Raw genomic sequence first — 540,736 nt, forward strand, 5'->3', positions numbered from 1 at the left:
ACAAGTAGACTGGAAAAGCAGAGGAATGAATCAAATAGAAGACAGAGTAATGGAAAGTAATCAAGTTGAAATGAGAGAAAAAAAGATTATGCAAAATGACAACCATTTAAGTATCTCAGTGACTCCATCAAGCATAGTATCCATCACATTATAGGGATCCCAAGAAGGAGAAGATAAAGAAAATGAGGCAGAAATTTTATTTGAAGAAATAATAGATGAAAACTTTCTTAATCTAGGGCAACAAAGAAACATATCCAGATCCAGGAAGCACAGAGATCACCCAACAAAATCCACCTAAAGAGGTCCACACCAAGACACCCAGTAATCCAGATGGAGAAAACTAACGAAAAAATTTTATCACAAGAGAAAAGAAGATAGTAAAAGACAAAAGACACCATATACCTCAACTGTGAGGGAGGGGAGTAAAAAGTGGGTTTAAACTAAAGGAACTTAATATATTAGACTGCTATATGCAGAAGATTTTATTTACAAACCGAATGGTAACAAATCAAAAGCTACTAATAGGTATGCAAAAAATAAAGACAAAGCAATTCAAGTATATCACTAAAAGCCAGCATACCATGAAAGAGCAAGAGAAGGATCAGAGAAAAACAACAAAAACAAGCACAAAGTAAGTAACAAAATGGCAACAGATACATATCAATAATTATTTTGAATGTAAATGGACTAAAAGCTGCAATCAAAGGACATAGGGTGACAATGTTTAAAAAATATTTTTTAAAAAGGAACACCCAGGGCGCCTGGGTGGCTCAGTCGGTTGAGCGCTGACTTCGGCTCAGGTCATGATCTCGCGGTATGTGAGTTCGAGCCGCGTCGGGCCCCCGTGCTGACAGCTCAGAGCCCGGAGCCTGTTTCAGATTCTGTGTCTCCCTCTCTCTGACCCTCCCCCGTTCGTGCTCCGTCTCTCTCTGTCTCAAAAATAAATAAACGTTAAAAAAAAAAAAAATTTTTTTTAAATAAAAAGGAACACCCATCTATTTGCTGCCTACAAGAGATTCTTTTTAGACATAAAGACATCTGCAGATTGCAAGTGAGGGGATGGAGAAACATCATGTAAATGTCAAAAGCACGCCAGAGAACCAATACTTGTATCAGATAAAATAGACTTTAAAACAAAGACTTTAACAACAAAGAAGGACAGTATATAATAATAAAAGGGATATTCCAACAAGAAGATGTAACAATTTTAAGTTTTTATGCACCAATATGGAAGCACTCCAATACATGAAACACTTAGTAACAAAGAAACTAATTGATAATACAATAATAATAGGGGACTTTAACACCCCACTTAAATCAATGTACAGATCATCTAAAGAGAAAAATCAAGAAACAGTGGTTTTGAATGATGCTGGATCAGATGGATTTAACAGATATACTCAGAACATTCCATCCTTAAACAGAATACATATTCTTTCCAAGTGCATATGCAACATTCTCCACAATAGATCACTATTAGGACAAAGCAAGCCCCAATCAATTCGAAAATATTCAAGTCATATATACAACTTTTCTGACCATAAAGCTATGACACTATCAACCACAAGAAAAAAATAAGATATAAAGACCACAAATACATGGACATTAAACATACTACTAAATAATAAATGCACCAACCAAGAAATCAAAGAAGAAATCCAAAAGTCCATGGAAACAAATGAAAATGAAAACACAATGGTCCCAAACCTTTGGGATGCAACAAAAGTGCTTTTAAGTTTGTAGCAATACATGCCTATCTCAAGAAGGAAAATCTCAAACAACCTAACCTCACACCTAAAGGAGCTAGAAAAATAAAACCCAAAAGCTGAAGAAGGAAGTAAGATGAGAGCAGACATAAATTATATAGAAACTAAAAATCCATGAAACTAGGAGCTGGTTCTTTGAAAAGATCAAAGCTGATAAACCTCTAGCCAGACTCATCTTAAAAAAAAAAAAAGGAGGGAGGCAAGAAGAGATGAACAAAATCACAAATGAAAGAACTATAAAAAACTGTATGACAATTAATTAGACGGCTTAGAAGAAAAGGATAAATTGCTAGAAACATAATCTACCAAAGCTGAAGCTAGAAAAAAATAGACAAGTTGAACAGATGATCAGCAAGGAGATTGAATCAATAATCAAAGAAAAAAACTCCAACAAAAGTCTAGAAACAGATGGATTCACAGTGCATTCTACCAAAGATTTAAAGAAGAGTTAATACCTATTCTTAAACTATTCTAAAAAAATTGACGGAATATTCTCAAATTCATTCTAAGAGGCCAGTATCACCCAGATAACAAACCCAGATAAACATACCACAGAAAAACCCTACAGGCTAATTTTTCTGGTGTAGATAGATGCAAAAATCAGTAAAAGTACGAGCAAACCAAAATAAACAACACATTTAAAAAACCATTCACCACAACCAAGTGAGATTTATTCCTGGGATGCAAGGCTGGGGGGTTCAATATTTTCCAATCAACATGATACATCCCATCAATAAAAGAAATGATAAAAACAGTATGATTATTTCAGTGGATGCAGAAAAAGCATTTAACCAAGTACATGCATTCATATTAACATCCCTCAACAAAGAAGGCTTAGATTGAACATACCTCAACATCATGAAGGCCACATATGAAAATCCAACAGCTAACATCATACTCAGGAAAAACAGAGCTTTTCCCCTAAGGACACTGTTCACTTTCACTGCTTTTATTCAACATAGTAATGGAAATCCTAGCCACAGAAATCAAAGAGAAATAAAAGCCACCCAAATTAATAAGGAACAAGTAAAACTTTCACTATTTGCAGCTAACATGATATTCCATACAGAAAACCCTACAGACTCCACCAAGAAACTACAACTGGTAAATGAATTCAGTCAAGTCACAGGATACAAAATCAATCTGCAGAAATATGTTGCATTTCTATACACTAATCATCAAGTAGCACAAAGAGAAATTGAGAAAACTATCTCCTTTACAATTGCAGCCAACTTAAGATACCTAGGAATAAACTTAACCAGAGAGTTGAAAGACCTGCATTCCAAAAACTATCAAACACTGATGAAAGAAATTGAACAAGACACAAAGAAATGCAAAGACATTCCATGCTCATGGATTGGAATATATTGTTAAAATGTTTCTGCTACCCAAAGCAATCTACACGCTTAATACATTTTCCATCAAAATACAGCATTTTTCACACAGAATAAACCATCATAAAATTTGTATGAGGCCACCCAAGACCTCGAATAGCCAAAGCAATCTTGACAAAAAGCAAAGCTGGAGTTATAACAATTCTACACTTCAAATTTTATTCCAAAGCTGAAGTAATGACAAAAGTAGACACATAATCAATAATCAATGGAAAAGACTAGAAAACCCAGAAATAAACCCACAATTCTATCATAATATTCAATGTAATCAGTGGAAAAGAATAGAAAATCCAGAAATAAACCCACAATTGTATAGTAAATTAATCTTCCACAAAGGAGGCAAGCAAACCCAATTGGAAAAAGACAGTCTTGTCAACATATGGTGTTTGGAAAACTGGTCAGCTACATGCACAACAATGAAACTGGACCACTTTCTTACAGCATACAAAAAAAAAAAAAACACTAAAAATGAAGACCTAAATCCATAAAAATCCTAGCAGAGAGCAGAAACAGTGATATCTCTGCTCACAAGTGCTCAGTGATATCAGCCATAACATCATTTTCCTGAGGCAAAGGAAATAAAAGCAAAAATAAACTATTGGGACTACATCAAAAGGTAAAGCTTCTGCACAGTAAATAAAAAAATAAAACTAAAAGGCAACCTATTGAATGAGAGAAGATATTTGTAAATCACTTATGGAATAAAGGGTTAGTATCCAAAATACATACAGAACTTAAAATTGGAAGACAGGATCTGACATTTCTCCAAAGATGACATACATCCAGCCAACAGACACATGAAAGGATGCTCTGTATCACTCAGCATCAGGGAAATGCAAATCAAAAACACAATGAGGCATCACCTCACACTTAATGAGAATGGCTAAAATCAGCCCCAGTGTTAGCAAGGATGTGGAGAAAGGGCAACCCTCTTGGTGGGAATGCAAAGTGGTGCAGCCACTCTGGAAAACAGCATGGATGGAGGTTCCTCAAAAACTTAAAGGGGTGCCTGGGTGAGTCAGTTGAGCATCCAACTTTGGCTCAGGTCATCATCACACAGTTCATGAGTTAAAGCCCTGTGTCAGGCTCTGTGATGGCAGCACGGAGCCTACTCGAGACTCTCACTCTCTCCTCTTTCTCTGATCCTCCCCCACTTGTTCTTTCTCTCCCTCGCTCTAAAAATAAACTTCATAAAAGTTAAAAATCAAAGTACCTTAGGATCCAGTAATTGTACTACTGGCTATTTACCCAAAAAACTCACAAACACCAATTCCAAGGGATACACACACCCCCTATGTCAACAGCAGCATTCTCTACAATAGCCAAAATATGGAAACAGCCCAAGTGTACATCCACTGATTAATGGATAAAGAAGATGTGGTATACATACAAATGGACTATTACTCAGCCACCCAAAAAATAAAATCTTGCCATTTGCAACAACATGGTTTGAGCTACAGTGTATAAGTGAAATAACTAAGTCAGAAAAAGACAAACATCGTATGATTCCACTCGTATGTATAATGTTGAGAAATGAAACAAAGGAGCAAAAGACAAAAACACACCAAGAAATAGACTTTTAGACAACAAATTAATGGTCACCAGAGGCAGGTGGTTGGGGGGATAGGGGAAATAGGTGATGGCCATTAAGGAGGGCATTTGTTGTGGTGAGCATTGGGGTGGTATGTGGGATTGTTGAATCATTTTATTATACACTTGAAACTAATTTAACACTGCATATTAACTACTAGAATTAAAATTAAAACATCCCTTCACCAAATAGCACAATTACAAGTTCTAGATCTCAAACTATATTTTCAAAAAATCTATCATTACTCCTTTGATCTACCTCTAAGATAAAGTTTTTGTAGCTGAGAAACTTAATTTTACAGATGTGTGTGTGTATGTGTGTGTGTGTGTGTGTGTGTGTATATATATATATATATATATATATATATATATATATATATATATATGTATTTTTGGCTTGTTAAATGAAACTGGTTTCACCAAGTTCAGTTTTCCATCAAATGCAATGTTTTCTGGCAAACACCTATCAAATATTTGCCACATTTACTGAAACACTTTGTACCCATTAACAAAAAAATATCAAAGACAAGTGTGTTGTGCCAAGAGGATATGGAAGCTTATCAGAAAGGGCTATCAAAGAATGAATGCTGATAGAAACACAATACTAAAACTCATGAATTCATAATGACAATTTAAAGAGAGCAAGGGAAAAAAACTAACTGAACATCTCTGAAAGTAAGTAGGTCACCAGTGCCTTATTTTGCAGGTTGGCTATTGGAAATTAAAGAGGAAATAATTTGACCATCAGGTTGCCTTCCCTACATGAACTGTGTTTTAGCATAGTTTTAGTTCATGATGGAAATTTTTATTTTATTTTTCTTAACCCAAATATTCTAGCTATAGTATGTAAGAGGGATACGAGATGTAGATACACACTACTCTAGACCAATTTCCCTGACGAACATGGATGCAAAAATCCTCAACAAGATATTAGCCAACTGGATCCAACAATACATTAAAAAAATTGTTCACCACGACCAAGTGGGACTTATACCTGGGATTCAGGGCTGGTTCAATATCCACAAAATAATTAACATGATTCATCACATCAGTAAAAGAAAGGACAAGAACCATATGATCCTCTCAATAGATGCAGAGAAAGCTTTTGACAAAATACAGCATCCTTTCCTGATAAAAACCCTCAAGAAAGTAGGGGTAGAAGGGGCATACCTCGAGATCATAAAAGCCATATATGAACGACCCAACACTAATATCCTCAATGGGGAAAAACTGAGAGCTTTTCCCTTAAGGTCAGGAACAAGACAGGGATGTCCACTCTTGCCACTGTTATTCAACATAGTATTAGAAGTCTTAGCCTCTGAAATCAGACAATACAAAGAAATAAAAGGCATCCAAATCAGCCAGGAGGAGGTCAAACTTTCACTCTTCACAGATGACATGATACTCTAGATGGAAAACCCTAAAGATTCCACCAAAAAAACTGCTAGAATTGATTCATGAATTCAGCCAAGTTGCAGGATATAAAATCAATGCACAGAAATCGGTTGCATTCCTATACACCAACAATGAAGCGACAGAAAGAGAAATCAAGGAATCGATCCCATTTACAGTTGCACCAATAACCATAAAATACCTAGGAATAAATCTAACCAGAGGCGAAAAATCTATACACTGAAAACTATAGAAAGCTTATGAAAGAAATTGAAGACACAAAACCATGGAAAAAGATTCCATACTCCTGGATAGGAAGAACAAATATTGTTAAAATGTCGATACTACCCAAAGCAATCTACATATTCAATGCAATCCCTATCAAAGTAACACCAGCATTTTTCACAGAGCTAGAACAAACAATCCTAAAATGTGTATGGAACCTGCAAAGACCCGAATAGGCAAAGCAATCTTGAAAAAGAAAACCAAAGCAGGAGGCATCACAATCCCAGACTTCAAGCTATACTACAAAGCTGTAATCATCAAGACAGTCTGGTGCTGGCACAAGAACAGACACTCAGATCAATGGAACAGAATAGAGTACCCAGAAATAGACCCACAAACGTATGGCCAACTAATCTTTGACAAAGCAGGAAAGAATATCCAATGGAATTAAGACAGTCTCTTCAGCAAGTGGTGCTGGGAAAACTGGATAGCAACATGCAGAAAAATGAACCCGGACTACTTTCTTACACCAGACATGAAAATAAAGTCAAAATGGATGAAAGACCTCAATGTAAGACAGGAAGCCATTAGGATCCTTGAGGAGAAAGGCAAAAACCTCTTTGATCTTGGTCCCAGCAACTTCTTACTCAACACGTCTCTGGAGGCAAGGGAAACAAAAGCAAAAATGAACTACTGGGACCTCATCAAAATAAAACCTTCTGCACAGGGAAGGAAACAATCAGCAAAACTAAAAGGCAACCGACAGAACAGGAAAAGATATTTGCAAACGATATATCAGATAAAGGGTTAGTATCCAAAATCTATAAAGAACATGTCAAACTCAACACCCAAAAAACAAATACTCCAGTGAAGAAATGGGCACAAGACATGAATAGACACTTCTCCAGAGAAGACATCCAGATGGCCAACTGACACATGGAAAGATGCTCAACATCAGTCATCAGGGAAATACAAATCAAAACCACAATGAGATACCACCTGACACCTGTCACAATGGCTAACATTAACAACTCAGGCAACAACAGATGTTGGCGAGGATGTGGAGAAAGAGGATCTCTTTTGCATTGTTGGTGGGAATACAAGCTGGTGCAGCCACTCTGGAAAACAGTATGGAGGTTCCTCAAACAACTAAAAATAGAACTACTCTATGACCCAGCAATTGCACTACTATGCATTTATCCAAGGGATACAGGTGTGCTGTTTCGAAGGGACACATGCACCCCCACGTTTATAGTAGCACTATGAACAATAGCCAAAGTATGGAAATAGCCCAAATGTCCATCAAGGGATGAATGGATAAAGAAGATGTAGTATATATATACAATGGAGTATTACTTGGCAATCAGAATGAAATCTTGCCATTTGCAACTACGTGGATGGAACTGGAGGGTATTATGCTAAATGAAATTAGTCAGAGAAAGACAAAAATCCTATGACTTCACTCATGAGGACTTTAAGAGACAAAACAGATGAACATAAGGGAAGGGAAACAAAAATATAAAAATGGAGGGGAACAGAAGAGACTCATAAATATAGAGAACAAACTGAGGGTTACTGGATGGGTTGTGGGAGGGGGGATGGGCTAAATGGGTAAGGGGCACTAAGGAATCTACTCCTGAAATCATTGCACTATATGCTAATTTGGATGTAAATTTATAATATAAATATAAATATATATATATATATATAATATATATATAAAAGAAAAACACTACTTTGCAGCCCCTAAGTAAAATAATTGATTCTGACAACATTAAGAAGAAACCCTTAGACATATGCTAATGGCAACTTTACGATGGAAGAGTCAGGCTTCAGCAATTGACTCTTAATATCCCAAGGATTAAAACAACCAGACATTGCCTTCTGATGTTATACAATAAAAAGCACCCAAGATCCATTCTATGAAGTATTCTTGCCAAAAATGTTGAACAAAAGTCAGATCAAGTACCTAAAATTAGTATAAATAACAAGAAATACAGGTGATGGAAGCTATCATTTAGTTAAATGACACAAGGAAGCCAACTATTCTATACTTAGGACTTCTTACACGTTTCTTATAACAAGTCACTGACCTGGTGCTGTCACAAGTCAAAAGGTCATCCAGAGAAATAGGGAAGGAGTCAATATACATGAAAAGAGTCTTAGGAACCAATTATGAAATACAATGTATAGATCTTGTTTGGATTCTAGCTTTAGAGAAAGAGACCTCTTTGAGAACATGGTACTGGGTTATAATGAATTATTAGGTATAATACCATCGTAATTAAATTTAGAAGCACGAAGGTGTAAAATGACATGTCTGATATTTGTCTTCTGACACTTCAGAAAAGTTATGAAGTCAATATAGAAAAATCCTAACTCTTAAACCTTGATGTTGAGCATGTTCAAGTACTAGCCTGTGTACTATTGTATGTTTGATGTTTTTATGTTTAAAAAAACTTTTATTAAGAGTAGTCACTGAGATCATAAAGATATTTCCAAGTCTGCCAGCTAAGTTCCAGAATTATCTCTGATAAAGTAATAGAAGATTTGGGTGCATTACCAGCCTCTTTTAAGCATACGGTTGTCTTCCCAAAGTGATTTTATTTATTTTTTATTTTTTTTTCAATATATGAAGTTTATTGTCAAATTGGTTTCCATACAACACCCAGTGCTCATCCCAAAAGGTGCCCTCCTCAATACCCATCACCCACCCTCCACTCCCTCCCACCCCCCATCAACCCTCAGTTTGTTCTCAGTTTTTAAGAGTCTCTTATGCTTTGGCTCTCTTCCATTCTAACCTCTTTTTGTTTTCCAAAGTGATTAAAGGGACAACTGTCTTGAGTTGGAAATTGTCTTCTTTTTAATGCAATCACTTGCATTTGTAGTTTCACATGTCTTACTATTTACTGTAAAGTCAAATCATTCCGTCTCTGAAAAAAAAAAATTAAACCCCATATCTTCCATTGATAATGGAAAAGAAGGTCAGGTGGAAGAGAAAGCATCACTGAACCTCATAACCTTCCCTCTCAGAGATTTATCTTCTTACTGACTATAGCTGTCTCCCGGGGGAACACCACACCTTTAATATTTCAGGCTAAGACACAGCATAGGAACCTTCTCTTACAACTCAAGCTAAACTGAGGTAATGTGGCAAATTTACACACTAGATTTTAGTTGAAAATTGGGAATAAAAAGTGAGCACTAAGAGTAATATAACCAGATCAGGACTCCACGAAAAGTAGCCACTGAACCAGCATCATCACCACCACTTAGGGGTCTAATATACATGCAAACTCATGGACCCCACCACAAGTTACTGAGTTAGAGGATCTGAGGATGCAGAGCACAATTCCATGCTATAAAAAGCTTTGATTTTTAACAATCATTAAACTTGATAGCCACCAGAGATTCTTATTAGGTTGGTTTATTATAATCATTTTCTCAAACTTGACGACACATTAGAATCACCTTGAGAATTTTACAAGTCCTAACACCCAGGCCTTACAATAAACCAATTAAATGAGAAACTCTGGGAGTAGATGCCAGGCATCAGTAGTTTTTAAAACTTCCCAGAGGATTGCAATGTGCAGCTAAACTTGCGAATCATTGGTCTAGAATGGAACATAACCCAGCCATCATTATTTAAGAATTCCCTTGGGGCACCTGGGTCTCAGTCAGTTGAGTGTCTGACTTTGGCTCAAGTCATGATCTCACCATTTATGAGTTCCAGCCCCGTGTCCGGCTCTGTGCTGACAGCTCGGAGCCTAGAGCCTGCTTCACATTCTGTGTCTCCCTATCTCTCTGCTCCTCCCTTGTTCAAGCTCCGTTTCTTTCTTGAAATTAAATAAACATAAAAAATTTTTAAGAATTCCCTAGATGACGCTGAAGAGCAGCTCAAATTAAGAACCAATGAGTGGCTTACACACAAGATACATTCCATTCATCTTCAAAGAAGACTCTAGTGCATCTATTTGCTTCCATAGAACATTGATCATTTTTTCCCTACACACCAGAATCACCACAATCATGACTCAATGCCAAAGAAAAATCCAAGAAAACAAGAATGAAGGAAGTCATCAATTCCTTTTTCTAGCCTTAAGTGTGTTCCTTCGAAATTCTCATGAGCTTTTTCTTTAATAGATGGGTGACAGAAGCGATTTTATCCCCAAGACCTTAGTAACAACCATATCAGAATCTAGTACAATACAGTAATTTTAACATGAAATTCTGATTTAGTATATTAGGTAAAACATGTAATCTGTATTGCCAAAAGTAATTCAAGCATTTGAGCATCCAGAACAGACCATTAGAAGTATGTGTGTGCTATACACATGTGAACTACTCTGGTTTCTAATTTGATTGTAGACCCTATGGCTAGAAATGACTTTAGATATTGATCTCCACAATTTCTGAAGGCTTTAGGGTTCCAAAGAACAATTCATCTGCTATTAATGCTATCCTCAACTACCACCAGAGGGATACTACCACGTTATGACTTGTGTTTGGGATTTAGACAGACCTGCATTTGAACCCGGAACCCTCAGTTACTATGGGATCTTGAACATGTTACTTTATTCTAACCTTGATTTCCTGATCTGTAATAATGGGATTAACAACTTCCCAGAAGGACTTTTATGAGGATGCCTGGGACATGCTGAGATTTTGTAGCATATTTGTGTTCAACAATGGGTAGCTATTGTTTTCAGAACACCCCGAGTCCTTTTGATGCCTCCATGATTTTGCCACACTATTTCCTCTTCCTGGAATGCCCTTCCCTTATGTCAACCTGGTTCATTCATTCATCTGGTATTTATTAATTACCTGCTATGTATTGAACCTTTATTAGGCATCAAGAATAAACTAACCCACATCAGACATTCCATCTCTCATGTTAGTACAACCCAAGCTGATAAATGCTATGAGGCAAAATATAGAAATAAATTGAAGGGTATAAAAGAGCCTCTAGGGTATCAGAGAGCAGTACAATGTAAGGGTTGAAAGCATGAACTCTGGAGTCACACTCCCATTGCTGCTTAATGTGTGACACTGAGAAAGTTATTTCAGCCTCTGTGCTTGGTTCCTTTGTACCTACTACATAGTGTTGCTGGGACAATTAAATGCTGTTCAATCAACATAATACTTGGCATACAACAAATACTTAATAAAGCCTTCATCTGGTGAAAGCCATCTTGACTTAAGTGTTGTATTTTGTATGAAACCTTTCCTGTTACTGGCCTAAGGCACATAGCAGAAACACAATACTGTTTCTGCTTGCATGAATACAATGCACATGTGCTGCAAATAAGTCAGATGCTTTGATCAAGTTATACTAGATTGTATTGCAGTTCAGCATGGCAGCATTTTAGCATCTAGTTTAAGGTTTGTCATTTTAACCTCTATGTAATAGCTCACGTATTCCACTAACATTCCCTAAGATCTTCAAAGGGAAGCTGTTTTAGTATAGAAAATGGTTTATCTTTGTTAAAGTATAGCTTAAGTAAGTCTATCTTGGCAATTTTGCACCTATCCATACTAACTATAAGGTGGCAACTACAATACCCCCTATGAATAAAAAATCATATTAAGCACTTATTAATACAGTCGTATACACACTAAAAGATAATATTAGAAGAATAAACCCAGCTTGGAGGCTACTATGTCCATATTTGTAACTACTAAAAGAGAGACACAACTCCTTCAAACATAGGCTTCCAAGCTCCATGATTTTTCACCTTCTTGCAGCTACAAACCACAAGATCCTTATTATATTTAAATCCTTTTTTTAAGAAAATGATTACCAATATCCCCTAGTAATTCTAAAGCCAACTGAGTCTGTGTCAACATGTACACAGAGGCCAATGTTTCACTGCAACCAAGCCCCACCTAATTCAATTTCTAACCCGTCAGCTCCGATAGGTATTATAAACATTAGGAAGAGCGTACTAACATTTATGCTTACTATGTGCCAGACACCATGCAAAGCACTTCACAGGTATTATCTCATTTAGTTCTCTCAACATCTGAGATACCCAGTGCCACTGCCCTATTTCACAATGAATGATTTGAAGGTTAGAACGGTTTATCTAGTCTATTTTCAAAGCTTTAATTTTTAGCCAGTTTTCTTTTTGGTGTTTTCAGCTCATCTGGGTTCTTGGTTATGGATAGGATACCATCTTAGAGTTTCCCATTCTTGTCTTCTCTGTTGCTTGGTATTATAGTTCTCTGCTTCAGGTTATTGTTCTTAAAGGTCATTATATTCTCTGCCAAATTTTTCCTCTGAAAGGGTCCTCAACTAAGTCTGAGAGTCTGTGTTCAATGTATCAGCCTTTGTACCTACATGGAAGGATGTGGCAGAAGAGGAACCTTTCTATGCTGTTGGTTGAAATGTGAATTGGTTCAGTCCCTGTGGAAAACAGTTTCGAGTCTTCTCAAAAAATTCTAACTACCATGATTCAGCAATCCCACTTCCAGATATATATCCAGTGGAAATGAATAAAGGATATTCAAACAGTATTTCCACTTCCAAGTATTTTTGTTTATTTTTATCTATAGCAGCATTATTTACAATAGCCAAGATATGGAAAAAAACTTAAGTATCTATCAATGAATGAATGGCTAAAGATATGGTGTACATGATATGTATTTTTCTAACCATGACCAAGAAAAGGACATCCTGCCATTTGAAATATAAATTAGAGGGTATAACAACCAAGTGAAAAAAAACAACATACTTCATGATCTTACATGTGGAATCTTACATGTGGAATCTATAAAAGCTAAACTCTTAGAAACAGTAGAATGGTAGTTCATCAGGGCTGAGGGGTGGGATGATTGAGGAGATGACTGTTAAAGTGTGTAAACTTGCAATTATGAGTAAGTTCTGGAAACCTAATACCCAGTATCGTGTTTATAGTAATATTCCATTATATACTTCAGAGTTGGTAAGCATAGATTTTTCTCACACACACAAAAAAATTAACATGATCACTTCTTAGCTAATGGTAACTGTAATGGTTACCATATTACAACATAAAAATATATTATAACACATCATACCCTTTAAATTTACAATGTTATAGGTCAGCTGTATCTCAAAACAAAACAATACTGCAAACTCTATACATGGGTTCAAAATCCAGAGAACTTGGCAGCAAAGGAATACAGATGAAGCACTCAGAAGGTACTATCCTAGGGAGGTTCATGTGGAAAAAAATTCAGACTTGAGAGACTGAATTCATGTTATCAGAAGAGCAAATGTGGGAAGCAACAGGGAAGAATTGGCTCCCTGAGGGAATGAGACAAGGAGTTTAAGGATAGCACTGAAGTAGAGAAGAGAAATGGCTTAGCCTCTTAAAAGGTTACATCCTTGTCAAGTAAGGCCCTTGTGGTCAGGCAGGATTCCAAGCCACCCAGTCTGCTATCTTCACAAGGATGGTAACCAACGGCAAAGCCGTTACCAAGTATGTAACAACTACCAGCTCCTCTTAGACACCATTCATGTGGGGAAGATTCTAGATCAATTATGGCACTGTCCAGCATATTGAGGGGTAGAAACGTACACCTATTTCAGTTGTGATGAGAAGGAACATGTGCAGACAGACTGCCATCACAAAGAAATATACTTAGTGATTTAGCCACGTGTCTTTATCAGAGGAAATCCGAAAAGAGATACTTAAGAGGGGTGGGAGGGAACATACACAGTGTTCCTTATCCTTTGCAGAGTAAGAGGAGGGTCAGATAACCCAGGTATGGTTGGATTCCATTTGAAGCAAACACAAAAGGCAGTCCAGATGGGGATTCTGCCCCATCACTGGTGTGACTCAGTTTGACTCAATACTCAAATCCCTCATGTTCCCTAAGGCACCGGCTTACCTCTAAGGCACTCATCTGCCTGGGCAATGGCAGGAGAGCTGTACCCAGAGGTTAGAACACAAATCTTCCCAGCACTTTAATGTCCAGGCTAAGGAGAGATACCTAATAAAGTTCCTCAGATTAGCCATGCTCAATCCTGAAGGGACAGGGAAGAGGTGGGTGGCTGGGCCTAAGAGATGGGGCTCAACTATGCATCTTAGTCAAAAGGGAAATCAAGGGACAGTGAATATTACATAGGATTTTTCCACCAATACTTCTGTCATCTTCCTCCTCTGCTACAAGTGGCTTAGCAAAAGCAAAAGTTACTTTGTTTTGAAACTCAGAAGGGTAGGCAAACTAATGGGGACAGCCCATTCTCTTGAATAATAGGAGGGATTTTAGACAGATGGCAGGGCACACACATGAGAAAAAAAGAACATATTTGTGTAATGGGAAATTCTTAATTTTTTCTGTATGGTGTAGGATATAGAGGTCTCCTCTAATCCACTCCCAAAGAAAGTACCTTCAGAAAAACTAAGCAAAGAGTACTCTGGCTGTTACGGTAACAATAGAGTGAGGTGAGGAAGTGCTAAGTCTGGCTGGAAGGTAGGAAGCAGTGAAGGTGAAACACATAGAGCCAGCCTCACCCAAGCTGTGTGAGGTCCTCCTATGGACCAACAGAAGGAGAGCTCACACTGTTTGCCCCTGTAAAATCAGACTTGTGCGCAGAACTGGCAGGGACATTGGCACTGAAAATCTGAGACCCTTTGGTTGCCAAAGGAAACAGAAGAACCAACACATCCTGAGGAAAGTCAGAAGCCATTCCAGTTATAGAAATATCACTACATAACAACCTATGTCCAAAATTACGTGGCTTAAAACAACTGTTGTATCTCAATTTTATGAGTCAGGAATTTGAACGAGTCTTGGCTGGCCAATTCTGGACCATGGTAGTATCGCCTTGGATCACTCAGCTGTATTTAGGTGGTGACTGAATAAAATGTCTAAAATGTCTGCACTCAATGTGCCTAGGCCTTTCAGATGAGGGAGGCTGGAAGGTTGGGCTTGGATGGGCCCCTCAATTTCTCCATCTAGACTCAGAACTACTCCAGGGTACCTCCCAGCATGTTGATTTGACTGTGGACGTATGGCCCAGAACTCTCAAGGAGCACTCCAAGAGACAGTAAGTAGGAATTGCTATCCCCTTAGTAGTTAGGCCTACAAGTGACATAGCACTGCTTTTCCAAAATCCATTGGTAAAGCTATAGCAGGCCAGCCTGAATTCAGGAAAAGTGGACCCACCTTCCAATGGAGCATCCTTAAATCTATCAGAGAAACAAGTTTAGCACACCAACAATTCTGTTTTCCAAGGAGAAGGATGACTGAATACATACAGTATGTGTTTCTCAGTCTGCACTGAGGCACCCAGGCATATACACCAGGTTTTACAAAAGGGAGCTGCAGTGCAGAGAGGAGATAAAAGAACATCATCTGAGTTTTAGTAGAAAACTGAGGAGACTGATTAGCCCGAGTTGGGGCAGATCACCTGTCAATGTCAGATGTGCACCAGGCCAGGAGCCACCAAGGCCCTGAGCCTCCCTTCTGTATCACAGCCTCAGAGAAGCCTCCACCACAGCCTAAGGAGAGGACAAGGGATAGTCAACACCCATGGCCACCACATACCCTCACACACATAATGTGCCTGTCAACTCCAGGGCATCAGAGAGAAGGGGACCAAGTCCCACGATGTTGTAGGTGGAGAATGAGAGAATACATGTCTATTCCTACTCTTGTGATCCCCTTTTTCTCCCAGACAAACAGATGCCACTTATTCATCCCATTTACTTGTGATCTGTTGCTGAGAAGGTGGAACGAAGGTTGGCCTCTATGGGAACTTCTACATACTGTATGAACACAAATAAGCAATTTCTGGGACACTTGAGTGGCTCAGTTGGTTAAGCATCCAACTTTTGATTTTGGCTCAGGTCATGATCTCATGGTTCCTGAGCTCAAGCCCCACATCAGGCTCTGCATTGGCAGTGTGGAGCCCACTTCAGTCTCTCTCTCTTCCCCTTCCTCCCCACAACTCACACATGCTCTCAAAATGAACATTTACAGAAATAAGAGATTTCTAGTACATCATGACTTTCTTCCATATTTTGTCATTATTGCCAGTCCTTCTGTTCAAATACTGCAATAAATGTTAGGGATATAGAGTTTCTTGCTGCAGGACATTCCTTCATGTTCATGGCAATGCATCATGGTGGGCTTCCAAGAAGAATGTGAATATACTCACTAAACAGACATGGTCCACTTCCCTAGTCCCACAGACTCAATTACTTTACATACAACTCAGCAGCATAACCAAAATTGGGGCATATGCTGGCAACTAGAATGACAATGTAGTTTCTTTGTTAGAAGTAGGTGGTAAATAATCTGAACGAAGAAGCTCAACAATAAGATATAGGCAATGTATTTCTCCACTAATTTCCTTTCTTAGACTATCCACCCACATTCCATGCAGACATGGAAATCCTATCTGACAACCAAAAGATTTGATCATCATTGTTTTCCAATAGGCTCAGGATTCAGTATCTGAAAATATATAATTCTGTTACCTGTGCCATGTAGTGTTAAGGATTATTACGACTTTTTCAGGTACAACTTGTAGAAATTCACCCAACGACCCTAAGCCAAAAAAGGGAATTGACTTAGGCAACTGGAAATTTCAAGGGAGGATACACTTCAAGCACAGATAGATCTAGAGGCTTGAATGTGGTCATTCACACTGTCTCTCTACCTGGGCTCTGCTTCTCCTTCTGTATTTACCTCATTCTTTCCTACCTCAAGCTTACAGATTATTCTTCAAAAGTGAGATGTTGTGTCTCCTAGAATCTATAATTGTAATCTCACAGGACTCTACCTCAGTCTTCTTAGATGCCATGTCCACTCCTAGACCAAGCACAGCGGTGAAGGAGATGGGCATCCAGATCACACTAGTTAGGTCCTGTTCTCACCCTAAAAGTCAGAAAGCCCTAACAACAGGTCTATCAGAACCCTGGACTTGAGAGGACAGTTTCCCTACTACTCAAAGAGAGATGCTGGGCTGAAAAAGGCAACACATGTCCATCTCACATGATCAACTGGGTTTGGTTAAACTGAAAAGCACGTGCTAAAAGCAATGGTAAAACAAACTCTTGAAAGTAATCTAACAGTTTAAAATACAACTATTATATTCTATGCTGTTCTACTTTTATTGTTATATTTTTGTTAGATTTTAATTCCCATCTTATTCCACTTTATATTTAATGCAGTTATAGTTCTTCTTCCTTAGCACTTCCTGCTCCCTTGCTATAGTATTTTTTTCTCTAAGCATAGAAACATACTGCAACATTTTCCATCACAGTCTCCCCCTTAAACCCCACCTTCTTTTCCAGCTCCCACACTGTTTCTCTGGTCCTATTTATGGCAAAACTCAAGAACTGCCTATTAACTATCCTTCTTTTTCACCTCTAATCCTGTTCTCCATCTATGCCAATCAGACTTTCATCCTACTTACTTCCTCAAACCTTTAGTCAACAAAGTCCTCAAGTGTTATCTCCTTTTTAAGACTTACAATCAATTATCAGTCTTCTCTTGATTCATTGCTCAGAAACATTTGACACTATCTGGTCACCTATGAAGATTTCCTTCTCTTGGCTTTCAGAAGACTTTTCTTTCCTTAGTGTCCTCCCACCTCAGTGACTTCTCCCCTTGTTTCCTTTGCCAGTGATCCCTCATCTCTGGACTTCTACCTCAGAGGTCAGCCTTTAGTTATCTTTTTCTCATCTATGTTCACCATTTAGGCAAGTCTGCCAATTCCATAGCTTCAAAGACTGTATACAATTTGAGGACTTTCAAATTTATACTCCAGTCTTAATCCCAATGCGAGGCTCTACATTCAACTGTATCACCATTTGCATGCCTAAGGGGGCACATCGAATGTAACATTTGCCCTCCACCCCACAATAAGTTTCTCCTACAGTCTTTCATGTCTCAGTAAGTGGTAACTCCATCCAATTGCTTAGGTCAAAAGCCAGAGTTGTCCTTGACTCCTGTCACACTCCATATTTCAATCCATCACCAAGTTTTATTGCTTCTACCTTCACAATATATCCTGAATCCAATGAGTACCTTCTCACTTTCACCAAAATCAGGTAGCCCAAGCCTAGATTATTTGAACAACTTCCATCTGGTCTTCCTTCTACCCTCTAGCTTCCTACAATTTTCTACCCCACTGCCAAACACTCTTGTGCTCTGAAGCATCCACCTACTTGCCATGATCTGTGCAACCCTACATCATCTGATAGTTGTTTATTTCTCCCACCTCCTTAAACCATCCCCCTCTCACTTTCTCCCTTGTTAAGGTGGACATTATTCTATTCCTCAAATATCCCAAATCCATCTCAAAAGGTCTTCACATTTACTTTTCCTCTGCCTGGAAAGCTCTTGTCCCAATTCTCAGAGCTCGATTCCCCTGGCTATTCAGGTCTTAGCTGTAACATAGCATCCTCTGAAAGATGTTAACAACCCTCTCTAAATACTTCCCACCCACCTATCTTCCTACACTGTGTCATGGTCTTTGGCACTCACCATCACCTGGCCAAGTATTATATGTTAATTTGTATACCGTGATTTATCTTCCCAAGGAGAATGGAATCTTTATACACATCTGTATACCCAGAATCTAGAGCACTGGGGAAAAAAATGGTAGACCCAGAATACTTAGTAAGTGAGGCAAATGTCAGAGGCTGTTGAAGAGAAACTGGGGGAAAATGTTAGCTGTCAGGGTAACTGGAACTGGAAAGAGATTACAGAAAACATCTTTCTGTTTAATTAGAGAGTTTTTATTAGTGACAGAACATCACTAACCCAATTATGTTTGCAGGAATATAAGTGATTTTTAAATACTGTTAAAAAAAGTACCAACATTGAGAATGTCAAACTTCTGACAAGAAAATGACAGCTGAGATTTGTTAGGAATACGTAATGAACATCTTCTGACTAAGTAGGTTATGATTAATAAATTGCATCTTAGAACTAGTATGTTTAAGTAATGCATATGAAATTTGATAGTGTCCAGTTATCTTTGTAAATCCATGTTGTATGGCATTTCTTCATTTAATATTAAAGACTGTTAATATCTATGATTTATTTATCATTTAAATTTTGTCTCGATCTAAAATATTCAGTCCAGGGGTGCCTGGGTGGCTCAGTCGGTTAAGCATCCGACTTCAGCTCAGGTCATGATCTCACGGTCCATGAGTTCAAGCCCGCGTCAGGCTCTGTGCTGACCACTCAGAGCCTGGAGCCTGTTTCAGATTCTGTGTCTCCCTCTCTCTCTGACCCTCCCCCATTCATGCTCTGTCTCTGACTCAAAAATAAACGTTAAAAAACAATTAAAAAAAAATATTCAGTCCATTTTCTTGTATCCATTCATACTTAATTTGTCCATTTATAAACAGTTTTCAGACTGCCCAAGTGGTGCTAAAGTGGCATCTTTTCTCACGAATGGCACACAATTAAGGATGAAGATAGTGGTTTTTCAAACCCTTAAAAAATCTATATAATAACTATCTCCTAGAGCAACAGCCTATTCTAATTCCCCTTTCACAGGCTCTGCTTCCAGCATGCCAACGGAGTAGATACTAAGTCCCTAACAGTACTGCTCTCCTTATAGATAAATAGAACATAAGTGGATAACTGGCCCTAACTGGGACATTCAGATGGTCTTTAATTCTGACATGGTCTTCAAAATCCTTCAGCAATAAAACTTCACTTCCAGGAACAGAGACATACTTTTCCTTATTCTTTCCATGGAATTCAACTAAAAACCCTAGATGTTGTATGTAAAATGAATTTAAGACTCTTCTGAATGGTGGAAAGGAGGCAGACCAGCTAGGGTCCTTGGAATCCAAGGAACACCACAGTGGTGAGTTCCTTGGGTTTTCTTTTTCTCTCGTAGATTCCAGACCGACTTCTAGAGAAGGCAGAAACCGGGGAACACCAATAGGATTCAACAAGAAAAAACTTTAAAAGTTTCTCTCTAGCCAAAGGATCAAAAAAAGGCAAGCCTAGGAAGATGTTTTTTCAACTAATAACAACTCTCCTCCAATCCAACATCAAAAGATTAAACTGTGGTTTAAGCAGAGCAAAAGCAGAGTGGAAATCCTAGACTTCCACTCTTTCCAGGCTATACTGAGGTACCTAAAGGACCTAAGATGTTATTAGAGAAGGCTGAGTAGGTTGCCAGGACACTTACCTCTACTGAGTGACAAACAGCCCTAACTCAGTGTCACTGGAAACTGCATGGGGAACCTGGACTTCTAATGTCCACATGGCAGTAACAGAGGCACTCCCCTCCACTTCCCTGCAAAAGCATGTATCAGAGGAAGCCAACAAAAACAGAAGGTTTACTAAAGATCCCGAATCTCAAATCAAAATACCCAAATGTCAGATTTCAATTGAAAAAAATTATACAAAGCAACAAGATCTCTAATTGAAAAGAGATAATCAATAAACACTTGGATAACAGTGTATTAGAATTTTATGACAATGATTTTCAACTAGCCATTATAATACTTCTCCAAGAAACACAAACACACTTGCAACAAATGCAAAGTATCAAGTGTCAAGGAAGATATAAAGAAATGAATGAAAATTTCGTAACTGAAAACTACAAAAATTTTACTTGCTCAATGGGCTCAACAGCAAAATGGAGAAGATATGGGGCCAGGCAGTGAGTGGACAGTAAATGGAGAGAGCGAACAATATAAGTTAGCTAAGATGAACACAGAATTTTTTAACATTAAAAGATACTGGTTGGAAATGAGGGCAAGTCTCAAGTCAATAATCAAAACTCCCCTATCAAGGATCCAGAAAAAGCAAAAATAAACTGCAATATAGGAATGAAGTAATGAAATAGCATAATCAAGAAAATTGAGCAGAAAAAAAATGAGTAAAATCAATGAAACAAGTAACTGATTCTTGGAAAATAAAAAAATTGACAATCCTCTATCAAGATTGAAAAAAGACACAAATTACCAATGTCAAGGGAAAAAAATCCAGCATATCACTAAAACCTTGTATATATTGACAAAGTGTCCATTATGATAAGTCTACACACATAAATTTGACAATTTAGATAAAATGGACCAATTCCTTGAAAAGTACAAACTACTATAACTCACTTAACCTAAAACAAAATGAAATCAAGGATCTGAACTGGATAGACATTCCATGTTCATGGAGTAGAAGTTTCTACATATTAAAGATGTCAATTCTCTCCAAATTTATGCACAAATTAACTCCGTCCCCAATTTCAACAACAATTTTATAGATACAAGTGAAGTTGTTGAACATTTCAATGACAAGGCTAAGGATCTAGAATAGCAGTCATTTTTTTGAAGAAGAAAGTAGGAAGTCAAGCTACTCAATTTCAAGGATTATTTATCTACAGTAATCATAATTGTGTGGTTTTGGTAGAGGAACAGGCATACCGATCGAAGAATAAAGAACTCAGAATTAGTCCCACACAATTATGCCTTTTGACAAAGGTGCAAAAACAATGCATGGGCAAAAGTTGCCTTTTCAATAGCACTGGAGCAACTGGTCATCTATAGTCAGAAAATGAACCTCCACTTAAGTCCCACGCCTTATACAAAAATTCCTTTAAAGCAATCCCGAATATAAAACTATGAAACTTCTTCGGAAAAAAACCCAGGTTCATCTTTGGGGTCTAGGGCTAGGTACAGAGTTTCTCAACTTGACACCAAAGTAACAACCCATGAAAGGAAAACTATATAAATTTGATTTAATCAATTTATCAATTAATCAATTAATACTATAAAAGCTTTCTCTGTGAAATTGTGGATGAAGAGGATGAAAAAACAGTCTGTGGAATGAGAGAAAATGTTTATAAGGTGCACGTGTGATCAAGGACTGGTTTGTAAACTATACAAAGAATCCTCAGTGTAAAATTAAAATTTTTTAAATTAAAATTGAAAAACCCCAAACTGAAAATGGCCAACAGATATCCACAATTGTTTCACTGAAAAGGATATACAGATGGCAAATAAGCACTGGAAAAGATATTCAATGTTATGAACCAAGGAGCTAAAAAATTAAAACAATGAGATCACTACATACCTGTCAAAACTCAATAAAGAATAGTGACAGCACCAAATGTGGGGAAGGAAACCAAACAAACTCACACCTTTCTCATGTGAACATAAGATTTTATAACTACTGTAAACATTCGTTTGGCCTTTTTGTAATAATTTAAACGTGCAACAACCTTACAACCCAGCAGTGTTATCAGATATTTATCCCATGGACGTTTATGTTTACACAGCTACCCGAACATCAATGTTTATAATTGATTCGAAATAGCAAAAAGGTGGAAACCTGTTGAGCAACAGGTCAATAAGTAAACTACAGTACACTTTTACCACAGAACTCTATTCCACAATAAAATGAACTGCCAGTACACATAAAATCCTGATATACCTCCAGACAATTAGCTGAGTGCAAAAGCCCTTTTCAGTGCATCGCATTCTGCATGATTTCCTTCACGTACCATTTGAAATAACAAACTTACAATGAGGAACAGATTAGTGGTTGTCAGGGGGTCAGGGGATCAGGAGGAAGTGGAGACAGGAGAAATTGGGTGTAGCTATAAAAGGATAACGTAAGGAATCCTTGTGATGATGGAAATGTTCTGTATCCTGACTGTGCCCATGTCAATATCCAGGTAATACTGTCTTCCAAGAGGTTACCATGTTGAGGAAATGTGTAAATGGTACACAGAATCTATTTCTTTTTTTTTTAATTTTTTTTTAAGCTTTATTTATTTTTGAGACAGAGAGAGACAGAGCATGAACGGGGGAGGGGCAGAGAGAGAGGGAGACACAGAATGTGAAACAGGCTCCAGGCTCTGAGCCGTCAGCACAGAGCCCGACGCGGGGCTCGAACTCACGGACCGCGAGATCGTGACCTGGCTGAAGTCGGACGCTTAACCGACTGAGCCACCCAGGCACCCCTACAGAATCTATTTCTTGAAACTGCATGTAAATCTACAATCATCTCAAATAAAACACAGCAAGTCTGTTGGGAGCTTGAGCTGAGAGTGGATTTAAAATGGAGGCCGGGAGGCCATGTTGGACCAAGTAAAGCAGGAAAAGAAGTTTGAAGTGATTGGAGAATAAAGCAAACAGGCAGGTAAGAATGAGCAGCTATGAAAAAGGAGCAGTCTAAATAGATAGCTGCCTTGATTCCTCCTGACAGTGGAGTTCTTGGTTCCACATTAATGCAAGGCATAGCAGCAATTCCCAATTCTGAGATGTCTAAGACAGGTGTCCTTGTGTTTTTCCAGGTCAGGTTCCTTTGGCCTTATGCCAGTGTGAGTGGGTTGTATTACTTGCTACGCAACACTTCCTAACAAGACAGCCATGTTCAAATTACCTCAACTCTCCTAAGAAAAAAGAAACATAAGGAAAGTAAGGATACAGGACATATACTTCCTTTTGTTTGGTTGCACCAGGGTTCTGTATTTTTAAGACTAATAGACGGTGAAGTATTAAGTGTATTCAAATATTGATGTTATAGGTTAATTTTAATTGTAAAAAGGCATCTGCCAAGTAACATATATAACCTTATAATGTCCCTTATATGTCCCATTTCAGTGGGAAATTTTCAAATTGTTTTTCCACTAAAGCAAGGTGTTCTGATACAACCTGTTTTTCTCTTTAGATCAGCTCATATTCAATTATTTTAAACAACAAAGAAATGGTTAAGAGAAACCACTGTTTGCTGGACATTTTTCAAGCTGGATAGCATAAACAGTGATCAATTTATACTACAGGACTGTGTGCACTATGAGTGAAACATCATTAGGCTTATGTTCATTTTATGCTTTTAATGGGGACGACAATTAAATGCAACAGGTGATTCAGATCCCTTCTTAGCAAGCAGAGAAATCATTCAACGAAATAATCCTCTAAAGAGCATTGGTGTCAGATTTCTTTAAAATAGCAATTACCCTTCCATCTCCTAAAATTCAGAATTAGTAAAGTTAGCTGGAACTGTTTCAGAACACTTTTATTATGAGGATCCCTCACCCACCCATTTATCCATTATTTATCTATTCAACACAATTATGGCACTCAGTGTTACAACCTCTGTCAACAGCAGAGTATCTCATGATTTCGAAGAAGCATATTCTGAGATGTACCTATATAGTCAACAGAAATTAGTCCATCCCAAGTAAAACCCTGCATTTTGTGTGTAAATGTAAGCACATTATGAAATTGAGCACAGAATGTCCTCGGAGGACATATCTTCTAACATTGTTGTGTGGCAACTAAAGGTAAGGTGGAGACTTTACACAAGTATCAGAAACTATTTCTAAGAAGAATGAAAAATTCAAACCAAGATCAACACTGTATTTTAGAAATTAGACACTTTTGACCCTAAAAAGCACATCTGATAGGGACAAAGTAAAATGCATTATGCCCAAACTATGAATTTAAGGATGAAAACATCATTTTATCTCCAACAGTCACAGATTGTCCAGACCCCAGAAAATATAACTTAAAGCAGCTTGGCATATTTTTAACTCAGCAAATTACAAACATACCATCCTTATTTTCTTTGAATGAGACAAGCTTTTAACTTGTCCTCTGTATGTGGAAATACGATTCATGTAGAGTGAGCAAATGCTGCCTGAGAGTAAAACCTGAAGCACCTTCCTGACCTTCATCTCTCTTCACAACAAAGCACTTGTTGATTCTCATAATTCTAATCCTAATTTTCCATTTATTGAATGTCTGTTACGTGCCAGGTACCATACTTTGTACTCTCCGGAAACTGCATTTATTCCTCACAATCTTCAAAGGAATTACTACCCCATCTTATAGTGGAAGAAGTTGAGGCTCAGAACGTTTGGGCTAGCCTAAGGCCATCATATTGCCAACACAAGTCCAACACCTCACATATGCTTGGAAAAACGAAGACGGTGCTCGCTTCTGGGAACTGAGCCTGACAAATGGTGGCTAAACAAGAGTTTGTATCCGCTGTTTTTTTTTTTTTTTTAAACAAGGAGAACGGTTATTTTTTATAATAAAAGCTATTGAATTCCTTGATCTGTTCAAACACATGCTGTATGAAAATTTCCAATCCCTGGAGAGCTGAACACAGAGCAAACACGGGGTATAAATAAAGTCGGTTAAAACTGATTCCTCTTAAAAATTGAAGGTAAACAACTATACATACATCTTTATCATTTATGACGTATCATTATACTATATATGAATATACATAAACCCTTATATCAAATATAGTTAATGTGCCCAAAGAATATTTAACATTCTTCTCTCCTGAATATGATTGATTCTCAACTTTCAAAGCACAGGTTCATCCCCACGGACTTTGTTTTAGTGAAGAAAATTTGGCCCCACTCCAGAGGAGCTGAATCTCAACCTAAGGTAGAATTCAGGCATATGCATTTTTAAAAATCTCCACATATCTGTTGAATGGACCAGTGACTCAGAATCCCTACAAAAACAGAAACTCAGCAATTCCTCCTTCTAGGCATATGCCCGACAGAATACTCATGTTTACCAGAACACATGTAGATTAGTAACAGCAAGACTGACAATAGTCCCAAATTAGAAGCTAACCAAAAGCCTAGTGACAGAATAAATAAGTGCTGTGGTCTATTCACACAATGGAATGCTATAAAGCAGTCAACAGCTGTATGCAGTAAGGATCAATCTCACAAAATGTTGAAAATAGCCAGACACAAAAAAGTACACCATGTGTAATTCCATTGCCCTAAAACAAGTCTAGATGGCAGCCACCTGTAAGGCTGCAGGAAGGGGAGAGTGACAGGGAGATTAAGGATTTCTTGTATGCTGCTACTGTTCTGTTTCTCCAACTGGTCACATGGGTACATTCAGTTTAGGAAGGTTAATCAAATGGTACAGAGATACTATGTGCACTTTGCTATATTATATAGCACCTTAATGATAAATACAAAACGCCCATAAAATAGCAGTCATTTGGCAGTTTAGAATTTAAGAACCAAGATCATTTAAAATATACAAAGAAAATGTGTTATGAGTAATAGATAGGGGTTCAAGTCCCAACAGGACCATCAGCCTATTGGACTTCAATGGACTGTCATCCCTAAACTTCTGAAGACTCAGTCACATATTATATTTCACCTCCTGCAAAGGTTTTTTCTAGGATTATGTAACACTAACAAAGCTTAATATTTGGCACTTGGTTCACCATACACATCATTTCTCTTCCTTCCTTGATTTTATAACAAAATTGAAGCTTCATAAAAATCAACTCTTACCATTCTTAAATGTAGTAGCAATGCAGGAAAAACTACCAAGAAATTTTAAGCCAGTTCAGAAGTAAGTAATTGCAGAGTATTTTTAGATACAGTAAAACATTGGTTTGAGAGCAATTTGTTCTGGTAACATGCTTGTAATCCAAAGCATTTGTGTATCAAAGCAAATTTCAACAACCATTGGCTCAGTTATGATCATGTGGCTTTTGGCATCATGTACTACTCAGATTGCAAGAAATCACTCATTTCTCAAATTAAAATTTATTAGAAATGTTTGCTCGTCTTGCAGAACAGTCACAGAACAAGTTACTCACATTTCTAGGGTTCACTGTAATTCTAATTTTGCATGCTTTTCTGGGGGTGGGAAAGCAAATGATAGGTGATGACTAAGCTACCAGACAGACATCTCCAGCAACCAAATCCATGGAGTGCATAATGCACTATCTGAAACACTGACAGTTTTCAACAACCAGGAGCTGTGATTCTAACTCAGTGGGATATCGCTAAAATGTGTCACTGAAGGAAAAAATGATCAAATTCCAGCAGCCAAATTCAAATGCAGCAGGAAAAAAAAGAGATCTGGGTATTGAACGATTTTGAGTTGAATGGCAGTTAGCACTAGCATGTTTCCATTTAAAACGCAAATCATCAGATGTAGCACGAACTGGCCTATTGTTAGTCATAGCACACTGACAGAACATTTGCTGTGTATGGAGACTCTGGTCTCACAACCCAGTCCTCATCTGGGCTTTAGGGAAGGGTTGAAGATGCTTAACAGCAGCAAAGGTTGATGACTAGGACATACAAGCACAACTCCAACTGACCAACATTACTCAAAGAAGAGAAAAGCAGGGGACAATTCAACAATCTGTGTTTGAATCAAAAGATCAGATTGAGAGAAGTTACGAATACATGGTCAGTAAGATCAAACCTATTTGTCATTCAACCTTACTGCATGTTTTTAGCACCATGCCTACTGGACCCCTTTCTGCCCCCCAGACAAAATGGTGGCTCCTTCACTGGCCTTGTTTTAGAGTAGTATGTGCAGTTAGGATATCATCCCTTTAATTTCTGATTACAATAATGAACCCATGCCTGGAAATGGAGGAAGTAGAATGGAAGGGAAAGGAGTGACTGGGTGAATAGGGTGGTTTTATATCCCACTATCTTTATGTTACTTGGCTACCAGGTGAATTGCAAATGGCTTTGTAAGTCATGAATCATGAGCACCCCAAAATAGATCATAACTAAATTGAGGGAATTATGGCATGTTATATAGCCATGAGAGATTGATAAATGATACACACCTGAGTATCACAAAAGGTAACTCAAGAGTAAAATCCTGTAACTTTGCTCTTTACCTTTAAATCTTTAAAATCTAGTTTTCTGTCCTCTCCCCAAAAATGAACGATGGCTTACAAATATGGGATCAGGCCCATGGCTAAGAAATACTTTAAAAGCACTGTTTATATGCCAAACTTTCACATGCCATCTACTCAGATAGGAGAGGAAGAATGGAAATTTGATTTATTGTTAGAGTGACTGTAATAGAAAAAATAAAAATTGAGCCTTGTAAGATGGTAGACAACTAGTTCTTCTCAAGTAGGGATCAGTTGTTTTTCCTTCCTGTAAAAAAAAACCACTTTAGAGTATGTAAGCTAAATGGTTTGCCACAACTATTCAACACTGTTGTAGCTCAAAAGAAGTCATAGACTACATGGAAGAAAATGAGCATGGTCACTTTCTAATAAGCCTTGACTGAAACAGGCAGGGGGCAGTATTTAGCCTGAAAGCCATACTTTGACAATTCCTTTTTTTTTTGTTGTTTTTGTTTTTGTTTTAATTTCATGTTTGTTTATATTTGAGGGAGAGAGAGAGAGAGTGCACAAGCAGGGGAGGGGCAGCAAGAGAGATGGAAACAGAATCTGAAGCAGGCTCCAGGCTCTGAGTTGTCAGCACAGAGCCCGACGCGGAGCTCAAACCCATTAGCCCTGAGTTCATGACCTGAGCTGAAGCTGGATGCTTAACCGACTCAGCCACCCAGGTGTCCCTGTTTTTTTATTTTGAGAAAGAGAGACAGAGAGAGAGGGCGAGAGAATGAACACTCAGCAAGGCAAGCAGGGGAGGGACAGAGAGAGGAGAGAGAATCCCAAGCAGACTGTGCTGACAGCACAGGTGGCCCAACCCTTTCTTTAAAAAAAAAAAAAATTAATGTTTATTTTTGAGAGAGAGAGAGAGAGAGAGAGAGACAGAACATGAGCAGGGGAGAGGTACAGAGAGAGAGAGAGGGAGGCAGAGAATCCGAAGCAGGCTCCAGGCTTGGAGCCGTCAGCACAGAAGCTGACACAGGGCTGGAACCCACAAGGCAGGAGATCATGTCCTGAGCCAAAGTCGGACGCTCAACCGACTGAGCCACCCAGGCACCCCCAACCCTTTCTTTAGAATATTAAGATCTAGTTAGCAGAGGGGAGATGTTCAGTAGGTGTTGGGGCTTGAGAAATGCACTTGTGAGGAGCACAGGGTGATATATGCAAGTGCTGAATCGCTATGCTGTACACCTGCAACTGATATAACACTGTATCAACTAAATAGGATTAAAATAAAGCAAAAAAAATAGAGGCATCTGGGTGGCTCAGTCAGTTAAGCATCCAACTCCTGATTTCGTCTCAGGTCATGATCTCACAGTTCGGGAGTTTGAGCCCCACATCAGGCTCTGCACTGGCAGTGGGATTCTCTCAAAAATACACAAAAAATTTAAATAGAAAGATGTGGTAGAATATGGCAAACCACCCTTTTCCTCAAACTGGCCATGAATAGCTAACAGTCCTCAAAGCCTTGGCCAAAAGCTTGAGCACACATACTTTGGAAGACATTAAGTTCTTCAAATCTCCTTACACTGAGAAAAATAAGACGACCTTCTCTTCTTGATATTTAAACACATTTCACCTGTTTTCATAAGCTCAGGAATTATAGAATCAAAACTTTACAACATAAGGCTTTGACACAATAGAATTGGTAGGAAAAGAGAATTCAGTCTGACTCCAACAGAATTCATCCAGTGCAACAAAAAGACAATTCCAATATATGTACTTAAGACAATTTTGCCCCTTTGTTTTTTCAGTGGCACCATACAAATTCCAGGAGTTAGAAGCAAATACAGGCTGTATAGCTTATTGCAACCTTGCAACGCATTGCAACCATATGTGAAAAAACGCTGCCAAATTCAGGAGAAAAGAGGTATGGGACATGCCAAGAGAATGCCTGTGGCTTCGTATCTCAAAGCTGGCAGCATAGACGTTCCCAGGAAATGGTCCACTATGAGAGGACCAACAAACCATTTTGGTGTTTGTTTTTTGTAATATGCAGGATAGAATAAGCATGTTAACATGAGCTTTCCTAATCCAATTTGGGATAGAGAAGGCAAGGCTGAATGAAAAAATCTTCAAGTAGCAGTGAGGCAGGGTATCTACGGCCAATATTTGCATCATTGTCCTGCAGTATCCATCTCTCACAGCTAGAGAGAAGTAAGCTGTAAACCTCACAGTGTATGATCAGCAACTTGAGCAAACAAGATGTAAATTGCTCTAGACCTATGGACAAATTCTCTAAGCAAAGGGGAAGAATATAAGGGGAGTGGTTGAGGAAAAACTAGCAGACCAAGACTATATGCTCTTCTCAAAACATTTCCGTGGAGAATATTAAAATTTTGACCAAACATAGGTCATGAATGTAAAGGTATTAATCAATCTCCTCTATAATCAAGAGCTTGAAACAGTGATTCTAAGATCTCGGGCAGTCTCAGGTAAGATTAACAGGGAAATCAAGAAATATAGCAGGACCTGGCTCATGGCAACAGAAAATACGAAGTAGTTTCACAAATGTAGACCGTACTGAAAATAGCAGAAATAGACACTGCTAAAACACTAAAATGTAGAACAGTCAAGATTAATAAAATTGAATACAAAGATGCATTACAAAGAAGATGATGGCCATGAAATTAAAGCAGTAAGACAAACTCATAATTGGTGTCCTGAAGGGACAAATACTAGGAAAGTTTTTTAAGGATTCTCTCCAAGAGCCTTTGGAAAGATCATGGCCCTGTCATAACCTTGGTTTTAGGCATCTGGCTTCCACAACTATTAGAGTATTTGTTGTTTTAGGCCACACAAAAAAGATATTAAGCTATAATTCAGGAAAGTTTCAGGAGGACTTCAAGAGGAATTTCATCTATACGTTGAAAGGGCACAGTATGTTCCAGGAAAAACTGACAAGGATCAATAGCAGTACATTTCCAAGTAAACTTACTCGACATCAAAAAGCTCAAAAAAAAAAAAAACAACAAAAACCTAAAAAACACACCGAAGCTCTTTGAGCATTCCAACACAAGGAATCAAACGCTTAAAACGGTGAGAAAAATCTCACTAAACTCGTATTTCTACACAGCCATATTCAACAGAAGATACTAAGAATATACATGGTGTCCTTTTATTGGCAATAGCCAAGACATGGACGCAGCCTAAATGTCTATGATCGATAAATGGATTAAGTAAATGTGATATATACACAATAGAATGTTATTCAGCCTTAAAGCAAATCCCGCCATTTGGGATCACTTAAGTGGACCTGGAGGGCCCTGTGCTAAATGAAATAAGCCAGATACAGTAGAAATAGTAGATGATACCACTTATGTGAGGAACTCTAAAATAGCTAAACACAGAAGCAGAGAGTAGAATCATGGATGCTACGACTTGGTGTAGGGCAAGGGGAGAAAGAGAGGGAGATGCTCAAGAGGACTAACTTTCAGTTATGCAAAATGACTAAGTCCTAGAGGTCTACTCTCTGGCATAGTTCCTACAGTTAATAGCATATCGCATACTTTAAAATTTGCTTAGGGGGTATATCTTAAGTGTTCTTACCACAAATAAAAAGTGAGGAAACCTTTGAAGGTGATAATTATGTTTATGACAAAAATGTGTTCAGAGGTTCCTAGATGCGTACTTATCTCCAAAGTCATCAAGCTGTATCCATTAAATATGTACAATTTTTTTTGTCAAGCATACCTGAATTGAGTGATTAAAGACTTTATGTACAATGTTCAATAAAATGGCAAGAATCTGACTAAACATTTAAGTATACTTACAGAGGTGTTTTTTAACTTTTCAAAGTCAGGTCATATATTTTCAGGTGTCGTTTTTGAATAAACTACTACAGAACTATCTTCTATCAACCAAAAGATAACTAGACAAATGATCAACTACATGGTGGTACATCCCAGAAAACCATAGGATTAAGCCTAGATTAGATATGGGGATTATGGTCACAAAATAGTATTTAACATTATAAACCCCAGAAATTCTTAGTATTGTTATTAACAAAACCGGAAGGAAAACCAGGGGGAAAAAAGTAGTAATATAAGCATGCTGATTTTCTCTTTTCATAGTTTATTAAAGCTCTCTAGTAAAGGTATACACATATACTTAAAAGTTACAAAAGATGTAAAAACCTCAATCACAGGCACAGATCTTCACAAGTACTAGGTGTTACATTTTTACGTTGCCTGAGTAGGTTAAGTATTTTCTCCTGTCTTTGACTTTTCTTTGTGGAAAATGATCTAGAGAAAGACATTTGACCTTTGTTAACAAGTTATCTGGAACCAAGTTACTACAACAGAGTTAAAATTAACTTTGATGGAAATGGTACAAGCAGAGAATTCCCAACTAAGGAACAGAGATATTCCAAGTGAAAGTCAGGGTTTTTCAGTTACAAAGATTGCAGGTTCCCTAAATTGCTTCATTTTTAGGCCTTGAAAGTTTATATATAAATGAAAAAAAATCTGTAGGTACAATAAACATTTCTTAAATATTTTTATGTGTCACTTAAATTTTTTTGTGTCTAACAGTGAGGCACAACTTTTAACAACTGGTGGTTCATAAGATGTATTAAAAAAAAAAAGGTTTTAAAAATGTAAAAATGTTAGAGCTGACAATTTAAAGGAAACCTGTGTTGTCATCAATTCCACACTACATTTAGAAAACTAATACCTATCCTTCTCAAACTATTGCAAAAAATAATAATCATAATAAAAGGAGGAAAAAGAATGATTCCAGGTTTATTCTACAGAGCTAGCATTACCACATCTGGGTGTTTGTTTGAAAAAAATAAAAACATTAATTGAAAATGATACGTGCACCCCTATGTTTATTGCAGTTTTTTTTTATAATAGCCATGACATGGGAACTACCCAAGTACCTATCAATAGATATAGGGATCAAGAAGATGCAATACACACACACACACACACACACACACACACACACAGGATTATTACTGAGCCATACAAAAGAATAAGATCTTGGCATTTGCAAGGGCATGAATGGACCTAGAGGGTATTTTGCTAGGTGAAATAAGTCAGAGAAAGGCAAATACTGTATGATTCCACTTACATGTGGAATCTAACCAAAAACAAACAAAAACAAAAAAACAAAACAAGTGACTCAACTACAGAGAACTGGTTGTTGGCCAAGGAGTAGGAGTGAAGATGGAGTGAAACAGATAAAGGAGATGAAGACATACAAATTTCCAGTTATAAAATAAGTCATGGATGTAAAATTTACAGCATAGCGAATAGTTAACAATATTACAATAACTTTAAATCTTGAGATGGTAACCACACTTATGAGCATTATAGAATGTGTATTATTGTCAAATCACTGTATTATACACCTGAAACTAACAGGATATGTCTACTTCAAAGAAATTTTGAATGCTTACAAAAACCTTTAGAGAATCTTAAAAAAAAAAAGGCCATAATTAGATATAAGAACATGATGAATGAAAGGATGTAAAATTTAACAGCATATACATAAAATGTAAAAGGAGTAAGCAAGTTTTTTACAATGTGTTTGAACTTAAATGATAGTCAAATTAATATAGACTGCTATGTACTTAGGTTATTACAAATAAACCTCATGGTGACCAGAAACTCACAACCTGTAATAGATCCACAAAAAAAAAAAAAAAAAAAAAAAAAAAAATCAAGCCAAATGTAACACTGTAGAAAGTCAATCCCCACAAGGTACCAGAATAACTCAAAAAATAAAAACTAGAAAACACAAAATGGCAGTAAGTACATACTTATCAATAATTAACTGTAAGCGGCCTAAATGGTCCAGTCAAAAAACAATTGAACGGATTAAAAACAAGACTCATGTGTGTGCTGCCTCCAGGAGACTTACCTCAGACCTATAGACACATACAGACAACAAGTGAAGGGATGGGAAACCATTTACCCTGCAAATAGAAGCAGAAACGTTTTGTTTTTTTCTTGGGGAGAGGGGAGGCCCCAAGCTGTACTTTTAACCAGTAAAAGAAACTTCAAAACTATACTACAACAAGAGGGAAAAAAAGAGCACTACACAATGATAAAGGGATTGATCCCACAAGAAGATATAGCATTTTTAACTGGAGCTAAAAAAATGCATTTTTAACTGCATTTTATCTGGAGCACCTATATACATAAAGCAAAAATTAATCAACAGGAAGAGAAATGGATGGTAATGAATAGTAGGGGACTTTAACATCCCACTTGTATCAATGAAAAGATCACCCAGCCAGAAAATCAATAATATAACAATGTCTTTGAATGGCACACTACACTAGATGGACGTAACATGTATACAGAACATGCCATCCAAGAACAGAATATATCTTTTAAAAAAGAAATTTTTTTTCATGTTTTTTTATTTTTGAAGGAAACAGCATGAGCAGGAGAGGGACAGAGCACTATTTTTGCTCAAAGAAGTTGGTCAGTGCTGATGGACAGGATGAAAAAGACATCCCCAAGCTCGTTTGTCCCTGGAGTGGGAAGTGTGGGCCACCACTCTTCAGGAAGCCCTCACCTCTCTTGTGTCCCCAGCTTCACCAGATCCCTGCCTGCATCTGACCTGCCCACCTGACAGGTGGCACAACATACCCGTGTTCTGTCTCTCCAAATTTTAGAGATTCCTGCAGCACGGATCACACTGATCCTCTGGGAGAGGCTCTCACTGAGCTGTGCCAAGTGTTGGCTTGTCCAAGAAATCAGCTGTACAGCTGTGCAGTGGGTCAGAGTTTATGGTAAAGCACAGAAGGCTTACTGCCCTCAGCCAGTGTCCCTGGTCCTGTGTTGAAGAGGGCAGCTCAGTGGCACCTGCCGGGTCTTTTGCTCTCAGAGAGGCTGTGTCCCATCTCCCAAATGTATCCCAAGCAGGGGAGCATCTCCCCCATGCAACCCAGGGGAGCCTCAGCCCATACTACCCACTCCCAGGTCTCTGCCCTCCTTCCCCACTGGAACAACACTAAACCCACCAGACAACATCTTTGATGGCCCAAACCTCCCCAATTTCAGACTCTGCACTCCACTGTTTATGAAATTTGTGGTATTTAGCCCTGCTTTTTCCACAATTAATGGTTTGGGGGAAGAGCCTTTTTTATTTATTTAGGAGGGAGGGAGGGAGTCAAATGAAAGCAGGGGGACAGAGACAGAGGGAGAGAGAGTGCAAATCCCAATCAGGCTCTGCACTCTCAGTGCAGAGCCCAACACAGGGCTCAGACCCATGAACCAAGAGGATCATGACCTGAGTTGACATCAAGAGAGGGAAGCTTTACAACCGAGCCACCAAGCGCTCAGAGGAAGATTTTCCTTGTGCAATTTCCTGCATGTGCTTTTACTCTCCCTTTCTCTGATCAGGGTTCCCTCCCCATTGCAGCACCTACAGCTCTTCTCTCCCCCAAATCAACTCCCTGTAGTTCCTACCTTCCACAATGGGTTATTTTCACCTTTAGTTGTACATTTTTGCTGAGCCCTCAGATCAGTTTCTTGGGTGTTCAAAACGATTTTATATTTATCTGTGCTCCAGGAACCAGACAAAACTAGGGTTTCCATACTCCTCTGCCATCTTAAACCCTTCTCTCCTGAAGGAATAATTTTAATGTACAGTAATATTCTTGTCCATGTCAATAATTTCTGGAACCCCATTGGAGGTTTTGATAAAAGACCCTGAGGGGTTTAACTGCCAGAAACAGCAATGTCAGGTGGACAGAAGGGATATTTGGATTTTAAAAGTCACAGATTATACAAATTAAAAATGGGCAAAAGACGTGAATAGGTATTTTTCCAAAGATGACAAATGGCCAACTGATATGTGAAAAGCTGCTCATTACCACTTATCAGAGAAATACAAATCAATAACTCCAATGAGATATCACCTCCTACCTATCAAAATGATTAAAATCAGTAACACAAGAAACAAGCGTTGGCAGGATGAGGAGAAAGGGGAACCTTCTTGCACTTTTGGTAGAAATGCAAAGGAATGCAACCACTCTGCAAAAACAGTATGGAGGGTCCCCAGAAAGTTAAAAATAGAACTTCCCTACCATCCAGCAATCACAGTAAGTATCTACCCAACAAATACAAAAATACTATTTCAACGAGATACGTGCACCCCAATATTTATAGCAGCATTATCTACAATAGCCAAATTATGGAAGCAGCCCAAGTGTCCACTGACTAATGAATGGATAAAGAAGAGGTAAGATATATATAAACATACATACCACACATGCATACATATACATACAAATAGTGGAGTATTACTCAGCCATGAAAAACAATAAAATCTTGGGGCCCCTGGGTGGCTCTGTCAGTTAAGGATCCGACTTCAACTCAGATCATTATCTCCCAGTTCAGGTATTGAGCCCCGTGTCGGGCTCTGTGCTGACAGCTTGGAGCCTGCTTCGGATTCTGTGTCTCCTTTTCTCTCTCTCCCCTTCCCCATTCATGCTCTCTCTCAAAAATAAACTTTAAAAAAATAAAATCTTACATTTTCAATGATGTGGATGGAGCTGGAGTGTATTATACTAAGCAAAATAAGTCAGACAAAGACAAATACCCTTTGATTTCACTCACATGTGGAACTTAACAAATGAGCAAGGGGGGGGGGGTGGGAAAGGGTCAAAGCAAGATTTAAAGTCTTAACTATTCAGAACAAACCAATGGTAACCAGAGGTGAAATGGGTGCGTGAATGGCTTAAATAGGTAGTGGGAATTAAGGGGTGCACTTGTTGTGATGACCATCAGGAGATCTATTCAAGTTTTGAATCACTATATTGTACACCTGAAACTAATACTGCACTGTATGTTAACTGTAATTTACCTAATTTAAAAATAAAAATAAACAAGGGCCTCATGAAGGTGAAAATTTGGCTTTTCTGATATACAGTTTTACTCCTGAGGAAGGTCAATAATTACTATTCACATTCACTAATCTATGATTATTGCAGCCATTAGAATACAGAGGAACCAAGTATATGGCTACCCATCTTATTCTACCAAAATTCAAGATGAGGTAGAGATCCAATGTGGGTCAAACCCAAGGGCACAATTAGGCTGTAATGTGAAAAGATACAGCCTTCCCTGAAAGAAGCCAAGACATTAAAAATCTATCCTCTGAGCAATGAGCTGTCATGATTTGCTTTTTAGATGCATTTCCTCTAATAGGCTGCTTTTCTCACAGTGCTCCTTCAGTAAAATTGTCCCCAAGGGCTTTTCCCCCTTGGAAAGTACCTCAACCATCAGCTACCCATATTCCCTATTACCCCAAAATTGGAAATGGAATGGGGACACAGAAGGGAGGTCTAACAGGCTGTTAGGTGTGGCTCTGATCACACAAATAGAACCCTCACAGCTCACATGGTCCAATGTGGTTCACTACATGTCCTAGTTAGGAATATGTGTATTTGCCAGGAATATTCCTCCAGCACATATCACAAACAACTACCAGGGTAGCACCACCCTCAGTTGGTGCCAGAACAAAATTTGGGATCCTGCCCAAATGTCTTGGAGATTCACTTAATAGCATCTGCAAGATTTTATGAGGCAATCCTTTGGAACCGGCAAAAATATTTGCCTTAAATAGTTCTGTGCTCTTCATATAAGAGGTTATCCCCCTGCCGTATAATTAGTCTAAAGAATATATATATGTTTATCCCCAAACCTGCATTGTGTCTGGTTGTAAATTAGGTATTTCAGGAAGCACATCTAGTAAGAATGTACTAAGTGGATTCCTTATGACTTTAAATAAAGGCAATGCACCTTGAAGCACCTCAGTTAATCCGACTGAATAAAGAAGAAATTGGCAAATCAAGTGTGTCATTCAATTAATAGGCTAGATAGTCATTTTACTAGTCTGAGTAGAAGTCCTTATTCAGGAAAGGGGTCCTAATGCACTGGTTAATCACATGTCCTGGTATCTCCGCACAAGGATGGTCGGGTGGCAGGACCCATATTGGCCAGTTCAAGTACTCAATTCTTCCAGCCACCATGATTGGTTCAGAGATGGGCATCTGAACATCAGGTCCAATCAGGATCTTCCCTCCGTGTGATAAAAGGATTGTGACAGTTAAATCCTTTTCGCAAGCTTCAATAATGCAAAAATTGGCATTGTCAGCAGCTATCTTTCACAACTATATGAAGGAAGCCATCTCAGTAAAAGAAAATCAATTCAGCCCAAAGGAAAGCCAGTTCTAGGGATAGAAATATTGTCTCCATCTTTTTAGCTTCTAGATATTGCCATGCCTTAAGCTCCAGTTCTATTCCTGGACTTATCAATTACCTCTCTTTCTGAGGTTTCTTTGACTTAGATATTTTCCCCTTGCCAATAAAATCCTGAATACCACAACTACTATGTCTTAAAGGTACAAGCTATTTTTTAAAAATTTCACCTTAAAGTCAGTGTATCCCATAGTAAGAATGTAAGATCATCCCCAGCTCTCTTCATAGGACATTTGATCATTAAGTAATATTTCTAGGAGCATATACATGGCTCAGAAAGCTTATAAAGTCGAAAATATGATGAACTTCTTGGCCCAGATGGTTTTGACCATTTTAATGTGTTTGCTTTAAATTTAAGAAAGGCATACATGTTCTCAAAAGTAACAATATTCTAGAGAGGTCTTTATATCCTACTCTTGTTTAATGTTAACTTATGAGTAGTTTTCCACATGATGAAATACTCTTCAAGTGCATGATTCCTAGAAGCTTCACAGTATTTCACCTTCTTTTTTAAGAAAAAATTCCATTTACCATTACACCAAAAAGAGTTCGATACCTAAGAATAAAATTAACTGAAGAGGCCAAAGACCTGTTATCTGAAAACGCAAGTGCTGAAGAGGACACAAATGGAAAGCTATTGTACATTCATGGATTGGAAGAACGTTGGGAACATGTCCATTCTACCCAAAGTAGTCTACAGATTCAATGCAGTATCAACAGCATTTTTCGCAGAACTAGAATACTAAAATTTATATGGAACCACAGAAGATCCCAACTAGCCAAGCAATCAAAGCTGGAGGTATCACAGTTCCAGATTTCAAGTCATACCACAAAGCTGAAGTAATAAAAACAGGATAGTACTGGCACAAAAACACATATGGATCAATGGAACAGAATATAGAACCCAGAGATAAAGCCATGCTTATCTAGTCAATTAATCTAGGACAAAGTAGCTAAGAGTATCCAGTGGGGAGAAGACAATCTCTTCAATAAATAGTACTGGGGCAACTGAACAGCTACATGGCAAAGAATGAAACTGGACCACTTTCCTACACCATATACAAAGAAACTTCAAACAGGTTGAACACCTGAAACCATCCAACTCCTTGAAGCAGGCAGCAGGCAGTAATCTCTTGGACATCAACGGAAACTTATTCTAAAGGTCTCCTAAGGCAAGAGAAATGAAAGCAAAAATCAACTATTGGGACTATACCAACATAAAAAGCTTTTGCAAAGTAAAGGCCAACAACAAAATAAAGGAACATAGTGAATGGAATATATTTAAAAACGATGTGTCTGATAAGAGGTTAATATCTAAAATAAAGAACTCCAATGCAACACCAAAAAGACAAATAATTTGATTAAAAGTTGGGCACAGAACCTGAATAGACCTTTCACCATACAAGATATACAGAGGACCACAAATGAAAAGATGCTTAACATTACTCATCATCAGGTAAATGTAAATCAAAACCACAATGAGATATCACTTCACACCAGGCAGAATGAATAGCATCCAAAAGACAAGAAATAACAAGTGTTGGTGCAAATGTGTAGAAAAAGGAACTCATGCACAGTTGGTGGGAATGCAAATTGGAGCAGCCACTCTGAAAAACAGTACGAAGTGCCTCAAAAAATTAAAAATGGGAATACCATATGATCCAGGAATTCTACTACTGGGTATCTACCCGCCCCCCCCCCAAAATGAAAACACTAATTTGAGAAGATCTATCATCCCTATGTTTACTGCAGCATTACTGACAATTGCCAACAAATGGAAGCAACTCACGTGTCCATCAATAGATGGACAGTGTTATATGTATTCGGTGGAATATTACTCAGTCAAAAAAAACTGAGATCTTGCATTTTCACCATGTATGGACCTAAAGGGTATAATGCTAAGCGAAATAAGTCAGACAGAGTCTAAAGACAAACCGTGTTGTTTCACTTGTATGTGTAATCTCAAACAAAAACATAAAGATGGTTACAATACAGAGAACAAACTGGTGGTTACCAGAGGGGAGTTTGGGAGAGGGCTGGGTCAAACAGGTAAAAGAGATTAAGAGTACATTTATCATGAGCACTGGGTAACGTACAGAATTTTTAAAGTATTTTTTAAAGTTTATATACTTTGAAAGACAGAAGTGCATGCAAGCAGGGGAGAGGGGCAGAGAGAGAGCGCACGTGAGCACGCAAGAGAAAATCCCAAGCAGGCTCTACACTCAGTGCAGAGTCTGACACAAGGCTCAGTCTTACAAACCGTGAGATCATGACCGGAAGCCAAAATCAAGAGCCAATGTTCAACCGAGTCACCCAGGTGCCCCTACAGTTTTTAAATCATTATGTTACACCCTCTATGTTATACATAAATGTAAATAAATTTCTTAAATATATTCTATTGTCTTAGCTCCCAGGACACCACACTCTTGCCTTTTTCTCCTTCGTCATCACCTCCACCCCACTGTCCTTTGTGGGTTCTTCCTCATTTCCCTCACCTCTAAATGTTAAAGAATCTCTGGATTCTGTCCTTGGACAGCTTCTTACTCTCCTTAGATGGGATGATTTCTCAAGTATTTCATGACTCTCAACATCACTTATATATTCACAATATCCTAATTTGTATCTCCAACTTCAATCTCCCTCATTCTCCTCCAGACTTTTACATTCACTTGTGTTTTAGGACATTGTTATTTGTTATAATTCATCTCCAGTTTAACATGCCCCAAACTGGTCTGAAATTTTCTAAAAGTTGTACCTCCTAAAAGCCTGCCCCACTTCGGTTAAGGACCACTCCACCCACCCAGTTGCTCAGATCTAAAACCTCATAGTCACCTTTAGACACTTGGTTTTCTCACGTGTCACATGCTATCCACCTCCCATTCACCCCCTGCTATCAACCCATGTTGTTCGTGTGTATTTTAACATTTTCAATGAAAGGGATCTTATCAAGGTTATCACCAAACTCATGTTGCTAAATCCAATGGACTCTTCCGTGCTTTCATCTTAATAGACATCTCAGTATTCATGAACCTCTTAGCCTCTTTCTTGAGAAGACTTTCTTCTTTTGGGTTCCAAGACACCATACTCCCCTAAGTGGTCTTACCATTTCTCTAAAGATTTTTTGTTGAATCCTCTACCTCCTTAAAATCTTTAAAATCCATTCCTTGTCTCTAAATCAAAGCTGTCATTCCAGCAATTATTTCCTGCCTCTATTGCATGGTCAATTTCTTCCTTTCTTCGGGATCATTCCTATCACCACAAAAACACAGTATAATTTATCTTTATCTTGAAAAAAAAATTCTCTTTGCCTCATATCCCATCATTTGCAATTCCATTTAGATTATCAAAGTAGTTATCTCTGTCTATATTTATCACTTCTTCCCGTCTTCCTATATTTTTTTTGTATCCACATAGTTGGGCTCTTACTCCCAACTACTCCAGTTACAGTCAAAGCCAAATGTTTCCATTTTGGCAAATGTGATTGTCATTTCTTCTATCTCATACTCAGCTAATCAGAGCATTGGACAGTTGAGTATATTCCCCCCTCACCCCTTTTTTTTATCTGACTTCTGGGATAGTACCTTTGTCCCTCCTAATTCACTGAGTGCTACTCATTCTGCTTGAGTAGTTCCCCCCTAGATTGCTCCAACGTCAAAATATTGGAAAAATCCAGGGCCCATTCCTCAAACCTCTTTTCCCTTATGTTTCCACTCCTTCCCTCAGCGTTCCCACCAAGTTTCATACTTTAAGTACCACCACAATGCCACGGATCACCAAGTTTATACCTCCTCCCTATACCCCTGAACTCCAACTTGCTGCCACCAACTATTAAGTTTATGAATTAAGGAAGGAATCTTATCTTTAATGTTCTACTCAGCACTACAACAGGGCTTGACATAGCACTCAAAGGTTGTCTGTTAGGAGTATTGTTAAACTAAACACCACTGTGCAAATATTTAACAGAGAACAGTGATTAGCTAATTCCAAGTAATTGCTTCTTTTGACCTAAGTCAATGGTGTAAGGGAGGACAATTTAAGACCTTGCTTTTTAAGCATGCAGTCATCAAGTGGTCTGGTTTGTTCTAAACCTGAGAACTAGAGCATCCAAAGGAAGGGATGGATCATTTATCATTTGGGAAATCTTCTGTTAAAATTTGTTCTCAGGGCACTCGGGTGGCTCAGTCCGCTGGGCAGCCAACTTCGGCTCAGGTCATCATCTCACGGTTCGTGGGTTCGAGCCCCATGTTGACAGCTCAGAGCCTGGATGCCCCTTCGGATTCTGTGTCTCCCTCTCTCTCTGCCCCATCCCTGCTCACGCTTTGTCTGTCTCTCACTCTCAAAAATAAATGTTAAAAAATTTTCTAAGTAAAAATTTAAAGAAAATTGTTCTCATTCTCAGACTATTAGTAGGATTTGGACAGCCTAAATCTCAAGGATATATTCTTAAGAACAGAGTTGAAGAATTCTAGGCAGCCATTTCAGAATAAAATCAGACATAGTCCACTGAGCAGAGGTGAAGGTTGACATGGCCCTGAAGAGAAACCTAGGAAGACTGCACCAAGGATGTGGCCTAGGTTTCTTTGAACAAGAGGAAATAAATGACTTCCCAAACATACAGGTCATTTAACAGTTTTTCAGGCTACGATCCACAGAAAGTTTACAGCAACATGGGTAAATCTCACATACTACTGAGCAAAAGAAGCCAGAACAAAAATCAGTATATACTATAGGTTACCATTTAAATCAAGGTGAGAAGAGCAGGAGGAGAGAAATTTCAGAAGTGATGGCAATGGTGGCTTTTTTACTTGTGGGATGGTCACACCAGTGGATGCTCGTCAAAACTTGAACTATATGCTTAGGATCTTTACATTTTAGTTTTACAGTCCTTAAATGAGCGAAAGGGGCCTGAAATGAGTGTTGTGGGGGACAGATCGGAATTGAGAAAGGTAATTGTGAGCAAATCTCTTCACTGCACAGTCCCTCACTGCATATGTTAGGTTTACAGTACACTGCAGATATCTAAGAGGAGGCAATAGGATGCATTCTACTCCCGATTTACTTGCTCAACAATTTCCCTCACACATCTACTAATATCTGTAAAGCACTCATGTTTCAGAAGCCACTCACTTTTGACTGTAGGAAAATTCAAGGTTGCAAATACCACTGCAACCCATTAAAAAAAAAAAAGTCAACATCTGATTTAGGCAATCATCTTTTGGTGAACCCTCCCAGAATAAACAGAACATTGCAAAACATATCCTGAAAGAAGGCCCAATTAGGAACTCAAGTAATTGTGCCCCAAGGAAGTTTCTTTTGGGGGTTATTGGCCTTAAATTCCTTGTGGAAGTATATTGTAAAGCCAGTTGTCCAATAAAGAACTTCTAGATTATGAGAATAACGTATTTTTATAATGTTTAATTTCTGAGAGACAGCACAAGGCGGGGAAGTGGCAGAGACAGGGAGACACAGAATCTGAAGCAGCCCCAGGCTTTGAGCTGTCAGCACAGAGCCCAACGTGGGGCTGAACTCACAAACCGTGAGATCATGACTTGAGCCAAAGTCGGAGGCTTAACTGAGCCTCCCAGCTGCCCGGAGAATAGTATATTCATCAATATACTTTTTTTTTTCTATTTTCCCTAAATAAGCTCATCCAGAGTGAGCATTAAAAACACAAGTTTAAAAATATAGGCCTTTCTTCCCCCACCCCCACCCATGATGGGCATAGAGGACGGCACTTACTGGGATGAGCACTGGGTGTTGTATGTAAGCGAATTTGACAATAAATTATATTAAAAATAATAAAATGGGACAATTAAAAAAATAAATAATAGAAAAAAATATAGGCCGTACGGGGGTGCCTAGGTGGCTCAGTCAGTTAAGTGGCCAATTTGGGCTGAGGTCTGGTCTTGAGGTTCGTGAGTTCAGCCCCATGTCGGGCTCTGTGCTGACAGTGCAGAGCCTGGAGCCTGCTTTGGATTCTGTATCTCCCTCTCTCTCTCTGCCCTTCCCCTGCTCACTCTCTCTCAAAAATAAATAAACGTTAAAAATTTTTTTTTTATTTTTTAAATATAAGCTTTAGGTTCCCTAGGAAGCCACACTTGTGTGCAAGAGACACACTTGTGTACACGAGAAGGAATGCCTAGAGCTCCAGATCCGTATCTGCAGGGCAGCGAGAGAGGCAGGACAAGGGAGAGGGAGGAGATTAACTATGGTGTAGTCCCAACAGAGGCCTCAGCAGATGTCATGGAGGCTCTGGTATACCAGGATGGTCCCTCAGCATCGTCCAGTCCTGAGGCAAGGGAACCAGACTTTTGTATCCTCACAGCAGACCCCAGGGGAGAGGCAGGACTATGGGCAAAATGGCCTCTTTGGTGGAGGTTAATTTTCACAACGAGAATCCACTGAGAGCCATCAGTTATCAACACTTCCAGCAACAGGGAAAACGAGTACCTCTGAAGGAGAAGCCGGGCTGCACATCAGTGTTCACCATAGCAGCCAACCTACAACCCTCTTCCCAACTCAACAGTGTCTGACCTTTAAGAAACCATTCCTACCAAATCTCACCCCCACCCTATTAATACACAAGCTCTGCTTAAGCACAGTAGCCAAGGCTCTGAGTTTTGCACAAGTATTCATACAGTTGTGAATAACCCCAAAGGCTACTGACAATTATTTTTGCAATATAAATCGTACACCAAGAAATTCATGGACTGGCTTTGCCATGATTGCAAACCTACCTATTCATGAAGACATGAAGCCTGAGATCAGATTTCTCTAAGAAAAACACAGTAATCCATAAAACAAAATGTATCATCAGAAAGCTTTAATTTTATAACAAAGTATTTTTCAATCACACTTCTCTTAAGATTAAATTAGTATCTCATTGGGCAAAGTAATGAAAAAGGAACTAGAGATTCTTTGTTTCCCCCTGATTCTGCTTTTTAATACAGGCTGTCAATTCATTTATTCTTTCAAAATTCAGCGGGAGATACCATGCTTAGCCTTGAAGATAGGTAAGAAGTTCACCATTTAATACAGACAGACATGTGAACAGGTATTTATCAGTCACACGTTTCTTTCAACAAACAAATCTAAGCACTATGTGTACAGCCATCAACAAGACAAACCTAGTCTTTGCCCACATGCAATGTGAGCCCTGATAAAATAGAAAGCTGAAGGGGCCTACATATGGGAGAAGGAGAGCCATGGAAAGCTTGATAACCGTAAGCCAACAACCAGCCTTTACAGAGCTCTTAAGTTTACACGTGTCTGGTGATTTTTTGTTTAGAGAGAGAGAGAGCAAGAGTGCACGCACACAAGCATGCATACGTACACATTTGGGGGAGGGGGCAGAGAGAGGGAGAGAGAATCCCAAGCAGGCTCCTTACCATCAGCACAGAGCCAATGCAGCGTCAAACTCATGAACTGAGAGGTCACGACATGAGCCAAAATCAGGAATCGGGTGCTCAACGGACTGAGCCACCCAGGTACCCCATGCCTGGTACATTTTAACTCTGACATCAATTATCTAAGGTAGATACGATTTTTCCCTATTTATAGATGAGGCAATTCAGGCACAAAGATGAAGCAGCTTCTCAAGGTCACACAGGTAGTGAGTGTCAAGAGTGGGATTCAGAGGACTTACCTCTGGAACTGAGCCTTGACAATGGAGTAGGAATTTGCCAGATGGATACTATGAGGGGGGTGGGGAGCATTCCAGACACAGGGAACTGCAAGTACAGATGCTTCGAAAGGAACAACCTGCAAGTTCACTTGCACTCAGGCTGCCTATAGAAGAAAACAGGAATCCAGGCCTGGGAAGTGGGAACGGTGGGGGCAGAAGAGACCGGAGTTGTGCCTCACAAGGGAGAGACTGAACGAATGGAAGCACAAGTTGATTGGGAGTGAGGTCAATTTTGTTTTAATAAAGTCAACACTAGTATTAATAGAAGCCACTGACATTAACAACATCCTTTAAGCATGTTGGGTTAATTATTTATATGCATGACCTCCTTTTAGTTTCATTGCCACCATGAGGGAGGTACTACAATTATCCCATTTTTACAAGGGAGGATACGGAGTCTCAAGGAGGACAGCTGGATTGTCCAGGGCTCTGCTGTTTGAGTCAAGGAGCCGGGATTCAAAACCAAGGAGTCATGACCCAGAGCCCAGCTCTCTGCTGCCTGCTCTAGGTGCCCGGCATCACCCCCCTCCTTCTCTGAGGAATGCAGAGGGGGAGGAGGGTGGTAGAAAGGGAAAATCCCACTAAGGAGACGCTCCAGCCCAGCAAGCTTGTAGGGCATGGGCCGGAGGATAGGACATCTGAGTCCACCCAAGTGGCATTGTGGACAAAGTTCTGGCAGTGAGAACAAATGAAGAGTCTTGCTAACAGCCAGCTGTCTGTAGAGATGCTGATTCTGTGACTAAGAGAATGGGTGGAGATAAGCACCAAGAAGTGGGCACGGGGTAGGGAGAAAGGTGCACAGTCAAGGTCTTCTAGGGCACAGACAAAGGGGGTCAGGCAGCTGAATGTCTAAGTCAAGAGCTGAGAGAAACCATCTGCTAAGAAGGTACAGGTTTGTCCCAAGACATGTTGAAGGGACTCAAGGGATGGAATGTGTCCAGAGACAATGTGAAGACAATGGACAGAAACCGAGAAAACTGTGCTATTCAGCAAAGACTCCTGTTTTCTTCTGTAAAAATAAGCAGATAGCGTGTATATGCATACATACGCTTCTGCGTCTGCCATATAGCTGCTTTCTTTAGAAACTATAGAAGGCGCATTTTGTTTGGTTTACAAGGAAGGCAGGAGGCCTTCAAAATTCTCTGAGAAACTAACTCTGTCTTCCACATGTGAGATTTTTAATTACTTCTAGGCGGTACAAGTCTGGACAAAGTTAGTTGAATGGTGTTATGCTTTTAAGAACTAAAAATGCTACAAACGGTTTGAGTATCGCCCAAGAGGTGCTTGGCCACTCTGAGCCCAAGTCACTGACGTCAGTAGCTGCGCTTCGGGCATAAGCGCTTACGGGCTCTGGACGGAAGCATGGCATGCTTACAGCGCTCCCGGGATATGCCATTTTCTAGCCTTATTTATGTTAGCTCTTCACCCTAAAAACACCACAGAGCAGCTTACCTGCTTTAGCCATCTGTACAGAAGGCGATTTCTCCCGTTTCTAACAATAGAAAACTTCCCAGTGTTAACGTGTAGCAAAAAGGAGAAACAAGAGAAAAAGAAAAAAAAAAAAAAAGCCTCTTTGGTCCGCCCTCCCTGGCTGTTGCTACCTTGCAGTTTATGACATGCAGATAGAGGGAGGTCTGGTGAAGTGAACAAGGCAGCCGGAGAGCTGGTCCATTCCCGTGGAAACCACGAATCCCTGGGCACAGGCAGCTCTCCCTACTTTCCTGCGGGATTTCTTTTGTGCGACTTTGAGAGGGGCTCATGAATGATTTCTCAACGTGTGCCTGGCTCAGGCAAGCCCCACAGGGAGGGAGCAACCCAGCTGAGTGGGGGCAGAGCCAGCAAACACAGACCGCGCAGCGCTGGAAGTGGTTCTACTCGTGCATGCAGTTTTTGAAGTCAGCAAAACAGAAATCAAATTACTATTCTATTATGCTGGTCGATGCTCAAGAAGGGACTCTATGCTCGCTTACTTACCATGAGAGATGCGGCAAGTCACAGAACAGCAAAGTATGTCTAACGTGGGGACCCTGAAGACAAATGTAAGTTCTCATGCTGCTGTATTTTACTGCCGTGCGATTTTCTTTCTGGCTTGAAATCGTGCTTGGCCAAAATGTTATCATTTCCATGAGAATTGCTAGCGTGGAAAGTTGTCTGATCTTTGCTTAAGACTTTTTTTTTTCCTTCTTTTATTAACTAAGAATAATGCAAATGGAAATTCCCGACAGCAGCTGGGAAATTCCCAACATTCAGCCTCAGACTTAGAACTATAACCCCAACTAGATTCAATTACTATGGGATTAACACTGGATGTATTTTTAACGGATTTTCTTAATGTAGAATGCCTCCCGCCCCACTGTTTTGGACTGCATGCTATTTTAATACTGCTGTGGCTAAACTAGTGTGATCAACATAACCAACAGAATGAGGTAGAGCTCAGGGAGATTCCTGGTAATCACCAAACTTTTCTTTTCTGGCCAGGATCACCTTGTTTCTTCCTGAATCCTCAAAACTCTGCAACCTTTGTTAAAAAGTTCATTCTGCTTTTTTGACCTTGCTTTGAAGGAAAAAAAAAAAAAATGCAACCAACAAGACTCCCCTAACATTGTAAAGGAAAGAAATAGAAGAAGCCACTGCAGTTCCTCAACAACCATTGTGATCATGAGGGAAAAAAGGCAACCCAAGGAGCCCAGCATGTACACCCGCTTCCGTGTGACAGAGCGTGAGGACAGAAAGATGAATGGCGGGCTGAGGCTCTGACTTGTTAGTTTTCCTTTACTTCAGCTGCTACAAATTCTGGCTTAGCAATGGATGTTCTTTTTGAAGAAAATGCTTCCTTGAGCTCCACTACAAACTCCTTAGTGCAATTACATGACGACACAAGGCTCTACAATAATGACTTTAACAACGGAGAAGCTAACACTTCAGATGCATTTAACTGGACAGTGGACTCGGAAAATCGAACCAACCTTTCCTGTGAGGGCTGCCTCTCACCACCCTGCTTCTCCTTACTTCATCTCCAGGAAAAAAACTGGTCTGCTTTGTTGACAGCTGTAGTGATTATTCTAACCATTGCTGGAAACATACTCGTCATCATGGCAGTGTCCCTAGAGAAAAAGCTGCAGAACGCCACCAACTATTTCCTGATGTCACTTGCCATAGCTGATATGCTGCTGGGTTTCCTTGTCATGCCCGTGTCCATGTTAACCATCCTATATGGTGAGTGGCGTTAGTTTCCCAGCTATACCCACCCTGGTAGTAGCATGTGCATGTGAGGAGCAGATGAGCTGGGGCTCAAGGGACAAACTCAACACCAGGGCTTATTTATAGTCAAGGGTCTACGGTGTCATACTCCTTAAATTTAAAGTGAACTTTCACATATTACACAATCTGACAAACTATTATTGGAGAGTTTGGGGCTTTGGGACACGTACATTTCATCTAGTAATTTTAAATGCCCCCAAAGAAGTCATAAAGCAGTAATCTGTCCTTCTGAATCCCCTTGATTTTCACTTCTGTAGATTCCCAAGTATTCCAGCCTCCGGGACAAAGCACAGTGGTATCTTTGTCACAGTTTTCAGCACTTCCACTGGAGTGGTAAAACCTTCCCAGTTGCCTTAGAACAAACATGTGCAGAGACAATCTCAGTGGTGCAGCGGGTGTGATGTTAAAATATGCAGATTCTCCTTTAGAATAAATGAATTACTCCAGTGTCAGTTGTTCCTACCCAGAGAAGCTAATTCGGAAGTGTGCCTCTGAATTATGCCCTCCGCTCTTTAAAAACACAGCCACACCAACTCCTCCCGTCTGGTTTGGAGGGTAGAAAACAAAAGGGAAGACATTAATCCTGCTGTCTCCAACAGTTTCAAAGAGTCAGACCTCTTAGCAAGTCAGCAAACACTGGGACGGCTTCAGCAGAAAGCAGAATGTGAGGTTTTCAAGTCAGGAGTAATACAGCCGGGTTTCTTTTTAAAACAATATTTAGACTGACATAGGCACACAGTCACTCAGAGCTGGAAATACATTATGGTCAGTGTAAGAGGGGATTTTTCTGGCCAGGTCTTAGGGGCTATATATGTATCACCCCAGCGCCGAGTCTGGAAGAGGAGGGAGATGGGCAACGCAGAGCAGGCGCCGGTTTGCACAGGGTCGATAATGCTTCCTTGCAAGGCCAGCCTCCCTTTGGCCACTCAAATGTCACACCGGGATGATTTCATTAAATTCGCCGTCATTTCCCAGACAGGCTGCAAAGGTTCTGGCTTCCTCAAACCCCACCCCCTTAGAAGGCGAACTCCGGGAGTTGCGGACGACTCCCAGAGGTTCTGTCAGGGAACCAAAACCACAGCGCGGGGCGGGGGCGGGTGACCCCAGTGGCAGGTGGGGGGCAGGCACCCGCCAGCTGGGTTAAGAAGCTAGGACCTGGCCAGGGCCTCCCGCTCGGGATCCAACTGCGCCCCCTGGCGGCGACCACTCCGCGTGCAGCCTGTTCCAGCAGGAGTTGGACCTCTCCCCGAACCCACCACCGCAGGGTGAGGAAACGCTCCCTCTCTATCCTTGCCTCGGAAACCAGACTAGGCCCGCCCCAACTGCCTCCTCCCTGCAGAGCAAACTCCAGAGGCTAACATCAGTTCCGACCAGACGGAGCGGGGCTTCCCTCTAGGCACTGCAAATGAAGACGCTCCTGTTTTAGGTTTTCGTTGTTGGTTTTTTCCCCCTCCAAATAATCAGAGTGAACAGCATTATGTTAGGCTGGTATCCTGCACCCTTTACTTTCCTAAATATAGGTGATGGCATTTTCACAGAGTCTGTTTGCGAATGTAGTTCATTCAGCTTTGTGAGTCTGGAATATCGCAAAGAAAGGCAATCTTTAGGACTTGCCTTTTCACAAGCACACAGATGCAACATCACTGCTTACACAGCTATCAAAACTAATACAGGTTTACCTGTTTGAATCCCTCTCCAACAAAGACAGGGCACTTCAAATATGCCTTATGGACCCTCCTCCCGCAGAGCTCTTCATATTGGAATCATCAGGGACAGATTTGCAACACTTTGTTTGGGGCCCACCTCCACCCACACCCCTAGGCCCCGGGACCCTAGAGAAAAGCTCTCCAAGCTGATTGCAAAGTGGGGGGGGGGGGGGGGGGCGGCGGGCTGACAACCACTGCGGCAGCAGCTGCTGCCCAAATGTGATCCTTCGACCAGCAGCACCACCTGGTGACTTGTTAGAAATGACTCTTCTGCCCCACTGCAGATTCACATCATCAGGACCTCCAGGTGGGGTCCGGCAGTACCATTTTAAGACCCCATCAAGGAAATTCTGAGGCTCCCTCAAGTTTGAGAGCCACTTCCCTGAAACAATGGTCAGGGCAAGAACACCATGCTTTTCTGCAGGTTTCCCCTACCCACAGGCACATTCCAAACTGGAGTTAAACATCCCCAAATATTATGTAATTACTTTGTCTTTCCAAATAAAAATATTGTCCATCTGGACCTTTTAATCATTTATTCATTCACACCAATAGCATTGATTGGGAGACCACCAAATGCAATCACTGTGGAAGACTGAGGGGTTCTAGTGATTCGCAGGTGGGTCGAACCTCCGGGACCCTACAACATGTGTAAGAGGTGAACTGAAGGCAGTGCACTACAAGAGGAGCTTCAATAGAGGGGCTCAAAATACATCGAGGCTGCTAGCTCATTAAAGACAATAAAGGTCAATTCCGTTAGGCAGAGGAGATAGATCAAGAGAAACCCTGAAGACAACCCACGTTAACCACAACACCCTGGCCTAACTGCAGCCACAAGAAATTTCCAAACCTTGTGTTCCTCAGCTAGTATGGGCTTATTGTAAACACAATTTTTTTAAGGCTTTTTAATATGTTGAAAATCCGTGGTAATTGCCCTTTGCCAGCACCTGTGCCTTTGCCCAGAATGGAAACCCTTCCGGCACGGTAAGTGCCACCCACCAAGAGGCCAGAGGTCCCTTACTAACGCTAACCTTCTGCATCACAGGCTATCGGTGGCCTCTACCTAGCAAACTCTGTGCTGTCTGGATCTACCTGGACGTGCTCTTCTCCACGGCCTCCATCATGCACCTCTGTGCCATCTCGCTGGATCGCTACGTTGCCATCCAGAATCCCATCCATCACAGCCGATTCAACTCCAGAACTAAGGCATTCCTGAAAATAATTGCTGTTTGGACCATATCAGTGGGTAAGTTGGGTACAGGATTTCAGGGTCTCATTTGAAAGGACAGGTCACACCTTCCAGAGGGACTGGTCCTGTTTTGTTGCCCTGAAACCTGACACCCTGAATCTCTGGGTGTTTTTTTGCTGTTGTTGTTGCCAGAGAAGGTATAATGTAGTCATTATCAGGTTTGCTTTAGGAAGCAAAGTCTATTAACGTCACTGGCTGACAATGTCAAGCTTTCACAGTTAAGACCATACATACCTACAGCGCCAAAATTAGACCTAACTGTGCCAAAGCCACTTCCAGATGCTTTTTCCCCATCTCACACTTTCGAACTCAGTTCTCTACAATTCCCCCGGAGACCTCAGCATTTGTCATCACCAGACTGTGGTCAGTTTAAGACTACAGATCCCCATGCTGAACAACACACAGCTTCTGGAGACTGGGGAAAGGTGCTGGATTCTGTAACTCAGAGGCACAGGACAGAAGACTTGCAGAGGCAGTACTTGCTCAGGGTCAAGACGTTTCTGCCTGCCTCATGCCTCTGTAAACCCTGGTCCTGTTATGCCACCACACCCCAGAAGATCTCAACCCCCTTATGTTGATCACACACATTCACCGCTCACCAGGATTGATGTTCTGTCACACACCCAACAAACAGGAAAGCCCGGGTAATGGAAGCCAGAGGGGCAGCTCCCAGGTAACTAAGTCAGTTGCACCTGTCACCTCAGCAGACTTGGTTTATAACCAGATTCCCCCAGGGTTTACTTTAAAGCTGCAGAACTTCACAGGCAATAACACTGCACCTGCTTATGGTCACATGGGTACCAGCATCTACTAACATGAGAGACTATGGGATTTGATAGCAGGCTTGAGTCTACCCCACAGCGTGTAATAGAAATCCTAGTTCATAGCTAACACGAGGATGGGTTTTTTTTTGAGTTCCCATTGTTTGCCTTGCTGCTACAGATTCCTCTGCAGAATAGGTAACTCCATCTTATGGATGAGGGAAGTAGGGTTCAATAAGTGAAAAGACTCCTGCACAGCTAGCCAAAAGGACTCCCACAGCTAGCACATAGGACCGTGCCAAATTATGATGGAAATGCTAACAATCTGCATGATTTTTTAAGTTGTGTAGAGTCTTCTATTTTCCACTTTAAATTTCCTATTGCAGTTTGAACTAGATAGATCTCATTAAGCTTATTTGATCAATTAGGGAGCCAGAGCAATGAAAGGTCTTGTGGGCTTGCCAGATCAGCTCTCCAACTAATGGTGGGACTGGGACTCCCACCCTTCTGGCACCAAGCCCTGCACTTACTGCTGAATGACCACCTTCTTTATAAAACCATATTTGCTTTACCAAAGTTTGTTGTTTCTGCATCTATGCAATCTTAGACTCGCTCACTTTCAAGAGAAAGACTAGTGACTCTCAATCCCAGCTGCACCCCTGGGGAGCATTGTGATTTAATTCTTCTATGGGAGGGTGATTCTAAGAGTACAACTAGGGTTGAGGAGGACTGAAACAAATAGCAAGAGGTAATTAGCAAAAGTAGGCAATAATTCAAATGAAGTAAACCATGCTATAGTCAAGTTTTACCCTTGTACACTGTCCCATTGGTGAGACAGACACTAGGAGCACTACCCATCTTTTACCTTCTGCTGTACTAACAGCCCTTGCCCCATCTTAGTCAAGCTCAATAGCACTAGAAGTAAGGGCTGTTTCTGAGCAAAGACTACCAACCCGGCAATGTTTAAAGCACCCTACAGGAAATCAAGTGCAGAGAGGTTGCACAGGACGACATCACTCCATTCAGCCATCACTCCAGGAGGAAGGCAGGCTGCAAAGGTTGTGGGAGTGCTAATAGGGGTCATCATCAATGAAGCCATGCTTACAGCATAGCTACTATGTGCTTAGCACTGAATGGACCAAGTTATGTATTTGAAGACCTCCAACAAGGTGGTGGGGGAAGGCAGGTAAGAAGACAAAAATGGAGTTTACCTAGGCTCTATATCGCAGGTCTGAGATGTAAGGCTGAGTAGAGGACAGTTGGGGGAAAAAATTCTTAAGAACCCAAAGGAGCTTAGCCTAACTATTCTGAATTTTCTTGTGTTTCCATTTCTATTTTACATTTAGATACTTAGTTGAGATGGAATTTTGTGTATACAAAATAACGGGTTCTTTGACTAACTTCACTTAGCATCATACCCTCCAGTTCCATCCACGTAGTTGCAAATGGCAAGATTTCATTTCTTTTTGATTGCCAAGAAATACTCCATTGTATATATATACCACATCTTCTTTATCCATTCATCCATTGATGGACATTTGGGCTCTTTCCATACTTTGGCTATTATGATATTGCTGCTATAAATATGGGGGTGCATGTGTCCTTCGAAACAGCACACCTGTATCCCTTGGATAAATGCCTCGTAGCACAATTACTGGGTCATAGGGTTCTTGTACCAATGAACATAGCCTTTTAAGCATCTATTGATAGATCAATAAACTGAAGGGGAAAAACTGGTATCTTGTTTTCTTCCTAGATTTGAATTTGAACTGCCCTTGCATTCCTGCAATACGTTCCTAAATGAAATTGTTTTTGGAGGACCTTGTTAGTTTTTCTTAGAAAGATTCTTTTTCTAGCTACAGTAAGTAAATTTGGGGCATTACTCCCCCCTTCCACCATGGTCTTTATTTAAGTAGGAACATTCTTTAAAAGCTAATATAGAATTTAATTCCAAATCTCTCTTCCTGCTACCTTTTCAAATGTTATCTTTAATTGCAACCCTAACCTTTCTTCAGTGGTTATTTACATTTTCTACCTTGCCTTGGGTTAGTAATTACAAAGTTAAAATTTTCTATCATACTGATTATTATTAAATGCAATTCTTGCCTTAACATCAAAGTCAACTGATCTTAGTATAGCTGTGCCAGTTCCCTTTTGGTTATCATTCTTTGGATCTATCTTATTCCATCTTACTACTGTTACTTTTTTGATTTAATAAAGTATATTGCTTTTAAGCAGCAAATAGTTTTCTTTGTAATCCAATCTTTACCTTTTAATTGGAGTATTTACTCCATTTATATTTCATGTAACCCATATATGCAGTATTTGGGTTTAAATTTACCCAGTTATTTTTCTTTGTATCTTCACATTTATTCTAAAAAAATTTTTTTATTATTTTCTTTATTTTTGAGAGGCAGAGACAGACAGAGCATGTGTGGGGGAAGGGCAGAGAGAGAGGGAGACAGAATCGGAAGCAGGCTCCAGGCTCCGAGCTGTCAGCACAGAGCCTGATGCAGGGACCGAATTCACAAACCATGAGATTATGACCTGGGCCAAAGTTGGACGCTCAACCGACTGAGCCACCCAGGCACCCTATCACATTTATTCTATATTCTGGTTTCTATCCTTGCTTCAGTGGCCTCATCAAGAATTATTCATTCATTATTCCCTTTATAAGCTTGTTATTTCTTTTAAATCCTTTTAGTGATTTAATATTCATTTTTTTTTTTTTTTACCTAATAGAGTACAACACAAATTACCTTAGTATTTGTTGGATAGTGGAAAACCTTTGGAATAATTTAACCCATGTACCCCTAGATTTCCTATTATTTTTTCCTATTTCCTAATTTTAAGAATCCTTTTAAAACCCCTAGGACTCAAGTGTTCTTCTCCCTACTTCCCATATACTAACCATTTCTGTTGCTGTTCATTACTTTGGTCATTTCCATGATTCTGCTGGCCCTCATATTCCTTACTTCTGAAGAATTTCTTTTAGCCTAAGGATGTAGTTTTCTTTCAGCTTATTATTCTCAACACCTTTATTTTGCTGTCTTTTTTCAAGCAGGATTTTTGCCCAGTCACTATTTCCAAGTTTCTAGTTTTCCAGCAACTTAGAAGTGGCATTCTCCAATTCTAGTTTTTAGGATTTTGTTTGATTGTGAGAACTCAGCTGACTTAGTGGTGTTCCTTAGAAACCACCATATCTCTTGCTACCCTTTGCTGCTTTGGGATTTTTTCTTTGTATCTTAGCAATTTTACTATGATGGGCGTACATGAGGTTTAGCTTTGGTTTTGTCCTGCATGGTCCTTTTATCTATTATTGTATTTGTTACTCAATGTCTTGTTAATTTAGCAACACTATTGGCCATTGTCTTTTCAAGTACTGCTTCTGCCACATTCTCTCCCCCCAACACATTTCTTGGACTCCAGTTTCAGGGATGGTGGAACTTTCATGGTTAGGACTCAACTTTTCTACTTTTCATCTTTAAGTCTTTAGTCTGGGCAGTTTTACTGCATTTTCTTCTGGATTATTAATCCTCTCTCCAGCTACTTCTAATTTGCTGTTCAACCTACGTATTATAGCCTTAATAGTTCACTGTGTTTTCAGTTTTGATATTTCCATCAAATTCCTTTTGTATGTATTTAGTTCTCTGGAATAATTCTCCATGTTTTTAACAGTTTTCTTAAATACTGAATCACAGGTGTCTATATAGCTGAATTACCTGGGGATTTCTATTTTCTGGGATCTTTTTTCCCTTTGGCTCTTAGTATGCCTGGTAATTTTTTTTTTAATACTGGACACTGAGAAAAATTGTGAACATTCTCTCTTGATAGGGGTTCTTTAGCTTCAGCAGGCAGTTACAATAATCCCCTTAATCCAATCAGGGATTGAGTTTATTTTAGTCTGACTTCATAAGCACTTATTTTTAGTTTACCCTTATACCTAAGGGTATAGTCCTTCATGACTTCAAATGAAAGCCTCAAGCGTTTTCCATTTTGCGCAACTCTGACCACCTATCTTCTCAGCACTTTAAGGACTGCTGCTGACTCTTCAGTTACTCAGCCTCTCAGTCTATTCCTCTAACTAACTGGTATATGACTACTTGGCAGAAGTGGATAACGTTAATACATTCTTTGTGCTCCCTTCACTCCTGAATCTTAATTCCTGAAATCCTGGCTGCCTTGGTAGCCCTAACTCCAATTTTTGATCTCCCTAACTCCTGAGACAAGGCTTTGGGCCTTGAGTTCTGCTTTATTTCAAACTACTATTACCATACCTTTTCCTCATTTGAAATTGTCCAGTCCATCTTTTCTCCTCTCATTTTTGTCATTGTTCCTTTTATATTTTCACAACTTGTGTTTAACACACCATCTGCCTACCTCTGCCTTTTGAGGAAGAAATTCAGCCTATGTTACTGTCACAATTGACAATTTTATTCTTCTATTTCATATGCTTTCCTTTGTAGTAGCTCATTTTCCCTTTCTCAGGTTTACTCAATTGTACAAGGCCTTCATTTCCTTCACCCCATCCCAGCAGTTTGGATTAGCTGGTTTTTCCATTCCTTTCATTATCCCAAATCATTTCACTGATATTTCTATTAATATATCATAAATAATCCTTCTAAGGTTGTTTCATTTCCTCGTTCACCTTGAGGCCAAAATCACAGACTTTTCCATAACTTTAAAAGAACTTAGTAGTGAAATAGCTTTTTAAGTCAAAAAAATGCACAAACTGTCAATATCCAGACATACCTGAGTACCTGAGAAAAAATTTTATGGCTAAAAAATCAATATGAACAGTCAAAAGAAAAATTTCTGTGTGTATGAAGAGACCAAGGGTTGACATTTCCAACCTACAGTAAGTACCTACATTTTGAAAAACAAAAAGACAACCCATAAAAAAACTAGGAAAAATATGAACAGGAACAAAATGGACGATAAATGCTGGGGAAAAAAGGACAATAAATCGACCAGAAAATGCTTAGCTTCTGTAATAGTCACGGAACTGTAACTTAAAACAATGCATTACCATTGTTCACCTGTCTCATTGTTCACCTGTCTCAAAGTTAAAATGAGTAGGGCACCACACTAGGTGTTTCCATGTGTACTCACATTTGTGTGAATATGAATTGCTCTTGGACAGTCTAGCCAAAGTTATTAGAATTTTACCTACTTCAGATCATCTGTTCTACAAAAAAACCAAAGTAGATGTAAGAATCTATGCCTACAATATTAAGAGGTGCAACAGTCTTGGGAAGTAGCAGAAAAGAAGGTTGGATTATGGTTTGTTGTATTGTTTTTATCCTAATTACAGAACATTTTATAGCTCTTAAGAATACAGAGGTGGGGTTATTTGATATTCAACTGGAAAACTGGCCATGGTTCTAAGTGAAAAAAGATTTCAGCATGGTGTGGACGATATGAGCCCCTGCTGGTAAAGTAGGAATTTATGGAGATCTATTAGCAAGGAGAATCTGAGGACTTCACATTTGCCAACAAGGTGAAATTAAGGGGGAAAAATGGCAGGATTATCATATTTTCCCTTGTATTCTTCTGTATAGTTTTGTCCCAAATATTGTGATGATGATCAAGAATGAAACATTTCCATCTGTGGTATGGGAGAGGCTTCATGGAGACGGTGGCAGACCTTCCAAGTTGGCTTGAATCTAGCATACAGCAAACCTTGGGAACCACAGCCTAGATAGCTCGTTTTCTCCTGCACTTGGCGTTTCTGAGATTTGCTGCTGCCTCCCCTGCTTACTGCTACCAGCTTGGTCATTTTGCCATTGCCAAGGCTTTCATGCAATTCTGAGGCAAATGAACGTAATTACAAATCAATTGCACTTTCTATTCGTGAGCTTCTTTGAGTCAAGAATTGATGACAGAAAAGATTGAGGCATTAGATTAAGAATGATCCCAGGGTTCTTTGGATTTCATCATCCCTTCATAAACCCAATTCCCATGATCAGAGGCAACCATGACTTCGCTACAACGTATAAAATAAGCAAACCCTTTCCCCTCAATGATTGCCTTGCTTATGTCATGTAACAAGAGAAAATACTTTATTCCCCAACTGTCTTTAACAAGTCTAAGTATAGATTAGATGGAAAAAGTGAAATAGACTCTCTTTCACAGTCATTCATGTGACAGGCAAAGACACCTATGTAAATTTTTTCTTGCATTTCAGAAATCTATTTGCAGCTCATGGAATCATTTTTTAGTACCATGGGTCCAAAAAGAAAGATTTTTTGCCTCCCTCCTCAAGGCTATGCCTGACTATGTATTCTCTACATTACTACTTTTATAGTAGGATAAAGGCCAGCTGTGTCACATGTATTCAGAACCTGTGTTTTCACAAACTGACAGCAGACAGAAATCCTCAAATTAAATGCCTCGGCCACTAGGTACAACCTCTTGCCTTCGAGCAAGTCAAAAATTTACCTTCTTAGTGCAGATTGATAAAGAAACTGAGGGACAGTGGAAGGATCTCGGTGTAGCCTTAATATTTTGTATAGGACTTTGAGTATCTTTAGACAATTTTCTATCTTGTTTGGTATGGTCGGTCGGTCACAGATCTGGGTTATAAGGTAAAAGCCTGGAGCATGGCTATCTAACTGTCGCTCCTAATCTCTGTGACAGAACAAGTTTTTACTAACCTCTCTGTACCTTAGGTTCCCCAAGCACGATGACAGTAATAGTACCTATGTCCTGACATTTAGGGATTGAGTCAATATAGTGTTTGTGTCTTAAGTGTTACAACATGTAAACCTTTCTGTAAGGTTCTTGGGTTTTTTTCCTAACAAGTTATCAGGATTAGCATTTTGTCTCTTTTCAGGATTGATCCATGTATTCCCAGTACGTTACTACTGGTCACTTGACATTGGTGGTTTTTACCACAGGGATTTTTGTTTTTGGGTATGTTCTTTTCTTCTTTAGGTCTTCTGAATTTTGAGTTACTAAAATTGCCTTTCTAAGTTCTTAACAATATAAAATCAATAAAAGTAATGGAAGATTAAGTCTTTGAGCCATTTAGAGAATTTAACCTGCAATTTTATTCTTTCTACATTGCTACTTATGCCTTTTTTCCCCCTGATTTGACATGCCACTTTATCATAATCTGAGTCCCCATATATGTATTTGGGTTTATTTCTGGACTTGTTTTGTTCATCTGTTTATTCTTTTACCCAAGGTGTATTTTGGATTAAGAATACATAATAGCATTTATTATCTTATATCAACTCCCTCATTCTTTCAGACTTACCATGACCATTTTCACTTGCTTTGAGTTTTAGAAATCACATCTAGCTCCAGGGGGGGAAAAATAGTTTTATTGAAATTGCATTTAGCTTAATCAACTTTCTAGAACTTTTGGGTGGTATAGTGTATCTTTTGGGTCTTTTCTACTTTTCTGTGTTTTTGTAAGCAGACTCCAATTCAATATGGAATGAACTGAACGTATAGAAACAAATATAACTCTAAAATTCTAGCATTTGGCATTTTAAAAAGCCATATGCACATAGGTCCAAGAGAAACAATAGTGAACTATGCTTCATTTTTCTATCAGATCCTATCTTCTGGGGGAAAAAAAAACTTACAAAATACAAACTGAATTAACTGAATCAAATGAGCTCAACACCAGTGTTCTGCTGGCCTTTATGCTGGGGCCAATTCCCAGCTCCACTGCCTGAAACCAAGTATCTAAGGAGTCTGCCTGGGATTCTGTCCTCTGGAATCTGACGGGTTTATGCCCAACTCCCTTACTGCCAGGAGTCAGCCCAGGAAGTGGGGTCCAGAGACTCAAGCAACCAGGACAGGAAGCCAATGGGTCACCTGTTCTGTCTCCCACTGCTGGGAGATCACAATGTAGGCTAGCACCTACCAGGACACAAAGGCAAACCTGACGAATTAATCTACATCTTCCTTCCCGTTGGTTTCTGTAGTCATTTCATCTCCTGGGTGAAGTGAAATTGCCCCCCCCCCAACTTTTTTTTGTTTGTTTGTTTTGCCTCTGCCATACTGCATTGTCTTAATCCAGGACCTCTGGGCACCACCTCAGCCTGCAGGTGAGTGGGCCAGTGTCCACGGACAGGGATGCTCACAGCCACACACAGATGGCTGTCCTTCCCAAGAGGAGCACAGTGCCAGACAAGCTGCCAAGTGGCCAGCCCCTGCAGGGCCTCTACCCACTCAACCCACCTTCTCTTATCCCTTGAGTTCCACAGTCCTTTCCTTTTCTGCCCACAGGTGCAGAATTTAGGGACCTCTTCCCTGCTGACCAGCGCTTCTCATACTTAGGAACACCACAGAAAGGCTAGGCTTTTGGAGGACATGTCCTTGATTGTCCTCCAGGATGCTCGCCCATGGATAGGAAGCCATTTAATGGTCCACGCAGCTCAAAACCTGCCAGACTAACAGCTGACTTCTTTCTGCATGGCAGACTCAGCCATAGCTATGGGACAATATGCTCAATAAAATGACACTTAGCATATACTCTCCAGGGTTACTGGAAACTGGTGAGAACATTAACAACTGATTTTGGTGGTAAAGAAGAAGGGCTTATACTTTGTCTGTCTGCTGCTGTGGCCTGCTTATGGACTTTTTTGCTCTTTTTATCACTCCCTCAAGGAAAATGAGGAAGGAAAGGAGGGACAGGGCTCGGACTTTTGTTGCCTCTGACCATTTTTTAAGTTTTACTTAGAGAGCGTGTGCACGTGAGGTGCGGGTGACCTAGAGCAGGGGGGGAAGATCCCAAGCATGGAGGCCGACATGGGACTTGATCCCGTCAACTGTGACATCATGACCTGAGCTGAAATTAAGAGCCGCTCTGCCTTGGGTGACTGAGTCACCCAAGCACCCCACTTCTGGCCATTTAAAGCAGAGGACTAGCATCCATATACTGCCCCTCCATGCCCATGGGCTGTGTCAGGAAACTTCAGGTTATGGAGGCTTTTACTTTTTCCACATCTAACCACTCCTTCTGGGGTAGGTGGTAGGAACCCTCCAGTCAGAGACTATGGTAGATCATCTGATTGATAGGTTATCACCAGCACCCTTCATGTCCTAGTACCTGCTTCTTCGTTGGCCCAACAAAACTCCAACCCTGGATCACTCAGACCACCAGTCCTCACTGTTGCTGCACCCATGTAACCAAGAGCTTTTGGAGAAATTAGCCCACTGAATTTCATGGCACCATAGATCCCTGGTTTCCAACTTTGCCTGGACCCTCACTCTGGTCAGTGCTTTGGTTTGTCCCTAGTGGATCTTTCAAGTCTTTTCCTATTTAAGTTTTCTCAACCTCAGACATTCATTCTCCATATAGATAACCTTATCCCATTCTCCTCTAAGAAAAGGCCATCAAGCCCAATTCCCCCTTTCCCTACTTCTACTTCCCATTTCCAATTTCCAAATGCATTCTGGGACCATCCATGTTCTTCTGTACTTTGGGGAAGGACAGGAAGTAGAGACAAAGTGTCTTCAACTCGTCCCCATCCTCTCTGATTTAGCTCCTTAACAATTACACCCTTGCTTGTTCCATCTTGTCACATTGTTCACCCTCAAAGCACCATCCAGCTTTGGCCGCCCTCCTTTTCATTGTTCCCAAGGTCACCAAAGCCTTTCTCATTTCCCGTATCTGGAAGGCTTTAATAATATACTCAAGTAATATGTAAATACCTTCTCAATGTGAAAGTCAAGCAGTTCGGACTACAGAGAACACAAAGTCGCTTTCATCTCTTCTGCCTTTCCTGAACCCACTGGGGTAACCTTGAACCTCACCTTACCATTCAACACGGAGCACAGGCATGAGAGGAGCAAGCGAGTAGTACCGAGCAAAGATCCCTCAGATTTCAGCCCTTTGACAATGCTCCTCAGTCCCCTTTCATCTGTCTCTCCTTGGACTCTGCACTTCAAGCTGTTCCTTCTAAACCATGCTGGCCTTCGCTGCAGTTGCTCTGGTTTGGCCCTTTCTTCAAGTTCTGCATTTTCTAAACCAGATCCCATCTGCTGTCCTCCATCATTTGTGAATTACTAATGAGTGTACATTCTTTACATGGGTTATTCCAGTTAATTTTGACCTGTGCGTTTTGTTTTTTAATCAAAGGAATTTTAGGGTTGTCTACACAACCCTGATTCAAAGAGATTTCTCATTCCTTGTCTATTCTTTTATGTATTTAATTCAGATTAATCTCTCCTTCAAAAAATTCCTCTGTTCCTTTACTACCTCCCAGAAGAATCACTGTGAAGGTTTATATGAGGAATCATATTTACAGGCTACACTCAGATAATTAAGACATGACCAATTCCCACCCCATTTAAGGATACCACTTAGGAAACACATTTGATATAGGAACTTTGGAAACCACCCTGGATATAGGAACCCAAGATCTGATTACTCAGGGATCCTTTTTGCTTCCGATACAGCAGTTACCCCATCTAGTTTTTTGTTTGTTTTTGTTGTTGTTGTTTTTAATTTTAATTAAAATTTCATTTCATCCAATGAAAGATACTCCACCCTGTCTGGGAGAAAGTTGATGCTCATTGATTGTCTTATTTGGCCCAGTGGTTATTGTGTCTGCCTTACGCACTGGCTAATGAACCCCTCATAAATGCCCATGTTGTACTATAAACCATGTACCTGTGGTTTCTCTACTCAGAGGGAAAGGAGAGGGTCCTCTTACATTTCCCAACTACTTAAGTTCCCAGCACCTTCCTGTACATTCCTACTAGCATTCTATTGTGGCTCCCATCACTATTCAGGCATCACCATTCTTAGATGTATATTGAGGCATTACCTTTTGGATGCCATGATGAAAAGTCACCAAGTCTACCCTATCATTCTGGCTTAACACACATGCTCCCCCGACGTATACCTGAAGACATTATTTCTTTTAATTGGTCTCCTAAAGCCACCTATCAAGGAATCAAACACCTAGGAGACAAAGGCAAAGTGTATTTAGCCACATAGAGGAGCTCAATCATGTTGTTTCAACTAAGTAAATCAACTAGAAAAGGATGGAGGAAGACCTGGAAGAATGGATAGGGAAGCAAAGGGAGGGAAAGCAATAGGGTTTCTTCAGAGGCCCTTGTAGTTTTTCCCTGATACCAAGTCATATTTAAAGTAATAGGTCCCCTATGCCACCTGTTTTACATACAGGACCTCAGTTAGCCAAGCGTAGCTTTTTTCAATATTCAGATGTAAGGTCTGTTACCATAGAAACAGGTTTGGCAAGAGGGGTCAAAGCAGCAGCAGACACCTACCATAAGCATTACACTAACTTCAGGCAAATGTTAAAAGTTACACTTTGGTCTCTTCTATAACTTGGTGCTTTAAACTCAGCAGGAGAGCTTTATTAAGTCAAGCAAAAATAGTTATTAACGAGGTTTCATTTTTGACTTAGATTTCTCATAAAATTGACAGCAGCGGAAACTTTCAGATTCTGGGTATGGTGTTCAGAACCGCCCCCCACCCAGCCCTTTTCTCCGTGAACTGTCATAGCCACCACTTGCTCATCTGCATATTTTGAGATATTTTATGGTTTAGCTAAACACTTGGATTGTTAGAGAAAACTGAAAGACTCAAAGAAGATGACTGAATTGTGAAAGTGAAGTGTTTCTCTAAGCATCCCTAGTAGCCATTCTCAGACCAGTTTCTGAAACCATGTGCAACAAAATTGACAACCCATAACTGAAGACCATCTCCACCCTTGGAGGAGAACTTCCTTTGTGTCTGAAGGAGGACTTTTCTGTAACAATGGAAGTACCTTAAAATTACTGTAAAATGCACGTGCTTGGGGCCCATTCCCAGATCGTCTGGTTCAATAGGAACAGAGAAGCCCAGGAATTGGTATACCTCAAGAAGCACTGCCCGGACTATCAGTTTGGCATTTGAATTTTTTTTTAATGTATATTTTCATGTATCATACTGCATGTATTAAGATTTCAGATTGCACGTATTTGTCAAGAACCAGGTCAGCATTTCCACTGGTACACAGCTGTTCAACCATGAAGAACATACTAGGCTTTTAACAAGGGGGGTGGGGAGGGGCAGGGGCAGGTCTTACTGGTCTGTGTTCTTTACTAATAACAGTAGATAGTCACTAATTTCTTGCATAACTGACCAATAATGAGCCAATCCCGATTTCCTCAGTTTTCCTTTCAAATCTGTCAAGGTAATAAAGTACTTTCTCACATCTAAAGGAAGATCATGATATATTTTACAGATATCAAGACCCATCAGTAATATTACCAGAATTTAAGAGGTAAAATACAATTAAGACCTAATTTCCCTGGAGCTCTTTTGAAAGGGTTTAGAAAATTTTACATCTTACATGGGATTTGTCTAGAATTAAATTACATTTTGATGATCCTAACTTTCTAATTCCACTTTCTACTCTTGGGTCTCAAGACCTAGAATGGTCAGCAAGCCTCTGAACAAAGATGCTTTTGTTCCTGTAGCAAAGAATTCTATTTCTAGATCTGCATTCAACCGTCAGAATCATGCTCAGAACAAGTTGTGTGTCAAAATATGGAGGAGAGCACTGAAACCACTTACTGGCCTGCCCAGACAGTGTTACCTCCAACTATCTGTTCCCCTATTTGGAAAGTGTGTCAGCTCTTCATAATTATTTTGAAATGGGGATGGTTCTTGGGGGACTAATTTACAGACCCTATTGAAAGAGTAATGCTAAATAGCCTAGCTTCAGAATGATTTGCTTTTCTTTTTCCATAAAGATTGAAGGCAGAGAAGACATCGCTTATTTAGCAACCCAATCAGTGGCTCAGCAGCGCGAAACAGGATATAAACAGAATTAGAGCAGGTGAGGAGTAATGAATCTAAAGGGGTTTTTTGTTTTGGTTAGCCCCGATCCAGTTTCAAGTAGAACTCAGTAGAGAGCAATCATAAAAGATAAGGTCTTACAATTGATATCCCTTGGTTTGTCAGGTCAAAATTGACTGGTTTAGGGGCTCTTAACAGATTTTTCCCAAGGATAAAATAAGAAGTCAGAACCAGATTGCTTTCAGAGTTCTTTAGGAAGATTGTTCCACATTAATACATGCTAGAAGCTTAAGGTCCAATTACTCTAAGCTGAAATAATTCTCACCACGTCAAAGACCCCTAAAAGTTAAAAAGGAGAGTAGGGATGATGGGTGTGGCTCATAGCAAGGAGTTCAACATTTTAGAGCGGCCTTGCAGCACCAAGCCCCTCTGTCCATGGTACATTGACATTCAGAGTTGAGCACCAACCAGGTAAGAAGCTTCACCGGCAGGATGAGCTGGGTATGCAGACCAAGGAGACCTAGGCTACCATCCAGCTTTCATCAGCATGTGGGCTGTGTCCATGCACTCGCGAAGTGCCAAGTTTGGACTACAGTCCTAAAGTCTGTAAAATTGAACCCTGAAGTCTTGGTATCAAAGGAGAATATTTAGGGAGAGCCCAAGTAAAGCTTAATTAGCATTTATTATCTCTAAACCACCAGTTTGGCTGTTCTTCACATTTTAGCTCAAATTAGATAGAATTCACCAGATTAAAATCGAGTATAACTGATATAGCTCTAAAATATGGCTCAAAACTCCAATAGGTAATTAACAGGTCATTAATATACACAAGGTTTTGAGCCAGGCAATAGCTTTCCTCTTTAAAGAAAAAAAAAAGTTGCAAACAGTTGCAATTTTAATCCTAGAACTATTTTCATCGGTCTCCCACGTAGAAAGTATTTTAGCAAAGATAATACCCTTCACGCGATTCTATACCCTAATACTCTCATAAGATTGTTTTGATGTTTTTCTATTTTTCCATTACAGGCTCTGTTATAGGGTTTTAACAGAGACAAGTTATTCCCTCATGTTGGTAATGCATACTGTGTTAGCAATCTCCCCGTAGTTTCTAGTTTTGACCAACAGTAGTATATTCAGGACATTCATTTGGCACTTAATAGCATTTACTATATTCTGTCCTTATGGTTGTCTACTTTTTAGTTTAGTACTTTCAGTTTCACTTGCCCATATTTCCTTCAGGTGCATTTACTCTGGTCCAAATGATTTCTTCACTGTTTTCCTATTTAAGCAAATCTGACCAAGGTTTTTTTGTTGTTGTTTTCATTTTTTTAAGGTCACAAAGGCATGTACTTTTCGAAACCAAGTTTTAACATCCAAGGTGCCATTTCACTATTAAGCATCTAATCTCACGGTTTCACCTTCAGAATCTTGTGCAACCATCACAGCTTTCCAATTCCAAGCTTCCATGCCAAGCAGAAGCTGACCATTAAGCAATTATTCCATATTCCCTCCTACCCTAGCCCCTAACTGCTAACCTACTTGGTCTCTCTGAATCAGTCTCTTCATTTCATAGAAGAGGAAATATATTCGTCCTTTTGAGCCTAGCTACCTCACTTAGGTTTTCAAGGTTCATTACACTATGTATCTAGAAACTATATTCCTCCTTCTAGCTCAGTAGCCTATTGTAGGTACATTTTTTGTTGATTTATCTGGTGGTGGACACCTAGGTTATTTTCACCTTTTGCCTATTGTGCCAACTGCTGTAATGGACTTTGGCATTCAAGGTTCTGCCGGAGTCACATTCTCAATTCTTTTGTGTATTTACCAAGGAGTAGAATTGCAGGTATTCTAGGTTTACCTTTTTGAAGAATTGCTACACTGTCTTCTACAGCATTACATTTCCATCAGCAACATGTAAGGGTCCCAGTTTTCCCGTATCAAAGTTACCTTGTTTTTTATTGTAGCCATACTAGTAAGGGTGAAGTGGTATTTCATTGTGGCTTTGAAGTTTATTTCCCTAACGACCGATGTTTTTTCATGTGTTTGTTGACTTTTGTGTGTCTTTGACGAACTGTCAAGTCCTCTGCCCATTTTTTAACGGTTTAATGTTTATTTTTCAGAGAGAGAGCAAGCACACATGAGCAGGGGAGGGGCAGACAGACACAGAATCCGAAGCAGGCTCTAGCCTCTGAGCTGTCAGCTCGGAGCCCAACGTGGGGTTCAAACCCACGAACCACAACCTCGACAACCTAAGTTGGACACTTAACCAGCTGAACCACCCAGGCACCCCAACTCTTCCCCTTTAATTGGGATGCTTAGCAGTATCTGAGTGGCTCAGTCAGTTAAGTGTCCAACTTCAGCTCAGGTCATGATCTCACGGTTCATGGGTTCAAGCCCCACATCAGGCTCTGTGTTGAACCCTTGCTCAGAGCCTGGAGCCTACTTCAGATGGTCTCCTCTCTCTGCCCCTCTGCCGCTCACGCTCTCTGCCTCTCAAAAATAAGTCAATGTAATAAAAAAAAATTTAATTGTGATGCTTATCCTTTGATTTCTAGGAATTCTTTACATATTTTGGACATAAGCCTTTCAGGCAACACTTGCAAATAGTTTCCCTTATAAGTTGTCCTTTTGACAATCAAAATTACACTTGTGCATGGAAGGATGTTAAGTCCAATTTACCTTTTTCTTCTGTTGCTTGTCCTTTTAGTGTCCTGGTTTAATCAGTTTTTATTCCTTTCATCTAGTTTCCTTCCTCCCTTCATGTTCCCTAAGGTTTATCACAAGCTATACTATTGTTAGGTAGTCAATTATCAAGGTTTAAATAGATTTGCAAAAAGTTGTTTCCTCTCATTTAAGTGTTGAAATCGTGTGTGGCACTGTTAATAGAAGTGAACCCTTCCATTTTCAGACATGGCAAAATGTCAGCAGTTGGCAAGTGTTGATGTTGTTTACAGATCACTTTTGGATGCTTCAAGGATAAAGAGCCACCCTAGATTTCTTTGGGGAAGTACCTCACGATAGATCATGAAAATAAGGTGTAGACAATGAAATACCCATGCAGTCAAATATAGAGAATTTAAGATATTCTACACCTGTGTGAAAACACGCTCAAAAGAACTAGGTATAATTACACATTTGATGGTGCTAACTCCTTCATTTAAGAGATAAAAAGAATCGAGCAATATTTTAGTCAAGTGTTAGGTAGCCTAATTCCTTCAGTCGGAGTTTGCTCTTCCTCATATGGTTGATTCTTCCCAATACATGATCTTCTGAATAGTTATTTGTTCTTGGCTTCACCCTCCAAGACCTTATAGGAAGGTTAAATCTCAATACCAAGCTGTCAGAGCTTTGCCGTCTAGGTCATCTACAGATTGCATTTCCAGCCACACAGCAGCCTTCGGTGATTCCATTCGGCTGGACTCTGACCCAGCTCTGGCAGCTTTGCACATCCAAGGATGCTGAGCTTTCAGATGATGCAAATGTTATGTGCTTCCTGAAGCCTGACCTCTCAAGGGAGAGGACATCCGCATGGCTTTAGAGATGGGAAGGAAACATTTTAAAATGGGAACGATTTCCACTGATCAGCTTTTAAATTCACAATTTATATCATCTAGGTTTCTAATTACCTAAGGAAACAAACTACCTAAGAATTGACCATCTCTCTGCAATACTGAGACAATTAATGAAATATCCTCTTTATATCCTACTTTATGATCTGGTTATTTTGTACCTCAAGACAAATGAGGTGTAGATTCTTCTGTAACTTCAAGTTTATTATTTCTTCAATTTAACTATTCTGTTCTAGCAAAATCTAATTAATTCAAATAACAGATGTGAAGAATTAATGTGGATCTTAGGCTTACCTCTACGTGCAAAGCTAACAAATTAGCTTGCCAGTTTTATAGATGCTGGCAGAGGATATCAAACTCTTGGGCCAGAGATTCCTCACATAGAGTATCCGAATATTCTTATCCTAGTTGCCCGAGCCCTAGTTCCCCCAGTATGCCACCCAGAGAGCCATCTCACAACCACACAGTGTACTGCATTACAGGAAATGAACCTCAGCTTAAACCCAAAACCTTCCTCGTGAGCAGTAAGCAACCAGCCCCTTGCTCCACATGAAGAGGTTAGCTCTGTCATCCAAGGCTGTTCACTTTTCAGACAGCCTTGAAGAGATGCTCTGGAGGAACAACAACTCGGAATTCTGTGGAGAATGGTCTCCCCAGTTTAATTTTTTTCTCCCTTTAAAATTTTAATTCCAGGGTAGTTAACACACAGTGTTAGATTGGCTCTTTTTTATGCTATATTGCACATCGTATGTACCAGGCGGTCACAAGGTTGATCTAAATTGGCGAGAAAAAAAATGCTAAAACAAGACAGATTTCAAATTAAAAACGGCAAATTATCAGTATCAGGGGACAAGAGAGCTGCCTTCACTTTCTAGGATGAAGGCCACTTGGTACCAGCTTGTAAAGTAGATCTACACTATTTTAGCTATCATCTATGCCAGGTACTTCATCTACTCTGGGCCTCACATGTAATAAGCATCTTGGAGGAGCTGTTTTCAAGGTCATTAGGTCCAGGAAAGTGTGGTTTAATACATTAAACTATATATAAAATATAGAAGCTATGAAAACTCATTTATATACAACAAACTAGGTTTTGTATTTTCCTGTTTCTGGATCCAGAACTGTGTTACTTCGAAAGCTCCTCCCCAAATAGGAGATGGGCCAATAGGACGTGTACCTTCAAGCCTTTGCTCCCGTGTTCATTTTCTGAAGAAGCCTACCTGACCCCATCTGGAGAACTTCTCACATTCTTTCCTGTCTACCCTTCCATCCACCCTACCCAGCTTATTACCTTCTTTTTATGTGTATTTATGTTTATCTTCAGCTTCCCCCACTGGAATCTATGTTCCATGAGGGTAGAAGTTTGTAATCTAGTACCTGATCAATCTCCAGCCCCCAACAATGTCTATCCACCCACAGTTGATGCTCAGTTTGTTCAAGGAGAGAACAGAGGCACAGGATTTCCTAAAGAGGTAGGATTGGGACGCAGATACAGATCTTCTGGCTCAGTTACTATCTCTACCTCTCCCTGTCCTCAGGCCTCTAGGCATGGTCTGTGCTAGCTGGACCTAGGAGCTGAATGACCCCAGGAAAAGGGGGGACTAGGAGGCGGCAGAAGGATAAGTCAGCTTTCCGGGTAAACAGACTACCTGATCCAGCCATATGTATGCGTTGGCCTCCTGGGTTAGTAACAGATGCACATCTCTGAAATCTACAAAGGTGAGCTTTCAGAAGTCTAATCTCTCCAAGTCAGGACTGCCCAGAGTAATAAACACTTGATATTGAATTTTAATCTACAAAGCAATTTCTAAAACTCTCCCAAGCGAATCCTCTTAGGATTCCCAGGATGTAGACAAAATAGCAGAACTTGAAAAGAATGAAGTGAGACCAACAGCAAAAAGGCCTCATGAGATGGCTGGAAAGCCCAAAGGAGTTTACCTCGGTCTGAGCATCCCAATATTCCCATCACTGCTAACAACTTTTAGAACTTCCACTCCAGTGTCTACATATCCTGCTGTCATTCATAGGTCCTCACCAGTATCCTAGACTTATTTCCCCCTCATAACACAAGCGATGTATATTTTCACATATACCCTAAGTGAACCCAAGATTTCCATTAAATCAAAGAGTTCCATAAAGCTACCCATGAAGGAACCACTCGACCCGTGCATTGCTATTTAAACTTGAAAATTTAAGAGGTAATTATTCACATTGCTACATTTTCAATTTTCAGTAGACACATGGCCAGTGACAACTGTGTAGGACAGCAGATATAGGACACTTCCATCACAGAAAGTTCCAATGGACAGCACCATTCCAGGTACAGCCCATGTGAACAGGTATACTCTGCATGTCAACCTGGTAGAGCTACGATGGTTTTGTATGGCAGTCTGTGGGAAGTCCTGGTGCTAGAACTTGTGCCCAACAGTCCCTTCAACACTTTTCTTATGAATTTTGGGGCATTGCTTGGTCTCATACAGCCTTATGAGGCCAGCAAGAGTTTTACTCTCCATCAGGGTTTTCTTGTTGACCTTGAGTCCTCAACCGCTGAGACTGTTCCCTCCCCACATGCACTAGTTTTTGTCAGCCAGCTGGCACTTCCTGGCCACATGAGACTAGGACAATCTAGTTTGCTATTCTCCTTCTTTGATGCATCAGGGTCTCCATGCCGAAATTACAGGATTAGCTGTAATCCCAGAATATGGGGAGGGGTAGCAAAATCTCTTCCAGTAGCAAGTAGCCAGATATGGAAATAGGAGAACTCAAGTTTGGCACTCATGGTTAACCCATAGGCCAGTCTCCTAACGTCTCTCAAAATCTCTGGTCATTTAAGTATTCACATCTGCTGGAGGCCTGGCAGAATATTTTAACAGCAGGAAATAGAACATCAATTTTAGATCTTGTTGAGAAATTAAACACAGATTCTCCCAACCCAGAAAACCTCTCCACAAAACAACCGAGAGTTCTTAACTAAGAAGCATTGGTCAGCACATACTCTGCATCACAGGCAACTTTAAGACTGAGGAGACAGGGTGAATTTTCCTTTATTTAGCCAGGCAGGGACAGCCGGATACCCATGTGGTCTGAAGCAACTGGTCCTTAAGTATACAGGATTTGCCGGCAACACTTGTCTCACAAAGTTCATCCTAGACTTACCTGGTAATTGGCATGACCTGACTATCTGTGTTAGCTAATTTGTTGTATACAAATGTGAATTTCTCATCTTTATGACAGGAGGCAGTTTTGCAAATCAGTGGGAGGTATTGGCCAAACTTAAGATTCCACCTTCCTACAGAACCTGGTAGATGTAGCATCACTCTTGTAAGATCTCCTTTAATAATTACATTTCAAAAGGATGGCTTCCTGATCCTTAAGATATCCCCTAGTTTTAAGACTCACAATAAGCTTGTAAGAGGACTTAAAATTCAACAAGGCCAAGAAAGAATATACCATTACAATTTGATCAAAGAAAATGCCTTAAGAAAAGGAAGGGGAAGGTCTCTCCCCTTATTAAGGGGAATTAAGCCTTTTTTCACTTGTATTTGTCCTTTAAGTCTTTATAAGCAATAGGCTATTTCCAATTTGTATCTTGACTTATAATGAAACCTTATCTAATCGTTGGGAAAGCAAATCTGAATTAAAGCATCTTAAGTGCCTATTAATTTTACCCTCACGTGCACATAGTAAACTAGGGTTATACCAAAGAGAAGGCAGTGAACATAGGTCCTTGATATCTTCTCCCACTGAATTAAACAGTTGTGTAAGTAGTGAATTCACACCAATGTGGACCATGTACCTAAAAGCAGTGTAGACATCTTAATATTTCCCCCAATAACTTATTTGAGGTTATAGAAATGTCATTTTGTAGATTGCATATATGAGAAATACTTGTGTGAAGTAGTGATAGTTTTATTAGAGGAACTGAAGAACCTAATTTTTCTTGGATGGGTTGCATGACAGGCCTTACTATAGGTCTGACTTGTGTTATTGAAAATGTCATATGTAACAATGATGCACTCCTATCAGCTTTGTCATTGTGAAGGCAAACTCAAACAACCCTATTTCTTAGCAGTTGATTCCAGTACTTGATAAACATCAGTCAGGAGTCCTAGCATCATTCACCTCAAGAGCAGTCAGCTATGGTCCACATATTTCATGCTCCTAGAGATCTTAATGACAATCAAGTGGTCAGAACAGTACCAAGATTGTTATATACTCTTTAAATACATATACCTATTAACCCAGTTAATTTGTGGTTGAATAGTTGAATGTTTAAACACCCAGAGGTTTGATTCATTATTTTAGGTACTCAGAATTGAGAGGGAAGGGTTCTGAAAAAGCTTTTAGTAACTTTTCCAATGGCTTACCAGCCTTTAGGAGGAGTTTGAGAGGTGTTCACTAGGCTTAGATGCTAAGGAAGTCCTTCTGCCCACCCCCCACCCCACACCTCATGTCTCCACCCTCTTTTTACCCAACTTGTTCCGTATCTCCCTTCAGACCTGCCTTGACTTTCCCACACCAGTCTTGCTCCTGCTTCAGGGGTCAAGGACTTCCTCCCCCACCCACTATTCACTTCACTTCCTATTCTTCCTTTAGGTCTGAACCCCAAATTTTTTAAACTACTAGGTTTTACTACTGGAGCCACTACTAGTTAGAGGACATGGAGTTAGTGAACCCAACGTAAGTCATCATCAGTTTAACAGAAACCACTCACAACTTTATTTCCCCTCACTGGTCAGCCAAATTCTCATTCTTCTTCCTATTTCTGGGGTTTCTCACTAGGGGCTTCTAGGTCCCTGTATGCCACATTTAAAACCATAGTTTTACTTCTTTTCCAGCTAATTTTCTTTTGTTTATATTAGACTGTAGAGTGAAACAGTTTATTTTCCCCATTTATTTGGATTGAACTGATCTTACAGTGCTTACCTCTAGACTCTTTGGTTGTGATACCTACCACAGTAGGCTCGAAATGATCTAATACACAAAATCCCTACCACCACTGCCCCCTAAGAACTGCTTGCCACGAGTCTATTTCTTCCAATGTGTGATATGCTTGAGCTTTGAGCTGCTTGGTTCCCAACTCTAGATGTAGTTCCTACATGCTGTGTAGTAACTGTTGAGTTTAAGTATACTTTCAGAAGGTACAGTAATTTCCTTCATTAGAACAGAGTCAGACAAGAAACTTCCCCATCTTCATCCAGTACTCTGTTGCACGCTTGGATAGAGATCATTTAAACCCCCAACTCATTTCTTATGAAATAAACTAGTAGGTCTTGGACACCTGATCCAGAAACTAAAGGACAGGCAACAGCAACACAGAATCTTGTCTGTGAGGTTGCCTCCCTAATAAATTCAGTATTTACCATCTTAGGCTCTTCAGTAATATATCAAGGTATGACAACTGCCATCAGTAAGCCTGCGTGGCTCAGTTGTGTGTCCCAGTCTTGGGAGGGCTTGGGAGTTTGGGGAGTTTGGGAGTCTTGGGAGTTTGTGGGTCTGAGCCCCACATTGGGCTCTGCGTCGACAGTGCAGAAGCTACTTGGGATTCTCTCCTCCTCCCCCTTCCCCTCCCCATTCGTTTAAAGAAAGTTTAAAGAAGAAAAAAAAAAAACGGAAATTGACTTGAGTTGGGCAATTAGTGATTGGGGAAGTTGGCAGTAGAAACAGAGCCAGAAAAGGAGCCTCCTCTTCAGAGGAGAGCAGGTAAAACCGAGTTCTCTACACATACACGCACAGGAATACAAGAATAATTGTCGGTAAAGGAATCTGAAAGCCCAGTGTAGTGGGTTGAATAGTGCCTCTCCCCACCCCACGTTCACCTGCACCCAGCACTTCAGAATGTGATGTACTTTTCTGAGGTTGCTGTAACACACCATCACTAGCAGCTTTCTTGTGGATTCTGTGGGATTTTCTAAATATAGAATCCTGCCATCCATGAATAGACGTAGTTTTAATTCTCTCCAATTTGGATGTTTTTTTCTCTTGTCTAATTGCTCTGGCTAGAATTTTCTGTACAAATATTGAGTAGCAGCAGTAAAAGCAGGCATCCTTGTCCTATTCCTTATTTTAAGGGGAAGGCTTTTGGTCTGAATATGTTTTTTTTTTAAATTTTTTTTTTTTCAACATTTATTTCTGGGACAGAGACAGAGCATGAACGGGGGAGGGGCAGAGAGAGAGGGAGACACAGAATCGGAAACAGGCTCCAGGCTCCGAGCCATCAGCCCAGAGCCCGACGTGGGGCTCGAACTCACGGACCGCGAGATCGTGACCTGGCTGAAGTCGGACGCCCAACCGACTGCGCCACCCAGGCGCCCCTGGTCTGAATATGTTAAGTGTGGGGTTTGCGCAAATGTCCTTTATCTAGTATATAATCATCATTTAAATATTTTGGTCCACACTGGGATACCGTTTATGCAGAATGCCATAGTTGAAAAGAAAAAAAGCCAATGTGTTAGGATACCAATTAAAAAGATTTTCATTGTATAAATAAATGCTCTTTACCATGAAAAAGAAAAATCCACTCTTCTCCCTTTGGAGTGTATTACTCTCCCCCTCTTTCATATGCTGATTTCCCAATCATCTATTCTACCTGCTTCAGTCCCCACAGGACTTCTATTTGGGTTAAGGTTTTAGTTGAGCTAGTAGGTTCCAAGTTCCTACCTCTTCCAGAAAGGAGTGTTCAGGAACAAAAAACTAGGAGGGGGGGGAGGAATCAAGATGCTTGATACAATGAATGAATCTGATTGAAAAATTATAGGAAGGTGGGAGAGCTCATTTGAGAACAGGTCTTTCCATGGTCTCCCAAACTATATCCTAGAAGCAGGTTCACTCCTTTGTCCACAGCTGACTGGGGGGTTGTCCATGGAGGGAGGAGGGGAACCCGTTTAAGTACTTGTTGTTGCCAGTCATGTGCCTGGAGATAATCCAAGTTTAATAATGGCCTGGGGAATAAGGGAAGAAAAATTTTTACCATCTCCAAATATGTCAGGGAGGAGGAAGCTGCTTAGGAGAAGAAAATCTCATTCTTGTGTACAGCAGCCCAAGCTTCCCGACTTCAGAAACGCTAACACTCCATAGGATTTGATTTATTCTCCTTCTCACTTCTAAGCTTTTCTCCTCCATTTCCCTCTGAACGTGATTTCAGTTCAGTTTCCTACCAGCTGTTATGAAATAACTAGGGCCTTTTGAAAGGATAAATTCCTATCCCCCCCCCACTCAGTCAGCTCCCCATTCCTGCCTCCAACAAAAACATCTGGCAAGTCTAATTTTAAATCAGCCTTTCCAATATGGTAATTAAAAGATATATATCTGAATTTGCATTCGTTTGTAGGAATTCTTCCTGCAAGCCATTCATTTTTCATCAAGCTCCCTGTGCTTTTCATTACTTCCTTCCTCACCTCCTCCCTGTGGGTTAACCTGAGTAAGCAAACGAATTTCACTCCAGGCTCATGTGCTCTGCACAAGTCCAACATTAGCATATGTTAATAGTAACCCATCATAGTTCATTATTTCAGTAATGGAATCTGTCAGTCAGCCCCTGATGGCCATTAATGACCACTTTGTTGATAAATATGGGATAACTTCAACAATATTAATTTTAAGCAAATAAAATATGTTCTGATTAAGAACTCATTCTGCCCAGTGGGGATCCAATTAAGCCAGCTTCTGGAGGAAGGTTCATTCAGGATCTCTCAGTCGTAGAAACTTAAGCTTGACTGGGCTGCCTGGGTGGCTCAGTCCGTTAAGCATCTGACTTGGGCTCTGGTCATGATCTCGAGGTCCAGGTGTTTGAGCCCCACATGGGGCTCTGTGCTGACAGCTCAGAGCCCAGAGCCTGCTTCAGATCCCGACTCCCTCTCTCTCTGCCCCTCCCCTACTCACACGCTCTCAAAAATGAATAAACCTTAAAAAACTTAAGAAACTTGTACTCCATACAGCTCTCCTCTTCGAAAGCAAGGCAACTTTGTCCTTCTTTCAAAACAAAGGGTGATAGCTCTGCAATCCTCCCTGGCCACAGACCTCCCCATCTCCAACCTTAACACACACAGACCCACCCACTTACCATTTCTGACACTACAGGTTTTCTTCCGTTTTCATGTTACCATTGCCCATCTCAAATTCTAAAGGTTTCCATGTATCATAAACCAACATAAAGCAGATTCTGACCGCGAATTAGGAGTGTAGTCACAGGGGACCATCAAAAGATTTCACTGACCTATTCAACAGACACCAAGGACATTTCAGTAAGAATGACAACTATATAAACAAAAAGCAGGATTTGAAGCTGATGGAAGTGCTCTGAACACATAGTCCATAGTTCCCACTATTATGATACTATTTAGAGAAGGTGTTCAAGGAAAGCTTTTCACATTTCAGCTGAAACTTTAAAAATAGATCAGCCATATAACATCTTGAGGCCTTGGACAAGTTATTAAAAAGCTTTTCTTACCGATATCTGTATCTGACTTGGGAAAGAAATCCGTCCTACCAATTCTAAGTCCTAGTACTTTTCCCTCCACGTGTTGAATACGGATACCTCTTTAGAAAACAAAGTAATTTGGGGCACCTGGGTGGCTCAGTTGGTGTAGTGTCCGACTTTGGCTTGGGTCATGATCTCGAGGTCTGTGAGTTGGACTGGAGTCTGTTTCAGATTCTGTGTCTCCCTCTCTCCCTCTCTGCTCCTCCCCTGCTCACACTCTCTCACCCTCTCTCAAAAAAAAAAAAAAAAAAAAAACAGAAAAAAAAAATTTTGCAGAGTGAAAATTCCTAAGCCTCAATATGGATATAAACAGGTAAAAAGGGACATCACTGCAAATTCTTTACTGCAGATGGAAGTAAAAGTTGCTTTTTCTTATAGTGACTGCCACTTCTAATCCTTCAGTAACTCATGACTTGAGTCAGACGAAAAACCGAGGTTTGTGACCCATCTACACTGCTTTCCCTAAAACTCCCTCTTATCACCCATCTGGTGTCCTTACCAAATGACCCGCCATCAGCCAAGTCAGAACCCAGAGCACCATTCTTGCCTTCCTGCCTCCCTGAGTCCATGGCTCCATCTACCATTTCTGTCTCAGTAGTGCCTGGATTCACCCTTTCTCCATCCCCTCTGCCTCAGTTTGTAACTTCTTTTTTGACAGGAGTAGTACTGTGTTCTCCTAAGTAGCGTGACTTATTCCCATTTCCTGTACTCCTGCTAGTCACTTAGGTTTCTAAAGCGCAAAAAAGAGGAGGTCTCTCCCCTGTCTGAAACGTTATGGGCTCCTTCCTAGTCCCTTAGGCATAGAACAGGCCATGGAAGACCTCATGATTTCCTGCCTTCCTACTCCATCTCAATCCCCTATACCATGTACAGTTCCTCGATGCACTCTGGTCTCTTTCACCAACCTGCTCCTTTCTGGAGCACCTTTACCTTCTTTACCACCCAACTACTACTATTCATCCTTCAAAACTCAGCTCAGTACTGCTTTCTGGGGTCCTCCTCCAACAGCAGTTCTGAGCGACTCCTCCTCCTGCCAGAGTCTCTAGCACCTTCCCTCTCCAGGTCTCATGAATCTGTTTACCTGAGAGCTCTACTTGGATATGCTGTCTCCCAATTAATGTGTCTCAAGCTAACTTCCTTTCCTTTTCTCTAAAACTGATCCTTCTCCTGGAGTTCAAGTTCCATGGGGGGGGGGGGGGGGGTACCACTCTATTAACCTTAAGAAACCGAAACACACTTCAGTCTTCCGCTTCTCATTCATACCCACTAAATTCTACCAGTTCTATTTTTTAGTAGCTCCTGTATCCCACACTGCCACTGTTGGTCACTTCTCCCCTTGTTCACTGCATCAGCCCCATTACTAATCTAATTCCTTTCTAATCCCTTTTTTTTTTTTTTTTTTTTTTTTTTTTACACTGCCAGGCAACTCCTCTGATCCTTTTCACTAAGATTTAATGGCAACCGGTTGCTCTCAGGATAAAAGTAAAACTTCAAATGGCTCACAATGCCCTTCTTGCATACCTCTCCAAGTTCTTATCTCTTAGAGAATCCTCCTAGTGAATTACTTCCAGTTCCTATTATGTGCTGTGCTTTTCTGCCTCTAGGCAACTTGTCCAGTTTGCCTGAATATATACCCTTCTTAGAGTCATAACGTAGAGTCCCTCTATAGAAAGCGTTCTTGATCAGTCCTCAAATTCAAGTCAAATGTGCTCCATGGTTTCTTCACAGCACCAGTTACCATGAACCTGTTACCATGAATTCTTAATGCCTCCTACTGAACTATAAACTTCATGAGGCCAGAGACTGGCTGTTTTGGCCAGGCATCCACCCTGCTTAGTATCATGCCTGACACTTAGTTGACATCCAGAAAGGATTTGCAGGATGAGTGAGTAATTAGATCATGAAATCCCTTTAACCTAAGTTATGAGGATTTTAAGAAGAAACTGATCCCAGGATCAAAGTACTTAGATCGTAAATGTAACCATCACCATGGGGCACCTGGGTGGCTCAGTCAGTTAAGTGTCAGACTTCAGCTAAGGCCATGATCTCTTGGTTCGTGAGTTGCAGCCCCAAGCCAGGCTCTGCTGACAGCTCAGAGCCTGGAGCCTGTTTCAGATTCTGCATCTTCCCTCTCTCTGCCCCTTCGCACTCATGCTTGGTCTCCCAAAAAATGAACATTAAAAACAAAACAAAACAAAACAAAACCCACAACCATCACTCTACTATTCTAGGGGTCCTTTCATCCTTGTGTTGTTAGTAAGAGTCAAAGCCTGCTAAGAAAGAACACGTTTATCTTCCCTTTTACCAGCTTTAGGGTCTCAGACTCCTATCCACTTAAAAGACTTCTATTCCATAAAGGAGGGGGATAACCAAGCTTCATGTCCACTTCGAGGACTGCTATTAAAAACTCCGCATTTTTTTAACTTCTTGAGTTTCAGAAGCTTGGATCAGAGTGAATGAAGGAACACCTTACATCTTTACTTCCAACTTGTCTGCCTAGGAAAAATAGAGGCTACCTCCACTTATTGAGGGTTCACTGTCCACTTAGGAGATAGTGCCTATGTATGTGCTTTCATTTAACATCTTTTCTAAACTGCGTATTTGATTACAAAGCCACAGGGGATTGCTGGGTTTTTGTTTAATGAAAAATTTTTTTAATGGAGATCGACTACTTCAAGTGGGGACTCTTACAAAACAAGGAAGCACTGGCAGGGAGAAAAATCACCTGAATCTTGTTCCCAGCCCACTGTCACAACAGTCCATTTTCCCCATGTATCACAGATGAAGTAGCACCAAGGACTGCTTTATTCCAGGTCTTTTGTGCTCCGTTCACAAAGTCTCTCATCTCAGAGGTCAGTGTACAAGCGAGGAAGGGGTGTAGGTGCTAGACAGCAGTAGCTAGAGGAGGAAAAACCACTTGCCCCGATGCCCAGGGCTGTTGAAGATTTTTGCTTACTGTTACATTTAGAGACTTCACCCACATCATAGCTTAAATAGGATTTCATGTGGTCTACTGATCTGTAATTATCTAAACCGATCTGGCTGGGTTATACTTTAGATATTCAAGTGTTTGAGGTTCCATATATTTTGGATATTTTTTTCCAAGTCTTAAGATTTTCTTAGGCCCTTCAGAACACCAAAAGGTCCCCACCTACCCACCCACCTCAGGCCTTTCCAGGGAGGGAAAGCTTTAGAGTTCTGTTCCTCCTCCCTTATCCCACCAGATTTTTACATCACCATATGGGATAGGAAAACCCCACAAAAAGGGAAAGCCTAAGAAATAGGTGGCCAGGATGTTCCCCAGTTCAGAGCACTTCCTTCATTCACCCCACAGGAAGTGAAAAATCCAGAGAGCACCCCCACCTACCCTGAGATTCTCAGGTCTCACAAAAGGGTCCCCCCACTAGAAAAGTTTTTAAGTGGATCATGGGATACTACCCTTCCCGAAGGTCAAATACCAGCCTTTTCACTTCCAATCTAGTAGTTCACTGAGGGTCTCTGAAGTCAACCAATCCATGGCATCCCTGCTCCTGAGAGGCAGACAGAAATAGTGTGTTGGATTCCTAGGGTTGCCATAACAAAATACTACCAACTAGGCAACTCAAACAAGAATTTACGGTCTCAATTCTGGAAGCTACAAGTCCAAAGTAAAGATGTTGGCAGGGCCAATTCTTCTGGATGGCTCGGAGAATCCATGTCATGCCTCTCTCTCCCAGCTCCTGCTGGTTTGCTGACAATCTTCTGCATTTCTTCAGTTGATGGACATCATCTAACTTCTACCTTCATCTTGATAGTGTTATCCCTGTGTGGTCTCCACCATCATTTCACCTCTTGTAAGGTCACCAGTTATATTGAGTTAGGACTCACCCTAATGACCTTATTTTCACTTGTTCATCTCCAGAGATCCTATTTCCAAATGAGGACACATTCAGAGGTGCTAGGGGTTAGGATCTCAACATGGGAGGTGGGGGGGGGGGGTGGACAGAAAGGCATCTATGGTCTACTAGCCCCAGTCAGTTTCAGCCTCAAATGTTCTGATCACATCTGCCGAGTTCTGTTAGGTAGACTAATAACCTCAGGGCAGATTCCAGCCTGCAGAGGCTTGAGGTCAGATAGGGCCATACCTGGAATGGTGAGATTTTATTCCAATATATTCTAATACGGACTCAAAAACAAAAACCATTAAGTCCAGACACAAAGTTTTATCACCTTCTACCAACAGCCAATCCAAGCCTGAAGTTACAGGAGGTTTAATGCCCCTCTTGTAGCCTAACAGAGGAATCTCATCAACTAAATTCTAGTCAATTCTAATAAGCGATCTTAACAGAAGGAAGCACTGAGGTGTAGCTCACAGCCACTGAGGAACCCCTAAGTCTGTGATTTTTTACCACCACCTACTAGATGGTTCTTCTATTCTCAGATAACTGATCCCTGGTCACTTATCAGTTAATGTTTCTATCCTATTTCCCCCACAACAGTTAACCTCCAGCTAATATCTAGGATTCCCTCCTGAGAGCCCATTGCTGGTGCATACTTTTCTATTTTATCCCATTTAATCCTCACAAGAACTCAGGGATAAATTTGTTTTGTTAAGTATCTAATCCCAGACTTGGCACTATGTGGCCTGGGTCTTCTCCAATAACCCCTCAATTGGATAATGTTCTGAAGCAAAATATACAGGACACCGAAGACCAGGACCCTTCAGACTGGTTTCCCTTCAGTTCTCCAGGTGCTGTCATGTAGGCAAGTGGATCAGGTTTACAAGAGGCAGCTGGCAGTTCTAAGAGGGAAGTTGGTGAATCTTAGAACATAAAAGCTTTGGGAAAAAACCTTAGAGAAAGGGATTAGATCCATACATGGCAGACACGTAACCCAGATGGAAAAGCCAGAGAGCCACAGACAGGGTGGTTGGCTCCCTTTTGGAACCTCCACAAGGCCCTTGGCAGGGGCCCACCAGCCCAGGACCAAGCCAAGACAAACGACAGTGGTGGCCCAGGTCCTCCTCCAGCTGGTTGAGCAACTTCAGGATAGGCCCAGAGCCACCTAGATAAAGCTTAGGCTTTGTGGCACATTAGTATCACCTATGGAGTTTTAAGGCCTCCTTATGCCTGAGGCCTCACCTGCAGCTCCTGAGAGACTCGGTTCATTCTAAGTATCAATATTTTTAAAGCTCCCAGGTGGTCCCAACATGCTCCAGGGTCGAGAACCACAGAATTTAGGCAAGTGGAGGGTGAAAGGCCACCTGTCTGGTCTTAGCTTTCTCTCCTCCTGCTCCTCCCAACCCAAGAAATTGGAATCTAGAGTAGCAGCCCAGACAGGTGTCCGTAGAGGGATCTGGGAAGGATGCAGGTAAATGGGGAGTGTGGGGGTGGAGGGAGCCTTAAGCCCACATTTTAATTCTAGAGGTTCTCTGCCCTCATTTCCTCCTTCCACTCCCGCCAGAATCACCAGGAGGGGAACAGAGTAGGGCTTCAGCTGCAGCCCCTTCTTCTGTTATATAGACTTGGTTGTGGTAGCTTATATCCCTAGAGCAATATTAACACACAAGAAAAAAATATTTCAGCATAGGAAAATCAAGTCTCTATAAAAGACACGTAACAAGTAGACCAACCTCTACCCCACAATTCAGAAGTAATACATGACACAAAGGAACAAAATGAGCAAAAAGAATAACGCAGCAATACTGGATGTAAAGACAGGTTAACATAAAAACTTACAAGATCTTTTGGGGGGGGGGAAACAATGAAACCTTAAGATTATAGGACATCAAAGACTTAGCCTTTTCAATACAACACGTTTGTACTGGGATAGTTTAGTGTTGTACGTTACAGGACTAAGATATTTGTTCTCCCCCAAATTAGCCCACGGTTTTGATGGTGTCAATTCAAATGCCGGTAGGACTTGAACTTGATGAAATTCCTGTAAAGATGTTTCTGGGAAAATAACCACAACTTGCATGGGGCAGGGGAAGGAACAAGGGAAAAGCCAGGGCCCTCACCCCCCAGACTGGGCCTCACTTTACCCTACTTGTCTACAGCTCTGAGTTACATTTTAATAGGCTAGTAAAAGTGAAAAGCATTGCTTACTTACAGCTTGCTCACAGAAAAACTTGAAAGTTAATCCAGAAGTCTGAAGGTCATAAAAACCCACCAAGTCCATCCCCTTGAAGGATTCTCAAAGTGAAGATCACTCCAAACGCAAAGTAATGCCATTCAAAACAGTGGGAGCAGGGGAGCCCTCCACACAAGCAAACCTAGTCCTCCCAGGCGGAAGAGCAGCCCCCCACCCTCTCCAGGAGTGTGCACACCTACAGCAACATCCAAATGTTGGAGCAAGAATGGGGCCAGCCAACATACATTTATTTTGCTGCTCTGAAACACTAGCACTTTTGTTAGTTAAAAAAACAAAACGTAAATTCAAAACTTACAGTTTCAGCTCAAGGTCCAAAACTGGTCTCACTGGGCCAAATTCAAAATGTCAGCAGGGCTATATCCCTTCCGGAGGCTTTAAGGGAAAAATCGTCCACTTGAGACTTCCAGCTTCCAGAGAACACCCGCCACTCTCTGCAAAGACAGAAGCACTCTGACATACCTCTCCGCCCTCCTCCTCCACTTTTAAGAACGCTAGTGATTAAACCAAATCCACCCAGAAAACCCACGATCCTCGCCCTATTTGAAGGTCAGCAAATTAGCAGCCTTAATTACCCTTTGCTGTGGAACACATGGTATTCAGTTTCCAGGAGACAGATGGAAACTTTGGGGGGGATCGTTATTTCTACCACAAGATGCATTGGGGTCAAATGTTTAGCGGGCTGAAGTTGGTTAAACAATGTCCCTGTTACTGTCACAAACTTTAGAAAAGTGATGAGTACATCACGAGTAAGTTCACAGCTTATTTAGCTGATCCACAACCATCCCAGTTGCCTAAAATACTGTTAAAAGGAGGACTTCTCTCCCAGTTAGCTTAAAACCATCCTAACTTTATAAGGCGAGGTGGAAAGCTGAACCAATTTTTCACATGTTCCTATTCCCATTAGATAGGGATATCCTGTGTGAAAGTATCTTTTGGGTTGACTTATTCTAAGTGCTTCAATTTTAACATGTGTCTAGCCTGGCAAGTTAACTTCTCCACAGGATACCAAAGTGAATGAATTAATGTGTTTTGTGGAGTGTGCGTCTGTGGGTTTTAACCTGAATACACGACTCATAAAGGAACTCATTCTTTACCACTTTCCTGCATTTCCTTGAAACTATCTGGCTCATTATATTTTGACTGTGAATTGTCTCCTATTTAATGTCTTGCAAGGCTCCAGATTGCTTCCACATTTTCAGAAATGAACTATCCAGGGGAAGTAGAACTCTGGAGATGGTTTTTTTTGTTGTCTTTTTGGTTTTTTTGGGACACACACAACATAGCCTTTGTACACCCACGCTCAGTGATTCAGAATCAATTTTGTTTTACAGAGTATTAGGGGATTACCTGTCTAATGAAAATTTTACACAGTCACAACAACATAAATTTTCTATTCATTCTCAGGGGGTTTCTGCCCCACTCCCACCCCTGAAATCATATAAAGGTTAAGTTGGAAGAAAAGCATTCAGCATCAGAATGGGTGTAGGACGCTAATCCTCTGGAACCCATGAAAAGAAAATAAGCATAGTAAGAAATCATGCCAACAAGTCTTATTCAATATGCCTCAAAGATATAGCATAAAATTCCGTTAAAAAAAAAGAATATAATGGTTAAAATAGTAAATTTTATATTATGTACATTTTACCACAATAAAAAAGAGAATGCAGAGTGCCTTACGGGTATAAATTTCCATTTCTTCCAACATTTAGTGCCTGTAAACTCTCATTATTTTCTAAAATACCTGAAACCATAATAAGAGCGAGTTTAACACTTCGCAGATGTTTAAAAACATATCTTCCAAATATACTGCTAGTGAGAAGCCAAGCACAAAACAATACATGCTGAGTGACTCCAATATAGAGTTTACAAGCACAGGAAGCTAATCTATTGCAGAGGAAGAAGACCCGGGACCTTCGGGCAGGGGGAGGGGAAGAGGAGGAGTGGCCACCAGGAGGACTCTCCAGGGTGCCTTTGAGGTGCTGGTAATGCTGTGTGTCAGGCACATGGATTCACTCACCTTCAGTAACTCAGCTCTACCCTCTGATTATACACTTTTCTTTGTGGGTGTTACACTTCAATAAGTTTTAAGTGTCCACTTTAAAAAAGTGGGGGAGGGGCGCCTGGGTGGCTCAGTCAGTTAAGCGACTGACTTCAGCTCAGGTCATGATCTCACAGTTTGTGAGTTCAAGCCCCGCTTCGGGGCCCGTGCTAACAGCTCAGAACCTGGAGCCTGTTTCGGATTCTGTGTCTCCCTCTCTCTCTGCCCCTCCCCTGCTCACTCTCTGTCCCTCTCTGTCTCTCAAAAATAAATAAATGTAAAAAAAAAAATGTTTTTAAGTGGAGGAAATTATAATTTTTTAAATGTTAACATTGTTAATACTAATGTAAAAATGCTAAATTAGGGGGAAAAAAACTCCTGAGGGGTGGATATCAAAGGCTTACAGTACATAATGACTCCACAACCATGAGCCCCGAAACAGCACGTCCCGTATCGTATCTCATTCATGACTCAGGGCCATGAGTGGCCTTCCCGTGGAGAGCACCTATGTGACTCTAAATGTGAAACGTGTGCCCAAACACAGGAATAAGGAGACTCAAGCTAGTCGCACTCACTTTATCAGTAGAGCACGGCAGGAATATCAGGATCCAGACCTGAGGCTGCAGGGTGCAGGAACCAGGCCTGACTGATGGGGCTCGTCAAGCAGCAGATTCTCTGCAGTGGGGTAGTTTGATCCCTCCCCCACCCATCACCAACACACACACACACACACACACACACACACACACACACACACACACACAAGCCTCTGGGCCTGAGGGCTAAGCTGGGCTGAGGCCACACAGCAAAGCAGCTCACGGACTGTGGAGCCAGGCCGAGTGCAGCTCAAAGTCCTAGTTCCTACCTAGGATTGTGTGACTTTAGGCAAGTTACTGTGTGACTTCAGGAAGGAAACTTCACTTCTCTGTGCCTCAAGTGTTTCATCAGCAAATGAAGAGACTGTAGTATGTACTTCACAGGGTTGCTGCTAAGGATCAAGTGAGCTGATTGGTATAAAGTGCTCAGGCTAGTACTTGGAACATCGGAAACATCATACAAGGATTTGCTGTTACTATTTTTACTGTTCTTATCACTACCACCGTGGCATAGTGTCCCTGAAGTAGTTAGGTTGTAAAGATCAAGTATTATCAACTCCAGGATATTAGAGAAAGAGTAATATCTGTAGAAAGCTCTCATATTTAATAACTTTACCTTTCACCTAAAAAGCCCTAATTTACCAGAATTTTTCCTGGCCCAAATGACCTCTTTTTTGAGCAAACTCTTACCCTTACCCCTATAACCAAGATAATGAAGATGTCTACCATCTAGTCATAATTTCTCTTTTTATTTCCCAAAGGCCTCTGAATTTGCCTGTTCACTTATTCCACAGATCTTTATTTAGTATTTACCATTTAAATACTATGTGCCAGGCAGCCACTATCTTAGGAGAACGCCTTGATTTTATGGGGTTCACATTCATGAAAAGAGACAGACAACGAACAAGCAAATAAATAGACCAACAAAAAATGTCATGGAGTCACAAATGCTATGGAGAAAACAAATCAGGGAAATGTGCTATAGAGTGACTCAGGTAGGGGTGAGGAAGGACTAATTTATGTGAACGTCTCAGGAAGGGCCTCACTGAGGAGAGGGCATTAAAACTGATGCTGAAGAATAAGAAGGAGCCAGCCTTGGGATTGTCAGTGGAGGGCATGTTCCTGGCAGTGGGATCAGGAAAGTCTAAGGCCCTACTGTGGAAACCAGCTTTTGGGGTTGAAGGATCAGAAAGAAGCTAATGCGGCTCGAGCAATTCATCAAGAAGGGATAAGTGTAGGAGACAAGGAAGGAGAGGTAAGCAGAGCCTTATAACCAAGTAAGGAGTTCGGACATTGTTCTGAGTGTAGTGGGGGACCTCTGAGAGTTTTAAGCAGGGGTGGGGGTACATAGGTAAGTGTAGAAACAGTGAGGGTAGCTCAGGTTAGAAAAATGAGTTGCTAGTTGGGGACTCTCTGTGTCCCTTCCTCCACAGACACTGTCAGAACAAGAGCTTATCCACCTGGTGTGACACCTGTGTGACTGGATCTGAATCCAAGGGGATTGCATCTTGCTATAATCCAGTTGTGAGTCTTAATGGCTTGGAGTACTGAGACGGCAGTGGAGATGGAGAGAGGTGGACAGATTTGGACAGAAAATATATTTCAGAGATAGAATTAATAGGATGTTGGTGAGGTTTTTCCAAGGGGAGGCTAATGGAAAGAACGACTTCTAAGTTTTTGAGCCGTGCACGTGGAAGGATGGTAGCACCATTAGCTAAGATGGGGAAATGATGGGAAGTGGGCATTCAGGGGATAGGGAGGCAGTGTGCATTCCAGAGTTCTATTGTGACCGTATAAGGCTACGGGTGCCTATTCAAGACATCCAAGCTGAGAGGCGACATAGGTAGCTAGATGTTTGTTTACTCCTTATTAAAGAGTTGTTTGTGACCTTGAATAGAATACTTTTATTGAAGAGCTTCATGAGCCCTGAGGTGGAGGTTTGATTTGTTTTCCATTCCTTATCTCTGGTTTCTATTCCTACCTCCCATGTATAAGATCTCACATAACGTTCAAGTGCATCTCAACATCTCAAGTGTTACAAATAAACACTCGTAATCCTTAAAGCCTAACGAAGTATTTGTTATAAAGTGAAAGCAAATGAAAAAGCTGACTAAACGCTGATGTAGTCAAAGGCCCTCTAGACTAGGGATCACAAGGCCAAGGTCCTAACACAAAGCGAGGTACAGAAGAAAACCAATGAGGCCTACGTTGGAATCCTAGTCCATTCATTCACTAACTGAAAACCTAGAGCCAATTACAGAATATCTTGGAAACACAGTTTTCTCCACCTGAAAATGGGGATAATAACTCTTGCCTTACGGGTACCTTGTGGGGATGAAATTTGTTGCAGGCTTACACAGTGTCTGACATATGGCGGATACCTGTAAGTATAGGGTTTGTCACTCTTTCTGCCAGTACACCACTCTTTTATCAGTGTAAAGTTGTGAGAAGCATTTAATATCTCTCTACCTTAGTTCACCAACTATGAAAGGAAGATGCTTCACCAGCTGATCGTTAAGCTCCATGTTAGGTCTTTGAAAACAACAACAACAAATGATCGTCTTGATAACAACCAGATAACACTTCTTGGTGAAGGCTGCTTTTTAATCTGATATCACTGCATCTTTCCGCAAAACCACTTAGACCAAAGAAGACAGGGCATTCAGAAGCAGAAATTAGACCAGAAAACTGTATCTCCGATGTCACAAAAATGTTCTTCCCCCAAACCACTAAAATTTCAGGATACAAACGACTATGCAGAAGATGGAGTAAATGAAATCTCACCACAAACACAGTCTGAGAGGAATCAAAACCCAAAGCTCTTCATCTCAGGCTTCCTAAACTGGATGGGAAGTTTGGAGGTCTGGGCCAGACCAGATGGGAAAGGTGGAACTACAGATAAATTTCTAGAATCCTAGCAGCTCAAAGAAATGGTGGCTAAGACAGGAGGGAGATCCTGAAGTTTAGCTCAAGTTAGAAAAATGAGTTGCTAGTTGGGGACTCTCTGTGTCCCCTCCTCCACAGACACTGTGAAAACAAGAGCTAATCCACCCTCTGTGACTGGATCTGAATCCAAGGGGATTGCATCTGACACCCATGCTGAGATCAAGACCCTGCTTGATCGATGGGCTTAGGAACAAAAACAAAAACGTGACTGAGGCTTGTGATAGAAATAGTGTCAATCTATCAATGCAGGACCAGTGACCCCAAGAGCAAAGCCAAGATAAGAAGCCCATAAGAGATATGAATAAAGAAGAACCCCAAATAAAGTTTATTTAAAGTTCCAAACCTGTGCCAAGCTAACTGAATAATGAAAAATTTGTCTAGCCCAGAGATATGTGTTCTCTGGCTTGTATAATGTGTATTTTTTTTTAACTGAACCTGATTGTCCTTAGACACTTCCCAGGTTACCAAGTACTGTTCTATCTATCACCTTATACCCCACAACATGGCTCAGTTATATGACCACGCTAGCCCCACAAACATTTCACAGGTACTGGTAGGTAATTTCCAGATTGGCTCATTTTAAAATATTAAATAGTTGAACATATGCTGACCACAGAGATGGCAGAGAAAAGAGAACAATCACAGGAAAAAAGATGAACATAGGAAAATGTCAGAAATTCTAGCATCACCATCTTTGGGAGAAGCATCTCCCAGGCCCAGCTCAGTTACAGCAGCTACAAATCATGCCATATAAAGGTCAAGTTAAATGGGTTCTTGACATATTTGTGGCTGCCTGTCTCTTTCAACTAACCTTTCTATATTTAGGGAAATTCCCAAGAAGCAGAACTCAAATTCCAAGCCTTCCCTATAGCTAGAACATTGGCTCATCGCCTAGATTCACCCAAATAGCAGTACCCTGGCAAAACTGTGATGTAGAAAAGAGCAAAGTGAACAAATAGGTGAGCAAACCACCTCTATTTTTGCCAGCATGGAGGTGGCTGAGGTGTCCGGCTTCCAGCAGTTGCGTAATTGAGTCCCTGATGTAGAAGTGGCATTGGTGAGGCAGGACCTTCTGTTGTTGTCGCCCCGGTGCTGAGTGGACAAGGAAAACAGACATTTCCTCATCAAACCAAATTTGTAATGCAATTTTACTCCTGGAATTTTAGCCTGGAGCCCAGCCCTGTCAAGAATTCTTTGAACTACTCTGTATCATTTTATTAAACTCATTTTCTGCTACATCAGCCCAAATCAGCTTCTGTTGCTTCAAACCAAAGTACCCTGACTGATAAAACAAGCAACGGCAGACCCTCCTTTCATTGGGGGTGCCTTGGGAGAAAGCCAATCACGCTGATATCTGTGAACCCTAACACCTGTGAAAGAAACCCCAGATTTTGTAAGGCCATCCTTGTTCCCACAGAGGAAGTACGCAGTAGAAATCTCTCTTTATCCTTGCTCTGTGAATCCTAGCATGTACTTTCTAAAGCAATATCATATTACACACCTGTTACTCAGTACTCCTGGCAGTTGACTTAATTGTCACCATTCACAGAAGAGACCATTAAATTTTCATCATTTGCTAGTCAGCTATGGAAAATTACAGCTTTGAGGAGTCCATTATCAACCATTCTGGGCGATGGTCTTGCTCGACGAGACCTCTAGGTAAGTGATAACCAGGTTCCATATTAACAGACTTCTACATGAGCAAGCGAGGCACAGATTTTTAAGCTAAACTGTAAAGATGACATCAGGCTGGTTTGGATTTCTATGACATCCAAACAAGGGGCATTGGAGGTCTCAGCTACAGAAGGGATTTTTAGACAGAATAAAGAACTCAGCACATTAAGGAAGGCTGTGGAGCATTCTTCTCTATGATTTCCATCTACTAGACAATACTGTATTTATTACCAAGAGAACAGCAATTTTCATTGTCCCTCATGATAAGTTGTTAAAGGGCATACTATTAAATAATAGAACATTCCCCATTGTAAAGGTGAAAGATCTCACAGGGATTAAGTGGCTTGCTTAAAAGCCATAGGGAATCCAAACGTGGGTTTTCTGATCCCAAGCTGATAGTTTTCCTCCTACATCAGTGGGATTTCTGGGGATACCTGAGATGCTTTCAAGATGTCCAAGAAATTGATACTATTTTCATAACAACAAAAACAAGAACAACAACAGTACTAATATCCAAGGAAAAGAAATCACTATCTCAAAGAGATATCTGCACCTCAATGTTTGTAGCAGCCGTATCACAATAGTCAAACATGGAAATAACCTAAGTGCCCAACGATGAATGGATGAAGAAAATGTGGCTTGTATATCTATATCTATATATAGATAGATAGATATGTGTATGTATGTAGATATAGATATAGATAGATACAATGTGACATTATTCAGCCACGAAAAAGAAGAAATTCCTGTCATTTGTGACAACATGGATGGACTTTGAGGCCATTATGCTGAGTGAAATAAGTCAGAGAAAGACAAATACCGTATGACCTCTCTTGTATGTGGAATCTAAAAACATCAAACTTCTAGGAACAGAGAAGAATGGTAGTTACCAGGAACTGAAAAGCGGGGAAAATGAGGAGGTGTTGGACATAGGGTACAAACTTTTAGTTATAAATAAGTTCTGGGGTTTCCGAGGTACAGCATGGTGACGACAGTTAACAAAACTGTATTGTATACTGGAAAGTTGCTGGGAGAGTAGAGCTCTAATGTTCTCACCATAACAATAACAATGAAACGGGAATTGTGTGAGGTGAAGGATGTGTTAACTAACCTATTGTGGCAAATACGTCTCAATGTATAGGTGCTTCAGATCATCACACACTACAGCTTAAACTTGCACAATGTTATATGTCAATTATATCTCCATAAAGCTGGCAAGAAATCAGGTGTTATCTTCTCTTTTCCCTTTCATCCTTTTATAAGGGTATAAGGAGTTTTCGGAGGATATGTTGTATGTGATATAACAGACTAAAACAGAAGCGTCTGTGAGAATCCAGCTGTGTTCTATTAAACCAGCCATAAGAGAAACTTTCAAAACTACAAAATAGTGCCATTCTTCTATTGACATTTGACATTTGCCATTCTTCTATTGTTCTGGAAAATATAATTCTTTTCCATAAAAATGTTATTTATGTTGGGGCGCCTGGGTGGCTCAGTCAGATGAGCATCCGACTTCAGCTCAGGCCATGAGCTCACAGTCCGTGAGTTCAAGCCCCGCGTCGGGATCTGTGCTGACCGCTCAGAGCCTGGAGCCTGTTTCAGATTCTGTGTCTCCCTCTTTCTCTGACCCTCCCCCACTCATGCTCTCTCTCGCTCTCTCTCTCGCGCTCTCTCTCTCTCTCTGTCAAAAATAAATAAACATTTAAAAAAATGTTATTTATGTTAACATGGAATGGGTTTATTAGTTTTCTTTTTTAATGAATTGATACATCATTATTTTAAGTGCCCTCGGTTTTCATTTCTAATACCACAAATATTTATAGGTATAATCCACAGAAATAAAGATTCTTTAGAGTCCTTTATCATTTTTAAATGTGTAAAGGAGTCTTGAGACCAAAACATTTGAGAACTGCCATCTCTCATTATAGCTGCCTTTAAAAAACAAGAACCCAGGGGCACCTGGCTGGCTCAGTCAATTAAGCATCTGACTCTTGATCTTGGCTCTGGTCATGATCTCACTGGTTCGTGAGTTGTAGCCCCACGTAGGGCTCTGCATTGACAGCATGGAGCCTGCTTGGGATTCTCTCTCTCCCTCTCTCTCTTCCCCTCCCCTGGTCATGCTCATGTACATTCTGTCTAAATAAATAAACAAACTTTAAAAAAAAATCCAGGCTAAATACAGATTTCCCTTGATTGTATTATTTTTAACCAACTGATGCCCCTGTTAAACCTAGTTTTTCTGCTTACATCTCTGTGCCGTCTTTCTCCCTAGTCTTGGTTTGGACTGAGGAGTTCATGCATGACAGCAAAAAGTCTTGGAATGGAAAGCAGCGATTATAGACTCAAGCACCTCCTTCCTCTCAAATCCCTAAAGTACCTACTTCACTGTATATTCAATTAATATTTGATTAACGGGTGGATAACTGAAACTGATTGCTAACACAGAGAGGCCTGCTTGATGCCTCTGAGAAGTAACATGTGTGCTTGCTCCTGAGTTCACAGGTGCATGCCAAACACAGCAGAACTCAACCCAGCAAGGCCAGGTGCACCGGGGTCCTGGGTGCACAGCAATCATACACCTGTCTCCCCCATCCAGATCATACTGCCATCCGGATTCTGTTCACTCACAGGACGTGAATCAGCAACTCGTCTCCTACACAGCTTTTTCCCCCGGAGACGGTAACCCACAATGAGCATCACATGCTGAGCTCACACATCCATCCATCTTTATCCATGTGGCTGCTTTTGTCCCTTGATCTCATCCTTTTTTTTTTTAATTTTTTTAATGTTTATTTATTTTTGAGACAGACTGCAAGTGGGTTAGGGGCAGAGAGAGAGAGGGAGACACAGAATCCGAAGCAGACTCCAGGCTCTGAGCTGCCAGCACAGAGCCCGACACGGGGCTCGAACTCACGAGCTGTGAGATCATGACCTGAGCCGAAGTCGGACACTCAACCGACTGAGCCACCCAGGCGCCCCCTCTTGATCTCATTCTACTCCGCACCACTGTCTGTCTAGATTAGGTGTGTGTATTTTATCTTAGGAGATAAAGATCTTAGGCTCCATGAAGGTTCTCAAAGGACTTTCGAGGTACCCAAGAGTCTAGCATAGCACTAAGTAAATTATAATCGCTGTCATCTCAAAAGTTTACAAAATAGTTCAGACACATGGCCCCACTGTTTTCCCACCAAAGCCCTATATGTAAATTACAGAAGGTCCTCTGTTTATGTATCTGCACCTCACAGAGGGAGGCTTCAAAGTTAAGCAACCTAAGGTCACACAGTCGGTGATTGTCAGCCAGGGCGCACGCGTGCCTCTTGGGGTGGCCCAGTCTGTACTTACCTCACTGCATCAGGCTCTTATTTGTCAACACACACTCATTCAGTCTATCTGAAAGAGAGCTTTGAGAAAAATAACAGCCCCACATCCAGACTATGAGCCAAAACATACAAGAATAAGCCCAGGTCTCCTGATTCCCGCTCAGGCACTGTATTTTACAGCATCTTTCCCCTGGTGATTTTAGCTGTCAAAGTAGTCAGTGCACGTGCTAGTTAATCTTATATGTTCTTCTCTCCGAAAAGTACACAAATTATTAAGTATCATTGCAATACCCACTTTCCTTCTTTCTGCCCTCAGTGGCTAATGGGAAGCCACATTTTATTGTGTTTTCCCAGCGAAAATGAAGGGAAACATTATAAAATAATGCAGTAAATTCAAGCTGTGTCACTAAAGTTGATTATGATTCCTTTTTTTTTTTTTTCTCCCTTTCACTGACTCACTCATCAATCCCACAAAATGCTGGAGTGGCTTCCAGTAAGTAAAAGATACCCCTGCCATTAATGAGATTATCGCCTCGTGGGTGAAATGACACTTCCAGAGAAAAATTCTAAGGTATTAGAAGTGTGAATTAGCACAGCATAAATTATTTATGAAGGTGATGAAGGAATATAGACTAAAAGAGCTCTTATTACAGGGAGAATTTTAGGAAAGCTTCATACAGGGCATGTCCTTAAAGAAAGATGTCATGAGATATATCTTAAATGTAGGGAGTGGTTTGGGGACATAACCTCCTTCTGCAGCCCCCCAAATCCAAACAATCATAGAGTCAAAGCAAAAACAGTATGCTTCCTCTGCAAATGGAGCCACAAAAATGAGGTTATTTCAGTCTCCCATGCCCAGCCAGATGCCACCTGTAGGGCCCTGCTACAGAGACATTCTGGAGCCCCCACTGGTTGGTAGAGTATTTCAGGAAAGAGGATGGAATCAGAACTGAACCAGGGCAAAATGGAGAAGTGAGTCTACCTTTCGGTTACTATTTACAGTACACGTTCCCCCAGAGGAAACACGACATGCCACAGATACCACATCCTCTCTGACCTGCATCCCTGAGCTATAGCCTGTGTCTTCTCTCCTGTGACTACTTTCCGTTCCAAGGGCCACGCCCCCAGGGTTCTTCCCGGCTGTGCATCTCTGTGCCACTACAACTTGGGCTTGGATTTTTAGTTAACTGTCTGAGGTGTTACAGGTACAAAACAATGGGACCTCTCTCATTCTAGCAGTGGCACACTGCAATGTTCCAGCAAGCAAGCCACTGGGAAAAGACACAGGTGGGAGCCGGCAGATTTTGAGAGTTCTTCAGATCATATTATGTGATTGGCTGAGAAATCAAGCTATATATAACTCCATTCTGAATCGTTCAAGAGATGGCATGAAGAAGAGAGAGACTGCCACATGACTGTGTCAAAAATTGACAACGTTGAATGATCACATTAAGGCCAGATCACAAAGACCTTGTAGGATGGGCTCAGTAGTTGGTAATGGCTTGAGCATTAGGGCAACTGTAGTCCTTCATTATGTCATATGATAAATGCTGCTTTGGGAAAGTATAAGAGAGGCTAAGGGAAGGAGAATTGACAACCTGTGGGCCTGGATTATGTGGTCACCTGCTGCAAGCCAACTTTCCAGCTACCATCCCTGTGGCTGAACACACTCTAGACCAGAGTCTCTGAAATGAGACGTCACATGTGAGACCCATTCCCCATGCTTTCAGAAAGAATCACTACAAGATCTTTTAAAACAAATGGAGGAAAGGGTGTGATACTTTGAAGATGAGGTTTAGTAATATGAAGCAGAGATGATTTTTTTTTTCTAAATAAACCTCTGTTTGTGAGCATATTGCTAAAAGAAACTTTTCCATTGTTGGTGAATAGTGTAATATCCGCTTATTTAAAAAAGGGTCAGTGGATGACAAGTTGAAGAATTTGATAAGTTTCTCTACGAATTGTGATTCCAACAGCAAAATGAGGCTCTGATCATTTATCCACATGCCAAAATATCATTCAGATTCTATGTGGGATACATAACACATTGATGGGAAAAGATGGTACATGGAAGTCAATCTGCCTTGGAAGGAAAGACATGATGGGCTGCCAGGTGTCAGAGCGACAGCTGACAATCCACATCCTGCAAGTCAGAATTCAGTCCCTTTACCTTTCAATGCAAGATTATCATAGTAAAGTACAACTTCCAGGCTACGAAACTGAAAGGAAACAGAATGAGGGTCTGAAGAGCAAGAGACCATCTTTCCAGGAATCCATGACAGGGCAGTTGGGCCAGTGGCTTTCGGTAGTTCCCGACTGGCTATACTTCAGGGAGACTGAGTATTTCTTCCGAGTATCTCCTATCTCCTGGGACAGAACACAAGCTTTAAGCCTTTGGGGGCATTTAGCCATAACAGTCAAACTATTAAAACAAGGATGGGTAGCTTTATACAATAACTCACGCAACACATTTTTTCCCCCAGATAACTCATAGCCAAGTTGAGGGAGGGGTGGAGGCAGGCTTCTTTCCCTGGAAACTCTCCATCATTTCTCCACTTGAGGTCAGCCCGAGCCTTTTGGAAATTAATAGAGTTGTTTAATAAAGGCAAAGGGAGCAGCTGTAAGACTTTCCTCTATTTACTCTTCTTTCAAAATAAAGACATTTGTACTATGCTTTTCACCCTATACATCCCAGGTTCTCAGCACTAGTTGCATATCAGGATCACCCAGGTGTTCTTTTGTTTGAGTAACAATGTTCATGTGGGGTCCGAACATTACCATTTTGTAAAAGTACCAGTATCAGAACCTCTGGGAATGGTGCCCATGCAATGTAATTTTTAAAAGCTCCCTAGGTAATTCTAATATGCAGCCAAATTTAAGAATAACTACCATACTGGGGCGCCTGGGTGGCTCAGTCACTTAAGCGTCCGACTTCGGCTCAGGTCATGATCTCATGGTTCGTGAGTTCGAGCCCCACATCGTGCTCTGTGGTGACAGCTCAGAGCCTGGAGCCTACTTCAGATTCTGTGTCTCCCTCTCTCTCTGCCCCTCCCCTGCTCATGCTCTGTCTCTCTCTGTCTCAAAAATAAATAAAACATTAAAAAAATTTTTTTAAAAAAGAATACCATACAAAAGAGGAAACTCGGTGTTGATTATAAGGATTTTAGTTTTAGAATAGCTGTCTGACTTCAAAGAATAATGTCTCACCAGAGGAAACTTTGACCTTGAGATTAAAGAATGAAAAAAAGAAAGTATCAAAATACAGAGAATCATTAGAGTGTGTGTGTGTGTGCTCTTGACACAGGGAAGCAATATAATTTAGTGTTTATTAACTGCCTTGGGGCCTGGAACTTTTTTTGATAATCTGTGTCAAAAAGTAAGCACATATATGAAATTGTGCAGATTTCAGAAACATCACAGACTTCCTGAAACCAATGTTAAGGACCTCTGGTATAGTCGTAGACTTCTGTAGCTACTCTTGTAAATAAGCAAGTAGGAAAAAAAAATCATCCATAAGAAATGAGAAATTTACATAGGAATCTGGATTTTGCCCCTAAATTGCTATGAGTGTAAATAAATCACCTAAGCTTGCTAGCCCTCAGCTTTTCCACAAACTGAAATTTTTATCTACCCATAGGACAGTGTGGGTAATGTTTTTATGATTTTGTAAAAAAAAAAAAAAAAAAAAGTCAAGAGTGAATGAATACATGTGAAAGTACTTTGAGAAGTTATGATTTATTATTAGAGATATTAAGAATTAACCTAAAAAGAAACATAATTTCTTGGGTAACTGACATGTTGATCTAGCTCTCACTTTTATCTGCCTGGTCAGCAGACCATAGATTATAAGAAATATAGCAACTCTTGAACTTTACACTTCCTATTAGAAGGATGAGTCCCAGCCCCAGTTGCCCTTAGATACCCCATCTCTCTCTCTCTCCCTGCCGTATGATGACTATCCTGCAGTATTCACGAATGGCGCTTTCTGTCAAACTGATAGTAAAGCCATTCGTATTACTGGAGAACATTCGGTGTGAGTTAAAATACAAAGGAAAGGAAGTAGTTCCAGAGGAAATAAAACCCATGAACCAAAATTCAGTCTTTTTCACAAAAGCCCTGAAGTATTTGTTTCTTTCCCCTCTACCCCCCACAAGACCTGAGGCCCTGCGGACTCCACTGTCGTGTTCCCTATCAGAGGATCATACCTAGTAAGGCAACCTTCTTACTTCCCAAGGAAACGCTCCGGCAGAAGCACACTCAGTCCCCAGATATTAAAGCGTAAAAAGCTAGGATTAAGAATAAAGCTTATCTTTCACAGCCAGTGCTCCAGAGTTAAAGCCATTCACCAGGCCATGGTTAGATGTTAACCGGAGGTGCAAACTTAATGTGCAGAGTAAGCAGAGGCACCCTAAAACACGACACCGGCCCAAGTCTTCATGCTCCTGGGTGTCAGTATTTCCCATGCATTTCATTGTCTGAATTTTAATGAAAAAAACAAAATGAGAATGTGCATGGAGGAGCCAGTACTGATATTGAATCTTGACTGCTATTTACCACTCCTCAGAAAAATATATTAAACAAAATGCAGAGTCACGTAGTTTAAGCTACTGTCTATTTGTTCATAAAGGAAAATGCTTTATATGCAGAAATTTCAAGTGAGAGGAGATGTCAGGTCTCCAAAAGCAGCTATTATCAAACAAAGCAGCCAGAAAATTAATGCACTGCAGATGGCTGTGACCGCAACCTTGGATACGAGCCAGTGTCTTCGTCTCTCTTGGTAGGAGAGTTTTTGAACTCTCTCCTACCCACAAAGCCTCCTTAAATGTTCTAGTTCTTTGACATAAAATTCTTTCCCCTCTTTTACAGAGTATTGCTTTAACTGTCTAGTTTTTCTTTCCATAAACCCTTGCTGACCTTTACTACAAGTGAAGCACTAAAAAAGAATGGTAAATTGACAATAGTCAGGACATTGGTGTTAAATGTAAAGAGGAATGGGTCATTTAAAGAACAATCAGGTTGATTCTCCTCTTCCAAATCAAGGTCCCCCTTCCAGACAGCCTGCCTGTGTCTTCGTTCCATATCCAATTTATAAAGAGGTTTTTTTAAAATTTTTTTAAATGTTTATTTATCTTTGAGAGAGAGAGAGAGAGAGAGAGAGAGAGAGAGAGAGAGAGAGAGAGAGAAACATAGCACAAGCGGGGAAGGGGCACAGACAGAGGCAGACACAGAATCCAAAGCAGGCTCCAGGCCCCGAGCTGTCAGCACAGAGCCCAATGTGGGGCTCCAACTTACAAGCTGTGAGATCACGACCTTAGCCAAAGTCAGGCACTTAACCCGACTGAGCCACCCAGGTGCTCCTTGCCATATGCATTTTAAAGTGGCTCTTTATCCCAGGCAGCTAAAAGAGGGAATCTCCACTTTGTAAAATGGCTCCATCATCCCTTTATCTCCCTGGCTACAGAAGTTGAGCCATTCTGGAGGGTGTGTGTTCTTTTGTTCTTGCCAAACAAGTACACTCACCTGACTTCCAAATGACTGAAGAGTTTTGTGTTTTAAGTAGTACTTTATTCTGGTTAATTGAGAATTGCCACTTATATAAACCACCAACCAGGCTGCAAACAAAATAGGGCAAAAGACTCACAGTAGCAACTTCCTTTGCATTAGGAAAATGCACACCCAAGAGTTTAATAACAAAACCATACACCTTTTTACACAGTTGGTATTTTGTTTATGTGTATCATGACTAATAGTAATGGCTGTAATTCATCACAACAGAAAAGCAATCAACCGCTCTAGCTGTAGAAAATTAAAACTGATTGAGACCTTTTGTCTACCCTGGCAGAAGCTAATAATTACATCATTATTAACAATATAGCCAGTAGCCAAATTTTTTTAACTTCTTTTGGTTTAAGACAAAATAGAACAAAATCAAATTAATGTATTCAAGTTGAGTAATTCTGTGGAGCAGGCTACTCCCATGTTGATCTACCATTGGCAGAACATCCACTCTGGACTAAGGACTGTCCTAGGTGTTTGCACACTGGATTCATTTTATCCTCCCCACATCCACGGAGGCACGTTGGTGATAGATGAGGAACTATGAAAATGAAGTAACCAGCCCAGGAGCACAGAGCCAGGACACAGACTCAAATCCAGGGCCTGTCTCACTCCAAAGCCTCCATTCTAACCAATGAGCAACTACACTGTCGAACAAAGACCTTCTAGATGAGTACAGGAAACACCTGTCACAGGTACATACTCAAACACCTGGAAAACAAAACATTCTTCTTAGAAACCTTCTCTTAATTTTTGTGATCCAGAGTTTTCTGAAGGCTAAACAAAACTGGTATGTATACAGTCTCAGAGGATGTCCCCGGGCCATAGAATGTTCCCAACAACAGGCCAGGGACAGAGAGGAATAAAGGAAATGAAGAGTTATTAACCACACTCAGTGTCCTTAAGACCAAGCTCTGATGTCATTTATTTCCACCTTCCAAGAATACTGGGATGGCCCAGCATGGACAAGTGACAAATACTTGTCAATTAAGTTTGTGAAGATAATGGCAAATGCCACTGAGAAAGACTTGCATTAAACATTAACTCAAGCTAATGTCCCCTCCTTGCAAGGATGGCCAATGTGAGGTTAGGAGAGTCAGGTGCGTGGTTGGATGGAGCTGAACTGTGTTCTGAGTATGCACAAACTAGATTACAGAGCCTCAAAGGAAGTTTTCCCAGATGGATAGAAGAGTCCAACAAGTAGCAGCTCCCAAATCTGAAATGAACCTGTGTTCTTGGCTGGACTGTGACCATTTATTAGGCTCTAACTGATGGTCAGAAGCAGTGAGCAAGATGCTCCCTGTTACACAGCTCTGAGGGAGAGGGTAGGAAGAAACTTTGTTCTGATGTTCTCCCAGGGTGCCCCTGTGGCATCAGCCCTTTCATGAAAGAAGCCACCTTAAACTAAGTTATACAAAGTAGTTACTTGATTCATGTTTTCTCTCCTTCCTCTCTCCCTGACTCTTCCTTTATGGCAATCACATGATTGTCTTGGTCTGTCCCAGGCCAGTAGAGGAAGACATTCCCAGTCCCCCAAAACTGCACAGTGGTGGTAGTGGCCGGCTCAATCTCCCTTAAATAAGGTCCTACATCATGGGGGAGAAATTAGCACCATTAGAGGCCAAGTGTTCCTTTAACTCACTTTGTTCTCTCTTCTGCCTAACCCCTATGCCTAAGGGAGCTGCATGGGTTCTCTAAATTTCAATGATGGAACAGTTGACCATGGGCTAGTGTTCCCATGTATTCTCTCATCTCATACCTAACTCCCGTATTTATCAATAAAAGAAAAGTTTGTGGCTGCTTATGATTTTGTATTCCACCCTTATGAATGTTCTACTACTAAAAACATATAACGATTTTTATGGACCAATTGGAAATTTGAACGCTGATTCCATATTTAAAAATATTAAGGAAATATTAAATTTCTATTTAGGAGTGGGAATGATACTGTAATATTTGGGGTTTTTTAAAGAATGCATAGCTTTTGGGGCGCCAGGGTGACTCAGTCGGTTAAGCGTATGACTTGGTTTCAGCTCAGGTCATGATCTCACAGTTTGTGAGTTTGAGTCCTGTTTCAGGCTCTATGCTGACAGCATGGAGCCTGCTTGGGATCGTCTCTCTCTCCCTCTCTCTCTCTGCCCCTCCCCTGCTCTCTCTCTCTCTCTCTCTCTCTTTTTCAAAATAAATAAATAAACTTTAAAATATAAAAGAATGCATAGCTTTTATATCTATATATGAAAATATTTACAGATTGGATGATATGCTGTCTGGGATTTGTTTCAAAATAACATGGGAGGAGTTGTAGCAGGTGGGAGTATGGGTGAAACAAGATTTCCCTTGAATTAATTATTGCTGGAGCTGGGTAATGGGTTCATTGTACTAGGTTTGTTTTGGTTTTTCGGTGGTACTTTTTCTGTATGTGTGAGAACTTTTTGATAGTAAAAAGCTTTTTTAAAAAAGAATCAAAATTAGCTAGATTTAAAAAAATAAAATATAAAATATAATTGGTGACTTACTTTAATTCACATTAGGAAATTATATTTTTCAAAAAAACTTTAAAATATGTGCAATTTGCATGACTGAATGTTAAATGGAATAGGAAGATCTAAAACTGCACATAAAATACGGCATATACATAATTATTTACACATGCATATAAATGGAAGAAAAACTACATAAAATATGTATCAGAATTTTCCCTGGCTGGCAAGAATATATATTATTATTCTTTATTGTTACTTTTTTCTATTTTTCAAGTGTTCTGAAAAGAAAATATGTTTATAATTTCATAAAGTCCTTTTTATAAACTATACTCATAATGTTAGGGGAAAAATAGTTACAGAACTGAATGTGAAATTCAGTTATAAAATGGGTGTGAATGGTGTGTGTGTGTGTGTGTGTGTGTGTGTGTCTAAAACAAATAGCATCATATTGTTAATAGTGATTATCTCTGTGTGATAGCATCATTGGTCATTTTTATTTTTGTTTGACTCTCTGTATTTTCTGCAATTAACAAGAATTATGTTATAATCAGAAAAAACATGAAAAATTAAAGTTAGATTTATTGTACTTCTTTATAAGTAAAGGACTATCTCTATAGGGCAAACAACATACAAGTTTAAGAAACCATGCATTATATATAGTAAATATATATTATATACATTAGTATAATATTATCACTACATATAATGTCACTACATATAACCATATATTATAACCATATATTAAATTTTATATAATAACCACATAATACCTGTAAAGACAGGAGACTTTTAAATTCTCATTGAAGGTATATGTTGAGATTTTAAACAATGTTAATACAGAATCCTTTGCACAGCCACCATGACGTAGCGATACTCACAGATGATTCCTTCATAATCATGTTTCGTTTTCTGTCCAACTCCAGGGATATCTATGCCAATACCAGTCTTTGGACTACAGGATGATTCCAAGGTCTTTAAGAAAGGGAGCTGCTTACTTGCTGACGATAATTTCGTCCTGATCGGCTCTTTTGTGTCATTCTTCATTCCCTTAACCATCATGGTGATCACCTACTTTCTAACTATCAAGTCACTCCAGAAAGAAGCTACTTTGTGTGTGAGTGATCTTGGCACACGGGCCAAACTAGCTTCTTTCAGCTTCCTCCCTCAGAGTTCCCTGTCTTCAGAAAAACTCTTCCAGCGGTCAATCCACAGGGAACCAGGGTCCTATGGCAGAAGGACTATGCAGTCCATCAGCAATGAGCAAAAGGCCTGCAAGGTGCTGGGCATTGTCTTCTTTCTGTTTGTGGTGATGTGGTGCCCATTCTTCATCACGAACATAATGGCCGTCATCTGCAAAGAGTCTTGTAACGAGGATATCATCGGAGCCCTGCTCAATGTGTTTGTTTGGATCGGTTACCTCTCCTCAGCGGTCAACCCACTTGTGTATACACTGTTCAACAAGACCTACAGGTCAGCCTTTTCACGGTATATTCAGTGTCAGTACAAGGAAAATAAAAAACCATTGCAGTTAATTTTAGTGAACACTATACCGGCCTTGGCCTACAAATCTAGTCAACTCCAAATGGGACAAAAAAAGAATTCAAAGAAAGATGCCAAGACCACAGATAACGACTACAGTATGGTTGCTCTAGGAAAACAACATTCAGAAGATGCTCCTACAGACAATATTAACACAGTGAATGAAAAGGTTAGCTGTGTGTGATAGACTGGTTGCCATAGCAACCATGGAGGGCACACTGGGCAAATTTTTACCTATCTGGGGGAAAAAAAAGACAAAGGGGAGACTGGAAAAAAAATTAGGCCGATCTAGTAGAACCAATAATAATATTTATATGCCTCATTTTATTCTGTCAATGAAAAAAAAAAAAAGGCAGGGTTAAAAGACACAAAATGTGCACTTCAAAAATGTTCTGACAGCATTTCAGCTGTGAGCTTTACGATACTTATTTTTAACATTGTAAATGATATACATCTTTAAAATAATTAGCTTTTATTGTAAAATTATAATGAGGCCATAAATAAGTCTAAATTAACTTCTATTCCAAGTGGAAACCTTGCTCCTACGTTAGTTGATGGCATGAGTTGGTTACCTATTGCTGTAAATAACAATAGCTACAAATAGTGAGAAGTTGGGTGAATATAATACAATGACCTCTTAAAGAAAAATCCTCTTTAAAACTTATGCTACATATTTTGAACAACAACAAAAAAGACACTAACGACGGTGTTATGAAATCTGTATTGTTAAGATAATTAAATGAAATACTTGACAACTTTTTCATTCCTGCTTTTTCACAGATGTCGTTTTGAAATATTCACAAAGTTGCTGACATTTGCTGCATTTCAACTTAATTCTTCAAAGAAGTGAAAAAGTTTTAAAATGTTATTTAATAACTACTGCTGCTTCCTCTTCTACTATTTGTGCTTTATTCTGAATTTCCAATGTGGTCTTGTTTAGTGTTTCTTCTCATAGGTAAACTATCAAAAGGATAACTTAACATTACCAAATACATTTCTAGAAACTGCTTCTCCTAAACGACACCATAGTGGTGTTTGGTAACTCGCTGTTTAATGACTGCACCGTGCATGCGCTCCGTTGAGCAGTAAGCAGTATTGATGTAACTGTGTCAAGATTGAGGAATAAACTCAGGTTTTTGGCTACTGCCAGCAGTCTTAGGAGATCTCTGTAAAATAAATGCAGGTGACTTTCCCATTGGCACCCACCAGGTAAATTGATGCTTTCTGATCAATTAATCTCTATTATTTGCCAAAATTGTTCAGCTTTGGTCTCACGATCATCTACTGAGTGTACATTATCTGTGAAGAAATTTCCTGGGTACTGAGGATATAAAAATAATTAAAACAAGATCCCTGCTTTTAAAGCAAATGACCTAATTGGAAGAGTCCTTGTCAAAAATATTAATTAACAGACATTTTGAGAATTTGTTCAAACTATTTCCTTCTACGTAGTTCAGAAAAAGGCTTGTTTTGACCCTGAGGGTAATTTTCTCAGTAAGTTTCCTGATTGGTTGTCGATGAATATCAACCAAATGACCGAGAGGGGAAATATTACATGAGGTCAAAATTTGTAATTAGTTTAGAAATATACACCTCAACCTGGGCCCAACCTATGACTACCAAAGTTTGGAGCAAAATTTTGGTTCATTTCCATAAAAACTAACTTCTTGATTACTTACTAACACTGGACTCCATAAAAAAAAAAAAAAAGCAATAATATAATGCTATGTAAAAAAGTTTGCTAAAGAGAGAAAGACTAACAGCAGTTAATTCACCTTGACGTCACTCGAGATTCAATTACATATCCTTACCAAAATAGAAGTTAGGTATGAGATTACAATACTGAAGCATTTCTATTGAATGAAAAAAAGTGTTTTGCACTAAGCCATTTGAAAAATATTATGGATTTGAAAACTAAAGAATGTGGGAAATGCCACTGTGTAATTTGGAAATGTATTAAGACTATCCAATTATGTCCTTGTAGATACATTGAAAGATATGTATTTCAAAGCTAGAATTTATAGTAAGCCACTTGTATCAAGGCTGCATTTGAACTGAACTACTTTAATGATTACACCATACTAACTGATAAAACTACAAATGTTAAAAAATCTCTTCTCTACTGTATTTTGCCTTAGTTTGTAACTCTGCACATCTCATTAAATATTAGAGAAAAAATTCCAGATTCTATCCCCATACACTCAATCTTGATCAGAATGAACATAAATACTGCCTGACAGATATCTTTTGACTACATATATATTACAAATGTGTATGTGTTTTCTTTCCATAAGTATCTATTCAAGTGTATATAGACAACCATGTATCTGCGTACATGTACAGACATGTTCTCATGCACTTTATTCGATATTTATATATTTATATGGAGAAAAAGCAAGAAGTCATTAATGAAAACCTTCAATATATACACATGTGTGCATGTTTGTATCCTGTCCATTAAAATGTGAATTCATGTTCTAATGTTTCTATGACCTTCCATTGCGGTCAAAGGCAGATTAAAATGTAACAGAAGTATCAGCTCTTTAAATAAACTGGAAATTCACCTGATTTTATGGGAAGACTTTAACACAATTCTGTAAGGGTGGTGAAAACAATAGTCCTTATATACAGTTGAGTGATCTTGAATAAAATGGTACCTTTGGGCCCTTTGTTTAGTCTAGGGACTTTCTGACTACTAAGGATTTCAAAAATACACCCCCGGCCCCAGTGAAACACGGTGCTTGAATGATTTATGGATCTGTGATTAAAGGACTCACTCCTAGTCAATACTATTAAAATACAGTGATCAACCTTACTCTACTTTAAGTTGAATGGTAGATTGTTCTATATTTAAAGAAAGGAATTAAATGCCATACCTAATTAGGGGAAACACTCAGTTTAGACATACTTAATCTACTTGGCCACAGCGGCACCTCATGGTCATTTTTTAAAGTGCTACCGTAGCCAAATTGAACTAAGTTACTGTACTGCTTTTGGCAAAGGGTGCTTTTCCCATTTGCGCATCTATGAAACATGTTCATAAAGTGTTAAATTATTCTGTGCCATATATAATAAATACAGTGAAGATTATTTTGTGTAATGATTTTAATCAAGGTAATTCTAAAAGATTTCAAGAAAGAAGGAATAATTATCAATAAAGTCTACTCAAAAATCAATGCAATTATGTGAGTCCATAGTTCTGTCTGCCAAAGGGAGTGACCCACACCTTTCAGATACTCACACTAGGAACTCCATGTATCATTTAGATATTTTGAGAGAACAAAACCTGTTCTTCTGAAGTTCAGTGACTCAACTAGGACTTACCTGCTTAGGATTCAGCTTCCAGTTATCTGCAGCAGAGACACTACACATTTGGTCACTCTGTCTGGTTGCACACAGCCCAGAAACACAGAACTGCTGCTGTAACCCCAACACATGCACACAGGTACTGATGGCCACGTGTGTACAGGCGTACCCCAAGACATGCACGGGTGCATTCACACAAACAGTACACACATTTTCACAGGAGATAATTTCAGGAATTAAAGTAAACCAAGAAGACACAGTATCATTGAATAAACTGGAAAGCTGCCTTGATTTGTCATTTCACCTCTAAATGTTGGAAAAGTTTATGAAATAGGGACAGCAGGTATCTTTTCCAGGTGTTTACAGCTCCCTGTATGGAGTACCTACCACGTGCCAGGCATTAAGCTGTTCGATTTGTTTGCTTCACCTAATGGAATCTTCACAACAATCCTATAAAGCAGGTATTATTATGCCTTATTTTTCATAGCTAAAGAAACTGAGATTCAGAACAGTTAGTAATGTGGCCAATGTCCCACAGCTGCCAAAAAAAGAAAAAGTGGCAAGCCTGGCTCATCTGACTCCGAAAAATAAGTTCTTGTTTCTACCCAATCTGGCAGAGAACAAAGAGAACTGAGTTTAGAACCAAAGGATGCGCGATCCCATCTTGGCTTGGACAAATCACTTAATAACCCCGTGTCTCAATTTCATTGTCTCTAAAAATGGAGCTATTAGCACCTGTCCTGACTGACAGCATCACTTAAATGAGGTCATGACTATAGCTGTGCTTGATAACCTGTAAAGCACTATGTAAATGTAATAACTGTTGTTATTAAAAAGAAAAAAAAAACACAGCCATTATATATTATTAGCTATCAGAGCAAAAAGTAGACAAATTGTGGGATAGTCAATATTATTATTCAATAGTTTCCACATTCTGTGAATACTCTCATTTTTAATTTTTTTTTTTTTTTTACTTCTGCTTTGTCCTCACCATGATGCAGCATTCCCTTTGCTGGTACTCTTTCTTCCTGCTCACATCAAAACTTGCCCATTCTATGACCCATTCCATTAGGTTTCTCCTCTTTGCTGGAGCACCAATAAGTAATTCAGGCTGATAAACTATTGTCTATCACTGAGGTCCCTTTAGCTGTTCACCATGATATTAATCCAAAAGGTAAAACTTTAGCACCAGGAAGACAAGTGAGAAAGAAATTTAGGGACAAGAAATAGTCTCCTGGTATCACTCAAATGACCCACAGAAAAACAAGCACCTTCAGAAACTCCATAATTTATATAAAGTTTTATAACTTAATATTAAATTTCAATCCATAATAATAACAGCGATTTGAAAGAAAACATCTGATTTCTAAGATTTGATTTTAACTGAGAACACTAATAATATTACCAAGTTTATCTCAAGTTTAATACCCAATGGACATTTGCCCCAGTCGCTATGCAGTAAGACAAAAATTTTGTTAAATTTTTATTATTTTAACAGGTGGCTTGTTAAAACAAATGGTTTCCCTATTTTCCCTAGTGGTACATACCCCAGTCTTACCTCTATTCTTCGTTTTAGATATTTAACAACAGTATATCCACCTTAGCTAACACATGATGGGCGGTTTTCACCCCCAATTGGAGCCTCAGGATTTGATGTAACCCTATTGTCATGGAAGACTGAGGAAGGAAACCGAGGTTCAGTCTGCTGCTACTTTCTGAACCTGCACAAACAAAGCCTCTCTTCCCTTGAGTGTATACTATGGGACTAGAGTCACTGATCTTTTCAAAAGGTCTCTTCTAGGTTTATGCTCATCTCAATGCTACGGAGTCCAGTCAAGGCTTTGATGAACCAAGACACAGCTTCATGACCAAAGAACATTCTGGAACAATACTCACATTCTCTTAAATTCTTTTAGATGAATTGCAAATAAATGACAGTTTTAAGTTTTATATGGGAATATTATGAGAAAAATCAAAGTTTTAATGATCCAAGGAGTTTCTAAGATATGAGACCAAGAGTCAGATTATCAACACAAATGATCCCTAACGTGGCATTTTTCTTACAATCAGCCTCCCTTCTGCACAGTTTCTAGCTGCTACCAGATATCAGGTTGCACTTTATAACAGCCCCCGAGCTTCCTGAAGAACAAGTACTCTCACTATTTAAGTTCAATTTCCTTAGAGGGTTAAATTTTTAAAGCTCAAAAAGATTTAGATATCATGGTGCAGAGGAGGTCTCTTTTTAACTGCTAGATTTTTATTGAAAGTGAGCCAAGGTCATTTAAGTTTTTATTTATAATTAAGATTATAACATCTTCAAAGGTGTTTATTCTGGCTTCTGGAGCACAGCACAATCTGTACTTCCTGTCCTACATTTATTTCAGATATTGAAAGGTAATAATATGCTATTATTCTGATGATCTTGTCTACTTGGGGTGACCCCAAGTACAGAGCCAAGACAAGAACTTGAGTGCAGATTGTTTATGTGGAGCATGATCCCAAGAAGCAGATAGAATTTGGGAATAAGTCAAGTCTATTTAAGGGTATGGTACCAAGGATCCACAGACAGTTAGGGATCAATTCCCCTACCAGGAGATGCCTTGGAACTCTTCACTGCAGATGGAACTAAAATCAAAGGTGGGCCAAAAGCAACCGGTTGAGCTTGCATGAAGGTTTTACTCAGTTGGTGACTAACCATAGTCTCAAAAATCAATATGCATCCTGAACAGAAAATGCTGTTATTATGGTTAGTAACAATACTTAAACAAGCATACATTCATATTGTACAATCACGTCTAAAATTATTACTGAGACCGTCAAACACATTTCTTATAGAATGAAACTCAGTAATTCCTTCCAGCTTTGCTAAGACAGTTCTGGTTAGCCATCACCATTCCCACAGGAGCTGCAGAAGACCTAGAAAAGTTCTCTCACATCCAAATAAGTGACTAATTCTCTGTATGAGCTCTACTTATTTAGCCTATGTAATGGTTCTAAACTACTAAAATATAAGGAACAAAAAGAAACATACTCAATAAATTAAAAAGCTAGAGAAGCTTATACATCATCTGATCCAGGATTCTCTTTTAGCAGAAATGGTGATAAAGAGCCAGGGAAATAAGAGAAATTATGCAAGGCCACCTGGCCAAGCAGCTGATCAGAGCCAGCAATAGGATCAGGGCCTCACATCTTCCAATCTCTAGATTTCTCCTTTTATATGAGAAAAGGATCTAAGAAGGGCCCATTGGTCCATGGTTTATATGGCGTATTTATTCATATAACCAAAAATATATTTAAATAAGGTTGAGAAACCAGTGCTGCAACACTCTCTCAACATGCTTGTCAGTGAGGGTCTACTATGTTTATGTTATATCTCACACATCGTCTAGTGTAGGAAGTTTCAAGATGAAATTACTCCCGGGGTGCCTGGATGGCTCAGTCAGTTGATCATCTGAATTCAGCTCAGGTCATGATCTCACAAGTCATGGGTTTGAGCCCCAAGTCCGGCTTCAGCACCTAAGCCTGCTTGGGATTCTCTATCTTCCTCTCTCTAATTAACACACTTACCCATGATGCTTCTTGAGAGACTGCATCTGATAGGTGTCCCCAGGGCATGCCACCTCTCTCACACTGATGTTTCAGTGACTATAGACCCTAGTGAAAAGCAGATTCATGTGGGCCACTGGCAAAAGTGTTAAAAATATTGAAATTGGAAGTTAATTTTAAAGGGGGGAAAAATTAAAACTAGATATAATGTTCAATATCATTATCTCCAGGCTCTACTATCAATGTCCTGCATTCTACAACACAGGTTCACAATAGTTTATATAAAGAAGACTATCCAAAAGCTGGGAACTGAGTCAACATAGACAAGCAAACAGAGAAGAATTTTTTTTAATAAGAAAAAAAATTAAAAAGAAATAAAACGATGATAAAATTCAAAACTAATTTGCTCAGCATGTACTCATTTAATAACTTGTCTGATACTCTGAACATGAGAAATATCTAGAAGTATTTAATTTCTAAAAATGAGATGGTGCGTTTTTTTTCTGAGTTAGCAGGAAATAGGAAATGTTCGTTATTCATGAGTGATTATGAGTATGACAAATTTAATTCAACTAAACATTTCCAAGACTGAAGAGCAAGAGTGATTTGCATGAAAATGTCATGCTATTCTCAGCCTTCAGTTCACCAGAGAAATTGTCTTTGATAAATTCATCCCTGTACTTGTCTACAGTAGTATGTGAAGTTCTGACTCACATTTGGTCCTCCATCTGTCCACCAGATAGACCTAACCAACTTGCACCACTCAAAAGGAATAATTCTTGTCACCCTTAGAATTGTAATGGTAATCATGATGCAAATATCATGTTATCTCAATTCATGTTAAGCATAATAAATAAAACACTGAAGCTATAGGTGCATTTATATAATCTTCTGGTTTAGGAAATTTGCTTAATACTTTGAATTTGAAACACAAATTTGAATTTGCCAATGACTTTGAAAGACAAATTATTTCCCCCTTGGAGAAGAATTTTTTTTATTTGAATTCAATAATAACTTGCATTGCTAAGGGTTTTGAGTGGTCCTACTTGGTTCTAAGAATTCATGCAAAGTACAGCCAGCTACTTGTAGGTAGATGATAACGTGTATATGAACATAAACTACAGTGTTTTGCCATCTTTTTGAAATCATGGAATTAAACCCAGAACTATCCAATCTTTCTTCCTTACAGTAGGAAGGAAAGCAGAAGGAAGAATGTAAAAGGAAGACACTGACATTACTATTTATTGAGCAACTATTTGGTACTAAGGGCTTTCACATATGTAATCACAGTGATACGTATGTCCATCTGTCTATAGTGTATCTCACTATAACCAGTGAGGAAATTGGGTCTCAAAGGGAAATTGGCCCAGTTTCCCTAAGCTAACGACTACAATCAGAATTCAAGTTCAGAGCTGTATGACTGTTATGCTTTTACTGTTTCCTCTTTCCACTATGCCAAAGATCAGAAAACAGCTTCTACAAACAGCCAAGTAGTATATATCTTAGGTTTTGTGGACCATACAATCTGTCAGAACCATGCAGCTCTTCTGCTGTAGTGTGAAAGCAGACAAAGACAATAAGCAAATGAGAGGACATGACTGTCTCCCATTAAAACTGTATTTATAAAAATAGGTGGCAGGCCAAATTTGGCCGTTGGGTTGGGCTAGCCACCCTCTGGAATACACCATCCAGCAACAGTAATAATTACAACAAACACAATAACTATGACATATTCTACCATCACAACTATTCATTTGGACCCTTACTGAATGCTAAGTATTGTTTGGTCCTTTAATATATCATTTCATTTAATCCTTACAGCATCAACACTAAATGCTTGATACTATTATTATCTCCATTCTGCAAATAAGGAAATTCAAGATTAAGGGACTTGACCAAGCTCACACATAGTAAATGGCAGAGCTGGATTTTTGAATCAACAGTCCATATTCTCAGCCACTTGCTCTATTTCTTCCCTACTCCAGAAATGTAAGAGCAAATCTCCATCATGCCTACATTATGTCCAAGATTGTTCTTCCTAAGTTAAATTAAAAAAAAAAAAAAGGTGAACAGAACTCTAACCTTGTCGAGGGACAACCCCTCCTAACTTCACTAACCTATAATGCAGAGTACAGGAGACATTGCTGAATAAACATTTTAACCTGTGAGTATAGTTCATCATCAACATGATTAATGCTTACCTAAAGGATCATTCCGGATCTTATAAGATACAATCACCATATATTGATTGCTGTCTCTTCTCTTGGCTTACCTTCATACCCAGAGAATGTATGTCACGTTAAGTTCCTCCCAAAGAAGGCTAAAATGAACAAACCTTATGTCCTTCATGCTAGTAGAATTATGCTTAAAAATACATTTCTGCTGTTTCCTTTCTATATCTTGCACTAATGAATAAAAGAATGAATTTGAACTAATGATAAAAATACTATTTAAAATGAGTGTTAGACATGCTGGTTTGTTGAAAAATGTCCTCAAATTCCTTCAGAGAACATGGAATTTATTGTCAGGAGGCACACAAAATGAGTAAGGAGGAATCACAAATGTTAAGTAGACTTCCCAGAAGCCAAAAAGAAAAGCCCAGTTTCATAAGAAATCTAAGATCTGAGGTTACGCAGGCACCAGTTATTCCACCTTGATTAGAGGGTTTGATCATCCATGGGACCCAGCTACTCCCTCTCAGCCTGTTCCTCTCTGTGCTTCTTTAACTCCTCCTGCACCTACCAGTTGGCTTCTTTCCAGGTTCTCCTTACTTGTAACACTCTCACTCATGGTCCACCATAACCTCTCTCTACTTCATGGACTTCCATCTTCTACACCTGCCACTAGTTACTTGATCTTTGTTGTACTACCCTGTTCAGATTTCTAAAAGATGGTGATCAAGTTGGTAGTTGGTCCATACTCTCCCTATTTAGGCAGAGATTTTGTTCTGAGCCCCTCTTATGGTCCACTACCATGGTAAGGCCAGATGCCCATCCCAATCCAATCAGCTGTGTGGACTGTGCAGAATGTACCCTCCAACTTCCATTGGGTCCCTGGACAGAAGAAGAATTTTCATGTAACAGGTTAAGAAGTGTTCAGTACTGTGTCTAATCAGCACCTTATATGAAAAGGTAAAAAATCTATTGACTTACTATTCTGTTAAGGAAAGCCATTTCTTTCAAATAACACTCCTATTTTTCCCCTTGTAATACAATAATTTCCAATTTCCTACCTGTTACCTAGTCTATAAAACAGAACAGTCACATTTTAAAGAATGTTACCAAAAAGCGAGGCAGCCAATTTTCTTTTATGGGGCAATCTGCAAAACAGTCATTGCTAAAAAATACAGAAGCTTAAATATGAAACCCAGAAAATACAATGGACAGGAGATGAACCAAACTCAATGACGCTTTTCCAGCACTCTCCCTAGGAACTGTGATTTGATGACCTCAACAAGTAACAGTGTACTGTGATTAAAATAGCCATCTTACAATCTAAAGAAAATTAGACAACACAGAAGAATAAATCTGCCAAGCCTCAGTAGAGGAGGAAATCATTTAGTAGCTGAGTTGGAAACATTTGTGTTATTGACTGGGCTAGCAGAGTCCTCCAAACACCTGACCCTGATGTTATGAAGACAAACCTAGGAGAAGAAAGGCAAAGAATGACACAAGTGGCCTGCAGCCCTCAGTACAATGCCCAGCTTATACCCATGAGCAGAGAGGAGCATGGGTTTAGTTATCTGCAAACCAAGACTCTAAGAAGAAATGAGGGAATTAACTACAGGATGTTAATAAAAATAAGCTAATAAAATATTTTCCCCTGTAATGCAGCAAGCATTGTTTGAGTTATTCCATATTCCTTGGATTCACAATAACAAGAAGTTACACCAGAGAGCTAGGGGGCTTTATTTTAGTGAAAATTGCACCAATTCAAAGTTCATGGTAAGGCCATTAGGGGAGGTTGTGTTTTAAACCTAATGGGAAAACACTTAGGAAAATGTTAGAAAGGGCATGGGTTTAGGAGTTTAATATAGACATTACTTCAGATTCTGCCTCTACTATTTAATGCGGCTGTATGAGAAAATTACTTCACCTCTGTGAGACTAATCTGTTAAATGGGGATGCTACTACCTCATGGTGTTGTAAGAACTAAAGGTAGATCCTCAGACAGCATTTGACCTATTCTAGATGATGACTATTAACGTCACCAGCTAGAGAGCAAAGACACAACTCTGCTTATTAAGAGCATCTGCCTGCCTATCTCTCACACAAAGGAGGACCAAAATGAAGGCAAAGGGATCTCTAGAGCTACCAAGTCATAGGCAAAATTTACACCTGAGGTCTGGCAAGCCTCTCAAACCAATCTATCCCTACCCTGCTTTTCCTTTGGTGTTTATATAATAATGTGGGCTGGCAAGGAAAAAAAAAAAAAAAAAACAACCCACGATTGTTTGGGGCTTTTTACCTGTAGGGATTTAAAAGGAATAATTTCATTTGCCTACTTCCACCTGTCTCTAAAACTCTGTGGGCTCCTTGCCACAAGGGGGTTGGTGAACAGGCCCGTTTCAGACCTACCAAGACTGTGTTCTATCAGAAGCACAGAAGACAGAGCTAATGCTTTAAACTGCAGGTGGAGGTGATGGTCTGCAACACAGGTTCCCTGAGTTTCAGAAAAGTGCAGGTTGAGCATTTCTATAAGTGAGAAAGATTTGTCCTCTACCCCATCCAGGGCCCTGGGACTCAGGAATGCTTCTGTCTGGCTCCCAGTGAATGGCAGAGAACAGAAAAGCAGATGCCTTTGCAAAAGCACTCCAGGCCTGGGGCACCCGGGTGGCTCAGTCAGTTAAGCGTCTGACTTCAGCTCAGGTCATGATCTTGTGGTTTGTGACTTTGAGCCTTGTGTTGGGCCCTGTGCTAATAGCTCAGAGCCTGGAGCCTACTTCAGATTCTGTATCTCCCTCTTTCTCTCCACCCCTCCCATGCTCATGCTCTGTCTCTCTCTGTTTCTCAATAATAAATAAATGTTAAAAATAAATAAATAATAATAAAAAAAAAAAGCACTCCAGACCTGATGAAGGCCTGGGCGGTATATGCTTCCCACACTCCCTCCTCAGCACAGCCATAGCCATGAGTGTCTCCAAGTTTCTGGACGATGACCTTTGGATTCTTACAAAGTAAAATAATCGACTCCCTGGCAACAGTGACCAAACTGGACTGTTCTCCAAACCTGGGGGGCGGGGAGAGGGGAGGGAGAGGAGGGAGGGGAGCTCAGGCCCAGATTTGTTTTTATTTAGAAAACTAAGTAATTTTTTGTTGTTTTGTTTTGTTGCTCTTGGGGGTCATTATATAGAGTAGCAATAAGAAGGAAGAAGGAAGGAAAGTCCCATTTCCTTTTTCAACTCTGCCCTTTGATGATAAGTCTGTTTGTCCGTTGATGATGAGTCTGTGAAGACTATCAGTCCTGACTGTCCATGAGAAGGCCTCATTCCATTCTAGTGAAGCCATCTCTGGGCAGAATAATCCTGTTCTAATAAAGGAATTCTTGTACCACTGGCTGACATTTTCTTGGCATTAGCTGTCCAGCCACCTCAGATCTCCAGAACAGAGTTACAGAGAGAAATGAGTGAAAAGGGCTTGAGGGGCCAAAGTAACCTCCATCAAGGCCATCGACCTAAGTCTGTTCTTTATTCCACAGAAAATGCCCTCAAACCCCGAAGCAGAGTCAATCTATGTAATAAGCAATATTATGTCCCTCACACCTTCATAAACTTGAGGTTCCTTGTACCTTGGGATTGTGGCAAGGATCAGAAGATGGGGTGCTCTTGATTACTATTGTCTGGTTGCTGGTTATAAAACAGATTAGGAATTGAAGACTGGGAAATAGGAAGGAAATGGGATCTAAAGAACAGCCATGGCTGAGTGGTAGGCAGAAAAACTATAAAGTGGGTAGGAGAAGAAAATCACCTGAACAGTTTCTGCTACAATTCCCACGTGCTTCAAAGACCCCCAAAATAACAGCTTTTAGCTTTCAAAACACCCCATGAGTTTGTTTAAAGTGCAGATTTCAGAGTCTCCCTTTGGAATTCTCTTTGGGGCCATCTAGGGTTGGGCCCAGAAACCTGAAGTTTTTTAAGAGACCTTGGGTATTTTTGTAAGAGTAAGCCCTTGAATCACTTTTCAGAACGTTGAACTGAAGGTATGACTGCAACCCAGTTATTCATTCCTTCAAATAATGTTTTTTTAAAATGTACCAGGTCCTGGGGCGCCTGGGTGGCTTGGTCGGTTAAGCGTCCGACTTCGGCTCAGGTCATGATCTCACGGTCCGTGAGATCGAGCCCCGCGTCGGGCTCTGTGCTGACAGCTCAGAGCCTGGAGCCTGTTTCAGATTCTGTGTCTCCCTCTCTCTCTGCTCCTCCCCTGTTCATGCTCTGTCTCAAAAATAAACAAACGTTAAAAAAAAAAAAAATTAAAATGTACCAGGTCCTGAGCTGGATATTGGGAATACAGAGATGATGGAGTCATGGCCTCTGCCCTCGGGATGCCCGCAGCCTAGGTGGAGATACAGACAGGTAGATAAAATCTGCAACAATGCCATCGATACTCTGCTGGCATATATTTATACATATTCTAAGCACACTGGTGACAAAAAGAGAACAATCAACTCTACCTTGGCAGAGCTGAAAAGCCTTCCCTGATGAGGAGATGTTTGAATTGCACCATGAACATGTATGAATTCACAAAGCTGACCTAAGGGAAGGGCATTTAAATAACAGATGAGCTCCAAAGTTGGAAAAGTGAGGACAGCGAGAACTGTTAGGTCTAACCTTGAGAGTGAAGGAGGAAGAGAGAAACAGCAGAGGAGGTACAACTGTACAGGTAGGGGGCCGGTCAAAGCCAACCCTGAATTGCAAACTTGTCATGTTAGGACTCTCTCCTGTGGGCAGAGGGGAGCCACTGACAGAATTGGTGGAAAAACAACACATAGATTTGTACCTTTGATCTTTCGGGTGCCAGTAGGCAGCCCACACTTGAAGGTTAAGGGTGCCGATGGCTTCAACGGTATAAGCCCGAGCCTTATGTAAAGCAATAGTAGCAAGGGTGGAGAAGCCCAAAATGTTGAAATGTGCTAGTATAAAGAATAAATTAGATATGGGAGGACTATAGCATCAAGCTTTCCTGGAACTATTATACAACAGGCACTGAGTTTTTTAACTGTAAGTCCCAAATCCATTACCCTCAATTCCAAAGCCAAAAAGCTCTGAAAACTAAAAAATAATTCCTAATAACTGATGTGGTAGCAAAACCTGACCTGATCTAGTCATTTATGACAAAACCAGCCCTGAGCCGATATGATAAATCTTGCATAATGTTTAGTCGTCCCCCTTGGTGTGACTTTATGTTTTGCTGCAGAAATATTAAAGGATCCGATTCCTCGTTGCTGTTCTAGCTCCTGCTGGTGATGTTATGGAATGTGTGCTTCAAGTTCCAGATTCCTTGTCTAAAATCAGGATAATCTGAATTCACAGACACATCTGTCTGGTCCCAAGGATTCTGGATAAAGGGCTGTGGCCCTATGAAACTAGAGCCAAGAGCCTGCCCTGATTTAAAATAGCCACAGCATCAAGAGTGAAAAGGAGATCAAGACTTGTACCTGCATGTGATGGAGAGACAGAAATCTCGTTTCCGGCCTGGGTCTAGGACAATAAAAACTCTCATCATCCAGAATGATGAAGAGGGAACCAAGAGATCAAGGAACACTTGAAAGGAGCTCAGGAATATTCCAATTCAAGTTATTCATTTTGGGGGCGCCTGGGTGGCTCAGTCGGTTGAGTGTCTGGCTCTTGATTTTGGCTCAGGTCATGATCCCAGAGTCATGGGACCAAGCCCCACATCAGGCTCTGTGCTGAGCATGGAATCTGCTTGAGATTCTCTCCCTCTCTTCCTGCCTCCCTCTCTCTCTCTCTCTCTCTCTCTCTCCCCCTCTGCCCCTTTCCCCCCACTTACACACTCTCTCCCCAAAATAAAAAGCAAAAACAAAATAATTCATTTTTAAAATGGTGTCTAAATGGGCACATTACACTTATCTAGAAATCCATGTGTCTAGAATATCTCAAATCTCTTTAAAGCTAGATAAATGAAATCAAAACAATAATTCCTTATATTGTCGTGTGCTTCAGAGATTCTGGAGCACTGTCCTATAACTATACCACTTAGCCCTCTGAACCACCCCAGGGGATTTTTTGTGTGAATGTACTCATAGACTTAGCTGAACTTTAAATTCAAAAAGAAGCGCTCAGTTTATTTTTGCATCTGTAATGTTTGAAAACATGCACTGAATATCAGAAAAGCCTCTGTGTACAGGGAAAGGCTTGCTAATCTAGGGAAAAGAATCTATAGAGCCACATGAAGTCTAACTGGTGTACTTTCATATCAGTGTGGAAGATGTTGAAATCTATATTGAATTCATCAAATGGTACAGGATTATGGGACTTCTGTAGGGAAAAAAAAAAGGCAGGCTGTACCTCTCTCTCCTTAAGCATTCTAACAATATGTCTTGATCACTATTTCTTTCCATCAGTAAACTTTTCTCCCTTCTAAAATATGCACCATGATCTATAATTATACATCTGTTAACCTCAACTGTATCTCAATCTCCTGAGTCAATAACAAATTTAATTGTTCACTCTTGATTGCATTTTTCTTTATAATTCTGTTTATCAGATGATTCCATGGCACTTTGCAGTGTTCTTGCCAACTGTAGGTGCTAACTATTTGTCTCAATTAACCTACATCTCTGATAAAACTCATGTTAAAATTGCATACATGTTGCCCAAATGAAGGGAGAAGTGTCCTTGACAAAAGTTGTCAGTCTCATCTGTAACTTTTTTTTTTTATATCATGCAAGTAACATAAGACTATATTGTTGGTGTAAAAGATTCAAATACTCAGCAGCACACAGCAAAATGGGAAGGTTCCTTTCACAGCCATTTAGGCTCTTGTATTTCATGCCACTGACAACAGTTCGGTATAAGTTTTTCATGCTGCACACCCTTTCTGTGCTCCAAGAGTAGTTCAAAGGGGATTCAATTGTTTCTTTTAGATTCTCTCTCTCTCTTTCTCTCTCTCTGTACATTTAATGTCTTCTCCATCAGGAAACCCTGTCGACTCAGTCTTCAAAATATATCCATCACCCCATTCTGTCACCACCTTGGCCCAAATCACCATCATCTCTCACCTGGATGACTGCAGTAGCCTCCTTCCTGGTCTCCCGGATTCCATTCTTACCCTACCCTAAAAATCTATTCATAACACAACAGTCAGAAGGATCCTTCTGAAAACAGTGTTCTGTTCAAAAGCCTCCAGTGGCTCCCCACCTCACACAGTCAAAGGTCTAGTCCTTTTGGAGCCCAGAAAGTTCTATAAAATCTGCCCCAGTTCTTACTTCTCTGAGCTCATCTTCTGTATCTCTCCTAGCTCTGTCCAGCCGCACTGGCTTCCCTGCTATTCTCAAATGTGCCAGACCTGGGTCCACTTAGGGTCTCCAGAATGAACACAGTTCCACCAACACTTCGATTTTAGGCCTGGAAGACTCATTGTGGATGTCTGACCTCCAGAAAGTAGAAGATAATAAGTTTGTGCTGTTTTAAGTCACTAAATTTGTGATAATTTGTTACATAAATAATAGGAAACTAATATATAATCTGCAATTCTTTTACAGTAGCCCCAGGCAAGCATCCCTTCTAGACACAAGTGGAAAAAGTACTTCCAACTTTGAAATTTCACTAATCTCCCAGTGAATCTGTGGATGCTTATTTACTTATTCGCTTACATATTTGTTTGTTTATGCTTGTATAATATATGGCAACTGGAATTCTAGCCTATTCAGTAGATATAATGTATAGAAAAACAAGCATTCAAAAAGAGAAAGGGCAGAAACCTAAAAAAAATTTTTATTTATCCAGAAATTACTGAAAATCTCCAATGGGCCAGATGCCATAACCATGGCAGGCAGTGTGCCCCTGAAAAAACAAAGGACAGTAATCATTCAAGGACTGAATTTGTGACTATGGTTACTGCTCATCCATCAGCCATCTAGCAATTACTGGCTGATCATCTACTACTCAGTACTATACCAGACACTGAGTAACACAAAGAAGCATTAAGATTCACAATTATGTATGAGTAGACTGATAATAAACAATGTAAGGCACCACAGAGTTTACGTTAAATCATAAGGATGGCAATAGATCCACACATATGGACCAGAGTGAGGGCTGCATTCAGCAGGGCCTAAATGGAAGACTGCAAGATTAGGATGAGTGGAAAGGGGATATCAGGGCATCTTAGGCAGGAGAAAGAGCAGGAGCAAAAGTGTGGAAGAGGAAATGAACATAGCACAAGTGAGGGAGAGTGAGGAAATTAGCTTGGTTACAGCACAGGGCTTGATAGGGAGCAGTGGAAATAAAGTTGGACAGGTATAGCACAACTTTTTAATTCTGAGTTTTAACAGCCAGGCGGAGGCATTTAGACTCAATGTGATAAAAGTAGGGAGCTGTGGCATAGATTTTCCCATCTTACGTGGAAAATTTTCAAACAAGAAAAACAGTTGAAAAAATTGTACATAAAAGATCCTATATGCATAATGTGGGTTCCACAATTCACCTGCTGCTATGTCCACTTTATTCTTATCTAATCATCCCTGTGCCTCACTAACAATCAATCCATCCCATGTTTCAGGACTTTTTAAAAGTCTTAGGGCTTTTTAAACATTTTTAATTCTTATTCTTCCAGATGAATTGTATCATTTGCCAAGTTCCACAAGAACACCTTTGGAATTTCAAGGGATATTACACAAAACTTGTCCATCATTTTGGAAGGAATTTACATTAAAAAAAATTTTTTTAATGTTTATTTATTTTGAGAGAGAGAGAGAGAGAGAGACAGAGCATGAGCAGGGGAGGGGCAGAGAGAGAGGGAGACACAGAATCCATAGCAGGCTCCAGGCTCTGAGCCGTTAGCACAAACCCTGACACAGGGCTCAAACCCACAAGCAAGATCATGACCTGAGCCAGTCAGATGCTCAAGCAACTGAGCCATCCAGGTGCCCATGGAAAGAATTTACATTTTTAATTGTCTGCTTTTCTTCTTAGGGAAGTGGTTTCAGTAATTTTTCTTTAGGTTGATTTATTTATTTTTAGAGAGAGAGAGTGCACGTGCAGGGGGCAGGGTCAAGAAAGAGGGAAAGAGAGAATCCCAAGCAGGCTCCACACCATCAGCACACAGCCTGATGGGGTTGGGGGGAGGAGGAAAGGGGAGATGATCCCATGGACTGTGAGATCACAACCTGATCCAAAATCAAGTGTCAGGCGCTCAACCCAGAGACACCCAGGCTGCCCAAGTACTGTACTGTATTTTGTGTTTTCTGTTTGCATAGGTTTCACAAACTTACGATCAAGATTCCTTAGTAGTTTATCAATAATGTGAATATCTTTTCCCCCTATTTCATGTTTCTAACTAGTGGCCCAGATCTTTTCTTTCATGGTCATGCTTAGCCATTCTTTGCTCCTCTTGTATGTTTTTCTTACTGAGAACCCATTATCTCCTGGACTCACAATGCCTCATGCAGGGCTGAGATGGGTGTAGTCTATACACACAAACCAGCAGTCTTCTCAACAATCCATTCAGAAATATTCATAAGACTTGTTTCTCAGTACTTATATACTCTTTTGCTAACATTTGGGAGAACAATTTACTCAAAACACATTTAAGAATTTAGGGAACAGGGCACCTGGATGGCTCAGTCAGTTGAGCACCTGTCTCTTGATTTGGGGTCAGGTCATGATCTCATGTTTTGTGGGATAGAGCCCCATGTGGGGCTTCATGCTGACAGCACAGAGCCTGCTTGGGATTCTCTGTCTCCCTCTTTCTCTGCCCTCCCCAGTTTGCACTCTCTGTCCCTCAAAATTAATAAACTTTAAAAAAAAGTTAAGAGAATAAAAGATCTAGCAATTGACAAAAATTAATAGCCCAAAGTAAATATACATCCTTCATCAATAGTTGGTAGCATTTATTTCCTGAATAAATATTCTTCTGAGAGAATAAAAGGCCAGGATACACAAGATGGTCATTTAAAATCAAAGATAAAAGGTGGTGGATATGATCAAGTGAAAAGAAAGGGGAAAGCTGTGTGGCACATACCTTCAGCAGCACAGGGCCACCTTCCTCTGGAGTCATCATCTTTTGATTCAACACTGAATGAGCAGAACTTCTAAATAAATGATGTATTTCTTTTACAGCTAACCACAGAACATAAATATTTTCATTTTGCTTTAAAATTAATTGTATAGTTAACAGATTCAAATGTTTTCAAAAAATCAAACCAAAATAATTAGGACTCCCATGGCTTCCTGTTTCCTCATTTTCTTCCTCATTTCCAAAATTTTATTTATGGATAGCACACTTCAGTAGATTTGCGTATCCTCCCAGTATTTCTTTACACAAATACAAATACCTACTTATATTTTTCCACTTTTATATATGAAAGGTACCATACTACATGCATTAATCTACACCTTTCTTTTTCCTTGAACTACAGATCATGCCATATTTGTACACAAAGAACCTCCTCGTTCTCATGTAAGGCCACAAAGAATCCCATTTTGTGATGTGGCACAGTTTATTTAACCAGCCTTTTACTGACAGAGACTTAGGTTGTTTTCCTTGGTTTACCATTATAAACAATGCTGCAACAAATAGCCTTGGATGTATAATATTTCATATATTTGCTGTCATATCATGTGGTTTATAATGTATGTAGATGTAATATTAATGATTACAATAGCTAAAAGAATGATGGTGGAGAAACGAAACTATATGGTCACAAAATTCTCATTTCATAAAGTGGCATAATATTAAATCAAGGTAGACAATGGTAAAATGAGAACGTACATTGTAATTTCTAAAGAAATCAATTTAAAAATATAGAGGTTGGGGCGCCTGGGTGGCTTAGTCAGTTAAGTGTCCAGTTTTTTGGTTTCATCTCAGGTCATGAGCTCAACTCAAGTCACAAGTTCTAGTCCCATATCAGGCTCAGTGCTGACAGTGATGAACCTGCTTGGGATTCTCTCTCTCTCTCTCTCTCTCTCTCTCTCTCTCTCTCTCCCTCCCTCTCTCTCTCTGCTCTTCCCCCACTTCCTTGCACTCTGGCTCTCTCTCTCAAAATAAATAAACTTTTTTTTAAAAATACAAAGGTTAGATTAAAAGGCAATAAAGAATACTGAATACTGAAAATAGAACACTGACAAATATTCAATGAACCCAAAAGAAAGCTAGAAAAAAATATCAGAAAAATAAAAACCAGAGGGGACAAACAGAAAATGAATAGCTAACATATAGATGTAAATTCAACCAATATTTACATTAACTGTAAATAGACTGAACATTCCTACTAAAAGACAAAGACACTTCAGGGGGTGCCTGGGTGGCTCAGTTGGTTGGGCGTCTGACTTCAGCTCATGTAATGATCTCATGGTTTGTGGGTTCAAGTCCCATATTGGGCTTTGTGCTGACAGCTCAGAGACTGGAGCCTGCTTCAGATTCTGTGTCTCCCTCTCTCTCTGCCTCTCTCTCTCTCTCTCTCTCTCTCTCTCTCTCTCAAAAATAAATAAACATTAAAATTAAAAAAAAAAAGACAGAGATACTTCAAAATGAAAAAGGGTCAATTTATCAGGAAAGTATAACAGTAAAAAATGTTTACCAGAGTTTCAAAATACATGAAGGAAAACTGACAGAACTAAAGAAAAAGGACAAATCTATAATCACGGTTGCACATTTAAATACCCTTCTATGAAAAATTAATGGAACACCTTTAAAACTACCTACACAAAAAATAGTAAAGATATGGAGTAGCTGAACAACATTATTGACCAACTGGACCTCATCAATATTTATAAACAGTACACTCAACACCACATCATACATATTATATTCAAGTGCACATGGAATATTCACTAAAACAGACATTATACTGGGTTGTATGAATGTCTCAATAAATTTCAAAAGTTTGAAAGCTTTCACAGTATGTTCCCTGACAGCAAGGAAATTAAATTAGCAATCAATGACAACAGACAGCTAGAGGATAGAAAGGAGAATTACAAGTATGGAAAGGAGGGAACACTAGGTCTTGGCATTGGATAGGAATTGGGGACATCAGCCTGAACACATTAATCTTAATATGTATAGAAATAAATACAGGAAGGTATGCCTACAGGAATATGTGTGCCCATTCTAGTCTGGCTTCCTGAAAGGGCCCAGAAGCAATTACATGCCAGAAGCAATTAGCACACTTAACTCCTAAATCTTAATTTATAAAAACAGACCTCCTTGGAGAAAAGACTGACTCTGGCTCTGGGGCAGAGATAAGCCTAGAGTATCTTGTTGCTCCAGAAAGTAAGAAATTGCTCAAAAAAATAATGGAAACATGTCAGAAAGACATGAGAGCCCCTCGCAAAATCTGGGACACCTCAAGCATCAGAATAAATCATATTAGTAATGGATTACATAACCCATTGAAAGATACAAATGCATGAATACATTTTGATATAAATAAGTGAATTAATAAACAAAAAGAGGAGAAGGGAAACATCTTCCTTATATTAGAATGCCCGCTAATAAAGACAGAAGAAACAAGAAAGCTAGAAAAGCATTAATGAATGCTAAAACTAACAAATAAAAACTCAATAAGAAAGAGGATACTCTAAAATTAACTAGCCTGTGTTCTTCAAAAAAGGCAAAAAAAACCTGAGGAACTGTTCTAGATTAAAGGAGACTAAAGAGATATGTCAGCTAAATGCATGACTCTGGACTGTGAGGGGTAAAATACACACACACATAGATGCACACGTGTGTGCATGTGTGCGCGCGCACACACACACACACTTTGAATATTCAAAGGGAAACCTGACAAAATTCAGACGTGAACTGTGGATTAGATAATAGTGTTATATAATGTTAATTTCCTGATTTCAATAATGGCACTAGGTTATTTCAAATTTAAATAGTGTCTTTGATAGAGCATAAGTGGTAAAGGATGTACAAGACTTCCTTATGTTATTTTTGCAATTATTTTGTAATCTCTAAATTACATCATCATAAAATGTTACCCAAAAATGAATATCCCAAGCATGTGAAATTCCTCTAAAATCTTTTCTACCACTCTTGTAATATACCTCCATAAGACTGTTTTCTCCACTATGGTGCCATTAAAACAAAACATAAAAACATTTTAGATGTCTATTATCCCTTATGTGTAACACAAGTTATCAATCCACCCTACTTTAGATAAAGTAACACACAAAAGGCAAACTCATTTGTCAAATTGAAACTTCTTTTTCATGTGCTTTATATTTTTTCTTTTATTTATTTATTTTCAAGTTAGTTAACATACAGTGTAGTCCTGACTTCAGGAGTAGAACCCAGTGACTATGTCATACATATGACACGCAGTGCTCTTGGGACTTCATCAAGACAAAAAACTTCTGCTCAGCAAAGGAAACAACCAACAAATCTAAAAGGCAACTGATGGAATGGGAGAAAATACTTGCAAATGACATATTAGATAAAGGGTTAGTATCCCAAATCTATAAATAACTTTCCAAACTCAACACCCAAAAAACAAATAACCCAGTGAAGAAATGGGCAAAAGACATGAATAGACACTTTTCCAAAGCAGACATCCAGATGACTAACACACACATGAAAAAATGCTCATCACTCATCATCTGAGAAATACAAATCAAAAGCACATCAAGATATTACCTTATACTGGTCAGAGTGGCTAAAATTAACAAGTCAGGAAACAACAGATGTTGGTGAGGATGTAGAGAAAGGGGAACCCTCTTGCACTGCTGGTGGGAATGCAAACTGGACAGTCACTCTGGAAAACAGTATGGAGATTCCTCAAAAAGTTAAAAAGAGAGCTACCCTACAACCCAGCAATTTCACTACTAGGGATTTACCCAAAGGATACAGGAGTGCTGGTTTGAAGGAACACATGCACCCCAGTGTTTACAGTGTGCTATCACCAATAGTCAAATTATGAAAAGAGCCCAAATGTCCATCAATAGATAAAGAAGATGTGATACATATATAATGGAATACTACTCAGCGATGAATGAAATCTTGCCATCTGCAACAACGTGAGTGGAACTGGAGCATATTATGCTAAGTGAAATAAGTCAGTAAGAGAAAGATATCATATGACTTCACTCATGTGGAATTTGAGAAATTCAACAGATGAACATAGGGAAAGGGAAGGAAAAATAAGATAGAAACTTTTTTTAAAGTTTATTTATTTATTTAGAGAGAGAGTGAGAGCAAGTGGGGTAGGAGCAGAGAAAGAAAGGGTGCGAGAGAGCATGAGAGAAGATGAGAGAGAATCCCAAGTAGGCTCCACACTGTCTGCACAGAGCCCGGCCCAGAGCTCAACCTCACAAACCATGAGATCATGACCTGAGCCAAAATTAAGAGTCGGATGCTTAACCAACTGAGTCACCCAGGGGCCCCTGACATCAACACTTTTAATACTGATATGCACTATGCTCATTCAAAGTATGCATATAGGCATTTTATATGTGGGAATGACTATTTGATTCAACTTTTAGTTTACTTATGAATGTGGAATTTAAAAAGTAATTAGTGATTATCATCTATTCCCATGAACATATTCAATAAACATTTTTTCTAATTAGAGTTTTTTCTTCTTATATTATGCTAATTGTATTTACCGAAATGTAGTTTTTATCTGTTTAATCTACTAATTAAAAAATTGGAACTTACTTACATTTTGGCCTTTGTGGGGGGTTTTTGTTTTGTTTTTCGAGAAATTCATTTTTATTATCTTTGTCCATAACATTGGGCATTATATGTGCGGTTATTCATCACAGACAGTTTAAGAGGCACTGGTTAAAAGACTGATTTATGCATAAACAATCCAGCCTCCCAGAGGTATCTGCTTACTGAAAGGACCTGATCTCTTTCACTAAGAGAATAAAGGATCCAGTGGATTGATAGGATTTCTTCAATTTGTTTGTTTGATTCAAATAAATATTCCCACTACAACTGAACTATGCTGTCACTTCTACCCACTTTGGTAATGGAAGAGTCCAAATATGTGGGTTTCATCTCTGCAAGCATCAGCTATCCTTACTCACAGAGGAATCATGCGAGACCACAGCCTCGTTCAAGAAGGCACACTTCCACGGCCATCTCACATCTGCAGTGTGCAGTGATAATGAGGGGACTGTATACTTAGCTCAGTATTTGGAAGGCTGGAGAATGGGAAGTGGAGCACATTTAGGAGGTTAAAATCCACTGACTAGTTACATCTATGTGGAAATTTATTTTTAGTTTTCTTTAATTAGGAAAAGTTTTTCTCTCATGTTCTCACAGAAAGCTTTAAAATTCCTGTCTCCAGTGGAACTATGCAAGGCCTTCACCTGGCAAGCTAAACCCACATAAATCCTTCTCTAAAAGTTACTAAACCCAGGCCCTGGCACCACTGTAGAAACAAAGTAACACAAACACTGATTAAATAAATACTGTCAGTGGAGAATTACTGACTGCTGAGAAAAAATTACCCAATACTTAAAAATAGGCAAAAAGATTACTGGGAGTGCCCTGGATGGAGATTGGGCATTGTCTAATGGACACTCTGGGTATTACCTGATTGTAAGGGAGCTTGCATCCATGATTGACTTTCTATTGGCGAGGCTATTCTACAACGCTACAGGGGTAGAGGTTAAGTAATAGAAAACTTTTAGCAATGCAAATGATTCCAGTTAGTCACAATGCAAATTACTCATATTTATAGTAATGCAGATTAATTTTATCTAGTAGAAAATATAATCTCTGACTATAAAACTTTGAACCAATTTTAACATCTTACTAGCTTCTCCTTTAATTAAGAAGTTGAACAAAGTTGGGGTGCCTGGGTGGCTCAGTCAGTTTAGCACCAGGTTTGGCTAAGGTCATGATCTTACAGTTCGTGGGTTCAAGCCCCACGTCAGGCTCTGTGCTGACAGCTCAGAGCCTGGAGCCTGTATCTCTTGTCCCTCCTCTGCTCGTACTCTGTCTCTCAAAAATAAATAAACATTAAATTTTTTAAAAAATAATAAGAATAAATAAATTGAATAAAGTCTTTGATTCATGTTACTCATTTTATTTGTATGAGAATCATGCACATGCACATGACTTTTTAAAAATTACACTTAGCAGGACTATCAGGTAACAAATGTTTCCTCCAAGGAAACCTAAAAGGCAACATGGTCAAAAGAAGGAGGAGTGACATCTTTATCAGTAATAAAAAATTTCCTTGGAGAGAAATTAGGCCTGTTGAGGGGGCTGAAACAACCAAGGCATATGTTGATCAAAGCCCCTTCTGGGGCGCCTGGAGGGGCTCAATGGGTCAGTTAGGTGTTGGACCCTTGGTTTCCGCTCCGGGTCACGATCTCACAGTTGGTGAGATGGACCCCCACATGGAGCCCCACCTCTGACTCGACCCTGACAGCACAGAGCCTGCTTGGGATTCTCTCCTCCCTCTCTCTCTGCCCCTCCCCTGCTCCTGCACTCTCTCACTCTCTCTCAAAATAAATGAATAATATTTAAAAAAAAAAAAATCCCCCCTCTTGAGGAGGTAATTCCAGAAAATTAAAAAGTGAGAAATATTTGTGAAATTCTGGGAAGAAAAATGAAGTAGGAGTTGACAATTGGCTGGGAAAGTAGAATAAAAGGCAATCAAATATATAACTGCTTGGAGTTTCTTGTTTAAGAAACAGGTGATACTATGATATTAAGAATGAAGAGACATCAAGTCGTCCTTGGAATACAAACAGTTAAGGACTTAGAAAAAGATTATGGGGTCTGATCCAAAGGGAACATGACCACCAGTGAAGTAGATGGGAATTTTCCAAATTGTGTTTCAGATGATACAAATCTATCAGAATGCTCTAAGACAAAAACAGTACTATATCCCACAAGGGGAGATTTATATGCTCCCTACCACCTTGAAGATGCAGTGAAGTCCTTTGTTTAACCTACCACTTCCACATTTAATCACAGAAACATGAATCTAAATAATTTCCTAAGGAAATGCGAGTTTCTCAACATCACTTTGAGAAATGTGGCACCAGATTTATAAAGAAAGTGCATTTATTAAACAAGTTCTGTCAAGTGATGATAAAATTAAAGTAAGATATAAATTATGTGAGCTCTAACTTCACCCAAGTGTATTCCTGAAACATCCTGGTCTATGGTTTTATATAATTAGTTCATGAAAATTCCAGAAATCTGGCAGTTTTATAAGAATGTTTTTTTTATAGTACCAGGCAATTCAAATATAGTAATAAAATTATCACAGTTTCCTTACCATTTCCATTAAGTCCAAAATGGTCTCAGCATTTTTCCATTCTTCCATTTCAAATCAAGTTCCAGTCTGTAAAAATCTCTAATATTCACACATTTATTCTCACCTTAGTCTCATTTTCCACTAACTCATCTCACTCATACTTTTTTAAAACTCTACTCTCTCCTTCTCTTATGGATTCCAATAAAAACAGTTTTAGATATGGCTCATTACCCCTGTCTCCTACTCACAGCGTAATGCTTCTAGAGTGTTTATGTAACATGGCTGATTTCCAGGTTCTATGGCCTAATTTAGTGGAAGGTAAACTGGAAAAGATCAGAATTTACTAAGAATCAGGAGATACTGGCTATGTCTTCTCAAGTTCAACTGAACTTTACAGAGTTGAAAGCACTGGTCATTTACAAACACATCAGCTACCATTCTATGGGACAGATGCTGCCTCTCTTGCAAACCTTGGTCCGCTCCAAGTAAGTGGATTCATTCAGTGTTTAGGCTGGAGCCAGATCACTTGGGTTCATGGCAATCTAATCTTAAACTTGATTTCCAGCTGTGCAAATGCCTTGACTCAATTCATTTATTCCCTTGCGAATTACTACGTAATCTGTAAAGACCAAATTAACTGTATCTGAAGATATTTGATTCTGTTAACTGAGTTAGTTTTAAAGATTTGCTTTACTAATACAGAATTTTTGTCACACTTTTGGAAAAAGTAAACCCCATAAGAGCAGAGACTAACTTGTCCATTTCTGTATTGCTAGTACCTAAAAAAGTTCCTGGTATATATGGTAGGCAAACAGTAATTATTGGTGGGTAAAAGAATGGATGAATGGATGATGGTATAAGTGGAGATCCAGAAGGTATAGATCCAGAAGGTATGGCAAATGAGTTTACTTTGCCCAGTGATGCAAAATAAACCCATGTCCTTGTAACCAGTATCTTATATTTTAAATACCAATTCCTTATTCTTTTCATAAGATGTAACATGAGGATAACATTGATTTGTTTAATCTACGATGCTTTGATAGCAAAAATAAAGGCCACTATCTTCCTCATTATTGTTATCAAGAAGCAGTATGGTTTAATGGTTAAACACACAAATTCTGGATTCTGACTAATGGAAACAAATCTCTGTTCTGCCATGTACTACCTCTTTGATCCCATGTTAAGTAACTTATCTGTGTTTCAGTTTCCTCATCTACAAAAACATAAACATAAAAATATGTATCTCATAACCTCATAGGTTAACACATGTAAAGAACTTACAATAGTACCTGCCTGTAGGAAGCACTATATAAGTCTCTACTGTTATTAGTAATAGCACTGTGCACTCCTATCTCAGAATCAGAAAAACGCAGGACAGCCGTTAGAAATGGGAAGGGCTGATTTTTTTTTTTTAACATAAGCTTCACACCCAGTGTGGAGCTCAATGTGGGGCTTGATCTCAAGACCATGAGATCAAGACCTGAGCTGAGATCATCAAGAGTCAGACACTTAACCAACTGAGCCACCCAGGTGCCTCTCATCTTGATCTTTAGGTACCAAAAGAAAAGAGAGTCTCTGTTAGGGTAAAAAAAAAAAAAAAAAAAAAAAAAATCAGAGCATCTTTAGTATCTGCCCTGTTAGCCTTCGTTCTTTTGTGGAAGCACACTAAGTCCTACCTTAGGGCCTTTGCACTACCTATACTCTCTACTTAGAATTGTCTTCCACTCATCTTTACAGAAAGGAACTATTCTGATTCTGATCTCAGCTAAAATTTAGCCTCCTCAGAAGTCCTTCTATGACCAATGTTTCTAAAGTAGAGGCTTATTACTATATCCCTACTTAATTCTCTGAATAGTACTTACAACTAACTAAAATTTTCTTATTTATTTACATATTTATTTTTATTTTATTTTCTGGCTCCTCCTTCTGGAATGTAAGTTTTATTTATTTTTTATTTTGTTAAGTCTATTTATTTATTTTGAGAGAGAGAGAGAGAGAGATTGGGGGACAGGCAAAAAAAAGGGGGAGAGAGAGAATCCCAAGAAGCCTCCACACTGTCAGCACAGAGTCCAATACAGGGCTTGAGATCCTGAACCATGAGATCATAACCTGAGCCTAAATCAAGAGTCAGACACTTAACTGACTGAGCCACCCAGGCACCCCTAGAATGTAAGTTTTATAAGATCAAGAACCTTGCCTGTCTACTGCTGTCTAGTTCACCATTTTATCCCAGTAATAGTACCTGATACATAAAAGGTAAACAAATATACACTGAACGAATGCATTAGTAACTGAATCAACCTTGAGTTCTTTGAAATGACTCATGGCTAAAGTCATGGGTAACTTTTATTCCAGTTGTCTCATCTCTCGAAACAGCATTTTTGAGGAGGAAATTGCTGTTTAACTAGCTACAATCAGAATTGATTTTACATGGTTCATAGAACATTTGTGGAAGGGACACAGAATTAACTCAGTAGACAAATAAATGTACACATAACTATGAAATGTAAATCCTATTTTCCCATGACATTTGGAAACCTAACCAGTCTCCCATGTCATATTTGCAAGCTAACACATAATAACAGAAAGCTGAGATACCAAACATGATACTGTTTAAAAAATACAGAATCAGAAACATAAACTATTTCAGGATGTCAACCTACAGTTGCTAGATCTGTCATCTGTGTAAATATAAAACGTTAAAACATGCAAACCTCTCTTCTATAACTAGTTCTGTGTTATAAAGGAATCCATTAGATGTTTTATTAAATACAGTTTATAAAAACAAAATCAGATTAAACTTAAAATAAAGCCTTTGATTACTCCCAAAGTCCTAGTTTCTTTTGCCAGGCACAGAAAGGTGAATAGAAAAATAACTCACACTCTGATTTTTAAACTGTTTCTAAGTCATACATAAAAATTAATACACATTTAGCCCAACCCCAAAATCATCTATATTACTAATTAAAGATATAACTTTTTTTAAGAGGCAGGGGGAAGGAGCAGAGGGGCAGAGAGACAGAATCATAAGGCAGGCTCCATGCCCAGTGTAAAGTCCCACACAGCACTCTTTCCCTCAACCCCCGGATCATGACCTGAGCCAAAATCAAGAGTCAGACGCTCAACTCACTGAGCCACCCAGGCACCCCAAGATATAATTTTTATCAACTGGTTTATAATTTGACCTTCTCTCCCCACCCTCTAAAAAGTATTAAAGGCAGATTAATTATAGTAAGAGCTGAACATTCCACAAAAAGTGAGAGAGAGAAATAAAAAAGGACAAAAGAAAATTTATATTTTAAAAAATCTTGCTTAAAGTGAATAATGCTATAGTAATTGCATAGAACTTAGTTCTGATCATCCTAAAAACCAGGACAAAAAAAGGAAGTACACCACATAGCTCTCACCGATAGACAGAAGTACACTAGTTTATTGGGAAAAACAAACTTTTATTCAGATCCTTAGTGCTAAGAGAAATACTCCTAGGGGATTTTGTAAGAGGCCATTGAACTGTTTTAAAAATATTATATGGAGGTTTTTCAAATGCTACATGTTTTCATATCAGCCATCTATATAAGAAAATAAGCCAAAGCATGGTTCTGTAAATGTAGTTATAATGGGCGCAGGGAAATACAGACAGGTGGTGCAGTGCAAGTATTGAATTTTCTATTTTCTTTAGCACATGGTGCACGTGAAAAAGACACAAAACATTCATCAAAACATCCTATTCCTAGAGAATTACAACTAGAGAGTTGTTCGATGTGATTTCTGAGTTGACTCTGAAAATTTGTAGTTAAATGTGCTTTATGTTATATATCAGAAAATGCTAAGTGCCCCACTGTTGAAGAACATTGTCTAATGAAAGGACATGTTGATGGGATGTAAAATGACATAAATGTTCTGTTATTTAGGCAATATGTATCAGGAGGCTTAAACAAGAGGATAAATTTTAACTTGGCAATTCTACTTCTAGGACTGTATCCTTAGGATATAATTAAGAAAGTGGGCAAAGGTTTACTTACAAGGATATATACATCATCAAATTCCTTAGAGTGGTGAAGTACTAGGAACAATCTAAACACCCAAACAATACAAGAGTGGCAAAATTCATTATATGGAAAACTATTTATGCATTAAAAATTCCTTGACAGAAAAAGTATTATCCTGGAAATACGCTCAAATACAGGTTAGTGTTTCAATCCCTATCAAAATAACACCAGCATGCTTCACAGAGCTAGAACAAATAATCCTAACATTTGTATGGAACCAGAAAACACCCCAAAAAGCCAAAGCGATCTTGAAAAAGAAAACCAAAGCAGGAGGCATCACAATCCCAGACTTCAAGCTATACTACAAAGCTGTAATCATCAAGACAGTCTGGTGCTGGCACAAGAACAGACACTCAGATCAATGGAACAGAATAGAGAACCCAGAAATAGACCCACAAACGTATGGCCAACTAATCTTTGACAAAGCAGGAAAGAATATCCAATGGAATAAAGACCGTCTCCTCAGCAAGTGGTTCTGGGAAAACTAGACAGCGACATGCAGAAGAATGAACCTGGACCACTTTCTTACACCATACACAAAGATAAACTCAAAATGGATGAAAGGCCTAAATGTAAGACAGGAAGCCATCAAAATCCTTGAGGAGAAAGCAGGCACAAACCTCTGTGACCTTGGCTGCAGCAACTTCTTATTCAACATGTCTCTGGAGGCAAGGGAAACAAATGCAAAAATGAACTACTGGGACTTCATCAAAATAGAAAGCTTCTGCACAGCAAAGGAAACAATCAGCAAAACTAAAAGGCAACTGACAGAATGGGAGAAGATATTTGCAAACAACATATCACATAAAGGGTTAGTATCCAAAATCTATTAAAGAATTTATCAAACTCAACACCCAATAAACAAAAAACCCAGTGAAGAAATGGGCAAAAGACATGAATAGTCACTTCACCAAAGAAGACATCCAGACGGCCAACTGACACATGAAAAAAATGCTCAACATCACTCATCATCAGGGAAATGCAAATCAAAATCACAATGTGATACCACCTCACCCCTGTCAGAATGGCTCACATTAACAACTCAGGCAACAACAGATGTTGGCGAGGATGCAGAGAAAGAGGATCTCTTTTGCACTGCTGGCGGGAATGCAAACTGGTGCAGCCACTCTGGAAAACAGTATGGAGGTTCCTCAAAAAATTAAAAATATAACTACCTTACAACCCAGCAATTGCACTACTAGGTATTTATCCAAGGGATACAGGTATGCTGTTTCGAAGGGACACATGCACCCCATGTTTATAGCAGCACTATCGACAATAGCCAAAGTATGGAAAGAGCCCAAAGGTCCATCGATGGATGAATGGATAAAGAAGATGTGGTGTGTGTATACACACACACACACACACACACACACACACACACACACACAATGGAGTATTTCTCGGCAATCAAAAAGAATGAAATCTTGACATTTGCAACTATGTGGATGGAACTAGAGGGTATTATGCCAAGCAAAATTAGTCATATATCATATGATATATGACATAAGACATATATCATATGGCTTCACTCATATGAGGACTTTAAAACACAGAACAGATGAACGTAAGGGAAGGGAAGCAAAAATAATATAAAAACAGGGAGGGGGACAAAACATAAGAGACTTAAATATGGAGAACAAACAGGGTTACCGGAGGGGTTGTGGGAGGGGGGATGGGCTAAATGGGTAAGGGGCATTAAGGAATCTACCTCTGAAATCATTGTTGCACTATATAATAACTAATTTGGATGTAAATTAAAAAAAATTTTTTTTAATGTATAAAAAAATTTTTTTAAAAGTGGAAAAAGGAATACAAACTTAGGAATACTCAGCTTTCTCAAAAACCAGGTAAATACAAATTTTTTCATCAGATTAGCAAGAGAATGATCTTCTGCAGAATTGGTGATGTTCATTAGAAACGGACACACTCCTATATTGTTGGTGGAAGTCTAATTAGAACAATGTTTTGGGAAACCAATATGGAATGTCTACCAAAGTTTTAACATCAAGTTGTATAGATTGAATATCAACAGCTTTTTGCATGCCAATCACTCCTCAATAACAGGGTTAAAATTTAAAATATATATAGGTTAGTGTCAGGAAAGTGGTAAAGAAATAACTTCTTTCATATTGTAGAGGGTGCATAAATTTGGCAACGCCCTATGGGAGAGATATTAGGTAGATTTATCAAAATTCTACATGTGCACCCCCATGGAGCAGCAATTATATTTATGGGAAATATGCCCTGTAGGAACTCTTACCGTGTGCATGCAGACATGTATGCACATGTTCATTGCTATGTTGTAATGAACAAAATCATAAATGACCTAACTATTCATAATAGATGTGGTGGTTTTATCCACAAAGTCTCTGACACTTCTTCCTTCAAAAGATGGGGTCTATGTCCCCTCTCCTGATGTGACTACCATGACCGACTGAGTGCAACAAAAGTGACACTAGGCCAAAAAAGGCCATGCAGCTTCTGCCTGGTACTCTGGGGGCATTCACCTTTAGGACTGTCAGCCGCCATGAAAAATGTCTAACTGCACTCAAGCTGCCATACTGTGAGGAAGCTCAGACCACATGGAGAGGTAAGTGCTCTGGACAAGATCCAGCAGCAACCACAGACATGTGAGTGAAAATACCTACCAGTGATTCCATTCCCTGGTTGTTGAGTCTGTCTGGCTGTTGGGTGACCCCAGCTGAGGCCACAGACATCATGTATCAGAGATAAATCATCTCCACTGTACTCTGTCTGAACTCCTAATCCACGGGGTGAGCACAACAAAATGGTATTTCATATGACTAGGTTTTAGAGTAGTTTTTAATGCAGCATAGCTCCCCAGAATGATAAGGCATTGGTTAAGTAAAATATGGTACATCATTGAAGGAAACACTTGACAGCTATTAAAAAGTGAACGATGGCGTAGTTTTAGAAAAAATACATAATATAACCCAACTTGGTTTTGTGTTTTTTTGTGAGGCAGCCTGATCAGGGAGGGGCTGACAGAATGGGCAGTAATACAATCCGCTTAAAGCAGAACAAAGGAGATAGGAATTTATTTGAATATACTGTAAGGGAGCAGCTGTCAGGAGAGCAAAGGAGAGACTGCCACAAGGCAGTGAGTGGTACAGGACTATAGTGAAGGGGGGAGGTGCAGAATTTTCCCTTTTTTGGTATCTATGTCTGGGTGTAAGTAACACATTGGTCACATTGGTCAGCTAGAGCTTATGGGTATTTAGAGGTGTGTCCTAATGGGCCTGCTTGTATTCAGTCAAGGGGGTCACTGTGGTCTCTTCTACCTTACTCAGGTTTCCATTGCTGAAGTTGGTTGCCTAAAAGCGGCCCCTACATTTTAAAAATTTTGTTCCAACTTTATTGAAGTATAATTGACAGTTATGACCCAGTTCATAAAACAGAGAAATAAATACTGCATATGAGTTTTATGAACTGTCTAGAAAGCAATTTGGCAGTACATTTATTTCAAGAGCAGTAGAAATGTCCAAAACCATTGACCCAATAATTCCTTTTGTAAGAATATATCTATAGTTTGCATTTTAAAACCTTAACTGTGAATCTAAGAATTGTTCTTTAAAAAAGTCAACTAAAAAAAATTCCCATCTGAATGAAAGAATCAAGCAAAAAAAGAAAGAACACAAACATTCAAAACTAACAAGGAAAAAAGTGTGATAAACACAGGAGTGGAGATTTAAATTTTTCAATGCCAAAAAATATAAAATTGGATAAAATAGATTGTTTTTGAAAATACAAATTATCAAAATTATCCTTTTTAAAAACAGACATTTAAAATCTAAGTAATTATGTTAGAAGGTAAAAAATATTTCACTGCAGCTTCCAAAAAATTGTCAGGCACAAAAAATTATGCATGCAAGTGGTTTCAAAACTTGAATGAACGGAAGACCTATCAGAGAAATTAAACCAAATTCTCTCTTAACCAGTCGGATTATTGGTGATTTAATTTTCTTTTTCCACTATTCCATATTTTCTAAGCGTTCTACTTCTCCAATAAATTTTTATATGATTAATATAATATTATATGTAATATTACAACTAAAATGCATTAAAAACTTGGATGAATCTAACTGAAATCATGAAACTGGCAATATGTAATTTTTTACAAAGCTTTGAAATCAGTGAAAGGCAGGGTCAAGGTGGTACTCATTTGCCTGGGGACGTTGAGCTCTTTAGAAAGAGATAAGAACAGAAGTGTAGCCTGTTTCCCAGGCCAAAGCTCCAGAAAAAGCAAAGTAGGCCTCCTCCTCCGAAAGACAGGCCTGTGTTGCAGTCTATCAGCGCAGGGCAGCCAGCCCATCAAGGAGCTTCCCCTGGTTTCTCACTGCAAAACCTGGGGCACCAGACTGTGTGAAAGCTCCCGTCTGGGAGATACTGAGGCTGTGGAGTGCGGCAGAGGGAGAGCCGGAAGGCGCCCGCCAAGGAAAGAAAAAAGGTCTAGGGGAAAAAAAGGAAAATGGCGCCTGCCACCAGTGCTATCGCTAGGAGTATCCCAACAGGCCCCTGCCCCTCCGGGGATCCTTTAAAATTACCAATTGAATCTCTTTCACCTAAATTCTGGCTATTTTTCAAAGAGCTGCTTCTGCTCTAGACCCTAGGGCAGCTGAGTCTGCGGGAGCCCTTTAAGGGCCGCTCCTTGGTTCCCTTCTGGTCTCATGGACTCGGGCCTTGTTTGTTTTCAAAGCCAGATGTTTTGTGGGTTCCTTCCTCGGATGCAGGTCTTAAAAGTTGGGGGTGCCTGATGTGGGATACAAACTCATCATTCCTCACAGAGAAACTTCAAGTTTGTGGGATTCCTTCTAATTGTGAGTCACCGTGGGAGGGAAGTTAAAGGTGAGCTTTTATCCCAGCCTCTCTCGTACCTGCTCCGATGTTTTCATTTGCCCAAGTGAAGGAGTTTCTCAGCTTGCTTTCAGGTCTTTTTCAGAGGAAATCGTTCCATATGTAATTGCAGATTCTCTGTGTCCGTGGCAGGAAATAAGTTCAGGGTCTTCCTGGGTCGCCATCTTGAGCTGCCTCCCAGGACTTAACTAGGTAATAGGAAATTTGTAGCTTTAATCCACTTGAGCTTTTGCCCATTTGCCCACCCCCAATTGCCTAACTCTGACAACCTCCAATCTGTTCTCTATACCTATGAGCTTGGAATTATTATTATTAATTTTTAGGATTCTACATTTAAGAGAGATCACATACATGTAGGTGAGCCAGTTTTTGCCTTTCTCTGACTTACTTCACTTATTATTTGTTAAGTTTTTTAATGTTTATTTAATTTTGAGAGAGAGAGAGACAGAGCAGGAGTTGCAGAGGGGCAGAGAAAGAGAAGGAGACACAGAATCTGAAGCAGTCTCCAGACTCCAACCAGTCAGCACAGAGCCTGATGCGGGGCTTAAACCCACAAACTGCAAGATCTGAGCCGCTCAGAGGCTTAACCAACTGAGCCACCCAGGCACCCCCTTACCTCACTTATAATACCCTCAAGTTCATCCATTTTGTCACAAATGGCAAGATTTCCTTCTTTTTATGGCTGATTAATATTCTATTGTGTGTGTGTGTGTGTGTGTGTGTGTGTGTATTGTTTCCATGTCTTAGATATTATAAGTAACATCGAAACGAACGTTGGGGGAGGAGGTGCAGATATCTCTTCAAGTTAGTATGTTTCCTTTGGATAAATACCCAGAAATGGAATTGCTGGATCATATGGTAGTTTTATTTTTAATATTTTGAAGAAACTCCATCCTGTTTTCATAGTGGCTGCCCCAATTTACATTCCCACTAACAGTGCATGAGTGTTCTCTTTTCTCCACCTTCTCACTAACACTTGTCATTTCTTGTCTTTTTGAGTCTAGCCATTCTAACAGGTTTGAGGTGGTATCTAATGGTTTTGATTTACATTTCCCTGACGATTAGTGATGTTGAGCACCTTTCCATGGATCTGTTCACCATATGATGTCACTCTTGATCTTTTTGAGACAAGTAAGGAGTTACAGATACTATGAATGTGTGGTGGAAAAGAAATACAAGCTTTAGGATTTAAGAAATTAAAAAAAAAAACGACATTGGGAAATAAAATGGAAAACAGTCTGCGAGATTTGGACATTTGTCAATACGAGTGTGGGAGTTAGATAATCTTCAATAAGGTTCATCTGTACTCATTCTACTGAACTCTGCAGTTAGAATTAAGGTCATAATGTTGGGATGCAACACTGACATAGGGCTACACATTTGCAGTACTGGGTTGAGTTCTTATGGTTCAAAATCTGGTCTTCAGCGATACATATTTAGAAACTCAATTTTATAAGGTGAGTATCACATTCAAAGGTGAACAGTCTCTTAGAGAATGAGTCACCCCAATTAGATTCTCCAGAGACTAATACATTATTAACCCAAATTCTGATTTATTAAATAATAATGAGGGCTATTCTTTTCTAAAATGTCATTAGATGAGGACAGAATCAGAATAAAAGGAGTTTTGGAAAATGTTTACCTAGGCCAGAGTTTCTCAAATGGGGGCAAATTTCCCACCCTCCCCCCCCACCCAACTAGTGGACATTTGGCAAGATCTAGGGACATTGTGGTCATCACAGCTTGGATGCACAGGAAGCAAAAGAAAGTTCATCTGGTTATATTAGCCTCAGAGTAAAATTCAAGCTTGGAGGTAAGGGGAGGTCTGGGAGTCCTCTTGTTATTTGGTGGACAAAGGGCAGGGTGCTACTAAGCATCTCACAATGCCCAGGATAGTTTCCCACAGCCAAAAATTATCTTGTCCTAAATGTCAATGGTGCCAACATTGAGAAACACTGATCAAGTCTGTGGAAAAGCCATAAGAACTCTTCTCAAGTAGCACAGTGCTGACGTCCAACAGATTATACCATTCTTCATGCATGTGTGGTGCCTTTTCTGTCTCCTTTCCCAAAGACCTTAAGCAGAGTTGAGCTTTTCTCTCTTTCATGATCTTTGTTGCCTCCCTAAGATTACACCCTATTTATTTTAGTTCAGACAGAGTCCTTAAATCTTCTCAGCCACATATTTACAGATCATTTGGGGTCTACTTCTTTAAGTAGTTAATATTCAGCCATTTTTATTACTAGTTTTGTTATGAGAAATATCAACCTTAATTTATTATTTCAGCCTACTTTGCTTCCATGCATGTATATGAGTACATAATATTTTAAAGCAGAAACAGAAATTTACTGGATCACTTATTATTTATGTGGAGTAAAGGAAATTTTAGTTCTGGTTATTATCACATTGTATTAACACCAGAACCCTTGCATAAACGACTTCATGCTCATTAGGTTAGTTTGCACCCCACAGCAATTAATTTATTAAATAAACACCCTTTAACTTTCTTCAAATATTTCCTATCACTTTGAAATAACTTGCAAACCCAGGTGTTCTGTTTTGTTGTGAAGCTCAGTTTAGAGAAAATTCCCTTTTCTGTGATTTATATTTAAAAACAATAGAGGGGCCCCTGGATGGCTCAGTTGGTTAAGCATCCAACTTTGGCCCAAGTCATGATCTCACAGTCCATTAAGGGCTCTGTGTTGATTGTTTGGAATTCTCTCTCTCTTTTTTTCTCTGCCCTTCCCTCACTCACAGTTTCTCTCCCTCTCTCTCTCTCTCAAAATAAGTAAATAAATAAAAACAATAGAAAGTAAAAAGAAATTTCACTTCATTTCAACTTCACTTTCCCAGAATAAAAGCTTTATTTTGATTAAACATTATTTTCAGACTGAGTCTCAATTGATCTGCAGGTGCACAGGTTTAGTCCACAGGTCGTTATGACAAAATGGGCTTGGGCCACAGGACAGACTCTGGCATCCATGTCAGCTCCCAGAGGTCATGTCACCCACAGTCCTTTCAGCAGGATTAACCACAATAATTTGCAGGGTTCAGTGCCATATGAAAATATGGGAACCCCTCTTTAAAATCATTTTAACCATGTGGCACAGAAAATAATCACACCAAGCAGAGAATTGTACCAAGTGAAGGGTCCTTCTGAGATAGGGACCCTGTTCTGCACGGTTTGCACACCCATGAAATTAGTCCTGCCTTTCAGATTGTATCATTTACACTGTCTGTTTGGCTTAAAAAAAAAAAAAAAAGCTGTGATCAGATTTAATTTTTCTCAAAAGGCAACAAACTACACTAACAATCAGTTCAATTAAATCATATCAAAAAATCAAAGGAAGATTTGCTGTAAATTATCAATCAGCAACTATTAATTCGAGTAAGTTATATTCAAAGAAGGGAGAAAACAGAACATTGGTGGAGCTTCTTCTCTGTGCCTGGCACTGGAGATTTAAAAATGATGTTTGATGTGGGTTGGGGGCGGGGATAGGTGAAACATGTGAAGGGGATTAAGAGTATGCTTACCCAGGGGTACCTGGGTGGTTCAGTGCCTTAAGCCTCTGACTTTGGCTCAGATCATGATCTCAGGGTTTGTGGGGTCTGGCTCTGCGCTGTGCAGAGCCTGCTTGGGATTCTCTCTCCCTCTCTTTCTCTCTCTCTCCGCCCCCCCACCCCCCACTTGAGCGCGCAGCGTGCTCTCTCTCAAAGTAAATAAACTTTAAGAAATTAAAAAAAAAAAAAAAAGAGTATGCCTAACTTGATGAGCACTCAGCAACACATGGAACTGCTGAATCATATTATACACCTAAAATTAACGTAACACTATGCTAACTACACTGGAAATAAAAATGAATAAATAATAACGCAGCTTGTTGAACTCCAGCTCTCAGGAAGGTGAACTGGAAAGATTTGGGGGCCTGGGGGCTTCCAGACTCCCTAATATAACCTGGTTTTTAAATAATTTCAAAGCCTACGTGTAAACCCTTTCCACCAGTTAAGTGGGGCCAGACCTCAGGCCTCCGGGAACAACCCGGGTCGGTGGATGAGCTGGTCCTTCACGAAGGGACGCTAGGCCAGGAGGAGCAGGAAGAGGAGCCCGCGACAGCTGGGCGGCGGAGCAGCGCGCGGTGAGGGAGGGCGGAGACGGCGTGGCGGAGCCGAGGGGCGTGGCTGTGGCTTGACCCCGCGCGGGAGAAGGGACACAAGAGCAAAGACCCGTAAGTGGGCGGGCCCGACGGGGGCGTGGTCAAGGATGGGCTCCCCCAAACGTTGGCCCCGGCGGCCATGATGAGGCCCCGCCTTTGCGCTCCAGCTGCCGCCCCTTTCCTTGCCGCGGTGATTCCGAGAGGTAAGACTGCCTGGACTGAGGCCTGGATGTCCTCGGCTCGCCTGCGGTTCGGACTGCACCCGCGACGCGGCGGGGCCTGGTCCGGGCGGACGTTGAGGCCAGTGGCGCCGCAGGCTTGATCGCGGAAACTGCGGCCGGGATCCCGCCTGCGATCGAGCCGAGGCCGGAGGCCGAGCTGGGCACCGAGGCCAGGACCTTGGCTGCAGACGCAGGCCTCGTCTCGAATCCGTTTCTTTCACTGAACTTCCAAGAATGGGGTGCTCGGGCCTACGGTCTCCGCTACGTTTATTTAGCGCTTTCCATTTTGCATAGATTTTCCCCGCCCTTTGACCCGATCTCCACTGCACGAGGTAGATGTGTACCCAGTTTATAGAGAAACAGACCCCAAAGCGCTAGTGGCCCTGCCAAGCGCCCCGTTCAGGGGTCACTGAGCGCTTTGTACGTCTGTTCGTGTCGTAAATGTTTTGCGAGTTCTGGAGGGGTTCCGGAGGTCACCCCTGAAGGCGTTGCCAGGGAGCTGGCATTGGAGCGGACCTTGAAGGAGGGCATTCAGAGTTGCTGGAATAATAATAACTAACATTTGCATGCATATCATAGTCAGCAGTGTCACAACCAGTAGTGAATTAACTCATTTAGTCTCGGGAGCAATCACGAATATTCTATCATATTAGGTATTATACATATTAGATATACGTGGTGAGGCCGGAATTTTAACCTGGAGGGTCTGGCCCCGGAACCTACTCTGAAATTGTTAAACCATAGCGTTGAGTAAAGCCACCCAGTGGAAACATCCAGGCTGTACTAGGATTGTGCATAATTGAGTTTGACTGATTTAAGGTAATAGAAAGTGAGGCCAAAAAAGTAATGTGGGACCGTTGAAGACAATTTTGAGAGCGAAGTTAACGTGTTTGGAATTCGTGGATGCTGTATTTTTTCCTCCCACGGTGGATTAAGAAATGTATATGTGGGCCAGCCATGTGAATGTTTATAAAGGAAAAGAGATTATGCTTAGTACCGCAGTTAAAATGGGACCAAAGTATATTACCAAAGTAGGGCAAGTATTATATATACACCAAAATAAACCAAAGTTTTATTCGTCTTTATTTACCTTTTGTCATTTCTTCATAGTTTCAATTTTATGAAGTTTTAATGGCCTCAAACCTGAAAATATATATATAATTAGTTGCATTATTTTTCGTTTCAATAACTTAGTGGGTTTCAACCACTAGGTGAGTCGGATAAGCCTTACACCTGTAGCAGCAGCCTGGAGATGGCCAAGATTTCTCATCTGCTAGTTAATGTGGGCAGGCTAACCATGTTTTTAAAATTGATAGAACATGCTTACCACAACTGAATTATACACTTAAAAATGGTTAAGGCAGTAAACTTCATGGTATGTGTTTTTTAATCACAGTTTTTAAAAATAAAAAATAAATCAAAATGACCAGCAATTGCATGCAGGCCATGTTAGGCCTGAATATGTAATGTGTATAGGTATCCATTAAGCAATAAATTCATGTATTGAAGCCCTAGGCTTCCATGCAGGATTGATTTTAGTGGGATATACAAGAAAGAAACAAAGCAGGAGCCTAAGTTTTCATTTCTTGTGTATAATTAGGATGGTAGCAGTGAGAATTCAAAGGAGTAACTTTAAGACATTTCACATATAGACAGGCATGGATGAAAAGAGAGGCAAACAAAGGAAAGAAAATGGTTTGAAGGTGGGACACAGACACTTCATTTTAGATGTGTTGAGGGTTTTTTTTTTTTTAATTTTTTAATAGTTTATTTATTTTTTGAGAGAGAGAGCAGGAGGGGCAGAGATAGAGGTAGAGGTAGAAGGCTCTGCCCAAGCAGGCTCTGCACTGTCTGTGAAGAGCCCCATGTGGGGCTGAAACTCACAAACCGTGAGATCATGACCTGAGCCGAAATCGAGTCAGATGGTTAACCAACCTACTGAGCTACCCTGATGCCCCAGATGTGTTGAGTTTTGTTAGCTGGTGACATGTCTTGGAAGAAGGGTCCAGCAAGACATGTAAATTCTGGCACTAATGTGTGAGAACGACTGGATCTAGAGATGCAGAATTTGATTCTTCCACCTAGAAAATGAGGTAGAAACATAGGGAATGGGGAAGTAGGGCAAGTGCCTGTGAAGAGGAAAGGGAGAAGGGGCAGGAGTAGGAGAAGCCGGCTCTCGAGTTCTCTCTGAGGCGAGGATTGGTGCAGACAAAAAGGCAAGTAGCATTTGGTCAGGTAAATTTATATTTCTTATATGTTACTTTGAAAGTTGGATGAGGGGCACCTGGATGGGTCAGTCGGTTAAGAGTCTGACTTTGGCTCCAGTCATGGTCTTGTGTGGTCTGTGGGTTCAAGTCCCATGTCGGGCTCTGTGCCGACTGCTCAGAGCCCAGAGCCTGCTTCAGATTCTGTGTCCCCCTCTCTCTCTGCCCCTCCCCTGCTTGCACTCCGTCTGTCTCTCTCTCAAAAATAAAGAAATGTTAAAAAACAATTTTTTTAAACTTGCATATAATTAGTAGTCTAAAGTTAATAAAATAAGTTATTCATTAATTCAACAAATAATTATTAGTTATCTCTTATCTACTAGATGTACCATGGCCTGGGAAAGCAGACAGTCCTTACTAAATTTAATAGGACATCCTTATAAAATAATTCAGCAAAAAAATTTATTCCTTGGTCTTATGTATATATGCTAAAATTATGCATCTGTCTTTGTCAGTGTATTATTTAAGTTAGGATCATGAATAAGAATAGCTGAAGTTAATAGTCAATAATTAATAACATTTATAAACTTTGTTAAAAATTGATCTTTTATAGATTAAATGCATACACCTGTGATAGAAGCTAATGTCTCTATAATTGTAAACCCTAATCCTATAAAATTAGTCAATCTCAGAGTGTCTAACAAAGAGAGTATTTAAAGACCCTCCAAGGAAAGGAGAGCATAGCAGTAGAGTAGACGTCCTATTGTCAGGCTTCCTGGTTCAAATTCCAGCTTTCCAATGCAAAACTAAGTATTTGGATTTACTGAGGACATTACTAAAAGATGGAATTTAAACTAATTTTTTTTAATTTTGCAAAGACATTTCCAAGATTAACTTTTTAAGATTATTGTTAAGTATTTTTTTAGAGTGACCCTAACACCACAACTGATCAGCGTACTGTAGAACCCAGCATATCAGTAGAAATTATGTAGAACATATTCATTGAGAAGAAAACTAGAGTGGTAATACCCGTTTCCAGTTTCTGAGGATTTTCTATTCAGTGTGTTTGGCTGGTCTGTAATAAGGAGGGGAAGGGAACCTTCCTCAAGAGATACAAATCAGAAGATTCTTCTTTGCTCAGCGGGCACTTATGGTAAGGATGCTTTTCCAGCTTTTTTCATATCATTCAAAATTAATAATGTGTGGTATTTTAACATTTAAGTTTAAAACTTTATGACATTTAAAAGATTTATTGGAGAGAAAAGAATTACCAAACTTCAAAATCTCCCAACGATAAGCTGCACTTTTAATTCACTAATGTTTTTAAAAGGAAAATTGTTGATCTAAAAGCTGTACATTGCTTTCCCAGAAAAACTCTCCTGGGACGAGGAATTTGATCGGGGTGAGCATATCACAGAGTGGCGATCACGCTGTAAGTGCTCAATAAATGTTTTCACTTACTGTTATCAAAATGGTTATTGTTACATCATTCTCCTCCCATTTTAAAACCAGCCATAATCAGTAATACCAATTCTTTGATTCCTTTGTTAGAGTTGACAGGTAAACTATTAGCAATTTTTTTAAAAAAATTGTTAATGTTTATTTATTTTTGAGAGAGAGAGAGAGAGCGCGCGCACATGAGCAGGGGAGGGGCAGAACAAAAGGGAGATAAAATAATTAAAATTCTTTCTGAAAAGATTTTGGAGCAGTCCAAAAAAAGAAAAAAAAAAGCTTGTTAATAAATTAGGCAAATTAGTAATGACATACCAAAGTACTAAAGTTTCCTGAAGTGCATAACAAGTATAATTGTGTGCATGAAAGTGAGTCAGTTTCTTAATGTTACTTATCAGAGAAAATTAGCATGTGAAAAAATATTCTAAGTGGAAAACAGTTGCATGTTTGACAATCTATCTGAAAATGAGTTTTCAAATTTTTCAAGAATGAATGTAGAAATGAATGAGCTTGATCTTTACTAATAGGAGAAGAATGGCATTGAAACAGATTTCCAGTAACAAGTGCTTTGGAGGATTGCAGAAAGTTTTTGAACATGACAGGTAATTACTAAGAAGATCTAATTTTAGATATCTTTCATCCTGCTTCTATTTGATTCCTTAATAGGCCCATGAACGATCACTGTTGCACAAAATTACTGTTTACGTAGAAAAATACATATAGTTCTTGTCAAAATTACCTCATTTGTGATATTAGTGATTATAATACAATATGAGTGACAAACAAAGATGTGGTACATTTCAGTGCCCATGAGCAAAAATGTAATTTAAGATCTTTAGAATTCATTTTTTATAAAAGCTGATTTGTTATTTCATACATTTCTTTAGAAACAGAAAAAGTTTCTCTTTTAGTAATATTAGTGCTACATTGAGGATGTTACATTTATTCTTTTAATTTATTCCCCCATCCCCCAAGTGACTTACGTGCCATGCACAGCAAAGACTCAAGTTGGTTAATAGATCAGTATGCTAATTTGGCCCCATTCTTTAAGGATCAAGTTATGTTCCTTAAATATTGGTAGAATCACTTATTTTGTACATTAAAACACTTATTTTTATGTTTCTGTCTTAACCAGTCTGAGACATTGATTTTTTTGTTGTGGCTGTTAATATTACAGTGTTGAACTGAACTGCAAAATGAAATTCGCAATCTACTTACCACCCAAGGCAGAAACTGGCAAATGCCCTGCGCTGTATTGGCTGTCTGGTAAGTATTATGCATTTAAGTTTTGGAAGGAGTTTCTTTTTGTTTTTAACTGGTTCATCTTACTCTTTTATCTTGATTTCCTCGTGTGCTTTCTGAGCCATTTATAGGACTTTAGGAGCTTCTTATAGTCAACTCTTACTTTATCCTGAGAATAACTTCAGCCCTATGGAATTACATTTATTTCACTTCTTTTAAAGTTAAACCAAGTAATTGAACAGAAAATGTAAAATTCTGGACTCAATGGCAAGAGCTTGGAAATGTTACTTATTCAGGCACCTGGGTGGTTCAGTCGGTTAAGCATCCAACTTTGGCTCAGGTCATGATCTCATGGTTCGTCGGTTACAGCCCCATGTCAGGCTCAGGACTGACAGTGTGGAGCCTGCTTGGGAATCAATCTCTCACTTGCTCTCGTTCTCATTCTCTCTCCCTCTCTCTCCCTGCCACTCCCCTGTGCATTCTCTCTCTCTCTCTCTCTCTCTCAAAAATAAATAAATAAACATTATTTAAAACAAAAGAAAGAAAAATTACTTAACTTGTACCTACCTAAGAATTTTGGAAGTCTATGGAGATTTTACCACCCAAATAGAACAATATTAGGTAAAACACCAGAGCACCCACGATACACTACTTAGAAACTACCAGCAAATAGCTTCTTTAGAGCCTTCTCTAGAATGTTTTAATTGGACTCCACCAATCTTCTCTGGCAACAGTCTGGGAAATCACAAAAGAATACTAAAGCTTCTTAAGCAGTGGTGAATATTAAAGACTATAGGATGGATTATGAGACAGTAAGGCTTTGCCACCAGTAGTTTGAAGCTCCCTCCTAACTTATTTCACAAGATGTTGTTGGTATTTTATCTTTAGAAGCAAACATTGTAAGGAGACACTCTGTAGAAATCAAATTATATCATAGAGTGCTCTTTTTGTTACCTTAAAATTGCTTATATCTTTGATTTTAATAAATTCCCACTTAACATATGTTTTATCAAGGATAAGCCCCAAATGCCAGTCTTTTAAAATGAAAATACATATTTCATTTTAAAAGGTAAAAATTTTTTAAGTAAATAAATAAAAGGCAAAAATTAAGTGTCTGTGTGATTGTAACTCAGCGGCCCATTTCTGTGGTTGAAAAAAGCAATCTGATTTTGCTAGAAGAGCAACAAGTATTGCCAAAAGCAAAAGAAAGAACAATATTGCATGTTTGTTTTAGAAACAGTATTGTATAGCTGAAGACCACCTTAGAAAATAGGTAACTGGGGCGCCTGAGTGGCTCAGTTGGTTGAGCGTCAGACTTCAGCTCAGGTCATGATCTCATGGTTTGTGAGTTCGAGCCCCGCGTCGGTGTCTGTCCTGCCAGCTCGGAGCCTGGAGCCTGCTTCGAATTCTGTGTCTCCTTCTCTCTCTGCCCATCCCCTGCTTGTGCTCTCTCTCTCTCTCTGCCTATCAAAAATAAATAAACGTAAAAAAAAAAAAAAATTAAAACAAACAAAAAAAAAGAAAATAGATAACTATTCTGTAGGCCCAGAGAAGTTATACATTACCCAAGATCCCTTGACAGAGTGAACAAGTTGTCTGACTCATAGCCTGGCACTGGATTTAGTCCTTCTCTTATTCTTTTTGCATTTTGTTTTCTGGCGGCAGCCGCTGGAGACCTGTCTCTTGGCTGAAAGAAAGATAACCAAATCAGAAGTACCAGGAGGGTATTGTGTAAGAGGTACTATAATAATAAGGCCCTAAATTCCTCCACCTAGGGCCGTGGAGGGAGGGTTGGGTGAAAATAGGAGCGACCACAGATGGGTATGGGGTTTCTTTTTGTGGTGATAGAAATGTTCTAAAATTGGATAGTGGTAGTGTTCCATAATTGTAAATATACCAACAGTCGAGCTGTATACTTCTATGGCATCTGAATTCTACCTCAATAAACCTGTCAACCAACCAAAAAAACCCTCAAAGCTCTTCATAGAAAATATAGTTGATCTAGTGGATATTAGTTCGTAACCGTCTTTTTACTTGTGAGAGTAATTCTGCTAGTAGAACTATCTTCCCTTCTAGGAGTCTACAGTTTATTCCCTCGTACATTAATCAAGGAATTTGTGTTCTGACTAGAAAACAACAAATTTTTCTCTGGTCTCTAAACATTGACATTTCTTCAGCGTAAGACACTGTGCACTGTGTCCGAGGCACAATTCAAGGCTTTTTACATGTTACCACATTTAATCCTCAGAGCCATAGTATAAGATAAACATAAGCAGTATTATCCCCATTTTTGAAATGAAAGAACTGAGACTCAGAATATTCAGCTTACTTGCCTAATTTTGGTTAGGCAATGAGTGGCTGAGGAACATCTTTAGAATGAGATCCTGTCTGAAATCCTTTTCAGACATTCTTTTTACACTATCACCTTGCCTCTAAACACATTTACATTAAGGTCAGCAAGAGTGCTAACCTTTTAGCAGTATTTGGGGCAGCTCTCCTTCATGGTATGGCTCCAGTATCTCTGGAAGACGTACTGGGAAGGAACATGGTAGACAAACAAGGACCCTGTACTCCGCCATGACTAGTGAAAGTAGGTATGTCCTCACAGTTTAAACATAAACTCCCATAACGCTTTATACCATGATACTTGTAACTTTGTATCTTGTAATTATGAATTTAATCTTCATTAGCAACTATTTCATAAGTCCCTGTGCTGGCTGTTAGGGGATAAATAGAAACTATAAAAGTGTTCCATAGTTAATTCATTCTGAGTCATGCGTACTAGTAAGCTTTGATGTTGCTAATCATCAGATGTAGTGGAATATTTAGCATGGGACACGGGAAAAGGTGTGTTAGGTTGGGCAGTACTTAGCTCAGTCATTTATTGCCAGTTTATTCTTGGCCATTCTCACGTCATTATAGTATTAGGCTCCTATAGTAAGAAAATTCAGTCATCTCTTCGATCACATGTCTGAAAAGGCTAGATAGCTAGGAAGAATGGAAGAAACAGCTGTAAAGACTGGGGCTAAAATTTAAGGAAGGTACATGGCGACCATTTCTCTTTTAAATCAGTGAAGAATACAGAGATGAGCAGGCAGAATTTTGTAGCTGAGGACTACTCATATATAAAAAAATTGTAAGTTATTTTTAGTATTATGATGACTTACTGTATTTATGTTTTAATGCAGGAATAGTAACACATTTAACTGGCATGTTTGACAGCACCCCAGTCGGGTTGATATAACATTCTCCAGTTTGAAAAATTCTGATTCCCAAATACATCTGGTCCTAAGGATTTCAGTAATTAAAACTTCAGTGAGTGACTTTGAAAGGACAGCTATGGGAGCATTTAACCTAAGACAGTTCTTGATTAATACTGTTGTAAATTTTACAAGAAAGGGAACTTTATTATCTTCTTTAGAATTATTTCTTTTAAAAAAAAGCCTTTTATTGATAGTAAGTGAGCTCGTTTTCCCATATCATACAGGGATTAACTCTTATCAGCTATCCACAGTATAGCATGAAATAATCTATTCATCTGCAGGTTTAACTTGCACGGAACAAAATTTCATATCAAAGTCTGGTTATCATCAAGCTGCCTCAGAACATGGCCTTGTCGTCATTGCTCCAGATACCAGCCCTCGTAAGTGTTCTCGTTCCAGATATTCTTTGTAAAAATATGAATCTTTAAAGTATAAGTTGTGTAACGCTATACAGTGTATTTCATATTTTTGCTATTATCTCAACCTTTCAGGTGATAATCATGATTATGAAAGACTGTGCTATATATTTTCCTCATTGCGAATTTTACTCATGACATCACTCTTACAAGAACAGACAGTTTTGCTATTCCCATTTTATAGATGAAGACGCTTCAAAACAGAGATTGAGCAACTTGGTTAATATACCATATTGGCACCAGTGCCAAAAGAACATACGATGGATAAGAAGTTTTTCTGTTTCAAAGATAAACTGCCCTGTCACATGAAAATTAGGTTTTTTTCATCTTCTCTTCATCAAACAATCATACAGTGAAATGTGCATTCGTTTTAATATAAATAACTAGAATGCTTACATTGAAGAAATGAAAACATCAAATATTTGAAAACTCAGTCCATCAGAATTAAAGGTTACTTTGTGACCCTAGAAGTGTCAGGAAAAGGAATTTACTTGTCTTTAATTTTTTTAAAGTGTACTTATTTTTAAGAGAGAGACAGAGTGTGAGCGGGGGAGGGGCAGAGAGAGAGAAGAGAGGGAGACACAGAATTCGAACAGGCTCCAGGCTCTAAGCTGCGAGCGCCAGACGTGGAGCTCCAACCTGTGAACTGACCTGAGCCAAAGTCGGATGCTTAACCTACTGAGCCACCCAGGCACCCCTGGAAGTGGAATTTAAACCATGGGGGAAGGGAAGGGGAAAAATAGTTACAAACAGAGGGAGGAGTGCAAACCACAAGAGACTCTTAAATACAGAGAACAAACTGAGGGCGGATGCGGGGGGTGGGGGGAATGGGTGATAGGCATCGAGGACGGCACTTGTTGGGATGAGCACTGGGTGTTGTATGTAAGCCAATTTGACGACAAATTATGTTTAAAAAAATGGCCGCTAAAACTATCTGGAAGATAAATGGCGGGCCTTAGGAAGTAGTGCATTTCCTTTCACAGCACATATAATACACCAACGCAAGACAGGTCTCACTAGAAATGTAATAAAAAATTTAATTCAGGGGCACCTGGGTGGCTAAGTGTTGGTTAAGTGTCCATCTCTTGATCACAGCTCAGGTCTTGATCTCAGGGTCATGAGTTGAAGCCTCACATTGGGCTCCATGCTGAGTGTGGAGCCTACTTTTTAAAAAATGTAATTCAGAGTACTATCAAAAATGTTAAATGCCTAGGAATAAACTTTAAAAATATGAAGAATTATTTTTTAAAAGAATTGCAAAACCTGCCAAAGATCATAAACGAAGACTTTAATAAATGGAAAAATGTCATGTTCCTGGATGAGTAAACTGAGTATTACAAAGAGGTCATTTCCCTGAAATTACGTATTACCATAATTCTATTAACAGTCTCAGTTGGCTTTTTAACTACCTAGAAGTATATAAAATAAAACCTAATAAATTTTAAAAGATTATAAGAAAATCCCATTGGGGGATGAATAAATAGGGGAAACATGATGGAGTGATTCCAAAATACATTAGGAGACATTTTCAGTGCAAGATAGTGAACTCAGCACAAGCATCTTGTCTCCCTTCCCTTGAAAAGAAGTGTTGGTAATAGGGGAGGGGTCATCAGAGAAGGAGTCTCAGCACATTTTAGAAGGATAGAGGATATAAGCCCTTTGAGAGGTGAACAGTGAGGAAGCATATATTCAGAATACATAGGGGTGCCCTGGGTGGCTCAGTTGGTTGAGCAACCAACTTCAGCTCAGGTCATGGTCTCATGGTTTGTGAGTTCAGGATCTGTGCTGACAGCTTCGAGCCTGGAGCGTGCTTTGGATTCTGTGTCTCCCTGTCTCTCTGCCCCTTCCCTGCTCACACTCTGTCTCTGTCTCTCTCAAAAATAAACTTAAATTTTTTTTTTTTTAAAAGAATACATTGGAGGACATTTCATTCACAAAGAATATCAGTGTGCCTCACCTTGGCAGTGAATTCTCCAGCCTGAAAGGGCATTCCCTCCCTTGCCTCATTGACTAGAACTAGTCACGTGGCCCTATTGAGGGACAAGAGGGCCAGGAAGTATGTGCCCTAAGAGGCAGAGAACTGCAATAGTTGGCGATCAGCTCAGATGCAAACGAACTTTCAGATTCATTTAAAAGTGTGTTACGAAATACAGGTTATCACCGCGAAGTAGGTGAAACCACAGGATTTTCCCTTGATAGGTGGCTGCAATATTAAAGGAGAAGATGAGAGCTGGGACTTTGGCACTGGTGCTGGGTTTTATGTGGACGCCACTGAAGATCCTTGGAAAACTAACTACAGAATGTATTCTTATGTAACCGAGGAGGTAATTTCATTTGTGTTGTACTTATTAACTGATGATTGCCAATAGTTTGGTTTGGGACACAGAGTCCTTCTAGTCCTGAGAATTTTAAATCGGGGTGTGGTAGTATTGAATCTATTTGGTACATATTTATTATCGTAGTGAACATTCTAAAGTTTACTTGTACAATAGTCTTATTACAATTGAAGTTAACATTAAGTACACTTTTAAAGAGGGTAATAATTATATTGACACCTTTATACACTACCCAGAGGATAGAAAGAAAACAATATATAAAAAAACTTTTCATTTCTCTGGCAGCCAGTTCATTCAGACATATTTTATAATGATTTACCAAGGCTTAGTTAGAAAGGATAAATAAGTAGCTAAATCACTGCTTCTATTAATAATATTTACGTGTAGTTTATGCATTTTTCTAAATTTTGCATATGTACATCATAAAACTCAACGATACAAAATTTTAATCATCCATTATTCTGCACCCCAAATAACAGCTATGTTTTGGTATATTCCAGACTTCTTTTCTATGACTAGTTTTCCTAGAATTATAAAAGTTTTTTTCATGTTCATTTTTTTAATTGTATAAAACAAACATTTTCTAATACTCTGTTGGTAACATAACCTTAATAATTTCATAATATGATAGCACGTGTCATAATTTACTTTTTTGTAATATAGGATACTTACATATTTACATATATTTTTTACTCTATTAAGTTTTACTGCATTGAGTGTCTTTATGTATCATTGTTCCCCCCTAAGGACTTTTTCCTTAGAAAGATGCCAAGAAGTGAATTTTAGACATTTTAAAGGTTCTTTCTGCATCATTTTCTTTATGCTGCTTTCCTAGAAGGATGTACCAGGTTTTCTCCAGTGTTACGTTAAGAATCCTTGTCTACCTGAGATTTTTATTTTTTCATCTTTATTAGTTCATACTATTGTAAGACTAGATTTGGAAGTATTGATTGTGTAATTATTTTATATAACTTTGGAAAAGTTTAAACTTCTCATACCTTCTGTCATATTATTAAATTCTCTCTAGCTTCCCAAACTCATAAATGCCAATTTTCCAGTGGACCCCCAAAGGATGTCTATTTTTGGCCACTCCATGGGAGGCCACGGAGCTCTGATATGTGCTCTGAAGAATCCTGGAAAGTACAAAGTAAGATTACCGAAGCTTCCAGTGACAAGTATTTCTCTTGGATAATATCAATTAGGAACTTTACAAAGAGCGATAGTAGGATATTATTATTAGTACTGGGACTAAACTTTTCTAGTGTTGGGAATGAGCTGTAGGGGAAGAGCATTAAACTGAACACAAAATTATATGCTCCAGAATCAGAAGTATTGGAATTCTATCACCTTTGGTCTACTAAAAACATTATAAAGGGGCGCCTGGGTGGCGCAGTCGGTTAAGCGTCCGACTTCAGCCAGGTCACGATCTCGCGGTCCGTGAGTTCGAGCCCCGCGTCAGGCTCTGGGCTGATGGCTCAGAGCCTGGAGCCTGTTTCCGATTCTGTGTCTCCCTCTCTCTCTGCCCCTCCCCCGTTCATGCTCTGTCTGTCTCTGTCCCAAAAATAAATAAACGTTGAAAAAAAAAATTTTTTTTTAAATAAAAAAAAAAAAACATTATAAAGCAATTTCTACTGCTTCTATTCAAACCATAGCTTTCTCGGCTTTGTTTCCCCTCTAAGTCGTATTCTTGTTACTATTGCAGTACTATTGCAGTATATATCATATTTTTACCAGGAAATATATTTGTTAATTGAGTTCGATGTTCTGAGGGAAGAAGAAGATATTCATGATTTGTGAAAGTGAAGAATTCTCTCTTCTCAGTGCCTTGGATGAAAATTGGATTGCAGCGTAACTGATAGATAACATCCTCAGTCTTTCCATTCATTTATTTGAAACTGTATAGCTTTACTTTTTGTTGTTTAAACGAGCCAAGTTGGAATGACCACCATATGTAGAATGTCTGACTGGCAGAGCAGCATACCATCGTGTTGAAAAAGGGAATGTTGAAACAGGGATAATCTCAGGACTGCTCTGTCTTTAAAATCACAGGGCTGTCGGATACCTCAAGATTTGTTTAATCCATTTCCTTCCCCCAGAAGGAACTTCTTAGTCATTTCGGGTGTGCCACTGAGAAGTGAAAATATTTCTTATGCCAGCTTCTTTTGCAGCATCAAATATTTTTCTTTTAATGGGCTTTGCTATATAAAGTTGAATTAATTCAAATCCTGGCAGTGGGTTTTTAATAAATAAATAAATAAATAAAATGGTCTTATATTTTTGTACGTACGACAATCCGTTTATTACGTTTGAGGAAGAAAATCAAATTCAGTTGTTTTTTTTGTCCTTTAAAAAAAGCGTTAGACTTTGATAAACCTACACAGTGATAAGTGCTCTGAAACTGAGCCATTCCATCTGTGCCACTTACCCAGTGAAAAACAACATTGCATGGGGGTGCCTGGGGGCGCAGTCGGTTAAGCGTCTCATAGTTCATGAGATCAAGCCCTGTGTGTAGGGCTCCAAGCTGACAGGAGATGGCTTGGGATTCTCTCTCCCCACCCTGGCTCACATACTCATGTGCTCTCACTCTCTCGCTCGCTCTCTCTCTCTCTCCCTCTCCCTCCCCCTCTCCCCAAATAAAAAATAAACTTTCAAAAAAAAAAAGAAAGAAAAACAACACCGCTTAGGACCCAAAATTGTGTTGTATTAAAATTCTGCCACATTTAAGGGCATTGTTCAGTGCTTTCTTGGTCCTGTTTAAAGAGAAAGAATGTGTCTCAGATTTAATAACCTCACAAAAGTAGGTACGAACTGTTTTATATCACTACGAATTAATTTTAAGTGGAAAAAAGGAGTAGAAAGTCTGAACGTAAACTTGCATTTGTGCCTTATTTAATGAAATGTACTGTTTTGCTTTCCACTATGTTGGCACCTATGGTTAATTAGCTCTCTTACTTGAACACATGAGAGATGTATCATGGAGAGGCCTGCCGTCCCAGCACATATGATAACTCACAGAGAATTGTTCACAAGTAGTTTTCATGGCAAGTCGGAGTTTATAAGCAAGTTGCAAATAAACTTTTGAGTTTTTAAGCAAGTTGCAAATATGTGTTCCTGTTTGATTTTGCAAAATATGACTTGTTTTTAAATTTCCTTTGTTTCTGAAGTCTGTGTCAGCATTTGCTCCAATTTGCAACCCAGTGCTCTGTCCTTGGGGCAAAAAAGCCTTCAGTGGATATTTGGGAACAGATCAAAATAAATGGAAGGTAGGTACTGGGAAGGCTGTCTTAATGTTCATTTTTAAGTTTTCAAATTTGTGAAGACGCTACATATCGCAGACATTATATTCCTAGCTCACTCACAGACGCAGAGCTAAAAATAATTAACAAAAGGAAATACATGTAATAATAACAAAAAAAGCCCTTTTCCTCATTGTATTGAATTGTGGCAGACATTCTGAGACTACATGTTTTTTCTGCTAATGATTAATTTACATGTTTATTTCTTAAGTAACATTACCAAAAAATACCACATTTTATCCCTAAATTTAGATTTGCCTCTTAACCCTGTGCTCATTTGTACAACAGGAACCATGAGTCCCGGCCTTTTAATTGTTTCATGTGTCTGTTTCAAAATCCAGCATCTCTCAGATTGAGATAGTCAATTCCAGACTTAAAAGTCTTTAAAAATAGATATTGTGTAATGTACATCTATGTGAACATTCCCAATAGCAAGATTGCTTTTTGAAGCATGGGAGCAGATGCTTCAAAATGAAAATTAAAAATGGCTCTTTCTCTTGAGACTCATTTGACTTTTGTGCAGAAATAGACTATTTGCAAACTTCACCAAGAGTCTGAATATTTTGCAAATGTACTCATCATCATATGCATGTGAACAAGTAGGAAATACTTGAGTGGGGGGAAGAGAAAAACTTTTTTGTCTTACTGTTGTGTGTTCCAGGTCATTCACCCATGCATCTCAATTTTATTTAAGATTGGTCGTTGAAATTCTAACAAAGCAGAGGTTTAATCCTGCAGTCACTAAATTAGAATCGTGTTTTGCTTAGGCTTAGATTTTTGTTACAGTGGAAGAATGCAGAACGTGATTGCTATTAGGCAGTTTGAGATCTGACAGTGCACATACATCAGTGTTAGCAGTCCTTGCCACTGTGCAGAGTCTGTGTAGAGTTCTGAGACCTTAGGTCACAAAAGCGGTCACCTTTCCCATCAACACGGGGCTTAGGGTCTCATAGAAGCATTGAGCAAAAGACCAGCTGGTTGGGAGAAAGGAAGGGAGAGGTAAAGGCACAGGTAACCGATAAAGGAATCTATAATTTTTCTCCTGGACTATCTATAATTTTTCTCCTTCTCCTAAGGACTATGAAATCACAGAATTTAGAACTAGTTGGACTTTATAGATCCCCTTCCACTCTCTCCTTTAAGATTAAAGAAAGCAAGTCTTAATAAAGCATGATACTTTAGAAGGGGAAATCTTGGGGGTTTTGTTTGTCTTGATTGGTGCATGGAAGTTGTGGCTAGTGAATATATATGAATAATCTAGAATACTTAAAAGTGGATAATAAAATATAAAATTCTAACTAGTGGCAGCTCCTGAGATCATAAATTTGAGGAGTTGTTTATATGATTCAGATTATTTACATTAAATCTTCCTGAAAGCTCATGGGGATAGCAGATATTTGGTGCTATTCAACACCATAAAAGAGAAGGCTGAATGTACTAAAGCCAAAAAGAGAAGACAACAAAACAGACTGTTTATTTGAAACAAAGAATATCTGGAAATAGAAAAAGATACAAGGGAGTCAGAAGAAAGAGTCAATTTGTGGTGGGATTCATAAAGGAAAAGATACGATGTGGGGTTTTTTGTTTTTGTTTTTGTTTTTTGTTTTTTGTTTTTTTTGGAGTTAAGAGATGATTAAAAACCTCAAAGGTTTAGAAGGGAAAAGGCTATATTCTATGAAAAATGCTGAGATTCAGAACTCTTGCCACTGGCTCAGGACTGCGTGGAAGTAGAAAAGAGGCTATAATTGGGACATAGAATTCTGAAGATCTTGTGAATAAAAACCAGGCAAACCAATGTAAAAAGTGTTTTCTGATTTAAAAGGCCTTTGAGCTTAAATGACTTTAAATTTCTATTTGGTTCTACTCTGGTCTCTTCTGAAGAATATCTTTCTGGGTACTTTCAAATTTATTTTTCAGTGTTTTTCTTTTTCTAGGCTTATGATGCTACCCATCTTGTGAAGTCCTACCCAGGTTCTCAGCTGGACATACTAATCGATCAAGGAAAAGATGACCAGTTCCTTTCAGATGGACAGTTACTACCTGATAACTTCATTGCTGCCTGTACAGAAAAGAAAGTCCCTGTTGTTTTTAGATTACAAGAGGTGAGTCCCAGGAAACCTCAACTTGTTCCAAGTAACTATAAAAAAGCAAATCCAGGGGTTCCTGGGGGGCTAAGTTACACATCCAACTCTTGATTTTGGCTTAGGTCATGATCTCATGGTTGTTCATGAGATTGGGCGTGGGGCCTGCTTAGGATTCTCTTCCTCTCCCTCTGCCCCTCCCCCCACTCACATGCTCTTTCTCTCTCTCTCTCTCTCTCTCTCTCTTTCAAAAAAACTTTAAAAAAGGCAAGATTCCATAATACTTTATATTTGGAATTTGGAAAACTACCTCTAGTAAGATATTTTTAAAATTATAATAAGATACTTAATGTGAAAGCCTTCTGATTAAATTAATGATATCTAAGACCAAATTCCATAGAAAAAAAGAACGCTTTGGCAGTGAAAAGTACTTATAATTTTCTGTATGGCCGTAGAACCAGTGAATAACAAAATTACTGGATATGTCTTTCTTTACACACATGTGGCTGTTCTCACAGGAAATAACAAGAATAAGCTTAATTACTCTTCACTTCGTGTACACCTTAAGCTCAGAGGCTGTCAACCATTGGTCTCACACACATCCGCACTTTATACAGTTTGAGTTAGGTGCTAACCTAAACATTGTGCTGCTTGGCAAGTTTTCCTTGACTAAATGACTTTTGGTTATCCACTGCTCGCCTAACTCTATGCTAATACAGTTATAATTAAAGGAATTCTGTTTTTATTTTTACAAAATTACTTATTTATAAGCTTAGGAATATATAAACAAAATATTTCAGGATGAAAAGTGAACACTGTAAATTACAAGGGATTGTGATTTTATTTTTTATTTTTTTAAATTTACATCCAAGTTAGCATAGAGTGCAACAGTGATTTCAGGAGTAGATTCCTTAGTACCCCTCACCCATTTAGCCCATCCCCCTCCCACAACCCCTCCAGTAACCCTCTGTTTGTTCTCCATATTTGTGAGTCTGTTCCGTTTTGTACCCCTCCCTGTTTTTATATTATTTTTGTTTCCCTTCCCTTATGTTCATCTGATTTGTCTCTTAAAGTCCTCCTATGAGTGAAGTCATATGATTTTTGTCTTTCTCTGTTTGACTAGTATCACTTAGCATAATACCTTCCAGTTCTAGCCACGTAGTTGCAAATGGCAAGATGTCATTCGTTTTGATTGCCGAGTAATACTCCATTGTATATATACATATGTGTGTGTGTATATATATATATATATATACACACATTGTGTGTATATATATATATATGTATGTATATATATATATATGTATATATATATATATATACACATATATATATATACACACATATATATATATATACCACATCTTCTTTATCCATTCATCCCTCGATGGACATTTGGGCTCTTTCCATACTTTGGCTATTGTGGATAGTGCTGCTATAAACATGGGGGTGCATGTATCCCTTCGAAACAGCACACCTGTATCCCGTGGAGATATGCCTAGTAGTGCAATTGCTGGGTCGTAGGGTAGTTCTATTTTTAGTTTTTTGAGGAACCTCCATACTGTTTTCCAGAGTGGCTGCACCAGCTTGCATTCCCAGTGATTGTGATTTTTTTTTAAGTTTCATTTTTCTTGAGAGAGGGAGTGTGTACGTGCATGGGGGAGGAGCAAAAAGAGAGATCTTAAGCAGACCCCACACTCAGCGCAGAGCCCAATGTGGGGCTCAGTCTCATGACCCTGAGATCATGGCCTGAGCCAAAATCAAGAGTCAGATTTCAACCAACTGAGCCACCCAGGTGCCCTGAAATGATTGTGATTTTAAAAACATTTTTATTCATGTTCAAGGGTACTGTGTCAGACACATTGATCTAAAATGTGTAATTACGATAATAAATGTCCAGATACATCTAGATTAATGTATAATGTGGCACATTGCAGTTTACCAAATGTTTTCACAGCATTAGGTCATTTTATTTTTATGTGACCACATGAGAGACCATTCTTGTCCTCTCCCATCTGTTTTTTTGTTTGTTTGCTCTTTCATTTTTTTCAACTTTTTTGTTGTGGCAGAATACCATACATAAAATTTGCCATCTTAAGTATTTTCAAATGTACATGTCTGTGCTAATAAATATATTCATAATGTTGCTCAGCCATCACCACTATCCGTCTTCATAACCCTTTTATCTTGTAAAATTGAAACTTTATGCCCATTAAACACTACGTCTTCGTTCCTCCCTGCACCCAACCCTTGGCAACCATAATTCCCCTTTCTCTGTAAATCTGACTACTCAGTACCTCCTCTAAGTGGAATCATACAGCCATTTTCATTATTTCCTTCCTAGACTATTCACTGCTAGTATAGAGAAATGCAGCTGATTTTTGTGTGTTGCTTTTGTATCCTGCTACTTTGGAGGCTTTAGGGTTTTGTACAGAGAAGAGCATATCTATGAACAGAGATAATTTTACGTCTTTCTTTCCAATCTGTATGCCTTTTATATCTGTTTCTTGCCTAATTGCTCTAGCTAGAACTTCAGTACTATGTTGAATAGAAGTGGCAGGGGTAGGTACCTTGTCTTGTTCCTGATCTTAGAGGAAAAGCTTTCAGTATTTCCCCATTTAGTGTGATGTTTGCTGTGGGTTTTCTAATATGGCTCCTGTCCATCTACTTTATGGGCTCAGAAAAGTAACCTGCGTATCTAAGGTCTCACAACTAGTTCACAGTAGAACCAGGATTGGAAGCAAGGTCACTTGAAATGAAAATACTTGACCTCCTGTCATCCGTCTAAGCAATCCCAAGCACGGTAAAGCAGTGCTTCTGAGGAACAGAGGGATGGAATTAGTTAATACGAGAACTTATGCACAGCCTCCTCTCCGTCTAACTTATGCAACAGATCTGAACAATCTTCCTGTTTTTTTTAATTTCCCTAATATTTTGAACGTGTGAACAATTTATATAAATATACTGTGTAACATATTATATATATATACACACACACACACACACGAGGAAAAATATGTCAAAAACCAATATATTGGATATACCTTTTTTTCTCTGAGTGTCCCTCTTTAAGTAATAGGGTTTACTTAGATTAGTTAAAATATTTAAACATTTAATCACTTAAATTGCCTGTTTTAGATCAGTAACCAACTTTGAGAAATCCAAATACTGATTTGATTGTAAAGTAATGTGTTTAACTGTATTAACCATAGCTATAAGTAACGTAACAAACCATTTCTTTCCAAATGATTTCTTGGCACTCGCAATGTTGGATGCCTCTTCTTGCCCCTGCGAGGCTGTGCCAGGAAACTGTGTTGTTACCACCACCAGCAAAGTTTCAGCCTGCCAACAGAGACTGAAAAATCTCTATAGAGCGTGTTATAAAAACAGCATAGAAGTAAAACACTGATGAAATTCTTAGAGGGGGAAAAAAATAAAGAAACTTTTTATTTCTGAAATGCTCATAGCCTAAACAAGTAAAAAACATAAATGGGTGTATTTAATGAGGAGTCAAGACAAAACGTTCTTGAATTCTGAAAACAAAAGAAAGCAAGAAAGTATTGAAATAACCAGTCACAGTCTTTAGCTCAGGCAGTTTTTCATTCAGTTTCCTTCTGGCAAGGGCCACAGTCTGAAGGTTTTGTTTAGGCTTGTTATAATTGAATGAGCGACTGAGTAGACATGACTGGGCATAGCTTCGGTGAAGTTGCTTTCAGGTTTTCAGGCTGGCTTCCACTGACTTCAGATGACCTTAGGTCCGAGACTTTTACCTGCTTTATCATTTGCTTATAAGTACAGTATAACTGTATTTCTTTATGAAATGGGAGTGGTGAAGAATTAAGTAAGCTGAAAAAAATGGGGTCTATATAGAAAGTATGTGAACTGAGGAGAAAGGCAGAAAATTATTACAATCATGTACATGCTTTACCCAACTTCATTTATTTACTTCTTTTTGGTGTTAAATCTCAGGGTCTTTTATTTATTTATTTATTTTTTTAACGTTTATTTATTTTTGAGACAGAGAGAGACAGAGCGTGAATAGGGGAGGGGCAGAGATAGAGGGAGACACAGAATCCGAAACAGGCTCCAGGCTCTGAGCTGTCAGCACAGAGCCCGACGCGGGGCTCGAACTCACGGACCGCGAGATCATGACCTGAGCTGAAGTCGGACGCTTAACTGACTGAGCCACCCAGGCACCCCTCTCAGGGTCTTTTTGTACATACTCTCTACTGTCAGAAGAAAGTTGAGAGCTAAGTGTGGTGCATAGAGGCATTTGTATGATTGTCACCTCATAGAATTTTTCCTTTTCTGTTTTTGGCTTCAGTGAATCTAAATTGAAAAAGCACTAGATAGCAGAGTCCTGATAGTATACAAAGATCAGATTTTACTCTGAAGCCTCATTTGTCTAATTTTCAGTTTTAAAGTTACACTGTGAGGGAAAAATTTCAGTGACCTAATGGAAACTTCCAGAAACAACATCAAAGCAAGGCTGCATACTACCTCTTCAAGGCCCTTTCTGAAGATTCATAGATGGTTTTGGCCTCTGCACTGCCTGTCAGAGAACAGTAAGAACATGGCACAGAATTCCAGAAGTGCAGGGATCTCTCAGGCGTCCCTGTATCCTCATACTCAGCACGATTACCCAGCACAGACTCTCAGGAATTGTTTATTAAGTAAACAAGTGAACACCTTTTCCACAGTCTTCTTTGTATTCTGAAGAGATTTAATAACCCAGGAATTCACATGTGCGCCTTTCTAATTGGGTCTGGAAAATATGTAGGAAAGCACTGCCCTTTAGGACAAATGTTCATCATAGCTGCTGGAACATTGCTGCTTTTTTGAGAGCCGAGTGAAGAATGAAAGAAATGTGTTCATTTATTTTTATACTCTGAGAGAGTCTTGCTACTGATGATTTTTCCATGTAGAGTGGGAGGTAGAAGAGGAAACCTAGGCTCTTTCAAGTGTCACCGGATATATATAATTGTGCAAGCTGCCTAACAAACCAAACCGATTCAGAGAATTTGATGAAAGGACCCACCTCCATTTAATCATATTGATAAATAGATCATGACTGGTCAGGGATGACACAATTGGCTGAGGTTATATAAGGATCTTCTGTGTACCAGAATGCCAGTAGTTCAAATGTGTTCTCCTGCCTTTAACTCTTTCTTGGTGTGTCACAGTAGGCATTTTCTGTTTTCTCGTAAAGGTGGATCTTCTGTGAAAATATCATTATGGAAGTCAAGGGCATCGGTTTGGTATTTTAGATAAAACGTACTGTGTTTTTGCAGTACACCCCTGAGAGCTCAAAACTGTAACTTTGTTTTACCCTGGGACTTCTCTAATATAGTCATAATAATAATATAATAAATAATAATAGCAGTGGTAATAGTGACTACCCACTATGTGCCTGAAACTGCAAGGCATTAAACATCTGTGAAACTGCATAAAAATACAGCATACGCAGTCACCGTAGGGACTTTGCTCCTCAAGTGCTTGGGGCATCCATTCCCTTGCATTGGTCCCTATTGTCCATCAGATACATCATTTCATCTGTTAAAAACCAGCAGCTACTACTTGGGACTGTATTCCCTAGGGTTTGTGGATTGCAAATCATGGGCCTGGTTAACCTGATAACAATTCAAGAATTCCATGAATGGAAAATGCTTTTCTTCACGTTTCTTTCTCTACATAAGAAATTGTTCTTTAGCTCCAAATTGAATTAACTGGGCCTCGTCTAATCGTTGAGAAATGTGAAGCCAAATAATTCCAAAGGTCAGTCTTAATTTTGACAACGTTCCTGTCAGACTCACTTCTATGGTTCGGCCACAGTAAATAGAAGACAGTGCTTTTGAGTTGCTTTGATGACTTTAAACTAGAACTCTTTATTAACTGCCGTTCTGAGATACGTACCCCGCATACTCCTGGAAGTAAGAGATGGAGAACGTTGACTGATTCGCTAAAACCTTAGGGATTTGCCTGGTTCCTTGAAACCCAGGTGATATTTTTATTAGGGCTCTTTTTGGTTCTTAAGTGCTTAGGAAAATTCCCATTTTCTCCCATCAGAGACCATTCACAAGATTAAGGTAAAAACTTAAAAGTCTTAAGACTTTTATGTCCTTTCGGTGTATTCACCTTGCGTGTTCATTGTGTTTTGGAAGGGAGGCTGCCCCCAGATTACCTGCTGTTTAACCCCCTTAGTTCTTCCCAGCTTAATTTTGTTTCTTTTTCCTTTAGAAAGCCTCTTGTTGTATTCAAGATGCCCCTGGGGGCATTGCCTCTCCATTGACCTGTTTCAGTGGGGGTATTTTTAAGTTTTTTTGTTTATTTTTGTGAGAGAGAGAGAGCAGGGCAGGGGCAGAGAGAGGGGGTGGGACAGAGGACCCGAAGCAGGCTCCACACGAACAGCAAAGAGCCCTACTTGGGGCTCGAATTTATGAACCATGAGATCATGACCTGAGCCGAAGTCAGATGCCTAGAGAACTAAGCCACCCAGGTGCCCCTTTGTCAGTGGATTTAATTGACCAGATAGTTTGAGATCCGTTTCAACTCAACTGCTTGGCAGAAAATTACATTTTCTTTCTGTTTCATGATTGTTTTCTAAACAGTTTACTGACTTTTTTCCCCAGTGTGGTTTATTGCTAAGGGATGTCTGTTTTTAATGAATTTTTCCTTTTTCCTCAAATGATGATGTGATAGACTTTTATTGAGTAGAAAGTAGAATTTGTAACAAAACTTTATGATGGCAGTGTTTAACTTCCCAGACAACATTTGACCATTGGATGTTTTTTGTTCTTTCTCTATTTTGTTTATGTGTGCTTATTTTGCATTTTAATACTTTCTGTCTTATCGATGTTAATGTGTTTCTTCTGTAAGTCAAAACTTCTTGCCAATGTTTCTGACTTCTTTAAATTCTGATTCTTTTAGCCCTTGTTGATAGGACCACTTGTATATCCTGTACATTTAATTAATGTGTCATTTCCTCTCTTTGCATAGTAATGGCAGCATCTAGAAACTAAGCTATGGAGAATGTTTATTTTTCTTCATATTTTTGCTGTTCTTATAATGTTCAGAGAAAATGTTGAAGTACAAGTATACGCTTGACTTTATTTGTTCGTTGATGTATTTATTTTTGAGTAAGAGAATGAGCTGGGGAGAGGAACAGAAGGAAAGAGAATCGTAAGCAGACTCCATGACAGTGGGGAGCCCCAACACAGGGCTCAATCTCACAACCATGAGATCATGACCTGAGCCAAAATCAGGAGTCGGACGCTTAACTGACTGAGGCATGCAGGCACCCCTAAGCTTGATTTTGATTATAAGCCTTCCTTATACTGTAATTTTTTCACTGTTTGCACATAATTAAATGACATGAGAGATATGTTTATTGTCTTTGATGTTTCTGAATGGAAAGTATATTATGTTCCTCTCTTTTGTCTTCTAGGGTTATGATCATAGCTACTACTTCATTGCAACCTTTATTACTGATCACATCAGACATCATGCAAAATACCTGAATGCATGAAAAACCTCAGATAAGAAAATTTGTTCAGGATTATAAAATTGTAATAAACAGAATTGCTGGGAAAAATGATTTCAATGCATTGGATTTCGTAGTGCTAAAAATGCACCATTCCATAGTTGAATCACTTTCTGAATGAATATATAAAACCTGCTTTTGATTTACAAGTTATTTTGCCAATGTTGGGAAATATTTAATACATTACAGCTTTCTCAAGGTCATTTGGAAATCATTGTATTAACCTCAGGCCACAGAATATGAATATAATCGCATTTAAATCATAGAATGTTAACTCAGGAATTGGTTTAAGAGGTAATTTAGCCTAAACCCCTCACTTTTCCAGACTTTAAGTCTGTGAAGGCATGGACTGTCTTCATTGTGTTTATTGTTCTGTCTCTAGTATCTGCCAACCACTTGGCTTCTAGGAGGCATTTAGTAACTATTTGTTGTTGAGTAAGGAATGAGGCTCAGAAAGATTAAGTAAATTCTCCATCATTACACAGTTATTTGTGGGACAGCTAAGATTAGAAGCCAGATTTCATAAACCCAATCCAATGAGACTTCTTTTCTTATCTATTAAGCCAAACAGATTTGTGGACATTGGTTTCTGCGCGATTTCTCAAGAGACGAGAATTAAATAATAAGACTCAATCTGAAAATAGCTCTATGTAAGGAAAGTTGCTTCGTATGTTTCTGTAAACAGATATTTTCCTGTAGTTACATGCAGAAATTTAGCTTGGTGAGCTCACCAAGAAAAGTAATCAGTCTCTTTGTAAATACCAAATTGTGTTCCTTTTACGAACTTAATATGAATAAACTCATTTTGAAACATGATAGATGAAGTCTGACTATTTTATTTTATTTTTTTAATGTTTATTTTGAGGGGAGAGAAAGCAGGGGAGGATACAGACAGAGGGAGACAGGGGATTCGAAGAGGGCTCCCTGCTGACAACAGAGAGCCCGACAGGGGGCCCAAACTCACAAACTGAGGTCATGACCTGAGCTGAAGTTGAATACTTAATGGACTGAACCACCCGGGCTCCCCAGATTATTTTAAAAACATTTTTCTATTAGAGAAGCATGAAGATTATACATTAATTTTTTTTTCATTCCAGTGTAGTTAACATTTTGTTCATTTCAGGTGTGCAATATAGTGATTCATCACGTCCATATATTACTCCGTGCTCATCAAGATAAGTGTACTCTTAATCCCTTTCACCTGTTTCACACAGATTATACATTTTAAACACTTGATATGAATGCATGTTAATATGGTAATCAAAGAAGTCATCAGGTTCTTAAAGTTATCAAATTAGTAGCATTTAAATGTGAATTAGATTGTACTAGAATTTCTTAAATTAGTGCTACTGAAATACCAGTAGCCAAGTTAGAGCCCCATAGTGAGCTACACACAAAATGGTTCTAGTCTAAACAGTCTCATGTCCTCTAATAAGTTCACTTAATTCGTGGAATTTGTGCATGTTTTTGGTAACTCCTTTGTAAAGAAAAGCAGTTGTGTACTTCTAAGATCGCTGTATTAGCTGCAAATTTAATCAGAAGCAGAACTAGTAGGAGATATATAAAGAGATTTTTTTTATGAGGAGTTGGTTTCTGTGATTGTAAGGGCTGGCTAAGCAGGTGTAAAATCCATAAGGCAGGCCAGAAGGGAGGTTCATGAGCAGGATGGGACCCCACAGTTGTGGGCCGAAGCAGTTGCCCACAGGTGGGATTTCTTATCTGGAGCAAGCCTCAGCCTTGTTTTTAAGTCCTGATAAGGTGTCGCCCTCCGTTTTATCCAGGATAATCTTCCTTATTTAAAGTCAGTTGATTAGGGACTTTCATTATATCTTCAAAATCCCTTAATAGCATACCTAGATTAGTGTTTGATTGAATGACTGGGAGCTTTACTCTGCCAAGTTGGCTCAGCATTATAAGAAAATTGTTGCTTTGCCCTTTTACAAGGTAAATGCAAAACATTTAAATATTCAGTAAATAATTGCTGACATCTAGCCAATGATAACTGTAATAAAAATGAACTCTTTCACAACACAGAATCGACTGTCAAGGATCTATAGGACACCAGTAAATTTAAGCTTGTTATTCTGTGCTGCAAAGACTGGCCTGGGGAGGGATGAATTCTTATATATGCCTAAATGTAAAATATTTTCTCCCACCAGAAATAATTCTCAGAGTCGCTCACATAAGGAACCATCTCCTATGACTTCATAGTGAAAAAAAAAAAATAACCTAAAAATGACCTCCTAATACTAGTTTTGTGTGCTTCTAAAAGGCACCTGACAGAATCAGGTATAAAAGGAGGCAAAAGAATTGACACATTTCCTGGGTTACAGATGTCGTAAAACCCTCTATGATCCCTTTAGGAAAGAATACAATACTATGAAAGCCACCTTTGAGAAGAAAAAGGCAAGCCCTAAAGAGGGTGGAGTTGCTTGCAAAACATATCTGATAAAGAATTTGTATCTAGATATCTAAAGAGCTCCCACGAGCTCCTTTTTTTAAAAAGATGGAAACCAACAGGAAAATGGCCTAAAGATTCGAATGGGTAGTTCACGAAACAGAATGTAAGTATGCCTAATAAACCCATGAAAATGTGCTTAACTTCCTAGGACCAAGAAAATGCACATAAAAATTACAATAAAATACTACTGCACACCCACCTTCAGGGCTAAGGTTAGGACGGCAGAAACCCCAAGTGTTGGCGAGGCTGTGTGGTAGTCCGCCAGTGGGCGTGGGCCGCAGTGGAACACGCGTGTTCCTCCCCAGCGATTCCCCCGAGGTAGAGAAGCAAGGGCATGCGAAACCCGTATGAGAATGTTCTTAGCAGCACTGCTCGTAATAGCCACGATCTGGAAACAATCCAAATGTCCACCTACACAGAAGGGGTAAAATTGGAGTATATTCAGAAGTGGAATATGCTACATTAGTGAAAATGAGCGTGCAACATGGAGGGCTCTGTCCTGACAGCTCGGACCCTGGAGCCTGCTTCCTGCTTCTGATTCTATGTCTCCCTGTCTCTCTGCTCCTCCCCCTACTCATGCGCTCTCTCTCTCTCTCTCTCAAAAATAAATAAATAAATAAATAAATAAATAAATAAACAAACATTTAAAAAATTTAAAAAAAGGTTTATACATTTTTTCATATGTGTTATTTTATGAAGTTTACACTAAAAAATGCATTAAGTAGTTATTCTGTCGAGATCATAAATATACTGCAAGAAGAAGAAAAACTTCCAACGTTACACAAAGGACACTTATTTGGGGGGATAAAATTTCCAGTGGCCACATCAGTTACAGATTCAAGTAATGTTATATCTCACTTATAAACCACTAAGAAGTGAAGGTAATATGTAATATGTGATGCCTCAAAAAATCAGCTCATGATGTCTCTGATTTTGAACATGCAAGTGGAGTTTAAATAAAACTATTTCACGAAATCTTACAGTGGAAAAATTCTAAGCTAACATCTTAAAAATATTGTTTTTAATTTTTTTTAACATTTTATTTATTTTTGAGACAGGGAGAGACAGAGCGTGAACAGGGGAGGGTCAAAGAGAGGGAGACACAGAATCTGAAACAGGCTCCAGGCTCTGAGCTGTCAGCACAGAGCCCGACGCGGGGCTCGAACTCACGGACCGCGAGATCACGACCTGAGCCGAAGTCAGACGCTTAACCGACTGAGCCACCCAGGTGCCCCTTAAAAATATTTTTAATATATATGTATTGTAAGCTGTGACAAAGAGACATGAATTTTATATAGAAGAGCTCATAAACATATTCCAAGTTAGCCAAGCAACCTTTTTGCATATTCTCATCAGAAAAATTTGCAGATGAGAAATTTGCAAATCTCGCAAATGCCAGATCTGCATTTGGGCACACTGGATGAACACAGCGTATACAACATAGATTCCACTGGTTTATGAAACTCCTGAAACCGGAGCGCCTGGGTGGCTTAGTGGGTTGAGAGTGAAGCTCTTGATTTTGCATCAAGTCATGATCTCACAGTTCGTGAGATAGAGCCCTGGGTCGGGCTCTGTGCTGACAGCACGCAGCCTGCTTGACATTCTCCGTCTCCCTCTTTCTCCACCCCTTCCTATTCTCTAAACGAACAAACAAACATTAAAAACAAAAGAAACTTCTGGAACCAAAATCACTTTATTAAAACAAAACTGCCACGTGTCTGGTTTTTTTTTGTTGTTGTTATTGTTGTTGTTGTTTTAAAGCTTTCATTTTATCGGGTTTGGGTGAAGAAAGGACATACGATTGGCGGTGCTTCCTGGTGAGGAGAGCAGAAGTGATGGAGCAAATCAAGGAGCAGCAGTGGCCACAGGAGCACCGGTGACCTGAGGACAGAAGCAGCGGCTGTGTTCAAGATGGGGCGCAAAGTATTCAAATGAAGATCAACATCTCCAAATTAATAATTTTCCTATCAGCTTATAAATAATCTAACAAAAAAGTTTAATGGTTTTTTTTTAACGTTTATTATTGAGAGACAGAGAGAGACAGAGTATGAACAGGGGAGGGGCAGAGAGAGAGGGAGACACAGAATCTGAAACAGGATCCAGGCTCCAAACTGTCAGTACAGAGCCCGACGGGGGGGCTCGAACTCACAAACCTCTAGATCATGACCTGAGCTGAAGTCAGATGCTTAACCGACTGAGCCACCCAGTCGCCCCAATAATCTAACAAAAGAGTATAAAAGGAAAATGATCCCATTCAGAGCAGCAACAAAGAATGAAAGTACCTAGAAATCACCCGAGCAAGAGTTGTACAAGGTCTTTAGTAAAGTAAACCTTGAACAAATGGAGAGCAATATATTATGGAACAGAAGACTCAATATTGTAAAAGTATTAACACACCCCATAGTAATCTATAGATGCAATGCTGCCTTAACCCAAATCTCAATGCTGTCTACGGAAATTGACAAGCTAATTATAAAATTCATACGGAAGAATACGCTTTTTTCTTGAAAAAGAACAAATTGCTCTACCTGGTGTCAAGACACGTTGGAAAGCAGCGATAATGAAAATAGGTTTGGACTCAGAAGAGTGCAGTGGACCAAAGAAATCCTGCTGCAGGCCAATTCGGGGGTTGGTGGTGTCTCAAGTCGGTGAGGAAAACAGGCACGCTTCCATGTACGGTGCTGCAAAATGACTTCCCAGCAGCTTTGTGGGGAGACACGACCAAGAGTAGACCCGGCCAGGCCCTGCATTGCAACATTGCTTGTCATGGAGAAAATATGAGAACAGCCCCAAGTGTTTACGAATAAAAATAAGCTGAACAATGCACATAATTCAGTACTGTTATGTTTTTAAACCACCAACACAATGTGTTATATGTTCCAGAGGTACAAATACGTCATGGGAAAAGGTCTGAATGAAAATAAATGGCCATTACTCCCGGGAAAAAAGAAGAGCTTCGGAATTGAAGATGATAGTCAAAGGGCTTTATTTTTGATGACTGACATCATTTTTACAAACGGAAGTTACGCGTGTATATTTGGGGTTGTAAAACATTAATTTTAAACCTTAATGTTTAATAAATGTGGAAAGCCAGAAAGAACAAACAGTGCTTACACCCAGCTGTGTCAAGGCCCAGAAACACAACTTTCATGCCTTCTACTTTCTTTATACTTCCGGGAATTTCAATTCTGATTCAAAAACGCAAAAAAAAAAAAAAAAATAGAATTCACTTACTCTGTGACACAGTGAGACTTTCAGAAGAAGAAAACCTTACATGACTCCCGCATCTATAAGATACCTTGGGACTGATGGCTCGTCTGCAAATGGGGTGGACAGGAGCTCCTACGCTGTTTAACTCACAGGGCTGTGGAGCGTCGCCGAACGAGATGGCCTTTGAAATCACCATTATCCTATCCAGATGTTAGTGACCAGGTACATCAGTGTCACTGGCCTCCAAAATGAGGCGTGCTATCTTGGGAGGGTGCATAAGAGCTTCTGTCTATGCTTATTTTGAGTTCATCCCCCTCCTGTTAAAGCGTATATTTCTGTGCATGCTTTATAATTTCCATAACCTACTGGCATGCTGATATGTGCAATGACATGGAAATAGTTACCCATACCGTGGATGCATGCGGCATGTGTGAGACCTCTCCCCCTAAAATTCCCCCACCGTAACTTTTTGAGTAAAAGGATTGTGAAGACCAACACACTGAATATCAGCTGCGCAATCACCCTGTACCTAGAGTGATTGGCGGTAGATATACAATCGTTTCCTCCAGGAGAACATAGTTTTGTAAACTTCTGTGGGTCTTTGTGTAGCCCCAGCCAGTCCAGGAGCAAATGTCCTTTTGGTCTTCAGAGGTAAAATAAAGGGAATGTACACCCTTGTTGTATTTGGCCGGAGACCAGGAATCCAGTCCAAGAGCACTGAATTTCCAATTTCATTCTTATCCCTTTGGCACCAGGTGTCAGCCTGGCACTGGCCGTGTTTAATGAGCACTTCACTTCCTGGCAATAGAATGTAAAGAACAGAACCCCAGCAGCGCCTTTGTTTGGATGACAATGGTGTATATACTCAACCAGTCAAATGTATTAGCATTTTCATCTCATCGGGTTCATTAGATCCAAGTACCATTCAAAGTGGGGCATGGAGGTGAGAACTAGATGAGGCAACAGACTTTTCTTTTAACTCATCAAGATAGTATTTCCGGCACGGCGTTCTGGCTTGTGTGTGTGTGTGTGTGTGTGTGTGTGTGTGTGCGCGCGCGCGTCTGCGTGTGCTATATGCGTGTCTGTGTGTGTATGTGGGTAAACATTGCATCTGGAGTTGGAATCTTCAGCACGGGCTGTGCGGGTGGTGCACTGATGGTGGACTGCCTTTTTGTTCACTGCTGGTGAAGCAGGATTTTTCTTCTTCTCAGAAGACAGAAACCTACTCCTTTCGGGGCGCTTATGAAATCATTTCAGTAAAAATACTGCCACCCAGTGTTTTGATTAGGACAATGACCGTAGACCACGCACGAAAAAATAAAGTTTTCCAGAGAAAATGGCAAATGGCTCACTTTTTTAGTCAGATACAGATAAGACCTGATGGACTGTAGAACATTCTGGCCTTATGTAGGCTAATCCAGCCCGAACGTGCTGCATCATGCAGAGAGGGTATCCCAGCTGTCGGAATGAACGTCTTGTTAAAATATGAATTCAGAGATAATCCTGCTAATATGCTAGCCTTACTCAGTTGTTGCGTGCTGAGGGATTTCACAATGCGTTTCCCCCCCATAGCCTTTCTGCTGCAGCCGTGGCCCATTCCCCCCCCCACCAAGAACTTATCTCCAGGGCAGTTCCCTCATGCGGGGGGAAGGGAGACTGCATCTGGAGAAGCTTGTGTCCTGTGCTGCACCCCAGAGGGAGCACCGTTCCTTCCCAGCATGGCCCCTCTCTCCGTCCTGCCACCCCACAGGCCAGGACTCAGACGCCGGGCCCCTGTGTCAAAGACTCCAGGGAGCACCCGTCAGGCTTTCCAAATACTCCCTGTGTGCCCATGTGACGAGGCAGGAGGTAGACCAGCTGCCCATCTCCCATGACAGGGCAAGGCCGGGGAAGCGCACCGCACCCCGCAACTTTCTCCGAAAACCCTTGGTCTCTCAGCTCTTCTCCTCCCTTCGCAGGGGGTGTTGGACAGAGCTGGGTTGGCAGCCCCTTTGCAGATGGCCTAGCGCCTCCCTTTGGAAGGTGGCCGAACAGAGTGCCCACTACTTGGGGACCTCTGTCAGAACTGGGATAGAGAGAGCCCCACTACAACTTCCTGTCACACTCAGGAGAGTAAAAGAGGAATGACCATAATGGGGCCTACTCGTAGGGCCATGGTGAGGATCAACTAAAATAACCCAAGTAAAGGCTTTAGCTCTGTATCTTATTTTTATTATTGTAGATATTTGGTTAGGGGCGAGGGGCAGCAGAGGAAGGGCTGAGAGTAGAATGGTCAAGGGCTCTGCTGACAATGCAGAGCCTGCTTGGGATTCTCTCTCTCCCTCTCTCTCTGTGCCCTTCCCCCACTTAAGTGCATTCTCTCTCTCTCTTAAATAAATAAACATTTATTAAAATGTCATCAGAAGAAAATTCTTGGGTTTCAAGAAGCAGGTGGTCAACAATCCCTTATGCTTCCCTATACAGGAAGAAGCCATAGGGACGGGACCCATGACTTTACGATGAGTGTTTTCAATAGAGTGATAAGGATAGAAGGGAAAATGAACAGAAATTGAAGGCATTTGTTCGTTCATCTGCTCAACAAATATTTACCAAACACCTCTTATGTATCAGCCACTGTTCTAGGCCTTGAGGATACAGTAGTAAGCCAAACACAGACCCCTGCCCTAATGGAGATTGTGCTGCAGCACTGTGTATAGAACACTCTTTGAAGAACATTCACTAAGGACTGGGGAGGACAGGAGCGTAGACAGTATTTTGAGGGCAAGGTGAAGTCTACCTATGTGGAATCTTCCTCGGGCAGTAGGCACGTCTTTCCCTCTGCCCCCATCCCCAGCTTCAGTGACTATAATAGGTATTTATGTGGCGATCACATTCCAAGAGATCAAAAGCTTTCTTTTACCTCTCAGAGAAAAATGATAGTTGTTAGGGAGTTTGCTGGCCAAGTACTTGGGCGTTGTAACCACAGTGGAAAGTAGACTGCCTACCCACCATTGCTTCTCCTTCCCAATCCCACCTCCACCCTACACCCTGTGATCTTGTAAAATGCTACTGAGTCTGCGCCCGCCGCCCTCTATAAATCCTCAGCAGTTTTAGTTTGTTTTGTTTTCATGAGTGTTGCCGAACCAATTGACCTCAAGTCCAGCATACGAGAAGCTCCGAGGCTGGTCAGGTGGATTTTCAACTGTTAGCTGCATTCCGTTCCTCTGGTCTCATCATCTCTTGGACCTTGTCAGAAAAGACCTCTTTACTGTCTTCCTGGAGACATTTGTCCGGCATTCTCAATGACACTTCATGTAACGCACCAAAACTCAGCTCCAGACCTGCTCGCCAGGACAGGCTCCTCTGCCCACAGACAGGTGTACTTCTTCAGATCTTCTGGTCGGACACAGCTGGATTAGCCCTGGCTGTATGGTGACACAGATTTCCAGGACTGCTGGTGGAGGGTTCTACCTACCTGTTTAGATGGTCCTCCTCAAGTACCTTTACGAGTGGAGCACCCATCCACTAGAAGGCAGAATGAAGAAGTCTGGGCTCCTGTCTTCACTTTCAGGGTCACCTTGTCTTTCCCCCTTCACGACAGGTATACATGTATCCTCACTTGTCCTGCCTGAAATTTGTTGTGTGTCCTGAATCCAAGCATTCAAATGCTTTCTCAGTTTCAGAAAGTTCTCAAATACCATCTCTACATCGCCTCTCCTGTGTTGTATTTGCTGTCTTCTAAACACCACACTAAGATGATAAATAAATACTTGAATAGCCTCCCGCCAGTTCACATTGAGTCTCACCACTACATTTAAATAGAAACCTTTCAGGCTTCAAGTTTCAGAACCTCTTTTGTGATTTTGCACAGGAAGCTCACGCTCGGTTGGGTGTAATCCCGGGGCATCTGTGGGGCCTGCTTCAGCAAGGGATTGCTTTTTCCTCTCCTTGGTGTCCCGGGGTGTGAACACCCTGAGACGCTGTAAGTAAATACTCTTCATCTCGGGGTTTCCCAGACCACAGCTGCACCGGAAATTCAAAGCATGAATCTATGGAAGATGAGGCTTGTAGTAACAACATCACAGGAGCTGCTATTTTCCCACTTCCTCTCACCCGAGGATTGGCTACTCTCCTTGACATCTCTCTTTGTAGATAGGCTAATTTTTTTCCCCTCTATCCTTTCAGTGAAGATACAGCCCTCTATGGATGCTGGCTTTTGCAGGCTTCAGATCCTGCTCAGGACCCACCTTGACGAGGCCCATGTATCTGTCTCTGTCACGGAGTGCCCACTAGTTAACACACCATCTCTTGGTCAAGGGGATGATGGACCGGTTCTCCCAGCACCATCATGGCATTGCCTTCATTTTGATATTCTGGTCTCCAGCTCCCTCTCCCAGGAGATTCTGATGTATATTGAAATTTAGGAAAAACTTAGCCTATTGGTCATTTCTATCAGGTAGACCCACAAGAGGGGAACACAGGTAAAGTAACTTTTTATTTATTAAAATTTTTTTAATCTTTATTTATTTTTGAGAGAGACAGAGCGCCAGCAGCGGAGGGGCAGAGAGAGAGGAAGCCACAGAATCCAAAGCAGGCTCTAGGCTTTGAGCTGTCGGCACAGAGCCTGATGCAGGACTCAAACTCACCAGCTGTGAGATCATGACCTGAGCTGAAGTCTGACACTCAACCAACTGAGCCACCCAGGTGCCCCTCTTTTTTTTTAATGTTTATTTTTTATTTTTGAGAGAGAGGGCCGGGGAGAGGCAGAGACAGGGAACTGGAGAATCTGGGGATTTCCTTATTTTCTTATATAACCAAAGCATTGATATGAGCATACATTTATTTTTTTAAGCATTTCTAGGCATGTTTTTGAAGGAGTTTTGGGGGTGGATATAAATACCTCCTGAGAGTTTGGCCAGGATAATTCTGAGTTATGAGATGTTCTGTACCATTTCCCAGAGCTTCCTCCAGGATTGAACTTCAGTCTTTCACTGTGGAGTGGCTTGAGAATGCGCCCCCTATTGGCCACCTTCCCTTTCTAGCCCTACCTTGTTATCAATCCCCCCGCAGGCTCCCTGTGCCCATCAAAGACCTAAGGGCCCTTCTCTCTATTTCAGGGTCTGTCCAGTTCTTTTAGGTATTGCCCACCTAAGACCACATGACTCTAGGAACTGGACATTTTTCCAGAGGAGGCTTCTAAAATATCTTGTTGGTGGCTGTTCAGTGAATCCCCATTTTTTCTTTCAGCAAATAATACTGTCCTGGGGAAAATGCATATCCTCTGGTACTAACAAAGGAAAAAAGACAGTACGTAAAGTTGTATTGTATAAAAATACATAGGGATGTCTCAAAGGAAATATTTCAAAAGTTTAACAGTTTCCTATAAGACAGGATTACAGGTGGCCTTCCCCAATCTCTTCATACTGTCCAAAGTTTCTATGATGAACCTGTATCACTTTGATGAACAGAATAAAAAAATTCCAAAATTAAAAAAAAAAAAAAAACAGAAATGGCAAGGAAACTGGAAACTTCTTCCTAGACCTCAATTTCAATGTGAGGAATGCTTCCTCTGTGCTCTACCTGTTTTGTAAACCTCTTTTCCTGGCCTTGATCTGTCTTAGCTACTGGCATTGAAACTGGCCCCAGTAGGCTCAGCTTATCAAGTTTTATCCCATGAATATATACTTTCTTTTGTATCTCCCAAATCCTAAACATAGCCAAAATACGTGCTGCCAGCACAGCCACAGGTGTTTCTTTTGTTCTTGTTTTTATGGCAAAAAAAAAATTGTATTTAGATTTATCCAGTTGGACTCTTATTTAGATGATCCCAATTTTGTTGGCAACATTGAAAGCATCATAGTCATTTTTTTTTTAACTCTAGAAACTCTAGTTGGTCAGCTCTGCCAGGATGCCTCCTGTACAGTGAACAGGACACATGCCTTACAATTGAACTGGACCTTGCCTTGCTCTTCCTCACCTGATGTGAGCTTGAACAAGCTGTTTGAAGGCTCCTGGTCTTATCTTTTCCTTACTAGTTTGTAGTCTTAATTAGAAATGATGGAAGTCCAACTTAAATGGATTTTATACAGTCTTAGCCTCTTGAAAGGACTCAGGGAGGGGTTGACTACCCAAGCTCTAGAAATTCCGGGCTCTTCCTACTGGAGCCAGGAGTGCAAACATCAGGGATTTCTTCCCTGTTTCTTGTCCCTACATCTCTCTGAATGCCAGTGTTAACCTCAGGGTCTGTTCCAGGTTTTATGTCTTTTGTCTCCTGTCGTCAGGAAAACAATTAAAATCTTGGGGAAGAGATTTAGTGCTCAATTTTGAGTAAGGTGGCTGCTCTTGAACCAACAGCCACGTGGGCAATGTCAGGTAAGAACCACAAAACCTCACAGCATAGGAGGCAGGGTTAGTTACTGGATGTGTGTAGTACAGGAGTATAGGAGTCCACAAGTTCTTTCCTGGTAGCATTTTGGCAAGAGTTTTTGAAATAATGTATGCAGGGTTCATTAATTCTCCTCACTGGCATCTTTTTGGGCCTCCTACAGGACAAGCACTGTTCCAGGCAATGGGGGGATCAGCAGAGAACAAAACAGACAACAAGCGGCCTTGTTTTAAGGGAGCTTACAGTTCAGGAAAAAACGCTCGCCCCAAACAGTAGCCACTCAATAAATAGTAACCATTAAGGTGGCCCACAAGCGTGTGAGCGTGAGGAGTAAAGGTAGCGGCTGAGAGTGGGCCTTGCTTCCCACACACGCCCCACACTCAAGGACTACCAGGTCCTAAGAGAACGCCCCCCCCCCCCCCCCCCCCCCCCCCGGATCATACCTCCCCAGAGACCAGACTCACCTGGATCTGGGCTCTGCTAGCTGCCCTCCTGGGAAAGCTGGGAGGTTAGTTAACCAGCCCCACCGGGGTCATTGCTGCCTGGATCTCTCAGATGCACCCAGGAAGCACTGGGACGCCCCTGAGGTGGCCATTGGCCAGGACTCGGTCTCTGGGACCGTCCCCAGTTGTGGCCAACGCCACATGGCTGCACGGCACGGATGCCCCTGCCAGGCCCCCCGGTGCTCCGCTCCCGTGGCCTCGCCTTCGTTTGCCCCTCACACATTCTCCGGTTGTTCCAGCCGACTTACAATGCACAGAGTCCGTGAGTGCTGGTCCTGCATCACGTGCAGAAGCCTAAGAGAGCTACGATTTCGAGGTCCGGCACAGGAGCCACATCCCCAATCGGCACGCGGGGGGCCATGCGTCGGTTTTCTCAACTCGGCAGAAACAGATCTTAAACGTGGAGACCCTGACACCGGTCCCTGCTTAGGCTGTCGCTCTCGCATGTTGTGTGTGGTTGGGACGAGTGGACGGACACGACCAGCCACTGTTCTCACCGGAATTGCTCAAGGCAGCTGCACGTCTACCAGAGATAGGCTGCTCGCGTGGGAAAACCCTGGCCTGGATTTGTGGGAGGTGTTCTCACGGCAGCCACTTAGCTCTCCGTGGGTCACATTCCACAGGGGGCAGTTGAGGAGAAAGGACTGGAGGCTGTGGTTCAACAACACCCACCAGAACCCTCAGGCTTCCTCAGCGACACCTTCTGGAGCTGCCACCCAAGAGACAGATGGAGAGTCCGGAGTCTACACTCCCACTCCCACTCATTCATAGCAACTCTGCTTTAAGTGCTCTGTGCTTCCAGGGAAGATTTTAGTTTGAAAGAAAATTTGTCAGGGGCGCCTGGGTGGCTTAGCCGGTTAAGTGGCCGACGTCGGCTCAGGTCACGATCTCACGGTTCTTGAGTTCGAGCCCCGCATCGGTCTCTGTGCTGACAGCTCAGAGCCTGGAGCCTGCTTCGGATTCTGTGTCTTCCTCCCTCTCTGCCCCTCCCCTGCCCATGCTGTTTCTCTGTCTCTCAAAACTAAACATTAAAAAAAAAAAAATTTTTTTTAGAAAAAACTTGTCAAAAACAAAATATATATATTACATCCACACACTCATACATATACACTACATAATTGCTACAATCTATTTCAGCAATGACACGCTAGGATTTCTTTGGTGACTACAATCAACCTTTGCATCAGATGGGTCAGTCAGTCAGAAGATGGTTTGTACAAATTCAAAGTTTTAATGACTGTTAAATAATAAAAGAGAGGATATTCGCACTATGTACATTCTGTCCACTTAGGGACTCTCAGCTGGCCACGCACATTTTATTGCACATATAAACAGTGTACAAGGATCTTGAAGACGTCTTAGCCATACAAGGACTGCACGTAAAAGAAAAAAAGCCATTGCACAAAGTATTGAAGCCATTTATATTATACAGCCAACTTTAAGAAAAATACTGAAGATGAATATCCAAAGAAATATTTTAATTTTGGGGGAAAAAAAAACCCTCTCAGAACAAGGATTACAGAGCTTCATGTTGCCAATATATACATGTAAAAAAATATCTCAGGACCCTGCATTCTGAATGCCCGTCAAGGTGCAGCAAACTAAGTTCCTATTTCTGTATCAACCTTGGCCTGTTGTTTACATTGAATACGCTCTTTGTCCAAAACGTCTCTTTTACATCATTATGCTATTCGATAAAACAGGTATTTGTGCAGTACAGGAAAATATTAAAACATCTTTTAAGTTAGCTTAAAGTGCACAGTACATTTATTTGACAGGAAATAACCGCTAGCTGCCAATGCAAACGACCATTTTCAGGAACCCCTCCATCCTGCCCACGGCAGATGCTGGCATTGACCGAGGGCAGTCAGTCCGCGGTTCAATGCACACCATCGTCCCGGTATCCTCTGCTCTGTGTTCACCCTCGTATTTGTCTTGTGAATTGTGGCTGCCGCCACTCTAAAAACTTACAATGGCTTTTCACAGAGGCGAAGCTGCAGTCAGCCTCCAGGAGACTTCGGAAGATGAAGGGCTGGGATGGGTGAGTGCACGTGCACGTAACGGCCTCAAATAGGTGGTTGTGTCTGTTAAGCCTTATGTGAATCTCTCCAACCAACACAGCTCCCTTGCCTTTGCTGGCTCTTCTCTAGTCGTGCTTTGATCGAACTTACTTTTCACTCCTTCCTAAGCCACTCCGTCTCCAAACGCCACTTACCTAACTTTCTCCGGAGCCTGCCTGGGTGTTCATGCGGCTGCCACACCAACTCGCTAACTCACTTCCGCGGTTTCACACCAGAGACCGTGAATCCTGCAGCGTTTTCTGGAAGCCACCAACTAAATTGCAATAAAATGAGCACGTCTGCTTTTCTCACAATTGTTTCCTCCCTTAAGACTGGCAGTGGTAACAAGTGCTGGTTTCCTGATCCGGGCCCTACGTGCCGTGCGTAATTCTGGCACACTCGGTCAGAGCCGTCCTTCAAGAAGCTTTTTGGTTAAACAATACATCTTTTTATTACCTCCACTTTCCGATGCCATTTCCTGATTATTTACCTTTGGCGTTAGACTTTCTTTCATTACCCAAGTTACAGTGCAAAATTATACTTCAAGACGCACGATGCTAACACTTACTACTTCTCTGTGTTAAAAACGTGAATGTTTTGTGCATAGCAAAATAAGTCTGAATCCAAAAAAATAGCTGTTCACATTTCATCTTCAAGTTTAATGTGCCTTTTTTTTTCCATCACAGCTATTTACAGATAACTTTGGGGTGCTCTCTCGATTTCAGTCAGTTCATTACATGAGAGGACAACAGGGCTGCTGGAATGTAGGAAACTGGATGGAATGCAGAAATATAAATAAAACCAATGTTCGATGAACCGAAGTGGAAATAATGCCTCCCCAGAAAACAGTTCTTGTCACAGAAGCACCTGTTTTTTGGCTTCATTTTTTTGTTTGTTTGTTTCTGAGTCACAAACACCAGAAAACGTGATTACTGAGACCTACAACTACTGCACACCAAAGAGCATAGAAAATAATTCAATATTTATAATATTAAAATAAAGTGTTTAACCACAAAAAAGCAGTAATAAAATAGTTTCCTAATTTACAATTTGCATCCAAAGGATGAAATAACAACTCACTAATAAATAATATTTATATAAATATTTTGTATGTCGAAAATAGTTTTTTAAAAGGCAATGGTCTCAAGAAACGTCTTGAAAAATTTGGTGGTGAAAAACCTGATTGAGTTCCCCCCCCTCCCCCCACCAAATACACAAGAAGTTTGGTTTGAATAAAACAAATGCGTCTTGTTGCAAAAACGGTTGTGCTTGGTGTTTCGGTAATGGCAGTAGGTGAGCGTAGGGATGGAAGGAGGTTGTAAAAGGCATCGATGTGCTGCTCAGTTCTTCACAGACAGCTCCCTCACTGGCTTTAAGGTAAATCTCTCTCATGTCTTAACAGTGGAGGTCAGTTCTGAAAGGCAGAAACATCTTCCCTTATGTCCTCCCTTCAATGCAACTAGAGCCAGGGAACTGACAGGTAGTGAGCGGGAGGGTAGGAGGAACAGGTGCTGAGAGCAGAGTTCAGGATCTCTGACGAGAGACGAGTCTGAACCGACCCAAAGGAGAGGAGCTGGTTTCATGTGAACAGAGACTTCGTTACCGTTACATCTAGTAATGCTTGAACAGTAATGCCCACTTTGACCAGGCCTTTCTCTTCAAGGATGTGATGGGGTAGACACAGTTTTTCCTAAAAGGGAGAAAAACAAAACATCAATTTTTAGATGACCGCAACATAATCATAAAATCTTAGGACACCACTGACAGGAGCTGAGTTGAGCTCTGACATATGCCTGTCTGATCGTCTCAGACTGTGCTCTCTCCCTTGCTTTCAACCCACTGGCAAAGATCTTTTCTGTATTTGCAGAGAAAATACTGATTTTTCACAAGTGGCGGTCGTTCCAGAAAGTCTCCCAATCATCCTGAAATATGCAATAGATCCAAACATTTTAAAAAACGTTATGCTAAATAACTGAGCTACATAGAGTCAGGGGGAAACCAAACACCGAGAATATATTAGCTTACATTCTTATAAAGCCAAATTGCCAGTAGCTTCTCACACATTTTAAGGGAACTAATATACTCATTTATACACTGACCATGCACCGTTATAATGACCATAAACCTTGATTTTATTTGCTGTGATCTCTGAAATGGAGGCATGCTGGTGGACTGGTATCCTTTCTTCATGGTTTATCAAGAGCCTTGTAAATAAGTAATTTTAACCACAGCCTTCATTAGTGTCTCTTTTAAGACTCTTTCGTAAAACTGTCAAAGACACAAATGTCCTGTTACTTCCTCATGTTGTATTTTTGCTCTTGGGAAATGGCCAGTACGTGTGAGTCAAGGAAAATAATCGACACAAATCACTCCTTATGGGGAGAACCTTGCATGCTCAACCAAACAGTTTACAAAAGAACACAAGATAATTTCAAACCTTTGTCATTTGGCTCGGGGAATGAGGGGAATCTCCTTGCTGAGTATGTCTCCTTGGCTAGGAAAAGAATCCACAGCAAACACTCCCTCTTGTCTACCAGATCATGGTATGTTCTCCACAGCCCAATGGCCACTGTTTTTAAGGGCAGTTTAAATGGCACGTGCGTCACACCCCAGGCAATGGACACAGTGTTTAACATGAAGCCAATCAGGATCTTGGACAATTCTGCTGCGTCTCATGAGATTTGTGCTTGAGGAACCAGATCCTCCTAATTCCTCGGTGCAGGACTCCCCATAAATTACCACAGATACAGACATTCTGTCCTCAGAAAGGTCTTTAAAGGACATGTCATGACATCTCAAGTAATTTGTTCCACTGTCTGCAAATGTCATCTTCCTACACTCTCTCAACCACCCTTTTGCCCCTATCCCCATCTCCTTCCCTAACTTGTGGTAAATTAAGAGTATCTCCGACTCTCTCTGGCACCAGGTCTTAAGAAATGACTACATGTCAACACAGGACAACTGATTCTTTAAAGCACAATTTCAACCATTATTTCATGTGTCTGATCTGTATCATAATAGGATTATCTTGTCAATGGCATATTAGGTGGGTGTGCAGGTTTATGCTGCTGGCCAACTTAGTAGCCACATGCCAATCTGAGAAAGGATGGGAGGTTCTGTCTGGGAGTCAGGAGCGGTCACTAGGACAGGATGGGCATGCCACAGCCGGACATCAGTGTATATCCTTCCCTGACACCATTTGCCATGGCTTGTGAAATCACCCCAATCTGGCATTTCATTGCTAAGATTGGTTCCACAAGGGCAGGGGTGTATTTCCTTCATTCTTATGATCCCCACAGCACATAAGTTGACATCTGCCTTTGTAGGAAATCACAAATGGCCACTATTATGGTTAAGCACCTGATACAAGGTATTACTTGGGGAAAAAATAAAGTCTTCTATTTACACCATATGCTAAAATCAATTTGAAATGAATTAAAGAACTGTTTTTTTTAAATCATTAAATTTTTTTTAATGTTTATTTTTGAGAGAGAGAGAGACAGAGCATGAATGGAGGAGGAGCAGAGAGAGAGGGAGACACAGAATCCGAAGCAGGCTCCAGGCTCTGAGCTGTCAGCACAGAGCCCAATGCGGGGCTTGAACTCACCAACCATGAGATCATGACCTAAGTTGAAGTTGGATGCTTAACCGACTGAGCCACCCAGGTGCCCCTAAAGTGTTAACTTTTTTTTTTTTAAATCAAACACCTCTCCTAATAAAACAGACATGAATATTTAGCATTTTCTCTTGTAAATAAATGGAAAATTATCTAAGCTAAAAAATGGTATAAAAATCACAAAAGATAGAAACAACTGATTATGCCTTAAAGTTTAAAGCCTCTATGTGTCAAAAAAAAAAAAACAAGCTAATTAAGAGATAAACAACTCTAAAAAAAGTATTTGCATCAAATCACAAAGAGTTTTATATGACACATAAGCTCAATAAATCACTGAGAAAAACAGTAAGAGATCAACTGAACACTAGGTGAGGAACACAAATAGAAATCTTAGAAGGAAGCATATGACTGAGGCCATCTTGAAAGACACTTTGTTTCTTGACCACAGTGTTTATTTACATTTAGTCCTAAATGTTCCTGAATTTAAGTACTAATATTTCCACAGGGTCTAAACTGTGTACAACATGGCTTTTCTGGGGCTACGTGCCTTATCCTAAGTCCTGCTTAAGATTCAACATGTCTCCATTCATGACTGCCCTGGTCCCATTAAAGAGTGGTTCCAAGCTAGAGGTCATGGTTGGGATGGGAGACACAGGGATGGGAAAGTATGGAGGTCTCAGCCTCCTGCTGACAGGACTTCTGCAGACATCACAGGCTGAGTTCGCTTCACCCTCTCTCCCAGGTCTTTTTTTCACTTCCTGGTCTCACTTCCTGGTCTTTTCTCTCCCTGGTCTTTTCTCACTTCCTGGTCTCCTCACTCCTAAACCTGGTGCAGAGTCCAAGGCTCTCCCTTCCACCCTTACAGTTGGCAATGAGAAGTAAACAGGAGACAGAAAAAGGTACTTTTTCACATCCTTCCTGCCTCTTCTCCTTTCATTCACATGCCCTGAAGAAACCCGGAAGTGCCCTCAGATTACTTGGATGGAGTTGGTGGTAACCTAGGAAGACTGGCATGAGCTAGTAGAAACAAAAACATGGCAGTTCAGGCTGTATCATCACAGGACTGGGGTGAAGACTGATGGAATTATGAGCTGAGGCACTGCTTGACAGGCTGAGCAAGGACAGTAAGGAAGGCCAGAAGGCCATCTTCCCCACACTGGACCTGCCACTGCATGTCCATGGGGGCATGGGGAGAGGGTCCCTGAAGTGACCTAGAAGTTGAGATGGGGAAGGAACTGCCATAGAGTTATGGCTGGGTCAGAAGGGACAGAGAAGGGCCACCGAAACCGGTCTAAAATGGATTTAAAGTGGGGATCACTGTACATTTACACGAACTTTAAGTGCATTTCAATTTCACTGTTAGAGAAGCCTAGTGGCTCTTCTTGAGAATGTGGCACCATTGCTGTGTTTCCTTTCAAAGCACAGGGCAGAGTCATGAAGTAGTATCTTACAGAAATATAATGCTTCTGATCCCCTCCAAAGAACGCGTGCTTGCTGCTGCTTCTCCCATGGTGGAATCGGTAAGTTTCCCTCACATCCCCTCATCCAGCTCTTTTTGGAGCCACAGCAAATAGGGCTAGAAAAGGCAGGCAAGCCAGAAAGACTAAATGTTACCTTAGGAAGGCTTCCCGGGCCCCCTTCCTACAGGCTTGGTGCCAATGCTACAGATTTACATCGCTTAATTCTTTATGACAACTGTGCAAGGTGGGTATAATCCCTCTACTTTACAGATGGGAAAATGGGGACGTAGAGTTTAAGTAACTCTGGTAAAGTCATACAACTCTTAAGTACCAGAACCAGGATCTGAAGATGAGTCTCATCTCAAAGCTGGGGCTCCTTCTACAACACCAAGCTCCTTCCCAGAAATTCCTTCAATGGGGGAGTATGTTGCATCTGCGGCCCCTGGGAGAAGAGGCCTCTAGACCCTCGGAGTCCTATCCCGGTAACCCCCAACAAATTCAACATCACGTGGGGATCCTCGTTCGGCTTCTCTTCAAAGACAGAAACAGACATCGATCGTGCCCTGGCCGAAAACGCCTCATAGGAGCAGCCCTGCCTGGCTGTCCTCTTTCTCTAGCTCCTCGTGCTCCCAAACGGCCGCATGCCTCCTTCCAGGCCAGCCACTTGACTAAACCAAAGTCATTTACATCAGTAGATTCCATATCGTTCAGTCTGTTGCTCACATGCAGGTTCCTGGCACTGAAGTGAGTGAACCTACAACAAGACTGTCTGCATTATTTTCACACTGAGAGAGTTTCCAGTTCCTGCTCAGGAGGGTCAGTGTCGTCCAACTAAGAGGGAGACCACGTTAAACCCTTACAGACTGAGAGGGCGTCTCGTCACTCCTCATTTGATTCTCTGCTTTCCAGCCAGGCCATCTTCCAGTGCTTCCTCCCTCCAGAACGCCTCTTTCTCCACACACATCCGCCCCTTTTCTCACCTCCGCAGAACACATACCGCCCCCCCCCCATCTGGCTATTCCTCTTCCAGGTCGCAGGGTACATGGCACAAGGGCAAGAAGGCTTCACAGACCGTTACCCATCAGGGTCCGATCCCCTGCCTTGTGCTTTGCAGAATCTCGTATCACACTGAATTCCATTTTATTTGTCCACTAGATCAGGACTCCAAAAACCAGTGCCTGCAGGCCAATTCAGTCCATAGCCTGTTATTGTGAACAAAGTTTTATGGGGACACAGCCACGCCCCTTCATGTATGAGCCATCCATGGCTGCTTCCAGACCACAACAGGACGGGGTAGTTTGTGTAACAGATTGTAGAGCCCACAAAGCATAAAATATTTACAATCTGGCACTTTACAGAAAAATTTTGCTGGCTCCTGGTCTCGACTGCAAGATTTTCGAAGATGGGGTCACGTATCATGGTCACCTTTTTATCCCCCAGGTCTACCACACAGCCTTACTCAAAGAGTGCTCATTCAATATTGAGGAATGAATGAATGAACACAGGAACAAATAAAATCGCAGTGAAAAGCCAAGGAACTGGACCCTGATAGTCTCAAAGAAAAAAGCACACATTCTATGTATCTGATTTTTTATTGAGAACTAATTTCAAAACCTGAAGCCTAATCTTAAAAACTAAAATCTCCAGGGCACCTGGGAGGCTCAGTTGGTTAAGCGTCTGACTTAGGCTCAGGTCATGACCTCAATGGGCATTCGAGCCCTGCGCTGGGCTCTGTGCTGACAGGTCAGGGCCTGGAGCCTGCTTCGAATTCTGTATCCCCCTCTCTCTCTGCCCCTTCCCTGCTTACACTCTGTCTTAAAAATAAATAAACATTAAAACAATTTTTTAAAAAAACGCAGAATCTCTTAAAATGGGATTAAAATATTTTTCCACTCAATCCAAAGCCATTGGATTGAAATTTTAATCCACTGTCCATTCCTTTTACCCTGTAAGGTAAAAATCCTTTGATCTTATGACAGGGACTAGTGTGGATTTTAGACGACCCTCGCACTAAATTTAATTTCTTACAAATAAATGGTATCAGGATATCACGTGCCTTTTTTACCTGTTCTCATTGATGAAACTCCTACTTAGTTGTCTAACTTTGGCGTTCTGCAGTGCCTCTCCCCCAGCCCCATTTCATAGGTGTCTCTCCCCAGAACTGTGAGCCACTTACAGATTTGAATCCATAAATAGAAGGAATGAAGAGTCACATTAGCTGGGACACACTGTGGAAATCCTAACGCTGAGTGGCGAGCTGCCATCAATTGGGGAAGCTGGAGAAAGAGAACCTTCTATTTCAAATAGATCTTTCTATTTCAAAGACAGAACATAAATAATTGGTTCTTTTTAGCAGGCATTGGAAGGAAGTACTAGGAAAATGGTCCTTCTTGTGTGAGGAAGGAAATTTAGGATTGCACGTACAAATCACACAACTAAATCCCCGACCAGCTCTCAGACGACAAGCACATCAGTTTGCATCCCCAGTCACACGTAACGGCAGGCATCACGAGAGCATATGAGTTGGTGTGCGGGTACTCTGGGGAAGAACCACGGGGGTGCTTAATATTCTGTATAGAAATGAACAGCTTGACAATGGGCAAGACAGTTCATTCAAAGTTTTGCCTAAAGGGCTAAATTAATTGTGTTCTGCTAGTTACTATGCCTCCTGATTAAAAAAAAAAAAAAAATGCCATTCAACAGATCCCAAGAGGAGCAGCACATCAGGGGACAGATACATTAATGACAGGAGAAATGAAAGCACATCCAAAGAACCTTTGAGGCCAGAACTGAAATATGGACAGAGCCAGAGAATGATGTCAGCTCAGCACCAAAAATTAAATCTGATCTCACATGATTGTTCTACTCTGTTTTGATTGATAGGATTTTCTTCCAAGTGCCCCCCTGTAAGTCATCTCCCTACTTCCCTCTTGCCCCCCACCCCTCCCAAAGAAGAAACAAACCAAACAACAGTGATCATTACAGGGCAGCGTCAGTGCAAGGTAGAGCCAGATGGAAAAGCAAAGGCTGTTCTAGGTGGGCAAATCAGTGTATCGATGGGCCGATAAAAACCTGGAAGAATCACTTGAAATGTGTTTATTAAGCAACTTAGGGTTTAGGGTGCTCATGAGACATTGCACAAAGGGGTTTCATTGTGTTACAGACTGAAGGGTACCAGAAGCAATTCAGTACATCTGTGGGTTGTTTATACATAACCGAGCTTAATTAGACAACTTCCGCATACCCTGTACTTCACCAGTCCACACAAAATCAGGAGGGAAGAGCTATCTTTGAGGGAAGAGTGTTTCCGGTTAGAAAATCTGACTTGATTTAGCAACAAAAAAGATTTATAAATATACTCTTCTCACTATGTGGGTTTTCCATATTCTCAAGTCCCCTGGATTCATGGACACGTTCAGAAAACTAAAATTATCTTCTTAGTAGCCATGGATGGAGACTCTTCGCATCTCAGTGAACTAGAAATTTATCTTGAGGAAGTTAATGTCATCATCCCCCAAATTTAAGAAATAGTACGTGGCACCCAGATGTATAATGAAGCAGAGGAGAAACTGTCCAAACCTCAAGCAGGGCGTTCTCATATTAGAAACAGAAATCCCAGAACCAGGAATATCTTGGCCGAGACAAGATTCTAATGTGTGTTGTTGTTTTTTTTTTTCTCTTAGTTACAAACTGATCAATCACATTGCTCCAAAAGCAGATTTAGTTAATATATAATCCTGTAAGCTTACTTAGGAATAGAAGCAGCTTGCTCATGTCACTGGAAACCGAAGGTTAAATGGAAATGTCAAGTCATTAGGGAAACTACATTCTGCTAAAATGAGAGCAATCTTATTGTTGGCTTCTGCCATAGTAACCCACGTCCTCAGACCAAGAATGTTCCATGACTCATGGCTTTATTTGAAAACAAATACAGTCAAATCCATCACGTTCTTGACCTGAAGCTATCATGTGATGCAGCAAAAAAGCAAAACGACCCATTACATTATTTAAAAATAGAAATCCCTTCTGGAAAATGCTTTTCTAAGAGCCTCAGGGTAGACCTAGCAAGGAGTAAAAGGTAAAACTATGCGGGAAGTGATGTGCAAGTGAAGCCTCCAGGTGGCGCTTTAACAGCAATGGCCCCTCCTTCCCCAGCCCCGCGCTGCACAGCTCCTTCCCCTGCAGCAGGGCAGAGGGGCTTGCTCAGGGTAGCAGTGGGCAGCAACCCTCCCATTGAGGGAAATAGGGAAGAAACCAACTGAATGGCCGACAAAGCAGTCACTCACTGACGGTATTTTTCAACTTGGTCAATAACGGTATTATTAAAGACTTTTCTAGACTGAATTGGGCCCAAAATGCTGATTTCCTGTCTTCTCTGCAAGGTGGCTCCACTACACCTCAATTGCCCGTTCCTGAATTAGGATCTGACACTGACCCAAAGGAAAGACTTCCATATCCTAAATCCCCTCTGCTCCTGTTCTGGCATCTTCTTCCACTCTATCCAGGGCAGCTATGTGAGTGAGAAAGCATGAGGTCTCGATACACTCTGCTGTCAGTGGTTTTTAGGAAGCGAGAGAGATTATTTAATGGGAACTGCACTCTATAAAGTCTGTGCCTTGGGAAAACCTGACTTGTAGCGTTCCCTTCAAAACTCGAGAGACTACTGAAGAGATGACAGGGATGGAAGCTGGCAAGGCAGAGGCTCAGAGGGAGGAAGGGCCCTGTGATGGCTCAGGGTGACACAGCAGAGTGTTTGTTCGGATGCACATGCACACGTTATGCGGACAGAGCATTCCAGCGGTAAGTGATATAGATCAGCACTATAAAGAGAATATGGACAAGACAGAAGCTTATAAGGTCCCTGGAGCGGAGGGCAGAAGTTGGTTGTGGGGGTTTCTCCCCAAGGGCCAGCAGAGTGTCAACAGTCTTTCGAATGTGACGGAAGTCCAAGTGCAGGATGTCATACGGAGAGCAGAGGTCGGCCTATTCCGTGGGCAGCCATTAGAACAGAAAGAGACAGTGCGTACAATTAAAACTACACGGAAGAACAGCTGGAAAGAAGCACACATTTTTGGTTACTAGCAAATGGCAAGACTAACCCCTTATTTCAAGCAGGTAAAACCCATTCCACCAAAGATTTTTTAACCGGTTACAAAACAAAGTAGCATACCCAAAGTGTTTTATGCAAGTAGCACAAGGAAATCCTTCACCCACAAAGCCACTACTAAGGAAAAGCACGCTCTTCAATTGGATGTTACTGGCATCCAAACAGTTTTAATATCCAGGTGGTATCATGTGCTCACCAATGGCAAAGAAATAAGAGCTTTTCACTAGGGACATTTAGGACATAACCTCACCTAAGGGCAAAACATAAGCTTCCAAGTTGAATCCCCACCTGTCCTCACCATTCTCAATGTATTTTTTTTTCACCCTGGTTTATGAAGACTCAATGAATACAAAGTACTCCTCTCTGAAAGGTAACACACACACCTAATTCTTTTTTGTTCTAGGGTTACTGATAGACTCCGGAGAATTCTGGTTTTACTTGTGTTCCTACATGTGTCAGAAAGCACGTTAAATTTCATGTTTTTGCAGTCACACATAAACCAAAAGTCTAAAGGAGGCTTCTTAGATGTGCGGTTAGAATAAAAGTACACCCCCCAACATGGGATAATCATGTAAATTTATTCATCACTAAACACGTATGGTAAGGCACGGGTCCTCTGAGTTGGCCTCCAAATATCTGCTCTTGTCAGGAAGCAGTTTCCTGATACAATGACTTCCCGAACTGGAAAGGACTATAGATTAACATTAACAGTGATTATAACTGATTATGACTGATATGTCAACATGAAAGCAGTTTTGTGTCCAAATGAAACAAGAATTGAAACTATTTAAGATATAGTCCATACATGCAGCTTTATTTCAAGTCTGGCAAAGCATTTAAAAACATCTATACGATATATATTTTATATCATACTTTGCTACAGTTTTCCCCTTTAATTTAGCCTCATTGCTAAGCAGATGCAAATCACAGAGCAACTGAAAGCTTCTAAGATAAAGATGCTGTCTTATATCCTCTGAAGTCAGCTTGATGCCCTCAGATGAAAAGTAATGCTATAATATCAAGCAGGATGGATAAGACTAAAAACATTCTAATTTTAATTTATGAAGGTAAAGGTGCTGTTCTTAAGACTTTTTAAAGACAGTAAGCCACGTTACATCTATTCAGATCATGCAGCTTTTCTCAGTGGATTCGGAGGAATCAAGCTACTGCTGTTACTTTCCCAAGAATTAAAACATCTACACATAGATTTGATTTCACTGGGAGAGAGACACTGGTCAAGGATTAGCAGATGGGGAAACATCTAAGGAAAGACGTGTTATTGCAATAAGAATTCTCTATTGCAATGTTGTGCTGAACCAGTGAAATCTGAGCAAAGCAGACGTAAGACATAAGGCGTCCACAAACTGAAATGTGAATTTTCACAAAAGTGGGTATTTCCACAGCAAAAGCAAATCATTCTACCTCCACTCTATGCTTTAAAACACTTCCCAGAACCCTAGGGAAAATGTCTGCTCTGCTCCCCAGCAATGCCCTCCAAGAACTTGAATCGGATAGTCCTTACAGTGTTCTTGAGTAGCACACTTCTCACATGGGGAGCCTACACAGACCATTCTTCTTGTCCTGGAATCAATTTTGTGATGCCACAGATTCGGGGCTTAATTCAGATTTCAGATTAAAGTGGGCAGGGCCTAGACTCACAGTCCATGGTGTTTGGTTTAAACTAACTTGTGATCTCTAAAGGAAAAGGCATGGGTCTAAGATTGTCTGGTAGGCAAAAACTGGAATCACCGTAACATGTGGAGTGTGGGCTGCTGGGGTCCTCTGAGACCCGCGCTCTGATTCCGTCCCACGTCCCACAGCCCAAACTGCCACAGCAACCTCCTCAAGGACGCTGTGCTAGGAAACAGGGCTGAAACCGCTGGGGGAAATGAACGTTCTGATCCTGTGCCTACCAAATTACAGTCTTAATGAGCGGCACTTAGAGACGGTGCATTTTTTTTCTCTTAGAATTAAAACAGGAAAATAGTAAAAAGGATGAAAATGGAAAGAGGCAAAATTTCACCCTGTAGGACAGAGCATTAGTAATTACTGCAAGGCATTTGAAAGGCACAGTGAATACACTCAGAGTCCTCAGAGGCAAGTGTGGATGCTAATTCCCACTACAAAGAACAGAAATCACAACTGCCAAGGTTAATTCAAGAAAGTGTGACTAAGGCTTGCCGAGCCTCCCCCAATACTAGGGATGCAAACAGAAATGTAGACAGATCTGGAAAAAGGTCTAGATTATAAATGTTGTGAGTGTTCTGCAGTCTAAATTCTAGCAATTTTACAATATATTCATTTTATTAATTTTAGGGACGCCTGGGTGGCTCAATGTTGGTTAAGCTTCCAACATTGGCTCAGGTCACGATCTCACAGCTTGTGAGTTCGAGCCCTGTGTTGGGCTCTGTGTGGACAGCCCAGAGCCTGGAGCTGCTTCGGATTTTGTGTTTCCCTCTCTCTCTGCCCCTCCCCCACTTGTGCTGTGTCTCGCTCTCAAAAATAAACATTTAAAAAAAAAACGTTTTTTTTTTAAATAAATATAATTGTAACTTTTAAGTCAACACGATTACAAAGTATTTTTTCTTTAAACCTAAGGTAACATAGCTCAGGAACGTTGACGGCCACTCTGAACACGTAAAGCTCTGACTGACAAGGTAGAATCTGGTGGGGAGTTGAGTGAGGTAGTGAAGGGTTTTCACAGTTTTCTCCAAATACACAGAACTAATCATCAATTTTATGAACGTGGAGGGTAACTGTTGTATCAGGAAACTACTTTATCTAGAATTGCAGTTTAAAACCTTTTGAAGATGCCGCTTTTAAAATGGTTCTTCTCAACCGTGCATTCATGAAAGGCTGTTAGACCGCTGCCCAGAGAGACACACAGTGGGAAAGAATTCTTACATTCTCAATGGCAAACACACACCACCTGTAAGAAATTGGGCCTGATTTTACAAGCTAGAGACTGGTCCTTTTAAATCTATTACAAATTTTTAAATTGCTGTTAACAAAAATAATTAATGTGTCGGTCTTCACCTCTGGTTATTCAGACTCAGAATTAACCAATATAAATGTAAAAGCCAAATGAATTTTGTAGTAAGAATCTCATTCCAAGGGCAGTGGGGAGGCTCAGTCGGTCAAGTGTCTGACTGTTGAATTCAGCTCAGGTCATGATCTCTGTGCTGACAACATGGAGCCTGCTTGGGATTCTCTCTCTCCCGCTCTCTCTGCCTGTCCCCTGCTCACAAGGGCATACTCTCTCTCTAAACAAACAAACATTAAAAAGAAAAGAATCTCAGCCTATCCCAGTAAAGTACTTATTATGATTTGAATTGATGCTGAAGGGGAAAAAAGAGGCATAAAGATCAAAGAGAAAGAACTCATTTCTCCTCAAGATTACAACAACGTGTTTTCAATTTATAGAATGCCTGCCAATAAAAAAAATAATTCAGATTAGTTACAAATTTTCTAAACCCTCACAGACAGTAGGAAAGTTACTACTGACACTTTCAATTACCGTATCCCATTTTAGAAAACATCGAAAGGCAAATATGAAAGGCACTGAAGACTCGGCCATAATATCAACACAATCCTCTTATAGCAACAGGATCATGGTTAGAATCCAAAATGCACTAGATTTAAAAAAATTTTTTTTAATGTTTATTTTTGAGAGAGAGAGAGAGAGAGAGAGAGAGACAGAATCTGAAGCAGGCACCAGGCTCCGAGCTGTCAGCACAGAGCGCGACACGGGGCTTGAACTCACAAACCACGAGATCATGACCTGAGCCCAAGTCGGCCCCTTAACTGACTGAGCCACCCAGGTGCCCCTCGAGGATTTTATTTGTAACTCCTTTTGGCCCATGTAGAAGCTAAGGGACATCCTACGGTCCCGCAAGCCCCTGGCGTCTGTGCTGCTCAGGCAGGCAGGTGGGGGCCCTGTGCGGCCAAGGTGTCTACCGAGGTAGAGCTGCTGCCCTTATTAATCCTCCTCTGTTTTCCCTCTGCAGACAACAGTGGCTACCAAGGGCTGGGCGGCTCAAAATCAAAGCGCGTTTCATCTAAGTTCCCTTCTCCTCTAAAGAAAACAAGTCTTAAATTAAGCTCCTTACAGAGGTCTGAGGCCAAGGCTCCTTATTTAAAACCGAGTAGGAAAATTTCCCTTGTGAACCAAAATATAATTCTCTATTTTCTAATAACTTTAATGCTTTGTAAGTCAGAGATTTCTTTTGAGCGGAGACAATACTAAAAAGAGCCCCAAACAGCCCTAAATTTGGATCCAATTGGAAATCCCCAATAATCAACGGTGAATCTTCTACATCAAGCATAGAGGCCAAGCGTGGCCCAGGTGACTCAGAAAAGAAGCCTCAGTCTGTCCATTCATAGCCTCATGACTTCAGGTCAGATTTTGGGGGGATATAAAGAACATATCCTCAAGAAGCTGGAAGCCCACCAAGGGGAGGTCGGTCTTCAAGATCAAGTTGATGCCGGCACCACCACCCAATCCCCAGATTTTCCAGGGCACCCTGATGCACCCGCGGTGAATTCGCCCACCGCCAAGCAGTGGATGAGAAAGAGGTAATTACGGAGCTGGACTTTCACGGAGTATTACAGCTCAGAGAAAGCGGAGAGGTCTGTGATTTTCAAGCTAAGCTTAGCAACAGGATGCTTCCTAACCGCCCCCACCCCCCCCCCAAAGAAAATCTTAGCTAGAAATCTAATATATGCTATTGATAAAACAGAAACTGCTCTGGCTGATGCAGGAGGTGAGAACGATCTGTAGTCTTCCCACTTGGCTCTCCCTCCCCTCCTGAGCTGGCCATTTGAAAAGACTCGAGGGCTCTGAAGAATGGGCTTATATTTACTCCTCAAGTCCCAACACCTGCAGTTTGCAGAGCAGGGTGGGGGGGAGACTCAACCGGTTCAAACCGCCATGTCTATGGCTACCAGCTGTGAGAGTGAGTTTAGGGAATTATAAGCTCTCTGGACTCTGTTTCCTCAGGGTACGGCGAGAAAATATTTACCTCCGACCCTCAACAGTGAGCATTTAAGATGATGCATGTATAAGAAGTTTTTAAGATGATGCATGTATAACAAGTCCTCAACGAATGGTTAACTGCTGCTAATTTTAAAGAGTTTGCCTCAGGGCACATAACTAGTTACCAGCTTAAGTGGGGGATCATTGACCCCAGACCTTATGCATTCCCTCCTCAGGCTCACAGATCCCTTTCACCCACTCACTCTTCTCCTTCCACATTGTGTTCACTCAGTTTGTGTCCCTTTAGTTGGGGAACTGGTCCTAAAACCAAAACCAAAAACCCAAGGCACTTAAAATGGACAGCAGGAAGGAAGAATAACATACATTGAAGTAACTACCGGAAGGAGGGGCACCTGGGTGGCTCAGTCGGTGTGTCTGACTTCCCTTCAGGTCGCGATCTGTTTGTGAGTTTGAGCCCCGTGTCAGGCTCTGTGGTGATAGCTCAGAGTCTGGAGACTGCTTGGGATTCTGTCTCTCTCTCTCTCTCTCTCTCTCCTTCTCCCCCACTCAACGTTCTGTCTCTCTCTCTCTCAAAAATAAACATTAAAAAAAATTTTTTTTTTAAAAAGAACTATTGGAAAGAATGTCATCCCAACATGGAGAAAGGAAGTTGTCCACAAACGCTCCATCTACTTCATTTGTAAGGACCTTTCCTTGGTATTCTCATCAGCAAACCTCCACCTCATGCCAAATCCCTCTCAGTTGGTGGCAAGCAATTCTCCTGTTACCCTAACAGAATTTCTCCAGGTCCCCATCGGGAACTTCTTTCTGTGATGTCATCTTCTTTCCATCAGTGGCAGCTGCTGTTCCAAATCCTGTCTGTCCCCACCGACTAAGGAGCCAAGGATCCAGCCTTACCCACACGTCACAAAGCACACACCAGAGCTCTGGAGGTGCCTTACCCGTCTACATGTGCTAACCTCCTGCAAATACACCAACTGGGCTGCTTTCCCTGCCTGCAAGTCCAAATGCAGCCAGTTTGAAGAAGCCACATGTACAGTAAGCCACACCAGAACCTCGCTACCCAAGTGCAGAGTAAAATGCTTCATGAACCTTGACCGACCCCGAGGTATAGAGCTGGGATTGTGTCCATGGGGACTTCTAAAGAAAATATAAGGCACTAGAACAACTGGAACAATTTTAAAATTACTTCCATCCCTTCATATTACTTTATTTGTAAAAATTTAACTAAATCTGCTCAGCAACCGCATTCCATCCACAGGAACCTGACAAATTATAGAAGCTGCCAATGCTGACTTTGCCTTCTAGTTTCAAACGGTGATTCTATTACAAAAGACAACAAATGCAAAGCTTAGAGCACAGCTGTGACTTCTCAGGCTCTACAGGGTGATTCATCACTGTCAATTAGTATTTAGCTTATCAAATACAGAATTCAAGATCTCTGTGACTTGTGAGTGTAAGTGAGTAGATAAGTAATGGGTGGAGAAGCAGGAAAAGCTTGCAAATTGAGGAAATAACTATGTTTTTGACTGAGAAATCAATGACTGTTTTGTACCCAAATATTAAATGTGATGCAATTAAGAAAGTAATGGCACAGGTTCTCTGTGTTTTCAGGTACCAGCCTTTTCAAATATCTGACTGTAAATGGAGAATTTCTGCAATTAGGCTTGTGATATATTATTTTTTAGTGTAAATAAGCAATTGTTTATACTACATTAAAACACGTACATTAAAACTTCACCCCCGCTAGTGAAAGAAGCATACCTAAGGGGAAGGGAGTCATTTCACCCCTCCCCCAACTATCATACACCCAGAGGAAAGATTTCGTTTCCAATCATGTATTTCTAATTCACTCCGTGAGATGAAAGTATGCTCCTTTGAGCATACAGGGAGATTTGCCAACTGCCTTCCAATGGCAATTTCTAGTTTTCCACTAGAATATTCTTTCCTTACTTTAACACATCTGATTAAAGAAGTTCAATTGCTAATTAACCAACAGACTTTCTCTAGTAGCAAAAAGCTTCATGTAACTCTAGTCACCGGTGAAATGCTACTGGATTATCCATTAGGATGGATAACACACACACACACACACACACACACACACACACACACACACAAGCATGCACACAAGCATACATGCACATCACACACGGTGCAAACTTGAAAGTCACCTCAAATCTTCAAAAAAAATTTCAAAACTGGCCTAAGTAATATATTTCTTACTAAGCATAGTTAAATGGGACACTGGCAAAAAAGGTTATTTATTCCCTGTAATTCAATCTTCCTGGAAATTATGAGCTACTGATTAGTGCAAGGGACACTTTGCTAGGGGCATGATTCAGAAATTATGATAAAATTTTCTCTGCATATTATGGTAATTTAATTTCCTTTTCCCTACTTTGAAAGAAAATTATAATTACCAACCTTTATTCACAACACTTGGTTAAGGGCATTTCCATTTCATTTTGTATCACCATAAGCCAAAAAAAATTTTTTTGATGAGTTTAAAAATATCACAGGGGATTAGGCTGTAAGTCATCAGTGCTTTCTGGCACAGACACAAATAATTTATCGTCTGAAACCTAGTAGGATAGTTTTGATTCACACATGGAAATCCTATTAGCCCATGATGGTCCAATTATTAAAAATAGTGTGTGTATAAGAATTTTCACAAATATTTGAAGCAAAGAATGTATATGCAATATTAAAACATACACATGCAATATAGAGACAGAGATTAACATTAACATTACTGAAAGACATTTGGATTGATCACAAAGACATTTCATCCATTATATAAAGATTACGCTCTTTTTAAACGTGAATTTATAAGATTTTCTTTATGGATACAGTTCTGACTTAATGGTGCTTTAATAATTCTCTCCTTGCCCTCAAATAAGATAAAAAATGCACCACTAATAACCCCTTACCTTTGAACCTTAACAAGCTAAAAGATAGGGAGGGAAGAAAGGAAGGAAAGCAGGAAGGAAGGAAAGATGGAGGGAAAAAGAGGAAGATGGGAGGGATGGTGGGAGGGAGAATAAGTCTTTCTCAACTCCAATAACTAACTCCTACCACTGAGTAGAATTACGTTGCAACGCAATTCCTTCACATACTCATAAACAGTATTTCACAGCAGAGTTTGTAGTTACTTTATCCCTGGCATGTTAGAAAACACAGAAGAAAATTTTTCAAAATGTAATTACTGTCCGTATCTGTTTATCACAATGATTATCAACTTCTCAACTTATCCCCAGATTGAGTGGATTTTGTTACTAATAGCAAAGCCTTTAAAAGCCCCAAATTAGCCATCAGGCTGAGGCTGAGGGTGGGGCTTAGCTTGGGAGAAAGACAAAGTAGCCAACTATAGTTGGGCTGGCTATAAGGAATGCCAATTGGATCTACCGTGGGTTAACGGGGGGAATGGAACTGGGAACAGTTAACAAATTACAAAGCAACATACAAACATTGTTATTATTAGTGGTAATGATTAATGATAATAATAACAATGATTACAATATTTTCAATATTATGTTGATCCACATACCCAAAATGCAACTACACAGAATGGAAATCAACAAATTAGGAGTTCACTACAGGTGTGCTTTGCATAACAGCTTTGGCTAAGGAAAACCATCACCTCCAAAATGCTACCCTATGGAACGTGCCAAATTGCTCAATGGAGCCTCAGCAATTTTTGTTCTTGGAGTAGAGAATCAAGCTGACTACATGTTTTTCTCAAGTCTGGAATTTTGCATTTATTTCAAAACCTTAAAGAAATTCTACTCTCTTTTCCCTCAGTATTGACCAATACCGCTTTAAGCCATTTTAATTTCACTGTAATAGAGGAATTCAGCCAAAATTTTATGTAACTTATTCAACATTATTCCTCAAAAAAGACTGAGACTTCAAAGGATGTGTAAATCTGTACATTCATTCAGTGGTCTCAAACACATGCATTAAATGAAATCGGTACCAAAACATGGTTATTGGGACTAAGTTTGATGTTACCTCTGGTACTCCTAATTTTCGACAGGCTTCCAAAAAGTTTTCCACATTTCTTCTGCATTTGGCCATGCTAAGTTTGGGCTATAAATGCAAATATGGAGAAATAATTAATTATTAAAAGAGAAATGATTTTTAATAACAGGTTAAATTTTAACCTTTCTAAATGGCACAAGTAACACATGTTCATTGAAGGGAAAAAATACCTAAGCAAATAGAAGACAATAAAAATCATCCAGAAACATCCACCTAGAGATGAGAACTATTAATATTTTGGATTATAGTCTTCCAGACATTGTGTATGTGTATATGCATGTGTGAAAAGATACACAGAAACACACGTATACACATAGATGTTTATATAAGCAGGATTTCTACATGTGTATATACATGTGTATATATATGTGTATAAATGCAAATTTCTGCATATGCATGTATGTGTATATACATATGTATACTCATAAACAGTATTTATATATATGTGTATATGTATATACATATACATGCATACTTATAATTTTTATGGGATCATACTCTTGCATAATCTGCTTTCATTCATCTATTAATATACCATAAGCATCACCTATTCCCAACAGCAATATATTTCTAAAAGAAGGGTTAAATTCAGCAGGCCAATTAATCTCCTTCCTGCCAAAGCAATGGGTTTGATGAGAAAGAGGCAACAGAAGTAAACAGCATAAAAATGGTGGCCTGTTTAGGATTTAAGCAATGGTCTCTCACAGTTGAGTTGACTGTGGTTACAGATGGCCTCTAAGGTGTGGGATGGAAAACAGGTACATCTGATTCACACAGTTTGATTTTTACATGGTAAGTTTAAAAGCTTTACTATTAAATTTTAATATTCTACTCTTAGTTCCCTTAAAAAGGGAGCAAGAAGAATGACTGAATCCAACAGTCTGGGTGTGGAAGTAATATTTTATAAGGACTGATTTTGCCCTGTGAAAAGTAAGCGAGAGTGAGGTGACTCTTAGCCCATCTTAGAGGGTCCACGCTACTCAGCACAAAAATCTGTTTGCACATTATTTACTTTTTAAAAAGGGACTCCTTATCCTCCCCCCACTCCCGCCCCCGGAAAAAGGGAAAAAGAAAACCTGCTGGCATGGAACCATTTAATTTGGAGGCTAAACAAGCATTCTTCACCTTGGCTAGAGAGGAAATGGTACCCCTTAACGTGAGACTTGCAAAGATGGGGCAGGAAGCTGCTTCGGTGGTTTTGCTCACTCCCAGGCATATCTTAGGACAAGGCCACCACGTTAACCCTTATGCAAAGGGAAGGAACAGACTTAGGTAATGTGACATGAGGTTACCAGAAGAATAGGAGCTGGCCCAGCTGACAGGGCACCAAGAGGCATTTCACCATTTGAGACCTGAGTATTTGTCTCTCCAACCCTCCAGGCCCTCATCGTCCTCTGTGTACTTAGGATTTTGTGGGGCTCTTTTCTGAAACTCCAAAGACGCCCAACACCATTCAAAATATTTAGGTCAGCCCAGTAAAGTCAACGCAAGAATATTTCCCATCTTTGGAATTGAAGGAGGGCCCATTCTACTATTGTCGTCTGGGTTTAGTTAGAAAAGCACTTACTACAAATAAAATAGTCAGAGGTTCGACCCCGTCAATGGTCAAAGAATCAAAATTACACCTGCTTGGCATAAAAAAAATGGACACTATTAGTTTTGTGAATGAAAAGTTAGAATGCTTGATATTGACAATAACGTGGGCAGAAAAGGCATCCATTCTGTTGGTGCAGATATGATGGCACATACTGTGTGTTTCCCATGTGTCAGATACTCCACCGGCTGTGAAGTATGCACCCGTGGAAGCGAAACCCACAATTCTCAGGGTCACTTACCTCTAGTCTAGTTGGAAATATTAGTAAGTTGCAGGAAATTATAGTTTAGTATGGTAGAGGTCTGAGTTGTGAGACTATTAGGAGAAAAAAAAACATAAGGAACGGACCCTAAACTCAGTTTTAAGGGCTCAAGAATGGCTTGCCTCCTGTAGACGCTGAGGGACAGGAGCAATGGGAGCCAGTGAGGCTGCAAGATGAGGGCATTTGGAGAGAGGGTGGGGGGAGCCTTCTAGTTTAGAGGGAAGAGCCCGCGTAAACACTGGAGTAGACAATGATAGCCCACACTAGGACCAAAAGCAGGTTCCACAGCTGCAGCACAGCTGGTGGTCTGATCAAAGGGGGCTCCGAGAACCTCCCCAAAGAATTTTAGGTAAGTGGACATTTGGAAACAGCCCATATTTCTAAAAAGGAAAACTACACTATGATAATGCAAGCTAAAATACATTACAGTTATTAAAGTGGATATTTATGAAGAATTTTTGTGACATGAGGAAAATCTAGGTTTTGATACATTTTAAACACTACTAAATAGTATACATAAGTAGCTCATCATTCAATAAAAGACCTTAAACGCAGAAAGGATGCCAGCAGTTAGTAGAGAGGCCAAAATGCTAGCAGTGGTTGTCTTTGGCTCATGGAAAAAAGGTTGATATTATTTTTTCCTCTGCATTTCTCTATTTTCTCTAGTTGGGCATTATTTCCCATTATTTCTTCAATTAAAAAAATATTTAAAAAAGAAAACAGGTTGACAACCAAAAGATTTTTAAAGGAGCGCATCATTTTTCCTGAAGGATTAACAAAATATAACAATGCTTAGACACATGACTCATATTCACTGTGAATAATATAACTAATTGTACATTCAAACTGGAGGCTATGAGGAGTCACAGTTTCTCTCTTATAAAAAAATTGGGGGGGGGGGGCACCTGGGTGGCTTGGTCGGTTAAGCGTCCGACTTCAGCTCAGGTCATGATCTCACGATCTGTGAGATCGAGCCCCGCGTCGGGCTCTGGCTGACAGCTCAGAGCCTGGAGCCTGTTTCCGATTCTGTGTCTCCCTCTCTCTCTGCCCCTCCCCTGTTCATGCTCTGTCTCTCTCTGTCTCAAAATAAATAAACGTTAAAAAAAAATTTTTTTTAAAAATTGGGAAAAACTGTTAAATGTGAATTTCGCACATGGCTCACACAACTTTATAGCCATTTGGGCCTCACTTGTAGAAAATACTGGAAAGTTTCATAGCAGATTATAGGACAGAATTTGCTCCCCAAACTAAGGCAAGCTAGGCACAGATTTGAAGAGACAAATTGATCATTTTCCTCTAATTTCTGAGGCAAAAAAAAAGGGGTAAAACTTTTCCATGAAAAATATGTTCAATAGTATAGAAAGGAAGCTGACAGTTGGAGTAGATTCATTAGCTAATCTCTCCTGCTGCCGAAAGAAAAGCATCAATAATGTCATTTTAACCTTTGGGGGGGGAGGGAGAAAAACACTCATTATGTGATATTTTATGAGCACTGTGCCTTGCAATTAGGGGTTCTGAATGTTGAAACCTGTTCTATAAACACTAATGACATCAATGGCTTACATTCGTGCATGTATCACATGCGGGAGCCTTATTTTATCCTCAGAAGAACATGTCCAAGAACAAATCAAGTTAAAGAGAGGTCAGATACCTGCGCAACGTCACACGGCTTATAGGCAGAGCTAGAGTTTGAGCCTAAACGCTGCCTGCAGAGCCCCAAAACTCTCCCCACCTCTCCTAATGAACAGTGGAGAGTGTGGATAGACATTTTTCTTTTTTTCCTACTTGCCTGAACCTGATATAGGACTCCAAAGACAAGCTTATCTCTGGTTCCCCCACCCTCATCTGAATGACCAAAGAAGGGACTCTGTAACCCTCTTCTGGATGGAAACGTGCTCTGTGATCTACAGGAAGAGGTTTCTGTATGCAGCTTTACCTCCCTGCAGTGGAGCAGTGCATTTTGAGGGTGTTGGTGGAGTTTCACTCAGTCAGTCTTTTCTCATTATTGCCCCAGGACCTCCAGTGTACCCCACCTGAGCAAAGTGAGGCACCAAGGAATTGCTGAATTAATGCCCGGCTGACCAAACTCTGGCTGGAGAGGTTACTGATGTCATTATACACAGAATCCATGTCTTTTCAGAGTCATCCTAAAAGCCTCAGTGATTGAGAAAGAGATCCCATTTAGATGAGAAGCTACCGGGGCGCCTGGGTGGCTCAGTCAGTTGAGCGTCCGACTTCGGCTCAGGTCATGAGCTCACGGTTTGGGGGATCGACCCCTGCGCTGACAGCTCAGAGCCCGGAACCTGCTTCAGATTCTGCATCTCCCTCTCTCTCTGCCCCTCCCCCACTCGCGCTCTGTCTCCCTCTGCCTCAAAAATAAACAAACATTAAAAAAAATTAAAAAAATAAAAAAAAAAGAAGAGAAGCTACCTACCGGAAGAGCTTTCTGGAAAGACTTCTCACTGTTTAAATCACAACTCATCTTTAACGAGCAACACCGTCCCCCCAAAGTGTGTGTCTTATGTAAAAGTTAGTCTCCCTTTATCTGGTGTTACTTACAACTGCTGGTGACGGGACATGGATGCTTGCGACGGAGCGCGGGCGGATGTGATTGACCAGGTGACAGAGGACCACGCCATCCATGAGTGCGGCCCCCAGGTCTTCATGCAGGCTGACCTTGAGTCTCATCTCGATGCTCTGTGGGGGAATCAGAAGGAAGCCAGCTGTTACCAGGCAACTGACGGTAAGAAACAGCTACGGGTATTTATCAATTGAGACCCTAACTTCGTTATGGGGAAGAAGAATAGGAAGATTTGGAAAACACTGACATTATTTGAACCTTTTCCGAAAGATACTACAGTAAAAATTCCGCTGTAGAAAACCAAATCCAGCCACACCTACAAGTTTTAATAAGTTGAGTGAAAGGAATAATGGAATTACTTCTGGAGTTCAATGTTGCCAGAGCCTTGGCTATGAAAATAGAAAACCAGAATGAGGCGACCAACAGAAACCAGGCCCAGCTGGTTCTGACGGCCTTCGAGGGGCAGACGAGGGATTGAAGGATGCTTTTCTCTCACATTATGGTTTTTTTTTTAATCTTTTTTTTTAACGTTTATTTATTTTTGAGACAGAGAGAGAGACAGAGCACGAACGGGGGAGGGTCAGAGAGAGAGAGAGAGGGAGACACAGAATCTGAAACAGGCTCCAGGCTCCGAGCTGTCAGCCCAGAGCCCGACGTGGGGCTCGAACCCACGAACCGTGAGATCATGACCTGAGCCGAAGTCAGACGCTTCACTGACTGAGCCACCCAGGCGCCCCTCTCACACTATGTTTTAACCGAGAAATCCATTTTTATCCCTTTAACAAAACTGAACTTTTTATCTTCAGAAATTATAAATCCATACTCCATTACAAGAAATATTAGAGAGACTCCATGTGCCTTTTACCTAGTTTCCCCCAAAGGTAACAACTTGCAAAAGTACAGCAGAGTATCACAGCCAGGATCCTGACACTTACATGGCTAGGACACACGACACTCACGTTTGCCCTCTGACAGCCAAACCCCCTCACTCCCACCCCGAGGACCTCTTCAGCCCTGCTCTCTCTCTCTTCCTTCAAAGCTCCCATGCCGTGAATACTGATTGTTTGCTAGAGTCCTACAGGTCCCTTTCTACGGTGCTTCAAAGTCAATTTTTCGAAAATACAGAATGCTGCCTCAACCCTGAAGGCGCTTATTCGGTTATATACTATCTCTTGGGTACCTCGCGGAGATGTTCCACCAATTCCTTCTCTTCTCTCATCTGCTCCATTTTCCTCCGAATTGTAAACTGTGGGTCTATAGATTCCAAATTTCTCTGAGGTCTCAGAAACACTGTAACAGAGAGGAAAAAACCAAAAACCTTTATTAAGAGTGCCTACCACGGGCTGCCATACAGGACTACGCATAGTTAAGCTAAACAAATAGTTTACCCCTAAATAGCACACTAACCACTCATGGAAGCAAATTCAGACTTCACACACAAAGCTTGGTTTGACTATTCTAAGGGATTATATTTTCTTTTCTTTTCTTTTTTAAATGTTCATTTATTTTTGAGAGTTAGAATGCGAGCCGGGGACGAGCAGAGAGAGAGAGGGAGACACAGAATCCGAAGCAGGCTCCAGGCTCTGAGGTGTCAGCACAGAGCCAGACGCGGGGCTCAAACTCACAAACTGTGAGATCATAACCTGAATCGAAGTCGGGCGCTTACCCGACTGAGCCACCCAGGCACCCCCAAGGATTATATCTTCAATTGTAGTGAGTTATGCAGAGTAACAGAAGCTGTATTTTTGGTGACAACAAAGTGAATCCAGGGAAGGATTCAGGGACCCAGGGAAGGGTCTGGGTCATCCTTGGAACCATGCCAGGCCATATGCCTGACAGATGTCCCCTCCCTCTGTTCCTACTGCTTTCATTCTAAGTGTTCATTTATACCTGGGGTTTCACAATCCTTTCATAAATTCAAATAATTTTATTCAAATAAGAGGACTCAAGACTTGCTTTACACATTGAAAATCATGGCAGGTTAATGTTTCTGTTAGCCAAAATTTTTTATAAGCCTGACTTAAGAACTAAGTGACAATACATAGGATTACATATTTTAAGTGTGGAGGGGGAAAACTCTGACAGCATATCCCAAAGGTCAGTTCTTCTTTTTTTTTTTATTTTTTTTAAATGTTTTATTTATTTTTGAGACAGAGAGAGACAGAGCATGAGCAAGGAAGGGGCAGAGAGAGAGGGAGACACAGAATCCAAAACAGGCTCTGGGCTCTGAGCTGTCAGCACAGAGCCCGACGCGGGGCTCGAACTCACGGACTGTGAGATCATGACCTGAGCCGAAGTCGGACGCTCAACCGACTGAGCCACCCAGGCGCCCCCCAAAAGTCAGTTCTTTAGAGATGACCATAGACTCCTTTTAGAAAAGTTGGCAACATTAGAAGCCGTTTAAGAGATCATTTTTGGCTTCACGTCTTTAAAATTATAACCACTAAGGGGCGCCCAGGTGACTCAGTGGGTTGACTCTTGATTTCAGCTCAGGTCACGATCTCACAGTTCATGGGATTGAGGCCCACGTCGGGCTCTGTGCTGACAGCTCAGAGCCTGGAGCCCGTTTCAGATTCTGTGTCTCCCTCTCTCTCTGCCCCTCCCCTGCTCATGCTCTATCTCTCTCTCTCTCTCTGTCAAAAAATAAATAAACAAACATTTTAAAAAATTTAAAAAATAAAAATAAACATTAAAAAAATTAAAAAATAAAATAAAAGTTAAATGTGGACTCCACTCCCTAAAGTCAGTGATCACATGCTCACCCAACTATGTTATTTTACTCTCAATGGGTACCTTTGTACCAAATCACCTTAATGAACGACTTGCATTATACTTCTCACATCTCAGTATTTTCTTTCTAAATCAGTTATAGGACATTTTAATTAGCATTCTGATGCTCTACGGAAGATTAGAAAGTTGACACATCTTAATAAGCCTTTGATTGACAGTAGATGGGAGAAAGAAGGTGGTCTAATAGACACAGCACTTTCCAGAATCTCAGAGATTCGGCCTGGGACATCCAGGGAAATCGGCCTGGGACACCCAGGGAAATCATGGGCAAAAAGAGAGAAAGACGTGTCCCCAAAGGGCTGTCACCAAGACCCACAAAAACCAAACCCACAAGAAGGGAGATCAATTGTTTCAAAAATAAAGGCAAGTCCAGCCAAGGAAGCAGGGTAGAGTAAGCCAGCAGGGAGAGATGAGAAGTTCGCAGAGCACAGAGAAATGAGAAGGAAGCATGGAAGAAATTAGAAATGCATTAAACTTGCCTTTGCATCCTATCAAGACCAACAAAAAACATCTACCCATTTAATATTACAACCAGAAGAGATATATATCTATGTGTAAAATTTAAGAAATAATCCACACCCCCAAAGAAAAGAAGTCAACCAAATTTACCAAAAAAGTCCAGGAATGTGAACACAATTGAGCAATATATACACTAGCCAGCAAGGGGCGCCCCAACCTCGTTTAAACAAATCTAATGTTTTCTTTGGAGGTTTTATTTTCCTTTGCCTTTTTTCTAGGGGCAATCTTATCTAATACAGCGTGCTTAATATTTTCAATATGTTTTCATTGGCAGATTTCTTTTTGAATATGAAACTGTCAGGAAGTTAAATTAACCATGAGCTTTTGTTTAACAGCACACAATTCAAGTATCTACGCCTTGTTAGAACCCTCTGTGAGATAAGATAATGCAATGGTGTCTGGGTTTTAATGTTGTGGCCTCATTTTTCATCTTAAATTCCCATACATCTTAAAAATATAAAACGCATGCTTGGGCATTTGCTCTATGAATGTTAAGCAATCACAAAGTGTTAAAACAGATTTGAACCGTGTGTGTGTTTTTTTTTAAGTGAATACTTCAAATGTACTTAAAATTACTGGAAACCATGGCTATACTACTACTTGTTTCCTAAATGGATTAATTACTGTGGAACACATGAAAAATTAAACTCTTTAGGCTAATAATAAATCCAAAGAGCACATAAATGCTTGCTTATTTTGCTGGGTCTGTTGTGACACAGTAATTTTAATGGGACCGTTATGATAGCTCTGACTATATTACCTACGGTTTTTTTCTTTCCTTTCAAGTCATAATTAAATAATACATGCCGTTACCAGATTGGACCAAAGCTTTGGGAAACTGATCTGTGGAAGAATTACTCTGTTTTTTCCTTAATTTAGCATCACTAAATTTTAAGAAATTTTTTTACTTAATTCAGGGGAGGGAGAAGTTTAACTTGAGGCTCTAAGACAATATTAAGAATAGTTGCACTGTTAGCACCTGTTTTTCAAATCAAATGCCATCCTACTTAAGTGTAAGTAAGAAGAAGAAGAAAAAAAAAGAGGGACAAGAGAGTAGAGTGAGTGTATGACTGTGTGTGTGTGTGTGTGTGTGTGTGTGTGTCTATGTGTATGAATGTGTGTGTGCATGAGTGTGCGTAGGAAGAGACAGGTGGTTTAAGATGCAGGAGAAAATCAGTCGTGCTTAACTATTTAATTACTATGTATCTAATGAATAACATTCGAAGAATGCAAAAGATTATTTGCTCATATTTGTAATTTATTTAGCCAGAGAAACAAATCTCTAAGGAAAGATCCTGCAAGGAGTGATGAATATGTTTGCAGAACGTCAAATTCATCTTTGCAGGTACAGGTGAGATTCCCCTGATTTTTCCATGATCTCTACCACTTCCTTCCCTTTCCTCCTCATCCTCATCCCTGACCTGGGACTGAGCTATCCACGTACAGAATTCTTTATCTGTGTCTCTCATGGCACTCTTCACTTTCTCTTTTACAGTACAGATCTGTTCCTCTCCATTATGACTCTGTGAGAGGTTATGTCTGTTTCTAATTTGTATCTCATTCTGCCCCGCAAAGCAGTTTGATGGATGAAAAAAATGAAACAAGTGTTTCAAAAATTCCCTCCTTCAAAGATCAGTCTATTTGGAGAGCATCTTTGCAGATTATCCTAACCTGATAATCAGTCATCTGAATTTTTCCTGTCATGAAAAATCTACCAAAACTGGGTTTCCAGGTCTGAACACATTAGACTCTGAAGTAAAAGTTCTATAAAAGATATATTGTCTGTCTTTTTCAGAGTTTATCCATAATAATGAGCATCATCCCTAGCACAAAGTAGACATTCAACAGACATTTACAAATGTGCGAGGAAAAAAAAAAACATTTCTCTATTTGTTGTTGTTAAGAATATCTGTTATTTTAAACCAAGAAAACCCATTGCTCTAAAAATTGCCTGAAATGCCTATGTAATTATTACATGAAATGCACCCTTGGTATAGAAATTATCAGTCTATATTATTAACCTTGATTACCTAAATTTAGCAATGACAGGAGATTTCTTCTCTGTGGATGCATGAAGTTTTGAAATGTAGCTCTTGGTTTCTCCTTGTAAGTTAAAAGCTAGACTGTGTGTGATATTAAATACACAAATTCAAGGGCAGCAAAATATAGCGGCTTTGAAAAAAATACCATGTGGTTTAAGATCCAGGCTAATGCGAATTAAAAATCTGATTAATGCATTTATGTATTCCCTTCTGGTGCCCCCAAATGAATTAGATATATTCTCTGCCCTCAAAATGCTCATATTTTGGGCAATTTACTTTAAGCTAGTGACTTTTACCTGCTAACATAATATCAAAATCAGTAAAAAAGTAATCAATGTGCAGACTCCATGTGGCACCACATAAATTAGCACCTCTGAGTGTGGGGGATAGGCACCTGTAGTCTTAAAAATATTCAGATGACTCAGGGCACTGGGTGCTCAGTCGGTTGAGATTCTGGCTTCCACTCAGGTCACGTCTCATGGTTCATGAGTTCGAGCCTCACATCGGGCTTGCAGCTGTCAGCACAGGGCCCGCTTTGGATCCTCTGCCCCCGCCCCCCCTACTTCTCTCTCTCTCTCTCTCTCTGCCCCTTCCCTGCTCATGCTCTCTCTCAAAAATAAATAAAACATGAAAAAAAAAATTACTCAGATGATTCTAATGAAGCCAGGGCTAAGAATTGCTGAAACATCTCTCATGGCCTATTTCCTCATTTTTGTCTGGGGCAAAGAATACCTAGAGGTGCAAGATTATTGCAAAAACTCAGAAAATGTCTGTAAATTGACCCCAGATAAATAGGTCCATTCGTTCACGCTCCAGTGATAATTCAAAGGCCAATTTAAAAACATTTTTTTAACGTTTACTTATTTTTGAGACAGAGAGACAGAGCATGAATGGGGAGGGGCAGAGACAGACGGAGACACAGAATCCGAAACAGGCTCCAGGCTCTGAGCTGTCAGCACAGAGCCCAACGCGGGGCTCGAACTCACGGACCGTGAGATCATGACCTGAGCCGAAGTTGGACGCTGAACGGACTAAGCCATCCAGGCGCCTCAAAGGCCAGTTTTAAGTAAGTATAAATTAGCACCCATGAACTAATTGCAAATAAAAAAGGGACAATGTTTCAAAAGAATACAGGAACAGTTTTCACTTCAAAGTGAAGGCAGTTAGGCAGGAAAGAGGCAGAGTAATAATAGGGCACAAGAGCCAAAGAAAGAGTAGAAGTTTCTACGTTAAGAACCAGTTGAAGTGAAGCTGCCCCTTCCAACGCCAGGAGCGGGCAGACCTACACACCTACTCCCCATCCGTCTCAAGAGGCCGGACCCTGGGGGCCGTGGCAATTCAAACCTCCAAGGACCTGCTAACCCGTTTGCCATGTTTCATTCCTTGGAAGAAAGAGCTTTAGAAAAAATGGGGAATTGAAAATGAGACATGTCTGGAGTGACATATTGAAAAGAATTTAAATAAAGGGGGATTTCAATATAAAGCCAGACAGTGAACAAGGTCTAAAAATGCCAACTTACCAAAAATAATGACGAAAAAATATAAATGACAGACAAGCTACATTACTCTGGGTTGACAAAATTCGAGACGGACACAGATGATGGATAATAGGAATAGGAGGAAACAAAACTGATGTGGTCATCAGCTTTGAGATGCAAAGAGTGGCCACTAAAGGGGATCTCCTACTTAAGAGGAACGAGTAAGAACCACCTAAAAATGCAGGCTGTATTTCTCTTGCAAGATTAGCTTGTGTGCTTGTGAATACGTATAGTGCATCTTCATCAACTTATAAAGTGCTTTGGAAAATCCATCCAGATCACAAGGCCAAGTGTAGCACAAAGAGAATGAAGAAGCATGTGAAAAGTCCGATCTAGGAACCCGCACAAATATTTCTGCATAGAAAATTAGCTGTCGGCCATGGCATATTATAGACAAACTGCAAATAGGGACAAATGACAACCACCAATTATCTGATGTGACAGATGGAACCACATGAATATTGAAAGCAATTCCTTTATTATGGTTGTGGTATGGCTTCATCGTTACACATGAATCCCTGGAATCTGCACTCGTACAAAAAAAAAAAAAAAAAAACAAACAAAAAAAAAAACCAAGCATGTAGTACAAGGTTATTTTATCTTCAGAGAGATTTCTATAATTATTCATTTCTATGAGAATTTTAGGATTTTTAATAAGAAGGCGGCAGTCTGGCACAAAGAGTCCTCAATAAATTGCTACAGAATGAGTAGAGAAATGGGGCATCATCAGGGCCCTGCTGTGGCCTCACCTCCACCGCTAAGTACTAACGTGCCCTCACCTTCTGGTTGTAGTTGGCTCGTCTACACAGATTCTACCGCTACATAACATGACTACATCTTTTCCAGCTTAAAAAAAAGAAAAAAAAAAGTCTTTGGTTTCAGATATCACTCCGAAGGAAATACCAAATCACACATAAATCTTTCATTTTAGGCTTTGCTTCCTTTTAAACAACAGCAGATCCATAAATAGCTGTGCTTTCTGAAAAACAAAAATGCCTGTCCCTCTCTTTTTTATTTTTAAGTATAGAAACAGTTTATCAAAAAAGTTTCCATTGAGTCCTCTTCAACTTCCAGAATTTAAAATGGGATGGTATACGGAGGGACTTGTGTCTCGTTGTTGTTTAAGCCTACTTATTTTCAGTTAAAAAATTTAGAAATCTATGAAACAATAGAACTCCTTTTACAATTAACCTGCCAAAATATACATTTACCCTTCTACACAAGGAAATTGGAAAAGGCTTTTTTATTGAATTTTAACAAGAAATCACAGCAAATGTTTTAAATATATATTTTCTATATAACATGCTCCAATTAAAAAATAACTACTATCAGAAAATTTATTTTCCTATTGTGTTTGCATTTTGGTTATACCTCACATCTCACTTCTCTTCCTTATAAATCATACTATTTCATTTAACGTTACTTTTATCACTTTGTATCACACAGTAAAATGTTTAAATTCTTAACTAACATTAGATCAAATGGAGATTCTGATATATGTGACATGTAGATCAAAATAACTACATTTTGTTTTCATCTTTTAGGCTATTTAAGATATGTAATGGGATTAAATTAAAAGACATTCATAATACTCCCAACTAGCTGTCTTTAATTTTTTACTGGCACACTTGATTTTCAGGCCAACTGACGATTATATAGGTGTGAGCTTACCCTCACAAAGGTAGAAGGCGTCCAAAGTCAAAATGTGCAAATACCAAAAAAAATTTTTTTTAAAAAGGGAGAAGGCAGGTGCTTTCTCTTCATTTTTAGAAATTTCTCAATGTTAAGATTCTTTTCAGTGCACCACTCCGGGATCAGCCATGGTATTAATTACCTTAAAAATCTCACATGGTGAGTATAGATAATAAAAGATCAAACTCTAAACACACTTTGTTGAGATGCAGGAGGAAGCAGAGACACTCCCAAATTTTGGTAAACAAGCAAACACACCAAAAAACCCAAGCAGAAAAGGTAGAGAAAGAAATTATTGTAAAGTCCTCCCAAAATTCAGAATATTCAAGGTCATTAAACGTAGTTGAACAAACTGCTAGACAGCAATCCACATGCACTGCTCTGGACTTCACTTTCCAGCTTTACTCATTATTTCTTATATCAGGCATGCAGATGAATATACTCTGTCTTCAGCTGTACAGAAACGAACGTTTAGTATATTCATTGGCTTATTAATGAGCACGTTGCAGAACAGGTACAAGGCCACCTACCATTGTCACTGTCTCCTTCAGATGGAACACTGTAGCTAGAGCTGTCCCATGTTTGTGCCTGTGTAAGTTTGTTGAAGGAGATAGGAGGAAGAGTGAGGGCTGGGTCTTGCAGGAGAGCGAGAGAGCCGGTCCGCGTACAGTTGGACAAGGACCAGGAAAAACCAAAGGGACAGCAGCATTTCACAAATGGCATAAGGTTTGTATGGAAATGAAGCGAATTTCATATCATGGGATTTAAATTCAAATGTACAATACAGGAGAAGAATGAAAGATGGCGCATGAAATAAAAAGAATGATAAAAACCGAGTGTTAGTACTTATCAATCATATACTTTGCATGCAGTTAATATCGTTAATCTTAACAGTTCTGCAAGCCCACAGACTCAGAGTACTAATGAATCACGTCAGCAGAAAGGAAGAGCACCCATAGATAATGCAGATAAAAAGCAGAAGACCTACCAGATACCTTTTTCAAAAACCTTCTAAGTAACTAACAATTGTAGCAAATACCATTCGCACAAAAAATTTGGTTACATAGACACAGCTTAATAATATATGTAAATATATCCATTATTTAGAAATGAGACTATTATAGAATCTGGGTTTACCATTTGTCAATTTTTCCCCCATGGCAATGTAAAATTTCTCTTTAAAGTCTATTGGCACGCTTTACTGATGGCTGTAGCTGGCCAAATCTTTCCTCAACCCTTGACACACACACTTCTCAACATTGTCTTTGATACTGATCGGGAGGAAAACAATTTTGACGCTAGTAGAGTCTCTTTAACAATGAACCTAATTCACCAACAGACGTTAACCAATTTCAAGCACTTCTGAGTTTGTCATTTATGAAATGACATCTTTTTTGTACTAATTATCCATCTAGTAATTTTACACATTGAGGAAATATCTGTACCATTTCAATGCTAAGGTAGGGCCAATACAATAAATGGACACGCTTCTAGGAATGAATCTTTGAGTATATGTAGTTGTCTTTCCTTGAAGGAAAACACAATTGAGGAAAAAATTTTCTTTTGAAGAAAACTAGCAGCCTATTTAAGAATCTAAGTTCTTATCCAAACTTGCTGATTCGAGCAGTCTGTTTTTACTTATAACACAGAAACCACATAAATCCATATACTTAACTTTAAAATAAAAATTAATTGGCTTTTTAAAGTTTCAAAGCTACTTGGTCAAAAAGAATTTCTATCTTTTTAAATCATATGATCTTCAAGTAAGATCACTATATATATTATTTTCTAGAAAATGGGAAAAATACTGTAATATTTTTAAATCACTAAACAAAATTTAAAATTCCCCAATACATAATGCTAGTTTTATAAAGTTCCTACATGCCACTTGATATTCCTGAAGATAAATCAGCATTATTTATAGCAACCAAACTCCACAAAGCTTTCAATGGCTAGAACAATTTCCACAGTGGTTAGTCAGCATTTTAGAAAGTTTGGAAGCCTGGAGAGGAAATTATCTCTTTTTTCTGCTATTCAAAATAAATACCCCATTTCTATTTCACCAGTACAAAGAATCTGAAATGGTTGAAGAGTACAAGCACAATGCTGATAAACTGAGTTTGGACTCCACCCAAGGAAGAAAAAGGAATCACTGGGACAATTTTACAACCAAATTGTAAAGATGCACACTCAAAAGAATATTGTTCTTTGGAGATCCACTCAACTTCTGTTTGCTCCATTATGAACTATTTCGAAATTATGTAAAACTGCCTGTAAGGATTAGGAGCAAGTCTGTAGCCCAATCTGAGGTCCTCTTCCGGCAGGCCAGCACTGAAGGCACGGATGAGATGTGCCCACCTGATCCGAGCACACACCTGAGACCCCAGGGAAACGGAGGCCCAGCCCAGATCTGGCTGCCTATGCTCTGTTCATTCCATACATGAGGAAGCCAGTCATTTGAACCTTATTTCACACACAATTTGGCTTTCTATAAAACACCTGCTAATCCTTCCCATGTCCAGGCAGTTTCTCAAATAGCTTTTCCTTAGCGCCCATCCAAAATGCTAGGAAACTATTAACACCTGGCTACATGTTACCCATCAGTCAACTTGCTCTAAATACAAAAAAAAAATCCTTCATAAAGAAATTATATTTTTATGGTACCCTTTTACAAAATATACACATGTATAACTTCTACTGTTGCCAAAATGCTTTCTTGAAAAAACAAAGAACATCTACATTCTTTACTAGCTTTTTGCTTACATGTGTCTGAGTCCTTTCTTAACACTTCCTTAAAAGCATTATAGTGGGGAGTGTAAACCAAGAACTAAACATGTTAAAACAAAAAAGGACCTACAACCAGGTAGACAGTGACAGAACTTGAGCGAAGAAATCAAAAGAACCAATTTTTTCTATGCGTATCCCTTCTTTTTAAAATCAATACTCTGCACGTTGCTAGAATTTACACCTGTGAACATACTAACACTAAATTAAAAGAAACTAGGTAATATAAGCAGAAAGGCTCTTTTAAAGAAATGACTCCTGACCGCTCATGTGAGCCTCGAAATGATCCCCGTTACAGGAGAAAATACATAACCCTACACGGACTAGAAAGCAAACAAGCGATGTCTTAGTGGAGTCACTCTCCCAGAGGCTGCTCTAAATTTAGCTCAGCAGGGTACCAGGAACCGCTGGGGCAAAGGGCTGGCTACTTTCACTTCCCTGGATAAAAGACTCATTGGAAAATTTTTGCCCCACTCACACGCCCCATCACCTTTTCTCTTCGCTCTGACTGTAAAGGAGGGAAGGTATCTGCTACTGAGAGCATGGACTTAACACGTGACTCACTGAAAACAAGGCTCCAAAGTCTGCCCCCGCCCCCCTGCCCCGGACTCGCGTTCGCCCGAGTTCGTCACAGCTGCTCACGCTAGAACATCGACATTTAATAAAAGACTCAGGAGAAGCCACTGAGTATTTACGAGTACAAAGATGCTGAGGTTTTCATTTACCTGATCGAGGCTTCAGGCCAAACGGCCCCGTGCTGTTGGCGGTAGGAGAGATGGCAGGGGAGTTGGCTCTAATCTGCAGGATCAGAAAGAAAAGACGGTTTAAAAACAACACCCGAAAGCAGAACTATACGTGCTTCTCTACGTTCAAGGATTATAATAAGACCGCTACCTTTTGGATTTGCTGCTTTGTGATGAAGCCCGGACCAAAAAATTTGATACTGGATGCATCTTAGCACTGCAAATGCTTTAAGCGGCATCATCAACAGAATGTTGTTTGGGGAGGGAGAGCTAATTGTTATCTGCTCAATAAAAAAATATTCTACAATCATGTGAAACTGGCAATCCCTTTTTGCTGCAGAATAGATGCGTGCATGTGTATACATACACAGGAACCACTCACATCCACCTCACAGAGGGGACATCTGAGGAATGATGTCCTAACACAGCGAAATAAGACAACAGATAACACGGAACAGATGTCTCATCTACAGGGAAGGCACACACTGAATCATTTATGGATACCAGGACATTCTAAATATTGCCTGTCTGAGCCATCACTTTGTCTTCTACAAAGATGTTGCCATATTTGCTTTTCAAAATATATCTTATGAAATTAATCCTTAATTATGGATAGGGCCAGCTAAGACTAGGATAGCTAATGAAAGAGACTCCCCCAGAGAATCTGCAATACAATTGGGTCGTGAATCATGACAGTCTCAGATTATGTATTTCTGTCAAAGATATTCCAACTCAGTCTGCACAAAATACCTCAGCTTACATGAATCTTCAGGAAACTCACCTCATTTGGAGAATACTCGCTCCCATTACTCTGCAATGTTAGGTCATTTTGCACCTTAAGGAAAAAAATGCATGGTATATTTATTAGACCATAAAATTATTGAGGCAAGAACTGCATCCTTCTGACTTCCATCATATCCCTGGTACACAGGCACACAAGGAACATACACGGAATTAATTATTCAGTGTGTTAAGTAGCTAAGTAGTTCATACTTACATTTGCTAAAAACATGCAGCTATTACATTCGCGCACACACACACACACACACACACACACACACACACACACACAATACATCTAAAGTATCACACAAACTAAGAAAAGGAATCTCCCAGAGCAAAGAGTTCAGCCCAAAGTACCTGCCTTGCTAGGTTACTAAGCCACTTGCCGGCTCCCACCCCCCCATTTGAACGAGAGGTTTTTAGAAATGGTCCAAGGCAGCACTTCCCAAATACACAGAACCCCACTGGGAGCTTTTAATAAACGTACATGCCTGGACTCCAAATTACCTGCCACGATCTTAACGTTGTCCATTCAATGCCAGTTTGCTTTGGCAACCAAGGAGGAAACTCTAGCTTATGTTACTCAGATCTGCCTTCTGCATATGGTGATCAAGAACCCTACAGATTACCCTAATAAAAATCTGGGGATAATTAATATAAGCATCTTCATTTATACTACGCCAAATCAGTATAAATTTAAGATGTCTGTTCCTACTGAGGAGTGCTATTTAAAAAATATTCTGAACTTTGACAAATCCAAAGGAAAAACATATATTTAGAATAAAATGTCATTAATTTCCCTACCCAGTTAAGCAGCTTTGTTAGAACTACTAACAAGTATCTGCAGGGCTAATCCCTCTATAAGCAATTCCTTCCTCTGATTTTTTTCCTGTTGTGCCCCCAATACCTTCCCCAATTTGTTACTATCTATGAATGAGACTATCATTTGCAATTCTTCCTGAATGGAGGCCAATGCTACCTAAACTTGATACGGACAGTCATCTAAAGTATATGTAAAGTCAGACAATGTGATGTATAAACCCCTTCATAACTGCGGCCTCACCTGTCGAACTGGGCACCACCCACTCATTCATTCCTCAGTTCACGCCTGGTCCTGATTCTGCCACGGCTGCCTGCTTCCTTGCTCAGCACAGCCTCCTGGGGCCGACCCAAGTCCAAACTACCCCCCAAACCCAGGTTTACTTCCCTCTCCTTAACTTCGTATCTCTTCCCCGGTCTCCCAGAGCACCTAAAACACTCAGGATTACAGACCATGTCATATCCTCCTCTCAAGTTTTTCAAAATCTAAGTCTTCTTCCCTTCATAATTTTTAAAACACCTTAAAAGGAAGGACAAGTTCATATCCTTAATACCCCAGTCCTTGACACCAAAAACAAGACGAAATCCAGCACAAGTACTCAACAAACACTGGCTAACTGAGTCAAGATTACGCTACAGATATTACTTTCCTCCTGAATGAGATGGAGGAGAGAATGTAAAAACAACCACATCATTGATGAGGGTCACATTTAAGTTCTGTATCATCACTGGCACCGGCATTGCTAATCCGTTACTTCCTCTTCCTCCTCCCTGGGACTTCTAAAGCCTATCCCTCCTTTTTAAAATCATTGACACGTGCCTGTCGTGGACAGATGACTGCCCTAGAGAAGGGAGACAATAAGAACTTCCTATGCCAAATAGGAGTCCTCATTCAACCAAAAAGGAAAATATATATATATATATATATATGAACACAAAACACTATAAATCAGAGGTGGAGTAGAGATATCTTTGTTCTAGAGGATTTGTGTCTCACTGGTATTCCTGAAATCACACACCCAGGGTCCTAAAGTAACTGTTCACTGAATGCTTACTGGTTGTAGCAGAAAAACAGGATAGTAATTACATGATTGTGAAGCAACAACTGGGTAATCAAATTAACATCATCTCTGAGGGCCACACAGACATAAGGGATATCCTGAGAAGGACACAAATCACCCGTGCAGTATCCCAATGAAATACATAGAATCTCAATCTAAACATGGGAAACAGGAGGAACTTCTGTCCCACAAAATAAGGGGGCATACACCATTGAGAAGAGAGCTATAGTCTTCAAAATTTCAAGGCCATAAAAACCAAGGAAAAGTTACAGAAATGTTCCAAAATAAAGGAAACTGTAGACACCGCATGACTAAATACAACACCTGCCCCTAGACTGGGCCCTACACTAGAAGGGAAAAAATGAAGAACATCATTAGATCAACTGAAAAGTTTGGAACATGAATGGTAGATTAGATGAAAACATTTTATCAATGTAAATTTATGAACGGGATAACCAAACGTAGTTAGGTAAAATAAAATCTCTATTCTCAGAAAACGTACACTGAAATGTTTAGGAAAAAAGGACTATGATGTATGAAACTCTCACATGTTTCAGAAAAAGAACTGTGTGTGGAGAAACAAAGACAAGAAACAATACAGCAAATGAGGTAAAACATTGATAATAGGTAACTCCAGGTAAAAGGATGCCATTTTGGTAACTTTTAATAGAATCTTACAATTTTCCCCCACATTTTTGTAAGTTTCAAATTATTTCCAAAGAGGAAGCTTTTGAAGAAAAGCGGATCAACTATCATCAATCACTCAATAATAGAAAAGTGGGCCTGCACAGGATCACAAGTATTGTGTCTCAAAGGAGACAGCCCGTTGGAATGGTGCTGGGGCAGCCTTCACATAAGATGCTTCCTGATGTTCCAGAACTGGGTAATCCAATGATGCCTCTACCGGGAAAGACACGGTGCAGTAATTCTAAGGACCACACCGATAACAACAATAGAGTGGCAGAGTCAGAGTAATAGCTGCCACCTAGGTGCCCCGGCTTGTGAGACGGGTCCCAATTTAGAGAAAATAAAGGTGAAGTTTGGAGAGATAGCCCACAGTTGCCCAGTTAGCAAGTCTTTGAGGTAGGATTACAACTCAACACAATTCTAAGGCACGGCTCTCAACAATGAAATCACAGTATTCTCTCTCCTCTTCCTCAACACAGACTTCGCTAGTAAAGAGTGTGAAACTGCTTCACTACACTCCCCATGCTCAGACACTTCAGGGGACATAAACTGGTGTGTATACCGGAATTAGCCATCCTAACCCACTCATTAAGGAGGGATGAATTAGAGTGCCACCCAGGTTTCACTCCCAAGTCACCAGCTCAAACCTACTTATATAACTGCCTCTCTGGGACCGTTTAGGCTCATCTAGTCAAAACTGCTTTTGGCAGCCAACCACATTTCACCCAGCGTAACTCTGCCCTTACTCTGCCCCCAAATAACTCCCCCAGGTCTCTCTGCTAAGGTCTTCTAATCCTCCTAGGGACTTCTCAAATCATTTGTCCTTGCCTTTCAAGTCTTTTGTAGTTTATTTTCTCCTGGCCACTTCCGAGGCTTCCTTCTTGGCTCTAAAATTGCAATGAATGGGCCTACGCTTTCTGATGTCTCGGGGTTCCTTAGGGATCTCAGTTGCTACTGCCTGGCTCAGCAAGACCATCTGACCCAAGAAATTTCGAGATTTTAATGGAAATAGCCGACCCTCATCTTTAATGGAAGACGGAAGTATAATACACAGGAAAACTAAATAGGGCAGAAGTATACAAAATCAGAAAAACAGACCATTCATAAAATCAAATATTGGTTCAATGACTGTTCTGTCCCAATGATAAATCTTTGTAGAATACGGGAGCCACCATTCCATGGTGGAGGACTGCACGGAGCTCTGGTTAATCCAAGAGCAGCCTTACCTCACAAACGGGAGAGGTCTCCAGCTGTATTTGACCACTGTAGGAAAAAAAAGGATATAAAGTGGAATTTAAAGCATACATACTTCAATGTAGAAAGAGAAAATACATTTAGTTACAAAAAGGTCAACATACTTTAGTGCAGAATCTTGTAAGTCTAAGGCTTCTGCTGATTCCACAGGATAAAAGTTTACAACATTTCTCTCTGAAACATCTGTGCTTAATCTAAAGAGTAGGAAAAAAAGATGTTAGCATGTTAGTTAAACTTTTCGTAGGTTCTATGATTTTAATAAATCCAATGCTTTGGGTCATATTTAGTTTATAATTTTAGTATATTAAAAAGTTATGTTTATCGTTAGATTAAGTAATCAAAGGTTTATGGTAGAAATTTCAAGCTACATGGTATTTTCCCACCATGTGCAAAATTTTATATAATTTGAACATCATTTTCTGTCTGCTATTGGTACTGAAATACAACTTATTTGCAATATAATAGCAATTTCTGCCAAAGTCATAATATTCATAGGTAGCACAAAATTCTATTCTAGAACTTGATTAATTTATAGAGGTAAATAAAATTGCTAAGAGTACTATATTATATGTATGAAGGGCATTTTGTTTTAATAGGAAGATATCTCTGATATATACTAGTACTCTCATTTTAAAAAATTAGAATTCATAAGCAATTTTATTTCTGAAATTGCCTTACAGATAGTTTCTGAATTTCTGCAATTTTAAGAGTTGAATTCTGTTTAAGATCTATAAAACCAGGAATTTCTGTAAGTCATATGAAAGTTACAAGGCTACTGTAAAAGGTAGGGATGAGTCATATTATATATGCCCTATTGAAAATGCTGTCAAATCTATAATCAGAAGTCCTTAAAAAAGAAACCAAGATAAAGACAAAATATGATACCAATATTCAACTAGGTTTTTTTGATGTTAAGTTTGTATGAAAGGTAAACCTCTAAAATTTAATCCTATAATCAGTGGTTTAACTCAAACAACAAAAAGTTCGGACCTATGAAATATGAGATAAAGGAAAAACCCAATATTTATGTGTATTTTTATTATTAATATTCAGTCCCAAGCAGCTAGAAATAAGTGACCTCTTGAAGAGCCCTCTCTTAATAGAAACAAACAGTGACCCTTTCTTTATCGCTATTATACTGGCTCACAGAAACATTATTATAAGTTAGAACTGTCCTATCATGATAATTATTCAGGATGAACAACAAAGATCTAAAGCAGCCAAAGTAGTGAGTTATTTTAGGCAGCAAATGAAAGCCATATAAAGTTTTACAATATGATACGATTTTAAAATAGCATTCCATAAAGATGCAAATCAATTAGCTCTTGGAAAGTTACTCAGGGCTGTTTTCTTCTGCAATTCGCAATTCGAGCACACACCCACCATTCCACTGGCTCTACATTCTTGGCAACTCACTGCCTCAAATGTTTCCAAGCTAGAGAGGAATCTTGAGGTCCTCAGTTCATCGCACTTCTCATGAAGGATGACGAAATTAAGGCCCAGAGCTGGGAACCCTCCTCCGGGTCACCGAGATCTTCACTACTGGGCTCCGGGCCCACATTCCCCAGCCACTTTTATTTCCCCCAAACGAGGCTGTTCTTTTTCACTTTGTGGTTCACATATTAATCAATCTCAAATTTGTAAGAAACGTTTATTGGGGGCGTGATACAAAATGCAAAAGGTACAAGTATTGAAATAATATATTAAGTTTGAGCCCAAGGGGGGGTCCTTTCTCTGTAATGTCACACTTTAAGTCTCGATTCTGGACTCATGTTCCCTTCCCATCTATACGCTTGGCTTTGGGAATCTCATCCTCATTATACAGCTCTGTTACTGAAGCACCTTACGAAATGACTTTCAAATCTAAGTCTCGAAGCCCCAGAACCAAACTCCTAGCAGCAGAATGGACATTGCCACCTTGGATTTTATTCGGCACGTCCTACGCGGACCGCAACATCCTTCTCCTCAACCTTGGGGCCCTCTTGGTTCCCCATCTCAGAGAACCAGAAACCTGGTGCTCATATCTAACCAGTCTGCACTGTTCCTTCACACTGTTCTCACCACCCACCGCAAATAACCTGCCAAAGAGCTACAACAGTGCCTGCTAAGGGTCTACAATTCATAAAACTATAAAAAAAAAAAAAAAAAAAAACTAATTTAGAAATACCTACAGAAAAATATCCCCAGTAATATATTTCCTTCCAGTTTTAATTTTTTTTCTGTTTCTGACACAAATAAGACCTAATTCAGTCTATATAATTGGGATCAAACCTTTGCATTTTATATACTTTTAAAGTGATTATAAAATGAGCATTCTTTTTTTTTTTTAACGTTTATTTATTTTTGAGACAGAGAGAGACAGAGCATGAACGGGGGAGGGTCAGAGAGAGGGAGACACAGGATCTGAAACAGGCTCCAGGCTCTGAGCTGTCAGCACAGAGCCCGATGCGGGGCTCGAACTCGTGGACCGCGAGATCATGACCTGAGCCGAAGTCGGCCGCTTAACCGACTGAGCCACCCAGGTGCCCCTAAAATGAGCATTCTAAAATATATTGGAAAATTTAAAAAAACACATTGTATCAGCCATGTTCTATTCCATTTTATAAAGGACCAAATTATATTTAAGTATCTCTAAAATATTACATTATTTCATTTTCCCCAAATGTTTGCTATAAAAATATCTTTCCCTCATAATCTTTGTTCCTATCTCTTTGTCCCTTAGGATACATTTTTAGAATTTATTTCAAAAAGTTTACATATATTTTAGACAACGGCCATGTACTACTAGGATGTCTTTTAGAATGGTTTTGCTAATTTGCCTTCCTACTAGCAGTTTATAAATTATTTCAGATCTTCACAATCCTAAAAAGTAAGTACGTGGATCCCATCTCACAGAGGAGGAAACTGGCGTACAGTATAGTTATATCTTAACCCACATTAGTGGTGTTGGAGCTGGGTTCAGAACCTGTGGCTGGCTGATCCAAAATCTGTTCTTTACCCCCAGATGAGCTGCTTCCCCATTCCTTATAACTTCCCACAAACACATACAACACACACACGTGTCCTCTTGTCCCTGTTTCCCACCCTCTCACTGACTTCCCTGGTTTAGAATGTGAAACGCAGCTCTTTAAAGAACATGCTTTGATTAGGCATTCACGAATAAGCCAGGCTCTGAGCCACACAGTAGGGAGAATTAGGAACATGAATAATCATGCTTTTAAAGTACCACCACCTCCCTCTATGTATAAAGTAAAGTCTGGGCTCCTCAACACAGCATTTGAAGACATCCTCAGCACCCCTCCGACTGCCCCTCCACAGCTTCTCAGCCCTGGCTGTGCATCAGAAGCACTGCCCAGATTTTTAAAAGGTGGAAACGGCCAGACCCCAGCCTCCCAGGTAGAGTCCACGCCTGCTCCGCTCCTTCTGACCTCCATGCCTTTGCCTAAGCTTTTAATTCAATCCAGGGTTTGCTTTTTCCATGAAATGGCCAGTAATTAAAGGCCCAGATGAACTACCCCAGCCTTCAGGGAGGCCAGCCCCGCCATCTCCCCATTTCCATCTGCGGCCAGGAATTCACTGGAGCCTATCACTTCAAGCACCTAAATCAATTACACTTACAAATAGCTACCCAAAGCCATCTCTACCATAGCTTAAGTTCTTAGAAGGCAAGGGCTGTGTCTTGTTCATCTTTATATCCCCAGAGGTGCACGCAGTAGATCTTCCCATGATCTCTAAGCACTCAATTAATGTCTACAGAACTGAAATGCTTTTCAAATCAATTGCTAAAGACTTTCAGCCAAACACACTGACCCATCACTATTCTTTTAGGGCCAAGCAACATTGGTGGTGAGCCATTACTGGCACTCTGGGACTTGCTAACCACCCTTTTCATGAATTGCCAAAATGTGGTATAATTTCTGTGTTCACCATATTACGAGACCGTATCATTTTCATATTTAAGTCCACAAGACCCATAAACAGTTTACCAGGAATAAGCTTTGGATCTATTTTCCTAGTGATAAAGTAGTTAGTACCTGATACTGGCTATATTGTCTTACTGAAAAATATTTTGTTCACGGGAATTCCATGATCCTTTGCTAAGAAACCAAAAAATGTATCTACTGCATTCTGTGCCTCTGATGACAATGGCCAATTCAATTAAAAACTTATCTCATAACCCCAATCTTTAGAAATATATTGTTTAGGTAACATAAGTTTGGCATCTCAAAATAAATACGATAGCACTTGATAAAACAATTCTTTCATTTTTGGAAAATCTCCTTGGTATTTCTAGAAGTCAGGAGTTGAACTTGAGGCAACATCAAATATGCATTTTCATCGTGTTGCTATTTTCTAAGAATTATGCCAAAAACTCCCATATGAAGTTCATGAAAGGTGAATACATTTCATTAAGGGGTAGCAAAAGGGGGGAACGATCTCCATCACTCCAGAAGTGTGACTCTGACGCTTATGGATCTTGCAAAAGCTTTTCTTTTTGGGGGTTAGACTGAGCCCAAACTGTGTACAGACATTTTTAAAGGCGAGACGATATACTCACACGAAACCTGGGCCAAGCCAAGGAAAGACACACGTACCTGTCGGGATCTTGCAGCAAATCTACCCCTTCTCTCAGCTGTTCGATCATCGCCATATCCACATCCTGGTCTTTGGATGAACTTATTCTGTAGCATGAACCAAGCATAAGAGTGACAATGATTACTAGAACATGGATATTACCTAGATTCTTAAGAGCACACTTATAAAAATGCATCTAACGTGTAAAAGTGATTTCCACAAACTCCACCTTATAATGAACGTGTGTCAGTAGCCTGCAGAGGAGATGGCCAGAGTGTGGTGGAAATGGAGCTACTGGGTGGGGGAAGCCTGGCTCTGCTATTAAATAGCAGCTCACGCAAAGTCTCAATGCCCACGGGCCTGTATCTGCTCCTCTAGAAAATCAAGGCGATGTGCTCTCTGGGTGGTTCCCTCGCTGTGCTCTCCTGAGCCCTGGGGGATGCCCTGATGCAGCAGGCCTACTACAATACTTTTGCCTCTTCCAACTCCAGTGCTACCAGTGTGGCTTGCTTGGTTTTACTGCTTTCATACAATATGGGATTTTGCTGTGGGATAGTGGTTCTCACTCAGTGCAGGCTCTTCAGGCAGCAAAATCATCTGTGGCACCTGAACAAAAGGCCAAGCCAGAGACTGGGGCTCCACAGGCAGGGTTGAGAATGATTAGATAGAAGATTTAGAATGGGGCTTCCAAAGCCTTATACACAGTTGACCCTTGAACAACGCAGGTTTGAACTGCATGGGTCCGTTTATACACGGTTTGTTTTTTTTTTTCCAAAAATATATTGGAAAATTTTTTAGAGATTTGCAGCAATTTGAAAAAATTCACAGATGAAATGCATAGCCTAGGAATACTGAGAAAGTTCAGACAAAGTTAGGTATGTTTTTAAGAATACATCATATAATACATATACAAAATATAGGCAAATCAACTGTTTATGTTATTGGTGAGTCTTCTGGTCAACAGTAGGTTTTTAGTAGTAAAATTTGGCAGGTGGGGGGGGAGTTGAAAGTAATATACAGGTTTTAACTGTGCTGGGGTTGGTGCCCCCAATTCCTGCATTGTTCCAGAGTCCACTGTGGTTTAAAAGAACACCCTCCCTATAAAATCTCTTCCCTATAATTCTTTGATTCTATAATCAAGCTAGTCCTCCTTGATATTACAGAAATATATTCAATGAATAGATAATACAGGACAGTGATGTGAAAGGTACCCAGCAATGTTTTTAAAGGTCAAGAGATATTTGATCATGGTTCCTGCTCTCCACTACAGAATATAGGTCAACGTGTTTCTCTAGGTGGAAAAACTTTTTTTTAAATTTTCTTTTAGTGTTTATTTATTTTTGAGACAGAGAGAGAGACAGAGCATGAGCAGGGGAGGGGCAGAGAGAGAGGGAGACACAGAACCTGAAGCAGGACCCAGGCTCTGAGCTGTCAGCACAGAACCCGACGTGGGGCTCAAACCCACGAACCGTGACATCATGACCTGAGCTGAAATCGGATGCTTAACCGACTGAGCCACCTAGGCGCCCCTAAGTGGAAACACCTTTTAATATAATAAAGACTCACTAAGGGGGAGTCTCCTACAAGATATGAAGGAAGGTCCAGGCCCACATGCCAGATCATGGAAAACGAAATCCTGGGAACCAAAAATCTACTGCATGCCACATGGGTCCGTATTCAATTCCCCTGGAAATGGTTCATCATATAATAGATGACTCAGGCCCTCCCCTGTAAAGCTGGCCAAGTAAATCTTTATGTGCAATAGAGTTAAAGGGATATCCATGTGATGTGAGATTCCTTGGGTTCAATGCCAGCCCTTTGTAACCCTGGGGAAAGATCACTGATCTTTCTGTGCCTCAGTTTTGTCATATGTGAAATGGGGGATAATAATAGAACTTATCATACAGACTTGGTGTGAAGATGAAATCAGTTACTACCTATGGAATACTTAGAACACTGCCGAGCATGGAGTGTTCAATAAATGTTAGCTATTACAATTTTAGACACAGGACCAAGACATGAGAGGTATACGGTTTTCTCAGATCTTGAACCTGAAGGCTAGGTAAAGAGTGACTGGGACTACGTATTGCTCTGGGTCCAGTTGTTGGTGTCTTCAGACAAATGGCAGTAAGCTAGAATCTCCAGTGTAGAAACTTCATCTAATCTCCTGAATCACATTCTATCCACAGCCTCCAATCAGATGAAACTCAAGGCCAAGGAAGAGGTGTGACCTTGCACCGTAACACCCCAATACCATGACAATAAGCATCGGACAGAGAAAAAGCTATTGATAGGAATGATAGGAAAAACTTATCAATATCACTGGGTGAGAAAATAGGCTTACCCAAAGTAAAGCAGACCAAAATTCTATCACGACAGGGCTGCCTTCTGCTTGAACCATGAACTTTACAGGTAGCTCATAACCAGGCCCTGGATACTCACATTCCCTCAGGTTGCCAGTGCGTGTCCTCTTCTATCCGTAACAGTTCTTCACAGTCCTCAGCCCTATCCTGTGGACAGAACATATGGGAATTCTGAGAGCCACTGGCTATCAAGAGTCGACAGTCAAACCCTGCCCTCGTCCATGTTCACAGGACCATTAGCCACAACAGCCAAAAGGTGGAAACAATCCAAGTGTCCATCTACACATAAATGGATAAACAAAATATGGTCTATACATACAATGGAACGTCATCGAGCCTTCAAAAGGAAGTTCCGACACGTGCTACAACACGGTGAACCTTCAAGACATTATGCTCAGTGGAATAAGTCAGTAACAAGAAGCCAAATACTGTATGATTCCACTTATATGAGGTCCCTGGAGTCGTCACCCATAGAGACAGAAAGCAGAATGGTGGCTCCCAAGGGAGGTGGGGGGGCAGGGAATGGGAAATTACAGTTTAATGGGTTTGAAGTCTCAGTTTTACCAGATAAAAAAGGTTCTGGGGATGGATGGTAGTGATGGCTGCAAAACAATGAGAATATTTCACTGAACTGTACACTTAAAAATGGCTAAAATGGTAAGTTTTATGTTATAGACATTTTACCACAATTAGAAATTAAATTAAAGAGATCTGACCCAGGACCACAATACCGGTTAACTTAGAGTCAGAAATGTAAAGCTTAATTCTATTTCTTACTACCCTCTTAGCACCTCTTGCTGTTGACAGAGTACTCCATTATTAGTTGGGTTTGTCAGTCACATGAGAATACACATTGTACTGTTTGTGAGACGAGGGGTGTGTGTGTGTGTGTGTTCTTGGGAAAAAAGTATAAAACAGTTAACAGAAAATCCCTCAGAGTGACCTTTCCAGAAAGAGAAGACATTCATTTCCAGATTTTAAAAATTTCCACTTTTCTCTTTTTACAATGGACATACTTCTAAGAAAAGTATTCACCTAGAATGCATTGAAAAGAATGTGAATCTCTTTCCGTGTTAACTTTTACTAGATGGTAATGGCAATTCTTACATTTGCAAACTTATCCTGATGCACTGAGTGGTGGAAAGCCAAGCAATTACTGAATATAAAATATAAAGGAAAATCAGACACATTTACAGACAAACGGAGAGGTTATGTCTGACAGGGACCAGCCCCTAATGTCAGAAAATACACACCCCAAACTTTGAGAAGATGTTCCATGTTATAAAAATCTGAGGACACCGGCAGTACGCTGGCATTTAAGGTGACAGATTGGTAACCTTGAACTTAAATGTTAAGGTGACAAACAAAAGAAGATTTAAAAAAAAATTATTTGATCCTCAACTTGCCTTAATGTACGTTATAAATTCTGAATGGAGAACATCTCTTCCATCAGTAAATTGGTCTCTTTCTTCTCCTGAGTTGTCATTGTCCCCCAGAAGGGAAGGCTCTGGTTGAAATTCCTGATGAAAGTCCCCTATCAGGAAAATACCGAGAAAGACAAAAAGACGGTCTCATGAAGAGACAAGCAAAGCACAGATGAACCTCAAAACCAGCTAACTATTTCAGTCTCCTCTCTTACCTCTTATAGAGGTGTATGAGTGACCCCACTTCTCTCTTCCCTGAGGGTGTCAGGAAAAGATGAATAAAGGAGGAAAAGGAGGGAGAGAAGTAAAAGAAATGGAAAGCCCCCCAAAATGAACTGGAAAGTCAACTCCTCTTCGTGGCTTAGTCCCTTATGAAAGCAATGAGATCTCCTGTAACTTTCTCAAGAAACAGAGGAAAGAAAGTATAAAGAGGCAAATGGAACAGCAAACAGATCTCTTCTCCCCGATCTGGAAACTAAAAAGAATCAAGGAGGGCTACCTTTAAGGACTCCCCCCTAGCAGAATACCCACTTCTAGAACAAAGAGTTAGAAAACTCACTGGTAACAAATCACAGAATTCTTTTATTTTAAGTTTGCCTAAAACACTACCTCCTATACTGTATAATGTTATAAAGATTATCTACTAAAAAGGCAGTTATATTCTTGCATGAAGTATACAGTGATAATTTTTGGAGACTGTATGGTTCCAATCATAACCTCAGATAAACATAAATGCTAAACTTATGTGCTAAACTAAAAAAACCTGAAGGTATGAAGTGAAAGCAAATGCTAGTTGGTTCACACAGCTCCCCATCACTAATGAGGTCAATTCAAACTGCTAGGGAGATGATCTGCATATTAATCTAGTTCTATATTATTCACTTATCATGAAATCATGTGCTAAAAATCAGCAAACACTAGATTTTAGGATTTTCTTTAACAGTCACTGAACAAATTGGAGTAGTAAAAAAAAAAAAAAAAAATCAAAACCCTGCCCTAATGTAATTAATTGACTGAGGGCTTCCACCAACTTATGAAATACGTTGCTAAGATTTTCAAGGTAGGCAGGACATAAAGTGCTTAGCGATCATTTGATGATTATTAGAGAACCACAGAACTTTAGAGCTACAGAAGACCATGGGTAATTAGGTAATTAGATATTTCCTAATCTAACCATCTCACTTATAGGTGAGAGAATTAAGGTCAACTATCGTGTCCAAAGTCAAGTGGATTCCTAGGCACACATCTCAACTATATTTCCTCCCTTCACATGTGGTTAGAAGTGGCCATATGTCCGAGCCTAGCTTGTAAGAGATGGGCACTCCTAGGCCCAGCCCATTAAAAACCTCTTGTGAGCAAACCTCCACGTTCAGCCCTCTTCTGCCCTAAAATAGGACCTTGGAAGTCTTGTGTTAAAGATGGTGGAATCTCAGAATGAAAGCAGCGTGGGTCTTTGGAGGGGAGCTGCCTGCCAATCACTAACTCTTGTGTAGACTTGATTTGGATTGTGTTAAGCCAGTGAGATTTGGGGATTTCATGTGCTACCACGGCTGTTGTTGCCTAATAGGTCTACATAGCAATAGTTTCTTTCCAAGAGTGGATTTAAAGACTCTTATATAAATCTTCAAAACGAGAACAACTCTACTACTGGCTAGCTGTGTGATCACTGGCATGTTACTTAAACTGTCTCACCTGTAAGATGGAGATGATTAAAATTTCGGAGTTTTGGACTTTAAATGGGCTCACTTTCACAGATGAGCAAAGAGCCTGGTGCTCAGGAAATGCTCAATAAGCATTAGCTATCATCAAGGCCCTATCGGGACAGATTGCAAACATAGCATTTGAAACTTAAAAACAAGCACTTTCTCCCCATCATTCATTGTCAGACCTTTAACTGGGCTAAGGCGATGGCACGAGTCCTCCTTGATGATCTGTTCTTCTTCCATGATATTGGACATTGGCACGTTGAGGCTAACCGTGTCTTCATCAGAAGGCTAAAAAGGAATAGTGCACTGCTTTATTCCAGGGACAAGAGTTCTCAATGTAGATTAAGAGAATGCTATGTGATAAAAAAAAAAAAAAAAACCAAAACTGTGATTCTCAAACACATAATATTGAGTAAAAGATGCCAGATACAAAGCATGGTTCCACTTACGTAAGTTCAAAAACCAGCAAAACTAATCCATGGTGTTTGAAGTCCGGATAACGGCTACTCTTGACTTGGAGGGTGGGCACATGAGTGGGCTTTCTGGGGTATTGGTAAAGCTCTGTTTCTTGAACTGGCAGCTGGTAATATGGGTGTGTTCGCTTTGTCAAAACTCACTGAATTAACACTCAAGTGTCTCTCTGTACATGTTTTGAGCTAAAATTTTGTCAGGTACCTGATGGCATTTTCCAACCTAAGAGCAACGGTCAGGGCACTAAGAAGGACTATGTAATACCTGACAGAACAAAGGAATAATTGTAAATATATATAGTGTGATGTTATAAGTATGGTCAATATCACAGTGGCCCAAAGGCCAACCAATTGTTGTAATAGCAATGATACTCTGAGATCTGACGACAACACCAATTTCCCAAACTACATTAGGGTTTCATGCAGCTCGTCACAAAAAGCAGGCAATATCTGGGGGCACCTGGGTGGCTTAGTGTGTTAAGTGTCTGGCTTCAGCTCAGGTCATAATCTCCAGGTTCGTGGGTTTGAGCCCCATGTTGGGGCTTGGAGCCTGGAGCCTGCTTCGGATTCTGTGTCTCTGTCTCTTTCTCCCCCCCACCCCCCACTTGTGCTCTGTCTGTCTCTCTCTCTCTCTCTCAAAAATAAATAAACATTAAAAAAAATTTTTTTAAAAGCAGACAATATCTGTGACAATACCTCATTTATTTACAGTGCATCTTATGTGCAACATTAAGCTTCGGTTTATTTCCCTATTTTAGGTTGAAGAATATAGGAATTTAGGCTGCGTCAAATATATGAAAGTGTTGAATGGCTGTAGTACTTAAAAGGAAATGTGTTCCGTGCAATTTTCAGAGTAAGGCTTCAATTCAGTACTCAAAGTAAGTTGTCTCTGGGGCGCTAGTTTCTCACAGTAGCTGATGAAGTTTATTCAGATAATCTAGGATTCCGTCACAAGTGAAATACAGAGCCTCGGTGACTTTCGTATGTCTCCATTTTAGTGTTCCTATTTAGTAAAAAGCTTTCCAAATCACAGGGATCATGAACCTCCACAGAACACATTTCAGGAGTTGTGGGCTGTTCCTCAATTTTTGAAGCCGTGACTTTCAGGATAGTGTTTGTTTACATTTGGACGCATGCACAAATCGTTTAGAAACCGGTGCAAAACAAGTGTGCATTTCATCCAGTAAACAGATATTCATTCAGCCGCCAGTTTTTTGTTGCATGTTTATCTTCAGAAAAACACGTTTTAAACTTCTTAGAGACAAACGCTAAATGTACTCAGACAATGGCAACAGCCAAAGGAGTGAGATGTGCTTTGCAAATGCCACAGGGAGACAGAAGTGGGGAGCCAGATAAACCCTAGTAAGCGGTGAGATGACAACATAATTGCCAAACAAAGCGAAAAGAGAAAGCTACACTGGAGGAGGAGTCAGAATGCTATTCCTTCTACAAATTTCTTGGAGGTGTTCTCAGGTAATGAGGCGGCCGTGTGAGACCAGACAAAAACGCCGAGGGAAGATTCATGCACTCAATACTGTCAAATATAAAATCCTTTCTGTGGTCCTTCCTTCCACCCTCCTCCTCTCTTGAAAGCTTAGCAAAATTCCAAAGATACGCATCTAGTTAAAAGGGACAGAATAAACCCTTGGCCTCCTTTTAGAATGATTTTAGCCTCCTACTTATATTAAGTGAGAACAAAAGGATAATGAGGTTCTTTGTGTGATGTTTTATTAATGAACTTAATTATCCTTAAAAAACAGATAAAGGATAAAGCAGAGTCTGTTTTAACTTCGTAGAAAATAAGCTGAGGGTGAGTAATTTCCGAAACAATGGGACATTTCAGGGGACTTATGAGTTTTAATAAAGCTAAGGGAGTTGAATTAAATACAACTTATAAAGTAATGTGTTGAGTATTTCCTCCCCCAGGGAACCACAGTAAACTATTCATGTGGCTTCATGAGAGTAATTTTCTTTTATTGAAATTGGCCTTCTTTTTCTCCCTACAAACTCCTTTCGAAATGTTCCGTATTAGAAAGACTTTAAGGTATCCTAATTTTTTAATACATTGCTTTATAAAGCATGTTGTAGGAAGTAAAATGCAATATCTTAGCTACACATTAATCCTCAAACACCTGAAGAGAACAGGCAAAAGGCACTTTCTTGGAGTCACACAGAGTACAAAGGAGAACTCCTTAAATGGGGTAACTGACCTATTAATTACATCTTCAAAGAGTAGAATTATATTTCAAAACTCAGTAACCACAAAATCTCAATAGATTTCCTCAAAAGGGAAGACTGATGATACATCCAATCCCTCCACCAGCTGTCCCTTCTAGCTCCCCTGCTCAAGAAACCCCACTTAATGGTATATTAGTGAAAGGTTTCAGGGAATCTAACTATAAATGAGATAAATGTGCTAACTGAGCTATTTATAACCACTTTAGGAAGCTCTCGTGTGGCTTCTTGGCTTACAAGTAACCAAACTTTTATCCAACCATCTGAAAAAAACACAATCGAAGACTTTCAGGAAAACAAATATTGCTGTAAAAACTCTGGCTATTCAAAATCGCACTTCCTGTGGGTACACTGCTAAAATGCAATGCACATTTGACTCCTTAACATCTATCCATGCAAATAATTTTTTTCCCAAATTATTCTGTCAATCAGAAACAAACATATTTATAAAAATGCCTCATGGGTACTTGCAGACCACTCTTAGTCATTTCATAATATTTATGAAGCATTCGAGAATATTCTAGGGGCACCCAGGTGGCTCTGTCAGTTAAGTGTCTGACTCTTGATTTCAGCTCAGGTCATGATCTCATGGTTCATGGGATTGAGCCCTATGTCGGGCTCCCAGCTGAAAGGGTAGAGCCTGCATAGGATTCTGGATCTCCCTCGCCGTCTGCCTCTCCCTGGCTCGTGTGCGCACACATGTATGTGTGTTCTCTCTCCCTCCCTCAATATAAAGAAATCAACTTTAAGAAAAAAACGAATATTCTAGATAATGTCAGGAGTGTGGTGGGAGGGGAAGAAGATAGGGACTCTACCCTTGAGACATTTACAAAATATTAAAGATGCAGAAAAAACTAACAGCGGCTCATATTTCTATAACACTTGGATTTCAAATTGCTTTCACAAACATAATCACACCTTCTCACATAGATGCATTAATGCCCTTTACCACAGAGGAGTTCAGGAATGCAGGCAAATCCAGCTAGAAGCACAGAAGGAAAAATACCTAATCACGAACTTTACCTCTGTGGCAGATAAACGCTTGTCTCCATTATCACTTCCAACGCCCGAGTCAGAATCCTTCTTGCTGGGATAGATGCCATCGGTATGGAATCCATTTAGAAAAAAATGAAATCACAAAGTTCACAACAAGATACATCAATTTATATTCAAGTAATGACTCTGCTATACAAATTTTATTACTACCATAAGGCAACGAATCAGCCCAATATTAAAGGAGGTTAAGACAAGGGCCTCATGAAAATCAGATACTCTGTCTAAGCAGAGTAGAAGACAAACTCTTTGCGTTCAGGGTTTCATAAATTCATACTCTAACCAAGGGGCCTGTTCTTTGAAACAGTTAACAATGTTCTCATTTTAGTGATTCCAGTGTACGAAAAGCAAAAACTACCTAATTGCTTTTACCTTTTACGTTACAAGAGGCTTTTAACTTTTCTATAGTTACTTTCAATAATTCTGTAAGCCTTTTACCCAGTGACTAAATAAATTTGATGTTTATAAAAGTAATATAATGAATACATATTTTAAGCATTAAGTAAAGCGATCATTAGGGTAGCCTGAGATTTTAAGCCACCATGTTTACTCTTTTAGTAAAAAAGTTAAGGAAAGGTCTCTGCAATGAAGACCTCTCAAAACAGCCTGTGTTTCTATACATGTGTTCAGCGTGGGAATTTTGTTCTCTGAAAATTCAAGGCCCAATTTATGCCACAAAAAGGCCAAGGGCATGTGAAAGGATTCCAACACATCAGTTCCAAACAGGAAATGGCAAAAACTATGCACACCGCATTTTTAAAAAGACAATTACAACACAAAACCTGTCGTGTTGCTTAACAATGTTCTGGTGGCATATTAAAAATTAATAATTAAAAAAAAGCATACCTGAGCCTTTATGGGTGTTTTAACTGATAAGTAAAAAATACCCATATTTATATTATGGATTGCATGTATAAAGATACATATATATATGCATTATAACATACACAAATGGTCCTCAAGAAAGACCGATTATTGATTAGATTAGGGAAGGTAAGATTTGCAAGATGCCGAAAGGTTATCCACACCATAAATCTGCGCTGGTTAAGAGAGACCAAGGGATTTTTTGGACTTACCCACCCAACCGGTGCACTCTGGCCTAAACAAATCCTAAACAGGGGCTTTCAGCCACTGCAGTCACACCCACCTGTCCTCCACGTGCTGGTGTAAATGTGGCCTCTCCATCGTGTGGAGATACAGGGAGTCGGTTGTCTTCATCTGACATGCTTGTATGCTCAGATACTTGAATATGTGCACTTTGCCCTTTGTGCAAATCTATGGAGAAATTAATAACACATATTTTTAACGTTTTTTAACGGCAAAACAAAATGTAAACCCTAGACATTTGACTGTGTATTTTCATTTAAAATAACACTTTAACAATACGCACCCAATTTGGCCTCTCCAAAACATACGAGAATTTAGGCAACCATTTCTTCCAGATTCTACTTTGAATAGAAAACCATTCTAACAGAAGTGTGTTTAGGTCTGAATAGTGTAAAAAAATATAGAAGTCAGGTAACCGACATGGTTTAACATCCCACTTCTGGAAGCATTCACTTTGTTCCCACATGGTTTAACAGCTGAATTCGAAAACTTATCTCTGAAAAACCGACAATCATATTTGAAAATGTCTGAACTCCATGTCACAGCTCACAGTAATGTAAGGCATGTATTCCTCCTTGAGTCTAAGCCACACGCTCCATGAAGGAGTTTCCAATGACCGTACAAATGCCGCCATAATCACACCTGTAATTCTGGGACTGCAGCGATCAGAACAGTGAGCTAAATGCTAGTAAACGGACTCTATGTAGCAGAAGACAACGTACTATAGTCGGATTCACCCATGGTTTCATCTTTCAGAGACTGTGATCAAGTCTAAAACAGTGTGAATTCAGCAGACGATCAGAGGTCCGGCTCTGCCCAGAGTTGCCGCCCCCGCGCCCCCCCCCCCCCCCACTCCCCACACCGCTGACAGCTTTTCTCCCTGAAACCGCTTTGCTGCGGGCCCTCACCTGTGCCGGAGGAGACTGCAAAGGGTTGTTCTCAAGTAGTAATACCTGCAGCCGTTTCATCTCTCTAAAACAAATGGGAATCACGAGCACTTTATTGCAGGAAAAGTCAAACTTTACCAAGGGAAGTTCTACTAGTTCTAAAGAACAGGGGAGGGGGAAAAAAAAGAAAGAAAGAAAAAGAACAATTTCAGAAAGCAACAAGATTAAACGGCTTAACATTCAAAACTTAATTTTCTGCTTACAAGGAAAAGTATCATTTAGCATAATCAAAGCAAGTGAGGCATCAGGAATATGAAGTATGTGTGTCACATGTTTTACTAAAGGGGAGGGAAAATCTTTCACTGGGAGCCCAATAATTTTAAATTGTTGTTAGTTCTGATAGAAGCCGGACACACTTGACATTTACAATATCTATTGTTCAGAAAGCCCTCTCTTCCAGCAAAACAATCACGTAAGCCACACCACATCAGTCATGTTTATATTTTAACTTCAGCTGCTAGCATACGAACAATGTGCTAATTACAAAATATTCTTATCCAGTGAATGTATCTGGGCCGGCATAACCTCAGAACTAGTTACAAGAAATACGTTCATGGTTTTTTTACTTCCACTTTAAAAACTAAATTTTATCGAATTCAGAATTTTGCAATGGACCCTGTAATCCTGATTTGATGAGGCTCCATTCTGCTGCTTTTTAAAAGTCTTCTGTAGCTCCACAAACAAGACAGAACATTATATTTAGCTTAAAATCCCCACCCAGTGGCACAGTAAACACTCAGTAATTTCAAGCATTCCAACCGACATTGGCAGCTGCAAGGAACGAAGTCAAATATATTCCGCAGAGCAAAGAGGCTGAGCCACGCCAGAGAAGTAGAGTGACACGGGGCAAACCACTAAGGTCTCTCTGTGTGGGACACTCCAGCGGGTTCCGGTCCGCAGGGGCCTCGCCACGTTTGTTATGGGACCTGGTAAGGGGTGAAATACGGTGCTTTGGAAGACACAGGGAGTTCCAAAATGGAGAATGAGCGGGCCTTAGACGAAGTGACCTGCAGTGAGCATGAACACAATTCCTCTTCTCCTCCCAGTAAGCCCTAGGGTTTTCACTTTACTCAGCTATGCCACTTCAAGCTCCACAAAGATGCTCTTAGCAACCGGTTATCTCCTCTCCTATTCACTGCAATCTGGGCGTGTAAGGGACTTTCCTTGTTTCGTGCCTTAGCGAATGTGAATTACTCCACAAGGAGTCACGAGGCTAGTGACTAGAACAGAGGGACTAGTGCTAGAACAGAGGCAGCAGAGCACCCCACATGGCAGGTCCCCAGCTCGGCTCCTGACAGGCGGCCCTGCAAGAGAAACTCAGGAAGTGTAGTTTGCAAACTGCCCCGAATAATTCGCTGCCCAAACCCAGTCCGCACCCCCTACCCTCAAGAGCAGGGTAAGTGATTTGCCTCACCCCCTACTAGTCCTGGAGGTTGCCTTGAAGGCTCTGTGAGCAACGGAAGGTGGAGGAGAGAGGGAGGAGGGGAACGTGGAAAACAGCATGGAATCAAAAAAGTCAAAGGAAAAGGGAAAGTAAGATCTCTTTTGCTTCACAGTTTAGTTCTAAAACCCGGGTAAGAATTAGAGAGATTTATATACAAAAGGAATATCCCCTTGTTGTACCCGTAGTGATATCAATCCATCTCTAAGACAGTTAACTTTACTCACTAAACTTAGGTTGACAAATTAGTAGCAAAATGTAACTGGACTCTTTCTTCAACTCTTTGCCACTGGAAATGAAGACTTTTAAGTAAGACTGAGGGCTAAGATCCTGGAAGTCATAGCAGGAGAGGGAGGAGAGGCAACTTAAATAAATAAGGTAAAGTAAGAATGGCTTTTACAACGACTATTCCCTTTAATTGTAGTTTGGGACACAACTACCATCTTAGTTTAGGAAAACGAGAGCCTGGCAGTTTCACAACAAGGAAATGGCGGGGAGAAAGTGCTAACACCAGCCCAGACATGGTCAAAAGAAGAAACAGGGCAGAAAAAGGGAGGTAAGCAAAAAAAATCCCAGGGAACCCTTTGTTGCAAAGAAGGTCAATGAGTGACTCCTTTAATCTTACCTCTGTCCATTCATGTCCTAGAAAAAACAAAGTATGGTCTCCTGGTTGTAGTATTTGTAGTAAAACCACCACAAAATTGATTGGGTAATTAAGGCTACAGACTAGTTTTCCCTCCTCAGATTGAAAGCATATGGGGAGGGGTACTCAAAGAGGAAAAACAAGTAAATATGGAAAGTCCTTAAATTCACTGCCTGCAAGCACCATCAATGCTCTTTTGTTAATGGAGTTCTCCCCAGGGAAGCAAAAAAGAAATTTGATATTCAGGAAGTTACTTAAAAAAAAAAAAAAAAAGTTTCCAGTAAACTAAAGCCTTAGCTTTGAGTAGATTTTAAAATATTAAACCTGAGAAAACATAATTATGAAAAGGATAGAAATTTGTAACTGATCTTTTCCAGGGAAAGGAATGCTTTCAAGGTAGGAGCATAGGGGGGCACCTAGGTGGCTCAGTGTGTGAAGTGTCCGACTTCGGCCCAGGTCGTGATCTCCCGGTTTGTGGGTTCAAGCCCCGCATCAGATTCTGTGCTGACAGCTCAGAGCCTGGAGCCTGCTTCGAATTCTGTGTCTCCCTCCCTTTGCCCTTCCCCCACTCACATTCTGTCTCTTGCTCTCGAAAATAAAATTAAAAAAAAAAGACATTAAAAAAAAAAAAGTAGGCGCATAGGAAGTGGGGAGAACAAGTTGTGTGGACACACTTTTCACATGCTTCTCAACTACAATAGGCAACCATTCCATGGCTCCATTACAATTTTCTTTTGAAAATGAGAGTTTGGGGATTTGTAATGATTTGTCAGTGATTAGCATGAGAGCTTAAATGTAAAGAAAAGTTTCCGTTAATGCTATGAAAGGTTAAATGCTTACAAATGTGTTGTTAGTAAGAGTTTCTCCCCTTGGTACTTGCTCAAACCAAGAAAAACAACGTCATCCAATCAAAATGCATTGGACAATGACAGAATGAAAAAACAATGTTTTTATACCAAGTCATCTCAAATATTGAAGTAATACATCTTTGTGCTGAGATGGTTTCTAACTTTGTTTCTTTAAAAAATTTTTTTAATTTTTATTTACTTTTTTTTTGAGAGAGAGAAAGAGAGAGAGAGAGGGAGAGAGAGAGAGAGAAAGCGCACACACTCGGGCACGCGCAAGTGGGGTAGGGGCAGAGAGAGGGAGACACAGAATCCCAAGCAGGCTTCGGGCGCTGAGCTATCAGTACAGAGCCTGAGGCAGGGCTTGAACTCACAAACTAGGACATCATGACCTGAGCCGAAGTCTGATGCTTAACTGACTGAGCCACCCAGGCGCCCCATAACATTCCTTCTTTAAAAATGCACAAGCAAGGTGACGGTGGCAGGCAGGCACTCAAATGTCCCACCCATAAAAGCACAGTGCATTTTATAAAGTTCTTTCCCTTCTATGAGCTTCACTGGCTTGCCTTCAAGCCAAAGATCGAAATGCAGAAAAAATCAGGTAGCTCTCAACTTGCTGCAATAGTGTCAGATTAACCAAATGTCTTAGCTTTTCTTTCCAAATATATGCTTTTGCTTTGCGGTATATTTAAAAAAGATTTTTTTAATGTTTATTTATTTTTGAGACAGAGAGAGAGACAGAACATGAGCGGGGGAGGGACAGAGAGAGGGAGACACAGATTCCTAAGCAGGCTCCAGGCTCCCAGCTGTCAGCACAGAGCTCGACGCGGGGCTCGAACCCACGAACCATGAAATCACGACCTGAGCTGAAGTTGGACGCTTAACCAACTGAGCCACCCAGGGGCCCCTGATGTGTATTTTTAAATATATGTTTGAAACTGGGTATGCCCAGGGGCCTTAAATGGAACTGATGGAAATGAATACGATCTTTGAAAACCAGAGCATGTTTTTGGGAAAGCATTCAGTGTTCCTTCCACTGCTCCTCAACTCCTTCTGATTCAAGTCTGAACAACAAGCCCAAAATCTGAAATTCAGATCCACCACCATCTACAGAGCTGCTTGTCAAAGTTCTTAATGGTGCACCATTTCTGAACAACTGTATCTTTTTATTTGAACTCAAAGACAATATGTCAGAGGGACATCCTGGACAGGCCCACAGCCGCAGGGAAGGGTTCGCCTGAGTCTGGCTCCCGAGTAGGGACGTCTGAGCAGGCAACCAGTCTCGGTGCTGACACTCTGGAGGATCCCTGCTTCTGGCCTCTGAGAAATTCACTAAAACTGCCAGTGACATTCGTCCGACTACCATTTCATCAGGGGCAGTGCCCTCACCTGAAGCATAGATTCCGTACACAGTGGGTGGTGCCTAACCAGGTCTACCAAATAGGCAAAGCCAGAAATCCTAATAGCTGGGTCTACAAGACCAAGTATATGACCTAAAGTGTTCTAATTGTTCCAGAACATCACACATCCATACCAAAAACAACTCCTGTTATGAATTGTGTGTCCTCAAATTTCCTATGTTGGAGTCCTAACCCCCAGTACCTCAGAATGTGACTGATTTTGGAGGTAAGGACTTTCAAGGGGTAATAAAGTTAAAATGAGGTCATTTGAGTGGGCCACAACCCAACATGACTGGTATCCTTATACAAAGAGGAGATTCGGGGCACTCAGGTGGCTCACTAGGTTAGGTATCTGACTTTGGCTCAGGTCACGATCTCACAGTTCATGAGTCCGAGCTCAGCGTCAGGCTCTGTCCTGACAGCTCAGGGCCTGGAACCTGCTTCAGATTCTGTGTCTCCCTCTCTCTCTGCCCCTCCCCTGCTCGTGCTCTGTCTCTCTCTGTCTTTCAAAAATAAACGTTTAAAAAAATTTCAAGAAGAGGAGATTAGGACAGAGACACAGAGGAAGGATGATGTGAACACATGGGGAGAACACAGCCATCTGCAAGCCAAGGAGAGAGCTCTCAGGAGACACCTTGATCTCGGACTTCCAGCCTGCAGATCTGTGAGAAAGTACATTTCTGTTGTGTAAACCACTCAGCCTGTGGTACTTTGTTATGTGAGCCCGAGCAAACTAACACACACACACACACACACAGTCTCACACAGGGGAATGATAGTGTTGCTGTACCCCTTGACTAAAATGAAAAGTTGGATATTAACTTTTCTGTCATCTGCATGTGAAATTCACAGAATTCATATTAATATAATAAGTAATATTATTAGGCATACACAAACATGGCTAGACAAACTGCCTTCCTCACAAAAGTAAACCAAAAAATAATAATAATGAACATCTCCTATTTTATTCTTTTTACCTTGTGGTAAGACTTTAAGGTAATTTCTTCTGACATTCAGTTCCCGTAGAGCTTTCAACTGACCTATCTGCTGGGGCAGGGCTGTGATCTCGTTGCAGCTGACGTCCTGCATCAAAAGCAAAGGCAGAAATGATAAGCATCTTTTTCCAGGAAATCAAGCATCCCATGTGAAATCTCCTTCAGGAATTTATGTATTTATTTTAGTAGCCTTCGCGCCCAGCACACAGCCCAGCTCGGGACTTGAGCTCACGACCCTGAGATCAAGACCTGAGCTGAGATCAAGAGTTGGACGCTTAACCGACCGAGACACCCAGGTGCCTCCTTAAGGAATTTAAATATGAGGGCAACTACTCGGGTACATTTCTATCCTGGTCTGTAGGTCAGGCTTAGCACAGAGAAGAAAAGGAAAGTGCAGTATTTTGAACACTGAGGACAAAAAGAGAAAAGGAAGGATATTCGGAGCATTCAGGAGCTCCTTTGCCGGCCTCGCACCTGCTGCGTTCATGTGCTTCAGTCTCATTTAATTCTCAACACGAACCCCTGAGGCAGTATTAGCAGCTTAATATTTACAGTCAGAAAAATGAGGCTCAGGGAGGTTAAGTCAGGCGTCCAAGGCAGTTACCACTCGGAACAAATGCCCGCCCCCTGTGAAGCCACCATCCCACAGTACCTCTGAATAGAACGTCACACATCCTATTTACCAAACACTCACAACTGACAGTGAAAAACTGTGACTATGAATGCATCTTTTGGATGCGTTATTTATTTAAAATGGATTTGCGACTGGAAGGCTGGGAAGTTTGTGGACCTGAACACCTTTCGGTACATTTTCCAAGACTGTGGGGCATGCGGATGATGTCTTTTTTGCACTGAAAGACTAATATCCTATCAACAGTTGACTGGAACCGCCTCTTGACGAGTGCAGAATGAAAACTATGAGATTTATAATCTTATTCTCCCCTAATCCCACTCTTCCACTTTCTCTGGAAGCTCTGCTCGGCTCTCCACCCCCCACCCCAGCTACTCTATTGTCCAGACCAACACTCCATCTCACTGGGCACTATAATGGTCTCCTTGATCTGCCCCTCAGATCCACCTTTCACAGAGCTGCCAGAGCGTGCGCATTTCACTGCATCATTTACCAGCTTAGACATCTGCAACAGCAATGTCTCAGAAACCCATGGGGTAAAGTCCCCGACTCCACAGCAAGGGCCAGCAGCTACGGTTCAGATTGATTTCTCCAGCGCCACCTCTCTGAAAGCCCTTGCTTGCATCCCCAGGCCACGTGATTACCGACTGCAGCCGCCAGTGTGTGCCAAGGGTTTCTCAGTCCCAAACCTGTTCCGGCTCTTCCCGTGCCTGGTGTGCCCCTCCCCAATATCATCCTCTTGTCCCACCTGCATCCTTCAAGATTTAATTCAAGGCTCTCTCTTCTCTGAAACCTTTGTGGAGGTTTCCCCCACTGTCCCTCTCTGAACGAACACCCACGGAAAATGCCCTTTTTCCTTGGTGGTCCTATGGATAATCTATTACCGTATTCACGTGTGCACACATTTGCCTTCTCTTAGAAGCCTGTGAACTCCTAGATGGGAGGCTCTCATTCACTCCATCCTTCTGGTGCCAAGCAGAGTGCTGGGACTAAAGTAAGGGATCAGGAAGTGCTGGATGAAATTTCTGAAGCCCACTTATGTTGACACTCCACATGCCGTGGCTCTCTCTGCCTCGTGGCTGGAACCCCAGGATGCTCCCACAAACATACCAATCCCGGCAGGTCCCTCCTGGAAAGGCACAACCACAGATATACTTGGGCTAGGAACGATCCCAGTGGGATCAACTCTTCAGATACCCCACATCTCTTCTCAACCTGCAAAAACTTCCCCTCTCACTCCCCCTTTTAGAAGGCAGCAAAGCCTCGTTGCAGAAATCGGTTTCACATTCACTCAGATGAGAATTCACCATTAACCAGTCCCCTCAAACCCCAGGGCTCCCGTAAGAACAGAACTATGCAGAACACAGGGTATCACTGCCCTCTAATCTCTTCTCATCTAAAAATCCTCCGGTGACCTGGTAATCTGCCAAGGTCACGAGGCTACTAAACGAGTATCACTTGCTGAAGAGGAATAAAATCACTCCTGATAAAAGGGAATGAAGTAGGCCTCTGCAGAGGCTGAGTGCACAATGCAATGAGCCCGCGGGACTGCTCGGCTGTCTGGCCGAGGGGAGGTGGCATGACAGGCTAACATGAGGTGTTCAAAGGCGTCACCCCCAGGCTGGCTGTTGATGCATCACTCCTGGCCCCGAAAGTCACATAAAATTCCTTGAGAAACATCCTTAGTGTTTAAAAACAAAACAAAACAAATAACCCACAACGCACATCTGCAGAGAAATACAAGTCTAAGGAAATAATTATAGAATTAGAAAGTCCAGAGAGTTGTCCAGTCACTTTTAGCCCCTCACTGCATCAGCAAATAATTCTGCCTCTCTGCATGCACTTCCATGTACGAGAGGTAAAAAGTGAAATGCTACCTTTTCCCAACTCCTATGGTATCTGATCAGTCACAAGTACCAACAACCAAACCCTTTCAGTGAAATCTTTATCTGTCTTTGCCTCAACCAAGTCACAAATAAGCAAGTATCCTTCCATTCCATTCTCTTTAAGATTTTTTAAAAACGTTTATTCACTGGGGGGCTTGGGGGGGGCTTAGTCGGTTAAGTGTCCGACTTCAGCTCACGTCATGACATTCTCATGGATCACAAGTTGGAGGCCCACGTCAGGCTCTGGGCTGACAGCTCAGAGCCTGGAGCCTGCTTTGGATTCTGTGTCTCCCTCTCTCTCTGCCCCTCCTCCACTCACACTCTGTGTGTGTGTCTCTCTCTCAAAAATAAACATTGAAAAAATTAAAAAATTTTTAAATGTTTATTCATTTTTGAGAGAGACAGAGCATGAGCACAGATAGAGAGATAGGCGCCCCTCCATTCTCTTTTAAAAGAGTCTTCACACAAATAGTATATAGGTATATATACTATATACTAATAGTATATATTTCTAGAAATATATGAGATTAAATCATGCTATGGGACTCACAGCCAGGCATAGTCACACTGGTGATAGGAGTGGAGGGTCCTTAGGGAAGAAATAGTGGGAATGTTCCTTCTCTGGAGAGAAGTTATGTTATTGACATCTACAGTAGGTCTTTGTAAGTCTGTGTGTGACTGCACAAGAAAAATCCTTTTGCAATTTACGGGAATCACAGATTTTTGATACAAAACTGAAAATTTTCAGAAGCTTCAAGGACAGAATTCTTTAAAAAATCGTTCTTTCAAGAAAAAAGGAGGGGAGAGAGGGAAGCAAAAGATAACATTTTTAGGCAGATTATTCACAGCATAAAATCTCATAAAATCTCATTCAGTCTTATCCCATTGGGGTGTACTATAAAACACGCCTTGCATTTGTCGACTACCCTCTGGTTAGCCAGAAAGGCTATGCTATTTCCCTAAATATAAGGTAATTTTTTTTTTCTAACATATATTTCTAACATAATGGCTTTATCAAGGAAAATCACCTCCCCTCAGCTATATTTATATGTTGATTTAACCAGTAGGGAAAGCAGTTACCCAATTTACACTTAAAAAAAAAAAAACAAAACATAATGATAAAGAGTTTTTTCCTTTTGACTTACAGGACAGTACATCTGTAGACAATTAGAAACACAAAGTCCAATTGTCCATTCACATTTTGAAGGCTATATAGTGAAGGTCAAAATGTTTCAATAGTACTCTTCGTCAGTTATTTCCTATCCTGCCAAAATAATGAGGGGGAAATGCCCAGGCGGATCTAGCAAGAAAGCAAGATAAAGACTTAACACCACAGGCGCACCTGGGTGGCTCAGTCGGTTAAGCACCTGACTCTAGCTCAGGTCATGATCTCATGGGTTCAAGCCACGTGTCCTGTCGGGCTCTGTGCTGACAGCTCAGGGCCTGGAGCCGGCGTCGGACTCTCTGTCTCCCTCTGCCTCCTCCCCTCCACTCATGCTCTGTGTCTCTCTCTCTCTCTCAAAAATAAATAAACATTAAATAAATTTTTACAAAGACTTTACACTATTGTATAATCCATATTACAGAATTAAGCAAAAGTCTACTGCCTCCCAGTTACCGAACCTTGCTGAATTTTAAAGAGGCGATGAATTTCGTCACAAAAACAAAACCTCCGTGTCTTAATTAGCTGGGGAACGAGGAGGAGGAAAAAGAAGATGAGAGAAGATAATAGTCTAAATGTTTTGGCATATTTCAGGTTAGAACATGAAAAACATCATCCTAAAACAGGCTGGTTCTCTAAAATATGTCTGTCCACATTTAGCCTAAGGTCTGGTTTTTCAAGTCTTGAGTTAATTTTAAAAAGATAACATTTAGGGGCGCCTGGGTGGCTCCGTCGGTTGAGCGGCCGACATCGGCTCAGGTCACGATCTTGCCGTCCGCGAGTTTGAGCCCTGCATCGGGCTCTGTGCTGACAGCTCAGAGCCTGGAGCCTGTTTCAGATTCTGTGTCTCCCTCTCTCTGACCCTCCCCCGTTCATGCTCTGTCTCTCTCTGTCTCAAAAATGAATAAACGTTAAAGAAAAAAAAAAAGATAACATTTAGGAAAATGAATTTAGTAAGTAAAGAACACTAATGCCTCACACTTCTTCCGCATTTAGTTGTGAATTTACCAAGCTGTGAATTCCAGATTCAGTGGCTTCTTAGAATGGTCAAATGAATCCCTTCTGAATTGTCTATTAGCCCTTAAACTATGTCTTAGAAAATAATTATTGCACGCTTCAGTGGATCAAATTGTCATATATTTACTGTTATAATACTGCAAATGTACAAGCAGGCCAAAAAGAAATCATCATAAACATGTCATAAATATTTACAAATTCTATTCTTTGTTATATAGAAATGAATCTAATTATTATATAATAACATACATACTCAAACTTAAGTTACTAGGACCAGCCAGTCCAATTTAGTCATTTAGAGCAAAAAAAAAAAAAAAAAAAAAAAAAAAACTGGACAATTTTAACTATGACCTAAAATATACTTTTTTTCCACTGGTTTAATCAACATGTTTTTAAGTAACCAAAGGAAAAACGTTAGAGTCATTTTATGCCAGCCCTTCCAGGCAATAATGGAATTTACTAGAAGTATTAAATGCACACTGGAGACTAATGGATTTTTGTTATCAAGTACTAGTTGTTAATTTATCTTCAGTATGTAAGAAACACAAGGATTTAAAACACCAGATTCAGTTCAGACATTATTAAACTAGGTAATGTTCACTTTCAGAAAATAATACTGTAAAAAAGAAAAGCGATTTTTTAAGGAGTAACCTCTAATGAAAACCAACACAAATAATGCGTCAAGATGACCTTGGTTAGGGAAGATGTCCAGAGTAACCAGGCCACCCTGTGGAACTGTGCACACGGTATTTTCTCATGAGCTACCTTGATCTCTCAGGTTTTCAAAAACGTCGTGTAGTTATACCATTGCTTAAGCCATACTTTTGTAATAAGTCTAGCTCTTTAGTTAACTGAAGGGAATGTGAATAGTCTGACAGGAAATTTAAGCTAGTAACTCCCATCAAGGGCTCCTACTCTTTTTTTGGGAGGAAATGTCTATTGTATGACTTTCTGTGTGACTTTAGGTCAATGTCTTAACTTCTCTGTACCTATGTAAGAGGAAGTGGCAAAATTAATTTAAATTTCCTTGTAATAGTAGGAAGATCCATTTATCACATCAGAAATAATGAACAGACTTTGAAAGACAGATACTTAACTTAGAAGTAATGTCAATTTTGATTTCTTAGCAATCAAAAACTTCAATGCCTGTAGTCAGAATTTCTTTCTTTTAAGAAAAATCCAGTATGTTCATTTAAACTCAAAACTTTTTCAAGCAACCTCTGGTATTGTCACCTCCCAACACTTACTGAATGTCTCCTTCTAGTATAAAACTCCGCTCCACACCCTTCCTTCCAACCCAATGCTCTTCAATAGAACAGATGGTAAACAAGCCACGGACTTCCAACTGTCCCGCAGAAACTAGAGAGGTTAGAAGGCATGTCCAAAGACTGTGAATGGAAAAAAGATTATGGCAGACACATGAATTAATGTCTCTGCTATACCTAACTCAGAGGCTGGAATGTTATGTATGAAAATAATAAAGGAGGGGCGCCTGGGTGGCTCAGTCTGTTAAGCATCTGACTTCGACTCGGGTCACGATCTCGCGGTTCGTGAGTTCGAGCCCCGCATCGGGCTCTGGGCTGACAGCTCGGAGCCTGGAACCTGCTTCAGATTCTGTGTCTCCCACTCTCTCTGCTCCTCCCCTGCTCACGCTCTCTCTCTCTCTCTCTCTCTCTCTCAAGAGTAAAATAAAAAAAAAAATTAAAAAACAATAATGAAGGAATTCTCCTCAGAACCAGGTCATCCTGTTCTACATCAATCAGATACATTCTGTGTTTACAATCAATCCCTGAATTCAAACTTGCTACACAAACATTTTATGAAAGGAGAGAGAGGTCTAGGCAGGGCCGGGAAATGCACCGTTCCATCAGATATTCCTTGAGTCAGGTTCTGTGAGCTTTTCAGTGTAAGAGCAGGCTTCTGGAGCAGTGATACTGTGTTGTCTTACAGCCGGAAGCCACGATTTTCACACACTGCGTGAGCAGAAGAAAGACAGAACTGAAAGAAACCAAACAAGGGACAGACAGTCTCCGGCCCTCAGTATGTCAGCCCGCTCAGGGAACCGTGAGAAAACTCAAGTTCGTCGTGCTCTGCCACAGTGCGATTATCTTCACGGCTCTCCGGTTATTATCACAGAAGGCACACACACAGCATCTCTTCCCAGGTACTCAGCATGTCTTCCCCTTCGGGCATGATTCGACAGTACAAGAACCGTGTTTCCAAATGCTAATGTCGTTTTAATGAGTAAAATAAGGTTTAGTCAACACCAGCACCCTCTACTGACCTTCCCTGCCTGGCTGTGGTTCCTCAGCGAGGAGACCTGCACACAGACACGGCCCGAGTTTTGCAACGTTCATTCTCTGATTCGCTCTCAACTGTAGGTGCGCTGCCCCAACTTTAATGGGAAAACCACTGCCAAGATGAACCAGGAACTCAACAAACAAACAAGCAAACACCACGGGGTCCCTCTCCGTGAGATGCTAAACGATCCGGAAGAAGACCCAGTAAGCACAGCTGAATGGTGCTATTGAAAGGATTGGGGCTTTCATCACACAAAACTGGTTTTTACCCCAGCTCCACCACTCCAGCCCCCCCCCCCCCAGCTCTGGGTAAATAATTCTGAAATTCAAATCTGTCTACAAACTGTAGATATTATATCTACCTTGCTGGGTTATTGTCAAGATTATATGAAATTGCCCATGCCATATACCTAGCAGAGTGCCTGGCATATAGTAGGTGCTCAGTAAACGCTATTGCTTTTTCTTTCTCTTACAGAAAGAACGCCCAGATACAAAGACTTACAAAACAACATCTACATACAGCTACAGCTCTTAGAGTACCAGAGGTACAGAAGGAAGTCAGAGAGGCCAGAAAGGTCCAAAAGTTCTAGGTCATTCCCATCACAAATGAGCCCGGAGGGGCCAGTTCCAAAGAGCTAAGATTCCCTAAATTCTCTTGCACCTGAAACAGCACAGAACTCTATCCTGGCCTCTCATGGATTCAAAAAAGGACATCTCAGTAGGTGTTTCTTAATAGCTTCTTCATGGAAGGAGGAACAATTGCGCTCCTTTGTTCTCTGCACCATCTCAAATGGCTGGACAAGCCAATCACTGAATGGCAATGCTTTTTGTTTCCTTTTCACAGTTTCAGATAACTGTGATATATTTAAGACAGTAAGGTGATGTTTTCCAGTTCTAGTCCTTAAAAATTACAGAGGACAACTCCTTTCTTGCAACAGCTACGGTTCTCTTCTTTTGTTTTTCAAAGCAGCAATGACTCTGGAATACTCACACTTGGAAGAAGAGAGAGTTTACAACTCCGTTTGGGATACTCTGAGTCTAATGTGAAATTTAAAAATATTTCCTCTAAAATAGCCAAACAATGCTCAGAGACCAATAAATTGAGTGATTTTATCAGCACGTCATTGGCTTTAAAGTACCCTGAATGCTTGGGTGGGGTCTGGTGGGAGCTGTCAAACTTTTTAACAAGTTGGTTACCACGTAACCATTTAAACAAAAGCCTCCCAAGCAAGTCTGGAATTATTTCAGGCTCTCCAGGGAATTTCTTTCCAACTGATAGCTAAAAATCATTTGACAGGGTTACCTACAGTAGCACTGCCATTTTAAGCAAAAAGATATGAAAGATAAATAAGAATGGATGGAAACTAATCTTTTTTTAGTCTATGACCTTAAGCAAGGCCACTCACCCCTTGTGGTTAAATAATGGCAACAAATGAAATATTCACCAATGTCACAAATAAATGCTTTTCACAAGGAATCATGCTGGCGCACAGAGTGAAAGACCACAGGCTACAGAGCTGCTGGGCCACAGCTACAAGCATGAGAAATGCGGCTGTTCCAACCTGTGAGATGCTGTTGGTATACACCATGAACTTCAGAGACATAATATGAAAAAAATATATAAAATACCTCACTGATTTTATATCGCAAACATGCTGAAATAATATTCTGGCCATCCTGCATTAAATAAAACATATCATTAAAATTAATTTCACTTGCTTTTTTTTTTTTTTTTTTTAATGTGGCTACCAGTGCATTTGAAGTACATTTGTTTGGACGCCTGGGTGTCTCAGTCAGTTGAGCATCTGACTCTTGATTTTGGTTCAGGTCATGATCCCAAGGTCGTGGGGTTGAGCCCTGCGTTAGGCTCCACATTGAGCATGGAGCCTGCTTAAGATTCTCCCTCTCCCAACCTCCCTCTTTTATTCTCTCCCTCTGCCCGTCTCCCCATCTGTGCTCTCTCTAAAATAATAAAACCAAAGACCTAATAAAAAAGTTACATTTACTAACAGCAGTTAGACAATCAAATGAAATTAAAGGCATTCAACTTGGTAAGGAAGAAGTCTAACTTTCACTATTTGTAGATAACATGACACCCTATATAGAAAATACTAAAGACTCCACCAAAAAACTAGTAGAACTGATCAGTTAATTCAGTAAAGTCGTAAGATATAAAATCAATGTGCAGAAATCTGTTGCATTTCTATACACTAATAATGAAGCAGCAGAAAGAGAAGTTGAGAAAATAATCCCATTTACAACTGCACCAAAAATAATAAGATACCTAGGAATAAACCTAACTGAAGAGGTAAAAGGCCCATACTCTAAAACCTATAAAACATTGCTGAAAGAGACTGAACACTACACAAGGAAACAGAAAGACATTCCATGTTTATGGACTGGAATAACAAATATTGTTAAAATGCCTACACTATGCAAAGCAATTTACACATTTAATGCAATCCCTATCAAACTACCAATAGCATTTTTTCACAGAGCTAGAACAAATAATCTTAAAATTTATACGGAATCACAAAAGACTCCAAATTGCCAAAGCAATTTTGAAAAAAGAAAGTGAAGCTGGAGGCATCACAATTTCTGACTTCAAGTTATATTACGAAGCTGTAGTCATCGAAACAGTATGGTACTGGCACAAAAACAGACACATAGATCAATGGAACAGAATAGAAAACCCAGAAATAAACCCACAAGGATATGGTCAATTAACCTTTGGCAAAGCAGGAAAGAATATCCAATGGGCAAAAGACAGTCTCTTCAACAAATGGTGTTGGAAAAACTGGACAGCAGCATGTAAAACAGCGAAACCAGACCACTTTCTTACACCACACGCAAAAATTAAAAATAGATGAAAGAGTTACATGTAAGGCATGAAACCATAAAAATTCTAGAAGAGAGCACGGTTTTCTGATATTGGCCGCAGCAACATTTTTCTAGATATGTCTCCCGAGGCAAGGGAAACAAAAGCAAAATTAAACTATTATGACTACATCAAAATAAAAGCTTTTGCACGGCAAAGTAAATAATCCAAAACACTAAAAGGCAACCTACTGAATGAGAATAGGTATTTGCAAATGACATATCCAATAAAGGGTTAGCATTGGAAAGATGTAAAGAAGTTCTAAAGATCCACACCCCAAAACAAGCAATCCAATTTAAAAATGGGCAGAAGAAATGGACATTTCTCAAAGAAGACATAAAGACAGCCCACAGACATACTAAAAGATGGCTCAACATCACTCTTCATCAGGGAAATGCAAATCAAAACCACAACAAAATATCACCCCACACCTTTCCAAATGGCTAAGATCAAAAACACAACAAACAACGAGTGCTGGCGAGGTTGTGGAGAAAAAGGAACCCTCATGTACTGTTGGTGGGAATGCAAACTGGCACAGCCACTCTGGAAAACAGTATGGAGGTTCCTCAAAAAGTTAAAAATACAACTACTCTATGATCCAGCAATCGCACTACTGGGTATTTACCCAAAGAATACAAAAATAATAATTCAATGGGATACATGCATCTCTATGTTTATAGCAGTATTATTTACAATAGCCAAATTATGGAAGCAGCCTAAGCATCCATCCACTGATTAGAATGGATAAAGAAGATGTGTACACACACACACACACACACACGCACACACACACACAATGGAATATTACCCAGCCATCAAAGAATGAAATCTTGGGACACCAGTGTGGCTCAGTTGGTTAAGTGTCCCACTCTTGATCTCAGCTCAGGTCATGATCTCACAGTTTGTGATTCTGAGCCCCACATAAGGGCTCCACATTGGCAGCATGGAGCCTGCTTGAAAATCTCTCTCGCCCTCTGCCCTCCCCTGCTCATGCTCACTCTCCCTCTCTCTCTCAAAATAAATAAATAAACAAACTTAAAAAGGGAATGAAATCTTGCCATTTGCAACAAGAATGGAGCTAGAGGGTATTTTGCTAAGTGAAATTTAAGAAGCAAATGAGCAAAGGAAAAGAGAGAGAGAGACAAGCCAAGAAGCAGACCCTTAACTACTGAGAACAAACTAATGGTTAATAAAAAGAGGTGAGTGGGGGGATGGATGAAATAGGTGATGGGGATTAAGGAGTGCCCCTGTCATGAGAAGCACCAGGTGATATATGGAAGTGTTGAATCACTATATTGTGTACCTGAAGCTAATATAACGCTATGTTAACTACAATGGAATTAAAATTAAAAATAGAACAGAACAGGGGCGCCTGGGTGGCTCAGTCAGTTCAGCATCTGACTTTTGACTTTGACTCAGGTCATGATCTCATGGTTCGTGAGTTAGAACCCCACATCAGGCTCTGTGCTGACAGTGCGGAGCCTGCTTGGGATTCTCTCTCCCTCTCTCTCTGCCCCTCCCATGCTCTCTCTCTCTTAAAATAAATAAATAAACTTAAAACAAATAGGATAGAATTAAAATCTTTTCATGAAATAAAGTAAAATAAAATAAAATTTGCTGCTTGTGTTACCTTTCTATCAAATAGTGCTGGGTGAGGGTGTTTCAGCTTAAGTTATATTAGCTACACCAGAGTGAACTTCTGTACATCACACACTGCCTCTCTACCTTAGGTTTCTCTCTACCCTTGCAAGATGTCAAGAGCTTGGACTAGATGCTTTTAAAACCCCAATGGCTCTCACATTCTAGGATTTCTAGGATTCGAGGATCCAACAGGTTATTGCTGGTGGAGAAAAGGCACCAGAGCCAGCTGAACACAATGCTAATAAGTAAGTAGTTACACTCAACCTTTAGTGTAACTAAGAGGTTACACTAACCTCTGGGCTCTGGACAGGGTGCCCAGGAAAAGCTCAAGGACTCCCTCACAGCCACCCCACAGCTTGTGTGTCCTGAGGCGGGAGACAGGAGACAGTGCTGTTCTACCACGGCCACAAGGCCAGCCCAGCGGCTGATAAGAGCATCTCAGGAAAGCCCCGCTCTGGTGTGGGACTGGCCCCAGGCTCAGCACACGGCCACCTATTCACAGATGAGCTGGTCCGCAGCTCGGCAGGCAGAGCTGATACATGGCATGCTGTCGGCTTACGCCCAGGGTGCAGTGGGACAGAAACACATTCCAGCTGCCCACAGGTTCCAGAAGACCGACCTCACCTGTGTGCCACCCATCTGTGGGAGCCCGACAAGTAGGGAAAAAAACCAACGCGTTACATATTGTGCTTGTAAGACCTAATCCAAATTCTAGCAGATTTGGATTGTGCGTCTATCAGACTCCTAAAAGAAGAATTCTTTAAAAAGAAAAAAAAAACATGTAACTATCAGTTTCATCCAAAGCATTATTCCGTATTATTGTTTTGTTTTCTGGAACCGATTAAGATGGTGCCTTCTGAATCAAGATGGATTGTAAGATAGTCATCCCCCTGGCAGGCTGAGCACCTGGGAGTCTTCACAGTCTGTCCCAAGCCACAGCCCACTTTCCACCCCTCGAGAGCAGCATTCAGCAAACACGTATTGGGTCTTATGCCGAGCACCAGGTACAACAGCAAATCCCTGTCCACGGCCCTCGGCGGCTTTCCAGACATAGAGGGAGCTGGTGTGGAGAATGCCAAGTAGGAAGAAAGTATGACTGCACAGAATTCCGTGGTAAGTATAGCGTGCTTGCATTGGGAGTGCCTAAGTCTGGCTTAGAGGATTTGGGAAGGCTTTCTGGGGGAAGTGACATCTAACTTGGTTAAGAACTGACCAAGAGAAGATGAGAAGGAAGAAACTGTCCCCACAGAGACAGTGATGTGTGTCAAAGACTAGAAGTGGAAGTGAACAAGGAACACTCCCAGATGGCTGGAACTAAAGGGGCCAGGGACAGGAGATGAATGACGGGTCTTGAATGCCCCGTGGAGGAGCTGAAGGTGGCCTAACTCTAACTCTAAGGCAGTGGCCGTGAAAATGGAGCACCCAGTGTCATTCTACGTAGCCTCAGCCAGATTAAACTGCTTCCCACGCTCCAAGCAAGCCACCTCCTCCTGGGCTGTCTTGCCTTTGCTCAAGCCGTCCCTTCTCTCTTCCTCTGTGCCTGTCTTCCTTTTTCAGTTTAGAAAATCCCACACAGGGGTGCCTGGGTGGCGCAGTCGGTTAAGCGTCCAACTTCAGCCAGGTCACGATCTCGCGGTCCGTGAGTTCGAGCCCCGCGTCAGGCTCTGGGCTGATGGCTCAGAGCCTGGAGCCTGTTTCCGATTCTGTGTCTCCCTCTCTCTCTGCCCCTCCCCCGTTCATGCTCTGTCTCTCTCTGTCCCAAAAATAAATAAACATTGAAAAAAAATTAAAAAAATAAAAAATAAAAAAAATAAAAGAAAATCCCACACAGACTTCTGCAAGGGGCCTCTCAAAGGTCTCTTCCCTTAAAAATCCTTCCCAATCCAAGGCTGAATCAATCACTCCCTAACCACATGCACATATTTCTTGTAATAGCAAACTTGGGGGTGAGTGTGCCTACCCAAATTAATATCCATCGTCTTTCAGAACTGCCCCCTTGTTGGCAGGAAAGCAGCTGTGTGTCTGGGTCATGTGACCATGTGCCTTGTGCATCACGGACTCAGTCAGGAGAGGACATCCGACCCACATCTTGCCTTTCTCATTTAGACATCAGGGCTGAGACAGACTAGCTAGTGCTTAAGTCGGAGGACATTTAAACTTGGGATCTGTGGGCGAGACATCTCCACTGCATGGAGAAGTACAGACAGCTAAGTGAGAAAACAAACCACTTCCATGGCTCCAGACAACTTTCCAGTGTCTTGTTCTAGACATTAATGATCCCTGATCAAATGTCCAGGTGCTGAGTGGCAGGAATACCCCTGCATCTTTTAAAAATGTACATTATTGAGGCACCTGGGTGGTTCAGTCGGTTAAGTGTCTGACTTTTGACATTGGCTCAGGTCATGATCTCGTGGTTGTGAGATCAAGCCCTTGTGTTGGGCTCTGCACCCAGAGTTGGGATTCTCTCTCTCTGCGTCTCTCTCTGTTCCTCCCTACTCATGTGAAACACTTAAAAAATAAATAAAAAATAATACAAAGTTAAAAAAAATGATTATTTAGGTATAGTTGATATACAATGTTGTATTACTTTCAGGTGCACAACATAGTCATTGAACAATTCTATTCATTGCCCAGTGCTCACCAAGGTTAAGTCTGGTCACCATCTGACACTATACAATGTTATTACAGTATCGTATTGTACGTATTTATTCCCTGTACTGTGCTTTTCAGCTCTGTGACTTATTTTCTAACTGAGAGTTTGCACTTAATCCCAGTCATCGATTCCATACATCCTCCTGGTCCCCTCCCCTCTGCCAATTGCCAGTTTATTCTCTGTATTTACGAGTCTATTTCTGATTTTTTTTTTGATTTTTTAAAAACTTGAAATTTAATTATTTCATTTATTTATTTGATTTGAGAAAGAGATGAGATCACAACCTGAGCTGAAATTAAGAGTCCAATGCTTAACTGACTGACCATGCAGTCACCCCTCAATATGTTTTTATTCCAAATATAAGTGAAACCGTATGGTATTTATCTTCCTCTGTCTGACTTATTTCATACCCTCTAGGTCTATCTATATTGTCTCAAAAGACAAGATTTCATTCATTTCTTATGGCTAAATAATATTTCATTTTGTGTGTGTGTGTATGTATATATGTACATATATATGTATACATATATACACACACATATACGTATATACATATGTATGTATGTATGTATGTATGTATATACACACACACACACACACACACACACACACACACACCACTTCTTTATTCACTTATCTGTCGATGGACGCTTGGGTTTCCTCCATATCTTGGCTGTTGTAAATAATGCTGCAATGAACACAGGGATGCATGTATCTTTTCCAATCAGTGTTTGTGTCCTTTGGGGAATTACTGGATCATACGGTAATTCTAGTTTTAATTTTTTGAGGAATCTCCATACTGTTTTCCATGGTGGCTGCATGAGTTTACATTCCCACCAACAGTGTGTGAAGGTTTCCCTTTCTCCCCATCCTTGCCAACACTTGTTATTTTTTGCCTTTCTAATTACTAGCCATTCTGACTTGTATGAAGTGTTTTCTTATTGTGGTTCTGATTTGCATTTCCCTGATGATCAGTGATACTAGGCATCTTTTCATGTGTCTGTTGGCCATCATCTGTATGTCTTCTTTGGAAGAATGTCTATTTGGGTCCTCTGCCCATTTTTAATTCAGATTTTTCTTTTTTGGTGTTGACTTGCATAAGTTCTTTATATACTTTGGATATTACCTCCTTATTGAATAAATCATTTGCAAATATATTCTCCCATTCACTAGGTTGCCTTTCTCTTTTGTTGGTAGTTTCCTTTGCTGTGCAAAAGTTTTCCATTTTGGTGGAGACTCAATAGTTTATTTTTACTTTCATTTGCCCTTGCCTTGGAATAGGTTTCAGATACTAATATCACATGAGTCCTGAAAAAGACACTCTTTCTTTACCTTTCAATGCCTTTATACAGCAGTAACTCAGTCCTATACTAAAATTAAAGCTGATACATAGGTCACTTTCCTAACCTGTCACATTCCTAACCAACTCCCACTGCAGACGTGATGAAGGGATGACAGCACTCTCTATCTGAGCCTCCTAAGTCATCACCATGGTGGTCCACGTGGCCTCAAGAAATTAAATGGAGTTGGCACCCAATAGAAAAGGAATTGGCCATCAATGTTCTAGACTGGAATCTACTTGAAGGAAGGGACTGTGTCCTTTCCATGGTTGTAATCACAGCAGCTGTGCTTGATACAAGGTCAGTATGGAATAATGCCTGCTTGAAGGAGACATTCTGACCATTGTATTTCAGCCTGATTGCTTATTCTTGTCTCTTCATTCACCCATCGTACCTGGATGGGATTCATTCTTTCCCATTTTAGAAACAAGGTAAGTGATTCGTTTAGTAGTGAAAGACCTGAAATAGAACAGTGTGTCTTGGCCTCAGATGCACAGTTACAACCCATCTCTACCCATCTAAAACATTTGTTACACTTTTTTGTCTCTGAGGATATGGTCATATTTTAGAGTGACATCACTTTGGGGCAATGGTTACTAAAACCCATACAGAATCAAAGCACTCTGTTCTTTCTAAATTACTTACATTCATGTAAAGTTGGCCCTACTAACTTATTTGTACATTATTTTGCCAGTGTATCCATAATTTATCACAAATTTATATGCGATCTGGAAAAAAATGATGTAACTACCACATGATAACCTGTAAACTTCAGGAACTGTAAATCCCGTGGACTTCAGGAAGTGTAAACTTCGGGAAACCTGTAAATTTCAGGAACTGTGTCTGCCACAGCCAAGCCAAGATCATTCCTCTCCCCACTTAATGTCTTTATCACATACAGCCATCCAACACCCTATGTCCAACTTTACAAGAGTCTTCCTGACTACCTTGATAGATTATGATTAGTCAACAAATAAAAAGAGCATCTTAAAAATCAGTAACATACCAACTCCATTAACTGTTTGAGCTGACCTATCTCTTCTGGCAGCGATCCAAGTTTGTTGTTACTTGCGATTAAGACTTTGAGAGGCAGACCACACAGGCAGGCAGGCAGGGCAGACAGCTGATTTCGACTGCAAAGACAATACAAGAACACCGTAAACACACAAGCCACGTCATACCGTTTCCAATTACGTTTGTGAATAAGCGAGAAGAAAGGGGTGATGGGAGGAGACGTCTGACAAATACAAAAGGTCCAATGAAGTTTCCGTACGTGTAATCCCTCAAGTCCCAAGTACAAAAGACAATAAAATCTATTTCTAGGAAAGAAAGGCATAGGCAGTTCTGCGGGAAACGTTTCCCGGCACAAGGAACCCCACCAAGCCCCCTGCAGAAGCCGAGTCCTTGGCCAGCCAGGAGGCAGATGGGCATCGCGCCCTGCGTCACCAATAACAACGGGAAGCGGGTGCCAACTCTTCTCTTTCTGACAATGTAGCAGGAAACTCAGCGAGAAACGAGCACCACAAAGGCATCCTCCCGTCCATGTTACAGTGATGGAGAAGATCGTTTTGCTGCAACTTACAAAAGACCACCAGCCTGATTTCCAACGTTTTGACTCTGCTTCCTTTTGCTAACACAAGAGTCACTGCGCTTAAAGTCTATTTGGGCATCTGCAAGGGAGCTAATTACAAGGAAAAAAAAAAAAGTAATGTTGGCCTTCTGGCAAAAGTGAATCTGGAACCCTGAGGGGTTCAATTTCACAGGGTACCCAGAAAAATCTGGGTACAACTCTCATCTCCGCTTTGCATGAAGAGGTTCTCTACCCAGAAGTATCTGAACTTCCTGTTATCAATGCTCAGTTTGCTGAGAAATGGGAAAATAATGGATAAATGAAATCTGTAAACCATCTTTATGTGTGTCAGCCATTTATTTCAACCTCTTCTCCCACAAAAAGCCCTTTTCCTGCCATCAGGGAAGGAGAGGGATGGTATTCAGTTTCCCTGCCTTTCTTTCCCCACCACTCTGCTGACACAGACAATGACCAGGCAGTGAAATATCTAAAAACACGTTTGTCTTGCTATTGCAACTACGCAGAACTTCTTCTGTGCATACGCGCACACATGCGTGAAGTGTCCGAGGCGGTGGTATTGTGTGCACGTGTGGACACACATAAATCTGTGTGTGTGAGGGGGAGGGACAGATGCACTGAAAACACACCAAGATGCTATCGGTAGTCATGGGGGTCGGAGATTAGGTACAAGGAGTGTTGTTTACATTTCTCTTTCTTATACTTTGCTGAGTTTTCCAAAATTCCTACAAAGTGCATTTATGATTAAGAAACAGATATCACTATAAAAAGATAAACTTCATCTGGCTACTGGTTGCATGAGTGCTTCTGTTTTTTGAACATTCACTGAGATGTGTCCTTATGAGCTGCGCGCTTTTCTGTATGTATTATATTTTAAAGGTTTTCCTCCCCTACTCCCCCATATGACGAGGTGCGAATCCGGCTAAACAAACGGCATCTCTAGCTGATGGACTGAGAAGAAAACACATGGTGTGCTCTGGAAAGAACCTTTCTCATGTGGATGATCACCTGTAAATATCCTGACACTTCTTCTCTTCCAGGTACCCAAGGCCTGGTTAATAAGCTCTATCAAGAAAAGACACAGCCAATCTTCCCTCCATTGCCCAGATTTACAAAGAAAGCTATTTCCAGAAAGGAGCAGAAGGAGAGAGGTTTCTCTAAGAGGGTCCAGCAGAGGGAGGGAGAAGATCGAAACCCTACAGGGGGCAGGTGGGGGGAGGTCCCTGGCACTGGAAGGACCAGCTGGCTGTTCACCTCCCCCTGGTTAGAGTGACAGGGGAAAATAGGGTGATGGGCCCACCCTGGCACTGTCTCCTGATCTCTGAGGGCAGTGAAAGGGGGTTACTTAGGCTGCCAGTTTCTGACATCCACCCACAGGAGCCCAGAGGGGCTATTCTGGCTGGTTGAGGGGGACTTCCTGGTGCTCTGATGGGAGACAGCTTTCTTCAAGCTCCAAAAAAATTAAAAACAAAACAAAAAAAAACAAAAAAACCCCAAAACCTCCTTAGACACTATCTCCGGGAAGAGAACTAAGTTTATTAAAAGGTGGCACATAAATAGTCTGGAATGTAACTTGTGGTTATAAAACATTTACTTTTTTTTTTCTAAGTTTTATTTATTTATTTTTGAGAGAGACAGTATGCACACACGCGAGCAGGGGAGGGACAGCAAGAGAGGGAGAGAGAGAATCCCAAGCAGGCTCTTCGCTGTCAACATGGAGCCCAAAGCAGGGCTCGATCCCAGGAACCATGAGATTGTGACCTGAGCAGAAATCAATAGTCTGACACTTAACCAACTGAGCCACCCATGCGCCCCTGTGGTTGTAAAATATTTATTAACATGTAATTTCATAAAGTGAGGGTTAGTAAAAAAAAAATACTAATAAGGCCTGTTTTTTTTTTATTTTGGAGACATATTTAAACTTCCTTTTGAAGAGAAGCTAAGGAAACAAAGATTAGTATTTTGAAAAACTTCTACATGCTTATTTTCACAAATTAACACTTACAGTTCAAGATTCTTCCCGTGTTTCTTTGCTTGGAAACTCAGATTTAAACTATTCCCAGTCTCACCTTGACACAGGTATCTTGTCACATTGACAGACACTGAACCGAGAGAGCTACTGATAATACCATTAAGCAATGCAGGGGTGGCTGGGTGGCTCAGTAGGTTGACAATCTGACTCTTGATTTCGGCTCAGGTCATGATCTCATGATTTGTGAGATCGAGCCCCAAGTTGGGCTCCACACTGACAGCACAGAGCCTGCTTGAGATTCTCTCTTTCCTTCCTTCTCTCTCTCTCTCTCTCTCTTTGCTCCTCCTGCGCTAACACACACATACACACACTCTCTCCCTCTAAATAAATGAATAGACTTAAAAAAAAAAAAAAGCAATGCAGTGAACGTTCTGCTCATTCAGAAGCATGAATATCTGAGAGTACATGGGATTATTTTCATGGGATTTCTCGGATGGATACTCATTTATTTTCTTTTTAAGTGTTGTAGTTTTGTTTACTTTTTATTTATTTATTTAATATGAAATTTATTGTCAAACTGGTTTCCATACAACACCCAGGGCTCATCCAGACAGGTTCCCTCCTTAATGCCCCTCACCCGCTTTCCCCCTCCCCCCCACCCCCATCGACCCTCAGTTGGATGGATACTCATTTAAAATAAAATAACACGCATTTTAAATTTACATGTTAGCATTAATTTTAAGTATTAAAATTTATTTAATATTTTATTAAAATCTATTTTAATATTTAATAATACAATTTATTTAATACTTATTTGTTAAAAAATAAGTATGATTTTTTTGACAGGGATACAAGACTTTAATACTAAAGGTTGCTGATGGAATCGTCTGTTTATTTATGTCCCACACATACTGTATGTAGTCACCTGTAGAAAAATCCAGGTGCCAGAACTTTGGTCATAATAAGCATGCCACAGACCTGGGCACATCTTTCTTGTATGTTGTTGATCTATTCTCTCAAGCTCTACTGCACGTACGTTACCACTGGATGCCCCTCTATTCCTTGTAATTTCCCCAAGAGATAAAGGAAATACATGTGCACACAAAAACCCATTAGCTGTCCAGCAAATATTTATAAAGGACAGGAGAAATTATGTTTCCTTTAATCCTCTGCCCACTAAAGACCACATCGGCTGCCTGACTTTTTTGTTTTTGTATTTTTTTTTTTGAAACCACTCATCTGGCAGCAATTTTTCTCAAGCAAGTAAGTGCCTCAGGCTGCAAACCACTATCCTGCCCCCCACTTGTCTTCTGGAGGCCTCTGTGCTAAAAACAGGCCTTTTGCAGAAACGATGTTTAAAATAAGGCCATACAGCGTCTGATAAGGTAACGGCCAACGTTTATTTTCAAATCTACCCTGTAGGCTCCATCTGAAAGCAGAATTTAAAAAAAAAAACAAACAATTTTTTTTTAACTGGCTCATTACAGAAGATCAAATTAGCGGGGGGAAAAGGGCCACTCATTCAGAAGTAGAAATTACAGATTTGGTGGTGGCGGGATGAGCCTTCCCACCCAGCATCTCCAGTCACTCTCCCTGCCCAGTCTGGGTGGAGGATGGCACAGGGAGGGGGGAGGAGGGGTGGGAAGACCGTAGGCTTTTATCGCTAATGCTTCCTCTTCCATCTTTCTCTGTCGAACGACTCCCTACTAGATTTATTGGCCTATTTCCTCATGTCAGGATGAAACAAGGCAGCTCAACATAATCTGAATACTTTTGACAGCTTTAGTTTACAGGATAAACTTCTCTTGGCTTCAAGGACCACGATCCCTCACTCGACATAATTCCTGAACTAAGGAATTTGCAAACCAAAGCACTACCGTATGGTTTTACTTTTAGAGAGCCTTATTTTAATGTGTTTTGACCATGGCACTTATTAATATCCATGACTTCAGACTTAATGGTGGTATTTAACATTATTTATTATCAGTTTATCAGAAAGTTATTTTCCCTAAAGTATGCAATAATAAAAATAACTATATTCTGACATGTGATTTTAGGATCAGGGGACCATATACATTTTTTTATTCTACTGGAATATAACTCTTTTCAGTATATGGGTTCACTTAATAATTGAGCTAGAACTCACTTAGTAGGAAATAATTTATAGAAAGATTTTTATAACATATTCACCTAGTTAACTAGGGAAGAGGTCACCAACTGTGGAATTAGAAAGCCTGGGTTCAAATCTCATGTGTGTCACAAACGTTTAGTTTAGGTAGAACATTTAACCCCTCTGGGTTTTGCCGTCTATAAAACATAAATAATAATACCTATCTAACATGAGACATGAGACTCTGGATGAAAAAGTGCTCAGCCCAACATTAAGTCTCTACAGAAAGATTAAACCATACCCGAACACTCACGTAGCAAACCAGTGGGTAGGGGGCCAAAGAGAAGGTATGTGCACTTAGTTTGGTTTCAGTTATTTATTTTATTTCCTAACTGCTAAAATTGCCGCCACTTCTAAAATACGGTTACGTGTTCCACTCATTGAAAACATATGCCAATTAAACACAAAGATGGTCCCTCCGAGGCATGCTCGGAAGAACCAGGCCCGGGCTGTACAATTTCAGGCTGAAACACAACCAAGTAACCATTACCGGGCTGGAAAACCTGGACTAGAACATACAATCACATGAATGACTTTCTCTGTGGCTGTTTAGATGCATGCTGTGACACTTTCTTCATAGGTTTGTGATGGTTGCTGATCTCACATCATTATTGCTGTTACAGCACAGAGCAACAGAGCACAGAGAAAGGAGGGCAGGTTTCGTGGTGCGGACACCCCCGGGCTCACCCTACAGGAGTCTCAGCCAGGGAGAGGAGAAAACAACGATGCAGCCGTGGCTGCTACTGTCTGAATAGTCGACCTGGGCTTGGTGTGCGACCTACTGTGAATGGCAGATATTTTAAATATTTTACTTTATGGGGCGCCTGGGTGGCGCAGTCGGTTAAGCGTCCGACTTCAGCCAGGTCACGATCTCGCGGTCCGGGAGTTCGAGCCCCGCGTCAGGCTCTGGGCTGAGTGCTCGGAGCCTGGAGCCTGTTTCCGATTCTGTGTCTCCCTCTCTCTCTGCCCCTCCCCCGTTCATGCTCTGTCTCTCTCTGTCCCAAAAATAAATAAAAAATGTTGAAAAAAAATTAAAAAAAAAAAAATTTTACTTTAGCCAACCAAGCAAGTTTCCTTTCTCACAGGATACCTCACCTCACCAAATTTTGTTTTTATGGCTTGTGGGGTTCTTTTGGTTTTTTGCATACCCTGTTTGCCTTTCATTCAAGGCAGAGTAGTGTTTTTATGGTTTTTTTTTTCTAGTTTGCATACGACACTTGGCTGTTAATTGTCTTTATATACACACTTCAGTGAACAATATCTATAGAGAACCATCTCCTTTTTCCTGCTGGCTCCATTCTGAAAAACCCACCACAGCAAAATGTCTCACCCTCCTTTCCCCTAATGACAGAGGACTTCCTCTTCCTCGCCAGCCCCTCCCCCTGCACTCCCCCCCCCCCATCACTGTATGCCTGAGACCTTGACCCCAACAACCAGAGCCTTGCTTCAGGTTGCCTGGGATATTTCGGCTGGCTTTCACTTTATAAATACAAATTACATACATACGCTTCTAGTAATATTTTACGTGAAATTGTTAAAGCAGTAATTTGATTGAGATTACGTGCGTGCACAAAATCTGGGCGCCCACGCTGAAATCGAATTTGGAAAGCAGTTACGCTGTCTACCGCTTGAGGATGGCTATCACTCAAAGACTTAACATGTTGCAAGACCAGAAACGCAGAATCATCACGTCCCTGAATCATGAACCAGCTGTTGAACTCCAAACCCGTCCAGTCTCACATTCCGCCCACGAGGGCCGTGTTTGGAGAAGGGAAAAGGGTCAGCTTCCGAGAGGAGACCTCACAGAAACGCAAGAAGCAAAAAGTGAGTGTCTACAGCGGCTCAGAACTCAGGCCGACTGCTGCTGCACCACTCGCGGTGCATTGCCACTGTGCGTCCCTGTACCATATTTGGCCACTGCGACTGAACCTGTTTCTCACAGTGACAGCCTATCAGTCTCCTCCTGAGTATAAATAAAGCTTTGCTTAAAATACTCCACTTTTTTTTTTATACTCTCAATGGCCCGCAACTACCACTCCGACGTCTATAATTAGATTTCAAAGTGTAGTCATCAATAACTCGTCCCTTCTCAGTTATTTCCTCTCCTTTTTCCTCAGCGCTCTTCAATTCTGAAAGGGTAAGGCTCCGAAAACCAGTGCTTTAAATTTCCTCTTTCATATTTTACCATGCCCTTCCTTCACCCTAAAATGGAGCTAAATGTTCACAATCCAGGGAACACTGCATGTTCAAAGAGAATGCCATAAGAGATGCTACAAAGAATATTAATTTGCCAAACACCTTCAGAGGCAAGAATGTAGATTTGGGGTTGTAAGTATTAAGAGTGTAGAAGCCTGAGCCCTATGCCCTGAAAAACACCACTGCATAAAACACTGTTGCTGGCATATAGGCAAACCACCCTAAATGGCTCAAAGGATGTAGCGAGGGGCGCCTGGGTGGCTCAGTTGGTTAAGCATCCAACCTTGACTTCGGCTCAGGTCATGATCTCGTGGTCGTGAGATAGAGCCTGGCGTTAGGTTCAGCATTGAATGTGGAGCCTGCTTGGGATTCTCTCTCTACCCCCCACCCCTCTGCCTCTCCCCTGCTCAGTCTCTGTCTCTCTCTCTCAAAATAATAAAATGAACATTAGAAGTTAAAAAAAGCATATGTATTGGCACTAAGTATAATTCTCCCACTTTCTAGCACCATGTTCCAGGTAGAATGGACCCCTAGCCTCCTGTTATGCAGAAAGTGGCCTACCTCACCTGCCTTCTCCTCCTTGCAATTCCATCAAGTCAAATGTTACTTTAACATTTTTTCCCCACCTGAAAAGAAAGGGATATCCATACTGACTTCAACGAGAACAGGATGCTCAGATCAACTTCCACCCAGGGACACTGCGTGAATACAAAATATTCATAATAAAATTTAAAATGCCTGAACATTTTTGTTTATCATCTGAAGACATATGTCTCTCCATCTATTTCTAGGAATTTTTAAATGCAGATGGAAATGCATGAATATAAGTCTATGTACATCCTCTTTTTCCTACTTATTCTTCCAAGGAAATCAGTTGTCAGAGAGCTCCTATCATGTAACTTGACGGCCAATAATAACAAAGTTCCACTTAAGGCTCAATACTGTTACAAATCAGTAGCATATCCACTTTACTAATCGTACTAGAGAATCCACTTACTTTTTACTAGATCTTTTGCACTATTTTTCTTAACCCAGATTGTAATACATATGAGACAGCATAACGCAAAACTTGATTTGACAATTCAAGAAACATTTCTTGGGTAGTTACTATGTATAAGGCACTGTGCTAGGCACTTAGACAATTATATTTTATTTATATTCACAACAGTGGTGTAACATAAGCATTTAACCTGGACCTTTCAGATGCAAAAACTGATATTGTTCAGAGAGTTTAAAACGCTTGCTCCAGGGGCACCTGGGTGGCTCACTCCGTTAAGCATCTGACTCTTGGTTTTGGCTCAGTCACGATCTCACCGTTCGTGAGTTTGAGCCCCGCACTGGGTTCTGCACTGGCAGCATGGAACCTGCTTGGGATTCTCTCTCTCCCTCTCTCTCTGCCCCTCCCCTGCTCATGCTGTGTCTGTCTCTCTCAAAATAAATATATAAACTTAAAAAAAAAAAAAACTTGCTTTAAATTGCCTAGCTGGTGAGTTGTTCTGTGCTGTGTGGTTTGAAACCAAGTAGGTTAGGATTCATATCAATGTGTGACCTTCCTCCAATACAACCCAGCCTATTTTCACTTACTTTGGAATAAAAAGTGAAGGGAAGCCAGGAAAACAGTAGGAGGAGGACCCCAAATTTCAAGCAGGAGGCAACGAGATGCTAGACTGGTCATTCAACGATTAATGTCTATGTAAAAGTTTGAAGGGCAGGGTCAAAGATAATTTCTGAGATTCCACGCTGGGGGGCTGGAGAAAAACAGGAGCACGGACAGGAACGAGGATGCTAATTTGGGAAAGAAGAAAGTGAGCTTAGTTTAGCAGACACTGAATTTCGAGGAGTCAATAAGCATCTAAGAGGAACTGAATTTTAGGCAATCGGGAAAATGAAGACAAATGCCCAAATGACTCGAGGAGCTGGAGACTATATTTGAGACACCCAAGGCCAGGGTCTGAGAGAGAAGCATTAAGGACCATAGACGGAGCTTTGGGGAATTCTAGCGATAAGGTGCAAAAAGAGAAAGAACATCCAGACGGGGAATAAAGAAGAAAGAGAAAGACCCAGAGGAACAAGCAGGAAAGCCTGTGACCAAGTCAAGGGAGGACGGTGCCATGGTGTTAAATGCTGACCGGAAGCGAATTATTTTTCCACACTGACTGCCTGCTCTGCTCAAGATCGTGTCCTAAACTCTGAGAAAACATGAAATGTCCATGAATCCTGAGACTTAACCTTTAACAAGATTAGACACTATCTCGCTGAGCTGACATCACCTACGATCCACTTGAAGATGGGTCATGGCATTTTCAAATGCTGTAGCGGCATTTATTTCCGACTGGGTTTCTCAAGATTTAAGGCAAGACGTTAGTGACTCTTAGCAAATGAAAGTGAGACTCCCTTTATGGATCCTCCCCATAAAGTGAGGTGAAAGGGTCTCAGGCTCATCCTAATAACTCTGCACACAAGTGTCTGCCGACTTTGGGCACCTCTGTCGAATGACCCAAGGTTGCCTCTGCCAAAAATCCCGGGCTGTTCTCTCCTCTTGGTACTGCGGTCTCAGTGGTCTCTTGCTGGGACTGACGGTAAGGGAGGGACCACTATTCCTAACAGTTGGCTTCAATTCCCTCAAGATCAGCTACTCGAAAAATGACTGGCCAACAAAAGTAAACGTGCTACCCTCATAGCACACACGTTGCCTCTTCAACCCTGTCCCACCACCCACCGGCACACAGCCAGCCTCTCACCATCTTTGGGACCCAGGCAACGAAGAGTTTCCCAATCCACAGTGAATACCACTGCCGATGTTTTTCTTCTACCTCTAGTCCCATTCAAACTGCTCATAAATGCCACGATCGAAATGAAATTATTTGGTGTACCAGGACACATCGTAAATGATTTCGAGATGGGCAGAATCACTGCTCGGGGCTTGTCTAGTACACCCTTCCGGGTTATCTCCGTTTTTCATGGTCTTTGACTTACTTTACAACCCTGTAACTCGTTCTAACACTGAAAACTGATAGTAATACAAGTAATTTTCGAGCATAGAAACACAGACAAATTGAGGCACCTGGGTGGCTCAATTGGTTAAGCATCCGACTTCGGCTCAGGTCATGATCTCACGGTCTGTGAGTTTGAGCCCCGCATCGGGCTTTGTACTTACAGCTCAGAGCCTGGAGCCTGCTTCAGAGTCTTGTGTCTCCCTCTCTCTCTGCCCCTCCCCCAATCATGCTCTGTCTCTGTCTCTCTCAAAAACAAATAAACATTAAAAAAAATTTTTTTAAAAGCACAAATTGTCATGAGTGCAGTGGAGCTGCAACTGATTGCTGCCTTCTCACAACTATTCATAAATTCACTTCAGTAAGCCCGCTAGCGTGAATGCATGTGCGTGTTTGTGCGTGCTGAGTTCTCCTTTAAACAGGTTGTGACATCTTACTGGTTTCTTCGTTAATCAATGAACTATATATATTTATATACTATTACATATTATATACATACAATCTTTGATGGATGTTATATTTGTATGAGAGTCATGATTTTTACCTTTTTTTTAATGTTTATTTTTGACAGAGGGAGAGACAGAGCGGGGAGGGGCCAAGAGAGAGGGAGACACAGAATCCGAAGCAGGCTCCAGGCTCCGAGCTGTCAGCACAGAGCCCGACGCGGGGCTCGAACCCACAGACCGCGAGATCATGACCTGAGCCGAAGTTGGACGCTCAACCGACTGAGCCACCCAGGCGCCCCTGATTTTTACCTTTTTAAAAGAATTACCCTTTAACGGGTGATTAGTTTCAACTATAGGGATGTGGCGTTGCAACGTTAAAATTTCAGTGCAGACAATTTAAAGACTCAGTTGCTTCAGACTTCTGGTCAAGGTCATTCTTTTTTTTCATTATGTAATATAGAGCTCTCAGAACCTCTGAAAAAATCCTCTCACCCCCTCCAAAAAAATTCCATCCTATAAAGGAGTTAGGGAAAAGAAAAAAAAAATCTTATGAACAAATGTCTTAAAAAATTAACAACTGTTTGAGCACCGGTGATGACATATATATTATTTGCAGTAATTTTTTCTCAAAAGAGATTGCACATTTTATTTGATAGGTAATAAAAAAAGTAAAGTTTTTTTTTTTTTAAGTACTAAATGAGAAAATAAGTCAGTTTGGATGGCACCTCTGTGTAACACACTTTATGCTTTAGTGTTTCCTGGGCCTTTCTGTATTCTACTTGTATTTCATTTTTTCCTTCAATACCCGGAGTCCATATAGATTACCTGGGCTCTGAATATAACAACATGAAGGGACATACTTTTTAACCTCGTCCTTTTTTAGGCATGAGGTCAGTTCTTAAAGGAGTCAGTGGGTGATAAAAATTCTTCTAAATTAGTGTTTACAAACTGGTGTTCTGGAAAGCACTGTTCTTGGAGATGCTAAACGGTAGGTCTCACAAAAAAAGAGGGGAAGAGTTCTGTGTTGCTTGGAGACATATAGTGCAGATTAGCACAATACATGGGCTTTGGGCTTTTTTGTTTCTTTGTTTAAGTATACCTATATCTGACAGAACACTTTTCCATAGAATATACTTTGGGAAAACAATGTTTTATTTATTCCTTAATTGATCCAATGGCATCACTGAGGTTAGAAATAAGTAACTGTTTTTCAACCCCCTATGGAGTCTGGCGAGTAAGTTTCCTCCAGATGTATTATTCTCTATTCATGAACAGATGAATTAATCACTGAGTGAAAGGGGTCAATTTTCTTATGTTATTTTCACATTCCTTTCTGCTATGGCTTTCCAGCTGCCAAGAGGGGTATCAGAAAAACACTGCCTGATTTCATAAGGTTAACGTGGATATGCTTAGATTAACAGATAACAGTTCCACATGATCCAACTCTGAAAGTGACCCAAATCTTCTGGCTATTTTCTTACCGTTCACAGAGATTATCTCATTCCACCTGTCGTCACAGTCCATCTGGTCCCGAGAGTATGAAGGTGTTCCAAGAAATGGCAGGAGGTGAAAAAACAATGCCTCACAGAATAAACTCTGTCACCTAAACATTCCATCCCTTGAATGCTTCCAGATAAAGAACCACAGAATATGTATTTATTCTTGACTTAACTTATCTTCCCTGGAGAAGTCTATTTATGATTATTACGCATGCTGAAATTCTTGGCTGCATTACTTTACCAAGATCGCCCCTCCCTGAGCTCTCACAGCACAGGTATTCTTTTCAGAAGTAGGGTAATACTTTTACATCATATTCTACAATTTTTCAGCTACTACAGTCTATTTTTTTTTTACTTTTGAAAATGAAGCAATGCATTTAGATTTGAATTGGGAAGCTGAGAAAACCAAGACTGTCTTTTTCCTCAAAAGCAACTCTTGTAAAAAAATTTTTTATTTGTCCTGTTACTATCATTGTTACTAACAAGCAAATAAGAACAGCAAGGAAACCAAAGCGAAGCCCTGGACTGGCCCTCACACCTCCAGACTGCAGTCAAAACCCACTCACCTTTAAAAAGCCCTAATTCCTTGTTTGGAGGTTCTAGCAGGGGAACGCAGCTACTCACATACCCTTGACTGAAGAACAGTCCTCCTCTGTCGGAGAAGGTTGTCCTCTTTGATCCAGTGTGCAGCTTTGGGAGGGACGCACATGGAGCGGTGAGGAAGGAAGGGGACACCCGCCTAGCCAGCCAGATCAGCCGAATCAATGCTGGCGATCAACAGGGTGACAGATTTGCAAATGCCATAAAGGATAAAGGGTTAGTACCCAAAATCTATAAAGAACTTACCAAACTCAACACCCAAAAAACAAATAATCTAGTGAAGAAATGGGCAGAAGACATGAATAGACACTTTTCCAAAGAAGACATCCAGATGGCCAACAGACACATGACAAGATGCTCAACGTCACTCATCATCAGAGAAATACAAATCAAAGCCACACTGAGACACCACCTCACACTGGTCAGAGTGGCTAAAATGAACAAATCAGGAAACCACAGGTGCTGGTGAGGATGCAGAGAAATGGGAACCTTCTTGCACTGTTGGTGGGAATGCAAACTGGTGCAGCCGCTCTGGAAAACATGTGGAGGTTCCTCAAAAAGTTAAAAATAGAACTATCCTATGACCCAGCAACAGCACTACTAGGAATTTACCCAAGAGATACAGGAGTGCTGATGCATAGAGGCACATGTACCCCAATGTTTATAGTAGCACTTTCAACAATAGCTAAATTAAGGGAAGAGCCTAAATGTCCATCAATTGATGAATGGATAAAGAAGATGTGGTTTACGTATACAATGGACTACTACTTGGCGATAAGAAAGAATGAAATCCTGCCATTTGCAGCAACATGGATGGAACTGGAAGGTATTAAGCTGAGTGAAATAAGTCAGTCAGAGAAAGAAAGACATATATTTTCACTCATATGTGGATCTTGAGAAACTTAACAGAAGACCATGGGGAAAGGGAAGGGGACAAATAGTTACAAACAGAGACAGAGGGAGGCAAACCATAAGAGACTCTTAAATACAGAGAACAAACTGAGGGTGGATGCGGGTGCGGTGGGGGAGAGGGGGGAAATGGGTGATGGGCATTGAGGAGAGCACTTGTTGGGATGAGCACTGGGTGTTGTATGTAAGCAATGAATCATGGGAATCTACACCAAAAACCAAGAGCACACTTTACACACTGTGTGTTAGCCAATTTGACAATAAATTATATTAAAAAAAAAAAAGCCCCAATTCCATCTGACCCTCATGTTAAGACAGCAGGGAAGAAGGTATGGATGATGCTAACTAGGCAGAATCCAACAAAGAAAGGACTGAAGATTAAGAAGTCAAATTCTCGCACACTCCAATTTAATGAGGCAAAGGCTTCAAGACTTGTTCTCATCTAATTTTATAATAAAATGACTTAACTCATAGAAATTCGGTATCAAGTCAAAGTTTGTTTTTAGCCAACCAACAAAGTATACTATTACAAGGGTAAGAGAGGGCATCACATCTCACTAAGAAGCCACAATACAGAGTTCTTTCACTACACATTCCAGTCACTGAGACTCTTTTCCATTAAGGATCCCACAATACTACAGTTTTTTCCTGTTTTCAAAGTAGTACTGTCCTTCCACTCTCAATATGTTTAAACACTTTTTTTTTATTTGAAAACTATCCCAAATTTAAGAAGTGAGAAAGAATGAAAGAGCTAAGTTAACCAATAGGGAGTGCCCAAAGTAGGCAGAAATAATAGAAAAATGGAGGAAGGGGCAATATGCAAAAAGACAAAGACAATGATGAAATACATGAATCTTCAGGCTTAGAGAGCAAAACAAAGTTTATAGCTAGGTAAATCAAGATAGAGCTATACATAACATAGCAAAAAATAGAGAGCAACAAAGATAAAAAGAAGTTAGGGGGAGAAATCAAAAGGAAAAACATAAAAATTCTCTACAAGCCTAAATCATTTGCATTAGCGAAGGATTTCTCTATAGCAAAACAGAGGCCAGAAAACACAGCATCTCTGAAATATAACAGAAAAGAACTGTAACTTAAAACTTTACACTAATACAGCCTGAAGTTTTATCCCAAGAACTGAACCTTCCTTCAACAATGAGGTGAAAAGACATTTCAGAAAAAAGACTGAATTTACCACAAACATTATCACTAAAGAAACTTCTTAAGAACGCATGCTATAAACAAAGAGATTCATCCTAAAAAGAGTGAGATGAAAAACCAGAGAATCTGGTAAAAAATATAGGTAAGTACAAATGAGCATCAGTTCACTCAAATCAAGGTAAAAAGCAAGAGGGACCTAAAATATAGAATAAAAATAATATACGTTTGCAGAGAGGAGTGCTTGCCATTAAAGCTTTCTGTGAATGTTATCAATTTGGGGAGGATGAGAGAGGCATTTTTTACCTTTAGATCTTTAGGCTTTTGCAATTTATAGGTAACCTTTCAATTAAATGTATAAAGATATAATGACAAATTTCTAAACCAGAGAAAGAAAAAAACTGGAATAAACAAAACTTGGAATATTCAATAGAAGCTAGGAAAAGGCGGGGAAAAAGAAGCAAAGATAATCTTGACAAAATACAAAGTAAGAAGAAAAATATAAATCCACATACATACGTACCTAAACCAAGGTTGAAAGGTTGAAAATGAGGAAGTGAAAACATGTATGTGAGCAAAAGACACCAAAAGAAAGCTAAGACGGAACTATTAATTTCATATACAATAGACTGTAAGTCAAAAAAAAAGTGTTTTAGGGATAAAGTGAATCACTACACAATGATAAAACTTGCAGTTTGTAAGAAAGACATACATTTTGGAACTTGGGTTCAAAATACCTGGCCTATAACTTGGTCTTAAAATACATCTATTAAGAATTGATGGAATTACAGGGGTAAAAACCAACAGATCCACAATCATCCTATTTTGCTTAAAGCGCATCTCTCAGTAACAGATATATATTAAACAGGCAAAACGTGTTAGGGTAAAGACAAGATGAGCTGCATACTTAATGGATTTACTAGAATCCACATACAACACTTAGAGGACATACATACTTTCAGAATACTTACAAAATTAACTACACACAGGCTACAAAGCAAATCTCAACCAAGGTAGAGAATCAACATCAGACAAAATATTTTCTAAACATGGTGCGGTAACATTAAAAATCAATTCTAGAAGGTAACCTGAAGAATCTACTCTATAGCAAATGCATGGGTCAAAGAAGTAATGTTGAAAATTAGAAAGGTTTTAAGAGTGATTTAAAAAATACCACACATCACAACTTATAGGACTCAGCTACAGCGCTACATATAGGGAAATTCATAACCTTAAATGCTCCTATGAGATTAATGAATGACATACCCTAAACTCTAGAAATTAGAAAAAAAATAAACATACAAGAAAATAGATGGAAATATGACAGATAAAAATCAGAAACTAATGAAATAGAAGATAAAAACCCAAAAACATTGGTCACTGAAATTAAAAGATGATCCAACAAAAAAATACACAATCAAAATAGACAGACTTCTAAAAAAAGGGGGATAAAGGAACACAAATCCACAGTATTAGGAATTTGAAAGGCAAACCAACTACAGATACAATAGAAATGTGTAAAATTACAAAAGTCCTCCTTTATTTCAATATTTATGTTGGTCTCCTGGACAATTCTCTAGCAACTATTTTTAAGACTATGAAACTGTCCTAAAGGGCATAGTTAGCATTAGACAAGATAACAAAGGTGAAAATGTCAGGCAAACTATAACAAAAACCCACACCCTCCTCCTTGTGTATACGCTCTTTTTCTCTTTCCCTCTTCTTGATGACAGTACTTGTCACTGCAAACTGCAATATTCTTAGAAGAAACAGAATAAGCTGATTATTGACGAAATGGCAATGTTTCAGAGGGTTTTTATCTGTCTAGCTAGAAAAATAAATTAATTTGCACCTTGTTCGTTTTGACTTGCAGAAAAAAACTTTGAGAATTACTATATACAAAACATCTAAATAATGAATTAGCTGTAGGCATTTACCCCATTTTCAGAGGGAAAATCTTCAGCACAAAGGTCTTACAAATTTTATTAAGATCAGAAGCAGAACTGAAAACAAAATCAACACATTCTGACAGCGCTCTAGTCATCAAAGCCATAATGTCCCTTTTGTGTCTCTCTGTTCCTGTTTAATACAAACACTGATCTAAAACAACATCTATTATCAGGTGACATGTATAATGGAAAAATCCTCTTTGGAAGTCTTGCCAAGTATGAACTATACTAAACGGAATGGAATCTGGTAAGAAATATCCTAGTATTAACTCATTCACCCTTAATAAAGCCTGACAGCTACCAATGCCAATGTACAGAATTTTACAGGTGCTACAATTTATAAATATATTAAAAATTTTAGAGACCACTGTCTCTAGGTTCTGCCTTGAAAACAAATGCCCAGTGGGCCCACTAGAAAAGACAAGGCTTAACCCATACACTGTTGGTCGTGCTATTGATGAGTCTGGTGGCCATTTCCAACTCTAGCATTCTACAAAAAATATCTTCAAATTTTAAGATAATGCTTCCAAATTCCAACATGGTTTGCTGTGTTTTGGTGTCTTCCTGCTGATCTGTCCTTTGATAAAACACAGCCTAGCTTCCAAAGGTCAGTTCCACAATAGCTCATTTTCCCTTTGAAAATAAAGTAAGACCTTCATAAAAGGATTTGGGATACACGTTTGTCTTGAACTGAACAAATCTCCTCCCCTTTTTCAATGTAGGAAGACACCATCAATTTTCTCAGTTTCTAGAAAGAATAAATGCTATCTTACAGTCAAGACCTTCAGAAATGTCAGTGGCAAGGCGAGGGATACAATTAAAATTCTTAGGAATAAAAAATTAATTCAGTTCACAACCAAAATATAAAATCTGTGCTAAGGCAACCTTAGCACGCAAGATGCTTCTCCAAATCCTTCAGATAGTGAGCTATTCTTAGGATTAAAGATTATTTCTCAGAAGGACCTCCCCAAACCGCCCCCCCCACCCCACCAAAGGAATGTAGGGATACAGGTTATATGGCCATCAGGAAGTTGGCTCTTTCTGCACATTGTTTAGCAGCCAAAAAGGATGCCAGGCTTCAGAAAAAGCATCCAAAACAGATTCCTTTTATGGTATGATAACATTTTGCTCAAGAGACTGCCCTTTCCTTCACAGGCAATGCCTCAGAAACTATTCCTAAATAGACTGATAGACACAGGGGGGCTTCTAATGAAGAAGCCAGCTCCCGATGTGTGTGTTTCAGCCTCGGAAAGTAAAACCACTCACGAGAAGTTCTGGAAGCAATATGATCAAATGCTGTAAAGAACTTCCATTTTTGGCAGTTTCTATTCCTGAACCTCTCTGAGATGAAACTTTTAAGCTAAAGTCCCTAGTCTTAGACTCGTAACACCCCTTTGTTGCCAAGCGTTTTGCTAGTCCGGGTTATTCTGTTTTCCTAAGGTACATCTTCTCCATGGGTCTAATCAACAACAGCCTCTCCAGCACCTTAAAATAGAGTTTAAACTTTGAAAGGCTTTCCTGTGTAGCTCAGGTTCAAAGTGTTTGTTCTCTATAGGAACAGCTCTTGCTTGATCGTTCTTATTGTTCTTGGCCACATTTCTGGGATTAAGACACTTTATAACAGGAAGAAACACAGTGGCACCTACACTAAACTAACATAACCTTCTGCTGTGAACACCAAGACGCAGAGATTAAAAGCCCTGAGACTTCAAACACAGGCTACATAAACAGCAATAAATTAGTATTTTCCATGAGTCTGACATTTCTATCATGTGGGAAGACGCTGAAGTGTTTTTCGCTGTATTTCACAGTGAAGAGTTTTATCTTGCATGTGCTAATTACACCCATCTCTAGTCTAAGACGGGAACTGGGTTTCTGGCACTAAGCAGCCATTGACACTTAGAGATAACATCTCTGAGACATCCCTTCAGCCAAGAAGCTGTGTAGGCAATGGGGAGTACCACCACCACCACCATCAGCTCCACTGTCATCCTTACCACCATCACCATCAAATATTTATGGCTGTTTCCTCTGCTGAAATGCCCAATATATCCCCCAGGGTGTGATCAATTTTGAATGTTTCCCGTCAATGCAAAGTAGCTTCATATGGCATCTCTCCTACTTTAAAACATACAGCCCTAGTGAGTTCTATATGTGATTTATTAAGAAAGAGAAAAAATTAAAAATACCTTGAGACCGTGTTTAATTTTAAGGATAGAAACGTGCAATCTGTGAAAATCTGAAAAGCAACATCTCCACACTATTTTATCTAAACAGCTCTCTACTCGTAGTTCACAGAAATAAGAGGAAAAACCCCTAAGCACTATGGAAGAGAAAGCAGTTTCAGGTACTGATTTGTAAAGTCTGATGAACGTGCCTATTTGCTAAGTTGTGTCAGAACAGGCTACAGCTGACAGAGTCCGCATTAAGTGTGTGCCTAAAAGCAATTTACAGTTGGTCTTTAATTTTCTAAAATTGATACAGATTTCCCCGATACCTCTAGACTGGTGATGAGGTCATGATTTGATGATACACTTCTGTCTAGAGTATAAGCTTCTTTCTTTGGCATAATCCCCCATTTGTCACAGAAAAAAAAAAAAAAAACTGCACGAAGACAACTCAGTTCTTCTACAACGCAGTATGTCTGTGGCTTCCTGAGTCCCCTGCATCTTTTTCAAGTACACAGATTGACAGCCTCTCTTCCAAAGGCCAAAGTCAACGGGAGTCCACTATGCCCCTTCACCACACCCAAAAAGAAATAAATTTTATTTCGTTGACTTGATTTTCATGAGGGGTAGAAAGGAACTGAAAAGGCCACAGTGCCCAATCCTGGATATTGTGGATGGGACATGTATCATGATCCCACACAAGCACAATATTCTAAATGCCTTCCTGGTTAGCGTCATGACGGTGGCGAGGAGTGGAGTAGGAGTTTGAGCACGAGAAGAACTCACACAGACTACACTATTGTGTGGATGATGCCACTCAACATCTTAGAAGAGATCATGATTTCATTAGATGCCACTGGTATTTTCCAGGCATCATTATATATTTGCAAGTAATATTATGTATTATATATTTGCAAATAAACAGATGTGACAGTCATCTACTATTTTACAAGTTACAAATAAATCTTTTAGGCAAATACAACATTGTACCTCAAATCACTATCAAACACAAAAATAACTCAATTGCAAATGGTCCAATTCTTAGAAGACCTATTCCAATTAAACCCAATAAATTGGGAATTAAAGGCTCTATAATTGAACAAAGGGCCCATCTTCCCGGTCACTTTAAAGCTTTCCCTACGTTATTTTATGTTACACATTTATACTCGTGAAGTAAATTTTAAAAAGGGTATCAAAAATAATTACATATACGTATCAAAAATAATTACATATATATTATATGTAATAATTACATACACACACACACACACACACACACACACACACACACACAGGACCTGGCTTTCAAAGAGTTTAGAGGATGTACTTACGTTTTCATATACCCTGATACAACACCTAAAAAGTAAGAGACATACTTTTTTCTTAATTTTCTATATGTAGCTCTCAATTCCTTTAAAGAGTCAGGATTCAGCACTACAGAATAGGTATTAAAGCATAGAGATGTGAGCAAAGAAAGACAACACAAAACAAAAGTGATCTATATAAAAGGGGAAAAGGATAGAGACAAACGAGAAATGAAGCAGACAGAAAACAACATTTAAAGAGTTGGGTGTTCAACAACCCCTTTCTTTCTTTCTTCTTCCTATTACCTAGCAATTCACCACAAAACTGTCTGCAATATACCCACATTGTTCCTCTTCAGCATCATCAGTCTCAATGACTCTGTTCTTGCCCTTAAAGGTTCTGAAATCCACACTTCAATACATCCTTTCTATCATCTGAAGACAACAATGTTACTCTACTCTCAACTAAGCTTGACATGAAAATCATCATACCAAAACCAATTATATTAATGCTTTTAAAACCTAACATAGGGGCGCCTGAGTGGCTCAGTTGGTTAAGCATCCAATATTGGCTCAGGTCATGATGATCTCGCAGTTTGTGAGTTCATGCCCCGTATCAGGTTCTGTGCTGACAGCTTGGAGCCTGGAACCTGCTTCAGATTCTGTGTCTGCCTCGCTCTCTACCCCTCCCCCACTTACTCTGTCTCTCTCTTTCCCTCTCAAAAAATAAACGTTAAAAAAAGTTTTTAAATAAATAAAACATAAAGGTTAAGATTAGATTATTTTAGATTTATAGAATTCTATAGTTTATATTATCCCAGAAGAGTCATGTCATCTATACCCAAAAGTTTCTCACTGTATATGGACTTAGTGTAACAATGCAAAGGTAAATCTTCTTATTTGTTACATGTAGCACTGCTGGATGTGAAAATGCCACAGCGGGACAGATACAGGTAAGTAAAGTGAACACACCAACTGTATATGCTCTTGGGATATTTCCTCCATGCAGATTGGAATTAGAGGGCAGATGTTTCAGGGAAATAGTGAACCAAACTCTGTAGACACCACTACGTTGGCTCCATCCAGCAATTCCAAGGAAATTAACATTCTGCTGTTACGGAAATAGTTTAGACTGTCTCACTCAAGAAAACTCAAAATGGTCAGATGACCTAGAAACCTGGAGAAGTTGAAAGTAAGCTACAGGAGTCTCTAGAGATTATGCTAATAGTAATTTACATCTCATTTACCAAAAAAGTAGCAAAGGCCACTTAAAAACATGAGTAGGACTTTTTTTCACTCCCAAGGAGGATATGCACATATAATGAAATGCAACAGAAACCCACTCTGACTGCAAAGAAAGCAAAAGAAGACCCCAACTCTCAGTAGCTAGCTTAAAAAAAAACTAAAAAATAACTGACATTGTTATCTATCACAAGTTAATGCTATATCTGGTCCATTGGGAATTTTGCACTTTAAAGTTTGGTATGTTTGTTACGCAGCACAAGCCTTGCTAATCAGGTGCTGTTCTTCACACACCAAGATAATGCCACTGACATGAGTGAAGGCTTTGCTCAGGCTTGAACTTTGGAACCTTGCTTTTTTTGCAGAGATGGATTTGATATAACAGCTCCTGTCTCCCTCCTGACGTCCAGTATGAGTCAAGGACTTAGGAGACAAAGAGCCAAAACCTAGCCAGAGCAGCTGATAGTCACAGCACAAGGTCTAAAACCAAGGCCTTAAAGTAGCTTATTTTCTTAACTTCAGAGCTACTCAGGGGCATTAATATGTGACACTGTGCTGTGTGTAATTAGAGAATCAACACAGACCACCAGCCTGTCCTCAGCAAATGCTGACCTAACTGAATGGGGTTACAAAGACAGCAAACTTCGTATCTCACTGGAGTTGCTCAGTGCTCTTGAATTTTCTCAGGTGGCCAAAAAGGAACAGGCTCAGACAGTACTAAGTAGAAAATCCAAAGGTACAAAAACTCCCAAAGACCAGCAAGGTCCCAACGGGTCAAAACCTCTAAGTTCTTTTTTTGCTTCCTTTAGCCCTCCTCCTCCCAAAACTACACCAATACCCAAAGACCATATACCAAGCACCAAAGAGACAAAAGGTATAAATGCTGCCATATAAATTACTGTAGAAAAACTAAACACTAGTATGTTGTCATATTGACATTCAGAGAAGTCTAGCACCAAAAACAGTATGAATGGCACTACAAATCTATTATGGAAGGTAGTTCTTTAAAAAATCCTTGTATGATTTACTTCAAAAGATGATCAGGAATTGCCAAGAAGAAAAAGCCCTGATAGAAATGGAAGCATCATTATTTGGGGTTCTTTTTCTGTGAATTTGATTACAATCTTTATAGACAACCTACCTCAAGTTTAAGTAAGTCAGCATCTGCAGATTAATGATCGCCTCCGGAATGACTCTGATGCAATTATGATACAGATTAAGAATTTCCAGTGATACAAAATGGCACAATTCCATTGGGACTTCGACCAGTCTGTTTTTAGATAAATCTATGAAAAAAGGAAAGAATGTCTTGTCAGTAAATCTTCAACGCAGTCAAATACAATGATCAACTATCGATACTTTTTTTCCTTAACATGTTTTAAAATAAACATAATCTAAATTTTTGGTAGCTCTGTTACCCCAGGGTTGATTTCCTTTTCCTGGCATATTACCCAATTTATACGGAAAAGCCAAAACGTTGCTGCGACAGTTTTAGCTTTTTATATTAATTGGGAAATGCAGGCCAGATAGAAGGCCTCAACTGAAAATTATTTCAAAGTCATTCTCCCCTAGGGAAGCATGAAAGCTGTATCCCTTAATATACCTGAATATTTAATATTTCGTTTATGTAACTCAATTTTGTATTCATAACATGTATTGTCTCTTGGAACATGTCTTTTATAACCTCCGCAAACACACACACACACACACAACTAAACAAGTATTTCATTCACTAGCATCACTGAGTACCCACAATGTGCAAGACCAAGATAAATCAACGGTGTCTCTCTTAAGGACAGGCACTGTGCCTGCCACATGACCAGCAATAAAACTGAGCTCTCTTGGCCAAGGATACCAAAGACCTTACTAATGGTGGTCAACAGAGCAGTGTAAACACACAGCATGGTTTACAATACTACCATGTCAACAATAAAAATATGGAATAGTCCGTAAGGTCTAAATATGGGAATGGTAGACATAACCAAATACAACAAAAGAGCTACCACTCTTGAAAACTGTAACTCGACATCAATCATCTCAATCAGGCTGAGCTGACTGAGGAGGGACTCAATCAGTACGAACGGAAGATGTTTCTTAAATAATATATCATATATACGTAAAGAATCACACTCCATTGAAAAAAAAAAGAATATTGAAACAGGTCAATACTCTAACGAAATAGAAGTCAAAGGGATATCCTCCTGACTAACCCGCCAAGAAATAAAAACATAAAGAAACAAACACGGGCCTCGATGGCTTCAGGGGTGAATTCTAAGCAGGTTGAAAGGGACAATTATGCTAATATTCAAACTATTCCACACAAGGTAAAAGAAGGTAAGTTTCTAAATACTTATTTGAATAGTAAGGTATAGTACTGATACCAACGCCTAACAAGTATCCAAAAAAGAAACTATTTATGAATCTCCCTTCTAACTACTGATGTAAATCCTAAATTTAAAAATTAGCAAGCAGAATTGAGCAGTACATAAAAAGACGAACATACTATAACTATGTGGGATTTATTCTAGGAATACAAGGATTTTGTATTATTTAAACAATTCACTATATAACTAGAGTAAAGGCAAAATCGCTTATGATCACCTCCATAGATACTTAACAGGTATTGATAAAATACTGAATACATTCTTTTTCAAAAACTACTTTATTGAAGTATATCTTCTATATCATAAAACTGACCTATTTGAAGTGATCTCTAGCAACTTTACCAAGTGGAACATCATCACCATAAATCAGAACATTGTTTTAGAATATTTACATTCGTTCTTAATGCAATCACTTAATAAAAGAACAGCTGGCTATTTCTTACATAATCTCTCTCTCTCTCTCTCTCACACACACACACACACACGCATGAGAGAGAGAATTCTTTTATTTATGGCTAAACCTTGAACTACTAGAAATATTACCAGTAAAATCAAGACAATACATCATTACCACTATCACAACTTACTATTGTTCAGGAGATACTAGCCACTGACATGGATAAGGAAAGAAAAGAAGAACCAAAATTGGAAACAAAAAGATAGAATTATCAGTATTTACAAATAGTATGATTGTTTTCCCAGAAAACCCAAAAATATCAAGAGAAAAGCTATTTCAAATGTTAAAAAGGTACAGGGTAGAAAATGAATATGCTGAAAAATAGCCTACACACACACACACATACACACACACACACACACACACACACACTCACTAGCAAAATGATACAACACAAGAAATCTAATTTATTATAAGAGTAAGACATCTGGAAATCTGACGAAACGTGCAAAGTTTATACGAAGAAAACTTTGAAATGCTACTAAGCAATAAAAAACAAAGGTTACAGTTGGAAAGACATTCCCTGATAGTAAATAAGACAGCATCAAAAAAAGTACCAGTTCTCCCTAAGCTACACGTGTATAATGGAATGAACCCCCGATTAAAAAAATAGACTGCTACAATACTTTTTGATTTGCTGAGGTTATTATACAAGTTGACTTTAAAGTTCATATGGTAAAATAACAATGCAAAAAGAGCAAGGTATCTCTCAAAACAAAAGGCGCTCTGAGGGGCACCGGCTCCCCTAGGCATTAACAGACACATCATAAGGCAGTGTGATGGGCAGGTGAGAAGGTCAAGGGAACCAATTACAAAGAGGTCAAAGGTATATATGGAAATCAAGTGTGCAGTCAAGGTTGCATTTCAATTCAGTAGGTTAAAGAGGTAGGGTCAGTAAACAGTTTGAGAAACCTGGATACTCAGCTGGCACAAAGGATGACCTATTTCATTCCTTTTATTTCAATACATCCTAAATGAATTAAATGATTGCCTTTAAAAAGTGAAGCCATAAGAGCACTAGAACAACACATGGGAAGTTTGTGTTTATGATCTTAGAATGGAGAAAGCCTTCCTATGAATGGCATAACACAACACTGATGAATCAACACATAACAAAATTTAAGGCATTTTAAAACAAACAAAAATTCTACCAAAGACATAAATGACAGTCAAGGAATGGGGGCAGGGTGGGAAGTCCTACAATACATAAACCCAGTAAGCTAATTTTTTATACATATAAAGAGCTTCTACAGTCAATGATAGTAAGTTTGAAACTCTGGAAAAAAAAAGGAAGGAAGGAAGAAAGGAGGGAGGGGAAAGGAAGGAAGGAGGGAGGGAAGGGGGAGGGAAGGAAGGAAGGAGGGAAGGAAGGAAGGAAGGAAGGAAGGAAGGAAGGAAGGAAGGAAGGAAGGAAGGAAAGAAGGAAAGAAGGAAAGAAGGAAAAGAAATGAACAGACGGCTCACAGAAAAGGAAATATAAATGGCTCTTAAGCATATGAAAAACTGATCAACCTGACTCAAATGTGAACAATGTAAATCACAGCTACATGGGACATTTTTCACCTAGTAGACTAGTAAATATCAAATAGTTTGATAAACACATTATAATGCTGAGGACATGATGTAAATGAAGAACATGTCAGCAAAATCAATCAAAATTACAAATGTACATACTTCATTCAACCTAGAAATCTTTCTCATCTACAGATAAACTCATATGACTGCAAAGGACATTTTTTAGCATGGCTGGAAAGAACAAAAAATAGAGAGCAAGTTAAATATCGGTGTGTGGTTATACATTAATATGCTATTAATAAATATAAAGTTAATTAAACTAATTAATAAAACTAAAATTAAATCAATCAATATTAACATACTGTTAATATTTCATGTGGTGTAATAGAATATTAAACATTATATTCCATAATGAAGTGCTGATACTATGCAGTCATTGAAATGAATGAAGCAGCTTTATTTGTGCTGATCTGGTACAGTCTCTCAGACATATTATATATATTTTTTAAAGCCTGGTACAGAAACAGTATTAGTATTTGTGTTTGTAAATGAATATTTACACAGTTGTTTAAGTATAAATAGATTATCTCTGGAAGCTGCAGAAGAAACCGGTAGAAGTAGTTGTTTCTGGAGAAAGCATTTCTTGTTGAGAGGACAGGTGGGGGGGGGGGGGGTTCCCGCAACTGTACATCCGCCTGTGGTTTTAGAAATGTGAGTGCATTGCTTATTTGATTTTATATATAGAAATGAATTCCATACATATATATATATATATAATCTTGTGTATATACATAGATACAGGATTATGTATATATACATATGTGTATATATACAGATGTATGTGTGTATACATATATGGGTTTATGTATACGTATCTGTGTATGTATACACATATACAACTTCCTACCAACATTCTTGTGTTTTAATTTTTTTTAAGTTTATTTATTTATTGTGTGAGAGAGAAAAAGTACAAGCAGGGGAAGGCCAGAGAAAGAGGGGGAGAGGGAGAGAAGGGGAGAGACAGAGAGAGAGAATCCCAAGCAGGCTCCACGCTGACAGCGCAAAGCCCGATGCAGGGTCCATCTTGCAAACTGTTGAGATCATGACGTGAGCTGAGATCATAACGTGAGCTGAGACCAAGAGGTGGACGCTTAACCATCTGAGCCACCCAAGCACCCCTGTACCAACCTTCCTTCTCTACATGCAGAATTTTGTTTCATTGGAAAAGAGATTTGAGAAGCCAGAGCAAACCGCGAAGTCCCATGCTCTTAATTAAGGGAAATACAGGAGCAAGCTTCTTTTCACGAATGTTTAAAATCGCGACAGAAAAAAACTCTGAAAGTCTTGCATTCTTTCTTCCTGAAACTCTCTACTGGACACGGCAATCTTCTTGTGCTACGGTGCTGGAATTTTGCCCAGAAAACTTTTACGTGCGTGTTTCCTTCGGATTCAACTCAAATTTCTACTGAGGCTCCAGTTTACATTCAAAACTTTACCTTTCCTGAGAACTGCTAGGATGGCACTATCAAGCTGAATGTCTCAGTAACTATTTTCAATAATAATAATATTATTATTAGTTTCAGTGTCATGAATGCTTTTTTTAAGAAAAAAAGATATAGGCATTTTTGTAGAAATGCTGTCATATAACTACAAACCTTTTACTTTTTTATTGTTTTTAAGCTTATTTATTTATTTTTGAGAGTCCGAGAGAGCATGAGCACAGGGGGATGGGCAGAGAGAGAGAGAATCCCAAGCCGGCTCCCGACCATCAGCGTCAGCCTGACACAGGTTCCATCTCACAAACCACGAGATCATGACCTGAGCTCAAACCAAAATCAGATGCTCAACCAACTGGGCCACACAGGCACCTCAACTATGAACCTTTTAAATGATCATGGGATACCAAATCAATAATAGAAACCACCCCAACCAGAGCGCAGATCAATTCTAAATCTATAACCACGTGTTATAGGTTTGAGAAAGTTACTCAATTTCCCAGGTCTAGGTTTCTGGATACATAAACTTAAGAGTATATGCAACTGAAAATGTTCTAACGCTCTTTTCAGATCTCAGATTTCTGTATATAAATAAAAAGTATTTAGAATTCAAGTATTTTCTGTCAAAAGTACTCAGAATCCAAGTGGTTTTGCTTCATCATAGTAATCAATAGCAACAGTGGAGTATCACAAAAAGTGATAAAATGCAAACCCACATGTAACAAATACTGGCACATCTTTTTAATAAATTTGTCCTTTCATTGTAAAATCTATATTCTTATTACATAATCTCTTTTAGGAGGGCTCTGTTTTCAAACTTGGGGAAAATGCAATGGAAGGAGAAAGAAATGATGTAATAGCTTATAAATTAAGCTATATTTAATTCTGGTCTCAACTTACTAATAGCATCATCATGAACAGTTACTGTTAGAATAATGTTCCAATTGGTGTCTGAGTCTGGTATCTTTGTTACTACTCAGAATAAAGACATGATATGCTCTCGACCCTTTTGACAGTCTCCTCCACAATCTCCAGATTGGAAGGGAAGCTTTAGCACTTTCCTTCCGTAATTTCCTGCTGCAGCCTAACTCCACATGCTAGAAGGAGCTGAATGAAGGGCTGGTGAGGGCTTCTGAAGAGATGCTCTTAGTCCTGCCTGCTGAGAGAAGAGGAAGCATATCTGGCAAAAACGTAAATTGCCCTCATTTTAAATTGTATCTGATATCTCCTCTTTAATCCTTGTTTTTAATGGTGCAGTTCTGGAGGTATTTTTTCCGGAATCCTTTTTCTGAAAGGCCTCAGGCTATTCATTATAAATAAAGTTACAAGAAGGGCACCCAGGTGGCTCAGTCGGTTAAGTGTCCGACTTTGGCCCAGGCCATGATCACTGTTCTTGGGTTCGAGGCCCATGTCAGGGTCTGTGCTGACAGCTCAGGGCCTGGAGCCTGCTTTGCGTTCTGTGTCTTCCTCTCTCTGCCCCTCTCCCACTTATGATGTGTCTGTCTCCCAAAGATAAATAAACATCAAAAAAATTTAAATAAAGTCACAAGGTATAAACACTGAGCATCTGCCATGCCCTAGCCTACATTGCTAGCCACCCAAACAGACCTCCAGGTCTACTTGGTTAGTGAGAATTTACCTAGGCACTGTGCTCCCTATCATCCTGGGTCTGTGTTCCAGTTTCTACATCAAGAGGGAAGAAATTTATTACAAAATCTGCATACAGCTCAGACTCTTTCAATGCCTATATAAAAACAGTTGCCTAGATCAGCATCGTTCAAATTAAAACAAAGCTGAAAAACAGGAAAAAAAGTTTTCCTTTCTTATTTTTTTAAGTTCACTACCCATATGATTAATTATCGACTTACTTATCAACATATACTAAGTACATGGTTTCTGGAGAAACAAAAACCACACAGACTTACTTTTATTTTTAGTGAGTTTATCATTTGAAAAGTGAGATGAGGCAAACCTAGAATAGACTAGAAGGTAAGATGTTCTAATTGAGCTAAAAAAGGAAAAGATACATGTAAAGAGCTAAAATCCAGGGATGCCTGGGTAGCTCAGTTGGTTAGGTGTCTGACTTCAGCTCTTCGTAGCTTGTGAGTTGGAGCCCTGCGTGGGGCTCTGGGCTGACAGCTCAGAGACTGGAACCTGCTTCCGATTCTGTGTCTCCCTCTCTCTCTGCCCCTCCCCTGCTCACACTCTGTCTCCCAAAAATAAAATTTTTTTAATAAATAAAATAAAGAGCTAAAATCCAGTTGGGTAAATCACGTCACCATCCATTGAGCACATCCATTACACCACACATCGTATCTGGAATTTCGTACCCGGTACCTCGTTTAAATCATCCCAAAGAGGGGCACCGGGGTGGCTCAGTCAGTTGAGCATCTGACTCCTGGTTTGGTTCACGTCATGATCTCACACTTTGTGAGTTCAAGTCTGCCATCGGGCTTTGGAGCCTGCTTGGCTCAAGCTCCATGATGACAGCTTTGGAGCCTGCTTGGGATCCTGTCTCCCTATCTTCCTGTCCCTTCTCTGCTCCAGCTCTCTCTCTTTCTCTCTCTCTCAAAATAAATTTAAAATTGTTTTAAAAATAAGTAAATAAACCATCGCAAGGAGCAGTGTTCCCAACATCTGAGGAACAAGTCTCAGGAGTCATCAGTGACTTGCCCAAAGTCACTGATGAGACAAGCAATTCTACTCACACCTAAGTATGTCTAACTCTAGGGCCTGACTGAGTTCCCTGCACTCTTTCTCCACAGAATAATGCCAGCAAGACCACGATGTGTCCCTCGGCTAGACTGTTAGGAAGATATGACAATTAATCTTCACTGCATTTTCATTTGTCCAAAATGCAATCACAAAAGAAAATCAGCATGTTCTGTGCATGGACCCAGGGGGGAAGACAGTTATAAACATGATGTTCAAAAAATAAAGTACTGAAAACAATATGTCAGCTAACGGGCTAAATTCTGGAAACAGCTACAGGAAACCTGCTAAGTAGAAATCCTGGCCTAAACTGGTAATTACGCGAAACTTACGTAAGCACTGTGTTCATTGCAGAGTTTAGAATGGTTTTCAGAGCCATGACTTACTTTTCCTACTTGTCTCTAAGCATCATTTATTTCTGCAATTAACTTTATTACTGGAAGACAGAAAAAGGGTGCAAAAAAAACAGGCACGTGTGCTTTCTCGTGCTTTACTCAGGCTAATGCAGAAGTCACCTTGTGCCTTTGGGCATCCACGAGCACCATGGGAAAACTGTCCAGAAGGGCTGAAGTCAGTCTGGATTATGATGTTTTGACTTTGATAATCCAGAGTAGATAACCCAATTATAAATATGGGTGGGGGGAATAACATACAAACTTTTTTCAAAATCTCTCCTGTTAGCCAAAAGCAAAGAAATAAAACAAGGTCTGATCCTTCAAGAAGAAGGAGGAGGAGAGGAGGGGGAAGATGGGGAAGGGGAAGGAGGAGGAGGAAGCAAAGAAGCAGCAACAGAAGAATGAAATCTAGGACTCTGTTGTAATGAAATCTGTAAGAGGACAGTCAGTTCGCAGCGTCACACAGTTGTGAACGTCGCTAACTTGGCCTTGGAAAGCACAGAGATATGCCAGAAGGCAGCGGAGCCCAGGCAGGAGCCCGGCGGTCCCACTGACTATCACAGACAGACTGAGATGGAAGTGATGAAGGTTCTCCAACCCAGGAAAGACAAAACAACAAGGGCTCACAGATACTAGGCAAGTGTTAAGCAGAAAATTAGAATCTTTCTCTTGCAATGCAACCAAATCCAGCTGGGCAAATGGGTCTGGAGCTATGAAAGGACCCAGTAGGTCTGAGTGACAGTAAGTAAGCTTTTAGAGGTAGAGATAAATATAGATGAAGAATGCAATTAATTAATTAATTAAACAATTAATTTTTATTGTTTGTTTTTCTAATTCTGTTATAAATAGATAGAGGTGCTACTTCTAAAGTGGTAGAACTTATGGGCTACTTTCCTAAATAAAACATTTGCCTAGTTATTTCTCAGCCTTGTTGGTACACTGTAATCACCTGAAAGTTTTTTGAAATCCTGAAGCCTGGGACCCATGGCTATAAATTTTAGGATGTGGCTCTGACATCAGGATACCTTGGATGTCCAGGTGACCCTTCTATTCCAGGGGAAATGCAGTTAAGTAGGTGATCCAGCCTCTCAGGTTCCCTACCTAAGCCACGCCTCTCCAACAGGTGGCACTGAGCTAGGGGCAGACAAGGGGGCCCAGGAGAGGTCTGGTTTGGAGTGCCCACTGCTACCTTACCAGGAATCTTACTTTGGAAAAGGAAACCTGACTTGATAGAGTTAACTATTGGTCAATTAGATTTTTATTCCCCCAAATTATTCTCCACTAGTATATTAAAAACTAGTTTGAGTATTTGATCAGAGCAGCAAAAATCTGACCTGGAAGGGATTTTTATGTATCATGAATCGACTATCATCATAGAAATGTAAGTTTTTCCTCATTGGTTTCTCACCAGACTCAAGTGAGGCAGGTACTGTTACAGCTCTCAGTGATGTGTGGACACTAAGGCTCAGGGAGGCTAGGTAACGTGCCTGAGGATACAGAGCTAGTACGTAACAAGGTAAGAAGTAAACCAGCAGGTATGACATGAAAGCCTTGCTCTGAACTATTACTGATTCTGCTTCATAGGACTCCAATGCAGGGAAAGCCAGCTGTTCATATGGGTATCTCTTTTTATTTATTTTAATTTATTTTTTACATTTATTTATTTTTGAGAGACAGAGAGAGACAGAGCGTGAGCAGGGGAGGGGCAGAGAGAGGGAGACACAGAATCAGAAGCAGGCTCCAGCCCTGAGCTGTCAGCACAGAGCCCGACGTGGGGCTTGAACCCACGAACCGTGAGATCATGACCTGAGCCGAAGTTGGACCCTTAACCGACTGAGCCACCCAGGCACCCCTGGGTATCTCTTTAAAAAAAAAAAAATTAAGAGATCCATTTCAGATACCTGATCAGAAGACATTAAAGGACCTCACAACTCTGTACTAAAAGTAAGTGACCTTTGACCAGGTCTCCTAAAAATTCTCTCCAGAAAGAGCATGTGCATCAGTGCCTTGTTTCCCACCCCGACCTGGACACTGTCCTTCTTTGCTGCAAACGCGCCCTGGGGTCTAGCCCTGCACCGAGGAGCAGGCAACACCACCGTTCTGTGCAAACACTCCCGGGCAGCAGACCGGAACCCCAGAACCACGTCCTCCCCACGTCCGCTTCTTAATTGAAGCACTGACATGAAAGCTTGTGCAGCCAGAAATAAAACAATAAGTTTCGCCACGGCCAAAACAAGCTTTGCAAATCCCTAAAATAAAGTGGCCAAATGAATAAAAATAAGCAGGGGAGGGTAGAAAAACAGTCGATGGAATCTGGTGTGCAGTCAGCACCGTCAGAAGCACGATGTTGTTTTTGTATAAAAAAGGAAAGTGGTGCCTCAGGAGGAACTGGATGAGGCCAGCAGTCCAGCAACAACATCCTGACTTATCAGCCACAACAGCCATGCGCCAGAAGCGCTGACAGACCAGTACAGCTGGGAACCTCATTTGCTGTGTCTTGCTTTCTGGTCGGAAGAAAAGGCCTAAGCTTGGAAGTTCAAGTCGTGTCTTGTTCCAGCCAAGACCACATGATATATTTTTCAAGCTGAACAATAAACATGCCATCATGAGAGTTTAAGTTTAGAATATTAGCACTCATCATGATATTTCAATAACTGGGTGAAATGGGTGTCCTTCATATATAAATCTAACCTCCTGACCCGCCAGCTGAAGCATAGGACCTACTATTTTCCAAAGACTGAGAAGGGATGCTCTGTGCCTGGCCTCTCTACCCTCTTGCTTGGTCACTCCTGGGGCCACAGTGCAGAGACAGTTCCTTAGGTGGAAGCATGGTCTGGGGCCACCTGCCCTCTCTGGACAACCCATATCCCCTCGCACCTAGGTGGGCAGGGGTCTCTTTTAGAAGAACCTCAACTAGGGGTGCCTGGGTGGCTCAGTCAGTTAAGCGTCCGACTCTTGGTTTCAGCTCAGGTCATGATCTCAGGTTCCTGAGAGCCCCACATCGGGCTCTGTGCTGATGGTACAGAGCCTGCTTGGGATTCTCTCTCTCCCTCTCTCTCTCTGCCCCTCCCCTGCTTGTGCCCTCTCTCTCTCTCTCTCCTTGAAAATAAATAAACATTACAAAAATAAGAATCTCAGCTGTATCTTTCTGTCCCTCCTGAACTTCCTCCCTCTGCTGCACAATCTGACATCCGACTGCCCCTCACTTCAACTTTTCTCTCAGCACAGACACCCTACCCTGCCCCATGACGCAGCACCCCCGGGGGTTCCCCCAGGGCACCTGCACATTTGGAAATCCCAGTAGTGAAGCATAAGCCCCTGGGCTGACGCATCCTTGACTCTAGAGATGAAACCACCTAACGCTTCCAGGGTTAAACGGACATAAGCGGGTACATAAGTGTTTTGAGGGAGTCCATCAAAATTTCACGCTACATCTCTAAGAGAGCAACAGGAAAAAAGTCTTATCAAACAGTAGAGAGGAGTTAAATAATTCCTCAGTATGAGCCATGAGTCTTCCCTGGCCACCTGTTTAAAGTTTCCACAGCTCTGCCTTAAGCTCCTTGCTCTCATCCACATTTTCTTCTTTTCTTAGCACTTAGATAAACTCCTAACACAACATACCATTTATTCTTGTATTTGGGTTATTAATGTTTGCTCTCCCCTACTAGAATGTTAAGTCCCGTGAGGGTTGGGATTTTGCATTGTTCACTGGTAGACAGTAAGAGTGTAATAAATATCTGTTGAATGAATGGAAGAAAGCAGGCTCTTAGGTCAGAGAGCTTGAGTTCAAATCCTGCTCACACCACACTCAGCTGTGTGGACTTGGAAATAGTCATTTAACTTCTCTATGCCTCAATTTCTTCACCTGTAATATGAGGGTAATAACAGGACTAGTAGCCCCACTGAATTACTGGAAGGATTAAATGAGATGATTGATACCTTTAAAGTCCTTAGAGCAGCGTCTGGCACAGCGTGAAATACTCTGAGAAAAGCCTCTATTGTTAGGTCAGCTAATGCTGGCTTCTGAGTATTTCTAGCAAGAAATATACTGGTTGGGCTGGGAAGGAGCTTAAAAGTCTAACTGACAATCATGTATACCACATGCACAAGTGCCTCATAATAACAAATAACAGATCTTAGATTAAAAAAAAGAATTTTTAAAAAATAATGTATTTTGAGTGAAAAATGTGTAAGTTGGTTGGAAGGTTTCCCTTTCACAGGCTACAGGAGGAAGTAAGAAATAGAAATTACTTTTGGTAAAGGCCAAAAAGCATATGGTGACAGATTAGACACTCGGCACAGTGATTTTATTAGCAGGTGATACCTAGTAAGCCCACAAAGTACAAAGAGGTAATTACATGTAGGTGGCCTTTTACTAACAAATACATTACGGAAATGTTGAGAGCAAAAACTGATTTCTTTATTGTACCTCTCCTATCCAAGGCACAGCCAAAAAATTAAAAAAAAAAAAATTACAGATTACACATGTTTAAAAGCCCAGCATACATATGGGGCTGGGCTTGTGAGGGAAGTAGGTAGTTCCTGCCCCGAAGGATAATCATTGCACTTAACCTCTAAAAGAGGCTTTCTGCTCTTAAACACAATTCTAACAAACGCTATTATTAACTGTTCCAGGCCCACAGCATTTTAGAAGCAACAAATAAATAAGGAAAAGAGAAGCAGCGTAAGAAAATACACTTCTAACGAAGATCGGTAACAAACACAGTATCAACCTATATTTCAAATTTTAAGTATCTTAGGGGAGCCTGCGTGGCTCAGTCAGTTAGGCGTCTGACTTCAGCTCAGGTCATGATCTCACAATTCATGGTTCGAGCCCTGCATTGGGCTCTGTGCTGACAGCTCAGAGCCTGGAGCCTGTGTCTCTTCTCTCTCTGCCCCTCCCCTATTTGCGCACGCTCTCTCTCTCTCTCTCTCTCTCTCTCAAAAATAAATAAACATTAAAAAAATTAAATTTTAATTATCTTAAATTTAAAAATTAAAATGCAATGTCAGGGCCCCCCTAAATATTACAGCACAATGTAGTTGTAACACAAGAGCAAAAGTGGAACAACTTTGAATAATCCAGCAACAGTTCACGTATCTGAGGATTATGTTTAAAATGCTCTGTTGAAGACAGGAGGGAAGTATGTAAGTAATTATTTTAATGTTTTCATGTAAAATCACTGAAAACAAACATTTTGGGGGTTACAGCCCCTCTGTCATGACCCATCCCCTGGGGACTCTGTTTAGCTAAGGCTTCACTGCACAAGAAATCATTTCCCATTTGCTTGAAGCCAATTTTGGCTTGGACACATAATAAAAGCAGCCCATCATTACAGTGGGACACGCCAATTTGAAGGGGAAATACTAATTTTCTTGTAAAACAGAAACGCTTTAAGTAGCATTATTTGCAATATGCAAAAGGTAGAAACAACCCAGATGTCCAGCAAAGGATGAACAGATAAGCAAAATAAGGTACATACATACAATGCAATATTATTCAGCCTTAAAAAGGAAGGAAGTCCTGACACGTGCTACAGTTGCTTAAAACCTGAGGACATTTTGCTAAGTGAAACAAGCCAGTCACAAAACAGACAAATACTGTATGATTCCACTTGCATGAGGTGCTTGGAGTGGTAAAGCCTAGAGAGACAGAATGGAGAAGGGTCATTGCCAGGGGAGAGGCAGGATGGAGGGCTTAGTGTTTTGTAGGTGCAGAGAAAAAAAGAGTTCCGTGGATGGATGGTTGCACAACCACGTGAGTGAACCAACTACACACTTCAACAGGGTTAACCTGGTAAATGAAAATATTTTTTTACATTTATTCATTTTTGAGAGACAGCACAAGTGGGGGAGGGGCAGAGAGAGAAAGAGACACGGAACCCGAAGCAGGCTCCAGGCTCCGAGCTGTCAGCACAGAGCCCGGTGCCGGGCTCGAACTCACAAACCGCGAGATCATGACCTGAGCCAGAGTCGGACGCTTAACCGACTGAGCCACCCCAGCGCCCCTACCCTGGTAAATTTTATGCTGTATGTTATTTTTCTCACAATTGGAAAAAGTATGAATGTTTTCGAAAACAATCGCAAAATACAAACATTATCCTGGAAAATGTAAAATTCCCCACGATACCAGAAGCCACTAACCCTACAGAGCTGGAAGCCTGAGAGAAGGGGACAGCTTTGAGGAACGACACAGGGACAGTAGCACACGTGCAGCATGAACAGCGTCCTGCAGCTCTGAGACCAGGCCCCACTACGTTAGCGCTCACCTGACCGCTTTCTCTAGCTCCACCTATCGATCTGTAAATATGTGCCCTCATTCATCACAGCGCCAACATTAGGTCCTTGGTACGTTTGTACCTCAGAAATGCTGGGAAGAAAAACTGAGGGCCACCTGGGTGGCTCAGGTCCTGATCCCAAGGCTGTGGGATCGAGCTTCGAGTTGGGCTCCCCGCTGAGCATGGAGCCTACTTAGGATTCTCCCTCTGACCCTCTGCCCCTCTCCTCCACTTGCTCGCTCTCTCTCTCAGAAAACAAAACCATGGGGGCGCCTGGGTGGCTTAGTCAGGTGGACATCCGACTTCGGCTAGGGTCATGATGTCGTGTCGGGCTCTGTGCTGAGCCTCACTCACAGCCTGGAGCCTGCTTCGGATTCTGTCTCCCCCTCTCTCTGCCCCTCCCCTGCTCACGCTCTGTCTCTCGATAATAAATACACGTTAAAAATATTGTTTTAAAAAGTGAAATGATGCATATAGAGCAGCAATGCATGGAGCTCAACATATGACATGACGGTTAAGAAAGGAAATATAACCAGGACCCAGCTTCTGCTCTAACAATCTCTCCGAACAGAAAGGAAGAGAGAGGCAGAGCGTCATTAAATTGCAGAGAGGTGTAGGAACAGCAGATCAGCACAGGTTCCCCCATGGGCTGCAGAGGAGCCCAAATGAGACACAGCAGCAGCAACTCTGCTGGGACCCTGGGCAGGGAGGGAGCAGGGAGTGTGCGGGGCTAGGCCTGAGGCAGGGCACACAGGGCAGCTGCTCAGGGGCTGTGAGGGGAGGGCAAGGACTTGGGTCCTCTGGGCTGCCATTGGGAGGACAGAGGCCCCCGTGGGCTGCCATTGGGAGCACAGAGGCCCCCGTGGGCTGCCATTGGGAGGACAGAGGCCCCCAGGCTTTTCTGATGAGGCTAGAGAGTTCCAAGGGCCCTTTGCTAAAGCACACGGGCAATATTCAAAATGTCACAAATACCTTGTTGCCTGACTAAAGTTGAGCCGCCGAGGACAGTCCCTTACCGACTGTCCTACCGTAACTGGAGGAAGACGAGCTGCAAGTCAGTAAGGGTGCTCAGCGAGCTCTGAAGGAGGAATAATGTGGGGAATGCAAAGAAAGTGAGTCCCAAGGGTTCTGAGGAGCACTGACTTCGCGCATGCCCAGACTTACACTATGTGTTGGAGTCAGAGGCAGGGAGTGGACTTTCTGTACACAGAGCAGGGGAGAAGACATAGGAGCAAACTGTGAACTCCATGGTCTCAGGCTTGCCCGAGTTTTATTATCATTCCAGGCTCACTATCAAGAATGAAACAATGCACTGTTGTGAGCTGGTGATTACCTAAATGCTGAAACTCTCAACCATAAAAGAAATGTTGTTTGCCAGAAAGAAAGCCCTTTCTAATTGAACACTGACCAAGCCACAAAGTTTTTTTCCAGGATTTTTACCTTTGTTGGAAGCTTCTGAAATCAAATATATTGCGAAAAAGTCTATTTAACTTCAGTGACCCATAACCATCAGTTAGATTCTTTTATTATACACTTTAAAAATAAATGATTTTAAATAAAACCATCAAGAAAGTTAAGACTACCCCCAAAGGTAAAAAGGGTGCAGTGCTTTTATAGTTTACACAGCACTTCACATATATTATTGATTTGGTCTCACCTATTAAAAAGAGCCTTTAGAAGCAAATCAAATACTACCATTTTTTTAGGGGCGCCTGAGTGGCTCAGTCAGTGATAAATAAATAAACTTAAAAAATTTTATCATTTTTTGCTACAACATGGTAAATAACCTCAGGCATAAGACCACGTAAGATCTGTAATTATCTTTAATTAGAATGAAATTACTGGCCCTCCAGGAGATTTTCTAAATGCCATGGGAATGTACTGGTACATTTTTAAAGAGTTCCAAGACAAAGAAATGAATCTTTCCTTTTATTAACTGTGAAGTAAATCACAGCTCCAGTAGCCACACAACCCATTATTCAAATTTTCCAAGTACTGTACTTGTGTTAAGTACTTGGTAAGAGCCATCGTTTTGAATTAGAAATCAAACAGAATTCAAAATTTATACCATACGGTGTTATAATTAATCATCAGTAACTGATTAATCTTAAATGAGGCAAAATTTCAAAAGCTATCCAGAAGTTTCAACAGATGCTAATGAGGTCGAAGGAGGACCACAAACTTTACCACAAATTCTATCAAAAAACCCTCAAAGATACCACCAGTGATATTTTTAAGATATAATCCAGAAAACCTAAAGCTACTATAACACTTAAATGTAATAGTCGATATGACAACAAGTTTTATATTTGAGTCTATTTGAAAATCCACAGGAGGGGGCGCCTGGGTGGCACAGTCGGTTAAGCGTCTGACTTCAGCCAGGTCACGATCTCGCCGTCCGTGAGTTCGAGCCCCGCGTCAGGCTCTGGGCTGATGGCTCGGAGCCTGGAGCCTGTTTCCGATTCTGTGTCTCCCTCTCTCTCTGCCCCTCCCCCGTTCATGCGCTGTCTCTCTCTGTCCCAAAAATAAATAAAAAAAAAAAAAAAAAAAAAAAAAAAAGGTTGAAAATCCACAGGAATTTTCTTGTACATAATGGATATAGTGTTTTTACTACTAATGATATTTTATGTGTATAAAAAATGTTCAGAGGAACCTAAATTACGATTCCATCTGTATGTGCTTTTTTGAAAGTAGATACATCGTGTTGGGGAATTTTAAATTCAGCTTTGTTATCTTTCAGATAAAACAAGAACTTGAAATTTCAAATGAAACTTCTGTTTGGAGAAGGAAATGAACAATGAGTTATAATTTTCTTCGCGGGGGGAGAAGCTTCTTCTCTATAGAGTCATTCAACAAATACTTGGGCACCCGCTATATGAACCCTGGCACAATGCCTGCCCTCTGGAACTTACGTTCAGCTGGGGTGACCTAAACAAAACTAACAGATAAGATATATAGTATGTTAGATAGTGGCACATGTTAGAGAGAAAAAGGTAATAGAAAGTATGGAGAAGGGGCCTGCAATTTTAAACAGGGTGACCAGGGAGAATTCACAAATCAGGTGGCATTGGGTGGAAGTAAGAGGAAGTCACCGGAACATCTGGGGGATGAGCCTTCCCCCCAGGGTGAACAGCAAATGGAAACAGAGAGAACAAGGGTGAGAAAATAAGAAACTAAGACCAGGGAGGTCATGAGACTGCAGACCACATAGGGCTCTCTGTTTGGTAAAGATTTGGCACTTACTGGCCACTGGAGGGTTTTGAGTAGGATCTCCTCATCTCTTAAAAGGATCTTACTGGATGTTGCACTGAGAACAATTGTGAGGAAGCAAGGACAGTGACCGAAAGACCCACAAGGAGGTTATTGCATAATCCAGACAAGGTAAGAGAGTGGCTAGACCTGAGCGGTGGAGTGGAAACGACCAGAAGCGGTCGGATTCAGGTTACATCTTTTGAAAGGAGAGGTGGCCGAATTTGCTGACTGGACGTGATTCTGAGAGAGAAGGAACAGTTAAAGATGTCTCCAAATGTTGCCTTCAGGAAGTCAAAGAGTGGAGCTGTCATCCTGAAATGCGGACAGACACTGTCCTGTGGGCAGACACTGTGGGGAACACAGAGACATCAGTGTCGAGATGGCCTTGAGGGACACACGTGAAGACATCAGATAGGGAAGTGCACCAGCCTGGAGCCCAGGAGACATATCCGGGCCGGAGATCCAAACAGTGGGAGTTGTCAGAGTATAAGTGACACTTAAAGACATAACTAAGACCACCAAGGGATTCAGCGAAGGTGGGGAAGAGAGCCCAGCACTGAGCCCCGGGACATCCTGATGTACAGAGGTGGGAAATAAAGAGAAGACTAAGGAGGTGTGTGAGAAGAAGGAAAACTCAGGTGAATATGGTCTCCTGGAAACCAATTTAGGAAAACGTCTCAGTGGGAAGGGAGCGGATCCACTGTGCCCAGTTTGGCTGCTGGGTCAAATCAGCCCACAGTTGAGCAAGGACTGTTGCATCCGGCCAGGGGGAGGTCACAGGTGACCTTGAGAAGCGCAGGGGGAATATAGGAGGAAAAGCTGTTAGAAGTGGGTTCAAGAGAGAATGGAAGGAGTATTTAGAGTGGTCAAATTCATACAGAGAGAAAGTAGGAAGGTGGTTGCTAAGGGCTGGGGGAAGGGGGAGGGAAATGGGGAATCACTGCTGAGCAGGTAGGAGTTTCAGTTTTGCGACATGAAAAGGTTCTGGAGAGCAGCTTCACAACAATGTGCGCATGTATTGCTGATTTTTACACTTCAAAATAACTAAGATGGTAAATTTTATGTTATTTTTTACCAAAATTAATTTTTTTTATAATTTTTAATTTTTTGAATGTTTATTTTTGAGAGAGACAGAGAGTGAGAGGGGGGAGGGGGAGAGACAGAAGGAGACACAGCATCTGAGGCAGGCTCCCGGATGTCAGCACAGAGCCTGACACGGGGCTGGAACTCACAAACCGCAAGATCATGACCTGGGCTGAAGTCGGATGCTTGACCGACTGAGCCACCCAGGTGCCCCCACACGATCTTTTTTTTTTAATTTAAAGAGTAGAAGACGGTATGGAAGGAGAAAAATAGGTTACGATGGATTTAAGCAAATCAAAGCACCTTGTGGAAAAAGAGAGCAGAGAAATGGAATAGAAGCTGGAGGGCACACAGTATCAGGGGAAGAAATACCAGCAGGTTTGTATGCTGATGAGAATTACCAAGTGAAAAAGGGGGAACATGAATCAGAAGAGAAAGGAGACATTGAAGGGAGTGATGTTTTTAAGAAGGCGAGAAGGAGCTCAAGCAGAGATCATGGTCTTCCATAGGAACACGGACAATCCCCCTCCAGCAAAGGAGGTAAGGCAGTGGGTATGGGCACAGATGCAGATAACTGAGTAGATGGCACAGAGGGCACACAGGGAAGTTTCCTGATTGCCTGCAAGCCCAAATTGCAGACAGGGAGGGAGGGAGAAGATGTTAAAGATTTCAGGAGAGACAAAGTATGGAGTAGTTAATAAGAAAGGGAGGGGAGCCTGGGTGACTCACTTGGTTGAGCGTCTGACTCTTGATTTCAGCTCAGGTCACGATCTCATGGTTTCATGAGATAGAGCCCCAAGCTGGGCTCTGTGCTGATAGCATGGATCTTGCTTGGGATTTTCTCTCTCTCCCTTTCTCTCTGCCCCTTCCCCGCTAGCACTCTCTCTCTAAATAAATAAATAAACATTGAAAAAAAAAAAAAAAACTCAATCTGGAAATTTTAAGAAACTATTGTCTTATATTTTGCAGCTGTGGCCCCAAAGCACATATCTAACTGGACAGAGCCAAGCAAAGTCACCCATGCAAGCTTGCTCAGCAGGAAGTCAAGAGGCTGGAGGGCAGACTCCAAAGGGCTGTGTGGCCCCTTCCCAATCCCTTCCCACACCTGAGAAAACCATCCACGTGCTCACTCACTCATTTATTGGATGTCCTCATATACTGGTATGAATTTAAGATTCCATTCATAACCTCAAGAAATGATCCAAATAATCCAACAGGGGAGGTGGAGAAGTAAATGAAAACATACCACGAATCAGATCCACACTTACCAGCATGGTTAAATATCAATTCTGTCTGAAAGGGTGAAAAAGGCTTCAAAGAGGCACTGGCCTCTAAGCTGACTCTCCAGACAAACGTATGGTGACTGCCAGGGCAAGTGGATCATTCCCTCCAGACTGGCACACACAGCCTAGACGAAGAATGGAGGAATGGCGTAGTGTGTTGAGGGAAAGTTACTGGCATTATGGCAGAGGCACATGGGATTGATGTTGAGCAGGGATCCGTGGAGCCAGTTGTAAAAAACAACAGCCACAAAATTCCAGGTAAGAAATGAGGAGGGCCTGGATTAAGATGAAGAAGTTGATATGGAGGAACGGACCCCATCACTGCCACCACCACCATTGTCATCAGGAGGGAATGGACAGGGGACATTTATAAAGTACAACTGGCAGAGTACAGGGATCGGTTAAACATAAAAAGTGAGGAGGAAAAAAAAGATTGATGGCATCTTGGGGTTTCTGGCTTTTGGGGTAAATGCCTGGGAGCATGCTCCTTGCTCAAAAGGAAAGCGGGGAAAGAAACAGGGTAGTGGTGCAGTAGAAATGTCGGATGAGTTAAGTTTTTGCCATGCTGATTTAAGATATCTATGTCACAACCGGGCAGAGTGATCTGCTGGTCACGGGATTGTGGGTCTGGAGGCCATGGGAGAGGCCTTGGCTAAAATGTAGGTTTGAAAGACATGAGCATATAAATAAGGAGTCACTATACATGATGTCGTCCTGGAAAAATGTGAGAAACGAGGAAAGGAAATGAACTAGAAAACAACCTTCTAGAAGCTGCTACTATTAAGCCACGCCTTTCTCCTTCCCATCACAACTTCTTGAAACCTCAGGGCTTGGCTCCATGGCGAGCTCTGGAATTCAGACTTCCGGAACCAAGATCTAGTGTTACGTCCACTACAGCACTCCGCCCCGCGTGTTTGTAACACAATTCAGCGATAATGAAGGTCTTATGCTGACCCCCTGACCAACTGTGTGTAATATGATGACAGCATTATTTGCTACATTATCATTCACTTGTTAGGAACCAATCACGATCCATGCTTTACAAATGTGTATTCTTTCGGCTACACTTAGGGTCATGATCAATTCCTACGATCAATTCCTAAAACAACAAAAATATTGTAGGCTAAACTACCAAGGCAGTTGAAAAGTTTGACTCCTTCCAGAAATACTTCCTTGGGCAATTTTCTTTCTTAGCCCAAAAAATATGAAACAAAGAATGAACTGTCTACAAAGTGCCTGGTTTTCCCATTTTTAAAGTTCACATTTAGCTACGGCAGCACTGATAAGAAAGACATTTTTGTGATGGTGACTGAATATAGTATATTCTATTGTAGGAACACGGATTTTAAGGCTAGAAATAGTTTATTTCAGATGATTTCTGCATTTTTTTTTACAAATTTAGTTAGAAACTCCTTGCTGAACTAAAAAGTAAAAAGGTTGTTGGTAATAAAATAGAAACTGTTTCAGGTTATCACTTACCAGAAACTACAACAGAAGTGTGGTTTACCTAAATTATTTACGAAAATATATTAAACTGGTATATTATTTTCAAACATATCTGGAAGACTTAAATACAAACAAAATGCTTCTTCTCTTGAGACTTGTCCTCCTCTCATTATGATCACACGATTTACTCATCTAGACTTCATGAAAACAAATCATCACGGGTATCATTTTTTTTTAAGCAAGAGCTTTTTATCAAAGTCTCCGAAAAGAGTTAGTGTTCGTGGAATACATTCAGAAGCCCACCCCCTTTAAGCTTCTTGCATTATACTTTAAACGTGAAGACTGAATGGGTTGTATCTTTTCATTACCGATTGCTTCGCAAACAATTTGAAATCTAAATCTTGGAGAATCTTTTCTTCCCCTGAAGTTCAAAGTGCATGTTAGTCCCATGCTAAAGTGGACACAGAAATGAGGCAAACTATCCAGTGTCTGCACTGAGAATTCTCTAGGTCTTTAGACTGATTCAGTCGCAGTGGTTGCTACCAACTACGCTTTCACATAATATACGCACCATACATACGGGCACCAGCTCATCAATGGCTCCTACTAGCAAATGCAAGCCTTCTGGTACTACGTGTTGCCATGGCCACTAATCATCACTGAACACTTACTGTGGCCTGTGCACACTGCGTGTTTTCTATGAACTAACTCAGAGTCTCAACAGAACCTTCATGGGGGTGTTATCCCCACTAGCAGATGAAGAAACTAAGTCACAGAGAGGCAAAACATTTTGACCTATGACACACAGCCGAAAGTTGTGAATGTACTTAATGCCACTGACTTGTACACCTAAAAGTGCTTAAAACTATAAATTCTATGTTATGGATTTACCACAAGAAAAAAAATCATTAAAAAAAAAAAAAAAAGGATAGCTAGATCCAAACTTGACTCCTTACAACAAAATGAATTCCAGCTAGATTAAAAATCTGACAGTAAAAGGCAACAATAAAATTACCAGGGGGGTGGGGGGAAAGTTGAAAAGCTAGGATTCAAGCCAAACTAATCTAGCTCCAGTGTCCATCCTACATGCTAACCGTCTTCCACAAATTGCTATTTTATGGAGAGAACTACCCAAAGTGCTATTTTATGGAACCCCCTCACCACCATCAAATTAAGTTGCACAGCAGCTCACGGCTTCCTGGAAAATACACAACACACTGGGCACGTCTGGCTGTGAAACATAAGAGAGGCAAAGAGCAGTACAGGGTCTGAAGCCACCCAGCAAAACTCAAAACTACAACAAATTGTTTGCTGTAGAGACAGTCACTCTCAATCAGCATTCCAAAGGAGACTGTATGTCAAGTGCACTCGAGAACCCACTTTTGGAGACTGTACTTTAGGGGGAAATGTTTGCTATGGAAAGGATGCAGAAAATAATCACACTTGTGTTTTAAGAAACCACATGCATACAGCAGAGAACAAACAAAATTACAGTTGTCCAAAATACCTCAGAGTTGAAAGCTTGCAAAAAGCCTCAAATCTTTACTGCAGCTCTAAAATAGAGTGCAGAGAGAGGAAGGAGGGGGCAGGTCCCACTTTTGAGGTCTCCCAGCAGCCTTCACACAGAAAGATTCCCAGCTCTGGGGAGCACCTCTCTTCTTGGAGGCAGCCCTAGAAGGGAGCTGGTTGGGACTGCAGAAAACCCGAGAAAACCCAGCCTCCCCTAAGCCTGCAGTTATGGAGTGAGGAGTTTATAAATGCCTTACATAAGTCACTGCCCACCTCGTTTATTTTACCATCCTTCACATACTAATTAGTACTCTCCCACCATTGTTCTGAATATCAGTTTAACTGCATTTTAAAAAGGAAGGAAAAGCCCCTCTCTTCATATATCCAAAATCTCAATGTTGAGTTTCATTTCCATTTAACAAACAATGCAGTCCTTTCCCAGGCTCTATATCTTACTGCACACAAAAGCTTGGCAGAGAGCAAGTGAAAGAGAAACACCTGACTATTGGGTGGAGCTCTCATCCAACTGTGGGACCTCAGAGACGTAGTAAAAGTACCTTGGATTCTTATACGATGGGCCACGGTAAAATAAGACATATTTAGATTCAGAGGACCCCGGTTTATGGAAGCCATAAGTCCAACCCTGTTAAATCTAAATAATGTCATTCTTTGGTCCATTTGCTGAAGAAGTAGTCATAACATATACTAATAACCTTCAATAATCTTAGAACCTAGGACCACGAGGGAAATGCCCATTTTTATAACTTATAATCAACTGTCATTGGTAGGGGGAGAACAATATTCTTGCCCCATCCATCTGCTTTCCACCCACCAATTATGCTCCAGGGATCCAAATCCTAGATAAGCTCTGAGACTTCCCGTATGGCCATTACCATTAATTTTCAATAAGTATTCTCTGAGAGAGTGGTAGGACTATTGTAGGAAAGAAAGGAAAGGGAAGGGAAGAGGGGAGGGGAGGGGAGAGGTGAGGAGAGGAGAGGAAAGAGAAGGGAAGGGGGGAGGAGAGAACAGAAAAGAAACAAAAGAACAGAAAAAGAACAGGAGAGTAGAGGAGAGGAGGGGTGGAGAGGGGAGGGGAGGAAAAAGAGAAGAGAAAAGAGAAGGAAAAAGAAAAGAAAAGAAAAGAAAAGAAAAGAAAAGAAAAGAAAAGAAAAGAAAAGAAAAGAAAAGAAGAAAGAAAAGAAAAAAGAAAAGAGATCAGCTGCCCTGTAGTTCCAGGAATGAGGTCTGTGGACGTCACAATTATCATCCTCACGTGCCCCAAGGAACCGCTCCGTATCTTCCGCGTGTCCTAAAACTCTTCTCGACCCCACTTTCCTTCCCTACAGTCACACCACCTCCACTTAACCCAACCCTGTCCATTCTTTAAAGACCTGCTCAATTACCACCCACTAGGGGACACCTCTGCTCCATCCAGCTTTGAGAGATGACTGCCTTTCCTAACTTCTGCAGGGTGGCCCACACATGTGGCTCTTGGTCAAACAGTCCTTATATCGTGGTTAGTGTCTGAGAGCTCCTCTAGCAAGCTACTCCCAGAAAGAGATGTAGGACACACATTCCAGCCTGCGTTGCTGGCTCCTAGTTCATATTCCTGCTCCTATTTACCCCCATTTTCCAGTCTCTCCTGTCACATCTTATTCTACAAAGCCCTCTCTCTCACCTCCCCAACCTCAAAGACTCAGAAAGCCATAAACCATCCCCCAGCTTATCCAGCAGAGACCTCTGTGAGATACAGGGATGCACTGAGCTCCCACATGATGGGGCCTGAAGATGTGAGAGGTTTGGTGAGGACAGAATTGAAGGTCAAGTTACTCAGGAGCCCCAGTCAAGTGCCCATGGCCAGTTTCAGCCAGCCACTTTCCATCATTTTCAAACCTTTCCAGAACCATGCAGTTAGAGGCACTCATGGTGTTTATACCTATTTTTGATTGGTGCACAGGTGACACAGAATGCATTTCCATAGTATTAGTATTTTTTAAAAAGTTAAAAATAACAAATGAGATCTAGAAAATAAAAGACAGAAAGGGGCTACAGACCCTGAGAAGACAGTATTCACTGATACTATTCCCTTCATTGGGGAAAGGTGTCTTTTGCCCCCACAAAGGATTCGATCCCATCTCATCAGTTTGCCCTTTTGCTTACTGATTTTGCCCCAGGTTGTACACCCTTGAGAAGCTCCGCAACGCTGTCCTTGGCCTTTTGTCACATGGTTTCCAAAGTTTAACAGCAACAAGGTATTAAATAAAGTTCCATGGAAAAGTCCTCTGAGAGATCTCTATTTACTTTCCAGGGTTCAGGGATAGTTAATGGGCCACTTGAATATCTGAAATTGCCCATGAATAACACGTTCCACAGACCACGCAGTGAAGCTGATGTTCCATACATACAGCACAAGAACCCATGCATCCGTTCCCCGTACAGCCTGAGACTCCTGTGCCCTGGGTCTTTTAAGTACCCCTCTGCACAAAAGTCTCCGAGACCTTTGTTCACTTCCCTCTCATCGCTCAATCCTCACTGGCTTCATCTCCTCCCTTCCATCCCCTTCCATCAAGCATCCCCCATTTCTTCATACTTTCAAGTCATGTTTATCCAAATATGTATGCATACAGTAAGAATTTAATACGCCTTGTGAACTGTGCTGCTTTTACTCTGCTTTTTATCGTTTTTGTTAGTCCTCTGGTTGCAAAGTGGCATCGATTTAGAGTGGTTGGCCCAACCCTATATATATTTCCCATAAGTCACGTTCATTTGATGGCACGATGTTGCAGAAGGTGAGGTTTTCAGAAATTGTGTTAAGTTATAGCAGAGATGCAGGCCGTGGAAATGGACAGAAAGAGAAAATCATGTGGGCGCCTCGAGGACCTCTGTCACACGGGTCCAAAAACTACAAATGAAAAGGAAAACCTAGAAAGAAGGAATTATATTTAGCTCTTCCAAATATGCTATTGTTGTAAGTGATCAACAAGCATCGACCATGTCTAACCTGGAACAGTATTGGCAGACTCCCGTGGAAAACAAGCCGGACACTGCATCCTTCTTGATCTCTGCCATCCAGCGTGTGTGTGTGTGTGTGTGTGTGCGCACAGTGCACTGAAGTACAGTGAATTGGGATTGCAAAGGAGGTGGGGGGAAGACTGGGAAAATGGTAGGATGGGCAGTGATATAATAAATAATACAGTATAACGATGGACAAAGTCCCTGGCTCTGCTTCTCATATGCTACGGGGCCTTGCATCATCCACCTAATTTTCTGGGTCTCAACTTCCCCAACTGTCAAATAAAAATCCAGCCTTATCTCAAATGCCATGATAAGCAAAAAGAAAGAGATAAAGCAGAACCATCCCTTCTTGGTACCTCAGCTTCCAGAAATATGGCGGGTTCAGCTTTCTTCATGTTTATATTTACAAATACAGAAGCACACAGATGCTGAAGATCAAATTGTTACTATCAAATTTCCTAGAAACACATAGACTTTCAGACACAGGTCAACTGGGTTGGACTGAATCTTTCCAACTGGCCAAGAGATCACTATTATTAGTTCTACCTTTTCCAAATAGAACATTTACAAGTAAATGACAGAACCAAAATCCAGACTTAAGCCTATCTGACTCCAAATCCAAAGCTGTTCCATTTTATCCTACTGTCTAAATAAACGATGTATGAGGCCTATGGAAACTCCCAACCATTCTTCAAACATTAATTTGAAGAACATACAGGAAGAAATTACAGGAAAACACTACCCAGTGTTTATCTCATTTATATTAAAACAGGAAATCAGGATATTATGGTCACTTTAATTTTCATTTTTGTTTTGTGGGTTTGTTTTTTTTTTTTTTTTTTTTTTTTTTTGCATGACCCTCTGATGGGGGTGGATAATAAAAGAAGGCAAAGAAAAGCAAAGAAGGCTGTTTCTTTTTCAGTGTTTATTTATTTATTTTGAGAGAGAGAGAAAGAGACAGAGAGAGAGAGAGAGAGAGAGAACTCATGCATGAGCAGGGGAGGGGCAGAGAGAAAGGGAATCCCAAGCAGCCTCCACGCTCAGGGCAGAGCTGAGCTGACCCCCAACCAAGAGGTCATGACCTGAGTCAAAATCAAGGGTTGGACAGTTAAGCGAATGAGCCACCCAGACGCCCTGGCTGTTTATCTGATAGATTAACAGATGTCCTCCATCGTCTCTGGTCTTTAAATTTTAACAAAAATGAAAGGGCAACACAGACTATGCACGAATTTGATTATGAGCCACGATGCCATCCACAGTCACTGCCAGTGTAAAGGGGCCTGTGCTCTAGAAAGAGCTGCTACCACCCATGCCTGCCTGTGAAAAGGGCTAAATGGAGGCAATGAAAACCAAGTCTAATATTACACAATTGGCGCATAACGTGTCATGATCAAGGTTGCAGGCTTCAAATGTAATTCAATGGAAACTAGTCAACACACCAAGGAAGTGGTCCTACTTCACGACTCCTCGAATTACTCAGAAAATTACTCAATACAGGATCACGTGTTGTGCACAATGGAAGACAGAAAATGATGAAAGATTATTAAAACATCATCTTACAAATTCCACTTCCCAGTTGCAATTTAACTCAACTCAACCCATATTTATAAAATGTTCACTCTGTACCAGGTGCTATCCAATAAGGATACTAAAATAATAGAGTACAACTCGGCAGTGGCTACTTTAGGATGTACATCATGGGATGGCCCCATCTTCAGTATGACACAATATAGCCACTGACACACTTCAGAAATGAAACCTTCTATCTTCTATAGATAGTTGTCATCCATCCATCCATCCATCCATTGATCCATTCGTGACTCAGCTAATAGATATTTTTTGTGCCTCTACTGGGCCTTAGGGATTTAAAGTTGGAAAGTCACTGTTCCTGTTCTCAAGTATTTCCAGGGCAGTGAAGAAAAAGGACACCAAAAGACAGAATGAACCGTAACGGTGAGCTGATTTTCAAACATGGCCTTCACTGTACAGCCATGTTCAAGGAAGCATTATTCACAATAGCCACAAGGCAGAAGCAACCCAAGTGTCCATTGACACATGAATGGTTAAATAAAACCTCCATACTGTATACATACAATGGAATATTATTCAGCCTTAAAAAGGAAGTAAATTCTAACACAGGCTATAACTTGGATGAATCCTGAGGATGTTACACTGAGAGAAATAAGCCTGCCACAGAAAGTCAACTACCATAGGACTTCACTTACAGGAAGTAGAAACAGAAAGTAGAATGGTGGTTCCCAGGGGCCAGGGGGATGGGAAAATGGGGAGTTACTGCTTAACGCATACTGAGTTTCAGTTTTACAAGATGAAAAGAGCTCTGTGTATAAACATGGTGATGGCTGCACAATAATACAAATGTGCTTAAGGTCACTGAACCGGGCACTTCAAGATGGTGAAGATGGTAAATTTTATGTTACGTGTATTTTACTACAGTTTAAAATCTAAAAAAAAAAAACCATGTCCCTTCATTCTATGACACCCCTTCCATCAAGAGGTGGGATCTGTGTAACTGCCCCACACATGAGCATGTCTTTGTACCCATCTCCATGAATACAGTGCTGCTAATGCAACCGTGCGTGACTTTCAAGGCTAGGCAGGTTCTGCCAGTCTCTCTTGGGACACTCAGGAGCCTTCAGCCATCTCAGAAGAAGTGCAGCTACCTGAGGCTGCCATATGGAGAAGGGACACGGGAAGAGAGAGAGACAGAGATGTCCCAGGAGCCCCAGCAGTTCCGACGGCCAGTTGTAGGAATCCTCCAGGTCTCAGCACCAAACCATGAGCAAAGGAACCTCTGAGGGGACGTGGCGCCCCACTATGTGTGTGGCCACATGAGACCGCAGGCCAGAACTGCCCAGCTGTGCCCAGCCAACGCTCCAGATTCATGAGCAAAATAAATGACTGCCACTGTTCTAAGGCACTGTTTTGGGTGATCTGTTCCACAGCAATGAAGAGCTGGAACACAGGGGCGCATATAGGATGTGAGGGGAGTTTGGGAGAGGATAGTCCTAACTTGAGGCTGAGGAACTCAGGGAAGAGGAGATTATTAAGCTTAAACCTCAACAGGCCAAGGGCATCATTGAGCATTGGGCCAGGGAGAGGGCTGGCATCCTGGCAACAGATAAAACCATACCGCCATGGTTGCTGGTAATCAGGTGGGTATGGTTAGAACCTGGTCAGAACAGGGGCATTGCTGAAGAGAAGGCTGAACTGACTATCAAGGGTCTCTGTGCACATGACCCAGAAGCTGTGGGAGGTTCAAAGTTAAGGTTTGGCTTTTTGGGTTTTTGTTGCTTTTGGGTTTTTTTTTAATCTTTTTTTTTTTAATGTTTATTTATTTTTGAGACAGAGAGAGACAGAGCATGAACAGGGGAGGGTCAGAGAGAGAGGGAGACACAGAATCTGAAACAGGCTGCAGGCTCTGAGCTGTCAGCACAGAGCCTGACACGGGGCTCAAACTCTTGGACCATGAGATCGTGACCTGAGCCGAAGTAGTACGCTTAACCCACTGAGCCACCCAGGCGCCCCATTGTTGCTTTTGTTTTTTAAGTAGGCTCCACACCCAGCGTGGAGCCCGATACTCACCACTGTGAGATCACGACCTGAGCTGATACCAAGAGTCAAACGCTTAACTGACTGAGGCACCCAGGTGCCCCAGTACTGCAACTTTTTAAGTAAGAGAGTAACAGGGAGAGTTTCCGTGGTAGGAAGGTTACAGATCGCAATCAATCTGCTGCATACGGCATTCCACTCCACAGGCAAATACTGCACAGGTAACCAGGGTGAAAACAGATCTCGAAAAAGTAATTCACCTATTCGGAATCACTGGAATAAACTCATTATGTTGAGATTCTTCCGTCATAACATCCCTAGGTCATTCCAAAGGGGTTACTATGGTTTTTCTTTTTTTTTTCTTCACCCTAAAACAGACTATGTCACCAGTATAAGCGGCTGAATTTCAAGTCTGCAAGGAGCTCCCTCGACTGCCCTGCCCCCTGGCACATTCTCACAACAGAATCCCTCCATGTTCCACTGATTCCCTGCAAGATTTTTCCAACTCCCAACAAATTCAAGCCACCATTTTAAGAGGCATTGATGCCTTCTCAGCAGGGAAAAAAATAAAGGCATGCATTCCACTGAAAATGGAGATTTGTCAGCTGCAACAGCCCAAGTCTTAATGAGGTGGGATGGGCTGGGAATGGGGAGAGACTGAGGGTGTGCCAAAGCCCTGTCATTCAGAAACTAAGTTAAGTGGGACCTGGCCAGTTCTCAGTGCTTTCCTCAATAAGGCGTGGAACACATCCATTCTTTAACTCTGCACCAGTCAAATCAAGCACCAGAGAACAAAAATGAATGAAGGAAGCTCTCACAATGGAGTGTTCTATTTTGCCCACAAATCTTAAAATCTCATATAAACTCAGTCCTGCAGAAAATTTTTTGCAAGTTAAAAACAAGCCACATGGTGGCACAAATTATTTTTTGAGTCAAGTAAAGGGGGCAGGACAGGAAGAGTGAAAAGAATGATCCAATTGGCATCATCACTAATGGAAGATGATGGCCTTAATTAAACACATCCCTGGGGGAAAAGGTTGACTTTGAACAAAAGCAAGTGACTCCAAGAAGGAGTAGATTTTTTTAAATGAAGCTAGAGGCTGGATGCTTTGCCTACTATTACTAGTGCTGTAAAGCTCACATTTTGTAAACACGTTACTTAAAACTCTTAAACTGATCACATATTCGTGGCTTTCCTTATCCCAGAAAGTATCTGCTTTCTCCTCATCACGATCCTTTCATTGAATATCTGCCTTCCCCCACTACCACCTTGATGTCGAGACCCCCTACTCAGTCTGCACGTTCTAAAACCACGAGCATCATCTTTCACCACGAGTGTGCATTATTATTATTATTATTACGCCCCAGAAATTGCTCCCAAGATGAAGCAGGATTCCATTAAACACACCAGCTGATAGGTCCCGGCTCACACGGAATTTGCAGCCCTTCACCAGCTGCTCTTGGTGGTATAACATAACATAAAACTCAAGCCGAAATCTCTTGCTCAATTTCAATGGATGCAAATGACAGACTGGCATCTTTCAACTACGCTAAAAGCTTCCAGCCCTGCTCACTCTGGGACACGTGCCAGTGGGATCAGCTATCACACCATGGGTCTCTCTCCAAATGCTGTTTCCCAAAAGGCTTCGGCTCAACGAGCGGTATGATCGAACAACAAAGCCGCTTTACTGAAATAGCTAATGGCAAACTTTTTACAAAACCGAAAGCAAATGTAAAAAGATGGAGACAGAAATGCCAGCCCGACCGCGGTGCTCTTGAATGCTGCTGGTCATTTCTAGAGGCTGTCACGGTAGTTTAAATTACAGAGTAATTTTCTTAGCCTAATTATAGCATGCCTTAACTGTAAATAAGTAAACAACCTGAGAATTTCTTTTTTTCCTTCCAACTTACACGTTCTTTGGTTCTTTGGTAGTTCCCTTTGGGTTTATTAAAAAAAATCGGCATTGTTGGAGTGGTACTGGTCGTACTTACTCTTCTAGGACTCAACTTTCATGGTGAAATGAAGAGTCAGGAAGCTCTCCTGATACTGGAAACGCAATCCACTTACAAGGGTTTGCAAGTTAATGCCTGCTGCTAGGGATGTCATCAGGATTTGCACTTGCAGATGCTTGTCTGTTAGGAAAGATGCAATCACACTCACCCAAGCTGGAGAATTTAAAACCTAATTAACAGCCGATTTCGTACAACGGTGGATTAGTTTATTTCCTTTGGAGGACTTCAGTGTCACTGACTTGGTTCATGGTATACACTCCATTAACCAACCAGGTGGTTGGCCCACCAGAATTCAATCAACACAGAAGATACAGGACACTCTGCCTTGGGAAGAACCACGCAAATGAGCGTGTACTTATTTGGATTTCAGTTTTTAGAAGTTCTTTATCTCACAAAAGGTTCATCACTAGGTTTTTTTAAATAGCAACTTCTGTCAGCACATTCCATTTGATTCAATTTACTCAGGGCTGATTTACACACAGACTTGCATAAACATTTCTGTTACATAAAGAATAATGCAAGATTTCTTTACCCTTGGAGCTCAATATCTGAAACATAGGCCTAATTACCCTGTATCGTAACCATCTTTTAAATCCTTCTGGCTTCCATGAGCACAGAGAGGGACTAGATGAGTGAATGAATGTCTGCAGGATCAAGAGACGAATGCAAACCTCTCAGCCGCCTGACGAGTTTTCAGTTTTATTATCATAATACAGTGTAAAAAAAAATCAATTGTTTAAAAAATATTATCCTTCCTGATTACAAGGTAGCTACTAACTCCCTATACTCCTTTACGATACTGGGCTCTCTGTGCCGTCCCAATGTCAGATTTATTCTATTGTAAATACTGCATACATCTAATAGAAGATGTACTTTTTTCCTGAGAAACCTAGCTACGGCAATGAGAACTAGGCAACGCAGAGCTCCATCATCCCTCACCTTTGTCAAAAGCTTTCGAACTAGCCCCTTACCCCGAAGTCTCCCCTCACCTGAGGCCACTAGGAATAACTTGTGAGAATGCCCATGGAGGCCTGCCACGCTCCTGCCCCACCTCCCGCATTCATCTCCTTTACTGTTTCCTCCTGCCCCCAACCAAGGTCTAAATTTGTTTATACGGTACTCAAGTGTCCTACACTCAGAACTGAGCTCTGGAGAGCCAGCTTCATCTGCATTCACTCAGCGTGCACGGCATCCTACCTAAAGTGCCAGAGTCGAGGGGTAAGCACAGCGCTTGCCCCGAAGCCACTCACAGCTACGTGGGAAAGACGGGTGTGTGAACAGACACAGACAACACGCTGGGGCACCTGCACCGTACCTCCCACAGACTGGCGAATGTCATTTTGCAGGTGGAGGAATCTGATTCACTGTACTTACATGATGCTGAACGATCGTCCATCTGGGCCGAGGAGAAGGATAATAAGCCTGCTGGGTACAAGAAACTGTGCTCACACATAGCTCTACCACGCCAAAGTGTCCCGGGTGCCGAGGTGTAAAACATGAAGAGAGGGGTCAACTGAAGAGAAGGAGCATGGGTGGGCATGGCAGGCCAAGCCCCAGTCCCTGCTCTCAGAGCCCACAATTTACCTTAAACTCACTAAGAACTCAGTGAACGTCCCACATTTCCCAACCAAGGAGAGTGAGCTTCCCATGCGAAATAAAGTAGCTCATACATTAGTTATTTACCCACAGTCTCTGTAAAATGGAAAAAAGGAAATAAGCACTAATTGAGTACAGCCGTAACTAAAACTTAGATTAAATGAGAAGCATGGCAATGTCCAAACCCAAAGGCAAAATTCCCCATAAATAATAAAGCAAACAGCAAGTTCCTCCATACGTTGGCTCCATAAGTCACCACTGTTTCACAAAAACGTGGTGGATCATCCCCAAGTCACCTCAGCACTACATAGCTCCATGTTCTGACTGATTACCTAATCAAGGTTTTTGTGATTATTACAACACTGTCCTTTGAGCCCCCACACTCGTTTGTAGAGGGGAATACCACAGACTCCCCATTTGCTCTATACTTTTCCTTTTTTTCCCCTCAGGAATTAAGCGAACATAAATACATACATCATGGAACAATGAACATAGCACATCATCATCAGTGTAAAAAAAGGAAGAAAATAATATTCTTTTCTATGGCATAGCCAGACAGATATGCAAGAAACTGGTGACTGACACCAGTTGACAGAGGAGGAGGTGACCTGTGTGCCTGGGGACAGACATGGGAAGGAGTTTGCACTCTGTACCCTTTATCTGTCAAATTTGGAAACACATAAATGTGTTACCGAGTCCAAATATCTTAACAACCAATACAGACAACAATTACATTATCTCCATTCATAGTTTAAATTATTACTGAGCCAAAAGTAAATTAAATGCACTCTTTCTCTTGAATATATATTTAACCCAATATTTAAAGAGTAAAATGCAATTTCTGGCATTTTGGAAAATGTGTTCCTGGCAGTAACACAAAGACTGAGTATGTGGGTGTAGAATTTAGGAAATGTCTCAACATAAGTATCTATTTTAGCTAAAATTCTCAACCCATGAAATCCACAAGGCTCACAATTTGGTCCATCTTCCAAAGGAAAAACAGTAGTAAAAGTCGTGCCAATCCAACTGTTCACTTCCATCCAAATGTTCACTCTCCTTTCTTCTGACTTCAAACACTGAGCTTTGTGTGTGATCTCTCTAGATGAATAAATTACCCCGAAGATGATTTCTATACTGCAGTATTTTCCTCTTTATATAACTTTACCATCTCCTTGCCTGTGTCCTGTAAACCCACGTCCTAACTTTGAGCCTGTTCTGGTGAATAATTCATTCCTTAATGGATTTCCTGGAAATTCTTGGTCACTGCTTCAAACCCAACTTCTCAAACTAAAAGAAATCAGAAGAAAATATTTAAATGGGGACTTATGAAGCTAATGGATCCCAAGAATCTGACAAGACTTTTTCTGAAAATATTTGTAAACTATGAAGCACTATCCATACAGTAGTTATTATTTTACCTAGTAGTAATAAAATAGTAAAGCCCACACAGGGAAACGCAATAGAGGGAGAGCTACAGAGGCAGGAAAGTGCTACTTTAACAACAGAATTCAGCTCTGAGCCTCCTCAGGGCCAAACTAAACAAGAAAACATGAATGACAAGGGAGAAAATGTACAGTCACAAGGGGGAAAAATCCCTCCGAGGGCACACTAAGTTTTGTCGTTATTATTATTTCATTTTATATGAAACTTAGTCTTCGAAGAAATGCCCACGAGAGGGCTGCCATAGTGTAAGGTCGATGTCCTCAACATCATCTCCACAGTGAATGCCGAAGAGGACTCTCTCTTTACGATCATTTGCAGCAACTTTTCTTATAAATTGAGGGGAAATTATCAAAGCAAAATTCAGTGCCATTTTGCTACACACCAAGCTTTGCTAAACTTTGAAGGAGCTATAATTTCATATATATGAACACACATATACAGAGCTCATGTAACACATTCAGGGCGTCACTACCAAGGTATAAAGCTTCTCGAAGGTAGGACCTGTCCTACCTGTCTTTGTGTCCAAGTATCTAGTAATACCCAGTGCTTGGCAGACTCTCAAAAACATTTATTGAATGAATGAATGAACCAACAAACAAATGCAAAAGAAGGAAATGATACCCCACCATTCCTATGAAAAAATAGCTTGGGGGTGGGGAGGGGGGCTATCTTGGAGGAGAGCTTTTATCTTGCTCCAGGAACTTTCTCAAGACCTATCATTCTCGGGGCACCTGGGTGGCTTAGCTGGTTAAGCATCCGACTTCGGGTCAGGTCATAATCTCACAGTTCATGAGTTCAAGCCCCGCATCAGCCTCACTGCTATCAGTGCAGAGCCTGCTTCAGATCCTCTGTTCCCTCTCTCTCTCTCTGCCTTTCCCCTGCTTGCACTCTCTCAGAAATAAGTAAAAACTTTCTTTTAATTTATTAAAAAAAAAGCTATCATTCTTTATGAAGAATCTGAGTAAATAAGACGGAAAATACAGCTTAATGACAATAGAGAAAAGGCCTGACGTGCCTTTTTTTAACTTAATTTTATTTTTGAGAGAGTGAGAGAATATGCACGCATGAGCCGTTGAGAGGGGCAGAGGGAGACAGAGAGAAACTCCACACTAAGTGTGGAGCCTGACACGGGGCTCAATCCCACAACCCTGAGATCAGGACCTCAGTCGAAATCGAGTCAGACGCTCAACTGACTGAGCCACCCAGGCGCCCCGTCGACACATGTGTTTTAAAGAGAAGGGTTAGGGAAGGACCAGTGACCTCCAAGATCATGAGACCTTCAGGGGGCTTGAAGTGGGGACTTGGCCCACAAGAGCCTTGCTCTGTGTCACCTCGCGGCTTCTCTCAGCCTCTCTGAGTAGCAAATAAGACTACACAGCTCCGATGACCCTTTATGGGCTCCCACTTCAAATGCCGTAGGCTCCCGCTCACAAAAACACAATGTTGGAAGGGACCACACAGATGAGCTGACATCCCGACTTCACAAAAGGAAAGACGGAGGTTCTGACAAATGAAGTGACTTGCCCACACAGCTAGTAAGTAACTGGTCCGGGATGAGAACCAAGTTCTCCGGGACCCGGGTCCAAAGTTGTGTCTAATTCACCACACTCCTCTGCCTGAAATGAAAGGCTGACTCCCTTTCTATTCCCATCCAAAGCATCCAAGTATAAACAACCAAAAACACATATCCAGTCAGCCAGAAGCCCGCCCACAGAGCTGTCCACCTGACACAGACAGACTGAGAGTTTTGAACGCTGTGTTATGCTGCCGCTGAAAAACACATATACAAAAATATTTCAGATCAGTTACCTTCACAGAGAAGGGAGGTTTTATTCTGGGCCATTTTTTTTTTAAACGATAGTTCACTCCTGTTCTTCAATATGATACTACTTAAACTTCTCTGGGCAGAATCTAGAAGTAAGTGACTCAAGAAATTACACTTACTTTCATTTTTAGAAACTCATTAAATAATAGATAAGCCACCTGCTAGTAGGTGCTGGTGCCCCACCACACCATTATTATTTTTTTTTATAGGTTAGGCTTACAACCAAGGACTGGGGTGACAGATACTGTCATCTTAAGGGCAGAGGAAAAGCCATCCATCAGACAGCGGTTCTGTTTTAAGCTTCTTTTGATAGCAAATAAATTATTTTTATGGTGCCATAGTATAAAAGCTTTATTGAAAGGGCTCTGTCTCTGTTTTGTGCCATTTACTTTCAAGTTTTTTATTTGGAAGCTGGTCTTGTGCCCAGGTAGACTCATCTGGGAAGAGAAAGTACTGCCATCAGGGCCCAGGGTCTTGTCTTGTTCCAGTTCGCTAAATAAAGCCAGTTCCCCTATCAGCAAAACTGAAACTCACTCCAGGATATTTTTCTTTTCCCAATACACAATTCCTCTGCCAAATGTGTTACCACAACTTACTTCTCAGTCTCATGCTTACATTTCCAAGAAACGATGCTTAATTACTCTAGGAGGGAAATCCGAGGCAGTTACTCAAATTGTTTGCAAGCTGTAACTACAAGAGTTGCCTTCCAGAGGAGTGTAAGGGTGAGGAAAAGCAGGGGAGCGACCAGGCACCTCAACTGGCGGGTTTTCCCCACCGACACTCAAAACATAAAACTTGTTGGGAAATTTCTCCATCAAACCCCTAATAATAATCATCATCATAATAGGAGTAAGTGATTTTTAAGACAATCCACACTGAATACCATAGTTGGGCATGTGCTGGAAGAAAACACAATTGAAAATACCCATGCCTGGGAGCCAAAACATGTCTAAAACTCTTGCACTTAAAATCTCTTGTATTCTGGGGAAACAATAACACAAAAGCAGGTCCTAACACATAACCACTGAAGGTCAGAACAGAAGGAAGATTATGCTGGGTTTTTACAAAGCAAAAATGGTGCTAGTTGCATCTCCTGCCACTTAGCCATGGAAGAGGTGTTTTTATGAAGAAGAACTAAGTCATCAGAGCAATAACTCAGGCTCACTGCTGTGCAATGAACTGATCAGTGTGGATATGCAACCAGCATAGCCCTAAAAAGGACAGCACCCTGACAATTAAATTTATAAGGACATGTGGCCACGGAATGAAGTCAGTATCCCAGATGCCCAAACCATTCTGGAATGGTTTTCTGCATTATAATACAATTCCAACAGGAGTTTCTGAGTCACTATTGTCTCTCCCCGGGACAGAATGTTCTGATATGGCACTGTGATCTACAACTGAGTAAGTCCGTCTTATGTCATTGCCCATCTTGAATGTCCTAATGCCCTTCATCTAAGTTTGGAAGTCCCCAGCAGAGAGAGTTAACACAATAATATACAAGGGACGAGAAACAAGGAGTATCCAGCAACTATTCATTTTCAAAGGGAAAACAAAAATGTCAACCAGCAAACGTGACTCAAGGTAAAATTCTAGAGGGGATTGAGAAAGAGCATCTATGCTTTTATTAAGACTTTCTTTCTTAAATCTTCCCTTAACCGTGCATGCTCTTCTAAGAATGGTTTGGTTACCTCAGTCTTTTACGAAGTCAACATTTTTTTTAAAATGTTTTCCTTACAAGGATTTGACAGATGTTTACGATCTACGTTTTATCATTTTGTTCGTGTATCGCATTTTCACGGTCATGAAAATTTTGTTCATGTCCACGTTTCCCTATTCTTTTCATGTTCTTTTTCTAGTCGTTCCCTAACAATTTCACCTCTCTGGAGCCAGACGAAAGGCCCCCAAAATTCAGTGATCACACACCATCACTCCACACTACCTCAAAAGGCATAATTAATGAGGGCAGCATCACGAGACTAAACCACATACAACCTGGCTCACCAAGAAAGAGTGGGCAGCATTTATGAAACAAAACAACTGCTAGTGTTTTTGATGCTAGAAAAGAATGTGTTTGCACCAAGCCACCTCAAAAGCATGAGTGGGAAGTAGGAATTCTGAAGACATTTAGAACCATATCAGACTTGAATGATAAATTCTGTGGTCACCTTACTGATCTTGTGTCTACTGGAATGCTTTCAGCTACATGTCATAAAGAACCTATTTCAAAATGGCTTAAGCCAGGTAGACCAACTAAATCAGAATCTCTGTGAGCACAGCCCAAGCATCTGAATTGAAAGATCTCCCAGTGATGCTAAGGAGCAGCCAAGGCTGAGAAATGAAAGCTCTGGCCAATCATGTTTTAGACCACATACCTAGAGCAATGGATGGGAGAGGACTGAGCAAAGCTGGGGTTTTATTATCAAGGAAGAAATGAGTGGGGTTGGGGAGGGTGATAACTGATAGAAAGCAGAGAGAGGTAACCAAAAATTGAGAAGTTCGTGGGTTGTTTTTTTTTTTAAGGAAACTGAAAATCAGGTAATATCTACAATGGTGATCTGAAATCATAATGTATAAATGACAGGTTTCTGCAGTTTTGCATTGGCTTTCTATAAATTATGTCATCCATCAGTGTGTGTGTGTAAGTAGGATTAAGTGTGTGTGTGTGTGTGTGTGTGTGTAAGTATGATGAAATCATGCAGTGATTTATTATTTAAAGAGGTCAAAATGAAAGTGATTTCCATTTGGTTCTTTAACAACTGACCAAGTACATAAATAGCAAACTATATATATTGCATTGGAGATGAGTAGGAAATATCATGGGCTTTCAACAAATTACATGATCCACCAAGGTACACCTATACACATATACTTAACCAGGAAGCCTCACGAACAATCGTTGCATTCTGTGATTTCAAGAGGTCACAATGAAAGTGTTTTCCTCACATTTTGGTTCTTAACTGACCAAACGCATAATCAACAAAATACACAGCCTTAAAGATAAGCAAGGAAACAGCTTTGTTATCTTCATAACATTTTAGTGTCTTCTTAGAAATCATCTGTGTATCTAACAAGCATGCACAAAGAGTACAGAATTATCCTTTTCCCATGATTTTGCTTCGAAAACACAAAACTAAGCCTAAGTCACATGAACAGCTCTGGTACGTGAGCTACACGTTTTCCCCAGAAAACACCAAGATGAAAAGGTAGTGGTTCTCAAAGTGATCAAACTGGTCTCATGCCAAGAGTGGGTGCTACAAAATCAACACATATACCAGCCCATCTCTCCGAAGAGGTGGAGGTTTCAACCAAACTGTGAGCTCTTTTTATGAATTTACACTTGGGAGCCCATAATCCAACTGGCCCAGTACCACAGCGTGATGGAAAATCAAGTGATGTCTTCCTTACATCAAGTTATTTCTTGCTTATATACATTTAAAACTGTGTGACAGAAAGATAAAACTACACAAACTCATTTATTCATATGTTCACACCTTAATAAATGTGTCCATAAATATACACATTTTTATTGTAGGGATTCCCCTTAAAAAGCAACACACATAAAAGTAATTTCTTAAAAGACCTATTGTATTTCACTGCCTATTAAAGCTTCCTTCATATCCTTTATGTAAGTTCATCTACCTCTTGTCCAATGTAACAGTCTGTCCGTTTTATTCCGCTGAGGAAAACTGAGGTCTCCTTAAGGCCAGGAATCGCCCTGTTGCCTCCGGCGATACTGATACTACCAAGTAGAGGGGGTTCGTACTGTGCCTCCTCACACTTAATGCCACGTTCACATGACCCCCACGAAGAGGGCCCTTGTACCTTTCCTTCACTAAGCTCTAGATCAGTGCCCAACAATCAAAATATGGCAAGCCACTTAGTAATTTTAAATTTTCTCGTGGCTGCAGTTTTTAGAAAGGTAAAATTATTTTAATCATCTGTTTTACTTAACCTAACATATCCAAAGGGTGGCCATTTCAACACGCATTCAACATTTTTCTAATACCGAAATACGGTGTGTGTTTTACACTGACAGGACATCTCAGTTTGGGTGCTGAATTCCTATTGGAAATATTTGAGCATAAAATTAACAGTTGAAAAAGTAAACTCACATGCTTAAGTTTTCCACTCACTGATCTATCAGTTTTAAAGTATAAGTTACAATTAATTTAAATTAAATTAAATCCCAGTCCTCATATGTATCACCATATCTCAAGTGCTCTTTAGCCAAATGAGGCCACGGACTATAGCCCTGGGCAGCGCAGCTCTGGGTCATGGGAGCACAGTGCCGCTTGGATGCTACGCAGGTGTTTTCCAGAAGGTCTGGTCCATGGACCAGCCCCTCAACGTCCAGAGGAGCCCACGGGAGGGAGCTGTGGTAGCTCAGTCCAAACAAGGCTCACTCCAATGTGGGCAGGCTGAGAAAGGCTGGCCCTTAGTAGCCTAAATAGATGTTATCTTGGAAGACCCACGGAGGACCTGCATGGGGGCTTGGAGGGCATAGGGCCACCTCACTAGATGACAACTGCAAGGCTGGTTCTCAGACGCAAAAACGACTGAGGACACAAGGCTGCCATATTCTCCAAAAGCTTCCCAAACCATGGTCATCCTAACCGAGAGCAAAAAGCGAAGGTTTCTAATGGGGCGCCTGGGTGGCTCAGTCGGTTGAGCGGCCGACTTCAGCTCAGGTCGTGATCTCACAGCTCGAAGGCTTGTGAGTTCAAGCCCCACATCAGGCTCTGTGCTGACAGCTCAGAGCCTGGAGCCTGCTTCGGATTCTGTGTCTCCCTCTCTCTCTGCCCTCCCCTGCTCATGTTCTGTCTCTCTCTCTCTCTCTCTCTCTCTCTCAAAAAAAATAAATAAATAAACATTTAAAAAAAAAAAAGCGAAGGTCTCTAGACTCTGCACCTCTAAAGCTGTTTCTAACTTTGGTTGTAAAACTGTCTCCCAAATAACATTTTAAAGTGATGTCATCTCTTCAATATGTATGTTAGCAGAATCAGCAAATTACATTCTACGCCGTTTTCCTAATCCATTTGCAGTTGATGTCATTATACACAGAGTGTACCTAAATGTCCTGGCATAATAGATGATGCAGAACATACCAGATGAACACATATCTGAAAAGATATTGTGCTATTACCCCCGGGGAGGGAGGTGTGGGTGAGCAAATTAATACAAGTTTACAAGTTTTTAAAAGGAAAAAATATACAGGATAGTGACCATTTTTTTTCTCATCTTAAAAAAACACAAAACAAACAAGATGATATGGTCTGAAAGAGGCCAGATAAATCAGTATTACTGTAGGAAATCTGCCTCTGAATATAAAGTAAGGAGCGAAACATAGAGAACTGGATACAACTAAGTATTAAAGACAAGGTTTGCATGATTAGCTTCTACAGTCATCCAAAGGGAGAAATCATTTGGGATTATCATTTCAAACTCTCTCCCAAATAATTCTGCACCAGAATTAAAAGTAAGGCCTAAGAAGTGAGCGTTCCACTTCCTCCTGGCTCTCTTTTGTGTGATTTGACAACGGAGGCCATGAACAGTGAAAAAAAGCAAAGAACAAGGAAATGGAGACGCTAGCTCCCAGACATCTTGAGGACCACGACACGTAAAATACAAACACAACCTTTTCTCCTTTCTTCACAGGTCTTCCTCCTGTATGGACATTTACTGAAGATGTCAAAAGGGTCCTTTCCCTGCCCGCGAAACCCAGAAGTAGCTGTGCGTGTGTTGGACGGTGGACAACCAGATCACCTGCTCCCTCCTGTGGATTAATCCCCATTCATCTTCCTGATCCCCCTTCCCCAGGTTAGAACTGGTCCCCTTCCCACCTCTGCTCTCAGAGCCCCCTAGCCCCTCCTCTGGTGGACTCACCATTCTTCTAGTGTCTGGTTAGTGATAAATTTTTTTGATTATTTGAATATTGTCTGTTAACCCCCTAGACCGTGAACTCCCTGAGACGGGAACCACATCTGTTGTGCTCAACATGTAAGTGCATTTCCTAGCACAAAACCCTCTACCCAGTAGGTGTTCGAGAAGCCTTTCTGATTGGATGAATCAATTAGCTACTTGCTTAGTTAATCTAAGACCCCCCCCCCTTTTCATTCTGAAATTCTGAAGCTCTCCATGCGACCTTCCTTAAGTAAACTCTTAACCCTTCAAATAAAGAGAAAAGATTACTTGTCAAGTGTTTATAAAAATACATGATTTTTTTTCTCTTGTACCTTTGTCAGCCTTCTCAAAATGCAGTTTTTAATCACAGGGATCATGCAAGTGAATAGCAGGGGACACAAGTGGTTCCCAAACTTGGAGACAACTAAGGTTCAGGTCTTGTCAGCAAAACTGTCACCCTCCAAGGATGAAGAATGGAGATGTTTTTTCCCACGGCAACAGCCCTGGGACTCCATCCCAGGACAGCACCCCAAAATAGGGAAGGTACACAGACCTTGGGCCTCATGCTCAAGTCCAAATGTGGAGCGTGCGACAAAGGAGCTGACCTCAGCAGACAAAGCACACTGACGTGGTATGGTATTCAATGCCCACCCTATGCAGAAATTACCGATCCTGTTTTCAAGTATGATGACAGGTTGAAGGTCGTGAACAACTAACCTCAAGTCAGTAAGGTTCTGTGGATGCTAAGAAATGATCAGGAAGAGGCTGCCTCCACCTGGTTCCCTCAGCTGGCTCCCACAGTTCCGAGCACACAATTCCACGCCTCCCTCGTCCCCTTCATGAGATGAGCAAGTGAGGGCAGGCCAAGTTTCTAAAAGAGGATTACATTGTTCTCTGGCCACTTTGCTCAAAAGAGGGATATGCAGTGCATTTACTTTCCTGAAGAATGATGGAAAATAAAAGCATGTTCATCAAACACATTATGAAAAGACTTTATAGCACCCCACAATGCATTTACTTCTTTTTTCCAGAATTTACTCCAATTGTGTCTCGTGGTCTTTTCCTCAAATTGAGTGGAAATAAAAGTCAAAGTTACCCCAAATGACACACGGCACTGTCAGTGGAAAATATGGTCAGCAACAGCCACAACAACGTGTCAGTCTCTTTTTAATTCCAAAGCAAATCAACTGTACTGATGAGAGTACTGTCTTCCCTCTCTCTCTTTGCACCACATCTGGAAAAGACTTGGGGACTTTTCTTCTGCCCTGTGACTGCTGTTAACACAAGAGATTAGGAAACAAAACTGGATTTGGACTATGGGAAATAAATGTCCACTGGGCCCCCAGTTCTGGTCACTTTAGAAAGGCATCTGTGACCCATGATCCCCTCTCACAAATCCTAGACTGCTTTGGGTCACACTGCATCCAACAGCAACTCCTAGCCTAATCTGTGAATACAGAGTGACTCATCGCCTTCCAACTCTGGCTATAAAACTGGGAGCTCATGGACAGGGAAGTCAAGACTGCCCTATGAACACAGAAAATGCCCTGCCCTCAGCTCTGCTTCAAAACTAATTGGTAATTATCAACAGTATTAGAAGTAAACACGGGGCACGTGGGTGGCTCAGTCGGTTAAGCATCCGACTTCAGCTCGGGTCATGATCTCACAATTTGTGGGTTCGAGCCCCACATCGGGCTCTGTGTTGACAGCTCAGAGCCCGGAGCGTGCTTCTGTTTCTGTGTCTCCCTCTCTCTCTGCCCTCCCCCGGCTCATACTCTGTCTTTCTCTCACTCTCACAAATAGTAAACATTAAAAAATTTTAAAACAAAAAGCAAACAGATGCATTTAGCGTCGCAGATCCTTCTCCCAGAGCTTAAGTTCATACAGAGAGACCTCCCTTGTCCCACTGACCCTCTCCGCCCTGACCCCACCCAACCCCAGCCCTCACTTGCACGGAAGCTGTTCCCCTGGTTGGTAGGTAACACATGTCAGTTAGTTCCCCAAGGTGTCTTAGGGCCTGAGAGCTTATATTATGCTGTGCATGATATCAGTAAAATGGGACCAAAATTTAAATGTGTTGTATGGAAAGTGGAAATGTTTAAAGGAAGGGGTTGGTTATTTCTGACAGAAAATACCTGACACCACATATGTTAATGAACAGTGTTGGTTTCAACCTGAGGGAGGCAACAGCTTGTATCTACCTTTTCCTGGGCATATTCTTCAGATTCTGGGCAGCATCTGAACACTCAAGGCACTCAGCCAGTTAAAACCAACTGAAATATGCGTTCTTTCTCTCAACTGTTTCCACCTAAGCGCAGGTGCATGCATATGTGTGTGTTCCTGCAGAGTGTTAAGTGTATGGGGGGAGGGGGGGAGTTTGTGTTATGAGGGATCTTCTTTTGACCCCTTGAGAATATGTCGAAATGGAAAGCTCTTTAGCCCCGCACCATGTGAGACTCCCTTCTCTTCCTTCAGGTCTAAGCATCTGGGTGCTCATAGCCCAACAAGAGTCCAGAAACTACAAATTTCTGAATGCAGGCTCTATTCGTTTCCTACGGCCCCTGTAACAAATCGCCAAACTCAGCAACCTGAGACAACACAAATGTATTTATCGCCTTATGGTTGTGGATGTCAGAAGTCAGAAATGGGTCTTACAAGGCTAAAAGCAAGGGGTTGGCAGAGCCGGGTTCCCCCAGAAGGCTCACCCCTCGCCTCTTCCAGCTTCTAGAGGCTGCCTACGTTCCTCGGCTCCTGGCCCTGTGTCACCGGCCCCTCTGTTTCCATCCCAACAATTGAATCTCCTTCTCTGACTGATCCTCCCACCTCCCGACAAGAAGAATGCTTGTTACTACGTTAGATTCACTGGGGAAAATCCAAGATAACCCCTCCACCTCAAGATCCTTAACTCAATCACACCTACAGAGTCCTTTCTGCTGTGGTAGGTAATGTATTTACAGGTTCCAGGAATCAGGACTTGAGATCTATTGGGGGGTGGCGTCATTGTTTGACCTACCACACTAGTGAATTACATTTCAGTGTAATTGAAAGGCCCTTAGAAATTGGGGTTTTCATTCAAAAACATTTATATATATAATTTCAGCCTACTAATGGATCAGATTAGGTTCAAGTCTTTTCAATTCAATTATTTTTCATTACGTGACCTTGGTTACCCCAAACTCCTCTGCCTCTGTTACTCCACCGCTAAAAGCTGTATTGCCCTATAGATCCAGAAACACTGAGGGGGGCCTGTCTAATGTAAAATCTCTTAACATCTTACATATTTAGACAGATTAACATGCGTGACATGTAGCAGTTTCTTACACCCCTGGAATCACTCAGCAGACAGCCTCAACCATCGAGACAAATCTAAGATTCCCCCAGGGAAGCCACCACGGAAAATGACAAGTCACTGCAATAAATATTACTTCTGGGTACCTACTGAGCACATGGCTAGCACTAGAGACTAAGGGGAAGACTTAAGATAACAGCAGCACAGGCCTAGCAGAGGACAGGAAATGCGCAGGGAGAAAAAAATGGAAGACAGCAAATGGCATACTACAAGTACTAGAGCAGGGTTTTGGAGTCTGAGCTGAGACAGGAAGCGGAAGGTGGCTATTCAGACAATGACATCACAGTAAAGGCGGCCCTTGGGCTTAGTTTAAAACAATTGTAGGCGTCCTGGGTGGCTCGGTCGGTTAGGCATCTGACTTCAGCTCAGGTCATGATCTTGCAGTCTGTGAGTTCGAGACCCGCATCGGGCTCCGTGCTGACAGCTCAGAGCCTGGAGCCTGCTTCGGATTCTGTGTCTCCCTCTCCCTCTGCCCCTTCCCCTACTTGTGCTCTGTCTCTCTGTCTCTCTTGTCTCTCTCTCTCCGTGCTCTCTCTCTCTCAAAACTAAATAAATAAACTAGGGGCGCCTGGGTGACTCAGTCAGTTAAGCGTCTGACTTCAGCTCAGGTCATGATCTCACCGTTTGTGAGTTCAAGCCCTGCATCGGGGTCTGTGCTGACAGCTCAGAGCCTGGAGCCTGCTTCGGATTCTGACTCTCCCTCTCTCTGCCCCTCCCCTCTCGTGCTCTGTCTCTCTCAAAAATAAACAAACGTTAAAAAAAATTTTTCTTAAAAGGTTGTAGAACTTTGCTTCAACCTCTCCAATGAGAAGAAATAAAATGGATCATGGTCTCAGGGCAAGAACAATCCTCACTCAGAATCTATTTATTTACCACTGGAGCACATTAAGTTTCCAAATAAAATAGCCTCGCTTTAATTACAAAAAATTTTAGTCTTTGTTTTAAAAACAAGTTCCAATTTACAGAAAAGCACAAAAATAAAGTAAAAATCCTTGCCAAATCCCACCAGTCACAAAAAGGTACCCACTCCTCCAGACAACTCTCTACGAAAATATAAACAAAACACACATACTTCCAAGAGGCTTGGGATTTCTTGGTTCACCACAAAAATAAAAGCAGCAAAGTGAGACTGGGGAGCAAGGAAATGCCATTATAAATATCACCAGTGAAGGGAACAAAAAGTGATAAATGACAAGGAGGAAGGATACCAAAATGTTACAGTATTAAACCTATGCACTAAGAAGGCCTAGCATCCTGGAGTTTTAGTGTAACCGAGGGCAGAGGGTTCAGTATTTCATGCTAGCACAGGGCATCTGGGTAGTAAGCCACAAATAAATGATACTCACAGGATAATGAGGAGGAGGAGGAGGAAACTGAGAAAAGGTTAAAGGAGATTCTGTATCATCAGTTTAGCCTTCAGAAGACAGAGCATTTCAGAATGACTGCCACCAAAAAAAACAAAAACAAAAAACAAAACAAAAACCTGTTCAAATTAGAAATGGGGAACTTAAGGGAACATCTCAATGAAACTGAACTCTTGTTTCTTCAACAGTTGGGAGAGAGCTCTGCTCAGGAGTTCGGCAACCCAGCCCCACTCACAGTTTCCACTAACTCTGCTGTGTGACTCTGGGGAAGTCACTTCACACCTCTGAGTCTCCATTTCCTCCAGTGAGGCTAAGTGTTGGACTAGGTCAAACCTCCTAGTTCTAGCATCTTATATTTTACAAGTGAATTGTCACCATTAAACCTGAAGTAAGAATTCCAGTCACACCTTCCAGCCACTATCACAAATTATAGTCTGGTGCTGGCCTTATAACCAGAAATGTGACACTTCTAGACAGCAAAGGAAACTGAATGAAAGAAGAAAACTAAAAATCAAAACTGTGCAACTCTCTCCTTAAGGAATTCGTCCCATGAAGAAATACCCAACTTCCCCTATCAGGATGTTTAGAAATTCCAGAATGCCCAACAAAAATATTTACAGGCACATGACGAGGAAAAAAATCTGCTGGGATTATTAAGAAAAAGAAGGTGGGGGGGCGCCTGGGTGGCTCAGTCGGTTGAGCGTCCGACTTCAGCTCAGGTCACGATCTCACGGTCCGTGAGTTCGAGCCCCGCGTCAGGCTCTGGGATGATGGCTCGGAGCCTGGAACCTGCTTCGGATTCTGTGTCTCCCTCTCTCTCTGCCCCTCCCCCGTTCATGCTCTCTCTCTGTCTCAAAAATAAACAAATGTTAAAAAAAAAAAGAAAAAGAAGGTGGGGGGTGGGGGAGAAGGAAAGGAAAGAGGATGGGGGGCAGCAGCTGGTGAGAACCAGACACACAGGGTCTACGGAACCTCTGAACAGAAAACACTTCACAGTTTCTGTACCTCTGCTCCCGCAGCCCACAAGTGCGTTTCCAAGTGGAGATGAGTGGATAAAAAGCACAAGACTGCTGTAAAATAAATACGTAAAGCAGCATGGAAAGAACACATCATTGTTCCAGAGTCAGGAAGCTCTGGAGACCAGCCCAGGAAAACACTCTGTAACCTAAGGTGTGCCCTTCCAAGTCTTGGTCTGTTTGTTTATAAAGGGCTCAGAGAGATAATTCCAGACACGTGTGTTTTCATGTCACTCCAACTTTCCTTGGAGAAAAATGATTTTAAACTCAGGACGGCTAAGGTTTGGAACGGGGAGATGAAGAGGGCTCTTTCGGCGTACTTCTCAGCGGTGCCCTGTGCTAACTGGATTGCCCCTCCCGGGGACTTCATGGGCTGATTTCTTGAGGAAACAGTGCCGTGACTTCATTGCCTGCCACTCAGCCCAACGTTTTTCTCATCTAGCTGGGTTTTTGTTTTTGTTTTTTTTCAATTCAAGTTTATTTATTTATTTTGAGAGAGAGAGCACGCACACACGAGTGTGGGAGGGACAGAGAGAGAGGGAGAGAGAAGAATCCCAAGCAGGCTCCACGCAGTGAGCACAGAGCCCAACGCAGGGCTCGAAACCACAAACCGTGAGGTCAGGACCTGAGCCGAAATGAAGAGCTGATGCTGAGCCGACTGAGCCACCCAGGAGCCCCAGATCGGAGTTTTTACTTACACCTCAGCCGGTATCCAATATGGCCCAAAACATTCTCACATGCACCCTTCCCCCTCACCACTGCATTAGGACTAATAGAGTTTGCCTGCTGCTGATTGGATAATGGTCAGCACGTTGTCTGAAAACTGGATAGTTCTGGGGTGAAATGAAAGCACTTATGCTCTTAGTTCACCTGCCTCAAAGCAGGTCACAAATTCCCATCAGGCTGTTCCAGTACATCTCAGTCCTTGGATCATGAAAAAAAGGTTAGAAAAAGATAAACCTCGTAGGAATTCAGAGGCTGAGGGCAGAACAAGACCAACAAGAACCAGTTCAGCCTGCTCTGCTCCAGCTGTAATTCATGCTTATGCGGCATCATGGGGGAGAAAAGGCAGACAAATGTAAGCCTTGCATGTGGGAAATACACACAAAATGGAGAGATCTGAATTTCAAATAAATAACCAATCTTTTTTTTTAGTGTAATTATGTCCTAAATATTGCATGGGAGGTACATAAAAACATTATTTTCTGTTTATCTGAAATTGCTATTGAACTCTTGCACGGGGCATACCTAGACCTCAAAAAATTCATGGTTGATGTGAAATTCAAAGGCAAATTGAGTGATCTGTACTGTTATTTGCTAAATCTGACAAGCCCATCCCTCGGTTTCATCAATACTCCTTCATGGTGTTCTATAACACAAGGAAGAAATTGCAGCCAGCATAACAAACTGGGGGGGGGGGGGTGGGGAGGTTATCAACAAACTAATTTTGAAAGGAAAGTTCAACAACCGTATTGTTGTTATTATTATGTTATTGTTAATACTGTCCAATTAAGGACAAATGATTTTAGAGACTATCACTGTACCCCCCCTCAAAATCTGTGTATCATTGAAATTAAAGAGTTTCATTGGAGTCTTCAGAACATAACCTCTTTCGTGGTACTTTGAATATTAAAGCATCTGATTTAAAGAGGCGAAAGGAGATTAAAAAGTATTTTTAAATACTTAAAACTTGCCAGTACTTAAAGAGTTTTCTAATAGAATTGTCTGTCTACCCTATGACCCAGCAATAGCACTGCTAGGAATTTACCCAAGGGATACAGGAGTGCTGATGCACAGGGGCCCATGTACCCCAATGTTTATAGCAGCCCTTGCAACAACAGCCAAATGATGGAAAGAGCCTAAATGTCCATCAACTGATGAATGCATAAAGAAGATGTGGCTTATATATACAATGGAATACTACTTGGCAATGAGAAAGAATGAAATCTGGCCATTTGCAGCAACGTGGATGGAACTGGAGGGTATTATGCTAAGTGAAATAAGTCGGGCAGAGAAAGACAGATACCATACGTTTTCACTCTTATGTGGATCCTGAGAAACTTAACAGAAGACCATGGGGGAGGGGAAGGGGGTAAAAAGTTACAAAGAGGGAGAGAGGCAAACCATAAGAGACTCTTAAATACTGAGAACAAACTGAGGGTTGAGGGGGGGTGGGAGAGAGGGGAAAGTGAGTAATGGGCATTGAGGAGGGCACCTGTTGGGATGAGCACTGGGTGTTCTATGGAAACCAATTTGACAAATTACATTTGGTAATAAAAAAAAGAATTAAGTCGTCTATGGTAGGTATAATTTCAAATTTATTGATGGCATTCAACGTAAGCAATCCACAGTTTTCCACTTAAACTACTCACTCTGGTGACACATATGAACTCTCCTCCAGTTCTCTTCTATTAGACACAGAACGCCTCTGCAGACATCAGCTCAGGAAACAAAGCCTTTGGGTTATGTAAGGAGGCCGCTGACAGAAAGAGAACGGGGCTGGCAGAAGATTTCAGGGAAGACCTGAGTCAGGGTCAGGAGGAAACTGGACAGCTTCCCAATACCTCAGAACTCCACAGTGTGGCTTTGTTACTCCCTCCGTGATCAGACACACCCATGCTCCCAATACAGTGCCATGCCAGAAAGAAGTGATCTGGAGATTGTCCATATCTCTGTTTGAGCACAAAATGAAGAAGAGGGCTTCTCCTTCCTAGATCATATCAACTGCAACAGGCACAAAGTTATTTAAAAGATGGGGCCACGGGGGCACCTGGATGGCTCAGTTGGTTGGGCGTCCGACTTTGGCTCAGGTCATGATCTCACGGTTCGTGAGTTCGAGCCCCGCATTGAGCTCTGTGCTGACAGTCTGGAGCCTGGAGCCTGCTTTGGTTCTGTCCCTCCCCTGCTCATGCTCTTTCTCTCTCTTAAAAAATGAATAAAACATTAAAAAAAAAAAAAAGATGGAGCCACAACACACAGATTTTTTATTATAAAAATATAGCCATGTGTTCAACAACAAAGAAATTTATTTAAATTTACTTTTTTTGTTGTTTTTTAAGTACTGAACAATGGCTATCAAAACCACTCTGACCATGCAGAACCTCAGTCTGGTGTTCAGAGAAGCATATTGCTTGGAGGGGGATCAAAAGCAATGCCCTTGGATTAAGAAATAATAATGACACTGCGCATTTTCTACCAAACATTGTGCTCAGCGCTTTGCATAAATTTACCCCGTTCAATCCTCACCACACCCCTATGAGTTAAAAAAAAAAAAAAAGACTTTTAGTTTTATTTAATCCCGTGAGAAGACTTTCTCCAAGAAGTTAAGTAGTTCGTCTAAGGCTACAGACACTATAAACTGCAGGGGAATAATTCTGACCCACTAGAGACTAATCCAACACCAGTCCTCTTGACCCTGAGTGGACACCCCATTCCAGATTAAATGACACATGTTCTGGGTGCTAATCACGGCGCTACCATTGCTACAGCAAGGGAACAACCAAAATGCACTTACATTTCTCTGAGTCTCAGTTATACATGACGCTAGATCATCTCCAAAGACCTTCCCACCTTCAAAAATGTCGGCTCTTTTCAATTTGAACCAAAGATTCCTCAGGACCAGCTATTCATAGCTGCACTTCATCCTCCTGACACCTCTGAAACATGGACAGATTAAGTGGCTTCCTCAAGCCTCCACAGTAAGAACGGAAAGAGATGGGACTCAAATTCTGATCTTTTGAATCCACAGCCAGAGTCGCCACTGATTAAACCAATGACTGGATCCATGATCTCTAATTTACATAGCAATGCTTGCAAGTGGGTAAACCCAGAAACATCCAGGTTACAAACTCAACTACAGCACACCAGCTATTCACTCTCAGGTTTGTGAGACAGGCTCCTTCTTCCCAATAAAAAAGAAAGTGGCTGAAAACTTGGACTCATTAGTTGGATGTCAAGAGTTAGACAGAAGTGCTGACGCCATGATGCGAGCCAAGCTTGTGTTCCGAACATCCCAGGCTCTGGTGACCCTGCAGAGAGACCTCCCACCCACAGAAAGCACTCTGGTCCTGCAGGATCTTCACAGGGCAAGAACAGAAACTCCACAGGGCTGGGGTTGGTGGGTGTGGGGTAGCCGGCCACCTAAACATCGCTACGGAAATCCTTATTAACCTAAGACTCAAATTCTTTTATGGTTTTGTGACAAGCCCCACCTGGATTTCAAATGGATAAGAAAATTCAGAATTCCAGAAAATACTGACTCAACCTTAGAGGACATGCCATTGAATCTTTTAAAAGCCTCTAATTACCTTTGACCAACGAGATGATTGCTAATCATCCCCTTTATTCATCTTTTTAAAATTTTGTAACCTTACTTTTCCTTAATGTAAAGAGTCTTTTTCCCTATCCGCCTCAAACATAAACTTTTACATCAGGCAGTCTCCACCTCCCAAGCCAGTTCCCCCTCACATCATTCCATCCAGTCTATTTATCTCTGGCTGTATGGAACTCCCTTTTCCGTAGGAAGGAAGAAAAGGCACTGGAGAAAAGAGGGAGAATTAAAAGACTCTACCAGACTTGAGGCTGATGCGTTTCCTCCACACGTTGTGTTAATAAGTGTAGAAAAGAAAGAAAAGAGAAGTAAGGATTTCTCCCCTCAAATATCCTCGAGGCAGGTAACAGCATGCTGTTCCGAGTGGCCATGAACCTGTGCTTTTATAAGGGGCAGGGGGGGCTGCTGTGTGATTCCCATCCCGCTGGGCCTTGCTTGGTGAACAACCTCTCCCTCCTAACAAAGCTGCTTCTATGAGATGTTCCATCCGCTCCCACCTCCCAAGAACAGCAGCGCAGGTTAAATTCAATGAGCAACTAGAGCTAGCAGGGCTTCTGCAATCAAACGGCTTACAAATGTAACAGAATCCCCAGCAGCAGGCAATCGACCATAACAGAAAAGTTGACTGTTGCCACAGAACACCTACAAAAAAGGAAACGCATATCCTTCGCAAGGATGATCCTCATTCCAACAAGTACTTTAGGCCCTGTCGGGTGTGTGAAACTGGTCAGGATGTAAAGTGTATTTCTTACTGGGGGGGGGGGGGGGGGGGGGGTCACGGTTTCAAAAGCTTGGAAACACTGTTGTGGGCTCAGTAGTAAACTCAATTTAGAGTAGTAGCAGCAAAGGGAGCGTGGAGCCCAATGCGGGGCTCGATCCCATGAGCCGTGAGATTGTGACCTGAGCCGAAGCCAAGAGCTAGGGAGGCTTAACCGACTGAGCCACCCAGGTGCCCCTGTTTTTCTTGGCTTGAAGTAATCCAACTACCCAAGAAAACTACTGTAAAACACCTGAACGATTTCAAATGCAGGTGTTTACAAGGCACATGCCAAAAAACAAAACAAAACAAAACAAATAACATCGAGGTTTGAAAGACAGGAAGCCACATTCCCAAACCATAAAGATATTACTAGGGTAAAAATGTTCAAATTTCTACATTTAAAACCCTGGCCCAAGTAGTCAATACGCAACGCGAAGCATTACGATGACTCCTGAATCCCACAGAGGCAAAATGTCACACGGGCAATGCCCTAGTGTGAGAAAATAGAAGAGGGACATTTTCTTTGAAAGGACTAACACCTTTCACATTTAATATAACTACCACATTTAACACTGGGTAGCATTTCATATCCAGAACGTATACAGAAAAATTACAACTCAACAACAATAAAACCACCCAAGTGAAAAATGGGCAAAGAACTTAAGACATTTTTCCAAAGAAGATACACGAACGGCCAACAAGCACATGAACAAATGCTCAGCATCACTAATTATGAGGAAAATGCAAATCGAAACCACAGTGACATCCCTCACACCCCTTTGTGTGACTACTATCAAAACAACAACGATGAGAAGTGTCGGAGAGGATGTGGAGAAACTGGGCCTCTCGTGCCCTGTTGACGGGATGTAAAATGGCGCAGTGGCTATGGAAAACAGCATGGCGGTTCCTCAAAGAGTTAAAAATAGAATTACCACATGATTCAGCAATTCCACTTCTGGGTACATGCCCAAAGAACTGAAAGCAGGGATCTTTACACCCACGTTCATGCCAGCATTATTCACAACAGCCAAGAAGTGGAAGCCACCCAAGTGTCTATCCACAGACAAATGGGTAAACAAAGTGTAATATATACATTCAAGGGAATATTATTCAGTTTTAAAAGGAAATTGTGACACACGCTACAACTTAGATGAACCTTGAAGACACTGTATGCTGAGTGAACGGAGCCAGTCCCCACAAGGCAAATACCGAATGAATCCTCTTACCTGAAGTACTGAGAATAGTCAAATCCATGCTTATGGAAAGCAGAATGGTGGTTTCTAGGACCTGGGAGCAGGGGGAACGGGGTACAGAATTTCAGTTGTGCAAGATGAGGGAAGGTGTGGAGACTGGCCATAAGACAGCACGAATATACTCAACACTACTGAATTGGTTAGGATGATACATTTTATGCGTATTTCACTTAAAATACATAAATAAATAAATAGGGGTGCCTGGTTCAGTTGCTTAAGTGTCCAACTTCAGCTTAGGTCACGATCTCGCAGTTCCTGAGTTTGAGCCCCACATCTGACTCTGTGCTGACAGCTCAGAGCCTGGAGCCTGCTTCGAATTCTGTGTCTCCCTCTCTCTGCCCCTCCCCCATTTGTGCTGTGTGTGTGTGTGCGCGTGTCTATCTCTCTCTCAAAAATAAATAAACATTAAAAAGAATAAAAATAAATAGGGGTGCCTGGGTGGCTCAGTCGGTCAAGTGACCAACTTCAGCTCAGGTCATGATCTCACAGTTCATGGGTTCGAGCCCCGTGTCGGGGCTCTATGCTGACAGCTCAGAGCCTGGAGCCTGCTTCCGATTCTGTGTCTCCCTCTCTCTCTGCTCCTCCCCCACTCGCATTCTGTCTCTCTCTCTCTCTCTCAAAAAATAAACATTAGAAATAAAGAAAGAAAGAAAGAAAGAAAGAAAGAAAGAAAGAAAGAAAGATCCCCACACACACTCACACATACACACACACAATTCAGTGTTTCCTCCTGGGGTGCGTAGACCGTGGTGCTACCCACAGTTCTGTAAGCAAAGGGCAACTTGTTAAAAGCTGAGCGAGGCTCTGCAGCACATACATTTCCCTTCCCGAAAGCCCATCCCGGAAGTCCTGACACTTTAATTCATTGTCTAACCAAACAGCCTCACAAAACCATTTCCTCAAAACACAGGACAAGGCTGTTTTGTTTGTGTCCTCTTCTCTTTCGGAGGGTGGGATGGGGTGGTGGATAGGGTGTGAAACTGTAAAAGAAGAAGCCAAAGGGAGTACCGAATTTTTTGAAGCCAGACTTTTTCTTGAACCTGCAGAATACCATCCATTCAGAATCAAGAGCTTCTCTAAATCTGCCACCATCTCCCACGGATGGCCAAGTTCCTGTGTTGCCTATTTTTATACCAACTATACACTGAACTGGGGCACGCAGGCTGCGAGAGCACCAGAGGAAACCACCCCCAGGACTGCTCAAAAGAGGCCATTTTACACATAAAGAAATAGTGGTGTTTCTGGAACTTGGAGAGGAAAAAGTACACTATACATGGACTTACTCTGAAACCGCCTCAGAAACTGGAAAGTTTAAATTCCGCTCCACTTTGCTAGATGTGTGGTTCTGGACCAGCACAGCGACACATTTCCACACTTATGGTGACAAACCAACTACACAGTGGTACCAGGAACCTCCCACAGGCTCCCAGAACTTCTGGTACTGGTGGTGAAGTACTACGGTTAATGATCTATGCTCCAAGAAATTGAAGGAGACAGGTGGGATGGAAGGAAAGTGCTCCTACATATGTTTGATCCCCATTATTTATGGTAATTCTGCCCCATAAGGTCACCTTCAACACTGGATTAGCAAATACCAAAGCACTGTTACTAGGGGACTACAGGATTAGGTTCCCTACATACCTCTGGTCACATTTTAGTCAATCCATCAATACATGACCTTGTTCTATGTGTGCTTCTGTTTCGAAACCCCTTATTTGATACATGTTGCTGATCCATTAGCCCTGCACCCACAGCCAACAGCACTATTAACTCATGTCTGAACCAAGCTGCCTTATAGGGGCAGCTGGATGGCTCAGTTGGTTGAGCGTCCGACTCTTGATTTCAGCTCAGGTCACGACCTCATGCTTCGTGAGTTCGAGCTCCACGTCAGGCTCCATGGTGACAGAGTAGAACCTGCCTGGGATTCTCTCTCTCTCCCTCTCTCTCTCTGCCCTTGCCCTGCTTGTGTGCTCTCTCTCCCTCTCTAAACAAACAAATAAACTTAAAAAAAAAAAACAAACTGCCTACCGTACACATTTTCTCCAAAAGACACACTGCACCTTATTTTCTTAGAGCTTTTATTTAAATTCCAGTTAGTTAACATACAGTGTGATATTAGTTTCAGGTGTACAATATAGTGACTCAACAATTCTATACAATACCTGATGCTCATCACAGGTACCCTCCTTAATCCCCATCACCTATTTCAGCCATCCCCCCACCTGCCTCCCCTCTGGTGAACATCAGTGTGCTCTATATCGTTAAGTCTGTTTCTGGATTTGTCTTTTTTTTTTCCCCTTTGCTCTTTTGTTCTCTTTTTTAAATTTCACTTTTGAGTGAAATCATATGGTATTTGTCTTTCTCTTACTGACTTATTTTGCTTATAATACTCTGTAGCTCCACCCATGTCATTGCAAATGACAAGATTTCATTCTTGTTTATCCCATTATAAATATATATATGTTTTATATATATATATATATTGTGTGTGTGTGTGTATATATATATATATATATCTCCATTCACCAACTAACAGACACTTGGGCTACTTCCATAATATGGCTATTGTAAATAATGCTGCCATAAACATAGGGGTGCACATATCCCTTTGAATTAGTGTTTTTGTATTGTTTGGGTCTTGTACTTAGAACACTTGGTAGCACTCAGCACTAGCTTGGGGCATTTTAAATAGTGACATCACATTAAAAAGTACAGAAATTGCAAAAAAAAAAAAAAAAAAAAAAAATGTGGCCCAACTGTAACAGACACAACACGAGAGAAGAAGCAAGAAGGCAGAGCATGGCCTAGTCTGAACTCAACCTTCAGGAACTCAGATTTTTGGCCACTGGGCTGCAAATGACCACAAAAGTACCGTAAGTACTGATTAGGGGTTACACATAAACCTTAGCAAGTGGGCAAATTTGCAAAAACAGAACCCACGAAGGATGATCTATGATATTAACCGACTTGGGAACGCTCCTAGAGTTAAGCTTATGCTAATAAATACAAAATCTATTCAAACCTATTAGGGGTGACCCTTTTGAAATCCATTTGAAAACTCAAGTATTTTGAGCTGCACTGCTTGCTAGAGACAATGGAAATACTCCCCTGGCTCCCCAAATTCAGCAGCCCAAGGATTGGGCAAACTGGTGACCACCACAGGCCCAGCAGTCTTGACTACCAACATCAACCCCATGTGCATGACTTTGATCCAATCAACAGCCACCGGTCTACCTACAACGGGATTTCCCACCATCTCCAGAAGGCACTTCCTCATCTCGTCCCCTTTGTCTATGCATGCCTTTAAAGTCTCATCTGAATGTAACTTCAAGTTAGAATTCACGGGCATTCTTTCACACGCTAACAAAGATGTCTCTGTTCTTCTGAATATTTCATTTCCATACATATGCTTAAGATAAAATTCAGACTGAAAAATGCCCAGCTTTCTTCTATTTACTATTCATGGCAACACTGGGTGTCTTACACTATAAAAATGGAAACATGACCGACATAATGCAGTTGATACAAGATCCCTGCACAATAACAAGTAATTTTTTATCTCTCCGGAGAAGTAAAGACTCTGATTTTATCGTCACTACCTCAGACTGCACCAAATCATGCTGCCTCCTCCAAGCAGAAAATGTTTAGGGGCATGGGAGAGGCACCAGGTACCCTGGGCGTTTGTTAGGATCACAGCATTTCTTCAGAGCTGCACGGCAAGTTCAAAATTCACCAGCCATACGCTCTCCTAGCATCAAAGAGCGTATCACTTAAGCCACACATGCTTCCAGGGAGGGAGCCACTCTTCATTGTCTCCCTCCTCCATCACAGCTGGACAGCTTTCAGCCCCACCTTCCTGTCAGTCTTTTCCTAAACTAGGAAGCCCTGCTCTCTAACACTTCTGCTTTTTTTAAATCTCAAAACTGGTTACTTTTTCAAAGCCTTTCTGACATCACAACTCAAAAAGCTTCTGAGCACTAAAGTTATGATTCCCTGAGACTAATTGTAAGGCTATGCTCACCATTTAGAACTACCTTCCCACCTTTACCACCCCTTTTCCTACACAAAATATTCAAAGAACATATGTTGAGCCATGCTTTTGATTTCATGTGGCTGCCTTTGCTCTGTGCCCCGTCGCCGGCAACAGTCTGTGTCTGGGCCAACTAGTATGTGCCTAGGGCCTTTCCTGTTCTTTTTTGTTTCCTTGAGTCAATTCCTGTCAGGTGCAAATGCTCCAGAAATGTAGAATTAGGACACAGGAACTCACCCTGAGTCATGGCTGGAACCCATCTTCTCTTCTGAGTTCACGATGCAAAACAAACAAAATCTAAAATTACATTCAAAACAAAAAGGTAGGTGGAAGTTGAAAGTGCAGATGTGGCTGCAGCCCCAGCTGGATATGTTCAGGCAGAACAGATGTCAGTAATAAACCTAGGAGAGCTACAGAGGTTAGTTTATATCCATTGCCAGTCCTGAGTGAAAATGCTGACATGAATATAAAGCCGCACAGTGCTTCCTTTGCTACCCATTCTGCGTGTGCAACATGGACATACGACCTGGAAAAGAATCTGAAAATGTTACAGGGATGCAGAGTGGCTGTGTGACATCAGTGGCGAGGAAGCGAGCATGTGACCTGATCCAGGCAGTTTTGCAGGCAGCACGTCAGAAAAGCTGTGGTTTCTTCAAACAGCTGGCACCAGCCCGATTCTCCCTCTGGGTGCCCCAGAGAAAGAAAACGTGGAACCCAATGGTGCCTTCGTTCCAGTCTGCCATAAAGGCATATGGTTCCTGGCGGAATCTGGGGCCAGCAGTGGTATAACGGGAGCCAATCAGGTTCTCCTAAATTACATTCTTGTTATCTGATCTTACTACAGGCTTCACATTTCAGAGCCAGATAGGTTTTATTTTTAGAAGGCACCAACCATACACTTGAAAAGGAGGGGCAGTGACTTCTTCAGAATTTGCAGCCACTGTGATTCGGTGATTTCGTTCACTGCAGCTAACTGAAGCAGCCACTTAGGAAGGCATATGGACTCCTTCAGTTCACCTGAGAAACTTTAACTATCAAAGCCTACTGTCGCATTCAGCGGGCAGTACTCTCTCCCCCCACCAAATTCCCAGGGCACCTGGTATGTGTCCTAGGGCCCTACCCGTCTCAAGGAGGCAGCATGACCGTGACTTGAAGTCGAAGGATCTTTATTCTCTGGGAAACAAGAAATCATGTATTTTCGTTGAGCCAATTGCACTAGCACTGGCCCCCAAAACAAGGGTCCTGCGTCTGTCCTGTAGTGTCTTTCTTAAACACCTTATAAGCAAATAAACTTTGGGAACAATTCCCTATCAGCTTGGGAATTTATTACAATACATGTTTATTTTACTTAATTGTTAAACTTGCATTTTCCACTTGTTTTTCTAAAATTAAGGAAGGGTCCAGGGCCAAATATAAGATTATAGGGTATAAAGGAAAGAACAATGGATATCTTGACTCGTTTCCTGCAGTCTGCCTGAGTTCAAATCCCAAATCCTCCACTTACTGGCTGGGTGATCTCGGCCAAGTGACTTAAGCTCTCTGAGCTTTGGTGAGGATAATAATAATCACTATCTTGTAGAATTGCTGTGAGAATTAACTAGGTAAGCCAAATACATAAAACCCCGAAAGCTGTTCCTGTCACATAGTAAATGCTATATGTGAGTTAACCCTTATTTATTATTTTTATTATTAGTAGTAATATTATCCTCATCACTATCTCATTCAAATTTTGTATCATTTGAAGTTATAATACTTAATTCATAATGATACCTCTAAACTTCACCACATCAAATTAAAATTGGCTTTGTACAGGAAAAAAATATATAAATGATAAAATGATAAAAAAAATAGCTAACAAAAAAACATAGTGTTTTTTCTCTATCATTATTGTGGGCCTGCCGAACCAAAATTCCCACAGTGAACAAATAGGAAATCAAACCAGGGTGATTTTAAAATTCAGACGAGGAGACGAAAGTGGCAGAGACCAAAGACGGGAAGTGAAATATGGGTCCACCAGGGGAAATCCACCGCTCCCTGGACTTGATGTAGGGGTAGCATTGTCCCCACCTCAGGACCTTCCCACGGGACGAATGGTCCCCACCCGGATGGTGCTGCTGGCAGGGCAGGACTAGGGGGTCACACCGCAAATGTACAAGTGTGCCCCCTGGTTTACGAGACAGCCGCTAGAGAAACTAGCCACTCGGATCAACTCACAGAATAAATTTATTCAGAACGTCGCCTTGCTTATATGAGATCGTGCTTTATTCAGATCACAATGACGGTTCACGAAAGTCACTTTGGTTTCTCCTGGCTCTAAAATCCAGTGACTCTCTGTGCAGAGTTTTTCATTGCTGCCTTTGTATTCTCTAGCATGACCTAATCAGCTACCAAGTGCTGGGATTCGAAGAAATGTTTGAAGAATGACATGTTCTAGTTAACTAAATTTGTCTAATCAATTCAGCTCTTAGGAAAACAAATTTAAAAAAAGTCCAAAGAAAAACAAATGTTTTAGTTTCAATTCTTTTTGAAAAATGTTTGAAAATACAGGTGACCTTTGAACAACGCAGGGGTTAGGGGCACAAATCCCTAGGCACGATGCAAAATTCACGTATACTTTTGACTCCCCGAAAAGTTTACTAATGGCCTACTGTGTCCAGAAAGAAGCCTTACTGGTCAATAATCACACAATAACATAAACAGTCGATTAACACATATTTTGTATGTTATTTATATTATATTCTGTATTCTTATGGTAATGTAAACTAGAGAAAAGAAAATGTTATTAAGAAAATCATAAGGAAGGGGTGCCTGGGTGGCTCAGTCAGTTAAGCATTCAACTCTTGGTTTTGGCTTAAGTCATGATCTCACGGCCCATGAGATCAAGCCCCGGGTCAGGCTCTACACTGACAGCTGGAAGCCCACTTGGGGTTCTCTCTTCTCTCTCTCTGCCCCTCCCCCACTCATTCTCTCTCTCTGCCCCTCCCCCCCAAAATAAATAAACTTTAAAAGGAAGAAAAGCACAAGGAAGAGAAAATACATTTATAATACTGTACTGTATTAACTGGAAAAATCCACTTATAAGTGGATCCTTGCAGTTCAAACCCATGTTGTTCAAGGGCCAACTGTACATTGATTAACTTTCATATTAAAGAAATGAAAGTACTGAACACTTCTTACTATGTCTTAATGATCTGAGTTCTAAATAAAGTTCCTTAGGGTTTTAAGAGAGCTATAAATATAGGGTTAGCAATTTAGAGGAGGCTAACATTATTTTCAGGGAAATAAAATATATATTTTTTAATTTTGGTAGGAAAGGCCACTTTCCTAAGTAGTAGGAAAGGCCACTACCTTGGGCACAGGACCCTGAAGGCACAAGGGGATTTGCGCAGGTGGAAACTGGAGAGGACAGGGCAGGGAGAGAAGATTAGGCAAGAATGCAGATCACCAGGGAGTTTTAGGCAGAGAGAACCCACAAACTCCGGAAGCCATAAATTCAGCAGCAGGTTCGGCATGACAGCTGGTCCACATTTTCTATACCAATCCAAGCAGGAAGGGAAGCATGAGCCCAGGAAGCTAAGACAGAGGCCGATCACAGGGAGCCTCCTACGACAAACCAAGGGGTTTAGATTTTAACCCATAAGCAGGAGGGAATCACCGAAGGTTGTTCAGCTTTAAGAACACAGATTGGGAAGAGGAATGACATGACCAAATGAGGGGTTTAGAATAATAATACTAGCAGAAACATAGGCGGTGTTAGTAACGCTAAGTACCACTTACGACGTACTTCCTAAAAGCTCAACACAGTCTAGCAACTTAATCTCACTTTATAGATAAGAAACAGAGACATCAAGGGATTAAACGAATTATCCAGGTCAGTGTGACTCCACAAAGTCCAGTGATGGCAGTCACAGGGAACCCCAGCATCCATACAAAGGGCGTAACACCTTGCAAGATACAGAGCAAGAACTCTGCACCCTTGCCTATTCCGAATTGAAAAAGGGGAAGTCCAAAAGCTAAAAGGATAGAATAAAATTCAGTGGCATATATCATAGGGCACTGTCACAGGCATTACATTTTCAGGGGCCACAAAGTGGTTACACTGTGATGTGGTCTCTTGGAAGGGCATGCCGCCTATTAGCCACAGCAGGAATCAGGAACCCTCCTCTGTTTTTACAGAGATCCAAAGTCACGAAGACCATCATTCTCTATTAATGGGATGAGATGATACTTCAAAACTCTATCCAACTGTGCACACCAGGAAGATCTGTAGGATCTCAACATCCCGCTACTAAGTTCCAAATAAGGACTGAGTCACAGAAAGTACTGCTGGGTGGGAAGCTTTGGCTCTTCTAACACTTTAAAACAAAATTCAGATTTTTATTTAAATACCACATGACACTGGGGAAGGCTCGAAAACTAGGGACATTTTTCACCCACCTCCATTACAAAGTTTAAGAAGGGCTCCATGGCAAGTCATTAAGTTGCAAACCGATGACCGAACTCCTCTAATTTCTCAAGCTCTAAATATTATTGTCCTTGATATCAACCTAGTGCATTGAATTGAAAATAAAACCATTACATGAAAAGGAAAAGTGCAGTAAGACAGCCCAGGCTGCCGTCCCCTCTTCTCCTTTATTTGTTCAAAGCAGCACCATGGCTTTCAAAGGCTCACCTGGGAACAGCAGTTAATATCTTACTTGCCTTAAGGCAACAGGCTGGATGTGATGACTTTCTGCGGCCCCTTCCTGGTCAAAGAACTCTAATTTAATTAGGTTTGCTAGACTGAGAGCTCCCTGAAATCCAGACTCTCGTCTTAATTGCCACAAGGAACCTGGTGGCTAGCCTCAAGCACTGCCTAAATAAATGATACTTAAAAGCGAATGCCGAAAGCCGCCTTTCCTCTTATTAAGTGCACGGTCAGACAGACTATTTCTTTTTCTTCAAATCTCATTAAAATATTCACTCCATGATGCCTTTCCAGAAGCGAGTCACAACGAAATCATAATAATCCTACTGGAATCACTTCCACTCCAACAAACTAGGTAGTAATGAAGACTTATTCTTGCAATTGAAGAAAGGAACTAATTCGTTATGAAAATGAAGAACACACATGCGTGCTTATCAACCGCCCGTAAAATAAATATTTTCATGTGAAAGCTCTGTTTTTACATCCCAAAATTATTTCCAGCATTTGGCATGGAACCAAAGCAATTCAGAATCATTGCCATTTATAGCAAAGTTTAGGCTAAGTTGTAGGGCACACAAAAAAAGTATACTTGCACAACATTTTAGGGCCATAGAGCCAATGAGAATGTCCCTGCAGGAACGGACTTTGTCTAACCGATATCCCAAGCTCTGTGAGAGTAAAAGAGAGTCCACATGTTTCCGCGGGAATAGCAGGCAAAGCACTAAGAGAAACAGCCACCACAGGCAACAGAAAATTAGTTTCAGAGAAGATACACGTCAACTCCTAAAACCCAGGACACCTGCTGATACACACACCTATCTTCTCACTTCACTTGGGAGTATCTGAAGACCAGACGTGTCAAACTAGCTAAACTAAGGACAGGAGAGAGAGGGTGAATCCATCCAGTATTTGAGAAAACATCCACACGCCCAGCAGAGACAACTAAGTCGTGGATCCAGAAAACTCCTTTCCCCAAACTTCTTAAGAAGAAAGTTTTAAATAAAAATAAACTAGCAAAATAATGTAATTCAATATGGTAACACTGAATTGTTCCAATAAAATCAAGATCATTCCTGCTGTCAGGATCTCGTGGGCTGAGAGGCAAGACAAAAAGGACACACAACAGTTGCCACACTGCGAAAATGATCTACTGGGGGCACACAGGCCAGGTGCCACAGAAGGCCAAAGGAAAAGAGACAGGAAGGGACTTTTCCTTCAGGTCTTTTGAAATAAGGAAGAGACTCTAATGCAAACACCGGGGCATCCGGGCAGCTCAGTGGGTTAAGCGCCTGATTTCTCAGGCCATTATCCCACAGTTTGCGAGTTCGAGCCCTGTGTTGGGTGCTCCTCTAACAGAGGGAAGCCTGCCTTGGATTCTTTGTCTCCCTCTCTTTCTGCCATTCTCTCCCTCAAAAATAAAGTAACAAAAGTAAATAAATAAGCTTACAAGTATTGCCTTCCAATAAAGTCTTTATTTCTCCCCACTCTACTCATTCTCTCAAATGCCTGGGTTTTAAGGAAATTTGTTCTGAAAAGACAGCATTCACTTTTTCTTAAGCTCCTCCACCCTACCCCCGCCCCCCCCCAAAAAGGTAAGAGAAACAACCTCCAAACTTTTTGCCCAACTTCCAGTTTATAGGACATACAGGAGTGAAAGAAAACCGAATGGCCCCAAGGGAAACCATCCATCAGGCGTGTCCTCAGTGTGAGGCAATTCTCCACGGGATGCAGCCTGGTCTCTGAAGGTCAATGTCACACAAAAATGTAAGAGAACGGCTCTACACTCTAGAATAAAGGCCAAAATGTTATTGCAAGGCATAAACACTGCCTGGGTCTTAGTTCAGGGAAAAAATAAACTGTCAGAAAAGTAATTTTGCAGCTAATTGGGCAAATCTGAATATCAGATGTCACGAAAAATTATTGTTGATTTCCACATTTTGAAATTTTATTGTGGTTATGCAGACTGTCCTTATTTTTAGAAAATAGACATTTAAGAAAGTAAGGGGTACACATCATGGTATTTGCTTACTCCAATTTATCTCCCATTATTCAGCAAAAATATATACATATATGTACACACCTTCACACCCTCACACACACACACACACACACACACACACACACACACACACAGCAAATGCAGCACAACAGTAATTAATGAATCTAGGCAGTAGATATATAGATGTTCAATGTACTACTATTTGTTCAATTTCTCTATTTTGAACTCCTTTATTATAAAAAGATGGGTGGGGAACTTGGGGCAAAATACTGCTAAGACCTTAAGCATGTGAAAACGAAGTAGGTATGTCTATAAGGAAACTCAAAGGGGTGAACAAGGAAAGTTATGGATTATTTATCTGTAACTAGCAGAGAGATGTTTATTCAGACTAATAAGTTACTTATTTATCTCTGAAAACTGCTACCACTTTCAGTATCTCAGATTTATAGGAGTTTCTGCTATAATCTATCCCAGATTTACTATGTAAATAAAAAACATTCTATAACTTTATATGATAATGAAATGGTCAGGTTTTCACAGTTTCATGCACAGCATGTTGTAAATATAAATACTCTGAGATAAGTCGGTCAGGAAAAATCAAGTAACTCGGCAGTTACAATTCTATCAGAGATCTATGACTGGATTTACCCATAAGGGGGGGAAGACAGCCTCAAATTTGCACATCCCTTTGATTTTCTCATATTAAATTATACTTAAATATCTTTATAATGCTAATAATCATAGGCCCACTATCCCTGAAATACTCTGTGATACTGAAAATGAAATGGAAACACTAAAACTAGTTTCAGCAATTGAGAAGATGAAGCAGAGACTGGGGCCCCTGGGTGGCTCAGTCGGTTGAGCATCCGACTCAGTTTCAGTTCAGGTCATGATCTCATAGTTTGTGAATTTGAGCCCTGCATCGGGCTCCGTGTTGACAGTGTGGAACCTGCTTGGAATTCTCTCTCTCCCTCTCTCTCTCTCCCACTCTCTCTGCCCCTCACCCTCTCTGTCAGGAAGAAAGAAAGAAAGGAAGGAAGGAAGGAAGGAAGGAAGGAAGGAAGGAAGGAAGGAAGGAAGGAAGAAAGAAAGATTATTTCTTTTTTTTTCTTAAATTTTTTTTTAATTTTTTTAACGTTTATTTATTTTTGAGACAGAGAGAGACAGAGCATGAACAGGGGAGGGGCAGAGAGAGAGGGAGACACAGAATCCGAAACAGGCTCCAGGCTCTGAGCTGTCAGCACAGAGCCCGACGCGGGGCTTGAACTCACGGACCGTGAGATCATGACCTGAGCCGAAGTCAGACGCTTAACCGACCAAGCCACCCAGGCGCCCCAAGGAGATTATTTATTTCATACACTGCAAAGAATAACATGAATGATACATGTATTTTCATAGTTTCGCAGAGTTCCCTCACCTAAGACCTAATTTCAGGTCTATAGTGTCACAGGTATCAAAAAAAAGGTAGATTTGTTTCAATCTTTCACCAACAAAACTAGTAGCATTTAATGAAATCCATCTCTAAAAGCTTGTTCTAAAACCACCACAATAACAATAAACCACAGTAGTGCCCCCTTACCTGTCGGGGATACGTGCCTAGACCCCCAGTAGATGCCCGAAACCACAAATAGTAGTGAACCCTACATATACTGTGTCCTTTCTATACATACACACCTGTGATAAAGTTTATCTTATGAACCAGGCACGGTAAGAGATTAACAAGAAAAATAATAAAATAGGACAATTTTATCACTATACTATAATAAAAGCTATGGGAGTGTGGTCTCTTTGTCCTTCTCAGAAGGTCTGACCGCACTCTACTCCTCCTTCCTGTGAGGACAGGAGATAAGCAAATGCCCACGTGATGAGACGAAATGCAGTTGACGACGCAGCAGGCACCGTGACGTAGTGTCATGCTACTACTGACCTCGGGAAGGTGTCTCGGAGGGAGGATCACCTGCCTCTGGCACATGACACTATGGGAAGAGCAACTACAGATAAGGGAGGGCTAATGAAATGTGCTTCTGATTCCTGACTAATAAATGCCACAAAAGAAAAAAAGAAAAGCATTTACTAAGAGACCCATTCCTAAATCAGGGACCATCTAAAACTTAACTTGAGTTAAACACCTCCTCTCAGGCACCCACAATATGTTCCAACACCCTTGCTGATTTCCTTCTTCTACAATGTCTTTCCCATACTGCAAGGTGATCAGGAGTGTCCTAAGGGGTTGTCTAATCCACCTTGATTCATCAGTGCCAAAAATCAATTATCAAGCCTCAATATTTCTTCCCTTAATAGGAATAAACAATCCGCACATTCTAATTGCAAAGCAACCTATCCGGCCTTTGCAGAACACAAATATTCATGTCTTCTTTACAGAAATGTGCCGTTCCGTGACTAACAGAAGTGTGGCACATAAGGTCAGGGACAAAGATGGCTCCTAAGGCCATCCCTCCACTCTCCTCTACAATCAGGACAAATGGAGATAAACTTCGTCTTCAGCAAGCAGTATGCCGAGGGAGGTGTTGTTAGAACATTGACAACATCAGCAACTGGGATTGGTAAAGAAAGGTCTAGTCTTACACGCTTCTTGTAGCATCTTCTTATAGCATTCGATCCTTAGCAAACCATGCATCTCAAGGGTCTCAGCTAGAAGGCACGACTGAGGTCATTTAATGGCCTACTTACTCCTCGATGTCCCGATAAAGATATCAAGACCCAGTTGAGAGTCTCTGTCCCCTCTGCTGAAGCTGAAACAAAACCCTGGGTGACCTGAACCACATCTACACAAAATGTCTAACAATCCTTTCTGCTTGGGGAGACCTGATGCTAGGGAGAGCTGCTGGTGTGGACAACATACGGCAGGACCCTATCCTGACCCCCAAACACATACTGCTGCGGCTACGGCCCAATTCCAAAACCCAGGGAAGGAATTCAATCACAGTTGGCTGAAAGAACAAACAAACGAGTGACATTCTCCTCAGCCTTGCTAGGGCTGTTCCTGGCTGTCAACCCCATGTGACAGGCAGCCACGGACCCCATGTGTGGCCTTCCCTAAGGCTTTCTGGGCAACAAGTACCATACTGAATTTAGCAGAATGTGCCATCTCTGTGGTCACACCCACCAGTCTTTCTCCTGTCATTGTCTTGCCCTCTCTTTATTCTAACAGTCATGTGTTTTGCGTCTCCTATAGGTCAACCTATTTCTAGCCGCTACACGATCAATACACATGTCTGTGTGCTCTGGCCTGTGAAAAGAATGCATGATGCTTTCAGGGTTTCAAAATTCAAAATTCAAAATTTGAAAGTGCAAGTTTTGTTTCCAGTACTGGCCTGATTCATAATTGAGAGCCGGGAGAACACGAAGTCGAGAAAAATCTAAAAGCGGACACCGGGAAGCACAACCAAATCTGAATATATGGTTTAGATTTTAAAAAGGAAAAAAAAAAAAGAAAAATTTAGAAAGTCTGAAACCACAGTCTTTGTGGTTGTTCTTCAGCAGAAAAGGATTTCTTAGTACTGCAATGACGTTTATCATACCAATGTCCTGGGGTGGGGGGGAATGACCATGTTCATTCTTATCCCCAGTAAACCCAGTTACAACCAAAAAGATAGACGTAACCTGCAGAATGAAAATTATCTGAGTGAATCATGCATACGTAGGTAAAGCACATTCAGGAAAACTAATTTCATACCACACTCGTTACTACAACACTGTTGCAAATTAGAGAAATACAGAATGTATGCTTATGAACAGCAGAAATATACACGTGCCAGCTGCTTTTAAGACATCTTATTAATAACAAAGAGATCCACAAGGTTTTCAACCATATGTCAGAAATTGTACCAAGTGACCCCTGCTCGTTTTCTAAAACCTTACTAATCACGAGAGAAAAAGACATCTGTTCATTTTAAAAGCTGGAAATGTTTCCAGTTACCTATGAAAAATACAGTTCTCTTAACGAACTACTTCTACTCGATGTCACTGTTATCCCATAAATTTCCGTTTACTTTCCAGTAGTGAGGCAACTTCGCAACTCTCTGCTCTTTCAGTGCTTGGTCGTGTGGAAGCAGCTTGGAGAGTAACTTTTAGGGCAGAACAAAATAACCTTCCCCATCAGTTCCCGATTGACGCACAAATTCCACCCATATTTTACATATAGCTTCAGCTCAGGATGATCCACTTCGTTTTCGTAACAAGTGGTACTTTACAAAACGTTATTAAATAGATACCACGTGGGTTTTGACTATACAGTTGTCACCAGACTGAAATGCCCTGGTAAAACTAAGAAATAAAGAGCTATGAAGTTCAGAGCACTTAGGAAGAAATCCAGGGGACAAAGCCTCAAAAAAAAGCACATGGGGGAACAGTTAAGAAGCCTAAAGAGAGGAACATAGGGTGCGGGACGTCTTCACAGAGTGCATCATCATCAGAAAGAAAGGAGTGGGCGTCTCTGTTCCATCAGCAACACAGGCTACACAGCAGGGCAGATCAGATTCAGGAGGTCTGGGGTGAAGCCTGAGGCTGCATGACTGAGTGAGCTCCCGGGTGATCCCAACGCTGCTGATCCGTGGACCACACCGTGGGCGGCAAGATCTTAAATCAAGTGAGAAACACTGAGATTAACATAACTTGCTGTGGGAAGGAATGAGGCGATGTGTGTAAGGAAATTTAGGTTCCCCAGAAGAAAGCTACTCTGTAACTAAAATTATAACTATCCCAGTGGTAAACTGAACAGACTATAATTTAAATGTCTTAATTATCCTTTTGTCTTTGAGTTTAGGTCCCATTGCCTAGAATTTCAGAATCATACATACTTTGGATAAAGTTACAGACAGATTAATTTTTACTAACAAATATGTTTTTCTAATCTTATGTGGTTTTTCTCACTAAGATAAATTTCTAGGGGCTTCTGGGTGGCTCAGTGGGTTAGGTGTCCGACTTCAGTTCAGGTCATGATCTTGCAGTTCATGGGTTTGAGACCCATGTCAGGCTCTGTGATGACAGCCTGAAGCCTGCTTCATATTCTGTGTCTCTCTCTGCCCCTCCCCTGTTCATGCTCTGTCTCTATCTCTCAAGAATAAATAAACATTAAAAAAAATTTTTTTAAGATGAATTTCTAACAAAAGCTACAGGTTTCCCCTGAGATACTGGAACATTACTACTGTTTGTACACTTCTTTTTTTCTTTTCTAGGCTAAACATCTGGTTTCTTCAATTATTCTTTGATTAATAAGGTTTTGATTTCACTATTTTAGTTGTTCCATTCAAAAATTCGTTGTATCGGTCCACGTGTATCACTTCCCTGTTTACTACTAAAAAGCTGTTTTAAAAAACTATAGGAGCACCTGGGTGGCTCAGTCAGTTAAGCATCTGACTTTGGCTCAGGTCATGATCTCATGGTTCATGGGTTCGAGCCCCGTGTCGGGCTCTGTGCTGACAGCTCAGAGCCTGGAGCCTGTTTGGATTCTGTGTCTCCCTTTTTCTCTGCCCCTCCCCTGCCCCTCCCCTGCTCACACTCTGTCTCCCTCTCTCTCAAAAATAAACATTAAAAAAAAATTAAATAAAAAAATAATTTAAAAAACTATAAAATACCAATGAACAGGAACACAAAAATATTAGTTTGCATTTACTGAATGTCTACGGTCTGTCAAGTACTGAGCTTTAGGTGGATTATCCCCTTAAATCTCCCAGCATCCCTTTCTCATCCTCATTTTGCAGAACAGGAAAATAAGGCCCAGAAAGATTAAGGAACTTGCCTGAGGCCCCACAGCTGGCAAGTGGCCAGGCCAGGATCTGTATAAGGAAACTTCAGAGGTCAGGTCCTTAACCACTACCTATATCACCTCTAAAAAAAAATACCTAGAAAATATTCTTCTGTATAAAGGGAAAACACATTATATGAACTTTCCTGACTTCATGCAGTTTAACATCTTGGTAGCTAAAAAAAAAAAGTCTTGGTTGAAATGTTAACAAATGATACAAATAAATGATTAAGGTCAAACGTTTGCAGGGATCTAATCAGATCAAATCACATCACTAACATCTAATATCTACTCTATGAAACAGAAGAGAAACCTAAGGGGGTTAGGGATTCTGAACTGCCTAGACCTAACATATGTGAGTACTGACATTCACACGTGCAGCCAGGAATCCGAAGGCATCTCTAGAGCCAAATATTCACAGAGTGGCTTCTGAATTAGAAGGTTTCCATACAAAAGGGAGGAAGGGTAGATAAGCCACAGAACATGGACAAAACCACACTCCATATCCCCAACCAAGACCCCCCATGCATGAGATAGATCACTGACTTAACTTGACGATAAAAATGTCTTGGTACAGTGAAATCCATTCTTTTAAATTTGGCCAGGATTCTCAGGGCTATATTTCTTTAGCACCCAGAAAAAACCAGAATATTAGTGCTTTTGACCTGGCTGATTGAGGAGGATGAGCAATCATTGAGCAAATTTCACCAACACCTTTGAAAAAGAGGGAAACTAGAACTGATTTGTCTTAGTAGCTGTCAGAATTAAACGTGGAATGTGAGACTTGACAAACTTTTAAAGATAAAAAGGTTTGCAATTTTATGACATCAAGATCAGTCTTTGGAGAATCCGTGGCAGAATATTCCTTGAGATTGCAACAGACAGACACTGGATGCCTCTGGCTTTGATCAACATGGATTTCTTGGGAATACATTTTTGAGAAATGGATTAAGTTCCCGGCTCCACCCTTGGCTGAACGGAACTGTCCTGTTTTCTTTCTGAGAGAGTAAGTCTTTGTGGTGCACACTGTTGGGAGAGCTGGGGTAGGGCCTTTATTCCCGAGCTCAACAACCTCTGTGAAGTGCTTGGTAACACTTACTGTCTAATTCCACCCAAACCACGCTCGTCCCCCATGAAGACATCTACAGGAACTCAAAAGCAACCACTTGGCCAATGGAAAAATGAAATGATAGAAAAGACGAGAGCAACAGCTGTTTTCCCGTTGGTGGAAAAGCCTGGTAACAAGGGTCCTTTGTGTCCTACAATTCAGTCAGATTTTTTCAACTGCCAGAGTCCCGTGAAATGAACAGCTTTTAGCTTACAGCCTTCACTTTCTTAAAAAAAAAAAAAAAAAAAAAAAACTTTTAAAAAAGGTGGATACGGAGGGCCACCTGGGTGGCTCAGTTGGTTAAGTGTCTGGTTTCAGCCCAGGTCATGATCTCGTGGTTTGTGAGTTCAAGCCCCACGACTCAGGAGAGGCAGGGTGGCTGGAATAACCTGAAGGACGAAGCCGGCTTTGGTTGTGATTTTTGTCCCCCGCTTTCTTCAAGACGGTGTAACAGTTAAGGGCATAAACTAGAGCCAAACTGCTGGGGTTGTGCCCCCGAAAGGGCCACTTCACAGCAGAAAGACTGCCTACAGATTCCTCGTATCTACGCTGGGGATGATCATGATGGTAGCTCGCCTTCCAGGGCCTTTGCGAGACTTTGATGAACCAATAAATCCCGTGTGTGTGGAGCCCGGGGTGACACATGGCACACATTGGGTGGATGCTGCTGGTCTGACTGCAGCCCCATCCCTCAATTCCCATCTCCAGACCCTGTGGGCCCACTGCCTTCATCCCAACTCCCAGTTCCCCTGCGCGTTGTGGTTTTGCGTTCATTTCTGTCCCTGGCCTTCCTACCTCACCTCCCTTTAAGCCTTTCCCTAAGATGCTCCAGGCACGGCCAATGCCATATTCCACTCAGTGTACAAAGTGAATCAGGGGGTTAAGGGGGTCGGGGGTCAGAGGCAGGAGGCAAGAGCTCCCCTGCCGCCGTGGGGTTCGTTGAGGCAATGAGGACTCAACAAAACCCCAACACCGGCAAGGTTCCAATGTCAGGATGGAAATGCAACGTGGACCCAGTTTCTGGCACCACCGTGCTACAGAGATTGTGTCTTGCTTTATTTCATTATGCAGGTGAATGTTAGACCCACTGGTGAGGCGATCTAGAAGCCTACTCAGTGGTACATCTATCAGCAAGAGGATGAGTTCCAGCTGCACACGCCAACATCTGAAGCATTGCTCTACTGCTGCTACTAACAGTAATAAAATGATGACAATGACAATGACGACGACGACGACGAAGGCCTAGGGGCACCTGGGTGGTTCAGCCATCTAAGCGTCTGACCCTTGATTTCGGCTCAGGTCATCATCTCACAGTTTGTGAGTTTGAGCCTCGCATCAGGCTCCACACTGACAGCACAGAGCCTGCTTGGGATTGATTCTCTCTGTCTCTCTCTCTCTCTCTCTCTCTCAAAATAAATAAATAAATAAATAAATAAATAAATAAATAAATAAATAAATAAGCATTTAAAAAAATGATGATAACAATAATATCAAAGGCCCAAAGACAGCCCTTGTACACAAATTCCCTTTCCTGGAGCTTCATTAGAACTGACTCAGCCCTGAAAACTTTGGAATTTTTACCACTTCCCCCTGTGTTCTGCTCCTCTTTGGGAGAAAGAACTCTGCCCCTAAGGCTCTGTCCCTTCCAAGGTCACTGCAATGCATTTAAGCTTTCCCATCTTGGTCCATCTTGCATGTCAGAAATGTTTCTCTGGTGACATTACGTTTTCTCAATACATCTGCACTGATTAATCCACACCTTGCAGGATCAGTCCAGGCCAAAAAAAGGAAGGAACTTCTTTTGGTCTCACAAGCAAGTTCATCTTTCAAGCCCTGCTGTAAAATATACATTAACTGGCCATTTATCAGTCTTACAGATTTGTCCCAGATCAAAAAAGCAAGTGTCCCCTTTCCAATGTCAGCGCCCCTAGAACACAAAGCAGTGTGCTACATGCTAACACTACAAGAAGCCACGGAATCCCTTATACTTCTTAGTGGTTTTGCTCTTGTCATTTCAACTACTGGTTAGGATGCAAATTGCAAATTGCACCCTGTAGGATTTCATATCCCATTCTAACAACACAGGATTCCAGTAAGGAGATCAGAAAAAGTAAAATAAATGAAGCTCTTTCTATTATTTTCAGATCTTTAGAAACATCTATAGTCAGCTTATAATCTGATCACAAGTGATAGAAGTCATTTTAAAACTTCTTCACAGAAAATAGTTCTTCTATAAGGCAATTTTCCAGAGCTAGCTCACTACCAAATAAGAATGTTTGGGTTAAAAGAGACTTAATTTTTTAAAAACTGGAGGCAAGGGTGGGGGGGGGGGGGGTGGCCAGGAGAGAAACAAATTCTATGCAAAGGCCTTGGGGCTAGAAACTCAAAACAAATGTTCATGCCAAAATGCCCAAGAGCTTCCCTTGCCCTGGGCTCCTTCAGTACCACTTTCTGGACCTGCCTTTCTCAGGTACAGACTATAGTCTTGTCAAATTACCCTGAAGTCACACAAAGTTAACAAAGTTACAATGCAGGAGGTAAGATCAGGCACCTCATGGTTCAATGTTTTAAGTTGCAAGATGGTGAACAATGAGACAGATGTTTCTGAAATTAGATTTAACTGATAATTATTTCAATGTCCACACTGCTGAGGTAGGTCAGAGACACAGCAGGCAGCTAGCTGCCTTTGGGTGAGTCTGCAGAAAAATTAACTCTGAAAGGTGTGAATATGGTGAAATGTGGTAAGGTGATTTAGGAAAGAAACTAAAGGTTATTTGCTTTGTTGTGCTTATGGAGGTGTTATTACCTCTTTATCGTTCACATCATCAGACTGATAGTGACCAGCCCCAGAAAAGGAGCCGGCTTTCCCCTCTATTCAACTCAGCTAGAAGAGGGACTAATATAGAGAAAGATCATTTTTTTTTCTCACTAGCTATAAAATGGGCATATATGGAAACACCATTCCCGATACAGAAAAAATAACCATAGGAAAAAAGACAGAGCATGTCAATCGATCTAATATTGGCATCTTGATCCATGGCATTCTATAGTGATTACTATCTCTCTGATGGGTTAAAAAAAAAAAAAAAATGATCACTGATGACTACCGAAGGTCCAGCCTAGAGTTAAGTTGTGTGCGGTGGGCTCGTATCAGGTAACAGTCTGCAAACTCTGCCCATAATTAGATGCTGCAGTCGAGCACATGACCACACTCCTGCTCGGCTGAGTCAACCAGACCAGGTTTCCAAAGACCATTCCTTTGGCCTATTTTGTTTTCATTGCCAAGTCTACATACAAATTCTTGAAAATGCAGCCCCTTTGCCCTGCACACAACAAGTTCCCCCACCTACACACCTGGGAAAACCATGTTCTTCATGAGGGAGGGAACGTTTAGCAGAATGTAGATTTCCCCGCAGAGCTAGAGACAGCCAGTTAAAATCATTAATAACACTCTTCCTCCCCAGAGAGCTCTCCCACAGCGTGCGTCCCCGCCCTTCCAGACAGGAGAGCCAAACCCCGGCTGCCACCTCCCAAGATGTTAGCATCTTACTGCATAATTCAGGTGTTCCCAAATTCAGCCTAGTTGATTCTCCACCAGCTCATGGAGGCCAGCCACCAAAGCCATTTCGGTTCTCAAGGGACTGCAAAGGACCAGCACATTAATTTTGGAGGGAATAAGGGAATTGAAAAACAGGGATAGGCTACTGTAAAGAAGAAAAACACGGTACTTCCGGCTGAATGCTGGTTCTTACAATCCAGAAAGGCAATCAGAATGTATCCAATTGTTAATCAGATGAGACAAAGACTCTTTCACTGTTTGTACATTACCAGGCTCCAGTCTTCATATTTTCCTCCCAATTTTAATGAGACCCTCCAGCTGCTATTAATGTGTCATCCTTTTGCTTCTGCAACTCACTAAAAACAGCACTGTTTACACAAGGTGGCACCCATGCCTGGGAACTGTCAGGGAAGCAGAGCCATTGTCTGCACGGGAAGCTTCCAAGGCTGGGCAGAGTGGTATTATGTCATGGAGACTTTTATACTACGTGGGCGCCACAAAGCACACATCCTTTCTGTTCTTCCAAATTAAACACAGACGGCCATGGTTCAATTTGATTTTTAAAGCCAACCACAGCCAGGAGATTTGAAGTTAAGGCTTCCTTTCCACACCTAATGCATCTTACTGCAGGAGGGTTCCAAGAGATACCGCATGTGCATGTGGTTATATGGGATGGAATAAAGAGTCAGGTTTTTATTTCAGCCTATGGCAGAGACTCCGTCTCTGGAAACTAAAAGCAAAGCTGACAGGAGGCGCGGAGGGGGGGGGGGGGGTGCCCTTGACTGCCTCCACCTTTCTGCTTCCAGAGTGGCTAAGCCCAGGGGCAGAACTGAGAAGAACCCCTAGCTCTTGGTCTCTGACCAACTTTAAACATCAGCAGACCAGAGGGTGGGTAGAGTTCCTCGGAGCTGCCGCCTGAAATCAGCCCAAGACGCAATTTCCTTCTTTTCTTTTTCCTTCCTTGCTTTCTTGCTATTTCTTCTCTTCTGTTTATGCCTTTATAGCTGCCAGGAAACAGCTCACTTGGGATAAAATGCAACTGCATTTTGCAGTAAGGACCTCAATACCTTCTCTCACTCATTTTACAATAAAGCCGGTTGCTATGCTGCCATCTGTCAGAATTAATTCATTTCATTCATTCATTCTTTCAACACTATTGAGCATGCATTCTGGTAGGCAGAATTTTAAGATGGTCCCCAAGATCTCTGTCCCCCTGTTATGTATATCCTGTATAAGCCTCTCCCCTTGAATATGAGTGGGACCTGTGAATCTGACGGGATATTACTCCCATGATTATGTTACACGGCAAAAGGATCTGGCAAAAGTAATTACGTTCCCCAACTGGTTGACTTTGAATTCATAAACAGAGAGAGGCTCCTGAGTGGGCCTGACCTAATCAAGCAATGTGCTTTTTTCTAATGTTTATTTATTTATTTTGAGGGAGGGAGGGAGAGAGGGGCAGAGAGGGGGTAGGGGAAAGAATCCCAAGCAGGCTCTCTGCTGTCAGTACAGAGCCTGACGCACGGCTGGATCTCATGAACCGTGAGAACATGACCTGAGCCGAAATCAGGAGTCAGACACTAAACCGACTGAGCCCTAAGGCAATGCTTTTTTTTTTTTTTTAAAACATGTTTTTGAAGTTTGTTTATTTATTTTGAAAGAGAGAGAAAGACAGCATGCAGGGGAGGGGAGGAGACAGACAGGGAGGCAGAGAGAATCCCAAGCAGGCTTGACACTGTTAGCTGGAAGCCTGTTGCAGGGCTTGAACTCAGGAACCGCAAGATCATGACCCGAGTTGAAATCAAGAGTCGGACACTTCACCAACTGAGCCACCCAGGCACCCCAAGGCAACGCTTCTTAAAGAGGGCCTGGAACTGGGACCCTCTTTTAAAGAAAAGAAAAAAAGCCACCATGAGTTCTATAACCACAAGGAAGTGAATTTTGCCAATAATCTCATGAACTTGGAAGAAGACTGAGCCTCAGCAGAGGGGGGAAGCCCTGGCCATCACCTGATGACAGTCTTGTGAGACCCAAATCAGAGGACCTCATAAAACCGTGCCCTTCCTCCTGGCCCAGGGAAACTGTGACATAACAAATGCTGTGTTGTTTTAAGTAACTACGTTTTTCGTGGCAATTTCTTATGACGTAATGGAAAACTACCACAAATCCCCATGTGGGCCTAGCACTGTGCTCAGATGCTGAGGACAGAGAAATAGAGAATACAACACAATAAGGGACATAAAGTACAAAATTGCATGGGAACACGAGGGAGCCTCTAATTCTGGCTGGGGCAGAGTGGTTGAGGACATCCAAAGAGAAGCAGCATGCTCCCCAATCTTTCAAAGGGCACCAAAGTTGACCACATTTAAAACTCTAGGCAACAACAGCATTGTGAACACGTCGTGATAGCCCCTCCTGGGTCTCAGAATATACACTGATCATCGCCTTAAAGAACACAATTATTTCTGTAGAGTCCAGCAGCAAGTGACAACTTTGGTCAGGACTCCATGTTATCAGAAGGAAAGGAACTTAAATTGTGTCCCTTGGGAATTTTTACACGGAGAGAACCTGAATCCTACAGAAAAAAAAAGTGGGGGGCGGGGGAATAGGATAGGATAGGAAAGGAAAAAGAGAAAAGAGAAGAGAGAAGAGAGAGGAGAGGAGAGAGGAGAGGAGAGGAGAGGAGAGGAGAGGAGAGGAGAGAGGAGAGGAGAGGAGAGGAGAGGAGAGGAGAGGAGAGAGGAGAGGAGAGAGGAGAGAAGCGAAGAGAGGAGAGGAGAGGAGAGGAGAGGAGAGAGGAGAGGAGAGGAGAGGAGAGGAGAGGAGAGGAGAGGAGAGGAGAGAGGGGAGGGGAGGGGAGGGGAGAGGGGAGGGGAGGGGAGGGGAGGGGAGGGGAGAGGGGAGGGGAGAGGGGAGGGGAGGGGAGCGGAGGGGAGGGGAGCGGAGGGGAGGGGAGAGAAGCGAAGAGAGGAGAGGAGCAGAGAGGAGAGGAGAGGAGAGGAGAGGAGAGGAGAGGAGAGAGGAGAGGAGAGGAGAGGAGAGGAGAGGAGAGGAGAGGAGAGAGGAGAGGAGAGGAGAGGAGAGGAGAGGAGAGGAGAGAGGAGAGGAGAGAGGAGAGAAGCGAAGAGAGGAGAGGAGAGGAGAGGAGAGGAGAGAGGAGAGGAGAGGAGAGGAGAGGAGAGGAGAGGAGAGGAGAGAGGGGAGGGGAGGGGAGGGGAGAGGGGAGGGGAGAGGGGAGGGGAGAGGGGAGGGGAGAGGGGAGGGGAGGGGAGCGGAGGGGAGGGGAGCGGAGGGGAGGGGAGAGAAGCGAAGAGAGGAGAGGAGCAGAGAGGAGAGGAGAGGAGAGGAGAGGAGAGGAGAGGAGAGAGGAGAGGAGAGGAGAGGAGAGGAGAGGAGAGGAGAGGAGAGAGGGGAGGGGAGGGGAGGGGAGGGGAGGGGAGAGAAGCGAAGAGAGGAGAGGAGAAGAGAGGAGAGGAGAGGAGAGGACAGGAGAGGAGAGGAGAGGAGAAGAGAGGAGAGGAGAGGAGAGGAGAGGAGAGGAGAGGAGAGGAGAGGAGAGGAGAGAGGAGAGAAGCGAAGAGAGGAGAGGAGAGGAGAGGAGAGAGGGGAGGGGAGGGGAGGGGAGGGGAGGGGAGAGGGGAGGGGAGGGGAGGGGAGAGAAGCGAAGAGAGGAGAGGAGAAGAGAGGAGAGGAGAGGAGAGGAGAGGAGAGGAGAGAGGAGAGGAGAGGAGAGGAGAGAAGCGAAGAGAGGAGAGGAGAAGAGAGGAGAGGAGAGAGGGGAGGGGAGGGGAGGGGAGGGGGGAGGGGAGAGGGGAGGGGAGGGGAGGGGAGGGGGGAGGGGAGGGGGGAGGGGAGGGGAGGGGAGGGGAGGGGAGGGGAGAGGAGAGGAGAGGAGAGGAGAGGAGAGGAGAGGAGAGGAGAGGAGAGAAGAGAAGAGAAGAGAAGAGAAGAGAAGAGAAGAGAAGAGAAGAGAAGAGAAGAGAAGAGAAGAGAAGGGAAGAGAAGAGAACATTCTCATTTGGGGCCTGCATAAAGGGAGCACTATGGTTAAAACATGCTACCACTCATGAGAACCTCACTAAAAGTGCCTTTCGGTTTCTTGCTTCTCTAGCTTAGGGAGGTGTTATATGAACACACGGTCCGTAGCAAATGTCTAATCCAGATGGTCACCAGCATACCTCAAGGCTGCCACTTTCTTTGGCCATAATCAGCACGTGCTTAAGGAATGCCGACTAAGCCCAACGTTTGTCCAGGCAGAACACAGGAGGCAAACCCACTGCCAAAAATAGATGCATTCCAAAGTCAAACATTAGTTACTTGCGGACGATGTACTGTTTTGTATCATCCCTGCCAGGGCTTTGGCCCTCGCTCCTGTTCATCATGTTCACTCCCTCTGAATTTCCCAAAAGAGCTTCCTTACTACTTTACCAGAGGCATGAGCTCAAGGGCTTAGTAGCCAGCCTCACTCTTGCATCCAGGCCAAAAAGAGCTTCCTACAAGCATTTCAAGAAAAATCTAAATAGAGAGAAAGAAAAGATGATGTACTTAACATAAATTGAGCAAGTTGCTGTATCATTCAACTCAAATGGATCCTGTCATTAATCCAAATTAAATGTTTCCCGTGTTTGGGGCACCTGGGTGGCATCTGACTCTTTTTTTTTTTTTAATTTTTTTTTTTAACATTTATTTATTTTTGAGACAGGGAGAGACAGAGCATGAACAGGGAAGGGTCAGAGAGAGGGAGACACAGAATCTGAAACAGGCTCCAGACTCTGAGCTGTCAGCACAGAGCCCGACGCGGGGCTCGAACTCATGGACCACGAGATCATGACCTGAGCCGAAGTCGGCTGCTTAACCGACTGAGCCACCCAGGCGCCCCATTATCTGACTCTCTTTATTTCAGCTCAGGTCTTGGTCTCAGGGTCATGAGTTCAAGCCCTGCATTGGACTCCACACGGGGCATGAGGCCTACTTTAAGAGAGAGAGAGAGACAGAGAGAAAGAGACAGACAGACAGATAGATAGATAAATGGCTCCTGTGAGCACACATTGACTTCCCACTGTCTTCAAGGCGCTGGACAGGGCTCAAGAAGCTTTGTTAACATTCAGTCAACTCCAGAAGCTGAAAACCACAAGCCCTGTCCAAGGCTTTCAAAAGAAAGCACTGTGTACCCATCTCCCAAACACACTTTTAGTTTAGTAGATCTACGTGACAGAGCCACGTCTCCTTCAGCTTAGAGAGAGAACCATCTGAGTGCAGAGCATAGGGATGAAAAGCCCCTCCAAGCACAGCTCCAGTGCCCTAACCACAAGGCCGAGTAACAGGGCTTTGTGTAGATAGATGGCGGTGCACGCATACCCCACGTCTGTGTGCAACTAAGTCACACAGCAGGCAACTTCACCGAAGTTTGGGATGCGGAGCTGAGCTCAAACTCCACACCTGTAAGATCATTAATGAACCTGCCGTGGAGAACACACTTTGCCATGCTGGTGATAATGGAGGAAAGCAGCACAGAGCCTTCTAGAGGTTCTCTGCTTCCTATGGTCAGCCAGTCAGGACCCTAATTAAAGAACGGCTCTTATCCGTCAGGCATACTTTGACTCGATCTTTTCAAGTTATCTCATCACCCACTAGCCAAAAGAATCTGTTATTCTAACATTCAAGAATGTACTTGTAGGGGCACCTGGGTGGCTCAGCGAGTTCAGCGTCCAACTCTTGGTTTCAGCTCACGTCATGATCTCATGGTATTTGTGAGATCGAGCCCCACGTTGGGCTCTGTGCTAACAGTGCAAAGCCTGCTTGGGATTCTCTCTCTCTCTCTCTCTCTCTCTCTCTCTCTCTCTCTCTCTCTCTCAAAATAAATAAACATTAAAAAAAAAAAGAATGTAAATATTTAATGTAAATTTCATCCTAAGACTAAGCAGAATCTTTAACATTACTGCTGCCCAAAAGAATTTTGCTGGCTGAATTTATCCAAACGAACCAGGAAAAGATGAAGGAAAACCAATAAATATCCCACACACCAAAATGGAAAAAAAAAATTAATACCAAGCAACCAAAAGTAAACACGTATTTATCATAAACGGTTTTAAGTTACTTGGTTGACTTTTTAAAATCTTTTACAACGCTGAGGTTTGTTTGCCTTCCTTTTAAAAACCTTAGAACATGCACATAAGGGTTTATATGTTTGAAGAGAGCACATATTTGAGATGGAATTGCTTTAAAAAGCAGAGAAGGGGACCCACAAATAATTATTTTAAGTCTCCAAACAGATGAAGAGAAAAAGGTATGCTGTTTATCAGCCAACCATACAACATGGTCTGAAAATGCCACTTCTTCCCTGATCGTGCCATCGAAAATAGTCTCTTTCCCTGTGTGTCACTTGTCACCATTGGTCACGATGTATGTCCAGGCTCCTCTCCACTAGACAAAGTGGCAGCTCCACGAAGTCAGGCACCGTGTTCACTCTATGCACTGTATACGAAGCATCCAGCATGGAGCCTGGCATTCATTCACGTGTCCACTTTATTCATTTATTGAGCTCAAATATTTACAAAGCTCCTACCACGGGCTAGACACCGTCCTGGGAACTAGCAGGACTTGTTACAAGAGAAAAAGACAAGGTCTCTGCCAGCATTTGACGGTGGCAGGGGAGAAGGACAACAAAGAAGCAAACAAAAGGAACAAGTAATAATAGCTGACAGTTACGAAGTGTTTCTCATACGCCAGGCACTGCTTTACAGCCCTTACATGCTCAATTTCCCAAAGCCCTCTGAAATAGGTACTGGGCGGGGCTTTCCCAGTGACTTGCCCAAGGTCACCAGGCCAATAGGCAGAAACGCAAGAACCCTAACCTTAACTGCCTTGAATGTGGTTCCAAGCCACTAGGCACACTGCTGTGTGATCCGTTGCCGACTTGAATACCTGGTCTCCAAGCCCACGACCTGAACAACTACCGCGGTTTCCAACCCCTTGGATGGTCACGGCAAAAAAAAAAAAAAAAAAAAAAGACGGAAGCCAGTGACAGAGACGTGGTGATTTGAGCGCTTTGCTATTTCACTCTGGTAAAGCTCTCACATCATATACATTCTAAGGAGGCCCCACAGCCCTGGAAGATGACCTACCTGGCCCACTTCAAGAAAACCCAGTGCACACAGCCAGCACCGCTCAGTTACGTGGCACAAAAGGCCAAGTGTGGAAGAGAGTTGGTGCCCACCACTCAAGGATCTACACTTGAAAAAAAAGGGAACCTTTTTTTTTTTTTTCAATCAACCTAACACTAATTGAAAAGTTTCACTAATATCCACCTGGGCCCTGGAGAGAACAAAAAAGGAAATAAAAGGCCCTGGAGAGAATTAAGAGAAAGAAATATAGATGGAGTTTCTCATGCACAGAGCAAAGCATGTCTAGGGGCAGAAAGACCTGGTTTAATTTTGATGTCTCCACTTATCAGCTCTGTGACCTGGAGTAAATCATTTACATTGAACCTTGGGGGGCGCCTGGGTGGCTCACTTGGTTAAGTGATCGGCTTCGGCTCAGGTCATGATCTCACAGTTTGTGGGTTCGAGTCCCGTGTCAGCACTGTGCTGATGGCTGGGAGCCTGGAGCCTGCTTCGGATTCTGTGTCCTTCTCTCTCTGCCCCTCCCCCGCTTGTGCTCTGTCTCTCTCTCTCTCTCAAAAGTAAATAAATGTAAAAAAAAAAGAAAATTTTTTTAAAAATTGAGCCTTGGATTTCGGAGGCTATGATACCTAATTTTTAGCCTTAGTGTAAAAGTCACACGAACTGACTTCCTTTTATGCCAGTCTCTGGTAAAGAAACAATAAACGTCACATTCTTTTCTTTCCACTACCTTCAAGGAGTTTGCCAGGAGTCAAGAGTAGGATGTGACCACTCAAGTCAAGTTGGATTTGAATCTCAATTTCTCCACTTAGTACCTGGACATTCCTCTCTGAGCCTCAATTTCCTAATCCGTCAGATAGGGAGAAAACATAATACTTACCTCCTTGGGGACTGCTGGAAAAAAGCCACCTAATGTGCACAGCACAACACCGGACCCAATAAATAAAGCGATTATCATTCTTATTGTTCTGAATTGGGAAGAACAGACATGAAATTAAAGAATAACTGAGAGACCTGATCACTTAAACCACCTGGTTCAGACCCAAAGCCTGAAGCTCAGAGAAGGTGGAGGTGAACGGGGAGCGTAGGAGACTGGGATCAGGGACATCACGGAAGAGGCAGGAGCTGAGATTTGGGGATGACTGACAGGCACTGGAGTACTGGAGTTTTATTTTTTTATTGTTTTGTTTTCTGTTTTATTTTACTTGGCAAATGCAGAGAGGAAAGCAAAGGTATGATCAAAGGCAAAGTGGGGCCACTTAACCCAGAACATATGGGGACACGACAGGAAAAGGCAGCTGGAGCCCCAGGGGTCCTTGAGGAGGGTGTGAGGAAAACCCAGTGGGATAAGAAGGGTGGCGCCAGAGTCCAGGACCCATCAGATCTGCCAGCAGGCGGCTGACCCTGGCTGGGCAGGCAGGAGAGAGCCACAGAAGGAGGCTGGGCAAGGGGTGTGCCGGTCACAGGTGTGATGTAGGAAGTCTGGAAGTGATATGCCACATGGTCTTCGTGCTACAGCTACAGCCAGGGAGTAGACAAAGCGCTCCCCTTTCTCCAGGAAAAGGCAGTCCTTTCTAAATGACAGTGTGCATGGTGGGAAAGGGGAATGCTTTACAGTCAGACAAATGAGATTCAAACCCCGGCTCCCCCACGTCCCATGTGGGGATCTTGGGCAAGCTGCTTAATACCCACAAGCCTCAGTTTCTGTACTTGATGACATTTAAGGTACCTCACACCGGAGGCGCCTGGGTGGCTCAGTCAGTTAAGCGTCCAACTTCGGCTCAGGTCACGATCTCAGGATTCGTGGGTGTGAACCCCGCGTCAGGCTCTGTGCTGACAGCTCTGAGCCTGGAGCCTGCTTCGGATTCTGTGTCTCCCTCTCTCTCTGCCCCTCCCCTGCTTATGCACGAGCACTCTCTCTCTCTCTCTCTCTCTCTCTCCAAAATAAATAAATGTTCAAAAAAAATCTTTTTAAATAAGGTAGATGACACCTATCATATAGGCTGGGGAGAAGAATGGGATCCTGTCTGCATAGTGTCTGGAACCCAAGAGACATACAACCAATGCTCTTGGGCCATGGACTTCATTAGCCAACATCAGCAGCCCAGTGGTCGTAGAAGACAACTCAGTATCAGTTTTGTCCATCAATAAAATAAAATACCACTCATAAATAGAATTAGAATATTTTATAGTATGTCTATGCAGACAGTTAACAAGCTGTTCCAAAATAAAGAAAATGAAGATCAAAGAATCTGCCCACTACAATAGAAATATCAGTCTTCTAACAGTGAGGCATTGATTCGGCCATAAAGACCCAATTATTCTGTGTTTTAAAATAGCCCGTCAACCGGGAATACACAGCACGCAAAGAGCTAAAATACACATTGCAAATGGTCTACTTTGTAAGTTGAATAATGGGCCTACTTTACTAAGTTACAATTTATAAACAAAAAATGCCCCCATCTGCAAGGGTAGAGTTCCCTGAGTGCCGCTAAATGCACACACCTGGGTACTCCACATTACAATCAACACACGGACTGTTTGCACCACATCTTGTACCTTCCCAGGTGATCACATCCCCACCCCCAGTCCCAGTGTCCTGCCGGCTCTCTGCCCTGTGTCTATTTCACTATCATCATTTAAATCATGCCCACATTTTGTGTAGACTCCTTTTACACACACTATATTTCAAACATTTTAAATGAGTACTGCGTTTTGCCCACTAAAATTAACAATGAATGCCAAACACCTTCCTGTGAGGGTTTCTTGGTGTGAAAGTTAAAAAGAGAAACCAGCCAAAGGACATACAGCCAAAGCATAGCAGTACGGGCAGTTGACAGAGATGGCCAGGATAAAATCTTCTGATTCTAGACCTGATCTAATCTGACAGTCACTGGGGAGGGGCGTGGAGGAGGGGCAGGGGGATGTGCAAGTCACTTCATTGGTCTCCTTTTCAGTTTATCCTTGAGAGATGGTGGGGCACCTGGGTGGCTCTGTTGGTTAAGCCTCCGACTCTTGACTTCGGCTCAGGTCATGATCTCACAGTTTGTGAGTTGGAGCCTCAAATCGGGTTCTGTGCTGACGGAGCAGTGCCTGCTTGGGATCCTCTCTCTCCCTCTCTTTCTGCCCTGCCTCTGCATGCTCTCGCTCTCTCTCTCCCTCCCACTCAAAAAATAATAAATAAACTTTAAGAGAGAGAGAGAGAGAGAGAGATGGTGTCTATGGTCCCGTATGAGGGAGTGATCATAGGACTTATCGTCCAAATCAGGAGCTGCTATCATCCATTAAGCCAGTGCAAGCGGTATAAACCAAGCTGGACTTAGCATGAGGCTACTTATGTGCACCCTGTAAGAGCACGTCTTATGATGTGTACAGTGACCAAATGTTCTCTTCCAAATTCAAAGTGTTGCAGATCACAAAGTGGTATGTTAGAAAGCCGATGTCTCTCATCCAAAACTCATGAGGCTCATCAAGCAACCTACCGTGTGGAATTGAGAGGTTACAAACAAGGCAGCCAGAGGAGAGAAGGGGCCTGAGACACTGACACACTAGAGAGCACAACGCACCCCACACAATGAAACGAAACAACCACCGTAGAAAGACACAGGCTGCCTGATTATGCAAGCACTTAGCTGGGGTACCCTCTCTTTGTCATCCCCTCTCTAAGAGGCAGACATTGGGGGCTCTATCAGGGCATATTACCTCAGAACTCCCACTGTGCAAATTTCATATTGAGATACCAAGTCCTCATTAAGATATCAGGACTCTGGGGGTGGGAGGGGTGCAGAAGCAAGCCTGTACAGCCACCAACTGAATTTCATAAACCAGATCAGACTTAGGCACCTTAGCAAGCACAAAGTTATAGCTTCCTTTAAAGTACTGCATAGATACAGGAAAGCATTAATTGTAAATATCTGAACAAACCACAGCCAGCGTTTATTGCAAGACTACAGCCACAGGAATGAATAGCACAACTAAAGCTAACTTTCATTTATCCAGGCTTTCTAAAGGCCAGAAAAACACATATAATTGCCTAAAATTGCATGCAGAGATTATCACCCACACCTCCGAGGGAGCTGTACAAAGAGAGGTCTATCTGCCTTCAACTGAACAATCAGATTCCTTTGACTTAGATCAATTTGCATCAACTCAAAAAATTTTGGTTATTTAGCCATAAACCATGCTGCCGTTTTAGCCAAAATGGGCTGCTATTCAATCCCATTTATAAGACTGCAAAAGCAATTAATTAGGGTACTGAAGGATCTATAGGACAAAGTAATATGCATTTTTAGAAACCAAATCAATGATTACTACCTAATAAAACTTTTAGAATATAAACACTTGTGTTACACAGGGAATGTTCTAGAAAGTAAACTACTTGCTCACTCACCCAATGGCTCTTCATTCATTTCTCATCGTAGGGGAAAAAAATCTAGTAATGTTTAAATGGGTTGTTCAATTAGGTCACGTGTTATATACAGCCTAACAAAATTTTGCAACCAAAACTAAAAACCCTAATGTGTATTTACATCTCTAAACAACAGAAACCTTGGAGAATTTTTGAAACTAGTAATTGTTGCTTCTTTAAAAGGCAGTTCTCAGAATGGAGCTGATAACTGGCCATTACGCACAGGTGAGGATTAGAACTCACTGCACCTGTACCTGTGTCCCCCACACCCGCTTTCAGATTAGTGGGAGAAAGAAAGTAGTCCAGAATCTGAGTCCAGCTCAAGCTCCGTTATCTGAGTCACCCCAGGGACTGCCTGTCAAAATGCTACGGCCTTGATTCTCATGACAAAATCCCCTCCTGTAGTCTGTTCCTCCAGTTGTACATATTCAGTGACACCGTAACAGAGCCTGGCAAGAGACCCCAGAACTTTCCACAAGAGTTCAGACTCCGGTTCTGCTCTGTCTTTACTGGATCTACAAACCTACTATAAGCTTGCCTAACTGACCCATTTCCTTCTCGGCAACAAGGACAGTACCTACCTTGCAAGCCGGTCGTGAAGACTGAAGAAATATTCCTAAGGAACCTGGATCCAGAGGACATCCCCCTTTCAGTTCCATTACCAGTAACTTCAGGATGATATTGAACCTATCACAAGCGTTTTAAAGAATTAATACCTGAATAAAGTTCAAAATAAATGCCGGATGCCAGGAAAACAGTGAGAAAAGAACAGATACCTTTAAGCATTGAAGCCTATATATCCATTCTTAAAGCTTTGCCTCCTCATAGACATCTCTCACATCTTATAGAAGAATTAATTGCTAAACATCCTCAGAGCAGTTGCCAAAATGGAAAAAGATTCACAAATTGTTTTTGCCAAGAGCATAAAAAGGTTATCTATTTTAATCTAGAAAGCTTTTATTTATTTATTCATTTACTTATTTGTCTAGAAGGCTTTTAAATATTTTCTAGAGAGCTTTTACTTTTTTTAACTTTTTTTAATGTCTATTTTTGAGAAAGAGACAGACAGAGTGCAAGTGGGGGAGGGGCAGAGAGTGAGGGAGACAGAATCCTAAGCAGGCTCCAGGCTCTGAGCCGTCAGCACAGAGCCCGATGCGGGGCTCAAACTCACGAACTGAACCGTGAGATCATGACCTGAGCCAAAGTCAGAGGCTTAACTGACTGAGCCACCCAGGCACCCCTGGGAGAGAAGTGTTTAAATTCCTGCCGGGCCAGCCCCTCCCTTGTGGAGTCCCAGAGCAGACACTCTGACTTGGGCCAACCATAGCTCCCCATACCGGTGGGAAGGAGCACCCACGGACCCAGGGACCTGGAGGAGGGGAGGGAAACCTTCTGGCACTCAGTCGGAAAGGATAAAAGGAGAAGGAATTATCCCCATGAGGAGGGGGCTTCATTCACAGCCTGATGCCAAGATCTCCATATTCAGAATTTCATGTCACAACTAACGCCGCGTTTTTCCAAAGAAACAATGAGAAACCACCATTAATATGAAGGCCCATCGCTGCCAGGGTTAAATAGACGGTTGGCGGGAGAGCCAAACCACCACTTACTGCTTTATTTCCACAGGAAAATGTATTCCAAGAAAAACACTGCAATGAAAGACCGCTGCGGGCCTCCAGTTTGTAGGCCGGGGACTGTCCAACACGCCTTTCAGTATTTGGAATCCCATCTACCCGGGGCCCATGCATGCCCCCCAAACCACATGCAGTAAAATCCTGAACTAACATATTTCATCTTTAACCACTATTAGTTATATATCTTATTCTCCCTGGTTTTAAACCATACATTATTAAAGATTTCACAGTAGTTTTTGGTCTTTTAGCGACCGTCCATGTGGCGGGTCCAGAAAAGTGTGACCTGAGAATTCTATGAAGGGTAGGAGTTCTTCCATCTATGCCGGGGTAGCCTCCTGGCTCCACAGAAACAGCCCTTTGGTGTCAGGCTGTGAGACTCTGCCTTGGTTCAGGAGCCTACCCACCGCCCTCCTGTGTGACCTTGGGCCTCAGTGTCCTCAGTCACTGAATGAGGGAGAGATGTGAATGGACGTTTTCCAGATATCTAAACTCCCTCTTCAAGCCACAGTCGTCAAGAAAGGCATTTCAGAAGCAGATGAACGGGAACCAGACACAGGAGGTCAGGAGGAATCCAGATAACAGCTAGAAGAGTTAGGGAGTTCCTACTATAGTTAGAACACTTAGCAAGAATTAAATGAGGCCATACCTAGAGTACACATATTTAATACATAGGTTTACATATAAAGCACTAGGATCAACATCTGGCACAGAGAAAGCACTTGATAATGTTCTGGTATCCATATAATTATTGTCCTCACAACAGCTCTACTAAATACATATTATTCCCATTCTGCCGGTGAGGGCACCGATGCTCAGGGTTTAAGCTATCTGGTCAGATCCGAGATGATGGATTAAAAGTACAGGGACTAAGAGTGGGCCATGAGCAGGAACGAGGAGATAGAACAGTCCACTGATGTAGATCTAGCACTTTCTGTGATAGGCATGGAGGGCACATATAAAAATAAAGGAAAGAAAAAAAAAACCCTGCCTAGCCAGACCTTCCAGGCCAATAAAGGCAGAGAAACCACTTAAACATGGGAAAAGTACCAAAGGAAGCAGGTAATAATTAGCCAAAAATGCCATAAGGAAATACTGCAAAGGCGCCTTGGGGTCATATATGATTCAGGGCTCAGATCTGCAAGGAGGGCTGGCGGGGAGACTGTGGAGCCTGGGGAAGGCCTGGGGATCTGCCGAAATGAGAGTGGGAGAAAGAGAATCCTACAGGGCGGGCAGGAGGGGGAAGTGAGGGAAATGGCCTGAAAAAGCTAAATGAAGGCCATGTAGAGGAAAGTCAAGTCAGACAGTCTGCAGCTGACGCCCTTCTCTAACTTGTCACTGTTGCCTGCAGAGATAACGTGAGTCAAATCAGCTACGCTGATGGAACCAGGTCAGACATACTGATGTCACTCCTAACACTGAAAGGCATGAACATCAAAAACACAAAAGGATATTAGAGGAATACGCTGTGTAGCAAAACACCATGTCTTGCACTGCAGGGGTCAGCTGTCAAAAGCAAGGCCACCGAAGAAACCAGAGGATCAAAAAACTTAAGATGGGGTCGTTTCCTGCCCATGCAGGGACAACAGTGAAGAGGAAACTCAAGACTCGCTGAGCTGAGAGGTCATGGCCCTATTCATCTCTCAAGGTCTTATGACCCCCCTCCAGCAAAAAGATTGAGGAAACACAGCCCAAGGAAGAAAAGCAAGCATCAAGGAAGATTCCAAACCCACAGAGCCTGATCCTGGTAACCAAAATGCCCTGGAAGGGTCTTGGGAACTGTAAACGGACAGCATATGAACAGAAGAGCAGCAATTTCTCATCACAGAAAAATATATTATATTTGTCATGTAAATCAAATATCGTTCTTCTCTACTTCGTTTCTGTTTCCCCTTACCTATATCCTCCTTGGTGGCCGATAAAGGAGGATACGGTTGGGAAAAACTATGAACACAGACAGCAGTCTGATTATAAAAGCATTTCTCCTCTATTGCATTGCTGGAGTATGCAAGAGAAACCAAATTCTCACAGTTCGTCAACTTTCTGTTCATGTAAACAATCTCACTTTATTTCTGAATTACTTTGTGGGAACAGATGGTTTCCAAATGCATGACTTCTTACTACAGTATATGGAAGCAATACTACCGAACTCTTAAATTAAGATGAAAACACAGGCATGCTTCCAGCTTGTCTGTATTGGTAGACCTAGTTTTCCCAAACTAAGGCTTATGTGGAATTCTGACCTTTTTTTTTGTTTTTTGCTGATTTTTTTCTTTGGGTTGAACAATTCCCATCTTATAGAAAAAAAAAAACAAAAACAAAAACAAAAACAAAAAACCTGTCTGAAATATCACAGCAACTGCAAATTTTGGAATTCTGGTGGGAAAAAAACCAAAAAACCAGGAGTATCTGTAACAGAAGCCTCTAGACTTCCTCCTACAGGTTACATATAAATAAAGGCATCAGGTATGTAAATATATAGTTGGGTTTTATGCCTTATATCCTTAAACATTTTATGATAGATTATAATATTATAATTTGAAATAATCACTGCAATTAACACCAAATTGCCTTAATCCTTAACAACTGACTCAGTCACTGGAAGAGTTCACAAATTAGTGGCATTACCAGATCTAAGCCCAGGGCAGTTTCTCCTGATGTATCTCTTAGGCAGAAGACTCATTTTCCAAAACATGAAACCAAATCTGGAAAGGAGTGTCACAAACAGGTTTTTGTGAGGCTTACACAAGAGTTCAAGTTATGTGGCCTGACTGGTGAACCCACTGCCAGGGACCGTAAGTTGAGTTAATAGCATTTCTGTTATTTCTGGAAAAACATAATCGGTGCAGCACCTGGAGGGGTGGGGGTGACTTTTGGAGAGAACTGAGTAAGAGAAAGTAAATGCTGCCCCTCTAAACACAAAATATCTATCTATCTATCTATCTATCTTTCTATCTATCATCCGTCTACTACCTATCTATACCTTTATGTATATTTATTTTGCATCTTTTTATATTTCTGTATATTTATACAGAAAAATAGACATAAAGGGAAACGTAGGCAAGTACACACAAAGAGGGGAAAAAGTTATGTTTAAAAACAAGCAATGATGAAGCTAAGTATCAGGACAGAAAAAGTCTTTGGACACCCCAGAAGGACAAGAGTAAAAGGAAATTGACCTCTGAACTGATCAACACTAACACGGACTTCAAAAGGCCTTTACCCTTGAAATGCTTACCACAAAAGAATGTCTAAACCACAGCATGAAAAAATTGAAGTTTGCCATAGAACTCAAAAAAAAAAAAAAAAAAAAAACTTTTAGTCAATAATTTGAGTAAAAACTTTTAAGTGGTGAGGTGCCCAATTTTGGCCTAATGACCTATACTCACCAAAAATCAAATAAGATGTCGCCGTGACAGACAAACTGTCCAGTGGGATCATTTCAGTGATGAAGGTCAAACCCTGGGCCATTTCTTCATAAAGTGGCACAGACCAAAAATTCCCGGAGGTTGTGTGGCCTATAATCATACGCTATTCTTCTAGAAACTTGATTAGTGTGCTCCTGTCTCTTCAATAAAGAGCAGCCTCTAAGGCAAGCACTGAGAATAGCAACGTGTTTGTGGAGACCGTCTCTGCCACACAGAGACACACGTAAGAGCACATAGGGATGGGATTCGAAGCCGCCATATACGTGGAGTTCTGGATGTCCTAAAAGCTTCCACCATTAGAAGCCCTCTACGTCTTAACAAGGAAGGAACTGATCGACAGAAGACAACATACTGTGAAGGAAAGGCTGTGAATGATCATTTATGAATGGAGAAGTATTTGGAATACATGTAATAAGTACAGACATTTATATGAGAGTGACTACCACAACAAATGGCAGCTACGGCAATAATAAATCCAATACAACAGCAGAAAAACAATGTGAAACCAGATGTAACTATCAAAGCAGGTACGTTTTAAGAAGACACATGAGGGGCGCCTGGGTGGCTCAGTCGGTTGAGCGTCCGACTTCAGCTCAGGTCACGATCTCACGGTCCATGAGTTCGAGCCCCGCGTCGGGCTCTGGGCTGATGGCTCAGACCTTGGAGCCTGCTTCCGATTCTGTGTCTCCCTCTCTCTCTGCCCCGCCCCCATTCATGCTCTGTCTCTCTCTGTCTCAAAAATAAATAAATGTTAAAAAAAAAAAAATTAAAAAAAAAAAAGAAGACACATGATTTCCAAAGTTTCATCACGCGTGTAATGAAAAGTCTTTGTGGCCCAATTTATGGAACAGAGTGTGTTCTTGAGAATACATAGATTGCTTTATCAAGTCCCGTGTGAATTCCAGTGACTAAGAGAGCGATGATATCCCAAGGATTTGGTTGCTGGAGGATGGGAGTGGGGGTGTCAGCATTCAGCAGATAAGCCTGCCCACAGATCTCAGAGAAGAGTCTCTGAGTCCATACAGACATTTCAGAGAGCTAGCTCACACAGACGAGGGTGTTAGTCCCGCAGGCTGACAAATGCCAGGCCTCAGCCATCTCCAGAGTCCTCAAATAAAAGGTCCTAAGAACCCTGCTCTCTGTTAGATCATTACATGGTGACAGTGGGGAGGGAGGACATGACCAGAGGCACAGGCTTAAATGCTCTCTCCTTCTGTTTTATGCACAGATCTTAGAGCATCAGGTTCTCACTCCCCATCACAGAAACATCTTTTCGACCGCAGAAAGCTCATGGGCACTTCTATCCAAAACCAATCCATCCTACAAAACCTCACCCAAACCCTGCCTCTGCTCTGAAAGTCTTTCCAAACCAGCCTAGCTGGAAAAACCTTTTCTTCTGAATTTCGCAGACAAGGATTCTATCTATGCTATTCAGCATCTCGCTTTGATCTTCTTTGAGGCTCCCGCAACTTCCTGAACTATTACCTAACTTCTCATGCATTCCTGTCTTGTCTTCACCTTGCAATCTCCTACACATTCCGCATGGGCACATACAGGACACAGAGAGTCATTTTTTTATGCCAGACTTCTATATTCCTGCCTGAGTAGGCTCTCCATTTCCCGTCCGGTGTTTCCTGCTTCCAAATGCCTCGGAAAGATACTGCCGTGATATACTCCGCCCTCTCCTTAATGACACCAGTTTTTACCAACTGTCTGTCCATCAAGTCCAAGGGCTTCCTTTTTATTTTCTAGCACCTCCTGCAATCGATCTGAGACAGATACATTCTTTTCTTACTCCTCTTTTCAATTCGTGTTTTCTCAGTCATATTCCACACCATCTTGAACTTCTCATCCCAAAATGACACACTTAATAAATCAGCATTGGGGGAAAAACGTTCACTTTCCTGATGCACGTATCTGTGTCCTTTTTTATCAGTCCCAGTTCTGCGCTTCAGTCTGTATTACCAATCACCCTTTGTGCTCTTACTGTTGCAAACCACCTCAAGTCACCTTAAATCAACGCAGCATGACTATTTCTAAGACAGGGATACTATATTTATACTATAAATCTTCCTACTCATTCTGCAAAATCAATGTCCTCATTTCGCTCCCGACCCCCCCCCCCCAGATAGAACGGGGACTCCATTATGAAGGGACACACGGATTCTCTGATGGTCACGGCTGTATCCCTGGTGCCTAGAACAGCGCCTGACCCTTAGAGGTGCTTGGTAGGTACCTGGGGAATGAATGTTGGCTGAATGAACCTCCAAACAGCCTCCGGGATTCTGCCCCTTCCACCTCTTCTCTGCTTCACAGGAAAATGGTCAAGAACATCAATGCCAAAGTGAAACCATCAGGGTCTAATCACTGGCTCACCATCTAACCAGGGGTATGATCTTGAGCACAGTACCTGACATCTCTCAATCGCAATCTCCCCAGCTGGAAATGAGGATACGAGCAGGATTCCAGTGAGGACTGAACAGGATAGTGCAGATAAAGGACTCGGCACACGGCAAAGCCGAGCGCTAATCGCGGCTCTTCGGTTCACACTTCTCCCGTTCAGCCAATGTCACCTCTGCCACCAAACCTGCACAGCTGAGCCTTTCTCTTTCTCACCTGCAGAAAGACTAACTTCTGACAACAAAACTATTCTGACTCAAATATGAGTAAATCAATAGGCTCAAAGTGAGGGCTTGGGAGTTTTTATCCCCTGTGAAAAATACGTAGGCACTTTAGTGACAGAGCTTAGATACCTATCTACTCAGTGGCCCAGGGCCTCTATGTTTCTGCACTTATATCTCAGTTTCCAACTCCGTTCAGGTCGGCTACATTGCCCCAGAGTGCAGTTCTGCATACGGGGCTGCCAGAAGAGGTACTTTTACAAGGAGTAAACCAAATGGCCTGTATTATACAGCCCAACAGTGAGAAAAGGCTTTCTGTGTCACTCCCTGTTTTACAAAACTTATGAGAAGGTACACTTTACAGCTTGGGTCTTTAAGAATCTTCATGTGCCATTCTGATTTCAAGAGCTGTTCTGAAAACTAAATATTAACCCAGGAAAAACCACTTTCTTTATCATACGCATTACTCCTCTTACTCTGCACTCTGCTAGAACACCGTGCAAACCGGGGGTGACTTTAACTCTTGCTTTATTTTGATTTTTGCTTTTCCAAATAAAGAACAGTGACCAGTAAATATTTCTTTAGAACAAAGGGCAGAATGCATTTGGTTCACAGCCAGCTGTTGACCTGAGGCAAAGATGTTTTGCCAGAAGCAACCCCTGAATACACCGGGGTACTCAAATTTCACCTGAAATGGCTGGCTACCTTAAATATGCTTTATCTTTTCTGGCATGTCCGAAGTTTCTACAAACTTTGGTGACATTCCCTGGCCCATAACTAACGTTGCATTTTTTGTTGTTGTTGCTGTTAGGAAATTAACGTTAAGACTCTGAGTCTTAACTAGAGTTTTCTGAGCATTAAACATGCAAGGGAGGGTCATAATTAAAAACTGGCAAAGCTCACAACCCAAGTTCACCACAAGCAAAAACAGAGAGGAGAACAGGAATGCTGTTGAGCATTTACCTCACATGGCAAGCAAGGTCTTAACTGAACAAGATGGTCCCTGCTTTTAAAAGCATGGGTCTCAAAGAAATGCCAACTCAGCAGACACATCACGTTCATTCAGCTTTGGGAGTAAATGTCTGCATAACTAAAGCCGGGGAGCAACTTTCAAGCCCCCCTACTGAAGGTACAAACATGTATTATTGGTCATGCCAGCTCCATATCCAGTCCTTCCCTATAGTCTCTGGTATACCGTAGTACAGCAAAAGGGAAGTAGAACTGAACAGATTTTTTTTTAAGTTAATGATTCAGGCAATTCTTGGAATAACTTCCACTTGAGAAACATGTAACCAAGAGGTCCCATCAAAAGACTCCCCAGCTGCTGACAGCTCAACTCTGGAAATTCCCTCCCAAATCACAAAGCGTAATGACCCTCAAGAGCCTTTTCTGCCTCCAGCGAACTTGGAATTCTTTCTAAATATTCATTAGGACGCCCAATAAATGTTTACTGAATTGAAGTCAAAAACGAAAAGCAAGCACTGGAAACGTAAGCTCCTAAAGCCTTGCTCCCTCGCCCAGCCCCCGCTTCCCCCACGAGAGGAAACTGGGAGATCTGGAGCTGAGAGTTGAGCCAACCAGTATCCAAGGGGTCTGACACTCGGCCCAGGAGGTGATGACAGCCAGGAGGGCTGGGCACTGGTTCCAAAATGGGGCACCCACTGCGCTGGGAAATGTTGGGCGCTTGCCAAGATACAAAGCCTCCCCGGGGGAGCTGAACCGGATGGTCGGAAACCAAGGCCCGAATCGAGTTCCACCACCCTCCTTCCTGTTTATAGATCCCGCTCCAGTGACTCCAGCTACCAAAGAGAAAGCAGACGTCTCAGAAATATGTCAATACATGACATAACTTGAAAAGAGCTGGCTGCTCATTGGCGCGAGTTACAACTTGTCGGGCTCACACAGGAAAACCGGCTCACTTTAATTACTTTTCTTTTAATATGCCTTGCCGTCCCGTCCCGGGCCCCCGCAAAGATCGGGTTACTGGGAACTAGGGGGCCTCGGCGCGGCGACCAAACGGTGTGGGCGGTTAGCTAGGGGCAAGGAACGCGGGAGCCCAGCCGACCGCCGGTGCAGTGGCTGCCCCTTCCGAGTCGCGACAACCGGCTGCGGCTCTTCCCTCGCACAGGCGCAGAAACAGGAAGCCTGGCACCTCCTCGCAGTCTGCACCAAGTCGCCCGGCCGCTCGCTGATGTCGCGAGGGGGCCTAGCGGCACCGCGCCGCTACCCTGGGGTTGGCCCCGGGAGCGCCACCTTTGTCTGGGTTTTCCCGTCCGACCGGCGACGCCGGGACGCAAGGAGCGCTTGCCCAGGTCGGAAGGGCGGACGCGGCGCTCGGCTTCCCCGGCCCGGCGCGGGGGCCCGGGAAGCCGACGCGGCCGCCCCAAACCTCCCGCTTCCACGGCGCGCTCGCGGCGCACCCGCCAGTGCCTGCCCGGCCGCCACTGACCCGGCGCGGCCGCCGCGGGGTGCGGAGCCGGGGACCCGCGCGCTCTCGGGCGCCGCCGCGACCGGGCGCACCTCGGCTCTCCCGGCCCGCGCCGCAGGCCGCCCGGCGAGGCGGTGGCCACCGTGCCCTCGGCCGGGCCCACCTCTCCGGCGCCCACGCGTGCCCGTTACCCGGGAGAGCACCGGCCAGAGGACCCCCAGCGAGGCCACATCTCAGACTGGCCGCCGCGGGGGGATGGCGCGACAGCCCGTCACCCACACCCCCTGCCTGCCCCTCGCCCCTTTCTCACCTGCCTGCACCGTGTCCGAGAGGTCGTGACCGGGGGCCGCGGTCCGGGGAAATTCCTTCAGTTTCCTGGCGCTGAGGTTCAACCCCCCGGAATTGGCCGCTTCCTCCAGCGCGCGCTCCAGCCCCCGGTTCAAGGGCAGGTTGAAGCCCCCGCTGCCGCCGCCGCCGCCGCCGCCGCCTCCCCCGACCCCGCTGTTGGCTCCCGTTCCTCCGTGGTGCTGATGGTGGTGGGGATGGTGGTGGGGATGATGATGTGGGTGCAGAGGAGCCACCGAGAGGGCAGGGACGAAAGGTTGGGGTTCGCTTCCCGGCGTCGCCATCTTCTCCCGGGCCCCCCCACCCCGCCCCGCCGCTCCTGCGGGGGGGGTCACAGCGCTCCCCCGGGAGGGGGAGACGGCAGCGCGGGCCGAGTCCCTGCAGTGCCCCACCGAAAGATCGTGGAAGAGGGGAGGAGGGTGTGGCAGGCGCGCCGAACGGGGGCAGTCGGGGAGGCGGCAGTGGCAGCTCGGTCTCGAAGGTTTCCTGTCCCCGGGAAGCTAAGGACTGCGGCGGCGGCGGCGGCGGCAGGCAGCGCGCATGTGTCTCCTCCCGCCCTTGCTCCCTCCTCTCGGCGGCTCTCCCCTCCTCCGCCGCGCCGCGCCGCGCCGCCCGCTCTCTCCTCCTCCTTCACCAAGCTGTCAGTCCAGCCCGGAGCCTTCCTCCGCTCGGAGCCCGGCCGGCCCCCGCGGCTTCGCTGCGCTCCGCCCGGCCATGCGGGTGCGTCAGGGGGGCCGGACCCCTGCAGCGGGTCACCTTGGTTTAGACGCCGAAGGCCCCTGGGGTTCTTTTCGCTGCCCAGAGTATCTTGGAGACCAGAGGTTTTAGGAAGTCTCAGAAGACGCCAGCGAGGCAATAAATGGGGTTTGAAATACAGTGAGATCATGGGGAGGTGAAAGGTTATGATCTCAAATTTGCGAACTACTCTGCCTCTCTGACCCGAAGTTCCCCGACAGGCAGTTTTTCACTGTGGGGTCAGACCAACAGTCTTATCGGAGCACCTACAAGGAACCAACGGTGGTCTAAGTAGTTTACAAATTAATCTCGTTAATCCAGGGATCCCATGAGCGGAAAAATTGTTTCCCAGACCACAGAGGAAGTTAAGAAACTTGTCTAAGGCCACCCGTGCAGTCAGAGGAGGAGCTGGATACGAACTTGCAGCCCTTGGACTGTAGGGTTGGCCTCCTTCCTATGTACTCCCAGGCTGGAGAAGAGACACGAGTAGGGTAGGTTTTCTGAGCGATGGGGGAAAACTACAGACACAGAAAGGAAGGAAAGACTTTCAAAGTGAGGGCAGTTTTCATGGCAGACAGAATCCATTGTCACAGGAGGGCTGACTAGGGCTGACTGAGCCCCAGAGTTGGATGGAAAGGTAAGAAACCAGTGGCCCCAACTAGCCAGTAACTCAGCACATTTTGAGCCTGTTCACAGGTGCCGTCAAAGTGTCCTCGTGACGCTTCTTGCTGCCTCCAAAGGACATGGGGACTGACATGTAAGCAAATTCACGTTCTGCCCAGACCAAGGCTAACACACCAGTGGCGACGGAACATCTGACACCTTAGGGCGGACCAGGTGAAGACTGATAAAGCCCCACTCCTTTCCGGAGTTTCAAGTCTAGCTCTCTGGGGCCTTTATTTGCGCGAGATAACCAAGTCTTGATGGTCCCTATAAGCGACTTGGCTAGGAGAGGTGAGAATACATGTACAAAAATACTACAACCTGGGGGATAGGTGAGCCCATCTTTTAAATGGTAGTTCGGAAAGTTGATGGCCTAGATAACAGGCTGGAACTTGTGACCTCATGTACTTGGCATTAAAGTACGACATGATCTATGTCACTCATTGACTGCATGCACAGTCGACCCTTAAATCCTACAGGATTCTAGGTGGAGTCAAATATTCTTATCTCATCGGAGGAGACAAGCGCCACCTGCTGGTTTCCTCTCCCAACTTCCTCTCTCACCACCTCTTTTTTTCCCCTCAACCTCCTTCCTAGACGTTTATAAACCAGGCTTGAAAATAATAATAATAATAATAATAATAATAATAATAATAATACATGGATAAAAGAACACTTACATCACTTCTAAAAACTTACCTACCTTCCCCTTTTTTCATGGTCTTTCCCCAATAGATGAGTGAGAAACAGACACAGAAAAAATTTTCAATTAATACCTTCAGCTGAGACCAGGTGGTAAGGCTGTGTGATTAGTATGCAAGGTATGAGTGAGGACATCCAGCAAATTGCAAATTTAGTTCAGACCACAAATTGTGGGGATGCACCATATAGAGTATCATTTGTTGTTGTTGTTGTTTTTAAGACCGCAGATTCTTTTTTAGAGGAAATGATAGAATAGGAATTCAGGATTTGTTTTTTAACAAGTGATGGATCCTCATGTTAGGTTCACCAAGTTATTATAGTTTGCTTTTTCTTCTACAGATTACTAAAGTGTAAACTCCTTAGGGGAGGGGCCCATTCATCTTTGTAATTCCCACCCCATATCTAGAATAGTACTTTGTGTATGATGAGTGCACAATGAATATTAGTAACTAAGCATTGCACAACAGGCCAATTGTACAATAAACCTATCTATTGCACAATCGACAGCTTACCATTTGTTGATATGTCTTTCAAATTATGTTCCTGAATGAAGGAGTTTTTCCTTCAATTGGAGGAGAGTACTTGACCTTTAAAACTGACCTTGATTATTTGTAAACATTCAAGAACTTGACAAGCTATTTTCTCTTGCTATCTTGCTTCTCTATTTTCTCAATGAGATGGACATATCTGTTTTGTTATTATACTCTTTTTTACATCTTCTGAAAATACCCTCTTTCCATTCACACTCCCCACTCCATACATACAGTTCTTTGATAGTAGCCGTGCTATGACATTGACCCTCCGGTGGTCGTCTTGATTAGTCCAGAAGTGGACTTCTGACCAAATGACAGAGCACCCAGGGGATGAGAGGATCATGATTATGTTCAAACCCTGGATTCTGACTGTTCCTGATTTTCATCTTTAGTTTCTATGAGATATCTAGTATATTTTCAATGCATTCTGTTGTTCACCTAAGTCAATTTTATTTGGTTTTCTGTCAGTGCAACCAAGAGTTCTAATTAATATATTTGATTTACCATATTTTAGTCTTTATGCCCCCTTGTTTTTCTGTATAACCTCATTTTGGGATGGTCCACAAATAATCGTGTATAAACTATTTGGATAATGTCAGCAGATTGTTTTCATGCTTTGTCTTTAGTACCTTTCAATCATTTTACAAAGTTAACAGAATTCAAATGATTGAGAAAATGGGGTAAATAGAAATACTCTCAGATTAAAATATTGGCTATTAGGAGTAAACTAATCAGTTTCATCAACAAATCAAAACATTCAGAATTAAAAAAAAAAAAATTCCTCTTGTGCTTAGAAAAGATCCCAGACTCTTCCACATTTAAAACCCAACTCTTTTATTCCTGCCTGAAATATAGAGCCATGGACACGCTTATAAAACTCAAACTTATTAAGAACAGCAGGTAGATTTGAGCAGGGCTCTTTGGCGTATACCACCTTCTCAGAAAACCACCAAGAATTCTCTTTTGGTGGGAACTCAAAGCGTTTGCTGAAGAGACGGTCACGGTCACCCAGGTTTGTCCCTCACAGTCCTGACTGTCCCCTCCAACCATAGCTAATTAGGTAAAAGGGGCTGACACAAGATCCAGTCAGCCCCAAGCAGGGGAGTTCCCTGTCAGACTCTCCTGAAAATTTGAGCAAAACACACAATGACCACAGTCACAACAGCAGTCCTTAACAGCCAGAGCCAGGACTTACTCACATCCTTTTACCCTGATATCCTCCAACCTGTCGGCCTCAGTTTCCTCTTTCTTAAGAAAGGAGCAAGAATATTCCCTGCTTAACACCACCCTTTTTGGTACTCCTTCCACATGATCTCATACTTAAGTATTCTCTTTGTACTGTGTCAGTAAGTATTTATTCAGTAAATGCTTATCTGGAAATGACCAGAGTGTGTCGTATTCATTCATTTGTAAGTACATCAAGGACAGAGCTCAGGCCTTTTTTTCTCTAGAAGATTCAATAAATAACGTTGTCTGAGACGTTTGTATATTCTAAGGCAACCAATAACACCAACATGAATTTCTCTAAAGATAATAATACTATCTCGGACATGTTTAGGAGATTCTTCTGGCATTCCAAAATACTAATCTGAACCAGTTGGTCAGTGACAGAGTGAACCTAGCAAAATGAGAAAACTTAGGACAATGTACCAGGTGTTTCATAAAGCTGAATGCATTTGATTTCAAACATCAAACGTAAATGTTGGATGGTGTGTGCACATGTGGGATGATGCCTTTCTTATTTTTTTCAAACAATGGTAATGATAAATTCTAGTCAAATAAGTTTATTCTTACTTGGGGAAAAAAATGGTAGGTGACTAGAGTCAGCTTTCAGATTAAGTTTTTTAAAGTTACTTACTGTGAAATCAAAGCACCTACAAACTACTTCCAGAATTTATCATAAGTCTGAAAAGAGGATATTGCCTGCCTTTGGATTTTGAAATATTTCACAGCTGCCTGTTGTCTGGATCCAGCTTTTTTGCCCTCTTCACTCCAGCCCACTAACACAAATCCTCAATCCCCTCATAGGGGCTCATTTTTACTTCTCACGGAGAAAAACAGCAGCAGCCACTACCGTGTGGCCAGACCCTACCCTGCCTCTTTCTCCCGTTTTCTCCCAGACTGTGAGAGCCCCGGCTCCTAGACCAGGGAGATTTTATTTCCATTCTCCTTTCCACTGCAGTTCCTATTAAATAAAAAAACACAAAATCTGGGCCATCAAGATAAGATTCTCAAAGAGGCTGCCTTCTAGAACATTCCCTGAATGCCAACAGAGGAGTTATCCAGGAATGAACGAATTAATAGGCTTTAATCTTTGTTCCGTTTTCATAAATATAATTATTTCATTTCATAAAAATGCCAATTTTGTGTGATTTTTTAAATTATTTTTAAGCAATATGTTATAAATTACGTACATGAAATATCATAACCAACAGTGTAGCAAGAAGACAATACTCTGACCTAGAACTTCAGAGAGATTAATAGCATTTTGAAAGAGCCTGTGTGGGAAAGAAAGCTTGGACCACCCAGGGTGTGAAGCTGATAGTGAGGAAAAGAGTTTTTTAGGCTTAATTACGTTGATATCGAAGGGGGGGGGGGGAAATGTCAGTGACCAATAACTGACCCTCAGGTCCTGTCAGAAGTTTCTCAAGAGGGGACCAGAGGAAGAGCCACTGGAAAATAAGGATTGAAGACAACCAGCTATATTTTGATAAGTGTATTTTTGAGTAACTGGTGTTTTGAAGATGTGAATGTAAATATTTGATTATAGATACTATTAGATAATATGTTCACTGTGCTTGGTGCCCCTAAATATTTCACCCATGTATTATACTGGGTGTTCTTGGTTTATAATATAATGGCATATTATGTTATTGGCGTGTAATACAGTGGTCTCCCCTTATGTACGGTTTTGCTTTCTGTGGTCTCAGTTACGTGTGGTCAACCACGGTGTGGAAGCGGATAGTCCTCCAGACATATCATCGGAAGGTCAATAGCAGCCTCACTAACCCTACATCACAATGCCTTTGTCATTCAGCTTACCTTGTGTCATCACATCGGCATTTTATCATCTCACAGCAATATTGTTAGAATTGTTTTATTTTAGTAACGGTTATGGTTGTTAATCTCTTACCATGCCTAATTTATAAGTTAAACTTTATCATAGCTATGTGCGTATAGGAAAAAAAACAGTATAGGGTTTGGTGCTATCTGTGATTTCAGAAATCCACTGCGGGGCGGGGGGGTGGTGTTTGAATGTACCCCCCTGTGGATAAAGGGGGGACTACTATATAATGAATACATGAAACATTTCTGGGAACCAATTATTTGTTTATAAATAAATTGCTTCACTTGCTTGGGTAAACTGAAGCAGCATTTTTGTCCGGTATGTGTTCCTCTGAACCAAAGTTCTCTAGGCTGTTAATAGGCATTGTGCATAAAGGGTTTCATTGCCAGGTAAGTTTAGGTTAATAGAAAATTTTAGAGGCTATTTCACTCTAGGACCTCTCAGAGTCTTTGATGGGCTAATGTGCATCGTGGACATGCAAGAAAGAGAAATGCTTTATATCCAGCTTTTCTCATATATTTTTATTTGACTGCTAAACCTCTTCCTACAAGACTGTCATCCTTGGTCCACACATTGTGAAACTCTAGATTGGGATAATCTCTCTCCTGATGGTATCTATAATGCATCACTGTTAAACAGATCAAAATTTACCTCCAAGTCAATATTTAAAATGATGCCAAACGTCACGAATGTAGCACCTCCTCAGCAAATGCCATTCCAGGCCTGCTGTTCATTAGGTGGGTTTTAAAAGAACAAAAGAACGTCTTCCTATTTGTACTTAAGGTACTGCGTATCTAATGACAACAGTAATTTCTATGTTCCCCAAAGGCAGTTTTTAAACTCTTGATGTCATTACAGGGATATTTTCCAAAGGCAGGGCTGTCATTACTGTCTAGTCAGTTGCAGAACTAGAGAGTGTCTCCCAGAGGAGCTGTTCTCCCTGGATTTAGCAGGAAATGCACTCTGGCTATAAAGGCATTAAGCTTTCTGCACCCAGATGTTATCGCTGTTCACGTGCGCAGGATTTAAAGGGTAGATGTGGAGAATCTCAAGTTCTTTCTCCAATCATTCCAGGGCATCATTAGAAGAGGGGTCAACCTGGGCTTAGGAATCAGGCCCGGCAAGGAAGCGACAGCTCAGAAGCAAAGTAACATGGTCATTTCATTCTTACTTCCTGGCAAATCAGGTGAACAGATAACTCACCATGGTTCAGATGCAAAACCAGTTAGAGCTGTCTCCAATTTCGGGTTGATACGAAAACAGCAGAGTCAAAATTAGTGGGGTTGGGACTGGAGGACTGACCAGGAAGGACTACTGGAACACCTCACAGCGGTCACAGGGGAGGGCGTGATTTGCAGGTCTATCACAGCCCCCCCGCCCCCAAGCCCCAGACAATCTAGTGAGGGCAAGGACAGTCTCAGATTCATGCGGGTTGAGGGAAATCACAAACCGGTGTCTGGGAGTGTGTATGGTAGAGCCCAACCCTGGGACAAACGTCCAGTAGGTAAATAGGGCCCCAGCCCAGGTGGCTGGGATAAAGGACAGAGCCCCACTCAGAGTGGTGAGCTGTAGTCCAATCAGGAAGCACTTGTATGGCACCGAATATCTCTGCCAGGATATATAAGAAACTGCTCACAGTGATCGCTTCTGGGAAAGAAAACTAAGAGAATGGGCTGGGAGAGAGATGTTTCTTTCCCACGGTATTTTTTTTTTTCCAGTTAAATGTTTTATTAGTGCCTCTGTAACTCTTTCTAAGCAGCGGATTAATTACATTTTTTAAATACCAATTGAGGAGATTGAGTTTGGATCAAAAGTGCTTGAGGAACTGCTGGAGAGTCCTGAGGAAGATGTAAGTGATAACATGCTTTGCGGGATAGACCAGAAGTGCCAATGAGGCGCAGGGCATGCGGAAGACCTGGTGGAAGAGAAATGTGGGGAGGAAAGAGGGAACAGAGCCTCCGTGTCTAGCCGAGGTTAGCCCAGCAGCTTCTAACCACCATCAGCGCTGGGTGCTGGACGTCGGTGGTGGAAGGCACTCTCTCTCCCTCGGTTATATCAAATGCCAGAGACAAAGAGACGGGAACACGGAAAGCCGTCTTCGAGAAAGCACTTCAGGATAGCTTGCGAACGTCCAGACGGCAGAGGTAAGAAAGCAAAGGGAGTAGATACAGTAGATAGAAGTGACTTACCCTAGGATTTGGAGATTTCAGGGAGGAAAAAAGATGAAAAGGTGACTAAACAGGCAAATAGAGCAGAGCAAAGTGTTTCAATGTTTAAGATAGGGAAGATCTGAGAAAACTTGAAAGTAGAGGACAAAGCCGGTGAGGAGGGAAAGACTAGAGGGCCCCGCGGGAGGAAGTAGGGCAGGGGGGTGGTGGTGTAACATCCAGGAAAAGGGGGGAGATGGGAAGCATGGAATCCAGGATGGCTAGAAGGACTCAGAGGCCTCCTTTGAGTCTGGAGTGAAAAAGTCAGGAGACCGAAGTGAAAACACTAATAATGCACCTTAGGGATTAGATGCAAAGGGTCAAAAATCGAAATATATATGATCTGCTAAGAGCAGAACTGGAGGTTGAAGGTGGGTGGGGGAGATTTATGAGCCATATTTCCAAATCATAAGCCAAAGAACAGGCACCCCATTGTAATCAGAAATATTTGATCTTTGGTTTTCAGCCCTAACTAGCACATTAACCTCGCACTGAAATCTTGATACTCCCCACAAGTGATGGTTTTCCTCTTGGGGGTGTCCATTTGCTTCTAATCCTTCTATGGATTGCAAAACTCCAACATGTCTTAAAACATGGAGCTTGATGCTGAAGATGGAAAAAAGAACTAGCTCCCAATAACAGACCGGTTGTCTCTCATAACGTCTCTGCAGACAGAGGCCCACCAGGGAGTTCGTACGTGGTGTATTATGTCCTCAGCTAGGGGGTCCTCAGGAATGCAGTCCAACTTTCCTATTCTACAGATTGGGACACTGAAATAAGTATATGAAGGTGAAGTACCCAGTGTTATGCAGCTGGCCGGTGCAGAATGTGGGCTAGACCCCAGGTCATTTCCTGTCCATTGCGTTCTCCCTGTCCCCCCTGAGGCTACGCTGCTACCTGCCGTGTTTGGACATCTGCTCTTGTCCTTCTATCGGTGGGGTTCATTTGCTTTTTGCCTGAATAGGACTTTATGCAAGGGGAGTCATCTAGGGTGCTAGCTTGCAGGACGGGTGCTGGGTAAGGGCTTTCATGGGAGCTAGTCCGAGGGACCTGAGATGGACTAGCTACTTGTCTCTGAAACATGACAGGCAGTGTGCCCTCAGCTAGCTGAGGACAGATGTAAGTCCCCAAGGGCCAGGCAAAATACAAGGCCGTGTGTTACCTGACGTCCACATCATGCGGTGACCCTTCAGGATACTTTTTGCCATGATTAGAAAGGCTGGGTTTCCCTGGCCTTTATACCAGTGGCCACAAAGCATTCCAGGTATTTCAGATCCTTTGAGGTTCTTTGACAAGAGAGACACCCTCTTGCCACAAAAATAAACATTAACTCCTACACGCACCATTTTGTGTACAATTCAAAGGTATTAGAGTTACTCTGAACCTTCTAGGGCTGGTCAAGCATCATCTAATCAACTCTGATTCTGAACAAACCTTCCTTACTGGTAAATAAATATACATATCAAGAAAAATAGTTTGTTCCGCAAGACTATCTTGGAAAATATTCTGTTGTAAAAAAAGAAAAGAAAAGATTCTGGTTTTTTTAGATATAGCAATTTTTTCTCCCCCTGAACCCCTGGTGTCTCCTTTGGGCACAGAGGGAATTGTGTGACATTGGAACTGTCTTCCAGTACAGAAGTAGAGGTGGAGGGTAGTTGAGGTGATGCTGGTGACAAGGATTCATCCCTGCTGACCATGGACTTAAACTCCTGTTCTGGCTTCCACAGCCTCACACCAGATTTGATCCCCGCCCAGCCCTCCTAATGGCCTCCCACAGTCCAGGTTAGATAATTCATGCGTGCTCAGGTCTTTTCCAGCATTTCTGCCATCTGGCTAATGATGGGGCACCATATGTCAACAGCAGGATATGGGCACCCGCCTATGGGTTGGGGCACAGACCTGCCCCCATGAACAGCATGAGGCTTCCCAGCGTGAGACTCACTTCTGAATGACACAAGGAATCTCTTTTGCATGAGTCTGCAACCAGGACACAAATGACCAAGGTTCCTCCCACGCAGGGCTGAGCGTGTGGTAAATGACATAAACGTATTTGAGTTACCTTTAAGTCACCTGTCACCTGCCTCTTCCCTAGCAACTTAGCGCTGTTCGAGTTGTTTCACACGTAGGCACAGATATTATCTAACAGCCTATTACTCCTGCGGGGTTAAAAATCAGGAAGCAAAGGCTTTACTACTGAGTTCGGTGGATATATTAAGCAGATTTTTCTGCTTACAATATATAAATTATATAATATTGCATTACAATAACTGTTTCTCTTTATCATGCCTGAAAGTCCAAGGGTTCCTCTAGGCTTGAGGTTTTCTAAAAATGAGGCCAGGCTCTTATTCGCTACCCACCCCCCCAAACTTCCTTTTCAACTTAAAAAATAATTTGAATGCAAATGAGAGATATTAAATTCAGAGCTCTTAATAATGGACTATTTTCTTAGTCATTAACTATTGAATTAAGTAGGCAAACAAGTATGTGTTCAGCATCAATTAGCCAGCCTTGCCTAACTTCAGCAAGCTAAGAGAAAATCCCAGAGGGCTTTCATAAATGGAAGAGGTGGAATGCGTGACAGTCATATGACCTAGTCCAGGTAATGAGGACAGTGGAAGTCTGATATTAACTTAAAATTTATTTTTGAAAGCTGTAATTTAAGTGCGCATTTGCCACCATTAACCTTGCCTTTCATTTTTCCTTCAAATGAGTAAAACAATAAGCTTTTATAAACCACACGATTTCATAAGATCAGAGAAGTTCAGGACACTAATGCATACTATAGTTATTTCTTAACTTATTGTGCTAATTGGAGTTCTTGAAGGTCAAGGTCATTGAAATGCTGTGTGTCATGGAAAGAGTACTGAACTGGAAATGAGGGTGCAGCCCTATTTCTGGCAAGGTCACCTGTCAGCTGTGTTACAGGGGCCCGGTCATTTAATTTCTCTGGAACTCCGTTTCCACACGTGTTAAATGAAAAGTTTGGATGGTTCATGTCTAAGATCTTTGTTCTCTGAAATGTCATGACCCTCAAAATTATAGTTGAATCAAAAATTTCATCTTTCTGTTCTACCAAGTTTTCTGACATTTCTCACCCGGAGAAAGATATATCTCTTAAGTATCCTCTGCCTCGTCAGAGGAGAATAAAACTAGAAATGGCTAATGAAGAGCCTGAGGCTGGCAGAAGAAACGAGTATCCTGAAGAATCCACAAAACACATAAAATCTTTCATGCAATTAGGTGTGTGAAATACTGCAGGCAAATTCAATTCTAAAATTCTTAATTAGGCTCCTATTGTATATTCCCCTTCTAATAGCACCTTGCTTTTAAAGTATCAATCAGCAGAGAATCTTAATTTTGCAGAACAAGAGAAAATGTTTCAGGGGATACTGAGAAATAATGTAGCGGTAGCACTGGGGAAAGAATTCAGAGAAGGATCATCTCAACCATCAATCGCAAAAGGTGAGATTTTAGGGAAAGTCCAGAGTGATCAAAATTTTCACCCTGCCTCATATGCTGATGTTGTAGATCCCTAAGGTAGAAAAAGGAACCATGAGAAGGAAATAATACTGACACTTTCTGATTCTATTGGTACACACACATGCAAAATACATTCTTTTTTTGTAAATGTTTATTTATTTTTAAGGGGGGAGGGGCAAAGAGGAAGGGGGACGGAGGCTCTGAAGCAGGCTCCATGCTGACAGCAGAGAGCCTGACGTGTGACTCAAACTCACGAACGGTGAGATCATGACCTGAGCTGAAGTCGGACGCTCAATCAACTGAGAGCCACCCAGGTGCCTCCAAAGTACATTCTGTTAAAAGATAATCTTGAAGGGTAAAATCATGATTGTCATACCAATAGAAAATGGAAACACATGTCAAGGTATGTCTCTAACTCCTTAACTAACCATTGGACCCATAAGGTATTTCAGCTGTTTCACAGGACAATTGAAACAAATACACGCTTATACGGGCAGATAAGGAATTAAGAAATGAATTTACAAACAGAAACAAAAAGCAGTCCATCCAGAGTGCAATTATCAATTGCACTCCACCAGACGCAAGTAATTTGCAACTCTGTGGACAAGAATCATTTGCATTATGATTAGCTTTCTGTAATTTACTGAGTTGTAAAATAGCTCTGAGACAGTGAAAGGGAAGATAACTAAGAAGCATGCACTAGACAGAACACTCAGGGATCCTTTTATCTTTTTTTTCCCCTTTTCAAAGTCTTTCACGACTTTCCCTGATAATTTGAGGGAATGTAATGTGGTAGAGAGTAATGAACCCAGGATATGGCAACAGGTAGCCCAGGATTTGAATTCCTTTGTCATCTTGAGCAATATATTTGACTTCTGAGTCTCAGGTTCCTTTTCAGGAAAATGGGAATGACAATGGCTAACTTTGAAGATTGTTATGCAAGTTAACTAAGATAAAAATATAAAGAAACTATTTCAGGGGAGGGGCCAAGATAGCAGAGCAGCATGGAAGTTTTCTGCTTCTCTTGTCCCTGAAATGCAGCTAGATCAGTACCAAACCATCTTGCATATCTAGAAAATTGATCTGCAGATTAACATAACAATCTGCATAACTTCACCCACAGAACTCAGTAAGTACATGGTGCAGCAAGGTGAACTGGGGGAGAGAGAAGCTGTGGAGGGTAGGGAGCTGTTTTTGCTTGTAGAGAGAGGACAGAGACAGGGAGGAGAATACAGGAAAAACACTTCTGCTAAAAGCAGACGGAGAGAAAGAAAAAGAGTGGAAACCACGCATAAGGGGCTGAATAAGAAAAGGAGAAACGAGAAAGGAGAGGGTTTCAAAACTATTAAGACTCTATAAACAGGGTAGCACAGAGTCTGAAACTCCACAGCTCGATACCCGGTGGAGCTCTGGTGGGAAGAGTGAATCCCCCGGAGCAGACAGTGAGATCTGAGGTGTCCTGGGGCCACATGCAGAAAGGCAATTCCCCTGATGAGAGGACATTTGGTAGAGGCTGTGTGGTCTCCCTACAGGCAAAGGTCCCAGCAGACCCCGGAGAACAGCCATGTTTGCTGATGTTGTAACAAGGACATTAGAGAACAGTGAAGCCTGGTGCCAGATGTGTGCTGTGATTTACCATAATCCCTGAAATGCTCCTGCTATGTGATCACGTGAACTTTTTCTGGGGCAGGCTGGCCACCCAGCTGCAGTCTCTGGGCCTCTGCAGCAGTGCAATGGGGTGAATGTTCCCGAGGGGCTGGCCGCACCCCAGCCGTTGCTTGGGAGGCCCTCCCCTAGAGAGTCCCAGTGGATCAAAGGCACAGGGCCCTCAGAAGGGAGGGGTTTGGAAACACAGCCCCATCTGAGATAAAATTCGGCAGGGAGATGTTGCTTAGCAGGCTGACAGCTTGGTCACGGACAGTGTAGAAGCTGGGATTGGACAGAAGCCAAGACAAAAGAAGGGTGCTTGATTACTGGTTGGGGAGTGCACAGAATTCTGATGCTAGAGACTGGATAGCTGGGTGACGCCATTTTCACCTCTCCAATGCATGTGCATACATGCCTACGTGCGCCACAGTGATCTACAGTGATCCAGTAAGCTAAGCAGCACCATCTAATGGAGAACAGAGCTATTACACCAAGCCCCGTCCAACTATACCAACCAAGCTCTAGAGGACCACCACAAGTCTCTCCACCTGCTTAGTTTACAGTATAGAGTGCTTCATAGTTTTACTTCTAGGGGAAACTGGATGTAATTTCATTCATATTTCATTCTGTTCTTTGGTCCATCTATTCATTTTTTTCTTTTCTTATTCTTGAATACAGAAAGAGAAAACATTTATTTTTATTTTCACTTTTTATAAAAAAGATTTGTCTTTAATTTTTTTCTACCATATTTTTTTGGTAAATTTTTAACTTCTATTTTACTCTCATCATTTCATTTAATTCTACATTATCGCTTTTTTTAAAATTTTCAAGTGTTTTCCTAATTTTTTCCCCGTTTTAAAATTTTCTTTTCTTTCCCTTTTTTCTCTATTCTATCAACAGCATCTATCTTCTCTCTTCTTTCAACAACCTGACAAACACACACCTATGATCTAGCATCCTTTCTTTGATTTTTTTGTGTTGTTTTTAATTTTTAATTTTTAATGTTATTAATTTTTTCTTTCTCCAAAATGAGAAGATGAAGGAATTCACCCCAAAAGAAAGAACAGGAAGAAATGACAGCCAGATGACAACACAGATGTAAGCAAGATGTCTGAACCAGAATTTAGAATCATGATAAAAAAAAACACTGGCTGGGGCTGAAAAAAGCATAGAATTCCTTTCTGCAGTGAGAAAAGAAATAAAATCTAGTCAGAACGAAAACTTAAAATGTTATAACTGAGATCCATTTTCGAAAGGATGCTGTGGCTGCAAGGATGGATGAAGCAGAGCAGCGAATCAGCGATATAGAAGACAAACTTAGAGAAAAATGAAGCAGAGAAAAAGAGGAAAACTAAGGCAAAAGAGCACGATATAAGATTTAGAGAACTCAGTGACTAGTTAAAAAAGAATAATATCTGAATCACAGGAGTCCCAGAATATGAAGAGGGAGAAAAAGGGGTAGAAGGTTTATGGGAACAAATCATAGCGGAAAACTTTCCTAACCTGGGGAAAGACACAGACATCAAAATCCAGGGAGCACAGAGAACTCCCATTAGATTCAACAAAAATCAACCATCAATTAGGCATATCATACTCAAATTTACAGAACACATGAACAAGGAAAGAATTATGAAAGCAGCAAGGGAAAAAAAGTGCTTAACCTGCAAGAAAAGACAGATCAGGTTTGTGTAGACCTATCCACAGAAACTTGGCAGGCCAGAAAGGAGTGACGGGATATATTTAATGTGCTGAATCGGAAAAATATGCAACCAAGAATTCTTTATCCAGCAAGGCAGTCATTAAAAATAGAAGAAGAGGGGCCCCTGGGTGGCGCAGTCGGTTAAGCATCTGACTTCAGCCAGGTCATGATCTCGCGGTCCGGGAGTTCGAGCCCCGCGTCAGGCTCTGGGCTGATGGCTCAGAGCCTGGAGCCTGTTTCCGATTCTGTGTCTCCCTCTCTCTCTGCCCCTCCCCCATTCATGCTCTGTCTCTCTCTGTCCCAAAAATAAATAAACGTTGGAAAAAAAAATTTTTTTTTAAAAAAATAGAAGAAGAGATAAAGAATTTCCCAAACAAAAACTAAAGTTGTTAAACCAGCCCTGCAATAAATTTTAAGGGGGACTCTCTAAGGGGAGAAAAGATGAAACAAAACAAAAAGACCAAAAATAACAAAGACTAGAAAGGACCAGAGAAGACCACCAGAAACTTCAACTCTACAGGCAACACAATGGTAATAAATTCACATCTTTTAGTATTCACTGTAAATGTCAATGGACTAATGCTCCAATAAAAAGACATAGGGTAACAGAATGGATAAGAAAACAAGATCCATCTATATGCTGTTTACAAGAGACCCACTTTAGACCTAAAAACACCTTCAGATTGAAAGTAAGGGGATGGAGAACCATCTATCATGCTAATAGTCACCAAAAAAAAAAAAAAGAAAGAAAGGAAAAACCAGAGTAGCCATACTTATATCAGACAATCTAGATTTTAAAATAAAGACTATAATAAGAGATGAAAAAGGGCATTATATCATAATTAAGTGGTCTATCCACCAAGAAGACCTAACAATTGTAAACATTTATGCCCCCAACTTAAATATATACTCAATTAATATATATACTCAATTAATCATAAACCCAAATATATACTCAATTAATCATAAACATAAAGAAACTCATTGACAATAATATCATAATAGTAGGGAACTTCAACACCCCACTTACAACAATGGACAGATCATCTAAGCCAGAAAATCAATGAGGAAACAATGGCTTTGAATGGCACACTGGACCAGATGGACATAGCAGATATATTCAGAACATTTCATCCTAAAGCAGCAGAATACACATTCTTCTCGAGTGCACATGGAAGGTTCTCCATAGTAGATCACATATTGGGAAACAAATCAGCCCTCAACAAGTACAAAAAGATTGAGGTCATACTCTGCCTATTTTCAGACCACAATGCTATGAAACTGAAAATCAACCACAAGAAAAATTTTGGAAAGACAACAAATACTTGGAGAACTACAGACCAATTTCCCTGATGAACAGAAATGCAAAAATCATCAACAAGATACTAACCAACTAGATCCAACAATACATTAAAAGAATTATTCACCAAAATCAAGTGGGATTTATACCTGTGATGTAAGGCTGGTTTAATATCCTCAAATCAGTCATTGTGATACATCACATTAATAAAAGAAAGGACAAGAACCACATGACCCTCTCAATAGATGCAGAGAAAGCATTTAACAAAATACAGCATCCTTTCTTGATAAAAACTCTCACGAAAGTAGGGATAGAAAGATCATACCTCAAGATCATAAAAGCCATATACAAAAGACCCACTGCTAATATCACCCTCAATGGGGAAGAACTGAGAACTTTCCCCTTAAGGTCAGGAACATGACAAGGATGTCCACTCTCACCACTGTTATTCAACATAGTATTGGAAGTCCCAGCCTCAGCAATCAAACACAAAGGAATAAAAAGCATCCAAATCGGCAAGGAGGGAGTCAGACTTTCACTCTTTGCTGATGACATTATACCCCATATGGAAAACCCAGAAGATTCCACCAAAAAAGCTGCTAGAACTAATCCATGAATTCAGCAGTCACAGGATATAAAATCAGTGCACAGAAATTGGTTCATTTATATACACCAATAATGAAGCAACAGAAAGAGAAATCAAAGAATTGATCCCATTTACAATTGCACCAAACCCCCTAAAATACCTAGGAATAAATCTAACCAAAGAGATGAAAATTCTATACACTGAAAACTATAAAAAGCTTATGAAAGAAATCAAGAAGGCACAAAAAAATGGGAAAATATTCCCATGCTCATGGATTAGAACAAATATTGTTAAAATGTCGACACTACCTAAAGCAATCTATATATTTAATATAATTCCTATAAAAATAACACCAGCATTCTTCGCAGAGCTAGAACAAACAATCCTAAAATTTGTATAGAACCAGAAAAGACCCTGAATAGCCAAAGAAATCCTGAAAAAGAAAACCAAAACTGCAGGCATCACAATCCTGGACTTCCAGATATAATACAAAGCTATAATCATCAAGACAGTATGGTACTGGTACAAAACAGACACACAGATCAAGGGAACAGAATAGAGAACCCAGAAATGAACCCAAAAACGTATGGCCAACTAATCTTTGACAAAGCAGGAAAGAATATACAGTGGAATAAAGACAGTCTCTTCAGCAAGTGGTGCTGGGAAAACTGGACGGTGACATGCAGAAAAATGAATGTGGACCACTTTCTTACACCACACACAAAAATAAACTCAAAATGGATGAGAGACCTCAATGTAAGACAGGAAGGCATCAAAATCCTCCAAGAGAAAGCAGGAAAAAACCTCTTTGACCTCAGCCACAGCAACTTGTTATTCAACATGTCTCTGGAGGCAAGGGAAACAAAAGCCAAAATGAACTATTGGGACTTCATCAAGCTAAAAAGCTTCTACACAGTAAAGGAAATAATGAACAAAACTAAAAGGCAACCAACGGAATGGGAGAAGATATATGCAAATGACTTATCAGATAAATGGTTAGTATCCAAAATCTATAAAGAAGTTATCAAAAATTCTACGCCCAAAAAACAAATAATGCAGTGAAGAAATGGGCAAAAGACATGAATAGACACTTTTCAAAAGAAGACAGCCAGATGGCTAACAGACACGTGAAAAAAATGCTCCACATCACTCATCATCAGGGAAATACAAGTCAAAACCACAAGGAGATACCACCTCACACCAGTTAGAAAGGCTAAAAGTAGCAACTCAGGCAACAACAGATGTTGGCGAGGATGCGAAGAGAGAGGACCTCTTTTGTGTTGCTGGTGGGAATGCAAACTGGGGCAGCCACTCTGGAAAACAGTATAGAGGTTCCTCAAAAAATTACAAATAGAACTACCCTACGACCCAGCAATTGCACTACTAGGTATTTATCCAGGGGATACAGGTGTGCTGTTTCGAAGGGGCACAGGCACCCCAATATTTATAGCAGTGCTATTGACAATAGCCAAAGTATGAAAAGAGCCCAAAATGTTCATCCAAGATGACCAGATAAAAAAGATGTGGTATTTATATATATACAATGGAGTATTAGTCGGCAATCAAAAAGAATGAAATCTTGCCATTTACAACAACGGAACTGGAGGTATTATGTTAAGTGAAACTAGTCAGAGAAAGACAAATATATGTCTTCACTCATATGTGGAATTTAAGACACAGAACAGATGAACATAAGGGAAGGGAAGCAAAAATAATATAAAAACAGGGAGGGGGACAAAACATAAAAGACCCTTATAAAGAACAAACTGAGGGTTGCTGGAGGGGCTGTGGGTGGGGGGATGGGCTAAATGAGCAAGAGGCATTAAGAAAGACAGTTGTTAGGATGAGCACTTGGTGTGATATGTAGGGGTGAATCACTGGAGTCTATTCCTGAAATTATTATTGCACTATATGCTAACTTGGATATAAATTAAAAAAATAAATTAAAAAAAAGTAAACCATTGCAGTTCACTGCATAGATTCCAAGTAAGTAGTAGCCTTTATTTCATACTGAGAATTACACATAAAAGTCCATCATCTCGTTACAACATACTTATGGACTTTTCTTTGGGAGACATCTGTCTTTCTGTGATCCGGGTACAGTTAATACAGATAAAAGTGCTTTGTAAATTATACAATTCCGTATAAATGTTAGTTATTTCTCTTTTTTAAGTCTTTTATTTGAGTATAGTTGACACATCATGTTACACTAATTTCAGGTGTACAATATAGTGATTCAACACTTCATTTTTTCTTACTCATTGCTGGTGGGACTTCAAAAGGTACAGCCAGTTTGGGAGGCAGTTTGGCAGTTTTATAAAACTAAACATACTCTTACCATGTGATGCAGGAATTGTACTAAGCATCTGTAGAAATGAGTTGAAAATGTATGTCCACACAGAAACCTGCACCTGAATGTTCATGGCTGCTTTATTCAAAACTACCAAAACTTGGAAACAACCCAAGATGTCCTTTGGTAGGTGAATAGATACACAAGCAGTGGTGCATCCAGACAACGGAATTTGATTCAGTGAGAGCAAAAATGAGCTTTCAAGCTACAGAAAGACCTGAAGGAAATTTAAGTGCATATTGGTCAGCAAAAGCCACTCTGAAAAGGCTGCAGACGGTATGATTCCAGCTATCTGACATTCTGGAAGGAGGTGAAACTGTGGAGACAGTAAATAGAGCAGGGGTTGCCAGGGGGTGGGGGGCAGGAGGGAGGAGTGACGAAGAGGAACACCAAGGGTTTTCAGGGCAGTGAAAGTATTCTGTGCGGTAGTGTAATGTGGGACACATGCCATTATACAATTGTCCAAAGCCATAGAATATACAACACAAAGAGTGAAAGCTAAGGTAAATTATGGACTTAGGTTAATAATAACGTATCAATATTGGCTTAAGAAATGTAACACAGGTACTATACTAATGCAAGATGTTAATAACAGGGAAAACAAGGTGTGCAGGCAAGAGGGTATATGGGAACTTTCATATTCTCTGCTCAGCCTTTCTATAAGCCTAAAACTGTGCCCCCCCCAATCCATTAATTTTTAAGTTAGTTATTTCCTTGTATTCGCCGTGTGATCTTGGGCAAGGTCTTTAAATTCTGTAAGCTTTGGGGCGCCTGGGTGGCTCAGTCAGTTAAGTGTCTGACTTCGAGTCAGGTCATGATCTCATAGTTCGTGAGTTCAAGCCCCGCGTCGGGCTCTGTGCTGATGGCTCAGAGCCTGGAGCCTGCTTCGGATTCTGTGTCTCCCTCGCTCCCTGCCCCTCCCCCCGCTCTCACTGTCTCTCTCTCTCTCTCTCTCAAAATAAACATTAAAATTAATTCAATAACTAATGAATTAATTCTGTAAACCTTCGTATCCTTCTCTGTAAATGGATGTAAAGGAAGGATTTCCCTGCAGCGTTGTGTAGAGAATAGGAGCTGTAGCACAGGGCCCGGCAGCATTTAATAATATTCAGCAGGTGGATTCACCTGTACTGGTTGTTCAAATAGGCAACACTTCCATACCAGCTGCCCTGAACATACTCCCCACCTCTTCCCCCCCAGAAACACCCACATCACCTGCCAGGCTCCTCCCCCTAGATTCCTCACACTTCCCTGTGACCCACCAAATACAGGGTTAGTGCCCAGTGTGGCAACAGGCCTCAGGGATCCTACGGCAGGTATGATACAGTGACAGTCCTTACCATACCATACTGTCTATGAAATGCTTTGTATCATTCCTGGTACCTAATGAGTAGGACGCCCTGAAGGACTGTTAGCTACTTTTATTAACAACTATTTCTATTATTTGAATTTTATGCTCTGAGCACAGTTTTGTTTTTATCAAAAAATGGCAATAGCATACGACTATTAAAGGAATGTGTGTGCCTTAAAGGAATGTTGTTGTTGTTGTTTTTAACTATGGAAAAGTACACAGAGTAGAAGCTTTTTATGCCAGTTTGTAGCCTGGGCTCAAAATGCATGCTGCAAACATTTAACTGCAGGATGATGAAAAGCAAGGCAGTCGGCTGATATAATCATATTCCATAATTGCTTTATGCTTAGCGTAACATTCAAGAGTTATTGTGCAATTACTACAAATGAAAACCCTCTTGATCAATTGACGTAAGTGTATAGCACCATATCTAATTTGGGTGCCTCCTCTCAGGTAGAACCCAGATGCTTCCATCACCAAGGAATAATAAGAGATCGATTGGAGCTTGGGACTTCCAAGAAAAACATGAAAAGGGAGAGGTGAACCATTATTGGAGAAATTTGATTATCTGAACTAGATTATCCTATCTAAGAGGGGTGGACTATGCTTTTCTCTCAAGAACAGCTTATTCAGCCCATGTTTTTGAGTCTGTACAACTATGTGAATTGTCCCTTCCACATTGTCTGTGCTGCCATTGGGAGGGAGGAAGAGGAAGTGAGCATAGGACAATACTGTCAGCAAAACAATGGGACAGTTTTTTTTTTTTAAAAAGCATTTTTTTTAACGTTTATTCATTTTTGAGACAGAGAGAGACAGAGCATGAATGGGGGAAGGTCAGAGAGAGAGGGAGACACAGAATCTGAAACAGGCTCCAGGCTCTGAGCTGTCAGCACAGAGCCCGATGCGGGGCTCGAACTCGTGGACTGCAAGATCATGACCTGAGCCGAAGTCGGGCACCCAACCGACTGAGCCACCCAGGCACCCCAACAATGGGACAGTTTTACTCGACTTCCCATGCCAGCATTATAGTAATCAAAGTATTCTCTTCATTCCTAGAAAGTAGGGAGAGGACACTCTTTCTGGTTACATTAGAAAATAATCCACTCTGGAGGTCAAATCCAATTGAATCCACTCTTCGTTCTAGGAGATCAGCTGTAGCAAGAGGGGGAGGGGCCCAGCTGAGAATGTCACAGGGTAGCTCACCCAGAAATGCTGGCTTCAGGCTGGCCTGTCCTTAGGGGTCCCATATAGCCACCGCCAACAGCAGTGATATCGTCACCTCGCCCCTGTGTATCATTTGTGTGACTCTGTCAGAAAAAAATGATTTAGCTTTCTTCACCCCTGCTTTCCAACCGGCTGCCAGAAACCCATCAAGGAAGAGAGCAAAACAAAGGCTTTTTCAGGACACCATCTATCTGTTTCCAGAGCCCATTAGAGTTTCAGGGTTGGGGTGGGAGGAGTAGAGGTAGTAATTTTTTTTCCTGTTAGGTCTACATATGGAGAAAGACACACAGAGGTGCGGACTCGGAAACAGTGCGATGACACAACTGTGTTCTTCCCCCGGTACCTCTACCTGCACACCAGCCATGCCCTGGCTTCTGGTCCAGCTCTCCTCCCCAATCCCGGTTTGCCTGGGACTGCACCGTATTCTCCCCGTCACTCTCTCATGACCTTCACTCAGGCTATCAGTGGGGTATTTTGTTCTGGTTTCAAAGCTGGTACTGACACTCTCTCTTGAGTAAATAGACTGCCTTCCAGGAGAGCAGGGAAAAGCCCTATTACATCCTGACCCATTATTTGTTTGTGTGAATTTGTTTTGTTTTGTTTCTTTCTTCTCAACTGCAAGCATCATCCGTCCTTCTCTAATATGCCTGTTGAATAGGCTTCTGCTGAAAGGGACTTTGTTCTAATGTGATCCTAAACAATGGAACAGAGTCAGCAAGTGCATTGTCAATACTGTGTTCATAGCTCTCTTTGGAAGAAGCCATGCTAGTTTGGTGTGTGTGTGTGTGTGTGTGTGTGTGTGTGTGTGTGTTCACGTGACTTAGCAAAGGTAACTGTTTAAAATATATTTTAATGGGGCGGCTTGGTTAAGTGTCCAACTCTTGATTTCAGCTCAGGTCATGATATCATGGTCCATGAGTTCAAGCCCCACATTAGGCTCTGCTCTGACAGCACAGAGCCTGCTTAGGATTCCCTGTCTCCCCCTCTCTCTCTCTGCCTCTTTTTCCCTCTCTCTGTTTCTCTCTCTCTCTTTCTCTCTCAAAAATAAATAAATAAGCCTTTTTAAAAAATGTTTACTCTGAATCTAATCAAGCCTGTTTAGAAGATACAGAGTCTAGGGGTATTTGGGTGGCCCAGTCAGTTAAGCGTCTGACTCCGGCTCAGGTCGTGATCTCAGGGTCCATGAGTTCAAGCCCCACCTCGGGCTCTGTGCTGACAGCTCAGAGCCTGGAGCCTGCTTCTAATTCTGTGTGTGTCTCTCTCTCTCTCTAGTCCTTCCCTGCTCACACTCTGTCTCTGTTTCTCAAAAATAAATAAATGTTAAAAAAAATTTTTTTTACAAGATACAGAGTCTAGAAGAGTAAGATAAAGTGCACCATGAAGAGGTAATCAGACACGTCCAGGCCAAAAGCATGACTTGATGCTTTCAGAAGATCAAAATGATTTTCAAAATAACAAAATTAATTTCTGGAAGCCTAAGATGTGAAAAATCTTATGGAGGGATTGTTTTCTACAATAAAAGAGACTAGAGAGTCATAGTAACAAAATGTGACTTGTGATGCGTGATTAGGTTCTGATTTGAAGGGGAAAATGCAGCAATAAATGACATTCTCAGGACAACTGAGACATTTAAATATGAAATAGGTATTAGGAAATCATTATTAATTTTCTCGACGTGATCATGTCATTGTGGTTATATTGGAAATTGTATTTTGAGGACACGGATATCCAAATATTTAGGGTGAAGTGTAACGATGTCTGCAACTTGGTTTCACAGGATTCAGCAACAATAAAGAACACAGTACAATTATGTATATACATGGTATGTGTAGGTAAGTTTTGTTTTGTTTTTTGTTTTTATTCTTGAGAGATAGAGAGAGACAGAGCATGAGCAGGGGAGGGGCAGAGAGAGAGGGAGACACAGAATCGGAAACAGGCTCCAGGCTCCGAGCTGTCAGCACAGAGCCCGATGCCGGGCTCGAACTCATGAACCACGAGATCATGACCTGAGCCGAAGCCGGACGCTTAACCGACTAAGCCACCCAGGCACCCCTTTGGTATGTGTATATAAATATAGTGTATGTATATATACACATAAATACATGTATAATCATACACATACACACAAACATGCATGGATGGGTAAATATTAGCAATTATCAAATCTAAGTGGATATTTTGGTGTTCTTTCTACTATTTTTTCAATTTTTATGTTTATTTAAAAGTCCTTCATAATAAAAATTGAGGAGGGAAATAAAATCATTTTCTGGAGTGTCCAAAATTTTTCATTGAGATTTTGATTTGAACTGCGTGAAGCCAACATATTATTTTGGGAATAATTAGCACATTTATAGAACTTAGTGTTCCTTTCCAGGAACATGCCACTCCTCCATTTATTCAGGTTTTCTTTTTACATCTCTCCCTCAATTATGTTTAGGTTTTTTTTTTTTTGGAGGTCTCATATTCATAAGCTTGATCGTAATGACAAATGACACTCATTTGTGTTTTTGTTTAGTGGTTTGCATTCACATCTCAGAGGCTAAAGCTAAAGGGAACTCCAAAGACTGGCTTGTGACTCACTTGCTGTCCACAATATCTTGCAGTCAAAACCACCTTACGTGTTTGATGGGACGCAGAAAAGAATGGAAGGGGGAAAACAGGTCCCCACGCTCCACGTGGCTTTAGTCTTCCACGCTCGTCTTTCCTTGGGAACTCGGTACCATGTTATTACACGAGCCCACTGCACTCCCTGCCAGTTCTCTCATGTCCTGGGTGGAGGTTTGGGGCTCGAAGCTGTTGCCTAGTCTCTCCTCCAGATTCTAAACCAAATTTTAAAAAGAGACAAGAAGCCACACTTAGCAGCAATACAACAACAGCTGCATTTTTTTTTTTAATTTTTTAATGTCTATTTATTTTTGAGAGAGAAACAGAGCACAAGCAGAGGAGGGGCAAAGAGAAAGGGAGACACAGAATCCGAAGCAGGCTCCAGGCTCGGAGCAATCAGCACAGGGCCCTACACGGGGCTGGAACTCACGGACCGTGGGATCATGACCTGAGCTGAAGTCAGGCGCTTAACCGACTGAGCCACCCAGGCGCCCCTCAACAGCTATATTTCAAGTACAGCTGGTGTCTTAGAGATTGTGGCTTAACCCAAGGCTAACCCTGAGCCTCCTATTCTCCCTGACAAATTCACCCCTGTCACAAGTCAAATAGCAGAGGACTCAGGGCTCTCCTTGCAGGGTGGGAGAGCCCTCTGTTGAGCTCCCTGAGGAGGAGATGAGGGGAAGACCTTCTCTGCTTGCTGGCAGATAAACGAGACAGAGCCATTATTCCACCATTTCTATCGGTGTCTGGCACCGTGGAGAGGAGCCAGTGAGAGGCAAGCCTCCTTTCAATTCTACCAGAGAGCTGAGGGGCTGGGGGAAATTCCTCAGCATCTGGAGAGGCCAGGAGTTTCCACTCTACAGTCAAGATGGAGAGCCCCGGGAAAAAATGAAAAGAAACCCCCTTCCTTCCTGAATGAGGTTTCATTCACATACTTTCCTTCTTGGCTGACTGGTCCTCTGGCAGAGGGACTGCTGATCCCCTTGAGAAGAAGTGCCTACAGGGGGGGAAATACTTGGATGAGCCATGTGTGAACACGTAATGTGGAACAGAAATGAAATCAAGCCATATCTTAATGTACCTGGCACCATTAGAAGGCTAATTATGTACATTGTCGTCTCTGTATTAAAGTCTGCCTGTAAAGATAACACAGAGAAATAGAAGAATTCAGAAAAGCCTAGAAGTGAGGCTCAGGTTTGTCTCAACCTCACTGAAATGCTATCTGGCTGTTTCAGCTAAAATGTAATTAAATGGGTAATCATTGTGATGAAAGCCAGGCATGTGAAATGAATATCAACTGAACAGGATCATGAACTTAAAATAGCATGAGAAAGCCAAATAGATTTTTATCCTGAAAAATTATCTACCCTCCCCCTGGTTTTTGCCCGCCATTTTTATTTCAGGAAGAGGAGAGGTGTGTATGGGGGAATAAGGGGGAAATAAGGGGGAAAGGCTCTACCCAGGAGATTCAATTTAGCCTAAGGAACAATACAACTATGAAAACACAGTTCTAAGTTCTTAAAACCCCTAACAAAACCTTGGATGAAATGAGTCAACAAACGATTCATCGAAGGAGCCCCTTTGTCTCCCAAGAGTCTGGAAGAATAAAAATTGCAAAATTGAATTAGTTAGGGCCTTTAAGGATCCACCAAAGAAAAAGACTTAAGCACATACATAACAGTTGGTGAATATAATTTCATAATAAAAGTGCTAATTTTATGTGCCAGCTTGACTGGGCCTCAAGGTGCCTGGACATTTGGCCAAACATTATTCTGGGTGTGTCTGTGCAGGTGTTTCTGGAGGACATTAATACTGGAATTGGTAGACTGAGTAAAGCAGATGGTTCTCCCTGATGTGGGTGGGTCTCGTCCAATCAGTTGAAGGCCTGGAGAAGACAGAGAGATTGACCCTCCTGTGAGTAAGAGACAGTTCCTCCTGCCTGGCAGCCTTGAACTGAGACACGGGGTTTTTTTTCTGGCCTTCAGAATTGAAACCCACCATTAGCTTTCCTGGTCTCAGGCCTTCAGATGTGGACCAGAGCCTTATCATCAGCTCTGCTGTATCTCTGCCTTGCTAACTGCCAACCTTGGGACTTGTCTGCCTCTATAATCACCTGAGCCAATTCCTTACAATAAATCTCTCTCTCTCTCTTTCTTTCTCCATCTCGCCACCCAGCTATCATCTAGCTACACTACGGGTTCTGTTTCTCTGGAGAACCCTGACTAATACAGGTTTGCATTGGTCTCTGTGTCCATTAGGTCTCTATTGGCAAGTGACAGAAAACTATACCTAAAATGCCTTCCACAAATGGAAATTCCGTAGGTACGTGGCTTGGTTTTAAGCCTTGTTTTCTACACGCGTTCAAGTAATGACATCAGAATCGACTTTCCCGACGTCTCCGTTTGTCAATTTTGCATTCTCTGAGTAGGTGCGATTCTCACACCGACTCTTCTCTACTGGGCACAAGGTGGCTCTTCTAAATTCTCATGTGAGGAGGAGGTGAGACGGGAAGTAAGTTGTCTGTCATCTGAAGCAAAAGCTTCGATGGTTTTATTTCGCCTCACTAGTTCCGGTTGGCTCACACGCACACCTCTGTATACGGCCAAGCAAAACTGATACCGTCGGGGGGGGTGCGTGGCCCCGAGTATCTGAAATGCACCTGCTGGGTGTGCCAGACTGCAGCGTCTGTCCTTCTTCTCCTGAGCAGCTCTGGAGCTAGTCACGTGGGCAACTGAGTAGGTCAAGGACCCCCAGTTTGCCTGTCGTTCTCATGGCGGGGGGGGGGGGGGGGCAGAGAAAAGACTTACTTGCTGGCAACAGTGCTCCCTGCTTGCTCAAAACGTACTGGGCCCAGGGCTCTGAATTTCTGTGCCGTAGCACAACCCACTACGTGTGCAGGCGTCATCTGTCCCTTTTTGCCACCCTGTGGCATTGGAGCTCGGGAGAGCCGAGCAAATAGCTATTGCCGACACTTTAGCTATTGCTTTGGCCGCGAGTAATAGTTTTGTGCGTGTGCGTGTGCAGGGTAAAATCTCGAGGCCTTTCTGATTCTTGACGGAAGTGCCGATGACTTCTAAACCTCGACAGCCCGTCTCCACCTGGGACATGTTGACTGAGATGGAGAGGAGCAGGTCTCCCAGAGGAAGACTGGGCACAGATACCAGAAGAAGGGCAAAAAGGTGGCGGGCAGGCGAAAATATTGGGAATTCTACCAACTCGCCCACATGTGCCCGGCCTCCCCGCGTCCATCTCTATTTAAGAGGCAGTATGTCTTTTTTTTTTTTTTTTTAATGTTTATTTGCTTAGTTTCGAGAGAGAGAGAAAGAGAGCACAAGCAGGGCAGGGGCAGACAGAGAGGGGGACAGAGGATCTGAAGCAGGCTCCAGGCTCTGAGCTGTCACCAGAGGGCCCAACGTGGGGCTTGAACTCACAAACCATGAGATCTTGACCTGAGCCAAAATCGAGAGTCAGTCGCTTAACCGACTGAGTCACTCAGGCGCCCCAAGATGCAGTATGTCTTCATCCATCCCAGCGTTTGGGAAATTCCGCCTTTAGGTCTCTTCCCTGGGCTCAGGACTCCATGAAGACTTAACAGAATTCCATAGGACTCAGGCAAAGGGCCAAGAATCCCACGGCTGCCTCTCTCAGCGGACACCTATGAGAAATCAGGGACAAAACTTAAATGCTTTCTAGGCGCCTGGGTGGCTCAGGTGGTTGAGTGCCTGGCTTTGGCTCAGGTCATGATCCCAGGGTTCGTGGGTTCAAGCTCTGCATGGAGCTCAAGAACAAAGCCCACTTCAGATCCTATGTGCTCCCCACCCCCCATACTCTCTCTCTCTCGAAAATAAACAATTATTTTTTTTAAATGTCTTTAAAAACTTAATTGCTTTCTTTCATTTTAAAGAAGGCTTTTTTTAAATATAATTTCAAGCACAGACAGCACTGACAGAAATCAAGCTAGAAGGAAAAAACTCACCCAACTCTGCCTCCTCCCAAAAAACCAAATTGTGTTTGTTTGACCCCCTTTTGCATTTGTTTTCATACGCATGCATATTGTTTATAAACTTATAATGGAAGAATATAACATTGATATTCTTCATTCAATGTGCCACAGTCATTTTTCCATTTTTTGGTATAGTTTTTGTTTTGATTACTGCAAAAGAACGTAATGCCAACAGAGGAGTAGTTACAAAAACTAATTTACCATTCCTTTTTAAATGAGCGCTTCAATTATTTTCCATTTTCTTCCTAAAATGGCACAAGCAAATAACATTCATATACGAGTGCTGTCTGCACTTGATTTTCCTCTGTGCTCCCAGCAACTCAGCTGTGTTGTTTATTCCATGTTTACAGCTGAGGAAAGAGGGCTTGGAGAGACTCTGTGGACTGTTCTCAAATACAGCGCGTGGTGCCACAGGGCAATGACTTGAGCCCAACACGAACAGCGCTTCTAGATTCCATTGGCTTTGTGTATGTTGGTGCTGACACATTTTTACTTTTCAAGCCTCACTGCCCTGAAACTTCCACCAGCGACACAAATAGTAGTGTCAGTAAGCAGAATTCTCAGGGCCCCTGGGTGGCTCAGTGGGTGAAGTGTCCGACTTCGGCTCAGGTCATGATCTCGCGGTTCGTGAGTTCGAGCCCCTGCATCGGGCTCTGTGCTGACAGCTCGGAGCCTGGATCCTGCTTCGGATTCTGTGTCTCCCTCTCTCTCTGCGCCTCCCATGCTCATGCTCTGTCTCTGTCTCAAAACTAAATAAACATTAAAAAAAAAAAAAAGCAGAATTCTCTGGCTTTCTGAGAAAGGACCTTCACAGCTCCCTACATGAGGTAATTTTAAAACTCTGGAGAAGGCTTTTGTGCCCCCCCAAAATCTCAGACCCTGATGCATCTATTAGAAAGGCATTTCTCTGAGTTTTGGTGACCTTTTGGTCTTTTAAGAGGCCTTTATGAAAACCTCCAAAAGATGGAGAGGGATGACCAAAAAAACAAGGGTTTGCCAACCCCGGTAAGAGATTGTTTTCCAACCCTAGACTATAGTGGACATCTGTTGTTTTCTTAGCTCAGCACCCCACCCCCGGTCTCATTGAATAGAATCGCAACTTCCTCCCAATGACGTGGGAATAATCATGTCAGAGTAATGTGATTATTGGTGGTGATCGCTCTAGTGTCAGAGTTGAGTCAATCAGGTCCTTCCCTGGGATTTTGTAACGCAGAGAGAAAGAGCTCTCTGTCTCTCTCTGTCTCTCTCTCATTAAAGGCTAATTTAATTGTGAAGACAAGAATTGAGGCTCATTCTAAGAAACCTGTAGAGGCACAAATTTAGAACATTTTGCATTCCATGGAAGTGTTAAATGTTAGTAATCACTCACACATCCTCATAACTTGTATACTTTTAGTTCATCATTTATTTAATAAACACTGATTGAGAGGCCATGGAAACACAGGGATGCAATCTGTCCTGTCCTCAAGAAGCTCTCAGGTTGGTGAGAGAGCCAGATGAGCAAACAAATTATTTCAAAACATGTACTAGGATTCAAAGGACAATAAATGTGTTAGGTTCTATAACCCAGGAAGGAATTTGTAAGCATGGTCAAGGAAGAAGGGGAAACCAGCAGGGAGTCAGGTGAACTTCAGGGAGGAATTAACTTTGGAGTAGTCCTTGCTCGCTGAGTGGGAATTGTCCCATGGAAAGATGTTGAGCATGTAGAGTATGAGTTTGGGCAAGTACGATGCTGCATGTGAGGAGAGTAGGGAGTGCTTGGCAGGAACGTTTGCAATCTGTGAGGATGAACCTCAGGGTTTATGGTGGGAATGGTAGCACAGGGGATATGAAGACAAGGAAGGGGCATCCTGGGACGGACCTCATGCCCTGGGCTAGTGGATTCCATCCTGTGTTTGAAGATGATCACTCTGAAAGCCAGTGAGGAAAGAGGGGTTAGGCCCATAGGCTCTGGAGCCCCAGCAATCACCACCAATAATCACTGATTATGGTCACCCGTAGCCGTGTGACCTTGACCAAAGTGATGACCCTCTGTATGCTGTCATATATCAAAAAGGCTTTTTGGGAGGTATGCCTGGATGGCTCATTCAGAAGAGCATGTGACTCTTGGTCTCAAGATTGTGAGTTCAAGCTCTACATTGGCTGCAGAGATTACTAAAAAAAAATAAATAAATTTGTTTTTAAAATGGCTTCTTGAGAGAACTGAATTCATGACGTCTTCAAAGCAGTCAGCACAGTCTGACAAATGTAGTGATAGCTGAATACAAAGTGGATACTTTTAGGAATTTGAGTAGCAGTAGATTGACAGCTCCAGCAGGACATAAAGAAGCTTTGGTTGTATCTAGAATCTCCCAGGGGGGAAAAAACTATCATCTCTCCTGGAGGGAAAGCTTGAAGATCTTGTTCACTGGAGACCACTTCAAGGACTCGTTATGAATTATCTGGAAAATGTGTTTCCAAGTAGCCGGGTAAGAGAAAAACAATTAGGAAAAACTGAAATAATTTTCATTGACTAACCTGTGTAAAGTACAGGATATAAAACCAAAGACATTTGCAAGTTGCTAACAGAATAAATCTTCACATTTCTCATTATAAGGAAAAATTTTGACTATGTACGGTGATGGATGTTATCTAGACTTATCATGGTGACCATTTTGTAATATGTACGAATGTCAGATCACGACATTGTATCCCTGAAACTAATACAATGTTATATGTCATTTACACCTCAATTAAAAAATAAAATAAACCCAAAGACAGGGTAAAGGAGGTTAAAATGTGTCTTGTTTATATTGGTTTGAAATTCATCACATCAGAGAAAACCAAGACTTTCTTTTTCCTCTGGTAACTCAACAAAAGAACATGTTGGCCTTTTATGCAGATGTGGTTAGCTGATTAAAGAGTTTGTAAAATGTGGGGGACCTTTTTTGTCTGTCAGACTGGCAAGCAACAGGGAAAGAAGATGTGTGTGCTGGAAAATAGTGTGGAGCTTTTGTTGTGGGATACTTTTTGAAGGCTGAAATAGTAAAATCTAATCACTTCTAAGCATAATGTCTTCGGAATGCCAAAACATTATGGCATGTGTTGATTGATTAGATGACAATGGGATATTTGGCCAATGAACCAAAGTTTTGTTCTACAAGATGCCAAGCACCTGGATATTTGGAAGCAGCTGTTTGGCATCCTGTGAACCAAAGAGAAGCATCATTGTACTACTGTGCAAGGGTGAAGGCCCTAAGATTGCCTGCTGTCTGAACCGCTCCTGTCCCTAAGATCCGGTCTCAGGAACAGTGTTCACCAAGGAGCACCAGGACTAGTTTGGACCAAGGTCAAGTGGTAAAGTTGATGGAGACAGAATTTCTCATTGGGATTCAGATCTAAGGCGTGGGCATGGGACGGGTTTATTATCAGGGAGTCTGAACTTCCTCAGGACAACGTTTCGGGAGGCCACGGTGTGCTGGAAAAAAGACAGGAAGTAGTACGGAAACCGGGGCCAGAGTGATTTCTCCTTATGGTCAGACAAAGGCACTTCGAGGAGTCTGCAACAACAGCCAATACACTGACTGAGTTTTCATGTTTTACCGAGTCAGTGGCATGGTGTGATGGAAGGAGCCCAGGACCGGGAGTTAAAGGAAATGGATTCTGTTTCTGGAACTCAGCTTTCTAACAGGTAAAATGAAGATTACACTGACTATCTCACAGGACTGTTGAGAAGTGTGCTGACGCGCTTCCTAGATGGTAGAGTGGTATAAAATGGGATAGTCCCATTAAGAGATTTTTCATTCCCATTGTTTGATGTCACGCAAAATTTAGAATAATTAGCTAAAATTATGGGGACTACAGGTAAGACTATTTCAGAGACTCCTGGTGGGAATGGGTGGTCCTGAAAAGCACCGGAGAAAAGCTTGGGGTTTGGGGGAAATCAGACCTGGGTTTGGACTCCTGCCGCACGGCAGTCTAGTTGTGTATCCTTGGACAAGTCACTTCTCTTGCCTTGTGAGAGGTTTCCTGCTTTGTGAAGTGGGGCAAATGGTAGCAGCGACATCAGAGAACCAAGAGCAGCGAAGGAGATAATGGTAGCAAAGCCCCATCCCTGAGTCCAAGCACACGCAAAGATGGGGCCGGTGTTAGTTCAGGGAGCTTCCTGTCACTGAAAGCAGACAAGCAAAAGCGGACCCCCAATCTCTTTGAGGCGTTAATGGCATGGGAGGAGGTTGGGCAAAATGACTTCTAAACTTCCTTCGAATTCGAACCGTCTATGAGTTTCTGACATCAAAACACACCACGGTGGGAAGGAAACCAGGGATGCATTTGATCCTTGGAAAAGATCATTCAGCTTACACGCAGAATGAGAAGCTACATATGAGGAGACGTCAGAAACCGTGTTCCCAAGCTTTCGACTTTGGAAAGTCTGGCCCCGAGTCCAGCCTAGTGAAGCCCAACTGAAACAACTAGTGAGCTTGTTCACAATGTCCTGTGCTTTGAAGTGTCAGAATTTCAACTTCTCCTGCTCTTACTGGGTTGACCCCAGGACAAGATAAGGGAACAGAGGATCTTGTTGGCAAGTTAAAGAATGAAAACAGTAACAGCAACTTATCAGTGTAACTGGGCCCTTAGTCCTAACTCAGGTTGTAATTGCGGGCTGAGCAGATAAAGTACTTTGGGGCAGAGCTATCAATGTTTCTCACTTTGCAAACAAAACACTATTCTTCCTGTCAAACTCATCTTTTACGAGGGAGGAAGGACAGCCCAGTTTGGACACGGAGCCCTTGTTGAGAAATCTGTGCTGTTGAGAGAAACATTCTCCTTAGCAAACGTGAATTTCTCTTTGTCAGAGGTAAAGTTAACCGTTGACTTCTTTCCTTCTCTCGTTTTCGTGCAAACTACGTGCTCAGCACATTGCTAAGCCTTCTGCACGTTCTGCCGAACATTCTCCATTTGTTGCCCCAGACCCACTTCTCCACCCTTGTCCTGGGACCCCAGAAAGCGCCCCTTGAATGAATGGTGTCACCCAGGCTCCACTGACTTCTGGTTTGTAGTAGAGTTCGACCACGAGGAAGCAGCAGCAAGAGGTAGAGGGACGGGAAAAAAGACAGTTTAGGCTACTTATTCCTACCCACCCCCTATTTCACATCCCCTCCCTGAGTTTCAGGTACTGGAAAGTCCAGGATTTTCTGGATTGAGCTGTTGGTAGCCCTGAGGTGCCTCAGCATCCCTTGTGGTGTCTCTTAACCTTGCTCACAGCTTTGTAAATAATCCATTAAACAGTGGCCCTTTAGAGTACGTCATCTGTTGTTTTGCTGTGACTCTAATATCTAATATATATAGGCTTACTTCCAATGGGCCATAACCCGAAAGGACATAGTCACTTTGAGGCCAAGCCAGTAAAGAGCCAGTGTGACTCCTCCCTTCATCAGGAAGCTAAGACCTCCAGGATGTCAGAGCTGCTATTTGGAAACAGCCCAAGTTCTTGAGCACTCTTGGAGGAAAGCCACGGCCTCAGACTGTGACATGAGCAGGAAGTGAACTTTTCTCAGGTGAAGCCACTGAAATGTCAGGGTTCGTTTGTTACTGCAGCAGAACCTATCATCCTGACCAACTCTCTTATTTAATTGAACCCTAATCCCCCACGATCTATGAAGTAGACACTCACGCTAATGCACATTTCATAGGTAGGAAAACGGATGCAAATTGCTTGAGTGTCTTGCAACAATACCAGAAGCAGCAGAGCTGGTGCTCAAACCAGATCTTTCGGACTCCAAGGTCTAGCTTCTACCAACGCACGGTATAGTTTCCCGCTAAACCATACTCCTTTGTGTGGGGTCAGGGGAATGTCTTCCTGCCATGTGTAGGAAGATGCACTTCCTGTCAGCGAATCTTGCAAATACAGTGTTATCCAGCAAAGGTGTATCCAGCAAAGGTTGAGGGAACTTCCCTGAGGCTGATGAAAGATGTGTGGAGAGCCCCTTAATACCCTCACTCGCCTTCCCTACCTGGAAAAGAGGGATTTGGGATTTTTTTTTTGCTTGCTTAGGCTTATAACATTACTCCTGTGGAAGTTTCACATTTTCCCCTTCTTGTCCAGAATGAAAGCTGTAGCTGTTTCTTTATTACCCCTGTTGGGTGTATTTCTTCAGAGAGACCAGGGGCCCATTTTTAGCAACTTATTTTTAAAATGTGATTCTTTTCTTTTTTTTTTTTCCAACGTTTATTTATTTTTGGGACAGAGAGAGACAGAGCATGAACGGGGGAGGGGCAGAGAGAGAGGGAGACACAGAATCGGAAACAGGCTCCAGGCTCTGAGCCATCAGCCCAGAGCCCGACGTGGGGCTCGAACTCCCGGACCGCGAGATCGTGACCTGGCTGAAGTCGGACGCTTAACCGACTGCGCCACCCAGGCGCCCCTAAAATGTGATTCTTAATGTACATAATGCCACTGACCGTATACACTTAAAAATGGTTAACATGATGACAGATGGTAGCTACACTCCGGTGGGCACAGCATAATGAATAGAGTTGTCAAATCCTATGTGGCACACCTGAAATTAACATAACATTGTGTGTTAACTATACCTCAATAAAAAGGTTTTTTTTTTCTTAAACTGTTCATTTACTTATTCTGAGAGAGAGAGCAAGCGGGGGGAAAGGGCAGAGAGAGACAGGGACAGAGGACCCCAAGCAGGCTCCGTGCTGTCAGCAAAGAGCCTGATGTGCTCTTGAGCTTGAACTCACCAACCTGTAAGCTCTTGAGCTCTGAGCTTGAACTCACCAACCTGTAAGATCATGACCTGAGCTGAAATCAAAAGTCAGATGCTTAACCAACTGAGCCACCCAGGTGCCCCTTAATTTTCTTTTAATACTAATGAAGTAAAGTACAAAAATAGCACCCCCAAAATAGTCCACATTGGAAGGTTTCTGTTATATGTGTTTGGCCCCAATAGAAATAAATGGTCTTGAAATAGGAGTCTTCATTTTCAATCGATTAAGGCACAAGGCTGCATCTTCGCCATGGATTATTTGCTTCTGAAATGCATGTCCAACACATTTCCAGAGTGTCATTATCAGCTGGAGGAAACAGGCTTTTGTCACTTGCAGGAAGACATCATTGACTCCAGGTCAGATCAGTTCCTTGCATTCAACGACGACTGTTTTTTCTGCTACCAAAGGAAATTCAGCAGCACGGTGACTTCTGAAATTTTGTGTGTAGGAAGGGAAAGCCAAAGGAGCATTGGTGGCCCAAGCCGGAAATGTGACCTATTGAGCTTTTCTGAGGCAATGGGGTCAGAGAAATCCTTTACGCTCCTGAGCTGGATGTGCTAAGCCTCAGCAGTTTGCTATGACTCTGTTGGGACAAACTCACAGGTAAAATTTCTGTCCAAACGTCCTACGTGTTTTCCCATAATCGGTTTGCCCCGGCTTCCTTCGCTGAGTTTTCAATGCATCTGGAGGGGGTCTGAGTGTGCGGAAACCATTCTCTCCTATTTATTTTTTCCTAGACACGATAGTGCTCCTTGGAAAAGAAAGCAGGGGTTTTACTTGGAAAAGCCAGCAACGTTAGTTAGGACTGAGCTCGTACGCATTTGCCCAGAGCCCTTTAAAGAATGAACTTGTTGGGTAAAGTGGGAGAGTTTGGGGTCAGATTCTCCGTGTAGTGGCTAGAGCCAAAATAGGCAAGGACTGTCTGAGATGGTTCCCACACCTATTGCTTGCTTACTGCTGGGCCTGGCCTGGCCTCGGTGGCCTTTCCCCCACTCTGTCCTTAGGGATGGTATGTTTTAAAGTAGCCACGTATTTCTATAAAGGGATGAGAATTCTCAACCCACTCTGAATCTCTTATTGCAAGGGCTGATGAAGTGTTTATTTTTCACCAACCAACCCATATCCACTTCTTGGTCTTTACTGCCCCCCACTGGACTGGGTCACAGGGCCTCCTACCTTCTCTCTTCCAGCTGGAGTTGGCCAACCCTACTCACCACTGAGGGGAGCCTGGGTTGGGGTATCCCCACCACCCACCCACCCCTGCCTCCTTCCTCCTTGCTTTATCACTGTGGCTCTGGCTATAGCTGAGGGTTTCCTCTCAGGTGGCCTCAGAGGATGTGGTGTGGCAGCCTTGACGGCCCCAGGTTTCGGCAAGTCCCCATCACTTCAAGCCAGCGCGGCAACGGCTTCTTGCTGTGCTGTTCCTATCTGCCTCTGGATGTTTGCTGGGTCTCTGCAGCACGCCCATACCTGAGTAAAGGTCCCGTCCTGAAATACTTCCCATCTGCCTCAAAGCATGCCTTCTGAGCCTGCAGAGGACTTGTCTGAGAGTTTCTCGGTTCCAAGAGCCTTTCCCGTTTGGACGAGAGTCCTTACTGCTGGGAAGCCGCAGCTGCATAATCTGGACACTGTGGAGCCTTAAGCCAGTTTTAATGTTTCAGGGTCGACAGTGCCAGAGTTGGTGGCAAAGAGATTTTGCTCTGAAAGAGATGATCCAAGCCCTTGCTACCCAAAGTGTGGCCCACACCCCAGCCGCCTCGGCATCACCTGGGAACTTGTTAGAAATGTTGAAACTTAGGCTCCACCCCAGACCTCCTGAACCAGAATCTGTAATTTAACAAGATTGCCGACAGTTGGGGTTTTCGAGAAGCACTCCTATAAGCCACGGATCATCGAGACCATTGTATATTACTCTGTGGGCAGAGCCTAGCTCAAAAGGGTGGTTAAGACCAGACAGATGGGGAGCGCTGTGAAATACTAACTGATTGCTCTTCATCCTCCAGGCTGATGAGAGCAGAGGAAATTTGGGTTATATCCCCTTTTAACACTCCTCCCTCTCAGACATCTCATGAGATCCTGCTCTGTTTTGCTTTTTCAGCCTAGCTCTAAGGAATCTGAGACAGGCATTCACCCTACGGCAAATTAATGGGAAGATCCATTTTCATTTAGTCAAAACCAAACATTCTTGAAGCACCTGCTGCACACAACAGAGTGCTATACAAGAAGAAATGATGACAGCAGCGGAAGAAGAGAGGGTGTTGGGAGGAAGTGGGAAAGAGCCCCGGGAGAAATTCACCGGAATTTAGTAACTGGTGGCACCCGGGTTGAGGGTGAGGTTGAGGGACAGTGTGGAAATGAGATAGTTTCTCGATGTGTTGCCTTTGTGGTTGGGGGTGCAGGGGTGCCGGGACCAGGAGGCTGCAGCTGGGAAGGCAGTGAGAGAAGGAACAAGAAGAGGATGAGTATCTCGGGGGCACTGAGATATATGAATTTGAAGTTTAGGACATCAATTGAAAAAGGTGGGAGGGACTGGGGCACCCGATGGCACAGTCGGTTAAGTGTCCGATGCTTGGCTTCCGCTCAGGTCATGATCTCACGGTTCCGGAGTTCAAGCCCCGCGTTGGGCCTCGCTCTGTCAACGCAGAGCCTGCTTGGGATTCTCTCTCTCTTTCTCTCTGACCCTCCCCCACTCGCACTGTCTGTGTCTCTCTCAAAATAAATAAATAAACTTAAAAAAAATAAAAAAGTAAAAAAAGAGGAACTACCCAGTAAACATATGAGTGACAGGGAGACGCAGTGTAGGAGTAAGAGGCTTGTTTCTCGAAGTACAAGCATAAAGTAAAGGAAAACACCCTTCTAACCACCTGCAAGGTTAGGTCAAGGGTGCACTGCGTCTTTCCTCATCTTTCCTGGGGTGGGGGGGACGGGGCGGGGCTCGGCAGGCAATCCTTTCCTCCCACACCACCTCTCAAAGCTCCTCACCTCTGGCACCTCCCGTGAGGAGTGGGATGTGACTTCCCAGACTCCTTTCCTTGCTGTCCCGAGACCCAGCACTTAAGCCTTTGGTTTGAGGGTTTTCACGCCAATCCCTATAGGAAATTGGAGAAAAGAAGTTGGAGCAAGAACAAAAGTGGTTGCTTGTGTAGTATTTTTACCCGGAGTAAATAGATTTTCTAAACGATTCAGCTTGGCACTTTCCCTGGACACCAAAAGTGCCTTCTTGGGAAATAAATGCAAAAGGAAATTTAAGTTGGCTGACTCTTTTGAGAATGAAAACAAAAGGAATCCTAATAACAAAAACCACGCTTTTGCTCTCCCTTTGCAGACTTGCTGTCTGCTTTTTTTTTCTTTCTTTTAACTTTGTTTACTTTTTGTGTTGTGTTTTGTTTTGTTTCTTTCTTCTTATTTGCCCTTCCCTCGGGATCAAATCTTGACTCTTGCATAAAGTCTCTTATATTTGGGGCGCCTGGGTGGCTCAGTTGGTTGAGGGTCCGACTTCGACTCAGGTCATGATCTCGCAGTTTGTGGGTTGGAGCCCCGCGTCGCGCTCTGTGCTGACAGCTCAGAGCCTGGAGCCTGCTTCGGATTCTGTGGCTCCCTGTCTCTCTCTGCACCCCCACCCCCCCCCCACACACACACACTCTGTCTCTCTCTCCTTCAGAAATAAATAAACATTAAAAAAAATTTTTTTAAGTCTCATATTTATATTGCAGTCTGTGAGGTCTCCTCATTGCTCTGGAGAATGAAATCAGATACTCCAACTGTAGGTATGTGAACACGTGCCTATAGAACTCAAATGAGTTACAAATGCTGCTAGGGCAAGATGAATAACAATTCCTCACACTAAACTGCATGTAGGACCTACGTGACACTTTATGCCGAGAAAGACATCGTCACTAACCAGGCAAATAGCTTGTAGTCTCTCCACGTTTTTTCGCAAGTGATTTCAGTATTCACTTTTCTCCTCTTTGACAAAGAAAGAAAACACCTCGGGCACCTGGGTGGCTCAGTCAGTTAGGTGTCGCACTCTTGATTTCTGCCAATGTCATGATCTCACAGTAGTGAGACTGTCCGGGCTGGGCGTGGAGGCTGCCTAAGGTTCTCTCTCTCCCCCTCTCTCTTTCTCTCTCTCTCTCTCTCTCTCTCTCTCTCTGTCTGCCCTGCTCTCTAAATAAATAAATAAATAAATAAATAAATAAATAAATAAATAAAAATTTTAAAAAAGAAAGAAAACAAACACTTGACCATCACCCCTACAGTACTGAGCCTTAGCCTTCTGTAGAAGATCTTGTGCTGCACAGAATAATGTTGATATTTTGTTTCAGTGAAATTCAATAATAAAAGGACTAATCTCAATAGTTCCACTCAAGTAGCCATCCTTTTACCCTCAGTTACTAGAGTAACTCGGGCAAAAGTCATTTCTTCTGAATTTATCAGAATAGTTGTGATGTGATGACAATTTCTTGGGAAGGTTTCTGGGAAAATTCTTTGCCTTTCGCAAATTAGAAGCAAGCATTGCCTCTTACATTTGATTGCTAGAAATAACTGGTGGACTCCCTCCTAACAAAAAATTATCAGTGCAATTTCTTTATGTGCATTCACTGAATAACATTCTTTGACACCTGTGAAGACATAATTTGCTTGATGTGGAGAGATCCTTACCCTTGGGAAATACACGATTTTGGCGGGAGCCTGTGAGGTTAATAATGTGGAGAGTCATGCAACAGAATTGTGTGTGAAGGGCCATGGGGGCTTGGAATAGAGAAAGTTCTAATTTTGTCGGGAGGAGAGAGGATGGATGAATAACTTCATAGGAGAGGTGACATTGAACAGCGTCTTGAAGAACGAGTAGGAGAGAGGCAGAGAGCATGAGCAAAGAGAGTAGAGTGAGGAAGGCACGGGTTTAAGGTACGTGTGTTTAAGATATGGGCTGTTGCAGAGGGAACAAAAAGGAGAGCGAGGTCCAGACTGTGACTGGCTGGTGAGGGAGGCATGGAAGTTTACAAGCTACCCTACAGATGGGGATGAGCGGCTGAGAGAGTTTTAATTAGGTATCTCTGCTTTCTTTATCATCAAGAAAATATCCAGATCCTCTGTTATTAAGAATTAAAAGAAAATCCCCATGAGATCTTATTCCCCAAGGTCCACGTTTACTTTTTAATGGGTCCGTGGCAGTCAGCTCCAGCATTACGAGGTCGCAAGGAGATCTCTGGACCAAGCTGGGCAGAGGGCTCTTCCAATGGTTCGGTAATCCCAAGATCTGACAAAGACGTTAAGCAAGATTCGATTAAACTCTGGCGCCACAAAAATAAACATAGTAGGATTATACAATTGATAAAAGGTGGTTTGCTCTCAGGATGTGAAGGTGTGGTCCCATTCGGTTCCAGGTCCTCCCTTAGCTTCCACATGCCTGCATGCAGATGTGTTTACATTAGTGAGAAGGGATGGGGGAAGGGGGAGTACCCCCTGGACAACCACCACTCAGAAGCACATGCCTAGACCTCTAACCTCCTCAAAGTCCACTGACCCTTTTTAACCAGAGTTCCCCCAAAATATTAACCCTTAGTGCCTTAAGGCATCCAATGCATTTCTAACAAATCAACTTCTTTACTGTGTGTCTCAAATGGCACTAACTACGGACTCAGGATTGCTGAGAAAATAGTCATTCAAATCGCTTTCTGTAGGGCTTAATTCTTCGTGCTCTTCTGATTATGAAACACTGGAGAAAGGCCCAGCTCCCTCACCTGCCTGCCTTAGGTCCATCTCCCAGGATCAAGTTTCCATGCGAAATTGATTCCAGGAAGCTCGCTTCCTTCAGGAGAGATCACACCTGACGTCAAGAATGTGACCTCACACTCACTTTCTCAGAAAGATTTTCTTGGATGATCTGGTGGTAGCGAGAAAGATGGGTTGCAGAGCGGACAGCCTAGAGGTAGGGAAAAAAGAGGGTACTATAAAGGCTCAGGAGGTTGGTGGGTTACCTTTGTGTAGCTCCCAACAAAGGGACAGGCACCCATTGATAGTATTTGTGCTGGGCAACTCTGTTCCCAGCCAGAAGGGACTCTCGTAAGGGAAGGCATCTCACCCGATCAGATTCTCTCCTCTGAGAATTTGAAACGTGGAAAAAAGACACACAATGGAGGATCTTTTGAGCTGATTAAATAATGGCAGGGCTTTAGGGAGATCAACTGTTAATTTCTTTTTGTAGTGATGACAACGTCCTAAACTTGATTATGGTGATGGTTGCACACGTCTGTGAATATATGAAAAACCACTGCATTGGTTTACATGGGTTAATGTCATGAAATATGAATTGCATCTCAACAAACAATGTTATTTTAAAAGTCTATGGAGAAGTAGATATCAAACTGCCTTTCTGAATTCCTCAGCAAGTCTGGGGGTTCAGCAGGGCCTCTGCTGGTGTCTGAGGCTCAGACTCACATGTTTAAGGGCCTGGTGGTGGTAACAGCTACAATCGTGCAGTCCTACAAGGCACTTCCAGGATGGCTTTGGCAGCATATTTGTGTCCAGCTGTGCTTGTCCTCTGATCCCAGGACCCCAGATCGCCAGAAAGTGGATACATTCTGTTCTGAACCTGAGCCCCAGGTGCTGGAATTCCCGGATTCAGCATCTGGTGTTGTCTCATTTGGCCTTTGACCTCAGCAGCTGGAGCCTAATACTTTTTGTGCAGAAAATAAATCAGCACACTCTAGCTTTGATATGATGATCAGGGCCGAACAACATTGCCATCTGAGGCCGGTGCGATCTGCCATTAATCAGAATAATTCAGAATACCCAAGATAGAGCTCTATAGGGCCTGCACTGTCAAATTAATGGATGGGAGGAAGAAAAATCATGTTTCCAGACCTGGCGTAAGTAGTTTGAAAGTTCAGTCATGTCGTTCAGACCATGTCATTCCCCATTAATATTCTAAAGGAGAGACCTCCAAAACGGAATGTGTTCACTCCAAAGGGGGCCCCAGATAATCCGTTGGGGTGCAACAGCATCGTATTAGAATTTCTATGTATTCTTTACTTCATCCTTTTTAAGTTTCTTTGTTTCTGTTTTTTGATATATAGAATATTTTAGGAAAATTGTGCAGGCATATTACTTATAAATAGATTAATGCAAATGCAGGTGCTCAAAAATTATGGATAGTTTTAGGCAACTTTTAAAAACGTTCAGGGGACTACTATTCTAAAGGATTTTTTGGTTTATTGCTAGATGGAGGGATTGTAAAGGTTGCCCTAGATGACACATTAATTCACATTTGAGACCTATCCCAAAAAGGAAACCTGGTTCGGAATACCTATTTGCAAAGATTTGTTATATAAAGTCATCTTAACAGAACTCAAATCTCTGGGGTTTAATCACCTCCCCACAACTGATGGGAGCAAACCCTCCGTGGCCGGCCCTGTTTGGGTTCCTAAGCTCTTTATCCTTCTTCTTCACCAGTTGGGCAGTTGGGTCCCCATATGTAGGTTCAGTCCTGCCCCAGCCTGAAGGACCCACCCAGACTTTAAACTGGCGGATTTAAAGTTTGTTTGTTGAGACCTACATTCTTGGCCGAAGGATCAGTCCTCCTTTGTTGCTGATCTAACTTCAGGCTACTTCCCCAATTCTGAGAACTGGCCTTGTGTTTTGACACTGAGACCAATTCCCAACCCACACCCTGTTTGTAGTAATTGAATCCTCTCGTATACCCTGTATCTAGGTCTGGATCCAAACAACCCACCTCCTACTCAGTCCTACAAGGATAGGGACAATCGAGGCCTCGCCCATCTCCAAGCCTATGATGCTGACAGAGATGTCAGTGGTTTGGGTTCTTGGAATGTTTACATGACAAAATGAAGCCATGCATAATTATCTCAAGTATTCTCAGAGCTGGCTATTAGCACCAGGTATTAATAACCACTAGGAATCTGCCTGATCAGCATTTAGATGTACTCCGTGGTGAACAAAGCTCATCCTTCCAAGAACACAAAGCTGTTGCATGGCACCAATCCCCTTTAAATGTAAAGCAAAATCAATAAGACTTCTGAGTGTATCCAATCTGGAGACGACAGATGGCTCCTTGCTGCTTAGCTCATCTTTGAGAACTAGGCACTACTTGATAATGGTGAGAAATTTAGCCGTGGTCAAGCAGACTCCCTGAACTCTGGACACCTGCAGACGGCCTGTCTTCTCTCCCTTGTCCAATCCTTCTTGGGTTGACACCCAAAAGCTGCCTCTATGCATTTAATTACGTGCAAGTTCTACCAATGTCTTTTTTTGCTTCTTAACTATTTTCACTTTTCCTGTGCTCTCTAAAGGAAAAAAAAAAAACCTAATGGTAGGAAATACACTCAAAACTTATAAAGCATTCGGAAGAGTATTTAGATTTGTCTTACTTTTTATATCCTGCCTCTTTATAAACTTGTTTATAGCTCTCAGCACATGACCACTCATCAGATTTCACGGCTGACTAAGGGAACTGGATCTCATTCTACTTCAGGTGGAGTCTTGTGGATGGAGACCCATTCCGTCTCATCTACCCACGCCTGTCAGAGAGGCAAGCTTGATCGGCTGTTACCTAACAACCAAACAACTCCTGGAGGTCTATCAAGGTCTTCAAAATTTTTATAGAATATTTCATATGAATATTTATGCATAATGTTTCCTCTGACTGTATAAGGTATACGTTCTTCCTGATGTCTACCTTAAATTCTTCTTCAGTAGTCCATCATCCTTGCTCTCTCTAGGGTGCTCACTATCACTGAGACCGTGGTTTTCAGTGGATGGAAACCAACTGTGGTTTTTCCTCAAAAGCTTACCTGGTAGTAACATCCCGAGAAGCAAGAGATCACTAAAAAAAAAATGTTCAATATTTTATTTATTATTAGCACTCCACCTTCCAGAGCATAAACCTTATATTGACTTAAAAGTTTCATTAATTGCCTTCAAGGAGCAGTAAACTCATATGAAAGTTCATGGAAAGATTCGAAATTCTGAGAAGAGAAAGCAGAGCGAAGCCAATTTCAGGGGGAAAAAAATACAGTCTCTAATACCTGGAGTGGAATCGCCTGGAGGTTTGCACTCCAGCTGAAAAAACTTAGAACCTTTCTAAATTTCTGACCCATAAAACATTAAAAAAAAAAAAATGGCTGTCCTGATTTAGAACAGAGTTTAAGGAAGAGTCTGAGCTGAAAACACAGATCTGAGATTCCCAAGCATAGAAGTGGTGATTAAAAAGTACTGGAAATCGAGAATATCACTCCAGGATGGAGAGTCAAAACAAACAGGGTACCAATCCTCGTGGGTGGTCCGAGGAGAAGGAAACTAAGTGTAAGCGAGACTGGGAAGAAAGGGTTAAGCAAGAAGAGACGGAAAATAATTTTGCTTTATTGAGTTTAACTTATGGTGGATTACCTGAAACTCTAAATTCACTCAGATCCATAGATTTTTTTCAAATGATTGCATGTTGATCACGTGGGAGGCAGTTGTTAAAAACTTGGAGTGGCAGAGGCAGACCAGATTCGGACATAAAGCCCAGTCCTTCGGGTCTTCGCAGTGGGTGTTTTTTTTAAAACATCATTATTATTCTTTTTCTTCTTTAAGATATACAGTAAAATACAATAAAATCCTTCTTGATTAGTAAACAGTCCCGTGCATTTTGACAAAGCGTATTGGTGTATCCCCAGCCCTTCTTTCTCTTGGCCTCACGCCTTTTTGAGATTTGCCTGCGTTGTTAGGTAGATCAGTAATTCATTCCTTTGTCATCCCTGAGTAGTAGTCTATTGTATGGAGGTATCATATTTGTGAATTCATTCCCCAGCTAGGGGAAACTTGTGCGTTTTCTCATTTGGGGCAATTTGCTGTAATACAGGTTTTTATGGGAACATAAATTTTCATTCACTTGGGTAAATACTTAGGAGTGGGATTACTAGGTCATATGGTAAGTGGATGCTTACTGTATAAGAAATTGCCAATTTCTTTCTCGAAGTGGCTGTACCATTTTGTGTTCCCACCAGCAACCTGTGAGCAGCGCAATGACCCCTCATCTGCGTTTGATATTATCAGGTGTTCCATGTCTTTAAATGTCAGCCATCCTGGTAGGTGTGTACCTCACTGAGGTTTTAATTTTGCATTTCCCTAATGACTAATGGTGTTAACGATGCCCATCTTTTCGTGTCCTTATTTGCCATTATTTATCATCTCTTGTCAGTGGGGTACTCAAGTCTGTTCTCCATAGTTTTATAAAAAAGGATTGTTTTCCTATTATTGAGTTTTGAGAGTTCTGGATACATTCTGGAAACAAGACTTTTATCAAATATGTAATTTGGAAGTATTTTCTCCCAGTCTGAATTGTCTTCACATTCTCTTAACAGAGTCTTTCAAAAAGTAGACGTTCTTAATTCCAGTAAAGTTCACCATGTCATTTTTCTATGGATGGTGACTTTTGTGTCATTTCTGAAGTATCCACTCATAACCCAGAGGTCACAAAAATTTTTCTCCTGTGTCTTCTTCTGGAAGTTTTAGGTTTTACATGTATGTGTAGGAGTTAATTTTTGTATATGGAGAGAAGTATGGATCAAGGTTTATTTTTTTTATTAAAAATTTTTTTTAATGTTTATCTTTATTTTTGAGACAGAGAGAGACAGAGCATGAGCAGGGGAGAGGCAGACAGAGAGGGAGACACAGAATCTGAAGCAGGCTCCAGGCTCTGAGCTGTCAGCCCAGAGCCCGACGCGTGGCTTGAACTCTTCAACTTAGAGATCATGACCTGAGCTTAAGTCGGAAGCTCAACCGACTGAGCCACCCAGGTGCCCCAAGGTTTATTTTTTTTAATGTAGCTATCCAACTGTTCCAGCACATTTGTTGAAAAAAAACTGTCCTTTCTCCAGTGAATTCAGTGAATTGCCTTTCCATCTTTGTCAAAAAGTCAACTGACCATATATGTCTGAGTCTATTTTTGGACTCTATTCTGTTCTATCATTCTATATGTCCACCCTTTCCCCAAAACCACAGTCTTGATTACTGTAGCTTTATGTTAAGTCTTTTTTAAATTTAAATTTAATTTTAATTTTAAATTAAAATAAAACAATACATTTATTTATTATTGAGAGAGAGAGACAGAGCATGTACAGGGGAGGGGCAGATAGGGGTAGACACAGAATTCGAAGCAGGACCCAGGCTCTAAGCTGTCAGCACAGAGCCCCATGTGGGACTTGAACTCACAAACTGCAAGATTATGACTTGAGCCGAAGTCGGATGCTTAACCGAATGAGCCACCCAGCCACCCCACTTTATGTTAAGTCTTGAAATCAGGTACTAATTATCTTTACGTTTGATCACTACACTATCAAGAAATGTCAGAATAACAATTATACCAATAACAATTATACTAACAAAGTCAATTAACTTAAATCAGAGAAAACAAATGAATGGTTAACCTTTTATCACAAACTCTCAGATAGATAAAACATGTTACTTCTAAGTCAGAACATGGTGAGTGCATATCCAGGCCAAACTGCTAGCCCTTTACAATACATAACATCTATCAAATAATTTTAAAGTACAAACCATGACCATTTTTTTATTGTACAATTTCTACACATAATCTTTAAACAAAATAACCCTCGTATTCTGGTGCTGACCTCTACGCTGCCATGAATCCACTGTAATTTCAAAACAACGTAAACAACAAGAGAAATAGAAATAATAAAGAATTCATCACTCCAACTTTTACTTTTCTACGGCAGCATTATTGCTTCATAACTATTTTTAGACTGAAAAGAAGGAGAATCTAAGAGCCTGCAGGCAACTTCAGGCAATTTTGATAACTTACACACTTTCGATTTTTGAAGGAAACGTGCAGCAAAAGAATGAAGGCAGATGACATTCCTCGCAGTGATGTTTTTATCAGACCTGCTACTTAACCCGCGCGCTGTGTTTCACAGGGGCCGGGTAGGGAGCCCTCCCGGGTTCAAGCCCATGGAATCGCACCCATGTGACTCTCAGCTTGCTTTCTGTGACAGCAAAAGAAATAGTACTAACTAAAGTCAGTAACTAAAGTTGTTAAAAGGTTAACGGGAATTATGCACGGAAGTGTTGACCTTAAAATAAAAAAAATTTAAGAAGAAGAAAGAGCTATGTCACGAAGCAAGTTTATCCAGGAATGGCCAAGAATTCTCCAGAAGAACAGATACTGAGGAAAGGTTAAAAATAGCCTTTCGTGGGGCACCTGGGTGGCCCAGTCGGTTAAGGTAAGGTAAGTCGGTTAAGTAACTCTAGATTGCGGCTCAGATCATAATCACGGAGTTCGTGAGTTCGAGCACTGCCTGGGGCTCCACACTGCCAGTGTGGATTGGGACTCTCCCCCCACACACCTTTCTCTCTCTCTTTCTCTCTCTCTCTCTCTTGCTCGCTCTCGCTCTCTCTACCCCTCCCCTGCTCACTCTCTCTAAGTAAATAAACTTTACAAAGAAAAACCTTTCGAGAATACAGCCTCATACGTTTTATTTTTTCGCTAAAATTCCTTTGAAATCTCTTCTTCCATTCTTATTAACATACGTCTTTGAGACTGATATCTCTACTATGTGTGTCGTTAAGGCAAAACAGAAATAGTTTAGATATAGATTATCCTCACCAAACAGTTTCTATCAATGCAATGTAGGTAACAAGCAAGAGGCAAATATATTTGTCATACAAAAAAATTTAAATATTGATATACACAACATTCACTGAAAGCGGGTATAGATATGTTTAATATTGAGAAAAGTATTTCACTCCTAATTTTTTGTTTAGTTATAACAGCCAAAAGTTATGAGCATAATACAGATTTTCTTTGTTCATTGCCAAAATCCACATTTCAATAAACCTGCATACTTTTTGTGATTCTTTCCTTTTTTGTTCTGTTTTTGCTACAGTTACGTGTGCTGAAAGGCAATTTGAAGTTTGCTGAGGCTGACAATAAAATAACGCAGATTGTTTATTTTATGTATTTTTGAACTCATATTTCTGGTAATTCGTGTTGAATTACTTTACGGAAGTGCTGATCCTAGGTGGACTGGAAATTGAGAGCCCTGGCTTTTTACCACAGATAGTTCAAGAAGCCGTGCCAGGAGACCACGCTTCTCCAACTTTCCGTGTGTATGAATCACTGAGGGTCTTGTTTAGGAAGCAGATTCTGGTTTGGTCTGTCTGGGGTGGGGTCCGAGATACTGTATTTCTAATAAGCTTCCCAGTGATCTAAATAATGCTGGTATCAGGGCCACACTCAGAATAACAAGGCTAGAAAGTGGGAAATTGATGTAAGGTTTTGAAACACCGTGGAAAGGATTAAGGGGAAAGAATCAGCCGAAGCAGCAGAAAGGGCCCAAGAGAAGCAGAACTGTGAAGTCAGCCTATGACTTTTGATAGAATTCTCGCACCAGGCACTGCTGAAAGTCTGATCGGTAGTCTGGGAGTAATTGTCATAGTTATGCAAGGAGCCTGTGTTATGAAAATGACCGGTGTGTTCACCAAGGGTTGCCCCGACAACAAGCTGGGTGAGACTTCCCACGGGTGGGGGCTCTGCCTATATTGGACAGGTGGCTGCTGCACTGCCCCCCACCCCCAGTGGTAGCAGGGGATGGTTATAATACTCCGTGGGTCTCAGGGACCCCACCTGCTCTAAGTTGTCTCATGGGAAGAAGGCCTGGTGTTCCGAGACCAGTCTGCAAACAGTGATCATGCAGTCCAGGTGTTTCTGACCAGGCGGCTTCCTCATACTTGGCCTAAGAAAACTGACCCACAAAGGGGAAAAGTTGTTCCATGAAACAAAACCATGGCCCTGGCTCATCTTTCCAGGTGTGATCCTCATCCAGGGACGACGGAGAGACTGGTGGGCCATATTCACCTCTGCCTCATTGTCCTGTGCATTTTTCTTGCTTCCTTAAAGGACTTTTCTGAAACCTCTATGGTAGAACACGGTAGAATTCGCCCTGACCTTCCTTGTATGAGTAATGGCAGCCTGGAAAGGACCCTTGTGACCTGAAGGTCATTATTTCACAAAGTCTAACAGACACTACATTTGGCTAAGGTAAATCTGTACAAGCAAGTACTTAATAAATTACCGTTCAGAGAAATAGTTTAAATATTTTTGGGAGCAGAATAAAATGATAATATGGAAGGGGTTCTTGGAGAGAAAAAAAGGAAGACCCATCTGAGCTAGTCTTACCCACTTAAAGTAGTATTCATTGGAACATTCATTTGTGCTGTATCCTCCTTGGATTTTTACCCTCTCTTTTGATTTTGGAACGTGGCTGGGCTTTTGGGTTCTCTTGCTTCACTGCTCACAGCAGAAGTTTCTCGGAGATAACCCCAATACCACCTCCAGTTTCCCAGCAGTAGCTCTTAAAAGCCTAAAGGGGATTATGCTCTATCTTCCCAGGAAGAGAGGAGAGGAGTGAACATCTCTAAGGTGGAAAGCGGTAGAAGCTGTGACAACATAGTAGGCAGAGGGCTTCTCCCAGGTCTGGGACAAGGACGGGGGGGAAATGCCAGTGACCTGAGCCTCTGCCCCTTGCAGCATCTCTGGGAGGCGACCACGCCTTACAAGGGACTGTCTGGATAGAGCACCAAAGGCGGATGGACCGTCTGCACGGAGGCTCCCGTGCCCGACCAAGAGCCTATGCTTGTTTGGCAAAGAAGTAGCAAGTGACCTACCTTGAAGGACCTTGACAGAGGACCTAGCACCAGCCCAGTTTACAGGCTAAAGACAGAGGGTCCTTTTCTCAGATGTTCGTGGGGGAGGGAGGAGACTATCAATAGGATTAACACTAAATTTCCTGCCTCCCTGGTGGGGTCAGGGTCAGAGTTAACCTCTGACCTTTAAAAGAATGAAAGGATGTAACGGTATATAGTGCACCCAAGTTTGTGGGGGTAAAGTTCAGAGCTTCTTCATGATTCAGATGACCAAACTAAATTTTGAGATTACAGATACAATGATTTCTCCAAGGTCATGCAATGAGCTGAGGGCAGAGGTCGTTGTTTTATTTTCTATAGCATGTTGCCTTCCTTATTGTATCTGATTAGAGTTCAGGTGGCTAAGAGAAAACAGATCCAATCCTAAAACTATTCAATAATAGTAGTAATGGGAATGGCAATGGTAATGATACAAACATAGCACTATCATGCTGGGGGACTTTACATTTGTAATTCAATTTAATTTTCATAATGCTCTACAGTAACTATCGTGGTCTCCATCTTACAGAAATTGGAACCTCAGAGAATTTCACTAGCTGGTACACCTGGGAAGGGCCGACTCAGGGTTTGAGCCAGGCAGGCTGTTCCCGGAGTGTTTATACCTACACCACACCGTTCTCAACCCACAAATCTGAGCTTCAAGAAATGAGGGCAAAAGCCTTGCCATCTGTTTTCGATTCAACCAACCTGATTTATTTTCGGCTTTATGCATCGAGAGTGTGCTAATATGAAATCCTGTGTTGCTAGTCTGTTCCAATTAGGGGAAAAAGCAGCGCTTTGTATCAATGGTGTCCTTTATTCTCAATGTGAAATTCTCTTAGCCTAGCAGTGAACGGTGCCCAGACCCCAATTCTGTCTTTCACTCTACACCTCCAGAAAGTTTTCGAGGGTAGCAGGGATTTAAGCGACTGTGAACCTCGAAGAGAGTCTCACAGCTGAGGCACTTTGAAAATGAAACCACGTTATTTTGTCGTAGGTTCGGCAAAATACTCTCAAAGTCAGTACATTCCTTGTCTGGTTTCCAACAGCGGTGCTGTTAGCCAGTGGTCACCCACATGCCTCTAGTCTACGTGTGAGTGAGGCATAAAATTCTATTTGAACAAACCGGCTTTGACTTTCTCGTTCTTCCAGAAATCGAATTCCTCACAGCCACAACACTGAGCAATTTCACGTGGTGGTAAGTAAGACCACATTTTCCATACTTGATTTTCCCGTCTGTGATAAACGGCATGAATGGAGTCTTCAGGTTTAAACACCCTGGATACGCAACCCTTTTTACTCCTAGACTCTCATTGTGCTGCTGTCTCAAGTAAAGAAGGTGTTATGGGCCAGATGTGTGTATCCCCCCCACCACCCGCCATCCATATGTTGAAATCCTAACACCCAATGTGATGGCATTTAGGGGGTGGGGCCTTTGTGAGGTGATTGAGTCATAAGGGTAGACCCCACATGAATGGGATTAGCGCCCTTATAAAAGAGACCCCAGGAGCACCTGGGTAGCTCAGTTGGTTCAGCGTCAGACTCTCGATCTCAGTTCAGGTCACGATCTCACCGTTTGTGAGTTTGAGTCCTACGTTGGGCTCTACGCTGACAGTGCGGAGCCTGCGTGGGATTCTCTCTCTCTCTCTCTCTCTCTCTGCCCCTTCTCCTCTCGTACACTCTCTCTCTCTCTCTCAGGTAAACAAATAAACATTAAAAAGAGAGAGAGAGAGAGAGAGAGAGAGAGAGACCCCAGAGACCTTCCTACTTCTTCCTCCCATGTGAGGACACAGAGAGATGTCAGCTGTGTGCGGCCTGGAAAAAGGTTCTCACAATCCCTTATTGTGTCTGATTAGAGTTCAGGTGGCCAACTGTGCTGGCACTTGGGTCTTGGCCTTCCAGCCTCCAGAACGGGGAGCAACACATTTCTGCATATATATTATACTACATATCAGATATGTAGCATATAATGTTTATATATTACTCGGCCTGCATTTGCTGTATCAGCCCACGGAGATCAGAGAGAGCCGCAAGGAAGCCATGTCCCTTCATTCTCTTGGTCTTCCCTCTCTGGGACCCTTCTTGATGATGGGGCACCTTCTTACTCGGGGGGGAAACAGAGTCCTGGCTGACAAACAAGGAGAATCAAAGGATATTCCGCGGGCACGAGCTAAAAGCCCAGCTTGTGAAAGGGAGGCGCTGCCCCAGCAGAAGATGCAGAGCCCTCTGAATCCCCAGGTCTGAACTCGCTGTCCCCGGATCCCAAGAGAGAAAAAGCGGGTAAGAGCGCTCTGCAGGGCTCTCCTCCCGGCGGCGCCCTTGGTGGGGTCAGAAACAGCCCCTTCGGAAGAACGTCACCATCGTCTGGGCGCAATGGAACGTTATTCAGCCTGAAAAAAAGAACGACATTCTGACACCGGCCACAGCACGGATGCACCTCGAAGACAGCGCACCGAGTGACATAAGCCAGATACCGCGGACAAAGGCCATATGGATCCACTTACTCGGGGTACCCAGAGCGGTGAAAGGCCCAGAGACAGGAGGTAGACCCGTGGCTGCTGGGGGCCGGGGGAGGAGGGGATTCGGACGGGGATCCACCCTGGAAAGACGCAGCGTCGGTGGAGGTGGTGGGTGCAACCACGAAAATACGGTTCGGGTGCTACATCTTACATTGTGTGTATCACCCCCCCCCCCAAAAAAAAAGAACTTTGCATGAAAATTGCAATGATCAGTTTTATGTTGAAGCTAGAAAGGCCCTTACCGATCATCGGGGACAACAGGGCCCATTCAGAGCAAGGTAAACCGAGGCCCGCCGGGCAGGTGAAGTGACTTATTAAGAAGCTCACCGCTAATTAGAGGTGCAGTCGGGCCTAGAGGGGGGGGCCCTTCAGCCTCCCCAGCCACCCTTCTTCCCGCTGCCCCTGTAACAAGCCCGGGCCTCCCGGATACACACACACTGTGGGGAGACAGAGGGCCCCTCTGCAGGGCCCCCACAACACTGAGCCTTCCTTGGAGCAGGCCCACGTGGCATTGTTTTTGTTTTATGGGTTGCCTGTTCCCCCCAGACTCGAACCTCCTTGAGAGGAACACTTAAAAAAAATTTTTTTTTAATATTTATTGATTATTGAGAGACAGAGACAGAGCACGAGCAGGGGAGGGGCAGAGAGAGGGGGAGACACAGAATCCGAAGCGGGCTCCAGGCTCCAAGCTGTCAGCACAGAGCCCGGTGTGGGGCTTGAACTCACCAACCATGAGATCATGACCTGAGCCCAAGTCGGACGCTTTACCGACTGAGCCACCCGGGCGCCCCAAGGAACACTTTTTTTTTTTAAAGAATATTTTAGGGGCGCCTGGGTAGCTCTGTTGGTGAAGTGTACAACTTCAGCTCCAGTCATGATCTCACATTTGTAAGTTCAAGCCCAGCATTCATTGGGCTCTGTGCTGACATCCAGGAGCCTGCTTCAGATCCTCTGTCTCCCTCTCTCTCTCTCTGCCCTCCCACATGTGAGCACGCTCGCTCTCTCTTTCAAAAATAAATAGTTAAAAGAATTTTTTAGAGCTGTTCGGGGTTCACAGCAAAACTGAGCAGAAAGTACAAAGATTCCCCTATACTTCCTGTCCTCACACATGCAAACCCTTCCCACCATCAACATTGCCCACCATTTGTGCATTTGTGACAACCCACAGACCCACACAGACACATCATATCACCCACAGCCCAAAGTTAACATCAGCATTCACTCTTGGCGATGGACATCGTATGGGTTTTGACAGATACATAAAAACGTGTGTCCATCATTATGGTATCCTACAGGATAGTTTCAGTGCCCTAAAAATCCTCTGTCTATTCACCCCCCCATCCTCCATAAACCCTGACAGCCACTGATCTTTTTACTGTATGGTTTTGTCTTTTCCAGAATGTTATGTAGTTGGAATCACAGTATATGGCCTTTTCAGATTAGCTTCTTTCACTCAGTAATATGCATGTAAGTTTCTTGCATGTCTCTTCATGGCTTGATAGCTCATTTCTTTTGAGCCTTGAATAATAGCCATTGTATGGATGTACCACTGTTTATTTATCTGTTCATCATATCTTTCTTACCTTTGTATTTCAACACCTAGCAACCTGCCTAACCCATAATAGAATCTGAGCAGATACTCTTTAAATGAATGAAGAAACAAACAAATAAAGCACCTATTAGCAGGCATAGTCTACTCAGCCCAAAAGATAAGTATTAAGAAGAGGATGGGCTGGAAGTCTCATTATTGGAATTATCAATCCTTGAATCCTGGGCCGGAATCCTATTGAAAGAAGCAATACTTTATGTATTATTTTATTTTGAGTTTTAAACTCAAATTTAGGATTTGAAAGGTAAACCAATATTCACATTTATTCAAAATACGATGACTATTTATAGATCTACTTTTACTAGAGAACAAAGATACACCGTAAGAGCCAATTCCCTTCAACTGTGACCTCTTTGTACTTTGCCAAGCCCACTTTCCTAATCCAGAAAACTGAAGTCTGGCGCCCTCTAGTGGTCTCTCATCTGTAAAAGAGAAAGGCAATAAAAAGTTTTGTGTTCCTAGGACATTTTTATCCACTTACGACCTCTGGTTTAACAGCATCCGTCTGGAGAAAGATTGCTTCCTTGCAACTCATGGCTTCTCATGCTAGCAATGTCTCCCAACAACTTCACGTCAGAATATTCTACCCACCAAACGTGCAATCGGACTGGATGCGATTTTTCTGTTGGTAGCCAGTGCAGGTATTTTGAGGTCCTGTGGTGTATTATAAAGAAAATGAATAAACATAAATGGGATTAGAAATTAATTGCTTCCAGTCTCCCCTCTCTCACGCACTCTCCATCCCCATGCCTCGTTGACCAGTTAGCTGTTGATCTTGGAAGTTTACTTAAGTGTCATTTTCTTGATAAAACATTTTCTGGGTTTAAAAAAAAAATGGTCTACCTCTTCTTGGTGCCCCCACCTCCCTGCAGTCTACTATAATGGCCGACAACTATTGTACTTCATCAGTGGTTGTGCTCCTTGAGTGCAGGCTTTACATCTTGAGGAAAGCAACTACTTATTCCCATTCACCCAGAGCTTAGCACAGAGGTGCGATAAATGTTGATCGCAAATTGAAGATCAAGGCAGGAGGTCATCATGGAGTCAAAGAACACATAAAAACACGTCTCTTGGCACCTCAAGACTCTTCTCCCTTTTGCTTTCACTGACCTACTATTTGTTACAAGACAATGAACGCGCGGCACCTGGGTGGCTCAGTTGGTTGAGCGTCCGGCTTCAGCTCGTCATGAGCTTGCACTCGTGGGTTCGAGCCACATGTGAGACAGCTGAGAGTGTGGATCCTGCTTCAGATTCTGTGTCTCCCTCTTTCTCTGCGCCTCCCCCACTCGCATTCTGTCTCTTTCTTTCTTTCAAAGAATATAATTTTTTAAAAAATTTAAAGAAAGACTATAAAGGCAATGTCACTTTCATAATGCCTGCAGACCCCCTAGATCTGCAGGGGATGAAAGGTAAATATTTCATGGCTTCTGTATATGCTTTGGAAAGTGTTGAGTCAAACCAAACTCTGAATATAATGAAAAGTTCAAGAGGGCTGAAAGCATCATCTTATTCCTCTGAGTAAGGGGGATGGGGCTTGATGTGCTGATAAAAAAAAAAATGTGAGCTCAAAGTCTCGGCTTGCCCTAAATCACATGACTGATGAATGATGGAGCCAGGACGGGAATGTGCGCCCCTGACTCCCAATTCCACACTCCATCCATTACACGGTGCAGTGCTTCCTCCTGGAAGGGAGCTCCACTCCTCAACTGGATATTTTAGCATCACAAACCTACAGTATTTCAGGATACATTGGAACATTATTAAGATATTAGAAACAATCCCCACTGACTAGGCAGTCCCACCCCAACCCCAACTGAAATACACTAAACAAAAACAAACCCACTAATGAAAACAAATGGACCAAACCGTTAACAACCCTCCCATAGGACCAGCGGAGCGTCAGGAGTATCGTGGTGGAATCAAGAGTCATTGGGGCTGCATCCAAATCCATGTTCTACCATTGCCCTATTTATGGCCCCAGGCAGTTGACTCTCCCTTAACTTCCTCGTATGTAAAATAGATTAAACAATCGTGTGTATTGAGAGAATTCAATGAGTTCAACTCACAGAGTCTGGCGATCAATTTTAGCTATTATTATTTGAAGATTTCTTTCAAGTATCCAAATTGAAATGTCTACATTGGTGGAATTCACAATATTTTTCTTTATATTAGCTAGAGTCTTCGATGGGTAATTTCTTTAAAATGAAGTTTCTTTCACCTACTATGCTATATGTAACAGTAGAACCATCTGGCCTCTCTCTGTCTCTGTCTCTCTCTTGGTTTCAAAGTTAAAATAATAGTTTCAATACCATCACCCCATGTTCTCTTCTGTACTCTTTCGCATGCCCCACTTCTAGGGTTCGGGCGCCCAAAGCGAGAAACTCTTTAAATAACTCAGACTCTGGTCAATACAGAAAGAGGAAGTCCTGCTTGCTTGCTTCTCTGAACACACCCCAAACGGATGCTGGGCCTTGGGGCTTTGATTGGTTTTGACTATTTTTATCTCCCCGTCTCTCTGACCTCTCATCTTCTCCAATACCAATTCAGAATGCAAATACCCCTTGATGGAATAGAATACTAAGAGTGCCTGCTGGCCAACTGGCTCCTGTATCCAAAAAGAGCCAACAGCAATCAAGGCACCCTGGTCCCTGGCTTCTACTTTTCACTGTTGCAGACTGCCTTATTTCTCCTTTATCTTGACACACACATTCTCCTAGTCAAGTGGGATTTGCCTGGCCCTTAGGCAAGGGTTCCATCAGACCGTGTTTGTTTTCTTCCCAGAAAGTAAAAAGAATGCTTCTCTCCCAGAGCAAGTGATCACATCTTTCCCCACAAAAAAAAATCAACAGACAGATTTGTAGTGAGATCTTTGAATTGAGAGCCTTAGGAGCACCTACCCTTTTGACACCATTTGAAAGAGAAACTCAACTGAAAGCTTTCTGGAAAAAGGCAAAAAGTAAGTTTGGTTAACAACCACATTTGACTGTTATTACCCTGACAGCCTTGAGCTTAGTAAACAGAGGACTCTCAAAGCAGGCTCCTGTCAATACCTAAGCATGTGACTCCTATAAGGATTAACAGCTGTGACTCATGGTGTATAGACAGAAATTTGGGCTGAAGTTCCCTGACTTAGCACTTCAGCATCCTGATAAAACTACAGATCCACAATCTGGTAGATTTTGTCTCTTAAATTCAAACCACGTGTGTGGACTGATTAAATAAGCATATGTCATAACATATTTGGGCAACTATTGGGCAACACTAAAAAGTTGGCAATAGATCTCATAAAAGTTACTCAACTGTCTAGTAAGGCAAGGCAGCCTTTGAAAACATGGCCCCTCGCCATTTCTTTAAGCCCTTGGTGTGAGCAGCTGCAGGACTGGTGAGGATTGAAAGAGTTGCTATTCTTTCATGAACGAGGTGAAAATAGAGGACTGGGGGTCAAGCCAGACATGTGTGTCTGCACTGAATCGAGAGAGAACGAAGCCCAGCCAAATCCCACCCTCTATCTGCATCAGATTTATGGAAGCAATGGGTGAAAAGCCACCTTCCTCATATGGGTAACTGGAAGTCAATTTCTTACCTCTCTGCAGCTTTGAGGGCTGCATTAGAAGGCTCTTGAGTTCATTGGAAGCTGGTTCTTAGGACCTATTATCTTTTCTTAATTCCTTATTTTTTTACGGGTAGTCATTCACACATGATGACACATACCAAGTACCCCAAACACACTCACTTATCCCCCTTTCTGGTGTCACAGCAGCCAGGAAATACAAAAGTATTTATTGAGATATTCGGATTTGCAAGTTGGTTAGACATTTCCCTGCTTTTTTGTGATCATTGTGTCTATTCAAAATGATGATAGACAAATAGGTCTATATGCTCAAAATCAACACGCCAGAATTCTAATCTCATATCTAAATTGAATGTGATAACCTCTGATTGCCTGTGTATGGCAAGGAAGAGATCTGGAAGCAATGTCCTGGAACCCTGGGAAGAGGAACATTTCAGAGAGGAGGAAATTGTCAGATGTCCCAAATGCTGTAGATAAGTCAGTAAATATAGGACTCAAATGTATGCATGGGCTTTTAAAAATAATTTTATTGAGGTATAATTGACATACAATAAGCCACACACCTTTAAAGTATATAGTTTCATAAGTTTTCTATATGGACACACCCTAAGACCATCACCATGATCAAGTTGATGAACACATCCATCACCCAAAAAGTTTCCTTCTGGTCCTTTGTAACCCCTCCTCTCCATCCCTTTCTATCCTTCTTTCCCAGGCAACCACTGATCCATCACTATAGATTAGTTTGCATTTTCTCAAATTTTATATAAATGAAATCATAGTATGTACTCTTTTTTTAAACTGCCTTCCTTATTTTGGGAATGGGCCTAATTATTTTGAGATCGAGACTCACCCATTTTGGAGCATTGTGTAAATACCTTTCCCTCCTTCTTCCCTTCCTCCCTTCCTCCCTTCCTCCCTTCCTCCCTTCCTCCTTCCTTTCTGCTGAATAGTATTCCATTGTGGACTTAGCATGGATGTATCACAGTTTATTTATCCATTCTCCTTAATGGATAAATGATGGACATTTGGGTTGTTGCCAATCTTTGGCTCATGCAGATAAAGCTGCTTTGACTGTTCATGTTCATGTCCTTGTAGGAACGCATGCTTTCTTTTCTCTTGGGTGGACACCCAGACTGGCTCATATGATCTGTATATGTTTAACTTTTTAAGAAACTGCTGAACTGTTTTGCAAAGCGGTTGTACGATTTTACATTCCCATGAGTGGTATCAGAGAGTTCCGGGCCTTCCACATCCTCTCCAGTGCATGGTAGGGTAATTTTTTAAACTTCAGCCATTCTAAAACTGAAGCCATGACACCTCACAATCGGAAGGTCCTGATAATCTTCAGAAATCATTTCCATTGCAGTTGTGGGTGCACAAGCCAGACTGCAATAGGCAGAGGAGGCAGAAGTTAAGCAGTGGAGACAGTGTGGGCTGTTTTCAGAGACTGGGCTGTCAGGGAAGGCTCCAAGTTTATGTACAAGTTATGGTCATATACTCAAAATAGGTCTACTTTATATCTCAACTAAAACATTTCACAGTTTACTATTTTCCCAGTTCACCATGTGGGCAGTTAGGTGGGGCCTTGTAAGGATAAAGCTAAAGGATAAACTATTTCTTTTTATTCTTACCAATTCCTAAGGCCACGTTGCTTCTTGAAAAGTATCTAAGTGTCAGGGTTGGATAAAAAGCAGCTGGAATTCTTCAGCCCTTTCATCAAGCTTTAAATATGTCACATGTGTCCTTCTCCTTTCCAACAGGGCACACCCAAGCAGAAGACACACAGGGAGCCTGGGAAAGAGAGACAAAGACGGAGTGAGAAACAGATAGGGTGACATCTGTCCTAGTTTGCTGGGGACTGTCCCAGTTTTGCACCAGACGTCTGAGTCTGTGAGCGTGTTGTGCGCTTTCACCCGAGCTAGAGGAAGAACCAAATTTATAAAGCTAGAGGACTTGCATGGAGGACAGAAGATGTCACAGTCTCAAATTACTTTATGGAATATTTCTCATTTGTCCCTAAAAATGCGAAGTGTAACTTCACATATTAATGATGTATCATGTGTGGAAGAGTTGTACAAAAACCAGGGGTTCGTAACTGGAAATGTTTCAGAGCCACTCACTCAAGTGAGTAGATCCAAGGAGAGCAGGGAAAAGGTTAGGACGAGTTCAGGCTCCTCCCCCCACATACCTCTCTCTGTTGTGTGACAACCAGCTTCTCCTACCCTTTGGGATGCAATGTGGGTTGAATTGTGCTCCCCCAATCCCAGCTACCTGTAATTATGACCTTATTTAGAGACGGGGTCTTTACTGATGTAATCAAGTTGAGTTAATACTAGATTAGACTGGGCCTAGATACTAGATACAAGATTAGATGACCCAAAGACTAGTGTACTTAGAATAAGAGGGACCTTTGGACACAGAAACACACACGAGGGAAGAAGGCCATGTGACAATGGAGGCAGAGATTGCAGTGATGCACCTATAAGCTAAGGAATGCCAGACTTCTGGTAACCACCAGAAGTGAGAAAGGCATGGAGTAGATTATCCCTCAGAGCTTCTAAATAGGAACCAACCCTGCTGGTACCTGGATTTCATATAGGTAGACCCCAGGACTGTGAGAGAAGAAATTCCTGTTGTGTTAAGCCATCCAGATGGTAGTACTTTGTCACAGGAGCTGTAAGAGGCTAATACAGATGCTTCCACATATGGAACCCAGTGATCACTTATATCCTGAACATTCATTTCACAAAAGTTTACTGAGTTACTACCATGTTCCAGGGCCTGTGTGGGCATAGTGGGAGAAGCAGAGTAGAATGTCAAGGCCTGGCCTCCTCCTTTGCCTAACTACCCAATTGTACTTTCCAAGTCTCCATGTAGCTGTTACCCCTAGAGGGTAACAAGCCTTCCCCTCACTATGTCTCCCCAGGAGGGTTCCAATGGCTCTCAACCATCTCCGGGTATCAGAATCACCCAGGGAGCTTTTAAAACATACTAATGCCCTGTGATCTGAGATTCTGAATTCATGAGTTTGGGATGGCGCCAGGGTACTTGGTAAGATTCTAACTTGGGTTGGGACTCTCTGTTAGGGCGCTCCTCCTCTGGGCTTTCGCCACACCTTGTGACTTCTTCAGCCACAGCACCCTCCGTCTTGTATTGAAATAACACTCTTCTTTTCATCTAGAACATTTCTCGACTTTGGCTGCACACTCAAATCACCAAAGGAGCTAAAAGTCCTCAAGTGCCTGACCAACCCCAGACCACTTGAATCAGAATCTCTCCAGCTGTCTGCAATTGGCCGCCAAGTTTGGAAACTACTGTACTATATCATAAACTTTTTTTGGAGCAGGAATCGAGCTTCATCGGTTTTGGTAACTCCGTTGCCAATAGACTCCTGATGCTTTATGCTGCTGCAAGCACACCAATAGATGTTTCTTAAGTAAGTTAACTCCACCAGAAAATGAGTTTATAACCCAGAAAGGAGGTCAAAACAAACAAGTCACTATTTACAAAGTTGTAATAAGTGACATAGAATAAGCACTATAGAGCTGCATCTTTTGGGGGGAGTTGACGGGTAAGGAGAAAAGTAAGGAAAGTCAACAATTACTCTCGAAAATCCTTTAGGAAGGTGCCTTTATCATCCAGCACTTTCCCAAGATCATAGAAATGATGGCCGTTTCTTTGGCTGGACACCAAATGAAATAATGGGCTTGCATTTAGGAATTGTGTTGATTACAAGATCCAACTCTTTGAATGCTAGAATCACAGTCAGTTTGAGAAGACACTCTATGGAAGGCTTATAGCACTGAGGGGGAGAGCTGGTTAATTAATTTCAACTCGAATAGGAATTTCCTCACCATCTAAACTGTATGCCCTCCCTTTTGAGCAAGAACATCTATTTTAATTGACATTTTTAAAAATGTGTATATCATTCCACTCCTTTGTACCAGCAAATAGCTTTGTGATAAACAAAAAACAAATAAAAACAACTTTACATAAGGGAATTTAAAAAAAGATAAGGGAATAAAAGATAAGGGAATTTAAAAAAAATTTTTTTTAATGTTTATTTATGTTGGAGACAGAGAGAGACAGAGACAGAGTGCCAGCAGGGGAGGGGCCGAGAGAGAAGGAGGCACAGAATCTGAAGCAGGCTCCAGACTCTGAGCTGTCAGCACAGGGCCCGATGTGGGGCTGGCACTCACAAACCTTGAGATCATGACCTGAGCCAGAGTTGGACGCTTAACTGACTGAGCCACCCAGGCGTCCCTGGGAATGCTTTCTGAATGGGTATAGGACTTGAGCCACACTTAGGGTTAAATGAAATCAGGATGGGAACAAAGGCAGTCTCTCATAGCTACCTCTCTTTTGTGTACCAGCTGTCTTCTCTCAGGCTTCTCTATACATTAAGGGTTCATGGCTACCAGTGGTTTAGGATACATGCTTAAAGCTCCATCTATAAACTGAAGAGACTATAAAACTATAGAGAACATAAAACTTCCTTTGAACTCCAATTCGGGAAACCTCCAAGGAATGACTCTGATTGGCCAAGCTGGGGTCACATGACTATGGTGGAGGCTAGATGGGGTACCATGACTGAAATCCCCTCGCAAGTACCGGATTGGAGCAGAGGGAAAGAGCTACCAAAAGAGAGGTGGCCCCATGAGAGATCAGTAAAGCCTGAATGACACTGGTGCCATTAAGTACAAAAACAGAAACTCATCAGTTAACTGGGTGAGAGCTACTGGAGAAAGAAGGACCTTGAACACCCCCAGACAAGCAATTTAAACTGATGTTCCAGGGACGCCTGAGTGGCTCAGTTGATTAAAGTGCCCTGCTCTTGATTTCGGCTCAGGTCATGGTCTCAAGGTTAGTGAGATCCAGCCCCACCTTGGGCTCTGTGCTAACAGTGCAGACAGAGCCTGCTTGGAATTCTCTTTCTTTCCCTCTCTCTGCCCCTCCCCACCTTGCATGAGCGCGCGCTCTCTCTCTCTCTCTCTCTCAAAATAAATAAACAAACTTAAAAGTAAAATAAGGCACCTGGGTGGCTCAGTCAGATAGGTGTTCAACTCTTGATCTTGGCTCAGGTCAGGATCTCACAGTTTGTGAGTTCGAGCCCCACACTGGGCCCTGCGCTGATGAACGTGGAGCCTGCTTGGGATTCTGTCTCTCTTTCTCTTTGCCCTTTTCGAGCTTGTGTGTGCGCTCTCTCTCTCTCTCAAAACAAATAAATACACTTAAAAAAATAAAATAAAATAAAATAAAATAAAATAAAATAAAATAAAATAAAATAAAAAATTGATGTTCCACAGGTACATGGAGAATGAGTTGTGTACCTGATCATTGAACAGGAGGCTGGTGTTCAGGGGAAAGGGAAGGTCTTGATAGGCAAATATGATGTGATCTGCACAGAGGAAGATTAGGGGAGTTGAAGTCAATATTAAAAGAGAAAATAGAAAGAAAAAAGAAGAAAAGGCTGAATGTGAAGGGAGCCCCTACGCAGGAAGAGATGGAAGAGGAGAGAGAAAAGTGCAACCCAAGAGCGAGAAGGAACAGCTGAGGGAAAGGCACTGTGTGATGCTCACACACCTGAAGAAGGTGTGGCTGAGTTTTTAATGTTTGTTTGTTTACTATGAAAAAGAGAGAGTGGGGGGGGGGGATGGTGGCGGAGGAGCAGAGAGATAAGGGGACAGAGGATCCGAAGAGGCTCCACATAGACCGCAGAGAACCTGATTCAGAGCTTGGACCCGTAAGCAGTGAGATCATGACCTGAGCCAAAGTTGGAAGGTCAACTGAGTGAGCCACCAGGCACCCTACGGTGCGGCTGAGTTTTGAATGGTGACAGACAATAGGGTTGCCCAGGAGAGTGCAGTAGGAGTGCACATTCAAGAGAGTAGGAGGATAAGAAGATGTTAATGGGGTGAACCTCTTCTCCTTGGTTCTTAAGCTTTTCCTCCCCAGCCCTGCTGCCCCTCCCCCAGCCAAAGTCCAGATGTGTAGCAGCAGGAGCTAGCACGTTAAGAGGAGCTAGCATGTTAAGCTAGACGTTAAGAGGATGGGTTGCGGGTCTTCCAGCTCACAGATGCCTGAGCTTTAATAACCCTTTCTCTGACTCAGAGCCTTTGATGCTTATCAGTAACCCAGATGAGATCACTGAATGTAATCTGTTACAGTGTCATTATATTTAGGGCCAGTCTTCATGAAAAAGTAGGAAGCTATCTATTAGTGGTAGAACTTCCCATGACCCTCCTTGACTTGCAGCTGATGACTAGTCCACTATCAAAGCTTTATCTTGTTAGTTTGAGGTTTTGTTCCCTGTGAGGACACAGATCCCTTTAGGGGAAGAGACCCATGTATCTGCTTTACGCACGTGATTTCGTTCCTCATTACGCTACTTCGAGATGCTTGACTTGATGGTCTATCTCCTCAACCAATCCACGCACTAGTCTATGAGGGCATACGTTGTGTTTCATCCACCTCTAAACCCCCAGTCCTCGGCACAGCCAAAGGTGTGCTAGGGCCAGCTTGCACCATTGTGCTTATATCTTCCCAACTCTGTGTTTGGTGATATCGCTTTGGTAGCTCAATATCAGCCATGGTGGCAGCATTCACGCCACAGAAATTGGTAAGTGCTACCAAATCAGGGGCTCCCTGTCTCCCGGATGGTGGTTTGGTAAATATTTACCACCACACCACTCCCTGTCCTGCTAGACTTAGGCAGACTTGTCCAGCTAGACTTAGGACCCATTGGAGTTGTGGGTCCAATGGATTTTAATGTGGTGCTACTGTAAAAGAAAAATTTCCATAATGCTCTACAGCTAATCTATAGTGTTCCCCACGTGACCTCTTAACAAAACTGTGAGGCAGGCCAGGAAGATCATTGAGCCCCCTGTTTTAGCCACCTGTTGAGGAAGGGACAAGCTCCGTGAACCCTCGCTGTAGGAGGAGGAACAAGAAGGAATTTCTCCCGTTTTCTTTGCCCTTTTTCTCAGCCGTTTTTAGCCTTTGACATCTAACAACCAGATGTGGCTGCTGTGTTGGGCCAAATGACCCTTCCAGAATGCATACTGGAACAGTTAAGGGCGAAATTTAAATACAGGCCTGCTTCGTCTTATCTCAATTCACAGACATCGCGTTTTTTACCCATTGAAGACTTGTGGCAACCTGTATTGAGCAAGTCTATAGATGTCATTTTCCCAACAGCATTTGCCCACCTCTTTGCCCGTCTCTGTGTTTTATTTTGCTAATTCTCACAATACTTCAAACTTTTTCATTATATTTGTTGTGGTGATCTGTGATCAGTAATTGTGACCTGCTGAAATGAAAGCTCAGACGATGGTTAGCACTTTTTAGCAACAAAGTATTTTTTAATTAAAGTCTGTACGTTGCTTAAAGTCTCTACATTGCATACTTAATAGAATGCAGTACTTTTATACACAGTAGGAACCCAAAAAGATCATTTGACTTGCTTTATTACAACACTCACTTTACCGTGGTGGTCTGGAACTGAACTCACAATATCTCTGAGGGATGCCTAAGGCAGGCCATGAGGTAGACAAGCTAGGAGTTCACTAACCTTATCCTGTTTGAGTCTATGGCTTTCGATGATCGGTATTCTAGGAGACCTTATCCTACCAGGAGACTTTACAAGTAGACTACTGACAAACATGTTCCAGATTTCTGTAGAGGCCGAGCGGCTTTTCTCTGCACTGTCTGTCTCTGTGTATTACCACCCCAGGGTGACTGGAAGAGGGGTGTGCTGTGATGTGCTTCAAGTGATATGTTACAGATCACAGTGACAGCTCCAAACCAGAGGCTTCCTTGGGGAGAAGACAATTGGCTCAGGAAATGGAATTGTGTGTCTTAAATGGAGAATTTTCTGGCTCTGAGTCCTGGCTCTGACTTCTGACATGTTCCTTGGGATCAAGCTCCAGGCTGCCCCCCCTCGGAGTCATGTCCTTTGTTGGGCTCTAACAAGCCCGGGCCTCCCTTTGATAATGGGGCAGGTACCTCAGCCCCTTGAGGGCTGGGTTGTTCTTGATCTTTCTAGTTTTCCTAGGTAGTCGGTTTTCCTGGACCTGAGCCATGTTCAACAGCTGGACCTTAATCACAGGCCTCATCTCTTCTTCTTTTCTGTATTTCTACTCCTGACAACCTTTTTAGACGGCCGGGAACATCTCATCTTGTGGTCCTTCTACTTGTTCCTCCTCCGGAAGAGCATTTCTCAACATTCTTGAGTACCACTCCCTCCCTAACCCATTCCCTGTGGCCCTGCCTTATTTTCTTAATAGTACTGCGAGGAATTACCTGCTTGGCTGTCCAATTACTTTAGTTATCATCTGGCCCTCTTGCTCTCTCACTGCTTCTTAGAACACAAGTTCTAGGAAGGCAGACCCTGTTGTGTTTACACCGAATTTCCAATTTCTAGGCTAGCATCTGCCCCATAGTAGGCTGTCAATAAGTATTTGAATGACTGAATCCTTAGGTTAACCTGCCTTTCGCTTACTCTGTCATTTCTTACACTGCCTTCATTTGGGATCCCAAGAGCTGCTGTCTTCACAGCAGGTACGTGTAATTTTGAGTTCCCACCCGTCTCACCGTCCCCAGCTCTGCTGAGTCCATGCCAGGAGACCCAGCATCACATCTCCTGAGCTCTAGGCTTTCCTTCTCAAAACTTGACAATCCAGACTTCTGCTTGAACGGCTAGTTTTGATACATAGCCTTGTTCTTACCGCCAGTAGCTCTGCCTTCTTGACTTTGGGATCCCACTGAGGCCTCTGGCCTCCCTGGCCTGCACTATGCCTTCTCCCTCCCTTGTCCCACTCTTCCATCTTTTACCCTGTCCTCCTCATTCCAGCTCCTGCCCTTGCCGCCTGTGGTCCCAGGACTGCCATAGAGAAGCTAGCATCAAGGTCAGTGGCACTTTCAGCCTCTAATTTTAAATATGAAGGGCTTTCAGGGATCTCCAAGTAAGAATTTCATTCAAGGACAACCCAGAGTATGTCAGTCAATAAACAGTCAATGGCGCCCAAGTCTCCTCCTTGAGAAAGAGTTTATTTTCCTAGGATGACTAATGTCGCCATTTTTTCCATATTCTTTTTTTAAAATGTGAAGTAAAACATGTACTCCAAAAATAAATGTATGAAACACATTTGCGTCATTTAATGAATAATTATCTAGCAAACACCTATATAGCCGCCACCTGGATCAAGAAGTAGAACGTGACCCACAATCACAAACTGCCCAGATGTAACCTGTCCCCAGCCCATCTCCTAGTGAGAACCACTACACTGACTTCTGTGTTTATTTCATTGTTCTTTCTCTGACTATACCGCTTATGTATATATCCCTAAAAAATAGAGTTGAGTTTCATCAACTTTGAACTTTACATGGCTAGAAACAAAACATATTTATCTTTTTATGTTTTCTCCTTTGGAGGTGACTCTTTTCCATGAGAAAATTGTTCTTAAAACACATGCTCCTTTTTTTGTCATTCTGTCTGTACCAGCAGCATCTAGCAAGAATCATTATTGGTAAGTTTACCCTTTCTCATTCTGGCCTTCTTTGGAATGTGACTTGCAGTTTCCAGACGGGGTTTACTGCTGTGTTTTCCAGATTGCTTGGTGGTAAGCCCAATTCTGGCGTCCAAACCCTAACTCTCTCCTAGCTGCCTACTGCCCACACCTCAACCAAACAAAGAACATAAGATCTTTTCTTATCTCTACATTTACACATTTGTAGTGGAGATGAAAATTCTTTTCTTTTTTTTAGAGAGAGAGAGTGCACACAAGGCAGAAGGGCAGAGAGAGAGAGAGAGAGAGAGAATCTTAAGCAGGCTCTATGCCCAGTACAAAGCCTGACATAGGGCTCAATCCCACTACTCTGCGATTATGACCTGAGCCCAAATCAAGAGTTGGACGCTCAACTGACTGAGCCACCCAGGCTCCCCAGAGATGAAAATTCTTAATGACTTGCACTGGAATATGGCCTGTAAATATCCAAGCTCTTATTCTATAGAGAACCAGAAAGAGAATTACCGAGGCCGCTGTCCTGAAGCAGGAAGAGCATGTGGAAGATGTGGCCAGTCTTGGGTAAAAACAATCCATGTGGAGCAGCTAACACTAATCCTTTGTAAAGAGAAGTTTTATCTAGGGCCTCCAAAAGGGGACAAACTAACACACTGTGAAGTACCCCAATTCTAAAGCACATTCCTATTGCCAAAAGAATATTGAGTACTCTCATTCTAGAATATAGCAACTTTTTCAAAATAGCGATATGAAGAAGTCTTTGGATGCAAGCTAAAGCTTTCGGAAAGCCAATTTGTGCAACAGTTTTGTAAATCAGGCCTGACTGTATTCTCTGCATTGAAATGAGTCATGAAAGCCGTGTGCCTTGTTAGCGTTGTTCCACAGTTGGCTTTCTGACTCAGCAGTATCCCCCAGAACTGATTTATATGTTGGGAATGATCATTCCGAGGCAAAGAATGAAAGAAGAGAAAAAAAAAACAAACCACGTCTCGTTTTGGCCATCAAGTCAGAAGCCTCCACTGTGGTTCTGAGAAATCGCATAAATCCACCTGCTGTGCTGAGCTCATTCATAGTCTGCACTTGGGTAGTTTGGCCCACTGTGCAGTGAGTTACAATGGGTTACATCAGCAGGTTCTGTCACTTACCCTTGCTCCCAGCTGCTAAGGTCTGAAGAGGAGTGTGTGTGTGTGTGTGTGTGTGTGTGTGTGTGTGTGTGTATTAACAAAAGGGAATCCTGCTGGTACATTTGGAAGGGGGATCTTAGCAGAATACTTACTCTTGCTTTCAGGAGTAAGTTCTAGAAGCTCTGAATGCTCACGCACACACACCCCAGGTGCCTCTGTGTTTCTACCCCTTGCACAGCAAAATAGTCCTTTCCTGGTAAAACAGAGCAAGAGAGAAAGGATGCGATTACTTTCACACAACCATTTGATGGCTATCAAATAGAGGAAAAAGGAGGAAATAAAATACAAAGTTGATGACAACCTCTTGGTGTTCAGGCCAGACTTCGTGGCAGGACCTTGCCTTCCCCGAGCGAAGTCCACCCGTGTGGCTCTGTGCTGAGAAAGACTGGGTGACTGCAAAAAGCAGTTGAAAACTGCCTGGGGTCAGCCGCCAAGAGACAGGGTCCCACGGCTTCTGGGACCGGAAAGCCACATACACAAGAAATGAATGTGAAGATACTCTTCAACGAGTGAGTACAGGGTGTTCAGTTTGGGGTTGTTAATTTAAAAATTTTTTTAATGTTTTTATTTATTTTTGCTACAGAGAGAGACAGAGCATGAGCGGGGGAAGGGGCAGAGAGAGGGGGAGACACAGAATCTGAAGCGGGCTCTAGGCTCTGAGCTGTCAGCACAGAGCCCAACGTGGGGCTCGAACTCACGGAGTGTGAGATCATGACCTGAGCTGAAGTCGGACGCTCAACCGACTGAGCCACTCAGGAGCCCCTGGGTTTGTTAATTTTATCTGTGCAACCCAGGAACACACCCCGAGTGGGGCTGGGAGGTGGTTCTGTTTTGTCCTCTCCTTGGCTGCCATCATATGAAAGAAAGAAAAATCCTAGCACAAAGTGATTGGATGTCCTTCCTTGCCCCCTCCCGCGTCCTTCTCGTCCGTCCCTCATACAAAATTGCACTTGATTTCCATTTGCTCTCTTTAAAATCTAGTCCATATAACCCTCCTCCCCCACATTGGCATCTAGCATGGCTTGGTACATGGGTCCTTCCAAGGGCTTTGCATAAGGATACTGAGATGTTCATACTTATTAGTGGTCGTAATCAATTATTCTTGCCCTCAACTGCTTCATTAATAACATGGGTCCTGATGAGGAGGGATAGAAGCGGAAAAATGTCCACCTCTAGTCCAAAGTCCTCCCCTTTTGGGGGCCCTAGATAAAACTTCTCTTTACAAAGGATTAGTGTTAGCTGCTCCACATGGATTGTTTTTACCCAAGACTGGCCACATCTTCCACATGCTCTTCCTGCTTCAGGACAGCGGCCTCGGTAATTCTCTTTCTGGTTCTCTATAGAATAAGAGCTTGGATATTTACAGGCCATATTCCAGTGCAAGTCATTAAGAATTTTCATCTCTGGGGAGCCTGGGTGGCTCGGTCAGTTGAGCGTCCAACTCCTGATTTGGGCTCAGGTCATAATCGCAGAGTAGTGGGATTGAGCCCTATGTCAGAATAGAAGCAGGAAAATATTCACCTTGAGTCCAGAGAGTGGGCCTATAGCCTGCATAGTTTTAATAAGGCTCAAATATATGCTGGTTGCTACGTTCTTAAAGGGCCTCATGACTGCCTGTATATCTCATCAAACTGACTTAATATCGAACTGACTGATGAACACCAGAGAAATCTTGTGAAAGTAGTTTTCTGAGTAGAAATTCGAAGAAGACATTAATGATCTCATGTTCCCTCCACGTCCCCTCCCCCTTGAGCACTAAGCGTATAACCCCCAGGTTCACATAGCAAGTGCAGCCCTTTCTGCCCACAGGTCCTGTCCCCATGCTACTTGAATAAACTTACTAAGTTGCACCATGACACATCTCAAGGATTCCTTCTTGACTGTCGCTCTCAATGATCCCACCACACTAAGACGAGCAGTGAGCAGAAGGTCTCTCAGAAACCCATCCCCGAGAGCCAGGCAGAGCTCACAGCTGGGGTGGCAGGGAATGATGGGTGGCATAAGCCAGGAGCGTGGCTGGCTCAGGACAAATCTGTGCAATGCAAGAAAAACATTTTTGCTGGAAGAAAATCAGTTGACACCTGACCTTTGAAAATAAAACAAAGAGCTGGGCACGTTTCGGATTTATGGGAGGAGTTTACATTTAAATTCGTTTGAATATCGCTTGCATGCACCTGTAAATACAGATCTCCTCTCAAATTAGAATTCATTTGTCTACAACTCAGCGCGGCCAAAGTGATACTTTGTAGGAGTTTAGTGTATTGGGGGGACAAATCATTTATTCATAAGCAGGGTTTTTACTTCTTTAGGATCCTCCGGGGATAGGTGAGTGAACAAGTAAATACAGGAATCAAGGTAATGCACCAAGTGTTTGTCTCAGAAGTGGTGAGAAAAACAAAGATTTAAAGTCCTTATTTGCTGTCATTTCTTACAAATCTGCCATGCCAGATATTTAAACCACCAAGGTGTTCTTTGGTGTCTAGATAAATAGAGCTTGTCCCGCCTTTTGCACTAAAAAAGTAAATTGTAGAAGTGCCTGGCTGGCTCAGTTGGTGAAACCTCTGACTTCCACTGAGGTCATGACCTCAAAGTTAGCGAGTTTGAGCCCTGCGTCAGGCTCTTGACTTTCAGCCCAGAGCCCACTTCAGATCCTCTGTCTCCCTCTCTCGCTGCCCCTCCTCTGCTCTGTCTCTTTCTCTTTCAAAAATGAATAAACATTTTTTTAAAACAAAGTAAATTGTGTCCCCAGGAAGATAATATATGTGAGGCAGTACCTGAGATGCATTTCTTTCCTTTCAATAAAAGGGAGCCCTGTGATGGAATAATAATTTTATCATCTGAAGCATTGAGTGTTGGTTAAATAAATTATGGATCAGCCATGCAATGGGCTATGACACAGTCACTCAAAATCAGGTTTTTTTGGAAAGACATTTCATGAATTGTGGAAATGCTGATGCTATCTTATTTTTAAAATCTGGACTATGCTAGAGTGCCTGGGTGGCTCAGTCAGTTGGGCGTCCGACTTCAGCTCAGGTCATGATCTCACAGTTTGTGAGTTCAAGCCCTGCGTCGGGCTCTGTGCTGACAGCTCAGAGCCTGGAGCCCGCTTCGAATTCTGTGTCTCCCTCTCTCTCTGCCCCTCCCCCACCCGCGTTCCGCTTCTCTCTCTCTCTCTCTCTCTCAAAAATAAATAAACATTAAAAAAAATTAGGGATGCCTGGGTCGCTCAGTTGGTTAAGCATCCAATTCTTGATTTCAGCTCAGGTCATGATCTTACGGCTTCATGGTTTCAAGCCCCACATTGGGCTCTGTCCTGGCAGCATGGAGCCTGCTTGGGATTTTCTCTCTCCCTCCCTAGCTGCCCTTCCCCGACTCGTGCTGTCTCTGTCTCTCTCAAAATAAATAAATAAATAAATAAATAAATAAATAAATAAACTTAAAAAGATTTTTTTAGTTAAAAAATGTTTGGATTATGCTGTATATACAGGTGGTTTTCTATTTTGTAATATATGTGTATGTACATATACATATATACCATATATGTACATATACATGCAAAAAGACAAAGGAAATACACCAAAATATTAAGAATTGTTGTCTATAAGTTATAGGATTATGTCTGATTTAGAAATTGAGTAATTTTTCCATTCCAACTAGCCTACAATAAATATATTTTACTTAAAATCAGAAAAAAAAAACCCGCATTTTTAACATTTTCAAGAATTGTGAGTCCCAAAGTGTCCAATCTGTTTTCTGGAACATTCACAAATACGATTAAAATACATGTAGATAAGGCCAGGAAGATAAAGGTGTTCATCTTGCGAACTGTTTACTTTGTTTCCTTGGCCACACGCTTCCCCAAATCTGCAGAACTGTCTCTGATAACTGCTGGAGAGGCAGCTCGAGATCCTTTCCTTCAGCGGGTCATCATCGCCCAGAGGGAAGTGGTGCCCGAGAGGAACTTGAAGATGCTTGCTTGTTTACAACGCCGTTCAACACCCTCTCCGACAGGTGGAAGGCCATGTGCTGGGGTTGTGGGGACTCTGCCCAGGAGGTCTGGAGGCCTCAGTTCTGGCGCCGGCTCTGACTTGCACACACCGTGTGGGTTTAGACAGGAAAGGCACAGACCTGATGACCCTACATTCTACTCTAGCTCTCCCTGGACCCACATGAAGGAATGAAGAACACTGGAAATGGAGACTACATGGAGAAATACATGGCACTATACGGGCAAATAGGAGACTTTCTTTCTTATGATTCAGGTATCTTTAAAAGATAATCAGTTGTATAAAGCAAAGCGAGGACAGCGCTAAAGATTCATATTTGTCTATTTAATTTTCATAGTTGCTCTATTTGAAGTAGGTACTCTTATCATGTGCACTTTATAGATGAACAGACTAAGGCTGGGAGCTGAAATATCTTGCCCAAGGTCAAATAAACACATCACTTATATTCTATTGCTTTATGCCATTGACACAGTATACAGTTCTCTTGCTAGAAGTATGTGGAAGGGAGGAAATAAATATATTGAGTAATTACTATATTTAGCCGCTTAAACAAATGCCTCTTTGTTCAGACAAAAAGATATTTATTGGGGCATATTACCATGTTACTCGTAAGTCTAAATATGAAAGTCTATAAAAAAGAATGTCTGATTCACTGAAAGGGAAATGATCCAAGATCTGATAGAGAAGGATCAGTTAAGTTTTATGAGAATTTAGATGACAAGCAACTGGCTTTTTAGGGCAGTAACTGGAGAGGAGAGAACAACACTGTAAGAGAATCTTTGTGTTTCATATTATGTCATTTATAGCTTCCATTTGGATTAGGCAAGAAACGGATACAGGATAACTAGCATCTGTTTGTCTCCCCCACCAAGTATAATGTTATTCAAGGAAAAGAATTTAAAAGAATACTCATTTTAAATCTATTCAGTAAGTTTGATGGTAGAAATTTCTATGACTGGACTTGAGCCTTTCAGAAGACCTCAAGCAGTACACAGGTTCATGAAACAATGTATAGATTTTTCTCCTGATTCAATAGGGTCAATGGGGAGCAGGGAAAACCATGCATGCATATGTGTGTGTGTGTGTGTGTGTGTGTGTGTGTGTGTGTGTTGTGTAGGGTTAGTGAAACAAGAAACTAACAGAAGTTTGTTTAAAAAAACTAACATTTTGCGGTGCCCGGGTGGCTTAGTCGGTTAAGCATCCAACTTGGGCTCAGGTCATGATCTCAGGGTTCGTGAGTTAGAGCCTCGCATTGGGCTCCATGCTGATAGCTCGGAGCCTGGAGCCTACTTCAGGTTCTGTGTCTCCCTCTCTCTTGCCCATCCCCCACTTATACTCGCGCTCTCTCTCTCTCTCTCAAAAATAAATATCCATTAAACAAAACTTAAAAAAACTAACATTTATTAAGTTCTTATAATCTATAAGAAATGTACCACACATATTTTTAAACATTATCTGTAATGTAATGGTTTCTAAGGAATACAACTTTTGGCCATTCAGATGACCGAATATTTCTTAGATATATTTGGTCTTCATCCACACTTCCTAAAAATGCTTCAGAGCCATACAGGTGAAATGGGTGTCTTGTTATTAATGAATGTGACTTTTGGACCCACACAAGGTGGGGGAGGCTCTGGTTGTCAGGAGGATGAACCATGCGATTAAAGGTTTGGAACTTTTAGTCCCCTGGACCTCAGAGAAGGGAGTGCTGGAGGTTGAATCAGCCAATAGCCCATGACCTAGTCAATCATGATTATGTAATGGAGCCTCCATTAAAAACCCAAAAGGATAGCTTTTTGGTCTTTTTCAGAGAGTTTCTACACTTGGGAAATCAGAATGCTTCCTCAGGCCACCTAACCAGTCCCCAGACTCCATGAGGACAGAGGTCCTTTGTTCAGGACATCACCCTGTGCACCTGTTCATCTGGCTATTCATTTGTATCCTTATCACATCCTTCCACAAACTGGTAAATATGAGGCAGTGTTTCCCTGAGTTCCGTGAGTAGCTCTAGTAAAGAAATGGAACCTAAGGAATAAGTCATGGGAACCTCTCAGCTGTAGCCAGTTGGTCAGAAGCACAGGTAGTGGCCTGGGGCTTGAGACTGGCATCTGGAGTGGGGGTGGGTGCTGAGGGCAGTCTTGTGGGACTGAGCCCTTAGCCTGTGGAAGGTGATGTCATCTCCGGGTACAGAGTGTCAGAATTGAGTTGGATTCTTGGACACCCTGCTGGTGTCTGAGAATTTCTTGGTGGTGTATGTAGGGAAACCTGCCCCATGTTGCAGCTGGGCCTAGGAACTCTAAAATATCATCCCATTTAATCTTCATAAAATCCTATATAATAGGTGTTAGTATCCTTTTTTACAGATAGGGATAGTAAGTTTTAATGAAGTGATCAGCACTATTAATAAATAATGTTCTAAGCATTTATTACAGAGGTTGTACTATGTGTCATATCTCTGTGTTAATCTTCATAATCACTGTTTTGAAGTAGATACTCTTATCATGTAGCACGCTTCACAAAGAAGCAAACGGAGACTTAGAGACCCTAAATATCTTGCCCAATGTCAAATAAACACTCTTCATTGATACTATTGCTTTGTGTCCTTGATAGAGTCCAAAAATTAGTCCCCATTCGTCCCTAGCATATCTGTGAGGGGTATATACCAACACCAAAGGCAAATGTTGGCAAGTTACATTTTCATTTGCGATAATCTGTAAAAGGCTGGCAAAAAGAAGTTCCCATGTCTTCAAATCTGCCTCTCAGTCTATCAGGGAGGGGGGCCTACTTTTCCTTAGTTTCCATGATATGCTTGGGGCACTTGGAAGCTTAGATGTTGGGAGTCAGGAAGAGTCTGATTGAACATGAAGTGTTTGGGGCATGGTCCTTAAGGAATATGAGTGTACGGCCAAACCAGACGGTAGCTTTGCTGCACGAGAGAGCTATGATTATCACACCAATAGGTGACTTCTCCATGCCAACACTGGGTCTGGCATGTCCAACCCTACGTGTTACACGTTATTGGCATCCCGTCCATTTTACAAAGAAGGGAACTAGGGCTCAAGAAGTATCTTGCCCAAGGCGTGCAGCTGGTAAGTGGCAAAGAGATGGGAAGGTTCCCATCTGGCTGGGATGTCTGGCTGGGATATCTGGCTGGGAATTCCCACGCTAAACTCAGATCCGCCTTATTATCCTCTTTCCTGATAGAATAATAATCCAGAGTAAAATTGCACAAATGGTGGTCTCGGGTCTTATTTAAAGACTTGCCTGGAACTACCAACCTTTCACGTCAGTAGGCTATTCTTAAGTCTGACTGCACATTGCCTGCTGCAAAAGGTTTGAGAAAGACAAAATCATTGCTCCTGTGGCTGGGAGGTCACGTGACCCCAAATGATGCTGACAACTTCATCAGGAGCACTCTGCACTGACAGCCAGTTTTCTTTCTAGGCTGCTGTCCTTTTAGGAGGATTCTAAAAGCATGGCTGAGGCCTCTTTTTTGTTCTCTCTTTATAAATCATTAGTTGGAAAAGGGTCTGGTATTTTGCAGTTGTAACGCATCCACAAAATGAACACAAAATTTAGGGCTCTGAGTGTGTGTGTGTGTGAGTATTTGGGCCCATCTGAAGAGTCTTTCACAATACTTTGTAAATCTCTAATAAATACAAACTGTAGCTAATATAAAAGACTAGATTGTAGGTGTTATTGAATATATTATTTCAAATACCAATCTTATCTTTTATGGTTAGTACTTCCCATGTCCCGATTAAGTAATTTTTACTCACCTCCAGGTCACCAAGGCATTCTATGTGCTTTTTAAAGATTAAGTGTTTTTACTTTTCCACCTTTCACATTAAGGTCTGTCATCCCTCTCGAATTAATTTTTGTGTATTGTGTGAAGTAAAGGTCAAGGTTCAGTTATATTCCATATGGTGTCAAATTGCCCAAGCACCGTTTATATTGAAAGGATCATCTTTCCCCCACTGAATTGCACTCGTTTCTTTGTTGCCAATCAAGTGGCCATGTATCTGAGTCTATTCAAACTCTCTCTTCTATTCTAGTGATCTCTTAGTCAACAAAAGCCTTGAGCATTAACGAGTGAATTATACTGTCTTTCTGAGGTTAGAAGGAAGAGAAGACCTACATTCAGCGCAGTTTAATACAGAAAATTATAAAGCCATATATTGGATGCTTCCTGTGTACTAGATATTATGCTCAGTACTTTACATTTATCATGTCATTTATACTATATAACTAATTAATGGTGTGTGCTATATTGACAAAACAAAGGCTTGACAAATCCCGTGTTTCTCTCTGCAATATCAGTTTAAAGTCATCTAATTTATTTTTCTGCAACCTTCCTTCACATCTCTAAATCATCCAAACCAAGGCATGATCGTCATTTTTGGAGAATCTGATGTTCTTGGCTTGATGTCAATTTCAAGAAACGGAGAAGTTAGTCCTGCTTAAGACATTAGGAAAAAGAAATTTCAAAGCCTATTTGTAACTAAGCACATGGAGAGCAGGACAAGACAGTGAGTTCTGAGCAGAAAGCGCAGAGAGTCTAAGTAACGTCCAGAACAAAGGAAGGGCTCAGAAAGAATGACTATGGACTTCGCTACAATGTTCTCTGTCCAGGCTATTAGGTCACCCCAGGAAAATACACAGCTATTTGAAAACTGAAAAGAGCTTTGTGTCCGCCCTCCAGCTGCTCCCTTGCCTTCTTGCAGGCTTTGAAAACAAATCAATGATAGATGCTCACAAGGCATTCTGTTTAGGCTTTTGCTACTCAAAATGTGCTCTCTGGCTCAGCAGTCCCGGCATCACCTAAGACCTTGCTGTAGCATCAGGGGCTCCACCGGAGAACTACTGGGTCAGAATCTACATTTTTTTCCCAAGACTAAGGGGATTCCCGTGCACATGAAAACTTAAGACATAATAGATCACCAAGGAAGGAAAATGCAAACATCAGCAGGTTCCCACTGTCCCACCGTCATGTCCCATTGTCCAGGAGCCTTCAGTAACTCCCCCTGCTCTTGGGCTAAAGCTCCAACACCTTAAGGTGGCCTTAGACTCTCCCCTCCAGCCTCCTTTCCTCACCCTCCCCTTCTTGTATTTCACCCAAGCCCAACTTAGAGCAGCAACAGGAATCAGCCAGGCTTTCTTTTTCTGCTTTGTGTTGCACGTGTTTCTGCTACTTAAAACAGGACTGTCTTAAAGCCGCTAATTAAAAACAATAAACATTTAAAAAGAGGCCTCCTGGCCCATTGGAGCCCAGTGAATGTGCATGTGGCTAGGTCAGTGCATCAGCTCTGTACACAACTGAACTCAAGAAGCAGAGCTCTCCCCAGGAGGGTTCTTCAGTCAGTAGCTTTCAGCCAATGGCATTTCTCAAGAGACCTCTTTGTTTACACTTGGATGGACTCTGACAGCAGCTCCCACACCAAAGAATGACAATAGGACTCTTGGGAGCCCTTCTTAGTTGACCAACTGCTGTAATGATTCGTTGAAATGCTCTACTTGTCTTTCCTTCTTCAAAAAGACCTAGTGTTTCGTGTTGTACATGATATGGGTGTCAGCTATGTTGACAAGAATGTCACAAGCTCTTTCACCAGCCAACCTGAAGAGCTTCCTCGTGTCGCGGAGTAGAACTGAAGCTCCCTCCTGTATGAGGGAAGTCACTGCTGTCTGCTAAGACTGGCATTGATTTTTTAATTTTTCTCGGTAAGTGGACGAGAGAGCTGGGTATTATCATCACAAATTCTGCTACATGCAGTCCGTACAAGTTAATTACCAATGTCTTCATAGCAGAGGCACTCGTTCACAACTAGCCAGAGAGAGAGAGATGGTTATTCCTCAAGTTCCAGAGTATCAAAGGTAGACCAATCGTGGCTTGCGGACTCTACATTTTGCCAAAATTTCTTTATTCGACAGATACTTTTAAGAGCCTAGATTATGTTCAAAGCACTTTGATGATTAGAGGAAAAAACTGAGATATTTCCAATGGAATCCAGGAAACCACTTGGCAAGGATACTACATTGTATCTCCAAAAACTGCATTTTTGGAGTTTGGATTTTGCAGTGCAACCAAAATCACTCAGTCTCTTGAGGTCTGTAATTTAAAACAATACAAAATTTATTATCATACAATTCTGGAGGTCCGAAATTCTGAAATGGGTCTCACTGACTTAAAATCAAGGGGTCAGCAGGGCTGTGTGTTCCTTCCAGAGGCTCTGCAGAAGAATCTATTTCCTTGTCTGTTCCAGCTTCTAGAGGGTGCCTTCATTCTTTGGCTCACGTTCTGCTTTCATCTTCAAAGCCAGCAATGGCTGGCCAGATATTTGTCACATTGCATCACTCTGACTCTCCTGCCTCCCTCTTTTACTTATGAGGACCCTTGTGATTACACTGGGACATGTGAATGGTCTAGGATAATCTTCTCCTGTCAGAGTCAGTTGCTTGGCAACCTTAATTCTATCTGCAATCTACATTCTCCTTTGCCGTGTAACATGACATAATTACAGGTTCTGGGGATTAGGATGTGGGCGTCTTTGGGGGACAATTCCTCTCCCTATTACAGGATCTGATTTAATTTGACCAAACTCACTGGAGATTAATAGGCAAGAAGGAATGATAATTTATGACTATTTACTATGAAAAATAGAACTTCAGGGTAGTGGAGTCGGTGAGAACGCCCATGGTGGCTGGTCAGCACCTTCTTTCCCTGTAGGCAAATTGACAGGCACATCTACTTTTAAATTTAGTTCGTAAGGACAGCACGAAATTAGAGCATCAAGTCAAGCTGAATGACTTAATGGCTAGTGAAATGAATCAAAAAAGAGAGAGAGAAGGGGCCCCTGGGTGGTTCAGTCCTTAAGCCTTTGACTTGGGCTCAGGTCACGATCTCACAGTGTGTGGGCCGGAGCCCCACATCGTCCGGCTCTGTGCTGACAGCCTGCTTCACATTCGTGTCTTCCTCTCTCTCTGCCCCTCCCCTGATCACGCTCTGTCTCTGTCTCAAAATAAATAAACATTAAAAATTTTTTTAATTTTTTTTTCAACGTTTATTTATTTTTGGGACAGAGAGACAGAGCATGAACGGGGGAGGGGCAGAGAGAGAGGGAGACACAGAATCGGAAACAGGCTCCAGGCTCCGAGCCATCAGCCCAGAGCCTGACGCGGGGCTCGAACTCACGGACCCCGAGATCGTGACCTGGCTGAAGTCGGACGCTTAACCAACTGCGCCACCCGGGCGCCAACATTAAAAATTTTTTAAAAAAGAGGGAGAGAGAGAGAGAGAGAGAGAGAGAAGGTGTTGGTTGGATCCATCTCTGCGACAGAGAGCTAGTCTCCCTCGGTATTCATTTTACTGGCATATTAAAAGATTGTAACTTAATGTGGCAAAATAATTTATTGAGAAAAGTATTTGTATTTTATTGTTCATGATAACTTATTAAGAAATGCACTTGTTTTATTCTTAGTGCTTTGCAGAAAAATCCAAAGGAATTGAGACCACTTTTGTGTTAATCTCCCTGCCCCTAAGAGGATCAGTAGGGCTTGGAGTACCCCAGGGCGGAGTTAAGGCATTGTGTATTTAACTTAGTTAGATTGTGTGGTATGGTAAGCAGAAAGGCAGGAGTTGCCTGAGTGGGAAGTGGCTTCTTCAAAGAGAAGATTTTTTTTTTTTTAGTTTATTTATTTTGAGAGAGAGAGAAAGAAAGAACGTGAGAGCACGTGTGTGTGTGTGTGTGTGTGTGTGTGTGTGTGTGTGTGTGTGTGTGTGTTCCTATGCGCATGCGCATGAGGGAGGGCTAGAGAGAGGGGGAGAGAATCCCACAGCAGGAGCCCGTCAGCGCAGAGTCCTATGCAGGGCTCCATCTCGAAATCTGTGAGAACATGACCTGAGCTGAAATCAAGGGTCCGATGCTTAACCAACTGGGCCACCCAGGCACCCCTGCCTTTTTGTTTTTTAATGGGAAGGGCAGAAAGGGTCTGTGAGAGAGGGATAGACTCTCTGAAGGGGCAGCGTTTGAATGCTGAGTGACTGCATCCCTAAGAGCCTGGTGAAGGACCCTTGTACCCACACTTGGTATAGAGTGATGGCACTGCTCAAATTAGTAAATTTCAAAAATGAGGATCTCTCTAGTGACCATGATGGAAGAGACCAGAAATGTTACATAGGCACTTGAGCTCTTGAGAACCTTTAGGGAGGGAGCAAGGCTCGCTAACACATGGCACATTTTTCCTGCTACCTTTTCAAGTGGGGATACCAAGTCAACTTAATTTGATATAGAAACAATTTTAGAAAAATAAGGTTTTTTTCTTTTCTCTTCTTTCTCTTTCTTTCTTTCTTTCCTTTTCTTTGCTCTTTCTTTCGTATCCAAGTTCCAGAGAAAGATTCCTACCAGCCACAAAGGATTGAATCTAGGCATTTTAGCCTTTCCTTATCAAACAGCCCATGTGGAAATGACATAAGGAATTATCTATACTGGGCCAGAATGCTACCAGAAAGACTAACAAAATGTCAGGCAAGAAATACTGAGGTACCAGGTCGTCTCTGGGAAGACGACGTGAAAAATGTAAAATGTGGTTGATGGCTTGAGGCACAAAGGTAGGAAACAGTGAAGTATGTCCTCACAGCAATTGGTGGGCCATTGAGAGCCTTAGCATAATTGAGACACGAGTGAGAGAAGAGACTGGAAATTGGGCTGAGATCATAGTAAAGAACACTTTAAATGTTGACTAAGAAACTAAATGTTGGACACTTCAAGTGTTTCCAAACATGGGATAATCTTAGCCTCATGTCTTTCCCTTTCAAGGGATGGCATTCAAATCACACCCCGCAAGCCACGTGAACAGTTAGCAAATACATGGAACACCAGAAACATGTGAAGTACAGGGCCAGGTCTGGGGGGAGGGAGTTGTGGGGGAAGTAACCCAGAACTGAGTAAGGTCCCCTGGGTCGACAATCCAGAGGGCAAGACGGAATACAAACAGCTTACTGTTTCAGTTCAAACAGCAGATTACTGGGTACCCTTGCACTCATGTGGGACCCCACATTTTTACGTATACCACATTTCTTGTGAAAAGAGACCACAGAACAGGTGCAGCTTCTGGTTCTACTAGTCCCGCTAACTAAGGGCATCTTCAAAGAGGATGGGGAGAGGAGGAGGGGGGGGGCTAAGGACAAGGTTTACTGGTTTTCCGTCAGACCCAAGGCACGTGTCCTTCCTCTTGCCATTTCCACCAAAACAGGCTGACCCTGGGGATCAAGGTTGGCTCGTGACAAAATACTTTTGCTCGTGACGAAAGGGGAAACAGGCTCGAAATGGAGTCATTTGCCCCCACAAGAGTAAACCAAGAGTTCCTTACAGTTTCAGCTACGCCTTGAACGCGCCCTCCAATCAGTCTGGAATGAACTGATGGCACTAGTGAGGTTAGACTGGGTGAGAAGCCCCGCCCCCTGCCTGTCCCTCAGAGGAGAGTGACCTTGCTGGAAATCATCCTTTCTTTTGTTTATGGCTTCCTTGTCCCACCCCTTTTCTGCCGTTAAAAACCTTCCCTTTTTGTACAGAGCTCCCTTCTGTGAGCCTGATTCATGAATCATTGAATAAAGTCAATCAGATCTTTAAATTTACTCAGTTAAATGTTGTGTTTTTTAAAACACATTTTAGCTTCCTCTGTCTCTGAAAGGTAGAACCTCTTTCAGGGTATGGCATTTCTGAACATGCCCTCACAGACCCCCAGCTACCTATCACTGGCAGAAGCAAGTAGTAAAGTGGCAGGATTACTCTTCCTTTTGAATGAGGAGCACGACAAACCCAAAGCTAGGCTCTGGCACCCTAAAGGAAAGCAAAATAGGGCAAGACTTATGAAACTTCAAAGAGTTTCCGGGGCCAGAAGGCATCTCTTATCTTAGCATGTTGCTTTCCCTTGGGCTTTTACTCCAAAGAAGTATTACATCCTGATGATACATCTTAAATATATTTATATATGTTTATAATATTACATATATATAATGTATATAATATATCATATATAACATATATACTATGCATTTTCAATATATATTTATATACATGTATATACATACATACACATATACCTTATTATGGTAAAATATACAGAACATAAAATTTACTACTTTAACCATTTGTATGTATCCAATTCAGTGCCATTAAGTACATTTGCAATAATGTGCAACCATCACCACTATCCATCTCCAGAACTTTCTTATCATCCCAAGCAGAAACTGTACCCACAAAATGATAATTTCCCATTTCCACTCCTCCCGTCTCTGGTAGCCTTTATTCTCTTTTCTGTCTCAATGAGTTTGCCTATTCTAGGTTCCTCACGTAAGTAGCATCATCATACAAATTTGTCCTTTGTGGATAATGGAGGTTTCAGACACACAGGAAGGAGGAAAAGAAACTGAGACAAGCCTAATGCAGCCTGGTTCTTTTACCCCTTGTCACATGCTGACTTCCCTCACATGTAGCATCATCCCTTCTTCCCTGAAAGTCATGATGTCAGCAGACTCCTTTTCGTAGCTTCCGAGGCAGTTCATCTCATTTCGTTCCTGTTTTGCATGGAGACTGATTTCTCCTTTGCTGACTTCGTTAGCTGAGCTCAACAACAGGGTCGCGTCCCTGCTCATGGCACAAATCACGTCTTGTGAAGTCTGGCTGGGTTTGGAAGGGCAGCTGCCAGGCTTCTGCTCCCCTGTGAGGCTGGTCCTGGCCACAATGGAGACTTGTGTGTGACCAATGGGTGCTGGGCAGGAGCCCAGCTAGATAAAGCCGTGAGTTGTTCCTGATATGCTCACTGCCCTGGGGCCCCAGGGCGTGGAGGGCACTGTGACCTGGAAGATGACCTTCCCCATGAAAAAGAAAACCAACCTCTGCTTTTCCTGAGTGGTTTTTGGCTTGTAATTATCAGTGACTTTCTCAGCATTGAACAATTGATTGGGCAGTCTTGGAAAGCCCAAACTCAGCATTTAGGACTTAGGAAATTCTACCTCCAGAACTCTAATCTCAGAGGGGACAGTCGATTTCCAGTATTCCTTATTTGAAACACCTGTCCTTGAGCTTTCTCTCTTAGTTGTAGAGATAAGCTTGCAGAATGTGGCCTCCTTTATTTGTGATTAGATGTTGAATGTGGATGTTCAGGTTTATAGGATGCCCACATAACAGGGCATAGGCCAGCCTATTTACTTTTGATAAAGATGATTCCAAAGTGACTTCAAAGGGGACTGACCAAATCTTACCATCTTGGTCTAAAATCTCCTAGTGTCCCTACAAGAATGCTTTCTTTGCCTTGGATTTGTCCAGTCTACCACCTAGTACAGTTTGGTTTCTGTTGGTTGTTTTTTTTTTTTTTTCCTTTGAATAGTAGACTTACTGGTTTACTTTGCATGACATTTTTTCTGTCCACTTCCTCCTGATTCCTTTCCTCTTTTAATTATTGCTTGAAAATTCTCATGCTTCGCCCCTCGATTTCATTATTTTTCTGTGTAGCATGGTGGAAAAGGGACATAAGGTTTGGTTGATGGAGACCTCGGTCTTCAGAGCCCAACTGTGCTTTACGAACTGTGTGACCTTGGACAAGTAACTTAACCTCTTTAAGACACAGAGGAAGAATCTGCGGAAACAAATGATATTCCGGAATATTGACAGGATGGCTCAAAAATAATTTGTAAAAGTACCCGAGCCTGCATGTACATTTTTTTTTTAGTTTAATGTAAGCCCTTCCCAGTCTGTCTTCAGCCGATCCGAATTCCTGAGACAGGACCCCAAAAGTTCAGAGTCCTTTCCGGCCTAAGCGGTTCTAGGCTCCAAACAGGCTGTGCTCAGTGTTAAGTCGGATGATTGACAGCTAGTGTTCACCAGACTCTGACTTAGGATCAGAGACTACCTGACGCTGCCCCTTAGCCACTCCAGTCTAGGCTGTGCCAAGAAAAGCGTGTTCCAAAGAGACATCCAGCAAATAAAGCCCAACATACCCGTGAGCTGGTTCCACACCTGAAGGTGACCCAGGACAAAGCCAAAGAACCAAGGCGGGGTGCGATGCGGTTGGCTTACCCTGCAGAAGGGAGTCTTTTAAGTAATCCTAGATCGGCTCACCCGCTGCCTGTTGCTACCGGGGCAGGTAACTCCAGATTCTTCCCCCAAGAGAGGTTAGGGCTCTGGCAGAGCGTGTTCAGCCTCCCTAGGGGCGCAGGGACACCGTGCACTCAGCCCTACCAACGGTCAGGGCTTCGGTGTCTGAGCGTGACAACATTCTGTTTTGGTTGGCAGCTTCTCGCCAGCGTCCAGCTAGATCTGGACGCAACCCGCGGCACCCCTCGCTTCCAGAGGACTAGGTGATGAGTAGGTAGGACGGAGGCTGCCAGGGAAGTCGCCGTCGTGGGGCTCCGCGCGGAGCAGCCCGCTGAGGTCACGCTCGGGGGAAGCTTTAGGTCTCGGTCGGGCGCGTAGATCTCTGTGCGGACGAATCCCGAATACTCGGCAGGATCACGCGTTCTCTCAGGCAATTGCGCTGAACGCCAAATACCGCTGTCCGGCGGGGGAGGGGGGGGGTGCTGGGAATTCGCGTCCGCCAGGTCTGCGGGCATCTCGGTATTTCAACCCCAGAAAGCCTGTTTGCAGCTCAGCCCCCCCCCCCCGCCCCCGCTCCCCCCAGCGAGGGAACGGCGTGATTTCGGGAGGGAACGCTGGGGGAGGGGAGCACGGCGGCCCCCGGCTGTCCCAGCCCGTGTCACCCGGCTCGGGGGTGGGCGGCCGAGGACACGGCCGCGGCGGTGGGGGCAGCGCGGGGGCCGCAGTTCCTTCCGGCTCGCGTCCTCCGCGTCTCCTCGCCGGCTGCAGGCCCGGCCGCGGCGCTTCGCTTCCTCGGGGACCTTCTCGGATTGCTGCGGTGGCCCGGGATTTCGATGGGGGTGGGGTGGCGGCGGCGTGGCAGCGTCAGGGCGCCGCTTCCCCCTCCTCGCTCCCTCTTTCCGCCGCGGTGGCGCGCGCCCGGAGCCCAGCGAGCCGGGAGCCGACGCGATGCGCGCACCTGGTGAGCGGGGGTGAGCGGGCCGGGGGCGCGAGGGGCGCCGGAGGTGGGTAACGCCGGCGCGGTGAGGCTGCTGCAGCGGTGAGGGGGGGAGGGGCGAGGGGCTCCGGAGAGGCGTGCGCGAGCTCGGGGGCACGCCGGGGCAGGGGCCGGGCAGTGCCGAGGCCACTGGGCGAATGGAGGAGGGGGCTGCTCTGCAGGGGTGGCGGGTTTTTATGGAATCGACCTGGCAAAAGGGGGCGACCCCCGTGCTCGGCTTGGATCCGGAAGGCTCAGGAACGGAACCTCGAAGACACTTCAGCGCCGGGCGACGGTCAGTGAGCCCAAAGCCTGCGCCCTGCGTGGCCCCAGGCACCGCGCTCCGGGCGCGCAGGCTTTTCTCGGTTCCCCAAAAGCGCGCGCACAGATGGCGAAGGCCCGCGGAGGACCCCCTCTGCACACACCCAGCCCTATGTATGGATGGCTGGTGGCCCAAACCCATAAACTTTCAGTTACTTAACCGAGCTGGGTTAGTGAGCGCACGGCCGGTTATGTGGTCCCCAGCGCCCACCGAGAAGTCCACCTGCTGACACTGCGGCGGGGAAAGCGGCGCTGCACCCCCACCCCGCTCCAGCCTGCCGGTGGCGGCGGTGAGGTTCGCCACCCTCCTGCCACATTGATACCGTCAGCCTGGAGAATGTGGAGAACCGCCGGAAGAGGGGTTATGTAGCCCGAATGGGAATCAAGACGATAAGGAAGGGGTATGTTCCGGAACCGTGCTTACTGTGTTATTGCAATGGCACTTGGCAGGATCTCTGAACTGGCGGTATGTTGGGAGAGCGCAAAGGACTGAGGGTCTGCAGCCTTGGGTTCCGGGGACTCTGTCCTGAAAGGCTGAGTAGCAGCAGTGAGGTCTGGGCAAGTCAAGAAACCTTGTTTGTGTGAGAAGCAGCAGGGTGATCCCTGCCCTACCTCACTGGACGGTAACTGGAGGAAGAGTAGGGTTTTGAAAAGCAGAAGTGTGGTTTCTATAAATTAAGGTATCACCACATTGCTGCGCACACCTCCCTCCTGGCCGCCAGCAGAACCTCGTTTGGAGCAGAGGTAAGGCAGCACCTTCAGGGTAGTGCGGGCACTTTCCCGCTTACCTGTCCACGATGTCCGGGTGTGGCTGTTCCTCAGTGTTTCGTTCAGGGCCCTCTTGCGAGCAGTACTGCCTGACGCTGCGCATCAGTGTGACCTCAGGGTTCAGGAACTGTGCCTTCCTCATCTTCTTTAGGGCCGAAGGGAGATGCTAGGCAAGTTGATGAAAACCGGTCGTGGCCTCTGGGGGTTAGATTTGATTTGAGATGCTCTTCGTGACTCTGAAAACATCCTTAGCCTTCTGAAGTTGGAGGTCGTGTTTTCTGACGCAGGGAAGACTGCCAGCCCCAAGGATAAACGTGCAAGAATAAGCGTTTTAACTGGAATGGTCTTTAGAGGAGGATAAGCAAAGAGGTCAAGAAAGACTGCGTTGCTCGCGAACACATTTTCCCCACCTGTCTGAGGGCACACAAAGAATAGCTTTGTCAAATTTGAATAGTTTCCCTTGTTACTAAATTTAGATTCGTATTTCTCATATGGAAAGGAAAGAGTCACATGGTTGGTTGCATTACTGTTAAAATTGAAGCAGTGCTTTTTAAATAAGCTTGTCAAGCCTTCCAGAGATTATAAACATGAGCAATAGTAATGCCTGTGTGTCATATTGTATCCTTTCTAAAGAGATAAGTAAGGTGTGCAAGTCAATATTACCAAGACCTCTGATTGTTTTTGCGTTGTCATTTTTTTTTTTTACCATTTACTTATTTTTGAGAGACAGAGCTGTAGCAGGGAAGGGGCAGAGAGAGAAGGAGACACCGAATCTGAAGCAGGCTCCAGGCTCTGAGCTGTCAGCACAGAGCCCGAGGTGGGGCTCGAACCCATGAACTGTGAAATCGTGATGTGAGCCAAAGTCGGAGGCTTAACTGACTGAGCCACCCAGGCGTCCCGAGTTTTCATTTTAATTAAAAAGACTTGAAAGATGACTCATTTGCAAAGTTGGGAACTAAAACTAGGTCTCCTTAATTGTGCTGTCATACATTGAAGTCTAAGTCTGTAAAATTGCACTTATGGTGATGATAAAGCCAACTTTTATGGAATAGTGTCTGTCGGACTGAGATATGCATGTTACAATTCGTTAAGTTCTCACAACAATCTGTAAAAAAAACTGAAGCACAGAGAGGTTAAGTGCCTTGCCCAAGGTCACACAGCTGGTAAGTGAGGAATTTCTCAGATTGGCATAAAAATTATATTTGATTGGGACTCTTGTTTTCCCCCCTTAATTTTTGTGCTGTTGTATCTTACACATACAGAAGCATGAGGGTGAGATTGGGGGGCTCTGGAGCAAGGTTCCAGGCTCCCAGTGCTGAGCTTGCTGCTCAGTTGCTGTGTGTGGTCTTCACTTCCTTTTCCTAGGCCTCAGTGTTCTCATCCACAAGATAGTAATAATAATCCTATATTGAATGATGCTTTATTTCTCACGTGTGAACTGTGAAAGGGAAATACTCCCGCAGGTAAAAGGAAGTCTCAGAGGCAGGTGTTTTTGTCGTTGTTAACAGTAGGCTGCAAAATGACAAAGGAGAAGCAGCTGAAATGATCTACACACTTAAATGTGATCTGCTCAACAACTAATGTTTGAAAATTCCTTAAAAAAATATTTTGGTTTAGGGGCGCCTCGGTGGCTCAGCCGGTCAAGCATCCAACTTCAGCTCAGGTCATGATCTCATGTCTCATAGGTTCAAGCCCCACATCGGGCTCTGTGCTGACAGCTCAGAGCCTGGAGCCTGCTTCAGATTCTGTGTCTCCCTCTCTCTGCCCCTCCCCAACTCGGTTTCTCTCTCTCTCTCTCAAAAATAAATAAACACTAAAAGAAAAATTAAAAAAATACTTTAGTTCTGTTCTTGGATCCTTAGTTTTACATTTACTGAAAGAGATAAATGTAAATTGGACCTCAAAGTTTTGGGGGCAGGTGACCTTGAAAAGCACCCATGGCCAACAGGTGCTCTGCTCTAGTTGATTTCAGGTGATGAAGACTGAAGGGCGGTGTGGGATTCTTTTTAATCCTTAGGCTCTTCTACATTCTCTTATTTCAACAATCTATAGTGGGTCAGGAAACAAGTGTCCTGGGAACATATGTAAAGTACCTCCCTATTCTCTTTCTTTCTTTGGAAGCTGTTTTTAGAAGACAGCTTTTGGGATGGCTATTTTACATACGGTAGGTCGGGAGACTTGAGCTTTTATTTTTGCACATTTTAAGAGTGTTTTAAACCGTCAAATCACTTGAACTGTCCTATGACATACATAAAACCTGTTCTTTGTTTTGTGTTGTTTTTCCTGCTGGCTCACTCTTCGTTTAAACTCGGTCTCTGTGGAGATTTGGGCCAAGGTCACTGACATTGCCAGCAGCTACTTCGTGCTTGATAAACTTGGATATTCTCTAGAAACGTTTGAATCTCTGAGATTTAAAGGTCTTTCCTTCATCCCTGTGCTGTTGCGGGTAAGAATGTGAACTTGGGAGCAAGACTGCTTGGGTGTGCAATGCTCCCATTTATTGGCTGTGCGTCGGGTCTGCATCTGTAAAATGAAAACAGTGTTGTTCTATCTACCTCATAGGTTGTTAGAGGGATCAAGTGCGTGTGTGTGTGTGTGTGTGTGTGTGTGTATAGAAAATCTAGAACAGTTCCAGGCACCTACTAAACTGCATGCAAGTGTTAGTTATGAGCCGATGACGATGGCTAAGATAATAGGTGAGTACTCTGGAGGGAAAAAAAAATAGAGCAGTAAATGAGGATAGTGTGCACCTTAGGGATGCAGTTTTAAAAAGGGTGATGAGGAAAGTCTCATTCCAGAGGTACTTTTGAATAAAGATGGTGGTGCCGAAGACTATAGAGGAGTGTAGGGGAGGGGTGCAGAACGGTATAGAGGTGTAGGGATGTAGAGGTAATAGATAAGGAGGTCAGAGAGGTAACTCAGGGACACACGGACAGATATTGCAAGTGTTGAAGGGTTTATTTTTGTTTGTTTGTTCGTTGGGACCAGCAGAACCTCCCTCACGGTGCTGGTTTAAAGAGAAGGGTGGGTGTCTGACCTCTGGGTGTAGGGTCTGGGAACCGGTGCCCAGTTACTGGTTGCCATCACATTGATGATGTTGTCTTTACCAGTCCTTGGTTTTGTTTTGTTTTTTTTTTTTCCTTTTCTTTTTCTAGATAGTTCTGCTGTGGCATTTTCACTTCTTCCTCTCTCTTCTCTATACCTACTTTAGGCACACATATTCAGTATGCCTCTTATTTGCTCTCTTTCCCCTTTCAGCTTTCAGTACCTTAGTTTGCAGCCTGACTTAGAGCGAGTGCTCCTTCCATCCCTCTGCCCATGCACACCAGCATTCTCCAGGCTTCCTAGACCTTGTTTGAAGAGAGATGGGTACTTCCTCCCATCTCATTTTTTTTTTTTTTGGACAGCATTATTGAGATTGAGATAGAATTCACATAACCTGCAATTCACCCATTTACAGTGTACAAGTTAGTGGCTTTAATATATTCACAGATATGTGTCCTCACCGTCACGGTTGATTTGAGAACATTTAGAACCTCAAAAAGATACCCTGTACCCGTTAGCTCTCACTGTTTATGTTCTCATTCCCTCCTCCCCACCCCCCCCCCAAAAAAAAAAACCCACTCATCTATGTTTTGTCTGTATGGATTCGCCTATTCTGGACATTTCATAAAAATGCATCTGGGGGCGCCTGGGTGGCGCAGTCGGTTAAGCGTCCGACTTCAGCCAGGTCCTGATCTCGCAGTCCGTGAGTTCGAGCCCCGCGTCGGGCTCTGGGCTGGTGGCTCGGAGCCTGGAGCCTGTTTCCGATTCTGTGTCTCCCTCTCTCTCTGCCCCTCCCCCGTTCATGCTCTGTCTCTCTCTGTCCCAAAAATAAAGAAAAAACGTTGAAAAAAAAATTTAAAAAAAATGCATCTGTAAATACGAAATATCTTTTGTGCCTGGTGATTTCACTTAGTACAGTGTTTTCGGGGCTCACCCATGTCACGGTGTGTGTTAGTACTTCGTATTGTGGCTAGATAATACCGCATCGCATGCAGCCCCACACTTGGTTTACCCGTTCATCAGTTGATGGACATTTGGGTTGCTTGCCCCTTTTGGCTTCTGTGACTATTTCTGCCGTTGACATTTGTGCGCAAGTTCTTGCGTGAGCACATGCTTTCGTTCTCTTCGGTATAGCCTCAGGAGTGGAATTGCTAGGCCAAATGGTAACTGAATGACCATTTGAGGAACTGCCGGACGGTTTTCCAGTATGGCTCCCCATTTTATCTGGCCCAAACATGGGAACTTTGCCATTGTTCCAATGCAGGTCCCTACGCTTACTTCGGGTAAAGTTTTGAATTTAATGTTTTTTGTAAGTCTTATTCAGTTATGTGATGTTCGTGTGTAAGTAATTTTTTGTTTGTTATTGTTTTTTTAAATATTGTTTAATGGTTTGTTTATTTTTGAGACAGAGGGAGAGACAGAGTATGAGCAAGGAAAGGGCAGAGAGAGAGGGAGACACAGAATCGGAAGCAGGCTCCAGGCTCTGAGCTGTCAGCACAGAGCCTGATGCGGGCTCAAACCCACGACCCTTGGGATCATGACCAGAGCTGACGTCAGACGTTTAGCCAACTGAGCCACCCAGGTGCCCCTGTTTGTTACTGGTTTTTATATAAAAGGTTTTAAGTAAAACATTACTTGAGTGGTAGTATGTACCTTTAGGTTACAAGACGATTTATTGGAAAGCAAGAACAAAATGTTATGTTCATGAATTTTTACATTACATATCAGTATCCCTGTGCCTCTATAAGGTTTATAAATAAATGTTGGAGCTGTTTGTACAATGACTTTTGTTTTTTACACAAATAGGTGTAATCATAACATTCTGGGCACAACTGTTCTAAAGACATGGAATCAAATATAGTGGTGTGGTTCTTAATCCTTTGTTTTGTGACAGATTTAATAGGAACGTTCTTAAATTTACATTGCTAACGAAATTGAAAATATCCCAACTTCAGCCCCAGTGATATACATAAATAGGAGTGGAAGGAGCCTTGGATCAGGTGTCAGACTTTTGTTTTTTTGTTCTCCTGGTAAATTACTGATGGTGAGGCCTTGGGCAAGCCCCCTAAGTCCGTTCCCAAATTGGCATAATACCACTTGAAACGCTCCGTGAGAGTGGTCACTGTGACCTACGCGGTGACCACAGGAAGTTAGTCATTTGTGTGTCTTAGGCAACCTTGCAGTTTTCTCAGGCACATGGTTCGTGTTCCTTGGTCTTTGCCTTCGTGGGGTCTTCCCCGGCGGACCTTAGCCCGCGCATATGTCACAATTGCTTTCTGTCCTTCCTCCGTGTTCTCCTGATGGCGGACCTTCCAAGTTAAGGGTCACTGCCAAAGTTCAGGCGGGCAGGGAGGAGTCCATGTGATGCCACCAGCCTCATTGCCATATGCCATTGCAATAGAGCACTGCTTCCTTCCTGGTGCTGTTAGTGTTCGAACACAGAGTTCAGCATGTGCCGTGGTGAGGGCGCAGCTGTGTGAAAATGGCAGTTGACTCTGATTGCGGACCGCGTTGTGGAAGCTCTGGAGTCGCGTTACTGGGCCTCGAAAACAGTCGCCCTTCTGTTTGATAAGTGATGGTTTGAGTTTCTCAACATCCTTGGGGGTGGGGATTTGTCCAAACGCAGAGCATGAAGGGAAGTAGATACGGAAAGATGGGGAGAGGACCGGGGAGCTTTGTGAACGAGACACCGTCCATGCTCTTTGCTCACCTGCATTTCGTTATTACTGAGCATGCTCAGTAAGCCGCCTTAAAGTGGGCATAAGCGAATTTTACCCTTTACCCCAACTCTCGTTTGTGATTTCTGTTCTCTAGCTTCCTTTATCCTAAGGAAACAGTTGAACAGAAATTTTAGGTCGTGATCTCCAGCTTCTTCTAAAGGTTGACATCTGTTCTCGATTTTCTTTCCTAGGCGACAGAAATAACCAGCAGAACCATTCTTAGGTACTGTTGGTTTGTTCATTCGTTCATTGTATTCACACTCAATGCGTGTTTGGTTGAACACCTATTATGTGCCCCTGTTCTACATTCTGGGAACAAAGCAGTGTCCAGAGTACAATTTTTTTTTTTTTTAAACAGTCATCCTCAGAGATTTTCCATTCTAGTGGGTGTTCGTGTTTGAGGCTAAATACGATGGGGATTAATGCCAAGGAGTAAGGAGAAAACCAGAGGTGGGAAGCGGGGCAGGGGGTGGGGGGAGAGGAATTACTGACTGGGGCAGTTGCCATGACATAGGGTGACCATGGAGGCCTCACTGAGGAGGTAACCTTTAAGATCAGTCTTCAGTGCTCCTAATCATGTATACAATTGGTAGTTAGTGCTGGGGCAGAGAAAATCCTAAATCCGAAATCTGACATGCTTGTGTCTATTCATGGAGTCACTTTAAGATCGTTAGGGGTATTGGGAGCGAAAACTGCTCATCTGCATCAAAATTCTGGCTGCTTATGGTCTGAAAGATGTTTATGAGGTCACTGTAGAGGTCACGGTGGCTCATGCCCAACCGAGTCGTCCATCCCTTTGGCAAAAGCTGCATCTTTGCAGTGAGTATTGTGGCTCTGAGCTTGTCCTCATTATGCAGTCGTTCGTGATGGAACCACTGACTTTGATGGGCAGAGACCCATCTAGAATGACTTGCCAGGGGGAGTCCAGGAATCTCTCTTTTGTCTAGGACCTTTGCTGCCGCATATATGTTAACTAGTGGTAATCTGGCCTGTGCTCACCCTCAACAGGAAAATCACAGTAGAAATGATGGTAAGCTTCGTAATCTTCCTTTACAATGTTTTGGGAAGGGGGCCTGGGTGGCTCAGTCGGCTAAGCGTCTGACTTCGGCTCAGGTCATGATCTCTCAGTTCGTGAGTTCGAGCCCCATGTCGGGCTCTATGCTGACGGCTCGGAGCCTGGAGCCTGCTTTGGATCCTGTGTGTGTGTCTCTCTCTGTACCTTCCCTGCTCTCATTCTGCCTCTCTCTCTCTCTCTCTCTTAAAAAAAATAAACATTAAAAAAATTTTTTAAGTGTTTTTGGAAATAGATTTTAGCTTTGTACCCAAGCCTTGCTAATTCAAAGGACGTCATTTATCACAATGGGACGCATTTTGGGAAGATGTCAACCACTGCTTAAACCCATACTACCTGCCGGCCGTCGGCACTGATGTATGAATGTATAGGTTCAGTCACTGTCTTCCCTCTGCCGGAATGTAAGCTATTGGAAGAAGCATGGACTTCTTTTGCTCCAGCGCCTCCAAAACAAAAACAGTGCCAGTCATGTAGTAGCTGCTCAATAAATATTAAATTGATTACCAGACGACAAGCAAGGTGACAGTGAGCCAAAACACCCTATGATGGTATTTCATGAATTATCTGTTGCCCCAAAGATCAGGCAATGGCGATGTGGACCCCCGGGGCTAGGGCCAGTGCTTTGTTTCTAACCATGGCTCTCTCCTGTGTCAGTCTCCCTCTCAGAGAGGCTCATGCTCCCGAGTGACCGTCCAACCTGGCTTGTCATCCTCTCTCTGCCGTGTCTTTAGACATGGCTTTGAATCTCTATGGGCCTATCCCAGCTCTAAAATGTGCTCGTTTTATAACCTGGAAAAGCCAACACCTGCTGGTTGTTTGTGTGAAACAAGAACACCTTTCTAGAAGGAAGTGGAGCAAGCACCGCTTCTGGAAATCACTTTTGAAAAGGAAGTCTGTTTTTGCTCAGTGCCGCTAAGTCAATTCCGTGTCTGGGAGGCTCATAAAGAACATCATTCTTTGTGAACCGTTGTCTTTAATCTGTTTGTAAAACACACAGGGATCCCTGCCACTTGTCATTGGTTTGAGGCTGTACATTTTTTTATGTGATTTCACATCTGTAATCATCTTCCCCCCCACAAGAACAGCTATGACATGTAAAGAATTGATCATAGAATATGACTCATACAGCTTCATTCTCTTGGAAACAATGACGTTATCATGAGCTATGGACTCAGAACTAAAAGTTTAGCGAAAGAAAACTAATAAAAAGCAACATGAACAAAATTGCTCACCGCTATATATTTTATAACTGCCAAAAACTAAAAATACGTTCCCGTCCATAGTCTGGCGAAGTAAATTATGATCCTTTTATACTATAGAAAGTGGTAAGATAGTTGAGTGATATACACCCTCAAGAACTTGTTGAGAGAAAAAGAAGTTTCATTATAGATTTTGTCCAGTGTGAGCTCACGTGTACGTATAAAAGAGAAAAGAAAACACATCTTCTGATCTGCCCTATGTATGTTAATTCATAGGGAAAAGTCTGGAAGGGATGAAGTGGTTACCGATGTCATTTCTGGGACTGAGGTAGGATTGGCAGGTTTGGCACAATGTGAGTGCTTCATCCACTCTAGGCTTCCGTGTTTTTGCCGTTTCATAAAAACACAGTCATGGTTCCCATTTGTAATTGTGATACTCGGAATTATTGGAGGGGAAAAGACATGTGACAAAGAGAAATTGGGGCACCAGGTGAGATTTGAGGTCTGGAGAAGGAAGACGAAGCACTTCAGATGAATTCTGACAATTGCCACCACATCCCATGGTATTTTGTGAGCAGTGATTTGGAGCTCACACAGTATTGTGCAGTATTATATGTATACCATATACACACACGCACACATACGTATATATATATATGCATGTATATATACATTATTTCAAAAGGTTTGACCTAGGATGGAGGGCCCCCACATCAAGAAAACCCAAGGAATTTGGTACAGTTTTCACATGTACCTTCTTTTGGTCTATTTGTAGACGTTGAGAAAAATGTCATATCTTCAGGAAACATGGATTCACTTCTATCCTTGTACAAACAATTCTGTCACAGTAACAGAGCAGTTGTATCTACCACGGAAGTCTTCTCTCTAGCTCACGATGTTATTTCCACCGTTGAATTTGCTCTTTCAGTCCATAAGTTTATTGAGGTCCCGCATGCAACCATCGGACCTGGCAGAGAACAGACAAGGCCCCATGTTCTTGTGGAGCTTATCGGCAGGGGGGGACTGTGGGGGGGGGGGAGGGGAGTGGAAAAAAAATGAGGAAGTGAGACTACTAGGATGAAAATTAAGCAAGGTGATGTGATAGAGAGTAACTGGGGAACTACTTTAAGAGAGGTGGTTAAGAAAGACTTCTTTGAGGAAGTAATTGATAAACCAAAGCATGCAACAGGGCAGGAAGGAGCCAGATGTATGATCAGTTGGGGGAAGAACGTTCCAGGCAGAGGGACTAGAACAGCAGCAGTAGGGTGGGTGAGAGCTTGTAGCACGTACGAGTTTAGTGAGTGGTTGGGACTTAGGGAGGGTGGACAGAGATAAGTGAGAGAGGTCTGCAGGATGGGATCATGTCATGCCTTAAGGACAAGGTAAGGATTTTGGATTTTATTTTCAGAGGTGATGGGAAGCTGGTGGGGGGGTGGATGGTGATTGGGGGAATGACACCTGATTTACGCCTATTTTTTAAAATATTTATTTTATTTTTGGGAGCGCACAAGCCAGGGAGGGGCGGAGAGGGGGGACAGAGGATCCAAAGCAACCTCAGCTCTGACAGGCTTACAGCAGCGAGCACCGTGTGGGGCTCGAACTCATAAACTACGAGATCATAACCTGAGCTGAAGCTACCGACCGAGCCACCCAGGTGCCCCGTGACTTACACTTAAAAAGATCTCTCTCTGCGTACCTCTTGATTGTAAGTTGGCCAGAGTTGAAGCAGCAAAACCCACTGGAAAGATGGGAGGAGGCCCGGGTGGGAGAAGATGGTGACTTAGATTAGGGCAGTAGCTATAGAGCTGAACTTGCTAATGGATTAAAGATGGAGAGCTAAGGAAAGATAGGATCAGAGAGGACTTCCAGAGTTCGGGCTTTAGCACCTGGGAGGTGTGGTTCCTGAGATGGGAAAACTAGGGAGGAGCAGACTTGGGCGAAATCAGGGTCTGTTTTGGATGTGTCAGGTTGTGGTGCCCCCTGGATGAATGTCAAATAGGCAGTAAAATATTGTAGCCCATAGTTGGGGGGGGGGGGGCATCAGGAGTAGGGATCCAGGTGCAGGCCATCTGGATACATAACGGTGGTATTTAAAGCCCTGGAACTGGGGTGCCGGGGTGGCTCAGTCAGTTAAGCATCTGATTTTGGCTCGGGTCATGATCTCATGGTTCGTGAGTTCAAGTCCTGCATCTGGTGAGCATGAGCCCTGCTTCTCTCTCTCTCCCTCTCTCTCGGGCCCGCTCTCACTTATACCCTGTCTCTCTGTCTCTCTCTCTCAATAAATAATAAATAAATAAAGCAAGCCAGCCTTGCAACTGACTCCCAAGCCTCAGCTCACCACCTTGTAGCCCTGTTCTCCACACTCCCCTTACGCTAAGCTCACCGAAGCAGACCACTTTCATTTCTTCCTCTTGCTGACCTTGCTTGTGCTTCCAGGGCTGCTTGGAGCCTCCCAGTGTGAAGGACAGTGGGAGCAGTAGAAAGTCACGGGCTGGGCCAGTGACTACGGGGACCAGGGTGCTTCTCTCTTATCATAAACTAAGTCCCATAAAACAAAGTTTTTAGTGCTGTGAGTTGCCCTCAGTTTCACATGCCGCTTGTCTGCTTTGTTGAAATACAAGCACAGACTAAACAAAAATGAGGAACTGTGAAAATGTATCTTTACTTCTGAATGGTATTCCCATTTCGGGTTTGACATGTAATTTCGTTGGAAGAATGCACGGCTGTCTTTCACTTTTATCTGTCGTATCAGCAGTTTGCTTATATGACTGTGTCCTTGTATAAAAGCAGTCCTCGTTTATGCCCTGAAAACCCTTTCCTATCCTGATGTCACGCCTCGTGTGTTTGCTGCCAGTTTTATTGCTGATTTGTTTGTTTATTTCTTGTCGATCCAAGTGGAATTTACTGTATGGTACAGAGCGAAGTACAAACTTATTTTTTGTTTCTTCTCCTCAAAAGATTTTGGAGTTTACAAATAGGACTGAGTTCTTATTTACCTCGAATGATTTTTGCTCGTTGCAGGTAAGCTCTCTGGACCCCAGCTGGCCTCATGGTGAGTTCAAGGCCCTAATCCAGTAGTCCAACGGAGTTCACGCCACCCTGAGCCTGGAAAGATGGTGTCACAGTCTATGGGCCGGCAGGATTCTCCTGTGCACCCTTGGGAAGGGGTCAGCAGTGACCCTGGTGACGTTGAGGACTCGCCCAATCTCCTGGACACTGACCAGCCTCCTTGCAAATCAGACGTCAGGTTCATGAGGCACAGAGCTGCCTGGATTAACCCCCAGTGTGCGCAGCAGCAGCTACAGGATTTGCCCCCTCAGGTGCCGACAGCGGGGAACGGTGGGAACCACTTTGGAAGGGATACCGCCTGTTCCCTGGGCCCTTCACCGTCGTCCCTTGGGGACTCCATGGTGGAGACATCACTGTCCAAGGATACTGCAGACTCTGCCTGGGGCTCAGGTGACAAGAACAGCGACTTCTCTTTTACCTCCAAGGGAGAGCAGGCAGTGCTCCCAGGAAAGTCTCCTCAGATGTCTGTGTTCACAAGCTCCAAGGCTGCCTCCTCGTGGCCGGAAGCTGACAGCGCTTTTTTGAAGCCTTCCCATCTGACAGCTTCCGCTGGTGAAGGTAACTTCAGTCGGGACTTGCCTCATTCTTGTCTGTTCACACGCAGGCTTTGCCTTGGCCTAAAGCCTGTCTTACCGTCTTTCTCATGAGGACAAAAGTCCTGGCTTTCCACTCTGATTGGAGGCCAGTGCATTAGCTCATTTAATATTCTTCAGCCCAGCTACCTGGATGCCTGGATGGTCACAAAGGGTAAAAACAACTATTTCCACTCTCCTTCCATAGCAAGATGTCATCTTTGCTCAGCTTAAGTGGTAATCCATGCCAGCTGCCATCTTTGGATGGTGTGTGCCTTTGGGAGCGTCCAGCTCATGAAGTTGCTGGCAAGGGAGAGTATTAGAAGTGCTCTCAATCCAGTGTGGTGGGAGAATGTGTTTCCAGACAGACTGGGCTCCATTTCACACTAGTGCTTTCGTAGGAGGTGAACTCACCTCACCTACACTTACCTGGACAGGGTGTGACTAGAAACTAGTCAGATTTAAAAACACTAATCGCAATTTCCCCAAAGACTATACAAAACCTTTTTTTTTTTTTAACTAAAACAAGGGCTTCCATTGCTATGAAGTAATGCACATATTCCTAAAATAAGATAATGCATGCAAATGCCACTCAAGAGTCAGTAACTTCTCTTATTGTTGTTACAATTTGTGGCATTCTGTTTTTTTTAATGTTTATTTTTGAGAGAGAGAGAGAGAGAGAGAGAGAGAGAATGAGTGGGGGAGGGGCAGAGAGAGAGAGATACAGAATCTGAAGCAGGCTCCAGGCTCTGACCTGTCAGCACAGAGACCGACGTGGGCCTCCAACTCATGGACTTTGAGATCATTACCTGAGTCAAAGTGGGATGCTTAACCAACTGAGCCACCCAGGCCCCCCAATGGCAATCTAAATTTTTAAAAATATATTCGTCGTGTTGTATTGGTGTTAATTTATATTCTTGTTAGAGCCCTAGTTCAAAGAGTCAATGAAGTTTCTTTCTTTCCTAGCAGTCTGAACACTGCTGGCCTGCCTGTGTGTGTGTCTGTATGTAGCCATTTATTTATTTCTCACTAGCAAGAACCACCCCTCCACCTTTCCTAAAATATGGGGTTTCTTTGTTGTACTGGAAACACTTTTGAAAAGCTGAAGATGATGACAGTCTTTTAACATATTATTCATCGCTTAAGAACAGCAGATTTTGAGCAGTCTTAAAATGGGGTCATTTTGAAAGAAGAACCAGATTTGAGCAAAATGACACGTTCTACCGGAATTGGTTCCGCAATTTAAAGTTATCCTGGAGTTTGTCTTTCTCCCATAAAGAAAACAGGTACCCTGGCCCCTTTGTCCACAGACAATAGCCCCCAGCAATTTCTCTAAGTACCTTTAAAAACCATCTTCACCTTGGTAGGGGGATTCATCCCATGGGATTAAAAAAAAAAAAAAAAGGAAGTCCTGAGAGATCTGGTCTTTCTTTGCTGTGGGACAGCATTGCAGAGAACAGGCATTTACTACTAAGACACAAGAGTTTTCCTATGACTGCTGCATCACAAATGATAGCAGCACACTTTTCCTTTTCTAGATAATGTGGTAGAGAAAGGCCCTCCCCCACCCCAGCCTATAAGAATTTCTTGAGGCTGGAAGAAACAATCCCACAGTTCCTTTTTTCCTTGCATAGGATTTACACATTTATAGAGCACATTCACATGCCTTATCTGCTTTAATCTCCTAAGAGGTAATTATCCAGTTTAAGGCATGAGGGCATTTCAAGGCAGAGGCACAGCCAGCTGGTAGAGAGAGAACTGGACCTGGAATCCTCACTGTTTGATTCTTCTCTGTCCTTTTTCTTCTATACTCGGGGTCCTAACACTATGACCCGCAGGCCAGATCCAGCTGGCCTCCTGGTTTTACAAATAAAGTTTTGTTGATGTTGCTGATGGCTGCTTCCTCACTCCAGTAGCAGAACGACATAGTGCAACAGGTGGCCCTCAGATCCTGCGATATTCACTCCCTGGTCCTTTGCAGACAATGCTCACCCACCCCAGATGGATCCTGAAGCTAAGAGATTCAGCGTCCTTCATGGACCAGTCCCTTTCTTGGAGAAGAGACGGGATTGGGTGATTGCGGGCATCTCTGTCTGTCCCCCCGAGAGCTGTCTGATCATCAAGACGTCTAAAACATTTTGTTCTAATTTAGCAGGTTGGGATAACCGAGCTCTTGAGGCTCTCACAGAAAGACTTTGCCTTAAATGCTCCAGGAAGAAGTCACATGACAGGAATCATTTTGTTCTGATGGTGTTCCTGCCGGTAATGGAGTGGCTTCAGGGTGCAGAATGGATGAATCAGCGGAATATACCCTCTGTGGTTTCTTCTTGTTATTGGTCTGGAGGGAGACCATTTTAGAGAAGCAATGCTGGCCTTTCCAAACAGATTATCTCTCTAAACAAGAAGTTTGGGGTCAGTTGCAGTGCATGGGAGAAGTGATCGTATAATTCTTAGGACGCTGCTTCTAGACTGTTCCTTCTGGCCCTTCTCCATCTCTTTTAGGTAGTTTCCATGATCCCCTCCTCTTTCTACCCTCTCCTCCTCACTGGTCTCCACCATTCCAGTGGTTCTCCCATCCCTCCTCTGAGGATCCCTCCCAGTTTGCTCCAATGGGCTCCTGTAGAAACGATCACCATAAAGGCAATGTCTGCAAAGCCTACCACCGGGAGGATCTGTCTTCTTCTGGCACCCTAATGTATTCTAGAATTCCGTTAATGTTTAAAAAAACAGGTTTTAAAGGCCACTGCCTAGAATTGTTTTGTTTTCCTTGAACGTCTTTTTCTCCATTTTTAATAACTTGCTGCCTTGGCAGGTGCTGTTCCAGTCGGTAGAAGAACCACTTCTTTGAATTCCTTCTCCCCAGAAGCATTCTTGCTCCCTGTCGATGTAGAAAAGGTGAACACATTTTTTTTTCTTTAAAACACACACACACACACACACACACACACACTCACAGAGTGTAAATCCCTTAGATAGTGTTGTTCTGATTTAAATCTGGAAACTTCACTTGATGAAGGGTGGCAAATAGGTTTCGTTTCAGCCTTTGGCTAGCACAGGCCACCAGGAGCTAAGGAGGGCTCTGAGGCAGCCCCTGTGCCCAGCTGGGAAGTTTTCCATGATTGATGCATGGGTCTACCATTGGGCCATGCACCGTGTGGGGTGTATATCACAGTAAATTCAACTTAGCTTGATTTGGGTCTCAGTGGGCTAAATTTGATGTGTCTGGAAGATATGGGCTGTACCTTATGTGATAACTCAGTTAAATGAACATCTTAATTTTTTTTAACGTTTATTCATTTTTAAGAGAGAGAGAGAGAGAGACAGGGTGTGAGCTAGGGAGGGGCAAAGAGAGAGAGACACAGACTCCGAAGCAGGCTCCAGGCTCTGAGCTGTCAGCACAGAGCCCGACACGGGGCCTGAACTGAAGGACCGTGAGATCATGACCTGAGCCGAAGTCGGACGCTCAACCGATTGAGCCACCCAGGTGCCCCTTAAATGAACATTTATATTCCTATACGTTAACTCTGCTTAAATACGGCGTCTTGATTTTCAATTTAATACACCCTCAATAAAGAACAGTTGGTTATGCTTGCAATTTAACTGATAATTATTTTTCTGCAGGAAAATGCCCACTTTTACGTAGCGGATATGATGATAGCAGCCATGGAGGAAATAAAGTGTACCATCCTCGGTCAACAGCACACACAGAACTGGAGCGTAGAAGAAGCCAGTGCGTCGCTCGGGAATGATCAGGCGGACCCCGAAATGGCCTTTTATACGAGCATAAAGCAGGAATCTGGGTCTTCCGATTCTTCTGACAGTGGCTACGAAGGCAAGTGGGGCAAATCAGAGAGACTTTGCGCTGTGTTCTTGACGTACATCTCTTTTCCTGTCACACCCCGAAGTATGTCTTCAAGTCTTTTGTCTAAAACGTCCTGAATAACCATCATCCTCACCATCTCTGCCGTTTGGGCTTGGCATCCATTATCCTGCTCCCCTCTGTCGTTACATTGATGCGTTGTTCTGATTTGGACTCCATCCTACTTTGTGTTTGGCAGTGGCTGCTGGCTTCCCTCTTTCCCTGGTTTCTGCCACGTGGCCTTCTGCCAGCTCTTCTCACCCATTCCTTCTTTTTTCCAAGTAGACCTCTTTTCATTCATTCCACAAACCAGGACTCTGAGGTCCTGGATGCCGGGAATCAACAGGCAACAAGATACATTATTACTTCCCTCAAGGAACATCCCTGCGGGAGCTGGATAGACACCAGAGGACTGTTGTGTGGGGTCAGCCTGGTAGCGGAGGCAGGGGCGCCATGCAGCGGGCCCCAGAGCAGGAGGAGCGGGCCTTGCTGTGGCAACCAGGGAATGCTTCCTGGTGAGGAGGGTACCTCAGCTGAGAACTGAAGTTAGGGCGTGTCATTTTTCTACCACTTCCTAAATGGGAGTCCTGCTTCAGTCCTAGATTCTTTCTCTATATTCACGTCCTGGGAGATGTTGTCTACTGCGGTATCTTTCCATGATTCTCCCCTGATATCTCCCAAATCTGGGTTTCCCCTCCCGTCCCTCTCGGACAAGTGTTTGTTCCAATCTGCGGGGACCTGTTTAGCTGGTTGGCAGGTAACTAAACTAACTTAACGTGTCTACACTAGTTATCTACTCCTCACAACTCCCTTCCTTTACAAAAAAAACGAAAAGATGCCCTTCGTCTTGATTTCCTTGACTTGAGCGTCTTAATCAGGAGCCTTACAGTAATGAGGGGAGAACTCACTCCAGGCAATACTGGGCAGCACAATGCCTGGCACAAAACCTATGTACCATCAACGGCTGTTGAATGCACTACCTGGCTCAAATTGAGGATACAGAGCATCCTCAGTGAACCCAGTGGTGGGAACCACAGAATGACCAGTGCGGAGGATCTGGCCTTTCTGGGGCCCCGTGGTCTCTTATCACGTTGTGCAATTATTTTGTTCTCCTTTCCTGCAGCCTGACTTCTCCTCCTCGTGCAGTATCTGGTTTCTGCTCTGCAGCTCTGTGGTCTTCCTGACTGCCGGCCGGGACCTCACAGCTCAACCCGGTCTTGCAAGGACCCCAGGTCCACGTTCGCAGGGAAGGGCGCGTGCGGAGGCGGGCTCTGATTGGGCGCCCCCAACTGGTCAGCCGGCCGTGGCCAGGGGAGCGAGGGAATGTGATTTGGACCATCATCCCCACTGAGGCCACTCCTGGGGAGAAAAGAAACGATTCCTGTTTCAGTAACTCTCGTACTTTATCTTTGACTCTTTCTTCTTCTTTGTGCCTGTGTCCCTGCCCTGCTTCTAGTGAACAGATCGGCCCTGACTTTTCAGTAATCGTGACATCCCCTCCAGTCGTTCCCTATTCCTGCCTTTGACCTGGACCACCTCAGCCACTGCTGGCCAGTCATTCGATGGGAAGTGCCGTTAGGTGCTCAGTGCACATTTGCTGCCTTTGATTGTCTCTTTACTCACAGCCTCTTTCCTTTCCTCGAATCCTGCACACATCTGGCTTCCTAGGACAACTTGTACTCCTCTAAGATGGCCTGCTGACTTTGTGTCACATTTTATCCTGGACTTTTTAGCCTCGTGGGATGCAGCTTCTCCGTACCTTTCCAGCAGGCATCTCCCGCCATTTCTCATGGGCTTCAGGAACCCTGGCCTGTCAAAGTTGACAGTGGACATGTCTCCCAAGCTCTTGCCTTCCTCCCTTAGCTTGGTCTAGGCTCCCCTGGAATGCTGGTTCCCCAGGAGCTTCCCGTTAGTCCTTTCATCCCTCCCCTCCTTTGAAAGCAGTCTCCTGCTGCCAGCACTGTGACAGGCTCCCAGATTTGCATCACGGGGCAGGGGCACCATTCATACAAAGTTAAGCATAAATTGTGCTCCAGAACTTTCTATAATTGTCCACGTGCGTGCCTCAGTCCCTCCCAGAGTTGCACGGTGTGGAGCCCCGCCTTCTTGTGTTTTCTTAGACTTATGTGTGTCCGTGTCTCAGCTCCTTATGAGGTTTTAATCTCATTGCTGGGTAAGTATTTGTCTTATTTGAATTTGCCTTCAGCTTGGTGCCTTCCTCAAAATCGGTATTTTATAAATATTTGTTGAATGGTTGAGTGGAAGCTCGTGTCTAGCTCAGTTTTTTTTAACGTGAATGTAAATATGTGAAATGAAACCGTAAAACATCTCTACCACCCCGATAAAAATACGCATCCTTTATTAAGTGTCTCTCCTGTGACATTTATGGTGAGAGATGCCACTCCATCAAGGTAGGTCAGTATTCTTCAAGTTAACAGGTGGGTCTTGAGAGCATTTAAACACCAACCAAAGAAGAGAAAGTATCCGCGTTCCCCTCACCTAGAGTGAGCAATGCTTTCTGGAACTTTTATTATTATTATTTTGTATCAGTGGTATAGATTTTTGTGTTTGTACTAAGTGTGAATGTATGTTACTGTGGATCATGGTCAAAAGGGTGCCAGGAAGCACAGAGAGCTAGGGGAAGTTGTCCCTATTTTACCCAGAAGGAAACCAAAGCCAAGAAGTTGATTATCCATAGTCACATAGCTAGGATCGGACAGTGTGGTTTTAAACCCTGGCCAGTTCACTGCAAAGCCCACGCACATAACCTCTGTGTAACCTGAGGGCTGGAATTTTTCCCTAAGCAATAGAAACCCAAACATTTCTCTGTGTTTTTCTCTCACATTTATTCAAGTGAGTACAGTTTTGTAGTGATTATATACTCCTATTAATGTAATTGTATTCATAATATGATTGCATTAACAGTATTTCATATACAGGTTTCCATGTTGTTACAGTTTTCATATTTTCCCAGGATGCTATTTCTTGAGTCAATAACATAATTTGTGAAATCAGTGCACTAATATTTGTCATTTAGGTAGCCTTCAATATTTTAATATTTTAAATGGACTGCAAATAGCTCCTTTATGATCAAAGTCTGCATTTTTCACTTAAAAATTTTTTTTAATGTTTATTTTTGAGAGAGAGAGGGAAAGAGAGCTCGAGTGGGGGGAGGGGCAGAGAGAGAGGGAGACAGAATCCGAAGCAGGCTCCAGGCTCCCAACTTGTCAGCACAGAGCCCGACGTGGGGCTCGAACTCACAAACCATGAGATCATGACCTGAGCCAAAGTCGTATGCTTAACCGACTGAGCCACCCAGGTGTCCCCATTTTTTTTTTTTTTTTTTTTTTTTTTGCTTTTCAATGACACTCTAAGGATAATACCCCACACTAGCATTCGGGAAAGAAAAGCATGGACATATTTGTAGTAGTTTCCTATAGTTGCTTTAACAAGATACCACAAAAAGCACGGGGAGCTTAAAACAACGGAAGATGTATCATCTCATGGTTTTGGAGGCCAGAAGTCAGCAATGAAGTTGTTGAAAGACTTGGTTCCTCGTGGAGGCTCTGAGGGAGAACCCATTCCTTGCCTCTTCCAGCCTCCGGTGGTTACTGGTGCTCCTAGCCTGTCCTTGGTTTATGTATGAGACACATCACTCCAGTCTCCGCCTCCACTGGGCCTTCTCCTGGTTTAGCAATGTCTGGATGCAAATTTCCCTCATTATGTTAATACCAGTCACATTGGATTTAGAGCTCACCCTAATCCGGTAGAACCTCCCCTTAACTTGATCACATCCGCAAAGACCCTGATTCCAAATAAGATCACATTCACTGGGTGGGTATGTATTTTGGGGGGACACTCTTCTACCCAGCACAACATTTATGTCACTTATGCTCTTTGCGTCACCCTGAAGCTGATTTTTGCCCTCTTTCATTTTTTAAAAAAATTGTGTATTACGGAAAATTTCAAACACACATAAAAGTAGGCAGCTTACTCTTCGGGACCCCCTCATCATATATACTCATCAGTCTGCTTTCCTGAGTCACAGTGAATGCAAGAACAACACAAAACTAGCTCTCTGCATTTTTTAATTCTTTTTTTTAATGTTTATTCATTTTTGAGAGAGAGAGAGAGAGCACAAGCAGGGGAGGAGCAGAGGCAGAGAGGGAGACATAGAATCCAAAGCAGGCTCCAGGCTCTGAGCCGTCAGCACAGAGCCCGACGCGGGGCTCGAACTCATGAACCGCAAGGTCATGACCTGAGGTGAAGTCAGATGCTTCACCAGCTGAGCCACCCAGGCGCCCCTGCATTTTTTAATTCTTAAAGCTGGATTTTTAAACTCTTAAAGTAAACTCTCGGCCCATTTTGTTCCCCAGTTTCTAGTTCATTGGATATGACAGGTTGTGCACTTTTTCCTTTTCTCCTTGTTGGTGAAACTCCCTTCATTTCTTTCTCTAGGCTGTGCTGTGTTACAGGGCAGCCCAGTGGCTGGGACCCCCACTTACTGTGATGTGCTCAAAGAAGCCTGTAAATGTGACTTCGATGACTTTGTTGTCGTAGGTAAGATTTGGAAACTCACCAGCTAAGACTCGGTACTTCCCCTCCCCTGCACACACATATCGACATGCATCACAGGTGATATTGCATAGTAGTGGCTTTCAGAGAGACTTCTCTCAAGATCAGACTGTGCCCCTGATTTAAAAAAAGAATAAGATGTCCTTCTTACTTCGGATGTCTTGATAACCGGTCTGTCATCTGACTTGTAGAATTGAACGCAAAAGCAGATACTCATTATGGTCTGGTATCTGGCCCCTCCATCATATTCTCGTGGAGTCCCAGGTGAGTATATTTTGACATCCCATCTCTGGTCCTTAGCTGTAGTCTCATGATAGAAACCCAGAGAACCTGAAGTATTAAGAGGCTGAATACCAAGTTCTTTCTGAGATGCAGGCATTTATTTTTGTGTTCTTATAAAATTGGGTATGAACGAGCCAAACAGACCGAAAGACTTTAATACCCTTTCTTTTATTTGCTTGCAGAAGTTGGTGAGTTTAACAATATCACAGAAACCTGTGGATGCCCCTGCAACTCCTCTAAGAGGTATCTGTCTTCCGTGTCCCCCTGCACCTAGACCCCTGGGCCATTACCTCTGAGGCAGTATGAACACCAAGCCTCTGACATCTTGGACCAAGTTCAGCCAGTTCCAATGATAGGGATTAATAATTAGCAATGAAACAATCACCGCTAAAGTTTCTATAGAGCTTTCTATAGTTTTTATTTAATAGCATTTAAAAGACTTTGGTATACAGTCTCATTGAATCAGGCTGGGCAGAGTTTTTAACCCCATTTTATAGATGGGAAACTGAGGCTCAGACCCAGTGTGCCTCAGGACATAATGCTGTTAAATAGCAGAGGTAGGACTTGAACTCAGGTCTTCGGACTCCAAATCCAGTGCTCTTTAACCACGTTTCCTCGTCTTGGTACCCTCAATAAATAAAAGCTGCTCTGTTGAGCACGGAGGAACTGCATTGAATAAGACATCCAACGGGTATAGATGCCTGGTCTCCTGCGTGACACATCTTCTGAGTTTTTGGAGTGGGAAGGATAGTTGAAAACACAAAGACGCTTAACATACTGCTCATGAGTATAGTTTTCCCCTTTTTGCATCTTGTACCTTTCAGTGTCACTTATGAGCCAAACTTCAATTCTGCTGAGGGAATAGCCAAAGAGTTGTACCGAGTATTCCGGAAGTGCTGGGTGTTGTCAGAAGTTAATCATCAGCTGGCAGGTTCTCTGAATGCAGCTGGCTCGATCGTAAGTACCAAAATTAGTTGGCCTTGAATTGGAAGTTCCTTAATTCTCATTTTGGCTGCCGTTCACTTCAGACATTTATGCGTTTCCTTGTATGGTGGCCGGGTGTTGCCGGGACACTTGAAACAAAGGATGAATCTGACATTTATTGAGTGTTTATTATGCACCAGGGGATTCAGCATTTCACATTTTTCATCCTTCTAATTATCCTATTAGGTAGATGCTGCTATTATGTTTATTTTATTTTATTTTATTTTATTTTAATTTTTTTAATGTTCTATTTATTTTTGAAACAGAGAGAGACAGAGCATAAGCAGGGAAGGGGCAGAGAGTGAGGGAGACACAGAATCTGAAGCAGGCTCCCGGCTCTGAGCTGTCAGCACAGAGCCTGACATGGGGCTCAAACCCACGGACCGCGAGATCATGACCTGAGCCGAAGTCGGACGCTCAACCGACTGAGCCACCCAGGCACCCCTGTTATGTTTATTTTAAAGTGTTCGTTCCAGCCGCTCAACAGGGCTGGTCATTGGAAGAGCAGGAGTCATGCCAGCCTGGTCCCCTGTGGAACACATTGCCCTCTGACAGCATGCGGCCCACCGGGAAGAGAACTCTGGCAAAGCTAAAATAGGGGGAGGAAAAAAAGCACTCTGGGCACGCAGAGGAAGAGGCAGTGTTTACATGTATCAGGGGGCTTGGGAAGGCCAGTTGGAGAGCTCAGAACTTGAGAAGGGTGGCAGGTAGAAACGCATGGAAAGGCATTCTTGGTATAGTGCAGCTGGAGCAAAGGTGACGGGAGTGCATGGTGGGTTAGTTGAGCAGGGTGGCTTGGTGTGGTTGGATAGCTTGTGTTTGTATGTATCTGTGTGTGTGCTGGGACGGGGATGTCGATCTTCCTGGAAAATTAGTTTTGAAGGATGCGATCAAATTTGGGGGAACATAGAATGCTAAGTTAACCAGCTTGCATTTTATTTCTTATTTTTTAAATAATTTTTAAAAAATTTATCGATTCATTTTGAGAGAGAGTGTGTGCATGTACGCGTGCAAGCCAGGGAGGGACAGACAGAGAGGGAGACACAGAATCCAAAGCGGGCTCCAGGCTCTGAGCTGGAGAGCCTGGAGAGTCCAGCGCGGGGCTCGAACTCACGAACTGTGAGATCATGATCTGAGCCGAAGTCTGACGCTTAACCGACTGATACACCCAGGCGCCCCAACAAGTTTGAATTTTAAATGCTAGTAAGAAACTTGAGTGGTTCAGAGGGAAGCCACTGGACATTTTTAAGCAGGGAAATGGTCTTAAAAGAGCTGTTTCTGGGGAAGTCTGACAACAGCTGGGGGTTCTGGTTGGAATTGGTCTCAGCCTCTTGACTAAGAGGGGTAAGGCTTCTGCTGTGCATAAAAGCATTCCAGTTCGCAATGACCTACTTCCAGTAATTTGAAGTCTGGAAACAGATGAACTACTGAAAACACGAGGAAAAGTGATCTCAGCTGGGTGGTGTTTCAAGCATGTCTGCAGATGGCTTTAGATACAGGGAGGGCTCCTTTAGTTCAGTTGAAAGCAGTTTCAATTTTTCGTGGCAAATTTTCATGCTGGAAACACACGCGAACGTTCTTTCTATTTCAGTTCCTGGAATGTGCTTGTTCAAGTTGCTCTGAAAGTCTCTTCTGTGTTGTGCAGGTTGTGAATGAAGAGCGTGTCCGAAAAGACTTTGAATCCAGCGTGGATGTAGTTCAGGAAATTAAACTTAAGTCGAGGATCAGAGGGGCTGAAGACTGGACGCCCCCTAGATTTCAAATCATATTCAGTGTTCACCCACCACTCAAGTAAGTCCAGGTTGCTGCTTGGGCCTCCAATCCAGGTAGCACAAGCCAAGATGGCTCCCACTCGTGGAGCCATGGCTTCCTCTTTGTGGAAGTCAAGGAAGGGGAAAAAATAACACACCAGGGGACAAAGGAAGTTTTGTTTTAGGAATAGGAAAAGTTGGGTATATTTTTCTGAATTAGCTTCTTAGCACCCTGTTTATCATGGGTTTTGGGGGGCTTGGGGGTAAGTTTGACAAGTTGAGAGTTTAACTATGTCCTTAGTTATGTACATTATATAGCAATTAAAAATCAAGTAGGTTTAAAGGGGATATTCTTTAAGTAGCTAATATTGAACCTTAAAAACCATATACAACAAATTTATTTATTTATTTATAAAGTTTATTTATTTTATTTTAAGCGAGAGAGAGAGAGTGTGAGCAGGAGAGGGACAGAGAGAGAGGTGGGGAGAGAGAATCCCAAGCAGGCTCCATGCTGTCAGCATGGAGCTCGATGCAGGGCTGGAACCCACAGACCTGTGGGATCATGACCTGAGCTGAAGCCAAGAGTCGGACGCTTAACCAACTGAGGCGCCCAGGCACCCCGACAGGGGGACATTTTTTAACCAGTTACAGTCTTTCCATTCCTCTTGGCTTGTATTTAATGTGGCACCCAAACTACAGTGTAAAGAAGGGATGGTGAAGGTGATTGCCCGTATCCCATGGAAGTGCCTTTTAGGCTCTCTGTTACGTTTTCTTTTAAGAGAATGCCAGGAAGGTCTCTGGGGCGGCTTGGGCAGAAGAGCTCCTTCTCCAGGACTTGCAAGGGGTCACTTTCCTTAGCAAGGGGTGACTCCTCTCTAGCATTTCCCTATGTCCTCTCTAAGGGACATGGGTAGGGTTCTGTACATTTTTACCTCGATCTTTTTTGCCGACCCCAAACTGTAATAAAATTATGTAACTTTCTTCGTATTTCCAAATCACACGTGAAGTTGTGAAATCAATAGTTCAATAGAAAACCCTCCAGTAGACTGTCTCTCACCAGAAACGTCCGATACTTCTGTCTTCTATTACCTCTTACTCGTCTGAATTTCTTTGGATCCATTTGTCAATTTCCCAAGTGCATTACTTCTTGGTGTTTCGTCTCCCTGAACTTTCTCCAATGCATTATGTGTCTTAAGTTCTGTCTGATAAGGAACCTGTGCCCTCACAGCGAGAAGTCTCTAAAGATCCCATTGCGGAAGAGTTATTCACGAGACTGACTTCTGCTTTGGTGGTAGCTGGGGCTTTTAGAAGACCCACCAATCTCAACTCTAGAATAAAAAACTCTATCAAATAATCCTATTTTTTCTCCAGATGAAAAGTGACAAAATTAAGGCTCCAAGCCAAGTACCATGATGTCAATTTCTTTTCTAATCAGTTGAGAAATGCTCCGTCGGCCATTTCTGAAATGTAACCGTCATCATTTTCTGTACTCAGGAGGGATCTCGTGGTAGCAGCCCAGAATTTTTTATGTGCTGGCTGTGGAACTCCAATAGAACCTAGTAAGTATGGACAATGTATTACCTGCTTAGTGTTCGGTCACGGGGCAAAGGGGAGCAAAGTTGGAGAGCGCATTGTTTTTATGAGAGATGCCTTTGATGAGGAGTTGTTCTAGGAACTTCATAATTCTTATCTAACTCAAGAGAGTTGCCGTCTCTTCTGCCAAGAAGCCATCGTAACTTACAAGGCTATAAGTGGGCCTTATAAGGCTATTGGTGGGCCTATTACCTCTCGGCCTCATCCCCTAGGGCACTCAGCTCCAGCAACATGGCCTCCCGGCTTTTCCTTCAAGGAGGCAGGCTCACTGCTGACTTACGGATTTTCATCTGTGGTTTTTTCCCCTTAGAATGACATCCGCGTGGCTGGTTCCCTTACTTCCCTCACATCTTCATTCAAAAATTAATGAGGTTTTCTCTGGCTGCCCTTTTGAAACTGTCTGCCTTGCCACACTCCTGGCCACCAACATCCATGTGTACTCTACATTACCCTTCCTTTCGATTTTTATTCCAGTACTTATCTTGCTAAAATATTCTTTCAGATTTTACTGGTTTTTCTTATCATCGTCTGTGTCCCTGTCTAGATTCTAAGTTCCCTGAGGACAGACGTGTTGTCTGTTTCATTCACTGCTTTATCCCCTGCTCCTACAAGAGCACCTGGTGCATGGTTGTTCCTTAAAAGAAACTTGTTGAATGATTGAACGGCCTGTCAAGGAGCTAGCCAAACTCCTCTGAGAGGGTTTGAGGAGGTGGCCTGAGGGGATCATTCCTGGGTGAGCCAAAGCCTAGAAGATCAGGCTTCTTCCAGGCAGAAATGCAAATTGCCCACTCCAGACTAGGAATCTCTTGTTCTGCTTCTGAGGGTAGCCATAGGCCTGACCTGTGGAAGGCAGGGAAGAGAAGCTTTGCTGGAAAGGGTCCCTTGGCCTTTGATGGAAAGTGTTGGAAAGAAAAAGACTTTGGGGACCTCCCCCTCAAGAAATAAAAATAGAAAACAGAAATCTGTCTGGGATTCTGGGCCCGCTGTTCTTCACAGTTATAACTAGTTTTCTTTAAGTGACTCAGCCTCCCGGCTAGTTTAGTAGGGACCACGTCTATTTGGTTAACCACTATATCCTGGTGCCTCGGTATCTGCATGATTGAGAGCATAAGTCAGAAACTATGAACATGTGACTATGATTCCACCAACTTTTTAAGTATTTTCTAAGCTTGTTCAACTGTGGAGATGTATGCCTGCCCTGGTGACATGATCGTGGTCCTTCACCCATGGAGCCTGCTTACAGGAAGGCGTAGACATCAGCAATGTTTGCAACAAAATAGAAAGTCAAGAGTGTTGTGGGATTTACAGCACAGGAACTGAATCTGGGCTCGTGGGGCTGGGAGTGAGAAGCTCTGCAGGGAAGTGATGGGCCCCAGAAGCGTGTGTGTGTGTGTGTGTGTGTGTGTGTGTGTGTGTGTGTGTGTTGGGAAGGGTTAGGGGTCACCATGAGCAAAGGGCCTGCAGCGATGGCAGAGAAGTCCTGTGTGACTGGAGAGTAATGAGGACAGGAGAACACATGCTGAAGAGGTACCCAGGGCACAGAGAGTAGATACATTATCAGCCAATGTAGGCAATTTTGGACTTTTCCTACGAGCTTCCTATATAGTTCTTAGGATATATTTTGACTCTTTCTTTTAAGATATATTTAGACTTACAGAAGAGTTGCAAAAATGGTACAGGGGCATTCCGTATTTCCTTCACCCAGCTTTTCCTAATGTTAACATCTTATAAAAATGAGAATATGATCATTAAAACTAAGAACTTAGCATTGGTACACTTCTATGAACTCAACCACAGACTTCATTCAGATTTCACCAATGACCTAGAATTGCACATGGCATTTAGTTGTCAGGTCTCCTTCGTCTCCTCCAATCTCACACACACTGAACCATTTGAAAAGTGAACGGACAACATGACGTTTTACCCTTTAATGCTTCAGCATGTTTTAAAAGTAAGGATGATGAACAGCACACCAAGGAAACTTAATAACAACTCTCTAATATTCTCTCATACCAATCCATATTCACCTGCTATTCTCAAGATGTCATTATAGCTAATTTTCCATCCAGACTCTAACCATGTTTAATACATTGTGTTTAGCTATCATTTCTCTTTAGCCACTTTATTCTAGAACCGCACTATCCAACATGGTAGTCACTAGCTCATGTGGCTATTTAAAATTTAATTTAAATTAATTAAATGGTTTTTTTTGGAAGTTTATTTATTTTGAGAGAGAGACAGGGAGAGAGAGAGAGAGAGAGAGAGAGAGAGAGAGAGAGAGAGAGAGAGAGAGAAAATCCCAAGCAGGCTCCACACTGTCAGCACGGAGCCCAGTGTGGAGCTCGAACTCACAAACCACAAGATCAAGAACTGAGCTGAAATCAAGAGTCAGTCGCTCAACTGATTAATTAAAGTTAAAAATCCAGGGACACCTGGGTGGCTCAGTTGGTTAAGCATCCGATTTTGGTTCAGGCCATGATGTTGCTGTTCATGGGTTCGAGTCCCACGTCAGGCTCTGTGCTGACAGCTCAGAGCCTGGAGCCTGCTTCAGATTCTGTGTCTCCCTCCCTCTCTCTCTCTGCCCCTCCCCAGGCTCGTGCCCTGTCTCTTTTTCTCTCTCAAAAATAAACATCAAAAAGAAAATAAAAATCAATAAGTAAATATATTTTAAAAATTTAGAAATGAGTGAATAAATAGTTAAAAATCCAGTTCCTCAAGCACGCTAGCTACATTGCAAGTGCTCAGTAGTGTCATGGGGCTAGTAACTAGTCTGTTGGAGGGCACGGGCTTAGAACATTTCCATCCTCACAGAAAGTTCTGTGGGACAACACTATTCTGGAATTTTTCCTTCCTATTTATTTTTCTGTGACCTTGCCTTTTCCTCAGCTGAGAGCGTTTCTGGTTTAGAGCAGGATTTCTCAACCTCAGGACCACTGACTTTGTCATCCAGGGCCGTCCTGTGCACTGTAGGGCATCCAGTAGCATCACGAGAGGTCGCCAGTGGCTCCGTGAAACTGTCCCCAGATATCTCTGAATGTTCTTAGGGAGAAAAAAATTACTCCTGGCCGGGAACCAATGGTTTAGGATACGTTGTTTTGCTCTGTTTGAATGAATTGAATGAATGGACTGAAGAAACCAAGAGAGGTAGACATAATTGATTCTGTATGGATAGAGTAGTGCTTAGTATATGTTCAATGAAATTTGATGAGTGAGCGACTAGGTATTGAAATGTTGGGAAAGTAGATGTTAGGGGAAGATGAATTACATCAGGAACATGTACTGTCTCCTTCTGCCCCCCTCCTCTTCCCATTTTGCTAAGTTTGATCAGAAATGGTGAGTGGAAGGGTCAGAGTATACCTCATTTTGCCCATTTTATATAAAATGTACCAAGGCCCCGTCACAAGCAAAGTAATACTCATTATCTGCCAAATCAGAAATCTTAATCCAGGGCGGGAAGTAGACACAATGCAAAAGACTTCTCCAGATTTCAAATTTGAGAAGTCAGACATAAACATAAGCTCTTAAGTTCTTAATGATAATTCATCAACCCCAGAGAGATGTCTGTACACACATATTTATAGTTGAACCTGAGTATTTGTGATTCCATATTTGCAAAATCATCTACTTGATAAAATTTATTTGTGACCACAAAATCATGACTCATGGTGTTTTCATAGTCAAGCACGGATATGCACAAAACACCAAAACTTTGAGTCGCCTGAAATTTGAGTTGCCCCGAAGCACATGTTTGCAGCCGAAGCTGAAGAAGGTGATGCTCTGCCTTCTTTTTTATCTCTCGTACTGTAAACAAGGTCTTCTTGTGGTTTATTTAGCAACCCCCGCCCATTTCTTTTTTTACACTTTTGCCTTTTTTTGTTGGTGACTTAGCTGTTTTAAACACCCCCCACGTGTAGTGCTAAAGTGCTGTGTAGTGTTACTAAGCCCAAGAAGGTTGTGATTTGCTTTATGGAAAGTGTACGTGCTTCAGATAAGGTTCATTCAGGCATGAGTTACAGTGCTGTTGGCCCTGAATTCAATGATATAAATAAAAAAATATATATGTATATTTTTTAAGTTTGTTTATTTAAGAGAGACAGCACACGTGCACATGAGTGGGAAAAGGGCAAAGAGAGAGGGGGAGAGAATCCCAAGCAGGCTCCACGCTGTCAGCACAGAGCCTGACGTGGGGGCTCGATTTCATGAACCATGAGATCATGACTTTAGCTAAAATCAGGAGTCAGACGCTTAGTCGACTGAGCCACCCAGGTGCCCTAACAAAATACATTAAATAAGGTATCATTAATCAGAAAACACACAAAAACCAAGATTATATATTGATCAGTTGGCAAAAATATTGTTACTAGAAGCTCACAGGAATCTAGCCCTGTATTTTACTCCGGGACTCCCTTCAGTACTCACTAATTCGGTATTCAAGGCAACTTTGTAGAACATAAACTATTGTAAATAATAAGAATCATTAAGAATCACACTGGGTGTGACCTGGGTCGGAGGAATAATTTGGGCAGGCGCGAAGGCATTATTAGCTCTTCGCCTTTGCCCTGCAGCAGAGGAAGAGTGGGATATAATGGCCAAAAGCTAGAGCATCAGGCCAGATGTGAGGGGGAATCCCACGCGCCTGCTTACTGTTTGTGTTTCTCTGGCATGTGACTTAACTTCACCGGCTGTGCTCTCATCAGCGAAATAGGGAAAGTAATAGTCCCTGCCTCTTAAAGTTTTGAGCAGAGAACGACACAGTGTATGTAAGACATTTAACCAGCGTAAGACACGGAGTAAGCGTTCGATAAACATTTGCTCCTGCCGTCACTCGGGCCTTATTTATTTTTCGTTCTTTCTTTATTTTTTGGAAATACACGTGCAGAAGCAAATAGGAATAACCATGTACCTAACTCGTGGAAAGCACATGGTGTATAAAGTATCCTTCAGGCAACATTTCATGAAGACATAAGTGGCCTTGTTTGTTTTTGAAGCTGGTATTTAAGGAAGCTGGATGTAGAATCTGCAGTGTGCCAGGTTCTGTGGTGGCTGCTTTCCCATCCACAGTTTCACTTAATCTTCACAAGATGTATCATCTAATATGTCTATGATCCCTTATGGTATTTAAATGACAAAGAAACCCATGAGTTAAATGGCGCATGTAAATATCAGCCTTGCTCATCTTAGACTCGATATCGAGGGAGGGACGCACAGGAGACTTAACTGAATTGTTGCCTTCTTTAACTGGGTGGTAGGCACCCAAGTATGTATTGCATTTGTCTCTGTGCTTTTTGCTTGTCAGTGTATTTTGCTAGCTATATTTCTGAAAGCTACGTGTGTTCATTTTACCAAATTCAAAAAATGTGAAGAACAAAAACCCTTCTCCCCCACCGCCCCCAGAAGTAGTCACTACCGGCTTTTTGGTGGGGATCCTCTTGGACGGTGCCTGTGTATTTTTCAAAACAAAATCAAGATCACATTATACATATTTGTAACTGGGCGCTCACTGCCCATGGGCTAAAATGTATTTTGTAGGCTCTCTGGCATTTCACTGTGGAGTGCATCATACTTCCTTAACTAGTTGCTTCTTAATGTGTATTTAGATTGCTACCCCCTCCACTATAAATGTGCTATAATGAACACTTTTCTATGTCTCCACGTGTGCATGTTAGCATTTCTGTCTGGTGTCACAAAAGTAGGATTCCTGCCGCATGTTGAAGAATTAAAGTGTATCATGGAACTTTCCTCCTAAACAGTAGCCTCCTGTCAGCCCTGTGAGTGCCCGCCCCGGCACCTCACTGCTCTGGATGCTCTAAATTTGTGACAGTCTGATGCAAAACCAAGGAGCTCGCTCTGCTAACACACATGTCTTTGTTACCGAGGTCGTTTCTCAACGTTGTTACTGGCTATTTGCATTCCGTGTTTCCCTGTATCGCCTATTCCCATCCTTTGTGCATTTTTGTGTTTTTTTTTTCTCACTGATTTATCCAGGAAGTTTTTTGGGGTGTCACTCCCTAACTGTGTACATATTGTGCTTTACAATTTACAAAGCACTTTTCATTATGTGAGATATCCTGGCATCTGATTCTGAGTTGGCTTCTTATGGCCTCAGGACAGCTAGCTTGAAAGGATTCCGGCCAGCCCTCAGTCCGCCTGCCAGAGGGAGACAGAGTCTGGACTCCCACCAGATTTCCGCACTCCGAATCTCATGTTCTTTTGGCTCCACTGCAGTTTACAATGCCCATCTTCCAAATTCAGGAGTGTTCGGGGAGGTTTCTGTTTTTCTGACAACTGTTTCCACAAAGCAAAGCTCATGAGCGGCCGTAATGCGTGGCCTTCAGTCCCCACGGCCTTCAGTCCCCACCGGATCTTTCCCAGGCGCTGTGAGGTGGAGTATGGTGCTCACGGCACAAACCCAGCACTCTTGAACGTGGGGTGGGAAGGGGAAGTAGGGGTGGAGGAGGGTACGTTGCCAGCCCAGGCGAACTGTGCTCACGTCCCGTGTGCTCACCCTCCCGTGTGCTCACCCTCCCGTGTGCTCACCCTCCCGTGTGCTCACCCTCCCGTGTGCCTTGCAGAGTTTGTGAAGCGGCTGCGGTACTGCGAATACCTGGGGAAGTACTTCTGTGACTGCTGTCACTCCTACGCGGAGACCTGCATCCCTGCCCGGATCCTCACCTTGTGGGACTTCAGGAAGTACTACGTCAGCAATTTCTCCAAACGGCTGCTGGACGGCCTGTGGCACCAGCCGGTTTTCAATTTGCTGAGCGTTGGCCACAGCCTGTATGCCAAGGCCAAGGAACTAGACAGAGTGAGGGTGAGCAGCTGCCTCTGCGGGGGAGGCCGGGCCGGAGGCTTGGAGGGCCCTGCGATGGCAGATGCCACCGTCTCAGGGCACCCAGACAGACCCTCTAAGGGGCGGGTTTACCCCCAGTGGATGGAGCGTCAGCTTCAGGGCCTTTTCCAAGACCCCGTACCACATTTTATATTTATGCATAGTTCTGCACGTACATGTAGCTTTTAAAATTTGTTTATTATTTTCAAAATAAAATTGTTTATATTTCAGGTATACAGCATGATAATTTGATATACAAATACAAGTGAAATAATTACCGCCCAAGCTAATTAACCTATCTCCTTGCAGCCACCTTTTGTGTGTGAGTGTGTATGGTGGGAGCACCTGAAATTTACTCTCTCAGGAAGTTTCCAGTATTCAATACACTTATGATTAACTCTAGTCATCATACCATCTATTAGATCTCTAGACTTACTCATCCGACAGAACCCCAACTTCGTTCCCTTTGACCGATGTCTTCCCATTTGCCCCACCTCCCCACCCCCCACCCCGCCCCGGTAGCTTCTGTTCAACAACTCTCTGCTTCTGTGTATTTGACCTTTTAAGATTCCACATAGAAGTGAGGCCCATGCAGCTTTTTCCTTTCTGTGTCTGCCTTATTTCACTTAGCCTAATGCCCCCCAGGTTCACCCATGTTGTCACAAATGGCAGGATCTCCATCTTTTGTGCATAGTTTTGTGTTCTCCTCAAAGAGGGCCCCCAACGGTTATGTAAGCTTCAGGCCCCACAATAGTTGGGTCCATCCTGGGCCCTCTGCGGATCTCTGGACTCAGCCACGAACCCCTGCTATATTGACTGTTTACTTCAAAGACTTATTTTATAGAGTTGTAGCCTTTCAAAGTGAGAAATAACAGTTAGACTTAACTTCTACATTTTCTGTGTCATTTATCACATTAACTTTTCCCCCCCGTTTGGTGTCTTCCTTTAGGAAACCCGGGAGCAACTTTTTCATATTAAGAAGCTGTTGAGGACCTGCAGGTTTGCTGAAAGGTACTAGTGTTTGGCTGGGACAGGCCAGGCCTGGGTCCAGGAGGGCTGGGCGCCCCCACATACCTGCCAGTCCCCTGTGTGCCAGCTGGTCCCAGCTCCCCCAGTCCACAGGGCCCCTTAGCACAGCACCTACTTCGGTCTCCCCTTGGTGATGCAGACCGTATTGTTAAAGTCACTAAACCTTCTGGCTCACTAGCAGTGAATGCAATGTGTTAGAAGAATTGGCCAGTACAGGGATGAAACAACTCTAGTTTTCAATTGTGATAAAATACACGTAACCAAATACACCATCTTAACCATTTTAAGGGCACAATTCCGTGCCCTTAAGTACATGCACATTCTTCTGCAACCATCACCACCATCCGTGCACAGAACTTTTTGTATCTTGCGAAACTGAAATTCTACATCCATTGAGCAGTAACTCTCTCTTCCCCCCTCCCACTCCGCCCCTGTAGCGCCTGGCAACCACCATCCTACTTACTGTCTCTATGAAGTTGATGACCGCGGGTACCTCATAATAGTACAGTCATACAGTATCTTTCCTTTTGTGACTGGCTTATCGCACCCAGCAGAATGCCCTTGAGGTAGCACCTGTGTTGCAGCATGTGTCAGGACTCCCTTTTTTAGGGCTGAAAAAGATTCCATTGTATGTTTCTGCCACATTTTGTTTACGCATTCATCACCAGAAACGTTGCTTCCATCCACCTTCTAGCTGATGTGAATAGTGTTGCTATGAGCATGGGTGTTATCAACGGCCTTTTAAAAACCCCCGATAGAGGAGCATGTCGAACTGTCATTGGTTGTATAGTATTCTATACTAGGACGTGGTATTGATTTAAGTATTATTCTCTTATTCATAGATTTTTTTATCTAATAGATTTTAATATCTTAATGTTAAAATAGATTTTTAATATCCTTATAGATAGTAAACCCAGTAGATTTTAATACCTAATAGATATTTAGATAGGTTTTTAATGTCTTGTGTTATTAAAAAACTAGGTTTTAGCTGAATCTCTGTGCACGTCCATAAATATGTCCTTAGGATTAATTTCTAGAGCTGGAATTTCTGGAAGCCATGGCCATAGAGGTATGGGCATGAATTCATTGACAGAGATAGAATTTTTTAAGTGGAAAAAGAGGTTGTTATTCAAGGGGTTAAGATGATTTGTTATAGTAGGTGGGATCATAGTCTCTAAAATACTGTTTTGTTTTAAAGCTTCGTTCAGTTTCTGATCTTTATTTAATGATAACGTATTGCTTTTGAATTAAATTTCTTGGGGAGGAGCATGTCTCCGGTAGTCATTGGGCCTAACCTGTACCTACCTCATGGCCTTGGTGTGACAGGTTAATTACTTCTCAGGCTCTCAGTTTTCTTGTCTGTAACATATTGTTATATGTAACAATACTCACAATTATTACTGTCTACAAAAATTTCTTGAAATTTTCTTTTCTCTGCTTCAGATAAGGTCTCATGCTAAGACCAGGGAAAAAGCACAAACAGATCTTGTGTGTTAAACACATACGCAGGGTGCCCTGAGGATGCAGAAAAGGTGTCTGAAGGGGTGGGGTGGGGAAGAGGACCACGAGGCTTCCTAAGCCTGAGCTTGAAGAGCTAGTGGGACTGAAGAAGAAGGGTCAGGGATCCCCCGGGAAGAGGAAGCCGTGGGGGCCAGCACCCCCGGCTGCATGGAGAATTCAACACAGCCTGGTGTTACTGGAATGTCAAATCCAGGGTAGGCAGCGCCTGGCCTGGGAATGCAGTGCATGGTGATGCCACCGACTGATTTAGGAAATTCAGAAGGAGATGAGTAGGAGTCGGAGAAAGTTACGTTCAGTTCTGAGTGTCCTTGGGACACACAGGAGGCTGTGATCGGCTCACGGTTGGATGCTCGAGCCTTAGGCTGTGTGCTGGACTCGTGGATGAGGGGAGTCCCACACCTGCCTGTGAGTGGTGATTCTCCTGCTGGCTGGGACAAGGGTCCACCTGCTGATGGTTGAAATTGAGCTGAAATGAACAAGGTAGCGCTTATTATCTCAGTACACATTTTTACCTCTCGAAAAATAGATTTGCAGTTGTCTTTTGCTCAGCGAAACCCTGCCCATGGGCAGGCTGCGAGACGCGTGTTTTTCTGCTGGTTCAGCTTTCTGAAATGCGCTTTTGTAGAATTTTAAGTTCCTGGCTTCCAAACAGACTTGCCAAATGTAAGGTGGTGAGTAAGGCTAACTTGCTCTTGGGCTTTTTTTTTTTTTTTAATTGAGCTCAAAAAAATGAAGTGTGAATGCCAGAAACAACAACTGCCTGCCCCCCCCCCCCCCCTTGTGTCCCCACCGCTGTGTGGGTGGGTGCCTGAATTACTCTTTGTTTCCTCTCTGGCAGCACATTAAAGGAGTTTGAGCAGGTGCCGAGGCACTTGACTAATGAGCTCCACCTGTTCTCCCTGGACGATCTGGTCAGGGTCAAGAAAAAGCTGCTGGTGCCCTTGCTCAAGGACATTCTAAAAGCTTCCCTCGCACATGTGGCCGGCTGTGAGGTAAGGGTTCACCTGGAACTGGTGTGTCCCCAAGCTGTCCCTTCCACATCAGGACCTGTGGTGGGTGTTCTACATGTCACCTCTTTAACCCCACAAATCCTGCGGAAAGTGCTGGGACCGCCCTTCCCAGATGAGAGATGAGGTTCAGAGCGATTCGGTGACAGCCCTGGCAGGTGGCAGGGCTGGGATGCAGGCCTGAGCCAAGTGCCTTCCTAGGGAACCAAGCCCTGCTTGGGGCCTTCCTTGACTCCTGTCTGCCCTGACGTGCCAAGTAACAGCCATGTGGACTCGGGATCCAGTGCAACAAGAGCTCTGTGTCCACATGAATTCAAGAATTGTAGTGCAGCCCTCAGAAACAAAAGCAGATCATTTAAAAGCACACATGTAAAATCATGACCTTTCCCGGTGCCTCAAACTACCTCGATGCGAAATTTCTCCGTGCAACACACCCGTGCGCATGTTCCGTTCGAATCCATTTACTATAGCGTGAGATAGCATCCTGTTCCTTCTAGAGGCTGCAATTACAGACACTTAAAAACTGACGTGTATAAAATTCTGCAAAAGTAGGAACCTGGCTTCTCCATCAAAAGGAACATTGCCAATGAGGATGGTAACTCTCCGGTTCCTTCTCTTACAGCTGTGTCAAGGAAAGGGCTTCATTTGTGAATTTTGTCAGAGTGCCACGGTCATCTTCCCATTTCAGACCGAAACGTGTAGAAGATGTTCAGGTATCTTCATAGCTTCATAACGTAAGCTTACTAACAGCTTAATAACCGAAACAGAAAATTAACTTAAGGGCAACTTAATAATTTAAGCCCAGTGTTGTTTGAAGTATATGGTGCTGGTGTGTGCTTGTATGTTGGATGGGAGCTAATGGAATTTGGGGTGCATGGGGAGGAGTGTGTGGGTGGGGCAGGGATGAAGGGTGAGGCCTTCCTGTACAGCATTTGGAGAGAAGAGTGGTTCCCCTTTGGCCCGTGCCCCACTTCTTTGACACCAGGGCAAGCACTCCACAGCCACTGCCCCAGTTATGGGATTGGATCACAATCATGCCTAAGGCTGAGGTGCTGTCTCTGGCTTCTTTTGCGCTGCACTGGCAGATTGTGGAGTTGTTGTGGAGACCGTGTAGCCCAAAAGACCTAATGCATTTGCTATCTGGCTCTTCACAGAAGAGATTTTTAGACCTCCGTTTTACTGTATGTGTTAACCCTCCAGGAAGTCCCGTGATCTCTAAACCGTTTCATGGGAGCAATCTGGCAATGCATTCTGCCTTTACCATTGGTAAGAGCTGCTCCTCCTCTTTGACCCCCTCCAGTGCTGTCTCCACTAACCTGTTAGGCAGAATCATTAGGCTGTATCGCAGGAGAGGCTCCCCAGCAGACAAACTCCAAGCCACAGGTTTGCAAGCAGAAGGCTCACTGGGGCATGTCAGGCTCAGCACCCGTGGGAGTGTGAAGTCCACAGGGCTTGACAGAGGGACAAGTTGAGCTGGATATGGTGGCCTTGAAGGCTTAGCACATCTCAGGGCACTCTGGAGCAGGGTGGCCTTCACTGTTGTCACATAGTCGGTCAAGGACCAGCCAAGCCTTTAAACCCAGGGTTGACCAGTCACTCACTGGATGCGAGCCAGTGTCCGCATGCAGAGATGACCTTGAGGGAGGCAGCTCTCTCCAGTTAGGGCCATTTCCAGTGAGGGCCACCTCCTCAGCTGTCAGCAGCTGAGGGAACAGTCCTTGGGCAGATCTGGGGGCACTATAGCATCAGGCTCTCTCAGCCTCAGGTCCATGACTTAGTGGGGGCTTCATAATCGCTTAGTTTCAACCTGCCTCATTTCTTGTCGGATGACTCTGGTTTCTGGGTTCAGACCACCTCTCTCCCCGGGATGGGGATGACCATCTGTACATATGTGAGCGAGCAAGACAGCCCCTTTGCTGATAGCTGTCCCCTCTGCTCATAGGGTGTAGAGCCTGCTTTCACAAGCGGTGTTTCCAGTCGTCTGGGTGCCCCCGGTGTGCGAGGATCACAGCTAGGAGAAGACTTTTGGAAAGTTTACCCCCTGCAGCATCATGATGCCCCGAGCATTGTGAAAAAGACTCTTCAATATGCCTCGTAACACCAATTTGTGTCTATTATTGATAATGTTGTTTTAGATTTTGAGTATTGTATATTAAGAAGGGCCGATATTACATATATTTAATGTTTTCAAAAGAATGCAGATTGTTTGTTATTAAGCATTAACTTGTTACTGGTGGTTTTGTTTACACACGTTCAATGTTTTTGCTGCTACTGTTTTTTTTTAAAGAGTTTTTCGGATACTTCCTAAATTGTATTTGAGTGGTTGTGTATACCTAATACCAGATCCTATTTTTTTTTTTTATGAATTATCACTGACAAGACAGATGACTCCGTTCCTCTTCCTGTAAAGCTTGTCTTGTGAAATGGATTGGTACTTCCAATGAACAAAAGCGCGACCCACAATCTATTTGCTCGGAAGTTTTTTCCACCTTAAATGCCATTTTGTAATTGTATCAGTGCTACAGACTTGGCTCGTTCCAGGGTTCGTATGGAGAGTATACTTTGTTTCTGCATTTACATCTATTTCGAGATGAGCTTGAGTTGCTTAGCCGTGCCCGGAGGCCGTGCTTGACACAGTCACCTCTATGTGGTGCTCTCAGAAGTGCACACCTTTGTTATCTCTCTTCCCCACACCAAGTCAAGGGAGGCATGGATGAGTAGAACTTCACACCTGCCCTTTAGGATGTAGTCTCATACATATAACACTGAACATAAAGTGTTTGCAGAAAATACTGTAATAACATTAAAATACTAGTAATTACTACTAAAATATTAGTAATAACATTAAAATCACAGACATCACCTTAAGAGGTTAAAGGAATCACTCTGCTTTCTTCAGACATGGGAGTCTGTTTTTTTGTTTTACCTGCTACATTCTTTCTCCTACTTGAGAAGGGCCCTGGGCCTGGATTCCTTCCTGGAACATCTTCAGCCTGGAGCACAAGTGTCATATCCCCTGGGGTTCATGTGCCCTAACTAAACGTATTCAGATGAACTTCTCAAACAGTACAGGCAGGCAGTAGAGTGGTACTGGTCCTCCCCTAATCCCATCCAGTGCGTGCGTGCGTGCGTGTGTGTGTGTGTGGTATTCAGTGGGATAATATCGAGCACATGAAAGAAATGAGTGTCTCCCACCAATCTGGTATCTTCTCCTTCTGTCACTTGTTTTCCCATCCCAGATGCATCCAGAGCTGTGCGCCCACTCATTATTTAAGCTAGGTCTCTTTTAAATAGAAACTTAGGTCCATGGGATGAGATAAACAAGGTCAAATTTAAAGCAGTGTTTTATTCCTGCCCATAGTTTATATTCCCTCTTGGGAATCAAGGATCGGCATGGTATGTTAATATCACCTGTCTGTGAGATTCATGTCAGTATCTTCATTTCACAAGTAAGAAAACAGGCTGAGAGAAGAGGAACAACCCACAGGTAGTGCACGGGACAGCTGGAGTTGGCTCTCGAGTCTGCCTGCCTCCAAAGCCCGTGATCCTAGCCCCTACCTATGTGGTATCTTTTGGAGACGATACAAGCGAAAGAAACCAATTTCTAACTGGTAAGTGCGGTCCAAGCCTCAGTTCGTGGCACGGGGCTGAGTGCCTTCTCAGTCTCTTGCGTTGATTTGAGGAAGTTTCTGTGGCTTATGCATTGCTTGAAGGGCTCTGTGTTCGGGCTGCTGTGTTTGTAAGGCACTGGTATGTGTATGTGTGGGAGACACATCTTTGATGTTGAGGAAGAGGGCACGGCAGCTGCCAGGAAGTGATGCTTTTGACTTTTTATTTTGAGGCATATCGAGGCAATATAAATAACCATTCTATGGGCTTGGCTGAGATGTGGTTCCTCCCCACGTGGTATTAGACGGGTTTTCCCCACAAGGTGCCTGTTAGAACAAAGAAGCCACCTCCACGCACGGGCAGCAGTCTGCAGGAAAGCGATTCACTGTGAAATATGTTGCTTTTTAATAGGATTTACTCGTTGTCCTAGTTTTTCCACGTAACTCTTCCCTGGCCGCCAGAAGGAAGATGAGGACTTGGTCTTTCTCATCAGGCTATCATCCGCCGTGCCGCCTCGAGTGGCAGTGCTGGGATCCCAGTGATTACTTTGGCCTTTACGCCGTTGCTCGAAGAATTCCAGTAACGTGTCACTTATAGTCGTGGCTCTCAGCTGCAGGCAGGGAGTTATACCAGAGGATGTGGAGCGAGGAGGGATGAGTCATCTCAAAGATGTACTAGTGGGTTGGCTTGGGTGAGAATTATTGGATTGATTCCCAGGTCTGCCGCTTTGTATTCATGTGGCTCTGGGAGAGATACTTCGACGATCTGTGCCTCTGTTTGTAAAATGGGGGATGATAAATCTATACAGTTGATAGGAGGATTAGAAATGAAAATGAAGCACCCAGCAGAGGGCCTGGTACAAGCAATTATTAAGTGGTAATAATTAGATCTAGACAGATTAAATACTGAGTTATACCACTTATTTTCTGTGTACCTTTGTGGAAGTTACTCTGTATCTCAGTTTAGTCTGAGGATTAGAGCAATACCCACCCCCCCACCCCCCCCCACGCCCCCCGCAAAAAGCCACGTTGAAGTTCTCAGTCCAGGTACCTATGATGTGACCTTCTTTGGAAATGGGTGTTTGATGATGTAGTTAAGATGAGGTCCTCCTGGGTTAGGGGACCCTAATCTAATGATGGGTGTTCTTATGAGAAAAGGGAAGTTTGGACAGAGATAGACACACAGAAATCACAGGGAGAACGTCACGTGAAGGAGACATGGGGCCACGTGTCTGTAAGTCTGTAAGGTCCTCCCTCGCGGCCTCACGAAGGAACCAGCCCTACCCACACCTTGACTCTGAACGTCTAGCATCCAGAACCGTGAGAAAATGAACGCCCATTGTTTTAACCCACTTGGTTTGTGGTCATTTGTCGGCGCAGCCCTAGGAAACTGACGCACCAACGTTTGGCGTTGTTAGGAGGGCTAGATGGTGATTAAGTGGCACGCTTCCTGGTGCCAGAGAGGCGTCATCCAGTCTGGACCTCTGACCTTCAGGCATCAAGACACAGAGAATGGACTCTGAAAGATAACGATGGCATGGAAACCATACCATCTGTAGGTCGGTGGGTGCCTGGACAGACAGAGATCCCCAAACAGAGCGATGACGACCGAGCACTGCCTCCACCTTTCCTACTTCTGCTCTAGAGCTTTGGAGAGAACGGCCACCCTTAGGTGCCACGAGTTTGGAAGGTGCTAGTCTGAATCATGGTGGGGTGGGTGAGGGAAGTGGCTGATACCTAAGGTTAAAAAGCAAATTAATCCGTCTTGATTTTCAGATTTAACATACGTTGGAATATACCTTCAGACAAATCTTGAGTGAGGCTTTGATTATGAGCCCCTCCTCTCCCCCTTGTCTTCCCGGGGCTAGAGGCGGACTGGGGCTCATTGCTGGCCACACTCATGGGCGTCTGTGTCTAACGGGACAGGTTCTAGTGGCCCTGCCCCATCCCAGTCCCCTGTGGGGGACCTCAGAGGGTGAGAGGGACTTGTGACATAAAAGGTCGTTGTGGTGTCCTAGGGAATAACTTTGGCTGTGGCCAAAACAGGTCACTTTTGTAGCCCTTTGCTGAAGATGCTAAGAGTGTCCATCTAGAACAGGGCTCCAACTTCAGCTCAAGTCTGAGGCATCTCTGGGGTAACCATCAGGCAGAGGAGAAGATCCATGTCGCTGTGGAGAAAGATCCATTGCAAAGGCTGCGAAGGAGATAAGCAGACTATTTGTCAAAGTGTGAACTGTAGCTACAGGCTGAGTGCACGCTGAAGAGGAAGTTGGCAGCACGGTCCGCAGCCCTGGGGGTGGGGAACACAGCGCAGACTCAGCGGTCAAGGTGCCCACAGTCGCCCCTAGGGAGGCCAGCAGGGGCAGGGCGACAGGTAGATCGCAGTCAGAGAGCAGGTGTAGTCAAAACACTGCAGGAGTGGCAGGATCCACTTGGGACACCACGAGCGCTCGTGGAGACTGATCCGGAAGGCTCAGGCAGACTCCACAGTGAACGGGAGGGTGGGAAGAGGCCCCAGGAGAGGAAGAGCAGCCCAGAGACTTCTCTGAGGAAGGGCGAGTACACGAACACCAAACTGAGGGATTTACCTAAGGATGAAGCCAGAAAGGCTAGCAGGACCCAGAACGTGGAGCCTAGAGAACGTGAGACCAGTGGGCATGATGGGCTTTGGATTCTACAGGAGGCAGGGAAGCTTTGAAAGAATTTTTGAAACATTTATTCATTTTGGGGAGGCAGAGCACGAGTGGGGAAGGGGCAGAGAGAGAGGGAGACACAGAATCTGAAGCAGGCTCCAGGCTCTGAGCTGTCAGCACAGAGCCTGAGGCGGGGCTCGAACTCACGGACCGCGAGATCGTGACCGGAGCTGAAGTCAGACGCTGACCCAACAGAGTGACCTAGGCACCCCCCTTTTTTTAAAAAAAGTTTATGTATTTATTTTGAGAGACAGCATGTGTGTGCAAGTGTGGGGGGGGGGGGGCGCAGAGAGAGAGAGAGAGGGAGAGAGAGAGAATCCCAAGCAGGCTTCACACTGTCAGCACAGAGCATAATGTGGGGCTTGAACTCATGAACCATGAGATCACGACCTGAGGTGAGGTCAGATGCTTAATCGACTGAGCCCCTCGGGCGCCCCTGAAGGATTTTGAGAAAGAGAGGCTCACCACTGAACCTCCACATAGGAAGATAATGCTGGGTCCGGGTTGAGGATGGATGGGAGCCCAGGAATTGTCCACTGACCAGCTGTCGTGATGACATTCTGAACAAGGGCTTCCATGGAATAAATGGGAAGGGGAAGATGCTTGAAGACGTGGGGAAGAACTGGGGTGAGGAGAACAAGGAATTCATCTCAGCATAAAATCCGAAGGAACCCGAAAACTCAGGATTCAAGAAAGATCATCAATGGTTTAAAAACTTAATGTAAAAAAATTCACGATGAACGAAATTCAACATTTCAGATAAAGACGGGATCCTGCCCTGCCCTGGCCCAAATGGGCCTCACGCATCTCCCGCGAACCCCAGCCATGGGAAGAACACAGGAGACACTGAGGCCACGGGCAGTGTGTTGGAAACTGAGGAGTCTGGGCGGGAGGTACGAGAGGAAGGCCTCTCATTTACAGAGCCCGTGCCAGAAAGCAAACCTCAGGCCCACATACCAGATCGCTAACTACGTAAAAATTACACAAGATTCATTTTATCCTCCTACTGTGATGAATATGCCTTCATCAGGACCCAGGAAGGCAGGGTTGGATTCAAACTTGAGACTCCATGGGGCGCCTGGGTGGCACAGTCCGTTGAGCGTTTGACTCTTGGTTTCAGCTCAGGTCATGATCTCACAGTTGGCGGGTTCGAGCCCTGCATCAGGCTCTGAGCTGTCAGTGCAGAGCCTGCTTGGGATTCTGTCTCTCTCCCTCTCTCTCTGCCACTCCCCTGCTCATACTCTATAAATAAAACAAACAAACAAGCCTGAGACTCTTGGTGCTCTGGAGCATGATGGCTCAGAGCTAGCTGCGACCTGCCCTTTTTCTCATCCTGTCTCTGGCTTCATCCCGCAAGCTGCTGCTCCGAGCTCCTGGTGGGGACAGCATAGTTCACCTTCAGGAGACTGGTCCAAGGGAAAGGTCCTGACTGTCCTCTGTAGGTGGTCTGGGGCCACAAGGCAGGAAATTCTGGGGTGCCCAGAGCACCATCTGAAAGGAGGGGCGGGCCTTGGAAGGACATGTCCCCTGGGTCTTTGTTCCATCACCTGTGGGGAGGGACAGAGCCAGAGGAAGGCCACAGCGGGGCCTCGGGCTCCCAGATCTAAGGGCCCAGTGACCCCAGGCAGGGGGGTGCGGGAAGGGCAGCAGCGTGGAGGCAGGAACACAGCAAGAAGAGGGTGAGGGGCAGCCCCGGCACGAGAGGTGAAGTGCAGAGGAAGGTACAGAATTTGTCTAAGCTCTATGGTCAATCTCTGGGATTCTTAGTCCTCTTGACGAGGAGAGCTGCCCCTAGTCGAGAGGAAGTGTAAGAGGCGGTTTTTCTGTTTTGTGCTGAGGTTTTCCAATTGTGTGCGCATTCTACCCACCGCAGCCTCACTCATGAAAGCACTGTTTTAGTTTCCAGTGAAGTGGAAGGGAAACCCCCATTCCCCTTTTCACACCAGTTGGGGAATTGTTTATTCAGAGATAGAGATCCTTCAATGTTCGTTTTAAGGAAGCGTGCTCCTAAAGGATGTTGGCAAATGAAACAGTGTAATTCTCGACTTCATCCCTTTTTGGAGACAACCGAGAAGGTTTGTGACCGAGGCTTTCCGTGCGTGGTGTTTGCTGATGTGAAACCAGCTGAGACCTGGTGCAGGACTGAAGGCCCAGCTCCTCCCCGACATGTCTGCAAGGTTCTTTCAGTAAGAAGAGGAACCTGGGGTGTGGAGGTGCTGCGTGGAGGCATTAGATCAGCAGACCTGGTGTCCAGAGTCAGGGGCCCGTGCACTGTCTTTCCACTCACAGAGCTGTCCCATCACCTCCCCAGGCAAAGGTAGAGAAGCTTCTAATTGCCCACTTGGGACACGTCCCCTTCTGCCACCTCCCTACCCCTCCGACATTGATCTCATCCTCTGTCCCATCCACTTGAGCACACTTCAACCTTAAAAAACAAACGAATGAAGACCTTCCATAGGTCATTTATTGAGCAAGTACTATTGCCAGACACATAAAGATGCCTTTGGTGAAGGGCTTCACTATAGATTGGAACCCTTTCCCCTGTCCTCTGCTTACTATGGATTCCACAAGTGTCCAACAAGAGCACACTGCCTTCCCACTGAAGGCGGAAGTCCCTGCAGGACAGCTTCTTTGTCACCATCCAACAGGAAATGGCTTATTAGTAGCTGGTAGACAATCTTTATTACATCAAGTTAACAGATAATGGTCTCCATCCACCATGGGGCTGCAAGAAAACAAGAAGGAAGGTGTGTCTACGGCTTGTGGCGTATCCACCAACATCTGGCTTTCCTCTTCACGGGCACGCAGTTAAACTACGTGTCACCTGGGTGAGCCAATGCGGATTGAAGTACAAGTGGAGGCGATGTACAGTACTTCCAGTCTAGCCCTAAACGTCCTCCTTGGCTTTTCCCTCCCATGTTCCTCTCTGGCTGTCTGGAAGCAAAGGACTGCATGACGGAAGAGCCACACAATGGAAAAAGCCTAGCCCCCTGAGTGGTTGTTTGAAGGAGATCTACTCATAATCATGGCATCTGCATTAGACTTGGCATGATTGAAACTGAACTTTTATTCAGTTACTGAGATTTGGTGATGCTTGTTACGGCAGCATAACCCAGTCTTCCCTGACTAATACAAGAAGCCCTGATGCCTATTGCCAAGTGGATCAGCAGGTGGGGGACAGTTTCATCACACAGATGGCAAAAGCTATTCTACTGCCTCTAAGGCACCCACTAGCCTCTAGTATCCCTTATATCAAAAAATAAATGAATAAACAGAAGGGAAAAATTTTTTGACCTCACATTCATCTCCATTTTCACTTCCATGTTCTTTTTCACAGCCCCATTTTTGAAAGAAGAGTCTTTAATTTTTTTCTTTATTTCCACATCTCCTGTTTTCTCCTCTACTTAATCAATAGAGTTTCTATTTCAACAATTCCACCCAAACTGTCAAGGTCACTAGTAATATCTTTGTTACCGAATTCAATAATCATCTCATTGTTTTCATCTTAGTCTGTCCCTCAGGAGCATCCCTGTGTATATTTTTTTACAACTTTATTTTAACAATATGTAAAAATGGGAAATCACTAGACTAGAATTAAATTCACCACATTTATTTAATGGTGAATATCTCTGTAGAGTGAGATTAGAAAAAATTTCTTTTGTAAACTTTACCATATAGAATATGTATCATTTGGCAAATCACGTCTAGGGGCGCCTAAGTCAGTTAAGCATCTGACTTCAGCTCAGGTCATGATCTCATGGCTCGTGAGTTTGAGCCCCGCATTGGGCTCTGTGCTGACAGCTCGGAGCCTGGAGCCTGCTTCGGATTGTGTGTCTCTCTCTGCCCCTCCTCCACTTGTGCCCTCTCTCTCTCTCTCTCTCTCTCAAAAATAAACATTAAAAAAAAATCACATCGGCACTACAACCATGTTTCTGCCCCCCGCCACCCCCTAAGAATTTCCTTTACATCGGACAACTTGTCTTTGGAATGTGAGGGTGATTGGCCCATGGGCATGATGAGAATGCAAAGCGGAGGATTAAGGTGGGAAACCTACATCTGAAGGCTGGCTCAGATGCTTTCAAGTTGTGCGACATTGACCAGGGCCTTTCACTTCTCTGAGTCTTTTCTTCTCTATCTAGAAAGTGAGGTAGCACATCCACCTTGTGGGGTTGGTTTGGGCATCAAATAAGAGAATGTAAGTGAAAGCTTTTATAACGTAAAGCTCTATAGAGACGTAACTTAGAACACTATTCTCTTCTGATGCCAAAGCTCGTAAGAAACTGACACTTGTGGTTTCTACTCTCAAAGCCCATGGAAATGACTATTGGCTTTCTGTGAGCTAACGTGACACTTTGACTACGCCCTGGCCAGCCTTCCAGGGTACACACCACCTTCTTGACCAGTCATTCTATCCAGGGGGCCACTCTTGGTGGCCATGGTCAACACAGAGAGTCACTTCCCAGCCAACCTTCCTTCACTGTCAAAGCCGGGACTGGCCAACGTTCAAAGTGTTGGATATCTGTTTTTTGAACACCTGGCTCCCGGTAAGAGGGTGCCTACAAATATGTCACTTTTCTCCACCTAGACTTCAAGTCAGCAAGTCACTGAGAAGATATGTTGTTATGGAAAAGGTCATTAAGTAGCCTCGGAGGCAAACGTAAGGTCAGTGTGCATACCTCGTCCTGGGAAACAGGTGTGTTTTAGTACCTGACAGAAGTGGAGTAGTAATCACATTCCAGACTCTAAATGTGGGCACTCTCATCATATACAGTTTAGTCTCCAACAAATTTTCACTCAGAGCACCCTCTTCCCGGGACCCAGATGTACAAAAAATAAAGACTTCTCCTGCCTTGGGAATATAATTCAGGTTTTGTTGCTTGCTAGACCTGTGCGCCTTTCGTCAATCTCCCCTGTAGAGGTTGTGGTGAAGTATGATCGAGACCCTGTATGTGAAAGCATTTGAAGCCTGTGAAGTGCCACTCAAATGTCATCTTCTCTCAAGACACCCCACACGTGTTCAGGGGTGTTCAGCAGGAAGGTGATTTACAATTGACAAAGTGCCATATTTCTGTGGCTTTTATGCCCGAGTCCCCTCTCTGACTTTTAGCCAGAGAAGAGAAAGCAGAGGAAATCTGGTTTTAGCTGTGAGGGACCCAGGGAGTGGGTAACTGGAAAGAGGAACGTGTGTATGGGCGTGTGGGGGAGACACAAGCCAAACTCACTCGCTTCTAACTATTCCCTCGGCCTTCCCAGCTGAACGAACCCATGCTGACCAGTAATGTGTTCTCTCCCTTGTCCTGCGCCAACTTCAGCGCTGGAGGCACGCGAGGACTTCAAACCGTAATTCTTTATGCTCATGGCTTTGTTTCTGTCAACAGCATCGGAGCCTGTGCTGTCTGGTAAAAAGAAGGAAATTAATATTTATCACATATCTATTATGTAGTAGAGACTGAGGTTTTGTATTTTAAAATGAGTGGCCAGAAAATGGCGTTGATTCTCAGTTTTCAACAACGCGGAGGAGACAGACTGCAAAGATTTGGGGCCACAGCATTCTTCTGGCAGATAGAACGCCAAATACAAAAGACGCAAGGTGCAAAGGAGGCTTCTATGTGCCCAAACCAGATGGAAGGTCATGGCTGGAGGAACTCAGGGAGGGAGCCGAGAGCAGTCAGGAGCTTGATCATGTAGGGCTGCCCAAGCCATGGTGAGACTCTGCATTTTACTCTGTGTGCCACAGGAATCCGCTGGGGGGTTATGCGAAGGGGAGTCTGTGCTCTGCGTTGAAAGTTATCACCTGGAGAAGGACGTGTGTAGGGGAGGAGACCGTGGCTGGTGATCAGCTGGAGGTGGTTCCAGATCCAGGTGAGAGATGATGGTGCCCGGAATGGCCATGGTGGCGGTGGAGTCGGAGAAGAGCTGATGATCTGTCGTTCAGCCATCAACAGCGTGATTAAGAGCTCGGAATGTACTTCTGCTCTGATGCGCGGTGAACCAAAATTATGTCTTTGGCCATGATCACCATGAGGCGCCGACACAGCACACGGGGAGATGGGCTGAGATCGAAATCTCCCCCCTCTCTCTCCTTGATTTCTACAACTGTTCGCATCGTTTAGGAAAGAGGGGGAAAGTCATCCATTTCTACAGCAGGTGGCAGCACCGCTTTGAGTTCCACATATCCCAGGCCTGAAGCGAAGATGCATGCCCATCGGGGCTACCAAGACCCAGTGTTTCCAGCTCACCCGGGCGTCCCCACTGGAAGAGAAGCAGCTAATCAGTCTTTATTGTTGTCCAGGGAATCACCCGTTAGGAAGGTGGTTCATCAGATTCTGTTTCAAATGTGTCATTTTCCCATAAGGGCAACACATCGCCCTTTTAAAAGGAAGAGTTGCGGGGCACCTGGGTGGCTCAGTCAGTTGAGCGTCGGACTTCGGCTCAAGTCATGATCTCCCGGTCCGTGAGTTCAAGCCCCGCGTTGGGCTCTGTGCTGACAGCTCAGAGCCTGGAGCCTGTTTCAGATTCTGTGTCTCCCTCTCTCTCTGACCCTCCCCTGCTCATGCTCTGTCTCTCTCTGTCTCAAAAATAAATAAAAACGTTAAAAAAAATAAAATAAAAGGAAGAGTTGCTTTTTTCCGTCTTTGTAGTCATTACAAAGCGCGTACGGTGCCCTGGGCTGTTTCCTGACAAGTCCACAGTGTCTTTAGCAGTTTAACGGTGGGGATCCCAGAGCTGTGTTTTCAGGCCTGGTTGGGGGGGGAAGGGGGCGGGGGGGAGGGGGCTGGGGGGGAGGGGGGAGGGCAGGTGCTGGGTAGCACAGAGTTTGAGAGCCTCTGGATGCAGACCACTTGGATTTCAAAGCTGGCTCGTATACTTAACTAGTTCTGTGACGCTGTGCGAGTTACTTAACTCCTGCGTCTCGGCGTCCTCATCTGTAAATGGGCACAATGACAGTGCCTGCCCTGTGAGGTGGTTGTAGAAACGAAACGAGTTATAAGTGTAGAGCATACAGAGTGGTGCCAGCCCCGGGGCAAGCACAGGAGGGGCGACAGGTAACGATGCCGACACACCTTGTGCCCTCCTTTGGTGAGAACGGCTCTGCAGGGCACCAGGCACTCACTGCCCCAGACCAGAAACGACTGGCCACAGACTATCTCCTTAGTCTTCCAAGGTTAGCATCTAGGTGGTTGAAACCCAAAGTCGCAGGGACTGAGAAAGGCTTAAGGTGTGTCCCTGCTTCTAGAATGATCTATATGCAAGCCCATATAGAGGTAGGGTAGGTCCTAAATTTGTACCTAGTCCTACGTCTTCTGCTTGTGGGTCCCCACTCCAGGATTTGGCCTCTGCTTGAACACTCTAGAAAGCACAGCATTTGCTAAGATTCCATCTGACCCCCCCCCCCATCATTTACACCCCCGATGCTAACTGCACATTCGCATCAGCCTCAGTAAATGGAAATCTGCCCCCATTCCAAAGGTTCTTCAGGGAAAAGAGATATAAGATGTCAACTTTGACCCCCAACGCTATCATCATTGGGAAATCCTTAAGGAAAGGGGACTGTTGGCAAATTCGTTAGGGAAAAGGGACTCTTTCTGAACTTAGCCTCCCCTTGCTTTTGGTGAGAAAACAGAAATTCATTACAGTAGGACCTTGACCGCAGGGTCAGCCATGAGCTGGTCTTTCTTTTCACAAGTGTCTAAGGGTCCTGGGTCCAGGGGCTGCATCAATAGCAGGAAGAAACACGGCTAGAGAATTGGAAGGTCTGTGAAGCAGCAGCAGTGACCAAGGTAGGGTTTCACTGAGCCGAGCGAGGCTTGCCTCTGGATCCCACCCCCGGCCCACGTTGTCAGAGTCACATGAAAGATGCTAGGATAGGGTTGAAGCCCAAAGGCTAGGGCTTATTTGGAAACATAGTTCGTCCCTGCATCACTCAGGTTACATAACTGTTGTAACCAAGTCACCTCACCTCTCTGGGTCTTCATTTCCTTGCCTGCAAGGTGAGCGTAAAGGAACTAACACAGTGTTTCCAGAAGTGAGTTGCCTGCCACGTTAATCCTTAGAGCTGCTCCATGAAGAAACAAATTCTGTGGTCTAAACCATGTTCCAACAGGCACATTTTTGCCCCTCAGTGACATTTGGCGACGTTTGGAGCCGTTTTCGATTGTCACAATGTTGGGGGGGAAGGGTTGGGGGGCTACGGGCATCTAGCGGGCAGAGGCCGGGGTGCTGCTAAATAAACACCTGCAATGCACAGGAGAGTTCCCACAGCAAAGAACCGCCTGGCCCAAAGTGGTACAAGGTGGAGGAACTAAGGAGAAACGAGTGAGTTGGGGGATATATGCGGCATGTTCTATCACTTTCTTTCTCAGTATTCTATCTCATTCTTTCTTTCGCATTGGCATAACGAAGGCAGGGAGATGTATCTCTGTACGTTCCCTTCAACCCAGTGTTTGTCATACTTGTTTGATCTTGGAACAGTCTGTCTCCCCACCCCCTCCACGATTACACCCACCACCTTATTATCCTCATGCAAAACCGCCTCCAGATAGGGGGCCATTTGGGGCGGAATGCTGGCTAGATGATGCCTAAAGTTGTTTTCCATTTTAAAAGACATTTAAAGATATTTCCCTCCGATGAGGCAGCATACTGTTGGGTCCTGAATAAAGCTTGGAATCCCCCTGCTTGAGTTCAGTGCTGGGGTCTGGGAGCTCTGTGACTTTGGACAGGTGACTTCTTTTCTTTTTACAGTAAATATAAGTTATTGTCAAATTGGTTTCCGTACAACACCCAGTGCTCATCCCAACAGGTGCCCTCCTCAGTGACTTCTGAAGTGGTAGAAATAGCACTACTCACTCCCCAAGGGCGCCAGAAGGGTGGTGGGAGGTAATACTCTTGCAGTTTTCAGGTCAATATCGCAGTCAGTCAGATGCCAATCATTGTTATTTAAGTGTTCTGTTGTTACTTTGATTTTGTGATTTCCCGAAGACCCAGTTTCCTGGCCGTGTTTGGTGTCAGATCTGCCCACAAGAGGGCACTGGCGACACAGCCTCGACTGAGCATGTTTTCCAATCTCCCTGGAAGGCCGGGCAGCTTTGTGGGATCCCCGGTCTGATTTCTCAGGAGCTGCCGAACCACAGATTGTAGAGCTGGAAGAGACCCTGACAATGATATAATCCAACCATCAGATTTTGCAAGTTTAAGGCACAGGAGGTTAAAGGTGGGGCTGGCGAGTGTGACTTCTGAAAGCAATTTAGCAGCAGGAAAAACAATTCCAAGTATGTTCTCTGTGGAGTTGGATGGTAGGACAGAAACTCCCATCGTTCTGGGAGGAAGAAGGACATCAAATGGGTTAATGGCAATGCCAGGCTGTGAGGGAAGTTAGCCGCTGGTAAGTCCGTAGGCGGAGAAGACACCATGTCCCCTTGGAGCACCTGAAGAAAATGCATACAGGGCTGCTGGTGCAGAACCTTTTTTTTTTTTTTTTTTGAAGCAATTTGTTTGGGTCTCTAGTTTTTTGCAACGAAATTGCTTAATGAAGATAAAGAGAAAGTTTTGAGGGCACTATCAGACTGGAGACCTCCTGTTTTGCAGAGTAAAATCTCATTGTAAGGGAGCCTGCAGGGGTGAGGAGGTGTTTCGGGGGAACAGAGCAGAAGATGCTTCTCCTTCTCCTCCTCCTCCTCCCCCTCCTTCTCCTCCCCCTCCCCCTCTCCTTTTCCTCTTTCTCTTTCTTCCCTTTCTCTTCCTCCTTCTTAGCTCTAACAGTAAAACCCTTCTTATTTGGCAAGTTCCAGAATTACAGAAAGTTGCAAAGATAGTACAGAGAATTCCCATTCTCCTTTGCCTAGATTCCCCAGATGTTGGCATTTTACCAACACTTCTCCCCGTGTGTGTAGATGCGTGATTCTGAGACATCTGTGAGTAATTGCCGAAATGCTGCCTTTTTACCTCCAAACATTTCAGTGGGGACTTTCAGAAAAATATAAGGACATTCTCTTGCATAATCAGAGGTCAGTGATGAAAATCAGAAAATGAGTACCGAGGGGCGCCTGGGTGGCTCAGTCGGTTAAGCGTCCAACTTCAGCTCAGGTCATGATCTCGCAGTTCATGAGTTCGAGCCCCACGTCAGGCTCTGTGCTGACAGCTCAGAGCCTGGAGCCTGCTTCGGATTCTGTGTGCCTCTTTCTCTCTGTCTGCCCTCCCCCCACTCATAATCTCTCTCTCTCTCAAAATAAATAAACATTGAAAAATTTTAAAAGAAAATGAATATTGATGTAATGGTGTTGTCTTATCAAAAATCTCTGAACCTTATTCCAAATTTGCCACTGGTATTCTAATCCAGACTCATACATGGCATTTATTTGTCCTGTCCCTTAATTTCCTTTCATTTGGATCAGTTCCTCCGTTCTTTGTCTTTTCTGACCTTGACAGTCCACTCATTTTGTAGAATGTTCCCCGATCTGGGCTTGTCTTCTCACGATTGCCGGGATGTCATGTGTTCTGTGCAGGAATATCACAGAAGTGAGGAGGTGTCCTTCTCAGGCAGGGAGACACGTGTGTACTCTCCTTTCTCTGCTGCAGGGAACATGCAGCCTGTCCCTCTGCTGGAGCGTGAGGAGCTTCCAGACAGTGCCCCGCCCTTTGAGAAAAGCTGGGCTTCCTGGAAGAATGGGCCCTTGAAATGAGGGGTTTTTTTTAATTTTTTTTCTCAACGTTTATTTTTGGGACAGAGAGAGACAGAGCATGAATGTGGGAGGGGCAGAGAGAGAGGGAGACACAGAATCGGAAACAGGCTCCAGGCTCTGAGCCATCAGCCCAGAGCCTGACGCGGGGCTCGAACTCACGGACCACGAGATCGTGACCTGGCTGAAGTCGGACGCTTAATTAACTGACTGTGCCACCCAGGCGCCCCTGAAAGGAGTTTTGAAGAATAAGAAAAAGCTTTGAGATAAAGATTGAGGGAAAGTAACTCTGGAGGAGGAAACAGCGCGTTTGGCTGAAGGTGAGAAAGCGTGTCGCACTAGGGACCTGCTGGTAATTCCGTGTGGCCTCTGCGGAAGCCTATGCGCATCACCGTCTCTCTCCTCCTGGCTCCGCTCACCCCATGCTCTCCTCCACCTGTTACTCCTTCCCCACCCCTTTCCTTCTCCTCTCTTGCCTGGAAAATTCCCACTCAGCCTTCAGAACCCAGTGGAGGTACTTCCCTCCGGCTGCCGGAGAGCCGTGAAGAGCATAGCTTTGGAGTCCGGTGGGCCTGGGTTCAAATCCTGCCTCTGTCACTTGAGCAAGTGGACAATCCTGAGCAAATATTTAACCTCTCTGAGACCCGGTTTCCTTCTTGGACAGATGAAAGGTTGTGGCTGATGCCCCACTGCCTGTCACAGGCCTGGCTACTCTGGACAAGTGCCTCACTTCCGGGAGCTACAGCCTGTCAAGTCCCATGATTTCTGAAAGTTTCAGGGCCTTCATTCTCATGCTTTTCTCTTGTAGATTTCCACACCTGTGTGTGCCACCATTTGGCCTTGCACTGAGTGCAGACATGAGGTTCAAGGCCTTCACCATTCTCGAAAAGATATTCAACATACTCGTCACTTGTGAGTTTAGTAAGCTCACTGCAGATTGGGGGGGGGGGGGGGCTGTGGGAAGACAACGTGTGTCCCATTGGGGGCCTTCTGCCCCCCTGGGGCCAGTGTGCCGGCCCCCTTGACCTCTGCCCCCTCCCGAAGCCCAGGCATGCTGCCACTTTGGCTTACTCATCTAACCGAACTTCCATCTTCCCATGGAAACTGAAGATTAGGAGGAAGGGCTGGATCTCAAGGTGGCCCTGTGGGGACGGCAGGACAGATGGCCCCATGGCGGCCCATGTGGCTGCTGGGAGAGCAGGTTGTAAGATTTGTCCAGGCCCTGTGTCACCGTGGATGACCCACCCCCCACCTTGCCTTCTACTTTCTCAACCCCCTTGACTACCCACTCTTCAAATCCCATGACGTTGTCATCACTAATAATAGTGTCACCTCCAAAATCTTGACTTCAAGCTGCCCGTTGTCAGAGCGCCATCCTTTGACCACTTATTCCATTGTGATGCTTAATTTTGTGTGTGACTGGATCCAGGGATGCCCAGCTCTCTGGTTAAACGTCATTTTCGGGGATGTCTGTGAGGGTGTTTCCAGATAAGATTAGCATTTGAATTGGTTGACTCAGTGAAGTAAATTAAATTGCCTTCCTCATTGTGGGTGGGCATCATTCCATCAGTTGAATGCTGAATAGAACAAAAAGACGGAGGAAGGAAGAATTCACACACCTCTCTTTTCTTTTCTGCCTGGATGTTTGAACTGGGACATCTCATCCCATCTCCTGCCCTTGGACTGGAATTTACATCACAGGCGCCCCTGGTTCTCAGGTCTTCGGACTTGGACTGAATCGTACCACTGGTTTTCTTGGTTTCCAGCTTGTGGATGGCAGACCGTGGGGTTTCTCAGCCTCCATAATCGTGTGAACCACTTTTTCATGATAAATTCCTTTTACATCCTATTGTTTCTCTCTGGAGAACATTGACTAATGCTTCTATTATTCTCACTCCAGCACGTCTTCAACGTTATTGAGTCCCTCACTATCTTAGCCCTCATACTTTCTCGTCATCAATCACCCCATGTAGTCTAATCTTGACCTCATCTTTCTCTATCTTGTCCCCATTGGCTGTGCTTCAGCCACATTGACCTCCTCTCATATCCTGGAAAACATCTAGCTTTTTCCACTTTAAAGCCTTTGTGGGGCACCTGGGTGGCTCAGTCAGTTAAGCATCCGACTTCGGCTCAGGTCACGATCTTGCGGTCCATGAGTTCGAGCCCCGCGTCGGGCTCTGTGTTGACAGCTCAGAGCCTGGAGCCTGCTTCAGATTCTGTGTCTCCCTCTCTCTGACCCTCCCCCATTCATGCTCTGTCTCTCTCTGTCTCAAAGATAAATAAATGTTAAAAAATTTTTTAAAGATTTTGTGCCTGCTATTTCCTCTGTCTGCAATATTCTCTCTGCTTTTGTTTGTTTTTTGGTTTTGATTCAAAGCAATTTTGTTGGATACATGCAATATTTGTAAAATACGTAGCATGTTTAAAGAAAAAAAACATACCTTATATTCATGTACCCATCTGTCATTAGCCATTTACCGTCAACTCTGTGAGCTCCTCTGATTCCAGCCCTTCTTCTCCCCACCCCAAGATAAAATGGCTGAATTTTGTATTGAGCATTCTCTTGCTTTTCTTTATGGTTTGCTTGCTTGTATCTTTAAACAACACAGTGTTTACATTGCATTTCCATGAAAACTGCTGTTTCACTCTGCTTTATGTTCCTGAGGTTCATCATGATACTGAGTGAGGCTGTAATGCATTCCTTTTCCCTGTTATATAGTATTTTATTGCATTAAAACATCAAGATGCAATTATCTGTTTTATATCCTACCATTGGTGGACATTTGAGCCTACCCCACTCTTTGCTATTACAACAAAACTGTAGACTTTCGCAGACATATCTCCTAATATGCACGTACAAGTTTCTCCAGGGTATATGCCTAGGTGTGGACTAGTGATTTCTAGGATGGAAGTATGTCAGCACTTTCTAGGTAACACAAAATTGTTTTCAAAGTGGCTGTACCAACTTGTACTCTCTTCAGCAGTGACTAAGAATTCCCGTTGCTCTAGATTCTTGCTACTATCTGGTGGCTTTAAAATTGTTGCCAGTCTGGTAGAAAGGGATAGCTCATTATGCTTCTGATTTTCATTTTGCCAATTACTTGCCTTGATCTCTGCGGGCTGGTTCCCACTTATGATTCAAATTTGAGATCAAATAATCACCACCTTGAAATGCCTTGGCCACTCAACTCCGTCGCCCTATCTTCATTCTTACTATCTGATATTTTCTTTTCTCTCTTCTTAAAAAATGTTTGTTGGTCTCTTGTATTCCTTCTTATCCAGGGTGTGTGCCCTGTAGCTGCTTAATAGATTTCTTGAATGTTTGTTAAGTGAATGAATGGGCTAGCTTCAATTCTGTTCAGATCAGTATTTGCTGGCTAATGGCGCCAGCTTCCTTCTTGTTTGGCTCATGCCTCTCTTTCATATTGCTTTCAGTTTCTTTTCGTACATTCTCCATGGTCTTCCCTTCCATTTCTGTCCACTTTTCTCTTTGTTCTCCTTGTTGCTAAATTCTTTCTTCTTGGCAAGCTCTCCCTCTTGCTTCCGCACTTGCCACAAGTGCTTCTACACTCATATCTTTCAAAACCAACTTCTCCTATACCCAGCTCTCTTCCACCCTGCCTGGCATCCACTGGGGCAATGGTCAGTCAAAAGCCATCTGGATTCTAGAAGATAAGGAAAGAGCAAACAAAACCGTCATTCATTCAAGTCATCCACAAAGAACCCAGACAAAGATCTCTGTGGGTCCACGTCTTTTGTTAGAGGTGAGTAACTCTAGAGGCAAAAGCTACATACTGTCTAGAGCTCATTTCGACTTCAGCCTTCCTTCGCATATACTGTCGAATTTCGCAAATTGGTATTGCAACAGCAGGAAATGAGGGTTGATATACGTGGAATATAGAGCCATATATCATCCAAAAAAGTTTTAAAGACAAATGAGGAAAAAAAAAATTCCTTGTCTTCTGATTGTTGGAAGTAATTTTAATTTTTTGTGTGTGTGATACTTTTCTGGAATACACTACCATGTTACTACTTTTTTCTCCTTTTAAAGTTTACTAAGTTTTGAGAGAGAGAGAGAGAGAGAGAGAGAGAGTGGAAGTAGGGGAGTGGCAGAGAGAGAGGGAGACAGAGGATGCAAAGTGGGTTCTGCCCTGACAGCAAGAGAGCCCTATACAGGGCTCAGAGTCAGGAACCGTGAGATCATGACCTGAGCCGAAGTCGGATGCTTCACTAACCGAGCCACTCAGGCACCCCTGCCGTGTTACTGAAAATTCACCAAGACACAAATTCAGCTTTCATCATATATTTCAAATATTGTTCTTAAAAATGATTATTGAATGCTGCATAAGCATGGCAGGTTACCTACATGCTCCTTTCCCCCTCCCTCCTAGAATCCTATTAAAATGACTTTAGGCGTCCGACTTTGACTCAGGTCAAGATCTCACGGTTCATGAGTTCCAGCCCCGCATCACGCTCTATGCTGACTGCTTTGGATTCTGTGTCTCCCTCTTTCTCTGCTCCTCCCCTGTTCTCACTTTCTCTCCCTCTCTCCCTCAAAAATAAATAAACATTAAAAAAAATTTTTTTTAAATACTATAAAGGAAGTAAGAAAATACAAAAGTCCACAAAGGCAAAGTAAATCGGATAGGAAACAGCATCAGATGAAAGAGATTTCAACAGAGTTTTGGGTGCTGGAGCATTTACAGCTAATGTTGGTGGCTATAGAGAGGGAGCATGATGGGGGAAGTCAGGGATTCCTTTTTAGAGCCACAGAAAGGCTCTGCACAGGTGTGAGGGGCCGTGAGGCCAAGGGCTGAGAACAAGGAATTTCCTGGAAGTCTGTCTGTGGAGCAGACAACTGCAGTTGCCCTGTGCATGTGATGCTTTTCTGAAATACACCGCCCCGTCCTCTGCACTTAGGCAACTGCCCTCCCCCTGGAGAAACCGAAGACTTATCCTCAGAAGTTGGAGGCTTATTCTCTAAAGAAATTGAACATAAGAAACTTGGGAGCATCACAGGGAAGAGGAGTGGGGAGAGATGGGATACAATTAAGTGAAAATCTGCCCTTTAAATAGGAGGCTCTCAGCCCCCTCCCCACACTCTAGTTGGCAGCCAGGCTTGCAGTCTTCCCCACCCCTGAGGACAGGATTGGAGGATTCTATGGTGGAGCCTGTGAATGAACCTAGAGAAAGGATCCCAGGCCAGGTACTGTTATTGGTGGGTGTTCCAATGAAAAAGTGAGCTTGGGGCACCTGGGTGGCTCAGTCGGTTAAGCGTCGACTCTTGGTTTCGGCTCAGGTCACGATCTCACAGTTTGTGGGTTCGAGCCCCGTGTTGGGCTCTGTGCTGTTAGCGCAGAGCCTGCTTGGAATTGTGTCTCCCTCTCTCTCTCTCTGCCCCTCCCCTGCTTTCTCCCTCCCTCTCTCTCTCAAAAATAAATATTTAAAAAAAAGGAAAGAAAAAGCAGACTTGCCAATGATCTCCTGTGGTGAGGTCCCACAAATACTCTCAGCTGAGCTTCATGCTTAACTATGAATGAATAGGCAACATTGCCAAACATTTTGAGTCGTTTCCAAAATGAAAGATAAGAAAGGGGGGGAGGGGCACTGAGGAAACATTATGCTGAAAATAGGAAAAAAATAACTTCATCTTTAAAAAATTTTTTTAAACGTTTATTTATTTTTGAGAGACCAAGAATGAGCAGGGAAGGGACAGAGAGAGAGGGAGACACGGAATCCGAAGCAGGCTCCAGGCTCTGAGCTGGAGTACAGAGCCCAATGCAGGGCTTGAACCCATGAACCGTGAGATCATGACCTGAACCGAAGTCAGTTGTTTATCCGACTGAGCCACCCAGGTGCCTCCCCAAATAACTTTAAATTAATATTCTATAGTGAAGGAGGAAGGATGAGACTCTAAAGGGGTAGCACAAGGGGGATCTTCGTGGTGATGTTTTTTATGTGATAAAATGACAGAATTATGCACACGCCTTGGACCAATGTCAGTTTCTTGGTTTTTGATATTGTATTATAAGTATGCAATGGGGAAACTAGGCAAAGGGGTGAGGGGCGCTTGGCACCTCCCTGTACCAACTTTGCAATCTCCTGCCAATTCTATAATCATTTCAAAATAAAAAGTTTCACAAAAGCCAATATCCCCAATGAGTTAAGAAAAGGTATTACATCCCAAACAAAAAAGAAATACTATAAAAAATAAGCAAAGGAATAAACATTTGAGGTTACAAATGGTACCTTTCTGCAAAATTAGAGGGCCGAAGAAATCTCACATAAAACAGAAGTGAAGTAAAGCAGTGGAAAATGTGGGAGAAAAAAAAATAAAAGCATCAGATTTGTCTCGAATGTCCAATATGAACGAACAGGACTTTCATAAAGCAGAAGAGAGAAAGCAGGAGAAGGAAGTCATGAAAACAAATAAAGCAATGCAATGAGAGAAAGTTCTCAGAACTGAAGGACAGAGTTCCCGGCGGCAGGGCTCGCTGTCCAAGGAAAAACGCTGAAAACAGCCGATCTGTTTGAGTGCCTAGAAATTGTGACCGATGAGCAGCACGTGACAATAGTAAGGAACATCTGGAACACTTAGCCATGCACTTAGCGGACCCATTCTGCAGCGCACTGGCTTCACCAACAGGATTACTCGATTTTGGAATTTTAGAGCTGGAAGGTGTCTTAGACCCCATACCGTCCAATATCTGGTTTTACCGTTGAGGATCCTGAGAACCCGAAAGTTTCAGCACATTGCCCAGCTCTGCAGTGGTTACAAAGCAATATGAAGTGGAGGCCAATTGTCCTGACTGTTGGTCGTTACCAGGGTTCCTTGAAATTCCTGAAGGAAGATGAATTTCCTCTGAGACTCCTGCTGAAGGATCTTCAGGCTCCATGAGGTGTAGGGATCTAGCAGAAGGACCAGGTTGTCTCCCGGGTAGGAGCATAGTGTGGAGGATGGGTGCGGGCTTCCAAAACAGATCTGGGTCATGTTCCAGCTGTATCTGCCACTAGCAGAATACCTTTGGAAAAAGTAACAAAGTACTTCGATTCTCAAAGCCTCAGTTTCTTGGTAAACGTTCCACCTCCAAGGTTGCTCTGAAGATTAGAGATGCAGAACTGAACTCTCTGGTGTTCCCTCTTGGGGTAGGCAGAATAAGGCCGCTGTACCCCCCACCCCCGCCCAAAGATGTCTCCATTCTAACTCCTGGAGCCTTATGTGGTATTTCCTGGCAATGGGGAAATTAAGGTTTCAGGTGGAATTAAGCCTGCTAATCAGCTGATCTCGAGGAGCTTATCCCGGATTCGCCAGATGAGCAGTGTAATCACAAAGGTCCTTAGAAGGAGGTAGAAGAGAAAGAATCAGAGAGACTGTGGGATTATTGAGCCCGCCACTCTTGGTTTCCAAGATGTAGGAGTGGGGTCACGAGCCAAGGACTATAGGCAGCCTTTAGAGCTGGAAAAGTCAAGAAAATGGACTTATCCCTAGACCATCCAGAAGGAACACACCTTTGCCTACACCTTGACATCAACCCAGTAAAACCCATTTTAGACTTCAGAACTCCAGAACGATAAAGGTAATACAAGCATGTTGTTTTAAGCCACTGGTCCGTGGTAATTTGTCCCAGCAGCTATAGGAAATGAATCGACCCTTCACCTGAACGTTGTTCCTGTTCCCCCAGAGCAGCCTTTGCATCGTCGTTTGGTTAGATGCAGCTTTTTGGAGGACACTCGTAGTGGTATTCTTGGGCAGAACCCCTGCTCTAACATGAGACAACCAAAGCATAAAGGCTGCTTCTTGGCGGGGTGTCACTTCTCTCTTGGTGCTTCTCAAGTCCTTTTAGCTAGTTTGGCTACAGCTGAACTGAAAGCAATGGTTTGCATTTGGAACGCCTCGCGCTCGTGAATGCAAATGGACTCGAAAACAGCTGGTAATCGGATATGTTTTTCGCCTGCTCGGTCATACATTTTTTTAGTCAGAGCTGCAGTCTTTCCAGAAGGTGCTGCCCTCTTGCAAGGTGTCAGATGCTAGTCGCCAGGAAATGGTTGAGAGAGAGGCAACGGCGAGGTTCTGCTCTGACTGGCAGCGGTGGCAGACGGTTTGTGGTCTCTGCCCCTTGCAACAACCACCATCCTGTTTGACACAACCCTTGGACGCAGCGTGAAAGCCGCTGCAGCAGGAGTGAGGGTGTCTGTTTGACCTACTTTTTTATACTCAAGGGCAGGTATCGGGATTGGCGCCTTGGGTAACCACGTGCTCATTAAGTTCCATACAGTTCTATCACGTGCTCGTTAAGTTCCATACAATCCGACCACGTGCCGGTTAAGTTCCATACAATCCGACCACGTGCCCATTCCATACAATCCTACCACGTGCTCCTTAAGTTCCATACAATCCGACCACGTGCCGGTTAAGTTCCATACAATTCTCTGCCTGCAGAGACACTGTAACATGACCATTGCCAGTGATGAGTGTATATAAGAAATGGAGAAAACGCAGTGTGAAGCTCCACCTGGTTTTGGTATATCCGTGCCCACACGCTTCCAGTCTTGTGGGTCCGCCGCTCTCAGCCTCTCTGGCGGAGCTGATGTTGGCGCTGATGTGGGCTGTTGAGAAGGGGAGCGGAGCAAACTTCTTTCTGGTTCCTCCAAGGAGACAAGCCGTTCCTACTTCTGGAGCAAGCTGTGGAAGTGTGGGTTACTTTTAGCGTCTCCCTTTTCTAAATTTTTCTTTTCCTTTTAAAAATAAAATAGCGAGGGGCACCCGGGTGGCTCAGTCGGCTAAGGGTCCGCCTGGTGATTTCAGCTAAGGTCATGATCTCACAGTTCATGAGATCCAGTGCTGCATGGGGCTCCGTGCTGACCATGCAGAGTCTGCTTGAGATTCTCTGTCTCCCTCTCTCTTTGCCCCTCCCCCACTCATCTTCTCTGTCTCTCCCAAAAGAAATAAACTAAAAAATGAAATGAAAAAGGGGCGCCTGGGTGGCTCAGTTGGTTGAGCGTCCGACTTTGGCTGGGGTCATGATCTCATGGTTCCTGGGTTCGAGCCCCAGGTCGGGTTCTGTGCTGACAGCTCAGAGCCTGGAGCCTGCTTCGGGTTCTATGTCTCCCTCTCTCTGCCCCTCCCCTGCTCATGCTCGGTCTGTCTCTCAAAAATAAATAAACATTAAAAAAATTTTTTAATGAAATAAAATAAAATAAAATAAAATAGCAAAGGCTGGCTCCCAGTAGAATAGTGAAGCATTTCATCCATTTCTTTAGGATTTCTGTCATGTTTGCTCCCTACAAAATTCAGAAGAAAATAGGACATTTAAGATAAACACAATTGAAATAACCAGATAAACACAATTGAAATAACCACAGTAAAGTATGGTTTTCCTCCATCAAATGATTAAATATTTCAAAAGATAATCCTCAATGTGTTGGTGAATGTGTGGTATGTACCACAAGCGGGAGGTACAGATTTTCCAGAAAGCAAATTGGCTTCCTCTACCAGGAACCCTAAACATGTTAATGTTTGTGACCCTGAAATTTTACTGTTCAGATCCTTCCTTTTAAAACTCACCCAACTCTTGGGGCGCCCGGGTGACTCAGTTGGTTAAGCGTCTGACTTTGGCTCAGGCCATGATCTTGTGGTTCACGAGTTCAAGCCCCGAGTCAGGCTCTGTGCTGACAGCTCAGAGCCTGAAGCCTGCTTCAGGTTCTGCCCCTCCCCCCACTCACGCTGGCTCTCTCTCTGTCTCAAAAATACATAAAAACATTATAAAAAATGTAAAACTCATCCAGCTCTTGATTTCAGCTCAGGTCACGGTCTCACAGTTTGGGAGATGAAGCCACCCCCCACCCTGCCGGGCGAGGAGCCCGCTTGGGATTGTCTCTCTCCCCTTCTCTCTGCCCCTTCCCTGCTTGTTCTCCCTGCTTGTTCTCTCTCACTCTCTCAAAATAAATAAATACATAAAAGTAAACTAAAAAAAAAAAAAATCAAACTCATCCCTTCAGTTTCATCACCTGTAAAATCAAGCTATTAATAGAAACCGTTAGTGATGTAAGAATAGCGGACATCTGGCCCACAGTGTGTGCTTAGCAATCGTTAGGCATCGTTATTGATGGAAAAGGAAGAGCCCTTCCAGATAAAAATTATTGCAGCATCATGGCATAGAGATTTCAGGCATGGATAGCACCATGTGCCTGAGCGCACCTGAAAACCATTCTAGGAAGAGAGCTTTGGCTCACCCACTTGCCATTTAGCTCTTGAAATAGATCTCTTCAGATGTCTCAAAGTTATGTAAATTGGAGATCTTGATTTAATTCAGACATATGGTCATAAAAAAGGGTGAGGACTTCCTTGACATAAGAAAACTGCACATGTTATTTTTAATGGGATACTTCTGGGCCAACTTAGTGTTCTCTTGAGGGAACATTCTGGTGAGCGCCCTGTTCCTGGAGTTGCGTGTTAAGTGTGGGCTTACCAACCTTTCTCAGCAGGCACTGCTGTAGAGCTACGATATGGGGCTCTTTGAAGGTTTTCAAAGAGCTTTGAGGATGGCACTTTCTGGGCCCCTGCGGAAAGGGGATCCAGATTGGCTTTGGCTGGGAAGGAGTGGGCTGTGGTTTAGATAAGGAAATCAAGTTCTGTTGTGAAATAAAAGGAGAATACTGCTGTTTAGGAAGGCAGTAAAAATGGTGCATGGCAGCAAGTCACAGAAAATAGGGAAGACAGAGCTCTAGTGGTTATGGGATAGAGGCTCAGTGACCTGGGCCCTGAGTAAAAGAGAGTGGTCAGAATGGGAGGGGAGACTGTCGGGGGCTGGGGGGTGAGAGGAAGGGCTGGGGGAGAAGACCTCTAGGCCTATGCTGGGTCCCTCTTGTGCATCCAGGAACATCCTTGAATGGTGTCTTTATCACTGACCACCCAGCCTTTACCCATATGGAAACCACTAAGTCCACCTCTGAGCTGCACACAGAAGAAACGGGGTTCCACCTGCTCCTGTACCTTTCCAGCCGCCAGACTAGCAGGGGCGACCCCCCCCCCCCCACTGAGCAATGCCATAGGCGGGCTTCTGTCCAACTTCCCTGTGCAGACACTTCCCCCACAACCTCCCACGATACCTAAAACCCAAGAGGGGCGCTGGGGAAGCTCCGGTCTTCAGCTTGGGCACAGGTCCTGCCAAACTGAGCAACATCTAGACCCTCAGACTGGGATAGTGCTTAAGGACATCCCCGTTACCCTTATAATGTGAGATTATCTTCCTACTTCTTTTAAAGCTATTTGCCTTTTACACAGGAAACACTTTCCACTGTGCCCACTGAGAACTCGGAAGAGCTGTGATTCCATTTGCTCAAAGGAGCGCAGGCAAGGAGCGAGATCTAATCGTCATGATAACAAACGCTCTCTATTATCGTAATGGAATGAATGCGGTTGGAATCCAAATACGGGACATTTGAGGGCTCCTTGAGCTTTGCCAAAAGGAACACTGTAGATCACTTTGGGTCTCTTTTTTGGCATATTGCCAAATAGAAGGGGAAATAAAATGGGAAAGTTCCAGTTAAGGCAATTCTTTCTGTGATGTATGGTGTTACAAAGAACTGCCCTTGTCTGGATGCTGTTTTAAGGTCTGTTTATTACCGTGCTTTTGGGCCAAGAGAATCCTCAGTTAAGTTCAATTGGAAATCTGGTGCCCGAGCAAGTATCTCCCAATTAAATAAGGACTTATTTCTAACTGTCTCTGTATCTGTCCTCGGCCTTCTGGAGACTATTGATCTGGTTGTTGAGCCAAGTTTTGCATTACTATAAATTACTCGGGTAATTCTTACTTTTTAGTGCCTCACTTTTCAAATTAGAAGCATATGACAGAAGCGAGAGTGACTCGGGGAGCAAAAAAAAATGCCATTGGTGTGCCTTTCTTTTTAGTACAAAAAACTGATACAACCCGTAAGCTATATGAAATTGAGCTAGAGAAAAGTAAAAGAAGAAAATCGAGCCATTATTTCTACGGTTTTAAGTAACCCCATGGTTTTCACCGAACTTTAAAATATTATGGTAAGTGGCTTGGCTGAGTTCCTGAGGAAAACGCCCCTTTCCCGCATGAAGTATCAACTCAAGACAAATCTAGTCATAATACTATTCTGGGCATATCCCTGGCTTCTGCTGAATTTCTAAACGTCAGCTTTCTGTATTTGAAATATACTGAAAATTTAACTGGTTCGGATTTTCCCAGCAATGAAACAAATTCAGCAAGTTGTTGTGGAAATGCCGAGGAGGGTTGGACATTTCAAATTTGATGTGACACTTTGAGGACACAGACTGCTATTGTCATGCTCTAGGTGTCAGGAGACATCCTTTCCAATTTTCAGGAGCAGCCAGGGTAGAAATTCTCTCAAAAGGGACGAGTAGTTCCACTGCCCCGGATTCAAGCATTGCCTGTGGGTCACGAGGGGCCTGATGGGGAAGCTGGTGTGGCTGCTTTTCTGAGCAAGTGAGACCCAGTGAAGGGGGGGAGGCAGCTGGGGGCAGCACGGAGGGAGTAATTTGACCCTCCCCCCCCGGCCCCTCCCCCTCACTGGCCCTTCTTTCCTGCCTCTGCAGGAAATCTCTGGTAGATGCCAGAAGTCCTTCCTGCCCCTTTGGGTCATATGACCAGTATCATTGCAGCAACAAAGCATCCAGTCCGGTGTGACAGTCATACTGGAAGCCTTTAAGCAAGTGAGAATAGTACCGGGTCAGGCTTGAAACCCACAGTGGGGTAGGGGCCCTGATCAACTGTGCTTGTCACCCCCTGGCTACTCTCCCCCCGCTTGCTCTCGCATCGCTTCTCTGTAGTTTCTGATGCTTTCCGAGTGATGCCAAGGGCGAACGGGATGGGAGAAAAGGGCACGGTCTTTGTCACTGGCACTGCCGTGATCAGACATTGTGCCTTTCGGCCTTGCTGGGTGCTCAGTTGGACTCGGTCTGGGCAATGTAGTGGGTTTCTTGGAGAGGCCCCCACTCACCAGGAATCTGCCACTGCAGCTCCCACAAAACTAGTTCTAGAAAGAAGTTCCACTTCTTTCCTAACTCTTTGGTCGAACACCTCAATTTGGAAACGTATCATTTTGTCTTAAGCATTTAAAAGTGGGAATGCCGAGAGTCACATTTTAGCGTCCTATTATAGTTGCTAACCAGGACGAAACAATAGCTTAGCAACCTAGCTCGGATGCATGCGTCTGTAAGGTGCTAACGTGTACCCAGAGAGAAGCTTAGTTGGGGAGTTTTTTATTTCTTAAGCTCATTTATTTATTTTGAGAGAGAGAATGCAAGCAGGGGAGGGGCAGAGAGAGAGAGAGGGAGAAAGAGAATCCCAAGCGGGCTCTGTGAAGTCAGCATGGAGCCCAACGTGGGGCTCAAACCCACGAACCGTGAGATCATGACCTGAGCTGAAATCAAGAGTCGGACGTTTAATCCACTAAGCCGCCCAGGTGCCCCTGGGGAATTATTTTATTAAGGAGTCAGAAGCAGAACAGGCTGAGCAGGTGAGAGCGTAAGGATTGCTTAGGAAAGTCTGCAGCGAGCTGGGGACTATGATAACGTGGGGCTGGCATTTTCCACCGCGGTGCATGTTGGCCACTCAATAACATGGTTATATGCTGTTCCTAGGCTTTCTTGGCTTGCTGGTTTAGAAGACATTTTTTTTTCTTTTAAGAGGTATACAGGGGTATAAAAAGGAAAATAATTTGACCAGAAGTGGTCGATTTGTTCCTTGCCAGTAAGTAGGTCAGAGTCTGATGAGGTGAGAGAGCCTGCCTGACTCCCTGCCCTACTGCACAAATAGCCTTGCAGGTAAATCAGTTTGCTTACCCTTGTCCCCAACCTAACGTATAAACCTAAGTGAAATCAGGTTCAAAAGGGAGTTAAGACCAGCTGAAGGGAAAAAGAAATGATCTAAAAGCATATTACTTTAGTAGAGGGAATATGACTCTCTCCTAATGTATTTGATTGTAGTGTATTACAAGCTGTATTTGTTAAGATTAAATTTGGCTGGAGATAACAGAAAAGCCCAAAATATTGATGGCTACAACAAGATAGAAATTGAGTTCTTTCCATGTGCAAGGTAGGCACATTGTGGCTTATGGTGTCACCAAGGACCTAGGCTCCTACCTTCTATTTTCGAGGTGACCTCATGGCCCAAAATGGCTACTGGAACTCCAGCCATCCTGTCTGCCTTCCAGGCTAGAGACAAGGGGAGAGATTAAAGAGCAAAAAGAGCCTCCTCTCAAATCAATCTGTTCCCTTTAACCAGCCCTCCTGGAGTCCTACCAACACTTTCACTTAGATTTCATTGCCATGAGGTAGTGACTGAATCTAGCTTCAAGGGAGCCTGGGAAACAAAGTACTTTATACTGGGAGACAGTTGTGCCTAGTTAAAAATCAAGATTCTACTTCAAAGGAGGGAAAGGAAAAAGGAAATGTGAATAATCTGTCTTCTGTGCCACACAGGTAATACTAAAAAAACAATGGCTTTAAAATCCCTCCTTTCCTTCAGTAGATGAAAGTGCCTTGCAAATTATAAAATATTTAGGCAATGTAATCTGCTTTACAATGGTATGTAAGGGGCTGAAGTGTTGTGAAGACAGCACATTATTTGATGAGAGATTAAGTGAGCAAATTAAGAGCATTGACATCATACTGTCTTTTTCTCCTTATAAATAACTTGAAGATTGTGAGCAAATACCTGAATTATTTTTTAAATGAGAATATATAGTCTGACATCTTGTCTGAGGCTGACAATAGATCAGAATATTTAAAATTGTGAAGTCACTTATGCAGTATATTGTTAGAGTCACTTTCTGTTGCGTGGAGAATTTATTCAGTTGAATAAATGTAGAAAAAGTCCCTGCTGTGGGCCAGACACCATGCTAGAAAATACCTTAAAAACCAACAAAAGGGAAAACAACCTCCGCTATTTGTAAGAAGAAAAAAAGGAACAATTTATGGGAATGCAAATTCCATGAAGACAGGAACTTTTGTGTCCTTCATTCACTGCTGTCATTGAAGTGTCCTACCCAAGTGTCTGTCATACAAAAAGAACTCAATAAATATTTGTTAATTGAATGAATGAATAAATAAATGAATTCATCCGAGAAAATACCTGCCACTTACTCTAAAAAAACCAAAAAACTATCTTGGAAAAGAAAACCGACAAATCAATTCAAAAGTGAGTATATGTCTGATTTTATACAATATATGTGTTTCTGAGGAGCAGAATATTAAATCATATTTAGAGCTATTTTATTAAAAATTTTTTTTAATGTTTATTTATTTTTGAGAGGGAGCACAAGCAAGGGAGGGGCAGAGAGAGGGAGACACAGGATCTGAAGGAGGTTCTAGGCTCCAAACTGTCAGCACAGAGCCCGACGTGGACCCCGAGCTCACAAATCGCGAGATCATGACCTGAGCCAAAGTTGGACACTCAACTGACTGAGCCACCCAGGCGCCCCTCGAGCTGACAATTTAAAGGTGTCATATGAAGATTGATTTTATAAAACAAAGATCCTTTTATAAAGAGAATAATCACCTTTGGTTTGTTTGACAGATCGAGATTTTTAAATTTTTTTTTTTACATTTATTTATTTTTGAGAAACAGAGTGAGACAAAGCGTGAGCAGGGAGGGGCAGAGAGAGAAGGAGACACAGAATCTGAAACAGGCTCCAGGCTCCGAGCTGTCAGCACAGAGCCCAACGCGGGGCTCGAACCCACAGACGTGAGATCATGACCTGAGCCGAAGTCGATGCTCAACCGACTGAGCCACCCAGGCGCCCCAGATCTAGAGTTTTAAAATGTGACATTTGTATAAAGTCAACTCCACTTAGGTGTCCAGAAGAGAACAGAATATGAATTAAAACCAATATGCAGTTTTGAAGTATCATATCGTCTCTATAAAACTATTTTTTTCTATGACAAAGTGTTAGGCTTGGCAAATTGAGAGTGCAGTCAAGATTTTTTTCATGCTTCTTCCTCTCATGAAGTAGAAATCAAGGGAATCATTCCAGAGACTCCCCTTCTCCCTCATGCTCAACATCCTTTCTGTTAATTTTACATTCTAAATATTTCTAGAAAATTTTCCTCCCTATTACTACTGTCATGCCTTGTTGCAAATCCCAGCACCTTCTCTGAGTTTTCCAGTCTGTTCACACAGTGGATCGTGTTATTATTCTTCCATTAAAATCTTCAGTGGCTCTTCAGCAGCTAATGACCCTTCTTCGTATGGAATGTGAGAGCCTTAAGACCCAGCCCTGTTTACTTCTCTGGAATGTGAGAGCCTTATGACCCAGCCCTGTTTACTTCTCTGGCCTTAAGCCTTATCTCTGAAAAATCCTCTGCTGTACAATTTACAACATTAACCCTGTTCATCTGGCTTAACAAATATGCCCTCCGGAAATCTTTCTTGAATCTCCATAATTGGTTCTGTGCTACTTCATTGTGGACACACCTCTGTCATAGAACATTCCACATGATACTTTATCCAAAGAGCCTATATTTCATGGCATGTAGTAGGTACTCAATAAATTACTGGCGAAACTTGAACTCACCTGGGGAAGAAGCGATCTCCAGGGAACACTAGCTTGAAAGTTTTACTCAAATAAGTTTAATGTGATTATTATTTATTTTCTTTATTCTGCTACAAAACAACAAATCTTCAGGTGTCCCCAGAGGTATGCAGCAGAAGGGCCCTTTGGCCTCCCGCACGTATGTCCTCCCACAACCACTTTATGATCAAACGTATAGCATTTCTTATTGGTGAAAAACAGGAATTCCTGACGTGTTAGGAAAGAGTGGCTCGGATGGTCAAAATGGGTTGGCGCTCTTGATTTGTGGAGTTATGGATTTCTGAGATTAATTAGATTTGGGACATTTGCATTGTTTGCTAGCCAAAGGAATCCTATTTAAAGATTAGAAGTGCTTAACTAAGCACAACTTGGAGAAAATAGAAAAAAGAATCAATTTTTGCCATTAATCTCTACATCTTCCCCCTCCCCTAAATGTAATGAAACCAACAAATAAAAAAATATGAGAGATCCTCAACTGACCTCAATCAATTGGAAATGTCCTTGTGTTGGTAATTTAAAAGTAGGAGAAATTGGAGAAACCCGTGTTTAAAATCCATTTAAAAAGACAAACCACAACGCCCTTGAAGGCAGCCATCGTGGTATCGGAGAAGGGAGAATTGGGTGGGGTCCTGTAATGCTCGCCACTTGACCTGTTTTCCTTGACGTTGTTGGAAGTAAGGACCCAGGGTCTGGGAGTTTGGTAGGGATGGAGCATTAGTAGAGGAGACTGGATGGCCCGGTCACCTCTTTGGAACAGGACATTCCTTCCGCTTCCTAACAACCAACTCTGGGGCCTTAGGCCTTGACTCCTAAGGACGCCTGCAGGACGTGGAGACCCTGGGTGGTACCATCTAGAATGCTCACTGCAGCTGTGCCTGCCAGGGCTGGAGAATGCTCTGGGCTGCCTCAGTTGAGGGCTGGTGCTTCCCCATTTCCACCCTTGCGGTCTCTGGCAAGCAGTGACACTATGGAATCTCTTCAAATTGTCACTTACGGTGCGTTGTTGGAAGGGCAGTTTATGGGAGACAGATTATCAAGAGTACAGGCTCAGGATGCATGAATTCAGGTACGTGAAAGTAAAGAACTTCCTCGATGGGTTAAGGTCATGGTTATGGTTAAACAGGGATACCGGTAAGCGACTGCTGAGTCCCTGGAGCCCGGGAGATGTCACATACTTCTGTCTCCTTAGATTCCAAGCAGGAAATGACAATCTACGACAAAGGGGGCTTAGGAGGCTCTGCCCTCCCATCCCCAACCCCTGCCTTTTGCCACAGTCAGCTAAGCATGCGGATTCCATAGAGAGCTCTGATGGTGGCCAAGAGGACAAAGCAGAGAGCAACCAGCGCTGGCATCCAGTTTTTCGGAGCTGGGCAGAATATTCCTCAGAACTCTATTGATCAAACCTTTGAGCTTAAAAATTCTGCTTTTTGAATAAGTGCATAAGCAATAATAGCCACGATTACTGCTCCCAATAAGATGCCAGCATTTTAATATAAACAATGTAGGTCATACAGAAGAAAATCTCCCAATGGCTGAATTGCTATCATTATCATTATTACTACATAAATGATGTCACAGAGTATTGTGCCTGGATGGGGAGACTCTATATTGTGCAGGTATCAGTTTTGTTCAGTTTCTAACAAAAATCCACAGTAGTTTATTTGGTGAAAGGGAGGGACATAATACACAACAATTTTAAAGATTTTAATAATTATTGTAGAAAAATAAAGGTATAAGGGTAACTAAAAAGTATTGAGCAAAAAACAGCAATGAGTTGGAACTTGAGAAACCAGATATATTCATTAAGATGCAGTTTCAGTTAAAATAATTAAAACCGTATGGTGTTGGCATCACAGAGAACAAGTTAGTGGACTAGAGTAGGAAAAAAAAAAAACAAACAAACAAACCAGACCTAATTATGTAGGAATTTAATGCATAGTAAAAGTGACATTTCAAGTTGGTAGGGTGAAGCCTTAGTTGCTATTGGATGGGGACCTAATTTTTCAGCATTCTAGAAAGATTTAAATTTGGAGCCACCCCTCATGTTCCATACTAAAGTAATTTTGAAATGAATCGAGATTAAAAGGTAAAATAGGGGGCGCCTGGGTGGCGCAGTCAGTTGAGCGTCCGACTTCAGCCAGGTCACGATCTCGCGGTCTGGGAGTTCGAGCCCCGCGTCAGGCTCTGGGCTGATGGCTCAGAGCCTGGAGCCTGTTTCCGATTCTGTGTCTCCCTCTCTGCCCCTCCCCCGTTCATGCTCTGTCTCTCTCTGTCCCAAAAATAAATAAACGTTGAAAAAAAAAATTAAAAAAAAAAAAAGGTAAAATAAACCACAGATGGATCTTTATGTAACTGGAAAGAAAGAAGGATTTGCTAAGCTTAGCAGTAACAGACAAAAACATAAGGGAATAAATTGATTTTGACCAGTATCTGTCCATTTTCCCTAAACCCCGGCTCCTGGTAACCACTATTTTACTCTCTACTCTGACCTTGACTTCTATAGATTCCACATATATGGGAGATTAGGCAGTATTTTTCTTTCCGTGTCTGGCTTATTTCACTATTCACTGACGTTATGTCGTAACTCCAGTTTCATCCATGATTTTGCAACCTAAAATTTAAAATCTTTATGTCAAAAAGTAAATACATAAATGAAATAAAATCTTCTTGTCAAAAAAACCCCCACTTTGAATAAAAATAAAAGGCTGGTCGTAAATGGGGGGAAGAAAACCCCTGTCATCATAAATGACAGAAGGTAACATTCTCAACATATATAAACCATTACAAACCAGTAAGATGAACATATCAATAGAAGCATCAGAAAAAAGATGTAAAGGAAAAAATTACAAAAGATGACAGAATCATGATTATTTAACATGGAACCCAAATTAACTTTATTAGTAATAAAAGAAAGTGAAATAATCATATGTATGTACTTTCTATCTAATTGGCAATGCATATAGTTAATTAATTAACTAAAATCAACGATATTGTGGGTTTGGGGAAAAAGGCAGCTCACAGACTGCTGGTGAAAAGCTAAACTGATAACGAGGATAACAATTTAATCATAAGAATAAAAAGCTTTAAATCTCTGCACAATGCTCATCTAGCAATTTAAATGTCGGAAATTTTTGTTACAATCAAACAAAAACAAAAATAGATTTTGGCAACTATTTATCTTTGGTTTTATTACATTTATGAAATCTATTGTTGTTTACAACAGATAAACACCCGAGATAGTTTATTCAACAAGAGAATATTAGATAAGCAAGTTGGGGCATTTCCATGGCAACTTACCAATATTGGATATAAACAACCTAGAAAAATGTTTGCAATATATGACTCAGGGAAGAAAGACAGAAAGAAAATGTCGGCATTACATGATCCCATTAAAATCACATTAAAACATTTTTATGTTTATTAGAGTAATTCATAATTAAACTGAAATTCAAACACTCAGAAGTGGAAACAATCACGTAATAGAAAGTGAAAGACCGTAGTCCCAGCCCCAGGTTCCACTTCCCAGAGGGCACCATGAATCCTTTGTTTATCATCCAGACAGTTTCTCCCACCCCTTTCTACATGTACCCAGATGTGTGCTCACACACATACTTGTTGTTACAGGATGACTTTGGGATTACCTTGAGAATTTTTTTTTACGTTTATTTATTTTGAGAGAGAGAGAAAGAGCGCACGAGCTGGGGAGGGGCAGAGACAAGGAGAGACAATCCCAAGCAGGCTCCACGCCATCAGTGCATGGGGTTCGAATGCATGAACCACGAGACCATGAACCACGAGACCATGAACCACGAGACCATGAACTGAGATGAGATCAAGAGTCAGACATTTAACCATTTAACCCACTGCACCACCCAGGGACCCTGGGATTACCTTGAGTATTTTACAGACTGTTTCCATGATCCTTAGTCCTCCTTTGTGTTTAAATTTAATTAAGCACTCCCTACCTCAGGACGAAAAACAGGAAAAAATAGAGGTCCAAAGAAAGCAATGAAAGGAGGGAGGGAGAGTGAGAAGAAAAAATGAAAGTCAGGGCAAGTGAAGGAAAAGAAAGGGGGGAAAGGACGTACTTACTGAGATGTTTTGCACCAGGATAATGAACATCTAGAAAGAGAAACATTCGCCTGTCTCTGTTCTCTGCACTCTGGTGCTCATGGAGGTCTGGAGGTCCAGTGGCTTACACTGATCAATTTTTGAATGTTAAACTAGTCCTGGGATAACATTCCTAAATAATTTTTGTAGAATGAGATCTCAGGGATGACAGTGTATGGCTGAGATGAGAAGACAATAAAGTGCATTATGCCCAAACCTGCATATTTATTTCTCTGACATCTTGGGGTGAGCCTTCTGACCTCTGGAGACCAGAGAATGTCCATGTTAGTGACCCTTAGAATCATCTGGAGAGAGAGTGATTATGAAGATTCCTGGAAACCGTCCCCAGAGATTCTAATCTAGTAGGATTGGGGTGGATCTGGGATTCTGCATTTCCAAGAAGCTTACAGACAAAGTCAATATTGCTGCTATAGAATGTGACCCCCAAAAATTCTTTTAAAAAGCTACTGGAATAAGGAAGTTTCTTCTACATCCAGCAGCGTGCTTATACATGCTTAGAATTTCCCTGGAGGCAAAGACAAGAAGCTGGTAGCAATGTTTGCCTCTGAGGAGAATTGGAATCTGAAGGAAGTTGATTGGAAAGACTTACTTTTCGCTCTGATCCAAATCTTGCTCCAAATGGGTACAACATATTAGTATTACATATTCGAAAGTGAACAAAATAAATATATTCCATATGCCCCCAATTAAATATAAATGCACATACCTTTTGACCTAGCAACTTCGCCTTTAGGGATTTATCTTGCAAACAGATTTAAACACGTGCAAATGACAATGTTATTCTTTGCAACTTTTTTTTTTTTTTTTCATAACAAGAGGTTATAAAAAGTCGAGAGTTCATTTGTACTGAACTGGTAAAGAAAACTATATACATTTCTCAGTAGAATAATAGGCAATTGTAAAAAATAATAGAAGGTAATAATGTACTGATACAGAACCACCTCTATGGCGTAGTTAAGAGGAAAGGTCCAAAAAGGAGTATATATCTGTTAATATTGTATAAATAGTAGGGAAGAAATATATTTACTTACTAGCTTACATATACAATAAAACATCCTGGAAGAATACAAAAAGCTTGGTATCACTGATTGCCTCTGAGACGGCAGGGCATTGGCGTTAAAGAACTTTTAAGATCTACTCTTTGGTATCTTTTGAATTTTAAATTATGTGATTATATTACCTAATAAATATCTTGTCAAGAATACTTGATAATTATCTTTCCATGTCAGGAAAAACAGAGCTATCTAATTTTTTAAGTGGCTGAATGATATTACCTTGTTGGATTTACCATATTTAACCAACTCTCTACTGATAAAAACTTAAAATGTTTCCAAGTGATCACTATTATATATATTTGCACCCAAATGCGAGTATTCTTGAGCAATAACTTCTTATAACTATGATGAAAATATATGTGTATTTAATTTTGTTACAGCTATTTAAATATTTAGCTCACATTTTTGTTATTGTTATTTGTTGTTGTCATTTATGCATTTTTGAGAGAGAGAGAGAGAGCATGCATGAGAGAGAGCGGGGCAGGGGGAGAGGGAGACAGAGGATCTGAAGTGGTCTGTGTGCTGACAGCAGAGAGCCCAATGGGGGGCTTGAACTCACAAACTGGGAGATGGTGACCTCAGGAGGTTGGTCACTCAGCTGACTGAATCACTCCTGTACCCCCTTGTTGTTATTAAATGAAACACACACACCTGACATAATGTGAGTTTTCTGACATTCTCTAGAGATAAGATCCCTGTATAAATTTCAATCACGTGATTTCATCAAGTTTCATCATTAGCAATGACATTTCGGACTTCAATACACATAAAAATATGACGCATATGAAACAATTTTGTGCCATTCTGAAATTCAATTGTTTGTTATATCAAAATGCTCTTACCTTCCTGTTACCAAACACTAATTCTTAAAGAAGCAAGTTCTACTGTATGCATATGTTGCTTTGCAATGTAATTTGGTAAGTTTTACCTTATTTTCTTGCCAGGCTGTCTTTGGGTTTTTCTTTCAATTTTTTTTTTAATGTTTATTCATTTTTGAGAGAGAGAGCGAGAGCAGGGAAGGGGCAGAGAGAGAGAGGGAGACACAGAATCCGAAGCAGTCTCCAGGCTCCAA

The 540,736-nt window shown here is 42.2% G+C and overlaps 4 protein-coding genes and 1 long non-coding RNA gene across 18 annotated transcripts; 3 read left to right on the forward strand and 2 right to left on the reverse strand.

Annotated features, from left to right (window-relative positions):
* Nucleotides 1-47,240: 47,240 nt before the first annotated feature.
* On the forward strand, nucleotides 47,241-107,378 carry HTR2A (5-hydroxytryptamine receptor 2A). 2 transcript variants are annotated; one of them, XM_053215511.1, is made up of 4 exons: nucleotides 47,241-49,108; nucleotides 51,905-52,105; nucleotides 103,361-104,145; nucleotides 104,757-107,378. In XM_053215511.1, the coding sequence occupies exons 1-4, from the start codon at nucleotides 48,697-48,699 to the stop codon at nucleotides 104,766-104,768; spliced, it is 1,410 nt and encodes a 469-aa protein (XP_053071486.1). In that variant the 5' UTR covers nucleotides 47,241-48,696; the 3' UTR covers nucleotides 104,769-107,378. The 2 variants fall into 2 exon arrangements, with proteins under 2 accessions (XP_053071486.1, XP_014924394.2); XM_015068908.3 differs by having other exon boundaries at nucleotides 47,242-47,931; nucleotides 48,371-49,108; nucleotides 103,361-107,378.
* On the reverse strand, nucleotides 80,068-131,631 carry LOC113600994 (uncharacterized). The gene is made up of 4 exons (XR_008295521.1): nucleotides 130,254-131,631; nucleotides 113,030-113,135; nucleotides 110,850-110,936; nucleotides 80,068-84,255 (listed from the first exon to the last, which is right to left on the reverse strand). It is a non-coding gene; the product is annotated as an uncharacterized LOC113600994 (long non-coding RNA).
* An 11,746-nt stretch (nucleotides 131,632-143,377) lies between these two features.
* On the forward strand, nucleotides 143,378-168,180 carry ESD (esterase D). Its single transcript, XM_015068909.3, has 10 exons — nucleotides 143,378-143,516; nucleotides 147,108-147,170; nucleotides 147,718-147,792; nucleotides 148,368-148,456; nucleotides 151,977-152,075; nucleotides 154,311-154,435; nucleotides 155,475-155,594; nucleotides 157,612-157,710; nucleotides 159,678-159,845; nucleotides 167,269-168,180. Exons 3-10 carry the CDS (start codon nucleotides 147,725-147,727, stop codon nucleotides 167,347-167,349), a joined length of 849 nt encoding a protein of 282 aa, XP_014924395.1. The 5' UTR covers nucleotides 143,378-143,516; nucleotides 147,108-147,170; nucleotides 147,718-147,724; the 3' UTR covers nucleotides 167,350-168,180.
* Nucleotides 168,181-181,110: 12,930 nt separating this feature from the next.
* Nucleotides 181,111-380,042, reverse strand: LRCH1 (leucine rich repeats and calponin homology domain containing 1). 3 transcript variants are annotated; one of them, XM_027064839.2, is made up of 20 exons: nucleotides 379,589-380,042; nucleotides 282,382-282,526; nucleotides 260,053-260,179; nucleotides 243,521-243,626; nucleotides 238,176-238,312; nucleotides 237,308-237,435; nucleotides 236,131-236,194; nucleotides 232,585-232,690; nucleotides 230,679-230,806; nucleotides 229,352-229,419; nucleotides 226,930-227,016; nucleotides 222,439-222,528; nucleotides 222,307-222,343; nucleotides 218,512-218,565; nucleotides 217,713-217,785; nucleotides 214,734-214,838; nucleotides 206,803-206,912; nucleotides 205,601-205,738; nucleotides 201,156-201,233; nucleotides 190,120-192,021 (listed from the first exon to the last, which is right to left on the reverse strand). In XM_027064839.2, the coding sequence occupies exons 1-20, from the start codon at nucleotides 379,905-379,907 to the stop codon at nucleotides 191,815-191,817; spliced, it is 2,307 nt and encodes a 768-aa protein (XP_026920640.1). In that variant the 5' UTR covers nucleotides 379,908-380,042; the 3' UTR covers nucleotides 190,120-191,814. The 3 variants fall into 3 exon arrangements, with proteins under 3 accessions (XP_026920643.1, XP_026920640.1, XP_026920642.1); XM_027064842.2 differs by lacking the exons at nucleotides 190,120-192,021; nucleotides 214,734-214,838 and adding an exon at nucleotides 181,111-183,652; XM_027064841.2 differs by lacking the exon at nucleotides 214,734-214,838.
* An 84,525-nt stretch (nucleotides 380,043-464,567) lies between these two features.
* On the forward strand, nucleotides 464,568-503,785 carry RUBCNL (rubicon like autophagy enhancer). Of its 11 annotated transcripts, none has more exons than XM_053215569.1 (16): nucleotides 464,568-464,706; nucleotides 468,134-468,256; nucleotides 476,868-477,473; nucleotides 480,300-480,382; nucleotides 481,109-481,319; nucleotides 485,805-485,906; nucleotides 486,386-486,446; nucleotides 487,028-487,160; nucleotides 488,833-488,978; nucleotides 490,433-490,497; nucleotides 497,104-497,342; nucleotides 498,310-498,371; nucleotides 500,749-500,902; nucleotides 501,540-501,630; nucleotides 502,118-502,183; nucleotides 502,860-503,785. In XM_053215569.1, exons 3-16 carry the CDS (start codon nucleotides 476,960-476,962, stop codon nucleotides 502,970-502,972), a joined length of 2,040 nt encoding a protein of 679 aa, XP_053071544.1. In that variant the 5' UTR covers nucleotides 464,568-464,706; nucleotides 468,134-468,256; nucleotides 476,868-476,959; the 3' UTR covers nucleotides 502,973-503,785. The 11 variants fall into 11 exon arrangements, with proteins under 11 accessions (XP_053071544.1, XP_053071541.1, XP_026920644.2 ...); XM_053215566.1 differs by lacking the exon at nucleotides 468,134-468,256 and adding an exon at nucleotides 472,523-472,605; XM_027064843.2 differs by lacking the exon at nucleotides 468,134-468,256 and having other exon boundaries at nucleotides 464,570-464,706.
* Nucleotides 503,786-540,736: the final 36,951 nt, after the last annotated feature.

This window comes from Acinonyx jubatus, chromosome A1 (genome assembly GCF_027475565.1).
Source record: "Acinonyx jubatus isolate Ajub_Pintada_27869175 chromosome A1, VMU_Ajub_asm_v1.0, whole genome shotgun sequence".
Lineage (NCBI taxonomy): Eukaryota > Metazoa > Chordata > Mammalia > Carnivora > Felidae > Acinonyx > Acinonyx jubatus.

What these genes read in the sequence shown, in the direction of transcription:
- HTR2A (XM_015068908.3), top strand. Translation starts at nt 48,697, where the DNA reads ATGGATGTTCTTTTTGAAGAAAATGCTTCCTTGAGCTCCACTACAAAC. An exon ending in CATGTTAACCATCCTATATG is followed by an intron (nt 49,109 to 51,904) that starts GTGAGTGGCGTT and finishes TCTGCATCACAG; the next exon opens with GCTATCGGTGGCCTCTACCT. An exon ending in TGTTTGGACCATATCAGTGG is followed by an intron (nt 52,106 to 103,360) that starts GTAAGTTGGGTA and finishes GTCCAACTCCAG; the next exon opens with GGATATCTATGCCAATACCA.
- ESD (XM_015068909.3), top strand. Translation starts at nt 147,725, where the DNA reads ATGGCATTGAAACAGATTTCCAGTAACAAGTGCTTTGGAGGATTGCAG. An exon ending in TGCTCCAGATACCAGCCCTC is followed by an intron (nt 152,076 to 154,310) that starts GTAAGTGTTCTC and finishes TTCCCTTGATAG; the next exon opens with GTGGCTGCAATATTAAAGGA. An exon ending in CAGATCAAAATAAATGGAAG is followed by an intron (nt 157,711 to 159,677) that starts GTAGGTACTGGG and finishes TTCTTTTTCTAG; the next exon opens with GCTTATGATGCTACCCATCT.
- LRCH1 (XM_027064839.2), bottom strand. Translation starts at nt 379,907, where the DNA reads ATGGCGACGCCGGGAAGCGAACCCCAACCTTTCGTCCCTGCCCTCTCG. An exon ending in CACCAGCACGTGGAGGACAG is followed by an intron (nt 236,195 to 237,307) that starts GTGGGTGTGACT and finishes CATCTATCCCAG; the next exon opens with CAAGAAGGATTCTGACTCGG. An exon ending in AGCGTTTATCTGCCACAGAG is followed by an intron (nt 232,691 to 236,130) that starts GTAAAGTTCGTG and finishes ATTCCTTTTTAG; the next exon opens with CCTTCTGATGAAGACACGGT.
- RUBCNL (XM_053215569.1), top strand. Translation starts at nt 476,960, where the DNA reads ATGGTGTCACAGTCTATGGGCCGGCAGGATTCTCCTGTGCACCCTTGG. An exon ending in CGATGACTTTGTTGTCGTAG is followed by an intron (nt 485,907 to 486,385) that starts GTAAGATTTGGA and finishes ATTTGCTTGCAG; the next exon opens with AAGTTGGTGAGTTTAACAAT. An exon ending in AACGTGTAGAAGATGTTCAG is followed by an intron (nt 501,631 to 502,117) that starts GTATCTTCATAG and finishes TTAACCCTCCAG; the next exon opens with GAAGTCCCGTGATCTCTAAA.